This window comes from Rhinoderma darwinii, chromosome 3 (assembly GCF_050947455.1).
Source record: "Rhinoderma darwinii isolate aRhiDar2 chromosome 3, aRhiDar2.hap1, whole genome shotgun sequence".
NCBI lineage: Eukaryota > Metazoa > Chordata > Amphibia > Anura > Rhinodermatidae > Rhinoderma > Rhinoderma darwinii.
The window spans coordinates 28,569,167-29,145,882 of record NC_134689.1 but is presented as its reverse complement, the minus strand read 5'-3'; the positions used below and the strand labels follow the sequence as shown (position 1 = coordinate 29,145,882).

The window sequence follows — 576,716 nt, the reverse complement described above, 5'->3', positions numbered from 1 at the left end:
AAAATATATCATTAAATAGTTGATAGACGTCCACCCCGACGCGCGTTTCGGCTTACTTGAATTAGTTTGGGGGCCCAGACAAAGACCAGTATGCCAAAACGCGTGTCGGGGTGAACGTATATCAACTGCTGTTCTTCACGTCCGAGATGCGCAACGCTCGCATGAATCCGGCCTTAGGGTAAAGTTCACAAGTAGCGTCGCAAAATCGCTGCATATTTGTTGAACTCAATGGGAGGTAAAACACGCAACAATTTTTTGGGCAAAAAGCCAGTGATTCCTCAGAAAAAAAGGCAACTCAAAAAACAAAGAAAAAAAAAAAAAAAAAAAAACACAGGCTGTAGCGGTCACACGTGATTAAATGCCACCCCAGTAGGCTGACAGGCAGCACAGCCGAGGAACAAGTCGCCACCGCAAAGTTTTTTTCTTTACATGCAGTTTTCCGCAGCGGACATTCCGACCGATAAACTGCACCACAATTTGACGCGTTTTTTTGGGCGGAATTCCCTGTGGCGCCCAGGGTGGATACGCTGTGAGCTTTTACACGGCGTATCTGCCCTGTGTCTTAGATTGCCCATGCTCTGCTAGTGAGAGCATTTCAAGTAATGCAATTCTTCAAACTGGAGGAATACTTTAAAGGTGGACACACACATTGATGGTCTTTCCTTCAGATAATTAACAGTGTAATCAGTCAGGGTCCGACCTCAGTACCGGCATGATCTGCAGAAAGAAGGGACTGCGGATGACATGCAGGAACAGTCACATATACAGATGTGCCGCTCTGCCTAGATAAAAATTGAAAGGGCCGTGATGTTCAATGGAGGTCCCGTGGGTCAGATCCTCCACAAGCCACACATTGAAATACCTTCACGTGTAGTATATATTTGAGCAATTATGCAAAGTTAAAAATGTGCCACTTTGCGTGTGTTCACATCAGCGTCGAGCTTCCGTTCATCGGTTTCGTTTGTCCTTTCCATCGGAGGAACCGTTGAGCGGAAAGCCAAACTGAAACCATAGATTCAGTTTGCATTACCATGGATTTCAGTGGTAATGCTTCTGTTTGTTTCTGTTCCGTAAGTTTTCAGTTTTTTCGCGGAAACAATAGGATAGTTGACTATGCTATTGCTTCCACGAAAAAAAACGGAAGTCTTGTGGAACGGAAACAAATGGAAACCAATTGCAACGGAAGCATTACCATTGAAATCAGTGGTAATGTACACGGAATCTATGGCATTAAACATCGATTTGTCGAATGACCGACACAACAGGTATCGTTACACTGTCCTCCCCTTCTGTATATAGCGCTATCAGCCGGTTTCAGGGCTCAAAACTGCTGACATATTCCCTTTCAAGTGGTTGTCCAAAAATCTTTTAAAAAAAAGAAACGGCGCCATGTCCGCCCATGGGCTTTGTCCGGTCCGCAGGCAGTACAGCCCCATTCCCCTTCTCATGAACAGGATCGGCGCTTTTTCCTCAAAGAGATTAGCCATGGATTTCTAATCTCATGCAACCCTTTTAATGCACAAAGCATCACCTGAGTCAACAGGAAGACTCAAAACATACGATTCATCCACACAACCCGTTTCATTTTCTTCTTAAACCAAGAGGGATTATGCCGTATCTCCCATAAAGACAGCATTTACAGATACAGTATTTTATCCACGGTAAATCGTATCTAAGGAACTCACTATAATGAATACACAAAGGACGAAAGCCCAAAATACCGAACACATCAGGGAAAAAAAGAATTCTGCTTGTTAGTAGAAAAATAAACCGGTTTCAACCATAGCAGAATTATTATGCAACGTTCATGCACTAGTAAATTGCAAACCGCAACAGCATTCTATTGTGTATATAGATATTTGACCATGCAAATGTCATTCACGTAACTTTTAATTATCCGGCCGTCCCTACCTGCGCTCCTTCTCACCCGCGTCCTCCAGAATGCTCATTATTAGCACATAATTACTCCCTGAAATTGAACTGCGCACAACGGGAATTGTGTTCTCTCTTCCGACTGTCTGATCTCAGTGTACTAATGCAAAGTGACACTGTCGCCACAGATATGTAATGCCTGTTGGAGATAGTTGCCCAATGCACAGCGGTAAGGAAGCTTTTTCCTGCCGCTGCCTGGGTCACTTTAAAGTCATTTCATGATCGCATGCAAAGGCTAGGGTAAAAAGCAATGCAGAAACAAAAGATTTATTAGCAGGCGGCTGTATAATGGCTCGTCTAGCGGGTCCCCTGGTCATTCATTTGTTACTGTCATTTTCTCAGCACGGCATCAATAAAGCGATATTTATATGATGTACTAGCTGACACACCCTGGGAATTATTCAGTTACATTCCTATTACTCACAAATTAATTCCTATATCTCAGTGAAGAAGCGATTACAAGGACTAATAGAACACTAAATACGCTGCTGTATTAAGAAAGGCTGTTATGGGGTAAAGTGTTCAGAGTGATGCTTATAATACTTCATCTTATATCAGGGAAGTGTATTCTAAAGGGGTGTCTGCTTTGGAAACCATAAAAAAAGTTGAGTCCCTCTTTCGAAACACAATGTTGCACACTGGACACCATCAGCACCGGACGAAACCCACTGACTAATGAGTTCCGTCACGGTGTTCGTCATTTTACCGGAAACATGCTGCGCTATTGTTACCAGTCAGATCTCTGACGGAGGCCCTAACGGAGCCACCAATGCAGATGTGAACAGGCCCTTAGCTGGAGTGGAGAAAAGCTACAAAGTATGGGCCCTTTTACACCAGCCAATTATCGGGCAAACGAGCGTTCACAAAACTCTTGTTCACGATCATTGCCCTGTGTAAACAGGGCAGCGATCAGCCGATGAACAAGCGATACAATCAGCCGATCATCGGATGATTGTATCGCTTTGGCAGCATAAAATTATCGTTGTTGGCAACACATCTCCCTGTGCCGCCGACATGATAGAGATGTATGGGAACGAGCGAACGGAGTAACAAGACCTCGTCCCCATTCATAGCTCTTTGTGAAAGGCGCAAACGTCAGGCCGTGAAATAGGACCTTCAGTCTCTCTCTCTCTGGAGGACCCGGGAAGTCTGTGCAACACATGGACAGCCTAGTGATTTCAATGAATATTTTTCAATGCTTCTTTTTCCCTGCAGTGGCGCTGCAGGAAGGTTGAACACTTGCTGTCAGGTTCCACAACAGATTACAGCTGAACACTGGGGGTCATCAGCTTATTTTTTGGGAATTTTTCGAACCAAAATGTATTGTCTAACGCAGACAACCCTATTCAGGAATTTCCTTATATTGTTATTACCAGTATCTCCTTTAAAATCACCAATAAAAAATATAATATATAAGCCCTCGAATTATACTTCCCGCAAGTATTTTTTTTAAATTCTGTTCTGCAATTTCTTCCAAAAAGGACAGCAGCAAATGGCAGCCACTGCAGCTCCTTCAGGGGATGCAACTGTTTTAGCCTAGCAACGCAACAACATAAGGGAAGCAACATGTCAACGCATAACCAGGCAGATTCAGCCTTCCAGAAAATAATGGTGACAACCTCTGTAAGAGAGCCAACGGCTGCTATTTCCGGTTGTCACAAGGAAAAACAAACAATTATAACTAAGGTTTCTTTCACATCTGCGTCAGGACTCCATTCATGGGTTCCGTCGGACCTTTCCGTCAGGGGAACCCACGAACGGAATCCAAATTGAAACAAACGCAAACCATAGGTTTCACCAGTGCAAATGGTTTCAGTTGGTCACCGTTGTTTAACGGTTCCGTCGTTTTGACAGAATCAATACCGTAGCCGACTGCGCTATTCATTCCGTCAAAACGACGGGACCCTTAAACAACGGTGACAAACGGAAACTATTTGCACCAGATCCGTCACCATTGAAATCAATGGTGATGCAAAGGGAAACCTATGGTTTCCGTTTATTTTAGTTTGGATTCCGTTCATGGGTTCCCCTGACGGAAAGCTCAGACGGAACCCATGAACAGAGTCTAGACGCAGATGTGAACGAAAGCCTAAGCTTTACGAGCTGAACATAAATTCTATTTTAAAAGAAAACTGGAGAATAAATAAAACATAAATCCTATTTCAAATTAAAATTCGGTTTGCTCAATTAATTTTTTAATAATTTTGTTTTAGCCAATGTTAAACTAGTCTCCAAATCTAAGCGTCACTTTAACCCTTTTGATGCCACAATTTTCACACTTGGCATACATACATAAAACCCGAATTATAAAATAATAAAATTATACTCCTATTCCCACATATTTCATAAAAGTAGTCACCTTACATATCATGCAAAGCACATGTATAAAAAAAAAATGCATAAAAAGTCACGTTTGTGGCTAAACGTCTGACCCAAGCAGAGCCTGAGCTTTTCTTAGCCCTTTACAATAAAAAAAAAGAGCTCCCCCTAGATGTGACAGAGCAAATCTCCTCTCTAATTGGTAAGAAGGTAGCATGAAAAAAGTTCCTGTGTCCCCCACCCCGAGCTACCTAGAGGCTGTATAGGGGATAGGTAACAGTAACCAGTTGTGATCTTTCCTCCTGCTGTCACTTGCAGCTTCTCCTCCGGAAAATATAACTTTATAACCAGCTCCCCATTTTTTAAGAAGTCCCACGCCTATAGCTCTGAAAGCTTAGATTTTGGGCTTTAACAGGATACCAAGATCTAAGCTCTTATAGCCATTATATTCTAGTCGCGGCAAGCAACATGGTGCATTACATAGGTCCTTGGCTGTGAAAGGGTTAAATATAAATTTACCACAACATGATTTATTTATAAAATTAGATCTTCCGGCTTGAGAGCTCCTACAATTGCCCAGACGCCATCACTGCTCATGAGAATTCAATCTCTAGACCATTGGGTGCCAGGCATGCACATGACTTCCAGAACTAGTAAAAATGGTCTGCATACAAGAAGCTATGGTCTAGACTCGGAATATTGTGGTTAGCAAAAGGTTAATCTAGACAGATGGCAGGGCCCACTGGGCTTGGGAGACCCATAACTATTTGCGTAAACATGTTCTGCAATTATCTAGCGGAGGCTGGGGTATATAAAGGGGGCAATATTTATTTAGATCTGGCCGCATGTTGGTCAGGAGGTTTATACCATCACTTTGTTAATGTACTAAGCTGGCAATTTGTACGACAGTCATTGTCACATCTCCCAAATCTGCCCCGTAGCCCTAGCGATAGAGTAAAGGCCCTTTAACACGGCCGGATATGGGCCACGAAAATGAGCACCGATCAACGAGACAGGCTGATGATTGGCGCTCGTTTGATCCTTTGCCAAGTAGTAATGATCGTTTAATGTATGGGGATGAGCGATCGTCAGTCCCCATACATTTCCATCATGTTGGCGGCGCATTTACCAGTTAACACAGAGATGTGCTGCCGGCTAGCGATAATTTTTTGATCGCATAAAAGAGTAGATTAGCCGATGAACGCGCGTTTTCTTGTTCATCAGCCGATCGTTGCCCTGTTTACACAGGGCAATGATTGAGAACAAGCGATCATATTAACGCTTGTTTTTCCAATCATGGGCTCTTGTGATAGCCTGCCTATCTGAGAATCTCTGGGCTCTGATGCATATGCTGAACAGGCCTGTTTCTAGAACAATCCTAGAAGAAAAACACAGACGCGGTGGCAAAGCTTCCGAGATAAAAAAAAAAAAAAAGCCTGGATTGTAGCACAAATACGCTGGCATGACCGCCTAGCTGAGGGACCCAGAGATAAAATCGCTGTCATGTCTTACTTACTGCACAAGGACAAAGTAACCCCCCTTATTATTTTTTCCGTTGTAGCTAGATTGATGCTGGAACCTGCTGATGCCAAGCAGGGCGCGTTTAGCTGGGCACAGGGCTCCATTGAACACGCTGTCATAAACAGCATATCAATTTTTGATGATTCTGTATTTCTGCAGCTCTCACAGCACAAGAAGAAGGGACAGCAGCGTGAGAGAAGAACTAATCAGGGCCGCACGCTAGGATCAGGAACGATCGCTCTCCGGTCTGGATGAAGAGAAGGCTTTATTATTCAGGCCGCTTATAATGGATCTGTCACTGGATTCCTATTTCGGCTCTGGAGCGGCCATTTAATTAACATTAAACAACGGCATTGCAGGGACTGCTCCCGGGCTCTAACAGCGGCCGTCCTGACCGTGGGCTTGCATTAAAATGATCTTTACTTTAGAACTCGTTTTCATTAGAAAGTACAGGAGGTATGGGAGAAATTCAGGCGGACCAATATTTCTAGGTGCCGTTTCCATAAAACCGTAGCAGGGATTGAGTACTCTATTTAGGAACGTCGTGCCTTTCTGGGACTTCAGTCCGGCCACGTGATTCATTTCCATCTTTTTGATCCAGTAATGTATTTAAATCTCTTAAAGGAGCGTTACCAAGGAAATGCAATCATTAGATTTGCACTTTTCTTTGAACGTGATTTCTTTGGAAATGCAATCAATCCTTCATATATAGAATTATTTTTTTTATAAACTGCTTTTAGAAACTTTTTGTTATAGTCCCATCACCCCAAAATGACAATTGTCAAACAGCCAAGGAACAGTGAAAAGAAACCGCATTAGATAGATATCGGGAAAGGATTAAGGGCCACATGTTGCCCAGAGACATCTCTCTGATAATCTTTGACTACACAGAATGGTGTTCAGAGTATAAAAAGGTATTTAAAAGGGTTATCTATGCTGTGACATACAAAAACCAAATTTTGATCGCGACGTGTTTGCCTTAAACAGAACCACCTGTTCTAAGGCTATGTCTGGTACTGCAGCTGAGCCCCATTCCCTTGACTGTTGAGTTGCAGTACCTGACACAGCCCACAGACAAGAGTGGAGCAGTTTCAGGAAAAACTGCAGACCCTTTAATTAATTCTGGACAATTCTCCCCTTTTAAATGTAGTAAAGGTGTACATGCTACGTTGTTGAGATTTTCATACAACAAATATCAAGGAGAAAGCAGCAGCAGCTGTCTCTGAACTGGTTTCCTGGCGATCCAACGATCAGTCACGTGACCACAACTAATAGTCGCTGGTGCTACCGCTATTTGCAGCTGCATTATACATCAGACGTGACATCATATAATGTGGCCACCAGGGTGGAGGTCACATGTTCTGTGCAGGAAAATCACAGGGATTCTCTCCAACGCTTCAATGCGCTACGCTTAACTCCCCGCGGCCCAGCCTGCCCGTGGCTATTTCAGAGAATCTAGAAGCAATTAAAAACACTTTTGGCTTCTCTCCTGGCTGTCCGGCAGTCACTCAAAGCTGAGTAACCAACATTCGTCTGCCAATCGCTCAGGCAACCAGCTTAAACTTGTGCAATGGCATTCATTTAAGGAGCAGTATCGCCTGCCTTAAATTTACAACACAGCCACTTTTTATTTTTTATGCGTGTATCTGGTATTGCAGCCCATTCCCATATCCCCATGGGGCTAAATTGCAATACCAGAAACAGCCTTTGGACAAAATTGGCGAAATCCGCTGCAATTCCACAACATAACTTGACGCGCTGAAGATTTAAACTCGGCACCGCAGGTTCATTCCCGCACGTATTCTGAATGTATTGTTTCGCGCAGCGTGCGGATGGGATTTGTTAAAATCTCTTCCACTTTGTTACTACTGTAAACCCTGCACATTTTCCGACTGGAAAATCTAGACGCATTGCTATAAATGTTGGCTTGTTTTCAGATGGACTTGAAAGGCAAGTACAGAAAAATGTATTAATAATCAAGCAAAACTTTCTATTAATACAAGTAATTAGGGAATTCTGGTGTATGAAAATTCCTGAATATTCCAGCAAAGGTTCACCAAAGGTTATGTAATACAGACAACGCCTTGTGGAAGTAGCGATCAGGACCGTCCTCCGTTAGCTAGAGCTGCTAAGACGGTTTCACTCGCTCGCATGGACTTTAAAAATCAGATTGCCCACAGAGTTCAAGGGTTAGCATGTATTCAGACGTTGCGGTTGGGGTGCGATTGAAAGCGAATTTAAAAAAAAACACATATGGTTTTACTGGGTTTTCTGATGAAGTTGCAGGTTTTCCGTGAAATATATTAAACAAATGTGCTTTCCCTGTAAAAACCACACCTCAAATCGCAGCGTCTGAATACACTAGGAGGCGCCACGGGCCTAGCAAATCAATTTTTAATGGCCACGAAGTATTGTGGTAAAACTGCTGTTTACCTGCAATATTGAATAGACTCTTATGACCGCACGATTTTGCAGGTAAATTGCAGTATTAACCGCAACACCACACAGCCATTAAAAATCTATTTGAAATACGCGCAGAACAGCATGCTGGGGCGGTTTTTGCCTGCGTCAATGGCGCCATTTGGGACATTCCCCTGATACCCAGAAATTGGAACACAAGGACCTGCCCTAACTCCACGAAATAAGACAGTCTGCCTAATGGTGATATACCAGTGCAATTATATATATATTTTTTATGATGCTTTAAATGCAACGTGTTCATAGGATTATTGATGTATATTTGAGGTTGATCAATGACCGTCATCTGGAGACCATCGCTAGTGCACGATACCAGTAAACAAGGCAGCAGATCGCCTCCAGTGGAAGCGAGTCATGGGTGTGAGCTCCGCAGTGGTCGTGTGAGGACACACAACACACAACGGCTATTCCCAGGCTAATTTTACACACGGAGATTTATGACAGATGTGTATGTTATATTACACACTGCATGTCCCGGGCGTCGCAGCAACCACTAATATTTCCTTGCAAAATGCAGGAATCCCAGCTGTGATCTGCTAAACTCCCAGTCTTCTTATAAACACTCTGAAGTATACAAAATCAGACAAGAAGAACCAGTCCAATAAGCGGGAAATATGAGCATGAAGTATTCTGGAGCGAAGAAAAAAAAATAATAATTAAAAAAAGCATTTCTTCTATGTAAATTACACTGTATATCCACATATTTACCCTACATTCTGTAAAATCACAATCACACGTATCTATGGTCTATGCCTAATGAGTGTACGCCTTAAAAAAATATAACTCATTTTTTGTTGTCTTTTGATTATAATCAGGAGTGGCACCCATTTGTAATACATTTATAATAGTTTACATTTTCTATAATGGATTTTAGTCAATCACTTTAGGATGTCAGATACTGTATATTCACAATTGAATGCCATGGGTACTGTAAAATCACAATATAATGCCATGGGTACTGTACAGCCACAATTGTAGCGAGGGGGATGCCTCTCGAAGACTATCGGCGTAACATAGGCCCACAAGGTCTGCTATATTCTAGAGCCGGAGGCAGGACCTTATAGGCAAAATACACTGCATTACAGAAGTAATGCAGTGTACTATTGGAGTGACCAAATTATTTATATATATATATATATATATATATATATATATATATATATAAATAAAAGTTTACAAAAAAAATGTTAAAACGATGGCAGATAATTATTTAATACATTATTTGCACCTCAAAATGGTGCTATTAAAAAAAAATATATAACTCATTACACAAAAGACAAGACCTCTTTGATGGAAACATTTTTTAAAAATGATGTCTTTCGGAATGCAGAGTTGGAAAAAAAAAATTATAAAATAAAAATCACTGCGTCCTTAGGAGTAATCTGGGAAGTAAACATTTTTTAGTAGGGGCTGCAAATAGAATAAATAAAACCAAAAAAGCAATGCTTACCCATCCTTTCTCCCTGCGATCCAGCGCTGAGGCTCCGGCAGCAGACCCGAGAGTTGTTTACAAGCACATAGCAGCCAATCAGAGCGCTCAGAAATACAACATATGGCAGCGGAGCCTACTGGTTGGCTGATGCGGTCACATGCTACGTGCATGTAAACAACCACCAGGACTGTTGCCAGAGCCTCAGCGCTGGATCTCTGGGGGCAAGGAAAGGAAAGTATTGTTTTTTTGGTTTATTTATTTCATTTGCAGCCCCTACTAAAAAATGTTCACTTCCCGGATAACCCCTTTTAACGCCCAAACTAGACCGCCCCCCAACTGTGCTAAATTCCTCAGCATTTTTCTCGCACGTGGTATCTAATGAGTCCACAACGTTAGCCCGCTTCTGCACAACCACATATACAGATGACGTGTATTGTATATAATAAAAGTCATTCTGAGAATATTGCACTTGTGAAATGCCAGGCTTAATTAACGTTTTCTCTGGCTTCCTTCTGAGCGGAGTAGCAATCTTCTGATAATTATCCTCCGTTACCGCAAATATTCCGAAGGGCGCATCCATTTTTCTCGACTGCAGACTTTAACCCAGGTTGCTCATTACCAGTCAACTGAATTTAATTATAACAGGATTGGTTTTCTGATACCATTGCTTGCTCAGTGTTTCAGAAAATTGAGTCAATTAAGAATCAATAAAATTAAGAGAAATTGTTATATGAAAAGCACATCACAATTAACAAGCAGATTGGACAGAGGTCGACAACGGCCGAGACAAAAGGACTTCTGCCTGTGTTATGATTCAAGAATAAACCGCACAAAACATGTGCCATGTAATCAATAGCCCCATAAATCTGCGGAGTGGAGCGGGCTTATATTTATTACATGTACCACTCATGGTGGAATGCACATGAACACCCCCCCCCCCCACTGCGCTAATGATGGTCATGAGAGATGCGGCATCTTCTGCCTCCTCCTTTATATATCAAAACCAACCCATAGTAAAAGCAGTCATTCTGCTCTAGAACCTCTATTTAAAGGGGGTTGTACAGGATGAGAAAAACATGGTTGATTCTTTCAAAAACCGAGCCCCAGCGGTCAACGGGTTGTGTAGGTAGCCATGTTTTTCTAATCCTTTAACACTCATATGGAAACAATTCAGGAGCCTCTCTCAAAATAAAATAAATAGTCTTTGTGTAATACCCATTCTGTCAAGATACTGCTGCAGCACAAGAGGATGGTGTGTCCATCTGACCCAAAAATGTTTAGATATTCTCCTCCTGTTAAATTTTGGCAAAACTGTTTATTTCTGTACGGACTCAATAGAAAGTCTATGAGCCCGTACCCCGCTACATCGGCTTTCCGGAAAAAGCCAAAACAGAAACAAAGCGGCTCAGCACTCACACGAGCGCTTCTGCCTCTTCGTTTTATGGATTGGTGGGGGTATCAGTGCACGGACCCCCAACGACCAAAACTTCTGACATTTCACTATAAGGCCTCATTTACACGAGCGTATTATACGCGCGTGCGACGCGCGTGCTTTTCACGCGTGTCGTACGCACCTATAATAGTCTATGGGGCTGTTTAGACGATGCGTGAATTTTGCGCTGCGTGAGTGCGTTGCGTAAAACTCACGACATGTTCTATATTCTTGCGTTTTTCACGCAACACGCACCCATTGACTTCAATGGGTGCGTGAAAACAACGCATGCCACACGGACGGTCCTGCGTTGCATGCGCGAAAATCACGCAAGAGCTGTCAAAAGGATGAATGTAAACAGAAAAGCACCACGTGCTTTTCTGGTTACAAACATCCAAACGGAGTGTCAAATTAGAGATGAGCGCACCGAACTTCACCGGGTTCGGCCGAACTCGTTTTGACCGAACCCGGCAAAAAATGTTCGGGTACGCGACGTCAGGAGACAGTCACTGCCCACGGTGCTCAAAGACTTAAACTGTTTCAGCACCATGGACAGTGTCTTTCGATCACAATATACATATACGTGTAAAAAAAAAACAGAAGTTCGGACTTACCGATAAGTCCCGGCTCCTTCCTCCAGTCCGACCTCCCGGGATGACAATTCAGGCCAAGTGACAGCTGCAGCCAATCACAGGCCAAGCACAGGCTGCAGCCAAGCACAGGCTGCAGCGGTCTCATGGCCTGCCGCGTCATCCTGGGAGGTGGGGCCGGATGACAAGAGAGGGACGCGTCACCAAGGCAACGGCCGGGAGACCGGACTGGAGGAAGCAGGCAGTTCATGGTAAGTTTGAACGTCTTTTTTTATTCACAGGTTGGTGTATATTGTGATCGGCATTCACTGTCGAGGGTGCTGAAAGAGTTATTGCCGATCAGTTAGCTCTTTCAGCACCTTGGACAGTGACGGGCGTCGACTACCTCATCTCTATGATGGCGGCTGCGTGAAAATCACGCAGCCGCGCATCATACACGGATGACACACGGAGCGGTCAATTGCCTTTTGCGCACGCAAAACGCAGCGTTTTTTTGCGCGCGCAAAACGCACACGCTCGTGTAAATCCGGCCTAACATGTCAGAAGTTTGTTGAACATTTAGTTACACTTTAACAAGAGGAGGTCATAAAAAAAAAGGTTCCCTACGTTGTTCACGCGGATGTGTTGCTTGTAGCTTTATATAACGGATGTCACAGTTTGATATTTATTCACTAGATGTCAGAAACAGCTTAAAAACGGAACCTGTCAGTAGGTTTGGAGGCATGAACCACCAGCATGCAGTTACGCGGCTGGGGTTTAGTGTTCCAAACCCGTCCAGGTTAAAAACGGGAATTTCAGGAATAATCAATAAGATAAATTACAACTTACTAAAAGGAGACCAGGCAGAAGTCCGGCAGCATCGGGCTTAAGCGCATTGCGCACACGAAGCGGAGGTCAATGGTAAACGGCCGTTTTTGACGTGGGCAGGTTGTGGAACACTAAACCCTAGTTGCATAACGGCATGCCATGTATTTTAGTGGCTCCAAACCTGACAGGTTCCCTTTATAGAGAATTTCAGTTTTGATTCCCCCAAACAAAACACCACTAAAGGGGAGACGGGAAACAAGTTTAAACATCCCCATTTTTCCGATCATACTGCTAGTATTTCGGAGAAAATTATGTTTTGATCACTCACATGTTGCATGCAAATAAGAAGTATCCGTTGAGCGTTCCTTAACCAGAGAAGAATTCGGAGTCTTCGGCTGTAAACCTTCCCCAACCCCTCTGCTCTTGATTGACATATCGATCAGCCTCCTAAATAGAACAACTTATAAGGAAGGAGACCAATAGAGACGTAAATCAAGAGCAGAGAGGTTGGGGAGGATTTACAGCCGAAGAGTCAGGACACTTCTCTGGTTAAAGAGGCTCTGTCACCAGATTTCAAAGTGGGTGTATGTAAGTCGATGTAGCTACTTACCTGCAAACGCCGATGCTGCTGCAGAATCAAATGTAGCCTCTGGTGCCGATGTGTCCTCGCTCGTCTGACACGATGCAGGACCTGTGAGTGACGACACAGCGTGATCTCTCGAGAACACGCTGTGTGTCTGCACTGCCAGAAGCTGGGCGTTCTGAAGAGAAGTGGATGATACTTCTATACACAACGCCCAGCTAGTAAAAGTATTAAAAACGCCCCGATGTACGCACATAATACACGCCCACTTGGACTTTTACTTTTAAACACGCCCAGTTGTACTTTTGCAAGCCTCATTTGCATAACTACAAAAATGGTCATAACTTGGCCAAAAATGCTCGTTTTTAAAAAATAAAACCGTTACTGTAATCTACATTGCAGCGCCTATCTGCTGCAATAGCAGATAGGGGTTGCAAAATCTGGTAACAGAGCCTCTTTAATGCTATGAAATTGTGATTGCAGATGAAAATCAGAAAAAGTTGTTGTAGTCATAACCTACTGATTGGGGCGCTCCAACCACCGGAACTACCACCTATCCATAGAATTAAGAATCTGCAGCCACTTGGTACTTTCTAACACCTGACCCAGCGCTGTGCAGGGAAGAAAAAAAAACTGAAGGAGCTGCTGCAGTTACGTTTTTCCCCCCTACATATAGATTAGTCGGAATCCAAGTGGTTGTTCCCCAATAGTCAATAAGTAATTACATATTGCAGAGATATGCTACAATGTTTATTTGTGAAGATCCCTTTAAAGAAAAAGAAGATGGCTGTTCGCCAAGGCCAAAATTTGCGAAAATAAAATTTGAAGCATCCAACCTATATAGCCCCAACTTAGCACGGACACCTACATTCTAACCAAAATGAAGAAGCTTAAAAATGTGTATGACGTGGTAAACCTTTCTACCAGGAGCTTTTTAATCCTGTGGTCTACTCTTCAGGATGAAAACACACGGCACGACCGCTGTAGATGGCTAAAACCACACCTACATGGGTGACGAACGGCCCCAGCATTTAGCCGGTAAAACTGCGGAATCACTGGCGAAATTGTGCGCCCATTCGCCACCACATGCGGATGTGGGGTTTTGACCCACTTCGAGTGCTGTCGCAAAAATAAACTGCAGGGAACCTTTCATGTTTCTAGGCTTAGTGTCCCTTTAAATTGTCCAGATGAGTGTCCCTTTAAATAAGTATCGAATAAGATTACACGTAAAAGACAAAATGAATAGAATAAAATGACACAAGGTTGTGTTGATAACATATACACTGAAAAATCAGCATTTCTTTCTTCTCTACCTATTCCAAACACAGATACCATACAAGTTGCTCCATACCAGTCGCCCCCATTAACCTCTTGTGTTCTGCTGATAAACGCTCAATAGATAATCAGCTTCTGGCGATTTACACATATGGGAAAGTAATTGCTGCATGAAGGAGCAGAGATTGGTGTGGACATAGTCATTTCCCAAATCCCACTACAGTATAGTATACATACAACCTTTCTGCTTGGCTGTAACCTCCATTTAAATAAATGGAGACTGGTTATCTGCCTTTGACAATACTTTTGAGGTATTCCCTGCAAATGTTTCATATATCTGAAGGCCACCAGAGAGGAAATTAAGTAGTCCAGTTATCAATAGGCTGTCCTTGTAATGCATGGACGTGCAGAGTTTTTCAGCGTGAGAAATGCTCTGTCACCAGTCTCATCAATAGATGATCATGAATTGGGGATCCCCAACTCAAATACATCTAAACCAGAAAAAACCCTTTAAGGGTCAGTTCAAACTGATTTTGGCGCTGATTTTTATGCGGAAACCGCGTCGGTATCAGTGCCAAGAAACACCCAAAATTCACTCCCCCGCCCCCCATTGATTTTAATGGAAGGCAGAGGCGTTCTTTTATTTCCCCGAGCGGCCTTTGGTCGAATACAGAAAAAAAAGTGGCACGCTCTTTCTTCGAGATGTTCCGCCTCCGACCTCCCATTGAAATCAATGGGAGGCAGAAAAAACCTTGGAGCAGTCTTTGCACAGTAATTTAATTTAAAAAAAATCATCTGTGTGGACTAGGCCTAAAGGTTCCCATATACATTAGATAAATGTCGAGGAGACTGAGTTTGCTTTGCTAGCTATCAGAGTGTATACTATAAACTATATACAAAAACTAGTTACAAATATCAGATTTTTCTCAGTGGATCCCACAAAGCATTTGTATCTGTCTGATGTTTATATCCTCCGCACAGATATCTGATTTTCAAGGCGAGCAAAGGGAGCGAAGTAGGAAGCAAAAAATAGAAATAAATTATAGAATATATATACACACATTTTAATACTGTATTCACCACATGATTTTTGTGAACAGACGCTGATCCCGATTAAACTTCAAAAGAGTAAAAGGATATCTATTACGTATCCACTACCCATAACGCATCTGCCTCAGGGTCACATTAATACACGTTAGATATTATCCGTGCACTTGGACTTAAAAAATAACAATTACTTCAAACATTTTTTATTTGCTTTTTGGACACTCTTCCCCTTCAGTACATTAATGAAAGGACTTGTTAAGATTTTTTTATTCGCTAAGTGGAAATGTAAATTGGATTACAGATTTTAAGTGACTTCTATCGGCTAAGAGATTCCACGGACCAATTATTCAATTAGAGATAAGCCAGCTCGGCCCATCAATCTCAACAGATCCTTTATCTCCTTTCATGATGTCTTTTTGTTCACATATCTGAACAGTGCTTCGTATAAAAAGGCCCCTTCATTCATAATGTTCTCCGCTACTTGTCTATCGCCCGCAATTAGATTATCGCTATAAACAAGAGAAGTGGTTATCAGTCACTGATAGGATGAAAGGGAATCTGTTACAGGAGCAGATCCCATTTAATGCCGGAGTTCACACTTCATTTTTGTTGATTTTTTTTATATTTTTGTTTACGTTGATTTGCTCCCATTGAGAGACATGGTAGATTATCTACCAAAACAAAAAAAACGCAACAAAATCTAAAGCTGGCCATACAGATTAGAAGTACGTTGGCCGAACCTGCCGATTTCGGCATGACCGGCTAACCATTCAATGTGTATGGTGGTGTCCCGACTCTCCCCCGCCGGCATACGTCAGGGGAAAGAAGGGTCGGGAATGTTGAATTTCAACATCCCCGATCCTTTTGTTTGAAAATAGATAAGCCGCTGCCAGAGGAGTCTGGCAGGGGCATTCCCACTTTTCCCTGAAGAAAACACATGCACGCTCAGCATGGAGCGTGCACGTGTGTGGGGAAGTCAGGGTGAAATGCGGTCGTTCAAAAGATTGCTCGGCCGACAGTTATCTGAAGCGTTTGGCCAGCGTTAGATGGGCCGCACGTCAAACAAACGAGTTTTCGATCCCAATCACTGGCATGTGTAAACTTGGCAGGAATTAGCCAACGAACGAGCAAATGCTAGTTCATTGGCTAATCATATCTTTTATGCCGTCATAAAGATGGTCATTTGTCGGAAGCACATCTCTCTGCGTAAGCAGTGGATGTGCTGCCAACAATATGCAAACTGTATGGGGGCAAACGATCCACATATTCCCCATTTGAATGGAGCAAACAGTCGCTAATCGACATGCTGTTATTGTCAATCAGTGATCGTTACAGGCCATGCGAAACCCCCCTAGAGTATCTATCAGACAGTAGTGCTAAGCAAACGGGTGCAATATCACCCACTGAATCAGGGAGCAGACAGTTAATATGGCCAAACATAGTCCAAACATAGTCCAATATTTCTGCCTGATCTGAGAATTGGGCCACTATTCGGGCCATTTTAGTGACTGGTAACAATGTCTTCACAATCAGAAGCCCTTGATGTAAACGATTCTTCCGTATTCTTGGTGTTCCACTCAGGTAACAGATGTTGGGCGGCACTCACTAATGTCAGCCAATACAGTGCCCTAAAGGACTGGTTACTATTTTTTCTACAGATTGGCATAAGTTTATATATAGATTTGCATTATTTGCTGTACAATTATACCCCCCCTACTCTCTGTATGACAGTCTTCACTGTAGTTCTTGCATTCTATTCATAAACAAAAGGCCAGGATAAACTAGATGAACAATGTTGTAAACGCAACATGATAGAGGGGTGAAAAACTATAGATGGGGCGGGGGGGGGGGTTCATCAACAGGTTTTTGTCACCTTCGTGGTTTAAAAAAGTAGCAAATTCTGACACGTATGTATTGCGCAAAATTTTTTTTACTTTTACGCTGCTCTCACTTTTCTAAAAAAGTTAGCGGGCTTAGTGGAAGTGGCAAACCAAATTTAATGTAATATAAGCCAGAAATTAGCAAAATTATAGCGGAAATCTGCCCCAGCTCGCAGCTGGCGTAGATTTAAATATGTGGAGCACCGACAGCCCAAGATGTGACAGATTTATTACGAGGTGTGCACTTCTTGATACATTGGTTGGGTCTTACTCTAGCAGGCTTCGGTCTTAAGACTGGGGTATTAAATGCCTGTCTTCGTAAATCTTGGCCTGTATACCTGGAAACATGGGAAAACAGATACACAGTAAGATGAATACATTATTTGATAAGATCGGTGATTATAACCCGTAGTTAAGATTAGAACTTTCAAGTAAACCAGTCCCTTGTGTTCATCTCAATAGTCTATGGTTCCCGGAGGACTCCAGCTTAGCTCACCTGAATAGACTATATGGGCAGGGTTGTAGTCCGCCTGCTGTACCACACAATACATAATAAATCTAGCCTTATTACGGACACACAAGATAAGAGCACAGCAGTGTCCCATTATGCTGGAAATATATTCAACATCTCGTTTTTAGCAACATTAAATAGGATGCATGCGGCATTACAGGAAGATGGGTGCACAGATCAATGGACTGACCCTTGAAGAATATACCCAGTCAAGCAGGAACCATAGGGCTGGTCTGCAGAGGAACACCATGCAGTGCGATCGATCCTGGAGGTGGTGTGCAGGGGAGGGAGATGTTACACTGAGAAGCAGACGTGGGCTCTAGGTCATTTCCCAACAGTTTAAATAAGACTGAAGCAGAATGGAAGTATCACCGCCTCGCAGCTCTTTGATGTGAAGAGGCTCCTGTATCTCTGAACTCCTCATATTGGCGCAGCAGAAAGCGCCCCTGTGGCTATTACTTTCTGGATATGCGAGAAAGGGCGAAAGAGCGAAAATCTCTAAACAAACACCTATCACCCAGACAGCACACGCAGGCGCCGATAATGAAGCTGCACGCAGTCTGAACCTACAGGATGATGAATCAGGTTCTTCAGATAGAAATTCTGCGATGTAAGTGCCAAAAGAAAAACTGGGCTAAAGCAAAACAACTCAACAACGGTTGGTAAGACATCTGTATAGCTTTGAACACTCCCTGTGGTCTCCAATCGCCTACAACTACAACTCCCAGCATGCATTGTACTTGTAACACCGCTGGAGACCCACACAGACTAAGGCCGAATTCACACGAGCATGTGCGTTTTGCGCGCGCAAAAGGCACTTTACAGCTCCGTGTGTCATCACCATATGATGCGCGGCCGCGTAATTTTCGCGCAGCCGCCATCATTGTGACACTCTGTATGTTTGTAAACAGAAAAGGATGTGGTGCTTTTCTGTTTTCATTCATACTTCTTATTGCGGTTGCGCGAATCACGCGCGTCCACGGAAGTGCTTCCGTGTGCTGCACGTGATTTTCACGCACCCATTGACTTCAATGGGTACGTGATGCGCGAACAGCGCACAAATATAGGACATGTCGTGCGTTCCACGCAGCGGACACACGCTGCGTGAAAATCACGGACTGTCTGCACGGCCCCATAGGCTAACATGGGTCCGTGCGACACGCGTGAAAATCACGCGCGTTGCACGGATGTATTACACGTTTGTGTAAATCCACCCTAAAGCCCACTAGCCAATAGTCTTTAAGTTTGTCTGATCATACGTACTTCCAGCTGTCCGAATAGCTAATTTTCTTACCATATATGACTAACTCAAGAGGACCGATCCAACGTTCTTGTGTTAAGAGACGGTCACCTGCGAAAACCCCCCCTAAAGGACAGTAATCCGTAAATAGATTAAATAGCCGATTCCGAATCTGCAATTTTTATCTTTCTATTCCTTCAATTCCCCCACTATAAGAACACAAACGGACCGCGCACTGCAAGCTCATACATAGAGGCCTACTAAGCTCGGCGGTATAATCGAGGGGACTCGCCATCAACATGCAGCGCTTGATCTGTTTGCGGGCTTACAGCGAGGGGTTGAAAGGGAGAAGATAGATAAGAACTGCAGATTCAGGATCAGCGACTTTTAAGGTGTTTTTGGATTACTGTAGTTTAGTTTTTTTTTTCGTAGGTGACGGATTCCCTTTAATTGGGCCTTGAGATAAAACTATAGAAAAAAAGTGAACCACCTACGATAGGACAGCTGCCAACTGTTTCATTCATCAAGACTTAGTAGGAGTAGACAGAAAAATCTCACACATAGTTGGGGGTTGTCTGAGGATGTGAGACCGGGTGAATCAGCTTTCCCTGCTAAAGGGGGAGCTACCCATGCCCTGGCACCCGAGGCCTGTGACTAGTATTGCAGTATATTTAGACGTTGTGTAGCAGTGTTAGTTTTACGTATGGAGTTATTATTTGGTCACGGTGTTACACACTAACCGTGTCCATAGGGCTGCATTAGTCTGATGGTCGCCAACAGTGTATCCTTTGGGCCTCCATCAGAATGAAACACGTTAGTATACAGTTTTTTTATTTTTTATTTGCCATATGTCATAGGTATACTAACGTATATATCATGGGCTTTTCAATAGCCTTCTATGATGTATAAATTAAACGGATAGCATTATAGTCCACGGACGACGTATGCGTTAAACAGATCCGTCACCCTTAGGCTACAATGATAACATATACACCACAGAGTCATGAATGAAAGGTCATGACTTATAAGTTTAACAAATACCACGGAAACTATGGTGACGGATGCCACGGTTAAGGCATCCGTAGAAAAATCCTAGCACACACTTGCTTTGCTTTTTCTTTCCTATTTTATTGAAGATGCGTTTCGGCTCACACACAATGGTTACAAAAATTCTAATTAAATAGTTACACTTCCGATCACATGACTTAAATTTGCATATTGACTGACATGACATTCACAATTATGACGCGCTACCACTACTGACAATTCAACCCATTCATAAAAATTGTATTAACAAAAACTCTTTAAAAAGAAAAAAAACTTAATTGAGAAAACCCACAGATGCAAAATATACATAATATTCACCATTTTAAGTGTTCTAATCACTCTATATATAAAGAATCATGCATGCAGATCATTCTATTTGAGTAGTTGGTCATCTGAACAAAAAAGTTAAAACTTAGAAAAAACTAAATCCAGAAATAATAGAATAATTTTTAACATTGATGTAATAGAGATATTATCTATCTATCTATCTATCTAATCTATCTAAGGACAGAAAAATCCTATTTATTTGCTTGACCTCGTAGTCTAAAGAGAAATAGAAAAAGAAGAAGTGTATTCATCAAATATGATTAGGATTATTTGCATCATAGTATGTCAAATGTATGTTACAAAATGCTTGTAATCTCATATTCTCTGTTTAGCCCCCGTGGCTCTAACGTTCGTAAAGTGTGAATCCAATATGCCTCACGGTGGCGCAATAATCTTTTGATGTCACCTACCCGCCTGGGTTGTCCTACTGGTTCTATAATTTGAAACTAGAGCTGGGTAATCTTCTGTTTGTTTTCAAAAAACCGATGCGGTATTGGGAGGAACACATTTTCTCGTCTAATCGTAGACTTAAGTTTACTCATGCGGTCCTATGTTACATAGTTTCGCCCATGTATAAAAGGCTGCACGGACATTTTATCAAATAAATGACATTAGTGGACTTACATGTATAATATCCGTGGATATTATATGAATGTCCCGAAATGAGGATGAAAAAAAAAATAATGTGGTCCTCATCACATTGGAACATTGGTTACAATTCAGACAAGGGAAAGTTTCCACTATTGTTTGACTCAAAATTTTTTGTCTGTTTAAAAACGGTTGGTCATTACCCAAATCAGCTCTTCCCAATTTATCACGGAGGTTACCCGCTGTAATAAATGTCCCTGATGGGAAAACCCCTTTAAAACTGCTTAAAGGGAAGGTGTCACGGAAATATTTTTTTGATATAATATTGCTTTTAGTATGTCATTAAAATAAATTTTAGTAGTGTTTTTGTGTACTATTTTCTTTCTTTTACTTCTCTATGGGGGCTGCCATTTTTTTTTCATCTCTGTATGTGTCTATTAACAACACATACAGAGATGGAATACGGCACATACATCCCCATAGAGAATGCGAACGGGAGCCGTTCGATTCACTATAGTGTATGCCGTCTGTGTGGGAACGGCACATGCGCCGCTCCCACACAGACCAAAAGGAAGGTCTTCGGCAGAGCGACATCCGGCGCCATTTTCATGGGGACCGGAAGCCGCGGCCTGACAGTAAGATGACTTCCGGTCGTGGCTTCCGGACATAAGTTCAGATGCAAGGACTAGGAGCGGAGGGAGGGGAGGCAGCGGCAGGAGCAGGTAAGTTATGTTCGTGTATGTGATGTGTGTGTATGTTCGTGTTATACTATGTGATTACCACTGTATCTAATCCTCCTACACTGTGCATTCGCTCAAAAAATGGCGGCACACAGTGTAGGAGGTTTGAACATTCAACCCCCTCCTTTCTCTTGGCACTAGCCAGAATAAGGGAGGGGGGATTGTTTGAGGACACTAGAGCGAGTGTGTCTTCTCCAATTTTGCAGCATAAAGCAATGAGGTTGCTTTACCACATGCCAATGCTGCAATCTTGGGAATTGCTCCCTCTAGTAACCAGCACATGGAAATGTTATAAATTAGAATCTAATTTATAATATTTCCTGACTTGTGAAAAAATGAAAACAATGTGTAATCATTTATATACTAACTGTTTAAAGAGGCTCTGTCACCAGATTTTGCAACCCCTATCTGCTATTGCAGCAGATAGGCGCTGCAATGTAGATTACAGTAACGTTTTTATTTTTAAAAAACGAGCATTTTTGGCCAAGTTATGACCATTTTCGTATTTATGCAAATGAGGCTTGCAAAAGTCCAAGTGGGTGTGTTTAAAGTAAAAGTCCAACTGGGCGTGTATTATGTGCGTACATCGGGGCGTGTTTACTACTATTACTAGCTGGGCGTTGTGTATAGAAGTATCATCCACTTCTCTTCACAACGCCCAGCTTCTGGCAGTGCAGCACTGTGACGTCACTCACAGGTCCTGCATCGTGTCGGCACCAGAGGCTACAGATGATTCTGCAGCAGCATCGGCGTTTGCAGGTAAGTCGATGTAGCTACTTACCTGCAAATGCTGATGTAGCCTCTGGTGCCGACACGATGCAGGACCTGTGAGTGACGTCACAGTGCTGCACTGCCAGAAGCTGGGCGTTGTGAAGAGAAGTGGATGATACTTCTATACACAACGCCCAGCTAGTAATAGTAGTAAACACGCCCCGATGTACGCACATAATACACGCCCAGTTGTACTTTTACTTTTCAACACGCCCAGTTGTACTTTTGCAAGCCTCATTTGCATAAATACGAAAATGGTCATAACTTGGCCAAAAATGCTCGTTTTTTAAAAATAAAAACGTTACTGTAATCTACATTGCAGCGCCTATCTGTTGCAATAGCAGATAGGGGCTGCAAAATCTGGTGACAGAGCCTCTTTAACTAAAAAAAAAAAATTTCTAGCGACACATTCCCTTTAAAAACCCCAGATATAAGGCACTGAAAAGGTTGGCCGTTCACTACGATGTGCAGGAGTTCAGATGAGGCAAATGTATTTTCTTTGCGACAAACTAACAACCCACAATAGGTTTCTTCATAATGAAAAACATATTCATAAAAAATGTAATATCAGTTACTAATTGCAGCGACAGACAGACTTCCCTTCCCTGCGGTCCGGTTGTCCTCCTCTAAGCACCACTACAGCTGTCTGGTATAGATCCGTCCGATAGTTACTAAAATGGTTAACACAACACAATCACCACGTTATCCCCTTGACCACAGTGAGTCTGATTTATACAGCTCGTAGGCACGATTACAGAAGAGCGGCACATACACTTCAAGGTATGTGCGGCCTCTCAGATCTCGCTTCCTTTCTTCTTACTGGTAATTATAACGTGTGTCCTCTAATTTAAGGATTACCGGCAGGTAATACTAAATGCTTCTGCAAATATTGTGTCTTTAGGGAGTAAAATTAAATTATATGTTAAAGGGTTATCCCATGAATCATTTTAATGCCAAAAAGTCTAGAAATGCTTTTTTTCTAGAAAATAATAATACCTCTTAATCTTTTGCTTCCCTGTGTCTCTTCGGTGCCGCTGCTAATCTGTGCTGCTGGTGGGGGAGATGTGAGAAAATCAGGGTCTTTCCCCTCATTCAGTTGACGATAAAGTCCCTTTTTACTTTCCTTGCAGAAAGGTAACATGGGAACTAGAGTACTGTGTGACATCCACAGTATGCACTCTTTAGAAACCAATAAAATATCATGAAAGAAAACAAAAGGCTGAGTGGGTATGTGCACGGTTTCATGTCAGGATGCAGAGCTTTCCTGTCCCAAAAAGCTCAGAAGAAGGAGTTTTCTCAGCTATACGGTCATGCTACTGCAGAGGCTTTGCTCCTTCCCTGACAAGCAGGGCAGAAAGCTATTTCTATTGGCTGTAGAGACCTGGCTGTTGGGAGAGTAACTGAGCATGCGTGTCCACCAGCACTAAACTCAGTTGGTGGACGTGCACATTGCTATATACTTTGAACACCAGATGGCACCATATAATGTAAGTAAATATCATAGATCTTTACTGGATCATTTTTTTTTAAACAGTAGGTTAATGGCAAACACTGCTCCTTTTTTATTATCAATACAATGAATACGGTATTTTCTGCCTTAGAATTAACAGGGCATATGAACAGTGATTGTCCAATAGTAGGGGGGGGGGGGGGTTACAAAATTATACCATTAAAAACTACAGCCCATCGCGCAGAAAAAAAAAGCCCTCCCACAGCTTTTTTGACGGAATTTTTTATTTTTTTTTATGACTCAGAATATGGGGACGCAAAAAATAAATTTGAAACAAAAGTGATTTTATTGTGCAGATAGCTGAAAAACATAATCGTAACCATAATCGTATCGACCTGCAGAATAAAGTAAAATTGTCATTTATAGCCCAGGGTGAACACCGTTAAAAAAATAAAAAAAAACCATCTCAAAATGGTACCAATAGAAACGAAAGATTGTCCCACAACAAATAAGCCTTCACAAAGCTCTGGTGGCGGAAAAAAAAAAAGTTCTGGCTACGATTTTTTATTTATCAGTGCAACACTGGCTCCACATCTGTGGATTATTATTTATTTACCCCATTATTATACCCTCTTATTACCCTGATGTACTCCACACAGACTACATATGCCCCCACATTACAAAACTGAAATACCAGTAAAACTCCAAACAGAACTACTACCAAGCTAAATCTGCGCTCCAAAAGCCAAATGCCGCTCCCTCCCTTCTGAACCCTACAGCGTGCCCAAACAGCTGTTTACATCCACATATACAGCATCGCCATACCTGGGAAAACCCGCTTAAAAGTTTGAGGTATTTGTCTTCAGTGGCACAACATATTGTGCACTAAAATAGCATATACCTGTGGAAAATTGCAATTTTCACTTTGCACCATCCACTGAGCGTTCATTTCTAATAAAAATAAAAAATAACCTGTGGGATCAAAATGCTCACTACACCCCTTAAAAAATGCATTGAGGGGTACAGTTTCCAAAATGGGGATCACAACTTGAGGGTTTGTTTTACTATTTGACCCCAGAGCCCTGCCATTGTGGGCCAATGCTGCGAAAATAACAAAATATACAGTGGAGGAAATAAGTATTTGATACCTTGCTGATTTTGTACATTTGCCCACTGTCAGTCATGAACAGTCTAGAATTTTTAGGCTAGGTTAATTTTACCAGTGAGAGATAGATTATATAAAATAAAATAAAGAAAATCACATAGTCAAAATGATATATATTTATTTGTATTGTGCACAGAGAAATAAGTATTTGATCCCCTACCAACCATTAAGAGTTCAGCCTCCTCCAGACCAGTTACACGCTCCAAATCAACTTGGTGCCTGCATTAAAGACAGCTGTCTTACATGGTCACCTGTATAAAAAGACTCCTGTCCACAGACTCAATTAATCAGTCTGAATCTAACCTCTACAACATGGGCAAGACCAAAGAGCTTTCTAAGGATGTCAGGGACAAGATCATAGACCTACACAAGGCTGGAATGGGCTACAAAACCATAAGTAAGACGCTGGGTGAGAAGGAGACAACTGTTGGTGCAATAGTAAGAAAATGGAAGACATACAAAATGACTGTCAATCGACATCGATATGGGGCTCCATGCAAAATCTCAGCTCGTGGGGTATCCTTGATGCTGAGGAAGGTGAGAGCTCAGCCGAAAACTACACGGGGGGAACTTGTTAATGATCTCAAGGCAGCTGGGACCACAGTCACCAAGAAAACCATTGGTAACACATTACGCCGTAAAGGGCACATGTACAGGCCCGTCTGAAGTTTGCAAATGAACATCTGGATGATTCTGAGAGTGATTGGGAGAAGGTGCTGTGGTCAGATGAGACTAAAATTGAGCTCTTTGGCATTAACTCAACTCGCCGTGTTTGGAGGAAGAGAAATGCTGCCTATGACCCAAAGAACACCGTCCCCACTGTCAAGCATGGAGGTGGAAACATTATGTTTTGGGGGTGTTTCTCTGCTAAGGGCACAGGACTACTTCACCGCATCAATGGGAGAATGGATGGAGCCATGTACCGTCAAATCCTGAGTGACAACCTCCTTCCCTCCACCAGGACATTAAAAATGGCTTGTGGCTGGGTCTTCCAGCACGACAATGACCCGAAACATACAGCCAAGGCAACAAAGGAGTGGCTCAAAAAGAAGCACATTAAGGTCATGGAGTGGCCTAGCCAGTCTCCAGACCTTAATCCCATTGAAAACTAATGGAGGGAGCTGAAGATCCGAGTTGCCAAGCGACAGCCTCGAAATCTTAATGATTTACAGATGATCTGCAAAGAGGAGTGGGCCAAAATTCCATCTAACATGTGTGCAAACCTCATCATTAACTACAAAAACCGTCTGACTGCTGTGCTTGCCAACAAGGGTTTTGCCACCAAGTATTAAGTCTTGTTTGCCAAAGGGATCAAATACTTATTTCTCTGTGCACAATGCAAATAAATATATATAATTTTGAAAATGTGATTTTCTTTTTTTTATTTTATATAATTATCTCTCACTGGTAAAATTAACCTAGCCTAAAAATTCTAGACTGTTCATGTCTTTGACAGTGGGCAAACTTACAAAATCAGCAAGGGATCAAATACTTATTTCCTTCACTGTACCTAATTTGCTCTTTCACTCCTAAGCCCTGTCATATGTCCAGGCAAATGATAAATGCCTTGAGCAGTGTAGTTTGTAAAACCCTGAGAAGTGACCCCATTTTGTACTCTTCTCTAGTACCTAAGGGAGCTCTGCAAATGCGACATGGCGCCTGTACACCAGTCCAGCAAAATCTGCGCTATAAAAACGAAATGGCGCTCCTTCCATTTTGAGCTCTGCCATGTGCCCAAACATAATTTTAGGGCCACACATGGGGTATTACCGTACGTAGGCGAAATTGGGTAACATTGTGTGGTGTTGATTCTCCTATTACCCCTTGAGAAAAGAATTGGGAGCAATACTACATATTTTTTGGGAAAAACTAATTTTTCATCTTCACTGCCTAATTCGAATACAATCTATGAAACACCTGCGGGAACAAAATGCTCACTACACCCCTAGATGAATGCCCTGAGGGGTATGGTTTCCAAAATGGAGTCACTTCTCAGGGGTTTCTACTGTGCTGGTACCTCAGGGGCTCTGCAAATGCGACATGGCACCCAAAAACAAATCACGCAAAATCTGCATGCCAAGTAGAACTCCTGTCATTCTGAGCCCTGCCGTGTGTCCAAACAGCAGTTTATTAGCACATATGGGGTACTGCTGTACTCGGGAGAAATTTACAATTGTTGGGGTGCATTTTCTTCTTTATTCCTTGTGAAAATGAAGAAAAAATAAATCAAAATTTTAGTGGAAAGAATGTCGATTTTAATATTCACTGCCCAAGTCCAATAGATTCAGCAAAAAAAACAGTGGGGTCAAAATGCTCACTATACTGCTAGATAAATTCTATGAGGGGTGTACTTTCCCAAATGGGGTCACTTGTGGGGGGGGGGGGTTCTCACAGTTTTGGCTCCTCAGGGGCTTTGCAAACTGAGATGGCGCCGCAAACCATTCCAGCAAAACATGAGCTCCAAAAGTCAAATGGTGCTCCTTCCTTTCTAAGCCCTGCCGTGTGTCCAAACAGCAGTTTATTACCACATATGGGGTATCGCTGTGCTCAGAAGAGTTTGCTTTACGAATGTTGGTGTGCTTTTTCTCCATTGTGAAAATGAAAAATGATGAGATAAAACGACACTTTATTAGAAAAAAAAAATGCGATTTTCGAATTTCACTGAATAATTCCGATGAATTCAGCAAAAACGTGTGGGTCAAAATGCTAACTATACACCTAGAAATAGTCCATGAGGGGTGTAGTTTCCAAAATAGGGTCACTTTTTGGTGGGGTTTTCACGGCTTTGGCCCTTCCAGGGCGTTGCAAACACGACATGGCACTGAAAACTATTCCAGCAAAATCTGCTCTCCAAAATGGTGCTCCTTCCCTTGTGAGCCCTGCCGTGTGTCCAAATAGTTTATTACCACATATGGGGCATTGCCATAATCGGGAGAAGATGTTTTACAAATGTTCGGGTGCTATTTCTCATTTATTCCTTGTTAAATTTAAACATTTCTATGTTTTTTCCGAAAAAAGAAGATTTTCATTTTTACAGAATAAGTCCAATAAGTTTAGCAAAAAAACGGTGGGGTCAAAATGCTAACTATACCACTAGATAAATTTCTTAAGGGGTATAGTTTCCAAAATTGGGTCACTTTTGGGGGGGTTTTCACTATTTTGGCAACTCAAGACCTCTTTAAACCTGACATGGTGCCTAAAATATATTCTAAAAAAAAAAAAGAAAAAAGGAGGCCCCAAAATCCACTAGGTGATCCTTTGCTTCTGAGGCCAGTGTTTCAGTCCATAAGCACACTAGGGCCACATGTGGGATATTTCTGCAGTTTCTAAAAACTGCAGAATCTGGGCAATAAATATTGAGTTGCGTTTCTCTGATAAAACTTTGTGTTAAAGAAAAAAAATGTATTACCAATGCATTTTTGCAACAAAAAAAAAAAAAAGAAGAAGAAAATTGTAAATGTCACCTCTACTTTGCTTTAATGGGGTGATTTATGAGGACTTTGTAATATATAAGGCCCTCAAAGCCACTTCAGAACTGAACTGGTCTCTGAAAAAATAGCCCGTTGAAATTTTCTTGAAAATGTGAGAAATTGCTGCTAAAGTGAGCAGAACTGTAACGTCCAAGAAAAACAAAAGGACGTTCAAAAAAACGATGCAAACTTAAAGTAGACATATGGTAAACGTGAACGAACTATTTTGTGTGGTATTACTATCTGTCTTACAAGCAAATACACTTAAATTTTGAAAAATGCTAACTTTTTCAAATTTTCTCTGAATTTGTTTTTCACAAACACTGAATATATTGACCAAATTTTACCACTAACAAAGTACATTGTGTCACCAGAAAACAATCTCAGAATCGCTTGGATAGGTAAAAGCATTCCCAAGTTATTACCACATAAATTGAAACGTCAGATTTGAAAAAACAGGCTGTGTCCTTAAGGGGTTAAACAACCTAACATGTCACCGAACATGCTAGGACTAAAGAGAGCTTGGAGGAGGGGCACGATGTCTAACGATTTTTAGATCTCAAGGTTTTCTACCCTTAGAGTAGAGCTGGGCAATTATGACCTAAATCGAAAATCACAATTAATTGAACATGTACCATTGGTTACGATTATTGACCGATTTAGGCCACACCCCTTCTTGCATGCCACGCCCTCTATATGCATGCTACGCCATTGAATTAATATTTTTCCCCTGAGCCTGCTGTATATAATATACCCCGACACTGCCCCCACACCGTATATTGCCCCCATAGCTTCCCCCACACATTATAAATGCCAATGTGATAAAGCGTGGTGCACCTATATCTCTATATACAACATATATTCATACGTTAGAACAATAGAGGTCTTTTTTTTTAAAAAATTGGCATACACCAGGATGTAGAAGTATTTAAAAGTTCTATTAAAATAGTTTAAGGTGATCTTATAATCAAAAATTAATTTGCAAACCATGCGACCGCTCCACACAGGACGGTGGGAGAATATTTAATGGAAAATAATGAGAATCTCATGCGAGCAGTTATGAATGAGATGTTAAGCCTCGCTGAGTGGGTTTTAATTCCATATTTGGAGAAGTGAAATGAAAGAGCAATGTATAAGAACTGCAGCTGTAGCTTCCCGGAGAGAGAGCGTGCCACTCCAGAGGAATCCAGCTTTTGGGAACAATATAAAAGCCCCAAATTTACTGGCACAATTTCGGCTGTAATAAATTGTATCCCAATTATAACAAAAGTGCAGCACGCGCAGAGCCATATTGCTGTGACTAGTCGTAGGTGGAACGCACACTTCTCTTCATTGCAAGGGAGATGGAAATCTTAAAATCTAGCAAGATGATGTTTTGACATGTATGCCATAAATGTTTACCAGCAGCATATGCTGTGGAAGCGTAAGAACGGATTATACAGTCTGACTGACTAATTATTGTAGTGAGCTGTTAAAGTTAATGCACACAGAGGGCAGTGCCATGTTACTTGCCAGGAGGAAGTAAAGCACCCTATATTTAATCTTCATTTAGTTTTTGACTATGGCAGATAACTACGCATGTAATTGTCCTGTCAGGACAACCCCTCCTCAAAAGATAGACCCCCCCAGCCATAAGCGGCCATACATTAGAAATGTTACTGCAGAGGAAATATAGAGTGCCCATTCAAATTAATAAAACTACAGTGTAATATGTTGGCGCACCAAGTCTGCCAAAGCCAAATCTGCTCTTTCCAACGTCTCTCCGTTCTGGCCAATACAAGTGGGGCCTGAGAAGTGGCAACCTATTTTACTTATTAGTACATATGGATAGGGGTTGTCCTGATGGGGCTACCAATTTAGCTCAGGGTTTCCCATTGTAATTATTCATTAGGTACTTTTCAAACTCCCTAATAAATAATTTTAGGACTTGCTGTATTGTTAAGCAGCGCCCAAATAGGTTTCGGTAGCGGGTCAGCCCCAATTAGATAGCACTTGATCTTAGCGCTGTTCGAGAGATCCAATGTTGTCAGGTGGGGTACTGTTTTAGGAAGAAAGCAGCCAGGTTTCTCTAGTCCCGGACAACAAAAAGGTATTCTGTATTAATAGTTATGGATGACACATCACTAGGATCTGCTATCAATATGTGATTGGTGCGAATATGATTAACCAAATTATAGCAAACTTGTGATAATGGTCATCATTTTTATGTGTAGATTGAAACGCAGTTATTAACTGTAACAGAAACAGCTCTGTAGGTGACTGGGTGAGGAACAGTCAAACTCTGCTTCAAAAGCGAGGATGTGGAAGACAGTTTCAGGTCACAGGTCCACCACGGCAAGGCTGAGCACAGCAACCAGACACAAGGTAGTTACACTGCATCAGTAAGGTCTATAACAGGCAAAGATTTCAAAGCAGACTGTGGTTTCAAGATGTGCTGTTCAAGCTTTGAAGAAGCACAAAGAAATAGGCAACGTTGAGTAACGTAGACAGTGGTCAGCCAAGGAAACTTAGGGCAGCAGATCAAAGACACATCATGTTTGCTTCCCTTCGAAATCAGAAGATGTCCATCAGTGCCAGTACCTCAAAACTGGCAGAAACCCGTGGGACCCAGGTACACCCATCTACTGTTTGGAGAAATCTGGCCAGAAGTAGTCTTCATGGAAGAATTGTGACCAAAAAGCCATACCTTTGACGTGGAAACAAGACCAAGTGACTCAACTATGCACACACAAAAAAAAAAAAAAAAAGAAAAGAACTGGGTGCAGAAAAATGGCAACAGGTGCTCTGGACTGAGGAGTCAAAATTTGACATATTTGGCTGTAACCGAAGGCAGTTTGTTCGCTGAAGAGCGGTACAATAATAAGTCTGCCGGAAACCGTGAAGCATGGTGGAGGTTGCTTGCAGATTTGGGGCTGAATTTCAGCAAATGGAGTTTGGGATTTGATCAGGATTAAAGGTGTCCTCAATGCTAAGAAATCCAGGTAGATACTTATCCATCATGAATTACCATCAGGAAGGCGTCTGGCTCCAAATTTATTCTGCAGCAGGACAACGACTCCAAACATACAGCCAATGTCATTAAGAACTATCTTCAGCGTAAAGAAGAACAAGGCACCCTGGAAGTGATCATATGGCTCCCACAATGCCCTGATCTCAACCTCATTGAGTCTGTTTGGGATAAAATGGAGACAGAAGTATTTGAGGAAGCCTACACCTGTAGAAGATCTTTGGTTAGTTCGCCAAAATGTTTGGAACAACCTCCCAGCCGATTTACTTCAAATACTGTGTGCAAGTGTATCTAGAAGAATTGATGCGGTATTGAAGGCAAAGGGTGGTCACAACAAATATTGATTTGATTTAGATTTCTCTTCGGTTTCATTTTTCCACAACGGTCTTAAACGTTTGCACAATACTGTACATGGAAATCAGACAGTGGATTCCACACTGAAATTCCATGACAAATACATGTGGATGAGGTTTTCAAAACCCAATCTACACATAGCAGAAAAAAAATGTGCGGGATTAACGGCCATGCTGCAAATTTCCATGACCTTCACGTTTCATAATTGTTGCACATTTTACCACAGATTTCTCCCTTTGTGGCAAAATCCGTGGCGGAACCCACATTAAATCTGTAAAGATATATTCTTGACCTTTTCTTTTGTCCCACTTCTGAAAATTTGATTCACATGTTTCTAAGAAAGACGTCTCTGGGTGACAAACAATTTGAATGCCAATACAACATTTACTCTATTGAAGTGTGAATCAACTGGTAAAATATGCACAACTCAAAGTGCACCCGGTATAGTACAGCACTTGCATGTGACGTACCACACAGCTTGAGGGTGACCGTCTATCACAAAATATCTAATGTTCATTAAAAAATAGATATAACCAAGAAAAATCATAAAAACACAAAATTAAACACAAAAATCAGTAAAACTAAAATGATAAACATCTTTTTAAAAAATCTGTTCTTTTATATGCTGATGGCAGAGAGAATAAGACATTCTGAGGGGTGCCCACCCTCTCGTAGACGATTAAAGAAATCTCTGTAATTACTGTACAATAATTCTCTCGCTCATTGTAAGCCAATCTTCTCTGAACGCACAAAACAGATTGTTTGTGCAAGGTGCGATTCAGCTACTGATAACGCTGCTTAACAGGCCCCAGGGAATAACTTTAACATGAAAGCGCTAATTAGAAAAGACATTTAACTGCAAGTTTTAAAAAATAGAAAAAAAATGCATTATAATCAAAGCATGGGAACAAACTATAAGAAAGCTGAAGAGGGAACGCACCTTTAATAGGTTTCTAAATCTTATTAATGTGAGCAGCTTTACATGGCGATTATAAAGAGATTCAGTGAGAGCTGGAAGCCACGAATAATCAAAAGTGAGAAGATGCCAAGGCCACAATGATATTATTTAAAGAGGCTCTGTCGCCATATTATAAGTGCCCTATCTCCTATATAAGGAGATGGGTGCTATAATGTAGGTGGCAGCCGTGCTTTTTATTTAGAAAAACGATCTATTTTCACCACGTTAGGAGCGATTTTAGTTTTATGCTAATTAGTTTCCTAATGCCCAAGTGGGCGAGTTTTTACTTTAGACCAAGTGGGCGTTGTACAGGAGTGTATGACGCTGACCAATCAGCGTCATGCACTTCTCCCCATTCATTTAGTCAGCGCATAGTGACACTGCGTTGTTCGCTATGTGCTGTCTTATACTGACATATTAACGTTACTGAAGTGTTTAGACCGTGACTAGACATTCCTTCCAGCCAGGACGGGATGTCTATTCACAATCCCTGCACTTCGTTAACGTTAGTTTGGTACTTCCAGAAGAGCAAAGCGTAATATCGCTGTAACCTGTAATTTACAGCGAGATCTCGCGAGATTACGCTTGCTCTGCTGTAAGTACCAAACAAACGTTAACGAAGTGCCGGGATTGTGAATAGACATCCCGTCCAGGCTGGAAGGAATGTCTAGTCACGGTCTAAACACTTCAGTAACGTTAATATGTCAGTATAAGACAGCACATAGCGAACAACGCAGTGTCACTATGCACTGACTAAATGAATGGAGAGAAGTGCATGACGCTGATTGGTCATCATACACTCTGTACAACGCCCACTTGGTCTGAAGTAAAAACACGCCCACTTGGGCATTAAGAAACTAATTAGCATAAAGCTAAAATCGCTCCTAACGTGGTAAAAATATATAGTTTTTCTAAATAAAAAGCACTGCCGTCACCTACATTATAGTGTCCATCTCCTTATATAGGAGATAGGGCACTTATAAGGTGGTGACAGAGTCTCTTTAACATGTAAGACTAATCCTAAACCCAATAGATTATATATGCACTCACACACATACATTGGACAACAGGAAAATAAATCACTTTGTAATATAAATCGTTCGGTTTTCTGAATGCAGAAATCAGTGTAAACAATAGAATATTTTTTTTATTCTGGCTGCCATGGCTACGTCCAGGAACATGTATATATTGTGATTGTGTTTATAAAATTATAATATAAATAAGAGAAAGGAAAAAATACATGTTTGCTAAACTTCAGAAAGTTTAATATTTCTAAACTACTTATGCTACATTGAACATGTCATAATTGAAAATATTTCTATAAAAAAAACAAAAACAGATGGTGTCAGAGCGTCTAATATGGATATGATAAAACCCATTAGGTGACAAGTACCATAATTTACTGCCAAAAGTGAAAAAAAACTATTCATATTTTAGTGAAATAGTCTTCCCTTCCCACGAATAAAATACATTTTTTTGCAATATCAGCACTGGGAAGGTACGGATTCTCCTTGCGGAGAGCTAACTGGCAGGGCGTCTTGAAGGCAATGCTCCCTGGGATAAAAATGCAAATTAGCTCACTTCTAGGAGGAAGAAATCTCTCTCTCTAGTGCCACCTACAGGGGACTACCTTGTAAGGCTACATTCAGACGAGCGTAGCTAACCTCGGGCTAACTTTGTAAAACTGCAGTTTTTCATGTCCGAGTTGCACCCATGCGGGGCGCGTTGTCACGAATCCCCCATAGACTAGAGTCTAAGGAGGGATGTGTGACACGCAGTAAATTAGGACATTTTTCAATGACCCTTCACACGCTCAGTTGAAACAACGGTTGTGTCAACGGCCCCTTTGAAGTACATGCGTCAGTGTGACGGCCGTTGTTTTAACGGCGGTCACACGGACTACAAATACACTCGGCTGAACGACCACTAAGTCAATGCCCGACCCTTTATAGAACCTTTAAACATGACTCGAGTTAATAACCAAACCATAGACACCCATTTGTATAGGAAACCCTAGGGAGACAGTTTTTTTCCTTCTGGAGAAAAGCTATTTTGGATAATGGAATACCAAAAGATTAAAACCCATTATTGTAGTGACATATCCATCCATAATTCTTATCTCTACTCATCTTGGTTTCATAGAATAAATAAATCGCATGTTTCTGGATAATGTAATTCATCCGTGTCACAGAGGTTCCCATTATACATTTTTATTAGGGAGTCCTCTAGCCAAGGATTTACATGGACAGATCCACAGACCCCAGTGGATCCAAAACATGTACATATAATTCCAGTTGTGGAATAGAGAGGCAAAATTAGGATTTCATGATGTGCCTTTCACGGCAGCTGCCTGACCATAGTGGCTGCAATATATTTGAAAGTATTACCAGATAATAACATTTTAAAAAGAGTAACAAAGCCTGAAGATTAGTTTTGCATTTATTTTTCTACTTTTTTGTATATTACCTCATTTCTCAGTACTAAACATCTGCCAGCTACAACTATGTGTTACAAAATAAACAGGGGGGGCTACCTAATAGAGCCTGTGGTCCAGGATATCGGATCCTCTGGGGTAGTCATGCGTGGAAAAAGAGAATTCCGGGTTTCTGTGCAACATCTACATTGTTTTATGGAGAATGTTTTCTGGTTATATCGAAAGGGTTATGAGAAGTCTTCACTTTTGACTTCCGGCGGTGCAGTAACATACAAGGTTAAGGGGAGGAAAGACAGAAAAACAGAGAATGATAGAAAACTGTGCGCACAGACGTCACTGGGCAACAGCTAAAGGTCTACAAGACTTTGGAATCTCAGTGACACCAGTTTAATCTTCTCATTCTCCAAACCATCCACAGCTCATTAAACACTTCTCAATGTTTTGCAGGACTATTTGGCAGGAAAACAGCTAAATGGGAATATGTGTTTATCTTTGCAAATCAGCCTTAATACTCGAGGCTCCTATGTCATATACACTACCAATCCAAGTAAGGAAGGAACCCATCTAACTTGTCCTAATATGGTGTTTGCTATGCTTTCAATATATACCATGTCCTAAAAGTAACTTGTTTTATATAATTGCACCAAGATTTTTAGAACGCTTAAAAGGGGTTATCCGGTCTTAAAAATATCTACCAATCCATGTAATCAACTAACTAATATGGTGTTTGCCGCTGAAAGTCCCAGGAACGCTGCTCCAAGAACAGGTCATGTGATTGTGCTGCCGCGGTTTACTTCCTTGATCTGTGATGATTTTTTCTTTGATCACGTCACATCCCCTCTCATGTGATCAGTCCTCCTCTGTAAGGTACATCCTCTAAATGGAACGTCACCGATCATGTGCCCAATTCCCCCACTGGTAGATTCTTGGGAGAGTATCTATCACAGGGGGGATTGGTCACGTGATCTTTGACCACACACATCACGTGACGTGACCAATCCAGTTCAGCAAGATGCGAGATCAAAAACGCATAGATTCTAGACAACGCATGTCGGATCGTGCCCGTGCCTGTACACAGGAGTTCAAACGCGGAGCAGTCCCGTTGTTGCACTCCAGGATGTTCTAGGGACAGCAGGAAATGTCGCAACTGAGTAACCTGCCACACCGAGAAAGGGACCGGATCCGACAGCGCTCGTATTTGATCGCTCGTCATCCACCTCCCCTCCTGCTGAAATTGTAGAGCCTGCCCCTTACCCGCCCGCAACCATACTTGAAATGGGCCACTATCCAGTCCCGGTGGAAAGGCAGGGTTGCCTAAAATCGGAAATAGCGGGGAGGGGGACGGCGAGAACTCTGCCCGAGGAAACACCCGCGCTGCGACTGCTAGGGTGGGGGGAATATGTATTTGCTTTATAAACACCAGGAAAGAAATTAAATAAAATGCACAATCCGATCTCCACTACCCGCTGATACGATTAAATGTTCACTCAAGGAAGATTCTTTTAGACTATTATTATCTATGGGTGAATTAGAGAGAGGTCGACAGGAGCCAAAAAGGCGCGGTACCATCTTCTATCTGACCTCTAACAATACTATATCCTTACATATCTCTATATTGTCACATGATAGAATTTGATATAAAAAGATGCACATCCATTTTAAGACAAAAGAGTAATTGAATTAAAAGGATCCAGCAGTCCAAGCAAGTTCTGCAGACTGTACAATCAACAAAAACAATGATCAGCATTGTCCAGACTATAGGATTTACTGCGGTTCTTTATAGATGTAAATGCTAGACAATGAAGAAGCTTGTTTCTAGTGAAGACCCCTTCCCGTCGTAAACCACTTTCAGATTTTAATTTTAGTTTTTCCTCTCCACTTTCCAAAAGCCATAACTTTTTTTATTTTTCCGTCGATATAGTCCTAGGAGGGCTTGATTTTTGCTGGACGAGTTGTGGTTTTTCGTAGCGCCATTTATTGTGTCATATAACGTACTAGGAAACAGGGAAAAAATTATTTGTGGGGCAGAAAATGAAAAAAACAACGATTCCTCCATTGTTTTTACGGAATTCACTGTGCAATTAAAACATGTTAACTTTATTCTGTGGATCAATAGGATTACGGCGACCCCAAATATATAATTGATAGTTCCCAGTTAATGACCGATGGGCTGGTTCCCGTTAGACCTTCAAAATGTTAAACTTGTTAGTAGAGGAAGGATTAGTATCTAAAACTTAGCTTTTAATATAACCCATATAAAATGGAATATCAATATAGTATTGTGTATACTGTTGTATTATTGGACATACACCTCAATATTTATTCACAGTGATGAATACGGGGTTAAAGTTCCTTGAATGTACAGCAGGGTAGGCTTGCATCATATGAACTTGCACAATGGCATGGTCTGTTCCTTAAAGAGGCTCTGTCACCACATTATAAGTGGCCTATCTTGTACAAGATGTGATCAGCGCTGTAATGTAGATTACAGCAGTGTTTTTTTATTTAGAAAAACGATCATTTTTGACGGAGTTATGACCTATTTTAGCTTTATGCTAATGACTTTCTTAAACAACTGGACGTGTTTTACTTCATGAAGTGTATGACGCTGACCAATCAGTGACATACACTTCTCTCCATTCATTTACACAGCACAGTGATCTTACTAGATCACTATGTGCAGCCACATACAAACACATTAACGTTACTCAAGTGTCCTGACAGTGAATATACATCACTACCAGCCAGGACGTGATGTCTATTCAGAATCCTGACACCGCTAACGTTTGTGGTTGATTTACAGCACAGGAAGCGTAGTCTCGGGAGATTACGCTGTAAACAGTCATTTACAGCGAGAGTACGCTTGGAGCGTGGATTTTGCTTGGTAGTCATTTTGTTTGAGTATTACTGGTATTTCAGTTTATAATGTGGGGGTATATGTAAGCTGGGCAGATTACATCAGGGGCATAGTCAGGTGGTATAATAATGGGGTAAACAATAAAATAATCCATAAATATTTGTTACACTGTGAAGAATCCTTTCTGCACAGGCCGGTGTCGCACTGATAAATGGTGTCCTTACTTATCTCCCATTTGGTCCATACTCCGCACCTTTGCAGTTTGGGGAATTTTGCTGGGAAAGTGTTGTCCTGGTAGAATACGGGCGCCCTCAATTCCAGCGGATATTTTTTGGCCCTCCCCTTCCTTGTTCCCTAATTTTAGGGCCTTGATAAATCGCCACTTGAAACAGAAAAAATGTTCCCCTCGGGCCGGCACAACTGTATATTTTTCTTTCCTGACTTATTGGAGCCTTAACTTATTTTATTTTTTCATAGACGTAGTGGTATGAGGGCTGTTTCTTTGCGGGATGAGCTGTCATTATTGGTACCATTTTGGGGTACATGCGACTTTTTGATCACTTGTTATCCTTTTTTTGGGAGGCAAGGTAATAAACAAACAGCAATTCTGCCAGTTTTTTAAGGTGTGTTTTTTATACAGCGTTCACGACGCGTCATAAATTACATGTTAACTTTATTCTGCGGGGCAGTACGATTCCGGCGATACCTAATTTATAGCACATTTTTAGGTTTTACAACTTTTTGCACAATAAAATTACTTTTGTAAAAATAATGTATTTTTTCTGTCGCCATGTTGTAAGAGCCAGAACTTTAATTTTTCGTCTACGGAGCTGTATGATGGCTTGTTTTTTAGGAAACGAGCTAGAGTTTTTATTAGGTACCATTGTTGGATACATGCGTTTTTTTTATCACTTTTTATTTCAATTTTTGGAAGATAAAGTGACCCAAAAAAAATTCTGGCATTATTTTTTACGGCGTTCAATGTGCGGGATAAATAACATAATGTAGTTCAGGTCGTTACGGACGTGGCGATACCAAATATGTATGGTAAATGACTTGATAAGGGAAAAGGGGCGATTGTGTTTTATGTTATTATTTGAAACTTTTATTTGATTTTTTTGACAACTTTTATTTTGATTTTTTGACACTTTTCTTTTGTCCCACTAGGGGACTTGAAGGTCCAACTGTATGATTGATGTTCTAATACATTGCACTTCCTATGTAGTGCAACGTATTAGTACTGTCAGTTATTCACTTTGATGCAGCGATCGCATTGGATCGCTGCATCGAAGGGGTTAATGGCAGGAATCGGAGCTAGCTCCGGTTCTTGCCGATACAGCGAACACCCCGATGTAACATACAGCTGACACCCACTGCTGATGACGCCGGCTCAGCTTCTAAGCCGGAAGCTGAGCCGGCGCCATCTTGCCGATGGTATCGGAAGCCTTTTAGGCCCAGCCGGAGAGCGGGGCATATGAGGCTTCTGTTGCTGGCAGACCAGGAGGTAAGTATTAGGCCTCCGATCACCTTTGCAGTCATCGGCAACCCAGTGATCAAGTTGCTGGGGTGCCGGTGGCTAAAAACTCCTCACATGCTGCGATCTCTATTGAACGCAGGATGTGAGGGGTTAATCGGCCAGATCGGAGGCTAGTTCCAGTCCTGGCCGATATCTCAGGGTGCCAGCTGTAACATACAGCTGTCACCCAGTGGTGATCGTGCGGGCTCAGCTCCTGAGCCCACACGATCACCTCAACGTAATAGTACTGTGCTTTGCGGGAAGCCCTGCCCGGCAGTGACAGACAGAATGCCATTGTGCAAGTTCATATGATGCAAGCCTACCCTGCTGTACATTCAAGGAACTATAACCCCGTATTCATCACTGTGAATAGATATTGATGTGTATGTTCAATAATACAACAGTATAAACTCACACACACATATATATATATATATATATATATATAGTTTTTTTTCTATATTTTACTACTTTAACAAATTAAAGTGTAAAAAAAAATAATTTATTTTGTGTCGCCAAATTCGACAATACGTGATCACGTCACTTTCCATAGTTCTATTCAATTAAACATCATCCATATACGTATTGGACCAGTGCCCCCTATGGACAGTTCATCACAACTAAATACTCGCCTGACTGTACTTCTTGGATATGGAGGTAGATAGAAATGGGAACCAGGTGGGATCCACTGTGAAAAGGACACCATCCAGGTGCAATAATTCCACGAGTCCAACACGTTTTTGGAAAAAATCTAAAATGTATTGTCAAAAACAATAAATCATAATAAAATGCACATTATAAAAGAGAGAGGGTCCCTTGATATTCTTGGATATGGAGCAGTGCAAAATTTAATGCAAAAAGCAATTTACTCAGGTTCCCTCTTAGCTCCAAAAGGGTTCCGTTGTTTTGACGGAATGAATAGCGTAGTAGACTACGCTATTGGTCAGCCAAAATTACGGAACCCTTGCACAACTGAAACAAACGGAAACCTTTTTGCACCGTATCCGTCAACATTGAAATCAATGCTGATGGAAATGGAAACCTTTGGTTTCCGTTTGTGTCAGTCAGGGTCCCGTTCCGACAGAAAACTCAGACGGAACGGGACCCTGGCGCAGATGTGAATGAAGCCTTACATGGAGTTATTTGCACTGCGTCAAGACGGGGTTAAGAAATATCCGTCGGAAAACGCATCGAAAAACGTCCAAAAATGCCTCCCATTGATTTCAATGGGAGGCGAAGGAATTTTTTTCCCACGAGCGGAAAAACCATCTCGCGAGAAAAATAAGAGAGTCATGCCTTATCTTTGGACGTTTACGTCTATGACCTCCCATTGACATCAATGGGAGGCAGAGAAAGCGCATTTCGAGGCATTTTTGCCCGTGGATCAATGGACGCGAGCTAAAAAAACACAGCGAAAAAAGCGGCAAACGGTGTGCAGGCAGATCAAAATCTGCCTCAAAATTCCAAAACAGAATTTTGAGGCAGAATTTTCTGCCTGCAAAAAACTCAGTGTGAACAGGGCCTTAGGGTAAGTTCACACGTAGCGTAAAAACGGCAGATTTTCCTCAACGGATTTTGTTGTGGAAAATTTGCAGCACAATACAGTAGCAGCAAAGTGGATGAGATGAAGAAATCTCATCCGATCGTAAATTATAGGTGGGAAAAACGCAGAGAAATTGATCTGCGGTGTTTTTTTAAATTCGCAGCATGTCAATTTTATTTGTGTATTCGCTGCTTTCTTGTTGCAGGTGTTCCCCATTGAATTTACCGGAATTTATCAGACTGCAGCGGTCACATGGGACGAAACGTCATCCCAGGAGGCCAGGCTGTAGGACGGAAGAGGAACGTGTCGCCGTGGCTACGCAGGTATAAAACTTTTTTTTATGTAAAACCCCAAAAAAAAAAAAAGGTAGGCACTACTTACAGGCTTCGCATTATCTTAGGAGCAGGTATGTCTGCAGAGGGAGGGGGGGATATTTTTATAACAGGTCACGGTGATGCTCAGCTGAAGAGTAAGTATCTGGATATCCATCAATACAAAGAAAAGCATAAAAGAAAAAGCGGCTACTCACCATCCTGTATAACTATGTATATAGTTCTGTTCAGGAAATGTCCATAGAAAGGGGTGATGGAGGATGATCCCAGCGGCCTACAGCCTGTTTCGTGTAACAACACTTCCTCAGGCCCGAATTTTTTTTTTGTAATTTATTTTACGTGCAGTTTTCCGCAGCGGACATTCCGACTGAAAAACTGCACTGCAATTTGGTGCGGTTTTTCGTCCAGAATTCCCTGCGGTGACCAGGGCGGATATGCGGTGTTCTTTTACACAGCATATCCACCCTCTGTGGACATAGCCTTGGGGTAAAATATATTGGTGTTATGTAAAGCAGTGCGAATCCTCTAAGTAGTATAAAGAATAGACAAAATTCCTCATAGTCACATGCTTGTTTTTATGATGTTCAACTCTATCAAATACAATTACAACAAAGACTACCCTTGCAGCCAACGTGGTTTCCCTTAGGGCACAGGTACCACCATACCTTTATATTACTATAGTTCCTATGAAAGTGTAAACTTGCCTGTGAAAGATGCATCCAAGGGAGCCCTGGTTGTATGCTCCAACCACAGGTGAGGTGGTGGCTGGAAGTGTACAAACCCCTGGAGGCTGGAGGTCCACCTATGTGTATGTCTGCAGAAATCTGCACAATACCTACAAGGATGCAGGTTAAGATGGGTATTCCCTCATTCAACTGAAATGGGTCAAGTCCGCAAAATATCCACGTAAGAATTATTTACAAAAAGTGTCTATGGGTTTTTTTTAAATGATCATTCGCTTATATGAGGTGTATTTCCGATACAGCAAATTTCCACACCGAAAATAAGTTTCCATTCCGCAATGTGTGAAAATAGTCTATCATGCAAATAAAATAAACCGGATACTGCTACTAAAGCCGGTGTGAAAAAAAAAACACTTTAGGCTATAGCAGTCAGCCAAAGAGGTCAATAGAAGACAGCCCAAGTAAAAGGACTACAGCTGGCCACACACTAGTGATTTCAGGAGCCAAAAAGGCGGATTTTGACCTTTTCCTGCAGACCATACGTACTACAAGAAGACTTGACACAAGCTGACCGAAGGCAGATATTCGTGGCAAAAGTTGATCTGACGCGTTGGATATTTTTTTTATAATGGTCAGGTGCCGTTTTTGCCATAATTGAAAAGTAATTAATGACAAACATGAGACCAACTCTGTTAGGCATGCGCCAACTGTTGTGACTTCATCAATATGCATGGCTTACGGCCAAGTCACATGACAAGGGAAACATCAATCTGCGCAATAAGAACTTACAGACCCGAGTTTTGCCCAAGTAGTTCTATACAAAGTTCACTCCAGACGACGTCATATGCAAGAAAAGGTTTTCCAATAAAAGTCAATGGTGAACTGAAAATTTGGACCTGTATAAAACATCAATATGGCTTCCATGTGAGTAGCGTATTTTCTATTGCAAGTGCTTCTACTGAAACATGATTGTAAACACATTTGAAGGAAATACATACGGAGCAAATGTGAAGTTTCTACGTAATACAGAAAGCAATATGGCGTTTCAGTGGTGCATTCTGTGCATCTGTAGAGGGGCTGCTTTCTTAGGATCAAGTGAAAATTATGTCCCCCTAGGACATACACTTCACTTGACACAAATGTTAACACAAATGTCCCCAGTCAATATTTTGTGATAATTTATTTATTTATAAAACAAACATAATCCTACTGCACAATCCTAAACAGGAAACTGCACTGCAATACGTAGAAGCAGAGTAAGCCCTTATGCACAAAAAACGGCCGACACACGGCTGCAGTAGGAACAATAGACCTCTAATGGGGATATTCACACGACCGATTTTTTGACGGCCTCGGAAACCCGGCTGTCAAAAAATGGGACATGCCCTATTTTCGCCCAGCTCCCATTGAAGCCTATGGGGCCAGGTAATACACGGCCATCACTTGAATGTGCTCCAAGTGACGGCCATGTTTTCCGTCGCTCTCTCTCCTTCCTCCTCACATGCACTTCGCACTGTGAGAAGAGGGTATTTTTTTTTCTCCCTGTAGGAGCAGAATCCCCAATCCCCGGCCACAGCTTCGGCAACGATGTGGCCTGGGATTGGCGATTCCGATCCAGCAGAAGTCCCTGACTTCAATGTGTCCATATATGGACACAGTGACGTCAGGGACTTCTGAAGCGGAATCCTCAGCGATGTGGCCGGGGATTCCGCTCCACGAGAAGTCCCTGCTTTCACTGTCCATATATGGACACAGTGACTTCTGAAGCGGAATCCCCACCACTTTGGCCGGGGATTCCGATCCAGGACAAGTCCCTCACTTCACTGTCCATATATGGACAGTGTAGTGAAGGACTTCTCCTGAAGCCATCCCCTACAGGAAAGTAGGGGGGGGTGCCATCTATGGGGGGGGGGGGTGACCATGTACGAGGGGTCTGTGTGGCATTACCTACAAGGGGGGGGGGGATCTGTGTGGCACTACCTACAGGGGGGGCTGGATCTGTGTGGCACTACCTACAGGGGGGGGGGATCTGTGTGGCACTACCTACAGGGGGGGCTGGATCTGTGTGGCACTACCTACAGGGGGGGCTGTGCGGCACTACCTACAGGGGGGGCTGTGCGGCACTACCTACAGGGGGGGCTGTGCGGCACTACCTACAGGGGGGGCTGTGCGGCACTACCTACAGGGGGGGCTGTGCGGCACTACCTACAGGGGGGGCTGTGCGGCACTACCTACAGGGGGGGCTGTGCGGCACTACCTACAGGGGGGGCTGTGCGGCACTACCTACAGGGGGGGCTGTGCGGCACTACCTACAGGGGGGGCTGTGCGGCACTACCTACAGGGGGGGCTGTGCGGCACTACCTACAGGGGGGGCTGTGCGGCACTACCTACAGGGGGGGCTGTGCGGCACTACCTACAGGGGGGGCTGTGCGGCACTACCTACAGGGGGGGCTGTGCGGCACTACCTACAGGGGGGGCTGTGCGGCACTACCTACAGGGGGGGCTGTGCGGCACTACCTACAGGGGGGGCTGTGCGGCACTACCTACAGGGGGGGCTGTGCGGCACTACCTACAGGGGGGGCTGTGCGGCACTACCTACAGGGGGGGCTGTGCGGCACTACCTACAAGGGGGGCTGTGCGGCACTACCTACAAGGGGGGCTGTGCGGCACTACCTACAAGGGGGGCTGTGCGGCACTACCTACAAGGGGGGCTGTGCGGCACTACCTACAAGGGGGGCTGTGCGGCACTACCTACAAGGGGGGCTGTGCGGCACTACCTACAAGGGGGGCTGTGCGGCACTACCTACAAGGGGGGCTGTGCGGCACTACCTACAAGGGGGGCTGTGCGGCACTACCTACAAGGGGGGCTGTGCGGCACTACCTACAAGGGGGGCTGTGCGGCACTACCTACAAGGGGGGCTGTGCGGCACTACCTACAAGGGGGGCTGTGCGGCACTACCTACAAGGGGGGCTGTGCGGCACTACCTACAAGGGGGGCTGTGCGGCACTACCTACAAGGGGGGCTGTGCGGCACTACCTACAAGGGGGGCTGTGCGGCATTACCTACAAGGGGGGCTGTGCGGCATTACCTACAAGGGGGGCTGTGCGGCATTACCTACAAGGGGGGCTGTGTGGCATTACCTACAAGGGGGGCTGTGTGGCATTACCTACAAGGGGTTCAAGGTATTGACTTTTCCTCCAAATTCCCCAGATCTCAATCCAATCGAGAATCTGAGGGATGTGCAGTGTTCAGCTATTCAGAGAACAAAACCCAAACCATTCCCATTATTTCTACGTATTTCCCTAACTTTCACTTGTCACTCTCATCACGTACTCCTCTGCCAAACCCTCCAGCAGTAATTTCAGAGAAATATTGACGTAAAAGTACTTATTTGCAGCCGCTCTCCAACAAGTTCACCACAGTGGAAATGCCAGAATGTAATCACTATCTACCTGTAATCGCCTACCACCCCTTTTACCATGTAGACTTAGCGGATAACACACAATCTCAGCAGAAATCACAAATGAAATTGACCAAATCAGACAAATAAAGAATGGTTTTTTTAACTTTCAATTTTGATTGAGTTTTGACACCACTGAAAACCGTATACCAAAAAAGTATACACAGCCCACATAGTGGCAAGAAAACAACAGGCCAGACACGGGCCTAGCAGGCATAGACCAATAACCTTTTTTTTTTTTACCTGTGCTCCAGCAGTTCTTCTGCTCTCACATCCCCATCACAATGCGATCATCCCCATTCTCCCCCTACTTAGAAGTGACATGACATCAGTGGGGACCCCCGAACTGTCACAATCTAGAAAAAGATAAGTAAATATTTTTGGGGATAGAACATCCTTTCCCCCCCTACTGATCTCATAGGCCACTCAAAAATCAGCTTCAAGTTCTGAGTGAAGGAGGGAGAAGAGGGAGCCTGTAAGCCAATTCTCCCTCATGTTTTGTTTAAAGGGCCTCTGTACCATTGTAAGATTTGCTCAAATAGCTATAAGGTGAGCATAAAGGGTTCAACTAGTGGGTGTGAAGATCTCTACAAAGCTCTCAGACCCAGAGTTTGGAGGGGCTGTATAACCTGGATGGCATCTGTCGGTCTACCAGCTGCCCTCCAGGGAATCAGCATCACAGGGAGTGTTCAGCCATACTGACTGTGTACAAGTAGCTGACATATAGAGCTCTCACAATGCCTCTTCCAAATGTCCTTTTCAGTTGGATGAAAGGCAAAGTATACAGCCGCCCCAGCCGGTGGTTCTGAGAGCTGTACAGGGGGAGATCTCAGCATCCACCGAGTGTCTAGAATATGCTCCAAAAGGGATAAACGCATTACAGTGGTGCTTTAAATCAGTTTTTAATTTAACATACTAAGGCCTTATTTACACGAGCGTAGTTCACTCGAGTGAAAATCACGCACGTCGCACGGACCTATGCGAGTCAATGGGGCCGTTCAGACATTCCGTGTTTTCCACGCAGCGCGTCTGCTGCGTGAAACTCAGCATGTCTTATACTTTAGCGTTTTTCACGCATCACGCACCCATTGAAGTCAATGGGTGTGTGTGAAAACCGCGCATGGACGCACTTCCGTGTGCCGCGCGTGATTCGCGCTACAGTTGTTGAAGAAATGAAAGGAATAATAAAACTACCTCCTTCTAAACATCAAAACCACGTGTCATAACGATGCCATACGCGCACCAAACACTGATGCCACACGGAACTTCAACGCGCAAAAACGCAGCGTTTTTTGCGCGCGCGAAACGCACATGTTCGTGTAAATAAGGCCTTAGGGTCAATTCACACGTAGCATAAAAATACCGCCGATTTTCAGCAGCGCATATCGTCGCGGAAAATCCGCAGCATAATAATACAGTAGAAGCAGAGTGGATGAGATTTGAACATATCTCATCCACAGCAGAAATAAACGCTTGTAAAAAAAACGCACCGCATATATATATTTGCGTAATGGCGGCTTATTTGTTGCAGGTTTCCCCATTGAATTCAATGGGGAGGTAAAATACTCAACAAAAAGCAGATGTTGCGGTTTTTGCGGTGGAAAAGAAGCTATTCAGCCGCAAAAAAAACGCAACTAAAAATAAATAAAATGTTATACTTACCCAGCATTCTGTTTTTCTTCGTCCAGGCCGGCCTACTGGGAATGACGTTTTACTACTGCAGCGGTCACATGGGATGAAACGTCATCCCAGGAAACCGGGGCAGGAGGACGGCGGAGGGACACGTCGCCATGCTACGTAAGTACAATATTTTTTTTTTCTAGGTGCAGTTTTCCGCAGCGAACAATCCGGTCGAAACACTGCACCACAATATGGATTGTGCATACGCTGTTTACCTTTACGCAGAGTATCCACCCTGTGTGAACGTAGCCTGAAAGGGAACCAGTCATTATGTTTGGAGACACTAAGCCACCAGTATGTAGTTATCCAGCTGGGGTTTAGTGCTCCAAACCTGCCCACATTAAGAAACCGCCATTTCAGGAATAGTTAGTAGAGCAAATGAAAACTTAAGGTAAGGAGTTCGGCGGCAACAGACGCAAGCGCATTGAGCACATGAAACCAAAGACGGCACTCGTCGCTTCACTGTGCACGCGCAGTGTACAGTCTCCTGATTCATGTTCGCAATGCGCATGCTCCCGATGCCGCGGCTATGCTCATCTGCGTAAATTGTACGATACTTTACGAACTATCCCTGAAACGGCCAGTTTTTATATCGGCAGGTTTGAAACACTACACCCCAGTGGCACGCTGCTGGGTTTATTGGCTCTAAACCAAGTGACAGTTTCACTTTAGAAAGAAAAATTCCTTGTATCCCATCAATAGTCGATATGGAAGCTGGAGATCCAACGGGGTCCAGGCCAAGGTGCCATAATGCAATGTATATCTGGATCTCTTCACAAAAGTATGATACTTTTACAGGATAAGGAATAATGTGGCTCTTTTTTTTTTTTTAAACAAACAATGGGCAAATTTTCATACTTTAGCGTTTTGTGCTTTTACATCGGGCCTAAATAATTAGAATAATCTGTGCTTGTAAACTGGTCTTTACAACATGTTCTTCTGTACCCCTATGCCAAGAGGTCAGGGCTCTATTTTTCATGGGTGTGCGTTAATAAACAGAACTGCACAGTAATTGATATAAGCACAACTGAGGCTCTGTTCACACTTCGTTTTTTTTCTCTTCTGGTTGTATTTCCCGACCAATACTTTCCACAGAAGTTTGTGACATAGGCCACTGCAAAGGCACCCATTCAGCCCCATTGTACACAAATGTATACGTCAGGTGCTTTATATACGTGTTTTTGTTTACTGTATGCCTCTGTACAGCAGACTACACTAAAAGTATGCCAATGTATACCAGCCCAGTGTAGTCCCTAAAGAATACGTTTCCTTTAAAGAAAAAAAAAAGTATGCTGACATATACCGGCCCACGGTATGAGGCCCTAAGGATACATTTGGCCAAACGTAGGGCAAAACCGAGATGTGAACAGAGCCTTACAAATAATATACATCACTCCTCTGTGCTGCTGAGCTCCTTCCGCTGACTCAGTCACTAACATCTTGCTTCCCACCTTCATTCTGTCACGCTGCCCCCATCACATGCCGCTCTGCTCTCATAATCACATGAGCGGACAGGTCACTGCGCTCCCTCCACCACAACCATCTCCAGCTGCCGGGCTGAGGATAATCGACATTCTGTTCAGCGGAGGCTGTTAATAAAAAACAACAGGGAACACAAGGACACAGGATATAAAATCTACAAGGTGATCGGAGAATACCCATAGCTAGCATCAGAAATTCCGAACATTAATTTGTATTGCTTTCCCCCCAAAAAAAAAATGAATTTTTTTTTTTGTATTTTCTGCAGATTATTCTGTCAGAGAAAGAAAATGATCAATCACAAAGATTCCCCTGAAATTGTGGGGGGGGGGGGGGGAGATCAGGTGGATCCCCCACGATCTGCCTGTCTTCAGAAAACCCAGAATACGAAGTCTTGTCCAAATCAGACAAACCCTTTTAAGAGCCTGTTGCTTAGCAGCTGCTGTCTACAGCCGACCACAGACATGACGGAGAAGCATCTATCATATGGCTGACAGATCCGACTACCAACAGGGTTTTTGTCGGTAGAATTACAGAAATATCCACCATTAGCGACCGAGTAAAAAAAAGTCAGATACAAAAATGAAACACCCATCGCTGCTCCGTTATAATGTGCGATCAGCTGTTCGTAATATAAATGACATTTCACAGCTGACACCCAGTCAAAAAATTCAACATGGTAGTTAAAAATATTTTCAATTGATCTATCGGATCAATTTGGTCAACAGTCAGGAAAAAACAGTCAGAAACCAATGGAAATCCCTCTGTACATTTCTATTAGAAGACCGCTCTGTAATACGGCAGTGTGCACAAGGCCTAAGACTAAGGCCTAAGACTAAGGCCCCGTGCACACGACCGTAGTTTTCATCCGTAATTTCAGATAAAATTGCGGGCCCATTAACTTCTATAGGCCACAGTAGATTTACGGATGTGTGTCCGGGCCATAGAAGTGATCAGCAAAATAAAGAACAAGTCCTATTCTTGTCCACAATTGTGGCACGGACTCGCGGATGGCTACGGATGTGGATCGTATGTACTGACAGTAAAAATGGTCGTCTGCATGAGTCCTAAGTTGGGGGTATATTATTAAGATGGCGCATTCAAATTGCGGTATATTACCTCAATTACCTAAAAAATGCGGCAAAAAGCAGCAGTTGTGCAAAAACGCCATAGTTTTGGTGTAAGCTCCCGCTACTTGAACACCATCTGAATATACTCTAATATAAGTATTAGGGCACATGCACATGGCTGTATATTTAGGCTTTTTCTCACCGCTTACATTTAAGTCACATGTGTGTACATGAGGAACAACAGTATTTCTGGCCATTATAAATTACATCATTAAGCAGTTTTCCCCTCAACAGGCATTCTCCAATTCTCAGTTGTCTCTGAGCTAGTGTGCAGAGCCTAACTGCTATCATGTCTTCTATACACTGCGCACCTAGAAGAGGAGAATCCTGCTCTTATCTCGATCAAATATATAGAAGCTGCAGCAGCATGGAGATTATACAGCTGTAATGATGAGTGTAGCTGAGAATCCAGCACTGGGATGACAAAGAAATATTACCAGCAGCCTGCGTCTCTTACACTCTGCTCCTATTCCACCCTGTTCTCTCCATAAGCTTCTATGGGCAGCATGTCTGTGTGTGTGTGTGTCTCTCTCTCTGCTTCCTTCTCCATAGACTTGTATGGACAGACAGTTAAAAGACAACCCCACCTTCTTCAGTCCAACCGTAACCAGGGTCGGATTTTGCTTGACAACAGGGGGTGGAGAGCAGATTACAGGGAGACACCTAGTGGCAGTAACATCATACAGAATTTACATGGATAAAACAGAATTTTAACAGTAAGTAAACTACAAAGTTGTTCTATAGAAGGTATACTATTAGATTAGCTGCTTAAAAAGTTAGTGTCTATTCAAGAAATAGTGGAATTTTCCATCACATTCATTATTACAGATAAATTCTCAACTAGACGCATTGCTTCAAGGCATTATTATGGTGCCTTACTGAGGCACCATATGGAAGCACACGGAGTGCCTACGGGTAAATAATACGGCCCATCAGGAACTCCATGTGCCACCATACAGTGTCCGTGCACGTGGCTTTGCATGAGCCCTTAGGCCCCATCAGGGGCGTAACTAGGAAAGACTGGGCCCCATAGCAAACTTTTGACTGGGGCCCCCCCTCTGCTGGGTATCACACAACACCCCCCCCCTTGTAGATAGTGCCTCCCTATAGATTCCACCACACAGCGCCCCCCTATAGATAGCACCATACACAGCCCCTGCAGATAACGCCATACAGCCCCCCTGTAGATAACGCCATACAGACCCCCCTGTAGATAACGCTATATAGCCCCCCCCCAAAAAAAAACGTCCTATAGTTTGTCCTACAAAAGACATGCATCCCCTATCCACAGGATAGGGGATACATGTGTGATCACTGGCAGCGATAAGGAGAACGGGGGACCGAAAGTCCCCCGAAGTTCTCCATGACTAACCTCGGACTTCCGGCGTCTGCGCAGTTCAATAAAAATGAAAGGAGCGCTAGTCACGCATGCGCACAAGCGCGACCGGCGCTCCATTCATTTCTACGGAGCTGCCGACACAGACCCCGGAAGTCCGAGGTTTGTCATGGAGAACTTAGGGGGGACTTTCGGTCCCCCGTTCTCCTCATCGCTGCCAGCGATCACACATGTATCCCCTATCCTGTGGTTAGGGGATACATGTCTTATGTAGGAACAACCCCTTCAGTGGCGTCGCGCTGTAGCAGCCATAGCGGCTGCTAGCGGAGCCTGCGGCCATGGGAGGGGGCCGTGCCGGCGGGTGGCACGGGCCCCCTCATGCTGCAGGCCCTGTAGAAGTCGCTACGGCTGCTATAGCGGTAGTTACGCCACTGCGTATAAGTTTGTACGGCGTAAAACTACAGCTCCCTGCATGGCCGGAACAATGGTAAGGATATGCTGGGAGATGCGGTTTCACAAAAAAAATCCTATCACCATCATATCGCTGCAGATCATACAGTGACTACAATACTGATTAGAGGCAGAATAAACATTTACATTAAGTGACTCACCGGTGACGTCTCAGATTCTAGTTCTTTTCTTCTCCCTCCGGTCCAGACCTCTATGATGGATTTCTCCCGGCCATGACCCATTTCTGCAGTTTTCCGTTTAGATGTCTTCAGCTTCTCACTTTTAAAACATTTCTGCACCTGTAAACAAAGTTAAAATTCTCAACACATCTAAATATAACTGTCACAAACACACAACGTGGCCCCTGTAGATAGTGACCTACATAGAAGCCCCTATAGATAGTGCCCACATATGGACTCCAGAGCTGCAAGGCAATAGTGCTAACCACTGAGCCACGGTGCTGCCCTACATATAGCTTCCCCTATAGTTAGTGCTCCACGTAAAGCCCACCTCTGTATATAGTGTCTCACATATAGCTCCCCCTGTATATAGTGTCCCACATATAGCCCACCCCTGTAGACTGTGCACTACATATAGCCACCCTGTTGCTAGTGCCCCACAGGTAACCCACCCCTGTATATAGTGTCCCACATATAGACCCCCCTGTATATAGTGGCCCACATATAGAGCCCCCTGTATATAATGGCCCACACCCCCACATATAGACCCCCCCTGTAGCTACTGCCCCACATATAGACCCCCCTGTAGCTACTGCCCCACATATAGACCCCCCCTGTAGCTACTGCCCCACATATAGACCCCCCCTGTAGCTACTGCCCCACATATAGACCCCCCTGTAGCTACTGCCCCACATATAGACCCCCCTGTAGCTACTGCCCCACATATAGACCCCCTATATATAATAGCCCACATAAAGATGACCCCCCCCCACTATAGATAATGCCATTCACATTTTTATGAGGGGAAAAAAACAAAAACTTGACATACTCACATTCTCCGGTTCCCACGCTGTTCACTGGCGATGCAGACATGCTCTCTTCTGAGCATGTCTGCAGGAGTTGAACGAGCGTCCTCCAATGACGCCGATTGGCGGGGCAGAATGACTTGCCCCGCCAATCAGCACCTTCCAAGCATGGAAGCGGCGCGATGATGTCATCGCGCCGCTAGCCAATCAGTGTCATTGTAAGGCACTGGATGGTCAGGCACGGAACATGCCCGGCCATTCAGTGCTAATACATGTATTTGGCTGCCGCTAGCACTGGGGCCCCTTCCGGTGCTAGCGTCACCTACAGGCATGAGATGGCCTGTGTAAGGCTCGGCGTCGCGGGCCCCACAGTAGCGACGCTACCGCTGTAGTAGCCATAACGGCTGCTAGCGGCGCCACCGGGCCCCCTCAAGCCCCGGGCCCCGTAGCAGCCGCTACTGCTGCTACCGCGGTAGTTACGCCACTGGGCCCCATGCACACGGGCAGGGGAACACGGGCCGAAAATCTGGATGGCAGTCCATGGCCCGCAACCACGGGCAGTGATTACGGGCACGGCCGCGTGCTTAAGGCCCTAATGTTCGTTCCATCATAGAAAAAAAATTCAGGTCAGATAATATCATACAGCTAGTAGGTAACTATTTATTAGGACAAAGATGACTAATGCAGTTTTAAAGCAACAAAGTGAAACATTAACAAAAGGAAACATGGGGAAAAATATTTCAATGACAATTCAATCTTTATGTTGCAAAAACAAAGCCGGTAGCGTGCGAACAGGATATTTTTAGAGGCGCAGGTGAGATAAAGATTTTAAGTTGTTACTATTTGGTGTTCACTAGCAATAAACTCTGCCAATTCCACCACAGGATACGCTCCAGCACATTCATCTGGGATAACAATGATAAAAACAAATGTCAGCACCATCCGTACAATTACAAGCGTTACATTCCACGTGCCATTACAAAACTGCAAACTACACCACCATTTACTGCACTTCATCAGTCATCAACTCTCTCCACATATATTTCCACATAGGGGACTGGGAAGATACCCGTGCAGTGCTATAGTCCCTTCTCCCTGCATAACTAGGCAGGCTTGACGTGCAGGATTCTAGGAAAGCTGGGTGAACCACTACTCTCCTGTCCCTCTGGTTGTCATCTAGCATTCCTAGTAACAGACATAACCAAAAATTGGGCTGAACAGAATTTGTAATTTGACCATCAGAAAATTTTTTACTTCAGATTTCTGAGATTAGAAAAATGGGTCATTTAATGATATATGTCTGAAGTAAAACATACCCCGTAGGGACTGCTATAAATTCCTTAGAATACGTCACTTGTTGAGTACATTGCCTCCTCTGATTGATTCCCCTAAAACGCCTTTTGAATTGTTATTCACTAATCTGGATAAAACATGCAAAGGGATATCAAAAATGTATAAGGTATTGTGTGAGGGTTTGCTTCGGGAGGAATTTCCTTGTCTGGGGCATTGGGAGAGAGATCTGGGAATCCCTATAAGTACGCAGGATTGGGAAGCCACTTTCAATCTAGCTTGCTCTCTCTCTAAGTGCGCTACACATTTGGAAGCGTCTAGGAAAATAATGTATAGGTGGTATTACACTCCTAGTCGTTTGTCGCGAATATATCCAACATCATCAGATAGGTGCTGGAGGTGCCTCACTTCTAAGGGTACCATCCTCCATATTTTTTGGGAGTGTACAGTATTGTCCAGCTTTTGGCAGCAAGTAGAACATTTCTTACGATCTCTTTTAGGGGTTGACATTCAGCTCGCCCCTGCTCTAGCCCTACTGCATGTGGGATTGGTGGATTTCTCTCCGGGTGTCAGAAACGTACTTTTTCATGTATTGCTGTCTGCAAAAATATTGATTGCAAAATACTGGAAATCTACAAAAGTGCCTAGTATGAGTGAAGTGATGTTATATGTTAACAATAATTGTGTTATGGAACGCGCTTTAGCCTCTATTCAAGGGTCCTACGCTCGTACTTCCTTATGGGATCAATGGACTGACTCTACTTACTCCGACATACTCTTATGATTGATTACCTTAGTCGAATATGTGGTCAATTTGTCGGGTCTGGATCCGGAGTATTGTTTTTGTTTGTATGTTTCTTTTTTTGTTTTTCTGTAAAAAATGTGATCCTTATCCCAATGCTTTGTTTGCAATGTTTCATTGCTGTATGTAAAGATTAGATGTATACTGGATCAATAAAAATCTGTTTATTAAAAAAAAGAAAAAGGGGTCTGCCCCCTTCCCAATTGTGACCCTATAGAGGTTAAATCGTGGTTTATTACTGCAGCGCCCCATTCATCTGAATGCTGCAATACCAGACACAACCCATAGACTAGAATGGCACTGTTCCTGGGGGGGGGGGGGGGAATAAAAACAGACCCCCTTTTATTCTCATCTCATGTAACCATTTTAACCCCTTCCCTCCGCAGCCATTTTTCGGATTTTCACTTTTGTTTTTTCCTCCCCACCTTCCAAAAGCCATAACTCTTTTATTTTTCCATCAATATTGCCATATGAGGGCTTGTTTTTTGCAGGACGAGTTGTAGATTTTCACAGTACCATTTTTTGTACCATATAATGTAGTGGGAAACGAGAAAAAAAATATATTTGTGGGGTGGAATAGGAAAAAAACAGCGATTCCTCAAAATTTTGGGTGGTTTTGTTTTTACGGCGTTCACCGTACATTAAAAACGGCATGTTAACTTTATTCTGCGGGTCGATACGATTACAGCGATATCAAATTTATATCGTTTTCTTTATGTTTTACAAGGAAAAAACTGGATTGTTAAAAATACAATTTTAGTTTTGTCGCCACATTCTGAGAGTCATAAAGTTTTTATTTTTCTGTCGATTTAGCCGTGTGGAGGCTTATTTTTTGCGGGGCGAGCTGTAGTTTATATTGGTACCATTTTGGGGTACGTGAGACTTTCTGATCACTTTTTATTTCATTTTTTGTGGGAGAAAAAGGGACCAAAAACCAGCAATTCTGATGTTTTTAATTTTTCATGGCGCTCACCGTGCGGACTAAATAAGGATATATTGTAATAGTTCAGACTTTTACGGACGCATCGATGCCAGTTATGTTAGCTTTTTATTTTTTTTACATTGTGCTTGATGGAAAATGGGAAAAGGTTTTTTTTTTTTTGAGCTTTTAATATTTTATTCTTATTTGTTAAAAAAAAACTTTATTTTACTGTTTTTTACTTGTCCCCCTAGTGGACTTTAACCGGCGATCGTTAGATCGCTTGCACGATATACTGCAATACTAATATATTGTAGTATATCGCGATTCTGACGGACTCCTATGAAGCCCTGCTGGAGGCAGGGCTTCATAGGAGTACAAAGATGGCGGACCTGGGGGGACTTAGTCAGGCCCCCAGGCAGCCATGCCAACCAACAGCTCCCCCCGATCTCGCCGGGGGGGGGGGGGGGTCGTTCGCTATTGAACGCGGCATTTAACGGGTTAAACAAACGGGATCGCGCTTGAATGGGAGCCGACACACTCGCTCTATGGAGCAGTGTCATCCCGTGAGCCCGCTCCATATTCCCCCACCCGGCGTGCGCCGTATATATACGGCGGATGTCGGGAAGGGGTTAAAAAGGGAATTTATCACCTATATTTTTTTTCTTTAAATTCAATTCAGATGGTGAAACAATATTTTTTTCTAATCTGTTTTTATTTATTTTTTATTTTCTGTATATGATACTGGGGCAGCAATCTTGCCTGAGATGCTGTGAACAGCATCTAGATATATGCAGCAGCCACAAGGACCATAAGGAATCTGTGAACAGGAGGGCACCATTGACTTTTATGGGAGAGTTTTCTAGGCATAATCTGTGACCTGTGCAGAGAGGGTGAGGAGGGAAGCGGTGTCCATGGTGGAATATATATATAAATCCTTTCGTTGTAATCCTGCCAGTGGTAATGAGATAACTGCTGAGAAATTATCTCTACAGAACAGGAAGGGTCAGTCTATTCTGAGGCTCAGTGACCAGAGTGAAAACTGAAAGATTTTCGGATTATTTTTTTTAAATATAGATAATGACCTATTAAATTTAAAGAAACAAATCATTAGCAAAAATTCTTTTAAAAAAATGTGTTTAACAAAAACAATAGGCCATTTTCTGATGACACGTTTCCTTTAAAATGACCGGTCATGTCCCCTAAAAAGATAAATTGCAGCCATACCTTGATTCCAGAGCCTTGTTTATTAATCTCTACGCGCCTCCGTTCCTTTCTATGGCTAATAGACGAATAAATGGACACCTGGGCAGTCTCCACCATCCAGCGGGGGCGGTGTCACTGAGTGACTTAGGTTTGCCTGCCCAGTTGTCAATTTATTCATCCGTTAGTATGTTAGCCGAAAAACGAACGGGGCAGATTGCATAGAAACGCTATTCCATACTGTGGTATCCTGTTAAAAACCATATCCGTTAAACGAATACCATATTAGCATATGGGTGACAAATGCCAACAAATGACATCCGTCACAGGCATCTAATGGATACATTGTGAGCTTTTCATAACGTTTCTGTTAAACGACCACCATTATAGCCTATGGGTGACTGATGCATTAAATGGATGCCTAGAAGTGGCGTCCGTCACCCATAGGCTATAATGACATCCGTTTAACGGAAACGTCATGAAAAAGCTCACAATCAGTTCGACGAAAGCCATATTAGTCTATTGATGATGAATGTCACTGTTATGCGTTAAACGGAGGTTGTGACAGATGCCGAAGTCAGGAGCTTTCCCCAAGACAAAAGACGCGGTGTGAACCTAGCCTTAGAGATCCTCACATCCTTGAGTTTGATAACCTCTTGATATTTGTATAGCACAACTACAAAACTTAGGTAAAACATTTATGTACACTTTTTTTATTTCAATGATTGGATCCTTCAGGAAGATGCTAATGCTCTAAACTCAGAGTCCAGACTCCTAGAAGATGTCAGAAGACATCAACCAGCAATATCCACGAGAGCAGCCATTAGGAATCATCCAACATTTCTTGAACGACATGAATAAGTCTCATCATCTTCTTCATTTACTCTAGGAATGACAAGAGAGCAGACAACAGAGTCTCTATCAGTGGAGACATGGTGACTTCATCCTGGACGGAGTGTCCTTTTAAAGATGAATCATACAGCAAAATCAATATCTGCATGGTACACCGCCACCGGCAGGATAAGTAATGACTGCGCTGCTAAAGAACGGCTCATATTCAAGAGGCAGAGTGCTATTTGCACAAAATGTGAGTTTGATCTTTAAGTCAATCGAGGTAATAAAGTTTTTATATTCTCTACACTTCAGTCTGTCAGTTCATTTTCAGACACAATGGCCGTGGCAGCAAACGAACGCAAAAAAAATTATATACACACACACACACACTCACTCAAAAAGGGAATGAAAGCAATATTTACATATTAGTCATTTATTCAACACTTCTTCAAATCTTAGCCCCAATGCACACGATCAGGTAATTACGGATAAAATTGCAAACCCATTTATTTCTATTGGCCATGTAAATGATCTGCAAAATATAGAAAATGTCCTATTCTTGTCCGCAATTGCGGCACAGACTCACCCATAGTAATCTGTGGGCACTTCCGACATCGCGGACGCCTACGGATGTGCATCCGTATTTCTGGCCATTATATACCCTTACGATCGTGTGCACGAGGCCTAAAACTGCCTTCGCCCATTGTAATCATAAATCATGTATCTTACCAACACAATTTAAAAGGGAATGTCCTGAATTTGGGGTATCTTAAAACTATCTCACCACGACCCCTTACTGCCAGTAGCCCGTGGTTGCATGTACACTATACATGTCATCCATAGTGACTCCACTGTCGAATGGCACTAGTACCGCGGCCACATGGAGTCCTTACAGCCCTATATATCCTGCAGGTTCCTAGCAATATTTTATTACATCCCAGGACCCAAGAAGTGAACAGTAGGGCATTAGGTAGGTTTGCCCACTTACATTAATATTACATTCTCAACATATGGGAAGGGCAGAAGATACTGGCGAGACGGTTCTCTCATTTTACTGTATCACTAGGACAAGTTTCCAGTATGTAAAGCTGAGTGACAATTTATTCCACTTTTCATTTAACAAAGTGCATTTTAAAAAAACAACATTTTAATGCGCACAAACACACAGTGCTGATATGTGGACACTAAAGCCCCAACACCTTTTCATCAAAGCCTGAACCAACGTCTACATTGGGGACTCCACAAAGATCTTCACCAGATGCAAACACGCCCAGTGCCAGGCTATCAGGTAAATTCCTGTTCAACGAAAGTGAAACTGTTCCGTAACCAAACTGTACTGATCCTTCATGAGTACATGTATTTATACGTCAAAAACAGCTCACTCAAGTGAACACTTTGTAACGTAATAAGTATTTGGGTGAGGCCATGCCGTGTAGCCAAGCAGACCGGCTGATGTGTGGCAAAAACTGCACCAGTGTGTGGACTGCCACAAATCAGCGCAGTTTTGGCTGCGTGGTTTTTACAAGTGAAACATTATCTTAAAACGTCTGTTAAAGCGGCTAGGTGTGGCTCAATAAATATTGCATTGCAGTATCCGGCTGCAGTCGATGTGCGAGCCTTCACCCTCGGGTGTTGATTTCAGAGACAAAAGTGAAGGATGGATTTACACACACACACATCGTGTACTTGCGTTTTTGGTGTCATTTTTTGCAAATTGTTGAGGGTTTTCTTGCCTAAAAACGCTGCGGCCAGATGTAACTTTGAAGTCGATAGTAAAATAGGAGAAAGCCAGCGAACGTAGCGTTTTGCTTTGTGGCGTTAACGACAGTGCTGTTTTTTCCAAAACGTAGAATGCTCTAGTAGGTACGACGTGCTTTTTTGGTGTTTTTCCCATATGCTTCACTATAGGACTTTAAAAAAATGCTTGTCCAAATTTACACCAAATAAAAAACACCAATAAAAACACTTGAAACTCATGGTAATTTTTGAAATGCATATTACAATGTTGGTGAAAGAAAAAAATAAATAAAAAAAGCGTGTGTGACGGAGGCCGAAGTGTTGCGCCCTGCTTATTTTCATATATTGCCTCCAAGAATGTACTCCCTTGATGCAGAACAAACACATAGAGAGTAAACAAACCCCATCCCCAAAGCTTCCTATACACATTAAACTACAAATGATGTGTATGGGTCTGTACCGACAACATCCCGGCAGATGTCGGGGGAAAGAAGGATTGGGCACGGGCATGTTGGGTTTGAACATTGATCGTTTGTTCTCATGGAAGAGAAGCAGCCGTCACGTCAAGGGTGTCTGGAAGTGTTTTTTTCCCCTCCCCACATAGGTACACATGCACGCTTAGCTGAGCCGAGTATACATGTGTATGGGAGGGTGGTAGCTTGTTGGTCGACAGCTATCTAAGGTGTATGGCCACGTCCCAGATCATCTCAAAATCCATAGTTGGAGCGCTCCTTGTGTTGCTTTATTAGCACATTCGACATCCCAGATTTACAGCTACAACTCGATTTGTCGAAAGCGATGTGGAAAAATACTGTATAAAAGGAGAGGTGATCCACTATTCTAGACAGCACGTGTATACAACACAATGAGCAATTACAAGACAATACAAAAGTAATATAAAACGTTACTAGGACACAGATCGCATACTGCCAGAACACAAATTACAGGTCAGAGTGACAACAATTATGCTGAAAACATTCACGCTAACAGTGACTCATCCATCACAGGAAGATTCTCAGATATACAGAAAAATCCTGCCAATACAGACATCTCCACACACAGCGAGTGGGCAAACAAGTATTGAAATACCTAGAAAATTTTCTAACATTTACGGTTGTTTTCTAATGAGGTATTTGGGATTTCTTATAGGCAGGCAACTCTGAGTGGTCGGTCTGCTAAACGCAGTATTTTTTTTTTCCATCCAGGGGTTGAACATACAGAGTGGAAACCATCAACAAGTGCTAATGTGCTAGGAGGAGGGAAGGGGTAGTAATCACTGGCTATGCTCTTCCCCTCTCATTGCCTTGTACATGCTAAATATCACGTAAAGCCCATGCTGGGATGTTTAGTCCACACGCTGCGTAAATGATTAGCGGAAAAACCGCTCAGAAATTGAATTTTCATTTGCAGCATGTCAATTTTACTTGTGTACTCACTGCTTTTTTTGTTGCAGGTTTTCCCCATTAAATTAAATGGGGAGTTAAAACCTGCAACAAATAGCAGATGTTGCCATTTTTGCAGCGGAAAATGTGCGATTCCGTCACAAAAATCGCAACTCAAAATAAATAAATCTTATACTTACCCAGAGTTCTGTGCTTCTTCGTCCAGTCCGGCCTCCTGGGATGACGTTTCATCCCATGTGACCTCTGCAGCCAATAACAAGCTGCCGCGGTCACATGGGATAAACCGTCAGAGGGATGCGTCGCCATGGCTACGCAACAATGAAACATTTTTTTTTTATGTACAGTTTTCCGCAGCCGACATTCCGGCCGAAAAACTGCACCAAAATTTGGTGCGGTTTTTGGTCCGGAATTCCCTGCGGCGCTCAGGGCTGATATGCTGTGTGCTTTTACGCAGCGTATCCACCCTGTGTGAACATAACCTAAAAGTGCTGAACCAGGACACGTAAGATGAAGAGTTGAATCTTCACTTTATAGAAAAGGTACAAAAAAAAAAAAAATCCAGAGAAACGGTGAATATGATTCTTCAAAACCCTTATGACATTTGTGTTGGGTTCAGAATCCCCCTCTATTTGATAAAGTCAAGAGCGGCAATGTTGCACCTTCACCCACTGTGATCAATGGATTGCATGATCACTAATTCCAAGTGGTGTCCTCTCATGATTTCCTATACAATGAAGGGTTATCCGGGTTTTGATATTTTGCGTGTAAGGGCTGGAAATTAAATAAGCAAAAATAGCAGTACTTTCCTATCCTTGCCCCTGGTGATCCAGCGCTGACGCTCCGGCGGCACTCCTGGTATTTGTTTACATGCACGTTGCATGTGACCCGCTGCTGCCAATCAGAGAGCTCAGCAGTCATGCCAGAAATACGATTGATCACCATTTAGCCCTCTGAACGTCCGGAGCATCAGCGCTGGATCGCCGGGGGCACGAATGGGTAAGTATTGTTTTTTTGATTATTTATTTACATTTCCAGCCCTTACACAATAATTTTCATAACCCGGGTTACCCCCTAAACATTACGATTTCACCAAAGAAGATGTCCCCAACCTTTTGTAGCTCACAAGCCCCTTTCAAATGCAATAAACTGTGTTGAGCCAAGTAATATGGCTCTTACCCTAGTGTCAAAGGGGTCTCTTATGAAGATAACCCGTGTCCATATTGTTGGCTGCTGCAGGCGAAACATCTGGATGGCTCTGGCTTCCATAAGAATAGGATTGTATCATGTGGTGTGACGATCCCTTTAACGGCCACTTCTATGGTTTTTCAACTTGGTACCAAGTTTTAGAAGTGCTTTTCCCTCCCTGGTGCTAAGAGAGGCTTAATAGGATCTGGAACTGCAAATACCTGGGGAACCACGTTACAAGGAGTCCGAGAGCTACAAGTGACTCCAAAGAAACCTGCTGGTTGAGGGGACACGCACAAGCAAAAGCTCTAGCAATTATTTTCGGTGGGAGGATCCCGCATTATAAGACCATCACTTTCATTTTCTTCATGTAAATGTTTTTTAAACATCCTAGAAGGTATAAAAATAGTAAAGTAATCGTATAAACCGCAACATAGTTTCGAGATATTTCCTTTACAGGAATGGACCCCAAAAGGCAAGAGAAGCGTTTTGCCCTCCCTTATATTATATACATTGGTAAACAAGAATGAAACAAATGGTGTAAATGAACCCAAACTCTTTTGCTGGAGTCTGCTCAGTAAGAAAACATTACCAACAGGGCTGCAAAAGCCGCTCATCTGGAAGCAACAAAAATTCAAAAACCCATATTATTTTTACAACAGCAATAATAACAAATCAGAAAAAACACAACCAAGAAAAGGAGCGAGACACATAATACGGGAACACAGCGTGCCTATAAAATAAAACACATGTATTATAATAAAGCCTAGCATCGGAGAAGGAACCTGTACTATACGGGGCATAAATAAAAAAAAGAGGATATTTATAATGTCCCTGTATAAAGGCAGGCTGAGGCCACCTGCTTTCTGGCACTTTTCAGCAGAACACATCGACAGGTAAAGATGAGAAGGTAGTGAAATCCTGGAAAGATATTGCAATCGGTGAATGAGAGACTGTTGCTAGAGCGTTGACGCGCGACAAGGAGCCTACAAGAGCAGCCAGACTCGACACATGACAACGACTTCTATCATATAGTATCGATTTTTTTTAAAAACAAAATAAACCTTGCATCAAGAAAGCAGATCTTCTAATCCCCCCCACCGGCATTTCACCCTATTCCATGGTGTGTGCCCCCAGAATAAAAGCACCTGCTTTTAAGGAACGAAGCATGACCCCAGATCAAAGCTCTGCAAGATGAATAGTCCACGGAGCGCTCGGCAGCAAAAGCTTCAATTCACTCAGATCCCAAAAACAGAAAAGAATATTTACACATCAGACCAGCGTATAACAAGTGATGGAACATTCTTTATCACACCACCCGGATATAGGAAGGAGGCAGGCGGATTATATATATTAAATGAACAGGCAGATTATTAACGCCAACCTGCAGAACAACGTCGTGGAGCACATCTCCTCCGGCACATCCAAGAGAAGCATGATGTGCGACATGACACGCTGTCAATTATGCCAGACTGAGCCAACATCTCACTTTAGATAAACTCAGCATTCCTATCAATCGTGGAGCAGGTTGCCAGGGTGTCCATACACAAATACCAGGTCGTCAGGAAAATGTCAGATAGATGTGTCGCTCTATAACAACCAAAAAGATACACAACTCAAATAAGGATATATTAAAAGGTATGTGCACCTTGAACATCATCTCACAGCTTGGTGAGTAACTTAGTACAAGATACATAATTCTGCATCCTTCAGAGCGGAAATCTCCAAAAAATTCCTTGCTGACTCAATGACTCAGAGATTGCTATGGCGATTTGCATTCTGGGAAGAGTCATCGTTACACTAAGTTCTACAGTAATCCGTTGTAGGGTATACTACTACATAATAGAAGGCAGTGTCGGTCCATGAAAACGTACTGAAGACAACTAGCAGAACTGTGAATGCTGCTCTGGCCTACATTACAGACATCAGTACATGATAAGCAATGCAATACATTTACAAAGTCACTCAAAGGCTGGCATACACTTTAACATTCCTATTAATCATGACATTGGTGCCAACATCATAATCTCAATGCGCCACAATCCGGTCACCTGCTAGCGGAAGGCTCAAAGTTGTCAGCTGGACAAAAACAAAACTCCTGTCACATGCCAAGTAGGTGCCATCAATACCAACTAGACATACTGAGCACTCCTGCCACATGGGTATGACCAGCATTCCTGTAATTTGACAAGAGTTGTCTTCATGCCCATCTAGGCAAAGTCCTCTCATCACATGCCAGATAGAAATAATCGTGAACAGAAGCATAGATGGTACCAGTTACATGTCAGAGGGGTGCCATTAGGAACATTTTTGTATGCCAAGTATTTCCATCATGTGCCAAAGAATACCATCATACCCACCTGGTCATAGCCAGTACTCTTGTTGTACTACAGGGGGACATCCGGAGCACCCCCACCATTTCTGGCCAGCGGCATGCCAACGTTATTCCCCAGACAAACAAAATAGGTCTGCCACAAGCAAAAGTGTACCATCATTGCCAGCTGGGCACATACAGCTGTTCTCATAGATCAGAGGACTACCAAGTACAAGTACTCGTGCCATATACTATAGGGAGCCATCTGCGCACACCCATCACTACCATTTGGGCATATGTAGTACTATTACGACATGCCAGGGGTGCCATTATTACCAGCTGGGCATACTCAAATGGGTGTGCTCATGACTATTATCAAGTACTAGGGGCAAGCGTGCCATCACTTTCAGCTGGGCATTTATTTTTACTGATATTAATAGTTGGGCATACCCATAACCCTTGTGACATGCCAGGAGGTGCCTCCATTACCAGCTGGGCATTGCCAATACTCATACCAGAGAGCACGACTAGGCAGATCTGCCAAGCACAAAGCATACAAGGTCTTCAGTACGTGAATGATGGGAGCCCCATAGTGACCTTGGCGAAATGAATCTCAACATGGGGTGTCCCTGGGGACCGGGGCTTACCTTTCTGCCCGCTGAATGCCGTGTACCAGGACAGGGAGAGAAAGATGCAGAAGCAGAAGGCGAGCAGAGTCAAGAAAGTGCCATTGCGGAGCCTCATCTCCTCCTCCTGCTGCTCCTCAGCCTGGGCGGGGGCGGCTGCATGTCCGGGGGTCGGGGGTCGGAAGGTGTCCGGTGTACCCCTCTCTCTCTCTATTCGCGGTGTGTAGCAGCACACAGCTCCAGGGAGCGAAGACTGACAGAGGAGACACAGCCGGCCACAAGAGCGCAGCACTCATGCGCGCTCCCGGCTACACGAGTGACGCGCCTGACGGGGGCGGCGGCCGCGGGAACGCGTCCCGGTGACGTCATGCAGCTCCGGTGACGGCTCCTGTTGAACAACAATTCTGAGCGGCCGGCGGTGTTCCTCGTGTAGCGCCGTGTACAGCACTCGGATTGTAATGTATTACCACACCATGCACTGACGAGAACTTCCACAGCGTGCTTATTAGCATACACGGTAGAACAACCAATAGAAAACCAGTCAGACAAACGTGGAGCAGGTGTCCGTAGCAACCGGTCAAATCTCAGCTTTCATTTTTCCCTAGCAGATGAGAACATGAAAAAAGACATTTGATTGGTTGCTGAAAGCAACTGCTCCTATTTTTTTAGCTACAATAGTTTTTGGATGATGCCCAAAGTGCACTATAGTGAGTCAGTTCATTCATTATAGGAACATTTGCCTTCGCTTTTTACACTGATCCATTAAAGCAATACTTGAAAATAATACATAAAGGGTACAGTCCCACGTAGCGGCGTCTGCATGCAGCTGAACCCACGTTCACCTGTGACCAATGGCCAGGTGATTTTGCCGTGTATTTCCAGAAAAATCACGCAGCCATACGCCTCCACATGTGGGTGTGGTTTTGGCCACATTTGAACGCCGCTATGTGAGACCGGTACCCTTTAAATGGAACGGACCCCAAAAGGCGAGAGAAGCGTTTTGCCCACTTTAGGTTAGGGTTACATGGCGCGCTACAGGTCGTGCGGCCAAAGATCGCTGTGTGCTCATGCATGCATCGCTGTCCATACATGGATAGTGACGCCTGGGGCTTCTCCGGGAGCGTAATCCCCGTGCAGAGCGGGGTCTCGCCACTGGGGATTCCGCTCCTACTGGGAGCTACGGTGGCGCTATCTACGGATGGGGTTTGCTATCTACAGGCAGGGGATGCTATCTACTGGGGGTTGGTGTTATCTGCAGAGGGTGCTATCTACATGGGTGGGTGCTATCTACGGGCTTTATGGACAATGACGTCAAGGGCTTTCCCAAGACAGGAGTCATGGGCCAGAGATCTTGCGATGCCCTGGCTGGGGACTCCATAGTTGAAAGCCCTGTCTTCACTGTCCATATAACGCTGTGTGCCAGTCCTCGGCCAGGATCAGTTTTTACCGGCTGTTACAAGGATTGATTCCTGAAAAACGTCTGGTAAAAACGGATCCATTGACTTCTATGTTAGCCGTCTGGCCGTGAAAACAGCCAAAAATAGGACATGGCCTATTTTTTGATGGCTGGTATTCACGGGCTGTTAAAAAAAATGGCCGTGTGAATACACCCATAAAACTTCATTGTTCTGAAAATGGCCGTTAAAAAAATGGCCTTCACACTGATAATGCTAGTGAAAATTGTGTCCCAAAATGTTTATTATTTTAAAAGTTATGAGCTTTTTTCTAAATATGCAAATGCTGCTATACTAAACAATTGGGTGTCAATACCAGCGATTCTCCTGAGGCGGAGCTACCTCACATCCTCTGACGCTGTCCTATCAGCATGAAGCTGCTTCACACAGTGTCAGAGACTGGAGGGAAGGGGGGTCACTTCATATAGCCATATCTCCGGCTGTGGACCACCTAGAACAGTGGTGGCGTATGACAGATGAGATTCTAATCTTTCATATGACACCAGGATCGCAGTTCTAGCTGTGAAATAACCGGGGATATCGCCAGTTGAAAACACAGTCGGGAATGGAAGCTGTATACTATATGATCACACTGCTGCTGGGCTGGGAAGAGAACTGTATGACGCTGATTGGACAGCATCATACAGAAAACATTACACCGCCCAGAGTGAAAGGAACGAGTAACCTCCCATTTGGCAAGTATAGCCAAATTAGCATATTTAGAAAAATGCCCATACCTTTGGAAATAATAAACGTTTTTTCAAAAAAATTACACTGTAGTTATCAGCATCATAGCGCCTATTAGATTAATTAGGAGATAGGGAATTAAGAAACTAGTGACAGATCCTCTTTAAAGCTGAGTGAGGAACAGACAAACTCTGCTACAAAGGTGAGGTTATGGAAGACAGTTTCATGTCACAGGTCCACCATGGCAAGACTGAGTACAGCAACAAGACACCAGGTAATTATACTGTATCAGTAAGGTCTCTCCCAGGCAAAGATTTTAAAGCAGTCTGGCTACCATAGACACAGTGGTCGGCCAAGGAAACTTAGTTCAGCCGATCAAAGACACATCATGCTGACTTCCCTTCGAAATGGGAAGAGGTCCAGCATTGCCAACAGCTCAGAACTGGCAGAAACCAGTGGGACCCAGGTACAACTATCTACTGTTCAGAGAAGTCTAGACAGAAGTGGTCTTCATGGAAGAGTTGCGGCCAAAAAGCCATACCTTTGACGTGGAAATAAGGCCAAGTGACTCAATTATGCACAAAAACATAGGTACTGGGGTATATATAATTTTCCTTCACAGTTCATCTAAAGTCCAAACTTAAAAGAATTGACAGTAGAAGTTTCCAACTAATTTCAGGTTTGACAAGATTGCTTCCTGTCACACAGCAAAAGGTGTAAATTATAACGTTCTGGCTTCCTGCTGCCACCACTAGGGGGAGCTTATTGAAGACTGATCCAAGCGATCCAAAATTTAAAGGAACCTGGTGGACCTTATTGTAGATATATGTGAACAGCCTAATGTGAAAATAGTGTCTGACAGAGTCCACTTAGATCAGGGGTCTCAAACTCGGCCGGGTAAGTGGGCCACATATAGAAAAAATGTGAAGTTGACGGGCCGCATTACTTTCAAATTTGATACATTAAAAAATTATTGTTAATTAATTTTTTATTTGAACTACTATAACAATACTACATTACTATAATACTACATTACTATAATAATACCGCTAGGTTTAAACTTACCGGAAATTTGCGAGATTTCTCCACATGCTTATTTCAACAATCCAGTTTTCCAGTTTAAGCGTCGCTAAATGCAGTCCGGCAGCTCAGTTGGCAGCGTTTGGCAGACACACAAATGTCAAAATTAGGCAGCCCCTTTTGAGATCATGCCGCAGAGCCCTCTATAGATACTGCCACAGTGCCTTCTGTATATACTGCCACAGTGCCCTCTGTAGATACTGCCACAGTGACCTCTGTAGATACTGCCACAGTGCCCTCTGTAGATACTGTCACAGTGCCCTCTGTAGATACTGTCACAGTGCCCTCTGTAGATACTGCCACAGTGCCCTCTGTAGATACTGTCACAGTGCCCTCTGTAGATACTGCCACAGTGCCCTCTGTAGATACTGTCACAGTGCCCTCTGTAGATAATGCCACAGTGCCCTCTGTAGATAATGCCACAGTGCCCTCTGTAGATAATGCCACAATGCCATCTGTAGATAATTCCACAGTGCCCTCTGTAGATAATTCCACAGTGCCCTCTGTAGATACTACCACAGTGCCCTCTGTAGATAATTCCACAGTGCCCTCTGTAGATACTGCCACAGTGCCCTCTGTAGATACTGCCACAGTGCCCTCTGTAGATAATGCCACAGTCCCCTCTGTAGATAATGCCACAGTGCCCTCTGTAGATACTGCCACAGTGCCTTCTGTAGATACTGCCACAGTGCCCTCTGTAGATAATGCTGCCACAGTGCCCTCTGTAGATAATGCTGCCACAGTGCCCTCTGTAGATAATGCTGCCACAGTGCCCTCTGCAGATGCTGCTACAGTGCCCTCTGTAGATGCTGCCAGTGCCCTCTGTAGAGGCTACCACAGTACCCTCTGTAGAAGCTGCAACAGTGCCCTCTGTAGATGCTGCCAGAGTGCCCTCTGTAGATGCTGCCAGAGTGCCCTCTGTAGATGCTGCCACAGTGCCCTCTGTAGATGCTGTCACAGTGCCCTCTGTAGATGCTGCCACAGTGACCACTGTAGATGCTGCCACAGTGCCCTCTCTCTGTAGATAATGCCACACACCCCTTGTAGATAGTGCCACAGACACCCCCAGTAGATAGCTCCATTGTGGCTCCCTCTAGGAGTGGAATCCCCAGCTAGAGTGTTGCCAACGCTTTGGCCAGGGATTCCTCTGCTCATACACAGTGACATCAGGGGATCCTCCTGGACCGGAATGTGATGTCAGGGGCAGCCCCAGAGCCGGTGTCCCAGAGCAAAGCACTAGTATAGGCTCTGCTCCGGAACTCTGGGAAAGCAACTGACATCACAGATCATATATGGACAGAGATGTCAGGGGCAACCCCAGAGCTGGAGTCCCGGGCAGAGTGCTACTAGCGCTCCTACTGGGACTCCAGCTGTGCTCCTGACATCGCTGTCCAGCTCTGGGGAAGCCCTAGACATCGCTGTCCATATGTGGACAGCGATGTCAGGGGATTCCAGAGTCCCAGAGCAGAACCTATAGTAGCGCTCTGCCCCTGACTCCGCTCTAGGGAAGACCATGACAAAACTCTCCATATATGGACAGCGATGTTAGGGAATTCCACAGAGTCCCAGAGCAGAACCTATACTAGCGCTCTGCACGGGACTCAAGCTCTGGGGAAGCCCCAGACATCGTGTGTCCATTCATGGACAGCGATGTCAGGGATTTCACAGAGTACCGGAGCAGAGCCGATACTAGTGGCTCTGTGTCCCGCGGGCGACAGATGACAGCCTCAGGGGCCGCATGCGTGCTTTTCTGTTTACAAACATAAAAACAGAGTGTCATAATGATGGCGGCTGCGCGAAAATCACGCAGCCACGCATCATATGCTGCTGACACGCGGAGCTTTTATGGACCTTTTGCGCACGCAAAATACTGCATTTTTTGCGAGCGCAAAACGCACTTGCTCGTGTGAATCCGGCCTTATAGACAGTTGATATTTTTATTTGATTTTCCTATAGTCAGAGGCATAGACTTTGCCCAGTACAAAAAAATGTCAGTAAGGGTATGTTCACACACAAATACAAAATACGTCTGAAAACAGCTCCTGAATTTCAGACGTTTTTGCAAGTACTCGCGTTTTTCGTGGCGTCCATTACGGATGTAATTGGAGCTGTTTTTCAATGGAATCAATGAAAAACGGCTCCAAAAACGTCCAAAGAAGTGACATGAACTTCTTTGACGCGGGCGTCTTTTTACGCGCCGTCTTTTGACAGCGACGCATAAAATTACACCTTGTCTCAACAGAACATCGTAAAACCCATTGCAAGCAATGGGCAGATGTTTGCAGGCGTAGTGGAGCCGTCTTTTCAGGCGTAATTTGAGTTCGTGTGAACATACACTAAGGCCGGATTTACACGAGTGTGTGTGTTTTGTGCGCGCAAAAGGTACTTAACAGCTCCGTGTGTCAGCCGCGTTTGATGCATGGCTGCGTGATTTTCGCACAGCCGGCATCATTATGACACTCTATTTGTATGTTTGTAAACAGAAAAGCACGTGGTGCTTTTCTGTTTTCATTCATAGTTTTTACTGCTGTTGCGTGAATCACGCGCGTCACACGGAAGTGCTTCCGTGTGCTGCGCGTGATTTTCACGCGACCATTGACTTGTGAACGCACAAATATAGGACATGTCGTGAGTTTTATGTGGCTCGTGGGAACAGAACATCGTAATTTCCATTGAAAGCAATGGGCAGATGTTTGTAGGCGAATTAGGGGCGTTTTTTCAGGCGTAATTCGAGGCATAAAACGCCCGAATTACATCTGAAACCACTGCGTGTGAACATACCCTGATACTGCAAAATACTTCCCAAATAGTAGTGCCATCCAGTGCCCAAACAGTACCACAATACAAATAACAGTACTCATGGTGCCCACGTCCATAATAAAGATAAACAATAAAATAACATCAGCTTCCTATGCAGTGGCATACAATTTTACAGGAAACGACTTTGATGAGTTGGTATTTGGCACATGACTTGCTGACAATTTTAGTAAAATGATATTTCATCATGAGGGGTTAGACAGGGAAGAAGATCATTTCCAGTACACAGGATATGACTATTCAGGACGCCACAAAACGTACAGGGGGACCAGTCCTAGCCAAAATTTTTATTCAATTCATTTGTGCTTTCCATTATGTCTATGAACCCCTGTAATTCTTGAGGAAACTCCCAGCATGCGCTGCACGAGATGTTCTCAGACTGTCAGCTAGGATTTCAAAGTAAACAGCGCCGTACTGGTTTCTCATTTGCTCGGTAATTAGACAATGTTCTGTGCAGTTTGTTTGCACTTTCATTTCCTTCTTTTCGGGAAGCAAGGAAAGGTTAACCCCTAACGACATGTCACGTACTGGTACGCGGTAACCGTTAAGGGGAAGTATGGAGCAGGCTCACGGGCTGACCTCGCTCCAAACTCAGCGGGAGATGACTGTGTTATACAGACACCTCACTGCAACGAGTGGAATCAAAGATGACTTTGTTTCCGCCCATTTAACACTTTAAATGCCGCCGTCAATCGCGACCGAGTCATTTAAATTGTTAGAACACGGCATCGCGCCCCCCACGACGGGATCGGCCGGTGACGACGGGCCCCCCAGCTCTGCCATCTTTGTACTCCTTTGAAGCCCTGCCTCTAGTTATGTACGATGCTAGGAGTCCCTGCCTCACTGCCGGACAACTGTCCCGTACTGTAATCATGTTTTCAGTACGGGACAGTTGTCCGTCAGCGAGGCAGGGACTCCTAGCATCGTACATAACTATGATGCTAGGAGCCCGGCTCCCTGCACTGTGTTCGGTCCGGTACTTGTGGCCGAAATACGTCCGTCAATTACGGAAGTAATGTGCTCGTGTGAATCCAGCCTAATACTGTGAACCTCTGCTACAAGTGCGTCGATGTCCCAGTTTGAGCAGTAAAGGAAATGAAGGGGAAGCAGAGCTCGTATGAGCGCTGCAGCCCCTTCAAAACAGCTGATCGTCTGCGGTGCCGGGAGTCGGACCCCGACCGATCAAATATTGATGGCCTATCCTGTTTATAGGCCATCAATTTTTTGAGAATAGACAAATCCTTTAATACTTTGTGAAATACAATAACAATAAATTCAGATATCTTGGTGTAAGGGCCCATGCACACGTGCTTTTGCTGCCGCAATTCCTCCGAAAATCCACGGGAGAATTACGGCCCCATTTATTTCAATGGGCCCATTCACAGGACCTGGGGTGCCACGGTCTGTGCATGGCCCAGGAGCCTGGACCGCAAAAAGAACGGACATGTCTTATTACAGCCGTGTTTTGCGGTCCAGGCCCATAGAAAATAATGCACGCGGTCATGTGCACGGCCTGCGATTTGCGACCGGCCGACCCGAAAATCACAGCCGTGCACATGGCTACGGTCGTGTGCATGAGGCCTAAGGGTTTGGATGAATGGGAATGTTCGTTTTTTTTTACATTTCAGCTCTATGATATTACACCATCACAGAGCTCAGATTTAGATGATACAGTGAGCGCTTTGTGCGTAGACACCTCCATTTATAGCGGTGACAGCTGTGTCAGGTAGCATTCACCTCTTCTCTCCCTCTCATACTTCTAGAATAGACAGTTCCCATCCCTCTCACACTGTGGGGAAAGCTAATACACAAGGTTAAATGGTTACTAGTCAAATCAAATTATTGTTGACTATGCAATGTAAATTGCTGTGATTCTTTTTCACAATTATCTTCTCTATGTGTAGGAAACCCAGTTTATTTCAATAGTTAGGGCAGGTTCATACGTTGTACCTCTCTGTTTTGGATCCAATCCCAGATTTATCCCTAAACATGCCTCAACTGCGCTGTGTGAATCCGGCCTTATAAGAGTTCCGTAAAATTGTAATAGACCCCCAAGCCGTAATCCATGACATAGTAAACCAACAGCGAGGCTGCATTATTTCTGCCTTTTTATTAGGCTTAAGTGGCTGTCAGGGAAGGGGCCTTCTGTCTTGTCTGTTTTTTTTATACAGGATGATTAAAGTGGTAGTCTCACCACAGACAACTTCTATAATATGTGAGCCGCTAATCGTGGCTCCTGACACCACCAGATAAACAACTTATTTTGGTGAAAAAAGGCACGTCCAGCCAGACGTGTAGTATTAGATAGCGGCCATGTAACGAATAAACTTATCATGTCTGCCAGAGCAAAAGCTCCTCTCTACTCTGGCTAGGTGGGGGGGGGGGGGGGGTCAGCTCACTATGATGTTCATATGGACAGGTGCTGTCCTTATGGGCGAGCAGCCCCTTTAAGGGCTTGTCCACACACAACAGAAATGCTGCAGAAAATTACTGCAGCAATTACGTTGAAAAACGCAGACATTTCGCTAAGGCAAAGACGCACCATTTCCTGCGTATTTTGCTGCGTTGTTGGAAGATGGAGACATCTGAAAAACGCAGCAATTCTGGCCACTTTCCGCAGCATCCAAAAAATATGCACCGCAGGTCAATTTTTGCTCTGAATTTTTATGCAGCATGTGGATGAGATTTGTTAAATCTCATCTACTATGCTGCTGCTGTATTCTGCTGCGTTTTTTCCGTCTAAATTCCGTCCGGAAAAGACACAGCAATTCCGCAGCATGTGGACGAGCCCTTACAGTGGGGAAGCTGCAGTATTTATGGTCTTGATCCAGCCATGTATTACATTCGTATGATTGGATCCATTCATTGATTAATACTACATTTCCCTTGTAGTGTCCACCGTGTTTTCCTCTGGTCTATAGTGGCAGCTTCTATACAAGCCTCAATACTTGGTCGGGGCTCCGACTCTGCATGAATTACTGCATCAATGCGGCGTGGCATGGAGGCGATCAGCCTGTGGCACTGCTGAGGTGTTACGGAAGCCCAGGTTGCATTGATAGCGGCCTTCAGTTCGTCTGCATTGTTGGGTCTGGTGTCTCTCATCTTCCTCTTGACAATACCCTATAGATCAGGGGTCGGGAACCTATGGCTCGCGAGCCAGATATGGCTCTTTTGATGGCCGTATCTGGCTCGCAGACAGGGCTCCTACCTGTCTATGGGAGGGATGCACGTTGCAGCCGCACAGCTCAGTATAGTACACATGACTATGAGAGCGGGGCTGCGGCTGTGTAATTCAGCCACAGCCCCGCTCCTGAGTCCTGACATATGCGCGCGGGGTCAGCATCATGTGATGCGGCCGGCGCTGCACTAATGATCTGCGGCATTGAAGACAGAACATGGCGGGCGCGCTACAAAGCACCCCCATGTTGTCTTCAGTGCCTGAACTGCCGCTCATTAGTGCAGCGCCGGCCGCATCTCCTCATGCTGACCGCGCGCGCACTTCCTGTCAGGAGCGGGGCAATGGCTGTATTACACAGCCGCAGCCCCGCTCTATAACGCCGGAGATCAGAGAACCTCTCATCTCCGCCGTTATTCCCGTGAATGCTGCGATCACAGCTGACTGCAGCATTCAGGGGAAAGTGAGAAGGGGGGATGCCCCTGGATCGCATCACAGGGAATTCCTGTGACGCGATCGAGGGCCATACCATATATGGGCAGACAGCCCAGGGTCTATTGACGGACCCCAGGGCTGTCTGACCATATCTCTTGTTGTTAGGACATACCCAAGTATGTCCTAACAACAGCCTGTGTGCTATCTGTCCACAGGCTAATGTACTGGCACATATCTGATATATGTCAGTACATTAAAGTTTAAAAATAAAGTAAAAACAAAGTATGGTTACATTTTTAAAAAAATATACACCTTCACCTTTTTTACAATAAACATTAAAATAAGTCTCAATACATAAAATACACACATTCAGTAATGGCGCGCACAACAATGTTTTTGCATCATTTATGATGTGTACGCTGTAAAAAAATGAAATAAACACGGCTTTCATTCACTTATTAATGTGAGGCGCGAGGTGCGATGAATTTACCCTCCATGTTCCTCACATTAATAGTAATTAACCCCATCATGTACCTCGCCTATCTGCGCATGCGCGAGTTCAAAGAGACAGAGAGTCCTGGGTCCTGCCGCCGATGGCCATAGTGAAGCGCTCCTGCACGAAATGGTGAGTATATCTTAAATTCTATATTTTAAGGGTAAAAGTTGGGGGTCGTCTTATACGCCCAGTCGTCTTATACGCCGACATATACGGTAGTTCTTTGATGGCCTGATAAGCATTGGCGGCAGTGGTGAGCGGCAGGGAGCATGGACTACATTTCCCATAACTCCCTGCATAGCCGCGCCGTCTGCAAGCACGCACCTGCGTCCCCTAGTGAAGCGGCATCTGCCTCCTCCCTTGTGTCTCCCTTGGACGTTCCAGAAACCCCTGGCTGTGCTGCTGCTTTGAAGGTGAACATTATAACATGGAAATTGTTACACAGCCTCATGGTCAGCAGCAGTGAGCTGCATCAATAAAGGGGCTGTGTAATACAGTGTGTCCCACCAACCCCCCCTTCCCACTTCACCCCTGAAAATAATCCCACATAATCCATAATATAGCCCCCCCCCCCAAAAAAAAATAAAAATATGGCCTTAAAAAACATCTACCACCCATATTACACTCTTGGGGGCTTTAAATTAATCTCTTGTGGGCATAAGAAACTGATTTAAAGGACCACTATCAGGGCAAAAATCTGTTCTGAGCGCTTTATTACAGCTCTGGAGGTCTCCCAGATGGGTCTGAGCCTCTCTTTTTTGTTCATTTTCTGTAAGACCAACACTTTTAAAAGGGCCACTGACAGATACAATTGCTCCAGCGGTCACTTAGTACACAAAGGAGTGTTCCTCTCTGCTGCACTAAGCCACCGCTGGACCTAAACAATAATTCGCTGTAAAATAATAAAATAGATAATTGACATAACTGACAATGCGTTGTGTGACATGTCCAACATTCCAGCTTCTTTCTTCTGCGAATGCCTCAAAGCTTGCATTCTCTCAACATCAGGTGGGAAGAATGCCAGCTTCCAGTCATGCGCAGGAAAAAGAAGAAGCCAGACTGCTGGACTGATGTCATGCATCGCAAGCTCACAATGTAAGTTATTTATTTAATTTTTTTACTGCTAATTACCATTGTTTCAGTCCAGTTGTGGCTTTATACAGCAGGGAGGAGCATTCCTTGCTGTACTAAGTGAACATTGGAGCGATTGATCTGTCAATGGCCCTTTAAACATATTGTACGGCTCTCGCGGAATTATATTTCAAAATATGTGGCGTTTACGGCTCTCTTAGCCAAAAAGGTTCCTGACCCCTGCTATAGATTCTCTATGGGGTTTAGGTCAGGCGGGTTTGCTGGCCAATCAAGCGCAGTGATACTGTTGTTATTAAACCAGGTATTGGTACTTTTGGCTGCGCTGACTCAAGGTCCCAGAGTCTGGAGGAAGAGTGGAGAGGCATCAATCCAAGTTGCTTGTGGTCCAGTGTGAAGTTTCCACAGTCAGTGATGGTTTGGGGGCCATGTCGCCTGCTGGTGTTGGTCCACTGTGTTATATCAAGTCCAGAGTCAGCGCAGCGTCTACCAGGACATTTTAGATCACTTCATGCTTCCCTCTGCTGACAAGCTTTATGGAGATGCTGATTTCATTTTCCAGCAGGACTTGGCACCTGCCCACACTGCCAAAAGTGCCAATACCTGGTTTAATAACCACAGTATCATTGCGCTTGATTGGCCAGCAAACTCGCCTGACCTAAACCCCACAGAGAATCTATAGGGTAATGTCAAGAGGAAGATGAGACACCAGACCCAACAATGCAGACGAGTTGAAGGCCGCTATCAAAGCAACCTGGGCTTCCATAACACCTCAGCAGTGCCACCGGCTGATCGCCTCCATGCCACGCCGCATTGATAACACCTCAGCAGTGCCACAGGCTGGTCGCATCCATGCCACGCCGCATTGATCACACCTCAGCAGTGCCACAGGCTGATCGCCTCCATGCCACGCCGCATTGATGCAGTAATTCATGCAAAAGGAGCCCAACCAAGTACTGAGTGCATATACTGTACATACTTTTCAGTAGGCCAATATTTCGGTATTAAAAATAATTTTTTAAATTGGGTTTATATAATATTCAAATTTTTTGAGACACTAAATTTTGGGTTTTCATTACCTGTTACCATAATCATCAACATTAAAAGAAAAAAAATTCTGGAAAAAGATCACTCTGTGTGTAATGAATCTATAGAATATAGGAGTTTCACTTTTTTAATTGAATTACTGAAATAAATTAACTTTTTGATGATACTCTAATTCATTGAGAAGGACTTTTATATATATATATATATATATATATATATATATATATATATATACATATATCATACCTCTCAACCTTCCCGGATCCGGTGGGACAGTCCCGGTTTCTCACCGCTGTCCCACCGTTGCGGCGGTCTGCAAAATGTCCCGCTGGTCGCTGCATCCAAACAGCTCATCGCTGCTGCAGAAGCGGGCAGGAGTCTTGCGGCGGTGTTCTCACCGGGATCGATGCCGACACGGGAGTGGACGAGTATAGTCACCTGACCTGTCATCTGACCTCACCGGTCAGGTGACTGGACTGGTTCACTCCCGGGCCGGCATCGACACCAGTAAGAACGCCGCTGCAAGACTCCTGACTTCTAACGGTGAGTGAAAGCAGAGCGGAGAGTGGCAGCAGTAGGGCCGGCTACCTCTACCGCTTTCCGCTCTGGCGGCAATGTGGCACCTACAGGGGGGCTGTGTGTGGAGCTATTTACAGGGGGGCTGTATCTGGCGCTATCTACAGGGGGGCTGTGTGGTGCTATCTACAGGGGGCTGTGTGTGGAGCTATCTACAGGGGGGCTGTGTCTGGAGCTATCTACAGGGGGGCTGTGTGTGGCGCTATCTACAGGGGGGCTGTGTGTGGCGCTATCTACAGGGGGGCTGTGTGTGGAGCTATTTACAGGGGGCTGTGTGTGGAGCTATCTACAGGGGGGCTGTGTGTGGAGCTATTTACAGGGGGCTGTGTCTGGCGCTATCTACAGGGGGGCTGTGTGTGGAGCTATTTACAGGGGGGCTGTGTGTGGAGCTATCTACAGGGGGGCTGTGTGTGGAGCTATCTACAGTGTGTGGCGCTATCTACAGGGGGGCTGTATCTGGCGCTATGCACAGGGGGGCGGTGTCTGGAGCTATCTACAGGGGGGCTGTGTCTGGAGCTATCTACAGGGGGCTGTGTGTGGCGCTATCTACAGGGGGGCTGTGTGTGGCGCTATCTACAGGGGGGCTGTGTGTGGAGCTATTTACAGGGGGCTGTGTGTGGAGCTATCTACAGGGGGGCTGTGTGTGGAGCTATTTACAGGGGGCTGTGTCTGGCGCTATCTACAGGGGGGCTGTGTGTGGAGCTATTTACAGGGGGGCTGTGTGTGGAGCTATCTACAGGGGGGCTGTGTGTGGAGCTATCTACAGGGGGGCTGTGTGTGGAGCTATCTACAGTGTGTGGCGCTATCTACAGGGGGGCTGTATCTGGCGCTATGCACAGGGGGGCTGTGTCTGGAGCTATCTACAGGGGGGCTGTGTGTGGAGCTATCTACAGGGGGGCTGTGTGTGGAGCTATCTACAGTGTGGCGCTATCTACAGGGGGCTGTATCTGGCGCTATGCACAGGGGGCTGTGTCTGGAGCTATCTACATGGGGGCTGTGTGTGGAGCTATCTACAGGGGGGCTGTGTCTGGAGCTATCTACAGGGTGGCTGTGTGTGGAGCTATCTACAGGGGCTGTATCTGGCGCTATGTACAGGGGGGCTGTGTCTGGAGCTATCTACAGGGGGCTGTATCTGGAGCTATCTACAGGGGGGCTGTGTGTGGCGCTATCTACAGGGGGGCTGTATCTGTTGCTATCTATGGGGGGCTGTGTGTGTCGCTGTCTACAGGGGGGCTGTATCTGGAGCTATCTACAGGGGGTTGTGTGTGGAGCTATCTACAGGGAGGCTTTGTGTGGAGCTATCTACAGGGGGCTCTGTGTGGAGCTATCTACAGGGGGCTGTGTGGGGAGCTATCTACAGGGGGGCTGTGTGTGGAGCTATCTACAGGGGGGCAGTATGTGGAGCTATTTACAGGGGGCTGTGTCTGGCACTTTCTACAGGGGGGCTGTGTGTGGAGCTATTTACAGGGGGGCTGTGTGGAGCTATCTACAGGGGGGCTGTGTGTGGAGCTATCTACAGGGGGGCTGTGTGTGGAGCTATCTACAGTGTGTGGCGCTATCTACAGGGGGGCTGTATCTGGCGCTATGCACAGGGGGGCTGTGTCTGGAGCTATTTACAGGGGGGCTGTGTGTGGAGCTATCTACAGGGGGGCTGTGTATGGAGCTATCTACAGTGTGTGGCGCTATCTACAGGGGGGCTGTATCTGGCGCTATGCACAGGGGGCTGTGTGTGGAGCTATCTACAGGGGGGCTGTGTGTGGAGCTATCTACAGGGGGGCTGTGTCGAGCTATCTACAGGGGGCTGTGTGGCACTATATAGGGGCTGTGTGTGGCACTATCTACAGGGGGCTGTGTGTGGCACTATCTACAGGGGGGCTGTGTGTGGAGCTATCTACAGGGGGCTTTGTCTGGAGCTATCTACAGGGGGTCTGTGTCTGGCGCTATGTACAGGGGGCTTTATCTGGAGCTACAGTGAAGGAAATAAGTATTTGATCCCTTGCTGATTTTGTAAGTTTGCCATCTGTCAAAGACATGAACAGTCTAGAATTTTTAGGCTAGGTTAATTTTACCAGTGAGAGATAGATTATATTTTAAAAAAAACCTGAAAATCACATTGTCACAATTATATATATTTATTTGCATTGTGCACAGAGAAATAAGTATTTGATCCCCTACCAACCGTTAAGAGTTCAGCCTCCTCCAAACCAGTTACACACTCCAAATCAACTTGGTGCCTGCATTAAAGACAGCTGTCTTAAATGGTCACCTGTATAAAAGACTCCAGTTCACAGACTCAATTAATCAGTCTGACTCTAACCTCTACAACATGGGCAAGACCAAAGAGCTTTCTAAGGATGTCAGGGACAAGATCATAGACCTGCACAAGGCTGGAATGGGCTACAAAACCATAAGTAAGACGCTGGGTGAGGAGACAACTGTTGGTGCAATAGTAAGAAAATGGAAGACATACAAAATGACTGTCAATCGACATCGATCTGGGGTTCCATGCAAAATCTCACCTTGTGGGGTATCCTTGATCCTAAGGAAGGTGAGAGCTCAGCCGAAAACTACACGGGGGGAACTTGTTAATGATCTCAAGGCAGCTTGGAGCACAGTCACCAAGAAAACCATTGGTAACACATTATGCCGTAATGGATTAAAATCCTGCAGTGCCCGCAAGGTCCCCCTGCTCAAGAAGGCACATGTACAGGCCCGTCTGAAGTTTGCAAATGAACATCTGGATGATTCTGAGAGTGATTGGGAGAAGGTGCTGTGGTCAGATGAGACTAAAATTGAGCTCTTTGGCATTAACTCAACTCGCCGTGTTTGGAGGAAGAGAAATGCTGCCTATGACCCAAAGAACACCGTCCCCACTGTCAAGCATGGAAGTGGAAACATTATGTTTTGGGGGTGTTTCTCTGCTAAGGGCACAGGACTACTTCACCGCATCAATAGGAGAATGGATGGAGCCATGTACCGTCAAATCCTGAGTGACAACCTCCTTCCCTCCACCAGGACATTAAAAATGGCTCGTGGCTGGGTCTTCCAGCACGACAATGACCCGAAACATACAGCCAAGGCAACAAAGGAGTGGCTCAAAAAGAAGCACATTAAAGGGAATGTGTTGCCAGAAAAACATGTTGTTTTTTTTTAAAATTAAACATTTAGTGTGTGGGTGATTAAACATTGTTAAAAAAATTTTTATTTTTTTCACGAGTCAGGAAATATTATAAATTAATTCTAATTTATAATACTACCCATTTTTGGTCACTAGATGGAGCTCTTCCCAAAATTGCAGCTTTGCAAAATTGGGTAAAAAGCCCTCGCTCTAGTGAGCTCTCAGCATCCCCCCCTCCTTTATCCTGGCTAGTGCCGGGATAAACGAGGGGTTTGAACGGTGTAACCTCCTACACTGTGTGTCGCCATTTTTTGAGCTAACACACAGTGTAGTAGGTTTACATACAGTAGTAAACACACACAAACACGAACATACATTGAAATCTCTTACCTGCTCCTGCCGCCGCGGCTCCCTCCGGCCCGTCCGCTCCGTTTGCTGCCGCTGGTCCAAGTGCACAAATCCGGAAGCCGCGACCGGAAGTAGTAATATTACTGTCCGGCCGCGACTTCCGGTCCACCGGAAAATGGCGCCGGACGGCGCCAATTTCGAATTGGACTGTGTGGGAGCGGCGCATGCGCAGTTCCCACACAGACGCCGTACACTGAAGTCAATGGGACGGGAGCCGTTCGCAGTCCCTATGGGACTGTGGCTGCCGTATTCCATGTCTGTATGTGTCGTTAATCGACACAGACAGAAATGGAACAAAAAATGGCAGCCCCCATAGGGAAGAAAAAGTGTAAAAATAAGAAAAAGTAAAACACAAACACACAAATGATTATAAACGTTTTTAATAAAGCACTAACATCTTTAACATATAAAAAAATAATTTGTGATGACACTGTTCCTTTAAGGTCATGGAGTGGCCTAGCCAGTCTCCAGACCTTAATCCCATCGAAAACTTATGGAGGGAGCTGAAGATCCGAGTTGCCAAGCGACAGCCTCGAAATCTTAATGATTTACAGATGATCTGCAAAGAGGAGTGGGCCAAAATTCCATCTAACATGTGTGCAAACCTCATCATCAACTACAAAAAACGTCTGACTGCTGTGCTTGCCAACAAGGGTTTTTTCCCACCAAGTATTAAGTCTTGTTTGCCAAAGGGATCAAATACTTATTTCTCTGTGCACAATGCAAATAAATATATATAATTGTGACAATGTGATTTTCTGTTTGTTTTTTTATATAATCTATCTCTCACTGGTAAAATTAACCTAGCCTAAAAATTCTAGACTGTTCATGTCTTTGACAGTGGGCAAACTTACAAAATCAGCAAGGGATCAAATACTTATTTCCTTCACTGTATCTACAGCGATGCTGTATCTGGAGCTATCTACAGAGGGGCTGTGTGTGGAGCTATCTACAGGGGGGCTGTATCTGGAGCTATCTACATGGGGGCTGTGTCTGGCGCTATGTACAGGGGGGCTGTATCTGGAGCTATCTACAGGGGGGCTGTGTATAGAGCTATCTACAGGGGGGCTGTGTCTGGAGCTATCTACAGGGGGGTTGTGTGTGGAGCTATCTACAGGGGGGTTGTGTGTGGAGCTATCTACAGGGGGGTTGTGTGTGGAGCTATCTACAGGGGGGTTGTGTGTGGAGCTATGTCGGGAGCTATCTACAGGGGGTCTGTGTCTGGCGCTATCTACAGGGGGCTGTGTGTGGAGCTATCTACAGGGGGGTTGTATCTGGAGCTATGTATAGGGGGGCTGTGTCTGGCGCTATGTACAGGGGGCTGTGTGTGGAGCTATCTACAGGGGGGCTGTGTCTGGAGCTATCTACAGGGGGGCTGTGTCTGGAGCTATCTACAGGGGGGCTGTATCTGGCGCTATGTACAGGGGGCTGTGTCTGGCGCTATGTACAGGGGGCTGTGTGGAGCTATCTACAGGGGGGCTGTGTCTGGCCCTATGTACAGGGGGGCTGTATCTGGAGCTATCTACAGGGGGGCTCTGGTGGATGATTTTTCCATTGACTGGTAGCAGAGTTACACAACTGGAAAAAAAAAATCCCCATCATGTAACTCTGCTACCTGTCAATTGAAAAGTCATCCACCACAGGGTCTCCCTCTTGACTTTCATTGTTCTCAGCCTTTTGGTTTGTCCTGCAGCTGCTGCCGCCGTGATGAGCAAATGTTATACCCAAAATAGGAAAAGTAACACAAAGACAACATAACCGGATCCATAATATCTGTGATATCCAGACAGTCTAGAGATCCGCAGTGAGAATGTGCGCGCGTTATTTGCAGAAGGATCTGGCCGTGATTTGATGTGTTGATGCGGGATATTGGGCGCGGTTAGGAGGCGTGGCTTAAAATTTCCCTCTTTTCCGAATTCAAAAGTTGGGAGGTATGATATATATATATATATATATATATATGCCTGTTTGTCTAAATATCTGCCTTTATGTATGTCTAGTATATATGTGGTTAATTTTTGGTTTGTGGAGGGCAGCTATAGGGCATCCTAAGGCCGGCCCTGTATACATCAACATCGTGGTAAATGCCAGGCCTACACATAGACTTTTTGTAATCTTATCGATTTTAACTGTTGAGTGACACCTGCTGTCCACAAGATTGCATGAAACTCAATGTATTCATTTGGACTGCAGCTGTCGCTCAATAGTTAAAATCAATCAATAGCTCTACAAGAAGCCTGGGTGTAGCCCTGGCCTATAGACAGCCAAGTATAATTTACCCAATAGCAACAACTTTGTTTACTTGTTCACAGAAATTTAATAGCATGGACATCGCCACCTAGTGTTGAGATTTGGTACATAAGTGAATGGGTGTGATTGTGTCTTGTCTGCTGGGAGATGATTATCAGGGCCAGATTGGAAATTAAAAACAGCGCTTGGCTCGCACACAGAACACTATTTTATATCCATAACTATCTGTTGACAAAAAGACTTCTGACGTTGTACAGAGCACTGTGCTAAGCAGCGGGAGAGTGCAAGCATTTTACTAAAAGCATTGTACGCAGCTTTCCTTGTTAGATAAAAAAAATATGATGACCACAGATAATATTACAATTTACATTTACAATATAATCTTTGTTTACATGCCGTATTTTGAAGGCTGAAAAAAAATATGCATAATACGCGTCAAAAACAGACGTGAAAATGGGTATTTTGATGTGAATTTGAAGCGTTTGACTATTTTCATGTGTTTTTTTGCCTGCCATTTAATTCATTGGAATACAAAACGCATAAAATGCACAAAGAATTGACATGGTGCTTTTTTAAAAAAAAAAAAGATGCATCATTTATTTACACACGTGTAAAAGATTTGCGCTGTATGAACTAACCATGTGTATTCCAATTAAAGTCAATGGGAAGCCTAATTCAAGTGAGGTTTTCGGCGGGTAAAATGTCACAAATATGCCATATACGCCTAAGGCCCCATGCACACGAACGTAGTTTTTATCCGTAGTTATGGATCTGTAATTACGGATAATCTGCGAGCCAATTTATGTCTATGGGCGTTCAAAATTGCGGATGGCTACGGATGTGCATCCGTAGGCGTCTGTAATTGCAAAAGCATTGCTATGCGACGGCATAGAACATGGCACCTGAGAGATCATGTGACATTTTTAAGAATTTGGGACATGTTGGTGACATCATTTGTAGCCTCCCCTTTTTCTGGCGGATCTGTAAATAAGGATGCACTATGGACCGTATTTGCGGAGAATGTGCCAGATATGCGGATGACTATGGATACGTATTTGCGGACAGTAAAAAACACTATGGTGGTGTGCAAGAAGCCTTAGACCTAACATCAGGTCTAAGGCCCCATGCACACGAGCGTATTTTTGTGGCCGCAATTCACTCGCAAATCTTCGGGTGAATTGCGGCCCCATTCATTTCAATGGGCCCATGCACATGACCGTGGTTTCCACGGTCCGTGCATGGCCCAGGAGCCTGAACTGCAAAAAGAACGGACATGTCTTATTACGGCCAGGCTCATAGAGATTAAGGCACGCGGCCATGTGCACGGCCCACGATTTGCGGGCGGCCCGTGGGTGACACTCCGCGGCTGTCTGACCCGAAAATCACGGCTGTGCACGTGGCTACGGTTGTGTGCATGAGGCCTAACACTAAATCTAGACGTTCTATGGAAGAGACCAATAAGTGTCTATTCAAGTGCAGAATTTGGAATCCTCTTGTGGGGGCTCTTTATTAATTTGACGTCAGTGATGGGTCATATATACGTTCAACCTTTTAATATACATCGCTTAACAAGCCTTCCTATACATAAATCTAGTACCCACCAGCGATCAGCTTTCTTCTGTGATTGTATCTGGCATTGTAGCTAGAGAGCATAGCACAGCTCCCTTTGAGATAAATGAGCTGTTCGTGAGATGCTACAGAGTGAAGGAAGAGGCTCTTGGTTACCACTCTCTGTTTTAGCTGCTGCTGTTTCTAGTTGTGTTTTACTGTCTAAGGCCCCATGCACACGACCGTAAAAATCGTCCGTAATTGTGGATCGCAATTACGGACAAATTCACTACTATTGCCCACGGACCCCTTTCCGTTTATTTACGGGAAGGTGTCCGGGCCGTAGAAGTGTACCGTAAAAGATAGGACATGTCCTATCTTTTGCTTTTTACAATCCATGCTCCCATACTTTGTATGGGAGAACGGGCCAAAAATGCGGGCCGCTGTCCGTGGCCGTCGGCTGCCATGCCCGCAATCGCGACCATGTGCATGGGGCCTAACACCAGAGCCGGATTCACAGCGACATTACTCAGTACTGCTATATAATGTCCTCCATGTTGCTTCTGTGTGTTGTGTATGGGATACATCATAGCAGCAAGTATCCTTCCCCTCTGGAGAAGAGCTCAGGGAAAATGTACACAGGAGAGCTTATTCTGCAAAGTCACCTGAAACAACAGTTACACTTTAACCACTAGATCCCAAAGGTTAATTTAGATAACCCAAACCACAGTAATAAAGCAGTTAAACCCTGCACCACCAGGGAAAATTCAGTGAACCAAGCGACCAGTAGATGGTAAGGGCTCATTCAGACGACCGTGTATCACGTCCGTGTGACGGCCGTTAAAACAATCGCCATTACACAGACTCATGTATTTTAATGGGGCCGTTCACACGACCGTGGTTTCAACGGAGCGTGTGAAGGGTGCTTCACGCATCCCTCCTTAGGCTCTAGTCTATGGAGGATGCGTGATAACACAGCCCTCACGGGGTGCACCTCAGACTTTTACACGTCCAAGGTTGGCCACGTTCGTGTGAATGTAGCCTAACTGGCGGCCTATGGACCACATGCGGCCTGCCGAACTTGGCGAGCTTGTATGGTCACTAACTTTTCAACAAACTTTACATAATTCAATAGTACAAGCGAATATTAGAAATTTTATAATATATCCTATTAGAGAAAAATGCATCTTTCTACACTTAGGCTCCACCCCTCCTAACAGTTCACTCACTCTGAATTTACTGCTAAACCTGTCTCCTCAAGGCATGTCAATCAGCTAACTAAAGGATCAGGTTACAGCTGCCCATAGAAGCCTATGGAGAGGGTAGTGGGCAGCGGAGTGAGGGAGAGTTAGAGAGACACAGAGACGCTGCTGAAGCTACTGGTAGGTGCTATATCTCACTCCAGTGCTGGATTCTCAGCTAAACTGCTCAGTACTGCTGTATTATGACCTCTATGCTTCTGCTGAGGGTGTGCTGCAAAGAGATATGGAAGCAGGATGTTCTCTTCTCTATATGTGCTTACCAGGAGGGATGGTGGGTCTGGGGACACCTGTTCTTGACATAAATGCTGGTCTCATAGCTCCCGTGAATATACCATAAATGTCTTATATGGGAATAACCCTTTAACTCATTAATAACCGCCGATACCCCCATTCACGGCTGTCATTAAGGGGCTTTATTCTAGGCCGTCGCCTTTTCACGGCGGCCTAATAAACGACCTGCACGGGTGTCCCGTGCAGGTTGGAGCGGGGGGCTCGGTTGTCTGATGACAGCCGGGCTCCTGCTCCCACGGTAGAGATTGAAGTTTATTTCACTTTACGTCATTAGCGACCGCTGCATTTGAGTTGTTTACAGAGTGAGGGAGCTCCCTCCCTATGTCACCCATCGGCAGCCCACAAATACAATTGCGGGCATCTGATAGGGTGCCATGGCGGCCGGGGGACTAACAAAGGCCCCCAGGTCGGCCCTCGTTATATACCTATTAGGACGTGCAGGAGGCACGTCCTAATAGATGCCTGTCAGTATTATACTGACAGGCAGTAATGCTGGATCACAGTAATGGATTCCAACACACGTGTGGCCTTGTAACGTTCACATTGTCACAGTACCTAGATTATGAACTACAGAAATAGCCTATATTTACTATAACTATAGTATTAACATACAGTGTCTGCTTATTGTACAGTCTTGGACAAAGATTTTTAGATCTTATAGTCAGATGTTTCTGTGGTATACTGAAATAAGCATTTCCTAAATTTTTAAACTTTTATTGACAAATACATCAAGTTTATGCAAAAACTCAATATTTACAGTGTTGACCCTTGTTTTTCAAGACTTCTGTATTTCGCCCTGGTATGCTGGATATCAGCTTCTGGGCCAAATCCTGACTGATGGCAACCCATTCCTGCCTAATCAGTGCTTGGAGTTTATCACAATTTCTGTGTTTTTGTTTGTCTACATGCTTTTCGAGGATTGACCACAGGTGTAGCATCCGTGGTCGCGGATCGTCGGGTTTACTCCCCCCCCCCGGCGTCCGCAGCCATGGATCCGTGAGCAGTGGCTTGCATCTCCTTCCCAGGAGACGCCAGCGCTCACTTCCGCTTCGGTCTGCTGTGTCCCGTAGGGTGCGTGCGCATGCTCGTGCCCGCCCTTAAAGGGCCAGCGCGCGCACATGCGGAAATCATCATCATCAACTGCCCATGATTTCCTGGACTATAAGAAGGGCCCTGCCCCTTTACTCCACTTAGTTATCACTTTTGCCTTGTGACATGGTGCTCGATCTTGCGGATAAAGCATTGTTCATAACCAAATTAATTGCTCCTGGATAAGTTTCTCTTGGAGGATGTTTGGATACCATTCTTTATTCATGGAAGTGTTCTTAGACAAAATTGTGAGTGAGTCCACTCCCTTGGATCAAAAGCAACCCCAAACATGAATGGTTTCAGGATGCTTTACTGTTGGCATGACACAGGACTCATGGTGGCGCTCACATTTTCTTCTCCGGACAATCATTCTTCCAGATGTCCCAAACAGTCTGAAGGGGCTTTCATAACAGAAAATAACTTTACCCCAGTCCTCTGCAGTCCAATCCCTGTACTTCCTGCAGAATGTTAGTCTGTCCTTCATGTTTTTCTTGGAGAGAAGTGGCTTCTTTGCCACCCTTTTTATCAAAAAGCCAGTCTCCAAAAGCCTTTGCCTCACTATGCGTGCAGATGCACTGACACCTGCCTGCTGCCATTTCTGAGAAAGCTCTGCACTGGTGTTTAACCCATCCCTTGTTGAATCCTCTTTAAGAGATGGTCCTGGGACTTACTGGACTTTCTTGGGCGCCCTGAAGCCTTCTCCAGAGCAATTGAACCTCTCTCCTTGTAGTTCTTGATGATCCGATAAATTGTTGATTTAGGGGCAATCTCACAAGCAGCAATGTCCTTGCCTGTAAAGCCCTTTTGATGCAAAGCAATGATGACTGTGTCAGGGATCATTACCATGTATATTGTTTGCAAAAATATTATCCTTAGATATATATATATATATATCAGTGTATTTCACAAAGAGATTGGATCTATGGGACACAAAGGAGTCTGCATGACGGACACGCCTATGGAAGACACCGCCCCTCCCTGGAATGCAAGAGGGATGTACAGAAGAACTTACAGCTGAGGAGCCAATGGGGCTTAAGCACGTCCCACCTTCCTACAGAGAAGATCTCTGTGTTCTTTATTCAAATAAAGTTAGTTCACTTCCTACTGAACTGAGGGAAAGATGTCTACCAACATTTGTCTGTGTGGTGTACTTTTTTCCATGAATGCATTCAGCTTTCAATTTACAGAGGTGGTTATTCGGTGTGAGATAACAGGGAGAAGGAAGCTACCCTGACAATTGGAGGTAACCATGGTTAACAGAAGAAGACAATGATTTTAAGCAACATCCCCCTTTTAAAGCAACCAGTCTGCTCTTATGATAATAACAATCTAGAGTTAAGGCAAACTGCCACTATAAAAATTGAAGCAGCAAACTTTGTGAAAACCAAAATTTGTGTCAGTTTCAAAACTTTTGGCCAGGACTGTACACAATGTATCAACACAAGCCTTACTGCTTAGTGGTTCCTCCTTTCTCCTTTGGCTAAAGAATATAAAGCATTGACTTCTGTATTGTCTATGAATGCAAGTTTGCTGGAGTTGGGTCTAAAGAATTACAACAAATAGTTTGTCCTTGGTACTTGTACTTAGTTAAATTTAACTGTCTGGTATAAATTATTAATGTTTGGTCCAACTGGAAATCTAACGACCTGTGCATGGTGCAGACTGTAGACTACCGAGATATAATATCAATGGCCTGCATTCCTAAAATAAACTACACAGACACTCAGCGTGGGTATAAAGTGGGGGTAGGCCACAGCTTTATTTAAGGCATGGAGTAAAAAACCTTGCCCGTAGCTATCTCTGGATGAGATTGTTGATCCTTGAAATAAACGTCACCTCGCGTGCCCCGCCACCGCACGTCTTTGTTGATACGGCAGGTGACCGTTCTCTCATAATCCCTAAACGGAACGGACAAGATCCTTCCAAACCGCCATAGGGGTTTGGTGTACCCCTACACCGAGCTCCTGCCCCCACCTGCCAAAAGAAAAAGAGCCCTCTCAATAGCATCCTGAAGACCGGACAAGAAGATGTCCAGACCAATGTCATTCAAATGTACTCCATCGGATAACATCAAACCTTTGTTGTCCCCTTCAAGTTGCCGATGACAAATGACCAAACCCTCTTTTGACCTAACATGTCTGGACACCCGCATATTTACCATGCGTCTCGCTGTCTCAATAGTCTCTCTCAATTAAGAGCGCCGTTCTACAGGACTCTGGGGACTATCTCTGACCATACTATCATTAAATCTGGAAAGAACGTGGCAAACCGGTCAAAATCTGCCCTTATAATTGATATAAGCTCGGACACCCTAACAGAACAGAGATCATTTCCCCCCGCATGCACGACCAAAACTGCAGGCCCATGCATAACTTTGCTCAGGACAACAACTTCGGGGAGAACCTGGAGCCATCTTAGACCCCGAAAACCTTTCCGGGAAACCTCTGCTTGCTGAAAACCAAGATTGGTACCCCCCAGTCGATCTGAAGCACGACGTGCAGCCCAATAAATGTAGCCACACCAACGGCCTCTTGAAACCTAGGAAACAAAAGAAACAGAAAGATACTTATTATGTCAACAAATTTGGACGAACATAGCGCCGGAAAGCGTCCGACTTCCAGCGACCAATTCTCTTAACATCGGAATCTGGCAGCCCTGCTGCTTCCGCTACCGTCGCTGCACCAATGCGAAACAAGTGAGTGCCAAATTCCAAAGGGTTGACGCCTAATAAGCCCAAACATTTTTTGAAAACATTTGAAAATTGGAATTTTGTCAGGGGGGAACCGTCATGGTGAGGCAGGAAACTAGGGCCCTGGGAGTGAGCTGAAGCATAACTAGAAATAACCGCTACCGGGCATAACAGCGCAGGGAGCCTGAAGATAGATAACCAAGTGCCCCTGCCATATATATCCGTTTTGTAATGACTGACGCGAACCTTAAAAGAATCTTTGAGGATGACTACATCCTCGCTAAGAAGGCCCGATATACACAGCTGCGAAGGGGAAACCAACTCACTTATACGCAAAGCGCAAAAGAATGCTAAGATTAAAGCACATTGGAATAACAACATCTAGTAAGGCGCCTGGCAAACCTCCGCTACTATAACAACCAGACGCTGCAAAAGCGAAAAGGACACAGGCCTACGCATATCTAAGGATGGCCTTTCCTTTTTCCAACCCCAAAGGATCAAGGCGAAAACCGGGCTCTTGGTGGCATCTGACAAACCCAAAAGCTTAAAAGCGAAAGCCACGCCCGACAAACGTTTTTGCGCAGTGCACGCGGATACTCCTTTGTCCTGCAGCCAAGATAAATAAGCAACCGTAATGCTATGGCAATTTTGAGGAGAAAGATTTAGATCCCTGTCCGCACAAGACAGCCATTCGCACCATGCCTTACCGTGTCCGCTCCATGTAGCAGGAGCTACCGAGGACTGTACTAACGGGATCAGATGTTCACCGGCAGATACCAGAGGAAAGAGGGGCATGGGTAAACCTCCACGTCCGCTAGAGGGTGCAGGTCCCTGAAACGATGCCACTGAAAACTAGACAGAGCATCAGCAACATCGTTACATAAACCCGGCACGTTCCGCGCCTTCGCAACCAAATTAAAGGATAAACATATGAATATAAGATGTCTTAACAAAGCCAGAACCGGAGGAGAACTCGATGTTAGCTTATTTATTGCTATAACAGTACTCTCATTGTCTGACCAGAACAATATCCGTTTTTACACATAACTTCACTCCATATTTCTAAAGAAACAACAATCGGGAATAGCTCGAGTAACGTCAGATTTTTTGTAAGACCTCTCGCCACCCAGTCCGGAGGCCAACAGTGCACCGACCATTTTGAACCGAAAATGGGTCCGTAACCGAGAGACCCAGCAGCATCCATGTGCAACTCCAAATCTGGGTTGTATCTCTCCTGTTCAGGGAAACATGAGAGGCCATCGTACTTCGACAGAAAATTATACCACATCCTCAAATCATCCTTAAGGGCTACTGATAGTCGTATAAAATGGTAAGGTTGTTTAATCCCTGCCGTCGCTAGAGAAAGCCGACGCGCAAAAACCCTGCCCATCGGGAATATGTGACATGCAAATGCCAATTGGCCCAGGAGCGATTGTAAATCCTCCAACGTAACCTTTTTAACCCTGAGGCACAGGCCTATGCAATCCAGCAGACGAGTCAATTTATCCGCCGGTAAGCTAAGGAGCATTCTCTCTGTATCAATCATGATACCGAGGAAACACAAACAAGTGGTGGGGCCCTCAGTTTTTCTTTCAGCTAATGAGACGCCAAGAAGATCCATAAAATAACTAAACAAATCTAACGTATACTGACATGACGATGAACTACAGGGACCAATGAACAAAAAATCGTCTAGATAATGTAAGAGGGCCGTATTTCCCGACTCGGATCTCACCACCCACTCGAGAAAGGTGCTAAATATCTCGAAGTAGCGACATGATATGGAGCAACCCATAGGCAAACAAAGATCGACATAATACAGACCATCCAGATTTTAAATTAGCCGCAGAAACAACGGCCGACTGGGAAACGTGGTATATAAAAACCGACAGTAAAACCGTCAATTAGCATTCCGGCCTCCTCTTTCCTGTGGTACCTGTCCAACCGCGAGGGCGCATCTTTTGCACGCTCACCGGTGTCCTGCTCACCTGAAGCCACGAGTCTGGCGGGCATCTTACCTTTTTTGAAACAGCGCAAGGCTGTGTGAGAACCACCACAGAACGAACATTCGTGCTTAAACTTACACGAGGCAAAGAACCTGCAATGGCCCTCGTTAAAGAGCCAGCACGCTCAGGGACGTTTCCCGCCGCCACGCACTGAGAATGACCCGCGACGGTGAATGACTGAAAGGGAGTAGGCGGCTTCTGGGACAACATGAGTTGTATCCAAACATCGGTGGCTTTAGAAAAGCAGCCGACTTCCGGGCCTAAACTCTTCGTCATATCTCCACCATGCCGTGCCTCCATGTAATTTATAAGCCGAATAAATTGTATCCAAATAAGTAAACAATTCAAAGGCTTTTTCTGGGTGTTTTTTGCTAGTAACACTAGCCATAATAGCGAAAGCTTGCACCCAGTTCCCAAAAGTTTTTGCCACCTTCGGCTTCTTATCCTGTTTTTTCAAACCTCCTTTCCTTATTAACCGTCAACTGCTCAGGAGACAATAAAGACCAAACATCAACAAATTCAGATTTTTCAATTTTTTTCTCTCGTTTTTAATGATAAATGCGTCCCCAAAGGGGCCACGCCACAAAAATATGAATCACGAAACAGCAAACCCGGATTAACCGGGCCCGACTCAGGCTGTGCAATGGGCGCCCCTGAAGAATGCACTGAGGGGCTAGGACCCTCCAATTTCGCTAACATACATTTTAAAGCATCCAACATTTCACCCCCGCCACTGGTGGCGGCCTTATTCCAAGCAGGAACACAGGATAACTCACCTGTCAGATGTGTAGAGGGTAGTGCATCAGGAGTCGGCACGGTAGGCTGCAGAGGAACTGCGGAAACCGCAGCGACAGTTGCAGACGGTTGGCTCTCCTGCCCCCGGTTGTTGGTCCGCCTACTCCGCCCATGTCTCCGGCTCCCATGCGAACACCTCGTGTAATGACTGCCCCTACTGCTCACCGATGATGAGGACGAGCGGTAACCAGACCAGCCCCTGCGGGAACTGCGGAAATGCCATCGACTATATCTGCTCCTGGAACGGCGTCTATAAGCGCTCCAACGTTCCTTTCTATGAGAACGCCTATGAGAGCAACTACGCCTCCTGCGCCTACCAGTATGCATGTGAGCGGACCCAGCTTCTGACGGTGTAGGACTACGCCCATAACGGGCAAAGGGGTAAGCCAGCTGGTGCCCTCCCTGTCTACTTTCTCCTTCAGGAGAGCTAATAAAGCTGCATCTGCCATTGTACACTACCAGTATGTAGGAGTATAAAGCACTCAGAGGTTCCTATCCAAGGCTGGAGGGGAGTCAAAGAGGAAGAGACTCCCCTGGGGATCACATTATATATAATGGCCCACCCTCTCTAAACTTAAAACCAACTCTAAACTTAAAACCAACCCGTAAGCTGAGAACCCAGGCTGCTGGGTAAATCCATGGACATACTCGCTAGTCACCAGCTCCCAAGCTTAAACAGCATGAGAGTTGTGATGATGCAGAGTTGTCAGTTGAGTATATTGGTGATTTAGTAGTGTAATGTATAGACAATGTCAGTGATCTCCAGGCTAGACACATTGGGGGCTCAGCACATGTACATTTACTATATGCTGGATGATAAGCAACTTGTGACTACTGCCTTGTGACTTTTCTGACATGTAAAATGGTTCACTTTATTGCTTATATGTAATGTTGTGACCATACAGTAATTTTAAGAAGGTTAAAAAAACAAACAGTGTTTGTGTGCGTTGCATTTTGTCATCATTTCAAGCTCCAGTTTAGAACTGATATTAGGAAATGGCATAACTAGTAATTCCACAATCTTATGTTAATATTGGAATGCCTCCACTTACAACACGCAATGATCTAATACATATTATGGGGTCCCTCTGCCAGGCGTAATGGTCCAGTTCTCTGCAGCTTCTTATTGGCAGACTTCTTTATAATGAGACATCCCCCCCCCCCCTTCCTTATCATCATGGTGTATCTGTTTCTTGGAAAACTCAGTGGCTACTACTACAACTCCCATGGTGGTAATCTACAAGTTATGCAGTGATGGCTATATTGATTATTTTCCAGCTCTCCCAGAAACAAATATAATTTAGAAACTGTTGAATCTTTTTTTCTTGTTTTATTAACAATATGACTTTTTTGTTTTTAGGCTTCTGGGAAATTCTTCTTTACTCCATGGCAATTGCAGGGTCCTGATTCCAGCTGCCGCTTCCCCTTTTGAGGTGGTCACAGTCCATATACACTTTTTGGCCTCTATTTATGTCAGTGCGAAAGAATTACAAGTGAATTTAGAGTGTAACCCTCAGTGGAGGAAGCAGCAGCTGCAATGTTGAACCTGCAGACATTCCAGACTATTAGTGCTGTATAGAAAAACGCATCTATGAATATAGGCCAAATGTTCTAAATGAAGACTGAGGAGAATATGTGAGGCTTATGACATGTAATGCATTACCTGTCACTACCAAAAGAACCACACAAAAAAAATAAATGGTATTTATTAATGCTTTCTGCACCAGTCATAGTGGACTTCATGCAAGTTATTGCATTCTGCTGCAGAGCGTCATCGCCATCTAGTGGAGGCAACAATCCATTCTCTAGAATTCTTTGTATTGGATCATCATACGCGTACAAGTAATATATTGGTGGATTACAGTATGAGAGGAATGATTTTGAACTAATTTATTGTTATGAATATGAAAAATGACATTTGCAATAGTAGGAGTGATTTTCTTTGATGAACAGGATTTACAATGTTGCAACTATCTTGTAGTGTCTCTTTAATGGCAATCATTAAGGCTCATATATTGTATGTATCATGGAAATAGACATTAGATGACCAGAAGCAAAATTACAAGCCATATATTTCTGTTTGGGCCTAAATTGTTTAAGCCAGGGGTTGTAAATTTATATAACTAATATATACTACTATCTGATTGCTATATAATACTGAGAAATAAAGAGAGACAGAGCTTGGATTTCTAAACCTGATTTATTTAACTATAGTTCCCTACACCTAAAGATGATCCAGAAGAAGGCAAAAAACCTGGACATGTTTGGCCAATTTGTGTCACAGGGGCAAATTCCTTCTTGACCCCAAGAAAAGGCGATCAGTTCTAGAACCCTGGACCAACTAACTAATAATATATATGTGTAATATACTAGTCCTTCTCAAAGAATTAGAATATCATCAAAAAGTTAATTTATTTCAGTAATTCATTTCAAAAAGTGAAACTCATATATTATATAGATTCAACACAGAGTGATCTATTTACAGCATTTTTTTTCTTTTAATGTTGATGATTATGGGAACAGTTAATGAAAACCCCAAATTTAGTCTCTCAGAAAATTAGACTATTGGGTAACAGTTGAAGATTGTAGACTCAAAACAAAACACCTGCAGATGTTTCCTAACCCTTAAAATGGTCCAACAGTCTGGTTCAGTAGGTTACACAATCATGGGGTAGACTGCTGACTTGACAGTTGCCCAGAAGACAGTCATTGACACACAAGGAGGGTAAGCCACAAAAGAACATTGCTAGAGAAGCTGGCTGTTCACAGAGTTCTGTATCCAAGCAAATTAATGGAAAGTTGAGAGGAAGGAAAAAGTGTGGTAGAAAAAAGTGCACAAGCAACAGGGACAACCGCAGCCTTGAAAGGATTGTCAAGAAAAGGCCATTCAAGAATCTGGGGGAGATTCACAAGGAGTGGACTGCGGCTGGAGTCAGTGCTTGCAGAGCCATCACACACAGACGTATCCAGGACATGGGCTACAACTGTCGCATTCCTTGAGACAACGTCAGAAGCGTCTTACCTGGACTAAGGAGAAAAAGGACTGGTCTGTCACTCTGTGTCCAAAGTCCTGTTTTCAGATGAAAGTAAATTCTGCATTTCATTGGGAAATCAAGGTCCCAGAGTCTGGAGGAAGAGTGGAGAGGCATCAATCCAAGTGTCTTGTGGTCCAGTGTGCAGTTTCCATAGTCCGTTATGGTTTGGGGCCCATGTCATCTGCTGGTGTTGGTCCACTGTGTTATATGAAGTCCAGAGTCAGCGCAGCGTCTACCAGGAAATTTTAGAGCATTTCATGCTTCCCTCTGCTGACAAGCTTTATGGAGATTCTGATTTCATTTTCCAGCAGGACTTGGCACCTGCCCACACTGCCAAAAGTACCAATACCTGGTTTCATAACCACAGTATCACTGCGCTTGATTGGCCAGCAAACTTGACTGACCTAAACCCCATAGAGAATCTACAGGGTATTGTCAGGAGGAAGATGAGAGACACCAGACCCAACAATGCAGACGAGCTGAAGGACGCTATCAAAGCAACCTGGGCTTCCATAACACCTCAGCAGAGACACAGGCTGATCGCCTCCATGCCACGCCACATTCATGCAGTAATTCATGCAAAAGGAGCCCCGACCAAGTATTGAGGGCATATACTGTACATACTTTTCAGTAGTCCAACATTTCGGTATTAGCCCCCTTTCCCTCCGCAGCCATTTTTTTGATTTTCACTTTTGTTTTTTCCTCCCCACCTTCCAAATGCCAAAACTGTTCTATTTTTCCATCAATATTGCCATATGAGGGCTTGTTTTTTGCAGGACGAGTTGTAGATTTTCACAGCACCATTTTTTGTACCATATAATGTAGTGCGAAACGAGAAAAAATATGTGAGGTGGAATAGGAAAAGAATAGCGATTCCTCAACCTTTCGGCTGGTTTTGTTTTTACGGCGTTCACCGTACGATAAAACGGCATGTTAACTTTATTCTGCGGGTCAATGCTATTACAGCAATACTAAATTTCTATAGTTTAATTTATGTTTTACTACTTTTACAAGGAAAAAACTGATTGTTAAAAATAAAATTTGAGTTTTGTCGCCACATTCTGAGAGCAATAACGTTTTTATTTTTCCGTCGATTTAGCCGTGTGAAGGCTTATTTTTTGTGGGGCGAGCTGTAGTTTTATATCGGTACCATTTTGGGGTATGTGAGACTTTTTGATCACTTTTTATTTCATTTTTTTTGTGGGAGATGAAGGGACAAAAAAACATTAATTCTGATGTTTTTAATTTTTTACGCCGTTTTCCGTTCAGACTAAATAATGATATATTGTAATAGTTCAGACTTTTACGGACGCGTCGATACCAGTTATGTTAGGTTTTTATTTTTTTTACATTGTGTTGTAGGGAAAATGGGAAAAGGTTTTTTTTTGGAGCTTTTAATTTTTTTTATTTTTTTTTATTTGTTAAAAAAACTTTATTTGACAGTTTTTTTTTACTTGTCCCCCCTAGGGGACTTTAACCAGCGATTATTAGATCGCTTGCACGATATACTGCAATACTAATGTATTGCAGTATATCATGATTCTGACGGAGGCAGGGCTTCATAGGAGTGCAAAGATGGTGGACCTGGGGGGGCCGTTGGGAAGTTACAAGGGATCGCCCCCTGTTTTTAGTCATTTAAATGCCGCGATCGCTATTGACTGCGGCATTTAACGGGTTAAACAAGCAGGATCGCGCTCGAACGGGATCCCGCTCGTTACCCGGAAGTGTCGGCTGTAACACACAGCCGACATACTTGCTCTATGGAGCGGGCTCAGACAGTGAGCCCGCTCCATATTCCCCCACCCGGCGTGCGCCGTATATATACGGCGGATGGCGGGAAGGGGTTAAATATTTTTTTTAAATTGGGCTTATATGATATTCTAATTTTGTGAGAGACTACATTTTAGGTTTTCATTAACTGTTACCATAATCATCAACATTAAAAGAAAAAAATGCTGGAAATAGATCACTCTGTGTGTAATGAATCTATAGAATATATGAGTTTCACTTTTTGAATTGAATTTATGAACTAAATTAACTCTTTGATGATATTCTAATTCATTGAAAAGGACTAGTATAACTATAATATGTATATGTAATAATACATATGTATTGTATAGGACTACATCTATTCTATATATTGTCGTTTTTCTGATCCAGCTCTTCTTTCCTATGTCCTGGTAGTATGTAGCACCTCTCCTTCACAGATCAGACTCTACTCCCTATGTCACAGGTTTAGGTCTGTTGTATTATGCCATGTATTATGCCACGTCCCTTATGTGGCATAAAGCATCCGGCTAACGTAAGAACCGGGCTGTGGCCTATAGCTCTGCAGATGATGGAAGCCATTTCAGACACAATTGAATTCACGGGTTAACATCTTTTTTTCTCCTCTTACTAGGTCACAGCTGATGTCCAGCTACTTCCCTCCCAGTTAGGACTCAACGTCATTGGATTTTGCTGCATAAGCGTACTTAGTCCTGTTGTTTGGACACGGGGAATACCCTTGCCACAGACTAGGCCATTTTCTTACGTCACCACCTGCCAGAGCATGGCATCTAGTTTGAAGGGTGCATAGAACCCATCAGCTTCTATGCAGACCAAATAAGGTCCAGGTTCTTGCACTATACTCGGATGCCATGGCGGAACATGCTGCGGAACACGTGGAGGATGGGTAGAGATATTTGGTTTGTATGACTGAGGAAAGAGGATGACAACTTTTTGTAAAGGGACATAAAGAAATGGCGGCATCAGAGCTTCATAAAATAGTTCTCAGCAGACATGTTTAAAACATTTCGCTTGTAAATAACTTCTAAAACTTATTTATTGACATAAAGATTTTATTTCAACAAAACAGTAAAATTCTACCACTATTTATTATAATTAAAGCAAAATAATATAATAAAAATATAATACTGTACAATATAATAATATATACAAACATTAACCATTCATTCTATAATCTCTTAATTTCCCTTTAAACCTGTTACTTAGTGTAGAAGACACTGATAACCTGTCGGCCTCAATGAAGACCAAGCAAGACCCAGGGTCTTGGAATAGACAACCAGGATGTGACATGTAATTTCTGCCACAACCAATCAAATTCAATAACTCATAGTTTACAATTTCCGTCTCTTAGTTTTTTCTCTTCCCGCTAGGCCACAGTTGACATGCAATGACTTCCTTCCAAGCTGGGACTTGTCTCATTGGAGTTTACAGCATAAATGTGTTCAAGTCTATGCTTGAAGTCTAGGAAGCCATCCTTCCATCTCATCCCAGATTAGGCCAGTTGTTTTACGTCACCTTCACTTGGGATGTGGCACATGGTTTAGAGACCACTGAGATCCCTTCAGCCTCTATGCAGACCAAACCAGGCCCAGGAGATTGTAAAAAAATAACTACGATGGCATGGGACATAACATGCTGATGAAACCCCCAACAATCTCGGATTCTTAGCATATATGGCATGGAGGAGTTCCTAAACTAAAGACGGAGTATCTCCTTTTATAAAGGAGTATAGAAACAGATTAAGCAGAGATTTGTAAAATGGGTTTTCAGAAGCCATTTTGTAAATAAATCTAGGAGCTGTAACGTCTATGGCCACGGCCCGTCGATCAGTCGTTAATCCCGACGGCCGTGGCCATGGACAGCTTACCTGCCTGCAGCGTCGTCCCCCAGTCAGGCGCCGGCACTCTCTTCCGGATTCCGAGTGTCTCCGGCGGGTGCGCGCGCCCGCGCGTGCACGGCCTTAAAGGGCCAGTGCGTGCGTTTTTGTAAAAACTGTAATCTGGCCCAGGATGCCCTGGGCTATAAAAAGGGCTCTGCCCTCTTGCCCTTTGCCAGAGCGTTGTTAGTTTTCCCGTTGTTCGTCTTGCTTATGGTCTCCCAGTGTCTTCCAGCCTCCCAGTGTACCTTGCTCCTGTATTCCGTATCCCGTTTCCGTGCTATCTAGTGCTATTGCCGTGCTGTGCTACCTGCCGTGCTGTGCTACAGTCTATGCTACCCTGCTACGCCTCACCGAACGACTTCCCACCGCCTGGTTCTGGACGTGTCCGCCTCGCCACTGCCTACGATTGCCTCAGGTACTCTCGCTGAACCATTGAACTGTGTACCTTCCGGTTTGGCCAGCTGCCATCCCCGCTACGCGGTACGGCCCAGTGGGTCCACACCCCGCATCGTGACATCCACACCCCGCAGCGTGACAGGAGCCATATAGGCCACCGTATTTATGTAATTTAACTTTTTGCCTAAGTAAGCAAATAGGCTGTAATGGCCCCTGAAGCAAGGGAAACGCCCCCGAGGAAGGGGGAACCTCATGCCATTGGTCATTGATGATTGCTATCCTTATAGGAGTGGTCAAAAAGGAAGTGAAGGAGAAGAATAACCCGCTCTACTATTAGGTCAGACAGCAGACGCTGGTTCTGTACAATTGTCACCTGCTGATGTCATAATGCACTGATTCCAGGTAATTATATCAGTTTGTTGTTCCATCAGCAGGAACCAAATATATACATACAGTGGCGTAACTACCGCGGTAGCAGCAGTAGCGGCTGCTACGGGGCCCGGGGCTTGAGGGGGCCCGGTGGCGCCGCTAGCAGCCGTTATGGCTACTACAGCGGTAGCGTCGCTACTGTGGGGCCCGCGACGCCGAGCCTTACACAGGCCATCTCATGCCTGTAGGTGTCGCTAGCACCGGAGGGGGCCCCAGTGCTAGCGGCAGCCAAATACATGAATGGCCGGGCATGTTCCGTGCCTGACCATCCAGTGCCTTACAATGACACTGATTGGCTAGCGGCGCGATGACATCATCGCGCCGCTTCCATGCTTGGAAGGTGCTGATTGGCGGGGCAAGTCATTCTGCCCCGCCAATCAGCGTCATTGGAGGACGCTCGTTCAACTCCTGCAGACATGCTCAGAAGAGAGCATGTCTGCATCGCCAGTGAACAGCGTGGGAACCGGAGAATGTGAGTATGTCAAGTTTTTGTTTTTTTTCCCCTCATAAAAATGTGAATGGCATTATCTATGGGGGGGGGGTGTCATCTTTATGTGGGCTATTATATATAGGGGGTCTATATGTGGGGCAGTAGCTACAGGGGGGGTCTATATGTGGGGGTGTGGGCCATTATATACAGGGGGCTCTATATGTGGGCCATTATATACAGGGGGGTCTATATGTGGGGGTGTGGGCCACTATATACAGGGGGCTCTATATGTGGGCCATTATATACAGGGGGCTCTATATGTGGGCCACTATATACAGGGGGGTCTATATGTGGGCCACTATATACAGGGGGGTCTATATGTGGGACACTATATACAGGGGGGTCTATATGTGGGACACTATATACAGGGGTGGGTTACCTGTGGGGCACTAGCAACAGGGTGGCTATATGTAGTGCACAGTCTACAGGGGTGGGCTATATGTGGGACACTATATACAGGGGGAGCTATATGTGAGACACTATATACAGAGGTGGGCTATACGTGGAGCACTAACTATAGGGGAAGCTATATGTAGGGCAGCACGGTGGCTCAGTGGTTAGCACTATTGCCTTGCAGCTCTGGAGTCCATATGTGGGCACTATCTACAGGGGCTTCTATGTAGGTCACTATCTACAGGGGACATGTTGTGTGTTTGTGACAGTTATATTTAGATGTGTTGAGAATTTTAACTTCGTTTTATAGGTGCAGAAATGTTTTAAAAGTGAGAAGCTGAAGACATCTAAACGGAAAACTGCAGAAATGGGTCATGGCCGGGAGAAATCCATCATAGATGTCTGAACCGGAGGGAGAAGAAAAGAACTAGAATCTGAGACGTCACCAGTGAGTCACTTAATGTAAATGTTTATTCTGCCTCTAATCAGTATTGTAGTCACTGTATGATCTGCAGCGAGATGATGGTGATAGGATTTTTTTTGTGAAACCGCATCTCCCAGCATATCCTTACCATTGTTCCGGCCATGCTGGGAGCTGTAGTTTTACGCCGTACAAACTTATACGCAGTGGCGTAACTACCGCTATAGCAGCCGTAGTGACTTCTACAGGGCCTGCAGCATGAGGGGGCCCGTGCCACCCGCCGGCACGGCCCCCTCCCATGGCCGCAGGCTCCGCTAGCAGCCGCTATGGCTGCTACAGCGCGACGCCACTGAAGGGGTTGTTCCTACATAAGACATGTATCCCCTATCCACAGGATAGGGGATACATGTGTGATCGCTGGCAGCGATGAGGAGAACGGGGGACCGAAAGTCCCCCCTAAGTTCTCCATGACAAACCTCGGACTTCCGGGGTCTGTGTCGGCAGCTCCGTAGAAATGAATGGAGCGCCGGTCGCGCTTGTGCGCATGCGTGACCAGCGCTCCTTTCATTTTTATTGAACTGCGCAGACGCCGGAAGTCCGAGGTTAGTCATGGAGAACTTCGGGGGACTTTCGGTCCCCCGTTCTCCTTATCGCTGCCAGTGATCACACATGTATCCCCTATCCTGTGGATAGGGGATGCATGTCTTTTGTAGGACAAACTATAGGACGTTTTTTTTTGGGGGGGGGGGGCTATATAGCGTTATCTACAGGGGGGGCTGTATGGCGTTATCTACAGGGGGGCTGTATGGCGTTATCTACAGGGGGGCTGTATGGCGTTATCTACAGAGGGAGTCTGTATGGCGTTATCTACAGGGGGGCTGTATGGCGTTATCTGCAGGGGCTGTGTATGGTGCTATCTATAGGGGGGCGCTGTGTGGTGGAATCTATAGGGAGGCACTATCTACAAGGGGGGGGGGGGTTGTGTGATACCCAGCAGAGGGGGGGCCCCAGTCAAAAGTTTGCTATGGGGCCCAGTCTTTCCTAGTTACGCCCCTGTATACATATATTACTTACATACATACAGTTTATTAAATTATCATTCTGACTAAACAATCTCACAGCCCTTGTCTGAATCTCAAGCCATCCTTCCAGGGTCCAGATCGCCTTCCTGCAATAAAATCAAAAGAAGAACAATCATGTAAAGGCCTAGAAATGAGAGGACATTACCCACATCTTTGCGTTATGTTCTCCTTTCTTATAGAATTGACTATTACCTCCATGACCCATTTTTATACAGTATATATAGAACCATCTATACACAGTATTAGTTCATTATAACGGTCCACAGGTTGATGACTCCTTTCAGACCAACGGGTCTCACATGTCGCAACTATCTAAAAAAAAAGTTGCCCATAGCAACTAATTAGAGTTCAGCTTTTTTATAAAGCTTTTTTTTTGCATTAGAAAAATTAAAGATGGATTCTGATTGGCTGTGTTTATATGTGTTCTTTGGTCTTATGGGCCTCTAAACTAGATTGTCTTTTATATACATTTATAAAAGTATTTATCCATGTTGTGTGTACATATAATGTATAACAAACCCTTATATCTCACCTTTCCAGATTACATTAAGAATTACATCGTATCTGCATTCCAGCCAACATTACAAATTTTTAAGTATATATACACCTCCTCCCTCATGTGGTTGAGTAATGGCAGATTTTCTAGGGATCTTGTATGTATAATTCCCATATTACTGGTCTTTATTGGCCCCAAAACGTGAAAATAAGTGACAGAACCTTCAATAAGGGTGTAATGATTGGGGGTAGGGAAACAGACAAGTGAGCCCTAATCTACCCGCCACTCAGTCCCTGCCTACTTGCAACGACCCGCCCTAGGCGACGGGGTACAACTGGGCGACGGTCCCTACGCTCAATAAGTGCACGACAGACAAGGGTACACAGAAGCAAGGGAAAAGGGGCAGTTGCCCACGGCAACACCGTGAGCAACAAGAGTGGTGAACGAGCCGAGTCAAACCAGGAGTGTACGAGGTACCAAACGCAGAGCAGGAAAGTAGTCAGTAAGCCAGGGTCAATATGAAGCAGGGTCAAATAGTTCAAGAAGCTGCAGCAGGGCCAGGAAACCAAACGAGAAGAATCACAAGCAAGGAGGAACAGGAAAGGCAGGTATAAATAGACAGAGGGCGGGAGCTAGCTCTGTCTAGCCAGGCTGTGATAGGCTCTCCCACTCCTAAGCCTGCCATCCTGAGTGGTGGAAGATGGAGTCAGTCTCACAGACATAGAAGCAGGTGCAGACTGATTACCTATGGGCGTAGACACAGAAGCTGTGCCTGGCAGATCCTTAAAAGTACCCCCCTTTTATGAGGGGCCACCGGACCCTTTCTAGATGGACCTGGTTTATTGGGGAAACGAAGGTGGAACCTCCTGACCAATACCCCAGCGTGAACATCCCGGGCGGGTACCCAAGTCCTCTCCTCAGGCCCGTATCCTCTCCAATGGACCAGGTACTGGAGGGAGCCTTGGACCATCTTGCTGTCCACAATCTTGGCCACCTCGAATTCTACCCCCTCAGGGGTGAGAACGGGGACAGGAGGTTTCCTCGAGGGAGCCAAGGACGGGGAGCAGCGTTTAAGGAGGGAGGCATAAAACACGTCGTGTACTCGAAAAGATGGGGGCAACTCCAGTCGGAAGGAGACAGGATTGAGAACTTCAATGACCTTGTACGGCCCTATAAACCGGGGAGCAAACTTCTTGGACGGGACTTTAAGGCGCAAGTTCTTTGACGATAGCCACACCAGATCCCCGACCATAAACAAGGGGTTAGCAGAACGTCTTCTATCTGCCTGAGTTTTTTGTATGCTCTGGGACGCCTCTAGGTTCTTCTGAACCTGGGCCCAGACTGTGCACAGTTCCCGATGAACGACCTCTACCTCGGGATTGTTGGAACTACCAGGTGAAACGGAGGAGAACCGTGGATTAAACCCAAAATTACAGAAAAAGGGGGAGACCCCTGACGAGTTACTGACCCGGTTATTAAGGGAAAATTCGGCGAGGGGAATGAATGAGACCCAATCATATTGACAGTCAGAGATAAAACACCTTAAATATTGTTCTAGAGACTGATTAGTCCTCTCGGTTTGGCCATTAGTTTCAGGATGGAAGGCAGAGGAGAAGGACAGATCAATCTCCAACTTTTTACAGAAGGCTCTCCAAAACAAGGAAACAAATTGTACCCCTCTGTCAGAAACAATATTGACAGGGACCCCATGGAGACGCAGGATGTGTTTGACAAACAAGGTAGCTAACGTCTTAGCATTGGGTAGTTTCTTGAGGGGCACAAAGTGGCGCATCTTACTGAAGCGGTCTACTACAACCCACACCACCGACTTGCCTTGAGATGGAGGCAAACCGGTGATAAAATCCATGGAGATATGGGTCCAAGATCTCTGGGGAATGGGCAAAGAACGTAGTAAGCCCGCTGGTCGGGACCTGGGAGTCTTGGACCTAGCACAAACCTCACAAGCGGCGACATAGGACTTAACGTCTTTAGGCAACCCAGGCCACCAATAGTTTCTGGCAATGAGGTGCTTGGTACCCAGGATGCCTGGATGACCAGATAGTGCGGAGTCATGATTTTCCCAAGTACCCTTAGCCGGAATTGCAGGGGAACAAACCGCTTGTTCTCAGGAAGGTTCCCGGGAGCTGAACCTTGATCAGCAGCAATTTCAGAGACTAAATCAGAATCAATAGAGGAAATGATTATACCTGGAGGCAAAATACAAGCAGGATCTTCCTCCGAAGGAGGGCTGGCCATGAAGCTACGCGACAGTGCATCAGCCTTAATATTTTTAGACCCAGCCCTATAGGTAACCAAAAAGTTGAATCTGGTAAAAAATAACGCCCATCGAGCTTGTCTCGGGTTTAGCCTCCGGGCAGATTCTAGAAAAAACAGATTCTTGTGGTCGGTAAGGACCGTTACCTGGTGCCTAGCCCCCTCCAGGAAGTGGCGCCACTCTTCAAATGCCCATTTAATGGCTAAGAGTTCGCGGTTGCCAATATCATAGTTACTCTCAGTGGGCGAAAACTTCCTGAGAAGTAGGCACAGGGACGGAGATGGGTGAGGGACCTGGTACACTGGGACAAGACAGCCCCCACTCCCACCTCGGACGCGTCAACCTCCACGATAAATGGCTCCATTTGGTTGGGCTGAACCAGCATCGGGGCCGAGATAAAGCACTTCTTAAGGACCTCAAAAGCCTGGACAGCCTCAGGAGGCCAGCGGAGGAGATCAGCACCCTTGCGAGTGAGATCCGTAAGAGGCTTAGCGATGACCGAGAAGTTAGCAATAAATCTCCTGTAATAATTAGCGAACCCCAAGAAGCACTGTAATGCCTTCATGGAGGCAGGTTGGACCCATTCCGCCACAGCCTGGACCTTGGCGGGGTCCATGCGGAATTCATGAGGAGTGAGGATTTGACCCAAAAATGGTATCTCCTGCACCCCAAACACACATTTTTCGGTCTTCGCAAACAGTTTGTTTTCCTGAAGGACCTGGAGCACCTTCCTGACATGCTCAATGTGGGAGGACCAGTCCTTGGAAAACACAAGTATGTCATCAAGGTAGACTACAAGAAATACCCCCAGGTAATCTCTTAAAATCTCATTTATGAAATTCTGGAAGACCGCGGGAGCATTACACAACCCAAAGGGCATGACGAGGTATTCGAAATGACCTTCGGGCGTGTTGAACGCAGTCTTCCACTCATCCCCCTCTTTGATGCGGATAAGGTTATACGCCCCCCGTAGATCAAACTTAGAGAACCATTGGGCCCCCTGAACCTGATTAAAGAGATCAGGAATCAAAGGAAGGGGATACTGGTTCCTTACAGTGACCTTATTCAAGTTACAGTAGTCAATGCATGGCCTAAGACCACTATCCTTCTTCCCTACGAAGAAGAAGCCAGCACCTGCCGGAGAAGTAGAGGGGCGAATGTAACCCTTGGCCAGGCATTCCTGGATATACTCTCTCATGGCTTCACGTTCGGGACAAGAGAGATTAATTATCCTACCCTTAGGGAGCTTAGCTCCTGGTACCAAATCGATAGCGCAATAGTATTCTCTATGAGGAGGTAACACTTCGGAGGCCTCCTTAGAGAAAACATCAGCGAAGTCCTGAACAAACTCAGGTAGCGTGTTCACCTCAGGGGGAGAAATAGAATTAACAGAAAAACATGACGTCAAGCATTCATTACCCCATTTGGTAAGATCCCCAGTATTCCAGTCAAACGTGGGATTATGCAACTGCAACCAGGGAAGGCCTAAAACCAAATCGGACGATAATCCCTGCATCAACAGTACAGAGCACTGCTCCAAATGCATGGAGCCAACAAGGAGTTCAAAAACGGGTATGCTGTGTAAAATAACCATTAGCAAGAGGAGTAGAGTCGATACCCACTACCGGGACAGGTTTAGGCAAATCAATCAAAGGCATAGCTAGAGACATAGCAAATTCCACAGACATGATATTAGCAGAAGACCCTGAATCCACGAAGGCACTGCCGGTAGCAGACCTACCACCAAAAGAGATCTGAAAGGGAAGCAAGATTTTATTACGTTTCATATTTACGGGAAATACCTGTGCGCCCAAGTGACCTCCCCGATGATGACTTAGGCGTGGAAGTTTTCCGGCTGCTTATTCTTACGCCTAGGACAGGTGTTCACTTGATGCTTGTCATCCCCACAATAGAAGCAGAGACCATTCTTCCTGCGGAACTCTCTACGTTGTTGGGGGGACACGGAGGCCCCGAGTTGCATAGGTACCTCCGAGTCTTCCGTGGAAGAACGAAGCAACGGAACCTCGGGAGGCATCATGGGGAAGTCAGAGGAGAAAACACAAAAACGTTCAAGTTGTCGTTCCCTGAGACGTCGGTCAAGTCGTACCGCTAAAGCCATAACCTGGTCTAGGGAGTCAGAAGAGGGATAGCTAACTAGCAGGTCTTTCAGGGCGTTCGACAGACCCAACCTAATCTGGCACCTTAAGGCAGGGTCATTCCACCGAGAAGCTACGCACCACTTCCTAAAGTCAGAGCAATACTCCTCAACAGGTCTCTTACCCTGACGTAAGGTCACCAGCTGACTCTCGGCAAAGGCAGTTCTGTCAGTCTCGTCATAAATGAGTCCGAGAGCAGAAAAGAAAAGATCAACGGAGGAAAGTTCATGGGCGTCAGGAGCCAAGGAGAAGGCCCATTCTTGGGGCCCTTCCTGGAGCCGGGACATAATTATACCCACCCGCTGGCTCTCAGAACGTGAGGAGTGGGGATTTAAGCGAAAATAGAGCCTACAACTCTCCAGAAAGGAGAGAAAAGTCTACCGGTCCCCTGAGAACCGGTCAGGCAACTTGAGGTGGGGTTCAAGAGGTCAGGGGCACTACCATGGTAGCATCAGGCTGGTTGACCCTCTGAGCCAGGGCCTGGACCTGTAGGGAGAGACCCTGCATTTGCTGAGCCAGGGTCTCAAGGGGGCCCATAGTAGTGTGAGGGACCAGGGTAGACTAGGTATATGGGCTTGTGATTATGTAATGATAGGGGTAGGGAAACAGACAAGTGATCCCTAATCTACCCGCCACTCAGTCCCTGCCTACTTGCAACGACCCGCCCTAGGCGACGGGGTACAACTGGGCGACGGTCCCTACGCTCAATAAGTGCACGACAGACAAACAGACAAGGGTACACAGAAGCAAGGGAAAAGGGGCAGTTGCCCACGGCAACACCGTGAGCAACAAGAGTGGTGAACGAGCCGAGTCAAACCAGGAGTGTACGAGGTACCAAACGCAGAGCAGGAGAGTAGTCCGTAAGCCAGGGTCAATATGAAGCAGGGTCAAATAGTTCAAGAAGCTGCAGCAGGGCCAGGAAACCAAACGAGAAGAATCACAAGCAAGGAGGAACAGGAAAGGCAGGTATAAATAGACAGAGGGCGGGAGCTAGCTCCGTCTGGCCAGGCTGTGATAGGCTCTCCCACTCCTAAGCCTGCCATCCTGAGTGGTGGAAGATGGAGTCAGTCTCACAGACATAGAAGCAGGTGCAGACTGATTACCTATGGGCGTAGACACAGAAGCTGTGCCTGGCAGATCCTTAACAAAAGGTTTGTGCCAGTCACAGATGCCAACTTCAGTGCCTCTGCCCCATGTGCCCCTCTTGTACTTGCCTCCCTAATAACCCCACCCAGGTGTTTACCTAACACTTTGGGATGTCGTCATGTTTGGTGCATGAAGCTATTCAGACTTGTGACCTTACAAGAAAGCTTTCATCATCCGATTCTAGAGATTCTGGCAGCAAAGAGTGAAGAAATGTAGTACTTTACTGCCATAACCAGTAGAGTCGGAGGATAGGCATCTGTGTCAGCACTAGGGTCACTGACTGAAACCTCTGTAAAGTTACACGTTTACCTGTTTCTGGGTCCTCCTCTCGCCTCATCTTCCTCTCCTGAAATGAGCATTTGCTCCCTGAACTCAGAACCACAGTCATTGTGACATCATACAGTTAGGTCACAATGGTCTTCTGTATCAGATGATGTCACAAGTCCAGAAATTACATCTCCTGACAGAAGTGACATCTTCTGGTATTGCCATTGATAGCAAGTTTACAAAACGGGAATTAGTGGCCCATAGTAACCAATTAGATTCGAGCTTTAGGGTATGTGCACATGGTAGCAGGCTTTTACGGCTGAAATGACAGACTGTTTTCAGGAGAAAACAGCTGCCTCGTTTCAGCCGTAATTGCTCCTCCTCGCATTTTGCGAGGCTTCTCTGACAGCCGTAGATTTTGAGCTGTGCTTCATTGAGTTCAATGAAGAACGGCTCAAATTACGTCTGAAAGAAGTGTCCTGCATATAATGTATATAAGTGTCCTGCACTTCTTTTGCCGAGGCTGTATTTTTACGCCAGCTGTCAAACGACGACGCGTAAATGACAGGTTGTCTGCACAGTACGTCGGCAAACCCATTCAAATGAATGGGCAGATGTTTGCCGACGTATTGTAGCCCTATTTTCAGACGTAAAACGAGGCATAATACGCCTCGTTTACGTCTGAAAATAGGTTGTGTGAACCCAGCCTTAGTTTTTACAATGTGGGTTAGAAAGTGAATAAAGTGATCTTATTGAGGTTGCTGTAGACAACTGCTCCACTTTTGGCCTGCAACCAATTGTGTGGATCCAAATCTTCATCCAAATCAATGTCTACATCCTAATCGCCACAAAACATGTCGGAAGGCTGACTGTGCGAAATAAGGTTTTAAACCACATATCATGTTAGATTACTGCAATGATACGTAACCCTTCCCAGATTTGGACCTACTGTTACGTCCTACTTGTGCTGTTTTTAGCGCAATAGGACGTAACAGTCCAGTGGATGGCGCAGAGACATTAGTAGTGGTTGTCGGAGGTTAAATATTGGCAACATACCACTGCAACTGCTGGGATCAGAGATAACTATGATCTTGGACCCTGAACCCCCTCAAATGCCGCGGTCAACAGCGCAACAGCCGATGGGTTACCATGACAGCCAGGGACCTATCAAAGGCAAGGCCTAATAGATTGCTTGTCAGTTTATTACTGACAGGAAATAACGCTTTGGTATACTGATTATGCCAAAGCATTATAATAATGATCAAACAATCGCATTGTAAAGTCCCTTAGTAGAACTAAAATAATTCATAAATAATTCATAGATAAACTTTATTTAAGAAAAAAGTTTTTATAGAAAATAATAAAAAAAAATTTCTATAAAGTATTTTTATTGTGCATAAGTGTAAATAAAAAAAGTCAATCCTTTACATATGTGGTATCGCTACAATCATAACGTCCTGTATAATAAAGTTAAGGTTAAGTTTACTCTAGCGTTTTCTCTCGTTTAGGTCTCTTCCGTCAGGAAGAGATGACCGAAAATCCAAACGGAAAGCATCGCTTCCGTTTGAATTACCATTGGTTTAAATGGTAATTCTTTTGTTTCAGTTGGATTCCATTTGACTCCGTTCCGTTAAGTTTCTGTTTTTTTCACGGAAACATAAGTGCTGCAGACAAACGGAATCCAACTGAAACAAAAGAATTACCATTTAAATAAATGGTAATTCAAACGGAAGCGTTGCTTTCCGTTTGGAGTTTCGGTCAGCTCTTCCTGACGGAAAAGAGATCTAAACGGGAGACAACGGTAGTGTGAACTTAGCCTAAACTGTAATTTATACCACACAGTGAACAATGTAAAAACACAAATACCAAATTTAGTTGTTTTTTTCACCTAGCCCCTAAAAAAATAAAAGTTAATTAATAAGGCTTATGTAGCCCAAAATGGTGCCATTAAAAAATAAGACTCGTTCCATAAAAAAATAATCCCTCTTACAGGTACAATGACGGAAAAATAAAAGCTCTTGGAAAGTAGTGACATAAAAACTTATTTTTTTCCCATAAAAATTGCTTTTATTGTGTAAACCGTGCTAAAACATAAAACATCTATACATGTTTGTACAGACACCTCAGTACCTTCAAATAAAAATAATTTTATTCCATGTATTCAAAAGAATACAAACTAAAAACGCATATGTCTTAAAATCCAAAGTGAGAAGTACATGGAACACTGAATACAGTTTGGTTTTGAAATCTGTTATTAAATGTTTCATGGGAGATCGTAAAATTGGACACATACAGACTACTTTACCCAAAAACATTTTCCCTTCTTTGCATAAGGGTGTTGCTACCCAAACTGGATCTGTTGCCATATTTCCCAGCACAGCGTTTAGCCATGGAGTGTCTTTTGTTGAAGTCTGTATGTATCCTATATATATATATATATACTGTATATACAGTGGAGGAAATAAGTATTTGATCCCTTGCTGATGTTGTAAGTTTGCCCACTGTCAAAGACATGAACAGTCTAGAATTTTTAGGCTAGGTTAATTTTACCAGTGAAAGATAGATTATATAAAAAAAATAAAAAAAAATAACATTGTCAAAATTATATATATTTATTTGCATTGTGCACAGAGAAATAAGTATTTGATCCCTTTGGCAAACAAGACTTAATACTTGGTGGCAAAACCCTTGTTGGCACACACAGCAGTCAGACATTTTTAGTAGTTGATGATGAGGTTTGCACACACTCCTCTTTGCAGATCATCTGTAAATCATTAAGATTTCGAGGCTGTCGCTTGGCAACTTGGATCTTCAGCTCCCTCCATAAGTTTTCGATGGGATTAAGGTCTGGAGACTGGCTAGGCCACTCCATGACCTTAATGTGCTTCTTTTTGAGCCACTCCTTTGTTGCCTTGGCTGTATGTTTCGGGTAATTGTCGTGCTGGAAGACCCAGCCACGAGCCATTTTTAATGTCCTGGTGGAGGGAAGGAGGTTGTCACTCAGGATTTGACGGTACATGGCTCCATCCATTCTCCCATTGATGCGGTGAAGTAGTCCTGTGCCCTTAGCAGAGAAACACCCCCAAAACATAATGTTTCCACCTCCATGCTTGACAGTGGGTACGGTGTTCTTTGGGTCATAGGCAGCATTTCTCTTCCTCCAAAAACGGCGAGTTGAGTTAATGCCAAAGAGCTCAATTTTAGTCTCATCTGACCACAGCACCTTCTCCCAATCACTCTCAGAATCATCCAGATGTTCATTTGAAAACTTCAGACGGGCCTGTACATGTGCCTTCTTGAGCAGGGGGACCTTGCGGGCACTGCAGGATTTTAATCCATTACGGCGTAATGTGTTACCAATGGTTTTCTTGGTGACTGTGGTCCCAGCTGCCTTGAGATCATTAACAAGTTCCCCCCGTGTAGTTTTCGGCTGAGCACTCACCTTCCTCAGGATCAAGGATACCCCACGAGGTGAGATTTTGCATGGAGCCCCAGATCGATGTCGATTGACAGTCATTTTGTATGTCTTCCATTTTCTTACTATTGCACCAACAGTTGTCTCCTTCTCACCCAGCGTCTTACTTATGGTTTTGTAGCCCATTCCAGCCTTGTGCAGGTCTATGATCTTGTCCCTGACATCCTTAGAAATCTCTTGGGTCTTGCCCATATTGTAGAGGTTAGAGTCAGACTGATTAATTGAGTCTGTGGACAGGAGTCTTTTATACAGGTGACCATGTAAGACAGCTGTCTTTAATGCAGGCACCAAGTTGATTTGGAGCATGTAACTGGTCTGGAGGAGGCTGAACTCTTAATGGTTGGTAGGGGATCAAATACTTATTTCTCTGTGCACAATGCAAATAAATATATATAATTTTGACAATGTGATTTTCTTATTTTTTTTAAATATAATCTATCTCTCACTGGTAAAATTAACCTAGCCTAAAAATTCTAGACTGTTCATGACTTTGACAGTGGGCAAACTTACAAAATCAGCAAGGGATCAAATACTTATTTCCTTCACTGTGTGTATATATATATATATATATATATATATATATATATATATATATATATATATATATATATATATATATATATACCAGTAGAAAGGCAGCAGCACTCTGTTTCCAAGTGAGAAATCCAATAGTAAAGGGTGCCAGCTGATAGTCCCGATCCTAAGACCATACAGATATCCCAGAAGAAAGTCCAGCAGCAGTCCGATAATCAAGGTGAAAAAAAGTGAAGTTTATTGTGCCAACATGGCAAGTGCAACGTTTCCGTCCCACCTTGGGACCTTTTTCAAGCATATATATATTACATTGGAAAGTATATTGGAGAACCCTTTTATGTTATAACCTGTATACATAGCATTTGGATTCAAAATATTTTGAGACAACCACATTGGGAAATAAGTTTAGACAAGGCTTTCAGCTTTAACTCCAGATCTGGCTCAACCCCAGAGGCCTTCGTCATGATATAAAAGGTTTCCATGACATTCCGTCTCCTTGGTAACTATATAACACTGTGGAAAACCTTTGGGAAAGAAGCTTAAAAAGCATGTAAAGTCCTACACAACAAAGTGCCACAGTCTGATCTTATTAAAGGCACAAGTGGATTGATGTGTTCTTACACTCAGACGCCAGAATTAGGATTTTAGCAGAAAAACCATTCTAAACAGATATTTGTTAAAGATGACTGCACCCCAAAACAATTTTGGGAGATGTATTGTCATTAATCATGGTAAATCTGTAGCCATGCACTATGAGTTAACACTAAGGGTATGTTCACATGGCAGCGTCCGTAATGGCCGAAATTACGGGGCTGTTTTCAGGAGAAAATAGCCCCGTCATTTCAGCCGTAACGGCATGTGCAGGCGCTTGAACGCCGCGTCCATTACGGACGTAACGAGCTGGTTTTCCATGGAGTCCATGGAAAACGGCTCTATTTACGTCTGAAGAAGTGACATGACACTTCTTTGGCGCGGGTGTCTATTTACGCGCCGTCTTTTGACAGCGACGTGTAAATATACGCCTCGTGTGAACAGACAAACGTCAGCCCATTTCTTTCAATGGGCAGATGTTTGTCAACGCTTTCAAGCCGTATTTTCGGACGTAATTCCAGGCGTAAAACGCCCAAATGACGTCCGTATATAGGCCGTGTGAACATACCCTAAGGGTTACTAAAATAAGCAAAGCCATTTTATTAAAAACTTTAGTAAAAGCGAATCAAAGTCTCTGCATCAGCTCGCCTTAGTTCTATCAACAGGACTCAGATGCCATTTACGGAGCCTGTATTCTGTCCAAAGGATTGGCTATTATAGCAATAAGCAGGGGCGTCGCTAGCACCGGACCGCCGGGGCCCAAGCCCCGGATCATTGTCCCGGTGCCCTGGATACCCCGGCGCCTGCCGCTACAGAGGTCGCAGTGGTCGCAATCGCGTCCGGACAGTGGTCGTCATTGCGACCGTGTCTATAGAAACTTACTATAGTAACTGGGGCCTATGTCATAAAATACATGGGCCCCTGTTACTATAGTAACGACACAAATACTTACCCTCCTTCTCGAGTCCTGATGTCTTCTCACGTCATGGCGCTGCGCATGACGTCACGACGCTGGATGGTGTCGGGACATCCGATGCACCGAAGAGCTGGGTAAATGTAACATCATTACTGCCTGCTGGGTTCCTGTATCTAAGCCTGCCTTGTAGTAAGCTTAGATACAGGGTCCAACATACAGCATCACACATGGGCTTAGATACAAGGCCCATGTATGATACAGTCTGTTGGATCATGTATCTAAGCTTACTACAAGGCAGGCTTAGATACAGGACCCCAGCAGACAGTAATCTTATTCTGTATAAGATTACTATCTGCTGGGGCCCTATATCTAAGCTAAACATGTGGTAAGCTTAGATACATGGTCCAACTGACCGTATGACACATGGGCCCTGTAACTAAGCCCATGTGTGATGCTGTCTGTTGGACCATGTATCTAAGCTTACCACAAGGCAGGCTTAGATACAGGACCCCAGCAGACCGTAATCTTATGTACAGTATAAGATTACTGCCTGCTGGGGTCCTGTATCTAAGCCTGCCCAAGTCAATGGGTGCGTGAAAATCACGCGCACCCCACGCAAGCCCTTACGTGGGATGCGCATAATTCGCGCAACAACAGTCAAAGCATGGGTTTTGTGCACGCGGAAAATGCTAACGTTCGTCTGAATCGGCACTTAATGCAAATGTATACTCCAATTCTGTTTGTTTTTCTTTCCCACAGTGTCTAATGCGAAGGCACAATGGGGGACGTGTCGAGACCAGTTTCGTCGCGAGATCGTCTCGAAAAGCCGCAGCGGCGATGTTCAAGCGAAAAAAAGACCCTACATCTTCACCCAGCAACTCCAGTTCTTAAAAGCTGTGATGGACATTGGGCCGTAAGTATGCAATTATGCAAAATGTCACATGCTATTGTGTTTAATGTAAACGCATGGGGATATGGAGATACCTGTGTGACATTGCATAGCCCCATCCGTCACACCTTGCTATATTGGCAGGGGACACGTTATTCTTGTCATTGTGTTTACATGTAACGCATGGGGATATGCTATGTCCCACAGATACCTGTGTGACATCGCATAGCTCTATACGTCGTTTTGGATATGTCCTTTACAACATCTTTAATAATATTTTAGCAATCTATATTGTACTGATTCAATAATTTTCTTTTTTACATAGAACTAGCGATAATCTACAAGAAGTGGAGGCATCAGACGTTCCTTTGGTGGAGTCTCCGTCCGGGACCCCTAATCCCGAGGGAAATACTCCTGTACAGGAGGAAAGTGCATCGCCCCCAGCACGACGTCGTAGAGTAAGAAAACGACAGGAAGGGGAGGGACTGTCGTCTATCGACTCCGAGGTCCTGGCACACCTGCAGAGGAGATCACAGGACAGCTCAGAGGACGTGTTTGGTAAAATGGTGGCCCAACAACTGAAAATTATGCCCTCTGAAAGGCACCTACTTTGCCAAACCACCATCCTTGCGGTCATGGAAAGCTTCATGAACAATCCTGCTCCGATGGAACTATGCAATGCAGTAGAGTTTCATTGGAACCGGAATGTTATGCATTATTCTGCTCTAAGCAGTCCACCCCCACCGCCACCATGTGCATCAACGTATCGTGGTTATGTGCCGTCCTCTCAACCACAGTTCATCCAGGATCGGCCAGCATGCACTTCTAGCGGACAGTTTCCAGGAGGACCATATGGATACCAGCAAGTGCAAGGGGCTGAACAGCAATGCACTAACGTGGCGGGGCCTTCAAATGAGGACTTTGTTCGTTTATAGTTTTTTTATATTTTACAGTTGTAATGTTGGTGTTTTGCAATTGCTGCTTATTTAAAGTTTTTTATTGTTCTTGTTTTACATTTGCTGCTTATTTTACTTTAAAAAAAAATTCTACTAAAATCTTTGTGTTGTGTTTTTTTTTATAGTTATTATGTACTAAACATACCGTATTTACGGGCACGGGTCCGTAAAAACGGGTGGAATACGTGTGACCAGGGAGCCGTATATACGACCGTATTTACGGGTGTATAAAATTACGGTCGTGTGCATGAGGCCTAAGGCTGTAATAATGATGGTTTAAAAAATACATAGAAAAAATATTTTGTTGAAATAAAAAATCCCCCACACAACTCTCGTTAAGCATTTTATTGAGAATAAAAAAGCCAGAATCGAAGTAGCCCTCGAATCCGACATAGTCCAACAAATACACCAAAAACACAAATAAACCCAAAAAATTTGTAACACATAAAAAAGCAAAACAATAATTATTCTTACCTTTCCTGGGTCCAGCGCTGGAGCTGCAATGTCAGCGAGCTGGAACCTATATCTAATCTTATCATGTGTGATACTGTCTGCTGAGCCAATGTATCTCATCCTATCCCTATCTATAGTGTCGCAGTACTATAGATATTTTGTCTCATATATATATATATATATATATATATATATATATACACACGCACACAACATTTTTTTGCGGGGATGAACATATTTTAGTACATAGATACTTACTGCTGGGGCCTTGTATCTAAGTATCATGTGTGACACTGTCTGCTGGGCCATGTATCTAAGTCTATCATATGTGATACTGTCTGCTGAGACAAGGAGGGTATGTAGGATTACCTACAGGGGACAGCATGGCACTGTCTACAAGGGGGATGTATGGCAGGGGGAATGTGTGTGGAACCATACAGGGGGGTTGTGACATTGTATACAGGGGGCATTGTGTGGGGAACGCTCTACAGGTGTCTTTTGTTAGAGCCCCGAGACATAACTTTGCTTGGGGCCCCAGAAATGCCAAATTTGCCCCTGAGGGTTAGTACAAGGATACTTAAAGAGGCTCTGTCACCAGATTTTGCAACCCCTATCTGCTATTGCAGCAGATAGGCGCTGCAATGTAGATTACAGTAACGTTTTTATTTTTAAAAAACGAGCATTTTTGGCCAAGTTATGACCATTTTTGTATTTATGCAAATGAGGCTTGCAAAAGTCCAAGTGGGTGTGTTTAAAAGTAAAAGTCCAACTGGGCGTGTATTATGTGCGTACATCGGGGCGTTTTTAATACTTTTACTAGCTGGGCGCTCTGATGAGAAGTATCATCCACTTCTCTTCACAACGCCCAGCTTCTGGCAGTGCAGACACAGCGTGTTCTCGAGAGATCACGCTGTGTCGTCACTCACAGGTCCTGCATCGTGTCAGACGAGCGAGGACACCGGCACCAGAGGCTACAGTTGATTCTGCAGCAGCATCAGCGTTTGCAGGTAAGTAGCTACATCGACTTACCTGCTAACGCCGATGCTGCTGCAGAATCAACTGAAGCCTCTGGTGCCGGTGTCCTCGCTCGTCTGACACGATGCAGGACCTGTGAGTGACGTCACAGCGTGATCTCTCGAGAACACGCTGTGTCTGCACTGCCAGAAGCTGGGCGTTCTGAAGAGAAGTGGATGATACTTCTCATCAGAGCGCCCAGCTAGTAAAAGTATTAAAAACGCCCCGATGTACGCACATAATACACGCCCACTTGGACTTTTACTTTAAACACGCCCACTTGGACTTTTGCAAGCCTAATTTGCATAACTACAAAAATTGTCATAACTTGGCCAAAAATGCTCGTTTTTTAAAAATAAAAACGTTACTGTAATCTACATTGCAGCGCCTATCTGCTGCAATAGCAGATAGGGGTTGCAAAATCTGGTGACAGAGCCTCTTTAATGCTGAGGCCTGTATCTAAGGCTACATTCACACGAGCATGACAGATTTACCTGCGTAAAAAACGTGCGTAAATCTGGTCTTTTGCATCAGTGTGCTTCACGTGTGGTATATGTTTTTCACGCACTTGCAAACACTTTTTTTTCGGTGTAATTGATGCGTGAAACACGCACAGCACATGGATGTCGTCAGTGTGCTTTCCGTGGTTTTCACGCACACATTGACTTCAATGGGCGACTAGGTGCGTGAAATACACCAATATAGGACATGCAGTGAGTTTCACGCAACGGACACTGCATGAAAACTCACACATGTGTGAATAGCCCCATTGTTTCAAGGCACAGCACACGGATGAGAATCACGCTCGACTGAATGAGCCCTAATCCTATCATGTGTGATACTGCCTGCTGGGGCCCTGTATCTAAGACTATCATGTGTGATACTGCTGAGACAATGCATCCAATTAGATCCAGCTGTGCAGCTATAGGAGCCTTAGTCTTATAGATATGCTTTTTTCTTCTTTTATTGTTGATGATTATGGTATCAGTTAATGAAAACCCAAAATTTTGTGTCTCAGAAAATTAGAATATTAAAGAATCCCAATTTCAAAAATGATTTTTAATACCGAAATATTGGCCTACTGAAAAGCCTGTACATTATATGCCCTCAATACTTGGTCGGGGCTCCTTTTGCATGAATTACTGCATCAATGCGGCGTGGCATGAAGGCGATCAGCCTGTGGCACTGCTGAGGTGTTATGGAAGCCCAGGTTGCTTTGATAGCGGCCTTCACCTCGTCTGCATTGTTGGGTCTGGTGTCTCTCATCTTCCTCTTGACAATACCCTATAGATTCTCTATGGGGTTTAGGTTAGGCGAGTTTGCCGGCGAACCAAGCGCAATGATACTGTGGTTATTATACCAGGTATTGGTACTTTTGGCAGGGTGGGCAGGTGCCAAGTCCTGCTGGAAAATGAAATCAGCATCTGCATAAAGCTTGTCAGCAGAGGGAAGCATGAAGTGCTCGAAAATTTCCTGGTAGACGCTGTGCTGACTCTGGACTTGATATAACACAGTGGACCAACACCAGCAGGCGACATGGCCCCCAAACCATCACTGACTGTGGAAACGTCACACCGCAAGCAACTTGGATTGATGCCTCTCCACTCTTCTTCCAGACTCTGGGACCTTCATTTCCAAATGAAATGCAAAATGTATTTTTATCTGAAAACAGGACTCTGGACCACTGAGCAACAGACCAGTCCTTTTTCTCCTTAGTCCAGGTAAGACGCTTTTGACGTTGTCTCAAGGAATGCGACAGTTGTAGCCCATGTCCTGGATACGTCTGTGTGTGGTGGCTCTTGAAACACTGACTCCAGCCACAGTCCACTTCTTGTGAATCTCCCCCAGATTCTTGAATGACCTTTTCTTAACAATCCTTTCAAGGCTGCGGTTATCCCTGTTGCTGGTGCACTATTTTCTACCACACTTTTTCCTTCCTCTCAACTTTCCATTAATATGCTTGGATACAGCACTCTGTGAACAGCCAGCTTCTCTAGCAATGTCCTTTTGTGGCGGGTGTCAATGACTGTCTTCTGGACAACTGTCAAGTCAGCATCTTCCCCGTGATTGTGTAGCCTACTGAACCAAACTGTTGGACCATTTAAAGGCTTAGGAAACCTTTGCAGGTGTTTTGTGTTGATCCGCTGATTATCGTGTGACACCATGAGGCTACAATCTTCAAATTTTACCCAATATTCCAATTTTTTGAGAGACTAAATTTGGGGTTTTCATTAACTGTTAGCCATAATCATCAACAATAAAAGAGGAAAATGCTGGAAATAGATCACTCTGTGTGTAATGAATCTATATAATATATGAGTTTCACTTTTTGAATTGAATTACTGAAATAAATTAATTTGATGATATTGTAATTCATTGAGAAGGACTGGTATGTCTCCAGTGACAGACATTTAAGGCCTGCTTCATACTAACTTTTTGGTTTTATGTTTTTAACATGTCTTTATTAAAAACAGTAAATTAATGTATGTGTGACAGGCTAGAATGTTAGCCAGAGTGTTTATACCTTGGATGCAACCTTAGCAGCTGCCATTGGGTCCTATAAACCAGCCCTATCCTCCTTTTCCCACAATTTGGCAAACCTGCACCAGGTTCTCCCATTCACAATTACAGAAAAGTAAACCATCAGTGTTGGCTTTCCATTGAGGGGTTCCTTTGGAGGTTTCCGTCGGGTGAACCCCTCAACGGAAAGTCAGACGGAAACTTTAGCTTCCGTTTGCATCACCATTGATATCAATAGTGACGGAAACATTGCTAATGGTTTCCGTTTGTCACCATTCCAACAGGTTTCCGTTTTTTTGACGGAATCAATAGCGCAGTCGACTGTATCAATGGTGATGCAAACGGAAGCTAAGGTCCGACGGAACCCCTCAACAGAAAGCCAACGCTGATGTGAACAGCCCCTAACAAATAAGCGGGAAGCTAGAGTTTCATGACAATTTTCTCCCCTACAAAGGTTGGAGGGGATAACAAGCTCCAGCTTGTAAAAGGGATTAATCTTTCAGCCTAATGCTTGGTGGACATTGCTATTAAATTTGGTAACATGCTTTATTAATATTTCATGCATTTCAGTACATTTATTCGTTTTGTTTGAATGCGATGTGTTTTGTGTTTAATGGTAACTCCTTGACATACGTGTATTGCTGGGTGATCGTATGGGCACAGCAGTTGTGCCAATGCAATCAACAGAACAGCACTCTCTCTATAACAGAGGGAATCAGAAAATACTCAGATCGCGGCAGTTTAATCCCTCAGATGCTGCAGTTTAATCCAGCTTTGGTATTGTGATCGCAAAAAAAAAGAACACAATTTTTTCAAAAAAACAATTGGCTATTGAATAAATGTCACAAAACATATGAGGTTAACCTCATGCTGCCAAAACAACTTTGACCCATCAAGGCATGAACTCCGCAAGACCTCTGAAGTTGTACTGTGGTATCTGGCACCAAGACATTAGCAGCAGATGTAATTTGCAAGGTGGGGCCTCCAGGGATCAGACTTGTTTTTCAGCACATCGTACAGATGCTCGATCGGATTGAGATCTGTGGAATTTGGAGGCCAAGTCAATACCTAGAACTCTTTGTCATGTTTCTCAAACCATTCCTGAACAATTTCTGCAGTGTGGCAGGGTGCATTAGGCTTCGTTCACATCTGCGCTAGGGCTCCGTTGTGACGTTCCATCTGAGCTTTCCGTCAGAACGGAGCCCTGACAGACACAAACGGAAACCATAGGTTTTCGTTTCCATCACCATTGGTTTTAATGGTGAATGATCCGGTGCCAATGGCTTCCGTTTGTCTCCGTTGTGCAAAGGTTCTGTTGTTTTGACGAAATCAATACCGTAGTCGACTACGCTATTGATTCCGTCATAATGAGATAAGTGAGATTTTTAGACCACCATCCGAAACAGATGCTTCGTAGACCTGAGGGAAACCGGGGGTTCCCAGATATAGAGGTCATCAAGGAGAGACGGGATTGAAGTCTGTGCTTAAACCTAAGGGCTCATTCAGACTAGTGTAAAATCGTCCGTGTGCTGTGTGTGAAAATCACGCACAGCACATTGACCCATTGATTTCAATTGGGTCATTCACACATGCAGGAGTTTTCACGCAGCGAGAATCCGTTGCGTGAAACTCACTGCATTTCCTATATTGGTGCGTTTTTCACGCACCTAGCCGCCCATTGAAGTCAATGGGTGCGTGAAAATCACGCACAGCAAACGGATGCACATCCGTGTGCTGTGCATGATTTGCGCATCAATTCCATTGAAAAAAAAAAGATGTGCTTTGCGAGTGCGTGAAAAACGCATGCCACTCACAAAGCACGCTAATGCATAATGCAACACACACGGACCAGATTCCCGCACGTTTTTCGCACGGGTGAATCTGATACGCTTGTGTGAATGTAACCCAGCACCAAAGGAGCAGGGAATGGTAAGACAGGAGGCAAAGGTTCTTCAGATTAGGCGGTAAGGGTGAGGCCGTCTACATCAGTGCTCCCCAAGAATATGAAGTGAACTGGGCTAGTTCGAGAGAGACCCAGAGGGGTGCCCTATTCAGGGGGAGTTGGTTAATAACAATTGAGCCAGCCAAGCTGCCTTGTAATATTTAAAAAAAAATGGGGACTGAGAGACCACCAGACCTATTATGGAGAATCATGATACGTGTGGATATTCTGGGGTGTTTACTGTTCCATATAAATTTAAATATGCCCTTTTGCAAGGCTTGTAGATCTCCTCTTGGGAGAGGGATAGGAAGGATTCAGAATTAATAGCCTTGAATAACGGAGGGTAATTATACTTATATAAGGTATCAAGGGAAGGATTTAGTGATATACCCAAGTAGGAGAGGAAATGTTTTTGGGTATGAAAACCAAAATTTAACTCCAAGAGTTTCTGCAACTGGTGTGGAATGTTACAGAATAGGGTCTCTGACTTAGAGATTGGTTAATATGAAGACCTGGGACCGCAGAGGAGCCAAGAGCTGCCAACAAATTTGGAAGGGAAGTCAACGGCTTGGTAAGAGTGAGAATCAGATCATTGGCAAAGAGACTCAATTTGTGTTCCCGATTGCCAACATGTAAGCCCGATACATCTAGGTTTCTCCTAAGCATATTGGCTAGGGGTTCCATAGCTAGCGTGAGCAATGCAGGTGAGAGGGGGCTGCCCTGCCTAGTGCCTCTCCATGTATTTATAGGATGAAAGTTGGTGGTTGGCAACTTAAGGTATGCCTCAGGGCTTGTATAGATAGCTTTTATAGCTTGAAGGAATGGACCCCCTTTTCCTACTCCCTCCAAGACCCCGAAAAGATATTCCCAGGAAAGGCTCTCAAAAGCCTTTTCAATATCGAAGGCAAGAAGGACCATCGGAGACTTAGTGATGTTAGCTGAACGAATGACGTTAAGAATTTTCCAAACGTTGTATGTGGCTTCCCGACTTGGGATGAAACCCACTTGATCCTTATGGACTAGTTTAGGTAGTACCCTGTTCAATCGCTGAGCAAGAATTGAGGTAAATATTTTGGCGTCTAAATTGAGGAGGGAGATTGGCCTATAGTTATTAGGAAGTAGAGGATCTTTTTTAGGTTTTGGAATAACTGTAGTCATAGCGGAAATGGATTAAGTAGGCATGGGCCGGCCCCTCATTAAGTCTGTGCAGTCGTTCAGGATATGGGGGGTTAAATGTTGAGAAAAATGTTTGTAATATAGAGCAATCGGCTTTCCCAGATTTTACGTTTTTAATTGTTAAGTCGATTTCTTCTATAGTGGGGTCATTCTGGGATAGTTGGGGGACAGTGACAGCTGCAAGAAAATCTTTCACTGCAGTCTCAGTATGGGGAGTATGCTTCGCATATAAAGTTTGATAAAAAGAAGCAAAAGCATCATGAATACGATCTGGGTTAGCGGTAATCTGACCCGGTCGTGACTGTATACGGAAAATTTGGTTAACCCTCTGTCATGCCTTCAGCTGCTGAGCTAAGAGCTTATCCGGTTTATTAGTCCATTCATATTATTTGGATTGTGTCCAACGAAGGGTCTTTTCAGCCATTTGGGTTAATAACATGTCAATCTGGAGTTTGGTATCTTTCGCACAAATAATAGCACAAATAAGGTAAAGGAAGGGACACCTGTGACTGGCAGCTACTAGGCGGGCAAGCTTGACTTCCAGGGCAATCTGAGTTGTGGATCGATCTTTTTACATTTAGAAGCGATTGCTATTATCTTTCCCCTTATAAATGCTTTATAAGCAAGCCACACAATATGAGGATTAACATCAGGTGTGACAGTCTCTGCAAAGAACTGAGTAACCAGACCAAAGAGCGAAAAAAGATGCAATAACGCATGGGTGTTGTATCAAATATAAAATAAATTTTATTGAAAATACTAAAATATAGCATTTAAAAAGGTCCACAGACACACGAACAGAAAGACGACCATCACATAAGCTCTTCCCAGCGTTTCGGCGTACTTGCCTTCGTCTGGGGGTGGACATCCATTATACCAACTCCAGCATCTTATGGGTCAGTATGGTGATGTTTTCTCCATTATTTTTCTTCCCACACAGACCACTGCTGTACATATATTTATACAGCTATACATCTATATCAAACTCAGCAAGAACCATATCATGATCAGACCATGCTGATATCACATGTCTAGAATAAACCAGGAAAGGAAGGGAGTTAGTGGTGGAAAAAATCATGTCTATGCGTGTATATAAGCGGTGTGCAGGTGAGAAATAAGTATAACCTCTCCTTGACCCATTATATTCTCTCCATGTATCCGCAGTAGATAGAGAGCTCATGACCTTAGTGATCAGAGTAGAGTGATGTTTTGGACGTCACTAAGGAGCAGTTGAGCGATCCAATGTGGTATTTAGTACAAAGTTAAAATCCCCACTCCAAATCAAATGTTGATCATTTAGTGTGAGTAAAACTTAATGCAGGCTGTCAAAAAACACTGTGGGATCATCATTCGGGGCATACGAATTGACAACACATATAGTAGTATCGTACAGCATGCCGATTAATATCACATAACGTCCTTGGGGATCAATTCTAGTATCAGTAAATTGAAAGGGAAAGGCATTCCAAATTAAAGTAACCACTCCCCAGGACATAGAAGGGAATGTGGAGGAATAGAAGGTATTATATCTGGGATGAAAATATTTGGGGTGGGATACGGGCATAAAGTGGGATTCCTGTAAACATATAATATCAGGCTTATGCTTTAGATAGGAAATAAATGCTTTCTTTATTTTTTGTAGGGAGTTAAATCCCCATACATTATGACTTAGTACTCTACACATAATGGACAAAGATAAATGGCAATAATAAGAGGTTTAGGGCCACCTAAAGTATGTAGACAGATACAATGGATGCATAGTATACCAAAGATTAGAAGTAAATGACCATGATAATATGTAAAAAGGCTCAAAGGGTGAAACACAATAAACAAAAAACAGATAACAATTGTCCCAACAATTCTTTAGAGAGTATGTGAGCAAATAGTCCCTAAGGGGAAACAATTCCGCAACAATGAATCTCAAATATGGGAGTAGCAGTATGGCTGGCCGCAAAAAGCCTGGAAAGAACAATAAGCCTTATACTTCTCCCGGAGAACAACGTGTTGACAGAGTAGAACAATGCAAGACATGGTACAGCAGTGAGAAGGTAAGTGGGTGCCGTATAGGGTAATATACTCATCCATGTGTCACAACTGTAGAAAGTTCCAGACAGGAAGGACCCTCAGGTTGTGGAGGTGTCAGTCAAAGTTCTGGGCCTAGGAGTCCAGGTCCTGAGGGTCTTGGGGGTTGAGGTGGTAATACCTGCACGATGTAGAGCATCTTGACCCTCAGCAGGGGACCTGGCAGTGTAGGTTCTATTATTTACTTGAAGGTTGAGTGAAAAAGGAAATCCCCATCAGCAGGGGCGTAACTAGGAAAGACTGGGCCCCATAGCAAACTTTTGACTGGGGCCCCCCCGGTAACCAACGGCGCCATAACTCCCGCCTTCCCGACAATGAACATTTATCAGTTCTGCGTGCCAAGTGTACTCTTATTAACCTTTTAGTTACTGGGTTACAAATAATGTAACAAACAGTTAAGCACTGATATTATAAAACATTTTTTTATCACTTAATTATGTTATTTCATAGTTAATTTAAAAAAACATGATAGGATTAGATACACAGCTCAGCAGTCAGTAAAGGACTCAGCTCACTAACATTGCGGCTCCAGTGCTGGACCAGGAAATTTAAGATAATAATTGCTTTGCTTTTTTATGTGTTACTAAATTTGTTTTGCCTTTTTTTTTTACAGGTTCGATTGTCGCACTTCGTCAATGACAGAGTTCTTTTTATTCTCAATAAAATGGTTAACAAGGGTTGTGTGGTGTTTTTTTTTTATTTCAATAAAATATTTTTTCTATGTCCTTGCATTTTTTTAAACTTTATTACTACCACCTTACTGATGCCCGCTGGCTGATTGACAATGTCCATTACTAAGGGCGGGGCTTAATGTTAGTCATGCAGAGGCTAACACTAACCCCCATTATTACTAAGGTACCGTCTGCCACCTGGTGTGCCGGGAAGAGCCGGGTACGATCTGTAGCGGCGGTCGGGCACTGGGCCGGCAGCAGGCTGATATTATTAGGCTGGGAAAGGCCAACAATATTGGCACTTCCCACCCTGGTAATGCTGCCTGCTGCTGGCTGGTTATGAAAAATGGGGGGGGGGGGTGCGGGGGATTTTTTACCATTTAAAAAAAAAAATGACGTGGGGTCCCCCCCCCATTTTCATAACCAGCCAGATACAACATAGCAGCAGCCTGGCATTACCAGGGTGGGAAGCGCCACTGTATTTGGCCTTTCCCAGCCTAATAATACCAGCCTGCGGCCGCCCCAGTACCCGACCATCGCTACTGATGGTCAGGTACTGGATCATACCTGGCTCTTCCCAGCACCCCTGGTGGCGGTGGGTACCGGGGTAATAATGGGGGTTAATGTTAGCCTCTGCATCAGCTAACACTAAGTCCCTCCTTAGTAATGAACACTGTCATTCAGCCAGTGGCCATTACTAAAGAGGTAGAAATAAAATGTTTAAAAAATAAAAAGACATAGAAAAAATATTTTATTGAAATAAAACAAAAACACACAACCCTCGTTAACCATTTTATTTAGAATAAAAAAGTCGTTATCGAAGTAGTCCTCAAATCCGACGTAGTCCAACAACCGAATCTGTCAAAAAATCACAAACACAAAAAACAACCAATTAGTAACACATGTGGTAGGCTTAGATACAGGGCCCCAGCAGATAGTAATGTTTCACTTACCCTTCTCTTCGGATCTGGGCGCACCAAAGGTCCTGACGCCATCCAGCGCTGCAACGTCAAGATGTGAAAAAGACGTCAGGACCAAAGTTGCGCTCGGGAACGAGGAGGGCAAGTATATTGTTACTATACTAACAGGGGTCCTTGTAGTTTATTACATAGGGCCCCGGTTACTATAGTAATTTATAATAGTCATGGCGCGTTGGGCAACGAGCCCACTGCCTTCGGGGCCAGGTCGCAATTGTGACTACTGCAACCCCTATAGCTACACTGCGACACTGGGCTGTATTATACAGCCGACACCTGCCGAGTATGGGGGCGCTCAGCCAGTTCCATACTTCCCCATGATGGCTGCTATACGTACATGTATGTGGCATGTCGTTAGGGTGTTAAAGGGGTCCTCTGGACATTTCTTATTGATGGTCTATCTTTATGATAGGTTATAAATATTAGATCGGCGGGGGTCCAACTCCCGGAACACCCGCCGATCAGCTTTTTTGGAGGGGCCGCAGTACTCGTCGCCTTGGCCTCTTCAGTGTTTACCAGGCACAGCACCATACACATCGGTAGCAGATGCGCCTGGGATTGCAGCTCAGTCCCGTTCACTTGAATGCAATCCCAGGCACAGTCGCCCCGTGTGTGTATGGTGTTGTGCTTGTTAACTGGGAAAAGTCAGACGAACGCTATGGTCCCATCAATCACGGACCCCCACTGATCTGATAGTGATGGTCTATCCTAAGGATGGGCCATCAATATAAAATGCCCAGAGGACCCCTTTCTTTAATGTAATGTGTGTGAAGTTTGAAGTTACAGTGAAGGAAATAAGTATTTGATCCCTTGCTGATTTTGTAAGTTTGCCCACTGTCAAAGACATGAACAGTCTAGAATTTTTAGGCTAGGTTAATTTTACCAGTGAGAGATAGATTATATAAAAAAAAAAAAAAAAGAAAATCACATAGTCAAAATTATATATATTTATTTGCATTGTGCACAGAGAAATAAGTATTTGATCCCCTACCAACCATTAAGAGTTCAGCCTCCTCCAGACCAGTTACACGCTCCAAATCAACTTGGTGCCTGCATTAAAGACAGCTGTCTTAAAGGAACAGTGTCATCACAAATAATTTTTTTATATGTTAAAGATGTTAGTGCTTTAATAAAAACGTTTATTTTCATTTGTGTGTTTGTGTTTTACTGTTTCTTATTTTTTACACTTTTTCTTCCCTATGGGGGCTGCCATTTTTTGTTCCATTTCTGTGTGTGTCGATTAACGACACACACAGACATGGAACACGGCAGCCACAGTCCCATAGGGACTGCGAACGGCTCCCGTCCCATTGACTGCCGTGTACGGCCTCTGTGTGGGAACTGTGCATGCGCCGCTCCCACACAGTCCTATTCGAAATTGGCGCCGTCCGGCGCCATTTTCCTGTGGACCGGAAGTCGCGGCCGGACAGTAATATTACTACTTCCGGTCGCGGCTTCCGGACTTGTGCACATGGAACAGCGGCAGCAAAGGGAGCGGACGGGCCGGAGGGAGCCGCGGCGGCAGGAGCAGGTAAGAGATTTCAATGTATGTTAGTGTTTGTGTGTGTTTACTACTGTATGTAAACCTACTACACTGTGGGTTACCTCAAAAAATGGCGACACACAGTGTAGGAGGTTAAACCTTTCAAACCCCTCGTTTATCCCGGCACTAGCCAGGATAAAGGAGGGGGGGATGCTGAGAGCTCACTAGAGCGAGGGCTTTTAACCCAATGTTGCAATGCTGCAATTTTGGGAACAGCTCCATCTAGTGACCAAAAATGGGTAGTATTATAAATTATAAATAATTTATAATATTACATGGACTCGTGCAAAAAAAATAAAAAAAATTTGAACAATGTTTAATCACCCACACACTAAATGTTTAATTTTTTTAAAAAAAACATGTTTTTCTGGCAACACATTCCCTTTAAATGGTCACCTGTATAAAAGACTCCTGTCCACAGACTCAATTAATCAGTCTGACTCTAACCTCTACAACATGGGCAAGACCAAAGAGCTTTCTAAGGATGTCAGGGACAAGATCATAGACCTTCACAAGGCTGGAAAGGGCTATAAAACCATAAGTAAGACGCTGGGTGAGAAGGAGACAACTGTTGGTGCAATAGTAAGAAAATGGAAGACATACAAAATGACTGTTAATCGACATCGATCTGAGGCTTCATGCAAAATCTCACCTCGTGGGGTATCCTTCATCCTGAGGAAGGTGAGAGCTCAGCCGAAAACTACACGGGGGGAACTTGTTAATGATCTCAAGGCAGCTGGGACCACAGTCACCAAGAAAACCATTGGTAACACATTACGCCGTAATGGATTAAAATCCTGCAGTGCCCGCAAGGTCCCCCTGCTCAAGAAGGCACATGTACAGGCCCGTCTGAAGTATGCAAATGAACATCTGGATGATTCTGAGAGTGATTGGGAGAAGGTGCTGTGGTCAGATGAGACTAAAATTGAGCTCTTTGGCCTTAACTCAACTCGCCGTGTTTGGAGGAAGAGAAATGCTGCCTATGACCCAAAGAACACCGTCCCCACTGTCAAGCATGGAGGTTGAAACATTATGTTTTGGGGGTGTTTCTCTGCTAAGGGCACAGGTCTACTTCACCGCATCAATGGGAGAATGGATGGAGCCAGGTACCGTCAAATCCTGAGTGACAACCTCCTTCCCTCCACCAGGACATTAAAAATGGCTCGTGGCTGGGTCTTCCAGCACGACAATGACCCGAAACATACAGCCAAGGCAACAAAGGAGTGGCTCAAAAAGAAGCACATTAAGGTCATGGAGTGGCCTAGCCAGTCTCCAGACCTTAATCCCATCGAAAACTTATGGAGGGAGCTGAAGATCCGAGTTGCCAAGCGACAGCCTCGAAATCTTAATGATTTACAGATGATCTGCAAAGAGGAGTGGGCCAAAATTCCATCTAACATGTGTGCAAACCTCATCATCAACTACAAAAAACATCTGACTGTTGTGCTTGCCAACAAGGGTTTTGCCACCAAGTATTAAGTCTTGTTTGCCAAAGGGATCAAATACTTATTTCTCTGTGCACAATGCAAATAAATATATATAATTTTGACTATGTGATTTTCTGTTTTTTTTTAATATAATCTATCTCTCACTGGTAAAATTAACCTAGCCTAAAAATTCTAGACTGTTCATGTCTTTGACAGTGGGCAAACTTACAAAATCAGCAAGGGATCAAATACTTATTTCCTTCACTGTATATAACGTGGCAGAGGGCAGGGCCAGGCAGGCATCAGTATATGTGTTAGGGGGAATTCACACTGAGTTTTTCAGCATGCTTTTTGACGCGGAAAAACGTGTAAAAAAACAGACGGAAACGGATGCGTTTTTTCCAATGAGAGCTAAAACCGCTCACGGGAACAAGCGACTTACCCCTATCTTCGTGCGTTTACGTCTCTGACCTCCCATTGACAATAAGAGGCAGAGAAATTTGCCCACGGCGCTCAATGTCCGCAGCCAAAAAACGCAGCAAAAAAGACGGCAAATGGCGTGCAGGCATGTGAAAATCTGACTCAAAGTTACAGAAGGAATTTTGAGGCAGATTTTTCTGCCTGGAAAAAACTCTGTCTGAACAGGACCTTAAGGGCTGATTCAGACGAACGTGACGTTTTTGCGCAAGCAAAAACCGCGGCGTTTTGCGTGCGCAAAATGCACTTGACAGCTCCGTGTGCCCTGTTCATATGGATGCGCGGCTGCGTGCTTTTCGCGCAGCCGCCATTTTTATGACACTCTGTTTGGATGTTTGTAAACAGAAAAGCACGTGGTGCTTTTCTGTTTACATTCATTCTTTTACTGTTATTGCGCGAATAACGTTTGTCCCACGGAAGTGCTTCCGTGGGGCATGCGTGATTTTCACGCACACATTGACTTCACTGGGTGCGTGAGGCGCGGAAAACGCAGACACATAGAACATGTCGCGAGTTTTACGCAGCGGACTCACGCTGCGCAAAACTCACGGACTGTCTGCACTGCCCCATAGACTTCACTAGGTCCGCGCGAGCCGCGTGAAAACCACGAGGCCGGCACGGACGCCAAACACGTTCGTCTGAATCCTCCCCCAGGCTTCAGTATAGGTGTTAGGGGGAAAGTGCCTCCCATTGAAATCCATGAAATTTTTCCTGCGAGCAGTAAAAAACGCCTGCAGGAAAAAGAAGCGTTAGGCTATGTTCACACTGAGTTTTTTTGCAGGAGGAATATCTGCCTCAAAATTCCGTTTGGAAGTTTGAGGCAGATTTTCCTCTCCCTGCACGCCGATTTTCGCAGCGTATTTTGCCCGTGGCCGTTGAGCGCCGCGGGCATAAAACACAGCGAAATACGCTTTCTCTGCCTCCCATTGAAGTCAATGGGAGGTCAGAGGTGTAAACGCCCGGTGATAGAGCATGTCGCTTCTTTTTCCCGCGAGGCATTTTTACTGCTCGCGTGAAAAAGACACCGACGCCTCCCATTGAAATCAATGGGAGGCATTTTTGGGCCATTTTTGACGAGTTTTGCGACGCGGTTTCCACATCAAAAAACTCGTCAAAATACTCTGTGTGAACATAGCCTAATGCCCTTTCTTTGGGCGTTTCTGTCTCTGACTTCCCATTGACAACAATGGCAGGCAGAAAATGCGTTTTTTGCTGCGTTTTTCTGCCCACGGCCCGATGGCTGAAAAACGTCACAAAAAACGCAACGAAAAACGCGGGAAGTGTTCAAAATATGCCTCAAAATTCCGGAAGGAATTATGAGGCAGATTTTTCTACCTAAAAACTTTTCCCTTCTCCCATGAACTTTTTAACTTGATGTACCTGTCCTCTGCAGTCTGCACGTCCTCCCGTCCTGCAACTGTCCTCCGCCCGTCCTATGGAATACTAGTACTCCGGCAGTCCTGGCTCCTGACTGTACTGTCCTCCGCCCGAAGTCCCGCGTCGTTCGTTCCCTTTAGCTCCGCCCCCTGTCCTCTTCCCTGACTGAGCGCTCCTCCTACCACCTATCGCTGTCCTAGTCGACTATCAGTGCACAGTGTGCAGTGCAGCGCAGCGGATATTACCGGACTCCCCCCCCCGCGCGGCTATCACCGTGCCTCCAGGCCTGGCACATAATGTAATGTGCCTGTCAGGGCGACACGGGCCCCCCCCATGCCGCGGGCCCTGTAGCAGCTGCTACGGCTGCTACTGTGGTAGTTACGCCACTGCCCATCAGTATCGAACCTGTGCTCTCTGCAAGACTTCCGGAAGGGATGTCTTTCATCTGCAGAGGAGTAACAGCTATTATGCGTGAGGGGTCAATGATATGCAGAAGATCCTCTTCTAAGTATGCTTTTTCAAACTAACTGGATAGATTGTTTGCTTTGATATTTTTATCAGCTGGACGGAAATGGAGTTGAAAATTAAATCTGGTAAAGAAAAGTGAGCACCTAGCTTGACGTGAATTCAGACATTGTGCCAACTGTAAGTAGGTGAGGTTTTTGTGATCAGTGTAAATGATAACTGGATGTGCAGATCCCTCCAACTTCTAGGGCCAACTTGATAGCTAGGAGCTCACGATCACCTTTCCGCTGCAGAGAAGTGTTTGGACACAAAGCCACAGGAGACAGCTTTACCCTTAGAGTCTCTTTGGAAGAGAAGTGCTCCAGCACCAATGAGAGGTGTCAACCTCCAACAAGAACTGTCTGGATGATGTAGAACGGAGATCGTAGTGAAGGACTCTTTAAGCTTAGTAAATGCAGATTCTGCTTCAGTGGTTAAATTTTTGGCATTCGTCCCTTTTTTGGTGAGGACTCAAATGGGAGCAGTAAGTGAAGAAAAATTAGGGATGAATTGACGGTAGAAATTTGCAAAGCCCAGAAACCTCTGTATAGCGCAGAGACCTTGAGGAAGAGGCCGTCACTCCAGAATGGCCTTTACTTTTACGGGATGGAGTCCACAATCAGACACAACATAACCCAGGAAGGGCAAGGATTTTCTTTCAAAGATGCATTTTTCCAATTTGGCATAGAGCTTGTTCTCCCTTAACCGCTACAGAACTTGGTGAACATGATTCCGGTGTGTCATGAGATCAGGTGAGTAGATCAAGATGTTGTCCAGATAAACCACCACACAGACATACAGCAGATCTCAGAATATATTGTTCCCGAACTCCTGGAACACCGCTGGAGCATTACATAATCTGAATGGCATCACGTGATACTCATACGTCACCTTCACGCATACAGATCAAGTTGTAAGCCCCACGACGATCCAGCTTAGTGAAAATATTGGCTCCACGGATTCTGTCGAAGAGCTCAGAGATCAGCAGTAAGTGGTACTTGTTTGTAACAGTGATCTTATTTAGACCATGATAGTCTATGCAGGGCCGAAGGGATCCATCTTTATTCTCAACAAAGGAAAATCTGGCTCCGGCTGGGGAGGTTGATTTTGTAATAAACCCCCATTTGAGGTTCTCTTTAACATATGCCGACATAGCTAGGGTCTTGGGCAGAGAGAGAGTATATAACCATCCATGATGAGGTGAAGTGCCATGAAGTAACTCGACTGGATAATCGTAAGGACGATGCGGAGGCAGGGTCTGAGCCTCCTTCTTGCGAAGACGTCTGCATAACAGGCATACTGCGGAGGTAGACCATGGAGCGGCAGAGGTACTGGAGAAGGGCAGAACGGACTTGAGGCAGACAATTGAGTTGACAATGGGATCCCCATTGAAGAATTTCTCCGGAATTCCAGTCAGGGATTGGAGCGTGTTTTCGAAGCCAGGGTAGTCCCAACAGGATTAGATTAATAGCTGTAGGTAGAACATAAAAGGCTAACAGTTCAGAATGTAGAACATCCACTTGTAACCTCAATGGTTTAGTGATGGCGAGAATTGGATCTGGCAACAGATGACCATTCACGGAAGGTACCGCTAGAGGTTTCTCCAAAGCAGTCATGGGCAAGTGGAGGTGGTCAACCTAGTATGGTGTCAGGCATGGCCTGGTGTATGAAGTTTCCGGCCACTCCATAATTTAGTTAAGATGAGAATAAATGTGATGCTTTACCAGTTAAGATAGTCACAGTAATCGACTATATTGATAGCATATGCCACCAATGTCCGATCAGTGGGGGCTTGACTGAATTAACCCTTCCCGATTGCTAGAACAAATTGTCAGCAGTGCTAGTGTCACGAAGGGTCTGTGGACCCACTGGGCCGTACCGCCTTGGCGGTAAGGCAGCTGGCCAACAGGGAGCAGGTGAAAGTCTATAGTTTGTATAGGTACCTGTGGCAGCTCAGACAGCATCAGGGCAGGCTCGGCTGGGACTAGGCAGCAGGCAGACCTCAGGCTAGGTTAAGCATGTCAGATGTGGATACAGCATGGCACGACTTTGGCACAGCATAGTGCTAGACCAGGAAGGAATAGAATGCTAGGAATCGGAACTGGAACAGGTACAGGAACTGGAACAGGTACAGGAACAGGTAACACACTAGGAGGCCATCACATAGACAAACTAGGGAACGCAACAACGCTCAGGCATAGAAGCAGCGGGCTGGACCGCTCTTATAGTCCAGGGTACTCACGGGTCAAAGTTCGTCAAGAGGTCCGGTGCGCTCGCTGCCCCTATGGGATCCGACTGAGGTGAGTGGACGCGAACGCTGGTGTCACCTGAGGAGGAGGCTGGGGCCAGCGCTTGCCGACTCGAGGCTGCAGCTGTCAGGAGGAGAACGGTGCTGACAGCCCGCAGCCATGGACATTACAGTATCCCCCTCTTACGCCCCCTCCTCTTGGGACCAGAGCGAGAGAGAAACTTCTTCAGAAGAGCAGGAGCATTGAGATTCTCCTCTGGCTCCCAAGACCTTTCTTCAGGACCAAACCCCCTCCAATTCACCAAATAAAAGGTCTTTCCTCTCACTTTTTTGGTGTCCAGTATATATTGAACCTCAAAGGTGTTTGAAGGGCCACTGGAGGCAACCACAGGGCTAGGAGTTTTGGTGTAGCGGTTCAGGACCACCGGCTTCAGGAGGGATACATGAAAGGAGTTGGGGATCTTGAGGGTAGGAGGCAGCCGAAGCTTATAGGCGACAGGGTTAATCTGTTGTAGGATCTCAAAGGGTACGAGGAACCTGGGAGCAAATTTGCATGGCAACCTTAGTCAGATATTCCTGGAAGCCAGCCAGACCCTCGTGCCAGGAAGAAACTGAGGAGGTTCTCTTCTCCTTGTGTCAGCCTTCCGTTTCATGCGGTCGACTGCCATTAGGATGGAGGATCGAGTCTGCTGCCAGATCTGCAGAAAGTCTCTAAACGTGGAGTCAGCCGCTGGTACCTCGGAAGTATCGGCCACCGGGAGGGGAATTCGTGGGTGCTAGCCATAGACAATGAAGAACGGTGTATTCCTTGTAGACTCGCTGGTGTGATTATTGTAGGAGAATTTAGCCCATGGGAGCAACTGCACCCAGTCATCATGTTGCTTGGAAATGAAGTGGCATAGGTTGTTCTCCAAGATCTGATTGATCCTGTCGACCTGACCATTAGACTGAGGATGGTAGGCTGATGAAAAGTCCAACTTGACACCGAGGAGTCCGCAGAGGGCTCTCCAGAACTTCGAGATAAACTGAACCCCCCGAACAAACACAATATGCTGCGGCAAGCCGTGCAGGCGAAAGATGTGTTGGATGAAAAGCTTGGCCAACTGAGGAGCAGAAGGAAGACTGGTCAGAGGAACGAAGTGGGCCATCTTCGAAAATCGAACCACCACCACCCAGACAGCACTGCATCCAGCAGAGAGAGGCAGGTCCCTAATAAAGTCCATAGCTATATGCTGCCAGGGATCATTGGGCAAAAGCAATGGCTGGAGCAGACCAGCAGGTCTGGAGTGAGCGGCCTTGTTGGCTGCACATACAGAACTGGAAGAAATGAAGTCCATAATGTCCTTGGGCATCGTGGGCCACCAGAAATGACGAGCAATCAGACACCAGGTCTTACGGACCCCCGCGTGACCTGCCAGTCTAGAGGAGTGTCCCCAGCGGAGGATTTTTCCACGATCAGCCAGGCGCATAAAAGTCCTCCCAGGAGGAATGTCCCCAACTTTCAGGGGATTGACAGAGATAATGCAAGACGGATCAATAATATTCTGTGGCGTCTCCAAGGTGTCTTCCGTCTCGAAAGACCTGGACAAGGCATCGGCCCTCACATTCTTGTCGGCCGGGCGATAATGGAGCTCAAACTGGAACCTTGTAAAGAACAGTGACCACCTGGCCTGACGAGGGTTCAGCCGTCGGGCCATCTGGAGGAAGGTCAGATTCTTGTGGTCTGTAAAAATCAGGATCGGATGAGCTGCGCCCTCTAATAGATGTCTCCATTCTTCCAGAGCCAATTTGATGGCCAGTTACTCCCGATCCCCAATCGAGTAGTTGCGTTCTGCGGAAGAGAAGAGCTTAGAGAAATATCCACATACCCTTGACTTGCCCTTGGTACCTCTCTGGAACAAAAGTGCACCAGCACCGACAGAGGATGCGTCCACCTCCAACGAGAACTGCAGAGAGACATCCGGATGATGGAGGTTAGAGGCTGATGTGAAGGCACTCTTCAGGCTATTGAATGCGGACTCTGCTTCGGGAGTCCACACCTTGGCGTTCATACCCTTCTTAGTGAGGTTAGAGATGGGAGAAGTCAATGAGAAGTCTGGCATAAACTGCCTGTAAAAATTAGCGAATCCCAGAAAGCGCTGTATGGCCCTCAAGCCTTGAGGACGTGGCCATTCCAGAACAGACTTTACCTTCTCAGGATCCATCTCGAGACCTCGATTCGAGACAATGTAGCCCAGGAAGGGTAGAGCATCTCTGTCAACCACGCACTTCTCCATCTTGGCGTACAGACGATTCTCCCTTAATCGTAGCAGAACTTGACGGACATGTTTCTGGTGCGTTATAGGATCTGGAGAAAAAATCAAGATGTCATCAAGGTAGACTACTACACAAACATAGAGGAGGTCACGGAAAATGTCATTCACAAACCCCTGGAAGACCGCGGGAGCATTACACAGGCCGAGGAGCATTACTAGATACTCCTAGTGTTCATCACGGGTGTTAAATGCTGTATTCCATTCATTACACTGGCGAATCCGGACTGGATTGTAAGCCCCACGCAGGTCTAGTTTAGAAAAAATCCTGGCACCATGTATACGATCAAACAGTTCAGAGATCAGTGGCAATGGATATTTATTTTTCACCGTGATCTGGTTGAGACCTCCGTAGTCAATACAAGGACGAAGAGAGCCATCTTTCTTTTTGACAAAGGAGAACACGGCTCCTGCCGGGGAGGAAGACTTTCGTATGAAGCCCCTCTCCAAGTTCTCTTTCACATAGGCAGACATGGACATAGTCTCTGGCAAGGAGAGAGGATATACCCTACCACGGGGAAGGGATGCACCAGGAATCAGCTCGATAGGACAGTCATATGCCCGATGTGGAGTCAATGTCTCCGCCTCCCTCTTGCTGAAGACGTCTGAAAATGCTGCATAATGACTTGGCAATGCTGCCAATGACCGAGGCAGCGAAGGCTGAGCCGACCGAATCTGCACCAGACAACGACCTTGACACTCAGGGCCCCACTGGAGAACCTCTCCAGAATTCCAGTCCAGGACTGGGGCATGCAGTCAGAGCCAAGGCAGGCCCAGCAACACAGGGTTAACAGCTTTGGATAGCACATAGAAAGACAGAAGTTCGGAGTGAAGGGCTCCCACTTGGAGCCTCAGCGGCTTGGTCACAGCTATAACTGGGTCTGGCAGAGGTAGTCCATTCACTAAAGCAACTGTCAACGTGTTCTCCAGAGGGGTGGTGGGTAATTGCAGAAGATTCTCCTGGTCTCTACGGATGAAATTAGCAGCGGATCCAGAGTCTAGATACGCAGAGACCTGATGCATTCTCTCGCCGGACACTATGATCACAGGTATGGACAATCTAGGCGGAAGTCCATTCTTACCCAAGGTTGTCACTCCTAGCAACCCTAGGTTTTGGGATCTTTGGGGACACAGGCGCACAAGATGGCCACCGAGGCCACAATAAAGACAGAGTCCAGACGTGCGTCTGCGTTGCCTCTCTTGGGTGGATAACTTATACTGGTCCATTATCACAGACTCCTTAGGAGGATCGACATCTGAGGACAGCAGGGGTTGCTGCAAAGTAGGAGCCAAACTGGAGAGGGCTCCCTCCCGTCGAACCTCTTGGACGCGTTCTCGGATCCGTATATCAATCTGGGCAGACAAAAGGATGAGGTCGTCCAGGGTAGACGGCAGATCTCGGGCAGCAAGTTCGTCCTTAATTCTAGAAGCAAGTCCATGCCAGACTGCAGCCACCAGAGCCTCATTGTTCCATAACAGCTCTCCCGCCAGGTTGCGGAAGTGGATGGCGTACTCACTCCCGGAGGTGGTGTAGGTTAATCAAAGATGCCGCTGCAGATGAGACTCGTCCAGGCTCCTCAAACACCATGCGAAAAGTCCGGAGGAAGGCTTGGAAGTATCGGGTCTCTGGACCTTGTCTCTCCCAGATAGGGTTCGCCCTAGCCTTGCGGTGAGGAGAGAAATGATGAAAGCGACCCTTGCGCCATCAGGCGAAAATGTCCTACTATACAGGCTGAAGTGGATCTGGCATTGATTAAGAAATCCACGACAGGTACTTGCTTCTCCGTCATAGCGGTCAGGAAGTGGCAAAGAAACACGCGGGTCAACACTGCCAAGAGGTGTACTCTGAGGATCAACACTGCCAGAAGGTGTAGTAGGAGGAACAGCAGGTTGTGCCTCCTGCCGACGTGCAAGGATGTTTAACGCCTGGAGGAGTTGGTCCTGTCGAGACTGGAGGTCCAGCATATCCGCACGCAGCTCCTATGACGTCGTCATGGTCTTGAATCGACCAGCGGCGTCCATGGCCTGAGCGTACTGTCACAAAGGGTCTGTGGACCCACTGGGCCGTACCGCCTTGGCGGTAAGGCAGCTGGCCAACAGGGAGCAGGTGAAAGTCTATAGTTCGTATAGGTACCTGTGGCAGCTCAGACAGCAGCAGGGCAGGCTCGGCTGGGACTAGGCAGCAGGCATACGTCAGGAGAGGTGAAGCAAGTCAGACGTGGATACAGCACGGCACAACTTTGGCACAGCACAGTGCTAGACCAGGAAGGAATGGAATGCTAGGAGCAGGAACAGGAACTGGAACAGGTGCAGGAACAGGAAAAGGAACTGGAACAGGTACAGGTACAGGAACAGGTAACACACTAGGAGGCCATCACATAGACAGACTAGGGAACACAACAACGCTCAGGCATAGAAGCAGGGGGCTGGACCCCTCTTATAGTGCAGGGTACTCACGGGTCAAAGTTCATGAAGTGGTCCGGTGCGCGCGCTGCTCCTTTAAGACGGGCACGAGTGTGCGCGCGCACCCTACGGGATACGGCTGAGGTGAGTGGATGCGAGCGCTGGCGTCCCCTGAGGCGGAGGCTGAGGCCAGCGCTTGCTGACTCGTGGCTGCGGCTGTCAGGAGGTGAACAGAGCTGACAGCCCGCAGCCACGGACATTACAGCTAGGACAGCGTCATGCCATTTTATCTTTCTTTTGCTTCGCCCATGGGTTTCTGGGTGGCTGCATAGACGGCCATTGTAGTCTATGGTTGTCAATGCGGCCACCTAGAGAAAGCTGTGCAGAGCCGACAGAAGATGAAGTACCGCTGCACTTCCCTATTGCCGCTGCCACTTTATTCTAAAGTTCGGTGGAGGTCACAGTTGTCAGATCCCTCCTGATTGGACATTGGTGGCATATACTAGTGGTGATGAGACAACCGCTTTAATTTGTGTAATTTATTATTATCTTTAAAAAACTGAACACTGCCAGGTTTCCATACAGATTACAGCTGATCGTTGGGGGTCCCAACAGGGGGACACTTTGTGATCAGCTTATTGTTAAGAAACCCCTCTAACAAGTAGGTATTGTCCAAAGCAAAGAATCCTTTTTACCTGCCCCCCTCTCCCTTAGGATCAGTTCACACAGCAAATTTTTCTTGGCGGGTCCTGTTGCAAAATCTGCGGCGAAATTACTCCTGCCGTCGGCAGCAGGATTCCTCCTCACATTCACTACAATGGGAGGTTCGGCCGGAATCCGCCCGAAGGTTGGGCAGGACGCTTTTTTTTCCCGCTTGGGGAAAGTGGCCACTTTTTCAAGGTAAACAATCTCTTTAAAGGGAATGAGTTTCTAGAATTTTTTTATTTTTTTATTTCAACAATTATTATTTAAGTGATTACACATTTAAATTTTTTTACAAGTCAGGAAATATTATAAATTAGATTCTAATTTATAACATTTCCATGTGCTGGTCACTAGAGGGAGCAGTTCCCAAAATTGCAGCATGGTCAATCAGGTAAAGCAACCTCATTGCTTTATGCTGCAAATTTGGGGTGGACACACTCTCCTCTAGTATCCAAACACAATCCCCCCTCCCTTATTCTGGCTAGTGCCAGGAGAAGCAGGGGTTTGAATCTTCAAACCTCCTACACTATGTGCCGCCATTTTCTGAGCGACTGCACAGGAGGATTAGATACAGTGCCAAGCAGACAGTATAACACGAACATACACGAACATAATAGTCACATCACATACATGAACATAAATGACCTTCTCCTGCCGCCGCCGCCACCTCCGCTCCTATTCCTTGCGCCTTCGCTTCCTTGAACATATGGCCGGAAGCCGCGGCCGGAAGTAGTCATCTTACTGTCCGGCAGCGGCTTCCGTCCACATGAAAATGGCGCCGGATTTCTCTCTGCAAACGAGCTTCGTTTTGGTCTGTGTGGGAACGGCGCATGCGCCGTTCCCACACAGACGGCGTACGCTTCAGAGAATGGAATAGCTCCCGTTCGCATTCTCTATGGGGTTGTATGTGCCATATTCCGTCTCTGTATGTGTCGTTAATCGACACATACAAAGATGGAAAAAAAATGGCAGCCCCCATAGAGAAGTAAAAGTAAGAACAATGTAAATAGTAGAACGTGAGAACACAAATAAATAAAATTTATGTTAATATCATATTAAAAGCAAAATGATAAAAAAAAAAAATAATTTCATGACACCTTCCCTTTAAGGTCAATAGGTGACGGATCCATTGCCAAATAAGGTGCCACCATGGATCACAACATATTAAAAAGAAAAGCTACCGCCTTTTTTTTTTCATAGACTGTAATCTGTCTACATAGATTTCTTGTGAAAAAAAAAAGTAAACAGTAAATAATAAAACTGCTGCTTCTTAATAGGAACATATATTGCAGAAACACAAGGCAGAATAATATCTAAAGAATATAAAATAGGTCATAACAAAAGAAGGACGTCTCCTCATGACATCTTCTAGTCTGATGAAAGCAGCCGCAACCAATCCAGACAAGGACGTGTGAGATAATAGATCTGGAACCAGGCACCCGTGTGATCATGACTCATAGTCACCTGACACAGCCCTGTAATCACTGGGGCGGAAGCGCACTTTTCTCTTCCGGAATCATTATATAAGTGACATGTGTAAACTATGAGGTCATGAATGTGAGGCCTAGGGATGACTCAGGTGATCTACCGAGTGTGGCCTACAGTGACTTAACAGTATATCAGCACAACATATCCAGGAATATGCAGTATAGGTAACAACAACATATATATATATAGCTATATACAGCTAAGTGAAGCCAATATAATGTTTGTTTTTTGTTTGCAGCCCGTATTAATGTGCCGCTTTAAACTATAATAGAATAAGAATATTATATTTATATAGTTTACACTGTTTAGTATTTCCTCTCAGAACCAAACATTCCATGTTGATCATCGTAACATGTCCATGAGGCTTGTATGTCCTATTGCAGTGATGAGGAATATGACCTGGAATAAAAAGTAAGCACAAAAAAAATAAAATAATAATAATAATAACGAAAATAGATTAAAAATTATAATAATAATTATATATATATATATATATATATATATATATATATATATATATATATATATATATAAAAATTCAAAGAGAGATCTTTAAGCACTCCGGTAAGCAATAAAAAAGAGCAATTTATTCAGCCAACATCAAGAAAAATGCAAAGTTTCAGTCCTGCAATAGGACCTTTCTTCTTTTTGTGTGTGTATATATATATATATGTAAACACACCGGATTAACAGATATTCTGGATTATCAGATAGTTTTATAAAAATATATATAACTCTTTTGTAAGGGTAGAGAAACTTCTGGAAGCCAGTCAAAAATAAGGCAATGTTCACACTGCTTATGTTTGAGGCAGAAAAAGTACAAGGCATATTTCAAGACAAAACAGCTTCTGAATCCGGGCTTTTCTGGAGCTCATATTCAAGTGTATTTTAAGCGCATTTTCAGGCGTATTTTCGACGCGTTCTTTGTAGTGCCAGTGGAAAATCAGCTTGTAAAACGCATTTTTTACAAGCCGTTTTTGTAATACAGCAGCGTAAGGGCTTGTCTACACGTAACAGAATTGCTGCGTATTTTCCGTCAGCAAAGTGGGTGAGATTTAACAAATCTCATCCACGCGCTGCGTACAATTCTCCAACCAGAAATTCACCTGCGGTGCGTATTTTTTGTACCGCCGCATGTCAATTCCTGCTGCAGAAAAAGAACTGAATTGTGTTTTTCAGAGGAGATGACACCATCTTTCTGCATTGAAAAAAACGCTGCAAAATCCTCACCATTTCCTGCAGTAAAAAATGGTGCGGAATTTCTGCTGGTTTCTGCAGAATTGCTGCAGATAATTTCTGCAGCGATTTCGTTACGTGTGGACAATCACTAAAAATACGTCTGATCTGGAATATATACTTAGTGTTTTTCCAATTGCAATCAATTACACAGTTACATAGGTTGAAAAAAGACACAGGTCCATCAAGTTCAACCTTTCTCAATAAATTGCCCATCATTCATTGCTAGATTAATTATAACCCTCAATGCCATTTATCAGTAAATAAACATCTAGCCCTTTTTTTAAATGCTGACATAGTATCTGCCATTCCTTACTCTTGGGTTAGGGTATTCCATAGTTTGACTACTCTAACTGTAAAGAATCCTTTCCTATTTTGATGTCCGGAACATCTTCCTTCCACACGCAATGTCCCCATGTCCTTTGTAGAGTCATTGGAAAGAACAAAAGTTGGGAAACTGTTTGCAGATGTATTTCAAATGTATTTTGGATCGTAATACGGGCATTTTATGCTTCAAAATATGCCTAAAAATAAGCCGTGTGAAACATACCCTGATATGTTAATGCAAAGTCTACCACCATAACTGTGCTTTTTTTTTTTTTTTTTATAAGAGAAAGTTTATTATTGTCCTTCCCCTCTTGTGAAATTTCACATTAGGCTTCGTTCACATCTGCGCCAGGGTCCCGTTCTAACGTTCCGTCTGAGCTTTCGGATGGAACGGGGCGCTGACTGACACAAACGGAAAGCAAAGGTTTCCGTTTCCATTACCAATAGTGACAGATCCGGTGCCAATGGTTTCCGTTTGTCTCAGTTGTGCAAGGGTTCCGTAGTTTTGAAATCGATGGTGATGGAAAGCTCCGACGGAACGGGAGCCTAGCGCAGATGTGAACGAAGCCTTACATTGCAGTTCAGTGCTGGATTGGACAAAGATTTGTGTCATATTACACTTGTAGTGTGTGTATAGTGTAGAAACATAGCTGTGTATGGGGTCCACTGAAATAAATGAGTATGGTCTTGGCACATATATTTTTTTATTGAAACTTTTTGGGGATACAATGAATTTTTTCATGTAACAGTTTGACAAACCATGGCGATAATATGCATAGAACGCGAGTTTCCATCAATGATAAATGGATCATTCTGTGAATTTTTCCTCAGAAGTTATCTGTACAGAGGTTTAGAATCAGAATGACAATTATGACATTGTAACATTGAAAAGTATTAATCTAATATTTTAGGAATTCACTGGCCCATAAAAGTGTTATGAATATCGGTGTAATTTTCCTCTGGGTATCACGGCACTATTAATATGATCCTCGGATCCTGTCAGGACTGAATCTCAGCAGCATGACTCAGCAGCAGTGCTGCATGCAAGCTCACTATACATTGGCGGGAATAACAGCACAAGGCCAGAGCTCCGCCTCAAGTCACATGACTGATTACACCAATGGGGCCCTTCCAAGGGGGTTCTAAGTTCTTTCTAGTGTTGAATCATCCTCCAGGGCCAGAAACGTAGAGTCAGCTGAGAACTGTGGCCTGACATGACGAGGCACGTCACATTATATTTATATAACAGCATGAAATAAGACCGTATCACCCACTGGGCACGGTACCATATCACAAAATATTCACTTAAAGGGATTTTCCTGTCAAAATAAAGCTTCTAGGGGTTTCCACAGGATGAGCCATGAATACTGACAGCTGGGGGGATTCTTATTCTGTATGCTGAGTAATACAGGGGCGGCCATGATTTGCGCATTTCTCTACATTGAAGTCTATGAGAGTTACTGGAAACAGCCAAGAAAACAGGGGACCCCCAATCTCCCAATAGTTTAGAAGAAAACATAATATATATAAAGTTCAGCAACTTATTATTATATTGGAGGTTCCATTTTTCACCACTTTCAAGATCTCTGTTATCAGCCTGGAATCCGGGACAGGGGAGAGATTTGTACTGCTGCTGTGTTGGGCGAAGTTCACATCTGTGTTGGAGTCTCCGTCGAAGAGCTGGTAAAAAATAATGGAAAAAATGGCAGACATCATGACAGAAACCTGAAGGAACCCATTAAAGTCAATGGGTTCTGCCTGGGCGCCGTTGATGTCCATAATCATATAAAAAAAAATCAATTTTTCTGTTCCTATGATGGAACAGAAAAATGGAAACAACTTAAAGGGGTATTCCCAGAATAAAAAAATGATCATCTATCCACAGTTGCTTGGGGCCCCACCACTAGGAACCCTGTCGATTGTGAGAATGGGGGTCCTGAACACCCTGTTCCTCCTCACTGCTGGACTGCAGTGACGGGGACATTAAATGGAGCCATGGACGTGTATGTGCACTGATGCTCCATTTAAAGTCTATGGGAATAACAGAAACAGCAATACAGCGCTCGGCTGTTTCCATCAGTCCCATAAACATTGAAGGGAGCGGACGGTGCAGTTAGAAGGATCTGGGGGTTTGGAGGATGGAGCAGGTGTTCTGGTTTTTTTTTTTTTTTTTATAAGAGAAAGTTTATTATCGTCCTTTCCCTCTTGTGAAATTTCACATTAGGCTTCGTTCACATCTGCGTCAGGGTCCCGTTCTAACGTTCTGTCGGAGCTTTCCGATGGAACGGGATGCTGACTGACACAAACGGAAAGCAAAGGTTTCCGTTTCCATCACCAATAGTGACAGATCCGGTGCCAATGGTTTCCGTTTGTCTCAGTTGTGCAAGGGTTCCGTCGTTTTGAAATCGATGGTGATGGAAAGCTCCGACGGAACGGGAGCCTAGCGCAGATGTGAACGAAGCCTTACATTGCAGTTCAGTGCTGGATTGGACAAATATTTGTGTAATATTACACTTGTAGTGTGTGTATAGTGTAGAAACAGCTGTGTATGGGGTCCACTGAAATAAATGAGTATGGTCTTGGCACATATTATTTTTATTTTTTTATGTTTTTTTTTATTGAATCTTTTTGGGGATACAATTAATTTTTTCATGTAACAGTTTGACAAACCATGGCGATAATATGTATAGAATGCGAGTTTCCATCAATTATAAATGGATCATTCTGTGAATTTTTCCTCAGCAATGGGTTCTGCCTGGGCGCCGTTGATGTCCATAATCATATTAAAAAAAAATCCATTTTTCGATTGTGAGAATGGGGGTCCTGAACACCCTGTTCCTCCTCACTGCTGGACTGCAGTGACGGGGACATTAAATGGAGCCATGAACGTGTATGTGCACTGATGCTCCATTTAAAGTCTATGGGAATAACAGAAACAGCAATACAGCGCTCGGCTGTTTCCATCAGTCCCATAAACATTGAAGGGAGCGGACGGTGCAGTTAGAAGGATCTGGGGGTTTGGAGGATGGAGCAGGTGTTCTGCTGTCTGATGACAGCCGGGCTCCTGCTCCAACGGTAGCGAACGAAGTTTACTTAGATCGAGGCCGTTTAACCCCTTAAATGATGCGGTCAATAGTGACCGCAGCATTTAAGTCATTTACAGGGGGAGGGAGCGCACTCTGTCACCCATCGGCGGTCTGCAAATGCAATCGCCCCCGGCTGTCATGGCAGCCGGGGGCCTAACAAAGGGCCCCAGGCCTGCCCCGGCTATATGCCTATTAGGCCGTGCCAGAGGTAAGTTCTAATAGATTGCCTGTCAGTTTTACACTGACGGGCAATAATGCTTTGGTATACTAAGTATACCAAAGCATTCTAGCAGCGATCAGAAGATCGCACAGTAAAGTCCCCTAGTGGGACTGAAAAAATAAGTAATAAATGTTAAATAAAAATTATTAATAAAGATTAAAGTTAAACCATTTTTCCCATTAAAAAGTAGTTTTATTCAGTAAAAGTGTAATAAAGAAATAAAAGCACACATATATGGTAATGCCGCGACTGTAATGACCCAAACAATAAAGTTAACATAAACGCAACAAACGTTTTTTAGCGTTATCGCCAAAAAATATGGCGGAATTGCTATTTTTTTCTATTGCCCCCCAAAAATGAATAATAAAAGTTAATCAATAAGTCCCATGTACCCAAAAAAGTACCAATGAAAACTACATCTCGTCCCGCAAAAAAACCCAAAACATATCACTAAATTTATGGAAAAATAAAAAAGTTACGACTCTTGGAAAGCGACGATGCAAAGACAAATAATTTCAGTTCAAAAGTGTTTTATTGTCCAAAAGTTGTAAAACATAAAAAACCTCTACATATGTGGTATCGTCGTAATGATACGGACCCAAAGAATAAAGGTAACATGTTATTTACGCCGCAGAGTAAACGGCGTAAATTTAAAACGCATAGAACAATGGCGGAATTGCTGGGGTTTTTTTCTATTCCCCCCCAAAAAAAGTTAAGAATAGTTAATCAAAAAATTATATGTATCCCAAAATGGTGCCATTAAAAAATACAACTAATCCCGCAAAAAAACAAAAAAAAAAGTCCTCATACAGCTATGGACAAATAAAAAAGTTACAGCTCTTTAAATGCGACGATGGAAAAACAAAAAAAATTGCTTGGTCATTAAGGCCTAAAATAGGCTGGTCACTAAGGGGTTAAAGTCGCCTTATACCATTTAATTACAGAATTTCAGGTCTGAACAAAAATAAAAATAATTTCCTCCCAATCAGATGCCCTTTATTTCCATTACACATAAACACAAGCTATAAATATCTGTCTACAGTGCTCGTGTTCTTGAACTTTCTCGAATGTCTTACGTCCCTCATTCTTCTCCCTCTTTTGGGGAACCCCCTTTGTTTTGCTAGCTCATCATGACATCAGAAAACCGTTCCGACGCCGAATGGGCGTGATTTCCTAATCTGTCAATTCAAAGTAGGCGTGGTTAACTCACTCGTTCTAATGCAGAGCGGGCGCGATTATCTTGCTGTCAATCCAAAGAAGGCGTGGCTATCTCCGTGTGTCTGTCAATAAATCACTGGGCGTGACCAAACGGGTTGACCGCTGAATGGGCGTGGCTGACAGCAGGTCCGTTCTAGTGAGCCCGTCCGGGTGACAGGAGGGAGGAGCGCACACGGACATCAGCTGGTGGGTGGGGAATTTCCTGGGATCGTGTTTATATACGTCAGGCTGCAGCGGCAGAGCACAGTCACAGGACATCGAGGAGCAGAGGCGCTGTCTACACACCACTGCTAATTCCTGCTGCGACATCATCCATCCGGGAGGAAGCTCACACACCTGCCGCCATGACGATCACAGTCAAGGCTTACCTGCTGGGCAAAGATGAGAACCACAAGGAGATCCGCCGCTTTACGCTACAGCTGGGCAAGGGCAAGTCTGCCACCCAGACCTCCAGCTGTGAGCTGATCACCAACAAGGTGATGGAAGTCTTCCAAGGCCTGAGAGGAGGCTCCTTCCAGATGTTCTACAGAGGTGAGCACCCATCCCCCATACACAATGCTAATCCTTGAGAATGCCCACTGGCATCATTCCTCAGCACTGGCATCATTCCTCAGCACTGGCATCATTCCTCAGCACTGGCATCATTCCTCAGAATAAATAATGCTACTCTCAGGCATAGGAGTCATTATGGTTGTTTACATTATGTGTTATTCTTATTATGCAGAAACAGAAAATTATTTGTATGTAACCAGTGCCTGGTGGCGACTAAAATTGCATACAACTGATGGGGGGGGGGGGGGAGTTGCGTGTACTTTTTATATTTTCGCCATGTGTGAACTAATCGCATGCAATTTCGTTTCCTTAATGGGATTTTTAGTCGCCATATAGACCTATGGTGCACCATGCAGACAATAACATGGGCCGTGATGTAGATGAATATGTGTGTGACTACTTCATTCCGGGCTGGTTGGAGACATAGGCACTGGCAATGCTTTCTCCAGGTCCTGGCATATGTTGGCACTGCCTCTAGTGATCTCGCCAGTGTTCCGAGTCCCGGGGACAGTTTTTGGGTCATTGTCAACAAATGTTTAATCTTATTTTTCTTTGCCGACAACAATGTGACTTTCCTCCAGTGGAATTTGCCCTTTGTCGTTACTATGTAGTTTGGCAGATCTGTCTAGGGTAAAGGTGACTAGTGATACTGTGGGGTGTGGGGCGCTGTTAAAGGCGTAGTTCACTTTTCTCTTTACAATTGTAAGGCTGGATTCACACGACGATGTTACGTCTGTAATGGACGGAACGTATTTCGGCCACTAATCCCGGACCGAACACAGTGCAGGGAGCCGGGCTCCTAGCTTCATAGTTATGTACGACGCTAGGAGTCCCTGCCTCTCCGTGGAACTACTGTCCCGTACTGAAAACATGATTACAGTACGGGACAGTTGTCCCGCAGCGAGGCAGGGACTCCTAGCGTCGTACATAACTATGATGCTAGGAGCCCGGCTCCCTGCACTGTGTTCGGTCCGGGATTAGTGGCCGAAATACGTTCCGTCCATTACGGACGTAATGTGTTAGGGTATGTTCACACGTAGTCAACCAAAACGTCTGAAAATCCAGAGCTGTTTTCAAGGGAAAACAGACCCTGCTTTTCAGACGTTTTTTTACCAACTCGCATTTTTACCAACTCATTTTTTTACCAACTCTTTTTTGGAGCTGTTTTCATTGGAGTCTATGAGAAAACAGCTCCAAAAACGTCTGAAAGAAGTGTCCTGCACTTCTTTTGACGAGGCTGTATTTTTACGAGTCGTAGTTTGACAGCTGTCAAGCGACGACGCGTAAATAACAGGTCGTCTGCACAGTACGTCGGCAAACCCATTCAAATGAATGGGCAGATGTTTGCCGACGTATTGGAGCCGTATTTTCAGACGTAAAACGAGGCATAATACGCCTCGTATACGTCTGAAATTTGGCCGTGTGAACATACCCTTAGTGTGAATCCAGCCTTTGTCACAATATTAAGCAGTTTTCTCTTCTTTAAAAAAAAAAATATGTAATTTATTTTCTACTGGTGTTTACATTTTTTGGTTGCCTTTTTATAAAGCCTCTTTTTGCAGAGAGAGAAAAAAAAAAGTCAAATTGACCCTTTGGATGGTCTATAATTTCTCATACTATTCAGATATTTCTAAATGTTGTTTTAAATTGTAGTCGAGTACCAAATAATGGGAGATGAAGGTACAGTCTTCCTGTGAGAAGAGCTTCTCTGCCTGTGTCCCCATGGCAACACTTCATGTCCTTTTAAAGCTGTTCTCAGAAGGACATCCAGCCTCAGAATTCTTATGTTATTTACCTTTTTAAAACACTAAAGGTGCTTTTAAAGAGCAAGCGATATCATCAGTGGACTCCACATCACAATCCCACTATTTTCACATAGTTAAGAGAAACCACGCACACAGCCCTCAGAGGAATGTTGTAGGCCCCTTCGTTCTAGTAACGGGGGACTCTGGGTCTATGACCTATCAGAAGACAAGTAAAAAGGGACTTGCACCAGATCTTCTTCTGGTTCTCCTTTTAAAAGTACGACACATCCATCCTGATCTGAACAATACTAAATAATTAATAGGATTCTCAGGTTGGCATCATTCAGACTGTAAGAATATCTGCTTATCTTCGCTGTGTCTTGAAAAGTAACATTTGCTGCATCACATGTAGGAGCAGTTCTGTAGGGTAATCCTATTTCCCACCCATTGCTTTGTGAACCTGTCCGCAGAATGCAGGCTGCTGTTTACGGCAGCCTGCTGTCTGTCTATGGAGCAGATCCTTTTTCTGTTATCAAATGCTTCTTAAGTCAACTAATAGGTATATATCCTAATAGGCAGTCGCTGTATATACAGTTAATATATAAAGGTGAACCTTCACTGTAACTCTTTCTCCACAGCCTGAGGGTGAGAATGCACCCGGTTTGGCTTTCATTGTGCTGGGCTGTCATGGCTGGGTTCACACCTGTGATCAGCTTTCTGTTTTGCAGCGTCATTGGAGTAGAACAATGGAAATACCAGAAGTACTGGTTCCCCGTTTCAAGACGGACACCGCTGACTTAACCCTTTGACTCTAATGGGTCCTGTCAGATTTTCATCTGGGTGTCCGTGGTTTTACCGGAAACCATAGCGCAGCATGCTGCGCTATGGTTTCCGGTATCTTTGGCCGGTTCTGTGACAGAGGCTTCGACGCAGATGTAAGCGAGGCCAAATTGTAATTTGAAATAACCCAGTTCACCTGTTGTATAAGAACTATCTGGATAAATGAGCAGGTAAATAATATGTGGCAGTAGTTTTGTTCTTGGTGTTAAACCGTTGGCTGGCAGGAATGAGATGGGAGAGACTCCAGCAGAATACAAAGTTCCCTGCCAGTCTCCTCCGCTCCCTTCCAACCGCAGTAATATAAGAAATAATTCTCTGCCAGCCTATAGTTCAGCAAAGGGTCCAAGCTGCCCAAAAGTGCTGGAGGCGCAAATGAATACATCCGCTCTCTGTATGTGACAAAAACGGATCTGAACAAGAGCGTGGAGATCTGGTGTTGTCACACAACGGCTGCATGTGCAGTTGCTAAGCAACAGGTGGAATGTTTTTGAAATTTCAAAGACTCCCTCACAAATTAGAATGGGAATGTTTCCTTTTAATTGTTCTTGTCAGACAAGATTTTGGTGGACTATTAGTGTTCTTGGATGGATGTAAAATCTAGCCGGTTTTAGTGACTTGAATGTTTCCTTGATCTGAGCTTAATATTCACGAAGCCGCATTCAACCATCCATTTCCTTTTCCAGATGAAGAGGGAGATCTCGTTGCCTTCTCCACCGATGAAGAACTGAACATGGGGCTGGAAATGATCAATGATGGTGTTTTCCGTCTATACATTAAAGGTATGTGTTCTCTTGTGAGTAAAATAAAAGGATATTATTATTTAGTTATTTTTGGATGGAATATTTAACTTCTAACCCAGTCTCTAATGGCTCATGCACACGGCCATATTACAGATCTGTGTTGTATTGATCTGTTCTACGATATCTGTAAAATGCGCCCTTACCTGGGGTACTACGTTTATGGGATGTCTAAACTAGTGAATTCTAGTCGATAAACACTCGTGATATAATGGCGTCTTATGTTTTCTTAGACCTCTGCTGTGTTCACTTTCTCATTTAATTTCTAATTTCATTCATAGAAAAGAGAGAATGCAAGCGAGAACACCGCGCACATTGCGGACAGGAAAACACCCAGAACGTGGTGCACCCCAATGTGACCTGTGACGGGTGCGATGGTCCTGTGGTGGGGAATAGGTACAAATGCCTGATCTGCCCGGACTATGACCTGTGCAGCGCCTGTGAGACTAAAGGGGTCCACAAGGAGCACAACATGATCATGTTCCCGACTCCCATTGTAAGCCGCCTCTCAATACATGTTTGTTTTATTTACTTGCTCTTCTAGCAATGACTTATTTTGCATATTCTTTGCCTCTGATCATTTATTCTTTTCTTCAGGCCTTTCCTCATGGTCGCTGGCTCCGCAAGATGCGCCATGGAGGGCCACCATTTCCATGGATGCATGGGTGGGGGTTCCCTGCCAGAGGACATCCCTGTCCGAACTCTCAGCAGCCACAAGGAACCGCTGCCCCAACTGATCCGACCACTGCTGAGGAAGGTAACTGCTTCATGTTTAGAAGTATTTGTAGTTTCTACTATTACTTTTCATCCACAAATCTGATAAATTATTTTATTGTTACTTTCATGCCATTTATTACAGTTTTGGAGAATTTTCTTCAACGATTATATCAGAAAAGCTACAATTATAAATCCTAGTGACATGGTATTTAGTCTTCATATTCACATTAACCAAGGGGTTGGTTATTTTCTTATAAATCTATTTAATCATACATATAATGTAAACATCACTTATATATTTTTTTTTTTTAACCCCTTAGTGACCACTAATACGCCTTTTTACGTCGGTCACTAATGGGCTTTAGGCTAGGCTGACGCCTTTTCACGTCAGCCTAGTCTAAGTCCTGCACGGGTCTCCCGTGCAGGCTGGAGCCGGGGCTCTGCTCCCTCTGTCACCCATCGGCGGCCCGCGAATGAAATCGCGGGTCTCCGATGGGGTGTCATGGCAGCCGGGGGACTGATAAAAGCCCCCAGGTCTGCCCTGGACATATGCCTGTTAGGACGCGCCGGAGGCACGGCCTAACAGATTGCCTGTCAGATTTACACTGACAGGCAATAATGCTCTGGTATACGAAGTATACCAAAGCATTATAGCAGCGATCGGAAGATCGCACAGTAAAGTCCCCTAGTGGGACTAGTAAAATAAGTAATCAAAGTGAAATAAAGATGATTAATAAAAAGTACAGTAAAAAAATAAATCCAATTTTTCCATAAAAAGTGGTTTTATTTAGTAAGTGTAAAAAAAAAAAAAAAGTACACATATGTGGTATCGCCGCGACCGTAATGACTCCATTAATAAAGTTAATATGTAATTTAAACCGCAAAGTGAACACCGTAAAAAAAAAACGCAAAAAACCATGGCGAAATTGATTTTTTTTTTACATTGCCCCACAAAAAAGTCATAATAAAAATGAATCAATAAGTCCCATGCACCCCAAAACAGTACCATTCAAAACTACGTCTTGTCCCGCAGAAAACAAGCCCAAAAAATCACTACATTGATGGAAAAATAAAAAAATTACGGCTCTTGGAAAGCGACGATGCAAAATCAAATAATTTTAGTTCAAAAGTGTTTTTATTGTGCAAAAGTCGTAAAACATAAAAAAACCTCTACATATGTGGTATCGCCGTAATCGTACCGACCCATAGAATAAAGGTAACATGTTATTTACGTCGCATAGTGAACGGCGTCAATTTAAAAACGCATAGAACAATGGCGGAATTTCAGTTTTTTTTTATAATCCCCCCCCCCCAAAAGGGTTAATAAAAGTTAATATAAAAATTATATGTACCCAAAAATGGTGCTATTAAAAAGCACAACTAATCCCGCAAAAAACAAGTCCTCATACAGCTATGTAGACGAAAAAATAAAAAGTTATAGCTCTTTGAATGCGACTATAGAAAAACGAATAAAATAGCTTGGTCATTAGGGCCTAAAATGGGCTGGTCACTAAGGGGTTAATTTCAAATTATTCTGCATTTCCGATCTCCCTCGTTGCTGTACCTTCCACTGGTCATGCGTCGCTTCTTGTCCATGCAATGTCATTCCCTGGGGGGGGGTCACCTGCCCCATACGTCCATGGCTTTATGCGTGCTCCCATCATTTTGTTTTTACTGTGCATGTCCCGAATCCCCGGCCCGGCGCAGTAGAGGAGGTGCGTCCTTTAGTAAAGTAGAGTCCTTACTATAATCTCGCTACTTCTACTGCACCGTAGAAGCTAAATGATGGCGCTGCTGAGACACCCCTACTGCGCACGCGCCACACAGGGGATTCGGACATGTACATTAGAAACCAATGAACGAGATAGAGCCATGGCCGTGCGGGTCAGGTGTTGCGTTTGGTCCTTGAATGCTCTAAAGAATTCTTAGCCTTTTATAAAGTGTTAACCCTTTGATTGCTGTAGAGTATTGTGAATGTGTGTTGGGACTTCGCACCCATATTCAATAAGTGGTGGCAGCGAGTTGTGTGGACTCTGTTTGGGTGTGACTTACACTACATTTGCAACCTGAGTGCAAGATTGAACGATTGGAGATAGATTAACCCCTTGCAGTCGCACCCCCATCCCGTACTGTGAAGTTGTGTAAGTGACAGACTGGTGATGTTGCATGGACTTGAAGCGACACATGACCAGTAGAGCGAGCACTGTTTATACGGGGGACCTCAACAGGAGATCTCGGAAATGCAGTAGAATTCCAAATAAAGGTATAGTGGTAATCTTTATAACTTTACATCATGTTTCATTAAATATGTTTAGAAGAAGTGGCCAACCCCGTTAAGAGTGATGATGATTTCTTGTGGCAGTACCAGAAAAGTTGATTGCTAAATAAACTTTGGCCTCAAATGTCAGACATATTATTATTTTTTCCCTTTGCAACTAAAGGTGATTCTGGCAATCCTGCACAGCCTTGCAGTGATCCAAATGTTGCCTTCCTGAAGAACGTTGGAGAGAGCGTGGCAGCCATGCTGAGCCCTCTGGGTAGGTGCATGCTCTTTCTTTCCTATAAATTCATATATAGCTATACATGGCAAATTAGATTTTGAAGACATTAAAAATACCCAAGAATATTCATGTAAAAGATGTGTTTATTGGGATAATTTAGGCTTTATTATAGGACAAACATATCTCTGGTGGCATCTCATGAGGCTTCACCCGTCACAATGTATTAACAAAATGGCACTTAATATGTTTAGGCATTGCACGTTGTCTGCACTGAGCTTTGTGCTATGGATTGTATGTATGTAGGTTTCCCTAATACATTATGATCCTTTCAGGGATTGATGTAGACATTGATGTGGAACATGGTGGGAAACGCAGCAAGGTTTCAACTCCACAGCCTGGTTCTGAAGCTAAAGACTCTCAACCAGGCAGCACATCCTCTACCCAAAATCCCCAGAGCGGCAACAACAGATCTGAAGAGAATATTGCCCCCATGGACACAGACAACATTACTAAACAGATGGAAGACGTACATATAAATTCAAACACACAGCCGAGCAACGTGAGTACTCTGACATTTTATTTTTAGAAGAACTGGACTAAATTGAAATCAGTACTTCGGTAATTTTATAGATCTCCGTGATGATGATGGTACGAGACAAGATATCTTAATGGAGTTCAGTTTTTGGACGAAACTTTATACCATGGAAATAGTGTGCCACCTCTCACTTTGCCGATTTTCAATTGATACCATATAAACTTGTTCAAAACCATTCCTTAAAAGGGTTTTCCCATAACCATTATTTATCACCTATTCACAGGATAGGGGATAAGTATCTGATCAGTGGGGGTCCGACAGATCTGACCCCCACCGATGACGAGAACGGGCTTACCGTGCCATTCCTGGAATGGAGTGGTAGTGTGCATGCTCGACCAGCGCTCCATTCATGTCTTCGGCAGCTCCATAGAAATAAAGGGAGCAGCATATTCACTACCGCTCCACTCCTATGGGGCTCCCAGGAACGGCACGGTAAGCCTGTTCTTGTGATCGGTGGGGGCTCCAGTAGTCTGGTCCCCACTGATTTAGATATATATTTACCTATCCTGTGGATAAGTGATAAATGATTATGGGAAAAACCCTTTAAGCAGGTGTGTATAAAGCGTAGGGAAGCTCGTATCCCTATGCCCATGCGATGCTTCTGACTTGCCAAGAGCTTTCATTGAGAGATGGCACATCTGTAGTATGTATAAGGTATGCTAGATTTGACCCCTGGTCTTTTACAGATGATTGTCACATTTGTTTAGCAGAATATAAGTAATTACAATTCTGTATTCTTTACAGGAACAGGGTGAACACAGCGGCAGTGCTTCAGGGGGTGATGATGACTGGACTCATGTGTCACCTAAAGAAGTAGACCCGTCCACTGGTGAGCTTCAATCTCTTCAGGTTCTGGAGACCGATACCCCGTGTCCTTTAGACCCATCCAGATCTACACATGCACCCACAGGTCTAAGAGAAGCGGCTATGTATCCACATCTCCCAGCAGGTAACTTCATAGTCTAGACATTGGTTCTTTTGTAACTTTTAGTATATATCGGCTATGAGCGCAAAATCCGAGGAGCTTCAAGGAAACCAATAACTTCCCTATTAGCAATGTGTGTGAGTTTTCAAACTCCGTAAACCTTTTCTGGATGTATAGGGGTTCTGGTGCGAAGGCCAATGTATTCAATCACTGCTGGAGCCACCCACCTGTTATCTATGTTAAGGAATCCTATTCCACTTTCTGGATCCTTGTGAGACCGCTGATTGGGGTGTTTGGGGTCATTAGTCACAAGAATTCCTCTTTATATGGGTTGTCCCAAAACACATTGACATGTAAATCAGACCTATAGAAGGTCAGACAACAAGCTGGTCCTGATCTCTATCCTCAGTGTTCACGTTTAAATAAATAGGAATATAGATTTGTCATTTACGTTTCCCTTGTGCACCTCGATAACTCAATAGATTTACCAGCAGTCCTATTGGGAACCATGGATAACACCGCACATTGTGCCTAATGACAGACCTGGCTTTCCTGCATTTACAGACGATACTACGGCACTTAGCGATATTGTTATAACTATTCATTTTGAGTGTAAGGCGCTGCACAAAGCGCTCAGACGAGGCGTAGTTCTAGTAATATAGTTCTAGTAGCTCCTTCTGTTCTGTGCAGTAACGTCTTGTTTGTTCCTTCCAGAAGCTGACCCTCGTCTCATTGAAAGTCTGTCACAGATGCTTTCCATGGGATTTACAGATGAAGGCGGTTGGCTCACTCGTCTTCTGCAAGCCAAGCAATATGACATAGGGTCTGCCCTCGACACCATGCACTCTGTGCGGCATCTTCCTGACCAATAAACTGTACATCTCTGCTTTTACTATAACCTTGCCTTCCGTATATTGCTCTAAATTACTAGTATCAACAATGGCAATAAATTAACACTGCGGGAAACCTAATGTCCCAAAACATCAAGAAAATGTAATTGTTCAGTTCTTGTGAGGTTCATTAACCTTCTAGTCATTGTGGTGGTCACTGTAAAGCTCACGTGATATGGAATAAATCAAACTTTTACAATTTGTTACTTGTCTGACAGCATCAATAGGCTCACGATCCTGAAACTAGACCTCCAGGTCGTAGGAGTAACATGCAATATACTCCGCTTTGGCGTGAACAATCCCAATTAACAACAAATACTTTATAACCGGGCAGGATGAATCCCAGGAGTCATGTAGCCAATGTGCAAAGAAATATACTGCTGGCACCTAATCTTTTAGGTTGTTCACTATTGATGTCTATGGAAGTTTTATGTGTAAAATTTGCTGTGGATTTTACCTCTAAATTGGCACAGGTAAAATCCAAAGTGGAATACAGTAGCAGACAAGTGAATGAGAATTTCCAAATCCCACAATGCGTAGATTGACCCGCAGTGCAGGCTTTTAAATCTGCAGTGTCTATTCTGCTGGGATTAAGCACGGATTTGTTAGGAATTTTCTGAAGTTTCTTCAATGGGGAAGAAAAAAAAAAATCACCAAGTAAGATCCGCAATAAAATCTGCAAGTGCAGATTTTAACCTAATTTTTTTTAGATGACTTGTATTGAAGTTCAGCAGGAATATTTCCATTTGTTTGTCTACATGTTTATTGTACTGGTCTCCCACAGTGCTAATCTATGTTCTGTCTGTACGAGACTGATCTATAATCCTCTAAATGTGTAATCGAAACTTGCAATTAAACCTTTCTGAGCATTGCAAAGTGACTCACGTTTGTCCGTGTGAGCTCCATCCTTCAGCTAAGCCGGGGTCTCCAACCTGTAGCTGCCCAGCGCCAACCCAACTACTCATCACAGCATGCTGGGAGTTGTAGTTTTATGCAACAGGTTGGAGACCACTTATCTACTGCTATAACTGATGGAGTACAGAGTTTTTCAGGTATGCGATTTGTGCTCCACAAAAGGCAATGGCCAAAACTCCAGTGTTGCTAATGTAAATGGTTCAAGTACATCAGTTATCGGGAATTTTATTATTTTTTTTTTAACTGTCCCTAAATGCTAGTAATAAGGAATACACACTCAAAAGAAATAGATGTCAGGTTTTGTTTATAATATATAACTGTACAAATCATACATGGCAGGGATTACAAATTGACTGACTAACGGCACCATTGCACAAGCAGCTGGCACACAATGCGTACAGACATGCCAGGGTAATATCACATGTTTGCACTGATGCCTTTAACTAATAATGCTCCATAGTCCTACACTAAAGCTTTATAACAGTCCTGAAGAATCTTGGCATTGATGTCTCACACGCTTTTGTTTAGTAGTAAACTGCATTAATTTGTATTGGAGTGAACACATATTGATAAGGCATCCCATTACTAGCCTACATTTGAAGGTACACGTAGGAAGGCTCTCCGGATGTGTACCTGAGTGTATAGGCTGTGTGTATAGGCATACAATGGGATAAGTGACTAAGCCGCTCGCATTGTAAGAAAACTACCATGCAGTTGTTGTTTTTTTTTTACACTGTACATTTGTATGGAAAGCGTACACTTTTGGCCTCTGTCCATCAAATGGAACCCTATGGATACGTACATGTCAAAAACTTATCCCAGTGTATATGCCATGCGTAAGCTCTTAACATTACGTGAAAAGGGCATAATCTGCAACCATACCCATAGGGACCACACCTATACAAAAGAAAAGTGTATTTGCCACACCAAATACTTACATACCTGCTTAGTTAGGCTTCTATGGGTAACCACATTCTGTACCATGCAACGGTTGCAACTATGGGCTTGTGGTGTTGTAACCCAGGGAAACACAAAATTATTGAAAATGGAAGTAAAAGTTGCATGTCCCATATAAACCAATACCAGTTAGAGAACCTTTCACCTGCCCATACATGTAGCTGAGTGCAGCATATAATGGGTAGTGCTTCACAAACACTCTCACTTTACACTTTTTTTCCTATCTTCGTCATTTACATATCGGTGCCGTTATATTTGGCGTGAGAACACACAGACAGAGAGCACTCTCTGCAGAACCACCAGTCTGTGTGTGCTCTCACGGTAGGTAACACAGCGCAAGCCGCCCTGACACTGTCCGTAGCTGATTGGACAGTATCCGAGCAAAGACATCACACCCCCTTGCCATTTAGTTAGAAACGCCCCATTGACAGGTCAGGAGCTTATTTACATATCAGGCGCCAAATATAACCACACCGATCTGTAAATAACGGTGTTTGTGAAGCCCTGCCTATTACATGCTGCACATGCATGGGCAGGTGAAAGGTTCCCTTTAAGTGATACGAAGGTGAAAAGACAAAACATTCTGCTGCAGAGATGTGAGATCACAGGTTGCTCATGTACATATGGGCTGTATGTGTGAATACCGCTGTAGTTTGCCAATTGGCCGAAGTATTAAAGTGTTTTGTACATGAATCAATAGTTCTCATCAAAATCTTCATCTGTCTGGAAGAGATTAGACTGGATGAGGGGTTTCTGTAGGGAACTTGAAGTGGTTTTAAGGGCACCGTCTGACTGCTGACACAAACGGAATTTCTGCAGCCTTGGAGAAGACATCTGTGCAGGACATTCATATGTTGCAGTAGGCCGATGATTCTGCAGGACATCTTGGTGGCTAGTTACAGAGCAATCTGACCCAATCTTCTTTCTGTGGTCAAAATTATTAAAAACAGGGTCGATTTTGGACTCCCTCTTAAGGAAGCTGGCAGTACTGCAGGTGGATTCTTTAAATTGTCCCTCTGATTTGTGCATAGGGAAAAATGTATGAGAGCTGCTCTGTAGTGGTAATATAGGTTTGCTATGCCATTTTAGGAATCCTGTATCTTCAATTTTTCTGCTGGCAATCTGACTTTCTCGTGATGTGGTCCCATCCTAAACAATACACAGGAATCAACATCACCCAAAAACTATGCATTAACTATCGGCCACCAAAACTGTCTAAAAAAAATTATTTTTGTAGTAGATTTTTTTATAATAAAATTAGAACATAGTTACAGACTAATGGCTCATTTACATGGCAAAGCCATGCGCATAAACCCTGTCCTTACGGTTCCATATCACAGACTATTGCTGAAACGGACGGTATTGCTCTGGAACCCTTCTCAAACGATGTATATCAAACCGAATAGAACCAGAAATACACAAACATCCCTCCAATTACTAATGGCCAAACCCCCCCAATAAGAGTGCAGCGCAACAAAACAAGGGCTAAAACCATGCACACGACCGTAAAATCACACGTAATTACGGGCCTATTCATTTGTATGGCAGACGGACACCTTCCCGTAGGTCTACGGGAGGGCGTCCGTGTCGTAGAAACCAGCCCCAAAAAAATAGGGCATGTCCTATTTTCTTATTTTGCAGACCGTGCTCCTATACTTTATAGGCCCGTAAAAATGAACACAACAGCAGAGGAGGAGGGAGAAAAGCACGCAGCATCTGTTATTCCCCTCAGCGCACCCAAAAGGGGTTACATCTATAGGTGGGGTCTGAGTTCATACAATTCACCAATGTGATCTTCTGATATGTCATCTGTTGATGTGACCAGATCATTTTTAATAGATTTCCCCTTTTATTTAAGCTAGGAGTATACTGAATGTATTCTTTAGTTATATGATTAGAACACCAACCTCATAGATTTTGTTCTTCTTCTTTGTAATGTTTTCTTTGACATCCTCCTCGAAGAAATGACCTCCATGATCTGGCAATTGCTTACGTTTCCTAAAATAAAAATTATGCAGAAAAAGGAAAAAAAGAAAAAATTCTGATATGTGGAGAAGCAACTATTAAGGCATAAAAGAACATTAGTTCTGCAGCACGGGACGGATCAGATTTGTTGTCAATGAGCTTTTTCCCACAGATATGCAAAATGCACTAGTGAATTTATAATTTAGGGGGAAAATAATCTTTGTCCAGGGATAATTGCACTTTTCTTCTTGTACTCAGGAGCAAAACGTTTAATTTCTACACGATGCACCGCTATGGGAGGAATGACAAATGTCACATTCTTTTTACATCTACACAATTTTATGCCATGTAACGAAGTGTATTCTTTAACTGGCATAGACAGAGCCCAGATAATGAGAAAAGGTAAACACACAGTACATGCCTTGCACCAACATCTTTGCTTCAGGAACACCTGCCCAATATTACAGGTCCCTGATTGAACTGCACAAACCTAGTAGTTGTTTGAGGACAGTCCTGATGGGTGTAGTAGTGCTCATGATCAGTAGAGATTGGACCCTCCTCCTCTTCGTGTGTTTCATCACTGTTTTCTTCCAGATATTTATTCCAGCGGCTCATGTGGGCTTCTTCCTGCATATGATATAGTATAAACACTTAAAAATAAGATATATATATATATATATATATAAAGCCACATTTACAGGGTTGTCCAGTGGTAAAAAAACATAATTAAATCGCCCACTGGTCCATGTTTATATCGCCTCATCGACGTGAGAATCTCTGGCTGCAGCGGTCACGTCAGTGCGGCAAGTCATCACTGCAAAGATGTAAACGGGGACCAAAGGTGGGGGAAATAAAAGGTGAGTATTTAAGCCCATATGCAGCTCCCAGATGTAATTTTTTTTTTTTTTACAGATGAACAAGCCCTTTAAAAGGGTTTTTCGCATCTTTCTGGCTCATAGATTGGGACTCTGTCTTTATGAGATGACCCCTTTAATCCTTTAGTTCCTGTGGGGTTTGAGACAATTTTCACACTTTTGCCATACATAAATTAAACCTGACTTATACAAAAATCTCTGTGAAAACATCTGACCCCCTTTAGTAGAAAGGAGAAAAAACAACCGCCTAAATGTTGTGGTAGGCCCATATCCTTTCCCTTTCTTCTATCCCTTGGTTGAACTTGATGGATATGTCTATTTTTTAACTGTACTAACCCATGGAACCACATCTCCTCTGTCATTGGTAATTTGAGTGATAACATTTATAAAAGTTCCTGTATCATTCGGTGGTCCCTGGAAGGCTGTATAGGGGTGATAGAGATGACAGTAACCGTCGGTGATCCTTCTTCCTGCTCTCACTTGCAGCTTTTCCTCCCTTATAGATACAAATAACTAGGAAGTAAAGCTTTTTATTCTGCACTCGGACTTCTAACAAGTGCTGCTCCCCGAACATTGCACCTATAGCTGTGACGGTGGTAGAATTTGAAAGCTAAGACACCAATATCTAAGCAAGCGCTTAAAGTCATGATGTATTACATCATTTGTATTGCCATTTGTAAAACTGGCGCGTAAAAAAAATGCCCCGCAAAAAAGGAGTGCATGTTGCTTCTTGAACCGTTTTTGGAGCAGTTTTTCCTTGTCTCAATAGAAAAAGAGCTCAAAACGGCCGTAAAAAACGCTTGATGCATAAAAACACGGCTGAAAATCAGAGGCTGTTTTCCCTTGAAAACAGCTCCGTATTTTACAGCCCTTTTTTGTTTGCCGTGTGAACATACCGTTAGGGTTTCGTTTGTGTTGCTTCAGCAGATGCTACATTGTAGCGAACAGAAGTTTGAAAAATCCACCTCACACAATGTAGCAGAAAACAACACGGCTTTTAGGGAATGTCGTATCTTTGCTGGTTTTGTTGCGGATTTGCCACAATTTTTTCCCCACTGTCTTCAATAGGAAAGGCTGCGGAATTATTTTTATTCTAATGATACACGTGCTCCCTGATTAGTAGACGTCTATTTGGTAAAAAAAAGTTCATAGGTCAGATTTGCCTTACTACAGGTTCGGCAGCAGATTATCTGGGAGTTATCTCGGATCTCTGCCGCAGATCAGCATTTTGATGTGCCAAGGATCCGCATGTGGAATTCTCCCACCTTTTCCATGTGGAATCCGAGGGAATAAGTAGCACGGTATTAACCCTCGCTTTATTTTTCCGCAGTGCAGCAAAAAAAAATTTCTTTTAAAATTGCAACATTAATCTACCGCAGCTTGTGAACAGGTTTGAGAAAGACCTATTAACATGCACAGAATGTGAATTGTCGTTATATTCAACGTAGCGCAGAATAGGCACTGAAATTTGTGTCAAATCCGACACGTGTGAACGAGGCCATACAATTATGAACCCACTAAATGTACAAACTGGTGTATTTCTAATAAGTTACCTGTAAAACCAAAAGGCCTTGCTCCGTTTCATCACCAGTTTCATGGTCAGAAATGGCATTTTGACAACTTTCTCTACCAGAAAAAAAAAATCAACGTCATCCAATGAAGCCCTGTAAGATTTATCTCAAAGGAACCCCCCTTATATAATTTTATAGCACATAATACTAGTCACTACTATCCAAGAGGTTCCACGGAGGAGTTGCAAGCTCACATTTATTTTCGTTAGGTTACGCCTCATTCCCACCCCCTTCAAACAACTCCTTAGGCCTCATACACACACGAGCGTGTCTGATTTTCATCTGCAACAAAAACGGGCAATTTTTTATGCTTAGGACTGTCTGTGTTGCGTCATTGTGGTTTCTGTGTGTCATGCGTTTTTCTCCTCTGCAAACACTTCCTGGTTTTACTCCTCCCCGCCCCCATGCGCAAAAATGGACCAGAGTAGGACATGCTGTGAGTTTTCACGTACACATGCTCAGTGAAAAAACACGGATGTGTGAATAGCTCCATTAAATTGCATTGGTCAGTGTGGACAACTTTGAGGGCATATATATATATATATATATATATATATATATATATATATAAATATAAATAGATTAGCCAGTGTGTTTAGTGTAACATTGTAATTAGTCATTATTAAAAAAAATCGTTTTACTTTTGGAGATACAGCTGTTCTGTATTCTTTATGTAGAGCAGCTGTATCGTTTGTTTTACACGGAATCCGTCAGTCCTGCGGACCTGTCGGGTTCAGTGTCAGCGGGTCTTGCATGTCTGTGACACGCAGGATCCACCTATAATCGATTACATCGAAGTTCATAACTTAGATGTGATTGATTATAGGTGGCTCCTGCGTGTCAGAGGCACACAGGACCCGCTGACACTGAACCCGACAGGTTCGCGGGACTGACGGATTCAGTGTAAAACGAGACATACAGCTGTTCTGCATAAAGAATACAGAACAGCCGTATCTCCAAAAGTAAAACGATTTTTTGAAAAATACTAAAAGTACAACGTTACACTAAACACACTGACTAATGAATTAAAAAAAATGCCCTCAAAAAGGTTTTCATAGCCTTTAAACAGAGCACACGGACGTAAAATATGTTCATCTGAAGAACGCCTTAGTGATGTTAGATGGGATAGATATTATACTCACTAGTTTATCCATAATTTAGAGAGCTTTGCTCTAGTGACAGAATTTCGTTAAAATCAGTCAAATAAATATTGTACTTACCCGGCAGTGCCAGTAGCTGCTTGCTTCGTCTGCCCCTGTAGAAGGTTCAGCTTCTGGACATGGTGTCTACAGTCTGCCCCTGTACCTTGACCATAAACCTACCAGATTAAAAGTTTAGGAGAAAATAATTTGTAAAAATCTACTTCATAGTAAGTTTACTGAGGGTGTACACTATTTGGCGGATTTAAGGAACCTCATAAAACCACTGTATTCAATACAGGCTAATAAAAGAGAATTTACCCGACGGTGGAAAACTGGTTTACAATTTTATAGAATAATCCGTCTGGCACCAGGATAAATGTCGTCATGTGTGTGATACAGACGTCAGGCTGCCACTGCTGTATGCAGGACACATGCAAGTGAAGCTAGTTTTGATTAAAATATTAGAAAATTGCTTACTAGAAATTACCACGACAAACGTATAAACGATAAAATGCGATATTGCAGGACATTTTAAGTCCTGCCTGGTCATGCCCCCTACTAAAACATTTGCATATGGCATTCTATGCCACTCCAGGGAAATCAACACATTGCATGGCACCCACTGAACTTAAAGGGCATCCATTGTTTTTACTTGACACCTGCCCTACACCAGAGCTGCTGAGTGGACTGTAGTCCTCACCATTAGATGAAAATGCCCTAGTGCACCATGAAAGTTTAGATAAAACATAATATTCGCATCTTAAGCATTTTTAAATGCCGGATATTTGTGGGCCGCACCTCTGGAACTTTTACCCATTGGGAGAATGGGTCGGATGACCTCCATTTAGCAATTCCTGATCACCGCTCTCCATTGAGTGTGTGGCCAGCTCTCCATTCTGTGCTGATTAATTTTTCATAAAATATCTAAAATTGTCAGAAATAGTTTTTTTTCCTTATACAGAGCTTCATCCCAGAGGTTGGACCCGCATCTATGTCTAGAATGGGGCCCCCTAAACCCAGTTCTGCCTTTTTCTGCACCCGCTGCCTCCCGGCAACTTCCTGACTATATGGTCGGGAGTTACGAAAATAGCAAAGCTCGCTGAGCTACGCTGTTTCCGTAATTCCCATAGTAGTGAATGGCAATTATGGAAGCAGCATAGCATGCGAGCTACGATATTTCCTTAACTACCATTCAGTTCTAGGGGATTTACAGAAGCAGCGTAGCTCAGCGAGCTACGCGGTTACCTTCTTCATGGTCAGAAATCACACGAGTCAGCCGGAGCACAGAGGTAGAGCGGGGTTTGGAGGGCCCTGTTCTAGAGATAAGTGCGGGTCTCAGAGGTGGGACCCGCGTCTATCCAACATTTTTTTTTTTTAAAAGGTTATTTATTAATTTTCCAAGTACAATAGTACAGGTAAAGACAAATACAACATAATTACCAACCCGAAAACTGGTTGGTAACAACAAGGCACCATGGTGTACAAGACATACAAAGTTCAGAGAAGGCAGTGAACAAATAAAGGAGTATCACAACGCAGGATAGACTTTGCGGTTAATCAGGATCAGAATAAATGACCACAGTAAATGCCTAAGAACTAAAAGAACACACATGCACACACCATTCAACCAAGCGCTCCATCCATCCCACATTGCTCCCATTCCAGCCTGAAGGGCAAACAAAAATTAGATGGCAGTGTCTGAGGCCTTCAACCATCTAGACCAGATCTTCCCAAATTTGCCAGGGCATCTCCTGTTGAGGTACAGTTTTTGATACATAGGTACATATTTATTTACTAATTGGATCCAATGCTCCAGACACGGACACGTCGTGGCCTTCCATGCCATAATCAGAACCTTCCTAGCACAAAACAAAAACGGAAAAATATTTTATCATAATAGCCGTGCACAAGCTCATTCATAATGCCCAAAAGGCACACTTTAGAGGGAGGAGCCGAGGAAGTTCTAATTTATCATGAAGGAACTCCACTACCACAGACCAATATGGTGAAACCTTAAGACATAACTATATAGAATGAAGGTATGTGCCAACAGCAGATTGACACCTAAAGCAGCTATCCGACCCAGATGCCCCGATACGCCCCACAAATGCCCTATCAAATGGCCTTTTTATAGTAGACAGCAACAAGGCATACGTTTGAGTAAGAGTCTTGGGAAGTTTCGGGGGTGCCAAGCAATTCCTCCACTCAAGCCCAAGGAAGGTGCAGTAGAGCCAAACTGGGCTACGCAGACATGTCGTAATTGGAGATAAATGAATAAAAGACCTTCTCGGGACCCCAATCCTCTCCTCAAGCTCAGAAAAGGATACAAAATCACTATCCACAGAGTACAATTGACCTAGAAACCAAATCCCGACCCCACATATCGCCCCCGGTAATGACACTAGGTGAGACAACCATGGATTGTTCCATAATGGGGACCTTGGAGAGGGAGATGGACCTGCAATATCGTTCAGTAATACCTGTGCCCTTCTCCAGGCACTAGCTATAGTTTGCAACGGGAGCAGCGCATGACACAGGGATTTAAACCTTTATAACAAGTTGGTAAGACTCTCGTAAGGAGTCAGAAGTGCTCCTGCTAACACAGTGGCCGCATTGCTTAAATCTATGTCAATCCACCAGTGTGCCAGCACCAACTACGAAGCCGAGTAGTATAAATAAAGGTTGGGCGCGGCCATCCCCCCATTCTTTTAGGGGCCTGTAGGAGACCAAGACTAAACCTAGGGGTGCCCCCCTGCCAGTAGAACGAGCGTAAGATACCATCAAGGTGTCCAAAAAATTGTTTGGATAATAGAATTGGACAAAATATGGAGTAGATATATAAATTTAGGAAGATATATCATTTTAAAAAGATTTATCCTGCCGTATAGAGAGAGGGGAAGATTCTTCCAGGCATTTAACGGTTTTTCCGTAGAGACTACGAACGGACATAGGTTAAGTTCAGGAAAGCGTAATAAATTAAGGGAAACCCGCACCCCAAGATAAGTAAATTCAGATACTATTTGTAACGGGACAGGGAGGCACTGCAGGGAACAATATCCAGCAGAGAGAGGAAACATAACCGATTTGGACCAATTAACCGATAATCCAGAGAAGGCCCCAAATGTGTCAATTAGTTGTAGGAAGGAAGCCAGCGAAGGACCATCATCCGCCAATTACACTAATGTATCATCTGCATACAGGGATATTTTCTCAATTATAGGACCTCGAGGGATACGTTTTATGGAAATGGAATGCCTTACGGCCAAAGCCAGAGGCTCAATCGCAAGGGCAAACAGAGAGGAAAGGGGACAACCCTGACGAGTACCACGTCCCAAAGGGAAGGATTTAGATACATCAATATTTGTTCTCACTCTAGCGATAGGTCTTTCATACAAAAGGCGCACAAGAGCAATAAATCTTGGTCCAAAATTTAAATGGGAGAGGAGTATCCAAAGATAACGCCACTCAACCGAGTCAAAAGGCTTCATACGTATCCAGAGAGAACAAAACCAGGGGTAGCATCATATTACACAGCATCAATATTGAGAAACAACCTGTGAATGTTGATGTCCATACGCTTCCCAGACATAAAGCCATGATATAACCTTGTTCAATCTAGTGGCTAATACTTTGGCTAGTATTTTAACATCTGAGTTAATAAGCGAGATAGGACGATAGGAGTCTGGCTGAGGGAGATCCTTCCCTGGCTTCAACAACACCACAACAAGAGCCTCTCTCATGGAGGCAGGCAAGACTCCCACCTCCAAGGCAGTAGAATACACATCCCGAAGTCTAGGCACCAAAACCTCCGCACTATCCTTATACCAATCAGCCCCCAAGCCATCAAGTCCAGGAGTCTTACCAGAAGGCAACATCTGAATAGCAGTTGCTATGTCATCATCAGTAGCTGGGCTGTCTAACTCCTTCATCCTGCGCATCAGATAAGCGCCACAAGGGAAGTGAATGCAAGAATTGCTCTATGTCTTCCGGGGGCCCACTACATGTGGAACTATACAATGCAGCATAAAAATCACTAAACACTTTGTTTAAATCCTTTGGGGCAGTAAATAGTATTCCCGTATAGAGAATAGACGGAATAGAGGAACATGGGCGCTCCGACCTTGCCAAGTATGCCAGTAGTTTCCCATTCTTATCCCAAAATTCAAACACTGATGCCTCAGTAGACAGCACAAGCTTTTTCGTTTGTTCAATATGCAAAGTGTGTAGGTCCCTCTGGGTCCTTGCCCATTGACTTTTTGTAGCAGGACGGGGATCTAGAATATACTCACTCTCAGCCCTCTAAATCTAACCCACCAGAAACCTCTCCTTCTCCCGGGACACCGCCCTGCACTTCGCTTCCCCTGCTGCAAAGGCACCTCCAACCGTGAATTTATAGGCATCCCATGCTACCAAGAGATCCGGGTATGAAGAATTATGTTCCCAATATAAATCGTGAGAAGAGAACAATTCAGATCTGACCTCAGGAGAGGACAACCATGCTGGATGGAGTGTCCAAATTTTGGAGTCAGCTGGAGGACCAGCTGAAAACGTCAATATAAGGGCTGAATGATCTGAGATACCCCTAGGAGTGATATCTATAGAAGTGACTGCACGTAAAATATCCTGGGACACCATGGCAAGATCAATTCTAGAGAACGTGTTATGGGCAGAAGAGTAATAAGAGTACCTTTTTTCAGATGGATACTTCCAGCGCCATACATCTGTCAAATGAAGCAATGAGGACCAATAATTAAGGTGAACAGAATATTTGTCCGATCCCCCCGTACGATCCATTGAGATATCAGGAACCGTATTGAAATCCCCAACACAACACCGGGCCAGCAGGGAATTCTGACAATTTCTGAGCTATTAAATCAAGCCGTGCAGGGTCCATAGGAGGGGGAATGTAAATATTAACTATAGTAAAATTTGACCCATGTAGTGAACAGTGTATTATAACATATCGCCCAAAATGGTCACAGGCTACCTGCAACACCTCCAGACGCGCACTCTTGGCTATAAGGACCGATACTCCCCGAGAATAGGTAGAGTATGAGGAATGATACCCTCTGGTAATCCAAGCCCATTTAAAGGCCAACATTTTTTGTCCAGTTAACACCTTCCCGACCGCCCACTGTCTTTTGACGTCAGGCAGTGCGGGTGCTTAGTCTACAGAGACGTCTTTTGGCGTCGCTGTAGATCAGGCTGATGAGCGCTCGTGTGAGCGCTCATCCTCTAAGCAGGAGCTGTAACTAACAGCTCCTGATCTTAGAGCAGCCTCCTGAACACAGCTGGGGTCGGCACACATTCGGACCCCAGCTGTTTAACCCTTTGATTACCGCGGTCCGTGACCGCGGCAAGATCAAAGGGAATTCCCCTCTTTGATCGCATCACCAGGATTCCAGTGATGCAATCAAACAATGGGGAATCCCTCTGCAGTCAGCCCTGGGGACCTACAAAGGACCCCAGGGCTGTCTGTTCTATGTGCCTGCTGTTCGGGCACACTATGTGCTGCCCGATCAGCAGCCTGTGTCATAGTGACACAGTGTAATGTATTAGCGTACAGAAGTATGCTAATACATTACAAGTAAAAAATAAAGTTATCCCCTGATGGGATTAAAAAAAAAAAAAAAGTAACAAATAAATAAATAAAAAAAGTCACAAAAAGAGTCTTTATTTTGCATTAAATACATTTTATTGCCCCTACACTAAATAAAAACAAAAAACCTATGCATACTAGGTATCTACACGACCGTAATAACCTGAAGAATTAATCTAATGGGTTATTTAGCGTGAAACGTGAACGGGATAAAAAAAAAAAAAAAAAAAGGATTCCGAGAATCGCTTTTTCCTATATTCACGCCGTAAAAAAATTTTTTTTACCCCCAAACTGTGGAAAAAAAATAAATACTATTTCTCTCGCATAAAACAAAGCCTCATACAGCCACGTCAATGAAAAAATAAAAACGTTATGGCTGCTGAAACGCAGAGAGGCAAAAACAGAAAAATTTAGCTGGTCATTAAGGTCTTTTCAGGCCCGGTCATTAAGGGGTTAAATGTGTCTCTTGTAAACAGGCAACATGGGGCGAGTGATTTTTTTAAAAAAATTTGAAAACAAGAGAACGTTTAAATTTGGAATTAAGCCCACGGACATTCCAGCTCAACACCTTAATTGGAAACATAGTACGCCTGGAGCATAGAAAGCAGCCGGAAACCCAGTGCAAACATAGGATGGGAATGGAGAGAAAAGATGCGCCCAATCCTTCACACAAGCAACCATCTTACATATCATAAAATTATAGAATGCCAAAGAAATTAGACCCCAACTATCCCTGTCAAGAACTAAACACTGCTAGTGTAGACCTTTACCTAACTGAAATACAAATAGAGAACAGCAGTCCCTGACTAAGCAGCACAGTCCCGAGACCTAACCCCTACTGAAAGGGGGGGGGGAGGAAAGAAAAATTTTACATATCAGCTGAGCATAGTAATAAATACAACATTGCAAGATATCAGTAGGTCTGCATATTAACTTTTCAAAACAACAGTCACATAGTTGCTGACCAATTCAAGTAACGAACAGTCCAAGAGAAATAGGAAAAAAAGCGGGAGCGTCTGCACATATGCCCTATTCAAAATGGGTGGGGGGGTGCCTCTCCTGGGGCACGAGGCGCAGCAACCGCCCAGTCCAAGGCCTCAGTGGGGGAAACAAAAAACCTTGCGGTAGGGCCATCAATCACCCTCAATTTGGCAGGGTATAACATAGCGTACTTGTATCCCTTGTCTTGGAGTTTCTTCCGGACCTCCGTAAAGTGAACACGCTGATTCCGTATAGCAACTGAAAAATCCGGATAAATGGAAATCCGTTGGCCATTATAAAGAATAGCATCTCTGTCCTGGAAATGTAACAGACGAGCAAGTAAAGGGCGAGGAGGGCCTCCCGGCGGCCCAGGCCAAGCAGGCACCCTGTGAGCTCGCTCAACGGTAAAAAAAGCCGAAAAGACAGTAGCATTAAGAGGCTCTGTCACCAGATTCTTAAACCCCTATCTCCTATTGCATGTGATCGGCGCTGCAATGTAGATAACAGTAACGTGTTTTGTTTTAAAACGTTCATTTTTGGCCAAGTTATGAGCTATTTTATATATATATGCAAATGAGGTTTGAAAAGGACAACTGGGCGTTTTTTTTTCGTTATGTCCAACTGGGCGTGTATTGTGTTTTTAACTGTGCGTGTTTACATGTATGACGCTGACCAATCAGTGACCAGTCAGCATCATACACTCCTCTCCATTCATTTACACAGCAGCAATGTGCAGCCACATAAACAGAGATTAACGTTAATCAAGTGTCCTGATAATGAATACACATGACCATCCAGCCTGGACGTCATGTGTATTCAGAATCCTGACACTTCTGACTCTTTTCTGTGAGATTCCAGCAAGCCACGCGTAATCTCGCGAGATTACAGAGGTAAACCAGATTTTGTTTCCCTTGCTGGAAATCTCAAAGAAAAGAGTCAGAAGTGTCAGGATTCTGAATACACATGACGTCCAGGCGCATCAATTTATGCTGACCACGCGCACACAGTTGTCAGGAGAGGGGCAATGGCTGTATTACACAGCCGCAGTCCCGCTCTAACGGCGGAGATCAGAGAAACCTCTCATCTCCGCCGCCATTCCCCCGAATGCTGCGATCAAAGCTGACCACAGCATTCAAGTGGTAAATGAGAAGGGGGACATACCATATATGGGCAGACAGCCCAGGGTCCATTGAAGGCCCCCAGGGCTGTCTGACCATATTTCCTGTTAGGGCATGCTTAGGTATGTCCTAACAACTGCCTGTGTACTATCCGTGTATAGAAATGCCAGTACATCAAAAACCCCTTAACGCACCAGGACGCACCAGTACATCCTGGTGCAGGGGGAGAAGTATGGAGCCAGCCAGACTAACAGCCAGGAGCAGCGATCACACTGTTCCTGGCTGTTTAACACCTCAAATGCCGCGGTCAATCGCGACCGCAGCATCTGAGGCATTGAAAAGAGGGGACGGCCCAATCAGACAGCTCATCGCCCTTCCCGCAACGAGATCAGGGGGTGACGATGGTTGTTATGACAGACCAAGAGCTAATGAAGGCCCCCAGGACAGCCTTCACTCTGCCTGTTAAGCCCTGCCTGTGCCGACGGTCATTTTTTTTACGCCCGCGTCAAAGAAGTGCATGTCACTTCTTCAGACGTAAATGGAGCCGTTTTCCATGGACTCCATGGAAAAACAGCTCCAATTACGTCAGTAATGGACGCAGCGAAAAACGCCTGCACATACCATTACGTCGGAAATTACGGAGCTGTTTTCTCCTGAAAACAGCACCGTAATTTCAGCCGTAACGGAGGCTGCCGTGTGAACATACCCTTAGCCTTGTAACGTCCTAGAAAAAAAAAAGGTTGTTCAAAAAACGATGCCAATGTAAAGTAGACATATGGGAAATGTTAATTAGTAATTATTTTGTTTGGTATTGCTATCTTTTTTACAAGCAGATACATCTAAATTTAGAAAAATGCAAATTTTTGCAAATTTTGGTGTTTTTCACAAACAAATACTGAACTTATTGATCAAATTTTTTCCATTAACATAAAGTACAGTTTGTCACGAGAAAACAATCTCAGAATCGCTTGGATAGGTAAAAACATTCCGAAATTATTACCACATAAAGTGACACGTCAGATTTAAAAAAAAAAAAAAATCAGCTACGTCCACAAAGCCAAAACAGGCTCAGACCTGAAGGGGTTAATAGACCCGATGCATTTGGAATTGTCTGATAATTAATTTTTTTGCCTGACATTTCAATTAGTACATTTACAACTTCAGAACGACAAATTTCTTTGTAGGTTTTTCTTTTGAGTGAGAAGACAAATGTAGCGCAATTTTATACGCAACTTTTTCATCTGTGCAATTTCCAGCAGTTGCCGTGAATTGAATAATAAATGTGGGTTGTGTGTAAAAATACAAAAAAAACAACAAACATGGGTTAGTTTTGACACGGAAACCCTGTGGGAATCAGAGTCAAGACGCCCCAAATTACCCCCCCCCCCCCCATTGATTTCAATAGGAGGCAAAGTAGTTTCTTCCCGGGCAGCTGATGTGACATGCTCTTTCTTCAAGCGGTTTCCGCCTTAGACTCCCACTGAAATCAATGGGAGGTAGAAAAATTCCTGCGGCGCTCGTTTGGAGCATTTTTTGCTCACGATTTTTGCATTCGATTCAATGGCCACGGGCAAAAAACTTCAAACAACGCTGGCAATTCTAAGGCTATGTTCACACGGGGTATTTTGGGGGAGGAATATCTGCCTCAAAATTCCGTTTGGAACTTTGAGGCAGATATTCCTCTCCCTGCACGCCGATTTTCGCGGCAATTATCGCTCCGTTTTTCGCCCGCGGCCATTGAGCGCCGCGGGCATAAAACAGCGAGATATATGCTTTCTCCTGCCTCCCATTGAAGTCAATAGGAGGTCGGAGGCGGAAGCGCCCGAAGATAGGGCATGTCGCTTCTTTTTCCCGCGAGGCAGTTTTACTGCTCGCGGGAAAAAGCCGCTGACGCCTCCCATTGAAATCAATGGGAGGCGTTCTCGGGCCGTTTCTGCCGAGTTTTGCGACGCGGTTTCCGCGTCAAAAAACTCGCCAAAAGACCCCGTGTGAACATAGCCTTAATCTCCCTCAAATTACTGAAGTAAATTTGAGGCAGATTTTTTCCGCCTGTCAAAAAACTGTGTGAGAACTAAATCCATACAAAGCTCTGTCAGGAAAAAAAAAAAAAGAAGCATCACTATAAAAAGGTAAAAATAAAAGAAATTTAAAGCCATTTATTAGCACAAGAAACAAATTACTAAAAAGAGGGCGAGTAGAAAATGGTGTGAAGTATTAAGGGGATAAAATGACTCCCAATGAGCCTCAACTATTACAACCGTGTCCCAGAAGATGTCTCGTTACCATAACAACCACAGCTCAGCTTGCATTTGAAAGCAATTTCTAAATTCTGATTGGTTGCTGTGGGCAACCAGGGCATTTTTTTTTGTGACGCCGTTTTCATACATGAGGCGCAAGACCAGAGAATATGGCGGCAGACCTGCAGCAGGGACTGCTTCTCTCCACACAGCTTACACGACCATTTCTTGCTCTTTTTAACCTGCACAGGAGAGGACAGGGCTCAGCTTACAAACAGAACAAAACCGGTGGGATACATTTAAAAAAAAGCTTGAGAAATATAAATCATACCTGGTGCACCTGGAAGACCTGACAGGAAAAACATTTCAGCACCTGAAACTCCAGCACCATGGTGGTATACAGCGAGTATATACAGTCAGTATACAGTACAGCGCGGGAAGTGGTGAGCTCAACGCTGTATATATACAAGCTGCACTTCCTAGTGGTTCCGGCTGTGTACGCAGCGCCCTCTGGTGGACACTCACGTCCTTCTGGAGATGCAGGTTGTCACTACAATAAGACAGATCCACAGAGAACATGATGGACTTTTCCTATTTAAAGTTTCAATAAAGTTGCCATTTTAGTCCAATTTTATGTTTTTACTCAAAGAAGTCAATGGAAATGTATCAATAGTATTTATTTCTATTGACTTACTTGTCTCACACACAGTGGACTGACCTACAAGTCAAGTAATAATCGAATTTACGTGCTGCAAATAGCGGTAGACCACAGTTCCCCAGAGTCAGCGAGCTGTACAAATCATGATATACTGCAATACATTAGTAGAGGCCCTTTTGCACGGGCCAATTAGCAGGCAAATGAGCGTTTATATGAACGCTGGATTCCGATCATTGTCCTGTATAAACAGGGCAGCAATCAGACGACGGACAGGCTCGATCATCGGCTGATTGTATCGTTCATGCTGCAATAAATATTATTATTGTCGGCAGCGCATCTCCGTGTAAACAGTCAGATGCGCTGCCGACATGTTAGAAATGTATGGGGACGAATGATTATAGTAACGACGGTTCGTCCCCATACATAGCTCTTGTGAAAGTAGCAAACGAGCGCTGATCAATAAGCTGTCTCATTGATCAGCACTCGTTTGCTCTTTTCACAAGGAGCTATGTATGGAGACGACCGCTCGTAAAGGCCCTTTCACATCGGCCGATAAGCAGCCGGTGCAGCGTTAGGGTATGTTCACACGTAGTCAACAAAAACGTCTGAAAATCCAGAGCTGTTTTCAAGGGAAAACAGACCCTGCTTTTCAGACGTTTTTTGACCAACTCGCATTTTTCGTGGCGTTTTTCGCGCCGTTTTCGCTGCGTTTTTTACGTCCGTTTTTGGAGCTGTTTTCATTGGAGTCTATGAGAAAACAGCTCCAAAAACGTCCAAAGAAGTGTCCTGCACTTCTGTTGACGAGGCTGTATTTTTACGCGTCGTCGTTTGACAGCTGTCAAACGACGACGCGTAAATAACAGGTCGTCTGCACAGTACGTCGGCAAACCCATTCAAATGAATGGGCAGATGTTTGCCGACGTATTGTAGCCCTATTTTCAGACGTAAAACGAGGCAAAATACGCCTCGTATACGTCTGAAATTTGGCCGTGTGAACATACCCTTAAAGAGGCTCTGTCACCACATTATAAGTGCCCTATCGCCTACATAAGGAGATCAGCGCTATAATGTAGGTGACAGCAATGCTTTTTATTTAGAAAAACGATCTATTTGAGCGATTTTTTGCTTTATGCTAATGAGTTTCTTAATGCACAAGTGGGCGTGTTTTTACTTTAGACCAAGTGGGCGTTGTACAGAGGAGTGTATGACGCTGACCAATCAGTGACCAATCAGCGTCATACAGTTGGCTGGTGATACATTATCACCATGCCGACCCATGCTAGCCAGGCACGAGCACCACTCGTCCCCCGCTGCGAGCGTACCTGCAGACCACCTCACCACTCCACCAACGAGGAGCAGCTGGGACCTGCCTGCCTCACCTGTCCTGCAGTCTCCTGACCTGCTCCACCAACAAGTATCAAGTGTAGCAACAGCTACACTTAACCCTCTATCTCCCTGTCTCCTCCTGCTGTCCCTGAAGTTAATCCTTGCTCTCTCTGAGTACTGTCCCTAAATTAACCCTTGCTTCCCTGAGTACCCTTGCTGCTCTGAGTTAACCCTTGCTGTAACCCTTGCTGTCCTTGAGTAAACCTTGCAGTAACCCTTGAAACCCTTGCTGTCCCTGAAGTTAACCCTTGCTGTCCCTGAAGTTAACCCATTGCTGACTACCCCTTGCAGTCCCTAAATTAACCCCTGCTGCCCTGAGTAACCCTTGCTGTCCCTGAGTAACCCTTGAACACAGTGTACAGGGACAGTTATATTAGGAGGGAGTGGGACAGAGATAGTGAGCGTGTGAGAATTACAAGTAACTTATGTGTATTGTAACGTCACTTCTATGTATGTTTAGGTAAGTGGGTGGCGGTATAGATTAGGATTGTGATACCGTGTTTATACTGTACTGTGATTAGTTACTGTATTTTATATATGAGCGTGATTACTGTATGTTAATAAATATTATCTTTATTTACTGTACGTTACTATTTTATGGCAGTGGTTCCCAACCGGGGTGCTGCAAATATAAATATACAAAATATACACGTGTGGCCGGGGATTCCGCTCCTGGAGCGCTTCTTGATGTTTCTGTCCATATATGGACAGTGACATCAGGGGAAACTCCTGAAGCGGAATCCCCGATCACAGCGTTGCAGACTCTATGACCGGGGATTCCACTCCAGGAAAAGCCAATGACGTCATGGACACAGACGACAGGAGCTTCTCCTGGAGTGGAATCAACGGTCATAGTGTCTGCAACGCTGTGACCGGGGATTCCGCTTCAGCAGTTTTCCCTGATGTCACTGTCCCTATATGGACAGAGACATCAAGCAGCACTCCAGGAGCGGAATCCCTGGCCACACGGAGATTCCGCTCCTTCAGGGAGATACAGTGGCGCTATGTATACTGGAAGGGGGGGGGTGCTATCTACAGAGGGGCTGTGGGCTGTGTGGCACTACCTACAAAAAAGGACAACTGTGGAGGATCACACAAAATACCCAGCTTTCCCGGGTATCAAAAAAAGTGTGGAAATAAACTAAGATATAACTTTTTTTTAATCTAGCTGAAAGGATTAATCCTTTATTCAGACTAAATAAAAGTTATATCTTAGTTTATTTCCACACATTTATTTGATAGCTGGGAAAGCTGGGTATTTTGTGTGCTCCTGCACAGTTGTCCTTTTTTGAATGTCTATTGCCCGCCAGCTATCAGGGTCATTTCGTAGTCCTTGCACTACCTACAAGGGGGCTGTGGGCAGTGTGGCACTACCTACCAGGGGGCTGTGGGCTGTGTGGCACTACCAACCAGGGGGCTGTGGGCTGTGTGGCACTACCAACCAGGGGGCTGTGGGCTGTGTAGCACTACCAACCAGGGGGCTGTGTGGCACTACCTACCAGGGGGCTGTGGGCTGTCTGGCTCTACCAACAAGGGGGCTGTGGGCTGTGTGGCACTACCAACCAGGGGGCTGTGGGCTGTGTGGCACTAACAACCAGGGGACTGTGGGCTGAGTGGCACTACCAACCAGAGGGCTTTGGGGCACTACCAACCAGGGGGCTGTGGCGCACTACCAACCAGTGGGCTGTGGAGCACTACCACCCAGGGGGCTGTGGGACACAACTAACAAGGGGGCTGTGGGGCACTACCAACCAGGGGGCTGTGTGGCACTCCCTACCAGGTGGCTATGGGCTGTGTGGCACTCCCTACCATGGGTCTTTGCGATACTACCTAACAGGGGGCTGTGCGGCACTCCCTACAGGGGGCTGTGCGGCACTCCCTACAGGGAGCATTGTGGCACTCCCTACAGGGGGCTGTGTGGCGCACTCTACAGGGGGCTGTGTGGCACTATCTACAAGGGGGCTGTGTGGCGCTATCTACAAGGGGGCTGTGTGGCGCTATCTACAAGGGGGCTGTGTGGTGCTATCTACAAGGGGGCTGTGTGGCGCTATCTACAAGGGGGCTGTGTGGCGCTACCCTCAAGGGGGCTGTCTGGCGCTACCCTCAAGGGGGCTGTGTGGTGCTACCTACAAGGGGCTGTGTGGTGCTACCCACAAGGGGACTGTGTGGCGCTACCCACAAGGGGCTGTGTGGCGCTACTTACAAGGGGGCTGTCTGGCGCTACCCACAAGGCGCTGTGTGGTGCTACCCACAAGGGGCTGTGTGGCGCTACCTACAAGGGGCTGTGTGGCGCTACCTAGAAGGGGCTGTGTGGCGCTACCTACAGGGGGAATCAGTGAGCGGCGGGCTGATGGTAATTTTGCTGTGAGTGGGGGCTGATGGTCATTTTACTGTGAGTGGTGGGCTGATGGTCATTTTACTGTGAGTGGGGGGCTGATGGTCATTTTACTGTGAGTGGGGGGCTGATGGTCTTAAAGTGGTTTCCACCTCTGACCTCCAATTGAAATTAATAGGAGGCAGAAAACACAAAAAAAAGGTCACACAACGCTTTCAGTTCCTGAAGGAATTTTGAGGCAGATTTTTTTTGCCTTATAAAAAACGTGTGTGAACATACCCAGGGGCGTAGCTAGAGGCTCATGGGCCCCGATGCAAAAATTCTTACTGGCCCCCCCCCCCCGCAAACTTCTCATGGCCGACGGTCCGCAGCTTTCAGCTGCAACGCTGGGTCTCCTAAGTGACCCAACAATGCAGCACTAGCAGCCGGGGGCGTCACTACGGCTGGGTTCACACACCCTATTTACGGACGTAATTCGGGCGTTTTGGCATTGAATTACGTCAGAAAATGCGGCTCAAATTCATTTGAACGGGTCTTCCGATGTTCTGTGCCAACGGTCATTTTTTTTACGCGCCGCTGTCAAAAGGCGGCGCGTAAAAAAAACGCCCGCGTCAAAGAAGTACCTGTCACTTCTTCAGACGTAAATGGAGCCGTTTTCCATGGACTCCATAGAAAAACAGCTCCAATTACGTCCGTAATGGACGCAGCGAAAGACGCCTGCACATGCCATTACGGCTGAAATTACGGTGCTGTTTTCTCCTGAAAACAGCACCGTAATTTCAGCCGTAACAGACGCTGCCGTGTGAACATACCCTCAATAGCCCCAATACATATGTGTCCGCCCCCAAAAACAAGTGTGTATAGGAGACAGCATAGCATATCTATAGCACTACGACCCTATAAACTATGGATAGGATTAGATGCAGTGACCCAGCAGACAGTATCACACATGATAGGATTAGATACAGTGGCCCAGCAGACAATATCACACATGATAGGATTAGATGCAGTGACCCAGCAGACAGTATCACACATGATAGGATTAGATACAGTGGCCCAGCAGACAGTATCACACATGATAGGATTAGATACAGTGGCTCAGCAGACAGTACCACACATGATAGGATTAGATACAGTGGCTCAGCAGACAGTACCATACATGATAGGATTAGATACAGTGGCTCAGCAGACAGTATCACACATGATCGGATTAGATATAGGGCCCAGCAGACAGTATCACACAAGATACGATTAGATACAGGGCCCAGCAGACAGTATCACACATGATTGGATTAGATACACAGCTCAGCAGACAGTATCACACATGATTGGATTAGATACAGGGCCCAACTCGCTGACATTGCGTCTCCAGCGCTGGACCTAGGATAGGTAAGAATAATTTTGCTTCTTTATGTGTTACTGATTATTTTTGTGTGTTTGTGTTTTTTTACAGGTTCGGTTGTTGGACTTCGGATTCGAGGACTTCAATGACGGCGTTTTCTTTATTCTCAATAAAATGGTTAATGAAGGTCGTGTTTTTTTATTTCAATAAAATATTTTTTCTATGTGCTTGTATCTTTTTAAACTTTATTATCACCGCCTTAGTAATGGCCGCTGGCTGATTGACAACCTCCATTACTAAGGCGAGGCTTAATGTTAGCCGGTGCAGAGGCTTCACTAACCCCCATTATTACCCCGGTACCCACCGCCACCAGGAGTACTGGGAAGAGAGCGGCCGCAGGCTGGTAGTATTAGGCTGGGGAAGGCCAAAAACAGTGGCCCTTCCCACCCTGGTAATGCTGCCTGCTGCTGCTGTGTTGTATCTGGCTGGTTATGAAAATTGGGGGGGGACCCGACATCGTTCTTTCCAATAATTATTATTATTTATTTTTTTTAAATGACGTGGGGTCCCCCCGATTTTTCATAACCAGCCAGATACAATAAAGCAGCAGCAGCCTAGTATTACCAGGATGGGAAAGGCCACTGTATCGGGCCTTTCCCCTCCTGATAATACCAGCCTGCGGCCACCCCAGTGGCCGACCATCACTACAGATGGTCAGGTACTGGATCGTACCCGACTCTTCCCAGCACCCCTGGTGGAGGTGGGTACCGGGGTAATAAAGGGGGTTAGTGTTAGCCTCTGCACCGGCTAACACTAAGCCCCACCTTAGCAATGGATGCTGTCAATCAGCCGGCGGCCATTACTAAGGCGGTAGTAATAAAGTTTAAAAAAAAAACACAAAGACATAGAAAAAATATTTTATTGAAATAAAAAAAAAAAACACACAACCCTCATTAACCATTTTATTGATAATAAAAAAAAGCCGTCATCGAAGTAGTCCTGGAATCCGCCGTAGTCCAACGACCGAACCTGTAAGAAAACACACAAAAAATGATTAGTAACACGTGTGTTAGGCTTAGATACAGGGCCCATGTGTGATACTGTCTGTGGGACCATGTATCTAAGCCTACCACAACGTAGGCTTAGATACAGGGTCCAGCAGACAGTACTCTTATACAGTATAAGATTACTGTGTGCTGGGGCCCTGTATCTAAGCCTACAGTGTGGTAGGCTTATATACAGGGCCCTGCAGACAGGATCACACATGGGCCATGTATCTAAGCCTACCATGTGATTGGCTTAGATACAGGGCCCAGCAGACAGGATCACGCATGGGCCATGTATCTAAGCCTACCATGTGATTGGCTTAGATACAGGGCCCAGCAGACAGGATCACGCATGGGCCATGTATCTAAGCCTACCATGTGATTGGCTTAGATACAGGGTCCAGCAGACAGGATCACACAATCTGTGATCCTGTCTCATGGGCCCCCTAAGCCTGCTACATCGTAGGCTTAGGGGTTGTACAGTCCCTAAACATTGATGGCCTATCCTCAGCTGTCTCTCGGGACCCGCAAATCAGCTGTTTTGAAGGGGCCGCAGCACTCGTACGAGAGCTGCTCCCCTTCATTTCACTACTCGCTCACACTGTGAATCGCTGACACGGATTCACAGTGTGACCGGAATGAAGTGACAGGAATGAAGGGGAGCAGCTCTCGTACGAGTGCTGCGGCCCCTTCAAAACAGCTGATTGGCGGGTCCCGGGAGCCGGACCCCGCCAGTCAGGGCTAACCTTACCTTCCTCTTCGGCCGCGGCGGGAGTTCTGTCGTCTCGATGCTGTGCGCGGCGCATATCACTGTGACGTCATGCGCTGCGCACAGCGCTTGACATCAGGACCTCCGCTGCCATCCGGAACCAGGAAGGTAAGTAAAGTATGTTACTATAGTAACAGGGGCCCACGGCCCGAGTTACTATAGTAACTTTTTATTGATGTGGTGCGTGGGGCCGTGGGCCGCCTGGCTTCGGGGCCCGGTCGCAATTGCGACCGCTGCGACCCCTATAGCTACGCCAGTGGTGGTCGTCATGCTGAGCCGGTGTGATTCCTCCCTGATGTCTCCTCTGCGGTTTGCTGTTGGACTTTATTTTTTTTGCATCAACCATATAAGGCTGTTGTCTGATATGTTCATATGTAGAGAATGTCGCCTGTTTCTTCTCCTTTGTTCTAGGTGGATACTTCTGGATAACAGGTTGGCCACTTGCTGGTGGCCGATTGCTACCGATTTACTTCAACGTGAATGTTTATTTTTTTATTTTATTTGCCTGTATGTACATTTATGCTGACAATGAATGTATGTTCTTTGTTGGGGTTTCTCTACGTTCCTGACCATGTCATTTGCCATTTGTCATTTATCTTTGCATATAATCCCAAATATCTGGGTTTCCTTTTCTTTTTTTATTCTTTATTCAGCTATGTTTCCTATTATTGCTGGGTTGGGGGGTGCGGGGCACTGGCTAGACCTTGTCCTGACACTTCTCCTCTTAGGGTATGTTCACACGTAGTCAACAAAAACGTCTGAAAATCCAGAGCTGTTTTCAAGGGAAAACAGACCCTGCTTTTCAGACGTTTTTGGACCAACTCGCATTTTTCGCTGCGTTTTTCGCGCCGTTTTCGCTGCGTTTTTGGAGCTGTTTTCATTGGAGTCTATGAGAAAACAGCTCCAAAAACGTCCAAAGAAGTGTCCTGCACTTCTTTTGACGAGGCTGTATTTTTACGCGTCGTCGTTTGACAGCTGTCAAACGACGACGCGTAAATAACAGGTCGTCTGCACAGTACGTCGGCAAACCCATTCAAATGAATGGGCAGATGTTTGCCGACGTATTGGAGCCGTATTTTCAGACGTAAAACGAGGCAATTTGGCCGTGTGAACATACCCTTAGGGAGGGTTGTATCCGGTGTATATTGGATTGTTTCTCCTTGATTAGATCAAGGAGTGGGTGATTGTTTCGCCCGTTTGTTTGTCTTTGTTGTCATGGTTTCCCTTCCTTGTTTGTCTTGTCTTTTTCTTCGCTGCTTTAGTGCATATTATTGGCTTGATTATTCTGAGAGCAGTGGAGATGGCACAGTTGAAAGTCTGTACCTTTAATGTTAGAGGGCTTAAAGGAACAGTGTCATCACAAATTATTTTTTTATATGTTAAAGATGTTAGTGCTTTATTAAAAACGTTTATATTCATTTGTGTGTTTGTGTTTTACTTTTTCTTATTTTTACACTTTTTCTTCCCTATGGGGGCTGCCATTTTTTTTCCATTTCTGTCTGTGTCGATTAACGACACATACAGACATGGAATACGGCAGCCACAGTCCCATAGGGACTGCGAACGGCTCCCGTCCCATTGACTTCCGTGTACGGCGTCTGTGTGGGAACTGCGCATGCGCCGCTCCCACACAGTCCAATTCGAAATTGGCGCCGTCCGGCGCCATTTTCCTGTGGACCGGAAGTCGCGGCCGGACAGTAATATTACTACTTCCGGTCGCGGCTTCCGGATTTGTGCACTTGGACCAGCGGCAGCAAACGGAGCGGACGGGCCGGAGGGAGCCGCGGCGGCAGGAGCAGGTAAGAGATTTCAATGTATGTTCGTGTTTGTGTGTGTTTACTACTGTATGTAAACCTACTACACTGTGTGTTAGCTCAAAAAATGGCGACACACAGTGTAGGAGGTTACACCGTTCAAACCCCTCGTTTATCCCGGCACTAGCCAGGATAAAGGAGGGGGGGATGCTGAGAGCTCACTAGAGCGAGGGCTTTTAACCCAATGTTGCAATGCTGCAATTTTGGGAATAGCCCCATCTAGTGACCAAAAATGGGTAGTATTATAAATTTAGAATTAATTTATAATATTTCCTGACTCGTGAAAAAAATAAAAAAAATTTGAACAATGTTTAATCACCCACACACTAAATGTTTAATTTAAAAAAAAACAACATGTTTTTCTGGCAACACAATGCCTTTAATGTCTCTGAAAAACGCTCACAGGTACTGTATGTCATGCACAAAGAGCGGGTACATAGATTGTTCTTACAAGAGACTCATTTTCAGGTGGGCCATACTCCACAGTTTACTAATCGCTATTATCCAGTTTGGTTGCAAGGTGCCAACCCGGGAACGAAGTCCAAGGGTGCTAGTATCTGTATACACAAATCACTTTCTCATAAAACCATAGATGTTCTTGTTGACCCGGGTAGTCGGTATGTTTTTCTTAAACTGTCCATTAGGAATAAGATCTTCACTTTGGCTAATCTCTACCTTCCTAATCAAGATCAGCCTAGGGTGTGCAGATTGTTTCTGAGAAAATTAGAGGCGTTTTCGGAGGGTGTCTTAATTGTGGGAGGTGATTTCAATTTGACATTTGATTCCAGACTTGACACCTCCTCGGGCAGGTCTGCTGTTCCTAAGACACAATTGGCGGCCTTAAAGGGAATGTGTTGCCAGAAAAACATGTTGTTTTTTTTTTAATTAAACATTTAGTGTGTAGGTGATTAAACATTGTTCAAATTTTTTTCATTTTTTTCACGAGTCAGGAAATATTATAAATTAGATTCTAATTTATAATATTTCCCATTGCTGGTCACTAGATGGAGCTATTCCCAAAATTGCAGCATTGCAAAATTGGGTAAAAAGCCCTCGCTCTAGTGAGCTCTCAGCATCCCCCCCTCCTTTATCCTGGCTAGTGCCGGGATAAACGAGGGGTTTGAACGGTCTATCCTCCTACACTGTGTGTCGCCATTTTTTGAGCTAACACACAGTGTAGTAGGTTTACATACAGTAGTAAACGTACACAAACACGAACATACATTGAAATCTCTTACCTGCTCCTGCCGCCACGGCTCCCTCCGGCCCGTCCGCTCCGTCTGCTGCCGCTGGTCCAAGTGCACAAGTCCGGAAGCCGCGACCGGAAGTAGTAATCTTACTGTCCGGCCGCGACTTCCGGTCCACAGGAAAATGGCGCCGGACGGCGCCAATTTCAAATTGGACTGTGTGGGAGCGGCGCATGCGCAGTTCCCACACAGACGGCGTACACAGAAGTGGATGGGACGAGAGCCGTTCGCAGTCCCTATGGGACTGTGGCTGCCGTATTCCATGTCTGTATGTGTCGTTAATCGACACATACAGAAATGGAACAAAAAATGGCAGCCCCCATAGGGAAGAAAAAGTGTAAAAATAAGAAAAAGTAAAACACAAACACACAAATAAATATAAACGTTTTTAATAAAGCACTAACATCTTTAACATATGAAAAAAAAATCTGTGATGACACTGTTCCTTTAAAGACTACGATGCACTCCTTGCAATTGATTGACGTGTGGCGGATTCTCCATCCTCAGGTTCGAGAGTATACTTATTTCTCCCCCTTACACAATATGTACAGTCGATTAGATGCCTTTTCTGGTTAGCCACCACTTGCTTACCTGTCACCCTTCTGAGGTGGGTCCTATGATTTGGTAAAATCATGCTCCAGTCTTTTTGTCACTTACATTTCCTAATTCGTTGCCCAATTATCAGCCCTGGAAAATTAATGACAATCTATTGCGCGACGCGGTATGGGTGTCAGCTCTTAAGGAAACGCTTAACTTTATGTACACACTCGTGACTCTACTCCTCTACCACTCCAGTGGGAGGCCTTGAAGTGTGCGGTTAGAGGTGTCGGCTCAGTGTTGCCATGTTTACACCTGACAATGATTGGGAGCAAGCATTCTGTAGACACTTGTTTGCTCGATAATTGGCCCATGTAAAAAAGCCTTAAAGAGGCTCTGTCACCAGATTTTGCAGCCCCTATCTGCTATTGCAGCAGATAGGCGCTGCAATGTAGATTACAGTAACGTTTTTATTTTAAAAAAAACGAGCATTTTTGGCCAAGTTATGACCATTTTTGTATTTATGCAAATGAGGCTTGCAAAAGTACAACTGGGCGTGTTGAAAAGTAAAAGTACAACTGGGCGTGTATTATGTGCGTACATCGGGGCGTTTTTACTACTTTTACTAGCTGGGCGTTCTGACGAGAAGTATCATCCACTTCTCTTCAGAACGCCCAGCTCCTGGCAGTCGTCGTTTGCAGGTAAGTAGCTACATCACTGATGCTGCTGCAGAATTAACTGTAGCCTCTGGTGCCGATGTGTCCTCGCTCGTCTGACACGATCCAGGACCTGTGAGTGACGTCACAGCGTGATCTCTCGAGAACACGGCTGTGTCTGCACTGCCAGGAGCTGGGCGTTCTGAAGAGAAGTGGATGATACTTCTCGTCAGAACGCCCAGCTAGTAAAAGTAGTAAAAACGCCCCGATGTACGCACATAATACACGCCCAGTTGGACTTTTACTTTTCAACACGCCCAGTTGTACTTTTGCAAGCCTCATTTGCATAAATACAAAAATGGTCATAACTTGGCCAAAAATGCTCATTTGATTCTGCAGCAGCATCGGCATTTGAAGGTAAGTCGAAGTAGCTACTTACCTGCAAACGCTGATGCTGCTGCAGAATCAACTGTAGCCTCTGGTGCCGATGTGTCCTCGCTCGTCCGACACGATGCAGGACCTGGGGCAGGAAGTGAGTGACGTCACAGCGTGATCTCTCGAGAACACGCTGTGTCTGCACTGCCAGAAGCTGGGCGTTGTGAAGAGAAGTGGATGATGCTGATTCGTCAGCATCATACACTTCTATTCACAACGCCCAGCTAGTAAAAGAAGTAAAAACGCCCAGATGTACATACACAATACACGCCCAGTTGTACTTTAACTTTAAACACGCCCAGTTGTACTTTAGAAAGCCTCATTTGCATAAATATAAAAATGGTCATAACTTGGCCAAAAATGCTCGTTTTTTAAAAAAAAACACGTTACTCTTATCTACATTGCAGCGCCGATCTGCTGCAATAGGAGATAGGGGTTGCAAAATCTGGTGACAGAGCCTCTTTAAAAGGGCATCATCCTGCCATGCATTGCATCATTATTACGTTTCTGCCTTCCTGGCGGCTTTAAGTTCCCTGTGCATTTCTGTCACTATTTTTTTGCTTCTGTTCCTGACTGATCTATCAGTGACAGCCTTTGGACTTGTTCCTGACCATGCCTTGCGCCAGCTGCTCAACCGCTGCCAATCCGTGACTATTCTGGGGACTGCAACCTGGAACTACTCCTGTAGCAAAGTCCACACCTTCTCGCGAGGGTTAAAGGGGTTGTTCCCTTTATATTTTTTCTATTAATATATTTCTAGAATAGAAAATCATACAGATTTCTAATATACATGTATTTAAAATTCTGCTCACATACATTTCTTATATCAGTGAAGTTGTCTCTGTCTAAAAATAAAAAAATGGTAGATCCCACAGATTTGTCCATAAAAAAGCACCCATAGGATAACTGAATGGACAGTCATGTGACCCACCTCAAGTGACCACTAGCATTCAGGTAACACTGTCCAGGTATATAACAGGTGAATAATAGATTATTGAGGAGCAGAAGTTATAAAGTATTTGAACCTAGAGCAGCGTCTCATCATCATGTGCGTCACTGTCTGTGAGGAGCCGCTCTTACATTCTTCTCACTGTCTCCTCTGTGTGTTGTTTTTTTTATTTAAAGGGACACTCCGGACAAAACTAAACTTTCCCATGTGCCATTATGGTATTCCATGTGTCAGTCTCTCTGTTATTTTTCTTGCTGCTTCTCTCTATATATCGGACTGGGATTGTTGCTTAGCAGCAGTGTGAATCCGGCTCGGTGACTACTTTCTCTGCTTGAGAATATAGAGATCTATGTGTCACCTATCACAGGCTTCAGCAGTTCCTGTACCACACTAGTATTACACAGGGGGGGACAGAAATGTCTATCATCAGCCACCACTGATACTCAGACAGGTTCCTGTCACACCGGTGTAATGTAGAAGAATAAAGCGCAGCCCCCCTGGCTGTATACTTATGGTTTCTCAGCTTATTTAGGAGAATATAGAGGTAATGATAATCACAGTGTCCCCCAGCATGCAGAAATGGTATGGTCTTTAGCTGGTCATGTGATGCTGTGCTGAAGCATCATGGGAATGATAGCAAAACAGGAAGAGGAAGCTGAGGGAATCTAAGAATCAAGATGGAGGCTTTTTCTAAGCGCAGACAAGGCAGCAGGTCAATAAGTAAGTCCAGTATATATAAAAGAAGCGGTGTGTGGTATACAGTCAGGCGGGGGGTGCAGACATGGAAAGTCCTGTTACCACTGGAGTATTTTATTTTTTTTTAACTTTATTAACAACATGACAACATTCCCTAGAGACCGGCAGTTATTTTATAAATCATCTAGAGACAGTGAATACAGGCAGTGAAGTAAATGTTTATCATTATTCCACCATAGTCATATTCACATTCACATAGCCCATGTTGTCCCAACACATTGTGTGTGTGTGTGTGTGTGTGTGTGTACACCACCGTTCAAAAGTTTGGGGTCACCCAGACAATTTTGTGTTTTCCATGAAAACTCACACTTATATTTATCAAATGAGTTGCAAAATGACTAGAAAATATAGTCAAGACATTGACAAGGTTAGAAATAATGATTTTTATTTGAAATAATAATTTTCTCCTTCAAACTTTGCTTTGGTCTTGGAATGCTCCATTTGCAGCAATTCCAGCATTGCAGACCTTTAGCATTCTAGCTGTTAATTTGCTGAGGTAATCGGGAGAAATGTCACCCCATGCTTCCAGAAGCCCCTCCCACAAGTTGGATTGGCTTGATGGGCACTTCTTGCGTACCATACGGTCAAGCTGCTCCCACAACAGCTCTATGGGGTTGAGATCTGGTGACTGCGCTGGCCACTCCATTACAGATAGAATACCAGCTGCCTGCTTCTTCCCTAAATAGTTCTTGCATAATTTGGAGGTGTGCTTTGGGTCATTGTCCTGTTGTAGGATGAAATTGGCTCCAATCAAGCGCTGTCCACAGGGTATGGCATGGCGTTGCAAAATGGAGTGATAGCCTTCCTTATTCAAAATCCCTTTTACCTTGTAGAAATCTCCCACTTTACCAGCACCAAAGCAACCCCAGACCATCACATTACCTCCACCATGCTTGACAGATGGCGTCAGGCACTCTTCCAGCATCTTTTCAGTTGTTCTGCGTCTCACAAATGTTCTTCTGTGTGATCCAAACACCTCAAACTTCGATTCATCTGTCCATAACACTTTTTTCCAATCTTCCTCTGTCCAATGTCTGTGTGCTTTTGCCCATATTAATCTTTTCCTTTTATTAGCCAGTCTCAGATATGGCTTTTTCTTTGCCACTCTGCCCTGAAGGCCAGCATCCCGGAGTCGCCTCTTCACTGTAGACGTTGACACTAGCGTTTTGCGGGTACTATTTAATGAAGCTGCCAGTTGAGGACCTGTGAGGCGTCTATTTCTCAAACTAGAGACTCTAATGTACTTGTCTTGTTGCTCAGTAGTGCAGCGGGGCCTCCCACTTCTCTTTCTACTCTGGTTAGAGCCTGTTTGTGCTGTCCTCTGAAGGGACACCGTTGTAGGAAATCTTCAGTTTCTTGGCAATTTCTCGCATGGAATAGCCTTCATTTCTAAGAACAGGAATAGACTGTCGAGTTTCACATGAAAGCTCTCTTTTTCTAGCCATTTTGAGAGTTTAATCGAACCCACAAATGTAATGCTCCAGATTCTCAACTAGCTCAAAGGAAGGTCAGTTTTATAGCTCCTCTAAACAGCAAAACTGTTTACAGCGGTGCTAACATAATTGCACAAGGGTTTTCAAGTGTTTTCTAATCATCCAATAGCCTTCTAACACAGTTAGCAAACACAATGTACCATTAGAACACTGCAGTGATGGTTGCTGGAAATGGGCCTCTATACACCTATGTAGATATTGCATTAAAAAACAGACGTTTGCAGCTAGAATAGTCATTTAGCACATTAACAATGTATAGAGTGTATTTCTGATTAATTTAATGTTATCTTCATTGAAAAAAACTGTGCTTTTCTTTAAAAAATAAGGAAATTTCTAAGTGACCCTAAACTTTTGAACGGTAGTGTATATATATGTGTGTGCAGTGGCGTAACTACCGCTGTAGCAGCCGTAGCGACCATGGCCGGAGGCTCCGCTAACAACCGCTATGACTGCTACAGCATGACGCCACTGAAGGGGTTGTTCCTACAAAAGACCTGCATCCCCCATCCACAGGATAGGGAATATATGTGTGATCGCTGGGACACCCAGCGATAAAGAGAACGGTGGACCGAGAGTCCCCCCGAAGTTCCCCATGACAAACCTCAGACTTCCGGGGTGTGGCAGCTCCATAGAAAGAATTTTGCACTGGTCGCGCTCGTGACCAGCGCTCCTTTCATTTTTAATGAACTGCACAGACCCCGGAAGTCCGAGGTTTGTCATGGAGAACTTCGGGGGACTTTCGGTCCCCTGTTCGATTAATCGATAAAGATAGGCGATACATCTCTTTTGTAGAACAAACTATAGGCCGTATTTATTTATTTGGGGGGGGGGGGGGGTTGGTGGCTGTTTGGTGTTATCTACAGGGGGGCTGTATGGCGTTATCTACAGTGGGATGTATGGCGTTATCTACAGGGGGCTGTTTGGCGTTATCTACAGGGGGGCTGTATGGCGTTATCTACAGGGGGGACTGTATGGGGTTATCTACAGGGAGATTTGGGGCTGTATGGTGTTATCTACAGAGGGGCTGTATGGAATTATCTACAAGGGGGCTGTATAGCATTACCTACAGGGGGCTGTATGGCATTATCTACATGGGGCTGTATGGCGTTACCTACAGGGGGCTGTGTGGCGTTATCTACAGGGGGGGATGTATGGCGTTATCTACAGGGGGGCTGTATGGCATTATCTACAGGGGGAGGGCTGTATGGCGTTATCTACAGGGGGGCTGTATGGCATTATCTACAGGGGGTCTGTATGGCGTTATCTACAGTGGGATTTGGGGCTGTATGGCGTTATCTACAGAGGGGCTGTATGGAATTATCTACAGGGGGGCTGTATAGCATTACCTACAGGGGGCCTGTATGGCATTATCTACAGGGGGCTGTATGGCGTTACCTACAGGGGGGCTGTATGGCGTTATCTACAGGGGGGCTGTATGGCGTTATCTACAGGGGGAGGGCTGTATGGCGTTATCTACAGGGGGGCTGTATGGCGTTATCTACAGGGGGAGGGCTGTATGGCATTATCTACAGGGAGGGCTGTATGGCGTTATCTACAGGGAGGGCTGTATGGCGCTATCTACAGGGGGCTGCATGGTGTTATCTACAGGGGGCTGTATGGAGCTATCTACAGGGGGGCTGTATGGTGTTATCTACAGGGGGGCTGTATGGTGTTATCTACAGGGGGGCTGTATGGTGTTATCTACAGGGGGGCTGTATGGCGTTATATACAGGGGGAGGCTGTATGGCGTTATGTACAGGGAGGGCTGTATGGCGTTATCTACAGGGGGAGGGCTTTATGACGTTATGTACAGGGGGGCTGTATGGCCTTATGTACAGGGGGGCTGTATGGTGTTATCTACAGGGGGAGGCTGTATGGCGTTATCTACAGGGGGAGTGCTGTATGGCGTTATCTACAGGGGGAGTGCTGTATGGCGTTATCTACAGGGGGAGTGCTGTATGGCGTTATGTACAGGGGGCTGTATGGCGTTATCTACAGGGGGGCTGTATGGCGTTATCTACAGGGGGAGGCTGTATGGCGTTATGTATAGGGAGGGCTGTATGGCGTTATCTACAGGGGGAGTGCTGTATGGCGTTATCTACAGGGGGAGGCTGTATGGTGTTATCTACAGGGGAGGACTGTATGGTGTTATCTACAGGGGAGGGCTGTATGGTGTTATCTACAGGGGAGGGCTGTAGGGCTGTATGGCGTTATGTACACGGGGGGGGGGGGCTGTATGGCGTTATGTACAGGGAGGGCTGTATGGCCTTATCTACAGGGGGCTGTATGGCATTATCTACAGGGGGAGGGCTGTATGCCGTTATCTACAGGGGGCTCTATAGCGTTATCTACAGGGGGAGGGCTGTATGGCATTATCTATAGGGGGAGGGCTGTATGGTGTTATCTACAGGGGGGCTGTATGGCGTTATGTACACGGTGGGGGGCTGTATGGCGTTTTGTACAGGGGGGCTGTATGGAGTTATCTACAGGGAGATTTGGGGCTGTATGGCGTTATCTACAGAAGGGCTGTATGGCATTATCTACAGGGGGCTGTATGGAATTACCTACAGGGGTGGCTGTATGGCATTATCTACAGGGGGCTGTATGGCGTTACCTACAGGGGGCGGTAATGGCGTTATCTACAGGGGGGGCTGTATGGCGTTATCTACAGGGGGGCTGTATGGCATTATCTACAGGGGGAGGGCTGTATGGCGTTATCTACAGGAGGGGCTGCATGGCGTTATCAACAGGGGGGCTCTATAGCGTTATCTACAGGGGAGGGCTGTATGCCGTTATCTACAGGGGGAGGGCTGTATGGCGTTATCTACAGGGGGAGGGCTGTTTGGCGTTATCTACAGGGGGGCTGTATAGCATTACCTACAGGGGGCTGTATGGCGTTACCTACAGGGGGGCTGTATGGCGTTATCTACAGGGGGCTGTATGGCATTATCTACAGGGGGAGGGCTGTATGGCGTTATCTACAGGGGGGGCTGTATGGCGTTATCTACAGGGGGCTGTATGGCGCTATCTACAGGGGGCTGTATGGCATTATCTACGGGGGAGGGCTGTATGGCGTTATCTACAGCGGGGGCTGTATGGCGTTATCTACAGGGGGCTGTATGGCGCTATCTACAGGGGGCTGTATGGTGTTATCTACAGGGGGCTGTATGGCGTTATCTACAGGGGGCTGTATGGCGCTATCTACAGGGGGCTGTATGGTGTTATCTACAGGGGGCTGTATGGCGCTATCTACAGGGGGGCTGTATGGTGTTATCTACAGGGGGGCTGTATGGTGTTATCTACAGGGGGGCTGTATGGTGTTATCTACAGGGGGGCTGTATGGTGTTATCTACAGGGGGAGCTGTATGGCGTTATATACAGGGGGGCTGTATTGGCGTTATCTACAGGGGGAGGCTGTATGGCATTATGTACAGGGAGGGCTGTATGGCGTTATCTACAGGGGGAGGGCTTTATGACGTTATGTACAGGGGGGCTGTATGGCGTTATGTACAGGGGGGCTGTATGGCGTTATGTACAGGGGGGCTGTATGGTGTTATCTACAGGGGGAGGCTGTATAGCGTTATGTACAGGGAGGGCTGTATGGCGTTATCTACAGGGGGAGTGCTGTATGGCGTTATCTACAGGGGGAGTGCTGTATGGCGTTATGTACAGGGGGCTGTATGGTGTTATCTACAGGGGGAGGGCTGTATGGTGTTATCTACAGGGCGAGCTGTATGGCGTTATGTACAGGGGGCTGTATGGCGTTATCTACAGGGGGGCTGTATGGCGTTATCTACAGGGGGAGGTTGTATGGCGTTATGTATAGGGAGGGCTGTATGGCGTTATCTACAGGGGGAGTGCTGTATGGCGTTATCTACAGGGGGAGGCTGTATGGTGTTATCTACAGGGGAGGGCTGTATGGCTTTATGTACACGGGGGGGCTGTATGGCGCTATGTACAGGGATGGCTGTATGGCCTTATCTACAGGGGGGCTGTATGGCATTATCTACAGGGGGAGGGCTGTATGGCGTTATCTACAGGGGGGGCTGCATGGCGTTATCAACAGGGGGGGCTCTATAGCGTTATCTACAGGGGAGGGCTGTATGGCATTATCTACAGGGGGAGGGCTGTATGGCGTTATCTACAGGGGGCTGTATGGCGTTATGTACACGGTGGGGGCTGTATGGCGTTATATACACGGTTGGGGGCTGTATGGCGTTTTGTACAGGGTGGCTGTATGGCGTTATCTACAGGGAGATTTGGGGCTGTATGGCGTTATCTACAGAAGGGCTGTATAGCATTATCTATAGGTGGGCTGTATGGCATTACCTACAGGGGTGGCTGTATGGCATTATCTACAGGGGGCTGTATGGCGTTACCTACAGGGGGCAGTATGGCGTTATCTACAAGGGGGGCTGTATGGTGTTATCTACAGGGGGGCTGTATGGCATTATCTACAGAGGGAGGGCTGTATGGCGTTATCAACATGGGGGGGCTCTATAGCGTTATCTACAGGGGGAGGGCTGTATGCCATTATCTACAGGGGGAGGGCTGTATGGCGTTATCTACAGGGGGGCTGTATGGTGTTATGTACACGGGGGGGCTGTATGGCGTTATCTACAGGGGCTGTATGGCGTTATCTACAGTGGGGCTGTATGGCGGAATCTATAGGGAGGCACTATCTACAAGGGGGGGTCGTGTGATACCCAGGGGAGGGGGGCCCCAGTCAAAAGTTTTCTATGGGGCCCAGTCTTTCCTAGTTACGCCCCTGTGTGTGTGTATATATGTGTGTATATGTATATGTGGTGGTCACATGACTGACGCCATGTTTAGTTATATTCCGCTAGCCTGTGGATACATTACACAGGACTAATTTGTGGGCTGTACCATTCCATTGACAGGGGCCTCATGCGCTATTATAATTGTTTGTGAGCAGAATTTCTGAAACGGTATGATTTCCTATTCTACAGATAAGTAAAAAAAACTCAAAAAAACTAGACAACCTCTTTAAGGGTATGTGCACACGAGAATTGCCTTTTATGTCTGAAAAGACAGACTGTTTTCAGGAGAAAACAGCTGCGTCATTTCAGACGTAAAAGCTCCTCCTCGCATTATGCGAGGCGTCTTTGACGCTCGTAAATCTTGAGCTGCTCTTCATTGACTTCAATGAAGAACGGCTCAAATTATGTAGCAAAGAAGTGTCCTGCACTTCTTTGCCGAGGCAGTCAATTTACGCGTCGTCGTTTGACAGCTGTCAAACGGCGACGCGTAAATTACAGGTCGTCTGCACAGTACGTCGGCAAACCCATTCAAATGAATGGGCAGATGTTTGCCGACGTATTGAAGCCCTATTTTCAGACGTAAAATGAGGCATAATACGCCTCGTTTACGTCTGAAAATAGGTCGTGTGAACCCAGCCTAACCGTTTAGTGATCGGCCTATTTCAGGCTTTAATGACCAGACTATTTTTCACATTTTTCCATTGTCCTATTCAAAGAGCTATAACTTTTTTTATTTTTGCGTCGACATAGCTGTATAAGGTCTTGTTTTTTGCAGGACAAGTTGTATTTTTTAATAGCACTATTTTGGGGTACATATAGTTTATTGATTAATTTTTATTAACTTTTTTTTGGGGGGGAATAGAAAGAAAACAGCAATATTGCCAAACTTTTTGCACCCTAAATGTACGCCGTTTACCGTGTGGTATAAATAACACAATAACTTTATTCAATGGGTTGTTACGATTGCACCGATACCAAATTTATAGTTTTCTTATGTTTTACTACTTTTAGTGTCTCCATATTTGAAGAACCATAACTTTTTTATTTTTCCACCGACGCAGCTGTAAGAGGGCTTTTTTTGCAGGACGACTTGTAGTTTTTATTGGTACCATTCTGGAGTACATGCGACTCTTTGATCTCTTTTTATCAAATTTTTTTTATGGCAGGATTCACAGAAAATTCACTGTTTTTTTTTTGTTTTTTTTACGGCGTTCACCTAGCGGGTTAAATAATGTAATAATTTTATAGCTGGGGTCGATACGGATGCGGCGATATGAAATATGTGTAACTTTTTTTTGTTTATTAATAGTAAAGCATTTTGTAAGGGTATGTGCACACGAGAAGTGCCTTTTACGTCTGAAAAGACAGACTGTTTTCAGGAGAAAACAGCTGCCTCGTTTCAGACGTAAAAGCTCCTCCTCGCATTATGCGAGGCATCTTTGACGCTCGTAAATCTTGAGCTGCTCTTCATTGACTTCAATGAAGAACGGCTCAAATTACGTAGCAAAGAAGTGCCCTGCACTTCTTTGCCGAGGCAGTCATTTTATGCGTCGTCGTTTGAGAGCTGTCAAACGACGACGCGTAAATGACAGGTTGTCTGCACAGTACGTCGGCAAACCCATTCAAATGAATGGGCAGATGTTTTCCGACGTATTGTAGCCTTATTTTCAGACGTTAAACGAGGCATAATACACCTCGTTCACGTCTGAAAATAGGTCGTGTGAACCCAGCCTTAGGGGGAAAAGTGTTTTTTTTCACACTGTTTTTTTAACTTCTTTATTAGTCCCACTAGGGGACTTCACTATGCGATCATCTGATCGCTTTTATAATACACTGCAACACTTCTGTATTGCAGTGTATTACTGCCTGTCTGTGTTAAACTGGAATGGCCTAGCAGGCATTAACTAGTGGCAGATCTAGGGGCCTGGTGGCTGTCACACTCAACCACTCAAATGCAGCGACGCATCTCAGGGGTTAAATAGGTGAGATCGATACTGGTATCGATCTTGTCCATTCGTGCATGGCTGCTCCCAGACCTCAGCTACCTCCAGTAGCTGAGAGCAGGAAGATTTAACGGTTCCCTGCTCTGTTTATTTATTCTGATGCAGCGCCGTAGAAAGGCAATAAAGCCCGTTAGTGGTCACCGTAAAAACACTAATGGGTGGTCACTAATGGGTTAAGGGTGAAGACGAGGGGATTCCATAGGCTCTGCATCCTAGTCTAGCCTGCAGCAAACGAATTGCGGCTTAGAGAGTTCGCATTCCGGTACGTGGTCCTAACACATGCACTTTTCATGCTCTAAACTCGCTGCTGAATGTGCTCTAATTGCAGTCAGACCCTATTAAAAATGTAGCTATAGGGCCCCTAGATTACAGTCCTGGCTATTCATACTGTATATATGGCTATCTAGAAGGAAACAAGGATAGGACAGGCAAAATTCAACCTGTTCACCTTTATTTTACCAATCACCAGGTTCAGTCCATACACATTAGATTATTTATTATCTATGGCCGGTATGAGTCTCATCAAAAAACAAAAATTGACCACCCTTTTAGCGCGGGCCTTCTATGCTGGGCCAAAAACTTCACGTTTTCCAGACAACCGCTATTCATTAATTAAAACTGGAAAAACCAGTAACTTTTCCCTCATAGTCACCAACAGAAGAGAACTGTCATCATATAAAATACATAGGAAAGAGTAAAGAAGAACTCGGATCAGTTGCTATGGCCAATAATTTAGATATTTAACCCCTTCCCCCTGCTTGCATTCTGGGCCCTAATGTCCAAGCCATTTTTTACATTTTTACATTGTCACATTCAAAGAGCTGTAACTTTTTTATTTTTGCGTCGGCATAGCTGTATAAGGTCTTGTTTTTTGCGGGACGACTTGCAGTTTTTATTGGTACCATTTGAGAGTAGATGCGACTTTTTGATCACTTTTTATCACATTTTTTTAAAGTCAGGATTAACAGAAAACAGCAATTTTTCCATTGTTTTTTATTTTATTTTTTACGGCGTTCACAGTGCGGGTTAAATAATGTAACAGCTTTATAGTCGGGGTCGTTACGGACGCGGCGATACCAAATATGTGTAACTTTTTTGCTTTATTGTAGTTTTTTTTAATAGTAAAGCATTTTGTAAGGGGAAAAAGTGGTTTTTTCATTTTTTTTGTTTCACTTTTTTTTTTTTATTAACTTTATTAAACTTTTTTACTTTTTTACTAGTCCCACTAGGGGACTTCCCTATCCTCCGATCGCTATTATAATACACTGCAATACTTTTGTATTGCAGTGTATTACTGCCTGTCCGTTTAAAACGGACAGGCGTCTGCTAGGTCATGCCTGCGGCATGATCTAGCAGGCATTCGCTCCAGGCAGACCTGGGGGTCTTTATTAGACCCCCGGCTGCCATAGAAGACACAGACACTCGGCGATTTTATCGCTGGGTGTCAGTGAGATGAGAGGGAGCTCCCTCCCTCTCTCCAAAACCATTCAGATGCGGTGCTCGCTATTGTGCACCGCATCTGAAGGGTTAAACGGGTGAGATCGATTTCACGGCTCCCTGCTCTGTTTACTTTATTCTACAGCAGCGACGTAGAATAGCGGCGCTCTAGAATAAAGCCCACTAATGACCGCCGTAAAAAGACGTATCGGCGGTCATTAAGGGGTTAAGGCCCACAGGATCCCACAGACCCAAGCTCTAATACCAAAAGCAAAACATAGTCACTGCATAGCCATTTCATGGAGCTTCAATGATTTTCGATTACATCCAGATAAGGGGGAGTTCTTATATCAGGTAGATATTCAATAAGGGAACGTGGTGTTGAAGACTGGATGACATCATGAAAATGTTCAATCCGTTACAATCCTTTAACCCCTCAAGTGCTCCGCTGTCTTTTGTTTTCTACTCTAAAACATTGAATTTCTCCAGAGTAGAAGTGGTCGATGTGTTTCTAGGGGAGCACATTAGTGTACATAATATAAAGCAGTGGCGCTATCACTGTTTGTTATGCCACTTACTAAGGTCAAATATTGACAATCAAATTAATATTTAGTTTTTTTCCATCTTTTCATCCTAATTGATAAGGGTATAATACAATTTCTCTGCACTGGACTCCATGTTCTGACTTGTCCTTACTTGTGAATAAGTCGATATTCCCATCTGAGCCATTGATATCATATTAACAGTATACGCCATAAATATCTGGTAGGTGAGGGTTCTACTTCTGGGAGTCCTAATTATTGAGGCCCCATTCACAGGACCGTACATTTCATCCATCCGTAAATTCTGTCTATAAATACGGATCCGTAGTCATTTATAGTCATCCGTAAATCATCCGCATATATGGAACGGTGTCCGTAAATACGGTCCAAAATGCATCTGTATTTACAGATCCGCAAAAAGAAGAAGAAAACCACTAATGATATGCAACAATAGAACAATAAGACTGATGGTGTGAACTGGGACATCTACTCTTCCTGAATTATATTAGGCAAGATGGTCTCAAGCACTGGGAAGGGGATACTTTTTCTAAGTGTGTGTTCACCCTAGAATACCAACTTACAGTTTAGCTATATTAGTAGTAGAACTGAGCTACATAACAAAAAATGAGAACCTAGCTCCTGCTTCCAAAACTGTCTCTGGTCTGGAGAAAACGTTTTGGTGTTTGGTATCAGAAAGATTTAGAGTTTAAATACATTTATAATTTTAAACTAATAGTCTATCGATATTGAAAAGGTATAATGTTAGGAAAAGGGGTCGGACAGATCCAACGGAGCAACAGAGGAACCTCCGATCGGCCCAGGCTCTGAATCTATAATGTGCTACTAATATAACAGGGCTCCAAAGGTCCAGCAAAGGCCAACCCCATTTGGAGGGGACTTTGGAGCCAATGTCTTGCCACTAGGGTCTATTTCTTATTAGTTGATTCACAAATAACCTACTAGACATTACTGGTGGCATGTCCTGTGTGTGCAGTGATAACAACTAAGATTAAGCTAAAAGTGCACATGTTCTGTATAGATGGAGGGTGGTCCTTAGAATAATTCCCTCTGGTGAACCCAAAGAACCCTATGGGAAATCTATTTATTGACAGTTTTTGTAGATCACTGATATGATGTCATTGGATGCTGATGGACCCTTTCTGATATAATGTAATTCCAGATTTAGAAGGTTTACATTACATACTGGATAGTTTAGGACCGTCAGGTATGGGTCACAGTAACCTTCTCTATACTGCTGCCTCATGTGTCACTGAATAATGTGTTTAATTTCTCTCTAAAACAACAAACCATCCAAAAACTGACCACTTAGAATGATGGTGCTGGGTTTATAGAGCATGATCTGGTTTTCTGCTGGATGAATAGCAGAATTTTCAATATGATTGAGTATTTCAGATTTTTTTCGTACTGTTTATTCTACCAATGTTCTTTTCTGGCTACTAACACAAAAATACAATAGATCAGTATATTGTGCTGTAACCCCTTAACGACCGCCAATACGCCTCTTCATGGCAGTCGTTAGGGGAATTGTGATAGAGTGCCGCCTTTTCACGGCGCTCTGACATACGCCCGGCACGGGTGTCCTGTACCGGCTAAAGCGAGTGTTGGGTGGTCTAAAGACAGCCAGACACCTGCACTAATGGGTGGGATCGATTTCAACATCGATCTCACCCGTTTAACCCCTTAGATGCGGCGCTCAATAGCGAGTGCCGCATCCATGTGGTTTTGGAGGGAGGGAGCTCCCTCTCTCATCCCATCGGCACCCTGCGATTGCAATGGCTTCTATGGCAGCCGGGGGCCTGACAAAGGCCCCCAGGTCTGCCTGTAGTGGATGCCTGCTAAGCCATGCCTGAGGTTTTACACTGACATATGCTGCAATAAAGAAGTATTGCAGTGTATTATAAAAGCGATCAGAAGATCGCATAGTGAAGTCCCCTAGTAGGACTAAAAATAAAGTTATCAAAAAGTTTAATCAAGTTAATAATAAATAAATAAAAATCCCAAATAAGAAAAATGAAAAACCCACTTTTTCCCTTATAAAATACCTTAATATGAAAAAAATAAAAATGAAAACATTACACATATTTGGTATCGCCGCATTTGTAACAACCCCATCTATAAAGCGATTACGTTATTTAACCTGCACAGTGAACGCCGTAAAAAATAAAATAAAAAACAATTCCAGAATTGCGTTTTTCTATTCATCCTGCCTTCAAAAAAATGTGATAAAAAGTGATCAAAAAGTTGTATGTATTCCAAAATGGTACCAATAGAAACTAGAAGTCGTCCCGAAAAAAAAACAAGCCCTCATACAGCTGCATCGGCGTAAGAATAAAACAATTATGGCTCTTAAAACATGGCGAGACAAAAACAAATAACTTTGAAAAATAATGTTTTTCCTATGTAAAAGTAGTAAAACATGCAAAATCTATATAAATTTGGTATCGCCACAATCGTAACAACCCGCTGAATAAAGTTATTATGTTATTTATACCACACAGTAAACGGTGTAAATCTAAGACGCAAAAAAGTGTGTCAAAATGTATGGGTTTTTTCCATTACCCCCCAAAAAAAGTTAATAAAAGTTCATCAATAAATTCGATGTACCCCAAAATAGAGCTATTGAAAAATACAACTTGTCCCGCAAAAAACAAGACCTTATACAGCTATGTCGACGCAAAAATAAAAAAGTTATAGCTCTTGGAATGCGACGATAGAAAAACGCCAAAAATTGCTTGGTCATTAATGTTTAATATAGAATGATCATTAAGGGGTTAAATGTTATAGTAAAAAAAATCTGATATTTGTTAAAGGGTAATTCCACCCAAATGTATTTTTACATGGATGCAATCAAAATACAAGTGTAAATATCAAATTAAGTGCAATTAAAAAATATATATTTTTTTTCTGTTTTCAATTTGGGACCAAAATAGAATTCTGCAAATGACCAGATGTAGAGTAGTATTTACAATGTCTGCTGCCCAAGTCATTAATCTAAGCATTGAGACTCTCTAGGAGTAGGTTGACTGTCAGAGTGCCCACAGGTAGAGGAGTGTCACCGGCCTCCAAACAAGTTTAAGTGCCGGCTTTGATTAACCCATCATTCCCAAATAATAGAGCTGGCTGCCAGTATTCACCAACTAACCGGGAACTCATTCATTGAATTAATGTTATAGTCAGGGCTGGCGTCAGCACCTGGCGAACCCGGGCAAGTGGCGGGGCCCACTGCTCTTGTAGGGGCCCACTCGGGTGCTTTTCGCCGACCACATGCTTAAATTAACTATAGCCGTCCGAGGTAAATTGCAGAGAGAAGCAGATAAAAATAATAAAAAAAAACCTCACCTAAGACGTTACCATGACGAGCTGAACAGTCCCGTCACTGCCTTCTTACTGGTACTTGGTGCCGCTCGCATCCACAATAACATGATTACGTCATCTGCGCCCACCGCTTTGTTATTGTGGATGCGAGCGGAGCCAAGTACCAGTAAGAAGGCAGTGACGGGACCGTTTAGCTCGTCGTGGGAACGTGTTAGGTGAGGTTTTTTTAAATTATTTTTATTGGAGCAAAGGCATCAAACGCTAAGATACATAGCCCCAGCAGACAGTAATCTTATACAGTATAAGATTACTGTCTCCTGGGGCCCTGTATCTAAGCCTACCTTGTGGTAGGCTTAAATACATGGTCTAACAGACAGTATCACACGTGGGCCCTGTATCTAAGCCTACCACGTGTGTTACTCTTTTTTTTTTGTGTTTGTGTTTTTTTACAGGTTCGGTCGTTGGAATACGTCGGATTCAAGGACTACTTCTATGACGGCTTTTTTTTATTTTCAATAAAATGGTTCATGAGGGTTGTGTGGGGGGTTTTATTTCAATCAAATATTTTTTCTATGTCTTTGTATTTTCTTCGTAATGGCCGTTGGCTGATTGACAGTGTCCATTACTAAGGCGGGGCTTAATGCTAACACTAATCCCCATTATTACCCCGGTACCCACCACCGTCGGGAAGAGCCATGTACAATCCAGTACCCGGCCATCTGTAGTGATGGTAGGTCATTGGGGCGGCCACAGGCTGGTATTATTAGGCCGGGGAAGCCCAAAAAAAGTGGTCCTTCCCATCCTGGTAATGCTAGCCTGCTGCTGTTGTGTTGTATCTGACTGGCTATGAAAAATGGGGAGGACCCCATGTAATTTTTTTTCTATTATTATAATTTTTTTTAAATAATTGGAAAAAAGTACGGGTTCCCCCCAATTTTTCATAACCAGCCAGATACAATACTGCAGCCTGCGGCTGCCCCAGTTCCCAACCATCGCTACAGCTAGCGGTGGGTACCGGAGTAATAATTGGGGTTAGTATTCGCCTCTGTACCGGCTAACGCTAAGCCCACTTTAGTAATGGACACTGTCAATCAGCCAGCAGCTATTACTAGGGCGCTAGTAATAAAGTTAAAAAAAATTTAAGGACAAGGAAGAAAATTTTTATTGAAATAAAAACCCCCACACAACCCTCGTTAACCATTTTATTGAGAATAAAAAAACGCCATCATCGAAGTAGTCCTCGAATCCAAAGTAGTCCGACATCTGAACCTGTAAAAAAACACAAACACAAAAAAAATTTGTAACACATAAAAAAAAGCAAATCAATTCTTATACTTACCTTTCCTGGGTCCAGCGCAATGTCAGCGAGCAGAGCCCTATATCTAAGCCTATCATGTATGATACTGTCTGCTGAGACAATGCATCCAATTCTATCCAGCGGTGTAGCTATAGGAGCCTTAGTCTTATAGATGTGCTATCTCCGATATGTATGTAAAAGTTTATTTATTTTTCAGGGGGTAAATATTTGTCTCAGGGCTTGTGCCCCTGATCTTTTAAGACCCTAGCAGCGTCCCTGGGCCTAACTAATATATGGGGGCACAAAGGAGAACTAAAAAATATATAGGGACACAAAGGATGCCTTACTAATTTATAGGGACACAACTAATATATGGGGGCACGAAAGAGAACTACTATTCTTTAGGGGCAAAAGTGGGACATTACTACTGTGTGGGAGCACATAGGGAGGTATTACTGTGTAGGGAGTAGAAGAGTGGCACCAAAACGGAACCATAACTATTTTCTTAAAGGTCACCTTTTATGGGGGTTTGGTGCCCTGTAAGGGACAGTATAGGTGGTATTGGTAGAGGCAGTTTATCAACATCACATTTACCTCTAATTCTTCCAGGTACTGAAATACTCAAGCCTACAGATACCAGGTCTTCCGGAAATCACAACCTCCATGTAACAGGTACATCAAGATTCACACATCGCAGAAACGGCACTATCTGGATTCATTGGCCCATGACTTACATGTGAATGGTAAGTATTCCATGGTTACATCCTTCTGGCATTTTGTTTCTGCCTATATACTGCCGCCGCCCGAGCTGCACCGCAAAAGGGCCCACTAAGGTTCTGTCGCACAAGGGCCCACATAAACCTGGAGTCGGCCCTGGGTATGGTCTCTCAATAGCAGTATAGGATGTAGGAGATCACAGTCCGATTGTAACGTAGATATTTAGCATATGAAAGAAAATGTTCGTTGGATTGTTGACAATATTTTTTATTTTACTCTCTTCATAGGTCCATTGCCCCTCCCTATAACAGCGGCAGCGACCTTTTTGTCACCTGTAACAGGGCAAGCAGTGGTGCCTCATGTAACAGAGCCGGCAGCCTTAATGACCTTTAAAATAGGGAAAGCCAATGCCAGGGGTGCAAATTGGGCAATTGTCCTGGGCCACCATTTTCTGAAAACTAGAACCCCAACAGTTAGTCATCAGGCAGATCATCCAATTATATTGGTAATAGTCGAGATAAATGGTGTTTGGTCTGTGATTAGGTGACTGTTGGCACAATGTTGGCACTGTAGGCTATAAATTGGGACTGTAAATAACTATTTGCGCAAAGTATGCCATTCTTTTGGGACTGTTTGGCACTATGTGGAAAGAACATGGCTTTAAATTGGCAAAGTATGGTGACCTCGGGTATTTGAGTATAAGCACCTAGTATAACACCAAAATATGGCGCCAAGCAGGGAGGCTGTAAAGAAAGCACTTCCTGGTCCTATGTTGGACAATATAGAACAATATGGCTCCATGTTGGCAAAGTATGGCGACCTCCCGGTACTGTTTCTTCCGCTTCCTCCAGCCACCTTACATCCACTACTCCCGATTTTATGCAGTCATGTAAATATATATATATATTTTCTTTAGTAAAACATAAAGAAACTATATAAATTTTATATTACTGTAATCGTATTGACCAGCAGAATAAAATTAAGTTGTAGTTTTTATCGCACGGTGAAAGATGTAAAAACGAAACACAAAAAAAACAATGGAGGAATCACAGTTTTTTCCAATTCCACCCCACAAACATTTATTTTTTCTGTTTCCCAGTATATTACATGGTACTTTAAATAAAGCCAATAGAAACTATAACTCATCCCGCAAAAAATAAGCCTCCACACCACCCCATTGATGAAAAAATAAAAAAGTTATGGCTCTTGGAAGGCGGTGTGATCGCAATTTGAGTCACGTTACGCCTTGATCTCCATGCAGGTTCAAATCAGGTGGGGGGGACGAGCTCGGAGAAGCAACAGATACACTGAGACGTTTCTCAAGGTAAAAATACTTCTGACTTTATTTAACCGTAGTGGTCGCTTTTATAGCATCACACAAAAACACTCCATAACATATGAGTCATCTGTATATTCAATAAAACCCATTGGTGGAACACAAGGTATTCCCTTTTATGCTTAGGGGGGTTGGTCAAGTGATTGACCGCCATCTGTTCGCAATTTCAAAAGAGACAGCAGAGCAGCTGCAAACTATTTCCTCTCTTAACCTTTCTAAAATACCCATTCTATTGTAACACATGTTCTCCTCTATAACATTTCACTCCTTGGGGCCCCAGATACATTATACATATATTTATTCCATAACAATCCCTCCTTTTGTGATTTTACCAACACCTAAATTCCAATGCTACTTCTATCTCCTGATAGCAAGGCTTCGATCCATTTCTTCACTTGATTCACACAGGTATGTAGGTGGGGTAATCTCACAACATTCTTTCATCATAATGTATAGGCCTCTGATTGAATGCTTCCCTTATTTTGCAAAATGTATAACAATTAAAACATGTAAGCAATATAAACAATATTATGAAACATATCAAGGGTTGGAATAACACATGCAGTATCTTAGTGGCAGTGGGGGAAAATCCTGTAAAAACGTCATACTAGTGATGGGCACTGGCATCTTTTATTGCTGACGATAAATTTATTACTTCCCTAGCTGCTATTGTAGCCAATACTTTCACTTTACTTAGAGTTACATTATGGGCTGCTATCAATTTCTTTACGTCTTTAGACTTTTGTAACACTTGTTTTAACTCTTCCAGTGGCAAACTAAAATTTCCATAGGGCAAAGGTTCAGGTACCCATACAGTGGACATTATTTCTTCTAAAGTAGGCAGGAACACTATAGTTTGGTTCCCCCAAGTCAAATGCGTCACATTGTATAGACATCCTGAAAATGGTCCTATGAGATTAAACTGGCTAAGGGTCTGCTTGTTGTTAGTTATTAAACATACATGCTGTGGACCTACTTCAATATAAACCTGTAGGTTAGCTTGTGGGATTATAGTGAGTGCGCATACATTATCCTGGTGCTGCATTAGACAGGGTTCATATATCCCTGACTGCTGATTACATACATATCCTTGCTCTGTTAATTGGCACAAATCTATATTCCTTGTCTTATTTTGAGAATCTATGTGTGTTCTCTTCATTTCTGGCATCCAATATTGTCCTAATAATGTCACCGGATCAATCATTACCATTGGCATAACAATAAATTTGCATAATAGAGTAGGATTTTTCACATTGAATGCTATTAGTCTTCCTGCACACCATTTAGGGGCACACTCAGTATACTCAGGCTGGAACAATAACCACGTATCATTTCTCTCTCCTATGGGCAGAATGTCTGTCCATTGCCTAACATGACTACTAAACAATTTATTCTTAAAATTATTCATCTGTTCTTGTTGCCACATCGTTTTAAGCGTACATACTGTCCAATTTACAAAAGTTGATACATTCTGTAATGTTCTATATTCGGTTAGCATACTTTCATTAAAAACATTTAGAAACAGTTCATCTATAGCTAACCCTTTCTGTTGTATGGCAAAGGTAGTAGGTAACCATGAGGCACCTATCCTTAATGCAGTAGATGTGTCGTCTCCCACTGAGTTTAATTTGTTCATAACTGTTTCTAACTGTATACCATTCAATACTCCTAATCCCGTTCCTGCCCCTCCTAATAGCGGGTCATACCATTCTCTTTTTTGTCTATGACAGCTGGGGGATTCAGGGAAGGAAATATTGAAGTGTACATTCTTTTTCTGCTGTTGGGTTACAGCGCTCTTACAAGTGTGTGCGATTCTTTCCAGACTTTGTACTGTTATATGTGGCTTAAAACTATCTCTTAGAATTGTTATCAAGAATACAAAATATCTTCTATTTCTTATTTGGCTATTATTCATACATAATATCATCCCATCAGTTTCTTTTATTACAATCGTAGAGTTGAGCCTCTCCTTGTTGCATCTTTCATAAGTCTTATTTATCATTTCATTTCTATTTTTACTGGTTGTATATTTCTATAGATACTGTAAATCTGGTTCATAACAACAAAACAACAGCCGTCTCTTCTTGTATGCTAATGTTGGCTGTTTTGTCTATGTGAAGGTACACAGTCCCTCCATGTGGTCCTTTTTTCCAAGTCCCTTCGGTTGTAGTCACATTTGTAGTATAACACGGGTCATTGGCCTTACAGGTGTAGTTACCCTGCTTTCTATCCACTGTGGCATTCGCCCACCCTGTCCTGAACTGTTCCAGTGATTCTGTACTGATTACGTGTACAGGAGTAGCAGTTCTGCCTTTTTGTATAAGAGCACACGCAACAACCGCCGCAACAACCGCAAAGATCTTCATTCTTCTGGCTGAAGAACCTTTTTACAATGACTGGCGTGAATCCAGCTTGCCTTTCCTTCGAGCTTCACTGAGGTGCTTGTAACGAGTAGGACTTGAAAAGGACCATCAAATCTTGGGTCTAGACTTTTCCTCACGTGTCTTTTAACAACGACCCAATCTGCTGGTTCTAGCTTATACGTCAACTGAATCAGGACCTGGAATGGAAGCAAAGACTTGTGCATGCACCTTAGTCACTTGTTTGTTCAGCGTTTATACATAATCTGTTAGTCTACCATACTGCATTTGGAGCACCTGTGGAAAATAACATCCTAATCTGGGAGCCGACCCAAATAAGATCTCATATGGGCTGAGACCTGTTCTTTTTGTGGGCGTGTATCTTACTGAGAACAAGGCTAATGGTAGACACTCGGTCCATGGTTTCCCGGTTTCTACCATTGCTTTTTGGATTTTCAATTTGAGAGTCCCATTTAGTCTCTCAACCTTCCCACTACTTTGTGGATGGTATGGTGTATGTAGGGCTTGACTTATGCCTAGAGCTGACAACACATGGTTCATGATTTCACCCGTAAAATGAGTTCCTCTGTCGCTCTCGATCACCTCTGGAACTCCATATCTGCACACCACCTCGTTGATCAGTTTCTTTGCTGTGGCTACGGCTGTAGCTTTGGTTACTGGAAATGCTTCTGGCCATCCTGAAAAGAGATCAATACAAACAAGCACATACTCATAGGTACCGACTTTTGGTAATTGAATATAGTCTATCTGCAGTCTCTGGAACGGATATATAGGTCTGGGTGTGTGCTTCTGTGGTACTTTTACAGTTCTTCCAATATTATGTGTTGCACAGATCATGCATCCTTGTGTAAAACTGCTGGCCATCACACTAAACCCTGGAGCATACCACACCTTGTTTACCAAGTCCATCATTGCCGTTTTTGATTGGTGAGTCGCTCCATGTGTTATTTGGGCCATCATTGGGAACATTGTCTTAGGCAGGCACAGTTTATTCTTGCATTGCCAGAGGCCATCTTTTCGTAGCGTTGCTCCTTGGGCCGTCCACTTGTCTTTTTCTTCTTCTGTTGCTTGTCCTTGAAGTTTTTGCAGTAGTTCCGGGCTTACAGCTGGTCTTGTTTCCTCTGGATCTTTTATCTGACATACGGCTGCTAACACGGGTAGCTTCTGTGCTGCTTGCTTTGCCGCTTCGTCTGCCAGGGCATTTCCCCTTTTGTCTCTGGTGAACTCACCTTAGTGTGAGCTTTTAATGTTTACTACTGCTACTTCTGTGGGTAACATCAGGGTCTCCATCAAGTATTTTACAAAGTCTGCATTCTTTACAGGTGTACCTGCAGAGGTCAAAAACTGTCTAGCCTTCCATATGGGGCCATAATCGTGTGCAATCCCAAAAGCATATTGAGAGTCAGTGTATATATTTGCTGTCTTTCCTTCTGCATGTTGGCATGCTGCTGCCAGGGCCTTAAGCTCCGCTTCTTGTGCTGAGCGGGACGCTGGTAAGGAGGCTGCTTCTAGGACTACATCTTCGGTGGTTACTGCATATCCTGTAAGAAAAGATCCTTCTACACAATACCTTGAACCATCCACAAAGAGTATTAGGTCTGGGTTTTGGAGTGGGGTATCTCTTACATGTGCGAACCCCACTGTTTCCTGGGCCATAAGGGCCATACAATCATGTTCATCAGTTTCAGGCAAAAATTGTGACCATACTTTACCTACGTCTTCTCCCCCTTGCTCCAAAGGCAGTAAGGTAGCTGGGTTCAATGTAGTACAGCTATGGAGTGTGACCTGCTCAAGGAGAAGGAGTGCACAGGTTAATCTCAAATGTCTTGCAGTTGACAAATGCTTAGGTTGTACTTGAGTTAGAATAGCAGTAATATACAAGTTTTGTTTTGCCTTCTCCCTCATCTAAATCCATAAAAACTCGTGTGAGTGACGTCACATCGCCTCCTGTGTAACTTTGCTGGAGGGGGATGGTCTCTTACACATAAACCAAAATTGTACCTGATCAGTTCCTTCACCCTTCCCCCCCTTGTGGACTCTGCGAGAGTAATGTAGCAGAGTTCAAAACTACATCTCAACATAACACTAGTTTAACCCCCTGTAATGTACAACAGCCTGAAACAAAAATGACTTTTTCCTGACAAACATTTGATCTTTACAATGACATAACTCATGTGTGAAATCAAAAATAGAACAATTGTAGTTAGTTATTCAATTAAACAGAAAATATTATCTCTGATAACATTAATTACTGCAAACCAATAAACAGTATAACGGTGGGGTCACATACATTTTCAAAACCCCCGTGTCTCACAGTATCTGTAGTTTAATACATCTGAATGATCAAAACACATGAAATCTGATCACATCATAACACATAAATATCGTAACTTTTATAACCAACAGCGCTTGCGCAAAAGAGAAGAAATTTATTTCAGTTTGTACACATTACTGATATATATATATATATATATCTCAGCAGTGCATATTGAGATCCCTTTGTCTCATCAGCCCTGCAGACTGCACCCAGTCAGCCCCCCTCCTCCTCCTCCCAAACACAGCACACTTTAGGGGGGAGGGAGGGGGGTCACAAACTCGCAGCTTCTCACCACTTCTCACAACTTCTCACAATCTTAACACTTTCAATGCCGGCAAAACAACATACGTATCTGCAATCATTCATCACACCATTGTATAGGAATTATCTACGTTAATGTTTAACCGTACAATCTGTCGGCCACCATCTCTATATTATGATGACGTGTTGTTTCATCAGTGAACTAGACTGGAACTTCTGTAAATAGAAAAAACACTACAAATGACAAAATTAACAAGGTGATTATTTCATACTGATTTGGATGGGCCGGGCGTGGCCACATCAGGGGCAGGGGGGGGGGGGGCAGCCTCTCCCATTGGAAACACAGTGCGCAGGGGGTTTCCCACCAACAATGAGGACACACTCAACATGAGGTACGGACGCCATTACCGGGCGTCGGCTGGTCCTGTTTTCTAATACATACAATATGACACAAAGTCATACAAAATATCTATTTCAGCATTTAATGTTGTGTCCATTCTTTTCAAGAACAAGATTACATTTCTTATCTCACTAGCAGCTGTTCTTCACCTCCCCCTTCTCTTGTCACACTAGTTGATTCTAAATTATACCATATGGGAATTTACTATAAGGTCACTTGCAACTTTAAAACAGCTACTACTTCTATCACTTCCTTTGCTTTAAACTTTACTTTATAAAATATGAATTTCCTCTGACAACCTCCTGCACTTTTACTTCAGTGTATTAACATTACATACATTTGTAGGCTCTTTGTTGCTTTCTAAAAGATGCTACAATCCATCTACTCCAATCTGCTTTGTCATTTGACTCTGTGTGGTTCTGGATTTACAATCCCCTAATAAATTTACACCATTTTAACAGGTGCTTGCTAATTCACTATCCAACTGAGCCAAATTACAACCAACTAAACAATAATCCCACAAAGGATCTGCTCATTATATCATCTATATTTTTCCAGATCTAATCTTCCCACTTTTCCCATTCCACATGCCTTCATTAACTGATTCGTTCCTTGCGTTGCCTTTTTACCTTCTCTTTCTGCTACTGCCTGTTTGGCTGTCAGTCCTTGTGGGTGCTCATCTCGTAATAGGAACACCAAGTTCCCCATTGTTGCCTAGTTATAAGTGGTCGCCTATGGGCAGACCCTAAGTTACGTAGGGGGTAATTTTCCTGATAGGTGAATTTCTTCTCACCTATTTTAGACAGTTACTTATCCCCTCGAAACTTCTTAATAGGAACACCAAGTTCCTCATCTTGTGACTGTAAGTGGTGGCCTTTTTTGGCACACCCTAAGTAATTCAAGGGGTAAGTTTCCTGATAGGCAAATTTCTTTCTTGCCTATTTTCGACAGTTACTTATCCACTTGATACTTCTTATTTTGTTACAGATTTTAGCTACTGACAGATGAATTTCTTTCTCATCTATTTTAGACAGTTCTAGTTTCCGTACTTACTCTACTCTGGCCAGAGGATCTTTCCCTTTCACAGTCCTTTTATAACTATCTTACTTTCTTCGTCTGAGACACCACTCGAGTACGTGCCCTCCGCACCATGACAATAATATGACAAATATTCCTAATCCAAATAACAAGGCAAACGTAAAATCAAGCTGTTCATTTGACATGCCGGATTATCAGATTGCACAAAATTCTGCAATTTTGAGCTGAAAATCAGTGCATGATAATCTCCGCAAGTACCTCAATGCTGTACACACATTTTCGGCATTTTTCCGGATTATCAGATTGCACAAAATTTTCGATTTCCGGGCTTAAATTTAGCCTATCATAATCCCCGTAGTCACCTGAAGCATGTACACATGTTTCTGGTAATTTGCCAGATTATCTGAATTTTTTTCCAAAAACAATTTCCTTATTCTAAAATGCATTTGTGACACAAAACTGGATTTCTACAACATTCATACAAATACTGTCATGGAGATCAGGCACTTTATCCTGAGGGTAGGATTACATATAGACTTGACCAGATTTTTACACTAAAAATACCCTCATGTGGCCCCTCTATCCCTCAGGAGTACTACCGGGAAGCTGACCTACCAGACAGGAAGGTGCAGAGCAGAGTTTGTAAGAATTAAGTCTTCTTACCTTGCTGCAGCAGTGGTCTGCACGTTCCTTCGTCCGGGTGGTCGCCATTCAAGTCCCGGGAGATCCCCTAGGTGGGGTGCCGTCCTTCTGGTCAAGTCCCTGGTTCGGGCGCCAATTTCTGTGATCGCAATTTGAGTCACGTTACGCCTTGATCTCCATGCAGGTTCAAATCAGGTGGGGGGGACGAGCTCGGAGAAGCAACAGATACACTGAGACGTTTCTCAAGGTAAAAATACTTCTGACTTTATTTAACCGTAGTGGTCGCTTTTATAGCATCACACAAAAACACTCCATAACATATGAGTCATCTGTATATTCAATAAAACCCATTGGTGGAACACAAGGTATTCCCTTTTATGCTTAGGGGGGTTGGTCAAGTGATTGACCGCCATCTGTTCGCAATTTCAAAAGAGACAGCAGAGCAGCTGCAAACTATTTCCTCTCTTAACCTTTCTAAAATACCCATTCTATTGTAACACATGTTCTCCTCTATAACATTTCACTCCTTGGGGCCCCAGATACATTATACATATATTTATTCCATAACAGCGGGAAGTGAAAAAATGAAAAATCGCTGTGGCACCAAGGGGTTAACCGTTGAAGCACCGCGATCAGTGCTGATTGCAGTGCGGAGAATGTGAGGGGGACTCATTTTATTCTGTCCCTGTCAGACCTGGCAGCACAGCCGCCGAGACTAACTAAGAAATTGTATCAGCCCTGGGACTAATAATGAACTAGTAATATTATATTTTAGTGCGGACCTTAGGTGTACAGTCAGTAATAACGTGGCTTCCTCAGGAAGCAGCGATACGTTGTGACGATACGCCTGGGGCTTTCAGTCCCCTTCTCCCCTCGTCTCATATTACGGGACATGCTGGTTAGAGGGAATATTTTTTTTTACAGATGCCTATATATTAGGATTGCATATCTAGGGGATTAGGAGGTAATGTGGGGGTTCCTTTTTGCCACTTATCCGGGTGGCTTCTCCCAGAGATTTTGTGTAGCATGTTGATGCTATTTTAAATGTTTTTAACTATTTCATGTGGTGTATTTACTTCTAAATAAAGTTATATATTTGTGATATACATACTTATTTTACGGTATTTCTTTGCCATATATACATACCCATTGTGTATCGTATTCATATTGTGTCTTGGGGGGTATGTGGCAATATTTACGCAGTGCCCGCCGGTGACATAAACAGTCAGTAATAACCTGTCATACTGTATAGACATATGATAGTACTTGTAAATAAAGTAACCAATAAAAAAAATCCCACTGCAACGCTAAAAAATACAAAATAATTATTTTTTTAACCCATACAATAAAATTTTTCCATCTAATAATTTTAACGGTAAACACTGTAAAGAAGGAATGAAAAACTATGGTGAAATTGCTATTTTTATGCTTCATACTCAATTCAAATAAATGAAACACAATTATATATTTACCCGGGTTTAAGTGGGCTTACGGGCTGAGCCCGCTCCATACACCGCGACTGTCAGCTGCTTATTGCAGCTGACACTAATGTTCCAGGATTGGAGGTAACTCTGATTCTGGCCATTTACCCGCCTAGCTATTGACCTCGGCATCTAAGCCATTAGACAGAGGAGGGGTCACTTCTGTCACCACATCATTCCACCTGCAATGTGATTGCAGGGTGCCGATGGATTGTCATTGCAGCCGGGCGCCCGCATCTGCCATGTTGGTGTTCCTATTATGCCTTTTTAGAGCAAACACTGTAGTAAAAAACAAGCAATGAACTATAAACTGCAGAATTATACTTAACATACCTGGTGTCATCAGCGCTAGTCCATCCGAGGGCAGGGGAGGGGCGTCAGTGTATCTTAGACTGGCAGACAACGCTCTCCATATGCCAGTCTTAGACAGCGGCAGCCATCTTCGACCGGAATGTGGGAATAGAGCCAGGAACAAGCAGGAGAAGGCCACAAGGTATGTTAACTCTAATTTTTCAGTTTATAGTTAATTTTAAGTTTTTAACTAGAGGGTCGTTTTTATAGGGGACTGTTAAAACAACAATACACTGCAATGTATAAGTATTGTAGAGTATTGTACCAGCATCATACCATCACACGCTCAAGTCCCTTACTGGGATGAAAACAAAAGTCAAAATTAAATAAAAAATGTTTCCCTTAAAGTAATGTAAACATTAAAAAAATAAACATAATTGGTAATGCCACATATGTAAATGTCTAAACGAATACAATATAACGTTATTTATCTGGCACAATGAACGCGTAAAAAAACTGAGAAAAAAATAAATAAATGACACGTCATAATTGCTGTTACCCTGCCTCCCAGAAAAAAAAAGTGGAATAAAAAGTTGCATGTATCCAAAATGGTATACAAAAAAAACTACAGCTCGCATCACAAAAATGAAGCCCTCAGACAGCTCCATCAATGGAAAAATAAAACAGTTAGAGCTCTCAGAATATGGCGACACAAAAGACATTTTCCAATTAAAAGTAGTAAAAAAAATTAAAAAAAAGTATAAATTTGGTAACGCCGTAATTATTTTGACCTACAAAATAACATTAGTGCGCTATTTCGCAGCAGGGTGAACTCTGTCAAACGAAACCCAAAAAACAATGAAAGAATTGCTGTTTTTTTTTTACATTTTACACCACTAAATAATTTTTAAAAGTTTCCCTGCTACATAATATGGTACAATAACTGGTGCCATTAAAACTACTACTCTTCCCCTAAACAATAGACAAGCATTGATATTAATGCAGCCGTGTCCGGGCCGTTAAAAAAACGTCCACCACACGGCCGATTATCCCTTTCGTGTGAATAAGGCCTAATAGGAACAACTGTATGGGGGGCCTAAAGCCGAGTTCACACGGGGCGGATATCCTGCGTAAAAGCACGCAGCGTATCCGCGCTGTGCGCTGCAGGGAATTCCGGGCGAAAAAGCGCATCAAACTGTGGTGTGGAAAACCGCTGCACTAACCGGCCTGCTAGCAGGAGACCGCTGCAGCCAATCCCATGAGATCGGCCCTCAGACGTTATACAGGCTGGCCTCCTGGGATGATGTTTCATCCAATGTGACCACTGCTAGAGCCTGTGATTGGCTACGGCGGTCACATAGGATGAAACGTCACACCAGGCGGCCACGCTGGAGGGAGGAACACAGACTTCTGGGTAAGTATGTTTTTTTTTATCTTTCTTTTTTTGCAATGGGATCACTGCGAACAATTTTTTTTTTTTTGTGATCCACCGCAAAAAAAGCAATAACTGCTATATTTTGTGGGATTTACCTCCCATTGTATTCAATGGGGAAAACCTGCAACAAATAAGCAGCGTTTACGCAAATACAATTGACATGCTGTGGAATAAAATACCGCACCGCAGGTCAATCACTAAGCGTTCTTTCCTCGCAGTATATACGCAGCGTGTGGATGAGATTTGTTTTATCTCATCCACTTTGCTGCTACTGTATTTGCTGTAGATTTTCCGCAGCGAACTCCCTTGCTGAAAAACTGCAGTATTTACACAACGTGTGAACTGACCCTAAATGTACCCGATGCTGTATAACAGAATAGCAGCCTTAGGGTATGTTCACACGCTAGCTGTCATTTACGGCTGAAATGACAGCCTGTTTTCAGAAGAAAATAGCTGCGTTGTTTCAGCCGTAAATGCTCCTCCTCGTAATATACGAGGCGTCTGTGACGCTCGTAAATCTTGAGCTGTTCTTCATTGAGTTCAATGAAGAACGGCTCAAATTACATTGCAAAGAAGTGCCCAGCTGTCAAACGACGACGCGTAAATTACAGGTCGTCTGCACAGTACGTCGGCAAACCCATTCAAATGAATGGGCAGATGTTTGCCGACGTATTGTAGCCTTATTTTCAGACGTAAAACGAGGCATAATACGCCTCGTTTATGTCTGAAAATAGGTCGTGTGAACCCAGTCTCATATGTGAAGGCAACAATGATTTAACATGACATCTCACCATGTAAATGGAAGCATAATGTTATAATGTGTATAGAGACAATGTAGCAAAATGTATCTTTTATAAGCTATAAACAGAACAGGACTCCATTATTTGTTACAATGTAACAGTTCATTACTTAAAGTCATTGTATCTATAGTTGTACAGTGACAAGACTGAGGCGGCGGGATTAGAATTTGACAGTTTATATCTGATGTTTTTGAAATGTTATTAATCTCCACATCGTGTCCTTGCCATGTCATGAAGCCCGTTATAATATCACTGCCCTGTAACCAAGGTATGGCCCTGTGATGTCACATCCTACTCTGATGTCACCGGTCACTGCTTTAATATTCCGAGCTCAGGCTTAACTTCTTTGAGGGTTTTGGTAGGAGAGAGAGAAGGAGAGGAGAGTGAGATACTGATATTACTGATTGTATTACTGTGCAAATTTTCTGAAAATGGCCAAATTCGTTGTAAGTAATCCAATATATATTGTGTTTATGAAGATTAAGGATCATTTATTTATTTTCTGTTCATGTTCCACAATGTTGTACAGAGCTTGTATTATCAGTCCCTGTCTCCAATGGGGCTCACAATCTAATTTTTCTATCTCACAAATATACACCTCAGGCCCAGTTTCATAGAAAGCCAATTCAACTATTAGTATGTTTTCAAGAAGATGGATTTTTTTATGTGTTGATTCTTAAAGATGCAGGAGTTTTATGGTATTATTGTGATCCAACAACTTGTGATAAACTGTTAGGTGATACGGACGTCATAAATCATGTCTCTGTCCCACAGAAACATCTATACAGTATGGGGGCACGGTCCGTAAAAAGCCATAAATAGCATGTCCTATCTTTTGCGAAGGCTTTCTACGGCACGGGCACATTCCCGTAATTAAACGCGAAATCGTCCGGCGGCCATAGAAATGAATCGTCCGTAATTAGGAACTAACTCTACGGTCGTGTGCATGGGGCCTAATTAGAGAATACAGACTGTCAGAATTGGCTCCAGTATTCTGCTTATCGCTGCATCAGCATATTAGACATTCACTTTAATGTCCGACACACTTTCCCATTATTGTTGGCCACTTGATCAGACATTGTAATGTTATGGCCATGTCCATTATTGGGAATTATTGGTGGCAGTTGATGCTCCGTGCATCACCACAGGGTCAGGTGCTGTCTATATATAAACATAGGATCATAATGGATCTCTCCCCTATACACAAATCTAAATCATGATCTACAGAAAAACATTCACCTGAAGGTAACTCATTTTTCTGTCTTTTTCACAGCAATGTCTCGCTGGGGTCTTTGATTACATCCCGGACGCTCCAGTAAGAGAGTTCAAAATCCCAGCAAGGACATGGAAACCTTCCTGGAGACGGGACTACAAGAGCAAGGTAACATTTCTCTTATTCTATATTTTCTTCTAGTTTTATCTTGATGCAGAAAAGTCAGGGTTGGGGGGATGTTTGGATACATTGGGGGATGCTTTGATGCTTCGAAAGGATGTTTGGATATATTGGTGGAAATTTGGATATTGAATATACAAAAAATGTGTAAAATTCACATCTATTCACTTCAGTTTTCTCTTTGGCAGGATAATCTTGTTCATCCAGATTCTGCTCCTAAAACAGCGGAGCCGACCATAGCTTCAATTGGATTGGTGAATCTGGAAAATAAGCTGTCTCCCTTGGCCAGAAAGGGGTATTATGTCAAGGTAACAGACCTATATGCACAAAGATAGACAGACAGACAGACAGATAGACAGAGAGATAGATCACATGTGACTTTTTTTCTCTGTCACACAGAAACATCAACCTGCCCGCTCCCAGGATTCAGGGAAGCGTGGGAAATGGAATCTTTTTGGAGTTCATCAGTCCAAAAAGGAGGTAAATAGCATTTACATCAAAGTGAAAGCTCCACTGGAGTAACATCCACATCATATTAAGACTGACAGCAGACCGGGAACCACCCCTGGCCTGCAGAAGTAAATATGTAATATAACCAACCTAATATAAGAAAGACAGGAAACCTACATTATGGGTAAAAGTGGGGGTCGGCCACAGCTTCATTTAAAGGGTAAATGAAGGTTTGACAAACTTCTGACATGTCATAGTGACATGTCAGAAGTTTTGATTGGTGGGGGTCCGAGCACTGAGACCCCCACCAATCGCTCAAACGAAGCGGCAGAAGCACTCGTGTAGGCGCTTAGCCGCTACTTGTCTGTTCGGCTTTTTCCGGAAATCAATGTATCGGAGTACGGGCCCAATAAAAAGTCTATGAGCCCGTACACCGATACATCGGCTTTCCGGAAAAAGCGCTTCATTTGAGCGATTGGTGGGGGTCACAGTGCTCGGACCCCAACCAATCAAAACTTCTGACATGTCACTATGACACGTCAGAAGTTTGTCAAACCTTTAGTTACCCTTTAAAGGGTAACTAAACTTTTTGAAAAACTTTTGACGTCATAGTGACTTGTCAGAAGTTTTGATCGGTGGGGGTCCGAGCACTGAGACCCCTACCGATCACTAAAACGAAGCAGCATAAACACCCTCTCCTCTTAGGGTAAGTTCACAAGTAGCGTAAATACTGCAGATTTTCTGTAACGGGATTCGTTGTGGAAAATCTGCAGCATAATACAGTAGCAGCAGAATGGATACGATTTCAACAAACCTCATCCACACGCTGTGTAAATTATTAGCGGAAAAAACGCTCAGAAATTGACCTGTAGTACGTTTATTTAATCTGCAGCATGTCAATTGTGTTTTGCGTAATCGCTGTTTCATGTTGCGGGTTTCCCCCATTGTATTCAATGGGAGGTAAAACCCACAACAAATAGCAGATGTTGCATTTTTTGCGGTGGATGAGCGCAGATCAGAAAAAAAAGAATCGTATACTTACCCAAAATTTTGTGTTTCTTCGTCCAAGGTATCCTCCTGGGATGACTTTTTTCTTTTAGATGTGATAGCTGCAGCCAATCACAGGCTGCAATGGTCACATGGGATAAAACGTCATCCCAGAAGGCCGGCCTGCAGGATGGCAGAGGGACATGTTGCCATGGCTACGTAAGTATCAAACTTTTTTTTTTTTCATGTGCAGTTTTTCACAGTGGATATTCCGGCTGAAAAACTGCACTATAATTTGGTGCAGTTTTTCAGACGATATTCCCTGCGGCGCCCAGGGCGGATACGCTGTGTGCTTTTACGCAGTATATCTGCCCTCTATGAGCTGTCAGTCAACCTGTCCCTAGATTAGACAGCCAGGGAGAAAAGCAGGAATTGCAGTTATTGGAATTTTCTAATACATATCCTTGTCAGAGTCACTCCCTTAGCAGTGGAAAATTCATCTACATTTTCTTCTAGTTTTATCTTGATGCAGAAAAGTCAGGGTTGGGGGGATGTTTGGATACATTGGGGGATGCTTTGATGCATCGAAAGGATGTGTTTGGGTATATTGGTGGAAGTTTGGATATTAACTAAACAAAAATATTTTAAAAACACATCTATCTATTCACTTCAGATTTCTCTTTGGCAGGCTTTTCCTGTTCAACCAGATTCTGCTCCTAAAACCATGGAGCCGACCATAGCTTTAAATGGATTGGTGAATCTGGAAAAAATGCCTTCTCCCTTGGTCAGAAAGGGGTATTATGTGACGGTAGATAGATAGATAGATAGATAGATAGATAGATAGATAGATAGATAGATAGATAGATAGATAGATAGATAGATAGATAGATACGTAGATAGATAGATCACATGTGACTTTTTTTTCTCTGTAGATCACAACACAACGTCCCAAAACTGAGAAAAAGAGCTTTTGGGATGTTTTCGGCAAGGTGAGATTATGTGTTATTATTGATTTCATACTTATTTCCTGCAGCTACAAATTTGTTTGTTATATTTTATCCCTTAGTTTATGTGACTAATTTATAATTCTAATATACAACGGGGGTTTTAAAGCGATAGATAGATAGATATTTCACACGGCCTGCACAGTGGTGCCCCCTACATGCTGGGAGGCTGCAGTGCCCTGTGCACCCGCACATGTCGCACACCCCTAAGACCGGGCATGGGCCCGCTTATGCCGCTTAGGCTGCTACAGTGGTAGTAACGCCACTGGATCTATAGATAGATTGATAGAAAGAAGATAGATAGACAGACAGACATTAGATAGATAGATAGATAGATAGATAGATCACATGTGACTTTTTTTCTCTGTCCCACAGAAACATCTACCTGCTCGCTCCCAGGATTCAGGGAAGCGTGGGAAATTTAATGTTTTCGGACGTCTTCAGTCTGAAAAAGAGGTAAATAGCATTCTATATGGGGGTGTGGCCAGCAGCCAAGATGGACGGACGTGTTTAAGCCGCTCTCCAGGGGACCGTTGTACATCCTGACCTCATCCTGTGCTGAGAGCATACCTATATGCGATACCTATAGTTTAATACCGGACCACCATACACCCGACAACACTCCTGACATATTCTGGGACCCCCTTTTGGCTGGAAACGACGACATGCGGCATTCGGCGGCCTGATATACATCTCCTGATCCACATCACCACTTCACCTCGTGTAGAGAGCTAGTGACGAAACTACATATGCCTGTCGGCGATCAGTTCCAGCTCTTCCCCTCTTTATGCCGAATAGCCCGTACAACTGCACAAGGTATGGACGATCTCCTTGCCCTGCGGGACGACATACTTTCTCCCGTCTGTGCTGAGTGACGACTTCAGGGGCGTGGGACACAGATACCGGAGCTCCCGCAGGTGTCCGACATATCCTCCTAGTTCTCCTTGCAGTGCCTAACCTTGGCTCCTGCAACAACTTGGGACTACTGACTTATCCTGCACACTCCCTGTTATTGGGAGTCACAACGCGGCGGGAAAACATCCATTAACTTACCTGAGGTACTCTTTCCTGTGTAGCTGCGACATTGACGTTTCTTGATCACTTATCACGTTGATCAGACTTATTATTTGGATGGACACGTCTACTTTACACTAATATATCTTGTCTTCCTGGGCCTGCTACCCAGTACAAATACATGTGAATTGCTCATTCTTTATTGAAAGGCATGCACAAATCCAAACTACAGCCTACTATGTATAGACTGAAAGAGTTTGTTCATACAGACCAAGAAGGACATATGTCTACTCCTCGCTCAACACGTTCTACACAGGGGAAATTAAGGGAAGGCGATCCTCATTCCAGAGATGGTGTTGACCCTGATACAGATCCTGAACCTACTTTGCGACAGGTTTCCACATAGTTGTTGTCGGCCATTACTACCTGTACCTCCTCCTTGACAGGTAAAGAAATAAAAATCGATGCCAATTTACTGTGCCGGCACATGCAAAATTAGCACGGTTTTATAGGAGAAATAGAGGATAGAGTATCCCGTGCAGAAGACAAGATTAATCCTCTCACAATTACAATTTCCTCTGCCTCTCGTAAAATGGAAGCTTGTCAGTCCAAACTGGATGACTTGGAAAATAGACTACGCCGCAATAACTTGCGAATCATTGGTCTCCCTGAGAAGGCTGAATGCCAGACTCCAGAATCATTCTTAGAAAACTAGCTCAAAACTACATAAGGAGACGCCTCCTTTTCCGCCTGCGTTGTAGTGGAACGTGCTCATAGAGTACCGGCTAAACCTCCCCCTCCAGGTGCCAACCCACGACCATTTTTGGCTAAACTACTGAATTATAGAGATCGTGACTCCGTCCTACGTCTTGCCCGCTTCAAAGGGCCGCTGAAATTGAACAACTCTACCATTTCCATTTTTCCTGACTTCTCAGCGGACTTACAGAAACAGCGTGCTACCTTCATTGAGGTAAAAAGGAAATTTAGAAATCGCAGAATTCCCTACTTTATGGCGTATCCAGCTTGTCTCCGTATAGACGCTGATGGCAAGGTGGTCTTCTTACAGTCCACGGGAAACAACTGAATGGCTCCAAATGCAGCCGTCACAAGATTGACCTGGATTTACACACAGGATATTTCTTTAGCTACACTTTTGACCTGCTGAACTTTTGCGACACTGATTTTGTTGGCTACATCTTCTGGAAGTTTACTTGGTGCTTTTGGTTAGAATATATATGACGTGTTACCTGTATACTTATGTACATTTTACTGCTTATCATTTTACATTCTTGTATTTGCTTCCTGTTACCATCTATCCATGTCCCATACAGATTTAATGTAGGTCCCGGTATACGACTCACCCTTATGTTGTGTGGCCCGGTTTCCTATTAATATCTAATCTGTTTATTATAATACTGTGTATGTGTAGTCACATGTCTGACAATATCTTAGTCGGACATTCACCATTCTACACTATATTTCACCCTGCAACTACATCTTTACAGGGTTACAGGGTTACTGTTCCATGTTACTATTTTAATATGGTTCTTATTGTTTTGATCTTAGCCTATGTCATAGATGCTACGAAATTTTGTTATAATCACTGTCACGTCTTTTATATACTCCTTTTCTTCTGGACCCTTACTCATATTCAGGATTATACATATACTTACCATACCTATATATACATGTCTTCGACTCTAACGTCTCGTGGAATGTGTATGGTTTGGGTACTTCGGGCATCAGTTTTTTCCCACTCCAGTCCCCATATTGTTGGCCTACAAGAAACTTATCTCACAGCTGACCCTGGGTACAATGTTCTTACCACTCCTACCACACTTCATATTCCAGAGGGGTCTCTCTTCTTGTACACCGATCTGTGCGTTGGAATCCTATGCAAACCCACAGAGACCCAGATGGGAAATTTGTCTTCGTTTATACAGAAATTGACACTAGACCATAGGTGGTCTTATGTCTTTATAATCCCCCACAAGCCAATCTATATGTTATTCAGGCGGCGATTACATTCACTCACCAATTCCCTACATCTTTTATCTTATGTATGGGTGAATTTGATCAAGTCATGCACACATCCTTAGATAGATTTGCCACTCTCTCCCCTCTATACACCCTACTTCTTTATATCAGCTAATCAATAGTGTGGGCTGGATCGACCTATGGAGAACACACCACCCTGATGAGGTAGAATACACCTGTCACTCAACGGGATGGAATACGTTGTCTAGAATTGACTATCGTTTTGGCTCCCCTAATGTCTCTCTATATGTCACATCAGTAGCACATGATGGTAGAGGTATGTCTGACCACAGTCCAGTATTACTTCACTTAACTTTCCCTGGTAGACGTATATTGGCCAATTGGAAAATACAACCCTTCTGGCTAAAACTTATTGGCCAATCTGATCGTATACCAATCGTATATTAATGATTCATCTCTATCGCATACTCTGTGGTGGGATTCGTTCAAGGCGTATCTTCAAGGCTGTTTAAAATCCACCGTCTCTTTTATTAAAAGAACCTCAGCTCAATTAGAACGAGATTTGGAAAGTCAGGTGGCAGCAGCAGAGGCACAATACATTACTGACCCTACTGATGCCCATAAAACTAACTGGTTAAGTTTGACACATATAAAAGACAACTCCACCTTAAATCTAAACGTCAGCTATTCTTCACACGTCAATACTATTTTGAGATGGGCAACCAGTCTAGTCAGTTATTGGCCCACCTAATTAAACAGGACAGTGATAGTAACTCAGTCCTGAAAATTTGGGACTCTGATGGGACCATTTTAACAGAGGCTGAGAAGATTACATCCAGATTCAGGAATTACTATGCTGAGTTATATAGCTCCTCTTATGCCTACTCTGTAAACTGATGTTTTATCATATTTACAAGATCACACATTTCCGACTTTTTCAAATGAGCAAGTTTCCAGATTCGAAGCCCCATTTAGGCCCCATGCACACGAACGTGCTTTTGCAGCCGCAATTCTCCCGTGGATCCCATGGATCCCATGGGCTCGTTCATTTCTATGGGCCCATGCACACGATCGTGGTTTCCACTGTCCGTGTATGGCCCAGGAGCCCAGGCTCATAGAAAATAATGGACGTGGCCATGTGCATGGCCCGCGATTGCCTGCCGATAGAAGTATATAGAAGATTTTTAGACACAATTGCCCCACTCCTATTAGATACCCTTAGTCAAGCCCCACACTCACGCTCCCTTCCATCTACATTCTATGATGCTACAATCATAGTGCTACTGAAACCTGACAAAGACCCTCTTGAGTGTGGCTCATATAGACCCATATCACTAGTTAATGTAGACTATAAAATTTAGACTAAGATACTTTTCAGAAGATTAAACGAGATCATCCTTTCTATAATCCATTTGGATCAAACTAGGTTCATGCTGGGAAAGTCAACTGCTGTAAATATCAGGAAAGTGCAAACTATTATACAGTTAAGCAGAGCCCATGATATGCCATGGGCGATTGCTTCTTTAGATAAAATGTAGGCATTCAATTCTGTGGAATGGTCATTTTTATGGGCCTGTTTGACACATTTTGGTTTTGGTCCCCATTTTCAAATGTGGATTCGACTAATATATGCATCCCCTGTGACCAATGTGGTTGTTAATAACATTCCTGCCCTCCCTTTCCCTCTGGCTCGTGGCACAGGACGCGTCCCCTGTCTCCGGCTTTATTTGCTATAGCCATAGAAGCGATAGCAATTAGACTCCGCTCCTTACCAGAAATCACTGGCATTACATGGAAGGATAAAACAACTGTAGTGGGTTTATATGCCAATGATATGGTCCTTTTTTTGAGAAATCAATCTAAATCATTCCACTTATCTGTCCAATCACTTAATACTTTCTCACAATGCTCAGGACTACGGGTAAATTGGCAGAAATCGGCCATACTATGCACGGCAAGAAATCCCACTCCTGACCCATTACTATTACAATATGACCTTGAAACTGTTTCCAAGTTTAAATATCTTGAAATCCATATGGTTCTTGGTCATAAACATTCCGGCGAGACTTCTATTGCCCCATTTTTAGGACAGGTAGGAGATAAATTTAGCTCATGGTCCAAATTACCGCTATCCGTTGCAGGCCGCATAAATTTAGTTAAAATGGTAGCGCAACCTAAATGTACTTATGTATTGCAACATCTGCCTGTCACAGTGCCTATGTCCTTCTTCCGATCCCTTAATTCTTTAGTTATTAAATTCATATGGGGTTCGTTCAGATAAAAACTTAAACTAAACTATGGCTTTGTCAGACTTTCATTTATATTACTTGGCTGTTCAACTCCGTAATATACAAGATTGGGTCTGCGATACTCATCTTTTTGTTTCTGATTATTTTTTGGCTTCTCTGGTAGCAGGTCATAGCTTGCTTAGCTTCTTAGAATATCCAGGATTCACTAAGCAAACTACCTTACTCCCTCTACAGTCTTGCATTAGCAATTTGGTGTACATCTAAAAAAATACTTACCTATATGGACACCATTCCAGAATTGCCTTTGTGGCATAATCCTACTTTACCCTCCATCCAAATGCTAGCGGACTCCCAGGTCTGGCAAGACCTGGGAATAGTTAGACTTGGTGATGTTGGCTCCTTCCTTACATTCACACAACTGCAAGATACTTACCATATCTCAGGGTTACAATGGTACAGATACTTACACCTTCGCCAACTTACAGGTACAATTTCCACCTAGCACAACCATTATATCTAACTACCCCGTTATTGGCATATTGAAGTCTCAAGGCCCCAGAGGTCTCATTTCGGCCTTATATACTCATTTGCTCTCAGCCAGGATAAACTCTACTCCACTTCCAGTACTTGATATGTGGAAAGTACAAATACCAGATCTTCCCCCGATGACGTAAATGACTTGTTATATTCACATTTGTCAGTATTTCTGGCAATTAATAATAGACTTATTCAGTTATATATTATCCACCAGACTTATCTTACTACTATACGCCTACATCGAATGGGTAGAACTCCCACATATGATTGCCACAGATGTTATCGACCTGAGGCGGACTTCTGCCACCTCATTTGGGAATGTCTATTTATCTCTGCTTTTTGGAAACTAGTATATGACACTATTACACCAATGCTTCCATGCCCTTTGCCATTTATCCAGAAAATAGCCTTGTTAGGTCTTCTGAATGAAGAACACTGGTCACATCACACTTGTGTTTTTCTGAAAGAAACTTTATTTTTAGCTAGGAAAACGATAGCTATGCACTGGATGGCGGACACTCCACCATCGCTATCCGCTTGGAAAGCACTTGTTACTACTGTCATTTCATATGAGCAATTAATATATCACCATCAGGGCTGCCCTAAAAAATGTAATAAAATTTGGGGTCAATGGTTGGCTACCTTTGATGTTTCTGATGAAGACTCTCTTTCAATAACATCACGCTGTTCCTGAATGTGTTGATAACCTGGCGTATACCTGTTATACATGAGAAATAATATGGCATATGCATTATTTTCTGTTCAAAGGTCTCCTTTTAGTTTTGTAGACAGTTTTCACTCCTTTCACTTTATATATTTACTTTATGTAGATTTGCAATTGGATGACTTGTTAATATTTGTTATATATGTATGTATCATTATTGAATATCGTTATCTGATGATGATGATGATGATGATGATGATCATCATCATCATCATCATCATCATCATCATCAGATGATGATCAAGATGTCATTATTGTTCTCATATACTCTCCAACTGCTTTTCATACAGTATTTGTAATATGTAGAATGAAACGAATTTAATTAAATCTAACATTCTATATAATACATTTTCCATTAAAGTGAAAGCTCCAATGGAGCAACATCCACATCATATTAAGACTGGAAAAACCAAGCAACAGCCCCATATAATAACGTGGTCCTCGTGACCATATTTATTAAACCAACCCAGAAAAGATCACAACCAAGTATTGAAAAGATACAAAAAACTCTTTATTAATGTACTATAAGAACACACATCGACATGAATAAAAACAAGGAATGGAAAAACCCTCCCAGGTTTGAAATGGAGTCAGAACACTGAAGCAGTGGAAGATCAGATGATTTACACAGTCAGGGTCCCACATCAACAAAGTGATAGATTACATAGACAGACAGACAGACAGACAGACAGATCACGTATACTTTTTTTTTCTGTCCCACTGTTACATCTACCTTCCCAGCTCCCAGGGTTCAGGAATCTTTTTGGACGTCTTCGGTCTAAAAAGGATGTAAATAGCATTCTATATAATACATTTTCCATTAACGTAACATCCACATCATATTAAGACTGATCGCAGACCGTGAACCACTGACCTATATGCACAATGATAGATAGATAGATAGATAGATATGAGATAGATAGATAGATAGATAGATAGATCACATGTGACTTTTTTCTCTGTAGATCACAACACAACGTCCCAAACCGGAGAAAAAGAGCTTTTGGGATGTTTTCGGCAAGGTGAGATTATGTGTTCTGTTATTGATTTCATACTTATTTCCTGCAGCTACGAAGTTGTTTGTTATGTTTTATCTCTACGTTTTTGTGACTAGTTTATAATTCTAATATACAATGGAGGGTTTATAGCGTTTGTCCAGGACATGTAAAACAAGGGCTGCAGGCAGAGTATGCGGTAAAGTAAGAAAACTAGTTAAACTCACCTACTGCATCCACCGCCGCTCCAGAACTGCTACGAAGGACTCTGCCGGTCAGGTTGTCTCTACAGGAAGTGATGACGTCCCATTCGGCTGCAGCCAATTACTGGCCTCAGGGATGGTTCGCCATTCTTGCCAGCATCACTGCTGAGGCCAGTGATTGGCTGCCGCCGAACGAATGTCATCACTTGCTGTGAAAGTTTACAGACCGGCGGAGCAGTGGCGCACGTACGGTGTGGGAAATTACTAGGTGAGTATTCCTTGTTTTGTTACTCTGGCCCATACCCTGCCTGCTTTTACATTTCCCAGACAACCCCTTTAATGTAAGATTTATCAAGCTTTTCTTTCTCCCTTATAATAATAACAATTATAATAAGAATTAAAAAAACATTTATTTATGTGAATGGCCTTGTGTTAACTTCTTCTGTCAAGTTGTACAAAAATATTCAACCATTTACAAAAGAATAAATAAAAGAAAATGTGACTAGCAATATGGCCACATTACAGTATGACAGACATTGTCACCCAGCTAACCATTATCCCTAGTAACATATTCAACACTGCCATATGGCTTCATAGTTAGACACTGGGTGAGGTGTAATGGAGACTATATATTTCCTATCAAAAGAGATATATACATTATATATATATATATATATATATATATATATATATATATATATGATATATACGATTACTATTTCCCTCCTCTTTGTAGAAGTCTGGATCATCAAAGGTTCAGCCATTGGTCCCAAAATACAAGAACGTTGGGACTCAAGTGAGTAAGGAGGAGTTTCCTGAAATCTCAATGGCCTCACGAAGCACAATGACCGATCCAAAAATTAAAGTGTCGATGGAAACACAAGTGGAAGAAAAAGACTTTGAGAACATCTCAAAGGTGCGTATGATAAAGACAGTACATATCCCAGGCCCACGGCAAATCAAAGTTAATGTTCTTTTGCTTGGGCCAATGATTGAGCAAACAAGTTTTCATTTGAACGCTCGTTCCCGATCATTGCCCTGTGCAGCACATATTCTTGTATAAACAGGGAGATGTGCTGCCGACATGTTGGAAATTTATGAGGACGAGCGATCGAAGTAACGATCGCTCATCCCCATATTTAACCAATCATTGCTCCTTGTAAAAGGAGCAAACGAGCGCCGATCAACAAGCTCTCTCGTTGATCAGTGCTCTTTTCACGGCCCACCTCGGACTGTGTAATAGGGCCCTTAATGATCTAAGAGATAGGGCCACGGACTAATTTCATTGTATTAGGGGAAATTATATTCCACAAGAATGATGTTTACTCTTCTCTGCTGCATCATGAGAACCAATAATGATGAATATCATAACAATGGCATCATATATCTGAGCTATCCTGTAATAAAGTGATTTATTATATGTTAATCTTATAGATAGCATTTCCATGTGTCAAAAGACCAAGGAAAAGGTCCTTCCTGCCACCACTAGAAAGACCAACAAGAGATGTTTTTGCCTCTGTAAGTATCTTTTGTATTGTATGTATGAAAGAGAATTTGCTCCGCAAACCCCCCATAAAAACAAGTCCTTGAGTTGTCCTCCTTATGTTGCCTGTTTAACATTATAGTGGGCATTGGGTAGCAACCACTATAGCTGTCAAGACTGCGTCCACCGGGTGGTCACCCTGCTATTCTGACTTCTTGAACTGCAAATCTTCCTAGTTGTGCAGCGATTTGGAGCTGTATTAATAAACTCCATTAATTTGCCCTCGAGGAGTCTAGCACGGGTTGATAACAACCAGTATGAGAGCTCTAATGAATGAATATTAACTCATTAACTTTCCCATAAGAAGACATAACTAAGAAACAACTCAGCTGAAATTTGAAGAAAGCATGGCAGAAAAGGGTGACCTACGTTTTTTGGTGATTTTTCCTTTTAATTTAAACTGGCAATGCTCTTTATCCCCTTAACGCACCATGACGACCCTGTACGTCATGGCGCAGGGGCTGAAGTATGGAAAGAGCTCACAGGCTGAGCCCGCTCCATACGCTGCGGGTGTCTTTTGTGTATTGCAGTTGACACCTCGCGCAGTCAGGAACAGAGATCTAAGAGATGGGGCCACGGACTAATTTCCTTGTATTAGGGGAAATTATATTCCACAAGAATGATGTTTATTCTTCTCTGCTGCATCATGGGAACTAATAATGATGAATATCATAACAATGGCATCATATATCTGAGCTATCCTGTAATAAAGTGATTTATTATATGTTAATCTTACAGATATCATTTCCATGTGTCATTGGACAAAGGAAAAGGTCCTTCCTGCCACCACTAGAAACACCAACAGGAGATGTTTTTTTCTCCGTAAGTATCTTTTGTATTGTATGTATGAAAGAGAATTTGCTCCGCAAACCCCCCATAAAAACAAGTCCTTGAGTTGTCCTCCTTATGTTGCCTGTTTAACATTATAGTGGGCATTGGGTAGCAACCAATATAGCTGTCAAGACTGCGTCCACCGGGTGGTCACCCTGCTATTCTGACTTCTTGAACTGCAAATCTTCCTAGTTGTGCAGCGATTTGGAGCTGTATTAATAAACTCCATTAATTTGCCCTCGAGGAGTCTAGCATGGGTTGATAACAACCAGTATGAGAGCTCTAATAAATGAATATTGACTCATTAGCTTTCCCATAAGAAGATATAACTAAGAAACAACTCAGCTGAAATTTGAAGAAAGCATGGCAGAAAAGGGTGACCTACGTTTTTGGGTGATTTTTCCTTTTAATTTAAACTGGCAATGCTCTTTATCCCCTTACCGCACCATGACGACCCTGTACGTCATGGCGCAGGGGCTGAAGTATGGAATGAGCTCACAGGCTGAGCCTGCTCCATACGCTGCGGGTGTCAGTTGTGTATTGCAGTTGACACCTCGCGCAGTCAGGAACAGAGATCGCTCTGGTCCTGGCCGTTTAATCACTTAGATGCCGCTGTCAATAGCGACCGCAGCATCTAAGCCATTAGAAAGAGCGGGGCAGCCCTCTCCGACAGCATCCGTTGCAGATTCTGTAATATTCAGCAGGATAAATAGCATTACATGCAGAAATATTTTTTCCTGTCAAAACAATGGACCCCTTTAAAAGTCACTGGAATCCATCAGGCGCTGGTGATGTCGCTCAAATGTCACATGATGCACTGTGTCCTGGTTTCTATTATAAATGGAAACTAGGACACAGATGTGAACAGAGCCTAAGTCTTAAGCCTAATTCACACAAGCATGTTCGGTCCATAATATACGGTCTGTGTGTTGGCCGCATTTTCCGGACCGAACATACTGCAGGGAGCCGGGCTCCTAGCATCATAGTTCTCTATGACGCTAGGAGTCTCTGCCTCGCTGCGGGACAACTGTCCCGCACTGTAATCATGTTTTCAGTACGGGACAGTAGTTCAGGCAGTGTGACACCTAGCGTCAAAGAGAACTATGAGCCCGGCTCCTTGCAGTGTGTTCGGTCTGGCAAATGCGGCCGACATACGGACCGTATATTACGGACCGAACACGCGCTTGTGAATTAGGCCTAAATCTGCTATATGGCAAATATTAAGGATAACGGCTGAGAAATGTTTATCCAATTTATTTTTCAGAAGCCGCTGCCACGAATCAGCCTCATCATCATCAAAGAAGCCAAACTTGTAAGTTCTCACCCAAAACATATTATATTGTAGCTAATAAAGTACTCTAATATATGTGTTACTCCTAGTACCATGGGATGCATCAAATGTACTGAAAGGAGGTTTCAATGGTCTATCCTTAGTATTGGAAATCAATGTTTGATTGGTGGGGGCCCAATCACCGGACCTTGCCAGTCAGCTGAATGAAGGGTCATCCCTACATTGCGCTGTACCTGTATAAACAATGAAGGGGAGTGCCACGGCCCCTTAAAATAATTTATTTAGTGACTGTATAATTTTACTAAGGGGACTGATGATAAACTACAGTTCCATTAGAGTAACTATTCTCCATTCTGAAGCCCCCCCCCTAGAATCAAGACAAACTTTGTGTGACTTTGGTGAGAATTAGGCTGGGTTCACACGACCATGTTACGTCCGTAATGGACGGAACGTATTTTGGCTGCAAGTCCCGGACCGAACTCAGTGCAGGGAGCCGGGCTCCTAGCATCATAGTTATGTACAATGCTAGGAGTCCCTGCCTCGCTGCGGGACAACTGTCCCGTACTGTAATCATGTTTTCAGTACGGGACAGTAGTTCCACGGAGAGGCAGGGACTCCTAGCGTCGTACATAACTATGATGCTAGGAGCCCGGCTCCCTGCAGTGTGTTCGGTCCGGTACTTGCAGCCGAAATATGTTCCGTCCATTACGGACGTAACATGGTCGTGTGAACCCAGCCTTACAATATGAGATGACATGGTTTCTTTGTTATTCCAGGATGACAAAATGGCAGAGTATTGAACATGTAGAATTGGGAAAACATCAGAAGGCAATAGTGGAAACATCAAAATCAATCCCCATAAACTTTTGTTCATTAACATCTGAGGACATGGAGGTAATCTGAAACGGCGCCGTCATACTATTGCGGGGGGACCTAACCGCTGTATGAGATGGACGTTTAAAGGGACAGTGTCATGATTATTTATTTTTTTATTCGTTTATGTGTTTTTATTGAATAAAATATTATATTGACTTTGTTTAATTTTTCACACACAAAGTTTTTTTATTAACACTTTCTTACTTTACTGGGGGCTGCCATGTTTTATTTCATCTGTGTATGTATCTCTTAATGACACATACACAGATGGAATACGGCAGCGCAGTGCGTAGGACACAATGAACGTGAGCCGTTCATTGAATCTGCCATATTGGAGCCGTCTTTTCATGCTTAATTCGAGGCGTAAAACGCCTCCATTACGCCTGAAAACAGGTCGTGTGAACCCAGCCTTACATTTACATTAACCACTCTGATATTTAGCATACGGGATTGCTGATATTTTTTATTATTAGAGAAAAATAACAAAAGAAAACAAAAAATGTGTCTGTTTTTAAAATTTTTACTCTAAGGCCCCATGTACACAATGGTATTTTTGCGGCCGCAATTTATTCAAATTTTTGTGGATAAATTGCGGTCCCATCCCATGCACACAACTGTGATTTACACTAATCGGTGCGGGGGCCGCAATTGCGGACCGTAAAAACTTGGAACAAGTTATTTTCTGGTCCGCAATTGCGGATTCACCAATACTGGTGAATTGTTGTGGATCCATGAGTCCGGATGATGTACTGATGCAGAGCAAGGAGTTTTTGTGGTCCGATGGACTGATACGGACCCGTGAAAACCAATGTGGTCGTGTGCATGAGGCCTACTTTTAATAGAATAAAACAGTACTAAAATAAAGTTTTAAAGTGAATTTTACTTTTTCTTATGGTCATTTTGAAACATAAGATGTACAGTTTTAGGACATCGGGTTGGGATATTTTTGTGGCTTCTGTTGGCGTCACGTGATTTATCACCTTGGGCATTGCCACTTCCCGTATTTTGTATTCAGCGATCAGGAAGGTCCCTGACAGCCGACTTTTTTCCCCTGTAGCCGTACATTTACTGTGCAGCTGTAGGTAATGCAGCACCATAAACAGCAGACATATGCTGATCAGCCTGGTATATATCATCAGCTGGTCGCAAAGCGGCGTCCATTGAATAACACTGCGCACGGCACTACAAATGTGCAAGTTTTCTTGCCATGCACAGTGCTATTTAATGGAGGCCGTGTTCAGAATGGGAGCGCCATCCAGTCCATGAAGAAGCCTGTACTAACAAGGGGGTGGTGCTTTACAGAGGAATTCATCCGTGCTGACCTTTTAATAACCATGTAGTGGCACATAATTCTGTCTCCTACACATTAGTGAAAATAAATCTAAAGTAACCAACCCCTTTAAAGAGCTTATAAGGGGTTGGATACAATCAGAGAGTCAGACATGAGTTTTAGAGCAATCGAGGCTCTTGCGATTCGCAGCAAATTTATTAGCGCTTAATATAATCGAACGATCAAAATGGATCCGAAATTAATTTCAGAAAATTTGCTCATCTCTATTCCCAGCCATTGATTCATATGTATCTGTCAGAAAAGTATGACGTCTGAGAAAAGCTGAAGCTTTATTTTATGCTAGAATGAACATATATCAGATGGCGTAAATAGCAAAAAAATAGCAGAAGTGGTCTACTGTAATAAAGTAATAACTGGTACAATCTGAAACTCAATATGTCATTGAGAAGATGTCAAAAAAACGAATAAAATTGCATGGTAGACAGTGGTGTGAAATTGTATAAAAATACTTGGAAAAGGGTATACAAAAAAGAAGAAAAAGGCGCTCCTCTGATTCCCATGATGCAGTAGTAAGGTTATAGTTATTTTGGAAACGAGGTGTTTTTATAAGCTGTCACTTATGTGATGTGAAAAAAATAAATATTTTTTTTACCAAAAAACGGGAAAAGCTGCTTCTATCCTCTCCTCAGGGTCCCCGGCAGTCACTGACAGCCGGAGACCCGACATTCAGCTGCCCGATCGCGCGGGCAGCAAGTTAAAACCCGAGCCGTAGAAAGTCTATGGCTCGGGTTTTAAGGTCCCTGACCGCTGGTCGTAAAAATACAGCCAGCGGTCGGGAACCAGTTAATGGCAGAGCGGGGAGATACCTCCCTGCTCTGCCGTAGTGTTCAGTGGCGTCCCGCTGTAGCAGCCATAGCGGCTGCTAGCGGAGCCTCCGGTCATGGTGGGGGCCCCCGTGCCGGCGGGCGACACGGGCCCCCTCATGCCGCGGGCCCCGTAGCAACCGCTACTGCTGCTACGGCGGTAGTTACGCCACTGCATACTACACTCCTCAACATTGAAGTTGCAACACCAAGAAGAAAACGTTTTGGAATTGTGGAAATCACAGGATCCATAGACAAGTTAATGATATGCAAATTATAAAAAAATGGAAACAAAATATTCCAAACATCTTCACTTATTCAGTTTCGAGTATGAACGCTATGCGCAGAAATATACGCACTTCCACGCCTTAGCATGCTATCAATGTGGTTATTAAAGGCTGTTTAATGAATGTTATGACACGCCAAAAGCACTTGCGCACGCAAATCATCAAGATTGGCTGCTGCCAGCACTTTTTGTGATTGCCAAACAATGACGTCCCAGATGTGCTCGATAGGAGACGCTGCAGACCATAACAGCATGTTTAGGCCATGCAGGCTGCTCACAGTAGCACGAGCAACATGCGGCGTGGCGTTGTCCGTTGAAAAAGAGCCGGTGTGTGACTTTGGAGAAACGGCTGTACCACTGGTTCCCCGACCGATAGAACGCCGAACTGTTAGTGTACCTGAAATGGAGACAAGAGGGGTCCAGTTACCGTACATTATGTCACCCCACACCATAATCCCAGGCGTAGGACCGGTATGGCATTGTTCACATAGTCTCCAGACCAATTTCCGGCTATTATTTTGTCCGAGACAAAAGTGGGACTCATCACTGGATAGTCTTCCATTCCAGCCTCCATTGCCATCTTGCTGTGCACCATGATAGCCTTTGAGAGTGGTGGCTTGTGCTCAATATAACAATATAACACCTGTAGCTGCACGTCTGGCTCGTAGCCCAAAGTCGTGCAAACGCCTTCTGATGGTTTGTGTCGACAATGGTTGCCGCCCTAGGCTTGGTATGTGACGTCCAAAAAAATTGTTTAACTGTAATGATTTTGGTCTTCTTGATGTGATATCCTGCCTGTACGACTTCTTCTTGGGACCTATTTCAAGCCTACACCAATAGTCTACATCACTACAGCTGATGCTTTGTGGCCTTCTGTAAGCACAAGCTTCCAGCCTTCAATTCTAGATCCCAATTTTCTAGTTGTCTGACTACTGCACCCATCCAGTCAATAATTTTTATTACATGACAAAATACAACCGTTAAGTTCTCCACGAATTCTGCTTCTTAAAAAATGCAAACACAAGTCTGATAGGACTTAAAGAGATTCTCCACCTAAATTCTGTAGAAAAGAATTTATTAGATTAGTCTGATTATATCACAACCTGAGAAATACAAAGACATGGTTCATGGAGACAAAACCTGCTGCTCGGAAAACACGGCCTAACAGCTTTACAACCCTATAAATTGGTTAACAGACATTATGTCCTAGTAGAGATGAGCGAATTTCCCAAATTTGTTTCGTGTCCAACTCGATTTGCTCCAAATAAATTTGTCGTGAACCGCAAGTGCCCCAATTGCCTAGAAAACTTTTGTCTTACTCTCTCTTGTCTTCTAGGACCGTAGAAGCTCTCACAAGTTCATGTGATTTTTTTTTATAATCTGTAAAATGGCGGCCAGCATTTTGCCAGCAGTTTGCCGCCATCCATGTGCCGCAAATCCGAAAAGTAAGAAACTTTTAGGAAATTCAGACGGAATTCGATTTGTGTAGAATCGATTTCCTCATCTTTAGTCCCTAGCAATCAGTCTCTCTCAAATTATTCTGATCTTCACTTCAAGGTAAAATTGGCACTGAGCTGAGGGTAAAGAAGGGGCAAATGATCACTTGGATTCTAATAAAAAAAACAGAGATTGGTGTCTAATCACCAACATTATGATAAGGTTGACCTGTTTCTTTAGTACATGTGAATGTCCACATTTTAACACCATGTCGGTTCAAATTTTTCACTATATATTTTTAGTGGCCGCAGTTGTATTTTTCTGATTTCTGATTTAAGGCTTTAAAATAGACAAAAGGGGGAATATAAAATTCTGGCCACATGGAACCACCACTAGAGGGAGCAGAGGAGTTTACTGCATATTGTCACATTATTTGAGAGTTTCCCAACCTTTTCAGACTCGAGGCACCCCAGGAAAAAAAAAAATTCTCAGGACACCCCTACCAAAAATTGTTTACAAAACGACAAAAAATGGCTAAAAACAAGCACTACAACATTTTTTTTTTGTAAGGCAGAAACTCAAAATCTGCCTCCAAATTCATTTAGGAATTTTTAGGCAGATTTTGAATTGACAGTGTTGTTTGACTTTTTTGCTGTGTTTTTTGGCCGCATGCTTTTAAAACGTTGAAGCGAATGCAAAAAACTCAGACAAAAAAGCACCAAACGAGCGCAGCAGGTTTTTTCTGCCTCCTAATAATTTCAATGGGAGGTCAGAGGCGGAAACCACTCGAAGACCATCAGCCCCCCACTCATAGTAAATTGACCATCAGCCCCCCACTCACAGTAAAATGACCATCAGCCCCCCACTCACAGTAAAATGACCATCAGCCCCCCACTCACAGTAAAATGACCATCAGCCCCCCACTCACAGTAAAATGACCATCAGTCCTCCACTCACACAGTAAAATAACCAACAGCCCCCCACTCGCCGTAAAATGACCATCAGCCCTCAACTCGCCATAAAATGACCATCAGCCCCCCACTCACAGTAAAATGACCATCAGCCCCCCACTCACAGTAAAATGACCATCAGCCCCCACTCACAGTAAAATGACCATCAGTCCCCCACTCACAGTAAAATAACCATCAGCCCCCCACTCACAGTAAAATGACCATCAGCCCCCCACTCACAGTAAAATAACCATCAGCCCCTCACTCACAGTAAAATGACCATCAGCCCCCCACTCTCAGTAAAATTACCATCAGCCCGCTACTCACAGTAAAATGACCATCAGCCCCCCACTCACAGTAAAATTACCATCAGCCCCCACTCACAGTATAATGATCCCTCAGTAAAGAGACCATAAGCCCCTCCAGTAAAGTGACCATCAGCCTCACCACCCCCCCCCCCCAGTAAAATGACCATCTGCCCCTCTAGTAAAGCCACCATCTCAGAGAGAAAGTGTGCTTACTCCTGGGGAAGGAATAAATAAGGAGGCATAAGAACAACAACTCCCAGCATGCCCAGGCTATTATGTGATATCAATGGACATTACAGGGAGGAGATATAAGAGGAGAGAACTACAAGTCCCAGCATGTCCAGGATGTTATGTGATATCAGAGAAAGTTTACAGGAGGAGGAGGTAGAAGAGGAGAGGACTACAACTTCCAGCATGTCCAGACTGATATTATGGGATATCAGAGGACATTACAGGGAGGAGGTATAAGAGGAGAGAACTACAACTACCAGCATGTCCAGGCTGATATTATGGGATATCAGAGGACATTACAGGGAAGACGTATAAGAGGACAGAACTACAACTTCCAGCATGTCCAGACTGATATTATGGGATATCAGAGGACATTACAGGGTGGAGGTATAAGAGGAGAGAACTACAACTACCAGCATGTCCAGGCTGTTATTATGGGATATCAGAGGACATTACAGGGAGGCGGTATAAGAGAGAACTACAACTCCCAGCATGTCCAGACTGTTAGGGTATGGTGTGAGAGGCATTTACGTGTGAAAAGACAGACTGTTAACAGCTGCCTCGTTTCACATGTAAATGCTCCTCCTCGCATTTTGCGAGCCATCTGAGACGTTCGTAAATCTTGAGCTGTGCTTCATTGAGTTCAATGAAGAACAGCTCAAATTACGTGGCAAAGAAGTGCCCTGCACTTCTTTGCCGAGGCAGTCCATTTACGCGTCGTCGTTTGACAGCTGTCAAACGACGACGCGTAAATTACAGGTCGTCTGCACAATACGTCGGCAAACCCATTCAAATGAATGGGCAGATGTTTGCCGACGTATTGGAGCCCTATTTTCAGACGTAAAACGAGGCATAATACGCCTCGTTTACGTCTGAAAATAGGTCGTGTGAACCCAGCCTTATTATGGTATATCAGAGGACACTACAGGAGGAGGTATAAGAGGAGAGAACTACAACTACCAGCATTTCCAGGCTGTTATTATGGGATATCAGAGGACATTACAGAGAGGAGGTATAAGAGTCGAGAACTACAACTACCAGCATGTCCAGGATGTTATTATGGGATATCAGAGGACATTACAGAGAGGAGGTATAAGAGGATAGAACTACAACTTCCAGCATGTCCAGACTGTTATTATGGGATATCAGAGGATATTACAGAGAGGAGGTATAAGAGGAGAGAACTACAACTCCCAGCATGTCCAGGTTGTTATTATGGGATATCAGAGGACATTACAGAGAGGAGGTATAAGAAGAGAGAACTACAACTACCAGCATGTCCAGGCTGTTATAATGGGATATCAGAGGACATTACAGAGAGGAGGTATAAGTGGAGAGGACTACAACTTCCGGCATTCCCCTGGCTCCATTTCTCACACAACTGCTAACAAACTAAAGAAAAAAAATACTTACCCTGCCCAACGTTAATGGCTCCTCTCCCTCTAGTGGGAAGCGATGAGCGGTACTCGTAACAAACGTCCACGCGTCACGTCTGCTACAACGTCGGGGGCGGAGCTTGTAGCAGTTCCCAGTTGGGAACCACTGCATTATTTAGATCAATGTACAGTATAAACAGCATGCATTGTTCCAATAGAGAATGCCAAGGCACCGAACTCAAATAATAGTTTGCAAATAAAAGTTTTGTTAAATGGCTTGAGAAAGGCCACAGGCTGGCCGAAATGTTGCCTGTCCTGTATTGCTCTTGTGTGACATGGATTAAAGTCTAAACTTTTATTTGCAATCTATCATCTGAGTCTGGTGCCTTGGCCAGGGGCGTAGCTAGGGGGGGCAGACGGGGCATGTGCCCCGGGCGCAACTATGTGGTAGGGAAGGGGGGGCGCCGCAGAGCAGCTGATCGCTGCTGATAGGCGCCCTGTATGTCGGAGGTACCTGCAGCAGCTTTAGGAAGAGCCAGGAAATCACGCAGCGGCGTTCTGACTGGGGTCTGTGACGGCCAGTGAGTGGACCGGTCCAGACACCTTACCTGTCACCTGACCTCACGTCAGTGACATGAGGTCAGATGACTCAGGTCAGGGGACTGGACTGGTCCACTCCCGTGCTGCACCCTCCCAGCATGTAGGGGGCGCAACTGGGCTCTGCCTCTACTCTGCTGTTACACACACGGAGTAAATAACAGCCGAGAAGCAGAAGAGGAAGCTCCGCCCACAGCCCGTCCTGACCTGTGATCCTGTCAGCAAGGAGACATGGTGAGTGTCTGTGTATACAGTGGAGGAAATAAGTATTTGATCCCTTGCTGATTTTGTAAGTTTGCCCACTGTCAAAGACATGAACAGTCTAGAATTTTTAGGCTAGGTTAATTTTACCAGTGAGAGATAGATGATATAAAAAAAAATAAAAAAAATAACATTGTCAAAATTATATATATTTATTTGCATTGTGCACAGAGAAATAAGTATTTGATCCCTTTGGCAAACAAGACTTAATACTTGGTGGCAAAACCCTTGTTGGCAAGCACAGCAGTCAGACATTTTTAGTAGTTGATGATGATGTTTGCACACATGTTAGATGGAATTTTGGCCCACTCCTCTTTGCAGATCATCTGTAAATCATTAAGATTTCGAGGCTGTCGCTTGGCAACTCGGATCTTCAGCTCCCTTCATAAGTTTTCGATGGGATTAAGGTCTGGAGACTGGCTAGGCCACTCCATGACCTTAATGTGCTTCTTTTTGAGCCACTCCTTTGTTGCCTTGGCTGTATGTTTCAGGTAATTGTCGTGCTGGAAGACCCAGCCACGAGCCATTTTTAATGTCCTGGTGCAGGGAAGGAGGTTGTCACTCAGGATTTGACGGTACATGGCTCCATCCATTCTCCCATTGATGCGGTGAAGTAGTCCTGTGCCCTTAGCAGAGAAACACCCCCAAAACATAATGTTTCCACCTCCATGCTTGACAGTGGGGACGGTGTTCTTTGGGTCATAGGCAGCATTTCTCTTCCTCCAAAAACGGCGAGTTGAGTTAATGCCAAAGAGCTCAATTTTAGTCTCATCTGACCACAGCACCTTCTCCCAATCACTCTCAGAATCATCCAGATGTTTATTTGCAAACTTCAGATGGGCCTGTACATGTGCCGTCTTGAGAAGGGGCACCTTGCGGGCACTGCAGGATTTTAATCCATTACGGCGTAATATGTTACCAATGGTTTTCTTGGTGACTGTGGTCTCAGCTGCCTTGAGATCATTAACAAGTTCCCCCCGTATAGTTTTCGGCTGAGCTCTCACCTTCCTCAGGATCAAGGATACCCCACGAGGTGAGATTTTGCATGGAGCCCCAGATCGATGTTGATTGACAGTCATTTTGTATGTCTTCCATTTTCTTACTATTGCACCAACAGTTGTCTCCTTCTCACCCAGCGTCTTACTTATGGTTTTGTAGCCCATTCCAGTCTTGTGCAGGTCTATGATCTTGTCCCTGACATCCTTAGAAAGCTCTTTGGTCTTGCCCATGTTGTAGAGGTTAGGCCTCATTTACACGAGCGTAATATACGCGCGTGCGACGCGCGTGCTTTTCACGCGTGTCGTACGCACCTATATTACTCTATGGGGCAGTTTAGACGATGCGTGAATTTTGCGCAGCGTGAGTGCGTTGCGTAAAACTCACGACATGTTCTATAATCGTGCGTTTTTCACGCAACACGCACCCATTGAAGTCAATGGGTGCGTGAAAACAATGCATGCCACACGGACGCTACTGCGTTGCATGCGCGAAAATCACGCAAGAGCTGTCAAAAGGATGAATGTAAACAGAAAAGCACCACGTGCTTTTCTGTTTACAAACATCCAAACGGAGTGTCAAATTAGAGATGAGCGCCCCGAACTTCACCGGGTTCGGCCGAACTCGTTTTGACCGAACCCAGCAAAAAATGTTCGGGTACGCGACGTCAGGAGACAGTCACTGCCCACGGTGCTCAAAGACTTAAACTGTTTCAGCACCATGGACAGTGACTTTCGATCACAATATACATATACGTGTAAAAAAAAACAGAAGTTCGGACTTACCGATAAGTCCCGGCTCCTTCCTCCAGTCCGACCTCCCGGGATGACTATTCAGGCCAAGTGACAGCTGCAGCCAATCACAGGCCAAGCACAGGCTGCAGCCAATCACAGGCTGCAGCGGTCTCATGGCCTGCCGCGTCATCCTGGGAGGTGGGGCCGGATGACAAGAGAGGGACGCGTCACCAAGGCAACGGCCGGGAGACCGGACTGGAGGAAGCAGGCAGTTCATGGTAAGTTTGAACGTCTTTTTTTATTCACAGGTTGGTGTATATTGTGATCGGCATTCACTGTCGAGGGTGCTGAAAGAGTTACTGCCGATCAGTTAGCTCTTTCAGCACCTTGAAAAGTGACGGGCGTCGACTACCTCATCTCTATGATGGCGGCTGCGTGAAAATCACGCAGCCGCGCATCATACACGGATGACACACGGAGCTGTCAAATGCCTTTTGCGCGCGCAAAACGCAGCGTTTTTTGCGCGCGCAAAACGCACACGCTCGTGTAAATCCGGCCTTAGAGTCAGACTGATTAATTGAGTCTGTGGACAGGAGTCTTTTATACAGGTGACCATGTAAGACAGCTGTCTTTAATGCATTCACCAAGTTGATTTGGAGCGTGTAACTGGTCTGGAGGAGGGTGAACTCTTAATGGTTGGTAGGGGATCAAATACTTATTTCTCTGTGCACAATGCAAATAAATATATATAATTTTGACAATGTGATTTTCTTTTTTTTTTATATATAATCTATCTCTCACTGGTAAAATTAACCTAGCCTAAAAATTCTAGACTGTTCATGACTTTGACAGTGGGCAAACTTACAAAATCAGCAAGGGATCAAATACTTATTTCCTCCACTGTATATGTGTGTGTACTGTGTATACAGTCTGTGTTTGTATTTGTGTGTGTGTGTGTGTGTGTGTGTGTGTGTGTGTGTGTGTCTCTGCATGTGTTTGTCTCTTATATCTACTACATTATCTGTACTCAGAGAGTTATCACTGTGTTATCTGTGGTGTTACATAGGACTGCAGGTAACATCTACTACATTATCTGTACTCAGAGAGTTATCACTGTGTTATTTGTGGTCTTACATAGGACTGCAGGTGACATAACTACATTATCTGTACTCAGTTATTACCGTGTTATCTGTGGTGTTACATAGGGCTGCACGTGAAATCTACAACAATATCTGTACTGTGCATATATGTGCCTGTGTGGGTATATATGGGTCTGTTTGTGAATGTGTCTTTTTGCTTCTATATATGTGCCTTTTATGTATTTGTATATATCCCTGTCTGTGTATTTATCTGCCGGTGAGTGTACGTATATGTGTCTGTACGTCTATATATTTACCTGTATGTATGTATTCCAGAATGTGTGTATGTATATTTGCCTGTATGTCTAAATATCTGTCTTTATGTATGTACAGTATATATGTTCCAGCGTGTCCATATATGTGGTTAATTTTTGGTTTGTGTAGGGGGCGGCAATAGAGAGTGCCGCACAGGGCGCCATCCAACGTAAGGCCGGCCCTGTGTATAGCCCAGGTGTTGTTCATGATGATTCTCTTCTGTTTACCGCGTCCAAGAGTGTGTGGCGCGCATCCAACGACGCGACCGGAAGTGTGGTGGGCCCCACTTCCGTCCTCCAGTGCTGCGGCGCACATCCGGGTTCCCGACGCGTACCAGGAAGTCCGGACATGCGCACCGCACTATTGGAGGCTCGGGCGGGGCCAGCACCAGTCCCGGACACGTACGTATGGAGCGCGCACCCCATTGGACAGCGTAAACCAAATGTAAGTATGTATTATAATAGTAATGTATGGAATGTGATGTTTGCTAGCCCTCTCAAAATTCAGTTTGACAAACCAGTTAATTAAAAATTATTATTATAACACTAAAATGTGTAATGAGGACTCAGTAATCTATACATATAACGATTAAATAATAATTTTTATATAAGAACAGTGACAAATATCACTTAGAGTACCTTCATTATGCAATATTTATAAAGTGAAAGGGAAAAACAATTCAAAAGGTGAACATTACGCTGATAGCACAATCATATAACATACTTGTAACATGCACTTTAAATTGTATACAGTTCTACACAATCATGTTACATAAGTGAAGCTAGTATTATATGATATATGCATGGGCATAGTAATACCTCATGCATATATTTCTATTACAATTACATGAATAGGAGAGACACTTATATCTCCAAAGTGAACAAAAATTGGAAAAAACTAAAAAACAGTGATGTTGAATAATAAAAACAAAAAAGAGAAGAGGCTGTTAAATTAGATGACAGCCATTTAAGGTCGTCTGTAAAAGCCAGACGACAGACTTGTGTGCTCACAAAAGACACATACGAAGGGTAAGACTAAAACACATTGCATAACTAGTATCCTATATATATAGTATCTTTATCCGAATCCATATCGTAGAGAGTCATCAGACTTTGGAGTTCTTATTTGGATTATACGGATGCTTCAATTGAATTCGACTGGTATATCACATACCTATTAAAAGAATAAAACTTTAGAACTAGACACACAAACAATACACAATTTTAAAATAATATAATATATGCTGGTAATCAGGTGGTTTAGGCTATTTTACAGAAAAGGTGCAAAACTTAGTTTTTCATTTAGTCTAGCCGGTCCCATGGACCCTAATTGTACAATCCACCTGCACTCCTTCTGTGCCAGGACCTTCTTCATATTACCCCCCCCTATTCATGTAATTGTAATAGAAATGCAGAAAAACGCCATGAAAATCGGCGTGCAGGGAGAGGAACATCTGCCTCAAACTTCCAAACTGAATTTTGAGGCAGAAATTCTGCCTGCAAAATACTCCGTGTGAACATAGCCTTACTCCGTTTACTCAAAGGCTATCTTTTGTATAACAGGAAAAAATAACAATTAACTCACTGTGACGGCCGTAAAAAAAAACTAAGTAAATAGCCAAAATCACAATTTTTTGTTCACATTAGCTCTAAAAAAAAATGTAATAAAAAATTAGCAAAAAGTTGCATGTACCAACATATTGTACCAATAAAAGCTACAGCTCGTCCCGCATAAAATAAGCCCTCACACCGCTTAGACAAAAATATTTAAAAAGTTATGTCTCAGAATGCGGTGAAACATTATTTTTTTTTTTAACAAATAGTTTTCTTTGTAAAAGTAGTAAAATATATGAAAAACTTGTATAAATTTGGTATCACCGTAATCATATTGAGCTGCAGAATAAAGATAAGTTGTCGTTTTCACCACACGATGAAAGACGAAAAATTGAAACCCAAAAAACTATTGAGGAATCTGTTTTTTTCTAATTTCAGCCCACAAACAATTTTTATCAGTTTCCCAGTACATTATATGATACTTTAAATGCTACCAATAGAAACTACAACTCATGCCGAAAAAAATAAGCCCTCACACCACTCTATTGACGGAAAAATAAAAAAAAGTTAAGGCTCTAGGAAGGCGGGTAGTGAAAAAACGTATGAAATGCAATAAATGTCTCAGTCCTGAAAGGGTTGAAATAAGAAAGCAGCTCATACTTACCTCTCTCTTCCCAGATGTTCCTGCATTGGTGCCCATTTTCCACTTATTTCCCCTTTAGTGTCCCCTTGATGCATATTTGCCATTTACTTCCCCTTTAGCACCCTCTGTCACAGAAGAACAATAAATGGGCAATAAGTGGCAAATGGGCATCTAAGCTGGCACTGAATCCTCTGCCTATTTGCCATTTTTAGACCCCCCCATCAGTGCCCCCATACAAAGCCCACAGTCTGACTGTCCTGCTGGGCTTCTTTCAGTGCACTGTGCCCGCTGATGCTACTGGAGCAGAGCCCTGGGGAAATAGCAAGAGCAGGACCGCATGGTAAGATAGTCTCCTCCATGTCATGCGTCCTGAGTGATGTCATCACACCTGATCATCACTCAGGACGTAAGATGAGGAGGGGGAGCAGGTGAACGGTAGTCGCGGCGCAGCCAGTAGTGAGGTCAGTGAGTGACACCTGAAACGCTGGCGCCCCGAGCAGTAGCCGCAGAGCGGGAGAAATTCACACGCTGGCGCCCCCCTTACAGCATGGCGCCCTGTGCGACCGCACGTGTCGCACGTAGCTAAGGCCGGCTATAGGTAAAGGTCACTGTAAGCAGTTTAATGAAGCAGTCACACCGAACACCCAATAGGAGACAACCCTTACATGGGAGAGGAGGTCTCTGAGGCCTAGGGCAGTGACAGCTCTGTAGATTTATGGCTCCAGTAGTGTGCCAGACTTTGGTCAGTAACTCTGGACAGCCCCTACAGTCTCATATGGTCTTATTATAGGATAAAGACACATTTACCACAAGAATTCGATCCTGGAGAGGGGGCATCCTCTGGGCCATCAAGAATCTAGTAACACACTACCTTGCAAATAACAACGTTTTAAAAGAGGAAAATTCTATCAGTTGTTGAGGGGCAATACTCTGGACCAAGAAAAGTAGACACATTTTGGGGTCTTCTGTAACCACTGTTCCCATGTTGTCATGAAGGAACTTAATTAAGGCCTTAATTTCAAGACAGTCCATTAGGTGGTGAGAGACTGTACCAAGAGCTCCATATAGTTTTGGGCATAAATATGGAAAATGCGGCTTCAATTTGCGCACTCTAGCGGTGGTGTAGTGTGCACGGTGTAGTATATAGAGCTGTGTGGCACATTCCCATTGTAAGGGGAAACCAGCTGTCTCCAGAGCCAAGTTCCATTGGTCAAGACTCCAGAGGTCAGCCTATAATCTGCATCTAGTGCCCTGGTGGGTGGGCACAGGGCATTTGTCTAGAAGGCCAGTGTTGTAATATTAATCTGCAATTATTAACTATAAATTAATCTTAGAGTGAAGTGTCCTGAATTACACAGTTCTGAGAAAGGTCATTTCAGGGAACTTACTAAGACTGGCGTTTCCTATGCCATTGTTAAAGTAAAGTACACTGGGGTGTAATGCACACCTCTTAAAAAATTTGGTTCATCTTTGGATATCCGTGCACTAGAAATAGAGTGGCGTAGATTAGAGCCATAATTTATACGAATATCTGGCATAAATAATGGTAAACCTCCGGTTTGCGGGAAACCCCAACCATGCCGCTAAACTCCGGTAATTGTTTTAGACACTTTTGAAAAGTGGCGAGAGTGAAAAGTATAAAATTTTATAAATTTAATTTAAATATAATGTGAGCCAGTGTCAATTGTTTGATAAATTCACCCAATTACTTTTTAAAAATATTTAGAAAAAACTTTTGATACTGTAGTTAAAATAAAAACGCCATGTTATAACCTTTACATACATTAACAGACTTGATTTGTAAACCTTGTCTACAGAAATAGCTCCGCAGCTTCCACAAGTGACTATGTAGAAATATGAAGAGATATATAAGCGTGGCCAGACACATTATCTCTACAGGTTCATGTCTTAGTATTATAAGATATATAAATTAAAATGCACTTTGTTTAATAAGAAGTTCATGTCCCTTTAAATATGTTGCTGCTTCTGTCACCATGGTAACTGCACTACTCAACAGCCAATAGGATTGCTGTATTTCAATTTGAAACAGAAAAATGCCGTTATGGTCAGTCTGTTATATCTCAGCTGAGAGTGAAGACGGACGACTGCGACTACTGCGATTTCTCAGGTAAGATCCCGTAATATAATATAAATGACGGCTGATTTATCTCATCACACATATTCATGCATGTTATTAACATTTCATAATTAACAGATTCTCCAAAATATTCATTATTTACGTAAACCTTGACATGAGAAGATAAAATGTTTGTGGGTGAAGCTGCGGCTGTTATTCAATGCCTTCTCCACTTATCACATCTTGTATTTGGATGGATCCAGGGTCGGGATTCAGAATGTAACCACAGGTTCTTCCTCCATGGCGGACGACACACTTGTAGCACACAGAGAATATTATTCCTACTTCACTACATGAAATACAATGCTCCAAATATATCACATATTACTGGGGGACCTCAAATACCTTTATATGTAACAGTCAATAATATCCTGTACATTTCACCAACTTTGCCCATGCCCCAGCAATGCGCCTGAAAATATATGCCAGCGTCTCTCAATGTTTCTATGAAGAGTACCCCAAAACCTACACTTACTTTTTAGTTTTGAGCAAAATCTTACACTACATTACATTACCATTAAAGGCTATGAACACTTTTGAAGTAAATATTTGAATAAATCAATGTTTTATCTGATTTTACACAAGTTTTAAATTGATTTTTATTCAAAATACGGTTTGAATAAATCTTTATCCTCAAGGAATACTTATGTTTTGCAGTGTATTGTGTATTTTACCGGCTCCTATTATTCCCTGTTCCTGGCAGGGCTTATCATGAGTACCAAGATGGCAGACCCGCAGGCCTTCATTAGACCTCCAGGCTGCCATGACAAACATTGGCACCCCCCATGTCTAACGGCTTAGTTGCTATTAACTGTGGCACCTAAGTGGTTAAATGGCTGGGATCAGGATTTCCTCCAATCCTGGGCGTTAGTGCGAGGTGTCAGCTGAAATAGACAGCTGAAACCCACAACGTATGGAGCGGGCTCAGCCCATGAGCCCATGCCATACATCTGTACCCTCATCATGTGGTACAGTTATGTCACGTTAAGGGGTTAATGAACAATACATTGGGTTGGGGGGCACATTGTATGCACTAAAGTGTGCAGCTTCTGAACGCTTCCTGCTGACTGTTTTATAGGATTTGGATACAACTCAGGAGGACATTTCATCACAGTGAAGATTGTGGTGAAGACCATGTGGACCGGACATTCAGCCAGCGTTAGATCAGGTATAATTCTTTACACTGGGGTGGCCGACCATTCGCTGTACTGTATGTTATCAGACGGGTCTCCACTGCTTTACTTGTTACCGGTGACCCCGAGCTCAGATTAATATAATATCAGATGACTGATAACCGACACCATGACATAGAATAGCAAGAAACATGGGTACAGGACTGCGATATGTAGATTCAGGGCCGCCATCAGAAATTTCAGGACCCCATAAAGCCTAGGAGTCAGCACCCCCTGGTTGCTGTAAGGGAGGGCAACGAAAAGTTACGGGAGGGGGGCAGGGGTGAGACACAAACTGACATGGGCCAAATGGAGGGGCAGGGTGGGGATAGTAGGGAGGCACAGGCCAAGGGGGGAGACTAGGTGGCAAGGATCTATGGGAGTAGAAGAGAACTGGGGGGAACGAAATGTGTCAGGAGGGCCAGAGGGAGATGCAAACTGGCTGGGGCTCCATGGTGGTGGGGGACGGGGGGCAACTAAAAGCTTCTGCCTGTATAGAGCACAGTCACTTACGAGGACGCTGTTCTGACTCCTGTAGACTGTGCAAACTCACACTGACGCAGCATGTCTGGATGAAGTCTCTGCCTCCTCACACAGCATCCATGTTACCTTTGACTAGACCAGATGGCATAATTAATTAAAACCCTGAACCAGACCCCAAAATTAATTCAGACCCAAGACCAGAACAAGTAATTCAGACCTTTGCTTAGACTGAGGTAAATAGTTACCACTCTTCACTCCCGGGTCCTCTTTACTTCCATTGCCATTGTATTAAGATCTGGGCCTAGGGTGCGATGGCGCTGGAAGAAGACTGGACTGTGGAGTGAGGAGCTGTGAGAACTCCTATGTTATCTATTGGATTTGACTTGAATGATGCAAAACAAATCCAATAGATATCTACCGAGCTCAAAATATTAAAAACATTCTTAACTTTCCCTATGTGTTTGCAGAGGCGTAGCTAGGTTCTCCAGCACCCGGGGCAAAGATTCCGTTTGGCGCCCCCCCCCCCCCAACCTCTTTCCCGACATCTCCTTCCCCCTCGCCGTGTTTGTTTTCTCTACCAATCGATGTGTCATGTCTTTTTATGTAACGCGAGCATAAAAATATTTGTACATTTCACAAAAATATGGTTCTATACACAACACCAGGACCAAGCTCAGTACATAAATACAACACCAGCACAAATACAGCTACATTTAGTGCAACCCCTGCCGTATAGGTGTGTACGGCGTAAAACTACATCTCCCAGCATGGCCCGAAAAATGATAAGGATATGCTGGGAGATGCTGTTTCACAAAAAATAAATCCTATCATAATCATCTCGCTGCAGTTCATACAGTGACTACATTACTGATTAGAGGCAGAATAAACATTTACATTAAAGAGGCTCTGTCACCAGATTTTGCAACCCCTATCTGCTATTGCAGCAGATCGGCGCTGCAATGTAGATTACAGTAACGTTTTTATTTTTAAAAAACGAGCATTTTTGGCGAAGTTATGACCATTTTTGTATTTATGCAAATGAGGCTTGCAAAAGTACAACTGGGCGTGTTGAAAAGTAAAAGTACAACTGGGCGTGTATTATGTGCAGGGCCGCCATCAGGGGGGTATTAGGGGTAGTGGTGTGAGGGGCCCGGCCAAACCTAATTAAAAGGGGGGCCCGGCAACTGCCTCGACATTCTTTTGGTAGGAAAAAACGGGCCCCTGCAATGGGGCCCGTATTTTTCACCAAAAGAATGTCGTGAGCTGCTGCTGCTGCTGCTGCTGCGGGCCCCCTCCCCTCGTCATGGGGGGCCGTCAAAAGGTCCGCCCGCGCGCGCGCACCCGATCGCGCGCACAATGAAACTCCCGCGCGTGCGCACTCGCGAGCGCGCATCCACGAACGCCCGCACTGGAGACCGCCCGCGCGCGCACCCGCGATCGACCGCGCGCGCACCCGCGACCGGCCGCCCGCGCACCCGCGCAGCCGCGGACCCACATGGACAAAACTTACCTGGAGCCTGGCTGGAGGTGAAGGACTGGACGTCTGGACCGAAGACCTCCCCTGGAAGACATCGCCGGAAGAGGACTGGAGTGGGAGCAGCAGCTCTTCTGACAGTGAGTAAATTATCTCAAAGTGTTGTTTATGTATGGCCCTGTTCACACAGTATTTTGCAGGCAAAAAAAAATCTGCCTCAAAATTCCTTAAAGAATTTTGAGGCAGATTTTGCCCTGCCCACACTATCTTGCCGCGTTTTTTTGCTGCGTTTTTTGCCCGCGCCGATTGAGGACAGCAGACAAAAAACGCAGCGAAAATGCATTTTCTGCCTCCCATTGATTTCGATGGGAGGTCAGAGGCGGAACCGCGGCAAGAAAGGACGTGCTGCTTTTTCTTTTTTCCGCGACTGGCTCCCATTGATTTCAGATTAAATCAATGGGAGGCGGTTTTGGAAGTTGTTTGGTGCTGATTCTGACGCAGTGTCCGAGTCAATATCAAGGCCCAAAAACTCTGAACTGGGCCTTATTGTTAGGGCTTATTCAGACGAACGTGTAATACGTCCGTGCAACGCGCGTGATTTTCACGCGCCTCGCACGGACCTATGTTACTCTATGGTGCCGTGCGGACTGTCAGTGATTTTCACGCAGCGTGTGTCCGTGTGTCCGCTGCGTAAAACTCACGACATGTCCGATATTTGTGCATTGTTCGAGCATCACGCACCCATTGAAGTCAATGGGTGCGTGAAAATCACGCCCAGCACTTCCGCAGCAGTAAAAACGATGAATGAAAACAGAAAAGCACCACGTGCTACAAACATACAAACAGAGTGTCATAATGATGGCGGCTGCGCGAAAATCACGCAGCCGCGCATCATACGCTGCTGACACACGGAGCTGTTATGGAACTTTTGCATGCGCAAAACGCCACGTTTTTTGCGCATGCAAAAAGCACATGCTCGTGTGAATCCGGCCTTAGGGTAGGAACACACTAGGCATGAACACTGCGGATTTTATGCAACACATTTTATTGTGGAAAATCCGCAGCGTATTACAGTCGCAGCAGAGTGGATGAGGTTTGAACAAATCTCATTCACACGCTGCAAAAAAAATGGACCTGCCGTGTGGCTTTGGCTTTTTAAGCCGCAGCATGTCAATGTATTCTGTGGAATCGCCGCTCCTCTGTTGCGGAAATGCTGCGGTTCTGCCGCAAAAATCACACAAGAGAAGAAAAAAAAGGCACTTTTTTAAATTGATAAAGTTTAGACTTACCCCGGCCGTAGTCCTGGTGACGCGATCCTCTATTCTTAGCGCAGCCCCGCCTCCTGTCATGACGTTTCATCCCATGTGACTGCTGCAGGTCACATGGTCTACAGCGTCATCCCAGGAGGCGGGGCTACGTTCAGAAGAGAGAGATGCGTCACCAGGACTACGGCCCTGGCAAGTCTAAACTTTTTTTTCCCTGCAGGATTCCCGCAGCGGACACGCCTCACGAAACCTGCGCCGCTATTTGGTGCGGTTTTGCTGGCGGAATTCCCTGCGGCTCCCGGGATAAGCTGTGTAGTTTTACTCAGCATATCCGCCTAGTGTGTCCCTTATGATGTCGCTCCTGGAGCTGCTGCCGCTCTCTGAATAGGCAGTTGGTCCAGTAGAATTTGGAATTATTTTTTTTTGTGAACCAGCTTAAAAAAATACAAAACTTTTGTGTTAGGGCCTGTTCACATCACTGTACGCTTCCGCTCCGGGGTTCCGTCTGAGGTTTCTGTCGGGTGAACCCCGCAACGGAAAGTGAAAGTGACAGCACAGCTTCCGTTTCAGTCACCATTGATCTCAATGGTGACGGAAACATCGCTAATGGTTTCCGTTCGTCACCATTCCGGCTGGTTTTCGGACGGAATTAATAGCGCAGTCGACTGCGCTAATGGTGATGGAAACGGAAGCTGTGCTATCACTTTCACTTTCCGTTGCGGGGTTCACCTGACAGAAACCTCAGACGGAACCCCGAAGCGGAAGCGAACGGTGATGTGAACAGGCCCTAACACAAAAGTTTTGTATTTTTTTAAGCTGGTTCACAAAAAAAATAATTCCAAATTCTACTGAACCAACTGCCTATTTAGAGAGCGGCAGCAGCTCCAGGAGCGACATCATAAGGGACACACTAGGCGGATATGTTGAGTAAAACGACACAGCTTATTCCGGGAGCCGCAGGGAATTCTGCCAGCAAAACCGCACCAAATAGTGGCGCAGGTTTCGTGAGGCGTGTCCGCTGCGGGAATCCTGCAGGGAAAAAAAAGTTTAGACTTGCCCCGGCCGTAGTCCTGGTGACGCGTCTCTCTCTTCTGAACGTAGCCCCGCCTCCTGGGATGACGCTGTAGACCATGTGACCGCTGCAGCAGTCACATGGGATGAAACGTCATGACAGGAGGCGGGGCTACGCTAAGAATAGAGGATCGCGTCACCAGGACTACGGCCAGGGTAAGTCTAAACTTTTTTATAAATTTAAAAAAGTGCCTTTTTTTTTTTTTCTCATTTGTGATTTTTGCGGCAGAACCGCAGCATTTCCGCAACAGAGGAGCGGCGATTCCACAGAATACATTGACATGCGACTTAAAAAGCCAAAAAGTCACACTGCAGGTCCATTATTTTTGCAGCGTGTGAATGAGATTTGTTCAAACCTCATCCACTCTGCTGCGACTGTAATACGCTGCGGATTTTCCACAATAAAATGTGTTGCATAAAATCCGCAGTGTTCATGCCTAGTGTGTTCCTACCCTAAGGCCGGATTTACACAAGCGTGTGCTTTTTGCGCGCGCAAAAACGTGGCGTTTTGCGCTTGCAAAAGGTCCATAACAGCTCCGTGTGTCAGCAGCGTATGATGCGCGGTTGCGTGATTTTCGCGCAGCCGCCATCATTATGACACTCTGTTTGTATGTTTGTAGCACGCGGTGCTTTTCTGTTTTCATTCATAGTTTATACGGCTGCGGAAGTGCTGGGCGTGATTTTCACGCACCCATTGACTTCAATGGGTGCGTGATGCGCGAACAATGCACAAATATCGGACATGTCGTGAGTTTTACGCAGCGGACTCGCGCTGCGTGAAAATCACTGACAGTCTGCACGGCCCCATAGAGTAACATAGGTCCGTGCGAGGCGCGTGAAAATCACACACGTTTCACGGATGTATTACACGTTCGTCTGAATAAGCCCTAACAATAAGGCCCAGTTCAGAGTTTTTGGGCCTTGATATTGACTCGGACACTGCGTCAGAATCAGCACCAAAAAACTTCCAAAACCGCCTCCCATTGATTTAATCTGAAATCAATGGGAGCCAGTCGCGGAAAAAAGAAAAAGCAGCACGTCCTTTCTTGCCGCGGTTCTGCCTCTGACCTCCCATCGAAATCAATGGGAGGCAGAAAATGCATTTTTCGCTGCGTTTTCTGTCTGCTGTCCTCAATCGCCGTGGGCAAAAAACGCGGCAAGATAGTGTGGGCAGGTCAAAATCTGCCTCAAAATTCGGTGCGCGGTTCCAGGCGGTCGCCGGTGCGCATGTGCGGGAGTTCGCGGGTGCGCGTGATCGGTCGCACAGGCGGCGGTGTTTGACGGCCCCCATGCTACCCAGGGCCGCCATCAGGGGGGTATTAGGGGTACTGATGTGAGAGGCCCGGCCAAACCTAATTGAAAGGGGGGCCCGCAGCTCATGACATTCTTTTGGTGAAAAAAACGGGCCCCATTGCAGGGGCCTGTTTTTTTTCTACCAAAGGCAAGTCGCGGCAGTTTGCCGGGCCCCCCTTTCAATTAGGTTTGGCCGGGCCTCTCACATCAGTACCCATAATACCCCCCCTGATGGCGGCCCTGGGTACCATGATATAGTACTGGACGGAGTACCGTTAACAGGCGGTGCCACGGTAGGGGGGCCCAGAAAATGTAGCTGTAGGGGGCCCTGAAATTCCTGATGGCGGCCCTGATTATGTGTGTACATCGGGGCGTGTTTACTACTTTTACTAGCTGGGCTTTCTGATGAGAAGTATCATCCACTTCTCTTCAGAACGCCCAGCTTCTGGCAGTGCAGATCTGTGACATCACTCACAGGTCCTGCATCGTGTCGGCCACATCGGCACCAGAGGCTACAGTTGATTCTGCAGCAGCATCAGCGTTTGCAGGTAAGTAGCTACATCGATTTACCTGCAAACGCCGATGCTGCTGCAGAATCATCTGTAGCCTCTGGTGCCGATGTGTCCTCACTCGTCTGACACGATGCAGGACCTGGGGAAGTGACGTCACAGCGTGATCTCTGGAGAACACGGCTGTGTCTGCACTGCCAGAAGCTGGGCGTTCTGAAGAGAAGTGGATGATACTTCTATACATAACGCCCAGCTAGTAAAAGTAGTAAAAACGCCCCGATGTACGCACATAATACACGCCCAGTTGTACTTTTACTTTTCAACACGCCCAGTTGTACTTTTGCAAGCCTCATTTGCATAAATACAAAAATGGTCATAACTTGGCCAAAAATGCTCGTTTTTAAAAAATAAAAACGTTACTGTAATCTACATTGCAGCGCCTATCTGCTGCAATAGCAGATAGGGGTTGCAAAATCTGGTGACAGAGCCTCTTTAAGTGACTCACCGGTGACGTCTCAGATTCTTGTTCTTTTTCTCCCTCCGGTCCAGACCTCTATGATGAATTCTCCCGGTCACAGACCATTTCTGCAGTTTGCCGCTCAGATGTCTTGAGCTTCTCACTTTTCCAACATTTCTGCACCTATAAATAAATATAAAGTTATCATTATACCACACACTACGCCCCTAAATCTAATAGCGCCATACACTGCACCTCTAATTATAATAGCACCATACACCGTGTCCTATACACACACACACTGTGCCCCCTGTAGATAGTGCCTGCCATAGAGCCCCTGTAGATAGTGCCTGCCATAGAGCCCCTGTAGATAGTGCCCCCATACAGACCACCCCTGTATAGTGTCCCACAAATAACTCCCCCTATAGTGCTCTACAGATAGCCCACCCCTGTATATAGCCCCCTGTAGATATAGCCCACCCCTGTATAATATAGAGCTCTACAGATAGTCCAACCATGTAAGTAGCCCCCCTGTAGATATAGTCCACCCCTGTATATAGTGCTCAACATATAGTCCACCCCTGTATATAGTGCTCCACTAGATAGCCCACCCATGTATATACTATATACAAGGGTGGGCTATCTGTGGAGCACTATATACAGGGGTGGACTATATGTACAAGGGGCTATATACAGGGGTGGGCTTTCTGTGGAGCACTATAGGGGGAGCTATTTGTGGGATACTATATACAGGGGTGGGCTATATCTACAGGGGGACTATATACAGGGGTGGGCTATATCTACAGGGGGACTATTTCTACAGGGGGACCATATCTACAGGGGGACCATATCTACAGGGGGACCATATCTACAGGGGGACCATATCTACAGGGCTGGGCTATACACAGGGCTGCTATATCTACAGGGGTGGGCTATACACAGGGGGGCTATATCTACAGAGGGGGGCTATACACAGGGGGGCTATATCTACAGATGGGGGCTATATACAGGGGGAATATATCTACAGGGGGGCTATATCTACAGGGCTGGGCTATATACAGGGCGACTATATCTACAGGGGGGGCTATAAACTGGGGTGGGCTATCTATGGAGCACCATATACAGGGGTGGGCTATATCTACAGGGGGCTATATACTATATAGCCCCCCCTGTAGCTATAGCCCCACCCCTGTATATGGTGCTCTATAGACAGCCCACTCCAGTATATAGCCCCCCTGTAGATATAGTCGCCCAGTATATAGCCCAGCCCTGTAGATATAGCCCCCCTGTAGATATATTCCCCCTGTATATAGCCCACCCCTGTATATAGCCCCCCTCTGTAGATATAGCCCCCCTGTAGATATAGCCCCCCTCTGTAGATATAGCCCCCCTGTAGATATATTCCCCCTCTGTAGATATAGCCCCCTGTAGATATATTCCCCCTCTGTAGATATAGCCCCCCTGTAGATATATTCCCCCTCTGTAGATAAAGCCCCCCTGTAGATATATTCCCCCTTTGTAGATATAGCCCCCCTGTAGATATATTCCCCCTCTGTAGATATAGCCCCCCTGTAGATATATTCCCCCTGTATATAGCCCAGCCCTGTAGATATAGTTCCCCTGTACATAGACACCCCCCGTAGACAAAGTCCCTCCCCGTGTAGACAAAGTCCCCCCTCCCCCCGCAGATACAGCCACACACTTCTATTACATTTAAAAAAAAAAAGAAAAATATTCAAACTCATCTTATTCCCGCTCCCACGCCGTCCGGCAGCCATGGAGACCTGCTCTCTTTTGCGCATGTCTCCAGGGGGTTGAACACAGCGTCTATGAAAGGCGCTGATTGGCTGGGCAGGATGACTTTCCCTGCCAGTCAGTCAGCGCCTTTCATCGACGGAAGCGTCACTGGTACAAAAGGTACCAGTCGCTTCATTCGTGGAAAGGCGCTGAATGGCCGGGCACGGAACGTGCCCGGTCATTCATTATTTCTAATTGTACCTGTGTCCTTGCGACACAGGTACAATTATAGTGCAGGAGGAGGGGGCGCTGGCGCCCCCCTCTGAACTGCGCCCGGGGCACGTGCCCCGCCTGCCCCCCCTAGCTACGCCCCTGGTGTTTGTACCACTGTCTAAGGCAGGGGTCTCAAACTCGGCCAGGTAAGTGGGCCACATATAGAAAAAATGGGAAGTTGACGGGCCGCATTACTATCAAATTTGATACAATACAAAATGATTGTTAATCAATTAGTTATTTGAACTACTATAAAACTATATTACTATAATAATAATAATACTACATTACTATAATAATACTACTAGGTTTAAAATTTGAGAGAATTCTCCACGTGCTTATTATAACAATCCAGTTTTCCAGTTTAAGTGTTGCTAAATGCAGTCCGGCGGCTCAGTTAGCAGCGTTTGGCAGACACACATGTCAAGATTGGGAAGCCCCTTTTTAGATAGTGCCACAGTGCCCTCTGTTGATGCTGCCGCAGTGCCCTCTGTGGATGCTGTCGCAGTGCCCTCTGTTGATGCTGCCGCTGTGCACTCTGTGGATGCTGCCGCAGTGCCCTCTGTGGATGCTGCCGCAGTGTCCTCTGTAGATGATGCAGCAGTGCTCTCTGTAGATGCTGCCACAGAGTCCTCTGTAGATGCTGGTACAGTACCCTCTCTAGATAATGCCACAGTGCCCTCTCTAGATAATGCAATACACCCCTAGATAATGCCACAGTGCCCTCTGTAGATAATGCCACAGTGTCCTCTGTAGATAATGGACACCGATGTGCTCTGCCCGGCACTCCGCTCTGGGGAAGAACCTGACACACTGTCCATATAGGAACAGCGATGTCAGGGAATTGCAGAGTCCCGAAGCAGAACCTGTACTAGCGCTCTGCACGGGACTCCGGCTGTGGGGAAGCCCCAGACATTGTGTGTCCAAACATGGACACCGATGTCAGGGAATTCCACAGATTCCAGGAGAAGAGCCGATACTAACGTCTCTGTATCCCGCGGGCCGCAGATGAAAGCCCCAGGGGCCGCATGCGGCCCGAGGGCTGCGTGCTTGACACCCCTGGTCTAAGGGGAGGAAAGCAGTGCCAGGGGGGATACAAAGCGGCAAAGGGGAGACGCAAGGAGGCAGGGGGAGATGCAAGCAGGCAGGGGAGAGGGAAGCAAGCAGGCAGGAGGGAGACGCAAGGAGGCAGGTGAGAGGGAAGCAAGCAGGCAGGGGAGAGGAAACCAAGCAGGCAGGAAACAGACACAAGGAGGCAGGGGAGAGGGAAGCAAGCAGGCAGGGGGGAGACGCAAGGAGGCTGGGGGAAGATGCAAGAAGTGGGGAGCACAGAAAAAACAAAGGGGATTTCTGAAGTAGCAGAAGAGAGACACAGCTTAGCAGGGGCTCCTGGGGGGGGGCGGAGTAGATAGCACACAAACAGTAGATAAAAACTAAGGCTCGGTGGGGAGGGGTGCACTGTGCTGCTGCTCCTGTATGCTCCCTCCGGTACAGAAGACAAATGGTGGGGGCAGAACTCCCTCCACCGCGGGATAGGTGATCAATCTATCTCCTTCCTCCTGGCCTTCCCACCAGCAGTGACGCACATCAAGACGCGTCACTTTGGAGGAGAGGAGAATAGAAGTAGGGTGGACCAGCCAGGCACTTATCTCCAGGAGTCCGATTGGTTTAGAGGCAGGGGAACGGGTGGGGTAGTGGCCCCCACTCTGCAACTCGTGAGGGCCCATTTTCTCAAAATTAATTTATATAGGCCAATTGCCGTGGGGCCACATCAATGTCGGCAGTGGCAAGCAGGCATTTTTTTGTTTTTTCAACATATTTGGCCTGGCCCCCGACGGCACTACCGCCAGTACTGCCCTTTTGGCGGCCCAGTGTAGATTTATAGGATTGTACTCTAAGCAAGGCGAGGGCTGGAATATACAATTGACATCTGCCGCCCAGTCTACAGTAAATCTGCTGCTGAGTGTCCGACATCTTTTACATGCTGAAGTCCCGGCATTTCTTTTGTTTCCTGATCAGTGAGGATTTGTCCGTGGATTTATAACATTGGGTTTTGTGATGGTTTCTGTACCCATTGATGTTTAATCCCATTATCTTGTTTAATTCTTTTCAGCTTATATGAACATCACCCCAGAGGAACATCTCAGAAGACTGGCCTATTGTGTAAAGCTTCTCCCTTCACCCCTCTACAAGAAGGATGTAAGTGAGAATACAGACAGAGGCATTTGACCGCTTGTGGCAAAAAAAGTGGCATGTTCTTTTTTTGAGCGTTTTTTGCCTCTAAACCTCCATTGAAATCAATGGGAGTCAGAAAAAAAATGTGTCGCTTGTTTGAAGCGGTTTTTTTTCGCCACAGTTTTTGCAGTTGTTTTATTTTTTTTAAAAAAGCCCATAAAAACAGTGGCAAAATATGTAGCAAAAAATACTGGCATTTCAAAATCTTCCTCCAAAATTTCAAGGCAGATTTTTTCTGCCTGACAAAAACCTTCGTGTGAACTTACCCTTAGGCTATGTTCACATAGCAGGATTTGCTTGGCGGGAACAGCCGCAAAATCCACCGCAGAATTATTCCTGCCGTAAGCAGGAAGATTCCTACTCCCATTCACTTCAATGGAAGGTTTGGGCGAAATCCGCTAGCTGAAATAATCAGCTAGCGAGAAAATAAAGTGTCTCTTCTATTAAAATGAATGGGAGGCCAAATTTTGAGTGGAAATCTGTGGCGGATTCCGCCACAAAAATTACGCAGAGTGAACAGGGACTTATAGTCTTTCTCCGTTCAACCCCTGGTTCTCACATACAAAGACTGATTCAAAATACTGACCAAAATATTCAAGTGTGAAATAGGTCTTACACACACAACCCACTGATGTGACTGAACGCTGTGTAGTGGCGCTGCAAAGAAACTGAACACTTACTGCCAGATTTACCCACAGATTACAGCTGATCGCTGGGGGAAACGTTGTGATCAGCATATAATGGGCTCCTTGTAACAAGAAGGGATTGGTCAAAGGGGATAAAACCCCAAGCGACATCCATAGGAGGGTTTATAGGAATGTCTGAATATACAACAAACTTATTGTCTTCTTAGCGTCTCATGCCGACCAGCCCAGAAGCCCAGAGAAAATATTTAATCAAGAAGGAAGAACAGCCTAAACCATCCATGGAAGAAAAGGCACAGCAAGAAAGAGCAAAGATCGTGAGAGAATTGTGCAAAGACCTGGAGGAAGTGCAAACCGCTGAAGAAAACAGCAAGACAAGACGGGAGAAGAGGAGATTCCGAGTGAGGACTATCAAAATGAAGAACATCACAAAAAGAAGCAGGATAAGGCAGAGTACCATCCAGCAACATGTCAACCAGTATATGAGAGGAAAGAGAAACATCATATGGACAATCCTGCTGAAACCTCTCTGCCGATGACATCATATATGGCAATACTGGAAGATATTAAAAAAAACTACAAGTAATTAATAATAGCAGCATAATAAGAATATAGCGGCAGTATAATCATATTAAATATAACAGTAAAAATAGTAGCTATCATAGTTGTAAAGTAAAAACGTAGTAATAATATGAACAGAATAAAAGCAGCAATATAAGTAGCTATAACAACAGATTTGATCCAGGGTTCCAGGACTGATCGCCTTTTCCCGGGGTCAAGAAGGAATTTTCCCCTGTGTCACAAATTGGCCGAAAGTGTCAAGGGTTTTTGCCTTCTTCTGGATCAACAGCTACAGGTATAGGGATCTTAGTCATATTAATAGTAGGATAATAATAAGGATAGCATGAAAGTGATAATGATAGAAGTAATGTTAGAAGTAAAATAGACATGGTAGAATACTAGAACTAGTACTAATAATAACAATAATACAAATTGTAAAATAATAATAGTAGTTGGGACAGAAGTAAAAATAACAATAGCTGTAGGGTTTGATCCAGGGTTTTACTGATCGCTTTTTCCTGGGGTCAAGAAGGAATTTCCCCCCTGTGACACAGATTGGCTGAAAGTGTCCAGGGGTTTTCGCCTTCTTCTGGATCAACATTTTTAGGTATAGGGCTCTTAATTTTATTAATAGTGGGATAATAAGAAGGATAGCATAACAGTAATAATAACAGTATCAGTAGTAATAATAATAATAATAATAATAATAATAATAAATAGTCGTAGTAAGGATAATAAGAATAATAACATCAGTAGTAGGGTTTGATCCAGGGTTTGACTGATCGCCTTTTCCTGGGGTCAAGAAGGAATTTCCCCCCTGTGACACAGATTGGCTGAAAGTGTCCAGGGGTTTTCGCCTTCTTCTGGATCAACATATTTAGTTAGGATAATTATATTAATAGTAGGGTAATAAGAAGGATAGCATAACAGTAATAATAACAGTAGCAGTAGTAATAATAATAATAATAATAGTAATAATAATAATAATAATAATAAATAGTAAAAGTAAGGATAATAAGAATAATAACATTAGCAGTAGGGTTTGATCCAAGGTTTTACTGATCGCTTTTTCCTGGGGTCAAGAAGGAATTTCCCCCCTGTGACACAGATTGGCTGAAAGTGTCCAGGGGTTTTCGCCTTCTTCTGGATCAACATTTTTAGGTATAGGGCTCTTAATTATATTAATAGTAGGATAATAGGGATAGCATAACAGTAATAATGTTAAGTTGCAGTAGCACTAATAATAATAACAGTACCAGCAGTAATAATAATAATAATAATAATAACAATAATAAAAAATAGTAATAATAGTAATAATATAAAAAAAATAATAATAATAATAATAAAAAATAGTAGTAATAATAATAATAATAATATTAATAATAATAATAATAAATAGTAGTAGTAAGGATAATAAGAATAATAACATTAGTAGTAGTAATAATAATAATAATAATAATAATAATAATAATAATAATAATATGTAGTAGTAGTAGTAGTAAGGATAAGAATAATAACATTAGCAGTAGGGTTTGATCCAGGGTTTTACTGATCGCCTTTCCCTGGGGTCAAGAAGTAATTTCCCCCCTGTGACATAGATTGGCTGAGAATGTCCAGGGGTTTTCGCCTTCTTCTGGATCAACATCTTTAGGGATAGGGACCTTATAACTAGTAATAATATAATAGTAATATTAGAAATAGGGCTGTAGGGAAAAACTAGTGATAATTGTAGGTATTAGAAATAAATTATAAATTATAACTAGAACTCGTGTGTTGTCTCTTCTTTTTGAAGAAAAACATTTCACTTTAAAACATCCACATATTTCTCTTAATCCTTGTTCCCAATGGCTCCAGTTTTACATCAAATGAACCATATGAACATTTCTATGCATTCTATCCATCTATTGACTGATGCTGTTACTTTAGGATTCTGTAGAGTTATTGGCGGTGTCTAGGTCTCTCTGGGAGTCAATGATGACTGATCCCTACACAAACTCTAGGAACTACATCATCAAAATCTTCAGCACCCCCTTTATTGTATATCCATGGTCTGTAATAGGGCCTTAACAAGTGACCATGGGGCTACATTACAAAGTTGGGGTCCCTTCTCCACCATGTCCACATTCAGCAGCAAGGGAGGTCAGGACATAAAAAGCTTATCTGAACTCCACTCTGTCCTGTGCGTCTCATTCTCCCTTCCTTTGTTCCACCAAAGATCTGCATCTTATTGTCCACTGCCCCTTTCACTAACTGCCCCTCACCTCTGAATGAAGTTGTGCCACTTTAACTACTGGGCCTTATAGCACCTGCTCGGCCTGCCACCCTGGTAGTTATGCCTCTGGGTCAGTATAGACAACAGTGTTTACTCAGATATTGTAGTTTTATTCATCTCTGCATTATTCAGAAAGCTCAGGAGAGAAGACATCCAGGAGGTGATATGGGTTTATGCCCACAGAGATACAGGAGGTAAGTGTACGTCCAAGTGAACCTACATGTGAGACGGCAGCAGCAGTAGTTGTCAGACCCCCCCCCCCCCAGTCAGTGATCTGTAGCTATTGGCACTAACATCACTACTGCCCCCCGATCTCCACTACGGCCTACCATGTATAATGTATTCTTATATTAATCAGGTTTATTACATACAGCTGTAGCACCCCGGGCAGAGCGCAACACCAGCACACGGTAGATTTAAAATTTAGTTTGTGATGCCAACCCATGCGGGATGTGCTCTGTGATGGAGAGGATGGGAGTTGTAGTATCGGCCTCCTTAGTGTCAATGGTGTAGCCGGCGAATAAATGTTTGTTAGCCTTTTTACTGGCAAACAATAAGCCCCACCTTAGTAATGGATGCTGTCAATCAGACTCCTGCCATTACTAAGGCACTATTAAAGTATTACAAAAAACACAGACACATAAGAAAATATTTTTTTATTGAAATTAGAACTTCCCCACACAACCCTCTTTCACCATTTTATTTAAAAACAAAACAAAGATCATCGAAGTAGTCCAATGAATCTACAACGTAGTCAAAACGGTCCAGCGGAACCTGCAAAAAAATAAATAAATCATGCACTGTTGACTGCCCTAAGTCAAGCAGAGCATGTACTGTTAAATGTTTTGCATGTGCTGGATCAGGCCACATTGCGAAGTGCTGCGAGTCTTTGGGTACTAAGAAATGTGGTCCTGTTAAATGTTTTAAATGTGGTCAGATGGGACATATTGCGAGGAACTGCCACGGCATAAGTAACTGTGGAAATCCTAGCGAAATGGCAATAGAAAATGGCCACGTTACAACAAATGATGGGTTTAGACAAGAAGGCTGCATAAGAGTCTCCTTACAGCATTATGCGCTCCGCCACGTACTCCAGGGTCTAAATGACCAGCCACAACTAGGGAGGAGTTTAGGAAGTTGGCCATAAGTTGCATGTTCAGTCAGGTGTTATGTGTGTAATGTTTGTTTATGGTCTGTTGTGTTTGTCCCCAGTTGTCCGTTTGATTTCATTTGTGTTTTCATTTTGTGGCTCGTCCACAGATTCTATTGTGGTATATTCCTGGTTATCAGTAATATGTAGTTATACTATATGGGTGTTGCCTGTATTTATAATGCATAATTAGAAAACCACTTCAGGAAAACAACTGGAGAATTGACCATTGGATAGTGGTGTATTTGCACCCAATGTTTTGGTTTCTCTCTATTAGGATAACGTTGAAGTTGTTGTTATACTGTGAACTCAGGTTGAGCAGTGCGAACAGGTAACATAAGTTCACGGTGTAGTGTTTTATGTTATACTGTGCACCTAGACCTGGGGGGTTCAGACAGGTAACATAGTTACATAGTTACATAGTTTGTACGGTTGAAAAAAGACACATGTCCATCAAGTTCAATCAAGGGATGGGAAAGGGGAAGTGGGATGGGAAAGGGGAATAACTTCATAACTTCATCTGAGGCCTAATGCGAGTGCAATTAAATACACCGAATATAGTATGGCTGATTCTTTTGTGTTTAACTTTGTGTTTTATGTTCCCTTAGGAAAGTTTGGACAGGGGGAGATATCCCTGGCATTACACCCATATCTTGATTTTAGGATAATGGGTTTGGTAGACAGGGATATAGTTCCACAAACCTGATAATTGGGAAGAACCACAAAAACAGTGCTTCATCCACGGCTCCCCTCAGATATCCTGACGTACACCAGTGTTGGGATACCGAGGGGTCCTGTGATATGAAGGCTAATCCAATGCCCTCCTCAAGTCATGAGTCGAGGATATTGGTGCTGGTATCAAATGCAGAATGCCACACGACTAACTGCACCGAAAGAGGCATACTCCTCCCAGGAGCAGACTGTACCCTTAATCCCGTATTAGGCGTTGATGTGGCGGATCAGAAGGAAAGAACTCTGGTGACTCCTGAAAAGAGGCTCGACATCCGTCCAGACACCCCTGTGAGACTCCAAATGATTCCTCTTGGGTTTGGCATCGAACTAAGAAATCTCCTGCTAGGGTTCAATGAGGAAGAGGATGTCATGGAGAAACTGAAAGATTCCCAACACCAAGCCACTATTTAGTTGGAACATGACACGAAAAAGATCACAGGAATTGTGAACAACCTTGAGGCGGACTCGGAAGTGTCTTGGTGGGAGAGCTTGTTCGGATATAGTCCCAAGGCCACTTCCTTCTTCAATTTGCTCATCCACCCAGTGATAATCCTTCACATCCTTGTGCCGATTATGTACGTTGGACTGTTCTGCGTGTACCGATGAATGAACGGAATGGTTGGCCAAATACAACGAGGTCAAGCAGAAAGCTACGAATAAATTCGTAGACAGGGTCTAAGGATATAATGATACAGTCCAGCGACCCGGAATTGTTTATTATGGTGTGTGTGTATATATATATATTTGTAAAGTGTAAATCTGAATCAATGGGTCATACAAAAACTTTGAAGGTGCACATATAGACATTCTAGGTGTAGATATGTGTCCGCAACATAAGCATACTCAGTGAGGACGTGCCCGTCCCACAGTGAGTGAGTGTGTATGTGGAGGCTGGCATATATTTACAGCCTTAACTTTCATGTGTTTATGGAGGAGTAGTGAGTGATGCTGTTTGAGCATGAATCTCTATATGTACATATACCTATGGTTTGTGGGGGAATATTTTTGTATGTTTGGTTATTTTTCACTTTGTATGATTGGGTAGTGTGTAGGAACCCTTAGGGACAGGTAAGGTATGCACACACCCTTGTAGGTATTTGCCACCTCAACCTGAGAACTGGTATGGTCAATACGATGATGGATTAAATGTCAGAGGGAAAATGGAAGGCGATGCTCCACCCCACAGTAGATTCCTGGGTACTGAGACATCATCTCCTCCTCGGGGATGTTAACCTGCCATGATAGAGACCTGGATATCGGCCCACAAAGATTGTTTCGTCTTCAATCAAGATGCTGGGAAAAGTTGTAAAAGTAATGGACCACGTACAAAAGTTTGTTGAAAGGCGGGCTAAGACATTCCAATGCTGACCATGTGAGGGCATAAGTAGCCTTACACGGGTCGGCATGCTAAAATTGGATCAGCCGCTGGAGAGACCTGCTGACGCCTCTCAAGAGGATGAATTTCCAAGCAAGAAAGAACTAGAAATCTGCGGTTCATGGACTTTGAGGTATTCATATGAGCTTTGTTCGTTTGAGCTTTGAGACACCGTTCTATGGACTGTGAAGGTTTCGTTTCAACCTCGTTCTATGGACTTTGAGGCTCCATTCTACGGACTGTGAAGGTTTAATCTCAACCTCGTTCTATGGACTTTCAGGCTCCGTTCTATGGACTGTGAAGGTTTCGTTTCACCCTCGTTCTATGGACTTTGAGGCTATGGACTAGGAGATACAATTTCAACTTCATTCTATGGACTGTGAGGTTTCGTTTCTTTGGACACTAGACTCCAGAGTCTGAGGACTGGTGGGAAGGTGTCTTTGAGGAGATAGCTGATGTCGAGTATCTAGGTCCAATAGTATACTTCCTTCCATCTCAGACCATTACCAGTAGCCAAGGAGGTTGAGGGGGGTAAATCGAACCCCACAAACACTCCCCAAATTGCATTGTCGAGTCCCCGACAACAGGGGGATTGTAAATGGAAGTGTCCCTAGTTATGTATATATGTATGTATGTAAATATATATATATATATATATATATATATATATATATATATAAAATATGTATGTATATATGGGTATATATAATACATATAATGTCTGATGAGCCAGGGCTGTAGAAACACAGCCCTGGTCATGAATACGGTTGTAAACAAAGCAGGACAATTAGCACTGCCCGGCTTTGTTTGGAAACCATGGAGACAGGAGATAGTTTGATCTCCTGTCTCCATTTCAAATCTCCAGCGCGCACGGACAGACTCGCTGACCTGACCTGATCTTGCTGTACTGCGCGTGCGCATGGCATTACGCATGGGCGCTCATGAGTTGGCTGGTGATACATTATCACCATGCAGACCCATGCTAGCCGGGGGCGAGCGCTACTCGTCACCCGCTGCGAGCGTATCGGCAGGGTTAAATAGCCCTGCATCCGTACGCTCAGCAGCTGAAGACCACCTCACCACTCCACCAACGAGGAGTAGCTGGGACCTGCCTGCCTCACCTGTCCTGCAGTCTCCTGACCTGCTCCACCAATGACACGCTAAGTATCAAGTGTAGCAACAGCTACACTTAACCCTCTCTCCCTGTCTCCTCCTGCTGTCCCTGAAGTTAATCCTTGCTTTCCCTGAGTACTGTCCCTAAATTAACCCTTGCTTCCCTGAGTACCCTTGTTTCCCTGAGTACCCTTGCTGCTCTGAGTTAACTCTTGCTGCCCTGAGTTAACCCTTGCTGTAACCCTTGCTGTCCCTGAGTTACCCTTGCAGTAACCCTTGAAACCCTTGCTGTCCCTGAAGGTAACCCATTGCTGACTACCCCTTGCAGTCCCTAAGTTAACCCCTGCTGCCCTGAGTAACCCTTGCTGTCCCTGAGTAACCCTTTAACACAGTGTACAGGGACAGTTATATTAGGAGGGAGTAGGACAGAGATAGTGAGCGTGTGAGAATTACAAGTAACTTATGTGTATTGTATCGTAACTTCTATGTATGTTTAGGTAAGTGGGTGGCGGTATAGATTAGGATTGTGATACCGTGTTTATACTGTACTGTGATTAGTTACTGTATTTTATATATGAGCGTGATTACTGTATGTTAATAAATATTATCTTTATTTACTGTATGGTATTATTCCCTTAAGTAGCAGCAAAGGCAATTAGATCGACATTAGTATAAGGAAAAGGCATAACCCTAGTGACCCTGATTATAAAGGAGGTAGTAATAGTGGGTGACACTAACCAATGAACCCCGCTATTACCCCATCTCCTTTAACAGATGATAGATAGATAGATAGATAGATAGATAGATAGATAGATAGATAGATAGATAGATAGATAGATAGATAGATAGATAGATAGATAGATAGATAGATAGATAGATGGGTGGATGGATAGATAGACGTTTAATGGAGAAATGTGTTTTTTTTATTACCACTAACATTATCCTCCCTCTCCTGCCAGGAGAGCGAGAAGTTACAGCAGTCCCACGAGGGCGGGTGGCCCGCGAAGGGGAGGGGGCACGGGGTGGGGGGGTTATGGTCGCAAAAAAGAAAGGAGACAAATGTTTCTGAAATCATAAAATAATGTCATTTATTTTATGATTTTAGAAACGCTAGTGTTCCCAGGCACTAAATATAAACTCTGTAGTCACAGTTCTGTGGCTTCTTTTCTCTGCAGTGCTCCGCTCCGGTGTGCCTGCTACGCCCTGCTTCCTCGCTCCAGGCAGACTGCTGTTACTGTGTTGCGCTGAGTGCAGGCAGCATCGTTGCAAGGGGGTGGGGCGTGGCTGGCGACAGGGAGGATACGGGGAAGGGCGGGACATTGTTCAGACCGCCCGGGACGGCAGGACAGTGGTGAAAAACTGGGACTGTCCCGCTGGATCCGGGACGGTTGTGAGCCATGGGGTTGGGTTATGGTTAAAGTAAAGGAGGCAAGTGCCCTGGAGCCTCCACTCACGTATCAATCTTGTATAACACCCTCTTACCTTCTGCTCCAGCAATAGGCACACCGCCTACAGTTCCCAGTTTTGCATGAAGGTTAATTTAGTTAGGATGAACTTTGTGTATTTCGTAGCTGCGGTGGTTTCGGTCTCTTTTCTTTTTGTTGCAGATGTCACAGCTGGCGGGTTTATGGTAAAGAAGGCGGAGTTAGTACCCTACATGCCCGCTGTTGGACAGCGAGCGATTGGCATCACAGGAACTAAGAGGACAACATAACGATCGGTTATGTTCTAATTTGGTTAATTTGTTAATATGTTAATAATAAAGCTGTGGCCACTTCCACTTTCTAACACACAAAGTCTCCTATTATTTTTATTATTTAGGTGATATATTATGTTAGCGAATGGGCGTTGGCAGCTCACGTTGGTAAATGTCTTTGCAGTCACTCTTTAATTTGCCTGATGTGTCTTCTGTGAGGTGATTTTAGGCCTCATTCACACATTGCAGATTTTAACACTAATTTGCATCAGTATTTTGAAGCCAAAAGATGAGAAGTATAAATCTTTCCATAAATCTTTCGTGTCTAGGATCCGATCCTGGTTTTGGCCTAAAAATAATGATGCAAAATACAGACCAGATATGCAATGTGTGCATGAGGCCTAAGACATCATTGTGAGGCAGTAAAGAGGTGCACAGAAGCTGCTGCATTATACTGTATATAAGCTAGTTCACACAGCCAACCCCTTATGGTTGTAGTGAGAGCAGAGTAACATCATGCACACCTCTCAGCAGTGGTGGATTAAGTAGATTATACTCTGCTTTTTTAACCTCCATCAGGTGTATGGAACTGTTTACCATACGTTCTGGGAGCTTTCCAGCATACATTACACAGATGGGCAGGATGTAATGTGAAATTACCTTTAGGCTGAGTTCACACGGGGCGGATAAAAGAACGCAGCGTATCCGCCCTGTGCGCCGCAGGGAATTTGGTGCGAAAAACCGCACCAAACTGTGGGGCAGTTTCTCACCTGGAATGTCTGCTGCGAAAAACTGCAGGACTAAGCCAGTCTGCTTGCAGGTCAGCGTCCTGGGATGACCTTTCATCCCAGGAGACCGCTTCAGCAGCGGTCACATGGGATGAAGCGTCATCCCAAGAGGCTGGCCCTCTGACATCATCCAGGCCGGCCTCCTGGGATGACGTTTCATCCATGTGACCGCTGCTACAGCCTGTGATTGGCTGCAGCGGTCACATGAGATAAAGCATCATCCCAGGAGGCCGGCCCTCTGACATCATCCAAGCCGGCCTCCTGGGATGACGTTTCATCCATGTGACCGCCGTTACAGCCTGTGATTGGCTGCAGCGGTCACATGAGATGAAACGTAATCCCAGGAGGATAAAACACAGATTCCTAGGTAAGTATAATATATTGTTTGTTTTCTGAGTGGCATTTTTTGCAGCAGGATCGTTGCGAACCCGCCGCAAAAAAACGCAACAACTGCTATTTGTTGTGGAATTTACCTCCCCATTTAATACAATGGGGAAAACCCGCAACAAATAAGGCGCGTTTACGCAAATATAATTGACATGCTACAGAATAAAACTCTGCACCGCAGGTGAGTTTTTTCCGCTCAGTATTTACGCAGCGTGTGGATGAGATTTGTTTTATCTCATCCACTTTGCTGCTACTGTATTTGCTGTAGATTTTCTGCAACGAATTCCGTTGCGGAAAATCTGCAGTATTTACGCAACGTGTGAACTGGCCCTTACTCCGTTTACTCAAAGGCTATCTTTTGTATAACAGGAAAAAATATTAAAACTGCTGTCCACGTAGGCAATGTTGGTACTTTTTATTACGTCTTATTTAACTCACTGTGAAGGCCGTAAAAAAACGAAGTAAATAGCCAAAATCACAGTTTTTTGTTCACATTAAGATCTAAAAAAAATGTAGTAAAAAATTAGCAAAGAGCTGCATGTACCAAAATATTGTACCAATAAAAGCTACAGCTCGTCCCGCATAAAATAAGCCCTCACACCGCTTAGACAAAAATATTCAAAAAGTTATGTCTGAGGCGTGGCTTGGACATGGAGCTGACCAGACGTGCTGCTTGAGAGCTTCGTTTCTGCGCTTCCTTAACCCGAACATTAGCACATTAACCCCTTTGCGCTCAGCGACGTACTATTCCATCGCGCTAACCAATACGTTCGCGCTCAGCGACGGAATAGTACGTCGTGGGAGTAACGTCCATTTTGGCCGTCCTCCAGACACATGCACGAGCTGTGACAGCTGCTCTCTCGTACAGCAGCTGCCGCAGCTCCTACAGCGGGGACCGATCGCTGTGTCCCCGCTGATTAACCCCTTAAATGCCGCGTTTAATACCGAACGCTGCTTTTTAGGGGTTAAGCTACAATCGCCGGCCTGCTACACGATAGCGGCCGGCGATGGTGACTATGGCAACCGGACACCAAACAATGGCGTCCGGCTATGCCATCGACGGAAGCCTAGTGGGTCCTGACGAAGTCAGGACCCACTGTGCTTGCTGTCAGTGAGTAGCTGACAGTTCTAATACACTGCACTACGCATGTAGTCCAGTGTATTAGAATAGCGATCAGGGCCTCCTGCCCTCAAGTCCCCTAGTGGGACAATGTAATAAAGTTAAAAAAAAAGTAAAAAAAAGATGTGTAAAAATAAGAAAATAAAAGTTTTGAAAGTAATAAAAGTAAAAATCCCCCTTTTTCCCTTATCAGTCCTTTATTATTAATAAAAATATATAAACAAACAAATAAACTATACATAATTGATATGGCCGCGTCCGTAACGGCCTGAACTACAAAATTATTTCGTTATTTATCCCGCGCGGTGAAAGCCGTATAAGAAAATAATAATAAACCGTACCAGAATCATAATTGTTTGGTCACTTCACCTCCCAAAAAATGGAATAAAAAGAGATCAAAAAGTCGCATGTACCGAAAAATGGTCCTGATCGGAACTACAGTTCGTTACGCAAAAAATTAGTCCTCGCACGGATTTATTGATGGAAAAAAAAAAAAGTTCTGGCTCTTAGAATAAGGTAACACAAAAAGTTAATGATTTTTTAAAAAAACTATAAACATCTGGTATCGCCGTAATCATATCGCCACGCAGAATAAAGTGAATATGTCATTTATAGCGCACGGTGAACGCTGTAAAAAAATCGAATGAAAAAACAATAGTACAATTGCGTTTTTTTAGTCACCACGCCACTTAAAAATAGAGTAAAAACGGATCAAAAAGTCTCATGCGCCCCATGAGAACTACAATGAATTCTTCAAGGTGTCTAGTTTCCGAAATGGGGTCACTTTGGGGGGGTTTCCACTGTTTTGGCACCACAAGACCTCTTCAAACCGGACATGGCGCCTAATAAATAGGAGGCCTCAAAATCCACTAGGTGCTCCTTTGCTTCGGAGGCCGGTGCTTCAGTCCATTACCGCACTAGGGCCACATGTGGGATATTTCTCAAAACTGGAGAATCTGGGCAATAAATATTGAGTTGCCTTTCTCTGGTAAAACCTTTTGTGTTATAAAAAAAAATGGTATAAAAAGGATTTTCTGACAAAAAAGATATGTAAATTTCACCTCTACTTTGCTCTAAATTCCCGTGATACACCTAAAGGGTTCATAAACTTTCTAAATGCTGTTGTGAATACTTTGAGGGGGTCTAGTTTCTAAAATGGGGTGTTTCATAGGGGTTTCTAATATATGGGCCCCTCAATGCCACTTCAGAACTGAACTGTAACCTAAAAAAAAAGAAAAATGAGGCAATACTTTGCTTTTTACATTATACTGATAATGAGCAGCGCCCACCCCGAGATGACCCCAGTTTTGACCGTTTGTATAAACTGAGACCCCTATTAGACCGTTTCAGTGCCCGGTTTTCCCAAGCATACACCCCCGAGAAGTGTATTTCTATTGATGTGTCCTTGGTAGATTTTAAAGGGAGGCTTCAATTCCGCCAGTACCTGCAGAGTAAGAGGGCAAGGTATGGCGTGAAGATGTATAAGCTGTGTGAGAGTGCATCAGGGTATACCTACAAAAATAGGATGTATGAAGGGAAGGACACCAGTATTCAGCCCCCAGAATGCCCCCCCCCCTTACTGGGAGTTAATGCAAAAATTGTGTGGGATTTGGTGCACCCATCGCTGGATCAGGGTTACCGCCTCTACCTGGATAATTTTTATACCAGCTTCCCACTCTTCAACTGCCTCTCTTCCAGAAGTCCTGCGGCATGCAGCACTGCTAGAAGAAATCTGAGAGGCCTCCCTAAGACTCTACTTGGGCAAACACTCAGAAGGGGTGAGAGCAGGGCACATTCTAGCAGCAACATATTGTGTGTCACGTACAAGACAAGAGAGATGTCACACCAGTACCCAATTACCTGTACGAGGTACCAGTACAGAGACCCCCAAACCAGACTGCATCCTGGACTACAATACGTACATGGGAGGGGTGGACTTGTCAGATCAAGCCCTACAGCGCCATGCGGTGTGGTATAAGAAGCTGGTCGTGCACATCATACCGATGGCTGTGTACAATGTGTATGTGCTATGTCGATGTGCAGGCCAGATGGGAACTTTCCTGAAATTTCAAGAGGTGGTTATCAAGAAACTAATTTTTAGGGACCAGGTAGGGGGGGCTTCCAGTTCTTCTGGAACCGAGGCCACAAGCATCGCACCAGGGCAACACTTTCCAGGAGAAGTTCCCCAAACTGGCAAGAAGGGAAAAAGTCAAAAGAGGTGCAAAGTCTGTTATAAGAGGGGGATAAGGGAGGACACAATATATCAATGTGACACGTTTTCTGAAAAACTAAGGCTCTGTATGAATTAGTGTTTTAAAATTTATCATACATCCGATTATTTTTAATCTACCCCAGTTTTATTTACCCTGATGCACTCCGCACAGCTTATCCTCCCTCGTCTTTCCCCTCTGGGCCCTGCTGTGTGCCCAGGGGGCCACATTGAGGGAATTGCCGTACCCGTGAGAACCCACATTACAGTTTATGGGGTGTATGTCTCCGGTCAAAATGATCACTACACCTCTAGAATGCCTTAAGGGGTGTAGTTTTAAAACGGGGTCACTTCTCGGGGTTTCAACTGTACTGGTACCTCAGGGGCTTCTGCATACATGACTTCGCACCACAAAATCCCCAGTAGGCCAAATGGTGGTCCTTTCCTTCTGAGCCCTCCCATGGGCCCAAACGGCAGTTTATCTCCACAAATGGGGTATTGCCGCACTCTGGACAAATTGGGCAACAAAATGGGGTATTTTGTTCCCTGTGAAAATAAGAAAGTTTGATAAAAAATTACTTCTTATTGGAAAAAATGACATTCTTTTAATTTCACAGCCCCATTGAAATAGGTGCTGTGAAAAAACTGTGCGATCAAAACAGAAACAACAACCATAAATCAATTCCCTGAGGGGTGTAGTTTCCAAAATGGGGTCACTTCTAGTGGGTTTCCATTGCTTTGATACCTCTGGGGCTCTGCAAATGGGACATGGCACCCGAAAACCAATCCAGCAAAATCTGGACACCAAAGAACAAATAGCGCTCCTTTCCTTCTGAGCCCTCCCATGGGCCCAGACTGCATTTTATCACCACAAATGGGGTATTGCTGCACTCAGAACAAATTGGGCAACAAAATGGGGTATTTTGTTCCCTGTGAAAATAAGACATTTTGATCAGAAATTACATCTTATTGGAAAAAATTTCATTTTTTTTTTCATTTCACAGCCCAATTCAAATAGGTGCTGTGAAAAAACTGTGCGGTCAAAATGGTAACAACAACCATAAATCAATTCCCTGAGGGGTGTAGTTTCCAAAATGGGGTCACTTCTAGTGGTTTTCCATTGCTTTGATACCTCTGGGGCTCTGCAAATGCGACATGGCACCTGAAAACCAATCCAGCAAAATCTGGACTCCAAAGAACACACAGCGCTCCTTTCCTTCTGAGCCCTCCCATGGGCCCAAACGACAGTTTATCACCACAAATAGGGTATTGCTGCACTCAGGACAAATTGGGCAACAAAATGGAGTACTTTATTTCTTGTGAAAATAAGAAATTTTGAGCTAAAACTACAAATTATTGGAAAATATTATTATTTTTTTTAATTTCAAGCCAAATTCAAATAAGTTCTGTGAAGAAACTATGGGGTCTAAACGGTCACATTACCCATAAATGAATTCCTTGAGGGGTTTAGTTTCCAAAATGGGGTCACTTCTGGTGGGTTTCCATTGCTTTGATACCTCTGGGTTTCTGCAAATGCGACATGGCACACGAAAACCAATCCAGCAAAATCTGCACTCCAAAGAACACACAGCGCTCCTTCCCTTCTGAGGCCTCCCATGGGCCCAAACGGCAGTTTATTGCCACAAATGGGGTATTGCTGCATTCAGGATAAATTGGGCAACAAATGGGGTATTTTGTTCCCTGTGAAAATAAGAAATTTTGATGAAAAATTACATTTTATTGGAAAAAATGTCATTTTTTAAATTTCACAGCCCAATTCAAATACGTGCCGTGTAAAAACTGTGCGGTCAAAATGATAACAACAACTATAAATGAATTCCTTGAGGGGTGCAGTTTCCGAAATGGGGTCACTTTTGGGGGACTCCTCCTGTTTTGGCACCTCAACACCTCTTCAAACCTGGCATGCTGCCTAAAATATATTCTAATAAAAAAGAGGCCTCAAAATGCACTAGGTGCTTCTTTGCTTCTGGGGCTTGTGTTTTAGTCCACGGGTGCACTAGAGACACATGTGGGACATTTCTAAAACCTGCAGAATCTGGACAATACATATTTAGTAGTGTTTCTCTGGTAACATCTTCTGTGTTACAGAAAAAAAATTAATACAATTGAAATTCAGCAAGAAAAATGAAATTTGCAAATTTAACCTCCACTTTGCTTTAATTCCTGTGAAATGCCTAAAGGGTTAAATAAACTTTCTAAATGCTGTTTTGAATACTTTGAGGGGTCTAGTTTTCAAAATGGTGTGTTTTATGGGGGTTTCTAATACATAGGCCCCTCAAAGCCACTTCAGAAGTGAACAGGTACCTTAAAAAAAGGCTTTTGAAATTTTCTTAAAAATATGAGAAATTGCTGTTTATGTTCTAAGCCTTGTAACGTCCAAGAAAAATAAAAGCATGTTCAAAAAACGATGCCAATCTAAAGTAGACATATGGGAAATGTGAACTAGTAACTATTTTGGGTGGTATAACCATCTGTTTTACAAGCAGATGCATTCAAAATTCAGAAAAATGCTATTTTTTATACATTTTTTATAAATGTTGCAATTTTTCACCAATAAACACTGAATATATCATCCAAATTTCACCACTAACATAAAGCCCAATGTCTCACGAGAAAACAATCTCAGAATCGCTTGGATAGGTTTAAGCATTCTGACGTTATTACCAAATAAAGTGAAATATGTCAGATTTGAAAAATGGGCTCTGAGCCTTAAGGCCCAAACTAGGCTGTGTCCTTAAAGAGGCTCTGTCACCAGATTTTGCAAACCCTATCTGCTATTGCAGCAGATAGGCGCTGCAATGTAGATTACAGTAACGTTTTTATTTTTAAAAAACGAGCATTTTTGGCCAAGTTATGACCAGTTTTGTATTTATGCAAATGAGGCTTGCAAAAGTCCAAGTGGGCGTGTTTAAAGTAAAAGTCCAACTGGGCGTGTATTATGTGCGTACATCGGGGCGTTTTTACTACTTTTACTGGCTGGGCGTTCTGACGAGAAGTATCATCCACTTCTCTTCAGATCGCCCAGTTTCTGGCAGTGCAGACACACAGCGTGTTCTCGAGAGATCACGCTGTGACGTCACTCACTTCCTGCCCCAGGTCCTGCATCGTGTCGGCCACATCGGCACCAGAGGCTACAGTTGATTCTGCAGCAGCATCAGCGTTTGCAGGTAAGTAGCTACATCGACTTACCTACAAACGCCGATGCTGCTGCAGAATCAACTGTAGCCTCTGGTGCCGATGTGTCCTCGCTCGTCCGACACGATGCAGGACCTAGGCCAGGAAGTGAGCAGGACCGCATGGTAAGATAGTCTCCTCCATGTCTTGCGTCCTGAGTGATGTCATCACACCTGATCATCACTCAGGACGTAAGATGAGGAGGGGGAACAGGGGAGTGGTAGTCGCGGCGCGGGGAAGCCAGTAGTGAGGTCAGTGAGTGACACCTGAAATTCTGGCGCCCCGAGCAGTAGCCGCAGAGCGGGAGAAATTCACACGCTGGCGCCCCCCTTACAGCATGGCACCTTGTGCGACCGCACGTGTCGCACGTAGCTAAGGCCGGCCATAGGTAAAGGTCACTGTAAGCAGTTTAATGAAGCAGTCGCACCGAACACCCAATAGGAGACAACCCTTACATGGAAGAGTAGGTCTCTAAGGCCTAAGGCGGTGACAGCTCTGTAGATTTATAGCTCCAGTAGTGTGCCAGACTTTGGTCAGTAACTCTGGACAGCCCCTACAGGCTCATATGGTGTTATTATAGGATAAAGACACATTTACCACAATAATTCGATCCTGGAGAGGGAGCATCCTCTGGGCCATCAAGAATCTAGTAACACACTACCTTGCAAATAACAAAGTTTTAAAAGAGGAAAATTCTATCAGTTGTTGAGGGGCAATACTCTGGACCAAGAAAAGTAGACACATTTTGGGGTCTTCTGTAACCACTGTTCCCATGTTGTCATGAAGGACCTTAATTAAGGCCTTAATTTCAAGACAGTCCATTAGGTGGTGAGAGACTGTACCAAGAGCTCCATATAGTTTTGGGCATAAATATGGAAAATGCGGCTTGAATTTGCGCACTCTAGCGGTGGTGTAGTGTGCACGGTGTAGTATATAGAGCTGTGTGGCACATTCCCATTGTAAGGGGAAACCAGCTGTCTCCAGAGCCAAGTTCCATTGGTCAAGACTCCAGAGGTCAGCCTATAATCTGCATCTAGTGCCCTGGTGGGTGGGCACAGGGCATTTGTCTAGAAGGCCAGTGTTGTAATATTAATCTGCAATTATTAACTATAAATTAATCTTAGAGTGAAGTGTCCTGAATTACACAGTTCTGAGAAAGGTCATTTCAGGGAACTTACTAAGACTGGCGTTTCCTATGCCATTGTTAAAGTAAAGTACACTGGGGTGTAATGCTCACCTCTTAAAAAATTTGGTGCATCTTTGGATATCCGTGCACTAGAAATAGAGTGGCGTAGATTAGAGCCATAATTTATACCAATATCTGGCATAAATAATGGTAAACCTCCGATTTGCGGGAAAACCCAACCATGCCGCTAAACTCCGGTAATTGTTTTAGACACTTTTGAAAAGTAGCGAGAGTGAAAAGTATAAAATTTTATAAATTTAATTTAAATATAATGTGAGCCAGTGTCAATTGTTTGATAAATTCACCCAATTACTTTTTTTAAATATTTAGAAAAAACTTATGATACTGTAGTTAAAATAAAAACGCCATGTTATAACCTTTACATACATTAACAGACTTGTTTTGTAAACCTTGTCTACAGAAATAGCTCCGCAGCTTCCACAAGTGACTATGTAGAAATATGAAGAGATATATAAGCGTGGCCAGACACATTATCTCTACAGGTTCATGTCTTAGTATTATAAGATATATAAATTAAAATGCACTTTGTTCAATAAGAGGTTCATGTCCCTTTAAATATATTGCTGCTTCTGTCACCATGGTAACTGCACTACTCAACAGCCAATAGGATTGCTGTATTTCAATTTGAAACAGAAAAATGCCGTTATGGTCAGTCTGTTATATCTCAGCTGAGAGTGAAGACGGACGACTGCGACTACTGCGATTTCTCAGGTAAGATCCCGTAATATAATATAAATGACGGCTGATTTATCTCATCACACATATTCATGTATGTTATTACCATTTCATAATTAACAGATTCTCCAAAATATTCATTATTTACGTAAACCTTGACATGATAAGATAAAATGTTTGTGGGTGAAGCTGCGGCTGTTATTCAATGACTTCTCCACTTATCACATCTTGTATTTGGATGGATCCAGGGTCGGGATTCAGAATGTAACCACAGGTTCTTCCTCCATGGCGGACGACACACTTGTAGCACACAGAGAATATTATTCCTACTTCACTACATGAAATACAATGCTCCAAATATATCACATATTACTGGGGGACCTCAAATACCTTTATATGTAACAGTCAATAATATCCTGTACATTTCACCAACTTTGCCCATGCCCCAGCAATGCGCCTGAAAATATATGCCAGCGTCTCTCAATGTTTCTATGAAGAGTACCCCAAAACCTACACTTACTTTTTAGTTTTGAGCAAAATCTTACACTACATTACATTACCATTAAAGGCTATGAACACTTTTGAAGTAAATATTTGAATAAATCAATGTTTTATCTGATTTTACACAAGTTTTAAATTGATTTTTATTCAAAATACGGTTTGAATAAATCTTTATCCTCAAGGAATACTTATGTTTTGCAGTGTATTGTGTATTTTACCGGCTCCTATTATTCCCTGTTCCTGGCAGGGCTTATCATGAGTACCAAGATGGCAGACCCGCAGGCCTTCATTAGACCTCCAGGCTGCCATGACAAACATTGGCACCCCCCATGTCTAACGGCTTAGTTGCTATTAACTGTGGCATCTAAGTGGTTAAATGGCTGGGATCAGGATTTCCTCCAATCCTGGGCGTTAGTGCGAGGTGTCAGCTGAAATAGACAGCTGAAACCCACAGCGTATGGAGCGGGCTAAGCCCATGAGCCCATGCCATACATCTGTACCCTCATCATGTGGTACAGTTATGTCACGTTAAGGGGTTAATGAACAATACATTGGGTTGGGGGGCACATTGTATGCACTAAAGTGTGCAGCTTCTGAACGCTTCCTGCTGACTGTTTTATAGGATTTGGATACAACTCAGGAGGACATTTCATCACAGTGAAGATTGTGGTGAAGACCATGTGGACCGGACATTCAGCCAGCGTTAGATCAGGTATAATTCTTTACACTGGGGTGGCCGACCATTCGCTGTACTGTATGTTATCAGACGGGTCTCCACTGCTTTACTGGTTACCGGTGACCCCGAGCTCAGATTAATATAATATCAGATGACTGATAACCGACACCATGACATAGAATAGCAAGAAACATGGGTACAGGACTGCGATATGTAGATTCAGGGCCGCCATCAGGAATTTCAGGACCCCATAAAGCCTAGGAGTCAGCACCCCCCGGTTGCTGTAAGGGAGGGCAACGAAAAGTTGCGGGAGGGGGGCAGGGGTGAGACACAAACTGACATGGGTCAAATGGAGGGGCAGGGTGGGGATAGTAGGGAGGCACAGGCCAAGGGGGGAGACTAGGTGGCAAGGATCTATGGGAGTAGAAGAGAACTGGGGGGAACGAAATGTGTCAGGAGGGCCAGAGGGAGATGCAAACTGGCTGGGGCTCCATGGTGGTGGGTGTCGGGGGGCAACTAAAAGCTTCTGCCTGTATAGAGCACAATCACTTACCAAGACGCTGTTCTGACTCCTGTAGACTGTGCAAACTCCCACTGACGCAGCATGTCTGGATGAAGTCTCTGCCTCCTCACACAGCATCCATGTTACCTGTGACTAGACCAGATGGCATAATTAATTAAAACCCTGAACCAGACCCCAAAATTAATTCAGACCCAAGACCAGAACAAGTAATTCAGACCTTTGCTTAGACTGAGGTAAATAGTTACCACTCCTCACTCCCGGGTCCTCTTTACTTCCATTGCCATTGTATTAAGATCTGGGCCTAGGGTGCGATGGCGCTGGAAGAAGACTGGACTGTGGAGTGAGGAGCTGTGAGAACTCCTATGTTATCTATTGGATTTGACTTGAATGATGCAAAACAAATCCAATAGATATCTACCGAGCTCAAAATATTATAAACATTCTTAACTTTCCCTATGTGTTTGCAGAGGCGTAGCTAGGTTCTCCAGCACCCGGGGCAAAGATTCCGTTTGGCGCCCCCCCCCAACCTCTTTCCCGACATCTCCTTCCCCCTCGCCGTGTTTGTTTTCTCTACCAATCGATGTGTCATGTCTTTTTATGTAACGCGAGCATAAAAATATTTGTACATTTCACAAAAATATGGTTCTATACACAACACCAGAACCAAGCTCAGTACATAAAAACAACACCAGCACAAATACAGCTACATTTAGTGCAACCCCTGCCGTATAGGTGTGTACGGCGTAAAACTACATCTCCCAGCATGGCCCGAAAAATGATAAGGATATGCTGGGAGATGCTGTTTCACAAAAAATAAATCCTATCATAATCATCTCGCTGCAGTTCATACAGTGACTACATTACTGATTAGAGGCAGAATAAACATTTACATTAAGTGACTCACCGGTGACGTCTCAGATTCTAGTTCTTTTTCTCCCTCCGGTCCAGACCTCTATGATGAATTCTCCTGGTCACAGACCATTTCTGCAGTTTGCCGCTCAGATGACTTCAGCTTCTCACTTTTCCAACATTTCTGCACCTAGAAATAAATATAAAGTTATCATTATACCACACACTACGCCCCTAAATCTAATAGCGCCATACACTGCAACTCTAATTATAATAGCACCATACACCGTGTCCTACACACACACACACTGTGCCCCCTGTAGATAGTGCCTGCCATAGAGCCCCTGTAGATAGTGCCTGCCATAGAGCCCCTGTAGATAGTGCCCCCATACAGACCACCCCTGTATAGTGTCCCACAAATAACTCCCCCTATAGTGCTCTACAGATAGCCCACCCCTGTATATAGCCCCCTGTAGATATAGCCCACCCCTGTATATAGAGCTCTACAGATAGCCCAACCATGTATGTAGCCCCCCTGTAGATATAGTCCACCCCTGTATATAGTGCTCAACATATAGTCCACCCCCGTATATAGTGCTCCACTAGATAGCCCACCCATGTATATACTATATACAAGGGTGGGCTATCTGTGGGGCACTATATACAGGGGTGGACTATATGTACAAGGGGGCTATATACAGGGGTGGGCTTTCTGTGGAGCACTATAGGGGGAGCTATTTGTGGGATACTATATACAGGGGTGGGCTATATCTACAGGGGGACTATATACAGGGGTGGGCTATATCTACAGGGGGACTATATCTACAGAGGGGGGCTATACACAGGGGGGCTATATCTACAGAGGGGGGCTATATACAGGGGGAATATATCTAAAGGGGGGCTATATCTACAGGGCTGGGCTATATACAGGGCGACTATATCTACAGGGGGGGGCTATAAACTGGGGTGGGCTATCTATGGAGCACCATATACAGGGGTGGGCTATATCTACAGAGGGCTATATACTATATAGCCCCCCCTGTAGCTATAGCCCACCCCTGTATATGGTGCTCTATAGACAGCCCACTCCAGTATATAGCCCCCCTGTAGATATAGTCGCCCAGTATATAGCCCAGCCCTGTAGATATAGCCCCCTTGTAGATATATTCCCCCTGTATATAGCCCACCCCTGTATATAGCCCCCCTCTGTAGATATAGCCCCCCTGTAGATATAGCCCCCCTCTGTAGATATAGCCCCCCTGTAGATATATTCCCCCTCTGTAGATATAGCCCCCTGTAGATATATTCCCCCTCTGTAGATATAGCCCCCCTGTAGATATATTCCCCCTCTGTAGATAAAGCCCCCCTGTAGATATATTCCCCCTTTGTAGATATAGACCCCCTGTAGATATATTCCCCCTCTGTAGATATAGCCCCCCTGTAGATATATTCCCCCTGTATATAGCCCAGCCCTGTAGATATAGTTCCCCTGTAGATAGACACCCCCCGTAGACAAAGTCCCTCCCCGTGTAGACAAAGTCCCCCCTCCCCCCGCAGATACAGCCACACACTTCTATTACATTTAAAAAAAAAAAGAAAAATATTCAAACTCATCTTATTCCCGCTCCCACGCCGTCCGGCAGCCATGGAGACCTGCTCTCTTTTGCGCAGGTCTCCAGGGGGTTGAACACAGCGTCTATGAAAGGCGCTGATTGGCTGGGCAGGATGACTTTCCCTGCCAGTCAGTCAGCGCCTTTCATCGACGGAAGCGTCACTGGTACAAAAGGTACCAGTCGCTTCATTCGTGGAAAGGCGCTGAATGGCCGGGCACGGAACGTGCCCGGTCATTCATTATTTCTAATTGTACCTGTGTCCTTGCGACACAGGTACAATTATAGTGCAGGAGGAGGGGGCGCTGGCGCCCCCCTCTGAACTGCGCCCGGGGCACGTGCCCCGCCTGCTGCCCCCCCTAGCTACGCCCCTGGTGTTTGTACCACTGTCTAAGGCAGGGGTCTCAAACTCGGCCAGGTAAGTGGGCCACATATAGAAAAAATGGGAAGTTGACGGGCCGCATTACTATCAAATTTGATACAATACAAAATGATTGTTAATCAATTAGTTATTTGAACTACTATAAAACTATATTACTATAATAATAATAATACTACATTACTATAATAATACTACTAGGTTTAAAATTTGAGAGAATTCTCCACGTGCTTATTATAACAATCCAGTTTTCCAGTTTAAGTGTTGCTAAATGCAGTCCGGCGGCTCAGTTAGCAGCGTTTGGCAGACACACATGTCAAGATTGGGAAGCCCCTTTTTAGATAGTGCCACAGTGCCCTCTGTTGATGCTGCCACAGTGCCCTCTGTGGATGCTGTCGCAGTGCCCTCTGTTGATGCTGCCGCTGTGCACTCTGTGGATGCTGCCGCAGTTCCCTCTGTGGATGCTGCCACAGTGTCCTCTGTAGATGCTGCAGCAGTGCTCTCTGTAGATGCTGCCACAGAGTCCTCTGTAGATGCTGGTACAGTACCCTCTCTAGATAATGCCACAGTGCCCTCTCTAGATAATGCAATACACCCCTAGATAATGCCACAGTGCCCTCTGTAGATAATGCCACAGTGTCCTCTGTAGATAATGGACACCGATGTGCTCTGCCCGGCACTCCGCTCTGGGGAAGAACCTGACACACTGTCCATATAGGAACAGCGATGTCAGGGAATTGCAGAGTCCCGAAGCAGAACCTGTACTAGCGCTCTGCACGGGACTCCGGCTGTGGGGAAGCCCCAGACATTGTGTGTCCAAACATGGACACCGATGTCAGGGAATTCCACAGATTCCAGGAGAAGAGCCGATACTAACGTCTCTGTGTCCCGCGGGCCGCAGATGAAAGCCCCAGGGGCCGCATGCGGCCCGAGGGCTGCGTGCTTGACACCCCTGGTCTAAGGGGAGGAAAGCAGTGCCAGGGGGGATACAAAGCGGCAAAGAGGAGACGCAAGGATGCAGGGGGAGATGCAAGCAGGCAGGGGAGAGGGAAGCAATCAGGCAGGAGGGAGACGCAAGGAGGCAGGTGAGAGGGAAGCAAGCAGGCATGGGAGAGGAAACCAAGCAGGCAGGAAACAGACACAAGGAGGCAGGGGAGAGGGAAGCAAGCAGGCAGGGGGGAGACGCAAGGAGGCTGGGGGAAGATGCAAGAAGTGGGGAGCACAGAAAAAACAAAGGGGATTTCTGAAGTAGCAGAAGAGAGACACAGCTTAGCAGGGGCTCCTGGGGTGGGGGGCGGAGTAGATAGCACACAATCAGTAGATAAAAACTAAGGCTCGGTGGGGAGGGGTGCACTGTGCTGCTGCTCCTGTATGCTCCCTCCGGTACAGAAGACAAATGGTGGGGGCAGATCTCCCTCCACCGCGGGATAGGTGATCAATCTATCTCCTTCCTCCTGGCCTTCCCACCAGCAGTGACGCACATCAAGACGCGTCACTTTGGAGGAGAGGAGAATAGAAGTAGGGTGGACCAGCCAGGCACTTATCTCCAGGAGTCCGATTGGTTTAGAGGCAGGGGAACGGGTGGAGTAGTGGCCCCCACTCTGCAACTCGTGAGGGCCCATTTTCTCAAAATTAATTTATATAGGCCAATTGCCGTGGGGCCACATCAATGTCGGCAGTGGCAAGCAGGCATTTTTTTGTTTTTTCAACATATTTGGCCTGGCCCCCGACGGCACTACCGCCAGTACTGCCCTTTTGGCGGCCCAGTGTAGATTTATAGGATTGTACTCTAAGCAAGGCGAGGGCTGGAATATACAATTGACATCTGCCGCCCAGTCTACAGTAAATCTGCTGCTGAGTGTCCGACATCTTTTACATGCTGAAGTTCCGGCATTTCTTTTGTTTCCTGATCAGTGAGGATTTATAACATTGGGTTTTGTGATGGTTTCTGTACCCATTGATGTTTAATCCCATTATCTTGTTTAATTCTTTTCAGCTTATATGAACATCACCCCAGAGGAACATCTCAGAAGACTGGCCTATTGTGTAAAGCTTCTCCCTTCACCCCTCTACAAGAAGGACGTAAGTGAGAATACAGGCAGAGGCATTTGACCGCTTGTGGCAAAAAAAGTGGCATGTTCTTTCTTTGAGCGTTTTTTGCCTCTAAACCTCCATTGAAATCAATGGGAGTCAGAAAAAAAATGTGTCGCTTGTTTGAAGCGGTTTTTTTTCGCCACAGTTTTTGCAGTTGTTTTATTTTTTTTAAAAAAGCCCATAAAAACAGTGGCAAAATATGTAGCAAAAAATACTGGCATTTCAAAATCTTCCTCCAAAATTTCAAGGCAGATTTTTTCTGCCTGACAAAAACCTTTGTGTGAACTTACCCTTAGGCTATGTTCACATAGCAGGATTTGCTTGGCGGGAACAGCCGCAAAATCCACCGCAGAATTATTCCTGCCGTAAGCAGGAAGATTCCTACTCCCATTCACTTCAATGGAAGGTTTGGGCGAAATCCGCTAGCTGAAATAATCAGCTAGCGAGAAAATAAAGTGTCTCTTCTATTAAAATGAATGGGAGGCCAAATTTTGAGTGGAAATCTGTGGCGGATTCCGCCACAAAAATTACGCAGAGTGAACAGGGACTTATAGTCTTTCTCCGTTCAACCCCTGGTTCTCACATACAAAGACTGATTCAAAATACTGACCAAAATATTCAAGTGTGAAATAGGTCTTACACACACAACCCACTGATGTGACTGAACGCTGTGTAGTGGCGCTGCAAAGAAACTGAACACTTACTGCCAGATTTACCCATAGATTACAGCTGATCGCTGGGGGAAACGTTGTGATCAGCATATAATGGGCTCCTTGTAACAAGAAGGGATTGGTCAAAGGGGATAAAACCCCAAGCGACATCCATAGGAGGGTTTATAGGAATGTCTGAATATACAACAAACTTATTGTCTTCTTAGCGTCTCATGCCGACCAGCCCAGAAGCCCAGAGAAAATATTTATTCAAGAAGGAAGAACAGCCTAAACCATCCATGGAAGAAAAGGCACAGCAAGAAAGAGCAAAGATCGTGAGAGAATTGTGCAAAGACCTGGAGGAAGTGCAAACCGCTGAAGAAAACAGCAAGACAAGACGGGAGAAGAGGAGATTCCGAGTGAGGACTATCAAAATGAAGAACATCACAAAAAGAAGCAGGATAAGGCAGAGTACCATCCAGCAACATGTCAACCAGTATATGAGAGGAAAGAGAAACATCATATGGACAATCCTGCTGAAACCTCTCTGCCGATGACATCATATATGGCAATACTGGAAGATATTAAAAAAAACTACAAGTAATTAATAATAGCAGCATAATAAGAATATAGCGGCAGTATAATCATATTAAATATAACAGTAAAAATAGTAGCTATCATAGTTGTAAAGTAAAAACGTAGTAATAATATGAACAGAATAAAAGTAGCAATATAAGTAGCTATAACAACAGATTTGATCCAGGGTTCCAGGACTGATCGCCTTTTCCCGGGGTCAAGAAGGAATTTTCCCCTGTGTCACAAATTGGCCGAAAGTGTCAAGGGTTTTTGCCTTCTTCTGGATCAACAGCTACAGGTATAGGGATCTTAGTCATATTAATAGTAGGATAATAATAAGGATAGCATGAAAGTGATAATGATAGAAGTAATGTTAGAAGTAAAATAGACATAGTAGAATACTAGAACTAGTACTAATAATAACAATAATACAAATTGTAAAATAATAATAGTAGTTGGGACAGAAGTAAAAATAACAATAGCTGTAGGGTTTGATCCAGGGTTTTACTGATCGCTTTTTCCTGGGGTCAAGAAGGAATTTCCCCCCTGTGACACAGATTGGCTGAAAGTGTCCAGGGGTTTTCGCCTTCTTCTGGATCAACATTTTTAGGTATAGGGCTCTTAATTTTATTAATAGTGGGATAATAAGAAGGATAGCATAACAGTAATAATAACAGTATCAGTAGTAATAATAATAATAATAAATAGTCGTAGTAAGGAAAAATAAGAATAATAACATCAGTAGTAGGGTTTGAACCAGGGTTTGACTGATCGCCTTTTCCTGGGGTCAAGAAGGAATTTCCCCCCTGTGACACAGATTGGCTGAAAGTGTCCAGGGGTTTTCGCCTTCTTCTGGATCAACATTTTTAGGTATAGGGCTCTTAATTATATTAATAGTAGGATAATAGGGATAGCATAACAGTAATAATGTTAAGTTGCAGTAGCACTAATAATAATAACAGTACCAGCAGTAATAATAATAATAATAATAACAATAATAAAAAATAGTAATAATAATAATAATATAAAAAAAAAAATAATAATAATAATAATAAAAAATAGTAGTAATAATAATAATAATAATAATATTAATAATAATAATAAATAGTAGTAGTAAGGATAATAAGAATAATAACATTAGTAGTAGTAATAATAATAATAATAATAATAATAATAATAATAATATGTAGTAGTAGTAGTAGTAAGGATAAGAATAATAACATTAGCAGTAGGGTTTGATCCAGGGTTTTACTGATCGCCTTTTCCTGGGGTCAAGAAGTAATTTCCCCCCTGTGACATAGATTGGCTGAGAATGTCCAGGGGTTTTCGCCTTCTTCTGGATCAACATCTTTAGGGATAGGGACCTTATAACTAGTAATAATATAATAGTAATATTAGAAATAGGGCTGTAGGGAAAAACTAGTGATAATTGTAGGTATTAGAAATAAATTATAAATTATAACTAGAACTCGTGTGTTGTCTCTTCTTTTGGAAGAAAAACATTTCACTTTAAAACATCCACATATTTCTCTTAATCCGTGTTCCCAATGGCTCCAGTTTTACATCAAATGAACCATATGAACATTTCTATGCATTCTATCCATCTATTGACTGATGCTGTTACTTTAGGATTCTGTAGAGTTATTGGCGGTGTCTAGGTCTCTCTGGGAGTCAATGATGACTGATCCCTACACAAACTCTAGGAACTACATCATCAAAATCTTCAGCACCCCCTTTATTGTATATCCATGGTCTGTAATAGGGCCTTAACAAGTGACCATGGGGCTACATTACAAAGTTGGGGTCCATTCTCCACCATGTCCACATTCAGCAGCAAGGGAGGTCAGGACATAAAAAGCTTATCTGAACTCCACTCTGTCCTGTGCGTCTCATTCTCCCTTCCTTTGTTCCACCAAAGATCTGCATCTTATTGTCCACTGCCCCTTTCACTAACTGCCCCTCACCTCTGAATGAAGTTGTGCCACTTTAACTACTGGGCCTTATAGCACCTGCTCGGCCTGCAACCCTGGTAGTTATGCCTCTGGGTCAGTATAGACAACAGTGTTTACTCAGATATTGTAGTTTTATTCATCTCTGCATTATTCAGAAAGCTCAGGAGAGAAGACAACCAGGAGGTGATATGGGTTTATGCCCACAGAGATACAGGAGGTAAGTGTACGTCCAAGTGAACCTACATGTGAGACGGCAGCAGCAGTAGTTGTCAGACCCCCCCCCCCAGTCAGTGATCTGTAGCTATTGGCACTAACATCACTACTGCCCCCCGATCTCCACTACGGCCTACCATGTATAATGTATTCTTATATTAATCAGGTTTATTACATACAGCTGTAGCACCCCGGGCAGAGCGCAACACCAGCACACGGTAGATTTAAAATTTAGTTTGTGATGCCAACCCATGCGGGATGTGCTCTGTGATGGAGAGGATGGGAGTTGTAGTATCGGCCTCCTTAGTGTCAACGGTGTAGCCGGCGAATAAATGTTTGTTAGCCTTTTTACTGGCAAACAATAAGCCCCACCTTAGTAATGGATGCTGTCAATCAGACTCCTGCCATTACTAAGGCACTATTAAAGTATTACAAAAAACACAGACACATAAGAAAATATTTTTTTATTGAAATTAGAACTTCCCCACACAACCCTCTTTCGCCATTTTATTTAAAAACAAAACAAAGATCATCGAAGTAGTCCAATGAATCTACAACGTAGTCAAAACGGTCCAGCGGAACCTGCAAAAAAATAAATAAATCATGCACTGTTGACTGCCCTAAGTCAAGCAGAGCATGTACTGTTAAATGTTTTGCATGTGCTGGATCAGGCCACATTGCGAAGTGCTGCGAGTCTTTGGGTACTAAGAAATGTGGTCCTGTTAAATGTTTTAAATGTGGTCAGATGGGACATATTGCGAGGAACTGCCACGGCATAAGTAACTGTGGAAATCCTAGCGAAATGGCAATAGAAAATGGCCACGTTACAACAAATGATGGGTTTAGACAAGAAGGCTGCATAAGAGTCTCCTTACAGCATTATGCGCTCCGCCACGTACTCCAGGGTCTAAATGACCAGCCACAACTAGGGAGGAGTTTAGGAAGTTGGCCATAAGTTGCATGTTCAGTCAGGTGTTATGTGTGTAATGTTTGTTTATGGTCTGTTGTGTTTGTCCCCAGTTGTCCGTTTGATTTCATTTGTGTTTTCATTTTGTGGCTCGTCCACAGATTCTATTGTGGTATATTCCTGGTTATCAGTAATATGTAGTTATACTATATGGGTGTTGCCTGTATTTATAATGCATAATTAGAAAACCACTTCAGGAAAACAACTGGAGAATCGACCATTGGATAGTGGTGTATTTGCACCCAATGTTTTGGTTTCTCTCTATTAGGATAACGTTGAAGTTGTTGTTATACTGTGAACTCAGGTTGAGCAGTGCGAACAGGTAACATAAGTTCACGGTGTAGTGTTTTATGTTATACTGTGCACCTAGACCTGGGGGGTTCAGACAGGTAACATAGTTACATAGTTACATAGTTTGTACGGTTGAAAAAAGACACATGTCCATCAAGTTCAACCAAGGGATGGGAAAGGGGAATAACTTCATAACTTCATCTGAGGCCTAATGCGAGTGCAATTAAATACACCGAATATAGTATGGCTGATTCTTTTGTGTTTAACTTTGTGTTTTATGTTCCCTTAGGAAAGTTTGGACAGGGGGAGATATCCCTGGCATTACACCCATATCTTGATTTTAGGATAATGGGTTTGGTAGACAGGGATATAGTTCCACAAACCTGATAATTGGGAAGAACCACAAAAACAGTGCTTCATCCACGGCTCCCCTCAGATATCCTGACGTACACCAGTGTTGGGATACCGAGGGGTCCTGTGATATGAAGGCTAATCCAATGCCCTCCTCAAGTCATGAGTCGAGGATATTGGTGCTGGTATCAAATGCAGAATGCCACACGACTAACTGCACCGAAAGAGGCATACTCCTCCCAGGAGCAGACTGTACCCTTAATCCCGTATTAGGCGTTGATGTGGCGGATCAGAAGGAAAGAACTCTGGTGACTCCTGAAAAGAGGCTCGACATCCGTCCAGACACCCCTGTGAGACTCAAAATGATTCCTCTTGGGTTTGGCATCGAACTAAGAAATCTCCTGCTAGGGTTCAATGAGGAAGAGGATGTCGTGGCGAAACTGAAAGATTCCCAACACCAAGCCACTATTTAGTTGGAACATGACACGAAAAAGATCACAGGAATTGTGAACAACCTTGAGGCGGACTCGGAAGTGTCTTGGTGGGAGAGCTTGTTCGGATATAGTCCCAAGGCCACTTCCTTCTTCAATTTGCTCATCCACCCAGTGATAATCCTTCACATCCTTGTGCCGATTATGTACGTTGGACTGTTCTGCGTGTACCGATGAATGAACGGAATGGTTGGCCAAATACAACGAGGTCAAGCAGAAAGCTACGAATAAATTCGTAGACAGGGTCTAAGGATATAATGATACAGTCCAGCGACCCGGAATTGTTTATTATGGTGTGTGTGTGTATATATATATATTTGTAAAGTGTAAATCTGAATCAATGGGTCATACAAAAACTTTGAAGGTGCACATATAGACATTCTAGATGTAGATATGTGTCCGCAAAATAAGCATACTCAGTGAGGACGTGCCCGTCCCACAGTGAGTGAGTGTGTACGTGGAGGCTGGCATATATTTACAGCCTTAACTTTCATGTGTTTATGGAGGAGTAGTGAGTGATGCTGTTTGAGCATGAATCTCTATATGTACATATACCTATGGTTTGTGGGGGAATATTTTTGTATGTTTGGTTATTTTTCACTTTGTATGATTGGGTAGTGTGTAGGAACCCTTAGGGACAGGTAAGGTATGCACACACCCTTGTAGGTATTTGCCACCTCAACCTGAGAACTGGTATGGTCAATACGATGATGGATTAAATGTCAGAGGGAAAATGGAAGGCGATGCTCCACCCCACAGTAGATTCCTGGGTACTGAGACATCATCTCCTCCTCGGGGATGTTAACCTGCCATGATAGAGACCTGGATATCGGCCCACAAAGATTGTTTCGTCTTCAATCAAGATGCTGGGAAAAGTTGTAAAAGTAATGGACCACGTACAAAAGTTTGTTGAAAGGCGGGCTAAGACATTCCAATGCTGACCATGTGAGGGCATAAGTAGCCTTACACGGGTCGGCATGCTAAAATTGGATCAGCCGCTGGAGAGACCTGCTGACGCCTCTCAAGAGGATGAATTTCCAAGCAAGAAAGAACTAGAAATCTGCGGTTCATGGACTTTGAGGTATTCATATGAGCTTTGTTCGTTTGAGCTTTGAGACACCGTTCTATGGACTGTGAAGGTTTCGTTTCAACCTCGTTCTATGGACTTTGAGGCTCCGTTCTACGGACTGTGAAGGTTTAATCTCAACCTCGTTCTATGGACTTTCAGGCTCCGTTCTATGGACTGTGAAGGTTTCGTTTCACCCTCGTTCTATGGACTTTGAGGCTATGGACTAGGAGATACAATTTCAACTTCATTCTATGGACTGTGAGGTTTCGTTTCTTTGGACACTAGACTCCAGAGTCTGAGGACTGGTAGGAAGGTGTCTTTGAGGAGATAGCTGATGTCGAGTATCTAGGTCCAATAGTATACTTCCTTCCATCTCAGACCATTACCAGTAACCAAGGAGGTTGAGGGGGGTAAATCGAACCCCACAAACACTCCCCAAATTGCATTGTCGAGTCCCCGACAACAGGGGGATTGTAAATGGAAGTGTCCCTAGTTATGTATATATGTATGTATGTAAATATATATATATATATATATATATATATAAAATATGTATGTATATATGGGTATATATAATACATATAATGTCTGATGAGCCAGGGCTGTAGAAACACAGCCCTGGTCATGAATACGGTTGTAAACAAAGCAGGACAATTAGCACTGCCCGGCTTTGTTTGGAAACCATGGATACAGGAGATAGTTTGATCTCCTGTCTCCATTTCAAATCTCCAGCGCGCACGGACAGACTCGCGCACCTGATCTTGCTGTACTGCGCGTGCGCACGGCATTACGCATGGGCGCTCATGAGTTGGCTGGTGATACATTATCACCATGCAGACCCATGCTAGCCGGGGGCGAGCGCTACTCGTCACCCGCTGCGAGCGTATCGGCAGGGTTAAATAGCCCTGCATCCGTACGCTCAGCAGCTGAAGACCACCTCACCACTCCACCAACGAGGAGTAGCTGGGACCTGTATTATAGATTGATAGGTATTACCCTCATACAATTTTATATATAATATGTTGGAGCAATGAGATTCACACTAGGTGTACACCACCGATTTATGATATATGTATAGTAACAGGAAAGGGAAAGAGGAAAGTAGTGTGATCAAATAATATTGAAAATAATAAATTCTTTATTAGTAAATAGTTAAAATAACAATGTTAGCTGAAAATTTGTAGTGCCAATGACCCCTCACTTGACACTATAGACAAATAAATGTCTTAATTATTCTTACTCCGTTGGGGAAATATGCGAGTAATGGGACAAGTAGCCTAAATCTTAGATGTATATTGATATATTGATTAGCCCACAGTTGTATATGCTAAAGCAAAGTGTTGTGGAAATTACACTGCTAGAGCATTAACTTGAGTTGGTTGTAGTGGTACACAATTCTCTATAATGCTGTGCTGAAGGTTCCTTCATCGGGCTGTAATGTTAGCCCAGCGATGGAGGAACCTAGTAAAGTGACAGTCACTGCGTGTCTGTCAAGTTGCACATAGACCAGATCAGCATACAATGTACAATGCTGAGCACGGTCAAATGAGAGAGAGTACACGGCAAAAAGCCGGGATAAGCTGTCTGGGTGCTTGTTAGCACGTCCAGTACAGCTAAACACGGTCCCTATTTGTGGGCTATTGCAGCTCACTGAGCACAGAATGTGTGTGCAGCCTAGATGGAGAGACTGCTAAATCAGCAGTCTCTACGTAGCGGCTCAATGGTCACACGGCTCAAAAACAAAAGTGCCGTTTGTGAATAAAGAACCAGTGTAATCTACAGAGTAGAGCCGAGATCAGCTGTCTGGGTGCTGTCAGCACGTCCAGTACAGCGTAGTACGGACTCTCACTGCAGGCTGCTACGGCTCACTGGGCACACACTGTGTGCTGCATCGAGGAGAGACTTTCAGGATGACAGTCTCTGCATTCCTGTGGAGCTTCTAGTTGATCACTACGGCATACTGTATAGGTATGACGGGATTGATAATTATTTCCGCCATTACACTTATGTGACTATCTGCTTCCGATATACACAGTAATCAATTTGTACCATCCTAGTATCATGGACTTATGAGTCTGTCCACATTAGATGTAATTATGCTTAACAGCATTAAACATATTATTTTTACAACCTATCAACCTTCCTTCTCTTCTCACCTAACATGGTGTAAGATTCATTTGTTTTTATCACAACTGTAATCATTAATTGAATTATGCATATACTTGATCTACAGCTGTTGTCTCAGGCTGTACATCAAAATCAAAACTACTGGACAAACAGATTAATACTGATATTTTTGTTAATAATAACTTTTATCACCTTCCCTTTCCAAAATAATTGCTGCATGTTTGTTTCTGCAATGATAATTTCATATGTGTAATTGTTTTGTGAGCACAAAGCATAATCCTTGTACTTTCCGTCGTGAATTGACTGATTCTTAGATCAGGCAATGTTACTTTAACATTGATACACTCCTAGAACTAACAGGAAGTATCACGTTGCACTGTCACACTGTTTCCAATCTACAATTGTCTTGATTGGTCTCTATTCCTGTCAATCAGGAATTTTTAGTATATCTGGGCCGTTATTTGTCTGTAGCTGGGACCTGCCTGCCTCACCTGTCCTGCAGTCGCCTGACCTGCTCCGCTCCACCAATGACACGCTAAGTATCAAGTGTAGCAACAGCTACACTTAACCCTCTCTCCCTGTCTCCTCCTGCTGTCCCTGAAGTTAATCCTTGCTTTCCCTGAGTACTGTCCCTAAATTAACCCTTGCTTCCCTGAGTACCCTTGCTTCCCTGAGTACCCTTGCTGCTCTGAGTTAACTCTTGCTGCCCTGAGTTAACCCTTGCTGTAACCCTTGCTGTCCCTGAGTTACCCTTGCAGTAACCCTTGAAACCCTTGCTGTCCCTGAAGGTAACCCATTGCTGACTACCCCTTGCAGTCCCTAAGTTAACCCCTGCTGCCCTGAGTAACCCTTGCTGTCCCTGAGTAACCCTTTAACACAGTGTACAGGGACAGTTATATTAGGAGGGAGTAGGACAGAGATAGTGAGCGTGTGAGAATTACAAGTAACTTATGTGTATTGTATCGTAACTTCTATGTATGTTTAGGTAAGTGGGTGGCGGTATAGATTAGGATTGTGATACCGTGTTTATACTGTACTGTGATTAGTTACTGTATTTTATATATGAGCGTGATTACTGTATGTTAATAAATATTATCTTTATTTACTGTATGGTATTATTCCCTTAAGTAGCAGCAAAGGCAATTAGATCGACATTAGTATAAGGAAAAGGCATAACCCTAGTGACCCTGATTATAAAGGAGGTAGTAATAGTGGGTGACACTAACCAATGAACCCCGCTATTACCCCATCTCCTTTAACAGATGATAGATAGATAGATGGGTGGATGGATAGATAGACGTTTAATGGAGAAATGTGTTTTTTTTATTACCACTAACATTATCCTCCCTCTCCTGCCAGGAGAGCGAGAAGTTACAGCAGTCCCACGAGGGCGGGTGGCCCGCGAAGGGGAGGGGGCACGGGGTGGGGGGGGGGGGGGGGTTATGGTCGCAAAAAAGAAAGGAGACAAATGTTTCTGAAATCATAAAATAATGTCATTTATTTTATGATTTTAGAAACGCTAGTGTTCCCAGGCACTAAATATAAACTCTGTAGTCACAGTTCTGTGGCTTCTTTTCTCTGCAGTGCTCCGCTCCGGTGTGCCTGCTACGCCCTGCTCCCTCGCTCCAGGCAGACTGCTGTTACTGTGTTGCGCTGAGTGCAGGCAGCATCGTTGCAAGGGGGTGGGGCGTGGCTGGCGACAGGGAGGATCCGGGGAAGGGCGGGACATTGTTCAGACCGCCCGGGACGGCAGGACAGTGGTGAAAAACTGGGACTGTCCCGCTGGATCCGGGACGGTTGTGAGCCATGGGGTTGGGTTATGGTTAGTAAAGGAGGCAAGTGCCCTGGAGCCTCCACTCACGTATCAATCTTGTATAACACCCTCTTACCTTCTGCTTCAGCAATAGGCACACCGCCTACAGTTCCCAGTTTTGCATGAAGGTTAATTTAGTTAGGATGAACTTTGTGTATTTCGTAGCTGCGGTGGTTTCGGTCTCTTTTCTTTTTGTTGCAGATGTCACAGCTGGCGGGTTTATGGTAAAGAAGGCGGAGTTAGTACCCTACATGCCCGCTGTTGGACAGCGAGCGATTGGCATCACAGGAACTAAGAGGACAACATAACGATCGGTTATGTTCTAATTTGGTTAATTTGTTAATATGTTAATAATAAAGCTGTGGCCACTTCCACTTTCTACCACACAAAGTCTCCTATTATTTTTATTATTTAGGTGATATATTATGTTAGCGAATGGGCGTTGGCAGCTCACGTTGGTAAATGTCTTTGCAGTCACTCTTTAATTTGCCTGATGTGTCTTCTGTGAGGTGATTTTAGGCCTCATTCACACATTGCAGATTTTAACACTAATTTGCATCAGTATTTTGAAGCCAAAAGATGAGAAGTATAAATCTTTCCATAAATCTTTCGTGTCTAGGATTCGATCCTGGTTTTGGCCTAAAAATAATGATGCAAAATACAGACCAGATATGCAATGTGTGCATGAGGCCTAAGACATCATTGTGAGGCAGTAAAGAGGTGCACAGAAGCTGCTGCATTATACTGTATATAAGCTAGTTCACACAGCCAACCCCTTATGGTTGTAGTGAGAGCAGAGTAACATCATGCACACCTCTCAGCAGTGGTGGATTAAGTAGACTATAGGCCCTGGGGTGTTCCACAAACTTGGGCCCCCCTACCCCACCACCGCTCTGCTTTTTTAACCTCCATCAGGTGTATGGAACTGTTTACCATACGTTCTGGGAGCTTTCCTGGTGCATACATTACACAGATGGGCAGGATGTAATGTGAAATTACCTTTAGGCTGAGTTCACACGGGGCGGATAAAAGAACGCAGCGTATCCGCCCTGTGCGCCGCAGGGAATTTGGTGCGAAAAACCGCACCAAACTGTGGGGCAGTTTCTCACCTGGAATGTCTGCTGCGAAAAACTGCAGGACTAAGCCAGTCTGCTTGCAGGTCAGCGTCCTGGGATGACCTTTCATCCCAGGAGACCGCTTCAGCAGCGGTCACATGGGATGAAGCGTCATCCCAAGAGGCTGGCCCTCTGACATCATCCAGGCCGGCCTCCTGGGATGACGTTTCATCCATGTGACCGCTGCTACAGCCTGTGATTGGCTGCAGCGGTCACATGAGATAAAGCATCATCCCAGGAGGCCGGCCCTCTGACATCATCCAAGCCGGCCTCTTGGGATGACGTTTCATCCATGTGACCGCCGTTACAGCCTGTGATTGGCTGCAGCGGTCACATGAGATGAAACGTAATCCCAGGAGGATAAAACACAGATTCCTAGGTAAGTATAATATATTGTTTGTTTTCTGAGTGGCATTTTTTGCAGCAGGATCGTTGCGAACCCGCCGCAAAAAAACGCAACAACTGCTATTTGTTGTGGAATTTACCTCCCCATTTAATACAATGGGGAAAACCCGCAACAAATAAGGCGTGTTTACGCAAATATAATTGACATGCTACAGAATAAAACTCTGCACCGCAGGTGAGTTTTTTCCGCTCAGTATTTACGCAGCGTGTGGATGAGATTTGTTTTATCTCATCCACTTTGCTGCTACTGTATTTGCTGTAGATTTTCTGCAACAAATTCCTTTGCGGAAAATCTGCAGTATTTACGCAACGTGTGAACTGGCCCTTACTCCGTTTACTCAAAGGCTATCTTTTGTATAACAGGAAAAAATATTAAAACTGCTGTCCACGTGGGCAATGTTGGTACTTTTTATTACGTCTTATTTAACTCACTGTGAAGGCCGTAAAAAAACGAAGTAAATAGCCAAAATCACAGTTTTTTGTTCACATTAGATCTAAAAAAAATGTAGTAAAAAATTAGCAAAGAGCTGCATGTACCAAAATATTGTACCAATAAAAGCTACAGCTCGTCCCGCATAAAATAAGCCCTCACACCGCTTAGACAAAAATATTCAAAAAGTTATGTCTGAGGCGTTGCTTGGACATGGAGCTGACCAGACGTGCTGCTTGAGAGCTTCGTTTCTGCGCTTCTTTAACCCGAACATTAGCACATTAACCCCTTCGCGCTCAGCGACGTACTATTCCATCGCGCTAACCAATACGTTCGCGCTCAGCGACGGAATAGTACGTCGTGGGAGTAACGTCCATTTTGGCCGTCCTCCAGACACAAGCACGAGCTGTGGCAGCTGCTCTCTCGTACAGCAGCTGCCGCAGCTCCTACAGCGGGGACCGATTGCTGTGTCCCTGCTGATTAACCCCTTAAATGGCGCGTTTAATACCGAACGCTGCTTTTTAGGGGTTAAGCTACAATCGCCGGCCTGCTACACGATAGCGGCCGGCGATGGTGACTATGGCAACCGGACACCAAACAATGACGTCCGGCTATGCCATCGACGGAAGCCTAGTGGGTCCTGACGAAGTCAGGACCCACTGTGCTTGCTGTCAGTGAGTAGCTGACAGTTCTAATACACTGCACAACGCATGTAGTCCAGTGTATTAGAATAGCGATCAGGGCCTCCTGCCCTCAAGTCCCCTAGTGGGACAATGTAATAAAGTTAAAAAAAAAGTAAAAAAAAGATGTGTAAAAATAAGAAAATAAAAGTTTTGAAAGTAATAAAAGTAAAAATCCCGCTTTTTCCCTTATCAGTCCTTTATTATTAATAAAAATATATAAACAAACAAATAAACTATACATAATTGATATGGCCGCGTCCGTAACGGCCTGAACTACAAAATTATTTCGTTATTTATCCCGCGCGGTGAAAGCCGTATAAGAAAATAATAATAAACCGTACCAGAATCATAATTGTTTGGTCACTTCACCTCCCAAAAAATGGAATAAAAAGAGATCAAAAAGTCGCATGTACCTAAAAATGGTCCTGATCGGAACTACAGTTCGTTACGCAAAAAATTAGTCCTCGCACGGATTTATTGATGGAAAAAAAAAAAAGTTCTGGCTCTTAGAATAAGGTAACACAAAAAGTTAATGATTTTTTAAAAAAACTATAAACATCTGGTATCGCCGTAATCATATCGCCACGCAGAATAAAGTGAATATGTCATTTATAGCGCACGGTGAACGCTGTAAAAAAATCGAATGAAAAAACAATAGTACAATTGCGTTTTTTTAGTCACCACGCCACTTAAAAATAGAGTAAAAACGGATCAAAAAGTCGCATGCGCCCCATGAGAACTACAATGAATTCTTCAAGGTGTCTAGTTTCCGAAATGGGGTCACTTTGGGGGGGTTTCCACTGTTTTGGCACCACAAGACCTCTTCAAACCGGACATGGCGCCTAAATAGGAGGCCTCAAAATCCACTAGGTGCTCCTTTGCTTCGGAGGCCGGTGCTTCAGTCCATTACCGCACTAGGGCCACATGTGGGATATTTCTCAAAACTGGAGAATCTGGGCAATAAATATTGAGTTGCCTTTCTCTGGTAAAACCTTTTGTGTTATAAAAAAAATGGTATAAAAAGGATTTTCTGACAAAAAAGATATGTAAATTTCACCTCTACTTTGCTCTAAATTCCCGTGATACACCTAAAGGGTTCATAAACTTTCTAAATGCTGTTGTGAATACTTTGAGGGGGTCTAGTTTCTAAAATGGGGTGTTTCATAGGGGTTTCTAATATATGGGCCCCTCAATGCCACTTCAGAACTGAACTGTAACCTAAAAAAAAAGAAAAATGAGGCAATACTTTGCTTTTTACATTATACTGATAATGAGCAGCGCCCACCCCGAGATGACCCCAGTTTTGACCGTTTGTATAAACTGAGACCCCTATTAGACCGTTCCAGTGCCCGGTTTTCCCAAGCATACACCCCCGAGAAGTGTATTTCTATTGATGTGTCCTTGGTACATTTTAAAGGGAGGCTTCAATTCCGCCAGTACCTGCAGAGTAAGAGGGCAAGGTATGGCGTGAAGATGTATAAGCTGTGTGAGAGTGCATCAGGGTATACCTACAAAATTAGGATGTATGAAGGGAAGGACACCAGTATTCAGCCCCCAGAATGCCCCCCCCCCCCTTACTGGGAGTTAATGCAAAAATTGTGTGGGATTTGGTGCACCCATCGCTGGATCAGGGTTACCGCCTCTACCTGGATAATTTTTATACCAGCTTCCCACTCTTCAACTGCCTCTCTTCCAGAAGTCCTGCGGCATGCAGCACTGCTAGAAGAAATCTGAGAGGCCTCCCTAAGACTCTACTTGGGCAAACACTCAGAAGGGGTGAGAACAGGGCACATTCTAGCAGCAACATATTGTGTGTCACGTACAAGACAAGAGAGATGTCACACCAGTACCCAATTACCTGTACGAGGTACCAGTACAGAGACCCCCAAACCAGACTGCATCCTGGACTACAATACGTACATGGGAGGGGTGGACTTGTCAGATCAAGCCCTACAGCGCCATGCGGTGTGGTATAAGAAGCTGGTCGTGCACATCATACCGATGGCTGTGTACAATGTGTATGTGCTATGTCGATGTGCAGGCCAGATGGGAACTTTCCTGAAATTTCAAGAGGTGGTTATCAAGAAACTAATTTTTAGGGACCAGGTAGGGGGGGCTTCCAGTTCTTCTGGAACCGAGGCCACAAGCATCGCACCAGGGCAACACTTTCCAGGAGAAGTTCCCCAAACTGGCAAGAAGGGAAAAAGTCAAAAGAGGTGCAAAGTCTGTTATAAGAGGGGGATAAGGGAGGACACAATATATCAATGTGACACGTTTTCTGAAAAACTAAGGCTCTGTATGAATTAGTGTTTTAAAATTTATCATACATCCGATTATTTTTAATCTACCCCAGTTTTATTTACCCTGATGCACTCCGCACAGCTTATCCTCTCTCGTCTTTCCCCTCTGGGCCCTGCTGTGTGCCCAGGCAGCCACATTGAGGGAATTGCCGTACCCGTGAGAACCCACATTACAGTTTATGGGGTGTATGTCTCCGGTCAAAATGATCACTACACCTCTAGAATGCCTTAAGGGGTGTAGTTTTAAAACGGGGTCACTTCTCGGGGGTTTCAACTGTACTGGTACCTCAGGGGCTTCTGCATACATGACTTCGCACCACAAAATCCCCAGTAGGCCAAATGGTGGTCCTTTCCTTCTGAGCCCTCCCATGGGCCCAAACGGCAGTTTATCTCCACAAATGGGGTATTGCCGCACTCTGGACAAATTGGGCAACAAAATGGGGTATTTTGTTCCCTGTGAAAATAAGAAAGTTTGATAAAAAATTACTTCTTATTGGAAAAAATGACATTCTTTTAATTTCACAGCCCCATTGAAATAGGTGCTGTGAAAAAACTGTGTGGTCAAAACGGAAACAACAACCATAAATCAATTCCCTGAGGGGTGTAGTTTCCAAAATGGGGTCACTTCTAGTGGGTTTCCATTGCTTTGATACCTCTGGGGCTCTGCAAATGGGACATGGCACCCGAAAACCAATCCAGCAAAATCTGGACACCAAAGAACAAATAGCGCTCCTTTCCTTCTGAGCCCTCCCATGGGCCCAGACTGCATTTTATCACCACAAATGGGGTATTGCTGCACTCAGAACAAATTGGGCAACAAAATGGGGTATTTTGTTCCCTGTGAAAATAAGACATTTTGATCAGAAATTACATCTTATTGGAAAAAATTTCATTTTTTTTTCATTTCACAGCCCAATTCAAATAGGTGCTGTGAAAAAACTGTGCGGTCAAAATGGTAACAACAACCATAAATCAATTCCCTGAGGGGTGTAGTTTCCAAAATGGGGTCACTTCTAGTGGTTTTCCATTGCTTTGATACCTCTGGGGCTCTGCAAATGCGACATGGCACCTGAAAACCAATCCAGCAAAATCTGGACTCCAAAGAACACACAGCGCTCCTTTCCTTCTGAGCCCTCCCATGGGCCCAAACGGCAGTTTATCACCACAAATGGGGTATTGCAGCACTCAGGACAAATTGGGCAACAAAATGGAGTACTTTATTTCTTGTGAAAATAAGAAATTTTGAGCTAAAACTACATATTATTGGAAAATATTATTATTTTTTTTAATTTCAAGCCAAATTCAAATAAGTTCTGTGAAGAAACTATGGGGTCTAAACGGTCACATTACCCATAAATGAATTCCTTGAGGGGTTTAGTTTCCAAAATGGGGTCACTTCTGGTGGGTTTCCATTGCTTTGATACCTCTGGGGCTCTGCAAATGCGACATGGCACCCGAAAACCAATCCAGCAAAATCTGCACTCCAAAGAACACACAGCGCTCCTTCCCTTCTGAGGCCTCCCATGGGCCCAAACGGCAGTTTATTGCCACAAATGGGGTATTGCTGCATTCAGGATAAATTGGGCAACAAATGGGGTATTTTGTTCCCTGTGAAAATAAGAAATTTTGATGAAAAATTACATTTTATTGGAAAAAATGTCATTTTTTAAATTTCACAGCCCAATTCAAATACGTGCCGTGTAAAAACTGTGCGGTCAAAATGATAACAACAACTATAAATGAATTCCTTGAGGGGTGCAGTTTCCGAAATGGGGTCACTTTTGGGGGACTCCTCCTGTTTTGGCACCTCAACACCTCTTCAAACCTGGCATGCTGCCTAAAATATATTCTAATAAAAAAGAGGCCTCAAAATGCACTAGGTGCTTCTTTGCTTCTGGGGCTTGTGTTTTAGTCCACGGGTGCACTAGAGACACATGTGGGACATTTCTAAAAACTGCAGAATCTGGACAATACATATTTAGTAGTGTTTCTCTGGTAACATCTTCTGTGTTACAGAAAAAAAATTAATACAATTGAAATTCAGCAAGAAAAATGAAATTTGCAAATATAACCTCCACTTTGCTTTAATTCCTGTGAAATGCCTAAAGGGTTAAATAAACTTTCTAAATGCTGTTTTGAATACTTTGAGGGGTCTAGTTTTCAAAATGGTGTGTTTTATGGGGGTTTCTAATACATAGGCCCCTCAAAGCCACTTCAGAAGTGAACAGGTACCTTAAAAAAAAGGCTTTTGAAATTTTCTTAAAAATATGAGAAATTGCTGTTTATGTTCTAAGCCTTGTAACGTCCAAGAAAAATAAAAGCATGTTCAAAAAACGATGCCAATCTAAAGTAGACATATGGGAAATGTGAACTAGTAACTATTTTGGGTGGTATAACCATCTGTTTTACAAGCAGATGCATTCAAAATTCAGAAAAATGCTATTTTTTATACATTTTTTATAAATGTTGCAATTTTTCACCAATAAACACTGAATATATCATCCAAATTTCACCACTAACATAAAGCCCAATGTCTCACGAGAAAACAATCTCAGAATCGCTTGGATAGGTTTAAGCATTCTGACGTTATTACCAAATAAAGTGAAATATGTCAGATTTGAAAAATGGGCTCTGAGCCTTAAGGCCCAAACTAGGCTGCGTCCTTAAAGAGGCTCTGTCACCAGATTTTGCAAACCCTATCTGCTATTGCAGCAGATAGGCGCTGCAATGTAGATTACAGTAACGTTTTTATTTTTAAAAAACGAGCATTTTTGGCCAAGTTATGACCAGTTTTGTATTTATGCAAATGAGGCTTGCAAAAGTCCAAGTGGGCGTGTTTAAAGTAAAAGTCCAACTGGGCGTGTATTATGTGCGTACATCGGGGCGTTTTTACTACTTTTACTAGCTGGGCGTTCTGACGAGAAGTATCATCCACTTCTCTTCAGATCGCCCAGCTTCTGGCAGTGCAGACACACAGCGTGTTCTCGAGAGATCACGCTGTGACGTCACTCACTTCCTGCCCCAGGTCCTGCATCGTGTCGGCCACATCGGCACCAGAGGCTACAGTTGATTCTGCAGCAGCATGACCTGCCTAGGTAGAGTCGTGTGTTAACCTTAGACCATACTATCCCCCACCCCCACTTAGTAAAGACACATGACACCGAGGTTGGATGTGAAATGGCCACAGCAGCCGTTTATTAATTTCACAGTTTTATAAAAACAATTTAAATCCGAAACATTCGGATAACTAGTTAGGAATCCACCAGAGAATTCCTCCTAATAATTCACATGACCCAACATGGGTCAGAATCATAAATAACAATTAAACGTTAACATTAACCCGAGCAGAGGAAGTCCTTGAAGCCCCTTCAGATGTTCCTTTTAAGAACACACCGAATTAGCCATCTGCAAACCACCAATTACCTCCAGCCGTAAACCAGCTCGGAAGCACCGTTCACCTCTGCAGATGGCTCCAACCACTAGAAGTCCACTTCAAGGGGATAACACCCGATGAAGCCCTCAAGTGATATACCGACCACTAGAAGTCCACTTCAAAGGGATAACACCCGATGAAGCCTTCAAGTGATATACCTTCTACCAGAAGACCACTTCAAAGGGATAACACCCGATGAAGTCTTCAACCATGTACCTTTTTTGGGGGACGCATACCCCCGATGCGACCCCCCCACCATTTTGTACTGACTGGCCTCAAGGACTCCCCCCGCCAGCTGCCATGACAACAGAACCTACTCCGGAAAAAAGAAAAACATGTTAAATAAGCAAACAAATAAAACACAACGCTCATAGACGGACGTACATAAGACCTAAGGAGTAACAAACCAAGGGTGGGAGGGTGGGAGCTTACTTGTACTATGTTACTCCTCCCGCTGCTTCCGGCTCAATGCCGAGAAACAGCGGGAAGCGCAGTAACGGCCCCCCCGTCCCCCTTAACTCCTCCCCGTCCCTCCTTCAGCTCCTTCCAACTCTCCCTCACCTAATTAACCCTTTCCCTACCAGGACGGTCATGTCGGCTTCCCTTAACCCTGCGGCTGCGTCCAGCCTCTTCTTCAGCGTTTGCAGGTAAGTAGCTACATCGACTTACCTACAAACGCCGATGCTGCTGCAGAATCAACTGTAGCCTCTGGTGCCGATGTGTCCTCGCTCGTCCGACACGATGCAGGACCTAGGCCAGGAAGTGAGTGACGTCACAGCGTGATCTCTCGAGAACACGCTGTGTGTCTGCACTGCCAGAAGCTGGGCGTTCTGAAGAGAAGTGGATGATACTTCTCGTCAGAACGCCCAGCTAGTAAAAGTAGTAAAAACGCCCCGATGTACGCACATAATACACGCCCAGTTGGACTTTTACTTTAAACACGCCCAGTTGGACTTTTGCAAGCCTCATTTGCATAAATTCAAAAATGGTCATAACTTGGCCAAAAATGCTCGTTTTTTAAAAATAAAAACGTTACTGGAATCTACATTGCAGCGCCTATCTGCTGCAATAGCAGATAGGGGTTGCAAAATCTGGTGACAGAGCCTCTTTAAGGGGTTAAACAGCTGAATTTCACTTACCTGATGGTCAGGAAATCCAAGGCCACCTCGGGGACTCCTGATTGTACAAGGCAGATGTCTTCAGCCGGCTCCATTCAGCGTTTCCTCATGGACACTGTTGCTGGAGCGCCTTCCAAGATGGCGCTGCTGGAGGGGAGACGAGATGGCGCCGGGACTCCGCTTGCAGACGGAATTTCTTCTGCGGCCGCCGCTGCTGCATCAGGTACCCTCTCCTCTGCTTCTGGTCCTCTGGGGCAGTTTCCTCCCCTGCTGGCGGGGGAAGAGATGTGTTCTTCTGGGGCTGTCATGACGCCTCCTGCTCTAAACCGCTCAACACGTGATGCCTGTCATGGCGTCCTGGTCTCCCCTTCTTCCTCTTCTGGTGTGCTGGGGCCTGCATTGCTGCCTCCCATCTCTTCCAGGGATCAGGACATTCATTTATCGCAACATCTAGTTGTAGCAGCTGTCCTAGGGGATGATTTACAGGGCTTGAGACAACAGTTATCTGCATTGCCCACTAAACAGGACATGGAGCGTTATGTTAACCGCTTGGAGACCACTTATAAATCAGAGATTCAATCTCTCACTACTAATCTCTCTCACTTGTCTGATCAAGTGCAGCCTATGGAAGGAGATATCTCAACTGTTTCCCTACAGCAGGTTTCACATGCAGATCATTTGGATCAACACTCCCATCAGATTCATATTTGGCTGAGGATCATGAAAATCGGAATCGCCTTAATAATATTCGGCTCTGGGGCATTCCGGAGAATGTTTCTCCTGGGCAACTCATACCCGCTTTACAGTTGCTGTTTAACTCCTTGCTGGAGCGCCCTGCTGGTGATCCTCTGGAGCTGGATAGAGCTGACAGAACTCTTGGTCCTCGTAATCCGTATCCTGACAGAACTAAAGATGTTCTGTGCCGTGTTCATTTCTTCTCTCTCAAAGAACAGATTATGAGGAAGGCCCGTGATAAAGGCGAAGTGTTATTGAATGGTGTCAAGATTCATCTATTGTCTGACTTGTCCAGGATGACTTTGGACTTGCTGAGAGAGAATGAGATTTCTTACTCGTGGGGTCACCCCTTTCAGTTACAAGTTCGCAAGGATGGAGTGTTGCTGATTGTTCGAGATCCGGGGGATGTTCCTGATTTTTGTGCTGCTCTCCATTTGCCTCAAGTTTCTCTTCCTGACTGGCCTTATGTTCCTCCTCCACCTCCACGTCCGCGATCACGCAGGCGTGGTCTTTCTCCTGCATCTCCTATGGGGCGTCATAGTGGTCGTCATGCTGAGCCGGTGTGATTCCTCCCTGATGTCTCCTCTGCGGTTTGCTGTTGGACTTTATTTTTTTTGCATCAACCATATAAGGCTGTTGTCTGCTATGTTCATATGTAGAGAATATCGCCTGTTTCTTCTCTTTTGTTCTAGGTGGATACTTCTGGATAACAGGTTGGCCACTTGCTGGTGGCCGATTGCTACCGATGGGCTATAAGATTTACTTCAACGTGAATGTTTATTTTTTTATTTTATTTGCCTGTATGTACATTTATGCTGACAATGAATGTATTTAGGGTGGTTCTTTGTCGGGGTATCTCTACGTTCCTGACCATGTCATATGCCATTTGTCATTTATCTTTGGATATAATCCGAAATATCTGGGGTTCCTTTTCTTTTTCTATTCTTTATTTCTTCATTCAGCTATGTTTCATATTATTGCAGTGTTGGCGGATGCGGGGCGCTGGCTAGACCTTGTCCTGACACTTCTCCTCTTAGGGACTCACTGGTTGTATCCAGTGTATATTGCATTGTTTCTCCTTGATTAGATCAGGGAGTGGGTGATTGTTTCGCCCGTTTGTTTGTCTTTGTTGTCATAGTTTCCCTTCCTTGTTTGTCTTGTCTTTTTCTTCGCTGCTGTAGTGCAAATTATTGGCTTGATTATTCTGAGTGCAGTGGAGATGGCACAGTTGAAAGTCTGTACCTTTAAAGAGGCTCTGTCACCAGATTTTGCAACCCCTATCTGCTATTGCAGCAGATAGGCGCTGCAATGTAGATTGCAGTAACGTTTTTATTTTTAAAAAAAGAGCATTTTTGGCCAAGTTATGGCCATTTTTGTATTTATGCAAATGAGCCTTGCAAAAGTACAACTTGGCGTGTTGAAAAGTAAAAGTACAACTGGGCGTGTATTGTGTGCGTACATCGGGGCGTGTTTACTACTATTACTAGCTGGGCGTTCTGATGAGAAGTATCATCCACTTCTCTTCAGAACGCCCAGCTTCTGGCAGTGCAGATCTGTGACGTCACTCACAGGTCCTGCATCGTGTCGGCACCAGAGGCTACAGTTGATTCTGCAGCAGCATCAGCGTTTGCAGGTAAGTAGCTACATCGATTTACCTGCAAACGCCGATGCTGCTGCAGAATCATCTGTAGCCTCTGGTGCCGGCTCGTCTGACACGATGCAGGACCTGGGGAAGTGACGTCACAGCGTGATCTCTCGAGAACACGGCTGTGTCTGCACTGCCAGAAGCTGGGCGTTCTGAAGAGAAGTGGATGATACTTCTATACACAACGCCCAGCTAGTAAAAGTAGTAAACACGCCCCGATGTACGCACATAATACACGCCCAGTTGTACTTTTACTTTTCAACACGCCCAGTTGTACTTTTGCAAGCCTCATTTGCATAAATACAAAAATGGCCATAACTTGGCCAAAAATGCTCGTTTTTAAAAAATAAAAACGTTACTGTAATCTACATTGCAGCGCCGATCTGCTGCAATAGCAGATAGGGGTTGCAAAATCTGGTGACAGAGCCTCTTTAATATTAGAGGGCTTAATGTCCCTGAAAAACGCTAAAAGGTAACGAAAAAATGTACTGTATAACATGCACATTGAGCGGGTACATATCTTATTCTTACAAGAGACTCATTTTCAGGTGGGCCATACACCACAGTTTACTAATCCCTATTATCCAGTTTGGTTCGACAGTGCCAACCCGGAATCCAAGTCCCAGGGTGCTAGTATCTGTATACACAAATCGCTTTCTCATAAAACCATAGATGTTCTTGTTGACCCGGGTGGTCGGTATGTTTTTCTTAAAGTGTCCATTAGGAATAAGATCTTCACTTTGGCTAATTATTTCTATGCTGTGACATCACTGTTGGCACTGTGGCATCACATGTTACTCACATTGCCCGATGCTAGCATCGCGTCCCAGTGAGCGGCCAGGGCTCCTGCTAACAGCTGTGTCCGGTTGCTAGGCAACTGGACACTTCCTCTCCCTCTGTCATGCCTCCTGGCTTCCTGCTGGTTAGGGCCGTGGCTCTTCTGATCACAATACAGCCATAGCAACCAGCACCAGAAGATGACATCAGGCATGGCAGCCTATTTAAAAGGGCATCATCCTGCCATGCATTGCGTCGTTATTACGTTTCTGCCTTCCTGGCGGCTTTAAGTTCCCTGTGCATTTCTGTCACTATTTTGCAGCTTCTGTTCCTGACTGCGCTACCGGTGACAGCCTTTGGACTTGTTCCTGACCACGCCTCGCGCCATGTGCTCCACCGCTGCCAATCCGTGACTATTCTGGGGACTGCAACCTGGAAATACTCCTGCAGCAAAGTCCACACCTTCTCGCGAGGGTTAAAGGGGTTGTTCCCTTTATATTTTTTCTATTAATATATTTCTAGAATAGAAAATCATACAGATTTCTTATATACCTGTATTTAAAATTCTGCTCACATACATTTCTTATATCAGTGCAGTTGTCTCTGTCTTAAAATAAAAAAGAGCCCACAGATTTGTCCATAAAAAAAGCACCCATAGGATAACTGAATGGACGGTCATGTTGTAATGTCAGGATAGGGAGACAGACAGGTGAGCCCTAATCTACCCGCCACTCAGTCCCTGCCTACTTGCACAGCCCGTCCTAGGCGACGGCTTACAACTGGGCGATGGTCCCTATGATCAATATGTGCATGACAGACAAACAAGACAAGGGAACACAAAAGCAAAGGAATGTGGGCAGTTGCCACGGCAACACCGTGAGCAACAAAGTAGTGGACGAGCCAAGTCAAACCAGGAGTGTACATGGTAACAAATGCAGAGCAGGAGAATAGTCAGTCAAGCCAGGGTCAATATGAAGCAGAGGTCAATAGTAACAGCAGGAACAGCAGAGCCAGGAAACCGGAGAATCACAGGCAAAGGACAAGCAGCAAATGAAGGTATAAGTGGACAAAGGGCGGGAGCTAGAACCATCTGGCCAGGCTGCGATAGGCTCTCCCACTCCTCAGCCTACCAGCCTGAGTGGTAGCAGATCGAGTCACTCTAGCAGACCTAGGAACAGATGCAGGCTGATTAACCACGGGCGTCGACACAGAAGCTGTGTCAGGCAAATCCTTCACAGTACCCCCCCTTTAATGAGGGGCCACTGGACCCTTCCTAGGTGGACCTGGCTAGTTGGGGAACCGAAGATGGAACTTCCTGAGCAATAACCCGGCGTGAACATCCCGGGCGGGTACCAAAGTCCTCTCCTCAGGCTCGTATCCTCTCCAATGGACCAGGTATTGGAGGGAGCCTTGGACCATCCTGCTGTCCACAATCTTGGCCACCTCGAATTCTACCCCTTCATGGGTAAGAACAGGGACCGGAGGTTTCCTCGAGGTAGCCAAGGACGGGGAGCAGCGTTTCAGGAGGGAGGCATGGAACACGTTGTGTATTTGAAAAGACGGGGGGTAACTCCAGCCGGAAGGAGGTTAATGACCTCAATGACCTTGTACGGCCCTATATACCGGGGAGCAAATTTTTGGGACGGAACTTTAAAGCGCACATTTTTTGAAGACAGCCACACCCGATCCCTGACCACAAACAAGGGGTTAGCAGAACGTCTTTTATCTGCCTGAGTCTTTTGTATGCTCTGGGACGCCTCTAGGTTCTTCTGAACATGGGCCCAGACTGTGCACAGTTCCCGATGAACGACATCTACCTCGGGATTGTTGGAACCACCAGGTGAAACGGAGGAGAACCGTGGATTAAATCCAAAATGACAGAAAAAGGGGGAGACCCCTGACGAGTTACTGACCCGGTTATTGAGGGAAAATTTGGCGAGGGGAATGAAGGAGACCCAATCATCTTGGCAGTCAGAGATAAAACACCTTAAATATTGTTCTAGAGACTGATTAGTCCTCTCGGTTTTGCCATTAGTTTCAGGATGGAAGGCAGAGGAGAAGGACAGATCAATCTCCAACTTCTTACAGAAAGCCCTCCAAAACAATGAAACAAGCTGTACCCCTCTGTCAGAAACAATATTGACAGGAACCCCATGGAGACGCAGGATGTGTTTGACAAACAAGGTAGCTAACGTCTTGGCATTGGGTAGTTTCTTGAGAGGCACAAAGTGGCACATCTTACTGAAGCGGTCTACTACAACCCACACCACCGTCTTGCCTTGGGATGGAGGCAGATCGGTGATAATATCCATGGAGATATGGGTCCAAGGTCTCTGGGGAATGGGCAAAGAACATAGTAAGCACGCTGGTCGGGACCTGGGAGTCTTGGACCTAGCACAAATTTCACAAGCGGCGACGTAGGCCCTAACGTCTATAAGCAACCCAGGCCACCAATATGTTCTAGAAATGAGGTGACTAATTTAAGAGACTAAGTCAGAATCAATAGAGGATATGATTATACCTGGAGGCAAAACACAAGCAGGATCCTCCTCCGGAGGAGGTCTGGCCATGAAGCTACGCGACAGCGCATCAGCTTTAATATTATTAGACCCAGCCCTATAGGTGACCACATAGTTGAATCTAGTAAAAAACAACGCCCATCAAGCTTGTCTTGGGTTTAACCTCCGGGCAGATTCTAGAAAAAACTGATTCTTGTGGTCGGTAAGGACCGTTACCTGGTGCCTAGCCCCCTCCAGGAAGTGGCGACACTCTTCAAATGCCCATTTAATGGCTAAGAGTTTGCGGTTGCCAACGTCGTAGTTACTCTCAGTGGGGGAGAACTTCCTGGAGAAGTAGGCACAGGGACGGAGATGGGTGAGAGACCTAGTACCCTGGGACAAGACAGCACCCACTCCCACCTCGGAGGCATCAACCTCCACGATGAATGGCTCCATCTGGTTAGGCTGAATCAGCACTGGGACAGAGATAAAGCACCTCTTTAGGACCTCAAAAGCCTGGACCGCCTCCGGAGTTCAGTGGAGGAGATCGGCACCTTTGCGAGTAAGGTCCGTAAGAGGCTTAGCGATGACCGAGAAGTTAGCAATAAATCTTCTATAATAATTAGCAAACCCCAGGAAGCACTTTAAAGCCTTCAGGGAAGCAGGTCAGACCCACTCAGCCACAGCCTGAACCTTGACAGGGTCCATGCGGAATTCGTTAGGAGTGAGGATTTGACCCAAAAATGATATCTCCTGCACCCCAAACACACACTTTTCAGTTTTAGCAAAGAGTTTGTTTTCCCGAAGGGCCTGGAGCACCTTCCTGACATGCTCAATGTGGGAGGACCAGTCCTTGGAAAACACAAGTATATCATCAAGGTACACTACAAGAAATACCCCCAGGTAGTCTCTTAAAATCTCATTTATGAAATTCTGGAAGACCGCGGGAGCATTACACAACCCAAAGGGCATGACGAGGTATTCAAAATGATCTTCCAGCGTGTTAAACGCAGTCTTCCACTCATCCCCTTCTCTGATTCGTATAAGGTTGTAAGCCCCCCGAAGATCAAACTTAGAGAACCACTGGGCCCCATAACCTGATTGAGGAGATCAGGAATCAGAGGAAGGGGATATTGGTTCCTTACAGTGACCTTATTCAAGTTTCGGTAATCGATGCACGGCCTAAGACCACCACCCTTCATCCCTACGAAGAAGAAGCCAGCACCTACCGGAGAAGTAGAGGGACGAATGTAACCCTTGGCCAGGCTTTCCTGGATATATTCTCTCATGGCTTCACGTTCGGGACAAGAGAGATTAAATATCCTACCTTTAGGGAGCTTAGCCCCTGGTACCAAATCGATAGCGCAATCGTACTCTCTATGAGGAGGTAACTCTTCAGAAGCTTTTTTAGAAAAAACATCAGCGAAATCCTAAATAAACTCAGGTAGAGTGTTCATCTCCTCAACGAGAGAAACCAAATGAATAGAAAAACAGGACGTCATGCATTCATTACCCCATTTAGTAAGATCCCCGGTATTTCAGTTAAATGTGGGATTATGCATCTGCAACCAAGGAAGGCCTAAAACCAAATCGGACGATAATCCCTGCATCACCAAGACCGAACACTGCTCCGAATGAATGGAGCCCACAATGAGTTCAAAAACAGGGGTATGCTGCGTAAAATAACAATTAGCAAGTGGGGTGGAGTCGATACCCACTACCGGGACAGGTTTAGGCAAATCAATCAATGGCATAGCTAGAGACATAGCAAATTCCGCAGACATAATATTAGCAGAAGACCCTGAATCCACGAAGGCACTGCCGGTGGCAGACCTACCGTAAACAGAGACCTGAAAGGGAAGCAAGATCTTATTAGGTTTCATGTATACGGGAAATACCTGTGCGCCCAAGCGACCTCCCCGATGGTCACTTAGGCGCGGAAGTTTTCTGGCTGCTTATTCTTACGTCTAGGACAGTCGTTCACTTGATGCTTGCCATCCCCAGAGTAGAAGCCGAGACCATTCTTCCTGCGGAACTCTCTACGTTGTTGGGGAGACACGGAGGCCCCGAGTTGCATTGGTTCATCCGAGTTTTCCGTGGAAGAACGAAGCAATGGAGCCTCGGGGGCCATCATAGGGGAGCCAGAGTAGAATGCACAAAAACGTTCAAGTTGTCGTTCCCTGAGACGTCGGTCAAGACGTACCGCTAAAGCCATAACCTGATCTAGAGAGTCAGAAGAGTTGATAACTAACTAACAGGTCTTTCAGAGCGTTAGACAGACCCAATCTAAACTGGCACCTCAAGGCAGGGTCATTCCACCGAGAAGCTACACACCACTTCCTAAAGTCAGAACAGTACTCCTCAACGGGTCTCTTACCCTGACGTAAGGTCACCAGCTGACTCTCGGCAAAGGCAGTCTTGTCAGTCGTCATAGATGAGTCCGAGAGCCGAAAAAAAAAAATGTCAACAGAAGAGAGTTCAGGGGCGTCAGGGGCCAAGGAGAAGGCCCATTCCTGGGGGACGTCCTAGAGCCGGGACATAATTATACCCACTCGCTGGCTCTCAGAACCTGAGGAGTGGGGCCTTAAACGGAAATAGAGCCTACAACTTTCCCGAAAGGAGAAAAAAGTCTTCCGGTCCCCTGAGAACCGGCCAGGCAACTTGAGGTGGGGTTCAAGAGGTGGGGTGGAGGGCACTACCTGGGTAGCATCACGCAGGTTGCACCTCTGAGCCAGGTCTTGGACCTGTAGGGAGAGACCTTGCATTTGCTGAGCCAGGGCCTCAAGGGGGTCCATAGTGTGTCAAGGACCAGGGTAGAAAAGGTATATGGGCCTGTGATTATCTAATGTCAGGATAGGGAGACAGACAGGTGAGCCCTAATCTACCCGCCACTCAGTCCCTGCCTACTTGCACAGCCCGTCCTAGGCGACGGCGTACAACTGGGCAACGGTCAATATGTGCACGACAGACAAACAAGACAAGGGAACACAAAAGCAAAGGAATGTGGGGCAGTTGCCCACGGCAACACTGTGAGCAACAGAGTAGTGGAAGAGCCGAGTCAAACCAGGAGTGTACGAGGTAACAAATGCAGAGCAGGAGAATAGTCAGTCAAGCCAGGGTCAATATGAAGCAAAGGTCAACAGTAACAGCAGGAACAGCAGAGCCAGGAAACCGGAGAATCACAGGCAAAGGACAAGCAGCAAATGAAGGTATAAGTGGACCAAGGGCGGGAGCTAGAACCGTCTGGCCAGGCTGCGTTAATCTCTCCCACTCCTCAGCCTACCAGCCTGAGTGGTAGCAGATCGAGTCACTCTAGCAGACCTAGGAACAGATGCAGACTGATTAACCACGGGCGTCGACACAGAAGCTGTGTCAGGCAAATCCTTCACACATGTGACCCACATCACGTGACCACTGGCATTCAGGTAACACTGTCCAGGTATATAACAGGTGAATAATAGATTATTGAGGAGCAGAAGTTATAAAGTATTTGAACCTAGAGCAGCGTCGCATCATCATGTGTGTCACTCTGTGAGGAGCCGCTCTTATATTCTTCTCACTGTCTCTGTGCGTTTGTTTTTTTGTTTTTTTTATTTAAAAGGAAACTCCGGACAAAACTAAACTTTCCCATGTACCATTATGGTATTCCATGTGTCAGTCTCTCTGTTATTTTTCTTCCTGCTTCTCTCTACACTGCATTCCAAATTATTATGCAAATGTTATTTTTCGCTGATTTTCCTAAATAGTCGATGCAAATGACAGTCAGAATAGTCTTCAAGCCATCAACAGTTGGAGTATAATGTGAATTTTATTGAACAAATCTCCTAATGATAACAGATTTTTTTTTAGAAGTAGAAAACTCAAAATGCACTGTTTCAAATTATTATGCACAACAGGGATCAAAACATTTTAAAGGTTGTAAAGAGAACTAAAATGGTAATTTGTTCAATTTGCAGCATCAGGAGGTCATATTTACAGAAATCAAAAGCTCTGTCAATCCAAAAAAACTTAACAGGCCAAGTTACATGTTAACATAGGACGCCTTCTTTGATATCACCTTCACAATTCTTGCATCCATTGAATTTGTGAGTATTTGGACAGTTTCTGCTTGAATGTCTTTGCAGGATGTCAGAATAGCCTCCCAGAGCTTCTGTTTTGATGTGAACTGTCTCCCACCCTCATAGATATTTTGCTTGAGGATGCTCCAAAGGTTCTCAATAAGGTTGAGGTCAGGGGAACATGGGGGCCACACCATGAGTTTCCCTCCTTTTATGCCCATAGCAGCCAATGACACAGAGGTATTCTTTGCAGCATGAGATGGGGCATTGTCATGCATGAAGATAATTTTGCTACCGAAGGCACGGTTCTTCTTTTTGTACCACAGAAGAAAGTGGTCAGTCATAAACTCTACGTACTTTGCAGAGGTCATTTTCACACCGTCAGGGACCCTAAAGGGGCCTACCAGCTCTCTCTCCCCATGATTCCAGCCAAAACATGACTCCGCCACCTCCTTGCTAACGTCGCAGCCTTGTTGGGACATGGTAGCCATTCACCAACCATCCACTACTCCATCCATCTGGACCATCCAGGGTCGCACGGCACTCATCAGTAAACAACACGGTTTGAAAATTAGTCTTCATGTACACTACCGTTCAAAAGTTTAGGGTCACTTAGAAATTTCCTTAATTTTGCAAGAAAAGCACAGTTTTTTTCAATGAAGATAACATTAAATTAATCAGAAATACACTCTATACTTTGTTAATGTGCTAAATGACTATTCTAGCTGCAAACGTCTGTTTTTTAATGCAATATCTGCATAGTTGTATAGAGGCCCATTTCCAGCAACCATCACTCCAGTGTTCTAATGGTACATTGTGTTTGCTAACTGTGTTAGAAGGCTAATGGATGATTAGAAAACACTTGAAAACCCTTGTGCAATTATGTTAGCACCGCTGTAAACAGTTTTGCTGTTTAGGGGAGCTATAAAACTGACCTTCCTTTGAGCTAGTTGAGAATCTGGAGCATTACATTTGTGGGTTCGATTAAACTCTCAAAATGCCTAGAAAAAGTGAGCTTTCATGTGAAACTCAACAGTCTATTCTTGCTCTTAGAAATGAAGGCTATTCCATGCGAGAAATTGCCAAGAAACTGAAGATTTCCTACAACGGTGTGTACTACTCCCTTCAGAGGACAGCACATACAGGCTCTAACTAGAGTAGAAAGAGAAGTGGGAGGCCCCGCTGCACTACTGAGCAACAAGACAAGTACATTAGAGTCTCTAGTTTGAGAAATAGACGCCTCACAGGTCCTCAACTGGCAGCTTCATTAAATAGTACCCGCAAAACGCCAGTGTCAACGTCTACAGTGAAGAGGCGACTCCGGGATGCTGGCCTTCAGGGCAGAGTGGCAAAGAAAAAGCCATATCTGAGACTGGCTAATAAAAGGAAAAGATTAATATGGGCAAAAGCACACAAACATTGGACAGAGGATTATTGGAAAAAGTGTTATGGACAGACGTATCGAAGTTTGAGGTGTTTGGATCACACAGAAGAACATTTGTGAGACGCAGAACAACTGAAAATATGCTGGAAGAGTGCCTGACGCCATCTGTCAAGCATGGTGGAGGTAATGTGATGGTCTGGGGTTGCTTTGGTGCTGGTAAAGTGGGAGATTTGTACAAGGTAAAAGGCATTTTGAATAAGGAAGGCTATCATTCTATTTTGCAACGCCATGCCATACCCTGTGGACAGCGCCTGATTGGAGCCAATTTCATCCTACAACAGGACAATGACCCAAAGCACACCTCCAAATTATGCAAGAACTATTTAGGGAAGAAGCAGGCAGCTGGTGTTCTATCTGTAATGGAGTGGCCAGCGCAGTCACCAGATCTCAACCCCATAGAGCTGTTGTGGGAGCAGCTTGACTGTATGGTACGCAAGAAGTGCCCATCAAGCCAATCCAACTTGTGGGAGGGGCTTCTGGAAGCATGGGGTGAAATTTCTCCCGATTACCTCAGCAAATTAACAGCTAGAATGCCAAAGGTCTGCAATGCTGTAATTGCTGCAAATGGAGCATTCTTTGACGAAAGCAAAGTTTGAAAGAGAAAATTATTATTTCAAATAAAAATCATTATTTCTAACCCTGTCAATGTCTTGACTACATTTTCTAGTAATTTTGCAACTCATTTGATAAATATAAGTGTGAGTTTTCATGGAAAACACAAAATTGTCTGGGTGACCCCAAACTTTTGAATGGTGGTGTGTGTGTGTATATATATATATATATATATATATATATATATATATATATATAAATACAAATACCTACACACATATGCATACACACTTTTTTTTGGGGGATGGACATATGTTAGTACAAGGATACTTACTGCTGGGTTCCTGTATATAAGTCTATCATGTGTGATACTGTCTGCTGGGCCATGTATCTAAGCCTATCATGTGTGATACTGTCTGCTGGGGACATGTATCTAAGCCTATCATGTGTGATACTGTCTACTGTGGCCATGTATCTAAGCCTATCATGTGTGATACTCTCTGCTGGGCCATGTATCTAAGCCTATCATGTATGATACTGTCTGCTGAGACAATGCATCCAATTCTATCCAGCGGTGTAGCTATAGGAGCCTTAGTCTTATAGATGTGCTATCTCCAATATGTATGTAAAAGTTTATTTATTTTTCGGGGGGTGAATATTTGTCTCAGGGTTTGTGCCCCTGATCTTTTAAGACCCTAGCAGCGCCCCTGGGCCTAACTAATATATGGGGGCACAAAGGAGACCTATAAAAAAAATAGGGACACAAAGAACGCCTTACTAATATATAGGGACACAACTAATATATGGGTGCACGAAAGGGAACTACTATTCTTTAGTGGCAAACATGGGACATTACTACTGTGGGGGAGCACATAGGGAGGTATTACTGTGTAGGGAGTAGAAGAGTGGCACTAAAACTGAACCATAACTATTTTCTTAAAGGTCACTTTTTTGGTGGGTTGGTGCCCTGTAAGGGACAGTATAGGTGGTATTGGTAGAGGCAGTTTATCAACATCACGTTTACCTCTAATTCCTGCAGGTACTGAAATACTCAAGCCCACAGATACCAGGTCTTCCGGAAATCACAACCTCCATGTAACAGGTACGTCAAGATTCACACATCGCAGAAACTGCACTATCTGGATTCTTTGGCCCATGACTTACATGTGAATGGTAAGTGATCCATGGTTACATCCTTCTGGCATTATGTTTCTGCCTTTATACTGCCTCCGCTCGAGTTGCACCGCAAAAGGGCCCACTAAGGTTCTGTCGCACGAGGGCCCACATAAACCTGGAGCCGGCCCTGGGTATTGTCTTTCAATAGCAGTATAGGATGTAGGAGATCACAGTCCGATTGTAACGTAGATATTTAGCATATGAAAGAGAATGTTCGTTGGATTGTTGACAATATATTTTATTTTACTCTCTTCATAGGTCCATTGCCCCTCCCTATAACAGCGGCAGCGACCTTTTTGTCACCTGTAACAGGGCCAGCAGCGGTGCCTCCTGTAACAGAACAGGCAGCCTTAATGACCTTTAAAATAGGGAAAGCCAATGCCAGGGGTGCAAATTGGGCAAATGTCCTGGGCCGCCATTTTCTGAAAACTAGAACCCCAACAGTTAGTCATCAGGCAGATCATCCAATTATATTGGTAATAGTCGAGATAAATGGTGTTTGTTCTGTGATTAGGGGACTGTAGGCTATAAATTGGGACTGTAAATAACTATTTGCGCAAAGTATGGCATTCTTTTGGGACTGTTTGGCACTGTGTGGAAAGAACATGGCTTTAAATTGGCAAAGTATGGTGACCTCTGATATTTTTGGGTACTGTGTGGTTGATATATGGTACTATTTGGTCATTATTTGACTCTAAGCACCTAGTATAGCACCAAAATATGGCGCCCAACAGGGAGGCTGTAAAGAAAGCACTTCCTGGTCCTATGTTGGACAATATAGAACAATATGGCTCCATGTTGGCAAAGTATGGCGACCTCCCGGTACTGTTTCTTCCGCTTCCTCCAGCCACATTACATCCACTACTTTCGATTTTATTTAAATATATATATATTTTCTTTAGTAAAACATAAAAAAAACTATATAAATTTGATATTACCGTAATCGTATTGACCAGCAGAATAAAATTAAGTTGTAGTTTTTTATCGCACGGTGAAAGATGTAAAAACAATGGAAATATCACCGTTTTTTCCAAGTCCACCCTACAATCATTTATTTTTTTGTTTCCCAGTACATTATATGGTACTTTAAATAGTGCCAATAGAAATTATAACTCCTCCCGCAAAAAATAAGCCTCCACACCACTCCATTGATGAAAAAATAAAAAAAGTTATGGCTCTTGGAAGGCGGGGAGTTAAAAAATGAAAAATCGCTGTGGCACCAAGGGGTTAACCATTGAAGCACCGCGATCAGTGCTCCCCTGCGGAATGTCCCCTGCGGAAAACCACTGCACTAACCGGCCTGCTAGCAGGAGACCGCTGCAGCCTGTCATTGGCTGCAGCGGCGGTCACATGGGACGAAGCGTCATCCCATGAGATCGGCCCTCGGACGTTATACAGGCTGGCCTCCTGGGTTGATGTTTCATCCAATGTGACCACTGCTACAGCCTGTGATTGGCTGCGGCGTTCACATAGGATGAAACGTCATCCCAGGAGGCCGCGCTGGAGGGAGGAACACAGACTTGTGGGTAAGTATGTTTTTTTTATCTTTCTTTTTTGTGGCGGGATCATTGCGAACAATTTTTTTTTTTGTGATCTGCGTTCTTCCACCGCAAAAAACACAACCACTGCTATATGTTGCGGGATTTACCTCCCCATTGTATTCAATAGGGAAAACCTGCAACAAATAAGCAGCGTTTACGCAAATACAATTGACATGCTGTGGAATAAAATACCGCACCGCAGGTCAATCACGAAGCATTTTTTTCCTCGCAGTATATACGCAGCGTGTGGATGAGATTTGTTTTATCTCATCCACTTTGCTGTTACTATATTTGCTGCGGATTTTCCGCAACGAACACCGTTGCGGAAAAACTGCAGTATTTACGCAACGTGTGAACTGACCCTAAATGTACCCGATGCCGTATAACAGAATAGCAGCCTTATATGTGAAGGCAACAATGATTTAACATGACAATTTTAAAGTGATGGCAGGCAGAAATCTCACCATGTAAATGGAAGCATAATGTTATATTGTGTATAGAGACAATGTAGCAAAATGTATCTTTTATAAGCTATAAACAGAACAGGACTCCATTATTTGTTACAATGTAACAGTTCATTACTTAAAGTCATTGTATCTATAGTTGTACAGTGACAAGACTGAGGCGGCGGGATTAGAACTTGACAGTTTATCTCTGATGTTTTTGAAATGTTATTAATCTCCACATCGTGTCCTTGCCATGTCATGAAGCCCGTTATAATATCACTGCCCTGTAACCAAGGTATGGCCCTGTGACGTCACATCCTACTCTGATGTCACCGGTCACTGCTTTAATATTCCGAGCTCAGGCTTAACTTCTTTGAGGGTTTTTGTAGGAGAGAGAGAAGGAGAGGAGAGTGAGATACTGATATTACTAATTGTATTACTGTGCAAATTTTCTGAAAATGGCCAGATTCGTTGTAAGTAATCCAATATATATTGTGTTTATGAAGATTAAGGATCATTTATTTATTTTCTGTTCATGTTCCACAATGTTGTACAGAGCTTGTAGTATCAGTCCATGTCTCCAATGGGGCTCACAATCTAGTTTATCTATCTCACAAATATACACCTCAGGGCCAATTTCATAGAAAGCCAATTCAACTATTAGTATGTTTTCACGAAGATGGATTTTTTTATGTGTTGATTCTTAAAGATGCAGGAGTTTTATGGTATTATTGTGATCCAACAACTTGTGATAAACTGTTAGGAGATGCGAACGTCATAAATCATGTCTCTGTCCCACAGAAACATCTATACAGTATGGGGGCACGGTCCGTAAAAAGCCATAAATAGCATGTCCTATCTTTTGCGAAGGCTTTCTACGGCACGGACACCTTCCCGTAATTAAACGCGAAATCGTCCGGCGGCCATAGAAATGAATCGTCCGTAATTACGAACTAACTCTACGGTCGTGTGCATGGGGCCTAATTAGAGAATGCAGACTGTCAGAATTTGCTCCAGTATTCTGCTTATCGCTGCATCAGCATATTAGACATTCACTTTAATGTCCGACACACTTTCCCATTATTGTTTGGCCACTTGATCAGACATTGTAATGTTATGGCCATGTCCATTATTGGGAATTATTGGTGGCAGTTGATGCTCCGTGCATCACCACAGGGTCAGGTGCTGTCTATATATAAACATAGGATCATAATGGATCTCTCCCCTATACACAAATCTAAATCATGATCTACAGAAAAACATTCACCTGAAGGTAACTCATTTTTCTGTCTTTTTCACAGCAATGTCTCGCTGGGGTCTTTGATTACATCCCGAACGCTCCAGTAAGAGAGTTCAAAATCCCAGCAAGGACATGGAAACCTTCCTGGAGACGGGACTACAAGAGCAAGGTAACATTTCTCTTATTCTACATTTTCTTCTAGTTTTATCTTGATGCAGAAAAGTCAGGGTTGGGGGGATGTTTGGATACATTGGGGGATGCTTTGATGCTTCGAAAGGATGTTTGGATATATTGGTGGAAATTTGGATATTGAATATACAAAAAATGTGTAAAATTCACATCTATTCACTTCAGTTTTCTCTTTGGCAGGATAATCTTGTTCATCCAGATTCTGCTCCTAAAACAGCGGAGCCGACCATAGCTTCAATTGGATTGGTGAATCTGGAAAATAAGCCGTCTCCCTTGGCCAGAAAGGGGTATTATGTCAAGGTAACAGACCTATATGCACAAAGATAGACAGACAGACAGACAGACAGACAGACAGACAGATAGATCACATGTGACTTTTTTTCTCTGTCCCACAGAAACATCAACCTGCCCGCTCCCAGGATTCAGGGAAGCGTGGGAAATGGAATCTTTTTGGAGTTCATCAGTCCAAAAAGGAGGTAAATAGCATTTACATCAAAGTGAAAGCTCCACTGGAGTAACATCCACATCATATTAAGACTGACAGCAGAGCGGGAACCACCCCTGGCCTGCAGAAGTAAATATGTAATATAACCAACGTAATATAAGAAAGACAGGAAACCTACATTATGGATAAAAGTGCTGGGTCGGTTACAGCTTCATTTAAAGGGTAAATAAAGGTTTGACAAACTTCTGACATGTCATAGTGACATGTCAGAAGTTTTGATTGGTGGGGGTCCGAGCACTGAGACCCCCACCAATCGCTCAAACGAAGCGGCAGAAGCACTCGTGTAGGCGCTTAGCCGCTACGTGTCTGTTCCGCTTTTTCCGGAAATCAATGTATCGGAGTACGGGCCCAATAGAAAGTCTATGAGCCCGTACACCGATACATCGGCTTTCCGGAAAAAGCCGAACAGAAACAAAGCGGCTAAGCGCTCACAAGAGAGCTTCTGCCGCTTCATTTGAGCGATTGGTGGGGGTCTCAGTGCTTGGACCCCAACCAATCAAAACTTCTGACATGTCACTATGACATGTCAGAAGTTTGTCAAACCTTTAGTTACCCTTTAAAGGGTAACTAAACTTTTTGAAAAACTTTTGACGTCATAGTGACTTGTCAGAAGTTTTGATCGGTGGGGGTCCGAGCACTGAGACCCCTACCGATCACTAAAACGAAGCAGCATAAACACCCTCTCCTCTTAGGGTAAGTTCACAAGTAGCGCAAATACTGCAGATTTTCTGTAACGGGATTCGTTGTGGAAAATCTGCAGCATAATAAAGTAGCAGCAGAGTGGATACGATTTCAACAAACCTCATCCACACGCGTGTAAATTATTAGCGGAAAAAACGCTCAGAAATTGACCTGTAGTAAGTTTATTTAATCTGCAGCATGTCAATTGTGTTTTGCGTAATCGCTGTTTCATGTTGCGGGTTTCCCCCATTGTATTCAATGGGGGGTAAAACCCACAACAAATAGCAGATGTTGCATTTTTTGCGGCGGAAGAGCGCAGATCAGAAAAAAAAGAATCGTATACTTACCCAAAATTTTGTGTTTCTTCGTCCAAGGTATCCTCCTGGGATGACTTTTTTCTTTTAGATGTGATAGCTGCAGCCAATCACAGGCTGCAATGGTCACAGGGGATAAAACGTCATCCCAGAAGGCCGGCCTGCAGGATGGCAGAGGGACATGTTGCCATGGCTACGTAAGTATCAAACTTTTTTTTTTTTTCATGTGCAGTTTTTCACAGTGGATATTCCGGCTGAAAAACTGCACTATAATTTGGTGCAGTTTTTCAGACGATATTCCCTGCGGCGCCCAGGGCGGATACGCTGTGTGCTTTTACGCAGCATATCTGCCCTCTATGAACATAGCCTTACAGGGACCGCTGTCAGTCAACCTGTCCCTAGATTAAACAGCCAGGGAGAAAAGCAGGAATTGCAGTTATTGGAATTTTCTAATACATATCCTTGTCAGAGTCACTCCCTTAGCAGTGGAAAATTCATCTACATTTTCTTCTAGTTTTATCTTGATGCAGAAAAGTCAGGGTTGGGGGGATGTTTGGATACATTGGGGGATGCTTTGATGCATCGAAAGGATGTGTTTGGGTATATTGGTGGAAGTTTGGATATTAACTAAACAAAAATATTTTAAAAACACATCTATCTATTCACTTCAGATTTCTCTTTGGCAGGCTTTTCCTGTTCAACCAGATTCTGCTCCTAAAACCATGGAGCCGACCATAGCTTCAAATGGATTGGTGAATCTGGAAAAAATGCCATCTCCCTTGGTCAGAAAGGGGTATTACGTGACGGTAACAAACCCTTTATGCAGATAGATAGATAGATAGATAGATAGATAGATAGATAGATAGATAGATAGATAGATAGATAGATAGATAGATAGATAGATAGAATAGATAGATAGATAGATAGATAGATAGATAGATAGATAGATAGATAGATAGATAGATAGATAGATAGATAGATAGATATGCGATAGATAGATAGATAGATAGATAGATAGATAGATAGATAGATAGATAGATAGATAGATAGATAGATAGATATGCGATAGATAGATAGATAGATAGATAGATAGATAGATAGATAGATAGATAGATAGATAGATAGATAGATAGATAGATAGATAGATAGATACGTAGATAGATACGTAGATAGATAGATAGATACGTAGATAGATACGTAGATAGATAGATAGATAGAAAGATAGATAGATAGATAGATAGATAGATAGATAGATAGATAGATAGATAGATACGTAGATAGATAGATCACATGTGACTTTTTTTTCTCTGTAGATCACAACACAACGTCCCAAAACTGAGAAAAAGAGCTTTTGGGATGTTTTCGGCAAGGTGAGATTATGTGTTGTTATTGATTTCATACTTATTTCCTGCAGCTACAAAGTTGTTTGTTATATTTTATCCTTTAGTTTATGTGACTAATTTATAATTCTAATATACAACGGGGGTTTTAAAGCGATAGATAGATAGATAGATAGATAGATAGATAGATAGATAGATAGATATTTCACACGGCCTGCACAGTGGTGCCCCCTACATGCTGGGAGGCTGCAGTGCCCTGTGCACCCGCACATGTCGCACACCCCTAAGACCGGGCATGGGCCCGCTTATGCCGCTTAGGCTGCTACAGTGGTAGTAACGCCACTGGATCTATAGATAGATAGATAGAAAGAAGATAGATAGACAGACAGACATTAGATAGATAGATAGATAGATAGATAGATAGATAGATAGATAGATAGATAGATAGATAGATAGATAGATCACATGTGACTTTTTTTCTCTGTCCCACAGAAACATCTACCTGCTCGCTCCCAGGATTCAGGGAAGCGTGGGAAATTTAATGTTTTCGGACGTCTTCAGCCTGAAAAGGAGGTAAATAGCATTCTATATGGGGGTGTGGCCAGCAGCCAAGATGGACGGACATGTTTAAGCCGCTCTCCAGAGGACCGTTGTTCATCCTGACCTCATCCTGTGCTGAGAGCATACCTATATGCGATACCTATAGTTTAGTACCGGACCACCTTACACCCGACAACACTCCTGACATATTCTGGGACCCCCTTTTGGCTAGAAACGATGAAATGCGGCATTCGGCGGCCTGATATACATCTCCTGATCCACATCACCACTTCACCTCGTGTAGAGAGCTAGTGACGAAACTACATATGCCTGTCGGCGATCAGTTCCAGCTCTTCCCCTCTTTATGCCGAATAGCCCGTACTACTGCACAAGGTATGGACGATCTCCTTGCCCTGCGGGACGACATACTTTCTCCCGTCTGAGCTGAGTGACGACTTCAGGGGCGTGGGACACAGATACCGGAGCTCCTGCAGGTGTCCGACATATCCTCCTAGTTCTCCTTGCAGTGCCTAACCTTGGCTCCTGCAACAATTTGGGACTACTGACTTATCCTGCACACTCCCTGTTATTGGGAGTCACCACGCGGCGGGAAAACATCCATTAACTTACCTGAGGTACTCTTTCCTGTGTAGCTGCGACATTGACGTTTCTTGATCACTTATCACGTTGATCAGACTTATTATTTGGATGGACACGTCTACTTTACACTAATATATCTTGTCTTCCTGGGCCTGCACCCAGTACAAATACATGTGAATTGCTCATTCTTTATTGAAAGGTATGCACAAATCCAAACTACAGCCTACTATGTATAGACTGAAAGAGTTTGTTCATACAGACCAAGAAGGACATATGTCTACTCCTCGCTCAACACGTTCTACACAGGGGAAATTAAGGGAAGGCGATTCTCATTCCAGAGATGGTGTTGACCCTGATACAGATCCTGAACCTACTTTGCGACAGGTTTCCACATAGTTGTTGTCGGCCATTACTACCTGTACCTCCTCCTTGACAGGTAAAACTGAAGAAATAAAAATCGATGTCAATTTACTGCGCCGGGACATGCAGAATTAGCGCGGTCGTATAGGAGAAATAGAGGATAGAGTATCCCGTGCAGAAGACAAGATTAATCCTCTCACAATTACAATTTCCTCTGCCTCTCGTAAAATGGAAGCTTGTCAGTCCAAACTGGATGACTTGGAAAATAGACTACGCCGCAATAACTTGCGAATCATGGGTCTCCCTGAGAAAGCTGAAGGCCAGACTCCAAAATCATTCTTAGAAAACTAGCTCAAAACTACATAAGGAGACGCCTCCTTTTCCTCCTGCTTTGTAGTGGAACGTGCTCATAGAGTACCGGCTAAACCTCCCCCTCCAGGTGCCAACCCACGACCATTTTTGGCTAAACTACTGAATTATAGAGATCGTGACTTCGTCCTACGTCTTGCCCGCTTGAAAGGGTCGCTGAAATTGAACAACTCTACCATTTCCATTTTTCCTGACTTCTCAGCGGACTTACAGAAACAGCGTGCTACCTTCATTGAGGTAAAAAGGAAATTTAGAAATCGCAGAATTCCCTACTTTATGGCGTATCCAGCTCGTCTCCGTATAGACGCTGATGGCAAGGTGGTCTTCTTACAGTCCACGGGAAACAACTGAATGGCTCCAAATGCAGCCGTCACAAGATTGACCTGGATTTACACACAGGATATTTCTTTAGCTACACTTTTGACCTGCTGAACTTTTGCGACACTGATTTTGTTGGCTACATCTTCTGGAAGTTTACTTGGTGCTTTTGGTTAGAATATATATGACGTGTTACCTGTATACTTATGTACATTTTACTGCTTATCATTTTACATTCTTGTATTTGCTTCCTGTTACCATCTATCCATGTCCCATACAGATTTAATGTAGGTCCCGGTATACGACTCACTCTTATGTTGTGTGGCCCGGTTTCCTATTAATATCGAATCTGTTTATTATAATACTGTGTATGTGTAGTCACATGTCTGACAATATCTTAGTCGGACATTCCCCATTCTACACTATATTTCACCCTGCAACTACATCTTTACAGGGTTACGCGGTTACTGTTCCATGTTACTATTTTAATATGGTTCTTATTGTTTTGATCTTAGCCTATGTCATAGATGCTACGAAATTTTGTTATAATCACTGTCACGTCTTTTATATACTCCTTTTCTTCTGGACCCTTAACCCCTTAAGGACGCAGCCTAGTTTGGGCCTTAAGGCTCAGAGCCCATTTTTCAAATCTGACATATTTCACTTTATGTGGTAATAACGTCGGAATGCTTAAACCTATCCAAGCGATTCTGAGATTGTTTTCTCGTGACACTTTGGGCTTCATGTTCGTGGTAAAATTTGGTCGATATATTCAGTCTTTATTTGTGAAAAATTGCAAAATTTAGAGAAAATTTACAAAAAATAGCATTTTTCAGAATTTAAATGCATCTGCTTGAAAAACAGACGGTTATACCACCCAAAATAGTTACTAGTTCACATTTCCCATATGTCTACTTTAGATTGGCATCGTTTTTTGAACATTATTTTATTTTTCTTGGACGTTACAAGGTTTAGAACATAAACAGCAATTTCTCATATTCTTAAGAAAATTTCAAAAGCCTTTTTTTGAAGGTGCCAGTTCAGTTCTGAAGTGGATTTGAGGGGCCTATGTATTAGAAACCCCCATAAAACACCCCATTTTAAAAACTAGACCCCTCAAAGTATTCAAAACAGCATATAGAAAGTTTTTAACCCTTCAGGCATTTCACAGGAATTAAAGCAAAGTGGAAATGAAATTTGCAAATTTCATTTTTTCTGCTGAATTTCAATTTTATTCAATTTTTTTTTAGTAACAGAGAAGGTTTTACCAGAGAAACACTACTAAATATGTATTGTCCAGATTCTGCAGTTTTTAGAAATGTCCCACATGTGGCCCTACTGCGCTCGTGGACTAAAACACAAGCCCTAGAAGCAAAGAAGCACCTAGTGCATTTTGAGGCCTCTTTTTTATTAGAATATATTTTAGGCAGCATGCCAGGTTTGAAGAGGCGTTGAGGTATCAAAACAATGGAAACCCACCAGAAGTGACCCCATTTTGGAAATTACACCCCTCAAAGAATTCATTTATGGTTTTTGTTATCATTTTGACCGCACAGTTTTTTCACAGCACCTATTTGAATTGGGCTGTGAAATGAAAAAAATGATATTTTTTCCAATAAAATGTCATTTTTGATCAAATTTTCTTATTTTCACAGGGAACAACATACCCCATTTTGTTGCCCAATTTGTCCTTAGTGCGGCAATACCCCATTTGTGGTGATAAACTGCCGTTTGGGCCCATGGGAGGGCTCAGAAGGAAAGGAGCGCTATGTGTTTGTTGGAGTCCAGATTTTGCTGGATTGGTTTTCGGGTGCCATGTCGCATTTGCAGAGCCCCAGAGGTATCAAAGCAATGGAAACCCACCAGAAGTGACCCCATTTTGGAAACTACACCCCTCAAGGAATTCATTTATGGTTTTTGTTATCATTTTGACCGCACAGGTTTTTCACAGCACCTATTTGAATTGGGCTGTGAAATGAAAAAAATTATATTTTTTCCAATAAGATGTCATTTTTGATCAAAATTTCTTATTTTCACAGGGAACAACATACCCCATTTTGTTGCCCAATTTGTCCTTAGTGCGGCAATACCCCATTTGTGGTGATAAACTGCCGTTTGGGCCCATGGGAGGGCTCAGCCGGAAAGGAGCGCTATGTGTTTGTTGGAGTCCAGATTTTGCTGGATTGGTTTTCGGGTGCCATGTTGCATTTGCAGAGCCCCAGAGGTATCAAAGCAATGGAAACCCACCAGAAGTGACCCCATTTTGGAAACTACACCCCTCAAGGAATTCATTTATGGTTTTTGTTATCATTTTGACCGCACAGGTTTTTCACAGCACCTATTTGAATTGGGCTGTGAAATGAAAAAAATGATATTTTTTCCAATAAGATGTCATTTTTGATCAACATTTCTTATTTTCACAAGGAACAACATACCCCATTTTGTTGCCCAATTTGTCCTTAGTGCGGCAATACCCCATTTGTGGTGATAAACTGCCCTTTGGGCCCATGGGAGGGCTCAGAAGGAAAGGACCACCATTTGGCCTACTGGAGCTTTTCTGGTGCTAAGTCATGTGTGCAGAAGCCCCTGAGGTACCAGTACAGTTGAAACCCCCGAGAAGTGACCCCATTTTAAAAACTACACCCCTTAAGACATTCATCTAGAGGTGTAGTGAGCATTTTGACCCCACAGGTACTGTGTAAAAGATAATGCGCAGCAGATGGTGCAGTGTGAGATTTGCAATTTTATATATGTATATGTCATTTCAGTGTCCAATATAGTGTGCCCAGCATGCGCCACCGGAGATATACACCCCTTAAATTGTAATGTGGGTTCTCCTGGGTACGACAATACCCTACATGTGGCTGTTATCAGCTGCCTGGGCATACGGCAGGGCTCAGAAGGGAAAGATGAGGGGGGTAAGCTGTGCGGAGTGCATCAGGGTAAATTAAAAATCAAGGGATGTATGATACATTTTAAAACAATCTTTTATACAGAGCCCTGGTTTTTCGGGACACGTGTCACATTGGTATATTGTGTTCTTCCTTATCCCCCTCTTATAGCAGACTCTGCACCTCTTTTGACTCTTTCCCTTTCCACCGGTTTGGGGACCTTCTCCTGGAAAGTGTTGCCCTGGTACGATGCGTGTGGCCTCGCTTCCAGAAGTACTGGGTGCCCCCCCTTCCTGGTCCCTAAAGATTAGATCTTGAAATTCCAGGAAAGTTCCCCTCTGGCCTGCACATCGACGTAGCACGTACGCATTGTACAAAGCCATCTGTATGATGTGCCCGGCCAGCTTCTTATACCACACCGCATGGCGCTGTAGGGCTTCAGGACTTGATTTGACAAGTCCATCCCTCCCATGTACCTATTGTAGTCCAGGATGCAGTCTGGTTTGGGGGTGGCCTTTCCTTCATATATCCTAAACCTGTAGGTATACCCTGATGCACTCTCGCACAGCTTATACATCTTCACGCCATACCTTGCCCTCTTACCCGGCAGGTACTGGCGGAATTGAACCCTCCCTTTAAAATGTACCAGGGACTCATCAATAGAAATACACTTCTCGGGGTGTATGCTTGGGAAAACCGGGCACTGGAACGGTCTAATAGGGGTCTCCGTTTATACAAACGGTCAAAACTGGGGTCATCTCGGAGTGGGCACGGCTCATTATCAGTATAATGTAAGAAGCGAAGTATTGCCTCATTTATTTATTTTTTTAGGTTCCAGTTCATTTCTGAAGTTGCTTTGAGGGGCCCATATATTAGAAACCCCTATCAAACACCCCATTTTAGAAACTAGACCCCTCAAAGTATTCACAACAGCATTTAGAAAGTTTATGAACCCTTTAGGTGTTTCACAGAAATTTAGAGCAAAGTAGAGGTGAAATTTACTCTTTTTATACCATTTTTTTTATAACACAAAAGGTTTTACCAGAGAAACGCAACTCAATATTATTGCCCAGATTCTGCAGTTTAGAGAAATATCCCACATGTTGCCCTCGGGCGGTAATGGACTGAAGCACCGGCCTCCGAAGCAAAGGAGCACCTAGCGGATTTTGAGCCCTCTTTTTTATTAGGCACCATGTCCGGTTTGAAGAGGTCTTGTGGTGCCAAAACATTGGAAACCCCCCAAAAGTGACCCCAATTTGGAAACTAGACCCCTTGAGGAATCCATTGTAGTTTTCATGGGGTGCATGCGGCTTTTTGATCAGTTTTTATTCCATTTTTAGGTGGCGTGGTGACTAATAAACAGCAATTCTACTATTGTTTTTGTATACTTTTTTTTTTACAGCGTTCACCGTGCGCTATAAATGATATATTAACTTTATTCTGCGGGGCGATACGATCACGGCGATACCAGATGTTTATAGTTTTTTTTTATGTCTTATGGCGTTTGCACAATAAAATACGTTTTGTAAACAATCATTCACTTTTTGTGTTACCTTATTCTAAGAGCCAGAACGTTTTTATTTTTCAATCAATAAAGCCGTGCGAGGACTTATTTTTTGCGTAACGAACTGTATTTTCCATCAGTACCATTTTTAGGTACATGCGACTTTTTGATCTCTTTTTATTCCATTTTTTGGGAGGTGAAGTGACCAAACAATTGTGATTGTGGTACGGTTTATTAATATTTTTTTTTACGGCGTTCACCGTGCGGGATAAATAACAAAATAATTTTGTAGTTCAGGCCGTTACGGACGCGGCGATACCAATTATGTATAGTTTATTTGTTTGTTTATATATTTTTATTAATAATAAAGGCCTGATAAGGGAAAAAGTGGGACTTTTACTTTTATTACTTTTAAAACTTTTATTTTCTTATTTTTACACATCTTTTTTTAACTTTTTTTTTACTTTATTACTTTGTCCCACTAGGGGACATGAGGGCAGGAGGCCCTGATCGCTATTCTAATACACTGCACTACATGCGTAGTGCAGTGTATTAGAACTGTCAGCTACTCACTGACAGCAAGCATAGTGGGTCCTGACGTTGTCAGGACCCACTAGGCTTCCGTCTATGGCATAGCCGGACGCCATTGTTTGGTGTCCGGTTGCCATAGTCACCATCGCCGGCCGCTATCGCGTAGCAGGCCGGCGATGGCAGCTTAACCCCTAAAAAGCCGCGATCTCTATAGAACGCGGCTTTTAAGGGGTTAATCAGCGGGGACACAGCGATCGGTCCCCGCTGTAGGAGCTGTGACAGCTGCTGAACAAGACAGCAGCGTCACAGCTCCTGTATGTGTCGGGAGGACGGCCGAAACGGCCGTTACTCCCGAGACGTACTATTACGGCATGGAGCGCGAACGATACAGCTGCCATGACGTAATAGTACGTCAAGGAGCGGGAAGGGGTTAAGGGCATGCCCCCACGTGGCGGATTTCCTCCGCAACTGTCCGCATCAATGCCGCACCTAATCCGGGTTGCGGATTACGGCTGCGGATCTGCCCAAAATGTGCAGTAAATTGATACGGACTAGCTGCTGCGGACTGCGGGAAAAGTGCTTCCCTTCCCTCTATTATCAGTGCAGGATAGAGAGAAGGGACAGCCCTTTCCCTAGTGAAAGTCAAAGAAATTCATACTTACCGGCCGTTGTCTTGGTGACGCGTCCCTCCTTCGGCATCCAGCCCGACCTCCCTGGATGACGCGGCAGTCCATGTGACCGCTGCAGCCTGTTATTGGCCTGTGATTGGCTGCAGCCGTCACTTAGACTGAAACGTCATCCTGGGAGGCCGGACTGGAGACAGAAGCAGGGAGTTCTCGGTAAGTATGAACTTCAATTTTTTTTACAGGTTGCTGTATATTGGGATCGGTAGTCACTGTCCCGGGTGCAGAAACAGTTACTGCCGATCGCTTAACTCTTTCAGCACCCTGGACAGTGACTATTTACTGACGTCTCCTAGCAACGCTCCCGTCATTACGGGAGCCCCATTGACTTCCTCAGTCTGGCTGTAGACCTAGAAATACATAGGTCCAGCCAGAATGAAGAAATGTCATGGCAAAAAAGCAAGACGCATCCGCAGCACACATAACATGTGCATGACAGCTGCGGACTTCATTGCGGAAATTAGAATCTCCATTGAAGTCAATGGAGAAATTCCGCCATGAGTCCGCAACCAGTCCTCCACTGCTCCGCAACAGACAGAGCATGCTGCGGACACCAAATTCCGCTCCGCAGCCTATGCTCCGCAGCGGAATTTTACGCATCGTCTAAATAGAAGTGGAAGTCAATGGAGAAACGGCTCCGCTGCGGATTAACGCTGCGGAGTGTCCGCAGCGGAATTCAAGTGAAATTCCGCCACGTGTGAACCCAGCCTTACTCATATTCAGGATTATACATATACTTACCATACCTATATATACATGTCTTCGACTCTAACGTCTCGTGGAATGTGTATGGTTTGGGTACTTCGGGCATCAGTTTTTTCCCACTCCAGTCCCCATATTGTTGGCCTACAAGAAACTTATCTCACAGCTGACCCTGGGTACAATGTTCTTGCCACTCCTACCACACTTCATATTCCAGAGGGGTCTCTCTTCTTGTACACCGATCTGTGCGTTGGAATCCTATGCAAACCCACAGAGACCCAGATGGGAAATTTGTCTTCGTTTATACAGAAATTGACACTAGACCATAGGTGGTCTTATGTCTTTATAATCCCCCACAAGCCAATCTATATGTTATTCAGGCGGCGATTACATTCACTCACCAATTCCCTACATCCTTTATCTTATGTATGGGTGAATTTGATCAAGTCATGCACACATCCTTAGATAGATTTGCCACTCTCTCCCCTCTATACACCCTACTTCTTTATATCAGCTGATCAATAGTGTGGGCTGGATCGACCTATGGAGAACACACCACCCTGATGAGGTAGAATACACCTGTCACTCGACGGGACGGAATACGTTGTCTAGAATTGACTATTGTTTTGGCTCCCCTAATGTCTCTCTATATGTCACATCAGTAGCACATGATGGTAGAGGTATGTCTGACCACAGTCCAGTATTACTTCACTTAACTTTCCCTGGTAAACGTATATTGGCCAATTGGAAAATACAACCCTTCTGGCTAAAACTTATTGGCCAATCTGATCGTATACCAGATTCGTTCAAGGCGTATCTTCAAGGCTGTTTAAAATCCACCGTCTCTTTTATTAAAAGAACCTCAGCTCAATTAGAACGAGATTTGGAAAGTCAGGTGGCAGCAGCAGAGGCACAATACATTACTGACCCTACTGATGCCCATAAAACTAACTGGTTAAGTTTGACACATATAAAAGACAACTCCACCTTAAATCTAAACGTCAGCTATTCTTCACATGTCAATACTATTTTGAGATGGGCAACCAGTCTAGTCAGTTATTGGCCCACCTAATTAAACAGGACAGTGGTAGTAACTCAGTCCTGAAAATTTGGGACTCTGATGGGACCATTTTAACAGAGGCTGAGAAGATTACATCCAGATTCAGGAATTACTATGCTGAGTTATATAGCTCCTCTTATGCCTACTCTGTAAACTGATGTTTTATCATATTTACAAGATCTCACATTTCCGACTTTTTCAAATGAGCAAGTTTCCAGATTCGAAGCCCCATTTAGGCCCCATGCACACGAACGTGCTTTTGCAGCCGCAATTCTCCCGTGGATCCCATGGATCCCGTGGGCTCATTCATTTCTATGGGCCCATGCACACGATCGTGGTTTCCACTGTCCGTGTATAGCCCAGGAGCCCAGGCTCATAGAAAATAATGGACGTGGCCATGTGCATGGCCCGCGATTGCCTGCCGATAGAAGTATATAGAAGATTTTTAGACACAATTGCCCCACTCCTATTAGATACCCTTAGTCAAGCCCCACACTCACGCTCCCTTCCATCTATATTCTATGATGCTACAATCATAGTGCTACTGAAACCCGACAAAGACCCTCTTGAGTGTGGCTCTTATAGACCCATATGACTAGTTAATGTAGACTATAAAATTTAGACTAAGATACTAGCCAGAAGATTAAACGAGATCATCCTTTCTATAATCTATTCGGATCAAACTAGGTTTATGCCGGGAAAGTCCACTGCTGCAAATATCAGGAAAGTGCAAACTATTATACAGTTAAGCAGAGCCCATGATATGCCATGGGCGATTGCTTCTTTACATACAATGTAGGCATTCAATTCTGTGGAATGGTCATTTTTATGGGCCTGTTTGACACATTTTGGTTTTGGTCCCCAGTTTCAAATGTGGATTTGACTAATATATGCAACCCCTGTGGCCAATGTGGTTGTTAATAACATTCCTGCCCTCCCTTTCCCTCTGGCTCGTGGCACAGGACGTGTCCCCTGTCTCTGGCTTTATTTGCTATAGCCATAGAAGCGATAGCAATTAGACTCCACTCCTCACCAGAAATCACTGGCATTACATGGAAGGATAAAACAACTGTAGTGGGTTTATAAGCCAATGATATGGTCCTTTTTTTGAGAAATCAATCTAAATCATTCCACTTATCTGTCCAATCACTTAATACTTTCTCACAATGCTCAGGACTACGGGTAAATTGGCAGAAATCGGCCATACTATGCACGGCAAGAAATCCCACTCCTGACCCATTACTATTACAATATGACCTTGAAACTGTTTCCAAGTTTAAATATCTTGAAATCCATATGGTTCTTGGTCATAAACATTCCGGCGAGACTTCTATTGCCCCATTATTAGGACAGGTAGGAGATAAATTTAGATCATGGTCCAAATTACCACTATCCGTTGCAGGTCGCATAAATTTAGTTAAAATGGTAGCGCAACCTAAATGTACTTATGTATTGCAACATCTGCCTGTCACAGTGCCTATGTCCTTCTTCCGATCCCTTAATTCTTTAGTTATTAAATTCATATGGGGTTCGTCCAGATGAAAACTTAAACTAAATACCTTGCAACGCCCTAAAACTGATGGCGGTATGGCTTTGTCAGACTTTCATTTATATTACTTGGCTGTTCAACTCCGTAATATACAAGATTGGGTCTGCGATACTCCTCTTTTTGATTCTGATTATTTTTTGGCTTCTCTGGTAGCAGGTCATAGCTTGCTTAGCTTCTTAGAATATCCAGGATTCACTAAGCAAACTACCTTACTCCCTCTACACACTCTTGCATTAGCAATTTGGTGTACATCTAAAAAAATACTTACCTATATGGACACCATTCCAGAATTGCCTTTGGGGCATAATCCTAGCGGACACTCAGGTCTGGCAAGACCTGGGAATAGTTAGACTTGGTGATGTTGGCTCCTTCCTTACATTCACACAACTGCAAGATACTTACCATATCTCAGGGTTACAATGGTACAGATACTTACACCTTCGCCAACTTACAGGTACAATTTCCACCTAGCACAACCATTATATCTAACTACCCCGTTATTGGCATATTGAAGTCTCAAGGCCCCAGAGGTCTCATTTCGGCCTTATATACTCATTTGCACTCAGCCAGGATAAACTCTACTCCACTCCCAGTACTTGATATGTGGAAAGTACAAATACCAGATCTTCCCCCGATGACGTAAATGACTTGTTATATTCACATTTGTCAGTATTTCTGACAATTAATAATAGACTTATTCAGTTATATATTATCCACCAGACTTATCTTACTACTATACGCCTACATCGAATGGGTAGAACTCCCACATATGATTGCCACAGATGTTATCGACCTGAGGCGGACTTCTGCCACCTCATTTGGGAATGTCTATTTATCTCGGCTTTTTGGAAACTAGTATATGACACTATTACACCAATTCTTCAATGCCCTTTGCCGTTTATCCAGAAAATAGCCTTGTTAGGTCTTCTGAATGAAGAACACTGGTCACATCACACTTGTGTTTTTCTGAAAGAAACTTTATTTTTAGCTAGGAAAACGATAGCTATGCACTGGATGGCGGACACTCCACCATCGCTATCCGCTTGGAAAGCACTTGTTACTACTGTCATTTCATATGAGCAATTAATATATCACCATCAGGACTGCCCTAAAAAATGTAATAAAATTTGGGGTCAATGGTTGGCTACCTTTGATGTTTCTGATGAAGGCTCTCTTTCAATAACATCACGCTGTCCCTGAATGTGTTGATAACCTGACGTATACTTGTTATACATGAGAAATAATATGGCATATGCATTATTTTCTGTTCAAAGGTCTCCTTTTAGTTTTGTAGACCGTTTTCACTCCTTTCACTTTATATATTTACTTTATGTAGATTTGCAATTGGATGACTTGTTCATATTTGTTATATATGTATGTATCATTATTGAATATCGTTATCTGATGATGATGGTGATAATGATGATGAAGATGTCATTATTGTTCTCATGATATACTCTCCAACTGATTTTCATACAGTATTTGTAATATGTAGAATGAAACGAATTTAAATAAATATAACATTCTATATAATACATTTTCCATTAAAGTGAAAGCTCCAATGGAGCAACATCCACATCATATTAAGACTGGAAAAACCAAGCAACAGCCCCATATAATAACGTGGTCCTCGTGACCATATTTATTAAACCAACCCAGAAAAGATCACAACCAAGTATTGAAAAGATACAAAAAATACTTTATTAATGTACTATAAGAACACACATCGACATGAATAAAAACAAGAAATGGAAAAACCCTCCCAGGTTTGAAATGGAGTCAGAGCACTGAAGCAGTGGAAGATCAGATGATTACACAGTCAGGGTCCCACATCAACAAAGTGATAGATTACATAGACAGACAGACAGACAGACAGACAGATCACGTATGACTTTTTTTCTCTGTCCCACTGTTACATCTACCTTCCCAGCTCCCAGGGTTCAGGGAAGCGTGGGAAATTGAATCTTTTTGGACGTCTTCAGTCTAAAAAGGATGTAAATAGCATTCTATATAATACATTTTCCATTAACGTAACATCCACATCATATTAAGACTGACCGCAGACCGTGAACCACAGACCTATATGCACAATGATAGATAGATAGATAGATAGATAGATCACATGTGACTTTTTTTCTCTGTAGATCACAACACAACGTCCCAAACCGGAGAAAAAGAGCTTTTGGGATGTTTTCGGCAAGGTGAGATTATGTGTTCTGTTATTGATTTCATACTTATTTCCTGCAGCTACGAAGTTGTTTGTTATGTTTTATCTCTACGTTTTTGTGACTAGTTTATAATTCTAATATACAATGGAGGGTTTATAGCGGTTGTCCAGGACATGTAAAACAAGGGCTGCAGGCAGAGTATGCGCTAAAGTAAGAAAACTAGTTAAACTCACCTACTGCATCCACCGCCGCTCCAGAACTGCTACGAAGGACTCTGCCGGTTAGGTTGTCTCTACAGGAAGTGATGACGTCCCATTCGGCTGCAGCCAATTACTGGCCTCAGGGATGGTTCGCCATTCTTGCCAGCACCACTGCTGAGGCCAGTGATTGGCTGCCGCCGAACGAATGTCATCACTTGCTGTGAAAGTTTACAGACCGGCGGAGCAGTGGCGCACGTACGGTGTGGGAAATTACTAGGTGAGTATTCCTTGTTTTGTTACTCTAGCCCATACCCTGCCTGCTTTTACATTTCCCAGACAACCCCTTTAATGTAAGATTTATGAAGTTTTTCTTTCTCCCTTATAATAATAACAATTATAATAAGAATTAAAAAAACATTTATTTATGTGAATGGCCTTGTGTTAACTTCTTCTGTCAAGTTGTACAAAAATATTCAACCATTTACAAAAGAATAAATAAAAGAAAATGTGACTAACAATATGGCCACATTACAGTATGACAGACATTGTCACCCAGCTGACCATTATCCCTAGTAACATATTCAACACTGCCATATGGCTTCATAGTTAGACACTGGGTGAGGTGTAATGGAGACTATATATTTCCTATCAAAAGAGATATATACATTATATATATATATATATATGATATATACGATTACTATTTCCCTCCTCTTTGTAGAAGTCTGGATCATCAAAGGTTCAGCCATTGGTCCCAAAATACAAGAACGTTGGGACTCAAGTGAGTAAGGAGGAGTTTCCTGAAATCTCAATGGCCTCACGAAGCACAATGACCGATCCAAAAATTAAAGTGTCGATGGAAACACAAGTGGAAGAAAAAGACTTTGAGAACATCTCACAGGTGCGTATGATAAAGACAGTACATATCCCAGGCCCACGGCAAATCAAAGTTAATGTTCTTTTGCTTGGGCCAATGATTGAGCAAACAAGTTTTCATTTGAACGCTCGTTCCCGATCATTGCCCTGTGCAGCACATATTCTTGTATAAACAGGGAGATGTGCTGCCGACATGTTGGAAATTTATGAGGACGAGCGATCGAAGTAACGATCGCTCATCCCCATATTTAACCAATCATTGCTCCTTGTAAAAGGAGCAAACGAGCGCCGATCAACAAGCTCTCTCGTTGATCAGTGCTCTTTTCACGGCCCACCTCGGACTGTGTAATAGGGCCCTTAATGATCTAAGAGATGGGGCCACGGACTAATTTCTTTGTATTAGGGGAAATTATATTCCACAAGAATGATGTTTACTCTTCTCTGCTGCATCATGAGAACCAATAATGATGAATATCATAACAATGGCATCATATATCTGAGCTATCCTGTAATAAAGTGATTTATTATATGTTAATCTTACAGATAGCATTTCCATGTGTCAAAAGACCAAGGAAAAGGTCCTTCCTGCCACCACTAGAAAGACCAACAAGAGATGTTTTTGCCTCTGTAAGTATCTTTTGTATTGTATGTATGAAAGAGAATTTGCTCCGCAAACCCCCCATAAAAACAAGTCCTTGAGTTGTCCTCCTTATGTTGCCTGTTTAACATTATAGTGGGCATTGGGTAGCAACCACTATAGCTGTCAAGACTGCGTCCACTGGGTGGTCACCCTGCTATTCTGACTTCTTGAACTGCAAATCTTCCTAGTTGTGCAGCGATTTGGAGCTGTATTAATAAACTCCATTAATTTGCCCTCGAGGAGTCTAGCACGGGTTGATAACAACCAGTATGAGAGCTCTAATAATTGAATATTGACTCATTAACTTTCCCATAAGAAGACATAACTAAGAAACAACTCAGCTGAAATTTGAAGAAAGCATGGCAGAAAAGGGTGACCTACGGTTTTTGTTGATTTTTCCTTTTAATTTAAACTGGCAATGCTCTTTATGCCCTTACCGCACTATGACGACCCTGTACGTCATGGTGCAAGGGCTGAAGTATGGAAAGAGCTCACAGGCTGAGCCCGCTCCATACGCTGCGGGTGTCATTTGTGTATTGCAGTTGACACCTCGCGCAGTCAGGAACAGAGATCTAAGAGATGGGGCCACGGACTAATTTCCTTGTATTAGGGGAAATTATATTCCACAAGAATGATGTTTATTCTTCTCTGCTGCATCATGGGAACTAATAATGATGAATATCATAACAATGGCATCATATATCTGAGCTATCCTGTAATAAAGTGATTTATTATATGTTAATCTTACAGATAGCATTTCCATGTGTCATTGGACAAAGGAAAAGGTCCTTCCTGCCACCACTAGAAACACCAACAGGAGATGTTTTTTTCTCTGTAAGTATCTTTTGTATTGTATGTATGAAAGAGAATTTGCTCCGCAAACCCCCCATAAAAACAAGTCCTTGAGTTGTCCTCCTTATGTTGCCTGTTTAACATTATAGTGGGCATTGGGTAGCAACCACTATAGCTGTCAAGACTGCGTCCACCAGGTGGTCACCCTGCTATTCTGACTTCTTGCACTGCAAACCCTCCTAGTTGTGCAGCGATTTGGAGCTGTATTAATAAACACCATTAATTTGCCCTCGAGGAGTCTAGCACGGGTTGATAACAACCAGTATGAGAGCTCTAATAATTGAATATTGACTCATTAGCTTTCCCATAAGAAGATATAACTAAGAAACAACTCAGCTGAAATTTGAAGAAAGCATGGCAGAAAAGGGTGACCTACGTTTTTTGGTGATTTTTCCTTTTAATTTAAACTGGCAATGCTCTTTATCCCCTTAATGCACTATGACGACCCTGTACGTCATGGCGCAGGGGCTGAAGTATGGAAAGAGCTCACAGGCTGAGCCCGCTCCATACGCTGCGGGTGTCAGTTGTGTATTGCAGTTGACACCTCGCGCAGTCAGGAACAGAGATCGCTCTGGTCCTGGCCGTTTAATCACTTAGATGCCACTGTCAATAGCGACCGCAGCATCTAAGCCATTAGAAAGAGCGGGGCAGCCCTCTCCGACAGCATCCGTTGCAGATTCTGTAATATTCAGCAGGATAAATAGCATTACATGCAGAAAATGTTTTCCTGTCAAAACAATGGACCCCATTAAAAGTCACTGGAATCCATCAGGCGCTGGTGATGTCGGTCAAATGTCACATGATGCACTGTGTCCTGGTTTCTATTATAAATGGAAACTAGGACACAGATGTGAACAGAGCCTGAGTCTTAGGCCTAATTCACACAAGCATGTTCGGTCCATGATATACGGTCTGTGTGTTGGCCGCATTTCCCGGACCGAACACACTGCAGGGAGCCAGGCTCCTAGCATCATAGTTCTCTATGACGCTAGGAGTCCCTGCCTCGCTGCGGGACAACAGTCCCGCACTGTAATCATGTTTTCAGTACGGGACAGTAGTTCCACGGAGAGGCAGTGACACCTAGCGTCATAGAGAACTATGAGCCCGGCTCCCTGCAGTGTGTTCGGTCTGGCAAATGCGGCCGACATACGGACCGTATATTACGGACCGAACACGCGCTTGTGAATTAGGCCTAAATCTGCTATATGGCAAATATTAAGGATAACGGCTGAGAAATGTTTATCCAATTTATTTTTCAGAAGCCGCTGCCACGAATCAGCCTCATCATCATCAAAGAAGCCAAACTTGTAAGTTCTCACCCAAAACATATATATTGTAGCTAATAATGTATTCTAATATATGTGTTACTCCTAGTACCATGGGATGCATTAAATGTACTGAAAGGAGGTTTCAATGGTCTATCCTTAGTATTGGAAATCAATGTTTGATTGGTGGGGGCCCAATCACCGGACCTTTCCAGTCAGCTGAATGAAGGGTCATCCCTACATTGCGCTGTACCTGTGTAAACAATGAAGGGGAGTGCCACGGCCCCTTAAAATAATTTATTTAGTGACTGTATCATTTTACTAAGGGGACTGATGATAAACTACAGTTCCATTAGAGTAACTATTCTCCATTCTGAAGCCCCCTCCCCTAGAATCAAGACAAACTTTGTGTGACTTTGGTGAGAATTAGGCTGGGTTCACACGACCATGTTACGTCTGTAATGGATGGAACGTATTTTGGCTGCAAGTCCCGGACCGAACACAGTGCAGGGAGCCGGGCTCCTAGCATCATAGTTATGTACGATGCTAGGAGTCCCTGCCTCGCTGCGGGACAACTGTCCCGTACTGTAATCATGTTTTGAGTACGGGACAGTAGTTCCACGGAGAGGCAGGGACTCCTAGCATCGTACATAACTATGATGCTAGGAGCCCGGCTCCCTGCACTGTGTTCGGTCCGGGACTTGCAGCCGAAATACGTTCCGTCCATTACAGACGTAACATGGTCGTGTGAACCCAGCCTTACAATATGAGATGACATGGTTTCTTTGTTATTCCAGGATGACAAAATGGCAGAGTATTGAACATGTAGAATTGGGAAAACATCAGAAGGCAATAGTGGAAACATCAAAATCAATCCCCATAAACTTTTGTTCATTAACATCTGAGGACATGGAGGTCATCTGAAACGGCGCCGTCATACTATTGCGGGGGGACCTAACCGCTGTATGAGATGGACGTTTAAAGGGACAGTGTCATGATTATTTATTTTTTTATTCGTTTATGTGTTTTTATTTAATAAAATATTATATTGACTTTATTTAATTTTTCACACACAAAGTTTTTTTATTAACACTTTCTTACTTTACTGGGGGCTGCCATGTTTTATTTCATCTGTGTATGTGTCTCTTAATGACACATACACAGATGGAATACGGCAGCGCAGTGCATAGGACACAATGAACGTGAGCCGTTCATTGAATCTGCCATATTGGAGCCGTCTTTTCATGCTTAATTCGAGGCGTAAAACGCCTCCATTACGCCTGAAAACAGGTCGTGTGAACCCAGCCTTACATTTACATTAACCACTCTGATATTTAGCATACGGGATTGCTGATATTTTTTATTATTAGAGAAAAATAACAAAAGAAAACAAAAAATGTGTCTGTTTTTAAAATTTTTACTCTAAGGCCCCATGTACACAATGGTATTTTTGCGGCCGCAATTTATTCAAATTTTTGTGGATAAATTGCGGTCCCATCCCATGCACACAACTGTGATTTACACGAATCGGTGCGGGGGCCGCAATTGCGGACCGCAAAAACTTGGAACAAGTTATTTTCTGGTCCGCAATTGCGGATTCACCATTACTGGTGAATTGTTGTGGATCCATGAGTCCGGATGATGTACTGATGCAGAGCAAGGAGTTTTTGTGGTCCGATGGACTGCTACGGACCCGTGAAAACCAATGTGGTCGTGTGCATGAGGCCTACTTTTAATAGAATAAAACAGTACTAAAATAAAGTTTTAAAGTGAATTTTACTTTTTCTTATGGTCATTTTGAAACATAAGATGTACAGTTTTAGGACATCGGGTTGGGATATTTTTGTGGCTTCTGTTGGCGTCACGTGATTTATCACCTTGGGCATTGCCACTTCCCGTATTTTGTATTCAGCGATCAGGAAGGTCCCTGACAGCCGACTTTTTTCCCCTGTAGCCGTACATTTACTGTGCAGCTGTAGGTAATGCAGCACCATAAACAGCAGACATATGCTGATCAGCCTGGTATATATCATCAGCTGGTCGCAAAGCGGCGTCCATTAAATAACACTGCGCACGGCACTACAAATGTGCAAGTTTTCTTGCCATGCACAGTGCTATTTAATGGAGGCCGTGTTCAGAATGGGAGCGCCATCCAGACCATGAAGAAGGCTGTACTAACAAGGGGGTGGTGCTTTACAGAGGAATTCATCCGTGCTGACCTTTTAATAACCATGTAGTGGCACATAATTCTGTCTCCTACACATTAGTGAAAATAAATCTAAAGTAACCAACCCCTTTAAAGAGCTTATAAGGGGTTGGATACAATCAGAGAGTCAGACATGAGTTTTAGAGCAATCGAGGCTCTTGCGATTCGCAGCAAATTTATTAGCGCTGAATATAATCGAACGATCAAAATGGATCCGAAATTAATTTCAGAAAATTTGCTCATCTCTATTCCCAGCCATTGATTCATATGTATCTGTCAGAAGAGTATGACGTCTGAGAAAAGCTGAAGCTTTATTTTATGCTAGAATGAACATATATCAGATGGCGTAAATAGCAAAAAAATAGCAGAAGTGGTCTACTGTAATAAAGTAATAATTGGTACAATCTGAAACTCAATATGTCATTGAGAAGATGTCAAAAAAACGAATAAAATTGCATGGTAGACAGTGGTGTGAAATTGTATAAAAATACTTGGAAAAGGGTATACAAAAAAGAAGAAAAAGGCGCTCCTCTGATTCCCATGATGCAGTAGTAAGGTTATAGTTATTTTGGAAACGAGGTGTTTTTATAAGCTGTCACTTATGTGATGTGAAAAATAAAAATATTTTTTTTACCAAAAAACGGGAAAAGCTGCTTCTATCCTCTCCTCAGGGTCCCCGGCAGTCACTGACAGCCGGAGACCCGACATTCAGCTGCCCGATCGCGCGGGCAGCAAGTTAAAACCCGAGCCGTAGAAAGTCTATGGCTCGGGTTTTAAGGTCCCTGACCGCTGGCCGTAAAAATACAGCCAGCGGTCGGGAACCAGTTAATGGCAGAGCGGGGAGATACCTCCCTGCTCTGCCATAGTGTTCAGTGGCGTCCCGCTGTAGCAGCCATAGCGGCTGCTAGCGGAGCCTCCGGCCATGGTGGGGGCCCCGTGCCGGTGGGCGACACGGGCCCCCTCATGCCGCGGGCCCCGTAGCAGCCGCTACTGCTGCTACGGCGGTAGTTACGCCACTGCATACTACACTCCTCAACATTGAAGTTGCAACACCAAGAAGAAAAAGTTTTGGAATTGTGGAAATCACAGGATCCATAGACAAGTTAATGATATGCAAATTATAAAAAAATGGAAACAAAATATTCCAAACATCTTCACTTATTCAGTTTCGAGTATGAACGCTATGCGCAGAAATATACGCACTTTCACACCTTAGCATGCTATCAATGTGGTTATTAAAGGCTGTTTAATGAATGTTATGACACGCCAAAAGCACTTGGGCACGCAAATCATCAAGATTGGCTGCTGCCAGCACTTTTTGTGATTGCCAAACAATGACGTCCCAGATGTGCTCGATAGGAGACGCTGCAGACCATAGCAGCATGTTTAGGCCACGCAGGCTGCTCACAGTAGCACGAGCAACATGCGGCGTGGCGTTGTCCGTTGAAAAAGAGCCGGTGTGTGACTTTGGAGAAACTGCTGTACCACTGGTTCCCCGACCGATAGAACGCCGAACTGTTAGTGTACCTGAAATGGAGACAAGAGGGGTCCAGTTACCGTACATTATGTCACCCCACACCATAATCCCAGGCGTAGGACCGGTATGGCATTGTTCACATAGTCTCCAGACCAATTTCCGGCTATTATTTTGTCCGAGACAAAAGTGGGATTCATCACTGGATAGTCTTCCATTCCAGCCTCCATTGCCGTCTTGCTGTGCACCATGATAGCCTTTGAGAGTGGTGTCTTGTGCTCAATATAACACCTGTAGCTGCACGTCTGGCTCGTAGCCCAAAGTCGTGCAAACGCCTTCTGATGGTTTGTGTCGACAATGGTTGCCGCCCTAGGCTTGGTATGTGACGTCCAAATTCACTTGCAGTACAGAATGAGTCACTACGTGCCATTCTTTCAATCAGAAGATCCGTCGTGTATAGGTGAGCCTCCGCACACCTCTTGCAACTGTTATTCCTGTTTGTTGTACCAACCTCCGGGGCATGCAACATTGAACAGTGCTGACATCTCGGTCTAGGCGTGTAGCGATCTGCTGGAGTGATAAACCAAGGTCTCTCAGTGCAAGGATTCTGTCGCTCACAGTTTGCGACAAGTTGCGATAACTGGCACATCGACGAACAGGAGGCGTCGCACAATCATCCCACACCACTTGATCCGATTTTTGTGATTGTATGTGGCTAAAAAACTTTGCTTTCAATATAGCTTTTATGCCCCCCCTCATCCCCCACATGCCACAGATTGGAGCTAGGTGATTGAAAATTTTATCAATTGCAGACCTTAGCGACACCTGCTACTTCCTCGATTTGCATAACCTTGCGGCTTATCCTTCTTGGTGTTGCAATTTCAATGTTGAGAGGTGTAGCTCTGCTCTTTTTCTAACTACCTATCTGCTTGCTGATTTTGTACTGTATTTACTCTCCAGACTTTTGAAATTGTTTAACTGTAATGATTTTGGTCTTCTTGATGTGATATCCTGCCTGTACGACTTCTTCTTGGGACCTATTTCAAGCCTACACCAATAGTCTACATCACTACAGCTGATGCTTTGTGGCCTTCTGTAAGCACAAGCTTCCAGCCTTCAATTCTAGATCCCAATTTTCTAGTTGTCTGACTACTGCACCCATCTAGTCAATTATTTTTATTACATGACAAAATACAACCGTTACGTTCTCCACGAATTCTGCTTCTTAAAAAATGCAAACACAAGTCTGATAGGACTTAAAGAGATTCTCCACCTAAATTCTGTAGAAAAGAATTTATTAGATTAGTCTGATTTATATCACAACCTGAGAAATACAAAGACATGGTTCACGGAGACAAAACCTGCTGCTCGGAAAACACGGCCTAACAGCTTTACAACCCTATAAATTGGTTAACAGACATTATGTCCTAGTAGAGATGAGCGAATTTCCCAAATTTGTTTCGGGTCCAACTCGATTTGCTCCAAATAAATTTGTCGTGAACCGCAAGTGCCCCAATTGCCTAGAAAACTTGTGTCTTACTCTCTCTTGTCTTCTAGGACCGTAGCAGCTCTCACAAGGTCATGTGATTTTTTTTTATAATCTGTAAAATGGCGGCCAGCATTTTGCCAGCAGTTTTCCGCCATCCATGTGCCGCAAATCCCAAAAGTAAGAAACTTTTAGGAAATTCAGACGGAATTCGATTTGTGTAGAATCGATTTCCTCATCTTTAGTCCCTAGCAATCAGTCTCTCTCAAATTATTCTGATCTTCACTTCAAGGTAAAATTGGCACTGAGCTGAGGGTAAAGAAGGGGCAAATGATCACTTGGATTCTAATAAAAAAAAACAGAGATTGGTGTCTAATCACCAACATTATGATAAGGTTGACCTGTTTCTTTAGTACATGTGAATGTCCACATTTTAACACCATGTCGGTTCAAATTTTTCACTATATATTTTTAGTGGTCGCAGTTGTATTTTTCTGATTTCTGATTTAAGGCTTTAAAATAGACAAAAGGGGGAATATAAAATTCTGGCCACATGGAACCACCACTAGAGGGAGCAGAGGAGTTTACTGCATATTGTCACATTATTTGAGAGTTTCCCAACCTTTTCAGGCTCGAGGCACCCCAGGAAAAAAAAAAGTTCTCAGGACACCCCTACCAAAAATTGTTTACAAAACGACAAAAAATGGCTAAAAACAAGCACTACAACATTTTTTTTTTTTGCAAGGCAGAAACTCAAAATCTGCCTCCAAATTCATTTAGGAATTTTGAGGCAGATTTTGAATTGACAGTGTTGTTTGAATTTTTTGCTGTGTTTTTTGGCCGCATTTTTTTTAAGCCGTTGAAGCGAATGCAAAAAACTCAGACAAAAAAGCACCAAACGAGCGCAGCAGGTTTTTTCTGCCTCCTAATAATTTCAATGGGAGGTCAGAGGCGGAAACCACTCGAAGACCATCAGCCCCCCACTCATAGTAAATTGACCATCAGCCCCCCACTCACAGTAAAATGACCATCAGCCCCCCACTCATAGTAAATTGACCATCAGCCCCCCACTCACAGTAAAATGACCATCAGCCCCCCACTCACAGTAAAATGACCATCAGCCCCCCACTCACAGTAAAATGACCATCAGCCCCCCACTCACAGTTAAATGTCCATCAGTCCTCCACTCACACAGTAAAATAACCAACAGCCCCCCACTCGCCGTAAAATGACCATCAGCCCTCAACTCGCCATAAAATGACCATCAGCCCCCCACTCACAGTAAAATGACCATCAGCCCCCCACTCACAGTAAAATGACCATCAGCCCCCACTCACAGTAAAATGACCATCAGTCCCCCACTCACAGTAAAATAACCATCAGCCCGCTACTCACAGTAAAATGACCATCAGCCCCCCACTCACAGTAAAATTACCATCAGCCCCCACTCACAGTATAATGATCCCTCAGTAAAGAGACCATAAGCCCCTCCAGTAAAGTGACCATCAGCCTCACCCCCCCCCCCCCAGTAAAATGACCATCTGCCCCTCTAGTAAAGCCACCATCACAGAGAGAAAGTGTGCTTACTCCTGGGGAAGGAATAAATAAGGAGGCATAAGAACAACAACTCCCAGCATGCCCAGGCTATTATGTGATATCAATGGACATTACAGGGAGGAGATATAAGAGGAGAGAACTACAAGTCCCAGCATGTCCAGGATGTTATGTGATATCAGAGAAAGTTTACAGGAGGAGGAGGTAGAAGAGGAGAGGACTACAACTTCCAGCATGTCCAGACTGATATTATGGGATATCAGAGGACATTACAGGGAGGAGGTATAAGAGGAGAGAACTACAACTACCAGCATGTCCAGGCTGATATTATGGGATATCAGAGGACATTACAGGGAAGACGTATAAGAGGACAGAACTACAACTTCCAGCATGTCCAGACTGATATTATGGGATATCAGAGGACATTACAGGGAGGAGGTATAAGAGGAGAGAACTACAACTACCAGCATGTCCAGGCTGTTATTATGGGATATCAGAGGACATTACAGGGAGGCGGTATAAGAGAGAACTACAACTCCCAGCATGTCCAAACTGTTAGGGTATGGTGTGAGAGGCATTTACGTGTGAAAAGACAGACTGTTAACAGCTGCCTCGTTTCACATGTAAATGCTCCTCCTCGCATTTTGCGAGCCGTCTGAGACGCTCGTAAATCTTGAGCTGTGCTCACAATGAAGAACAGCTCAAATTACGTGGCAAAGAAGTGCCCTGCACTTCTTTGCCGAGGCAGTCCATTTACGCGTCGTTGTTTGACAGCTGTCAAACGACGACGCGTAAATTACAGGTCGTCTGCACAATACGTCGGCAAAAGCATTCAAATGAATGGGCAGATGTTTGCCGACGTATAGGAGCCCTATTTTCAGAAGTAAAACGAGGCATAATACGCCTCGTTTACGTCTGAAAATAGGTCGTGTGAACCCAGCCTTATTATGGTATATCAGAGGACACTACAGGAGGAGGTATAAGAGGAGAGAACTACAACTACCAGCATGTCCAGGCTGTTATTATGGGATATCAGAGGACATTACAGAGAGGAGGTAAAAGAGTCGAGAACTACAACTACCAGCATGTCCAGGATGTTATAATGGGATATCAGAGGACATTACAGATAGGAGGTATAAGAGGAGAGAACTACAACTACCAGCATGGGTTCCAGCTTTTGGATGTTCTTGATTGGCTGGCCTTTCCCTACATATAGTGGAACATACATCATTTCAATGCTACCCCCAGACGAAGGCAGTTGCGCCGAAACGCGCGTTGGGGCAGACACATTGCCGTGCACTCACCTGGATGTTTAATGGGTACGTGATTCATCATTATCATATGTTGTTCATACTTGTCCATATATTGATGTCATTCATTCATGGTATTATTTTTATACCTTTGAGTACTTCTCCTTTGACTATTTCACTTGGCATACATTTATAGTCATTTTGCATCCATTTATATTTATGTATCGACGTACCCTCATTACCAGATTATACTTTTTGTCTATCTTAGACGTTACTTACCTTGTATAGTGCATGGCGTGCATGTCTTTTTTTAACCTGTTGGTTGATGGATTCTTTTTATTATTGTGTATTTATGTGTAATTTTCATTAAAGTACTTTTCTATTTTCTCATATGTTCTTGTCTTGCATCTTTTCTTCTTTCGGTCATATACAACTACCAGCATGTCCAGGCTGTTATAATGGGATATCAGAGGACATTACAGAGAGGAGGTATAAGTGGAGAGGACTACAACTTCCGGCATTCCCCTGGCTCCATTTCTCACACAACTGCTAACAAAATAAAGAAAAAAAATACTTACCCTGCCCAACGTTAATGGCTCCTCTCCCTCTAGTGGGAAGCGATGAGCGGTACTCGTAACAGACGTCCACGCGTCACGTCTGCTACAACGTCGTGGGCGGAGCTTGTAGCTGTTCCCAGTTGGGAACCACTGCATTATTTAGATCAATGTACAGTATAAACAGCATGCATTGTTCCAATAGAGAATGCCAAGGCACCGAACTCAAATAATAGTTTGCAAATAAAAGTTTTGTTAAATGGCTTGAGAAAGGCCACAGGCTGGCCGAAATGTTGCCTGTCCTGTATTGCTCTTGTGTGACATGGATTAAAGTCTAAACTTTTATTTGCAATCTATCATCTGAGTCTGGTGCCTTGGCCAGGGGCGTAGCTAGGGGGGGCAGACGGGGCATGTGCCCCGGGCGCAACTATGTGGTAGGGAAGGGGGGGGCGCCGCAGAGCAGCTGATCGCTGCTGATAGGCGCCCTGTATGTCGGAGGTACCTGCAGCAGCTTTAGGAAGAGCCAGGAAATCACGCAGCGGCGTTCTGACTGGGGTCTGTGACAGCCAGTGAGTGGACCGGTCCAGACACCTTACCTGTCACCTTACCTCACGTCAGTGACATGAGGTCAGATGACTCAGGTCAGGGGACTGGACTGGTCCACTCCCGTGCTGCACCCTCCCAGCATGTAGGGGGCGCAACTGGGCTCTGCCTCTACTCTGCTGTTACACACACGGAGTAAATAACAGCCGAGAAGCAGAAGAGGAAGCTCCGCCCACAGCCCGTCCTGACCTGTGATCCTGTCAGCAAGGAGACATGGTGAGTGTCTGTGTATACAGTGGAGGAAATAAGTATTTGATCCCTTGCTGATTTTGTAAGTTTGCCCACTGTCAAAGACATGAACAGTCTAGAATTTTTAGGCTAGGTTAATTTTACCAGTGAGAGATAGATTATATAAAAAAAAATAAAAAAAAATAACATTGTCAAAATTATATATATTTACTTGCATTGTGCACAGAGAAATAAGTATTTGATCCCTTTGGCAAACAAGACTTAATACTTGGTGGCAAAACCCTTGTTGGCAAGCACAGCAGTCAGACATTTTTAGTAGTTGATGATGATGTTTGCACACATGTTAGATGGAATTTTGGCCCACTCCTCTTTGCAGATCATCTGTAAATCATTAAGATTTCGAGGCTGTCGCTTGGCAACTCGGATCTTCAGCTCCCTTCATAAGTTTTCGATGGGATTAAGGTCTGGAGACTGGCTAGGCCACTCCATGACCTTAATGTGCTTCTTTTTGAGCCACTCCTTTGTTGCCTTGGCTGTATGTTTCGGGTAATTGTCGTGCTGGAAGACCCAGCCACGAGCCATTTTTAATGTCCTGGTGGAGGGAAGGAGGTTGTCACTCAGGATTTGACGGTACATGGCTCCATCCATTCTCCCATTGATGCGGTGAAGTAGTCCTGTGCCCTTAGCAGAGAAACACCCCCAAAACATAATGTTTCCACCTCCATGTTTGACAGTGGGGACGGTGTTCTTTGGGTCATAGGCAGCATTTCTCTTCCTCCAAAAACGGCGAGTTGAGTTAATGCCAAAGAGCTCAATTTTAGTCTGATCTGACCACAGCACCTTCTCCCAATCACTCTCAGAATCATCCAGATGTTCATTTGCAAACTTCAGATGGGCCTGTACATGTGCCTTCTTGAGCAGGGGGACCTTGCGGGCACTGCAGGATTTTAATCCATTACGGCGTAATATGTTACCAATGGTTTTCTTGGTGACTGTGGTCTCAGCTGCCTTGAGATCATTAACAAGTTCCCCCCGTGTAGTTTTCGGCTGAGCTCTCACCTTCCTCAGGATCAAGGATACCCCACGAGGTGAGATTTTGCATGGAGCCCCAGATCGATGTCGATTGAGTCATTTTGTATGTCTTCCATTTTCTTACTATTGCACCAACAGTTGTCTCCTTTTCACCCAGCGTCTTACTTATGGTTTTGTAGCCCGTTCCAGCCTTGTGCAGGTCTATGATCTTGTCTCTGACATCCTTAGAAAGCTCTTTGGTCTTGCCCATGTTGTAGAGGTTAGAGTCAGACTGATTCATTGAGTCTGTGGACAGGAGTCTTTTATACAGGTGACCATGTAAGACAGCTGTCTTTAATGCAGGCACCAAGTTGATTTGGAGCGTGTAACTGGTCTGGAGGAGGCTGAACTCTTAATGGTTGGTAGGGGATCAAATACTTATTTCTCTGTGCACAATGCAAATAAATATATATAATTTTGACAATGTGATTTTTTTTTTTTTTTTATATATATAATCTATCTCTCACTGGTAAAATTAACCTAGCCTAAAAATTCTAGACTGTTCATGACTTTGACAGTGGGCAAACTTACAAAATCAGCAAGGGATCAAATACTTATTTCCTCCACTGTATATGTGTGTGTACTGTGTATACAGTCTGTGTTTGTATTTGTGTGTGTGTGTGTGTGTGTGTGTGTGTGTGTGTGTGTGTGTGTGTCTCTCTGCATGTGTTTGTCTCTTATATCTACTACATTATCTGTACTCAGAGAGTTATCACTGTGTTATCTGTGGTGTTACATAGGACTGCAGGTAACATCTACTACATTATCTGTACTCAGAGAGTTATCACTGTGTTATTTGTGGTCTTACATAGGACTGCAGGTGACATAACCACATTATCTGTACTCAGTTATTACCGTGTTATCTGTGGTGTTACATAGGGCTGCAACAATATCTGTACTGTGCACTCCTCCCATTCTGCCCTGGGTGATTTTAATCAGTTCAATGCTGGATCCTACCATCCCCAGGTATATATGTAGGCTTAGTCCCAGTTCTGGGTGTATGTGCAGCGTAGGTTCCCACCTTACAGAGGTCGCCTTGTCGTGGCAGGTGGGCTAACACTTTTTGATCAAAATGTGCACTAAGAACCTCCCTATTTGTAAGTAGATTTAGCTTTAGTGCATATTTATTTATATTTAGTGGTTTAGGTGGCATTAGTGTTGCAGGGTGCTGTCGCCATTTTTTGTCTGCTGTATTTCTGCAGTCACAGGTGTTCTTGCACCTGCATACATTTTGTATCATTTAGTTGGAATGTGCTGTTCAACTTTTTGTTGTGTTTATGTGATCCATATATGTGGGGTTAGTGACTGCCTCCACTTGTTGTTCTTGCACTCCTCCCATTCTGCCCTGGGTGATTTTAATCAGTTCAATGCTGGATCCTACCATCCCCAGGTATATATGTAGGCTTAGTCCCAGTTCTGGGTGTATGTGCAGCGTAGGTTCCCACCTTACAGAGGTCGCCTTGTCGTGGCAGGTGGGCTAACACTTTTTGATCAAAATGTGCACTAAGAACCTCCCTATTTGTAAGTAGATTTAGCTTTAGTGCATATTTATTTATATTTAGTGGTTTAGGTGGCATTAGTGTTGCAGGGTGCTGTCGCCATTTTTTGTCTGCTGTACTGTGCATATATGTGCCTGTGTGGGTATATATGGGTCTGTTTGTGAATGTGTCTTTTTGCTTCTATATATGTGCCTTTTATGTATTTGTATATATCCCTGTCTGTGTATTTATCTGCCGGTGAGTGTACGTATATGTGTCTGTACGTCTATATATTTACCTGTATGTATGTATTCCAGAATGTGTGTATGTATATTTGCCTGTATGTCTAAATATCTGTCTTTATGTATGTACAGTATATATGTTCCAGCGTGTCCATATATGTGGTTAATTTTTGGTTTGTGTAGGGGGCGGCAATAGAGAGTGCCGCACAGGGCACCATCCAACGTAAGGCCGGCCCTGTGTATAGCCCAGGTGTTGTTCATGATGATTCTCTTCTGTTTACCGCGTCCAAGAGTGTGTGGCGCGCATCCAACGACGTGACCGGAAGTGTGGTGGGCCCCACTTCCGTCCTCCAGTGCTGCGGCGCACATCCGGGTTCCCGACTCGTACCAGGAAGTTCGGACATGCGCACTGCACTGTTGAAGGCTCGGGCGGGGCCAGCACCAGTCCCGGCCACGTACGTATGGAGCGCGCACCCCATTGGACAGCGTAAACCAAATGTAAGTATGTATTATAATAGTAATGTATGTAATGTGATGTTTGCTAGCCCTCTCAAAATTCAGAGTTTAACAAACCAGTTAATTAAAAATTATTATAACACTAAAATGTGTAATGAGGACTCAGTAATCTATACATATAACGATTAAATAATAATTTTTATATAAGAACAGTGACAAATATCACTTAGAGTACCCTCATTATGCAATATTTATAAAGTGAAAGGGAAAAACAATTCAAAAGGTGAACATTACGCTGATAGCACAATCATATAACATACTTGTAACATGCACTTTAAATAAATTGTATACAGTTCTACACAATCATGTTACATAAGTGAAGCTAGTATTATATGATATATGCATGGGCATAGTAATACCTCATGCATATATTTCTATTACAATTACATGAATATGAGAGCCACTTATATCTCCAAAGTGAACAAAAATTGGAAAAAACTAAAAAACAGTGATGTTGAATAATAAAAACAAAAAAGAGAAGAGGCTGTTAAAGAGGCTCTGTCACCAGATTTTGCAGCCCCTATCTGTTATTGCAGCAGATAGGCGCTGCAATGTAGATTACAGTAACGTTTTTATTTTTAAAAAACGAGCATTTTTGGCCAAGTTATGACCATTTTTGTAGTTATGCAAATGAGGCTTGCAAAAGTCCAAGTGGGTGTGTTTAAAAGTAAAAGTCCAAGTGGGCGTGTATTGTGTGCGTACATCGGGGCGTTTTTAATACTTTCACTAGCTGGGCGCTCGGAAGAGAAGTATCATCCACTTCTTTTCAGAACGCCCAGCTTCTGGCAGTGCAGACACAGCCGTGTTCTCGAGAGATCACGCTGTGACGTCACTCACAGGTCGTGCATCGTGTCAGACGAGCGAGGACACCGGCACCAGAGGCTACAGTTGATTCTGCAGCAGCATCAGCGTTTGCAGGTAAGTAGCTACATCGAAAAAAAAAAGTAAATAGCCAAAATCACAATTTTTTGTTCACATTAGCTCTAAAAAAAAATGTAATAAAAAATTAGCAAAAAGTTGCATGTACCAAAATATTGTACCAATAAAAGCTACAGCTCGTCCCGCATAAAATAAGCCCTCACACCGCTTAGACAAAAATATTAAAAAAGTTATGTCTCAGAATGCGGTGAAACATTATTTTTTTTTTAACAAATAGTTTTCTTTGTAAAAGTAGTAAAATATATGAAAAACGTATATAAATTTGGTATCACCGTAATCATATTGAGCTGCAGAATAAAGTTAAGTTGTCGTTTTTACCACACGATGAAAGACGAAAAATTGAAACCAAAAAAACTATTGAGGAATCTGTTTTTTTCTAATTTCAGCCCACAAACAATTTTTATCAGTTTCCCAGTACATTATATGATACTTTAAATGCTACCAATAGAAACTACAACTCATGCCGAAAAAAATAAGCCCTCACACCACTCTATTGACGGAAAAATAAAAAAAAGTTATGGCTCTAGGAAGGCGGGTATTGAAAAAACGTATGAAATGCAATAAATGTCTCAGTCCTGAAAGGGTTGAAATAAGAAAGCAGCTCATACTTACCTCTCTCTTCCCAGATGTTCCTGCATTGGGGGCTCCCGCCACTTCTACTCTCAGTTTGTATACAGAGCGGCTGCAGTGGTGACATCAAATCGACAGTACATCACCGCTGCAGCTGCTCTGTATATAAACAGTGAACAGAGGTGACGGGAGCCCCCAGCGCAGGAACGTTTGGGAAGAGAGAGGTAAGTATAAGTTATTTTTTATTTTAACTTCTCCTCTACTGCTTCATCAGAATTTCTTTTTAACCCCTTTAATGTAATGTTTACAGTATCTAAAAAGGCAACAAATGGCAAATGTGTACTATGGAGCAACTGAACAATGTGCCCATATGCCATTTTTTAATGTTCAGTGCCACCTTGGTGCCCATTTTCCACTTATTTCCCCTTTAGTGTCCCCTTGATGCATATTTGCCATTTACTTCCCCTTTAGCACCCTCTGTCACAGAAGAACAATAAGTGGCAAATGGGCATCTAAGCTGGCACTGAATTCTCTGCCCATTTGCCATTTTTAGACCCCCCCCATCAGTGCCCCCATACAAAGCCCACAGTCTGATTGTCCTGCTGGGCTTCTTTCAGTGCACTGTGCCCGCTGATGCTACTGGAGCAGAGCCCTGGGGAAATAGTAAGAGCAGGACCGCATGGTAAGATAGTCTCCTCCATGTCTTGCGTCCTGAGTGATGTCATCACACCTGATCATCACTCAGGACGTAAGATGAGGAGGGGGAGCAGGGGAGCGGTAGTCGCGGCGCGGGGAAGCCAGTAGTGAGGTCAGTGAGTGACACCTGAAATTCTGGCGCCCCGAGCAGTAGCCGCAGAGCAGGAGAAATTCACACGCTGGCGCCCCCCTTACAGCATGGCGCCTTGTGCGACCGCACGTGTCGCACGTAGCTAAGGCCGGCCATAGGTAAAGGTCACTGTAAGCAGTTTAATGAAGCAGTCGCACCGAACACCCAATAGGAGACAACCCTTACATGGAAGAGGAGGTCTCTGAGGCCTAGGGCGGTGACAGCTCTGTAGATTTATAGCTCCAGTAGTGTGCCAGACTTTGGTCAGTAATTCTGGACAGCCCCTACAGGCACATATGGTCTTATTATAGGATAAAGACACATTTACCACAAGAATTCGATCCTGGAGAGGGGGCATCCTCTGGGCCATCAAGAATCTAGTAACACACTACCTTGCAAATAACAAAGTTTTAAAAGAGGAAAATTCTATCAGTTGTTGAGGGGCAATACTCTGGACCAAGAAAAGTAGACACATTTTGGGGTCTTCTGTAACCACTGTTCCCATGTTGTCATGAAGGACCTTAATTAAGGCCTTAATTTCAAGACAGTCCATTAGGTGGTGAGAGACTGTACCAAGAGCTCCATATAGTTTTGGGCATAAATATGGAAAATGCGGCTTGAATTTGCGCACTCTAGCGGTGGTGTAGTGTGCACGGTGTAGTATATAGAGCTGTGTGGCACATTCCCATTGTAAGGGGAAACCAGCTGTCTCCAGAGCCAAGTTCCATTGGTCAAGACTCCAGAGGTCAGCCTATAATCTGCATCTAGTGCCCTGGTGGGTGGGCACAGGGCATTTGTCTAGAAGGCCAGTGTTGTAATATTAATCTGCAATTATTAACTATAAATTAATCTTAGAGTGAAGTGTCCTGAATTACACAGTTCTGAGAAAGGTCATTTCAGGGAACTTACTAAGACTGGCGTTTCCTATGCCATTGTTAAAGTAAAGTACACTGGGGTGTAATGCTCACCTCTTAAAAAATTTGGTGCATCTTTGGATATCCGTGCACTAGATATAGAGTGGTGTAGATTAGAGCCATAATTTATACCAATATCTGGCATAAATAATGGTAAACCTCCGATTTGCAGGAAAACCCAACCATGCCGCTAAACTCCGGTAATTGTTTTAGACACTTTTGAAAAGTAGCGAGAGTGAAAAGTATAAAATTTTATAAATTTAATTTAAATATAATGTGAGCCAGTGTCAATTGTTTGATAAATTCACCCAATTACTTTTTTTAAATATTTAGAAAAAACTTTTGATACTGTAGTTAAAATAAAAACGCCATGTTATAACCTTTACATACATTAACAGACTTGTTTTGTAAACCTTGTCTACAGAAATAGCTCCGCAGCTTCCACAAGTGACTATGTAGAAATATGAAGAGATATATAAGCGTGGCCAGACACATTATCTCTACAGGTTCATGTCTTAGTATTATAAGATATATAAATTAAAATGCACTTTGTTCAATAAGAAGTTCATGTCCCTTTAAATATATTGCTGCTTCTGTCACCATGGTAACTGCACTACTCAACAGCCAATAGGATTGCTGTATTTCAATTTGAAACAGAAAAATGCTGTTATGGTCAGTCTGTTATATCTCAGCTGAGAGTGAAGACGAACGACTGCGACTACTGCGATTTCTCAGGTAAGATCCCGTAATATAATATAAATGACGGCTGATTTATCTCATCACACGTATTCATGCATGTTATTAACATTTCATAATTAACAGATTCTCCAAAATATTCATTATTTACGTAAACCTTGACATGAGAAGATAAAATGTTTGTGGGTGAAGCTGCGGCTGTTATTCAATGACTTCTCCACTTGTCACATCTTGTATTTGGATGGATCCAGGGTCGGGATTCAGAATGTAACCACAGGTTCTTCCTCCATGGCGGACGACACACTTGTAGCACACAGAGAATATTATTCCTACTTCACTACATGAAATACAATGCTCCAAATATATCACATATTACTGGGGGACCTCAAATACCTTTATATGTAACAGTCAATAATATCCTGTACATTTCACCAACTTTGCCCATGCCCCAGCAATGCGCCTGAAAATATATGCCAGCGTCTCTCAATGTTTCTATGAAGAGTACCCCAAAACCTACACTTACTTTTTAGTTTTGAGCAAAATCTTACACTACATTACATTACCATTAAAGGCTATGAACACTTTTGAAGTAAATATTTGAATAAATCAATGTTTTATCTGATTTTACACAAGTTTTAAATTGATTTTTATTCAAAATACGGTTTGAATAAATCTTTATCCTCAAGAAATACTTATGTTTTGCAGTGTATTGTGTATTTTACCGGCTCCTATTATTCCCTGTTCCTGGCAGGGCTTATCATGAGTACCAAGGTGGCAGACCCGCAGGCCTTCATTAGACCTCCAGGCTGCCATGACAAACATTGGCACCCCCCATGTCTAACGGCTTAGTTGCTATTAACTGTGGCATCTAAGTGGTTAAATGGCTGGGATCAGGATTTCCTCCAATCCTGGGCGTTAGTGCGAGGTGTCAGCTGAAATAGACAGCTGAAACCCACAGCGTATGGAGCGGGCTCAGCCCATGAGCCCATGCCATACATCTGTACCCTCATCATGTGGTACAGTTATGTCACGTTAAGGGGTTAATGAACAATACATTGGGTTGGGGGGCACATTGTATGCACTAAAGTGTGCAGCTTCTGAACGCTTCCTGCTGACTGTTTTATAGGATTTGGATACAACTCAGGAGGACATTTCATCAGAGTGAAGATTGTGGTGAAGACCATGTGGACCGGACATTCAGCCAGCGTTAGATCAGGTATAATTCTTTACACTGGGGTGGCCGACCATTCGCTGTACTGTATGTTATCAGACGGGTCTCCACTGCTTTACTGGTTACCGGTGACCCCGAGCTCAGATTAATATAATATCAGATGACTGATAACCGACACCATGACATAGAATAGCAAGAAACATGGGTACAGGACTGCGATATGTAGATTCAGGGCCGCCATCAGGAATTTCAGGACCCCATACAGCCTAGGAGTCAGCACCCCCCGGTTGCTGTAAGGGAGGGCAACGAAAAGTTGCGGGAGGGGGGCAGGGGTGAGACACAAACTGACATGGGCCAAATGGAGGGGCAGGGTGGGGATAGTAGGGAGGCACAGGCCAAGGGGGGAGACTAGGTGGCAAGGATCTATGGGAGTAGAAGAGAACTGGGGGGAACGAAATGTGTCAGGAGGGCCAGAGGGAGATGCAAACTGGCTGGGGCTCCATGGTGGTGGGGGTCGGGGGGCAACTAAAAGCTTCTGCCTGTATAGAGCACAGTCACTTACCAAGACGCTGTTCTGACTCCTGTAGACTGTGCAAACTCCCACTGACGCAGCATGTCTGGATGAAGTCTCTGCCTCCTCACACAGCATCCATGTTACCTTTGACTAGACCAGATGGCATAATTAATTAAAACCCTGAACCAGACCCCAAAATTAATTCAGACCCAAGACCAGAACAAGTAATTCAGACCTTTGCTTAGACTGAGGTAAATAGTTACCACTCTTCACTCCCGGGTCCTCTTTACTTCCATTGCCATTGTATTAAGATCTGGGCCTAGGGTGCGATGGCGCTGGAAGAAGACTGGACTGTGGAGTGAGGAGCTGTGAGAACTCCTATGTTATCTATTGGATTTGACTTGAATGATGCAAAACAAATCCAATAGATATCTACCGAGCTCAAAATATTAAAAACATTCTTAACTTTCCCTATGTGTTTGCAGAGGCGTAGCTAGGTTCTCCAGCACCCGGGGCAAAGATTCCGTTTGGCGCCCCCCCCCCCAACCTCTTTCCCGACATCTCCTTCCCCCTCGCCGTGTTTGTTTTCTCTACCAATCGATGTGTCATGTCTTTTTATGTAACGCGAGCATAAAAATATTTGTACATTTCACAAAAATATGGTTCTATACACAACACCAGGACCAAGCTCAGTACATAAATACACCAGCACAAATACAGCTACATTTAGTGCAACCCCTGCCGTATAGGTGTGTACGGCGTAAAACTACATCTCCCAGCATGGCCCGAAAAATGATAAGGATATGCTGGGAGATGCTGTTTCACAAAAAATAAATCCTATCATAATCATCTCGCTGCAGTTCATACAGTGACTACATTACTGATTAGAGGCAGAATAAACATTTACATTAAAGAGGCTCTGTCACCAGATTTTGCAACCCCTATCTGCTATTGCAGCAGATCGGCGCTGCAATGTAGATTACAGTAACGTTTTTATTTTTAAAAAACGAGCATTTTTGGCGAAGTTATGACCATTTTTGTATTTATGCAAATGAGGCTTGCAAAAGTACAACTGGGCGTGTTGAAAAGTAAAAGTACAACTGGGCGTGTATTATGTGTGTACATCGGGGCGTGTTTACTACTTTTACTAGCTGGGCTTTCTGATGAGAAGTATCATCCACTTCTCTTCAGAACGCCCAGCTTCTGGCAGTGCAGATCTGTGACGTCACTCACAGGTCCTGCATCGTGTCGGCCACATCGGCACCAGAGGCTACAGTTGATTCTGCAGCAGCATCAGCGTTTGCAGGTAAGTAGCTACATCGATTTACCTGCAAACGCCGATGCTGCTGCAGAATCATCTGTAGCCTCTGGTGCCGATGTGTCCTCACTCGTCTGACACGATGCAGGACCTGGGGAAGTGACGTCACAGCGTGATCTCTGGAGAACACGGCTGTGTCTGCACTGCCAGAAGCTGGGCGTTCTGAAGAGAAGTGGATGATACTTCTATACATAACGCCCAGCTAGTAAAAGTAGTAAAAACGCCCCGATGTACGCACATAATACACGCCCAGTTGTACTTTTACTTTTCAACACGCCCAGTTGTACTTTTGCAAGCCTCATTTGCATAAATACAAAAATGGTCATAACTTGGCCAAAAATGCTCGTTTTTAAAAAATAAAAACGTTACTGTAATCTACATTGCAGCGCCTATCTGCTGCAATAGCAGATAGGGGTTGCAAAATCTGGTGACAGAGCCTCTTTAAGTGACTCACCGGTGACGTCTCAGATTCTTGTTCTTTTTCTCCCTCCGGTCCAGACCTCTATGATGAATTCTCCCGGTCACAGACCATTTCTGCAGTTTGCCGCTCAGATGTCTTGAGCTTCTCACTTTTCCAACATTTCTGCACCTATAAATAAATATAAAGTTATCATTATACCACACACTACGCCCCTAAATCTAATAGCGCCATACACTGCACCTCTAATTATAATAGCACCATACACCGTGTCCTATACACACACACACACTGTGCCCCCTGTAGATAGTGCCTGCCATAGAGCCCCTGTAGATAGTGCCCCCATACAGACCACCCCTGTATAGTGTCCCACAAATAACTCCCCCTATAGTGCTCTACAGATAGCCCACCCCTGTATATAGCCCACCCCTGTATAATATAGAGCTCTACAGATAGTCCAACCATGTATGTAGCCCCCCTGTAGATATAGTCCACCCCTGTATATAGTGCTCAACATATAGTCCACCCCTGTATATAGTGCTCCACTAGATAGCCCACCCATGTATATACTATATACAAGGGTGGGCTATCTGTGGAGCACTATATACAGGGGTGGACTATATGTACAAGGGGCTATATACAGGGGTGGGCTTTCTGTGGAGCACTATAGGGGGAGCTATTTGTGGGATACTATATACAGGGGTGGGCTATATCTACAGGGGGACTATATACAGGGGTGGGCTATATCTACAGGGGGACCATATCTACAGGGGGACCATATCTACAGGGGGACCATATCTACAGGGCTGGGCTATACACAGGGCTGCTATATCTACAGGGGTGGGCTATACACAGGGGGGCTATATCTACAGAGGGGGGCTATACACAGGGGGGCTATATCTACAGATGGGGGCTATATACAGGGGGAATATATCTACAGGGGGGCTATATCTACAGGGCTGGGCTATATACAGGGCGACTATATCTACAGGGGGGGCTATAAACTGGGGTGGGCTATCTATGGAGCACCATATACAGGGGTGGGCTATATCTACAGGGGGCTATATACTATATAGCCCCCCCTGTAGCTATAGCCCACCCCTGTATATGGTGCTCTATAGACAGCCCACTCCAGTATATAGTCGCCCAGTATATAGCCCAGCCCTGTAGATATAGCCCCCCTGTAGATATATTCCCCCTGTATATAGCCCCCCTCTGTAGATATAGCCCCCCTCTGTAGATATAGCCCCCCTCTGTAGATATATTCCCCCTCTGTAGATATAGCCCCCTGTAGATATATTCCCCCTCTGTAGATATAGCCCCCCTGTAGATATATTCCCCCTCTGTAGATAAAGCCCCCCTGTAGATATATTCCCCCTTTGTAGATATAGCCCCCCTGTAGATATATTCCCCCTCTGTAGATATAGCCCCCCTGTAGATATATTCCCCCTGTATATAGCCCAGCCCTGTAGATATAGTTCCCCTGTAGATAGACACCCCCCGTAGACAAAGTCCCTCCCCGTGTAGACAAAGTCCCCCCTCCCCCCGCAGATACAGCCACACACTTCTATTACATTTAAAAAAAAAAAGAAAAATATTCAAACTCATCTTATTCCCGCTCCCACGCCGTCCGGCAGCCATGGAGACCTGCTCTCTTTTGCGCATGTCTCCAGGGGGTTGAACACAGCGTCTATGAAAGGCGCTGATTGGCTGGGCAGGATGACTTTCCCTGCCAGTCAGTCAGCGCCTTTCATCGACGGAAGCGTCACTGGTACAAAAGGTACCAGTCGCTTCATTCGTGGAAAGGCGCTGAATGGCCGGGCACGGAACGTGCCCGGTCATTCATTATTTCTAATTGTACCTGTGTCCTTGCGACACAGGTACAATTATAGTGCAGGAGGAGGGGGCGCTGGCGCCCCCCTCTGAACTGCGCCCGGGGCACGTGCCCCGCCTGCCCCCCCTAGCTACGCCCCTGGTGTTTGTACCACTGTCTAAGGCAGGGGTCTCAAACTCGGCCAGGTAAGTGGGCCACATATAGAAAAAATGGGAAGTTGACGGGCCGCATTACTATCAAATTTGATACAATACAAAATGATTGTTAATCAATTAGTTATTTGAACTACTATAAAACTATATTACTATAATAATAATAATACTACATTACTATAATAATACTACTAGGTTTAAAATTTGAGAGAATTCTCCACGTGCTTATTATAACAATCCAGTTTTCCAGTTTAAGTGTTGCTAAATGCAGTCCGGCGGCTCAGTTAGCAGCGTTTGGCAGACACACATGTCAAGATTGGGAAGCCCCTTTTTAGATAGTGCCACAGTGCCCTCTGTTGATGCTGCCGCAGTACCCTCTGTGGATGCTGCCGCAGTGCCCTCTGTGGATGCTGCCGCAGTGCCCTCTGTGGATGCTGCCGCAGTGCCCTCTGTGGATGCTGCCGCAGTGCCCTCTGTGGATGCTGCCGCAGTGTCCTCTGTAGATGATGCAGCAGTGCTCTCTGTAGATGCTGCCACAGAGTCCTCTGTAGATGCTGGTACAGTACCCTCTCTAGATAATGCCACAGTGCCCTCTCTAGATAATGCAATACACCCCTAGATAATGCCACAGTGCCCTCTGTAGATAATGCCACAGTGTCCTCTGTAGATAATGGACACCGATGTGCTCTGCCCGGCACTCCGCTCTGGGGAAGAACCTGACACACTGTCCATATAGGAACAGCGATGTCAGGGAATTGCAGAGTCCCGAAGCAGAACCTGTACTAGCGCTCTGCACGGGACTCCGGCTGTGGGGAAGCCCCAGACATTGTGTGTCCAAACATGGACACCGATGTCAGGGAATTCCACAGATTCCAGGAGAAGAGCCGATACTAACGTCTCTGTATCCCGCGGGCCGCAGATGAAAGCCCCAGGGGCCGCATGCGGCCCGAGGGCTGCGTGCTTGACACCCCTGGTCTAAGGGGAGGAAAGCAGTGCCGGGGGGATACAAAGCGGCAAAGGGGAGACGCAAGGAGGCAGGGGGAGATGCAAGCAGGCAGGGGAGAGGGAAGCAAGCAGGCAGGAGGGAGACGCAAGGAGGCAGGTGAGAGGGAAGCAAGCAGGCAGGGGAGAGGAAACCAAGCAGGCAGGAAACAGACACAAGGAGGCAGGGGAGAGGGAAGCAAGCAGGCAGGGGGGAGACGCAAGGAGGCTGGGGGAAGATGCAAGAAGTGGGGAGCACAGAAAAAACAAAGGGGATTTCTGAAGTAGCAGAAGAGAGACACAGCTTAGCAGGGGCTCCTGGGGGGGGGCGGAGTAGATAGCACACAAACAGTAGATAAAAACTAAGGCTCGGTGGGGAGGGGTGCACTGTGCTGCTGCTCCTGTATGCTCCCTCCGGTACAGAAGACAAATGGTGGGGGCAGAACTCCCTCCACCGCGGGATAGGTGATCAATCTATCTCCTTCCTCCTGGCCTTCCCACCAGCAGTGACGCACATCAAGACGCGTCACTTTGGAGGAGAGGAGAATAGAAGTAGGGTGGACCAGCCAGGCACTTATCTCCAGGAGTCCGATTGGTTTAGAGGCAGGGGAACGGGTGGGGTAGTGGCCCCCACTCTGCAACTCGTGAGGGCCCATTTTCTCAAAATTAATTTATATAGGCCAATTGCCGTGGGGCCACATCAATGTCGGCAGTGGCAAGCAGGCATTTTTTTGTTTTTTCAACATATTTGGCCTGGCCCCCGACGGCACTACCGCCAGTACTGCCCTTTTGGCGGCCCAGTGTAGATTTATAGGATTGTACTCTAAGCAAGGCGAGGGCTGGAATATACAATTGACATCTGCCGCCCAGTCTACAGTAAATCTGCTGCTGAGTGTCCGACATCTTTTACATGCTGAAGTCCCGGCATTTCTTTTGTTTCCTGATCAGTGAGGATTTGTCCGTGGATTTATAACATTGGGTTTTTTGATGGTTTCTGTACCCATTGATGTTTAATCCCATTATCTTGTTTAATTCTTTTCAGCTTATATGAACATCACCCCAGAGGAACATCTCAGAAGACTGGCCTATTGTGTAAAGCTTCTCCCTTCACCCCTCTACAAGAAGGATGTAAGTGAGAATACAGACAGAGGCATTTGACCGCTTGTGGCAAAAAAAGTGGCATGTTCTTTTTTTGAGCGTTTTTTGCCTCTAAACCTCCATTGAAATCAATGGGAGTCAGAAAAAAAATGTGTCGCTTGTTTGAAGCGGTTTTTTTTCGCCACAGTTTTTGCAGTTGTTTTATTTTTTTTTAAAAAAGCCCATAAAAACAGTGGCAAAATATGTAGCAAAAAATACTGGCATTTCAAAATCTTCCTCCAAAATTTCAAGGCAGATTTTTTCTGCCTGACAAAAACCTTCGTGTGAACTTACCCTTAGGCTATGTTCACATAGCAGGATTTGCTTGGCGGGAACAGCCGCAAAATCCACCGCAGAATTATTCCTGCCGTAAGCAGGAAGATTCCTACTCCCATTCACTTCAATGGAAGGTTTGGGCGAAATCCGCTAGCTGAAATAATCAGCTAGCGAGAAAATAAAGTGTCTCTTCTATTAAAATGAATGGGAGGCCAAATTTTGAGTGGAAATCTGTGGCGGATTCCGCCACAAAAATTACGCAGAGTGAACAGGGACTTATAGTCTTTCTCCGTTCAACCCCTGGTTCTCACATACAAAGACTGATTCAAAATACTGACCAAAATATTCAAGTGTGAAATAGGTCTTACACACACAACCCACTGATGTGACTGGGCGCTGTGTAGTGGCGCTGCAAAGAAACTGAACACTTACTGCCAGATTTACCCACAGATTACAGCTGATCGCTGGGGGAAACGTTGTGATCAGCATATAATGGGCTCCTTGTAACAAGAAGGGATTGGTCAAAGGGGATAAAACCCCAAGCGACATCCATAGGAGGGTTTATAGGAATGTCTGAATATACAACAAACTTATTGTCTTCTTAGCGTCTCATGCCGACCAGCCCAGAAGCCCAGAGAAAATATTTAATCAAGAAGGAAGAACAGCCTAAACCATCCATGGAAGAAAAGGCACAGCAAGAAAGAGCAAAGATCGTGAGAGAATTGTGCAAAGACCTGGAGGAAGTGCAAACCGCTGAAGAAAACAGCAAGACAAGACGGGAGAAGAGGAGATTCCGAGTGAGGACCATCAAAATGAAGAACAACACAAAAAGAAGCAGGATAAGGCAGAGTACCATCCAGCAACATGTCAACCAGTATATGAGAGGAAAGAGGAACATCATATGGACAATCCTGCTGAAACCTCTCTGCCGATGACATCATAAATGGCAATACTGGAAGATATTAAAAAAAACTACAAGTAATTAATAATAGCAGCATAATAAGAATATAGCGGCAGTATAATCATATTAAATATAACAGTAAAAATAGTAGCTATCATAGTTGTAAAGTAAAAACGTAGTAATAATATGAACAGAATAAAAGTAGCAATATAAGTAGCTATAACAACAGATTTGATCCAGGGTTCCAGGACTGATCGCCTTTTCCCGGGGTCAAGAAGGAATTTTCCCCTGTGTCACAAATTGGCCGAAAGTGTCAAGGGTTTTTGCCTTCTTCTGAATCAACAGCTACAGGTATAGGGATCTTAGTCATATTAATAGTAGGATAATAATAAGGATAGCATGAAAGTGATAATGATAGAAGTAATGTTAGAAGTAAAATAGACATAGTAGAATACTAGAACTAGTACTAATAATAACAATACAAATTGTAAAATAATAATAGTAGTTGGGACAGAAGTAAAAATAACAATAGCTGTAGGGTTTGATCCAGGGTTTTACTGATCGCTTTTTCCTGGGGTCAAGAAGGAATTTCCCCCTGTGACACAGATTGGCTGAAAGTGTCCAGGGGTTTTCGCCTTCTTCTGGATCAACATTTTTAGGTATAGGGCTCTTAATTATATTAATAGTAGGATAATAGGGATAGCATAACAGTAATAATGTTAAGTTGCAGTAGCACTAATAATAATAACAACAGTACCAGTAGTAATAATAATAATAATAACAGTACCAGCAGTAATAATAATAATAATAATAATAACAATAATAAAAAATAGTAATAATAATAATATAATATAAAAATAATAATAATAATAAAAAATAGTAGTAATAATAATAATAATATTAATAATAATAATAAATAGTAGTAGTAAGGATAATAAGAATAATAACATTAGTAGTAGTAATAATAATAATAATAATAATATGTAGTAGTAGTAGTAGTAAGGATAAGAATAATAACATTAGCAGTAGGGTTTGATCCAGGGTTTTACTGATCGCCTTTTCCTGGGGTCAAGAAGGAATTTCCCCCCTGTGACATAGATTGGCTGAGAATGTCCAGGGGTTTTCGCCTTCTTCTGGATCAACATCTTTAGGGATAGGGACCTTATAACTAGTAATAATATAATAGTAATATTAGAAATAGGGCTGTAGGGAAAAACTAGTGATAATTGTAGGTATTAGAAATAAATTATAAATTATAACTAGAACTCGTGTGTTGTCTCTTCTTTTGGAAGAAAAACATTTCACTTTAAAACATCCACATATTTCTCTTAATCCGTGTTCCCAATGGCTCCAGTTTTACATCAAATGAACCATATGAACATTTCTATGCATTCTATCCATCTATTGACTGATGCTATTACTTTAGGATTCTGTAGAGTTATTGGCGGTGTCTAGGTCTCTCTGGGAGTCAATGATGACTGATCCCTACACAAACTCTAGGAACTACATCATCAAAATCTTCAGCACCCCCTTTATTGTATATCCATGGTCTGTAATAGGGCCTTAACAAGTGACCATGGGGCTACATTACAAAGTTGGGGTCCATTCTCCACCATGTCCGCATTCAGCAGCAAGGGAGGTCAGGACATAAAAAGCTTATCTGAACTCCACTCTGTCCTGTGCGTCTCATTCTCCCTTCCTTTGTTCCACCAAAGATCTGCATCTTATTGTCCACTTGCAACAGCCCGATGGGGATGAGGGAAAGTGCAGAGACCAATGTTGGGAGTTGTAGTACTCATGGTGGCTGTAGTCCTCTCACACTCCTGCGGAGCTGGCACAGTGAAGGAGGGGGATCTGCATATGTATGGGTGGTAGTTGTTGACTCCCCCTGGGGCACACCCTGTGGTGCTGTCTCCTGGTGGATGGGATATGGGGTGCCCTTGATGTTAGTGGGTGCAGTGCAGATTAACACGCAGGAGACGGTGATGTAACTTGGTATAATAATAACTCACAGTTTCTTTACTGGAAGATTGCAGGCTGCAGCTTGGTTCCACATAGAAGTTATTATCCAGCTAGGGCAGGCGGGATGAGTCAGGCTGAGACAGTTTCCTATCTGCCAGCAGCAATATGAACTTTCTTCTCTCTTGCTTTCCTTCTCTTTACGCAAGTTTGTTTCCCTGTATTAATTTCTAGTTCAGGCCAGAAGCTTTCTGAACTAAATATGCTGTGAGGCCCAGTATTATTTCAGCTCTCCTCACAGGCTGTCTTCCCTCGTTCCTCTCCTGGAACCGACTCCCGATGGAGGAACTGCAACCCTAGGAATGGAAAAGTCAGGCACATATCAAGCATATATTAAAACAGTGCAATATATTACTTTCACGAAGAGTCTCATCAGTCCTTTAACCCCTTAATGACCGGGCCATTTTGCACGTTAATGACCAAGGATTATTTCTTGTTTTTTCACGGTCGCATTCCAAGAGTCGTAACTCTTTTTTTATTCCGTCGACATAGCCGTATAAGGGCTTGTTTTTTCCGGGACGAGTTGTAATTTGTAATTGTACCATTTTTAGATGCTTACAATATATTGATTAACTTTTATTAACTTTATTTTAGGAGAGAATTGAAAATAAGCAGCTATTCCAGCATTAATTTTCACGTTATAAATTTACGCCGTTTACTATGCAGCGTAAATAACATGTTAACTTTATTCTATGGGTCGGCACGATTACGGGGATACCAAATATGTAAAGGTTTTATGTTTTTTCTACGTTTGCACAATAAAAACCCTTTTAGAAAAAAATTACTTGTTTTTGCATCGCCGCATTCCAAGAGCCGTCATTTTTTTATTTTTCCGTCGATGTGGCCGTACGTGGGCTTGATTTTTGCGGGACAATGTGTAGTTTTCATTAGTACTATTTTGGGGTACATAGGACTTATAGATTCACTTTTATTTTATTTTTTATGGGGGGAATGGGAGAAAAGAGAGAATTTTGCCGTTGTTTTTTGCGTTTTCTTTGGACGCCGTTCATCCGGCGGTTTAATTAATGTGTTCATTTTATTGGTCAAGTTGTTACGATCGCGGGGATACCATATATGTGTATGTGTGATTTGTTTTGACCGTTTTATTAAATAAAACCACTTTTTGGGGCAAAAAAGTAGTTTTATTTGACTTTGACTGTAATTTTTATTTATTTTTTCCACAAACTTTATTTAACTGTTTTACTTTTTTTTTTTTAGTCCCACCAGGGGACTTCACTATGCGATGTGCCGATCGCATATATAATGCTTTGGTATACTTCGTATACCAAAGCATTATTGCCTGTCAGTGTAAAACTGACAGGCAACCTGTTAGGTCATGCCTCTGGCATCGCCTAACAGGCAGATGCTGAAGACAAACCTGGGGGTCTTTGTTAGACCCCCGGCTGTCATGGAAACCCGACGGCGACCCGCGATTTGTTTGCGGGGGCGCCGATCGGGAGTTCCCCCCTCTGTCAAACACATTAAATGCCGCTGTCACTATTGACAGCGGCATTTAATGGGTTAAACTGCCGGAATCGGCGCGCGCTTCGATTCCGGCAGTTGCAGCAGGAGCCAGGCTGTGTATAACAGCCGTGCTCCTGCCGCTGATCGCGTGGGTACACTGGCAGTACCCGCGCGATCACAGGACGGATATATCCGTCCTCCTGCGCGAACTAGCAGCTGCTGAGGACGGATATATCCGTCCTTCGGCGTTAAGGGGTTAAGGCACTAGAATAAGGAATATGGGCGACGACTCTTGTTCAATGTAAAGTTCCTGTATCAACTGTTGGGGAACAGGGATGTGGATTCCTCATATAAACTTGTGGGGTACAAGAGTACTTAACCCAACCGGGACAGTGTCCAAAAGTTCGGCACGGAATAACTTGGGTAAATATAGCAAAGTCATTCAATGTTCAAGTAAAAAGTATGAGGTAGAGAAAATGTTCAATTCTATGATGAAACAGTTAGGGCATGACCACACATGGCGGAATTCCTCCGCAACTGTCCGCATCAATGCCGCACAGAATCTGCGTTGCAGATTCTGCAGCGGATCTGCACAAAATGTGCAGAAAATTGATGCGGACTGGCCGCTGTGGACTGCAGGAAAAGTGCTTCTCTTCTCCCTATTCAGTGCAGGATAGAGAGAAGGGACAGCACTTTCCCTAGTGAAAGTCAAAGAAATTCATACTTACCGCCCGTTGTCTTGGTGACGCGTCCCTCTTTCGGCATCCGGCCCGACCTCCCTGGATGACGCTCCAGTCCATGTGACCGCTGCAGCCTGTGCTTGGCCTGTGATTGGCTGCAGCCGTCACTTACACTGAAACGTCATCCTGGGAGGCTGGACTGGAGACAGACGCAGGGAGTTCTCGGTAAGTATGAACTTATATTTTTTTTTACAGATACATGTATATTGAGATCGGTAGTCACTGTCCCGGGTGCAGAAACAGTTACTGCCGATCGCGTAACTCTTTCAGCACCCTGGACAGTGACTATTTACAGACGTCTCCTAGCAACGCTCCCGTCATTACGGGAGCCCCATTGACTTCCTCAGTCTGGCTGTAGACCTAGAAATACATAGGTCCAGCCAGAATGAAGAAATGTCATGGTAGTAAAAACAATACGCTCCGCAGCACACATAAGATCTGCGGACTTCATTGCGGAATTTTGACTCTCCATTGAAGTCAATGGAGAAATTCCGCCATGAGTCCGCAACCAGTCCGCCACTGCTCCGCAACAGACAGAGCATGCTGCGGACACCAAATTCCGCTCCGCAGCCTATGCTCCGCAGCGGAATTGTACGCATCGTGTAAACGAACACTGCTAAATTAAAGTGAAAGTCAATGGAGAAACGGCTCCGCTGCGGATTAACGCTGCGGAGTGTCCGCAGCGGAATTTAAGTGAAATTCCACCATGTGTGAACCCGCCCTTAGTCGAGATACCTGGCGGGTAACTTACCCCTGGTGCTCCTCTCTGGTCTTCTAATAGGTTCTTCCTCGAAGAAAGCTGGTTCTGGGTTCATCTGTTGCTCTGGGCTGGCTGAAGACCCTGGCTGTGATGTTATCGGAGTCTCAACTTGATCCGGGACACTTTTGTCAGGGACAATGAAGGAAATTAAAGGCCCAAAGAACCAATCCAAAGGAGAAAAATCAGGCATCTGTGTCTCTGGTGACGGTAAAAGTTTCTCAACAAACAGGAGGTTTCTCAACGATTTCAGCCTCTGCAGGAACAAACTCTTTTTGACACAATTTAAGTCTGTTACGATGGACTACTTGAGGTGCTCGGCCTTCTTTCACTATTTCGTACACGGCTGTGTCAGGATATGGGATGGCTTTGATGGTGTACGGTTCTGTTTCCCACTTGGTGTCCAGTTTGCTCGTTCTGTGATTATTCTTGAGCCAAACATGATCACCAATCTTAAAAGGCTCGGCTCTAGCATGCAAGTCAAAGTCTATTTGTTGCTTCTTGCGGGCTTCCTCCATTCGACTTTCAACAATTTTGTTGGCATCAGCCAGACGTCTTTGGTGGTCACTCACCCAATCGGTTCGTGGCAACGGGTTGATGGCATCAGGCACTGACACATCCAGGTCTAAGTCAGCTGGTAATTTGCCCTGACGACCAAACATGAGGTAGTAGGGAGTGTACCCAGTGGAACAGTGTACAGTGTTGTTGTACATGTAAACTAACTCTGGTAGCAGGGTTGGCCAATTAGTCCTACTGTGAGATGGCACAGTCCTCAGCATCTCTATAAGCGTCTTGTTCATCTTTTCACAGAGGCCATTGCCTTGTGGGTGGTAAGCTGTTGTACGGAGCTTCTGACAACTGTAGAGAGAACAAAGTTCTTGGAATAGCTGAGATTCAAATGCTGACCCTCTGTCAGTCAGGATCTTCTCAGGACATCCATAGGGTAGCATGAAGTTTTTCCAGAAAACAGCGGCAGTGGTTTTGGCTGTCAAGTCTCGGACAGGTACTGCAACCACAAACTTGGTGTAGTGATCGATGATGGTCATTGCATATGTGTATCCAGATCTGCTAGGCTCAAATTTGACATGATCTATGGCCACGATCTCCAAAGGTCGGTGACTTACGATGGGATGTAATGGAGCCTTCTGATCATGTTTTTCACCTCTGCTTAGAGCACAAGCTGGACACTCTCTGCACCAATTCTCAATATCTTCACGCATTCCTATCCAATAGAAGCGTCTGCGGATTGTGGCTTCTGTTTTTTGTACACCGAAGTGCCCCGATCTGTCATGGTAGGCTTCTAGTACTGTTCTTGCATCTCGACGGGGTACTACTACTTGATGTAGACGGTCACCAGTGATGGGATCCAGAGTGCTGCGTAGCATCAGACCTTTTTTTATGAAGAGTCGTCTCCTCTGTCTCCAGAGACGGATTAATTCAGGGTCTACATTGCCACGAAGAAGTCTCTCAGGTACTCTTCTACTGACGAGAAAATCTTGCAGCTCTCCCATCACCCAACTCTGCTTGAAGTTTAATCCATTGCTCCTTCTCTTGGAGTGATTCTGAACTCTGTTGCTGGGAGCAAAGTCCTTTCTCCATGAGTGTGATTGTGTTCTGCTGGGTGAAGCGGGTGTAGAAGGACGGCATTTCTACTTCTTCCCAGTCTTCTTCATTCTGAGCAGGTACTTCATCGGTTGGCAGGCGGGATAATGCGTCCGCATTCTCATTGGATTTGCCGGTTCTGTACCTGACCACGAAGTCGTAGTTTGCAAGACGAGATGCCCACCTTTGCTCTAGGGCTCCCAGCCTGGCTGTGTTCAGATGTGCAAGGGGGTTGTTGTCTGTGTAGACTACGAATGGTGTTGCCGCGAGGTAGTCTTTGTACTTCTCGGTTACAGCCCACACTAACGCGAGGAACTCCAATTTGAACGAGCTGTAATTTTGGTCATTTCGTTCAGTCCCTTTAAGCCCTCGGCTGCCAAAGGCTATTACCCGTTCTCTTCCCTCTTGCATTTGGGTCAGGATGGCTCCAAGACCTTTCTTGCTGGCATCCGTGTAGAGACAGAAAGGTTGACTGTAGTCTGGATAACCAAGGATGGGTGGCTCAATCAGCTTCTGTTTCAGCAGCTGGAAGGCAATCTCTTGATCCTCAGTCCATTCAATAGGAATTGGTCTTTTCAGATGTTCCTTTGAGTGTCCTCTAAGAAGCTCTTGTAGAGGCTCTGCAATCTGGGCGAAATAGGGTATAAAGCGCCTGTAGTAACCTGCGAATCCCAGGAAACTTCTCACCTCTTTTACTGTGGTGGGAGTAGGCCAATCCTTCACAACAGCAATCTTTTCTGGGTCAGGCATCACACCCTCAGAGCTAACAACGTGTCCCAAGTAGTTGACTTGTGGCTTCAGCAGATGGCACTTGGAGGGTTTCACCTTGAGACCATGCTTAATGAGAACCTGGAAGACCTCAGCCAGATGTTGTAGGTGGTCTTCATAGGACTTAGAGTAGATGATCACGTCATCCAAATACAGCAGAACAGTCTCAAAGTTCTTGTGGCCCAGACAGCGCTCCATCAACCTCTGAAAAGTTCCAGGTGCGTTACAGAGTCCAAAGGGCATGCAATTGAATTCAAATAGGCCCATGGGAGTGGTAAATGCTGTCTTCTCAATGTCTTCTGGGGCCATAGGTACCTGCCAGTACCCACTTGTCAAATCCAGGGTGGAGAAATAAGCAGCTTTTCCCAAAGCAGTCAAGGACTCTTCTATGCGTGGTAGAGGATAGGCATCTTTGTGGGTTATATTGTTAATTTTCCGGTAGTCTACGCAGAATCGCATCTTGCCATCTTTCTTTTTGACTAAGACAATAGGTGCAGCCCAAGGGCTGTGACTGTCCCGAATCACCTTGGCATCCTTCATTTCTTTTATCATCTTCTTGACAGGTTGGTACATAGTGGGTGGTATGGGCCGGTATCTCTCTTTAATTGGAGGATGAGAGCCAGTTGGGATATTGTGCTTCATTATGCTGGTCTTCCCGAAGTCCAGGGGATGTTTACTGAAGGCCTGATGGTATTCTCTTGAGACTTCCAATACTCCTTCAATTTGTTCAGCAGGTGTGGCAATATCCCCAACACAAATTTCAGCAACTGTTGAAACTTCCACAGTGTCTTGGAATGTGACCTGTAATAACTGGGCAACAGAGTAGTATTTCTTTAATTCCACAGGGATGTCACTCAGATTCAAGAGGCGGATGGGTACCTTTCCGTGGGAAACGGTCACTAGACTTCTTGCAGCAAGCACCATAGGATGTTCTTCAAGATGGAGGGGTTCTACTAAGGCTTGGTAGTCTTGGCCTCGTATCCCTGGGCGAGCATGGCACCACAGCAGGGTTTCGGTACCGGGTTTCAGGATCACTGGACGGACATCTCTAATGCGGGCACGGCAGATCTCTCCTCTGACGTTGGCAAACTTCTGCTGAGCGCACAGCACACCAATAGTCTGTTGGATTACTTTCTGCGCAGAGTGTGAAGCTGTTGGCAGGGATCGGTGTAGGGCATCTAACATTTCCCCATAACAATTCCTTAGGATGTTCATTCCGAGCACCACTGGAGGCATGTCTTCATCATCGACCTTTACTACGATCACACCTTGCTGTGTTAGGTTAGTCTCTCCAACTTGAACGGTGGGTTCCCAGTAACCTTGCAGGGGTACTGTCTGACCATTGCTTGCAATAACATTCAGCCAAACTTCTGGTGGCTGCATCAATAGGTCGCGGCTCCAGTATTTCTCAAACATGGCTTTCTGTATGGTGGTGACTTGCGAACCAGTGTCCAGCAGAGCTGTAAGTGGTACCCCATTAATGTGGATGGTGACTAATGGATGGGGCCCAACATACCTGGTCAGCCAATTTGGATCTTCTGGACCTAGTGTTCTTCCACCCGAGGGATGTTCTTTTGACCGCCAGCACTCTCTCTCCACATGACCACTTTTGTGGCAGTGTCTGCAGATGGGCCTTCCATGAGTATCAAACCGGTCTGTAGGCAATCTTCCAGATCTCCTGTAGTATCCCTTGCTCGCACTGTCAGTAGGACGACTCCTATGCTGTGGGGACTCACACTCTGGCTGAGGACGCATCTCTAACTGTTCAAGCTTATGACACACCTTCTCCAAGCTCTTAGTCAGGATTGCGACTTGGTCCTTTAAATCAGCCACTGCATCTGGAATCTGTACTTGTGCACCCTGGGCAGCAAGGAGAGTATTTCCTGGAGACACAGGACACATGAGCTTAGCATCTCCATAACTGTCAGCAGGACACACAGCAAATTTGGTTGATTCTTGGTTGAGTTCTACCCCCAGGATTCTGATGGACAATTCTTTAAAATCCAGGAACGTACTTTCAGGACGTTGAGCAGACAGCATCTTTAGTTGACTTTTCAGAGACTTTGTTTCAGCTCCTTCAATAAACTGCTCCCGCAGTGTGTTATCTGCATTCTGTGCTTCACGTGGGTCCACTTCTATAACGGCCCTCAGTGCCTCCTGTAGGGATAAAGCATAGTCTCTAAGGGACTCACCGGGCTGTTGTTTCTTGCTAAAGAAGCGCATTTTTAATTCTGATACCGTCCTGGTTTCAAAGGTGACCAGTAGTCTTTCAAGAATCTGTACTACTGTCTTTCTTTCTGAATGAGGCCATGACTTTACCTCTCTCAATGCAGCGCCCCCTAGCTGGCCAATGAGAATTTCCACCTTCTGTTCTGTTGACACTGGATATAACCGGAACATAGCAAGCATTTTCCCTTTAAATTCTCTCAGGGTATGTGATTCACCTTTGTAGCGGGGGAGCCAGGGTGCTCCAAAATAATACGGCATGGTTAGTGGCATTATATGCCTGGTTGTGGGTGATCCACCTCGGCTGGGGGAGCCGTTATCGCTGTCGTCAGACATTTCTAATATAAATTCCTATCGTTGCCCCTAGCAACAAGATGCTCAGTAGCAGAATGTGTAGTAAGTCTCTTATTTGTGCTCACTGATGCGACAAGTTCATCTTTACTTGGGCTGAATTGTAAAAACTTTCAGCGGTACTCACTGTTTTGGAGCTGGAACCTCTTTCTCTGTCTTTTTGGTATATAAGCGGCCACTGTGACTCAGATTCTGTACTTTTCAAGATGGTGGCGCCCATCTACTTCCAGTGGTTCCGGCTGGTTTCTCCTTCCCCACTGCAACAGTAGGTAGGAACTTTGGTTCCACTGTAGTGGTCTGTAACATGAGGTTCCTTGCTGTTGCTGGGCAGATTCTCTGCTTTCCCGCCTTCAAGTGAGCGGGGGTGGAACTAAGAGCAGTTGTGATGCAGCAAACAATTCAATGTAAAAGTCTCTAATCACATTCACTGTCAGTACAGCAATTTCCATCACAAGTTCCATAAGTAACACACAGTCTTTCCAAGATGGCTGCTTAACCCCACATGTGCTGGTGATAATTTCTTGCAACAATAAAGTCTCTTTAGCAGGCACAGAGGTGTATTAATCCTGTTCGTGACGCCAATTTATGTGCAACAGCCCGATGGGGATGAGGGAAAGTGCAGAGACCAATGTTGGGAGTTGTAGTACTCATGGTGGCTGTAGTCCTCTCACACTCCTGCGGAGCTGGCACAGTGAAGGAGGGGGATCTGCATATGTATGGGTGGTAGTTGTTGACTCCCCCTGGGGCACACCCTGTGGTGCTGTCTCCTGGTGGATGGGATATGGGGTGCCCTTGATGTTAGTGGGTGCAGTGCAGGGTAACACGCAGGAGACGGTGATGTAACTTGGTATAATAATAACTCACAGTTTCTTTACTGGAAGATTGCAGGCTGCAGCTCGGCTCCACATAGAAGTTATTATCCAGCTAGGGCAGGCGGGATGAGTCAGGCTGGGACAGTTTCCTATCTGCCAGCAGCAATATGAACTTTCTTCACTAATGCTTTCCTTCTCTTTACGCAAGTTTGTTTCCCGGTATTAATTTCTAGTTCAGGCCAGAAGCTTTCTGAACTAAATATGCTGTGAGGCCCAGTATTATTTCAGCTCTCCTCACAGGCTGTCTTCCCTCGTTCCTCTCCTGGAACCGACTCCCCTACAACTTTCTGCTGCCAAGCCTCATGGGAACTGCCTCAGACCCTCCTCTCCAGCCACACCCTTTACAGGCTGGAAAAATAGATTGTAATGACAATTCTGCATCACTAGGTGGCAGCATAACACAACATATAACATTATGTTCAATGCATTACAATGTAAACAATACTCCTCTATGGTAGTCAGGACACTACACACTGCCCCTTTCACTAACTGCCCCTCACCTCTGAATGAAGTTGTGCCGCTTTAACTACTGGGCCTTATAGCACCTGCTCGGCCTGCCACCCTGGTAGTTATGCCTCTGGGTCAGTATAGACAACAGTGTTTACTCAGATATTGTAGTTTTATTCATCTCTGCATTATTCAGAAAGCTCAGGAGAGAAGACATCCAGGAGGTGATATGGGTTTATGCCCACAGAGATACAGGAGGTAAGTGTACGTCCAAGTGAACCTACATGTGAGACGGCAGCAGCAGTAGTTGTCAGACACCCCCCCCCCCAGTCAGTGATCTGTAGCTATTGGCACTAACATCACTACTGCCCCCTGATCTCCACTACGGCCTACCATGTATAATGTATTCTTATATTAATCAGGTTTATTACATACAGCTGTAGCACCCCAGGGCAGAGCGCAACACCAGCACACGGTAGATTTAAAATTTAGTTTGTGATGCCATCCCATGCGGGATGTGATGGAGAGGATGGGAGTTGTAGTATCGGCCTCCTTAGTGTCAACGGTGTAGCCGGCGAATAAATGTTTGTTAGCCTTTTTACTGGCAAACAATAAGCCCCACCTTAGTAATGGATGCTGTCAATCAGACTCCTGCCATTACTAAGGCACTATTAAAGTATTACAAAAAACAGACACATAAGAAAATATTTTTTTATTGAAATTAGAACTTCCCCACACAACCCTCTTTCACCATTTTATTTAAAAACAAAACAAAACAAAGATCATCGAAGTAGTCCAACGAATCTACAACGTAGTCAAAACGGTCCAGCGGAACCTGCAAAAAAAATAAAAATCATGCACTGTTGACTGCCCTAAGTCAAGCAGAGCATGTACTGTTAAATGTTTTGCATGTGCTGGATCAGGCCACATTGCGAAGTGCTGCGAGTCTTTGGGTACTAAGAAATGTGGTCCTGTTAAATGTTTTAAATGTGGTCAGATGGGACATATTGCGAGGAACTGCCACGGAATAAGAAACTGTGGAAATCCTAGCGAAATGGCAATAGAAAATGGCCACGTTACAACAAATGATGGGTTTAGACAAGAAGGCTGCATAAGAGTCTCCTTACAGCATTATGCGCTCCGCCACGTACTCCAGGGTCTAAATGACCAGCCACAACTAGGGAGGAGTTTAGGAAGTTGGCCATAAGTTGCATGTTCAGTCAGGTGTTATGTGTGTAATGTTTGTTTATGGTCTGTTGTGTTTGTCCCCAGTTGTCCGTTTGATTTCATTTGTGTTTTCATTTTGTGGCTCGTCCACAGATTCTATTGTGGTATATTCCTGGTTATCAGTAATATGTAGTTATACTATATGGGTGTTGCCTGTATTTATAATGCATAATTAGAAAACCACTCCGGGAAAACAACTGGAGAATCGACCATTGGATAGTGGTGTATTTGCACCCAATATTTTGGTTTCTCTCTATTAGGATAACGTTGAAGTTGTTGTTATACTGTGAACTCAGGTTGAGCAGTGCGAACAGGTAACATAAGTTCACGGTGTAGTGTTTTATGTTATACTGTGCACCTAGACCTGGGGGTTCAGACAGGTAACATAACTTCATCTGAGGCCTAATGCGAGTGCAATTAAATACACCGAATATAGTATGGCTGATTCTTTTGTGTTTAACTTTGTGTTTTATGTTCCCTTAGGAAAGTTTGGACAGGGGGAGATATCCCTGGCATTACACCCATATCTTGATTTTAGGATAATGGGTTTGGTAGACAGGGATATAGTTCCACAAACCTGATAATTGGGAAGAACCACAAAAACAGTGCTTCATCCACGGCTCCCCTCAGATATCCTGACCTACACCAGTGTTGGGATACCGAGGGGTCCTGTGATATGAAGGTTAATCCAATGCCCTCCTCAAGTCATGAGTCGAGGATATTGGTGCTGGTATCAAATGCAGAATGCCACACGACTAACTGCACCGAAAGAGGCATACTCCTCCCAGGAGCAGACTGTACCCTTAATCCCGTATTAGGCGTTGATGTGGCGGATCAGAAGGAAAGAACTCTGGTGACTCCTGAAAAGAGGCTCGACATCCGTCCAGACACCTCTGTGAGACTCCAAATGATTACTCTTGGGTTTGGCATCGAACTAAGAAATCTCCTGCTAGGGTTCAATGAGGAAGAGGATGTCGTGGAGAAACTGAAAGATTCCCAACACCAAGCCACTATTTAGTTGGAACATGACACTAAAAAGATCACAGGAATTGTGAACAACCTTGAGGCGGACTCGGAAGTGTCTTGGTGGGAGAGCTTGTTCGGATATAGTCCCAAGGCCACTTCCTTCTTCAATTTGCTCATCCACCCAGTGATAATCCTTCACATCTTTGTGCCGATTATGTACGTTGGACTGTTCTGCGTGTACCGATGAATGAACGGAATGGTTGGCCAAATACAACGAGGTCAAGCAGAAAGCTACGAATAAATTCGTAGACAGGGTCTAAGGATATAATGATACAGTCCTGCGACCCGGAATTGTTTATTATGGTGTGTGTATATATATTTGTAAAGTGTAAATCTGAATCAATGGGTCATACAAAAACTTTGAAGGTGCACATATAGACATTCTAGGTGTAGATATGTGTCCGCAACATAAGCATACTCAGTGAGGACGTGCCCGTCCCACAGTGAGTGAGTGTGTACGTGGAGGCTGGCATATATTTACAGCCTTACCTTTCATGTGTTTATGGAGGAGTAGTGAGTGATGCTGTTTGAGCATGAATCTCTATATGTACATATACCTATGGTTTGTGGGGGAATATTTTTGTATGTTTGGTTATTTTTCACTTTGTATGATTGGGTAGTGTGTAGGAACACTTAGGGACAGGTAAGGTATTCACACACCCTTGTAGGTATTTGCCACCTCAACCTGAGAACTGGTATGGTCAATACGATGATTGATTAAATGTCAGAGGGAAAATGGAAGGCGATGCTCCACCCCACAGTAGATTCCTGGGTACTGAGACATCATCTCCTCCTCGGGGATGTTAACCTGCCATGATAGAGACCTGGATATCGGCCCACAAAGATTGTTTCGTCTTCAATCAAGATGCTGGGAAAAGTTGGAAAAGTAATGGACCACGTACAAAAGTTTGTTGAAAGGCGGGCTAAGACATTCCAATGCTGACCATGTGAGGGCATAAGTAGCCTTACACGGGTCGGCATGCTAAAATTGGATCGGCCGCTGGAGAGACCTGCTGACGCCTCTCAAGAGGATGAATTTCCAAGCAAGAAAGAACTAGAAATCTGCGGTTCATGGACTTTGAGGTATTCATATGAGCTTTGTTCGTTTGAGCTTTGAGACACCGTTCTATGGACTGTGAAGGTTTCGTTTCAACCTCGTTCTATGGACTTTGAGGCTCCGTTCTACGGACTGTGAAGGTTTAATTTCAACCTCGTTCTATGGACTTTCAGGCTCCGTTCTATGGACTGTGAAGGTTTCGTTTCACCCTCGTTCTATGGACTTTGAGGCTATGGACTAGGAGATACAATTTCAACTTCATTCTATGGACTGTGAGGTTTCGTTTCTTTGGACACTAGACTCCAGAGTCTGAGGACTGGTGGGAAGGTGTCTTTGAGGAGATAGCTGATGTCGAGTATCTAGGTCCAATAGTATACTTCCTTCCATCTCAGACCATTACCAGTAACCAAGGAGGTTGAGGGGGGTAAATTGAACCCCACAAACACTCCCCAAATTGCATTGTCGAGTCCCCGACAACAGGGGGATTGTAAAGGGAAGTGTCCCTAGTTATGTATATATGTATGTATGTATGTAAATATATATATATATATATATATATATATATATATATATATATATATATGTATGTATATATGGGTATATATAATACATATAATGTCTGATGAGCCAGGGCTGTAGAAAAACAGCCCTGGTCATGAATACGGTTGTAAACAAAGCAGGACAATTAGCACTGCCCTGCTTTGCTTGGAAACCATGGAGACAGGAGATAGTTTGATCTCCTGTCTCCATTTCAAATCTCCAGCGCGCACGGACAGACTCGCGCACCTGATCTTGCTGTACTGCATTACGCATGGGCGCTCATGAGTTGACTGGTGATACATTATCACCATGCAGACCCATGCTAGCCGGGGGCGAGCGCCACTCGTCACCCGCTGCGAGCGTATCGGCAGGGTTAAATAGCCCTGCATCCGTACGCTCAGCAGCTGAAGACCACCTCACCACTCCACCAACGAGGAGTAGCTGGGACCTGCCTGCCTCACCTGTCCTGCAGTCTCCTGACCTGCTCCACCAATGACACGCTAAGTATCAAGTGTAGCAACAGCTACACTTAACCCTCTCTCCCTGTCTCCTCCTGCTGTCCCTGAAGTTAATCCTTGCTTTCCCTGAGTACTGTCCCTAAATTAACCCTTGCTTCCCTGAGTACCCTTGCTTCCCTGAGTACCCTTGCTGCTCTGAGTTAACTCTTGCTGCCCTGAGTTAACCCTTGCTGTAACCCTTGCTGTCCCTGAGTTACCCTTGCAGTAACCCTTGAAACCCTTGCTGTCCCTGAAGGTAACCCATTGCTGACTACCCCTTGCAGTCCCTAAGTTAACCCCTGCTGCCCTGAGTAACCCTTGCTGTCCCTGAGTAACCCTTTAACACAGTGTACAGGGACAGTTATATTAGGAGGGAGTAGGACAGAGATAGTGAGCGTTTGAGAATTACAAGTAACTTATGTGTATTGTATCGTAACTTCTATGTATGTTTAGGTAAGTGGGTGGCGGTATAGATTAGGATTGTGATACCGTGTTTATACTGTACTGTGATTAGTTACTGTATTTTATATATGAGCGTGATTACTGTATGTTAATAAATATTATCTTTATTTACTGTATGGTATTATTCCCTTAAGTAGCAGCAAAGGCAATTAGATCGACATTAGTATAAGGAAAAGGCATAACCCTAGTGACCCTGATTATAAAGGAGGTAGTAATAGTGGGTGACACTAACCAATGAACCCCGCTATTACCCCATCTCCTTTAACAGATGATAGATAGATAGATAGATAGATAGATAGATAGATAGATAGATAGATAGATAGATGGGTGGGTGGATGGATAGACGTTTAATGGAGAAATGTTTTTTTTTTATTACCACTAACATTATCCTCCCTCTCCTGCCAGGAGAGCGAGAAGTTACAGCAGTCCCACGAGGGCGGGTGGCCCGCGAAGGGGAGGGGGCACGGGGTGGGGGGGTTATGGTCGCAAAAAAGAAAGGAGACAAAAGTTTCTGAAATCATAAAATAATGTCATTTATTTTATGATTTTAGAAACGCTAGTGTTCCCAGGCACTAAATATAAACTCTGTAGTCACAGTTCTGTGGCTTCTTTTCTCTGCAGTGCTCCGCTCCGGTGTGCCTGCTACGCCCTGCTCCCTCGCTCCAGGCAGACTACTGTTACTGTGTTGCGCTGAGTGCAGGCCGCATCGTTGCAGGGGGTTGGGGCGTGGCTGGCGACAGGGAGGACTCGGGGAAGGGCGGGACATTGTTCAGACCGCCCGGGACGGCAGGACAGTGGTGAAAAACTGGGACTGTCCCGCTGGATCCGGGACGGTTGTGAGCCATGGGGTTGGGTTATGGTTAAAGTAAAGGAGGCAAGTGCCCTGGAGCCTCCACTCACGTATCAATCTTGTATAACACCCTCTTACCTTCTGCTCCAGCAATAGGCACACCGCCTACAGTTCCCAGTTTTGCATGAAGGTTAATTTAGTTAGGATGAACTTTGTGTATTTCGTAGCTGCGGTGGTTTCGGTCTCTTTTCTTTTTGTTGCAGATGTCACAGCTGGCAGGTTTATGGTAAAGAAGGCGGAGTTAATACCCTACATGCACGCTGTTGGACAGCGGGCGATTGGCATCACAGGAACTAAGAGGACAACATAACGATCGGTTATGTTCTAATTTGGTTAATTTGTTAATATGTTAATAATAAAGCTGTGGCCACTTCCACTTTCTACCACACAAAGTCTCCTATTATTTTTATTATTTAGGTGATATATTATGTTAGCGAATGGGCGTTGACAGCTCACGTTGGTAAATGTCTTTGCAGTCACTCTTTAATTTGCCTGATGTGTCTTCTGTGAGGTGATTTTAGGCCTCATTCACACATTGCAGATTTGAACACTAATTTGCATCAGTATTTTGAAGCCAAAAGATGAGAAGTATAAATCTTTCCATAAATCTTTCGTGTCTAGGATCCGATCCTGGTTTTGGCCTAAAAATAATGATGCAAAATACAGACCAGATATGCAATGTGTGCATGAGGCCTAAGACATCATTGTGAGGCAGTAAAGAGGTGCACAGAAGCTGCTGCATTATACTGTATATAAGCTAGTTCACACAGCCAACCCCTTATGGTTGTAGTGAGAGCAGAGTAACATCATGCACACCTCTCAGCAGTGGTGGATTAAGTAGACTATAGGCCCTGGGGTGTTCCACAAACTTGGGCCCCCCTTCCCCACCACCGCTCTGCTGTGTCTATACTGAACACCCCTTTCTGTGCGATCATTGTCAAATGGGTGTTACAATTCCCCTTGTCAAAGGGCTGTGTCCCTACATACTGACAGTCTCCAACCATTGCTGACAGTATCACACTGTGCAGGGACACATCCTTCTGCAATTTTGACTCCTGTACACAAAGTAATTTGCCTCAATAGAAAATAAAGCAAATACACGTCAGTGTTATTACAGAAGTCCAAGAACAGAAGTCAATGCAGTAAGTAGAGAAAATAAAAATGTGTCCCCGAGTCCTTAGATTTAAGAACAAGAAAGTAAAACCAATAGGAAATACAAAAATATAAGCGTCAGGTCAATTCTTTGGCACATAAAACGCGTCGAAAATGCGCCAAAATCGCACCTAATTTCTATAGTCAATGGGAGTTCTGATGGAGCGACAAAAAATGCAATGAATACGCGTCAAAAGCGCCTGTAGTTTAAAAATAACTTTACAAAAACTGCATATTTGCACGCACAAAATAAAAAAGTCCCAAAAATACGGAGCTGTTTTCAAGGAAAAACAGCTCCCGATTTTCAACCGTTTTTTATTCAAAGTCGCGTTTTTTGCTGCATTTTTAACAGACGTTTTTGGGGCTGTTTGTCCCTGCCTGTCCATTTATCAAATGCAGCGGAAAATCTCCTGGCGCATACATTAAATGGACACAAAAAACATGCAGTATAATTTTTTTTTACTGGACGCCACTGCACAAAATAGCGCAGTCCCACCCGAACTGATGCTTTTTTAACCTCCATCAGGTGTATGGAACTGTTTACCATACGTTCTGGGAGCTTTCCTGGTGCATACATTACACAGATGGGCAGGATGTAATGTGAAATTACCTTTAGGCTGAGTTCACACGGAGCGGATAAAAGAACGCAGCGTATCCGCCCTGTGCGCCGCAGGGAATTTGGTGCGAAAAACTGCACCAAACTGTGGGGCAGTTTCTCACCTGGAATGTCTGCTGCGAAAAACTGCAGGAGTAAGCCAGTCTGCTTGCAGGTCAGCGTCCTGGGATGACCTTTCATCCCAGGAGACCGCTTCAGCAGCGGTCACATGGGATGAAGCGTCATCCCAAGAGGCTGGCCCTCTGACATCATCCAGGCCGGCCTCCTGGGATGACGTTTCATCCATGACGTTTCATCCATGTGACCGCTGCTACAGCCTGTGATTGGCTGCAGCGGTCACATGAGATAAAGCATCATCCCAGGAGGCTGGCCCTCTGACATCATCCAAGCCGGCCTCCTGGGATGACGTTTCATCCATGTGACCGCCGTTACAGCCTGTGATTGGCTGCAGCGGTCACATGAGATGAAACGTAATCCCAGGAGGATAAAACACAGATTCCTAGGTAAGTATAATATATTGTTTGTTTTCTGAGTGGCATTTTTTGCAGCAGGATCGTTGCGAACCCGCCGCAAAAAAACGCAACAACTGCTATTTGTTGTGGAATTTACCTCCCCATTTAATACAATGGGGAAAACCCGCAACAAATAAGGCGCGTTTACGCAAATACAATTGACATGCTACAGAATAAAACTCTGCACCGCAGGTTAGTTTTTTCCGCTCAGTATTTACGCAGCGTGTGGATGAGATTTGTTTTATCTCATCCACTTTGCTGCTACTGTATTTGCTGTAGATTTTCTGCAACGAATTCCGTTGCGGAAAATCTGCAGTATTTACGCAACGTGTGAACTGGCCCTTACTCCGTTTACTCAAAGGCTATCTTTTGTATAACAGGAAAAAATATTAAAACTGCTGTCCACGTAGGCAATGTTGGTACTTTTTATTACGTCTTATTTAACTCACTGTGAAAAACTAAGTAAATAGCCAAAATCACAGTTTTTTGTTCACATTAGATCTAAAACAAATGTAGTAAAAAATTAGCAAAGAGCTGCATGTACCAAAATATTGTACCAATAAAAGCTACAGCTCGTCCCGCATAAAATAAGCCCTCACACCGCTTAGACAAAAATATTCAAAAAGTTATGTCTGAGGCGTGGCTTGGACATGGAGCTGACCAGACGTGCTGCTTGAGAGCTTCGTTCCTGCGCTTCCTTAACCCGAACATTAGCACATTAACCCCTTCGCGCTCAGCGACGTACTATTCCATCGCGCTAACCAATACGTTCGCGCTCAGCGACGGAATAGTACGTCGTGGGAGTAACGTCCATTTTGGCCGTCCTCCAGACACATGCACGAGCTGTGACAGCTGCTCTCTCGTGCAGCAGCCGCCGCAGCTCCTACAGCGGGGACCCATTGCTGTGTCCCCGCTGATTAACCCCTTAAATGCCGCGTTTAATACCGAACGCTGCTTTTTAGGGGTTAAGCTACAATCGCCGGCCTGCTATACGATAGCGGCCGGCGATGGTGACTATGGCAACCGGACACCAAACAATGGCGTCCGGCTATGCCATCGACGGAAGCCTAGTGGGTCCTGACGAAGTCAGGACCCACTGTGCTTGCTGTCAGTGAGTAGCTGACAGTTCTAATACACTGCACTACGCATGTAGTCCAGTGTATTAGAATAGCGATCAGGGCCTCCTGCCCTCAAGTCCCCTAGTGGGACAATGTAATAAAGTAAAAAAAAAAGTAAAAAAAAGAAGATGTGTAAAAATAAGAAAATAAAAGTTTTGAAAGTAATAAAAGTAAAAATCCCCCTTTTTCCCTTATCAGTCCTTTATTATTAATAAAAATATATAAACAAACAAATAAACTATACATAATTGATATGGCCGCGTCCGTAACGGCCTGAACTACAAAATAATTTCGTTATTTATCCCGCGCGGTGAAAGCCGTATAAGAAAATAATAATAAACCGTACCAGAATCATAATTGTTTGGTCACTTCACCTCCCAAAACATGGAATAAAAAGAGATCAAAAAGTCGCATGTACCTAAAAATGGTCCTGATCTGAACTACAGTTCGTTACGCAAAAAATTAGTCCTCGCACGGATTTATTGATGGAAAAAAAAAAAAGTTCTGGCTCTTAGAATAAGGTAACACAAAAAGTTAATGATTTTTTAAAAAACCTATAAACATCTGGTATCGCCGTAATCATATCGCCCCGCAGAATAAAGTGAATATGTCATTTATAGCGCACGGCGAACGCTGTAAAAAAATCGAATGAAAAAACAATACTACAATTGCGTTTTTTTTAGTCACCACGCCACTTAAAAATAGAGTAAAAACGGATCAAAAAGTCGCATGCGCCCCATGAGAACTACAATGAATTCTTCAAGGTGTCTAGTTTCCGAAATGGGGTCACTTTGGGGGGGTTTCCACTGTTTTGGCACCACAAGACCTCTTCAAACCGGACATGGCGCCTAAATAGGAGGCCTCAAAATCCACTAGGTGCTCCTTTGCTTCGGAGGCCGCTCCTTCAGTCCATTACTGCACTAGGGCCACATGTGGGATATTTCTCAAAACTGGAGAATCTGGGCAATAAATATTGAGTTGCCTTTCTCTGGTAAAACCTTTTGTGTTATAAAAAAAAATGGTATAAAAAGGATTTTCTGACAAAAAACATATGTGTATTTCACCTCTACTTTGCTCTAAATTCCCGTGATACACCTAAAGGGTTCATAAACTTTCTAAATGCTGTTGTGAATACTTTGAGGGGGTCTAGTTTCTAAAATGGGGTGTTTCATAGGGGTTTCTAATATATGGGCCCTTCAAAGCAACTTCAGAACTGAACTGTAACCTAAAAAAAAAGAAAAATGAGGCAATACTTTGCTTTTTACATTATACTGATAATGAGCAGCGCCCACCCCGAGATGACCCCAGTTTTGACCGTTTGTATAAACTGAGACCCCTATTAGACCGTTTCAGTGCCCGGTTTTCCCAAGCATACACCCCCGAGAAGTGTATTTCTATTGATGTGTCCTTGGTACATTTTAAAGGGAGGCTTCAATTCCGCCAGTACCTGCAGAGTAAGAGGGCAAGGTATGGCGTGAAGATGTATAAGCTGTGTGAGAGTGCATCAGGGTATACCTACAAAAATAGGATGTATGAAGGGAAGGACACCAGTATTCAGCCCCCAAAATGCCCCCCCCCCTTACTGGGAGTTAATGCAAAAATTGTGTGGGATTTGGTGCACCCATCGCTGGATCAGGGTTACCGCCTCTACCTGGATAATTTTTATACCAGCTTCCCACTCTTCAACTGCCTCTCTTCCAGAAGTCCTGCGGCATGCGGCACTGCTAGAAGAAATCTGAGAGGCCTCCCTAAGACTCTACTTGGGCAAACACTCAGAAGGGGTGAGAGCAGGGCACATTCTAGCAGCAACATATTGTGTGTCACGTACAAGACAAGAGAGATGTCACACCAGTACCCAATTACCTGTACGAGGTACCAGTACAGAGACCCCCAAACCAGACTGCATCCTGGACTACAATACGTACATGGGAGGGGTGGACTTGTCAGATCAAGCCCTACAGCGCTATGCGGTGTGGTATAAGAAGCTGGCCGGGCACATCATACCGATGGCTGTGTACAATGTGTACGTGCTACGTCGATGTGCAGGCCAGATGGGAACTTTCCTGAAATTTCAAGAGGTGGTTATCAAGAAACTAATTTTTAGGGACCAGGTAGGGGGGGCTTCCAGTTCTTCTGGAACCGAGGCCACAAGCATCGCACCAGGGCAACACTTTCCAGGAGAAGTTCCCCAAACTGGCAAGAAGGGAAAAAGTCAAAAGAGGTGCAAAGTCTGTTATAAGAGGGGGATAAGGGAGGACACAATATATCAATGTGACACGTTTTCTGAAAAACTAAGGCTCTGTATGAAAGAGTGTTTTAAAATTTATCATACATCCCATGATTTTTAATCTACCCCAGTTTTATTTACCCTGATGCACTCCGCACAGCTTATCCCCCCTCGTCTTTCCCCTCTGGGCCCTGCTGTGTGCCCAGGCAGCTGTTAACAGCCACATGGAGGGAATTGCCGTACCCGTGAGAACCCACATTACAGTTTATGGGGTGTATGTCTCCGGTCAAAATGATCACTACACCTCTAGAATGCCTTAAGGGGTGTAGTTTTAAAACGGGGTCACTTCTCGGGGGTTTCAACTGTACTGGTACCTCAGGGGCTTCTGCATACATGACTTCGCACCACAAAATCCCCAGTAGGCCAAATGGTGGTCCTTTCCTTCTGAGCCCTCCCATGGGCCCAAATGGCAGTTTATCTCCACAAATGGGGTATTGCCGCACTCTGGACAAATTGGGCAACAAAATGGGGTATTTTGTTCCCTGTGAAAATAAGAAAGTTTGATAAAAAAATTACTTCTTATTGGAAAAAATGACATTCTTTTAATTTCACAGCCCCATTGAAATAGGTGCTGTGAAAAAACTGTGCGGTCAAAACGGAAACAACAACCATAAATCAATTCCCTGAGGGGTGTAGTTTCCAAAATGGGGTCAATTCTAGTGGGTTTCCATTGCTTTGATACCTCTGGGGCTCTGCAAATGGGACATGGCACCCGAAAACCAATCCAGCAAAATCTGGACACCAAAGAACAAATAGCGCTCCTTTCCTTCTGAGCCCTCCCATGGGCCCAGACTGCAGTTTATCACCACAAATGGGGTATTGCTGCACTCAGAACAAATTGGGCAACAAAATGGGGTATTTTGTTCCCTGTGAAAATAAGACATTTTGATCAGAAATTACATCTTATTGGAAAAAATATCATTTTTTTTCATTTCACAGCCCAATTCAAATAGGAGCTGTGAAAAAACTGTGCGGTCAAAATGGTAACAACAACCATAAATCAATTCCCTGAGGGGTGTAGTTTCCAAAATGGGGTAACTTCTAGTGGTTTTCCATTGCTTTGATACCTCTGGGGCTCTGCAAATGCGACATGGCACCTGAAAACCAATCCAGCAAAATCTGGACTCCAAAGAACACACAGCGCTCCTTTCCTTCTGAGCCCTCCCATGGGCCCAAACGGCAGTTTATCACCACAAATGGGGTATTGCTGCACTCAGGACAAATTGGGCAATAAAATGGAGTACTTTATTTCTTGTGAAAATAAGAAATTATGAGCTAAAACTACATATTATTGGAAAATATTATTATTTTTTTTAATTTCAAGCCAAATTCAAATAAGTTCTGTGAAGAAACTACGGGGTCTAAACGGTCACATTACCCATATATGAATTCCTTGAGGGGTGTAGTTTCGAAAATGGTGTCACTTCTAGTGGGTTTCCATTGCTTTGATACCTCTGGGGCTCTGCAAATGCGACATGGCACCCGAAAACCAATCCAGCAAAATCTGCACTCCAAAGAACACACAGCGCTCCTTCCCTTCTGAGGCCTCCCATGGGCCCAAACGGCAGTTTATTGCCACAAATGGGGTATTGCTGCATTCAGGATAAATTGGGCAACAAATGGGGTATTTTGTTCCCTGTGAAAATAAGAAATTTTGATGAAAAATTACATTTTATTGGAAAAAATGTCATTTTTTAAATTTCACAGCCCAATTCAAATACGTGCCGTGTAAAAACTGTGCGGTCAAAATGATAACAACAACCATAAATTAATTCCTTGAGGGGTGCAGTTTCCGAAATGGGGTCACTTTTGGGGGACTCCTCCTGTTTTGGCACCTCAAAACCTCTTCAAACCTGGCATGCTGCCTAAAATATATTCTAATAAAAAAGAGGACTCAAAATGCACTAGGTGCTTCTTTGCTTCTGGGGCTTGTGTTTTAGTCCACGGGTGCACTAGAGACACATGTGGGACATTTCTAAAAACTTCTGGCAGTGCAGACACACAGCGTGTTCTCGAGAGATCACGCTGTGACGTCACTCACTTCGTCACTCTAGCAGACCTAGGGACAGATGCAGGCTGATTAACCACGGGCGTCGACACAGAAGCTGTGTCAGGCAAATCCTTCACAGTACCCCCCCTTTTATGAGGGGCCACTGGACCCTTCCTAGGTGGACCTGGCTAGTTGGGGAACCGAAGATGGAACTTCCTGAGCAATAACCCGGCGTGAACATCCCGGGCGGGTACCAAAGTCCTCTCCTCAGGCTCGTATCCTCTCCAATGGACCAGGTATTGGAGGGAGCCTTGGACCATCCTGCTGTCCACAATCTTGGCCACCTCGAATTCTACCCCTTCATGGGTAAGAACAGGGACCGGAGGTTTCCTCGAGGTAGCCAAGGACGGGGAGCAGCGTTTCAGGAGGGAGGCATGGAACACGTTGTGTATTTGAAAAGACGGGGGGTAACTCCAGCCGGAAGGAGGTTAATGACCTCAATGACCTTGTACGGCCCTATATACCGGGGAGCAAATTTTTGGGACGGAACTTTAAAGCGCACATTTTTTGAAGACAGCCACACCCGATCCCTGACCACAAACAAGGGGTTAGCAGAACGTCTTTTATCTGCCTGAGTCTTTTGTATGCTCTGGGACGCCTCAAGGTTCTTCTGAACATGGGCCCAGACTGTGCACAGTTCCCGATGAACGACATCTACCTCGGGATTGTTGGAACCACCAGGTGAAACGGAGGAGAACCGTGGATTAAATCCAAAATGACAGAAAAAGGGGGAGACCCCTGACGAGTTACTGACCCGGTTATTGAGGGAAAATTTGGCGAGGGGAATGAAGGAGACCCAATCATCTTGGCAGTCAGAGATAAAACACCTTAAATATTGTTCTAGAGACTGATTAGTCCTCTCGGTTTTGCCATTAGTTTCAGGATGGAAGGCAGAGGAGAAGGACAGATCAATCTCCAACTTCTTACAGAAAGCCCTCCAAAACAATGAAACAAGCTGTACCCCTCTGTCAGAAACAATATTGACAGGAACCCCATGGATACGCAGGATGTGTTTGACAAACAAGGTAGCTAACGTCTTGGCATTGGGTAGTTTCTTGAGAGGCACAAAGTGGCACATCTTACTGAAGCGGTCTACTACAACCCACACCACCGTCTTGCCTTGGGATGGAGGCAGATCAGTGATAATATCCATGGAGATATGGGTCCAAGGTCTCTGGGGAATGGGCAAAGAACATAGTAAGCACGCTGGTCGGGACCTGGGAGTCTTGGACCTAGCACAAATTTCACAAGCGGCGACGTAGGCCTAACGTCTATAAGCAACCCAGGCCACCAATATGTTCTAGAAATGAGGTGACTAATTTAAGAGACTAAGTCAGAATCAATAGAGGATATGATTATACCTGGAGGCAAAGCACAAGCAGGATCCTCCTCCGGAGGAGGTCTGGCCATGAAGCTACGCGACAGCGCATCAGCTTTAATATTATTAGACCCAGCCCTATAGGTGACCACAAAGTTGAATCTAGTAAAAAACAACGCCCATCAAGCTTGTCTTGGGTTTAACCTGCGGGCAGATTCTAGAAAAAACTGATTCTTGTGGTCGGTAAGGACCGTTACCTGGTGCCTAGCCCCCTCCAGGAAGTGGCGACACTCTTCAAATGCCCATTTAATGGCTAAGAGTTTGCGGTTGCCAACGTCGTAGTTACTCTCAGTGGGGGAGAACTTCCTGGAGAAGTAGGCACAGGGACGGAGATGGGTGAGAGACCTAGTACCCTGGGACAAGACAGCACCCACTCCCACCTCGGAGGCATCAACCTCCACGATGAATGGCTCCATCTGGTTAGGCTGAATCAGCACTGGGACAGAGATAAAGCACCTCTTTAGGACCTCAAAAGCCTGGACCGCCTCCGGAGGTCAGTGGAGGAGATCGGCACCTTTGCGAGTAAGGTCCGTAAAAGGCTTAGCGATGACCGAGAAGTTAGCAATAAATCTCCTATAATAATTAGCAAACCCCAGGAAGCACTTTAAAGCCTTCAGGGAAGCAGGTCAGACCCACTCAGCCACAGCCTGAACCTTGACAGGGTCCATGCGGAATTCGTTAGGAGTGAGGATTTGACCCAAAAATGATATCTCCTGCACCCCAAACACACACCTTTCAGTTTTAGCAAAGAGTTTGTTTTCCCGAAGGGCCTGGAGCACCTTCCTGACATGCTCAATGTGGGAGGACCAGTCCTTGGAAAACACAAGTATATCATCAAGGTACACTACAAGAAATACCCCCAGGTAGTCTCTTAAAATCTCATTTATGAAATTCTGGAAGACCGCGGGAGCATTACACAACCCAAAGGGCATGACGAGGTATTCAAAATGATCTTCCAGCGTGTTAAACGCAGTCTTCCACTCATCCCCTTCTCTGATTCGTATAAGGTTGTAAGCCCCCCGAAGATCAAACTTAGAGAACCACTGGGCCCCATAACCTGATTGAGGAGATCAGGAATCAGAGGAAGGGGATATTGGTTCCTTACAGTGACCTTATTCAAGTTTCGGTAATCGATGCACGGCCTAAGACCACCACCCTTCATCCCTACGAAGAAGAAGCCAGCACCTACCGGAGAAGTAGAGGGACGAATGTAACCCTTGGCCAGGCTTTCCTGGATATATTCTCTCATGGCTTCACGTTCGGGACAAGAGAGATTAAATATCTTACCTTTAGGGAGCTTAGCTCCTGGTACCAAATCGATAGCGCAATCGTACTCTCTATGAGGAGGTAACTCTTCGGAAGCTTTTTTAGAAAAAACATCAGCGAAATCCTAAATAAACTCAGGTAGAGTGTTCACCTCCTCAGCGAGAGAAACCAAATGAATAGAAAAACAGGACGTCATGCATTCATTATCCCATTTAGTAAGATCCCCGGTATTTCAGTTAAACGTGGGATTATGCATCTGCAACCAAGGAAGGCCTAAAACCAAATCGGACGATAATCCCTGCATCACCAAGACCGAACACTGCTCCGAATGAATGGAGCCCACAATGAGTTCAAAAACAGGGGTATGCTGCGTAAAATAACAATTAGCAAGTGGGGTGGAGTCGATACCCACTACCGGGACAGGTTTAGGCAAATCAATCAATGGCATAGCTAGAGACATAGCAAATTCCACAGACATAATATTAGCAGAAGACCCTGAATCCACGAAGGCACTGCCGGTGGCAGACCTACCGTAAACAGAGACCTGAAAGGGAAGCAAGATCTTATTAGGTTTCATGTATACGGGAAATACCTGTGCGCCCAAGCGACCTCCCCGATGGTCACTTAGGCGCGGAAGTTTTCTGGCTGCTTATTCTTACGTCTAGGACAGTCGTTCACTTGATGCTTGCCATCCCCAGAGTAGAAGCAGAGACCATTCTTCCTGCGGAACTCTCTACGTTGTTGGGGAGACACGGAGGCCCCGAGTTGCATTGGTTCATCCGAGTTTTCCGTGGAAGAACGAAGCAATGGAGCCTCGGGGGCCATCATAGGGGAGCCAGAGGAGAATGCACAAAAACGTTCAAGTCGTCGTTCCCTGAGACGTCGGTCAAGACGTACCGCTAAAGCCATAACCTGATCTAGAGAGTCAGAAGAGTTGATAACTAACTAACTAGTCTTTCAGAGCGTTAGACAGACCCAATCTAAACTGGCACCTCAAGGCAGGGTCACTCCACCGAGAAGCTACACACCACTTCCTAAAGTCAGAACAGTACTCCTCAACGGGTCTCTTACCCTGACGTAAGGTCACCAGCTGACTCTCGGCAAAGGCAGTCTTGTCAGTCGTCATAGATGAGTCCGAGAGCCGAAAAAAAAAAATGTCAACAGAAGAGAGTTCAGGGGCGTCAGGGGCCAAGGAGAAGGCCCATTCCTGGGGGACGTCCTAGAGCCGGGACATAATTATACCCACTCGCTGGCTCTCAGAACCTGAGGAGTGGGGCCTTAAACGGAAATAGAGCCTACAACTTTCCCGAAAGGAGAAAAAAGTCTTCCGGTCCCCTGAGAACCGGCCAGGCAACTTGAGGTGGGGTTCCAGAGGTGGGGTGGAGGGCACTACCTGGGTAGCATCACGCAGGTTGCACCTCTGAGCCAGGTCTTGGACCTGTAGGGAGAGACCTTGCATTTGCTGAGCCAGGGCCTCAAGGGGGTCCATAGTATGTCAAGTACCAGGGTAGAAAAGGTATATGGGCCTGTGATTATGTAATGTCAGGATAGGGAGACAGACAGGTGAGCCCTAATCTACCCGCCACTCAGTCCCTGCCTACTTGCACAGCCTGTCCTAGGCGATGGCGTACCACTGGGCAACGGTCAATATGTGCACGACAGACAAACAAGACAAGGGAACACAAAAGCAAAGGAATGTGGGGCAGTTGCCCACGGCAACACTGTGAGCAACAGAGTAGTGGAAGAGCCGAGTCAAACCAGGAGTTTACGAGGTAACAAATGCAGAGCAGGAGAATAGTCAGTCAAGCCAGGGTCAATATGAAGCAGAGGTCAATAGTAACAGCAGGAACAGCAGAGCCAGGAAACCGGAGAATCACAGGCAAAGGACAAGCAGCAAATGAAGGTATAAGTGGACCAAGGGCGGGAGCTAGAACCGTCTGGCCAGGCTGCGTTAATCTCTCCCACTCCTCAGCCTACCAGCCTGAGTGGTAGCAGATCGACTCACTCTAGCAGACCTAGGAACAGATGCAGACTGATTAACCACGGGCGTCGACACAGAAGCTGTGTCAGGCAAATCCTTCACACATGTGACCCACATCACGTGACCACTGGCATTCAGGTAACACTGTCCAGGTATATAACAGGTGAATAATAGATTATTGAGGAGCAGAAGTTATAAAGTATTTGAACCTAGAGCAGCGTCGCATCATCATGTGCGTCACTCTGTGAGGAGCCGCTCTTATATTCTTCTCACTGTCTCTGTGCGTTTGTTTTTTTGTTTTTTTTATTTAAAAGGAAACTCCGGACAAAACTAAACTTTCCCATGTACCATTATGGTATTCCATGTGTCAGTCTCTCTGTTATTTTTCTTTCTGCTTCTCTCTACACTACATTCCAAATTATTATGCAAATGTTATTTTTCGCTGATTTTCCTAAATAGTCGATGCAAATGACAGTCAGAATAGTCTTCAAGCCATCAACAGTTGGAGTATAATGTGAATTTTATTGAACAAATCTCCTAATGATAACAGATTTTTTTTTAGAAGTAGAAAACTCAAAATGCACTGTTTCAAATTATTATGCACAACAGGGATCAAAACATTTTAAAGGTTGTAAAGAGAACTAAAATGGTAATTTGTTCAATTTGCAGCATCAGGAGGTCATATTTACAGAAATCAAAAGCTCTGTCAATCCAAAAAAACTTAACAGGCCAAGTTACATGTTAACATAGGACGCCTTCTTTGATATCACCTTCACAATTCTTGCATCCATTGAATTTGTGAGTATTTGGACAGTTTCTGCTTGAATGTCTTTGCAGGATGTCAGAATAGCCTCCCAGAGCTTCTGTTTTGATGTGAACTGTCTCCCACCCTCATAGATATTTTGCTTGAGGATGCTCCAAAGGTTCTCAATAAGCTTGAGGTCAGGGGAACATGGGGGCCACACCATGAGTTTCCCTCCTTTTATGCCCATAGCAGCCAATGACACAGAGGTATTCTTTGCAGCATGAGATGGGGCATTGTCATGCATGAAGATAATTTTGCTACGGAAGGCACGGTTCTTCTTTTTGTACCACAGAAGAAAGTGGTCAGTCATAAACTCTACGTACTTTGCAGAGGTCATTTTCACACCGTCAGGGACCCTAAAGGGGCCTACCAGCTCTCTCTCCCCATGATTCCAGCCAAAACATGACTCCGCCACCTCCTTGCTAACGTCGCAGCCTTGTTGGGACATGGTAGCCATTCACCAACCATCCACTACTCCATCCATCTGGACCATCCAGGGTCGCACGGCACTCATCAGTAAACAACACGGTTTGAAAATTAGTCTTCATGTACACTACCGTTCAAAAGTTTAGGGTCACTTAGAAATTTCCTTAATTTTGCAAGAAAAGCACAGTTTTTTTCAATGAAGATAACATTAAATTAATCAGAAATACACTCTATACTTTGTTAATGTGCTAAATGACTATTCTAGCTGCAAACGTCTGTTTTTTAATGCAATATCTGCATAGGTGTATAGAGGCCCATTTCCAGCAACCATCACTCCAGTGTTCTAATGGTACATTGTGTTTGCTAACTGTGTTAGAAGGCTAATGGATGATTAGAAAACACTTAAAAACCCTTGTGCAATTATGTTAGCACCGCTGTAAACAGTTTTGCTGTTTAGAGGAGCTATAAAACTGACCTTCCTTTGAGCTAGTTGAGAATCTGGAGCATTACATTTGTGGGTTCGATTAAACTCTCAAAATGCCTAGAAAAAGTAAGCTTTCATGTGAAACTCGACAGTCTATTCTTGCTCTTAGAAATGAAGTCTATTCCATGCGAGAAATTGCCAAGAAACTGAAGATTTCCTACAACGGTGTGTACTACTCCCTTCAGAGGACAGCACATACAGGCTCTAACCAGAGTAGAAAGAGAAGTGGGAGGCCCCGCTGCACTACTGAGCAACAAGACAAGTACATTAGAGTCTCTAGTTTGAGAAATAGACACCTCACAGGTCCTCAACTGGCAGCTTCATTAAATAGTACCCGCAAAACGCCAGTGTCAACGTCTACAGTGAAGAGGCGACTCCGGGATGCTGGCCTTCAGGGCAGAGTGGCAAAGAAAAAGCCATATCTGAGACTGGCTAATAAAAGGAAAAGATTAATATGGGCAAAAGCACACAAACATTGGACAGAGGATTATTGGAAAAAGTGTTATGGACAGACGTATCGAAGTTTGAGGTGTTTGGATCACACAGAAGAACATTTGTGAGACGCAGAACAACTGAAAATATGCTGGAAGAGTGCCTGACGCCATCTGTCAAGCATGGTGGAGGTAATGTGATGGTCTGGGGTTGCTTTGGTGCTGGTAAAGTGGGATATTTGTACAAGGTAAAAGGCATTTTGAATAAGGAAGGCTATCATTCTATTTTGCAACGCCATGCCATACCCTGTGGACAGCGCCTGATTGGAGCCAATTTCATCCTACAACAGGACAATGACCCAAAGCACACCTCCAAATTATGCAAGAACTATTTAGGGAAGAAGCAGGCAGCTGGTGTTCTATCTGTAATGGAGTGGCCAGCGCAGTCACCAGATCTCAACCCCATAGAGCTGTTGTGGGAGCAGCTTGACTGTATGGTACGCAAGAAGTGCCCATCAAGCCAATCCAAATTGTAGGAGGGGCTTCTGGAAGCATGGGGGGAAATTTCTCCCGATTACCTCAGCAAATTAACAGCTAGAATGCCAAAGGTCTGCAATGCTGTAATTTCTGCAAATGGAGCATTCTTTGACGAAAGCAAAGTTTGAAGGAGAAAATTATTATTTCAAATAAAAATCATTATTTCTAACCTTGTCAATGTCTTGACTACATTTTCTAGTAATTTTGCAACTCATTTGATAAATATAAGTGTGAGTTTTCATGGAAAACACAAAATTGTCTGGGTGACCCCAAACTTTTGAATGGTGGTGTGTGTGTATATATATATATATATATATATATATAAATACAAATACATACACACATATGCATACACACATTTTTTTGGGGGATGGACATATGTTAGTACAAGGATACTTACTGCTGGGTTCCTGTATATAAGTCTATCATGTGTGATACTGTCTGCTGGGCCATGTATCTAAGCCTATCATGTGTGATACTGTCTGCTGGGGACATGTATCTAAGCCTATCATGTGTGATACTGCCTACTGTGGCCATGTATCTAAGCCTATCATGTGTGATACTATCTGCTGGGGCATGTATCTAAGCCTATCATGTGTGATACTCTCTGCTGGGCCATGTATCTAAGCCTATCATGTATGATACTGTCTGCTGAGACAATGCATCCAATTCTATCCAGCGGTGTAGCTATAGGAGCCTTAGTCTTATAGATGTGCTATCTCCAATATGTATGTAAAAGTTTATTTATTTTTCGGGGGGTGAATATTTGTCTCAGGGTTTGTGCCCCTGATCTTTTAAGACCCTAGCAGCGCCCCTGGGCCTAACTAATATATGGGGGCACAAAGGAGACCTATAAAAAAAATAGGGACACAAAGAACGCCTTACTAATTTATAGGGACACAACTAATATATGGGTGCACGAAAGGGAACTACTATTCTTTTGTGGCAAACATGGGACATTACTACTGTGGGGGAGCACATAGGGAGGTATTACTGTGTAGGGAGTAGAAGAGTGGCACTAAAACTGAACCATAACTATTTTCTTAAAGGTCACTTTTTTGGTGGGTTGGTGCCCTGTAAGGGACAGAATAGGTGGTATTGGTAGAGGCAGTTTATCAACATCACGTTTACCTCCAATTCCTCCAGGTACTGAAATACTCAAGCCCACAGATACCAGGTCTTCCGGAAATCACAACCTCCATGTAACAGGTACGTCAAGATTCACACATCGCAGAAACTGCACTATCTGGATTCTTTGGCCCATGACTTACATGTGAATGGTAAGTGATCCATGGTTACATCCTTCTGGCATTATGTTTCTACCTTTATACTGTCTCCGCTCGAGTTGCACCGCAAAAGGGCCCACTAAGGTTCTGTCGCACGAGCGCCCACATAAACCTGGAGCCGGCCCTGGGTATGGTCTTTCAATAGCAGTATAGGATGTAGGAGATCACAGTCCGATTGTAACGTAGATATTTAGCATATGAAAGAAAATGTTCGTTGGATTGTTGACAATATATTTTATTTTACTCTCTTCATAGGTCCATTGCCCCTCCCTATAACAGCGGCAGCGACCTTTTTGTCACCTGTAACAGGGCCAGCAGCGGTGCCTCCTGTAACAGAACAGGCAGCCTTAATGACCTTTAAAATAGGGAAAGCCAATGCCAGGGGTGCAAATTGGGCAAATGTCCTGGGCCGCCATTTTCTGAAAACTAGAACCCCAACAGTTAGTCATCAGGCAGATCATCCAATTATATTGGTAATAGTCGAGATAAATGGTGTTTGTTCTGTGATTAGGGGACTGTAGGCTATAAATTGGGACTGTAAATAACTATTTGCGCAACGTATGGCATTCTTTTGAGACTGTTTGGCACTGTGTGGAAAGAACATGGCTTTAAATTGGCAAAGTATGGTGACCGCTGGTATTTTTGGGTACTGTGTGGTTGATATATGGTACTATTTGGTCATTATTTGACTCTAAGCACCTAGTATAGCACCAAAATATGGCGCCAAACAGGGAGGCTGTAAAGAAAGCACTTCCTGGTCCTATGTTGGACAATATAGAACAATATGGCTCCATGTTGGCAAAGTATGGCGACCTCCCGGTACTGTTTCTTCTGCTTCCTCCAGCCACATTACATCCACTACTTTCGATTTTATTTAAATATATATATATTTTCTTTAGTAAAACATAAAAAAAACTATATAAATTTGATATTACCGTAATCGTATTGACCAGCAGAATAAAATTAAGTTGTAGTTTTTTATCGCACGGTGAAAGATGTAAAAACAATGGAAATATCACAGTTTTTTCCAAGTCCACCCTACAATCATTTATTTTTTTGTTTCCCAGTACATTATATGGTACTTTAAATAGTGCCAATAGAAACTATAACTCCTCCCGCAAAAAATAAGCCTCCACACCACTCCATTGATGAAAAAATAAAAAAGTTATGGCTCTTGGAAGGCGGGGAGTTAAAAAATGAAAAATCGCTGTGACACCAAGGGGTTAACCATTGGAGCACAACGATCAGTGCTCCCCTGCGGAATGTCCCCTGCGGAAAACCACTGCACTAACCGGCCTGCTAGCAGGAGACCGCTGCAGCCTGTGATTGGCTGTAGCGGCGGTCACATGGGACGAAGCGTCATCCCATGAGATCGGCCCTCGGACGTTATACAGGCTGGCCTCCTGGGTTGATGTTTCATCCAATGCGACCACTGCTACAGCCTGTGATTGGCTGCGGCGTTCACATAGGATGAAACGTCATCCCAGGAGGCCGCGCTGGAGGGAGGAACACAGACTTGTGGGTAAGTATGTTTTTTTTATCTTTCTTTTTTGTGGCGGGATCATTGCGAACAATTTTTTTTTTTGTGATCTGCGCTCTTCCACCGCAAAAAACACAACAACTGCTATATGTTGCGGGATTTACCTCCCATTGTATTCAATGGGGAAAACCTGCAACAAATAAGCAGCGTTTACGCAAATACAATTGACATGCTGTGGAATAAAATACCGCACCGCAGGTCAATTACGAAGCATTTTTTTCCTCGCAGTAAATATGCAGCGTGTGGATGAGATTTGTTTTATCTCATCCACTTTGCTGTTACTATATTTGCTGCGGATTTTCCGCAACGAACACCGTTGCGGAAAAACTGCAGTATTTACGCAACGTGTGAACTGAGCCTAAATGTACCCGATGCCGTATAACAGAATAGCAGCCTTATATGTGAAGGCAACAATGATTTAACATGACAATATTAAAGTGATGGCAGGCAGAAATCTCACCATGTAAATGGAAGCATAATGTTATATTGTGTATAGTGACAATGTAGCAAAATGTATCTTTTATAAACTATAAACAGAGAACAGGACTCCATTATTTGTTACAATGTAACAGTTCATTACTTAAAGTCATTGTATCTATAGTTGTACAGTGACAAGACTGAGGCGGCGGGATTAGAACTTGACAGTTTATCTCTGATGTTTTTGAAATGTTATTAATCTCCACATCGTGTCCTTGCCATGTCATGAAGCCCGTTATAATATCACTGCCCTGTAACCAAGGTATGGCCCTGTGATGTCACATCCTACTCTGATGTCACCGGTCACTGCTTTAATATTCCGAGCTCAGGCTTAACTTCTTTGAGGGTTTTTGTAGGAGAGAGAGAAGGAGAGGAGAGTGAGATACTGATATTACTAATTGTATTACTGTGCAAATTTTCTGAAAATGGCCAAATTCGTTGTAAGTAATCCAATATATATTGTGTTTATGAAGATTAAGGATCATTTATTTATTTTCTGTTCATGTTCCACAATGTTGTAAAGAGCTTGTATTATCAGTCCCTGTCTCCAATGGGGCTCACAATCTAATTTTTCTATCTCACAAATATACACCTCAGGCCCAGTTTCATAGAAAGCCAATTCAACTATTAGTATGTTTTCACGAAGATGGATTTTTTTATGTGTTGATTCTTAAAGATGCAGGAGTTTTATGGTATTATTGTGATCCAACAACTTGTGATAAACTGTTAGGTGATGCGGACGTCATAAATCATGTCTCTGTCCCACAGAAACATCTATACAGTATGGGGGCACGGTCCGTAAAAAGCCATAAATAGCATGTCCTATCTTTTGCGAAGGCTTTCTACGGCACGGACACCTTCCCGTAATTAAACGCGAAATCGTCCGGCGGCCATAGAAATGAATCGTCCGTAATTACGAACTAACTCTACGGTCGTGTGCATGGGGCCTAATTAGAGAATGCAGACTGTCAGAATTGGCTCCAGTATTCTGCTTATCGCTGCATCAGCATATTAGACATTCACTTTAATGTCCGACACACTTTCCCATTATTGTTTGGCCACTTGATCAGACATTGTAATGTTATGGCCATGTCCATTATTGGGAATTATTGGTGGCAGTTGATGCTCCGTGCATCACCACAGGGTCAGGTGCTGTCTATATATAAACATAGGATCATAATGGATCTCTCCCCTATACACAAATCTAAATCATGATCTACAGAAAAACATTCACCTGAAGGGAACTCATTTTTCTGTCTTTTTCACAGCAATGTCTCGCTGGGGTCTTTGATTACATCCCGGACGCTCCAGTAAGAGAGTTCAAAATCCCAGCAAGGACATGGAAACCTTCCTGGAGACGGGACTACAAGAGTAAGGTAACATTTCTCTTATTCTACATTTTCTTCTAGTTTTATCTTGATGCAGAAAAGTCAGGGTTGGGGGGATGTTTGGATACATTGGGGGATGCTTTGATGCTTCGAAAGGATGTTTGGATATATTGGTGGAAATTTGGATATTGAATATACAAAAAATGTGTAAAATTCACATCTATTCACTTCAGTTTTCTCTTTGGCAGGATAATCTTGTTCATCCAGATTCTGCTCCTAAAACAGCGGAGCCGACCATAGCTTCAATTGGATTGGTGAATCTGGAAAATAAGCTGTCTCCCTTGGCCAAAAAGGGGTATTATGTCAAGGTAACAGACCTATATGCACAAAGATAGACAGACAGACAGATAGATCACATGTGACTTTTTTTCTCTGTCCCACAGAAACATCAACCTGCCCGCTCCCAGGATTCAGGGAAGCGTGGGAAATGGAATCTTTTTGGAGTTCATCAGTCCAAAAAGGAGGTAAATAGCATTTACATCAAAGTGAAAGCTCCACTGGAGTAACATCCACATCATATTAAGACTGACAGCAGACCGGGAACCACCCCTGGCCTGCAGAAGTAAATATGTAATATAACCAACGTAATATAAGAAAGACAGGAAACCTACATTATGGATAAAAGTGCTGGGTCGGCCACAGCTTCATTTAAAGGGTAAATAAAGGTTTGACAAACTTCTGACATGTCATAGTGACATGTCAGAAGTTTTGATTGGTGGGGGTCCGAGCACTGAGACCCCCACCAATCGCTCAAACGAAGCGGCAGAAGCACTCGTGTGGGCGCTTAGCCGCTACGTGCCTGTTCGGCTTTTTCCGGAAATCAATGTATCGGAGTATGGGCCCAATAGAAAGTTTATGAGCCCGTACACCGATGCATCGGCTTTCCGGAAAAAGCCGAACAGAAACAAAGCTGCTAAGCGCTTCTGAGCGCTTCTGCCGCTTCATTTGAGCGATTGGTGGGGGTCTCAGTGCTCGGACCCCAAACAATCAAAACTTCTGACATGTCACTATGACATGTCAGAAGTATGTCAAACCTTTAGTTACCCTTTAAAAAGTAACTAAACTTTTTGAAAAACTTTTGACGTCATAGTGACTTGTCAGAAGTTTTGATCGGTGGGGGTCCGAGCACTGAGACCCCTACCGATCACTAAAACGAAGCAGCATAAACACCCTCTCCTCTTAGGGTAAGTTCACAAGTAGCGTAAATACTGCAGATTTTCTGTAACGGGATTCGTTGTGGAAAATCTGCAGCATAATAAAGTAGCAGCAGAGTGGATACGATTTCAACAAACCTCATCCACACGCTGTGTAAATTATTAGCGGAAAAAACGCTCAAAAATTGACCTGTAATACGTTTATTTAATCCGCAGCATGTCAATTGTGTTTTGCGTAATCGCTGTTTCATGTTGCGGGTTTCCCCCATTGTATTCAATGGGAGGTAAAACCCACAACAAATAGCAGATGTTGAATTTTTTGCTGTGGAAGAGCGCAGATCAGAAAAAAAAGAATCGTATACTTACCCAAAATGTTGTGTTTCTTTGTCCAAGGTATCCTCCTGGGATGACTATTTTCTTTTAGATGTGATAGCTGCAGCCAATCACAGGCTGCAATGGTCACAGGGGATAAAACGTCATCCCAGAAGGCCAGCCTGTAGGATGGCAGAGGGACATGTTGCCATGGCTACGTAAGTATCAAACTTTTTTTTTTTTGTCATGTTCAGTTTTTCACAGTGGATATTCCGGCTGAAAAACTGCACTATAATTTGGTGCAGTTTTTCAGACGATATTCCCTGCGGCGCCCAGGGCGGATACGCTGTGTGCTTTTACGCAGCATATCTGCCCTCTATGAGCTGTCAGTCAACCTGTCCCTAGATTAGACAGCCAGGGAGAAAAGCAGGAATTGCAGTTATTGGAATTTTCTAATACATATCCTTGTCAGAGTCACTCCCTTAGCAGTGGAAAATTCATCTACATTTTCTTCTAGTTTTATCTTGATGCAGAAAAGTCAGGGTTGGGGGGATGTTTGGATACATTGGGGGATGCTTTGATGCATCGAAAGGATGTGTTTGGGTATATTGGTGGAAGTTTGGATATTAACTAAACAAAAATATTTTAAAAACACATCTATCTATTCACTTCAGATTTCTCTTTGGCAGGCTTTTCCTGTTCAACCAGATTCTGCTCCTAAAACCATGGAGCCGACCATAGCTTTAAATGGATTGGTGAATCTGGAAAAAATGCCATCTCCCTTGGTCAGAAAGGGGTATTATGTGACGGTAACAAACCCTTTATGCAGATAGATAGATAGATAGATAGATAGATAGATAGATAGATAGATAGATAGATAGATAGATAGATAGACAGACAGACAGACAGACAGACAGACAGACAGACAGACTGATAGATAGATAGATAGATAGATAGATAGATAGATAGATAGATAGATAGATAATAGATAGATCACATGTGACTTTTTTTCTCTGTCCCACAGAAACATCTACCTGCTCGCTCCCAGGATTCAGGGAAGCGTGGGAAATTTAATGTTTTTGGACGTCTTCAGTCTGAAAAGGAGGTAAATAGCATTCTATATGTGGGTGTGGCCAGCAGCCAAGATGGACGGACGTGTTTAAGCCGCTCTCCAGGGGACCGTTGTACATCCTGACCTCATCCTGTGCTGAGAGCATACCTATATGCGATACCTATAGTTTAATACCGGACCACCTTACACCCGACAACACTCCTGACATATTCTGGGACCCCCTTTTGGCTGGAAACGACGACATGCGGCATTCGGCGGCCTGATATACATCTCCTGATCCACATCACCACTTCACCTCGTGTAGAGAGCTAGTGACGAAACTACATATGCCTGTCGGCGATCAGTTCCAGCTCTTCCCCTCTTTATGCCGAGTAGCCCGTACTACTGCACAAGGTATGGACGATCTACTTGCCATGCGGGACGACATACTTTCTCCCGTCTGAGCTGAGTGACGACTTCAGGGGCGTGGGACACAGATACCGGAGCTCCCGCAGGTTTCCGACATATCCTCCTAATTCTCCTTGCAGTGCCTAACCTTGGCTCCTGCAACAACTTGGGACTACTGACTTATCCTGCACACTCCCTGTTATTGGGAGTCACCACGCGGCGGGAAAACATCCATTAACTTACCTGAGGTACTCTTTCCTGTGTAGCTGCGACATTGCCGTTTCTTGATCACTTATCACGTTGATCAGACTTATTATTTGGATGGACACGTCTACTTTACACTAATATATCTTGTCTTCCTGGGCCTGCTACCCAGTACAAATACATGTGAATTGCTCATTCTTTATTGAAAGGCAGTGGCGTAGCTATAGGGGTCGCAGCGGTCGCACTTGCGACCGGGCCCCTAAGCCTGGGGGGCCCACGGGCCCCCGTTGCCATACTGTATGCTTCTAAAAAAAATCTTCTGTGCCGTAAAGCCGGCACTTCCTGGTTACGGTCACATGGTACACTTAGTGTACCATGTGACCGTGTTGTCACGTGACACGTCTTCCGGACAGTGGAGTGGAAGAGTCGGTGCCGAGGACTCCAGGTGAGCTGCAGTCTGTGTTGTGATGTAATGTGTTGTGATGCCTTGTAATGCATTGTGTTGTATTGTGCTGTTTGCGGTGGAGAGGGGGGGGGCGTTAAATCACAGCCCCCCCCCTCCTCTCTCCACCGCAAACTCCACAATACAACACAATACAGTATAGTACACATGACTATGAGAGCGGGGCTGCGGCTGTGTAATACAGCCATTGCCCCGCTCCTGAGTCCTGACATGTGCGCGCCGTCAGCATGATGTGATGCGGCCGGCGCTGCACTAATGATCTGCGGCACTGAAGACAGAACATGGCACCCCCATGTTCTGTCTTCAGTGCCTGAACCGCCGCTCATTAGTGCAGCGCCGGCAGCATCTCCTCATGCTGACCGCGCGCGCACTTACTGTCAGGAGCGGGGCAATGACTGTATTACACAGCCGCAGCCCCGCTCTATAACGGCGGAGATCAGAGGAACCTCATCTCCGCCGCTATTCCCCTGAATGCTGCGATCACAGCTGACTGCAGCATTCAAGGGAAAATGAGAAGGGGGGATGCCCCTGGATCGCGTCACAGGGAATTCCTGTGACGCGATCGAGGGCCATACCATATATGGGCAGACAGCCCTGGGGTCTATTGAAGGACCCATGGGCTGTCTTACCATATTTCCTGTTAGGGCATACTGAGGTATGTCCTAACAACTGCCTGTGTGCTATCTGTCCACAGGCTAATGTACTGACATATATCTGATATATGCCAGTACATTAAAGTTTAAAAATAAAGTAAAAACAAAGTAATGTTAAATAAAAAAAACACACATTCACCTTTTTTACAATAAACATTAAAATAGGTCTCAATACATAAAATATACACATAATCGATATTGGCGCGGCCGTAATAACCTGCACAACGATATTTTTTTTTGCATTATTTGTGATGTGTACTCTGTAAAAAAATAAAATAAACTGCTTTCTATCACTTATTGTGAGGCACGAGGTGTGATGAATCTAACCTCCATGTGCCTCACATTAATAGTAATTAACCCCATCATGTACCTCACACATTAACCCATTATGACTGAGAAACATGACGGGATTAATTACTATTAACATGAGGCACATTCAAAATTTATCATCACACCTCGTGCCTCACATTAGAAAACGAAAGAACTTTTTTTTTTTATTACTGTAAATGAAGTATCGGTATCGAAGTCCAAATTTTGGTATTGTGACATCCCTACACTGTGGGTCGCGTCCCCCTGGGGGTTCATGTGAAGACCTCCGGGGGTCGCGAGTCACTCACCGAGGTCCCGGTTCCATTCAATCCTGGAGCAAGGAGCTGGCATCTCCTTGATCCAGCATTCACTGTGCCCTGAGCGGCTCGACGCAGGCAGGCGGGATGTAGCGACATCATCGCGCCTGTCTGCGCTGAGTCACTGATATGGGGTAATTATACTGTATGGGGGCTGATATGGGGAGCATTATACCATATGGGGCTGTTATGGGGGGGCATTATACGTTATGGGGCATTATACTGTGTGGGGGCAGCTATGGGAGCATTATACTGTGTAGGGGCATTATACTATGGGGGCTGTTGGGCAAAGCGTCTGGGCATAGGCACGCACAGGGGTCTGATGATAATGATGATGGTGGGAGTGGTAGGGGGGCCCAAGCTGAATTCTTGCACCCGGGCCCATGAGCCTTTAGCTACGCCCCTGTTGAAAGGCATGCACAAATCCAAACTACAGCCTACTATGTATAGACTGAAAGAGTTTGTTCATACAGACCAAGAAGGACATATGTCTACTCCTCGCTCAACACGTTCTACACAGGGGAAATTAAGGCAAGGCGATTCTCATTCCAGAGATGGTGTTGACCCTGATACAGATCCTGAACCTACTTTGCGACAGGTTTCCACATAGTTGTTGTCGGCCATTACTACCTGTACCTCCTCCTTGACAGGTAAAGCTGAAGAAATAAAAATCGATGCCAATTTACTGTGCCGGCACATGCAAAATTAGCACGGTTTTATAGGAGAAATAGAGGATAGAGTATCCCGTGCAGAAGACAAGATTAATCCTCTCACAATTACAATTTCCTCTGCCTCTCGTAAAATGGAGGCTTGTCAGTCCAAACTGGATGACTTGGAAAATAGACAACGCCGCAATAACTTGCGAATCATTGGTCTCCCTGAGAAGGCTGAAGGCCAGACTCCAGAATCATTCTTAGAAAACCTGCTCAAAACTACATAAGGAGACGCCTCCTTTTCCGCCTGCTTTGTAGTGGAACGTGCTCATAGAGTACAGGCTAAACCTCCCCCTCCAGGTGCCAACCCACGACCATTTTTGGCTAAACTACTGAACTATAGATATCGTGACTCCGTCCTACGTCTTGCCCGCTTGAAAGGGTCGCTGAAATTGAACAACTCTACCATTTCCATTTTTCCTGACTTCTCAGCGGACTTACAGAAACAGCGTGCTACCTTCATTGAGGTAAAAAGGAAATTTAGAAATCGCAGAATTCCCTACTTTATGGCGTATCCAGCTCGTCTCCGTATAGACGCTGATGGCAAGGTGGTCTTCTTACAGTCCACGGGAAACAACTGAATGGCTCCAAATGCAGCCGTCACAAGATTGACCTGGATTTACACACAGGATATTTCTTTAGCTACACTTTTGACCTGCTGAACTTTTGCGACACTGATTTTGTTGGCTACATCTTCTGGAAGTTTACTTGGTGCTTTTGGTTAGAATATATATGACGTGTTACCTGTATACTTATGTACATTTTACTGCTTATCATTTTACATTCTTGTATTTGCTTCCTGTTACCATCTATCCATGTCTCATACAGATTTAATGTAGGTCCCGGTATACGACTCACCCTTATGTTGTGTGGCCCGGTTTCCTATTAATATCTAATCTGTTTATTATAATACTGTGTATGTGTAGTCACATGTCTGACAATATCTTAGTCGGACATTCCCCATTCTACACTATATTTCACCCTGCAACTACATCTTTACAGGGTTACAGGGTTACTGTTCCATGTTACTATTTTAATATGGTTCTTATTGTTTTGATCTTAGCCTATGTCATAGATGCTACGAAATTTTGTTATAATCACTGTCACGTCTTTTATATACTCCTTTTCTTCTGGACCCTTACTCATATTCAGGATTATACTTATACTTACCATACCTATATATACATGTCTTCGACTCTAACGTCTCGTGGAATGTGTATGGTTTGGGTACTTCGGGCATCAGTTTTTTCCCACTCCAGTCCCCATATTGTTGGCCTACAAGAAACTTATCTCACAGCTGACCCTGGGTACAATGTTCTTGCCACTCCTACCACACTTCATATTCCAGAGGGGTCTCTCTTCTTGTACACCGATCTGTGCATTGGAATCCTATGCAAACCCACAGAGACCCAGATGGGAAATTTGTCTTCGTTTATACAGAAATTGACACTAGACCATAGGTGGTCTTATGTCTTTGTAATCCCCCACAAGCCAATCTATATGTTATTCAGGCGGCGATTACATTCACTCACCAATTCCCTACATCCTTTATCTTATGTATGGGTGAATTTGATCAAGTCATGCACACATCCTTAGATAGATTTGCCACTCTCTCCCCTCTATACACCCTACTTCTTTATATCAGCTGATCAATAGTGTGGGCTGGATCGACCTATGGAGAACACACCACCCTGATGAGGTAGAATACACCTGTCACTCGATGGGACGGAATACGTTGTCTAGAATTGACTATTGCTTTGGCTCCCCTAATGTCTCTCTATATGTCACATCAGTAGCACATGATTGTAGAGGTATGTCTGACCACAGTCCAGTATTACTTCACTTAACTTTCCCTGGTAGACGTATATTGGGCAATTGGAAAATACAACCCTTCTGGCTAAAACTTATTGGCCAATCTGATCGTATACCAGATCAAATTGACCAATTTTTATGCATTAATGATTCATCTCTATCGCATACTCTGTGGTGGGATTCGTTCAAGGCGTATCTTCAAGGATGTTTAAAATCCACCGTCTCTTTTATTAAAAGAACCTCAGCTCAATTCAAATATTGTAAATATCAGGAAAGTGCAAACTATTATACAGTTAAGCAGAGCCCATGATATGCCATGGGCGATTGCTTCTTTAGATACAATGTAGGCATTCAATTCTGTGGAATGGTCATTTTTATGGGCCTGTTTGACACATTTTGGTTTTTGTCCCCAGTTTCAAATGTGGATTCGACTAATATATGCATCCCCTGTGGCCAATGTGGTTGTTAATAACATTCCTGCCCTCCCTTTCCCTCTGGCTCGTGGCACAGGACGTGTCCCCTGTCTCCGGATTTATTTGCTATAGCCATAGAAGCGATAGCAATTAGACTCCGCTCCTCACCAGAAATCACTGGCATTACATGGAAGGATAAAACAACTGTAGTGGGTTTATATGCCAATGATATGGTCCTTTTTTTGAGAAATCAATCTAAATCATTCCACTTATCTGTCCAATCACTTAATACTTTCTCACAATGCTCAGGACTACGGGTAAATTGGCAGAAATCGGCCATACTATGCACGGCAAGAAATCCCACTCCTGACCCATTACTATTACAATATGACCTTGAAACTGTTTCCAAGTTTAAATATCTTGAAATCCATATGGGTCTTGGTCATAAACATTCCGGCGAGACTTCTATTGCCCCATTATTAGGACAGGTAGGAGATAAATTTAGCTCATGGTCCAAATTACCGCTATCCGTTGCAGGCCGCATAAATTTAGTTAAAATGGTAGCGCAACCTAAATGTACTTATGTATTGCAACATCTGCCTGTCACATTGCCTATGTCCTTCTTCCGATCCCTTAATTCTTTAGTTATTAAATTCATATGGGGTTCGTCCAGATGAAAACTTAAACTAAACTATGGCTTTGTCAGACTTTCATTTATATTACTTGGCTCTTCAACTCCGTAATATACAAGATTGGGTCCGCGATACTCCTCTTTTTGATTCTGATTATTTTTTGGCTTCTCTGGTAGCAGGTCATAGTTTGCTTAGCTTCTTAGAATATCCAGGATACACTAAGCAAACTACCTTACTCCCTCTACACAGTCTTGCATTAGCAATTTGGTGTACATCTAAAAAAATACTTACCTATATGGACACCATTCCAGAATTGCCTTTGTGGCATAATCCTACTTTACCCTCCATCCAAATGCTAGCGGACTCTCAGGTCTGGCAAGACCTGGGAATAGTTAGACTTGGTGATGTTGGCTCCTTCCTTACATTCACACAACTGCAAGATACTTACCATATCTCAGGGTTACAATGGTACAGATACTTACACCTTCGCCAACTTACAGGTACAATTTCCACCTAGCACAACCATTATATCTAACTACCCCGTTATTGGCATATTGAAGTCTCAAGGCCCCAGAGGTCTCATTTCGGCCTTATATACTCATTTGCTCTCAGCCAGGATAAACTCTACTCCACTCCCAGTACTTGATATGTGGAAAGTACAAATACCAGATCTTCCCCCGATGACGTAAATGACTTGTTATATTCACATTTGTCAGTATTTCTGGCAATTAATAATAGACTTATTCAGTTATATATTATCCACCAGACTTATCTTACTACTATACGCCTACATCGAATGGGTAGAACTCCCACATATGATTGCCACAGATGTTATCGACCTGAGGCGGACTTCTGCCACCTCATTTGGGAATGTCTATTTATCTCGGCTTTTTGGAAACTAGTATATGACACTATTACACCAATGCTTCCATGCCCTTTGCCGTTTATCCAGAAAATAGCCTTGTTAGGTCTTCTGAATGAAGAACACTGGTCACATCACACTTGTGTTTTTCTGAAAGAAACTTTATTTTTAGCTAGGAAAACGATAGCTATGCACTGGATGGCGGACACTCCACCATCGCTATCCGCTTGGAAAGCACTTGTTACTACTGTCATTTCATATGAGCAATTAATATATCACCATCAGGGCTGCCCTAAAAAATGTAATAAAATTTGGGGTCAATGGTTGGCTACCTTTGATGTTTCTGATGAAGACTCTCTTTCAATAACATCACGTTGTTCCTGAATGTGTTGATTACCTGACGTATACCTGTTATACATGAGAAATAATATGGCATAGGCATTATGTTCTGTTCAAAGGTCTCCTTTTAGTTTTGTAGACCGTTTTCACTCCTTTTACTTTATATATTTACTTTATGTAGATTTGCAATTGGATGACTTGTTCATATTTGTTATATATGTATGTATCATTATTGAATATCGTTATCTGATGATGATGATGATGATGATGATGATGAAGATGTCATTATTGTTCTCATATACTCTCCAACTGCTTTTCATACAGTATTTGTAATATGTAGAATGAAACGAATTTAAATAAATATAACATTCTATATAATACATTTTCCATTAAAGTGAAAGCTCCAATGGAGCAACATCCACATCATATTAAGACTGGAAAAACCAAGCAACAGCCCCATATAATAATGTGGTCCTCGTGACCATATTTATTAAACCAACCCAGAAAAGATCACAACCAAGTATTGAAAAGATACAAAAAATACTTTATTAATGTACTATAAGAACACACATCGACATGAATAAAAACAAGGAATGGAAAAACCCTCCCAGGTTTGAAATGGAGTCAGAACACTGAAGCAGTGGAAGATCAGATGATTACACAGTCAGGGTCCCACATCAACAAAGTGATAGATTACATAGACAGACAGACAGACAGATCACGTATACTTTTTTTCTCTGTCCCACTGTTACATCTACCTTCCCAGCTCCCAGGGTTCAGGGAAGCGTGGGAAATTGAATCTTTTTGGATGTCTTCAGTCTAAAAAGGATGTAAATAGAATTCTATATAATACATTTTCCATTAACGGAACATCCACATCATATTAAGACTGACCGCAGACCGTGAACCACTGACCTATATGCACAATGATAGATAGATAGATAGATAGATAGATAGATAGATAGATAGATAGATAGATAGATAGATAGATAGATAGATAGATAGATAGATAGATAGATAGATAGATAGATAGATAGATAGATAGATACGTAGGTAGATAGATTGATAGATCACATGTGACTTTTTTTCTCTGTAGATCACAACACAACGTCCCAAAACTGAGAAAAAGAGCTTTTGGGATGTTTTCGGCAAGGTGAGATTATGTGTTCTGTTATTGATTTCATACTTATTTCCTGCAGCTACGAAGTTGTTTGTTATGTTTTATCTCTTCGTTTTTGTGACTAGTTTATAATTCTAATATACAATGGAGGGTTTATAGCGGTTTTCCAGGACATGTAAAACAAGGGCTGCAGGCAGAGTATGCGCTAAAGTAAGAAAACTAGTTAAAACTCACCTACTGCATCCACCGCCGCTCCAGAACTGCTACGAAGGACTCTGCCGGTCAGGTTGTCTCTACAGGAAGTGATGACGTCCCATTCAGCTGCAGCCAATCACTGGCCTCAGGGATGGTTCGCCATTCTTGCCAGCATCACTGCTGAGGCCAGTGATTGGCTGCCGCCAAACGAACGTCATCACTTGCTGTGAAAGTTTACAGACCGGCGGAGCAGTGGCGCACGTACGGTGTTGGAAATTACTAGGTGAGTATTCCTTGTTTTGTTACTCTGGCCCATACCCTGCCTGCTTTTACATTTCCCAGACAACCCCTTTAATGTAAGATTTATGAAGTTTTTCTTTCTCCCTTATAATAATAACAATTCTAATAAGAATTAAAAAAACATTTATTTATGTGAATGGCCTTGTGTTAACTTCTTCTGTCAAGTTGTACAAAAATATTCAACCATTTACAAAAGAATAAATAAAAGAAAATGTGACTAGCAATATGGCCACATTACAGTATGACAGACATTGTCACCCAGCTGACCATTATCCCTAGTAACATATTCAACACTGCCATATGGCTTCATAGTTAGACACTGGGTGAGGTGTATGGAGACTATATATTTCCTATCAAAAGAGATATATACATTATATATATATATGTATATATATATATATATATATATATATATATATGATATATACGATTACTATTTCCCTCCTCTTTGTAGAAGTCTGGATCATCAAAGGCTCAGCAATTGGTCCCAAAATACAAGAACGTTGGGACTCAAGTGAGTAAGGAGGAGTTTCCTGAAATCTCAATGGCCTCACGAAGCACAATGACCGATCCAAAAATTAAAGTGTCGATGGAAACACAAGTGGAAGAAAAAGACTTTGAGAACATCTCAAAGGTGCGTATGATAAAGACAGTACATATCCCAGGCCCACGGCAAATCAAAGTTAATGTTCTTTTGCTTGGGCCAATGATTGAGCAAACAAGTTTTCATTTGAACGCTCGTTCCCGATCATTGCCCTGTGCAGCACATATTCTTGTATAAACAGGGAGATGTGCTGCCGACATGTTGGAAATTTATGAGGACGAGCGATCGAAGTAACGATCGCTCATCCCCATATTTAACCAATCATTGCTCCTTGTAAAAGGAGCAAACGAGCGCCGATCAACAAGCTCTCTCGTTGATCAGTGCTCTTTTCACGGCCCACCTCGGGCTGTGTAATAGGGCCCTTAATGATCTAAGAGATGGGGCCATGACTAATTTCCTTGTATTAGGGGAAATTATATTCCACAAGAATGATGTTTACTCTTCTCTGCTGCATCATGAGAACCAATAATGATGAATATCATAACAATGGCATCATATATCTGAGCTATCCTGTAATAAAGTGATTTATTATATGTTAATCTTATAGATAGCATTTCCATGTGTCAAAAGACCAAGGAAAAGGTCCTTCCTGCCACCACTAGAAAGACCAACAAGAGATGTTTTTGCCTCTGTAAGTATCTTTTGTATTGTATGTATGAAAGAGAATTTGCTCCGCAAACCCCCCATAAAAACAAGTCCTTGAGTTGTCCTCCTTATGTTGCCTGTTTAACATTATAGTGGGCATTGGGTAGCAACCAATATAGCTGTCAAGACTGCGTCCACCCGGTGGTCACCCTGCTATTCTGACTTCTTGCACTGCAAACCCTCCTAGTTGTGCAGCGATTTGGAGCTGTATTAATAAACACCATTAATTTGCCCTCGAGGAGTCTAGCACGGGTTGATAACAACCAGTATGAGAGCTCTAATAAATGAATATTGACTCATTAGCTTTCCCATAAGAAGATATAACTAAGAAACAACTCAGCTGAAATTTGAAGAAAGCATGGCAGAAAAGGGTGACCTACGTTTTTTGGTGATTTTTCCTTTTAATTTAAACTGGCAATGCTCTTTATCCCCTTACCGCACCATGACGACCCTGTACGTCATGGTGCAGGGGCTGAAGTATGGAAAGAGCTCCCAGTCTGAGCCCGCTCCATACGCTGCGGGTGTCATTTGTGTATTGCAGTTGACACCTCGCGCAGTCAGGAACAGAGATCTAAGAGATGGGGCCACGGACTAATTTACTTGTATTAGGGGAAATTATATTCCACAAGAATGATGTTTACTCTTCTCTGCTGCATCATGAGAACTAATAATGATGAATATCATAACAATGGCATCATATATCTGAGCTATCCTGTAATAAAGTGATTTATTACATGTTAATCTTACAGATAGCATTTCCATGTGTCATTGGACAAAGGAAAAGGTCCTTCCTGCCACCACTAGAAACACCAACAGGAGATGTTTTTTTCTCTGTAAGTATCTTTTGTATTGTATGTATGAAAGAGAATTTGCTCCGCAAACCCCCCATAAAAACAAGTCCTTGAGTTGTCCTCCTTATGTTGCCTGTTTAACATTATAGTGGGCATTGGGTAGCAACCAATATAGCTGTCAAGACTGCGTCCACCGGGTGGTCACCCTGCTATTCTGACTTCTTGAACTGCAAACCCTCCTAGTTGTGCAGCGATTTGGAGCTGTATTGATAAACACCATTAATTTGCCCTCGAGGAGTCTAGCACGGGTTGATAACAACCAGTATGAGAGCTCTAATAAATGAATATTGACTCATTAACTTTCCCATAAGAAGATATAACTAAGAAACAACTCAGCTGAAATTTGAAGAAAGCATGGCAGAAAAGGGTGACCTACGTTTTTTGGTGATTTTTCCTTTTAATTTAAACTGGCAATGCTCTTTATCCCCTTAATGCACTATGACGACCCTGTACGTCATGGTGCAGGGGCTGAAGTATGGAAAGAGCTCACAGGCTGAGCCCGCTCCATACGCTGCGGGTGTCAGTTGTGTATTGCAGTTGACACCTCGCGCAGTCAGGAACAGAGATCGCTCTGGTCCTGGCCGTTTAATCACTTAGATGCCGCTGTCAATAGCGACCGCAGCATCTAAGCCATTAGAAAGAGCGGGGCAGCCCTCTCCGACAGCATCCGTTGCAGATTCTGTAATATTCAGCAGGATAAATAGCATTACATGCAGAAATATTTTTTCCTGTCAAAACAATGGACCCCATTAAAAGTCACTGGAATCCATCAGGCGCTGGTGATGTCGGTCAAATGTCACATGCTGCACTGTGTCCTGGTTTCTATTATAAATGGAAACTAGGACACAGATGTGAACAGAGCCTAAGGGTATGTGCACACACACTAATTACGTCCGTAATTGACGGACGTATTTCGGCCGCAAGTCCCGGACCGAACACAGTGCAGGGAGCCGGGCTCCTAGCATCATACTTATGTACGATGCTAGAAGTCCCTGCCTCGCTGCAGGACAACTGTCCCGTACTGTAATCATGTTTTCAGTACGGAACAGTTGTCCTGCAGAGAGGCAGGGACTCCTAGCATCGTACATAACTATGATGCTAGGAGCCCGGCCCCCTGCACTGTGTTCGGTCCGGGACTTGCGGCCGAAATACGTCCGTCAATTACGGACGTAATTAGTGTGTGTGCACATACCCTAAGTCTTAAGCCTAATTCACAGAAGCATGTTCGGTCCATAATATACGGTCTGTGTGTTGGCCGCATTTTCCGGACCGAACATACTGCAGGGAGCCGGGCTCCTAGCATCATAGTTCTCTATGACGCTAGAAGTCCCTGCCTCGCTGCGGGACAACTGTCCCGCACTGTAATCATGTTTTCAGTACGGGACAGTAGTTCAGGCAGTGACACCTAGCGTCATAGAGAACTATGAGCCCGGCTCCCTGCAGTGTGTTCGGTCTGGGAAATGTGGCCGACATACGGACCGTATATTACGGACCGAACACGCGCTTGTGAATTAGGCCTAAATCTGCTATATGGCAAATATTAAGGATAACGGCTGAGAAATGTTTATCCAATTTATTTTTCAGAAGCCGCTGCCACGAATCAGCCTCATCATCATCAAAGAAGCCAAACTTGTAAGTTCTCACCCAAAACATATTATATTGTAGCTAATAAAGTACTCTAATATATGTGTTACTCCTAGTACCATGGGATGCATTAAATGTACTGAAAGGAGGTTTCAATGGTCTATCCTTAGTATTGGAAATCAATGTTTGATTGGTGGGGGCCCAATCACTGGACCTTGCCAGTCAGCTGAATGAAGGGTCATCCCTACATTGCGCTGTACCTGTGTAAAAAATGAAGGGGAGTGCCACGGCCCCTTAAAATAATTTATTTAGTGACTGTATCATTTTACTAAGGGGACTGATGATAAACTACAGTTCCATTAGAGTAACTATTCTCCATTCTGAAGCCCCCTCCCCTAGAATCAAGACAAACTTTGTGTGACTTTGGTGAGAATTAGGCTGGGTTCACACGACCATGTTACGTCCGTAATGGACGGAACGTATTTTGGCTGCAAGTCCCGGACCGAACACAGTGCAGGGAGCCGGGCTCCTAGCATCATAGTTATGTACGATGCTAGGAGTCCCTGCCTCGCTGCGGGACAACTGTCCCGTACTGTAATCATGTTTTCATTACGGGACAGTAGTTCCACGGAGAGGCAGGGACTCCTAGCATCGTACATAACTATGATGCTAGGAGCCCGGCTCCCTGCACTGTGTTCGGTCTGGGACTTGCAGCCGAAATACGTCCCGTCCATTACGGACGTAACCTGGTCGTGTGAACCCAGCCTTACAATATGAGATGACATGGTTTCTTTGTTATTCCAGGATGACAAAATGGCAGAGTATTGAACATGTAGAATTGGGAAAACATCAGAAGGCAATAGTGGAAACATCAAAATCAATCCCCATAAACTTTTGTTCATTAACATCTGAGGACATGGAAGTCATCTGAAACGGCGCCGTCATACTATTGCGGGGGGACCTAACCGCAGTATGAGATGGACGTTTAAAGGGACAGTGTCATGATTATTTTTTTTTTTATTCGTTTATGTGTTTTTATTTAATAAAATATTATATTGACTTTATTTAATTTTTCACACACAAAGTTTTTTTATTAACACTTTCTTACTTTACTGGGGGCTGCCATGTTTTATTTCATCTGTGTATGTGTCTCTTAATGACACATACACAGATGGAATACGGCAACGCAGTGCGTAGGACACAATGAACGTGAGCCGTTCATTGAATCTGCCATATTGGAGCCGTCTTTTCATGCTTAATTCGAGGCGTAAAACGCCTCCATTACGCCTGAAAACAGGTCGTGTGAACCCAGCCTTACATTTACATTAACCACTCTGATATTTAGCATACGGGATTGCTGATATTTTTTATTATTAGAGAAAAATAACAAAAGAAAACAAAAAATGTGTCTGTTTTTAAAATTTTTACTCTAAGGCCCCGTGTACACAATGGTATTTTTGCGGCCGCAATTTATTCACATTTTTGTGGATAAATTGCGGTCCCATCCCATGCACACAACTGTGATTTACACGAATCGGTGCGGGGGCCGTAATTGCGGACCGCAAAAACTTGGAACAAGTTACTTTCTGGTCCGCAATTGCGGATTCACCAATACTGGTAAATTGTTGTCAATCCATGAGTCCGGATGATGTACTGATGCAGAGCAAGGAGTTTTTGTGGTCCGATGGACTGCTACGGACCCGTGAAAACCAATGTGGTCGTGTGCATGAGGCCTACTTTTAATAGAATAAAACAGTACTAAAATAAAGTTTTAAAGTGAATTTTACTTTTTCTTATGGTCATTTTGAAACATAAGATGTACAGTTTTAGGACATCGGGTTGGGATATTTTTGTGGCTTCTGTTGGCGTCACGTGATTTATCACCTTGGGCATTGCCACTTCCCGTATTTTGTATTCAGCGATCAGGAAGGTCCCTGACAGCCGACTTTTTTCCCCTGTAGCCGTACATTTACTGTGCAGCTGTAGGTAATGCAGCACCATAAACAGCAGACATATGCTGATCAGCCTGGTATATATCATCAGCTGGTCGCAAAGCGGCGTCCATTGAATAACACTGCGCACGGCACTACAAATGTGCAAGTTTTCTTGCCATGCACAGTGCTATTTAATGGAGGCCGTGTTCAGAATGGGAGCGCCATCCAGTCCATGAAGAAGGCTGTACTAACAAGGGGGTGGTGCTTTACAGAGGAATTCATCCGTGCTGACCTTTTAATAACCATGTAGTGGCACATAATTCTGTCTCCTACACATTAGTGAAAATAAATCTAAAGTAACCAACCCCTTTAAAGAGCTTATAAGGGGTTGGATACAATCAGAGAGTCAGACATGAGTTTTAGAGCAATCGAGGCTCTTGCGATTCGCAGCAAATTTATTAGCGCTGAATATAATCGAACGATAAAAATGGATCCGAAATTAATTTCAGAAAATTTGCTCATCTCTATTCCCAGCCATTGATTCATATGTATCTGTCAGAAGAGTATGACGTCTGAGAAAAGCTGAAGCTTTATTTTATGCTAGAATGAACATATATCAGATGGCGTAAATAGCAAAAAAATAGCAGAAGGGGTCTAACTGTAATAAAGTAATCATTGGTACAATCTTAAACTTAATATGTCATTGAGAAGATGTCAAAAAAACGAATAAAATTGCATGGTAGACAGTGGTGTGAAATTGTATAAAAATACTTGGAAAAGGGTATACAAAAAAGAAGAAAAACGCGCTCCTCTGATTCCCATGATGCAGTAGTAAGGTTGTAGTTATTTTGGAAACGAGGTGTTTTTATAAGCTGTCACTTATGTGATGTGAAAAATAAAAATATTTTTTTTACCAAAAAACGGGAAAAGCTGCTTCTATCCTCTCCTCAGGGTCCCCGGCAGTCACTGACAGCCGGAGACCCGACATTCAGCTGCCCGATCGCGCGGGCAGCAAGTTAAAACCCGAGCCATAGAAAGTCTATGGCTCGGGTTTTAAGGTCCCTGACCGCTGGCCGTAAAAATACAGCCAGCGGTCGGGAACCAGTTAATGGCAGAGCGGGGAGATACCTCCCTGCTCTGCCGTAGTGTTCAGTGGCGTCCCGCTGTAGAAGCCATAGCGGCTGCTAGCGGAGCCTCCGGCCATGGTGGGGGCCCCGTGCCGGCGGGCGACACGGGCCCCCTCATGCCGCGGGCCCCGTAGCAGCCGCTACTGCTGCTACGGCGGTAGTTACGCCACTGCATACTACACTCCTCAACATTGAAGTTGCAACACCAAGAAGAAAAAGTTTTGGAATTGTGGAAATCACAGGATCCATAGACAAGTTAATGATATGCAAATTATAAAAAAATGGAAACAAAATATTCCAAACATCTTCACTTATTCAGTTTCGAGTATGAACGCTATGCGCAGAAATATACGCACTTCCACGCCTTAGCATGCTATCAATGTGGTTATTAAAGGCTGTTTAATGAATGTTATGACACGCCAAAAGCACTTGGGCACGCAAATCATCAAGATTGGCTGCTGCCAGCTCTTTTTGTGATTGCCAAACAATGACGTCCCAGATGTGCTCGATAGGAGACGCTGCAGACCATAGCAGCACGTTTAGGCCACGCAGGCTGCTCACAGTAGCACGAGCAACATGCGGCGTGGCGTTGTCCGTTGAAAAAGAGCCGGTGTGTGACTTTGGAGAAACGGCTGTACCACTGGTTCCCCGACCGATAGAACGCCGAACTGTTAGTGTACCTGAAATGGAGACAAGAGGGGTCCAGTTACCGTACATTATGTCACCCCACACCATAATCCCAGGCGTAGGACCGGTATGGCATTGTTCACATAGTCTCCAGACCAATTTCCGGCTATTATTTTGTCCGAGACAAAAGTGGGACTCATCACTGGATAGTCTTCCATTCCAGCCTCCATTGCCGTCTTGCTGTGCACCATGATAGCCTTTGAGAGTGGTGTCTTGTGCTCAATATAACACCTGTAGCTGCACGTCTGGCTCGTAGCCCAAAGTCGTGCAAACGCCTTCTGATGGTTTGTGTCGACAATGGTTGCCGCCCTAGGCTTGGTATGTGACGTCCAAAAAAAATTATTTAACTGTAATGATTTTGGTCTTCTTGATGTGATATCCTGCCTGTACGACTTCTTCTTGGGACCTATTTCAAGCCTACACCAATAGTCTACATCACTACAGCTGATGCTTTGTGGCCTTCTGTAAGCACAAGCTTCCAGCCTTCAATTCTAGATCCCAATTTTCTAGTTGTCTGACTACTGCACCCATCCAGTCAATAATTTTTATTACATGACAAAATACAACCGTTAAGTTCTCCAAGAATTCTGCTTCTTAAAAAATGCAAACACAAGTCTGATAGGACTTAAAGAGATTCTCCACCTAAATTCTGTAGAAAAGAATTTATTAGATTAGTCTGATTATATCACAACCTGAGAAATACAAAGACATGGTTCATGGAGACAAAACCTGCTGCTCGGAAAACACGGCCTAACAGCTTTACAACCCTATAAATTGGTTAACAGACATTATGTCCTAGTAGAGATGAGCGAATTTCCCAAATTTGTTTCGGGTCCAACTCGATTTGCTCCAAATAAATTTGTCGTGAACCGCAAGTGCCCCAATTGCCTAGAAAACTTGTGTCTTACTCTCTCTTGTCTTCTAGGACCGTAGAAGCTCTCACAAGTTCATGTGATTTTTTTTTATAATCTGTAAAATGGCAACCAGCATTTTGCCAGCAGTTTGCCGCCATCCATGTGCCGCAAATCCCAAAAGTAAGAAACTTTTAGGAAATTCAGACGGAATTCGATTTGTGTAGAATCGATTTCCTCATCTTTAGTCCCTAGCAATCAGTCTCTCTCAAATTATTCTGATCTTCACTTCAAGGTAAAATTGGCACTGAGCTGAGGGTAAAGAAGGGGCAAATGATCACTTGGATTCTAATTAAAAAAAACAGAGATTGGTGTCTAATCACCAACATTATGATAAGGTTGACCTGTTTCTTTAGTACATGTGAATGTCCACATTTTAACACCATGTCGGTTCAAATTTTTCACTATATATTTTTAGTGGCCGCAGTTGTATTTTTCTGATTTCTGATTTAAGGCTTTAAAATAGACAAAAGGGGGAATATAAAATTCTGGCCACATGGAACCACCACTAGAGGGAGCAGAGGAGTTTACTGCATATTGTCACATTATTTGAGAGTTTCCCAACCTTTTCAGACTCGAGGCACCCCAGGAAAAAAAAAAATTCTCAGGACACCCCTACCAAAAATTGTTTACAAAACGACAAAAAATGGCTAAAAACAAGCCCTACAACATTTTTTTTTTGTAAGGCAGAAACTCAAAATCTGCCTTCAAATTCATTTAGGAATTTTTAGGCAGATTTTGAATTGACAGTGTTTGACTTTTTTGCTGTGTTTTTTGGCCGCATTTTTTTTAAGCCGTTGAAGCGAATGCAAAATACTCAGACAAAAAAGCACCAAACGAGCGCAGCAGGTTTTTTCTGCCTCCTAATAATTTCAATGGGAGGTCAGAGGCGGAAACCACTCGAAGACCATCAGCCCCCACTCATAGTAAATTGACCATCAGCCCCCCACTCACAGTAAAATGACCATCAGCCCCCCACTCACAGTAAAATGACCATCAGCCCCCCACTCACAGTAAAATGACCATCAGCCCCCCACTCACAGTAAAATGACCATCAGTCCTCCACTCACACAGTAAAATAACCAACAGCCCCCCACTCGCCGTAAAATGACCATCAGCCCTCAACTCGCCATAAAATGACCATCAGCCCCCCACTCACAGTAAAATGACCATCAGCCCCCCACTCACAGTAAAATGACCATCAGCCCCCACTCACAGTAAAATGACCATCAGTCCCCCACTCACAGTAAAATAACCATCAGCCCCCCACTCACAGTAAAATGACCATCAGCCCCCCACTCACAGTAAAATAACCATCAGCCCCTCACTCACAGTAAAATGACCATCAGCCCCCCACTCTCAGTAAAATTACCATCAGCCCGCTACTCACAGTAAAATGACCATCAGCCCCCCACTCACAGTAAAATTACCATCAGCCCCCACTCACAGTATAATGATCCCTCAGTAAAGAGACCATAAGCCCCTCCAGTAAAGTGACCATCAGCCTCACCACCCCCCCCCCCCCCCCCCGTAAAATGACCATCTGCCCCTCTAGTAAAGCCACCATCTCAGAGAGAAAGTGTGCTTACTCCTGGGGAAGGAATAAATAAGGAGGCATAAGAACAACAACTCCCAGCATGCCCAGGCTATTATGTGATATCAATGGACATTACAGGGAGGAGATATAAGAGGAGAGAACTACAAGTCCCAGCATGTCCAGGATGTTATGTGATATCAGAGAAAGTTTACAGGAGGAGGAGGTAGAAGAGGAGAGGACTACAACTTCCAGCATGTCCAGACTGATATTATGGGATATCAGAGGACATTACAGGGAGGAGGTATAAGAGGAGAGAACTACAACTACCAGCATGTCCAGGCTGATATTATGGGATATCAGAGGACATTACAGGGAAGACGTATAAGAGGACAGAACTACAACTTCCAGCATGTCCAGACTGATATTATGGGATATCAGAGGACATTACAGGGTGGAGGTATAAGAGGAGAGAACTACAACTACCAGCATGTCCAGGCTGTTATTATGGGATATCAGAGGACATTACAGGGAGGCGGTATAAGAGAGAACTACAACTCCCAGCATGTCCAGACTGTTAGGGTATGGTGTGAGAGGCATTTACGTGTGAAAAGACAGACTGTTAACAGCTGCATCGTTTCACATGTAAATGCTCCTCCTCGCATTTTGCGAGCCATCTGAGACGTTCGTAAATCTTGAGCTGTGCTTCATTGAGTTCAATGAAGAACAGCTCAAATTACGTGGCAAAGAAGTGCCCTGCACTTCTTTGCCGAGGCAGTCCATTTACGCGTCGTCGTTTGACAGCTGTCAAACGACGACGCGTAAATTACAGGTCGTCTGCACAATACGTCGGCAAACCCATTCAAATGAATGGGCAGATGTTTGCCGACGTATTGGAGCCCTATTTTCAGACGTAAAACGAGGCATAATACGCCTCGTTTACGTCTGAAAATAGGTCGTGTGAACCCAGCCTTATTATGGTATATCAGAGGACACTACAGGAGGAGGTATAAGAGGAGAGAACTACAACTACCAGCATTTCCAGGCTGTTATTATGGGATATCAGAGGACATTACAGAGAGGAGGTATAAGAGTCGAGAACTACAACTACCAGCATGTCCAGGATGTTATTATGGGATATCAGAGGACATTACAGAGAGGAGGTATAAGAGGATAGAACTACAACTTCCAGCATGTCCAGACTGTTATTATGGGATATCAGAGGATATTACAGAGAGGAGGTATAAGAGGAGAGAACTACAACTCCCAGCATGTCCAGGTTGTTATTATGGGATATCAGAGGACATTACAGAGAGGAGGTATAAGAAGAGAGAACTACAACTACCAGCATGTCCAGGCTGTTATAATGGGATATCAGAGGACATTACAGAGAGGAGGTATAAGTGGAGAGGACTACAACTTCCGGCATTCCCCTGGCTCCATTTCTCACACAACTGCTAACAAACTAAAGAAAAAAAATACTTACCCTGCCCAACGTTAATGGCTCCTCTCCCTCTAGTGGGAAGCGATGAGCGGTACTCGTAACAGACGTCCACGCGTCACGTCTGCTACAACGTCGGGGGCGGAGCTTGTAGCAGTTCCCAGTTGGGAACCACTGCATTATTTAGATCAATGTACAGTATAAACAGCATGCATTGTTCCAATAGAGAATGCCAAGGCACCGAACTCAAATAATAGTTTGCAAATAAAAGTTTTGTTAAATGGCTTGAGAAAGGCCACAGGCTGGCCGAAATGTTGCCTGTCCTGTATTGCTCTTGTGTGACATGGATTAAAGTCTAAACTTTTATTTGCAATCTATCATCTGAGTCTGGTGCCTTGGCCAGGGGCGTAGCTAGGGGGGGCAGACGGGGCATGTGCCCCGGGCGCAACTATGTGGTAGGGAAGGGGGGCGCCGCAGAGCAGCTGATCGCTGCTGATAGGCGCCCTGTATGTCGGAGGTACCTGCAGCAGCTTTAGGAAGAGCCAGGAAATCACGCAGCGGCGTTCTGACTGGGGTCTGTGACGGCCAGTGAGTGGACCGGTCCAGACACCTTACCTGTCACCTGACCTCACGTCAGTGACATGAGGTCAGATGACTCAGGTCAGGGGACTGGACTGGTCCACTCCCGTGCTGCACCCTCCCAGCATGTAGGGGGCGCAACTGGGCTCTGCCTCTACTCTGCTGTTACACACACGGAGTAAATAACAGCCGAGAAGCAGAAGAGGAAGCTCCGCCCACAGCCCGTCCTGACCTGTGATCCTGTCAGCAAGGAGACATGGTGAGTGTCTGTGTATACAGTGGAGGAAATAAGTATTTGATCCCTTGCTGATTTTGTAAGTTTGCCCACTGTCAAAGACATGAACAGTCTAGAATTTTTAGGCTAGGTTAATTTTACCAGTGAGAGATAGATGATATAAAAAAAAATAAAAAAAATAACATTGTCAAAATTATATATATTTATTTGCATTGTGCACAGAGAAATAAGTATTTGATCCCTTTGGCAAACAAGACTTAATACTTGGTGGCAAAACCCTTGTTGGCAAGCACAGCAGTCAGACATTTTTAGTAGTTGATGATGATGTTTGCACACATGTTAGATGGAATTTTGGCCCACTCCTCTTTGCAGATCATCTGTAAATCATTAAGATTTCGAGGCTGTCGCTTGGCAACTCGGATCTTCAGCTCCCTTCATAAGTTTTCGATGGGATTAAGGTCTGGAGACTGGCTAGGCCACTCCATGACCTTAATGTGCTTCTTTTTGAGCCACTCCTTTGTTGCCTTGGCTGTATGTTTCGGGTAATTGTCGTGCTGGAAGACCCAGCCACGAGCCATTTTTAATGTCCTGGTGCAGGGAAGGAGGTTGTCACTCAGGATTTGACGGTACATGGCTCCATCCATTCTCCCATTGATGCGGTGAAGTAGTCCTGTGCCCTTAGCAGAGAAACACCCCCAAAACATAATGTTTCCACCTCCATGCTTGACAGTGGGGACGGTGTTCTTTGGGTCATAGGCAGCATTTCTCTTCCTCCAAAAACGGCGAGTTGAGTTAATGCCAAAGAGCTCAATTTTAGTCTCATCTGACCACAGCACCTTCTCCCAATCACTCTCAGAATCATCCAGATGTTCATTTGCAAACTTCAGATGGGCCTGTACATGTGCCTTCTTGAGAAGGGGGACCTTGCGGGCACTGCAGGATTTTAATCCATTACGGCGTAATATGTTACCAATGGTTTTCTTGGTGACTGTGGTCTCAGCTGCCTTGAGATCATTAACAAGTTCCCCCCGTATAGTTTTCGGCTGAGCTCTCACCTTCCTCAGGATCAAGGATACCCCACGAGGTGAGATTTTGCATGGAGCCCCAGATCGATGTTGATTGACAGTCATTTTGTATGTCTTCCATTTTCTTACTATTGCACCAACAGTTGTCTCCTTCTCACCCAGCGTCTTACTTATGGTTTTGTAGCCCATTCCAGCCTTGTGCAGGTCTATGATCTTGTCCCTGACATCCTTAGAAAGCTCTTTGGTCTTGCCCATGTTGTAGAGGTTAGGCCTCATTTACACGAGCGTAATATACGCGCGTGCGACGCGCGTGCTTTTCACGCGTGTCGTACGCACCTATATTACTCTATGGGGCAGTTTAGACGATGCGTGAATTTTGCGCAGCGTGAGTGCGTTGCGTAATACTCACGACATGTTCTATAATCGTGCGTTTTTCACGCAACACGCACCCATTGAAGTCAATGGGTGCGTGAAAACAATGCATGCCACACGGACGCTACTGCGTTGCATGCGCGAAAATCACGCAAGAGCTGTCAAAAGGATGAATGTAAACAGAAAAGCACCACGTGCTTTTCTGTTTACAAACATCCAAACGGAGTGTCAAATTAGAGATGAGCGCCCCGAACTTCACCGGGTTCGGCCGAACTCGTTTTGACCGAACCCAGCAAAAAATGTTCGGGTACGCGACGTCAGGAGACAGTCACTGCCCACGGTGCTCAAAGACTTAAACTGTTTCAGCACCATGGACAGTGACTTTCGATCACAATATACATATACGTGTAAAAAAAAACAGAAGTTCGGACTTACCGATAAGTCCCGGCTCCTTCCTCCAGTCCGACCTCCCGGGATGACTATTCAGGCCAAGTGACAGCTGCAGCCAATCATAGGCCAAGCACAGGCTGCAGCCAATCACAGGCTGCAGCGGTCTCATGGCCTGCCGCGTCATCCTGGGAGGTGGGGCCGGATGACAAGAGAGGGACGCGTCACCAAGGCAACGGCCGGGAGACCGGACTGGAGGAAGCAGGCAGTTCATGGTAAGTTTGAACGTCTTTTTTTATTCACAGGTTGGTGTATATTGTGATCGGCATTCACTGTCGAGGGTGCTGAAAGAGTTACTGCCGATCAGTTAGCTCTTTCAGCACCTTGAAAAGTGACGGGCGTCGACTACCTCATCTCTATGATGGCGGCTGCGTGAAAATCACGCAGCCGCGCATCATACACGGATGACACACGGAGCTGTCAAATGCCTTTTGCGCGCGCAAAACGCAGCGTTTTTTGCGCGCGCAAAACGCACACGCTCGTGTAAATCCGGCCTTAGAGTCAGACTGATTAATTGAGTCTGTGGACAGGAGTCTTTTATACAGGTGACCATTTAAGACAGCTGTCTTTAATGCATTCACCAAGTTGATTTGGAGCGTGTAACTGGTCTGGAGGAGGGTGAACTCTTAATGGTTGGTAGGGGATCAAATACTTATTTCTCTGTGCACAATGCAAATAAATATATATAATTTTGACAATGTGATTTTCTTTTTTTTTTATATATAATCTATCTCTCACTGGTAGCCTAAAAATTCTAGACTGTTCATGACTTTGACAGTGGGCAAACTTACAAAATCAGCAAGGGATCAAATACTTATTTCCTCCACTGTATATGTGTGTGTACTGTGTATACAGTCTGTGTTTGTATTTGTGTGTGTGTGTGTGTGTGTGTGTCTCTGCATGTGTTTGTCTCTTATATCTACTACATTATCTGTACTCAGAGAGTTATCACTGTGTTATCTGTGGTGTTACATAGGACTGCAGGTAACATCTACTACATTATCTGTACTCAGAGAGTTATCACTGTGTTATTTGTGGTCTTACATAGGACTGCAGGTGACATAACTACATTATCTGTACTCAGTTATTACCGTGTTATCTGTGGTGTTACATAGGGCTGCACGTGAAATCTACAACAATATCTGTACTGTGCATATATGTGCCTGTGTGGGTATATATGGGTCTGTTTGTGAATGTGTCTTTTTGCTTCTATATATGTGCCTTTTATGTATTTGTATATATCCCTGTCTGTGTATTTATCTGCCGGTGAGTGTACGTATATGTGTCTGTACGTCTATATATTTACCTGTATGTATGTATTCCAGAATGTGTGTATGTATATTTGCCTGTATGTCTAAATATCTGTCTTTATGTATGTACAGTATATATGTTCCAGCGTGTCCATATATGTGGTTAATTTTTGGTTTGTGTAGGGGGCGGCAATAGAGAGTGCCGCACAGGGCGCCATCCAACGTAAGGCCGGCCCTGTGTATAGCCCAGGTGTTGTTCATGATGATTCTCTTCTGTTTACCGCGTCCAAGAGTGTGTGGCGCGCATCCAACGACGCGACCGGAAGTGTGGTGGGCCCCACTTCCGTGCTCCAGTGCTGCGGCGCACATCCGGGTTCCCGACGCGTACCAGGAAGTCCGGACATGCGCACCGCACTATTGGAGGCTCGGGCGGGGCCAGCACCAGTCCCGGACACGTACGTATGGAGCGCGCACCCCATTGGACAGCGTAAACCAAATGTAAGTATGTATTATAATAGTAATGTATGCAATGTGATGTTTGCTAGCCCTCTCAAAATTCAGAGTTTAACAAACCAGTTAATTAAAAATTATTATTATAACACTAAAATGTGTAATGAGGACTCAGTAATCTATACATATAACGATTAAATAATAATTTTTATATAAGAACAGTGACAAATATCACTTAGAGTACCCTCATTATGCAATATTTATAAAGTGAAAGGGAAAAACAATTCAAAAGGTGAACATTACGCTGATAGCACAATCATATAACATACTTGTAACATGCACTTTAAATTGTATACAGTTCTACACAATCATGTTACATAAGTGAAGCTAGTATTATATGATATATGCATGGGCATAGTAATACCTCATGCATATATTTCTATTACAATTACATGAATAGGAGAGACACTTATATCTCCAAAGTGAACAAAAATGGGAAAAAACTAAAAAACAGTGATGTTGAATAATAAAAACAAAAAAGAGAAGAGGCTGTTAAATTAGATGACAGCCATTTAAGGTCGTCTGTAAAAGCCAGACGACAGACTTGTGTGCTCACAAAAGACACATACGAAGGGTAAGACTAAAACACATTGCATAACTAGTATCCTATATATATAGTATCTTTATCCGAATCCATATCGTAGAGAGTCATCAGACTTTGGAGTTCTTATTTGGATTATACGGGTGCTTCAATTGAATTCGACTGGTATATCACATACCTATTAAAAGAATAAAACTTTAGAACTAGACACACAAACAATACACAATTTTAAAATAATATAATATATGCTGGTAATCAGGTGGTTTAGGCTATTTTACAGAAAAGGTGCAAAACTTAGTTTTTCATTTAGTCTAGCCGGTCCCATGGACCCTAATTGTACAATCCACCTGCACTCCTTCTGTGCCAGGACCTTCTTCATATTACCCCCCCCTATTCATGTAATTGTAATAGAAATGCAGAAAAACGCCATGAAAATCGGCGTGCAGGGAGAGGAACATCTGCCTCAAACTTCCAAACTGAATTTTGAGGCAGAAATTCTGCCTGCAAAATACTCCGTGTGAACATAGCCTTACTCCGTTTACTCAAAGGCTATCTTTTGTATAACAGGAAAAAATAACAATTAACTCACTGTGACGGCCGTAAAAAAAAACTAAGTAAATAGCCAAAATCACAATTTTTTGTTCACATTAGCTCTAAAAAAAAATGTAATAAAAAATTAGCAAAAAGTTGCATGTACCAACATATTGTACCAATAAAAGCTACAGCTCGTCCTGCTTAAAATAAGCCCTCACACCGCTTAGACAAAAATATTAAAAAAGTTATGTCTCAGAATGCGGTGAAACATTATTTTTTTTTTTAACAAATAGTTTTCTTTGTAAAAGTAGTAAAATATATGAAAAACTTATATAAATTTGGTATCACCGTAATCATATTGAGCTGCAGAATAAAGTTAAGTTGTCGTTTTTACCACACGATGAAAGACGAAAAATTGAAACCCAAAAAACTATTGAGGAATCTGTTTTTTTCTAATTTCAGCCCACAAACAATTTTTATCAGTTTCCCAGTACATTATATGATACTTTAAATGCTACCAATAGAAACTACAACTCATGCCGAAAAAAAATAAGCCCTCACACCACTCTATTGACGGAAAAATAAAAAAAAGTTATGGCTCTAGGAAGGCGGGTAGTGAAAAAACGTATGAAATGCAATAAATGTCTCAGTCCTGAAAGGGTTGAAATAAGAAAGCAGCTCATACTTACCTCTCTCTTCCCAGATGTTCCTGCATTGGTGCCCATTTTCCACTTATTTCCCCTTTAGTGTCCCCTTGATGCATATTTGCCATTTACTTCCCCTTTAGCACCCTCTGTCACAGAAGAACAATAAATGGGCAATAAGTGGCAAATGGGCATCTAAGCTGGCACTGAATCCTCTGCCCATTTGCCATTTTTAGACCCCCCCATCAGTGCCCCCATACAAAGCCCACAGTCTGACTGTCCTGCTGGGCTTCTTTCAGTGCACTGTGCCCGCTGATGCTACTGGAGCAGAGCCCTGGGGAAATAGCAAGAGCAGGACCGCATGGTAAGATAGTCTCCTCCATGTCTTGCGTCCTGAGTGATGTCATCACACCTGATCATCACTCAGGACGTAAGATGAGGAGGGGGAGCAGGTGAACGGTAGTCGCGGCGCGGGGAAGCCAGTAGTGAGGTCAGTGAGTGACACCTGAAACGCTGGCGCCCCGAGCAGTAGCCGCAGAGCGGGAGAAATTCACACGCTGGCGCCCCCCTTACAGCATGGCGCCCTGTGCGACCGCACGTGTCGCACGTAGCTAAGGCCGGCTATAGGTAAAGGTCACTGTAAGCAGTTTAATGAAGCAGTCACACCGAACACCCAATAGGAGACAACCCTTACATGGGAGAGGAGGTCTCTGAGGCCTAGGGCAGTGACAGCTCTGTAGATGTATGGCTCCAGTAGTGTGCCAGACTTTGGTCAGTAACTCTGGACAGCCCCTACAGGCTCATATGGTCTTATTATAGGATAAAGACACATTTACCACAAGAATTCGATCCTGGAGAGGGGGCATCCTCTGGGCCATCAAGAATCTAGTAACACACTACCTTGCAAATAACAAAGTTTTAAAAGAGGAAAATTCTATCAGTTGTTGAGGGGCAATACTCTGGACCAAGAAAAGTAGACACATTTTGGGGTCTTCTGTAACCACTGTTCCCATGTTGTCATGAAGGAACTTAATTAAGGCCTTAATTTCAAGACAGTCCATTAGGTGGTGAGAGACTGTACCAAGAGCTCCATATAGTTTTGGGCATAAATATGGAAAATGCGGCTTCAATTTGCGCACTCTAGCGGTGGTGTAGTGTGCACGGTGTAGTATATAGAGCTGTGTGGCACATTCCCATTGTAAGGGGAAACCAGCTGTCTCCAGAGCCAAGTTCCATTGGTCAAGACTCCAGAGGTCAGCCTATAATCTGCATCTAGTGCCCTGGTGGGTGGGCACAGGGCATTTGTCTAGAAGGCCAGTGTTGTAATATTAATCTGCAATTATTAACTATAAATTAATCTTAGAGTGAAGTGTCCTGAATTACACAGTTCTGAGAAAGGTCATTTCAGGGAACTTACTAAGACTGGCGTTTCCTATGCCATTGTTAAAGTAAAGTACACTGGGGTGTAATGCTCACCTCTTAAAAAAAATTGGTTCATCTTTGGATATCCGTGCACTAGAAATAGAGTGGCGTAGATTAGAGCCATAATTTATACGAATATCTGGCATAAATAATGGTAAACCTCCGGTTTGCGGGAAACCCCAACCATGCCGCTAAACTCCGGTAATTGTTTTAGACACTTTTGAAAAGTGGCGAGAGTGAAAAGTATAAAATTTTATAAATTTAATTTAAATATAATGTGAGCCAGTGTCAATTGTTTGATAAATTCACCCAATTACTTTTTAAAAATATTTAGAAAAAACTTTTGATACTGTAGTTAAAATAAAAACGCCATGTTATAACCTTTACATACATTAACAGACTTGATTTGTAAACCTTGTCTACAGAAATAGCTCCGCAGCTTCCACAAGTGACTATGTAGAAATATGAAGAGATATATAAGCGTGGCCAGACACATCATCTCTACAGGTTCATGTCTTAGTATTATAAGATATATAAATTAAAATGCACTTTGTTCAATAAGAAGTTCATGTCCCTTTAAATATGTTGCTGCTTCTGTCACCATGGTAACTGCACTACTCAACAGCCAATAGGATTGCTGTATTTCAATTTGAAACAGAAAAATGCCGTTATGGTCAGTCTGTTATATCTCAGCTGAGAGTGAAGACGGACGACTGCGACTACTGCGATTTCTCAGGTAAGATCCCGTAATATAATATAAATGACGGCTGATTTATCTCATCACACATATTCATGCATGTTATTAACATTTCATAATTAACAGATTCTCCAAAATATTCATTATTTACGTAAACCTTGACATGATAAGATAAAATGTTTGTGGGTGAAGCTGCGGCTGTTATTCAATGACTTCTCCACTTGTCACATCTTGTATTTGGATGGATCCAGGGTCGGGATTCAGAATGTAACCACAGGTTCTTCCTCCATGGCGGACGACACACTTGTAGCACACAGAGAATATTATTCCTACTTCACTACATGAAATACAATGCTCCAAATATATCACATATTACTGGGGGACCTCAAATACCTTTATATGTAACAGTCAATAATATCCTGTACATTTCACCAACTTTGCCCATGCCCCAGCAATGCGCCTGAAAATATATGCCAGCGTCTCTCAATGTTTCTATGAAGAGTACCCCAAAACCTACACTTACTTTTTAGTTTTGAGCAAAATCTTACACTACATTACATTACCATTAAAGGCTATGAACACTTTTGAAGTAAATATTTGAATAAATCAATGTTTTATCTGATTTTACACAAGTTTTAAATTGATTTTTATTCAAAATACGGTTTGAATAAATCTTTATCCTCAAGAAATACTTATGTTTTGCAGTGTATTGTGTATTTTACCGGCTCCCATTATTCCCTGTTCCTGGCAGGGCTTATCATGAGTACCAAGATGGCAGACCCGCAGGCCTTCATTAGACCTCCAGGCTGCCATGACAAACATTGGCACCCCCCATGTCTAACGGCTTAGTTGCTATTAACTGTGGCATCTAAGTGGTTAAATGGCTGGGATCAGGATTTCCTCCAATCCTGGGCGTTAGTGCGAGGTGTCAGCTGAAATAGACAGCTGAAACCCACAGCGTATGGAGCGGGCTCAGCCCATGAGCCCATGCCATACATCTGTACCCTCATCATGTGGTACAGTTATGTCACGTTAAGGGGTTAATGAACAATACATTGGGTTGGGGGGCACATTGTATGCACTAAAGTGTGCAGCTTCTGAACGCTTCCTGCTGACTGTTTTATAGGATTTGGATACAACTCAGGAGGACATTTCATCACAGTGAAGATTGTAGTGAAGACCATGTGGACCGGACATTCAGCCAGCGTTAGATCAGGTATAATTCTTTACACTGGGGTGGCCGACCATTCGCTGTACTGTATGTTATCAGACGGGTCTCCACTGCTTTACTTGTTACCGGTGACCCCGAGCTCAGATTAATATAATATCAGATGACTGATAACAGACACCATGACATAGAATAGCAAGAAACATGGGTACAGGACTGCGATATGTAGATTCAGGGCCGCCATCAGAAATTTCAGGACCCCATAAAGCCTAGGAGTCAGAACCCCCCGGTTGCTGTAAGGGAGGGCAACGAAAAGTTGCGGGAGGGGGGCAGGGGTGAGACACAAACTGACATGGGCCAAATGGAGGGGCAGGGTGGGGATAGTAGGAAGGCACAGGCCAAGGGGGGAGACTAGGTGGCAAGGATCTATGGGAGTAGAAGAGAACTAGGGGGAACGAAATGTGTCAGGAGGGCCAGAGGGAGATGCAAACTGGCTGGGGCTCCAAGGTGGTGGGGGTCGGGGGGCAACTAAAAGCTTCTGCCTGTATAGAGCACAGTCACTTACCAAGACGCTGTTCTGACTCCTGTAGACTGTGCAAACTCCCACTGACGCAGCATGTCTGGATGAAGTCTCTGCCTCCTCACACAGCATCCATGTTACCTGTGACTAGACCAGATGGCATAATTAATTAAAACCCTGAACCAGACCCCAAAATTAATTCAGACCCAAGACCAGAACAAGTAATTCAGTCCTTTGCTTAGACTGAGGTAAATACTTACCACTCCTCACTCCCGAGTCCTCTTTACTTCCATTGCCATTGTATTAAGATCTGGGCCTAGGGTGCGATGGCGCTGGAAGAAGACTGGACTGTGGAGTGAGGAGCTGTGAGAACTCCTATGTTATCTATTGGATTTGACTTGAATGATGCAAAACAAATCCAATAGATATCTGCCGAGCTCAAAATATTAAAAACATTCTTAACTTTCCCTATGTGTTTGCAGAAGCGTAGCTAGGTTCTCCAGCACCCGGGGCAAAGATTCAGTTTGGCGCCCCCCCCCCAACCTCTTTCCCGACATCTCCTTCCCCCTCGCCGTGTTTGTTTTCTCTACCAATCGACGTGTCATGTCTTTTTATGTAACGCGAGCATAAAAATATTTGTACATTTCACAAAAATATGGTTCTATACACAACACCAGAACCAAGCTCAGTACATAAATACAACACCAGCACAAATACAGCTACATTTAGTGCAACCCCTGCCGTATAGGTGTGTACGGCGTAAAACTACATCTCCCAGCATGGACCGAAAAATGATAAGGATATGCTGGGAGATGCTGTTTCACAAAAAATAAATCCTATCATAATCATCTCGCTGCAATTCATACAGTGACTACATTACTGATTAGAGGCAGAATAAACATTTACATTAAGTGACTCACCGGTGACGTCTCAGATTCTAGTTCTTTTTCTCCCTCCGGTCCAGACCTCTATGATGAATTCTCCCGGTCACAGACCATTTCTGCAGTTTGCCGCTCAGATGTCTTCAGCTTCTCACTTTTCCAACATTTCTGCACCTATAAATAAATATAAAGTTATCATTATAGCACACACTACGCCCCTAAATCTAATAGCGCCATACACTGCACCTCTAATTATAATAGCACCATACACCGTGTCCTACACACACACACACACACACACACACTGTGCTATGCTATACTATATAGCCCCCCCTGTAGCTATAGCCCACCCCTGTATATGGTGCTCTATAGACAGCCCACTCCAGTATATAGCCCCCCTGTAGATATAGTCGCCCAGTATATAGCCCAGCCCTGTAGATATAGCCCCCCTGTAGATATATTCCCCCTGTATATAGCCCACCCCTGTATATAGCCCCCCTCTGTAGATATAGCCCCCCTGTAGATATAGCCCCCCTCTGTAGATATAGCCCCCCTGTAGATATATTCCCCCTCTGTAGATATAGCCCCCTGTAGATATATTCCCCCTCTGTAGATATAGCCCCCCTGTAGATATATTCCCCCTCTGTAGATAAAGCCCCCCTGTAGATATATTCCCCCTTTGTAGATATAGCCCCCCTGTAGATATATTCCCCCTCTGTAGATATAGCCCCCCTGTAGATATATTCCCCCTGTATATAGCCCAGCCCTGGAGATATAGTTCCCCTGTAGATAGACGCCCCCCGTAGACAAAGTCCCTCCCCGTGTAGACAAAGTCCCCCCTCCCCCCGCAGATACAGCCACACACTTCTATTACATTTTTTAAAAAAAAGAAAAATATTCAAACTCATCTTATTCCCGCTCCCACGCCGTCCGGCAGCCATGGAGACCTGCTCTCTTTTGCGCAGGTCTCCAGGGGGTTGAACACAGCGTCTATGAAAGGCGCTGATTGGCTGGGCAGGATGACTTTCCCTGCCAGTCAGTCAGTGCCTTTCATCGACGGAAGCGTCACTGGTACAAAAGGTACCAGTCGCTTCATTCGTGGAAAGGCGCTGAATGGCCGGGCACGGAACGTGCCCGGTCATTCATTATTTCTAATTGTACCTGTGTCCTTGCGACACAGGTACAATTATAGTGCAGGAGAAGGGGGCGCTGGCGCCCCCCTCTGAACTGCGCCCGGGGCACGTGCCCCGCCTGCCCCCCCTAGCTACGCCCCTGGTGTTTGTACCACTGTCTAAGGCAGGGGTCTCAAACTCGGCCAGGTAAGTGGGCCACATATAGAAAAAATGGGAAGTTGACGGGCCGCATTACTATCAAATTTGATACAATACAAAATGATTGTTAATCAATTAGTTATTTGAACTACTATAAAACTATATTACTATAATAATAATAATACTACATTACTATAATAATACTACTAGGTTTAAAATTTGAGAGAATTCTCCACGTGCTTATTATAACAATCCAGTTTTCCAGTTTAAGTGTTGCTAAATGCAGTCCGGCGGCTCAGTTAGCAGCGTTTGGCAGACACACATGTCAAGATTGGGAAGCCCCTTTTTAGATAGTGCCACAGTGCCCTCTGTTGATGCTGCCGCAGTGCCCTCTGTGGATGCTGCCGCAGTGCCCTCTGTGGATGCTGTCGCAGTGCCCTCTGTTGATGCTGCCGCTGTGCACACTGTGGATGCTGCCGCAGTGTCCTCTGTAGATGCTGCCACAGAGTCCTCTGTAGATGCTGGTACAGTACCCTCTCTAGATAATGCCACAGTGCCCTCTCTAGATAATGCAATACACCCCTAGATAATGCCACAGTGCCCTCTGTAGATAATGCCACAGTGTCCTCTGTAGATAATGGACACCGATGTGCTCTGCCCGGCACTCCGCTCTGGGGAAGAACCTGACACACTGTCCATATAGGAACAGCGATGTCAGGGAATTGCAGAGTCCCGAAGCAGAACCTGTACTAGCGCTCTGCACGGGACTCCGGCTGTGGGGAAGCCCCAGACATTGTGTGTCCAAACATGGACACCGATGTCAGGGAATTCCAAAGATTCCATGAGAAGAGCCGATACTAACGTCTCTGTGTCCCGCAGGCAGCAGATGAAAGCCCCAGGGGCCGCATGCGGCCCGAGGGCTGCGTGCTTGACACCCCTGGTCTAAGGGGAGGAAAGCAGTGCCAGGGGGGATACAAAGCGGCAAAGGGGAGACGCAAGGAGGCAGGGGGAGATGCAAGCAGGCAGGGGAGAGGGAAGCAAGCAGGCAGGAGGGAGACGCAAGGAGGCAGGTGAGAGGGAAGCAAGCAGGCAGGGGAGAGGAAACCAAGCAGGCAGGAAACAGACACAAGGAGGCTGGGGAGAGGGAAGCAAGCAGGCAGGGGGGAGACGCAAGGAGGCTGGGGGAAGATGCAAGAAGTGGGGAGCACAGAAAAAACAAAGGGGATTTCTGAAGTAGCAGAAGAGAGACACAGCTTAGCAGGGGCTCCTGGGGGGGCGGAGTAGATAGCACACAAACAGTAGATAAAAACTAAGGCTCGGTGGGGAGAGGTGCACTGTGCTGCTGCTCCTGTATGCTCCCTCCGGTACAGAAGACAAATGGTGGGGGCAGAACTCCCTCCACCGCGGGATAGGTGATCAATCTATCTCCTTCCTCCTGGCCTTCCCACCAGCAGTGACGCACATCAAGACGCGTCACTTTGGAGGAGAGGAGAATAGAAGTAGGGTGGACCAGCCAGGCACTTATCTCCAGGAGTCCGATTGGTTTAGAGGCAGGGGAACGGGTGGGGTAGTGGCCCCCACTCTGCAACTCGTGAGGGCCCATTTTCTCAAAATTAATTTATATAGGCCAATTGCCGTGGGGCCACATCAATGTTGGCAGTGGCAAGCAGGCATTTTTTTGTTTTTTCAACATATTTGGCCTGGCCCCCGACGGCACTACCGCCAGTACTGCCCTTTTGGCGGCCCAGTGTAGATTTATAGGATTGTACTCTAAGCAAGGCGAGGGCTGGAATATACAATTGACATCTGCCGCCCAGTCTACAGTAAATCTGCTGCTGAGTGTCCGACATCTTTTACATGCTGAAGTCCCGGCATTTCTTTTGTTTCCTGATCAGTGAGGATTTGTCCGTGGATTTATAACATTGGGTTTTTTGATGGTTTCTGTACCCATTGATGTTTAATCCCATTATCTTGTTTAATTCTTTTCAGCTTATATGAACATCACCCCGGAGGAACATCTCAGAAGACTGGCCTATTGTGTAAAGCTTCTCCCTTCACCCCTCTACAAGAAGGATGTAAGTGAGAATACAGACAGAGGCATTTGACCGCTTGTGGCAAAAAAAGTGGCATGTTCTTTCTTTGAGCGTTTTTTGCCTCTAAACCTCCATTGAAATCAATGGGAGTCAGAAAAAAAATGTGTCGATTGTTTGAAGCGGTTTTTTTTCGCCACAGTTTTTGCAGTTGTTTTATTTTTTTTTAAAAAAGCCCATAAAAAAAGTGGCAAAATATGTAGCAAAAAATACTGGCATTTCAAAATCTTCCTCCAAAATTTCAAGGCAGATTTTTTCTGCCTGACAAAAACCTTAGTGTGAACTTACCCTTAGGCTATGTTCACATAGCAGGATTTGCTTGGCGGGAACAGCTGCAAAATCCACCGCAGAATTATTCCTGCCGTAAGCAGGAAGATTCCTACTCCCATTCACTTCAATGGAAGGTTTGGGCGAAATCCGCTAGCTGAAATAATCAGCTAGCGAGAAAATAAAGTGTCTCTTCTATTAAAATGAATGGGAGGCCAAATTTTGAGTGGAAATCTGTGGCGGATTCCGCCACAAAAATTACGCAGAGTGAACAGGGACTTATAGTCTTTCTCCGTTCAACCCCTGGTTCTCACATACAAAGACTGATTCAAAATACTGACCAAAATATTCAAGTGTGAAATAGGTCTTACACACACAACCCACTGATGTGACTGGGCGCTGTGTAGTGGCGCTGCAAAGAAACTGAACACTTACTGCCAGATTTACCCACAGATTACAGCTGATCGCTGGGGGGCACCAGGAAGAGGAAACTTTGTTATCAGCATATAATGGGCTCCTTGTAACAAGAAGGGATTGGTCAAAGGGGATAAAACCCCAAGCGACATCCATAGGAGGGTTTATAGGAATGTCTGAATATACAACAAACTTATTGTCTTCTTAGCGTCTCATGCCGACCAGCCCAGAAGCCCAGAGAAAATATTTAATCAAGAAGGAAGAACAGCCTAAACCATCCATGGAAGAAAAGGAACAGCGAGAAAGAGCAAAGATCGTGAGAGAATTGTGCAAAGACCTGGAGGAAGTGCAAACCGCTGAAGAAAACAGCAAGACAAGACGGGAGAAGAGGAGATTCCGAGTGAGGACTATCAAAATGAAGAACATCACCAAAAGAAGCAGGATAAGGCAGAGTACCATCCAGCAACATGTCAACCAGTATATGAGAGGAAAGAGAAACATCATATGGACAATCCTGCTGAAACCTCTCTGCCGATGACATCATAAATGGCAATACTGGAAGATATTAAAAAAAACTACTAGTAATTAATAATAGCAGCATAATAAGAATATAGCGGCAGTATAATCATATTAAATATAACAGTAAAAATAGTAGCTATCATAGTTGTAAAGTAAAAACGTAGTAATAATATGAACAGAATAAAAGTAGCAATATAAGTAGCTATAACAACAGATTTGATCCAGGGTTCCAGGACTGATCGCCTTTTCCCGGGGTCAAGAAGGAATTTTTCCCTGTGTCACAAATTGGCCGAAAGTGTCAAGGGTTTTTGCCTTCTTCTGGATCAACAGCTACAGGTATAGGGATCTTAGTCATATTAATAGTAGGATAATAATAAGGATAGCATGAAAGTGATAATAATAGAAGTAATGTTAGAAGTAAAATAGACATAGTAGAATACTAGAACTAGTACTAATAATAACAATAATACAAATTGTAAAATAATAATAGTAGTTGGGACAGAAGTAAAAATAACAGTAGCTGTAGGGTTTGATCCAGGGTTTTACTGATCGCTTTTTCCTGGGGTCAAGAAGGAATTTCCCCCCTGTGACACAGATTGGCTGAAAGTGTCCAGGGGTTTTCGCCTTCTTCTGGATCAACATATTTAGTTAGGATAATTATATTAATAGTAGGGTAATAAGAAGGATAGCATAACAGTAATAATAACAGTAGCAGTAGTAATAATAATAATAATAATAATAGTAATAATAATAATAATAATAAATAGTAAAAGTAAGGATAATAAGAATAATAACATTAGCTGTAGGGTTTGATCCAGGGTTTTACTGATCGCTTTTTCCTGGGGTCAAGAAGGAATTTCCCCCCTGTGACACAGATTGGCTGAAAGTGTCCAGGGGTTTTCGCCTTCTTCTGGATCAACATTTTTAGGTATAGGGCTCTTAATTATATTAATAGTAGGATAATAGGGATAGCATAACAGTAATAATGTTAAGTAGCAGTAGCACTAATAATAATAACAACAGTACCAGTAGTAATAATAATAATAATAATAATAACAGTACCAGCAGTAGTAATAATAATAATAACAATAATAAAAAATAGTAATAATAATAATAATATCAAAAAATAATAATAATAATAAATAGTAGTAATAATAATAATAATAAATAGTAGTAATAATAATAATAATAATAAATAGTAGTAGTAAGGATAATAATAATAATAACATTAGTAGTAGTAATAATAATAATAATAATAATAATAATAATAATAATATGTAGTAGTAGTAGTAGTAAGGATAAGAATAATAACATTAGCAGTAGGGTTTGATCCAGGGTTTTACTGATCGCCTTTTCCTGGGGTCAAGAAGTAATTTCCCCCCTGTGACATAGATTGGCTGAGAATGTCCAGGGGTTTTCGCCTTCTTCTGGATCAACATCTTTAGGGATAGGGACCTTATAACTAGTAATAATATAATAGTAATATTAGAAATAGGGCTGTAGGGAAAAACTAGTGATAATTGTAGGTATTAGAAATAAATTATAAATTATAACTAGAACTCGTGTGTTGTCTCTTCTTTTGGAAGAAAAACATTTCACTTTAAAACATCCACATATTTCTCTTAATCCGTGTTCCCAATGGCTCCAGTTTTACATCAAATGAACCATATGAACATTTCTATGCATTCTATCCATCTATTGACTGATGCTGTTACTTTAGGATTCTGTAGAGTTATTGGCGGTGTCTAGGTCTCTCTGGGAGTCAATGATGACTGATCCCTACACAAACTCTAGGAACTACATCATCAAAATCTTCAGCACCCCCTTTATTGTATATCCATGGTCTGTAATAGGGCCTTAACAAGTGACCATGGGGCTACATTACAAAGTTGGGGTCCATTCTCCACCATGTCCACATTCAGCAGCAAGGGAGGTCAGGACATAAAAAGCTTATCTGAACTCCACTCTGTCCTGTGCATCTCATTCTCCCTTCCTTTGTTCCACCAAAGATCTGCATCTTATTGTCCACTGCCCCTTTCACTAACTGCCCCTCACCTCTGAATGAAGTTGTGCCGCTTTAACTACTGGGCCTTATAGCACCTGCTTGGCCTGCCACCCTGGTAGTTATGCCTCTGGGTCAGTATAGACAACAGTGTTTACTCAGATATTGTAGTTTTATTCATCTCTGCATTATTCAGAAAGCTCAGGAGAGAAGACATCCAGGAGGTGATATGGGTTTATGCCCACAGAGATACAGGAGGTAAGTGTACGTCCAAGTGAACCTACATGTGAGACGGCAGCAGCAGTAGTTGTCAGACCCCCCCCCCCCAGTCAGTGATCTGTAGCTATTGGCACTAACATCACTACTGCCCCCTGATCTCCACTACGGCCTACCATGTATAATGTATTCTTATATTAATCAGGTTTATTACATACAGCTGTAGCACCCCAGGGCAGAGCGCAACACCAGCACACGGTAGATTTAAAATTTAGTTTGTGATGCCAACCCATGCGGGATGTGATGGAGAGGATGGGAGTTGTAGTATCGGCCTCCTTAGTGTCAACGGTGTAGCCGGCGAATAAATGTTTGTTAGCCTTTTTACTGGCAAACAATAAGCCCCACCTTAGTAATGGATGCTGTCAATCAGTCTCCTGCCATTACTAAGGCACTATTAAAGTATTACAAAAAACACAGACACATAAGAAAATATTTTTTTATTGAAATTAGAACTTCCCCACACAACCCTCTTTCACCATTTTATTTAAAAACAAAACAAAACAAAGATCATCGAAGTAGTCCAACGAATCTACAACGTAGTCAAAACGGTCCAGCGGAACCTGCAAAAATAAAATAAATCATGCACTGTTGACTGCCCTAAGTCAAGCAGAGCATGTACTGTTAAATGTTTTGCATGTGCTGGATCAGGCCACATTGCAAAGTGCTGCGAGTCTTTGGGTACTAAGAAATGTGGTCCTGTTAAATGTTTTAAATGTGGTCAGATGGGACATATTGCGAGGAACTGCCACGGCATAAGTAACTGTGGAAATCCTAGCGACATGGCAATAGAAAATGGCCACGTTACAACAAATTATGGGTTTAGACAAGAAGGCTGCATAAGAGTCTCCTTACAGCATTATGCGCTCCGCCACGTACTCCAGGGTCTAAATGACCAGCCACAACTAGGGAGGAGTTTAGGAAGTTGGCCATAAGTTGCATGTTCAGTCAGGTGTTATGTGTGTAATGTTTGTTTATGGTCTGTTGTGTTTGTCCCCAGTTGTCCGTTTGATTTCATTTGTGTTTTCATTTTGTGGCTCGTCCACAGATTCTATTGTGGTATATTCCTGGTTATCAGTAATATGTAGTTATACTATATGGGTGTTGCCTGTATTTATAATGCATAATTAGAAAACCACTTCAGGAAAACAACTGGAGAATCGACCATTGGATAGTGGTGTATTTGCACCCAATATTTTGGTTTCTCTCTATTAGGATAACGTTGAAGTTGTTATTATACTGTGAACTCAGGTTGAGCAGTGCGAACAGGTAACATAAGTTCACGGTGTAGTGTTTTATGTTATACTGTGCACCTAGACCTGGGGGTTCAGACAGGTAACATAACTTCATCTGAGGCCTAATGCGGAGTGCAATTAAATACACCGAATATAGTATGGCTGATTCTTTTGTGTTTAACTTTGTGTTTTATGTTCCCTTAGGAAAGTTTGGACAGGGGGAGATATCCCTGGCATTACACCCATATCTTGATTTTAGGATAATGGGTTTGGTAGACAGGGATATAGTTCCACAAACCTGATAATTGGGAAGAACCACAAAAACAGTGCTTCATCCACGGCTCCCCTCAGATATCCTGACCTACACCAGTGTTGGGATACCGAGGGGTCCTGTGATATGAAGGCTAATCCAATACCCTCCTCAAGTCATGAGTCGAGGATATTGGTGCTGGTATCAAATGCAGAATGCCACGCGACTAACTGCACCGAAAGAGGCATACTCCTCCCAGGAGCAGACTGTACCCTTAATCCCGTATTAGGCGTTGATGTGGCGGATCAGAAGGAAAGAACTCTGTTGACTCCTGAAAAGAGGGAAAAACAAAGACATGGATCCAGCGCTGTGTCCTTGAGGTTTGTTTAAAATAGGAAACTATTTCCAAGTTTTATTAATGAAACAAAAATTTAATATAAACACAGGTAGCATTGCAAATAGATATTTTCAAGTGAATAGTAGGATTTATGGCAGTGTGAGCGGTGCCTACGCGTTTCTGACGCAGAAGCCATGACTAAGGACGCTGCATGCGTCAGAAACGCGTAGGCACCGCTCACACTGCCATAAATCCTACTATTCACTTGAGAATATCTATTTGCAATGCTACCTGTTTTTATATTACATTTTTGTTTCATTAATAAAACTTGGAAATAGTTTCCTATTTTAAACAAACCTCAAGGACACAGCGCTGGATCCATCTCTTTGTTTTTCCCTGTACTCCATACGTGTGCCGACACGAGGACCCGCGCGCAAGTCCACACATGCGATAAGGTGAGCTGGAGGAATCCTCCCAAACTTTTTTTCTCCTGAAAAGAGGCTCGACATCCGTCCAGACACCCCTGTGAGACTCCAAATGATTCCTCTTGGGTTTGGCATCGAACTAAGAAATCTCCTGCTAGGGTTCAATGAGGAAGAGGATGTCGTGGAGAAACTGAAAGATTCCCAACACCAAGCCACTATTTAGTTGGAACATGACACTAAAAAGATCACAGGAATTGTGAACAACCTTGAGGCGGACTCGGAAGTGTCTTGGTGGGAGAGCTTGTTCGGATATAGTCCCAAGGCCACTTCCTTCTTCAATTTGCTCATCCACCCAGTGATAATCCTTCACATCCTTGTGCCGATTATGTACGTTGGACTGTTCTGCGTGTACCGATGAATGAACGGAATGGTTGGCCAAATACAACGAGGTCAAGCAGAAAGCTACGAATAAATTCGTAGACAGGGTCTAAGGATATAATGATACAGTCCTGCGACCCGGAATTGTTTATTATGGTGTGTGTATATATATTTGTAAAGTGTAAATCTGAATCAATGGGTCATACAAAAACTTTGAAGGTGCACATATAGACATTCTAGGTGTAGATATGTGTCCGCAACATAAGCATACTCAGTGAGGACGTGCCCACCCACAGTGAGTGAGTGTGTACGTGGAGGCTGGCATATATTTACAGCCTTACCTTTCATGTGTTTATGGAGGAGTAGTGAGTGATGCTGTTTGAGCATGAATCTCTATATGTACATATACCTATGGTTTGTGGGGGAATATTTTTGTATGTTTGGTTATTTTTCACTTTGTATGATTGGGTAGTGTGTAGGAACCCTTAGGGACAGGTAAGGTATTCACACACCCTTGTAGGTATTTGCCACCTCAACCTGAGAACTGGTATGGTCAATACGATGATGGATTAAATGTCAGAGGGAAAATGGAAGGCGATGCTCCACCCCACAGTAGATTCCTGGGTACTGAGACATCATCTCCTCCTCGGGGATGTTAACCTGCCATGATAGAGACCTGGATATCGGCCCACAAAGATTGTTTCGTCTTCAATCAAGATGCTGGGAAAAGTTGGAAAAGTAATGGACCACGTACAAAAGTTTGTTGAAAGGCGGGCTAAGACATTCCAATGCTGACCATGTGAGGGCATAAGTAGCCTTACACGGGTCGGCATACTAAAATTGGATCGGCCGCTGGGGAGACCTGCTGACGCCTCTCAAGAGGATGAATTTCCAAGCAAGAAAGAACTAGAAATCTGCGGTTCATGGACTTTGAGGTATTCATATGAGCTTTGTTCGTTTGAGCTTTGAGACACCGTTCTATGGACTGTGAAGGTTTCGTTTCAACATCGTTCTATGGACTTTGAGGCTCTGTTCTACGGACTGTGAAGGTTTAATTTCAACCTCGTTCTATGGACTTTCAGGCTCCGTTCTATGGACTGTGAAGGTTTCGTTTCACCCTCGTTCTATGGACTTTGAGGCTATGGACTAGGAGATACAATTTCAACTTCATTCTATGGACTGTGAGGTTTCGTTTCTTTGGACACTAGACTCCAGAGTCTGAGGACTGGTGGGAAGGTGTCTTTGAGGAGATAGCTGATGTCGAGTATCTAGGTCCAATAGTATACTTCCTTCCATCTCAGACCATTACCAGTAACCAAGGAGGTTGAGGGGGGTAAATCGAACCCCACAAACACTCCCCAAATTGCATTGTCGAGTCCCCGACAACAGGGGGATTGTAAAGGGAAGTGTCCCTAGTTATGTATATATGTATGTATGTAAATATATATATATATATATATATATATATATATATAATATGTATGTATATATGGGTATATATAATACATATAATGTCTGATGAGCCAGGGCTGTAGAAACACAGCCCTGGTCATGAATACGGTTGTAAACAAAGCAGGACAATTAGCACTGCCCTGCTTTGTTTGGAAACCATGGAGACAGGAGATAGTTTGATCTCCTGTCTCCATTTCAAATCTCCAGCGCGCACGGACAGACTCGCGCACCTGATCTTGCTGTACTGCGCGTGCGCACGGCATTACGCATGGGCGCTCATGAGTTGGCTGGTGATACATTATCACCATGCAGACCCATGCTAGCCGGGGGCGAGCGCCACTCGTCACCCGCTGCGAGCGTATCGGCAGGGTTAAATAGCCCTGCATCCGTACGCTCAGCAGCTGAAGACCACCTCACCACTCCACCAACGAGGAGTAGCTGGGACCTGCCTGCCTCACCTGTCCTGCAGTCTCCTGACCTGCTCCACCAATGACACGCTAAGTATCAAGTGTAGCAACAGCTACACTTAACCCTCTCTCCCTGTCTCCTCCTGCTGTCCCTGAAGTTAATCCTTGCTTTCCCTGAGTACTGTCCCTAAATTAACCCTTGCTTCCCTGAGTACCCTTGCTTCCCTGAGTACCCTTGCTGCTCTGAGTTAACTCTTGCTGCCCTGAGTTAACCCTTGCTGTAACCCTTGCTGTCCCTGAGTTACCCTTGCAGTAACCCTTGAAACCCTTGCTGTCCCTGAAGGTAACCCATTGCTGACTACCCCTTGCAGTCCCTAAGTTAACCCCTGCTGCCCTGAGTAACCCTTGCTGTCCCTGAGTAACCCTTTAACACAGTGTACAGGGACAGTTATATTAGGAGGGAGTAGGACAGAGATAGTGAGCGTGTGAGAATTACAAGTAACTTATGTGTATTGTATCATAACTTCTATGTATGTTTAGGTAAGTGGGTGGCGGTATAGATTAGGATTGTGATACCGTGTTTATACTGTACTGTGATTAGTTACTGTATTTTATATATGAGCGTGATTACTGTATGTTAATAAATATTATCTTTATTTACTGTATGGTATTATTCCCTTAAGTAGCAGCAAAGGCAATTAGATCGACATTAGTATAAGGAAAAGGCATAACCCTAGTGACCCTGATTATAAAGGTGGTAGTAATAGTGGGTGACACTAACCAATGAACCCCGCTATTACCCCATCTCCTTTAACAGATGATAGATAGATAGATAGATAGATAGATAGATAGATAGATAGATAGATAGATAGATAGATGATAGATAGATAGATAGATAGATAGATAGATAGATAGATAGATAGATAGATAGATAGATAGATAGATAGATAGATAGATAGATAGATAGATAGATAGATGGGTGGGTGGATGGATAGATAGACGTTTAACGGAGAAATGTCTTTTTTTTATTACCACTAACATTATCCTCCCTCTCCTGCCAGGAGAGCGAGAAGTTACAGCAGTCCCAGGAGGGCGGGTGGCCCGCGAAGGGGAGGGGGCACGGGGTGGGGGGGTTATGGTCGCAAAAAAGAAAGGAGACAAAAGTTTCTGAAATCATAAAATAATGTCATTTATTTTATGATTTTAGAAACGCTAGTGTTCCCAGGCACTAAATATAAACTCTGTAGTCACAGTTCTGTGGCTTCTTTTCTCTGCAGTGCTCAGCTCCGGTGTGCCTGCTACGCCCTGCTCCCTCGCTCCAGGCAGACTGCTGTTACTGTGTTGCGCTGAGTGCAGGCAGGATCGTTGCAGGGGGGTGGGGCGTGGCTGGCGACATGGAGGATCCGGGGAAGGGCGGGACATTGTTAAGACCGCCCGGGATGGCAGGACAGTGGTGAAAAACTGGGACTGTCCCGCTGGATCCGGGACGGTTGTGAGCCATGGGGTTGGGTTATGGTTAAAGTAAAGGAGGCAAGTGTCCTGGAGCCTCCACTCACGTATCAATCTTGTATAACACCCTCTTACCTTCTGCTCCAGTGAGAGGCACACCGCCTACAGTTCCCAGTTTTGCATGAAGGTTAATTTAGTTAGGATGAACTTTGTGTATTTCGTAGCTGCGTTGGTTTCGGTCTCTTTTCTTTTTGTTGCAGATGTCACAGCTGGCAGGTTTATGGTAAAGAAGGCGGAGTTAATACCCTACATGCCCGCTGTTGGACAGCGGGCGATTGGCATCACAGGAACTAGGAGGACAACATAACGATCGGTTATGTTCTAATTTGGTTAATTTGTTAATATGTTAATAATAAAGCTGTGGCCACTTCCACTTTCTACCACACAAAGTCTCCTATTATTTTTATTATTTAGGTGATATATTATGTTAGCGAATGGGCGTTGGCAGCTCACGTTGGTAAATGTCTTTGCAGTCACTCTTTAATTTGCCTGATGTGTCTTCCGTGAGGTGATTTTAGGCCTCATTCACACATTGCAGATTTTAACACTAATTTGCATCAGTATTTTGAAGCCAAAAGATGAGAAGTATAAATCTTTCCATAAATCTTTCGTGTCTAGGATCCGATCCTGGTTTTGGCCTAAAAATAATGATGCAAAATACAGACCAGATATGCAATGTGTGCATGAGGCCTAAGACATCATTGTGAGGCAGTAAAGAGGTGCACAGAAGCTGCTGCATTATACTGTATATAAGCTAGTTCACACAGCCAACCCCTTATGGTTGTAGTGAGAGCAGAGTAACATCATGCACACCTCTCAGCAGTGGTGGATTAAGTAGACTATAGGCCCTGGGGTGTTCCACAAACTTAGGCCCCCCTTCCCCACCACCGCTCTGCTGTGTCTATACTGAACACCCCTTTCTGTGAGATCATTGACAAATGGGTGTTACAATTCCCCTTGTCAAAGGGCTGTGTCCCTACATACTGACAGTCTCCAACCATTGCTGACAGTATCACACTGTGCAGGGACACATCCTTCTGCAATTTTGACTCCTGTACACAAAGTAATTTGCCTCAATAGAAAATAAAGCAAATACACGTCAGTGTTATTACAGAAGTCCAAGAACAGAAGTCAATGCAGTAAGTAGAGAAAATAAAAATGTGTCCCCGAGTCCTTAGATTTAAGAACAAAAAAGTAAAACCAATAGGAAATACAAAAATATAAGCGTCAGGTCAATTCTTTGGCACATAAAACGCGTCGAAAATGCGCCAAAATCGCACCTAATTTCTATAGTCAATGGGAGTTCTGATGGAGCGACAAAAAATGCAATGATTACGCGTCAAAAGCGCCTGTAGTTTAAAAATAACTTTACAAAAACACTAGTGTTTTTAAGGGTATGTGCACGCACAAAATAAAAAAGTCCCAAAAATACGGAGCTGTTTTCAAGGAAAAACAGCTCCCGATTTTCAACCGTTTTTTATTCAAAGTCGCGTTTTTCGCTGCATTTTTAACAAACGTTTTTGGGGCTGTTTTTCCCTGCCTGTCCATTTATCATATGCAGCGGAAAATCTCCTGGCGCATACATTAAATGGACACAAAAAACATGCAGTATAATTTTTTTTTACTGGACGCCACTGCACAAAATAGCGCAGTCCCACCCGAACTGATGCTTTTTTAACCTCCATCAGGTGTATGGAACTGTTTACCATACGTTCTGGGAGCTTTCCTGGTGCATACATTACACAGATGGGCAGGATGTAATGTGAAATTACCTTTAGGCTGAGTTCACACGGGGCGGATAAAAGAACGCAGCGTATCCGCCCTGTGCGCCGCAGGGAATTTGGTGCGAAAAACCGCACCAAACTGTGGGGCAGTTTCTCACCTGGAATGTCTGCTGCGAAAAACTGCAGGACTAAGCCAGTCTGCTTGCAGGTCAGCGTCCTGGGATGACCTTTCATCCCAGGAGACCGCTTCAGCAGCGGTCACATGGGATGAAGCATCATCCCAAGAGGCTGGCCCTCTGACATCATCCAGGCTGGCCTCCTGGGATGACGTTTCATCCATGTGACCGCTGCGACAGCCTGTGATTGGCTGCAGCGGTCACATGAGATAAAGCATCATCCCAGGAGGCCGGCCCTCTGACATCATCCAGGCCGGCCTCCTGGGATGACGTTTCATCCATGTGACCGCCGTTACAGCCTGTGATTGGCTGTAGCGGTCACATGAGATGAAACGTAATCCCAGGAGGATAAAACACAGATTCCTAGGTAAGTATAATATATTGTTTGTTTTCTGAGTGGCATTTTTTGCAGCAGGATCGTTGCGAACCCGCCGCAAAAAACGCAACAACTTCTATTTGTTGTGGAATTTACCTCCCCATTTAATACAATGGGGAAAACCCGCAACAAATAAGGCGCTTTTACGCAAATACAATTGACATGCTACAGAATAAAACTCTGCACCGCAGGTGAGTTTTTTCCGCTCAGTATTTACGCAGCGTGTGGATGAGATTTGTTTTATCTCATCCACTTTGCTGCTACTGTATTTGCTGTAGATTTTCTGCAACGAATTCCGTTGCGGAAAATCTGCAGTATTTACGCAACGTGTGAACTGGCTCTTACTCCGTTTACTCAAAGGCTATCTTTTGTATAACAGGAAAAAATATTACAACTGCTGTCCACGTAGGCAATGTTGGTACTTTTTATTACGTCTTATTTAACTCACTGTGAAGGCCGTAAAAAAACGAAGTAAATAGCCAAAATCACAGTTTTTTGTTCATATTAGATCTAAAAAAAATGTAGTAAAAAATTAGCAAAGAGCTGCATGTACCAAAATATTGTACCAATAAAAGCTACAGCTCGTCCCGCATAAAATAAGCCCTCACACCGCTTAGACAAAAATATTCAAAAAGTTATGTCTGAGGCGTGGCTTGGACATGGAGCTGACCAGACGTGCTGCTTGAGAGCTTCGTTCCTGCGCTTCCTTAACCCGAACATTAGCACATTAACCCCTTCGCGCTCAGCGACGTACTATTCCATCGCGCTAACCAATACGTTCGCGCTCAGCGATGGAATAGTACGTCGTGGGAGTAACGTCCATTTTGGCCGTCCTCCAGACACATGCACGAGCTGTGACAGCTGCTCTCTCGTACAGCAGCTGCCGCAGCTCCTACAGCAGGGACCGATCGCTGTGTCCCCGCTGATTAACCCCTTAAATGCCGCGTTTAATACCGAACGCTGCTTTTTAGGGGTTAAGCTACAATCGCCGGCCTGCTACACGATAGCGGCCGGCGATGGTGACTATGGCAACCGGACACCAAACAATGGCGTCCGGCTATGCCATCGACGGAAGCCTAGTGGGTCCTAACGAAGTCAGGACCCACTGTGCTTGCTGTCAGTGAGTAGCTGACAGTTCTAATACACTGCACTACACATGTACCTCAGGGGCTTCTGCATACATGACTTCGCACCACAAAATCCCCAGTAGGCCAAATGGTGATCCTTTCCTTCTGAGCCCTCCCATGGGCCCAAACGGCAGTTTATCTCCACAAATGGGGTATTGCCGCACTCTGGACAAATTGGGCAACAAAATGGGGTATTTTGTTCCCTGTGAAAATAAGAAAGTTTGATAAAAAATTACTTCTTATTGGAAAAAATGACATTCTTTTAATTTCACAGCCCCATTGAAATAGGTGCTGTGAAAAAACTGTGCGGTCAAAACGGAAACAACAACCATAAATCAAGTCCCTGAGGGGTGTAGTTTCCAAAATGGGGTCACATCTAGTGGGTTTCCATTGCTTTGATACCTCTGGGGCTCTGCAAATGGGACATGGCACCCGAAAACCAATCCAGCAAAATCTGGACTCCAAAGAACAAATAGCGCTCCTTTCCTTCTGAGCCCTCCCATGGGCCCAGACTGCAGTTTATCACCACAAATGGGGTATTGCTGCACTCAGAACAAATTGGGCAACAAAATGGGGTATTTTGTTCCCTGTGAAAATAAGACATTTTGATCAAAAATTACATCTTATTGGAAAAAAATTCATTTTTTTCATTTCACAGCCCAATTCAAATAGGTGCTGTGAAAAAACTGTGCGGTCAAAATGGTAACAACAACCATAAATCAATTCCCTGAGGGGTGTAGTTTCCAAAATGGGGTCACTTCTAGTGGTTTTCCATTGCTTTGATACCTCTGGGGCTCTGCAAATGCGACATGGCACCCGAAAACCAATCCAACAAAATCTGGACTCCAAAGAACACACAGCGCTACTTTCCTTCTGAGCCCTCCCATGGGCCCAAACGGCAGTTTATCACCACAAATGGGGTATTGCTGCACTCAGGACAAATTGGGCAACAAAATGGAGTACTTTATTTCTTGTGAAAATAAGAAATTTTGAGCTAAAACTACATATTATTGGAAAATATTATTATTTTTTTTAATTTCAAGCCAAATTCAAATAAGTTCTGTGAAGAAACTATGGGGTCTAAACGGTCACATTACCCATAAATGAATTCCTTGAGGGGTGTAGTTTCGAAAATGGTGTCACTTCTGGTGGGTTTCCATTGCTTTGATACCTCTGGGGCTCTGCAAATGCGACATGGCACCCGAAAACCAATCCAGCAAAATCTGCACTCCAAAGAACACACAGCGCTCCTTCCCTTCTGAGGCCTCCCATGGGCCCAAACGGCAGTTTATTGCCACAAATGGGGTATTGCTGCATTTAGGATAAATTGGGCAACAAAATGGGGTATTTTGTTCCCTGTGAAAATAAGAAATTTTGATGAAAAATGACATTTTATTGGAAAAAAATTTCATTTTTTAAATTTCACAGCCCAATTCAAATACGTGCCGAGTAAAAACTGTGCGGTCAAAATGATAACAACAACCATAAATGAATTCCTTGAGGGGTGCAGTTTCAGAAATGGGGTCACTTTTGGGGGACTCCTCCTGTTTTGGCACCTCAACACCTCTTCAAACCTGGCATGCTGCCTAAAATATATTCTAATAAAAAAGAGGCCTCAAAATGCACTAGGTGCTTCTTTGCTTCTGGGGGTGGTGTTTTGGTCCACGGGTGCACTAGAGACACATGTGGGACATTTCTAAAAACTTCTGGCAGTGCAGACACACAGCGTGTTCTCGAGAGATCACGCTGTGACGTCACTCACTTCCTGCCCCAGGTCCTGCATCGTGTCGGCCACATCGGCACCAGGGGCTACAGTTGATTCTGCAGCAGCATCAGCATTTGCAGGTAAGTAGCTACATCGACTTACCTGCAAACGCGATGCTGCTGCAGAATCAACTGTAGCCTCTGGTGCCGATGTGTCCTCGCTCGTCCGACACGATGCAGGACCTGGGGCAGGAAGTGAGTGACGTCACAGCGTGATCTCTCGAGAACACGCTATGTGTCTGCACTGCCAGAAGCTGGGCGTTCTGAAGAGAAGTGTATGATACTTCTCGTCAGAACGCCCAGCTAGTAAAAGTAGTAAAAACGCCCCGATGTACGCACATAATACACGCCCAGTTGGACTTTTACTTTAAACACGCCCAGTTGGACTTTTGCAAGCCTCATTTGCATAAATACAAAAATGGTCATAACTTGGCCAAAAATGCTCGTTTTTTAAAAATAAAAACGTTACTGGAATCTACATTGCAGCGCCTATCTGATGCAATAGCAGATAGGGGTTGCAAAATCTGGTGACAGAGCCTCTTTAAGGGGTTAAACAGCTGAATTTCACTTACCTGATGGTCAGGAAATCCAAGGCCACCTCGGGGACTCCTGATTGTACAAGGCAGATGTCTTCAGCCGGCTCCATTCAGCGTTTCCTCATGGACACTGTTGCTGGAGCGCCTTCCAAGATGGCGCTGCTGGAAGGGAGACGAGATGGCGCCGGGACTCCGCTTGCAGACGGAATTTCTTCTGCGGCCGCCGCTGCTGCATCAGGTACCCTCTCCTCTGCTTCTGGTCCTCTGGGGCAGTTTCCTCCCCTGCTGGCGGGGGAAGAGATGTGTTCTTCTGGGGCTGTCATGACGCCTCCTGCTCTAAACCGCTCAATACGTGATGCCTGTCATGGCGTCCTGGTCTCCCCTTCTTCCTCTTCTGGTGTGCTGGGGCCTGCATTGCTGCCTCCCATCTCTTCCAGGGATCAGGACATTCATTTATCGCAACATCTAGTTGTAGCAGCTGTCCTAGGGGATGATTTACAGGGCTTGAGACAACAGTTATCTGCATTGCCCACTAAACAGGACATGGAGCGTTATGTTAACCGCTTGGAGACCACTTATAAATCAGTGATTCAATCTCTCACTACTAATCTCTCTCACTTGTCTGATCAAGTGCAGCGTATGGAAGGAGATATCTCAACTGTTTCCCTACAGCAGGTTTCACATGCAGATCATTTGGATCAACACTCCCATCAGATTCATATTTGGCTGAGGATCATGAAAATCGGAATCGCCTTAATAATATTCGGCTCCGGGGCATTCCGGAGAATGTTTCTCCTGGGCAACTCATACCCGCTTTACAGTCGCTGTTTAACTCCTTGCTGGAGCGCCCTGCTGGTGATCCTCTGGAGCTGGATAGAGCTGACAGAACTCTTGGTCCTCGTAATCCGTATCCTGACAGAACTAAAGATGTTCTGTGCCGTGTTCATTTCTTCTCTCTCAAAGAACAGATTATGAGGAAGGCCCGTGATAAAGGCGAAGTGTTATTGAATGGTGTCAAGATTCATCTATTGTCTGACTTGTCCAGGATGACTTTGGACTTGCTGAGAGAGAATGAGATTTCTTACTCGTGGGGTCACCCCTTTCAGTTACAAGTTCGCAAGGATGGAGTGTTGCTGATTGTTCGAGATCCGGGGGATGTTCCTGATTTTTGTGCTGCTCTCCATTTGCCTCAAGTTTCTCTTCCTGACTGGCCTTATGTTCCTCCTCCACCTCCACGTCCGCGATCACGCAGGCGTGGTCGTTCTCCTGCATCTCCTATGGGGCGTCATAGTGGTCGTCATGCTGAGCCGGTGTCATTCCTCCCTGATGTCTCCTCTGCGGTTTGCTGTTGGACTTTATTTTTTTTGCATCAACCATATAAGGCTGTTGTCTGCTATGTTCATATGTAGAGAATGTCGCCTGTTTCTTCTCCTTTGTTCTAGGTGGATACTTCTGGATAACAGGTTGGCCACTTGCTGGTGGCCGATTGCTACCGATGGGCTATAAGATTTACTTCAACGTGAATGTTTATTTTTTTATTTTATTTGCCTGTATGTACATTTATGCTGACAATGAATGTATTTAGGGTGGTTCTTTGTCGGGGTATCTCTACGTTCCTGACCATGTCATATGCCATTTGTCATTTATCTTTGGATATAATCCCAAATATCTGGGTTTCCTTTTCTTTTTTTATTCTTTATTTCTTTATTCAGCTATGTTTCATATTATTGCAGGGTTGGCGGATGCGGGGCGCTGGCTAGACCTTGTCCTGACACTTCTCCTCTTAGGGACTCACTGGTTGTATCCAGTGTATATTGCATTGTTTCTCCTTGATTAGATCAGGGAGTCGGTGATTGTTTCGCCCGTTTGTTTGTCTTTGTTGTCATAGTTTCCCTTCCTTGTTTGTCTTGTCTTTTTCTTCTCTGCTGTAGTGCAAATTATTGGCTTGATTATTCTGAGTGCAGTGGAGATGGCACAGTTGAAAGTCTGTACCTTTAATATTAGAGGGCTTAATGTCCCTGAAAAACGCTAAAAGGTAACGAAAAAAGGTACTGTATAACATGCACATTGAGCGGGTACATATCTTATTCTTACAAGAGACTCATTTTCAGGTGGGCCATATACCACAGTTTACTAATCCCTATTATCCAGTTTGGTTCGACAGTGCCAACCCGGAATCCAAGTCCCAGGGTGCTAGTATCTGTATACACAAATCGCTTTCTCATAAAACCATAGATGTTCTTGTTGACCCGGGTGGTCGGTATGTTTTTCTTAAAGTGTCCATTAGGAATAAGATCTTCACTTTGGCTAATTATTTCTATGCTGTGACATCACTGTGGGCACTGTGGCATCACATGTTACTCACATTGCCCGATGCTAGCATCGCGTCCCAGTGAGCGGCCGGGGCTCCTGCTAACAGCTGTGTCCGGTTGCTAGGCAACTGGACACTTCCTCTCCCTCTGTCATGCCTCCTGGCTTCCTGCTGGTTAGGGCCGTGGCTCTTCTGATCACAATACAGCCATAGCAACCAGCACCAGAAGATGACATCAGGCCTGGCAGCCTATTTAAAAGGGCATCATCCTGCCATGCATTGCGTCGTTATTACGTTTCTGCCTTTCTGGCGGCTTTAAGTTCCCTGTGCATTTCTGTCACTATTTTGCCGCTTCTGTTCCTGACTGCGCTACCGGTGACAGCCTTTGGACTTGTTCCTGACCACGCCTCGCGCCATGTGCTCCACCGCTGCCAATCCGTGACTATTCTGGGGACTGCAACCTGGAAATACTCCTGCAGCAAAGTCCACACCTTCTCGCGAGGGTTAAAGGGGTTGTTCTCTTTATATTTTTTCTATTAATATATTTCTAGAATAGAAAATCATACAGATTTCTTATATACCTGTATTTAAAATTCTGCTCACATACATTTCTTATATCAGTGGAGTTGTCTCTGTCTTAAAATTGTCCATAAAAAAAGCACCCATAGGATAACTGAATGGACAGTCATGTTGTAATGTCAGGATAGGGAGACAGACAGGTGAGCCCTAATCTACCCGCCACTCAGTCCCTGCCTACTTGCACAGCCCGTCCTAGGCGACGGCGTACAACTGGGCAACGGTCCCTACGCTCAATATGTGCACGACAGACAAACAAGACAAGGGAACACAAAAGCAAAGGAATGTGGGGCAGTTGCCCACGGCAACACATCATCCCTACAAAGAAGAAGCCAGCACCTACCGGAGAAGTAGAGGGACGAATGTAACCCTTGGCCAGGCTTTCCTGGATATATTCTCTCATGGCTTCACGTTTGGGACAAGAGAGATTAAATATCCTACCTTTAGGGAGCTTAGCTCCTGGTACCAAATCGATAGCGCAATCGTACTCTCTATGAGGAGGTAACTCTTCGGAAGCTTTTTTAGAAAAAACATCAGCGAAATCCTAAATAAACTCAGGTAGAGTGTTCACCTCCTCAGCGAGAGAAACCAAATGAATAGAAAAACAGGACGTCATGCATTCATTACCCCATTTAGTAAGATCCCCGGTATTCCAGTTAAACGTGGGATTATGCATCTGCAACCAAGGAAGGCCTAAAACCAAATCGGACGATAATCCCTGCATCACCAAGACCGAACACGCAGGTTGCACCTCTGAGCCAGGTCTTGGACCTGTAGGGAGAGACCCTGCATTTGCCGAGCCAGGGCCTCAAGGGGGTCCATAGTGTGTCAAGGACCAGGGTAGAAAAGGTATATGGGCCTGTGATTATGTAATGTCAGGATAGGGAGACAGACAGGTGAGCCCTAATCTACCCGCCACTCAGTCCCTGCCTACTTGCACAGCCCGTCCTAGGCGATGGCTTACAACTGGGTGATGGTCCCTACGATCAATATGTGCATGACAGACAAACAAGACAAGGGAACACAAAAGCAAAGGAATGTGGGGCAGTTGCCACGGCAACCCCGAGAGCAACAAAGTAGTGGCCGAGCCAAGTCAAACCAGGAGTGTACATGGTAACAAATGCAGAGCAGGAGAATAGTCAGTCAAGCCAGGGTCAATATGAAGCAGAGGTCAATAGTAACAGCAGGAACAGCAGAGCCAGGAAACCGGAGAGTCACAGGCAAAGGACAAGCAGCAAATGAAGGTATAAATGGACAAAGTGCGGGAGCTAGAACCATCTGGCCAGGCTGCGATAGGCTCTCCCACTCCTCAGCCTACCAGCCTGAGTGGTAGCAGATCGAGTCACTCTAGCAGACCTAGGAACAGATGCAGGCTGATTAACCACGGGCGTCGACACAGAAGCTGTGTCAGGCAAATCCTTCACAGTACCCCCCTTTTATGAGGGGCCACTGGACCCTTCCTAGGTGGACCTGGCTAGTTGGGGAACCGAAGATGGAACTTCCTGAGCAATAACCCGGCGTGAACATCCCGGGCGGGTACCAATGTCCTCTCCTCAGGCTCGTATCCTCTCCAATGGACCAGGTATTGGAGGGAGCCTTGGACCATCCTGCTGTCCACAATCTTGGCCACCTCGAATTCTACCCCTTCATGGGTAAGAACAGGGACCGGAGGTTTACTCGAGGTAGCCAAGGACGGGGAGCAGCGTTTCAGGAGGGAGGCATGGAACACGTTGTGTATTTGAAAAGACGGTGGGTAACTCCAGCCGGAAGGAGGTTAATGACCTCAATGACCTTGTACGGCCCTATATACCGGGGAGCAAATTTTTTGGACGGAACTTTAAAGCGCACATTTTTTGAAGACAGCCACACCCGATCCCTGACCACAAACAAGGGGTTAGCAGAATGTATTTTATCTGCCTTAGTCTTTTGTATGCTCTGGGACGCCTCAAGGTTCTTCTGAACATGGGCCCAGACTGTGCACAGTTCCCGATGAACGACATCTACCTCGGGATTGTTGGAACCACCAGGTGAAACGGAGGAGAACTGTGGATTAAATCCAAAATGACAGAAAAAGGGGGAGACCCCTGACGAGTTACTGACCCGGTTATTGAGGGAAAATTTGGCGAGGGGAATGAAGGAGACCCAATCATCTTGGCAGTCAGAGATAAAACACCTTAAATATTGTTCTAGAGACTGATTAGTCCTCTCGGTTTTGCCATTAGTTTCAGGATGGAAGGCAGAGGAGAAGGACAGATCAATCTCCAACTTCTTACAGAAAGCCCTCCAAAACAATGAAACAAGCTGTACCCCTCTGTCAGAAACAATATTGACAGGAACCCCATGGAGACGCAGGATGTGTTTGACAAACAAGGTAGCTAACGTCTTGGCATTGGGTAGTTTCTTGAGAGGCACAAAGTGGCACATCTTACTGAAGCGGTCTACTACAACCCACACCACCGTCTTGCCTTGGGATGGAGGCAGATCGGTGATAATATCCATGGAGATATGGGTCCAAGGTCTCTGGGGAATGGGCAAAGAACATAGTAAGCACGCTGGTCGGGACCTGGGAGTCTTGGACCTAGCACAAATTTCACAAGTGGCGACGTAGGCCCTAACGTCTATAAGCAACCCAGGCCACCAATATGTTCTAGAAATGAGGTGACTAATTTAAGAGACTAAGTCAGAATCAATAGAGGATATGATTATACCTGGAAGCAAAACACAAGCAGGATCCTCCTCCGGAGGAGGTCTGGCCATGAAGCTACGCGACAGCGCATCAGCTTTAATATTATTAGACCCAGCCTTATAGGTGACCACAAAGTTGAATCTAGTAAAAAACAACGCCCATCAAGCTTGTCTTGGATTTAACCTCCGGGCAGATTCTAGAAAAAACTGATTCTTGTGGTCGGTAAGGACCGTTACCTGGTGCCTAGCCCCCTCCAGGAAGTGGCGACACTCTTCAAATGCCCATTTAATGGCTAAGAGTTTGCGGTTGCCAACGTCGTAGTTACTCTCAGTGGGGGAGAACTTCCTGGAGAAGTAGGCACAGGGACGGAGATGGGTGAGAGACCTAGTACCCTGGGACAAGACAGCACCCACTCCCACCTCGGAGGCATTAACCTCCACGATGAATGGCTCCATCTGGTTAGGCTGAATCAGCACTGGGACAGAGATAAAGCACCTCTTTAGGACCTCAAAAGCCTGGACCGCCTCCGGAGGCAAGTGGAGGAGATCGGCACCTTTGCGAGTAAGGTCCGTAAGAGGCTTAGCGATGACCGAGAAGTTAGCAATAAATCTCCTATAATAATTAGCAAACCCCAGGAAGCACTTTAAAGCCTTCAGGGAAGCAGGTCAGACCCATTCAGCCACAGCCTGAACCTTGACAGGGTCCATGCGGAATTCGTTAGGAGTGAGGATTTGACCCAAAAATGTTTTAGCAAAGAGTTTGTTTTCCCGAAGGGCCTGGAGCACCTTCCTGACATGCTCAATGTGGGAGGACCAGTCCTTGGAAAACACAAGTATATCATCAAGGTACACTTCAAGAAATACCCCCAGGTAGTCTCTTAAAATCTCATTTATGAAATTCTGGAAGACCGCGGGAGCATTACACAACCCAAAGGGCATGACGAGGTATTCAAAATGATCTTCCAGCGTGTTAAACGCAGTCTTCCACTCATCCCCTTCTCTGATTCATATAAGGTTGTAAGCCCCCCGAAGATCAAACTTAGAGAACCACTGGGCCCCATAACCTGAATGAAGAGATCAGGAATCAGAGGAAGGGGATATTGGTTCCTTACAGTGACCTTATTCAAGTTTCGGTAATCGATGCACGGCCTAAGACCACCACCCAAGAAGAAGCCAGCACCTACCGGAGAAGTAGAGGGATGAATGTAACCCTTGGCCAGGCTTTCCTGGATATATTCTCTCATGGCTTCACGTTCGGGACAAGAGAGATTAAATATCCTACCTTTAGGGAGCTTAGCTCCTGGTACCAAATCGATAGTGCAATCGTACTCTCTATGAGGAGGTAACTCTTCGGAAGCTTTTTTAGAAAAAACATCAGCGAAATCCTAAATAAACTCAGGTAGAGTGTTCACCTCCTCAGCGAGAGAAACCAAATGAATAGAAAAACAGGACGTCATGCATTCATTACCCCATTTAGTAAGATCCCCGGTATTCCAGTTAAACGTGGGATTATGCATCTGCAACCAAGGAAGGCCTAAAACCAAATCGGACGATAATCCCTGCATCACCAAGACCGAACACTGCTCCGAATGAATGGAGCCCACAACGAGTTCAAAAACAGGGGTATGCTGCGTAAAATAACAATTAGCAAGTGGGGTGGAGTCGATACCCACTACCGGGACAGGTTTAGGCAAATCAATCAATGGCATAGCTAGAGACATAGCAAATTCCACAGACATAATATTAGCAGAAGACCCTGAATCCACGAAGGCAGACCTACCGTAAAAAGAGACCTGAAAGGGAAGCAAGATCTTATTAGGTTTCATGTATACGGAAAATACCTGTGCGCCCAAGCGACCTCCCCGATGGTCACTTAGGCGCAGAAGTTTTCTGGCTGCTTATTCTTACGTCTAGGACAGTCGTTCACTTGACGCTTGCCATCCCCACAGTAGAAGCAGAGACCATTCTTCCTGCGGAACTCTCTACGTTGTTGGGGAGACACGGAGGCCCCGAGTTGCATTGGTTCATCCGAGTTTTCCGTGGAAGAACGAAGCAATGGAGCCTCGGGGGCCATTATAGGGGAGCCAGAGGAGAATGCACAAAAACGTTCAAGTCGTCGTTCCCTGAGACGTCGGTCAAGACGTACCGCTAAAGCCATAACCTGATCTAGAGAGTCAGAAGAGGGATAACTAACTAACAGGTCTTTCAGAGCGTTAGACAGACCCAATCTAAACTGGCACCTCAAGGCAGGGTCATTCCACCGAGAAGCTACACACCACTTCCTAAAGTCAGAACAGGACTCCTCAACGGGTCTCTTACCCTGACGTAAGGTCACCAGCTGACTCTCGGCAAAGGAAGTCTTGTCAGTCGTCATAGATGAGTCCGAGAGCCGAAAAAAAAAAATGTCAACAGAAGAGAGTTCAGGGGCGTCAGGGGCCAAGGAGAAGGCCCATTCCTTGGGGCTGTCCTAGAGCCGGGACATAATTATACCCACTCGCTGGCTCTCAGAACCTGAGGAGTGGGGCCTTAAACGGAAATAGAGCCTACAACTTTCCCGAAAGGAGAAAAAAGTCTTCCGGTCCCCTGAGAACCGGCCAGGCAACTTGAGGTGGGGTTCAAGAGGTGGGGTGGAGGGCACTACCTGGGTAGCATCACGCAGGTTGCACCTCTGAGCCAGGTCTTGGACCTGTAGGGAGAGACCCTGCATTTGCTGAGCCAGGGCCTCAAGGGGGTCCATAGTGTGTCAAGGACCAGGGTAGAAAAGGTATATGGGCCTGTGATTATGTAATGTCAGGATAGGGAGACAGACAGGTGAGCCCTAATCTACCCGCCACTCAGTCCCTGCCTACTTGCACAGCCCGTCCTAGGCGACGGCGTACAACTGGGCAACGGTCCCTACGCTCAATATGTGCACGACAGACAAACAAGACAAGGGAACACAAAAGCAAAGGAATGTGGGGCAGTTGCCCACGGCAACACCGTGAGCAACAGAGTAGTGGAAGAGCCGAGTCAAACCAGGAGTGTACGAGGTAACAAATGCAGAGCAGGAGAATAGTCAGTCAAGCCAGGGTCAATATGAAGCAGAGGTCAATAGTAACAGCAGGAACAGCAGAGCCAGGAAACCGGAGAATCACAGGCAAAGGACAAGCAGCAAATGAAGGTATAAGTGTACCAAGGGCGGGAGCTAGAACCATCTGGCCAGGCTGCGTTAATCTCTCCCACTCCTCAGCCTACCAGCCTGAGTGGTAGCAGATCGAGTCACTCTAGCAGACCTAGGAACAGATGCAGACTGATTAGCCATGGGCGTCGACACAGAAGCTGTGTCAGGCAAATCCTTCACACATGTGACCCACATCACGTGACCACTGGCATTCAGGTAACACTGTCCAGGTATATAACAGGTGAATAATAGATTATTGAGGAGCAGAAGTTATAAAGTATTTGAACCTAGAGCAGCGTCGCATCATCATGTGCGTCACTCTGTGAGGAGCCGCTCTTATATTCTTCTCACTGTCTCTGTGCGTTTGTTTTTTTGTTTTTTTTATTTAAAAGGAAACTCCGGACAAAACTAAACTTTCCCATGTACCATTATGGTATTCCATGTGTCAGTCTCTCTGTTATTTTTCTTTCTGCTTCTCTCTACACTGCATTCCAAATTATTATGCAAATGTTATTTTTCGCTGATTTTCCTAAATAGTCGATGCAAATGACAGTCAGAATAGTCTTCAAGCCATCAACAGTTGGAGTATAATGTGAATTTTATTGAACAAATCTCCTAATGATAACAGATTTTTTTTTAGAAGTAAAAAACTCAAAATGCACTGTTTCAAATTATTATGCACAACAGGGATCAAAACATTTTAAAGGTTGTAAAGAGAACTAAAATGGTAATTTGTTCAATTTGCAGCATCAGGAGGTCATATTTACAGAAATCAAAAGCTCTGTCAATCCAAAAAAACTTAACAGGCCAAGTTACATGTTAACATAGGAAGCCTTCTTTGATATCACCTTCACAATTCTTGCATCCATTGAATTTGTGAGTATTTGGACAGTTTCTGCTTGAATGTCTTTGCAGGATGTCAGAATAGCCTCCCAGAGCTTCTGTTTTGATGTGAACGGTCTCCCACCCTCATAGATATTTTGCTTGAGGATGCTCCAAAGGTTCTCAATAAGGTTGAGGTCAGGGGAACATGGGGGCCACACCATGAGTTTCCCTCCTTTTATGCCCATAGCAGCCAATGACACAGAGGTATTCTTTGCAGCATGAGATGGGGCATTGTCATGCATGAAGATAATTTTGCTATGGAAGGCACGGTTCTTCTTTTTGTACCACAGAAGAAAGTGGTCAGTCATAAACTCTACGTACTTTGCAGAGGTCATTTTCACACCGTCAGGGACCCTAAAGGGGCCTACCAGCTCTCTCTCCCCATGATTCCAGCCAAAACATGACTCCGCCACCTCCTTGCTAACGTCGCAGCCTTGTTGGGACATGGTAGCCATTCACCAACCATCCACTACTCCATCCATCTGGACCATCCAGGGTCGCACGGCACTCATCAGTAAACAACACGGTTTGAAAATTAGTCTTCATGTACACTACCGTTCAAAAGTTTAGGGTCACTTAGAAATTTCCTTAATTTTGCAAGAAAAGCACAGTTTTTTTCAATGAAGATAACATTATATTAATCAGAAATACACTCTATACTTTGTTAATGTGCTAAATGACTATTCTAGCTGCAAACGTCTGTTTTTTAATGCAATATCTGCATAGGTGTATAGAGGCCCATTTCCAGCAACCATCACTCCAGTGTTCTAATGGTACATTGTGTTTGCTAACTGTGTTAGAAGGCTAATGGATGATTAGAAAACACTTGAAAACCCTTGTGCAATTATGTTAGCACCGCTGTAAACAGTTTTGCTGTTTAGAAGAGCTATAAAACTGACCTTCCTTTGAGCTAGTTGAGAATCTGGAGCATTACATTTGTGGGTTCGATTAAACTCTCAAAATGCCTAGAAAAAGTGAGCTTTCATGTGAAACTCGACAGTCTATTCTTGCTCTTAGAAATGAAGGCTATTCCATGCGAGAAATTGCCAAGAAACTGAAGATTTCCTACAACGGTGTGTACTACTCCCTTCAGAGGACAGCACACACAGGCTCTAACCAGAGTAGAAAGAGAAGTGGGAGGCCCCGCTGCACAACTGAGCAACAAGACAAGTACATTAGAGTCTCTAGTTTGAGAAATAGACGCCTCACAGGTCCTCAACTGGCAGCTTCATTAAATAGTACCCGCATTTTCTAGTAATTTTGCAACTCATTTGATAAATATAAGTGTGAGTTTTCATGGAAAACACAAAATTGTCTGGGTGACCCCAAACTTTTGAATGGTGGTGTGTGTGTGTGTGTGTGTGTATATATATATATAAATACAAATACATACACACATATACATACACACATTTTTTTGGGGGATAGACATAAGTTAGTACAAGGATACTTACTGCTGTATATAAGTCTATCATGTGTGATACTGTCTGCTGGGCCATGTATCTAAGCCTATCATGTGTGATACTGTCTGCTGGGGACATGTATCTAAGCCTATCATGTGTGATACTGTCTACTGTGGCCATGTATCTAAGCCTATCATGTGTGATACTATCTGCTTGGGCCATGTATCTAAGCCTATCATGTGTGATTCTCTCTGCTGGGCCATGTATCTAAGCCTATCATGTATGATACTGTCTGCTGAGACAATGCATCCAATGCTATCCAGCGGTGTAGCTATAGGAGCCTTAGTCTTATAGATGTGCTATCTCCAATATGTATTTAAAAGTTTATTTATTTTTCGGGGGGTGAATATTTGTCTCAGGGTTTGTGCCCTGATCTTTTAAGACCCTAGCAGCACCCCTGGGCCTAACTAATATATGGGGGCACAAAGGAGACCTATAAAAAATATATAGGGACACAAAGGATGCCTTACTAATATATAGGGACACAACTAATATATGGGTGCACGAAAGGGAACTACTATTCTTTAGTGGCAAACATGGGACATTACTACTGTGTGGGAGCACATAGGGAGGTATTACTGTGTAGGGAGTAGAAGAGTGGCACTAAAACTGAACCATAACTATTTTCTTAATGGTCACCTTTTATGGGGGTTTGGTGCCCTGTAAGGGACAGTATAGGTGGTAATGGTAGAGGCAGTTTATCAACATCACGTTTACCTCTAAGGGTATGTGCACACACACTAATTACGTCCGTAATTGACGGACGTATTTCGGCCGCAAGTCCCGGACCGAACACAGTGCAGGGAGCCGGGCTCCTAGCATCATAGTTATGTACGATGCTAGGAGTCCCTGCATATATATATATATGATATATACGATTACTATTTCCCTCCTCTTTGTAGAAGTCTGGATCATCAAAGGCTCAGCCATTGGTCCCAAAATACAAGAACGTTGGGACTCAAGTGAGTAAGGAGGAGTTTCCTGAAATCTCAATGGCCTCACGAAGCACAATGACCGATCCAAAAATTAAAGTGTCGATGGAAACACAAGTGGAAGAAAAAGACTTTGAGAACATCTCAAAGGTGCGTATGATAAAGACAGTACATATCCCAGGCCCACGGCAAATCAAAGTTAATGTTCTTTTGCTTGGGCCAATGATTGAGCAAACAAGTTTTCATTTGAACGCTCGTTCCCGATCATTGCCCTGTGCAGCACATATTCTTGTATAAACAGGGAGATGTGCTGCCGACATGTTGGAAATTTATGAGGACGAGCGATCGAAGTAACGATCGCTCATCCCCATATTTAACCAATCATTGCTCCTTGTAAAAGGAGCAAACGAGCGCCGATCAACAAGCTCTCTCGTTGATCAGTGCTCTTTTCACGGCCCACCTCGGGCTGTGTAATAGGGCCCTTAATGATCTAAGAGATGGGGCCATGACTAATTTCCTTGTATTAGGAGAAATTATATTCCACAAGAATGATGTTTACTCTTCTCTGCTGCATCATGAGAACCAATAATGATGAATATCATAACAATGGCATCATATATCTGGGCTATCCTGTAATAAAGTGATTTATTATATGTTAATCTTATAGATAGCATTTCCATGTGTCAAAAGACCAAGGAAAAGGTCCTTCCTGCCACCACTAGAAAGACCAACAAGAGATGTTTTTGCCTCTGTAAGTATCTTTTGTATTGTATGTATGAAAGAGAATTTGCTCCGCAAACCCCCCATAAAAACAAGTCCTTGAGTTGTCCTACTTATGTTGCCTGTTTAACATTATAGTGGGCATTGGGTAGCAACCAATATAGCTGTCAAGACTGCGTCCACCGGGTGGTCACCCTGCTATTCTGACTTCTTGAACTGCAAATCTTCCTAGTTGTGCAGCGATTTGGAGCTGTATTAATAAACTCCATTAATTTGCCCTCGAGGAGTCAAGCACGGGTTGATAACAACCAGTATGAGAGCTCTAATAAATGAATATTGACTCATTAGCTTTCCCATAAGAAGATATAACTGAGAAACAACTCAGCTGAAATTTGAAGAAAGCATGGCAGAAAAGGGTGACCTACGTTTTTTGGTGATTTTTCCTTTTAATTTAAACTGGCAATGCTCTTTATCCCCTTACCGCACTATGACGACCCTGTACGTCATGGTGCATGGGCTGAAGTATGGAAAGAGCTCCCAGGCTGAGCCCGCTCCATACGCAGCGGGTGTTAGTTGTGTATTGCAGTTGACACCTCGCGCAGTCAGGAACAGAGATTGCTCTGGTCCTGGCCGTTTAATCACTTAGATGCCGCTGTCAATAGCGACCGCAGCATCTTAGCCATTAGAAAGAGCGGGGCAGCCCTCTCCGACAGCATCCGTTGCAGATTCTGTAATATTCAGCAGGATAAATAGCATTACATGCAGAAATATTTTTTCCTGTCAAAACAATGGACCCCATTAAAAGTCACTGGAATCCATCAGGCGCTGGTGATGTCGGTCAAATGTCACATGCTGCACTGTGTCCTGGTTTCTATTATAAATGTAAATTGGACACAGATGTGAACAGAGCCTAAGTCTTAGGCCTAATTCACACAAGCATGTTCGGTCCATGATATACGGTCTGTGTGTTGGCCGCATTTCCCGGACTGAACACACTGCAGGGAGCCGGGCTCCTAGCATCATAGTTCTCTATGACGCTAGGAGTCCCTGCCTCGCTGTAATCATGTTTTCAGTACGGGACAGTAGTTACAAGGAGAGGCAGTGACACCTAGCGTCATAGATAACTATGTGCTAGAAGCCCGGCTCCCTGCAGTGTGTTCGGTCTGGGAAATGCGGCCGACATACGGACCGTATATCACGGACCGAAAACGCCCTTGTGAATTAGGCCTAAATCTGCTATATGGCAAATATTAAGGATAACGGCTGAGAAATGTTTATCCAATTTATTTTTCAGAAGCCACTGCCACGAATCAGCCTCATTATCATCAAAGAAGCCAAACTTGTAAGTTCTCACCCAAAACATATTATATTGTAGCTAATAATGTATTCTAATATATGTGTTACTCCTAGTACCATGGGATGCATTAAATGTACTGAAAGGAGGTTTCAATGGTCTATCCTTAGTATTGGAAATCAATGTTTGATTGGTGGGGGCCCAATCACCGGACCTTGCCAGTCAGCTGAATGAAGGGTCATCCCTACATTGCGCTGTACCTGTGTAAACAATGAAGGGGAGTTTATTTAGTAACTGTATCATTTTACTAAGGGGACTGATTATAAACTACAGTTCCATTAGAGTAACTATTCCCCATTCTGAAGACCCCTGAAGCCCCCTGAATCAAGACAAACTTTGTGTGACTTTGGTGACAATTAGGCTGGGTTCACACGACCATGTTACGTCCGTAATGGACGGAACGTATTTCGGCTGCAAGTCCCGGACCAAACTCAGTGCAGGGAGCCGGGCTCCTAGCATCATAGTTATGTACGACGCTAGGAGTCCCTACCTCGCTGCAGGACAATTGTCCCGTACTGTAATCATGTTGTCAGTATGGGACAGTAGTTCCACGGAGAGGTAGGGACTCCTAGCGTCGTACATAACTATGATGCTAGGAGCCCGGCTCCCTGCACTGTGTTCGGTCCGGGACTTGCAGCCGAAATACGTTCCGTTCATTACGGACGTAACATGGTCGTGTGAACCCAGCCTTACAATATGAGATGACATGGTTTCTTTGTTATTCCAGGATGACAAAATGGCAGAGTATTGAACATGTAGAATTGGGAAAACATTAGAAGGCAATAGTGGAAACATCATAATCAATCCCTATAACCTTTTGTTCATTAACATCTGAGGACATGGAGGTCATCTGAAACGGCGCCGTCATACTATTGTGGGGGGGACCTAACCGCTGTATGAGATGGACGCTTAAAGGAACAGTGTCATGATTATTATTTTTTTATTCATTTATGTGTTTTTATTTAATAAAATATTATATTGACTTTATTTAATTTTTCACACACAAAGTTTTTTTTATTAACACTTCCTTACTTTACTGGGGGCTGCCATGTTTTATTTCATCTGTGTATGTGTCTCTTAATGACACATACACAGATGGAATATGGCAGCGCAGTGCGTAGGACACAATGAACGTGAGCCGTTCATTGAATCTGCCATCTGGCTCTGTATTGCACAGGCGCAGTTCAGGGCCACACAGCAGAGAAGCTGGTTTGTAGTGAGATAGCAGGCGCCATTATGAAGACCGGCTGCACTGCAGGTAAGGTGTGTGTCTCTGTCTGTCCCCCTCTACCTCTCACAGACCCTCACTCTCGTGACCCCCCCTTGGCCCCCCCTTCACGACGCCCCCCCGTGGCGCCCCCTCCCCCCGTCTAAATATGTTTGTTTGGTTTATCGGCACATTGCTGTGTGCACATATTTATTATACAGGATATATTGGCATGAAATGTGTGTGTTTTTAAGTAGTCATCATACACTATAGCTGGTAACTATTTTGTTTCATTTACTGTTTTATATTTATGTTTTTATGGCAATGTTTCCTTGATTCTCTGAAAGTATCAGTGTAATTTTACTGTAGCACTGTATGTATATTTAGCAAAAATAGATTTTTGGGCTACATGTGAGCTGTCTGTGTGTAGTAGTGCTCTGTGTGTCTCTGTGTAGCAGAGCTGAGTGTGTGTCTGTGTGTAGAAGAGCGGAGTGTGTCTGTGTGTAGCAGTGCTGTGTGTGTGTCCGTGTAGCAGTGCTGAGTGTGTGTCTGTGTAGCAGAGCTGAGTGTGTCTGTGTAGCAGTGCTGTGTGTCTGTGTGAAGCAGTGCTGTGTGTCTGTGTGAAGCAGTGCTGTGTGTGTGTGTGTGTGTGTGTGTGTGTAGCAGAGCTGAGTGTGTCTTTGTGTAGCAGTGCTGAGTGTGTGTGTGTGTAGCAACGCTGAGTGTGTGTGGAAAATAATTGACTCAACATTTCTTTATTTACACAACGCGTTTTTTAAAACCGCATGTGTAAAAAAGCACGTTGTATGTACTAACAGCGCACTTTACCAATTATGTAAATAAAAAGCGTAATCAAGTGTTTTTTGTTGCGGTTTTTGACATGTAAAATGTGCAAAAAAAACTTGTCAAATACACGCCATGTGAACCGGTCAACTGAAAAGTCATTCACTTCACTTTCATCATTCTAAGGGTATGTTCACATGCAGTGTTTTCAGCCATTTTTCGGGCTGTAAACGTCCCGAAAAACGGCCGAAAAATCTGAAGCAGAACGCCTACAAACATCTGCCCATTGGTTTCAATGGGAAATACGGCTTTTTGTTCCAACGGGCGTTTTATACGCGGCCGTTTTTCAATAACAGCATGTAAAAAGACGCCCGCCAAAAAGAAGTGCATGTCATTTCTTGGGACGTAAAAAACGCGAGTTTGTTTAAAAAATGGCTGAAAATCAGGAGCTATTTTCCGTTTGTTTAGTAAGCGTGTGAACATACCCTTAGCCTTTTGGTGAGTCCTATTGCTTATGCCAGCTGCCATTTGTACAATCACTCCCAAAATGGCAGCCGGACACTGCTTAGCAATTTCAAGACACCTTTTCCTGGCTTGTAGGAGGGGGGCGTGAGATTTCCTCCCACATTTACAGCAGCTGTGAGTCAGGTTGCTTTGCCTTATTCACCTTGCTGTAATTCTGGGAAGTGCTCTCTCTGGTGGCCAACCTAGGAAAACATGTCAAATTATTATTTAACTTTTAATACTTTCCATGATGTGGAAAAAGAAAAAAAATATGCCAAAAAACGTAAAAAATATAATAGAAATAAGTAACTTACTTAAAAAAAAAAGCTTTAATTCGCGTCACATTCCATTTAAGCCTGCAGCTCCGTCGTTTATGTGCTGAAAACCACTTCCATATATATATCTCCCTAACAAGTGCACACATGGTGAAATCCGGCAGAGATAGAGGCAGTGAACAACCAGGAACACCTAAACCAGGTAAAAGCCAAGCTGACTTACCCAAATCATTGAACAAACGGAATGCTCACTGTCCCGCCGGAAAGGAGCTTGTTCCAACTCAGCAGACCCCGCTCTCTTTTTAAGTCATAACGAAGACAAGGCTGCTATTCATAATACCAGAACACCAAGGTTTAAACACAACAGCAATTGTATCATTAGCCATCCTGATGTACTGTTTTTTGTAACTAGTCTGATACAATGTACATACAACATGAACGTCCTTGTCAAACATTACTTCTTCTCCAAACAAAATAAAACAATGCGGTTACGGCTTTTCTTGCTCAGAGGTGATCCCTTTTTCTGGTACACTTGCAGCACAGATCAGTCAAAATACGGAAGATTTAAACAAGGTACTAGTCCCAGGACCAGGAAAATAGGAGCCGGAGGTTCAGTATACGTATAAAAGGGTACATGAAGCCTTAGGGAAAGTAGCGGGTAAGATCTTTGCTGACTTACTGGGCCGGGACAGGGCTCCTGCATTGTGATCGAACAGATCCATAAGACCCTGCGTCCCAGACCCAACAAAGCCCCACTGAATGTTATACAGTGAAGGAAATAAGTATTTGATCCCTTGCTGATTTTGTAAGTTTGCCCACTGTCAAAGACATGAACAGTCTAGAATTTTTAGGCTAGGTTAATTTTACCAGTGAGAGATAGATTATATTAAAAAAAACAACAGAAAATCACATAGTCAAAATTATATATATTTATTTGCATTGTGCACAGAGAAATAAGTATTTGATCCCCTACCAACCATTAAGAGTTCAGCCTCCTCCAGACCAGTTACACGCTCCAAATCAACTTGGTGCCTGCATTAAAGACAGCTGTCTTAAATGGTCACCTGTATAAAAGACTCCTGTCCACAGACTCAATGAATCAGTCTGACTCTAACCTCTACAACATGGGCAAGACCAAAGAGCTTTCTAAGGATGTCAGGGACAAGATCATAGACCTGCACAAGGCTGGAATGGGCTACAAAACCATAAGTAAGACGCTGGGTGAGAAGGAGACAACTGTTGGTGCAATAGTAAGAAAATGGAAGACATACAAAATGACTGTCAAACGACATCGATCTGGGGCTCCATGCAAAATCTCACCTCGTGGGGTATCCTTGATCCTGAGGAAGGTGAGAGCTCAGCCGAAAACTACATGGGGGGAACTTGTTAATGATCTCAAGGCAGCTGGGACCACAGTCACCAAGAAAACCATTGGTAACACATTACGCCGTAACGGATTTAAATCCTGCAGTGCCTGCAAGGTCCCCCTGCTCAAGAAGGCACATGTACAGGCCCGTCTGAAGTTTGCAAATGAACATCTGGATGATTCTGAGAGTGATTGGGAGAAGGTGCTGTGGTCAGATGAGACTAAAATTGAGCTCTTTGGCATTAATCTCAACTCGCCGTGTTTGGAGGAAGAGAAATGCTGCCTATGACCCAAAGAACACCGTCCCCACCGTCAAGCATGGAGGTGGAAACATTATGTTTTGGGGGTGTTTCTCTGTAAGGGCATAGGACTACTTCACCGCATCAATGGGAGAATGGATGGAGCCATGTACCGTCAAATCCTGAGTGACAACCTCCTTCCCTCCACCAGGACATTAAAAATGACTCGTGGCTGGGTCTTCCAGCACGACAATGATCCGAAACATACAGCCAAGGCAACAAAGGAGTGGCTCAAAAAGAAGCACATTAAGATCATGGAGTGGCCTAGCCAGTCTCCAGACCTTAATCCCATCGAAAACTTATGGAGGGAGCTGAAGATCCGAGTTGCCAAGCGACAGCCTCGAAATCTTAATGATTTACAGATGATCTGCAAAGAGGAGTGGGCCAAAATTCCATCTAACATGTGTGCAAACCTCATCATCAACTACAAAAAACGTCTGACTGCTGTGCTTGCCAACAAGGGTTTTGCCACCAAGTATTAAGTCTTGTTTGCCAAAGGGATCAAATACTTATTTCTCTGTGCACAATGCAAATAAATAAATATATTAAAGTAACGTTAAAACCAAGCACACCATTGTTTTTCTTGTGAAATTCTCGATAAGTTTGATGTGTCACATGACCCTCTTCCCATTGAAAAAACTAAAGCTGGATACAAAATGTCCGACTTCAAAATGGCCGCCATGGTCAACACCCAGCTTGAAAAGTTTCCCCCCTCCCATATACTAACGTGCCACAAACAGGAAGTTAATATCACCAACCATTCCCATTTTATTTAGGTGTATCCATATAAATGGCCCACACTGTATATAATGTTGACTATGTGATTTTCTTTTTTTTTTTTTATATAATCTATCTCTCACTGGTAAAATTAAACTAGCCTAAAAATTCTAGACTGTTCATGTCTTTGACAGTGGGAAAACTTACAAAATCAGCAAGGGATCAAATACTTATTTCCTTCACTGTATGTGGATTTCTCTCCTATGTCTATAGATCGCAGATTCTGCAGGCCATGAGGGAGAAACGAGGTAACATGTATGGTGATGTGGAGCTTGCCTTTTACCATGACATTGCTCCTTCTATTCTCGCCAAAGGGTGCCTCATGAATCCTCACTTGGATTCAGTCAGAATCCATGACTTGCAATACTCCTGGCATTGGCCTGGCAGTAATGAAGAAAGGCCAACGTGTTAACATCCATACCTCGAGAAGGCTTGGACTATCCTTGGAATACAACCTAATGTGGTCCCTCCATGGATGCCAGCTCAGATGAGGGATACCTCACCATCTCCCTCCACTCCTTCACCCTGTCAACATGTTGTGAAGCTTAAATTGCCGAAAAGCCAAGAAAACTCCAGCCAAGGTCCAACTTAAAGTTCCGTTATGGGTACCAGCTTTCAATGCTCTTGCTACGGGACATTCGGGCCTCTTGGGCTTTTTCTCAGTTCTGCAGGGACTACTAAACCGTAATTGTAACAGTTACCTCATATCCGCTGCAGTGATGAGTATATTTGCTGTTCTTAATTTAGATATCTTCACCCCAGATATTGTACACTTTACACTGCTTTCTCTAGCATAACTCTATACATTTTGTAGTCTTCCAACTTTAATGCGATTTCCCGCCTTTTGCTACAGAGTTACTAATTTCACTTCTAATTTTTGATCATTTGTTTTTACTGAATGTTATGTGTCTAAAGAACTATGCATTCCTTAAAGCATTGATAGCGTTTTCGCATATAAGACCAGACACAATGTGAATTATATTAGTGGTTTTCCTTCAGTGCACATGCTCTTAATATGCACATGGTCTTCTGATCAGGATTACCCCCCGCCTCCCTTCTACGTCTGCCTGCAGCTGTTCCGTCCTTTATCCCTGGGACAGGATCTATTGCAGGAGAGTAGTTGAGTAGTTGAGTCTAGCTACAGGAGTGGTCTACAGGCTGACCACGACCTCGGTGATATACTCCACTTCTTTATTTGCATACACGTCTTGTATTGACCCCATCTCCCTGTTGTATTTTACTAATTCTACCCCCTTTTTTACTCTCAACCCTATGGCCAAGTCATCCTTTCTATTCAATTCCTCCCTAACCGATTAGCAACCCCCCCCCCCCCCCACTGCATATCATCTCTCCCCCCCCCCCCCCCGGCTCTCGGCTGTTACAGTTACCACCTTCAATGTCAAGGGTATAAACGCACCCAATAAATGGCATCATGTCTATTTGCTTCTGCAGAGATTACACTTGCAAATCTCCTTTCTACAGGTGACACATTTCAAACCTAATAAAAGATAGATACCTAGATGCTGCTTTGCGAGGTAGTACCACAGTTGCCATCCGACCTCAGCCTCCAAGGGAGTTACTACCATAATTAAGGAGTTTGTTCCTTTCACGCTGCGATAACGACACTGATGCTGAGGGCAGGGACCTCTTTCTGAAAGGCTCTACTGCATCTACCACTTACACCTTAGCCAATATATATATATATATATATATATATATATATATATATATACACCATAAACTTCCATCAGGTCCCCTGGCAAATGTCTTGGATGAACTCAAACTCTTTGCAGAATGTCAAATTGTTTTGGGAGGTGACCTGAATATTGTCCTGAACCCTTACCTCGATTCTTCCTCCAGGAAATCGAGTATCTCGCAGCGTGTCCTAAGTAAACTACACGCCAAACTCCAAGAATTGGGGATTCATGATCTGTGAAGATCCCACAACCCTAATACTAAAGAGTTCACTTTTTACTCCCCTATCCACCTCTTATACTAGAGATTGTATTATATTTTTGTTTCATCAGCTATATTACCCAGTTTCAAATCCCCTCACATCGGTCTGTCATAGTCGTCGTGTTCTCTTAAAGAAGCAAAGAAATCATACATTAGGGGAGTTCTAATAGCTTTAGGTTCGAAGACTAGAAATGAAAAACAAAAGGGGATAGACTCTCTACTAGTGCAAATACCTTCTCTAGAAAGTGTCCATAAACACTATAAATCTCTTCTCATGCAACATGATTTGTCTGCCCTAAGGGAACGACTTAAAGAAACGTTAGTTTTTCAAAAGGATTTTATTGTTTGATAGCATGTAACAAAAGTAGGAGAGCAAAAACAAAATTCAATGACCCAACACAGAGGGCAATGGTCTAGAGTTACAGAAGAGGGGAAGCCATTGAATATACATAACAAAATCCCATAAATCAAGGTAGAACAAGGGGAAAGACGAAAAAAATTATATACAATATAGACATCAAATGGTAGTATTTCTAGTCGAACATGTAAGAGATAAATACGACCAGTTACAGCGATAATACAAAGGGTACCAGCTCAAGTAAAAACAGAAGCACAGCAAAGTTTGAATCCGAATAAATATAAGCAGACATCCATCCGGCTCCAACATGGACGTAACCAGTAGGTCCTTAAAGTGACAAATAATACGACTGATGAGAAGAATGGGAGGAGAGTATCCAAGGCTTCCACACCCCATCATAGTATTCTATCCTATAAGTACAGACAGCTTCAATTTTCTCATATATGGCTATTTTATCTACTCTATTCTTGACTTCGGTAATGGAAAGTCTATCTGTCTTCCATCTAGAAGCAATATGAATACGGGCAGTCAATAATATATATTGAGCTAGTTTGAAGAGGGCATATCGCAGACCAATGGGCCTGTCTCCCAGTAAAAAAACTGAAGGTCTCTTATGAAAAGAAAGTCCCAATACATCAGATATAAGTTGACAAATGGAGTCCCAAAATGTACTTACAATGGGATAGCTCCACCACATATGATACATAGAGCCTATGGAATCACAGTTCCTAAAACAAAGAGGTCTCTGGGTAAATAGAATGGAGCCGTTCGGGCACTAAATAGGTTCTGTGAAGAATCTTCATAGATATCTCTGACAGGTTAACCATGTAAGAATTCACAACAGTGTCTCCACTGTTCTAGAGGTAGTTGGCACTGGATATCCTCCTCCCATCTCAGCATGTCTGGCAGATTTTGCCCTTCCAGTGGAGCATTTAACAAAGAGTACATGTAGGATATAAGGCCCACACGTTCCATAGAATATAAAACATAACGTTCTAAAACAGTATTTGAAATTGACGGCTCACCTCCCAGCACGGAACGCCAAAATGAAAGGTTCTCTACAATTCGCAACAATTCGTGTATTCTCAGGAGCGCAATGAGACACTCAGGAGGCATTAGTGTCTCATTGCGCTCCTGAGAATACACGAATTCAGCAGCATAATATGTGCTGTATGGTAGCTGCTCAAACTAATATACGCAATTTACAAATACCCCTGAGGACGTTCCCCTCTGGTTCAGAGGGTTTCAGAAACGCGTTGGGAGATTGCTCAAAATTGCTAACATGTGGCAAACAGACCACATTTATTTTTGCTAAGTTCTCTGTTCATGTTTCAATTGGTGCACCTAGCATCGGTGCCTGTGGAACATTCATATTGGACTGAGCTACTTTGTATCGTTGCGGCAAACGGACGAGTGGTGTGTATCACTACTCCGGTCGGGTGTTGTATCGACACTAAGGTGTACCAATCATCATCTTATTTTTACACCTGATCAGGGAACTGTGTCTCTGTTTTGCCAAACGCCTATTCACAGTATAAATTGGCATGAGTGCCCTATTTTAAATACTAATTAATAAAGACATTTTAAACGTTTATTTAGGCAGGACTTCATGCTGTTACATGTAGAAGCAGTTTTGAACACTGAAGTAAATGTCACAACGGAGGACAGATGATTTTTTACACATTAGTCACTTACATTGGTGGTCTTTACCACCACGCAACTAACGCAATTGCGCTAGGATCCCAGAGGACAGGGAGACCTTTTCAGCCACCTGACGGCACCACAATTTTCAACTGTATCTGTGTTAGAAAAAGACATTAATAAATCCCTAATGACTGTCATACCTTGCTACTGGTGTCCACCCAGGAGACGCCCACCATGGTGGATGGGGCTCAACGAAATGTGACACCTCATCAAAATGAAGTAACCTTCAGCCATGGACTCATCCAGGTTGGCCGCTGCCTAGGCGGGATGGACGAATTCAGGCTTCACCTGACCAGACTAGTCGACTATGCCGAGGTCCGAGAACCGTGTGACCTCCTCCTCTTTTTCTTCCCTCTTCATCTCTAGTCTTTTTTTCTTTCCTGCTTTCTTTTCGTCCTATTTCCATTTGTACACCCGTTTTGTTTTGTTCCGTTGTATTTGTGTGATGTTTTACACTAAAATGGGATTATACTAATACATTCCATAAAGTTCACTGATGATTTAGACGAGGCCTCAGGTGTGATGTCATCACAGGCAAGATAGTCTCTGCTTTATTGACCTAACAATTATAAGAAACACTGATACATTATGGCCATCCTGCATAAAAACTGTTGCCCATAGCACCAATCAGACCACTTTCAATACTGCTTTGGATAAATCTGATTGCGGAAGAAGTTTGTCAGCATTTCCCATAGCAACCAAGGGAGGAATCCAGTCAAAATGATGATCTGAGATGTCATAGATACATGTGAGATCACATTTTCACCACTGATTTCCAGAATGAAAGGCCTCTATAGAGCTCAAATCCTATTGGCACTGCTCATATTCCTGTTACTGGAAATATAACATGCTGTCGCTGGGCTCTGGCCACTGACTTACGGGGCGGCCAGCTTTCCCAGGATAAGCTGAGCGTGTTTCCGTAGCCACCGAGTTCTGGAAACAGCATAGCAAAACCAGAAAACCCGGCCACTTCGTAGGTAAGTGGCCACGGACCATCGACAGCGGCAGAAGGTTAACGAGGGTCAGGGGCCCTATACTGGAAATACCTCTAGGACCTTTATCTATTGGACATTTATGGCATAATCCTGTAGATATGCCATAAATGTCCAACATGTGAATACCCCGTTAAGGCCAGGATCACACGCACAGTTTTGATGCAGTTTTTAGAGCCAAACACAGAAGTGGGCACAAAAGAACGGAGATGAATCAGTCTTTTCTTTCTAACTTTCCTTTCTTTTGGATCTACTTCTGGCTTTGGCTAAAAAAACAGAGCCAAAAACTGCATCAAAACTGTGTGTGTGTTCCTAGCCTAACATGCGGTGATCATGGAATCTAGTGTCACCAGAATTGAGAGTTTTATATAGACTGGGCCTAACAAAAAGTCCTCGAGGGCTGGCCAGTGAACAAGTCAGGCCTCGTTCACATCTGCGTCAGGGTGTCCCATTCTGACGTTCCGTCGGAGCTTCCCGTCACAACGGGACCCTGACTGAAACAAATGGAAACCATAGGTTTCCGTTTGCATCACCATTGATTTCAATGGTGACGGGTCCGGTGCAAATGGTTTCTGTTTGTCTTAGTTGTGCAAGGGTTCCGTTGTTTTGACAGAATCAATATAGACTACGGTATGGTTTCCGTTTGTTTCAGTCAGGGTCCCGTTCTGATGGAACGTCAGAAGGGGACCCTAACACAGATGTGAACGAAGACTTATTTATCTTCAGAGAAAGGCTCAAATAAAAACAAAAACGGAAAAAAGGTAGAATTGCATTTAGGTTTTGCTTCCGAACTCCCCCCCCCCCCCCCCCCCCAAAAAAAACACCTTAAACTATCTGTACTTTAAAATGGTCAACAAAGCAAGTAAAACTTGTCCCAGGTAAAATCAAGCCTCAAAGAAAAAAAGTTAAATATTATAACTGAAAGAATTTCTTGCGGTCCTAAAGGCTAAAAATAGCTTGGTCCTTAAAGGGGTTGTTCCAAGATTGACAGTTATCACCTATCCACAGGTTAGGTGATCAATCTCTGATCACTGGAGGCCTTACAGCTGGGACCCCCAACGATCACTAGAAACGGGAGTCACAAGCCCCACCTTACTGCAGGCCCGCAGTGAGGAGCTTGAATGGAGTGGCAGTCGAGTATTTGCGCCCTGCCGGTCCATTTAATGTCTATTTCGCTCACAGAAACGAATTAGTGCTGTACTGGGCTGTCTACATCAGTCCATAGACTTTGAATGGAGAGGCACCGCTCATGTTCAACCGCTGCTCTATGAAAAGTTCTCCTTAGGCCTCATGCACACGACCGTATTTTTTCCCACCCGTAAATACTGGCGTAAATACGGGTCCGGTGTCACACGTATTCCACCCGTTTTGCACCAGTATTTACGAACCCGTGCCCGTAAATATGGGTCCGGTGTCACCCGTATTCCACCCGTATTTACGGGCACGTTTTTGGCGGCAAAATAGCACTGCACTAATCGGCAGCCCCTTCTCTCTATCAGTGCAGGATAGAGAGAAGGGACAGCCTTTTCTGTAATAAAAGTTAAAGAAATTCATACTTACCCGGCCGTTGTCTTGGTGACGCGTCCCTCTCTTCACATCCAGCCCGACATCCCTGGATGACGCGGCAGTCCATGTGACCGCTGCAGCCTGTGATTGACCTGTGATTGGCTGCAGCGGTCACATGGCCTGAAACGTCATCCAGGACGTCGGGCCGGATGTCGAGAGGGACGCGTCACCAAGGCAACGGGCGGGAGTTCTCGGTAAGTATGAACGTCTTTTATTTTTATTTTTTACAGGTTTAAACTGATCGGTAGTCACTGTCCAGGGTGCTGAAAGAGTTACTGCCGATCAGTTAACTCTTTCAGCTCCCTGGACAGTGACTATTTACTGACGTCGCTTAGCAACGCTGCCGTAATGACGGGTGCACACATGTAGCCACCCGTCATTACGAGAGCTCCATAGACTTCTATGGACTGTCCGTGCCGTTATTACGGCCTGAAATAGGACATGTTCTATCTTTTTCAACGGCACGGGTACCTTCCCGTAAGAAAACGGGAAGGTACCCGTGGCCAATAGAAGTCTATGAGCCCGTTATTACGGGTCGTGATTACGACCCGTAATAACGGGAGTTTTTACGGTCGTGTGCATGAGGCCTTACTGCGATCGAGCAATGTGAAGAAACTTGGGCTCAGGACCCCTATTCGACAGATTGGTGAGGGTCCCAGCGGTGGGGCCTACAGTGCTTAGAAATATCACCTTTCCTGTGGATAGATGATAAATATCGATCTTGGTACAACCCATTTAAGAGGTTAATAGTATTAAACGTGAAGAATACCCCTTACAGAATGTATTTATTATATTTTATTGAATGCATGACAAATCAAAATGTTTAAAACGGTACAGGTCATTTCTTTTAGCATTAAAAATAATACAGTAGTAACAATAAATTATTTCATGATCAACATAGGCCATATACACCTCCCGGAGCATATTAAACACAACAGTGCTCGCACATACGCTATATACTGTGACCGGAAGAAAGGTCCAGCTGCGTTATGTCATCTGTAGGAAACTAGTAGATCTTTCACATAGAGAACACGTACATAGATCATGGTTTATAACTGTACTTTATACCTCCATGATGACTTTATCCAAGACATAGGCTGCTAATGTAAAAGCCTACTACAAGACCAGATATATATGTGAAGGTGTCCCAGTACTCATCAGAAGACACAATACAATGTGATTCCTGGGGAAAGCAGGTAAGAATGTGAACAGCGACCAGTCATCAACGAGCAGGGGAGCTGGGGACGGGAAAATACCGATACTTTATATTGTAATACACAATTATCAAAATGCATTTGCCGTCCTCTATTGAAACGGCCATTGAGGGGAAAAAGTTCCCATTGCGATTTTCTAGTGTCGTTTCTTACAATGGAAGCAGATTGGTTGCGATGGGAAACCAGGAAAGTTTTTTTCTCTTAGCGAGTTTTGACATATAAAGGGCCAAGTACAACAATTTAAGGAAAACAATACATTATTGTATATATGTCCTTATGTAAAACGTGTGCAGCGTATATGGTTTCAAGACAACATTTGTATTAATCCACCATACAGGTTTCTATAAAATGGTTAGAATTTGGTTTCCATAGCATGCAGTATTGTTACATAGGTATCAATGATATAAAGCTTGGCCGCATCTGTGTCGGTTTATTAAAAAAGGTGAATCTAGCAATTATTACCATAAGGAAATGTACGCTAGTATACAGCATATTATTCAAAACACTGTGTACTTTCAGCCACTTCCATAGGGCCAGTGTAATGATACAGAAGTGTCTGGATGAATGCCACCTACAAGGGAGACCAGGTAGTCGTTTTTGGGATGTTTTTGATATTGCAGCTCAACCCCATCTACTTGCAATACCAGACACAAGAGTGACCGTGTTTTTTTGCGCGCAAAAAAAAAAAAAAGAGGCGCTTTTTTCCTTAATCTGGACAACCCCTTTAAATCTCTTAAGGTGGCCATACACATTAGACTAAAAACAGCCAAACCGTCGATTTCTGCGGGAAAGCCGACCATCAGATTTGTATTAGATGTTCGGCCTGCGTTCGTGGTGTAGAAAAAAAAAATAAAGTACGGTCATGTTAAATTTCAACACACTCGACCCTTTATTTTCAAAGGGAGATAAGCCGCCGCCAGAGGTGCCTGGTAGCAGCTTATCTTCCTCTCTGTATTGAGAACACTTGCACACTCGGCCAGACCGAGCATGTGTGAGGGGAGATCAGGAGAAATAGCTGACAGCTGTTCGGAAGGAGTGTGGCCACCTTTAGAAGTTCTGAGGGATCTGACAGACTCAATATTAGGCCAGCCTGCAAAACCAGGGTATGTGAAAGTGCCATTTTTCCTTCAAGTGCTCCACATGTTTTCCATTACAAACGTATGCGGTAAGATTATATATAGTGACGCAGTTGTTAAAACTTTTCAATTTGATTTGGATAGTAGTGTGGACAGGTTTGTACAATGGCGTGTTGACCTATGGATTAGTGTGAAACCCATCTAAGTGTATACGCAGGTTCACCATCAAAGCGCGGTGTGTCCAAATCTCTCAACGTGAGCCTTTCCTTCATTTTTTCGGATCATACCAGCGTGTGAAAAATGATGGAGATGAAACAATGGCCGCATACTTCAAAGCTTTACAATCCGTAGCCTCCCAGAATTGGAATGTAAAACATCACTGATGTAAGAAAAATGGAAAAATGTTGGCATAGCGAGGTGAAATGTTTCAAATACAACAATGACTAAGAGCAGCATAGTGCATATTGCCAACGGTGTGGCTATATCTGGTGTACATAAGTTACTGAGCCAAAAAGATATCAAGGTTATCAATGGAGATTCATATATATATATATATATATATATATATATATATATATATATATATACAGGCACCAATCATGAAATAATAGATGGGGGATATCAAGGTAAAAACACAGGAAGATAAACATCTGATTTGTAGACAATACAATTGAAAGTAAAAAAAGAATTAATTGGGATACTATTCGGTATACCAATATATTGCACATTAGCTACAAGCCTATGACACGGTATGTGTTGGCTCTACCATAGTAGCTGAAACCAGATCCTACTTTACATTACTTAGGCACCACACAAACAGGCATAGAGCTATCAGGAGAAAAGGCATCGGTTACTCCATCTTAATGCAGTGCGGCACGCAAGGGGTCAGGGGATGGAGCAATCTCCTCAATACAACACAGGTGGAACGGCCAAGGGTTCAGTGATATGGAACTGGAAAAAATGCCAGTGTAGACGATAAAACCGACCAGCCAAAGAGTGAAGAGGAAGAAAGCATGCAGGGATGAAAGCTGAAAATAAAGACCTGCAAAGGTGGTGGTGTTTTTTTGTTACTTTGAAGCTGGAGATGACTACATGAAGCAAGGTTTTCCTGAAGTTGGCGATCGCTACTTATGGGAGATGCATGAAATAAGGAGCCAAGAAGAGCAGCTAGGAAAGGACCGAGTTCATGAGAAGTCTTCTCATCTGTTTCAATGGAGGGTTCAGACACTTTCAACCCTTTAAACAATTTAGGATCACCTCTTAGCCGGAGACAGAAGAGAGTTCATGTTCACTTGAGGAACTGATTTGTCTTTCAACTTTCTTCTGCTTGATCTTCTGCGCAATGTCCACCTTCTTCTCAAAATAGCTGACCAGGGCTTGCTCGGTCAGCATGGAAGCCAAAATCTGTTCAAAGGAGATTGACCATTCTGCATCAATGGTACTACCGTACTTGGGTGTTACATTGCCAGGCTCGCACCCAACTAACACTGTGTCATCTGCAATATCCTCACACAGAAGTGAGCTGGCGCTCACCATAGAGTAGGAGGAGACGGAGGTATCATCCTTGGTTTCATCATCAGACGTGGGCTGTGTGGGAGGACTGTTTCGGTCTTCATCTCCTACTTCTTTTTTCAGTTTTTGGAGATCATCTTGGGTGAGAGTTGACCGAGAGTTGCCAGGAACTGGAATAGGTATGGTGGACTGTTCTTCCTCCGCTGTCCTCGGCTGTCTGCTCTCCAGACCTGAGCTCTGCTCTTCTTCTTCACTAGAGGGCTCTCTGGTTATATTTGTTTGCCCAACCTCAGAATTTCTCAGGGGGGGATTGGAGAACTTTTTTCCCACCTCACCGATACGCAGCAGCAGACTAGCAACTGTGGCTATGGCATGGTATAGTTCTTGTTCAACTGGGTCCTCGCTGAACATGTTGTAGAATGTCTTGCATAGCTCGATAAATTGCTCCTGTGATAAAAACAAAAAGAATGTATCATCCAAAAAAGCATTTGATAGTAAAAAGAGAAGAAAAAAAAAAAAAGTGTTCAGGCAGTGCTCATTGCTCACCTCTGACCTCTGCCGAGTGCAAATGATACATTAAGAAGACCGGAGTAAGGGCCCATTTACACGGGCCAATAATCGGCTAATCGCTCGTTCCCGATTGTTGGCCCGTGTAACAGGCCAGCGATTAGCTGACAAATGAGCAAACGCTCCTTCATCGGCTGATCGCATGTGCAGCCTATAAAATCATTGTTGTCGGCAGCACCTCTCTCTTTGTAAACAGGGGATGTGCTGCTGACAATAATGCAAACAGATGGGCACCGAACAATTGTATTAACGATCGCTCGCCAGAAGAAAGAATCGGCCCGTGTAAAAGGGCCTGTTAATGAGCGTCAACCCGCCCGTGTAAACCAGCCTTAATATGACAGACTGATTTAAAGGGGCACACTGGCAGACCCATTTAAAAGGCTGACGTCGTTAGGCCTTTTTCACATGGCAGTATTTTGCTTCAGTATTTGTAAGCCAAAGCCAGGAGTGAGTCCTACAAAGAAAAAAAAGTATAACAGAAAGATTTGCACCTCTTCAAGGTTTTGGACCCAACCTGGTTTTGGCTTACAAAAACGAAAAAAAAAAAATACTGACATAAATACTAATGTGTGGAATGGACCTTAGGCCGTGTGTCCATTGCAACCAGTCTGTCTAAAATAAGCAAAGAAGGTGAAAAGCTGCATGGCAAGAGTCCCAATCTGCCATCCTCCCTCTCAGCCTGGATTATTCACCTACATCTTTTGCGTCCCTGGCCTCCTTTACTTGCATTGACACCTCCATGTGCTGCATATTGAGAGTTCCCATGAGCAGCTACCAAACGTATATTCAACAGTTGGAATCAACTCCAGACCTTTCTTGTATCTCCTTAATTTGTCATGAAAAAAACATTGGGACTATGTAACAAATGGCTGCAATTCCTAATCAGTTACTGCAATATTTTTAAACCCCATAAATTAAAGCTGAAAGTTTCCACTTCAATCACATCTTTACTGCTTTATTTCAAATCCATTGTAGTGGTGTACGGAGGCTAAACTTTGGAAATGGTGTCTCTGTCCGAATACGTATGGACCTGACTGTATGTGTGTGTGTGTATGAGAGAAGAAAAAAAAAAAGAGAACACATGATCAGCCTTATTGGTTGGTTGACATAGCCCAAATAATCTCTCTCTCTCACCTGGTTCATCTTGGGCATGTCCTTGATAGTCTCTTTCCTCTGCTCCTTCTCGCTGGCCCACATGCGCAGGTAGTACTTATAGTCCGGAGCACTGGCCGTTTTCTCCTCTACAATGAAGAAAACGTTACGATTATTTTTTCCGTACCACACAGTCTTTTATATGCTGTTCTGCACTTCCTCACGTCTTCTGCATGAGGTTTATGAACATCAATTTGTCGTGTTTGATATGTGGCTTTTGTTTTTTTATTTTTGCATTAAAGAATAAGATGAAGGCAACAAAAATACTGGCGTTCGCTCCATTCTGCTAGACACGTATGATTGACCACGAGATCTCTTTTTTTAATTTTCAATATTTAGAAACCATTGCAACAAATATGAATCATTTAGTAAAAAGAAGTGGCGTTTTGGAAACACATTTATTGTAGGTTCATGGGACTATTTAGCAACCGTTTTATTGGGCCAATGAATTTAAAATAAACTATGAAGCAACTTTGCAAATAGTTTTGACTAAACATATCCAGCCGTTTTGGGTCTACAGCGCCGGTGCAGACCTATGTGTCTCCGTGGTTATAGACAGCTCGGTTTTGTCTGATCCTGCAGCCATGTGTTACTCCACTGCCTCTGCCCCTCTCCTACTGTTGCAGGTTAGAATTAAGCAAGAATAGATGTCAGGTGGTATTTTTATTCCTTCCACCAAAGGTTTTTTTATAGCATAAATACTCTATTTAGAATTAGTAAAGAATCACTGGAATAATGATAGAGCTTTATAAAATATAACTTTTACTTCATATTGTTTAAAATAATGTGCAAAACATACACACAGGACAAATTTCAAGGCTAAAAATGTGCTCTCTTTTGTGAGAGAAAAACTGACATTCTGTACGATTTGTGCAGAGTAAATGCAAAGCTCCAAATATTACTGCATAAAGGAGGAGGTTTTTTCAAAGGTATATTTTGGGGTAATCCACCCCCCTACCCATTCTATAGTGTGTCCAAGTCCATCTTGATCCTGTAGCTGGGGACTGGGAAACCTCCTATTTTCCTTTTATATGTGTCCAGGCAGATAATGCTGTTCTCCCGACGCGTTTCCTTGTGGCCAAGATTCTTCAGGGGAGTTTAGGCCAATTAGCCTCTATGGTCAGAGGCTTTGGAGCAAGAAAAAAGATAAATCCTATGCAGTGGCAAAGAAAGTTAAGTGCATCTGTTCCCACGATGCTGGGATAAACGCCTGTCACAGCGTTTATCCCAGCATCGTGGGAACAGATGCACTTAACTTTCTTTGCCACTGCATAGGATTTATCTTTTTTCTTGCTCCAAAGCCTCTGACCATAGAGGCTAATTGGCCTAAACTCCCCTGAAGAATCTTGGCCACAAGGAAACGCGTCGGGAGAACAGCATTATCTGCCTGGACACATATAAAAGGAAAATAGGAGGTTTCCCAGTCCCCAGCTACAGGATCAAGATGGACTTGGACACACTATAGAATGGGTAGGGGGGTGGATTACCCCAAAATATACCTTTGAAAAAACCTCCTCCTTTATGCAGTAATATTTGGAGCTTTGCATTTACTCTGCACAAATCGTACAGAATGTCAGTTTTTCTCTCACAAAAGAGAGCACATTTTTAGCCTTGAAATTTGTCCTGTGTGTATGTTTTGCACATTATTTTAAACAATATGAAGTAAAAGTTATAGAATTAAGCAAGGGAAGATTTAAAAAAACAAAAAAAAACAACAAAAGAGCAGCACATGACTGCAGGATTAGGCTATGCACCTAATACTATACTTTTACTATTCCTTGGGAAATTGAGCACTGTGCAAAATTTAGTACACGAAGATCGATTTCGGGAATGTATCACTGGTTTCTGTTTTTTTTCTTATACTATACAGAGTTTGTAGCCTGCATCCATGGAGACACATAGGTGTGCACAGGAGCTGTATACACAACATGGCAGGACTGCAAGATTAGAGTATACACAGAGTTTGACTTCTGTATCCATGGAAACACATAAGAACGCATGGGAGCTGTATAAACAAAACTGTAGGACCTCAAAAAGAAAAAAATTTTTTTGCAAAAGTGTACAGTTACCTTTAAATATGTAAATTGTATAAAGACATACAATTTAAAAATACCTTTCTTATACTGGGCGTCACCGTTCTCAGCTGCAGATGCAATGCCTTGTCCATCAGACTCTAAAAATGAAACCCCATTGTTAAAGACTGAAAATATACCAATAGCCCGCCCAGAAGACATTTACCTATTTTAGAGAAAACCAGTATTCATCATAATGCACTATAATGATTTACTAAAAACCAGTAATGTCAATGACACAACAGAAGAGAATGGATCTATCATCCCAGAAGAGCAGCTACAAGTGTCGCCGTCATTAACACATGAATATTCCAGCAGCCTCCAAAATGACTGCCATACTAAGTGATAGTAACATCGGGGTCTGCGTGGCGGTACAGCGGTTTATTACACATTATTAGAGTGCTCGATTCCCACACAAAGTAAAAAACTAACCTGGGAATTCACTCTGAAGAATAAGATCCAGCTCGGAGAGATAGGGAGATACTGCAGTCAGAAAGAGAGGGGAGAAAGTTGAGGGAAGCAGGAGAAGGGAGAAGAAGGAAAGAGGAGAAGAGGTAGGAATCAGATGAAGATAATCGCTATGACTCAGAAAGAGGAAAACCTGCTGAAATCATGTGCCCCCAATACACCACACGTGGGATTAGATCATGCTTCACCAATAATGCCCTAGATTTATCCATCTATTTGTCTTTTACCTTGTGGAGGCGATTTTTACAAAGTAACAACAGTAAGTGAAGCCATACTAGAGGTCACTTCTATCATCAGTTTCAGGGTGACAACCAACATGGCTGCACCTCCTCTCGTCACTTTAGCAATAAAAGAAAAAAAAAAAACGGCCGCCACATCTTCATAGAAAAAATGTTGTCTGGGCATTTTATATTGATGGCCTACCCTAAGGATAGTTCTTCAATATCAGATTGGTGGGGGTTTGACTGCCGGTACCCCCACCGATTAGCTGACTAAAGGGGCTGCGTCGTTCGTCGTCGCAGCCTTTTCAGTGTTTACCAGGCGCAGTGCCGTAAACTTCAGTAGCGGCTGTCCCTGGGATTACAGCTTAGTCCCGTTCACTTGAATGGGACCGGAACTGCAATCCCAGGCACAGCCGCTGCGGAAGTGTATGGCGTTGTGCCTTTGAACTGGGAAAAGTTAGCGGCAACAAATGCCGCAGCCTATCAATCAGCTGATCAGTTGAGGTGTCGAAACTTGAACCCCCACCAATCTGATACTGTTGACTGAAGCATAGGTCATCAATAAAAATTGTCCAGACAACCCCTTTAATTACCAAACTGGCTATTGCTAAGACCGATTAACTATTTTTTTATTTACATTTTTAGGCAGGAACCCTCTTGAAGTGAGAAATCAAAGCCACTCATTTTTCTATTGTCATAGACCTTGATATAGTTTTTCAGTACTTTAGGGCAAAGCACCACTGATTTCTTTGTTACCTTACAGATAAGCTATTATCTGACAAATCTGATAACTACAGAAAGTCAGCTATGGGGGTTGTCCAGTTTGGAAAACTCATTTTCATTCACCCTCATAGGGAAATTGTGAATTAATAGAGGGGATCCGATGGTACTAGCCAGAATAAGGGAGCGGGGATTGTGTGAGGACACTAGAGCGAGTGTGTCTACCCCAAATTTGCAGCATAAAGCAATGAGTTTGCTTTACCACATTGACCATGCTGCAATTTTGGGAACTGCTCCCTCTAGTGACCAGCACATGGAAATGTTATAAATTAGAATCTAATTTATAATATTTCCTGACTTGTGAAAAAATTAAAACAATGTCTAATCATTTAAATAGGAATCCCTTTAAGATCCTCATCTGATAGAAGGGTTCCTTGACAATAAGCTAACAAATAGGGATTGTCCAAAGCGGAGAGCCCCTTTAAAGAGCATCTCCACCTGGAATAAAAACAAAAACCACCAGTATATACAAGTGATTATATTTCAAGTTGTTTTAAAAAAAAACAAAAAAAAAAAAAACAAAAAAAAAAAAAACATTCCGCTTTTTCCTCAAATCAGTTTTAACTCTTTGTTTTCCAAAAGCGGTAACGTAAGATGGCTGCTATTGCAGCTCCTACAAAGGTCGTCACCCACATGACAAATGCCTAGTTATGCAGCGACATAGGGACAGGGGATACAAGACTTCAGAACTAGGCAGATTTGTCATTCAGTAGTCCAGTAAAGTTTGGTAACAGCCTGTGGGAGTTGTAGTGAAGGAAAGGAAAACCGAACGGCTTACTTAATGCGGACGTTTTGGTTTTAGGTGAAACTACTGATCAAATACTTAAATGAGCAATACACAAATAACGGAGGAAATCTTCCATACACAATGGTTTAGTCCGTTTACCTTCTGGAGTTACATCCTCTGTGAAGAAGTTTGTGGCTTCCAGAGCAGATTCTGTTTCTTCTGCACTTAGAGCTGAAGGGATAAAGTAAGAGGAACTCCGATAAGTGCACAAATACAATCTCAGGCTATGTCCCCACTAGATTTTATTTCTTTTTCACCGGGTTTCCATTGCTCCTTGATGGCTAAGTAATGAATGGAATTGCATCAAAGATTATATACATTGTATACATAGAGTTTAGCTCTCTAACCCTATGCCAGCTAGCGACATCTAAACTAATATACTTCACAGGATGTACGATCAGTAAGGAGAAGGCTTCTCACTCTATAGTTTACAGGGGTAAACAAACCTCTTGTAAGCCTGACGAGTAGGAGGGGGGTAGCAAGTGTCTGGTAGACCCAGAGGTGCAAATTTAAGAGTAGGGACAAGCAAACATAGGAAATAAATGGAGTGAAGTATGAGAGCACATAGTACCAGTAGGTTGAGAGTCCCAAAATATTTGTGTCACTTCAAACATATCAGCCAAAGAAAGATCCAAACCCATACCAAAGTTGAGGGTGTCTGGAATTAAAGGATGTAATGAGAACGGGCAAAAGGTGCAGGCCTCGAACCATAAGAAGCGACTCCCTTTGAAGAGGTAGAAAACAGAAACTTCCCCTATTGGGCCTGGTCTGATCAGGAGGGGTGTAAAGGCAGCACCTCAAGATGGCCTAGTGTGTCTCTCTCCCAGGGATGAGTAGATGTAGAAAGAGGGCAACAGAGTCTGGTCAGGAACCCTTTTGCGGGAGCTTGGCCTAGGAAGGAAGCCTATACTATGTGCAGGTGTCCTCCCTGGTCTGACATTATTGACGAAGCTGTATAGCCACTTTCTTAACACCAAAGGGTTGCGAAGGTACTGGATAGTCGCTCAATCTCAAATAGTAGTAGCAGCTAACAGCCACCTTAAAAAAGGCAAGACCAGGTTGTGCAGGAAAAAAGTGTCATGGAGATAACAGCCATGAGTTGCTAAGATGTGGAAACCATACTGTAAGGCCCCATGCACACGAATGTGCTTTTGCGGCCGCAATTCCCTAGAAAATCCATGGGAGAATTGCGGCCCCATTCATTCCTATGGGGCATGCACACGACCGTGGTTTCCACGCTCCGTGCATGGCCTAGGAGCCTGGACCGCAGAAAGAACGGGCAAGTCTTATTACGGCCGTGTTCTGCGGTCCAGGCTCATAGCATGTGCACGGCTCGAGATTTGCGGGCGGCTTGAGGGTGACACTCCGCCCCAGCCAACCCGAAAATCACGGCCGTGAACATGGCTACGGTCGTGTGCATGAAGCCTAACAGTGAATACAATGTGCAGGTAGAGAACAGTAAGGCTATGTTCACACTGAGTATTTTGGGGGAGGAATATATGCGTCAAAATTCAGTTTGGAACTTTGAGGCAGATTTTCCTCTCCCTACAAGCCGATTTTCGCGCCGTTTTTCGCCCGTGGCCATTGAGCGCCGCGGGCATAAAACAGCGCGAAATACGCTTTCTCTGCCTCCCATTGAAGTCCATGGGAGGTCAGAGGCGGAAGCGCCCGAAGATAGGGCATGTCGCTTCTTTTTCCCGCGAGGCAGTTTTACTGCTCGCGGGAAAAAGACGCCGACGCCTCCCATTGAAATCAATGGGAGGCGTTCTCGGGCCGTTTTTGCCGAGTTTTGCGACGCGGTTTCCGCGTCCAAAAACTCGGCAAAATACCCCGTGTGAACATAGCCTTAAAGGAACACGGATTTGTATTTTTTGATGATTTTGCTTTAAGAAGAATATGTAACATAATTTCTTCTTTTACTTTTCTTAAACTTGGTGAATTCAAATTGAACCTATCTTAACTTACCAGGGGGCAGATGTAGTTTGTAAAGAAATTTAAGCTTCTCTGTCATATCACCATGATACATTCCACCTAATAAAAACATAAATGTAAAATCAGACTTATGCCGAATACATCAAGCACCAGAATTATAAAGAATTCTATATCCGATATATAGACAGTTATATAGTGATAGTGTTAGATAGGAAATGGTAACACCCATTCAATTGTCAATGAATTCATATATTTCCAGGAGGAATAACAGAGGATCGTCACAACGTAGAGTTCTCAGTCCTAATTGTTATAGCATGGGCAATAGAAACATTTACTATAACATAATGTCAGGGAAGGTGACGGATCCTCTTTACTTCACAGATAAGAAACGTGGTAATGAGAGGGGTACAGTTAACACAATTTGGGCAATCAGAAAAAACAAATAGACCCAGTATCATGTTATGATAGAAGACCTTTTACAAGTACTTACCAAGTCCAGTTACAAACTCTTTAAAGTTTATTAGCGAGTCCTTGTTAGTATCCAACAAGCGGAAAATACGAACTGCCAGGGTGGAAGTATGTGGGCCAAAAGACCAGGGTGTGAGCTGGGCGAACAACTCCTGAAACTGATCTAAATCTATGCGGTACTGCTCCAGATAAGGCAAGCTGGGGTCATGGCGATTGCTGGATGTGCGGTTCCCTCCCCAATAACAGCTCATTAGATGCTGAGCCTGAGTAGGAAACATTACACACATTACACAGATACACTGCTGTCGTCTGTATTTGAATGATACATAAAAATGTATTCTTTTTTCACATTTTAGTGGTTTACTTCTGGAGTGCCTAAACCCCTTCAATGCAGAGCCCGGCAAAGCTTCATCCATACGAGCATGTCTGGGTGTAGAAAGAAGCGCCTCAGCTCCGTTCACTCAATTTGTCTGAGCTGCAATGCTCTGATATACCTTACAGACATGTCAGAAGATTGCATGGGTGGAGGTCTGGGACCCTGTCATTCGTTATGCAGATATCTCAAGCATGACTACAACCAAAAATAGCCAACATATGAGTTTTTTACTATATCTGCCTTCAGTTGTGTCACAAAATGAGGCTGACTGATGGAAACAAATGACTAGAAAGTCTGCCATTACAGACTAACAATATCACCGGCTTATATTGTGTGAACCAGAAATCAACGCTAAAAATACACGAATGAAAATTCCTCTTAGGCTATGTTTCTGCCTCAAAATTCAGTTTGGAAGTTTGAGGCAGATTTTCCTCTCCCTGTAACACCGATTTTCGCCCACGGCCATTGACCGCCGCGGGCATAAAACACCGCGAAATACGCTTTCTCTGCCTCTCATTGATGTCAATGGGAGGTCATAAGCGTAAACGCCTGAAGATAGGGCATGTCCCTTCTTTCTCCCGGGAGGCGGTTTTACCGCTCGTGGGAGAAAACCGCCCCCGCCTCCCATTGAAATCAATGGGAGGCATTTTAGGGCCGTTTATGACGAGTTTTGAGGCGCGGTTTCCGCGTGAGAAAAACTCGTCAAAAAACTCTGTGTGAACATAGCCTTATAGGGTTTTCTGCTTCTAATTATGCCACCAAAATGAAGTACAGAAGAAAGGGGACCTAAAAATATACTAACCTTGAACAGAACATACATATCTTCCAGCTCTTCCATGGAAAAGCCAAGATCAGTGGAAATGGCTCTCACCTAGCAGACAAGTATGAGAAGGATTACATGAGTATGTGTCTTACTTATGGATTCTAGTTTATGAAAATCAATATAAACACATATATTTATGTATAGGATATTATCTCCGTATCCATTAAATAAAGATTGTCATCAGGGAAACCCTTTTTCTTAAACAATGGCGATCTACAGGCAGGTCTGGTAGCTGAAACACCCACCACTCAGCTGCTCTCCCTGGGGGAAGCTGTAAGTGGCCACATATTACCCCTGCATATTTACATGGCACACATTCAAATGGATGGGCAACCATTTAAAGAGGACCTGTCCTGTTTTTTTTTTTTAAATCACAAACCTCCCCTTATTCCTGGCGGCCTCTTGACTCCAGCGCTGTCATTTTTATTATTTTCGGCCCTCCCGTTGTCCCGCTTGGCACCTAATATGCTAATTTTGAGTAAAGGTACACAGAGAAGGAGACCTCATCTCTCCTCAGTAGGTGTTGCCTTCTGTGTCACTGTGACACTGTCCAATCAGAGCGGACAGCCTCACAGTGATGCAGAAGACCCACTCTGATTGGACAGTGTCACATTCACACAGAAGGCAACGCCTACTGAGGGGAGATGAGGTCTCCGCCTCTCTGTACCTTTACTCAAAATTAGCATATTAGGCACAAAGTGGAGGGGGACAACAGCAGGGCCAAAAAAAAATAAAAAAATACAGCACTGGAATCAAGAGAAAGCCAGGAATAAGGGGAGGTACGTGGTTTAAAAACAAAAAAACAAACCCATAACAGGTCCCCTTTAATGGTCCGGGTCTTCTAGAGTGGGACCTGCTTCAAAGACCCACTGCTAATAGATGGTCCTGAGCAGGGAACCTTACTCTATAACGTCCAAATGGATATGAAATGGGACTGTGTGGATGGGACAACCCTTTTACCTTAGAAAAAAACAGAAAGAAAAATTGTATGCAATATAACACTGGTTTATGTTTTAGTCATACAGATGTAGTCATTATTACACTTCATCTACTATGATCTATGGACAGTGTAGCTGCTACCCAGAAAACACACAGAGCTCATTGCAGACTGGTTCTGCAATTCTTATGCTGGATTCACACGAGCATGTTCGGTCAGTAAAGGACGGAACGTATTTCGGCCGCAAGTCCCGAACCGAACACAGTACAGGGAGCCGGGCTCCTAGCATCATAGTTATGTACGACGCTAGGAGTCCCTGCCTCGCTGCGGGACAACTGTCCCGTACTGTAATCATGTTTTCAGTGCAGGACAGTAGTTCCATGGAGAGGCAGGGACTCCTAGCGTCGTACATAAGTATGATGCTAGGAGCCCGGCTCCCTGCACTGTGTTCGGTCCGGGACTTGCGGCCAAAATACGTTCCGTCCTTTACGGACCGAACATGCTTGTGTGAATCCAGCCTCACTGTGGCTATTACAGGAAAACTGAAATGTAATCCTGTTATAGACCTATCATCTGCATTGCTAGATCGGGTACGGGAGACAAAGATTTTTGGTGTTGTACACATTTTTTCTTACCACACTTCTCTTTGCCGAATCCTCTAAAGACTGGATCACTTTCAGCCGCTGCTTAAACCGCATCTGCTCAATGTCATCAGCTCTCAGGCTGGTAAACTTCTAGAAGCACAAAATAAGTAAAAATAACAAATTTATTTATTTAATACAACCTGATAGAGACATATTTTGCCGTGTTTTTGAATGGATACTACCTCATAAGATGCCTTGATGAGGTCAAATATGTCAACCTCAACTGGAGGTTCATCTCCACTCGTGAGAAGGGCGTGCAGGTGAGGGATTGGAGGCGACACACTCTGCTTGTTCACCGCATTGTCAAGATATCTAGAATCAGAGGGAAAAAAAATAAAAACTTTTAAGTTCATTTTTCATATCCCGCCATCACTACTACACTTAATCCAATTTAGCAGTGGTTTCTTTCCTCCTAAAAGCTCAAATGAATGTCTCAAATGCCTACTCATGTGACAATTATTACCTCCCAAGTACAGTCATGGCTTCCCCTTCATCGTTGGAGTTTAACAGGCTTTCCATGTTGGCCTCAAGCACAGCCAGGGACAATTGCAGAATCAGTTTGATCCCTTCATAGAAAAAGCAGTCGACCACCACCACTGCACTCTCAAATGGCATGACACTAAGAAACAAGGTGAGGAACCAAGATAGAGAAATGGTGGCGATCACTCCCAGTTCCTGCATCTTCTCAGACAGCTGCGGTAGGAACTCATGCGTCAATTCCTCAAACACACCCTGGTCCACCAGGGCTCCTGAAAATCCAAACATGAAGTACAGATAACAATTGGGAATGCATACGACAGAGAATATGAATTCAAAATGTAATGCTGGACGCTTCAGAAACGTAATACTCTCCTTCTTCAGGAATGAGTGATCTGATGTAGAGCAGATCAGCAGCAGGGAAATCAAATCACTTGTTTCTCTATTAAATCATCAGAATAACTCCCCAAAAAAACAACAAATTAGACCACATGCACACAACCGTGAGGGTTTTTACTGTCCGCAAAAACGGATCCGACGGCTACACATCTGTAGCTGTCCGCAATTGCGGAAGTGCCCATAGACTTCTATGGGCGAGTATGTGCCACAGTTGCGGACAAGAATAGGACATGTTCTATATTTTGTGGATCATTTCTACAACACGGACACACATTTGTAAATATACGGAACGGTGTCCGTGGCTAATAGAAATGAACGAGTCCGCAATTTCATCCGTAATTACAAATGAAAACTACGGTCGTGTGCATAGGGCCTTACAGCAAAATGCTAGTGAATATTGTTTTTAAATCTTCATTCACACACAGTGGAATAAAATCTGCATGGATTTTAGGACGTGCTGCAGATTTTAAAACTGCAGCATGCCTATTGTGTCACAGATTTGCAGCGAAATTCACCCTTTACAAAACGGGGAAATCCATGGTAAATCAATGTAAAAAGCAGTTGCGTCTGAACTAACCATACAAAGCCAACATTCACTGGAGCCTGTTTTCTGTTTATAAAACAGCAAACACAGGCCGTAATAAAAGAGCCTGCAGACAGGCTGGCTGCAAAGATGCAAGGGATTTACTTCCCGTAGGTAACGTTTGTGTGGGACTTAATGACAGCAAGCGTGATCTCGCGAGATCTCACACTGTAAATGACAGCAAGCGTGATCTCACACTGTAAATGACAGCACAGTGTGATCTCGATGTGCTGTGTGAGTAAGTGACACACAAACATTACCGAAGTGTCAGGATTGTGAATAGACATCGCGTCCTGGCTGGAAGCGATGTCTATTCACTTTCAAGATACTTCAGTAACGTTAATGTGTGTGTATGTGACTGCACATAGTGAACAACGCAGGATCACTATGTGCTGAGTACATGAATGGAGAGAAGTGTATGAAGCTGATGGGTCAGCATCATACACTTCTCTTTACAAGGCCCACTTGGTCAAAAACGAAAAAACGCCCAGTTGGGCATTAAGAAACTCATTAGCATAAATCTAAAATAGGTCATAACGTGGTCAAAATCGATAGTTTTTCTAAATAGAAACCACTATTGTTATCTACATTACAGCGCCGATCACATTATGTAGGAGATAGGGCACTTATAATCTGGTGACAGAGTCTCTTTAAGGAATATAGTTTAATATTTAAGAGAGACAGCTGTTGTTGTTCTCTTACCAACAACCCGAGTGTTGTAATAATCTGGAAGCATCCGCTCACACAAAGCCACCAGCAGCCAAAATGCCTCTTCCTCATTACAGTAAAGAAGCAGCACAGAGGTCACGATATTCATAGCCTGCAGAGGGAAAACGTTTGTGGTTTACTGCAGACATACAGTGATAATTATACATTTTCTGCACATAAAATGTATTAACGTGTCCTAACCCATACAACACAAATAGAAAAAATGTCTCTGCCATGAAAATAAAGGCATTAGGATTATATTTGCTGCTTTTGTAAAAACACTGCTAGGAATGTTTTACCAAAATGGGAATATCTTTGATTATTCTAAAGTAGTTTTGCGGTTATTACAAACAATACAGATAGATATCCAATGGGCTTCAAGAGTGTTCAGCATACTGTTTCACTTCTTTGAACTTGCTATGAGAGTCCTACCTGGCAGTACCCAATATTAGGGTTGCGAAAAGCATACGCCGTCAGCACGCGACGTAATGCTGCTATTCCTAGTTCATTCTGGAACGCAGGGTGCTCGGGCATAGAACGATGGAGGTCACGTTCTATCTCATCAGTTGCAAGGTTACATTTTCCAGTGGATTTCTCTACCAGGTCGGCATAATAACCAGGGTGTGTTGCCATCTCATTTAGGGCCCCTATAAAAACAAAATGACGGATAGAAAAACAAATAAAAAAGATGGTAAAAGGGACTGTAAACAAATAGGCCTTTTTAAATGTTTTCAAAAAAAGTAAATAGATCTCTTATCACTTGGTCATGCTGTCAGTAATTGTTACCAAAAAAACAGCATCCAGTGAAAGATATTTAAAGAGAATCGGTCATGCCAAAGAAGCGGTCTGATCTGCAGGAGGAGCTAAGCAAATTTAAATATTGTTTTATGCAAAAAGATAACCTGTAATTTATTGATTTAAATCCCTGCTAACTGTGGGCTTAAGAGACCAGTGGGTGGTCCAACTCAATGATTGATGGCTTTTTATGTATTTACACTCATACAGGGAAGGCTGTCAATCAATGATTGAGACCGCCCACGGGACTCTTTAGCCAAGTGAGTAGGGATTTAAATTAAATAAAATACAAGTTTCCACAAAACTATATATCAATCTTCTCAGCTCCTCCTATTGTAGAACATAATGACCGCAGATAGGACAGAATGTTCAACGTGACAGGTTCCCTTTAATACAAGTGATAAAGTTCGGTTGAGATGATCCACCATAGAGCAGATCAACCAGAGTCTCTATAAACTCTTAGGTTGCAGTCAAACGCAGCAGAATATGTTTCAGAATTTTTTCTGACTGAGAATCGATTCTATTCACCTGAATGTGGTTGTTTCCGCAGCAGATGCATGGATTTTTGCAAGTTCTATTCAGATGAATGGAACAGATTTTCAGGCCCAGAATTTTTTTTAAACAAAATCTGCGGCATGTGACTGCACCCATATACAAATGTATAGTCTTATAATGTCTCCTAATGAAAATAAGATGTTTCATTTAGTACAAGGTAAAGAAAAAAACCAATAATCAAGATAAGAACGGACAACCATGTCAACTGTATAAACCAAGGGTGGGAGCGGTGTCCCCCAATGGACTGGACGAGAAAATTTACGTACTCAAAAAAAAATACGCTTTTCCCGTTCGTCTCATTGGGGGTCACAGACCGTGGGATGTTCTAAAACAGTCCCCATGGTAACAGAAGAATAAAAGGGATTATTTACTCCAAAGATGCCTGCAAGACCTTGCAACCAAGTGAAGCATTCACTGTAGCAAAACTATGCACCCTGTAGAATTTGCTGAAAGCGTGTATAGACGACCAGGTAGCCGCTTTGAACACACAAAGAACAGAAGCCTGATGGTGCACAGCCCAGGAAGCACCAACCACCCTAGTGGAATGGGCCATAATCCAGAACGGGGGTTCCTTCCCCTTAACCCAGCGAATGGTCAACTGAATCTATCAAGTTTGTAGCCTTAAAGGCTGCCAAACCCTTCCTCGGACCCCTCCGGGACCACAAACAAGGAGTCAGATCTGCAGAAAGAGGAAGTGAGCGAGACGTAGACCCGCAAGGCGCAGACAATTAATTGTGAAGGGAGCGTTCCTTAGGAACTAGAGATGGGTAAAATGATGGCAAAATTGATATCCTCGTTAAGGTGGAAGGAGGAGACCACCTTGGGTGAAAAAGAAGGCACAGTACACAGCACTGCCTTATCCTGGTATAGAGTTAAATTCTATGGATGACAGGACACGGCCGTCAGCTCAGAAATGCTCTGCATAGAGGTCACTGCTAAGACACTTGCTCCTTGAAAGAATTTAGGGCAAGACCGCGATACAACCCTTCCTGGAAGAAAGGAAGAGTCCTGGACAGAGAAAAAAACAAGGGGTCTTCTCCAACCCCGGAGACATGTGTCTGTGGATAGGAGATGTCAGTGGACAGTGGATTGGTAGTAAGGAGCAGCTTTGTTGGACAGCTGGGGAGGAGAGCCACCAGTTGAGTGACTGTTGTACAATCATGGGAAGTTGGACTCGGCAGTCCAAGGAATCTTGAGGGCGGTTCCGCCCTTTGAAGAGTACAAGTATGAAACTGGGCAAACAAAATGGCCTCGATTGAAGGCACCATGGTGCCCAGAAACTAAAACGACCTTCCCACCTGTGGCTTACAAAATGATCTCGTCCAGGCGGGTCCCAAAGGGTCAGGAACCTGCAAAGGAAAGAACTGTAAGGGACTTCATTCAAGCAGCGTTGGTATACCAGCATTCAAGCCAGGAAGTCCTGCATATGGATTCTCTTCCTGTATCTAACATGGCAGTATAGGAGTCACCACGTCCCACGGTAAAAGACTGGGGAAACTGGCGACAATGAGTCCGCTCAAATACTGCAAGAAGGCAAGACTTATATCTCGTAGAAGGGTGTAATGGCCACCTACGTTTACCTAGGTAGTGCTAGGTATATGACTCCCTGCTGCAGTTTATACTGGATAAAGGTCTGTGGAGGGGAACCTTCGAGACCTTTCCAGAGAGAAGTGGTGCAATCCTTGTACCAACGACTGCAGCAGCCCAGCAGGAAGTCCTGTTGATGTGTCCGTACTAACAAGGGCAATGAGCGGGAGAGAGGGTCCTGCCCCTTCCGTGCAGCGATTGGATGCAAGGTTAAGCAGAAAACGCAGGAGGGGACCGGAGCCGGCATAGCACGCCCCTCTAGATGCAGGAAATGGCATCTGGTTCATAGTGAAAAAACAAATGGCAGCCGGGAGACGATGAGAATTAGACGCAGTAACAGTGCCCCCGTTCCAAGCCCGCTGTTGCGCCATGGTGAAATGCAGTGCATGGCACATGTGCGCTGTGGATGGTAGATGCATCAGACGCTCCCTTTGTGTGCCAGCTACAGATGAGGTGAGACACTGGTGAGTAGCAAGAGAAGTGACCCTTTGACTGGTGGTCTACAGGGGAGTTTGCGCTCTTATTAGCAATGGAACAACTGCGCAATCATTTGTCACCAATCACTCGCCAGAAAGGGGGGGGGGATAGTTGGCCAGCGTCACCCCTGTTTTCCAGCAAAAAGGAAAGTAAAAAATAAACAAACAAAAAAAAGAGGATGACAGTCTGCTGAAACAGCAGGGGTGTCTGCCTTCAATAGACATTAAGTTAAGACTAAATTAGCTCAGTGCCTATAAAAGGGACCAACACTTTTTTATTCTTAAGTGTCACGTCTCCTAGTGGCAAGAGCATATACCCACGGTCTGTGTTCCCCAATGAGATGAACGAGAAAGTGACTTACCGATACCAGAAAAAGGAGGAGCCAGATGATATGGTATATTTTATTCACTCGACCACCTATCTGCTATCTTTAGCTCTTTTTATCCACAGCTATATTATTTCTTTATATGAACTACACTGCCAATTTATACTGATTCACTATCTATATGATGGGGAAACATGTAAGGTTGAAATAGGGGCAGTGCCAGGGCAGATAGGGAAAGTTACCGGAATAGGGCTATTCTATTCATTTTAATCGTTCTATATTTTGATAAGGAAACAGCACAGAGATGTATAATGTCACAGATATGGTGTTCTTTTTGTTATTTCAGGTTATAAGTCGTAATAACAATTTCTACTGCCCTGTGTCATATTCTTCGCAGTTTTATCTTTATATTGACACTTTTTGTATGTGTACTTTACCCAATAAAAAATGTTGATAAAAAAAATAAAATAAAAAAAAATGACTGCCTACTGGAATACACCAATTAATATGCCATCCTTAGTTTTCTAAATGGTTTAGCGCTGACCTGAGAACAAGAGCCAGAGCTCTCCTCGCAAGTTTTCCGGAATGCCTTTTAGCACCAATTCACGTGTCTTTGAAGTTCGATACATGCACATCCCCCGACCATACTCAAAGAAGTGAATGTTCCAGGACTCTTCCTTCATTTTCTCCTTGGCCTACTCAAAGCAAAATAAACTTTATTTGTGTAACCAACAGAGTGTAAAATCAAAATACAGACATCTGTCCGTTATGTTACTTTGTTTTATATTACAATATGTGCTAGAACTGCAAATAGGCCTCAGCTGAAATACAATGTCACCCTCATTACCATAGATTATACCCTTCAGTCACAATCATTTTAAGGGGTTTTCAGGAGAGAGAAAATTGATGGCCTATCCACAGTTCGGTGGGGATCGGACTCCCGGCACCGCTGCCGATCAACTGTTTTGAAGGTGCTGCGGTGCGAGTGGTGCATCCCCTTCATCGTTTAAGCTGCTCGATACTGTCAAACGCCGACATACTTGTAGCAGTGGTTCACAACATTACAGCCTTCTTCTATTCATCTGAATATAAAAAGGAATGAAGGTTAAGCAGAACTCGCACGATCAAAACAGCTGATCGGCGTGGATAAGCCATCAATTTTCACTATACGGAAAACCCCTTTAGGGCCAGTTCACACAGATTTTTCTTGACACGTTTTTTGACGCGGAAACCGCGTCGGAAAACGCGCCAAAAAACGTCCGAAAATGCCTCCCATTGATTTCAATGGGAGGTGGAGGCAGTTTTCTCCCGCGAGCGGAAAAACCGGCTCGTGGGAAAAAGAAGGGACATGCCCTATCTTCGGGCGTTTATGCCTCTGACCTCCCATTGACATCAATGGGAGGCAGAGAAAGCGTATTTTGCGGCGTTTTATGCTCGCGGTGCTCAATGGCCGCGGGCGAAAAACGGCGTGCAGGCAGAGGAAAATCCGCCACAAAATTCCAAATTTTGAGGCAGATTTTCCTCCTGCAAAAATTTCTGTGTGAATGCAGCCTTAGGCTATGTTCACACGGAGTATTTTGGGGGAGGAATATCTGCCTCAAAATTCCGTTTGGAACTTTGAGGCAGTTTTCCTCTCACTGCACGCCAATTTTCGCGCCGTTTTTCGCCCGCGGCCATTGAGCGCCGCGGGAATAAAACAGCGCGAGATACGCTTTCTCTGCCTCCCATTGAAGTCAATGGGAGGTCAGAGGCAGAAGCGCCCGAAGATAGGGCATGTCGCTTCTTTTTCCCGCGAGGCAGTTTTACTGCTCGCGGGAAAAAGACGCCGATGCCTCCCATTGAAATCAATGGGAGGCGTTCTCGGGCCGTTTTTGCCGAGTTTTGCGACGCGGTTTCCGCGTCAAAAAACTCGGCAAAATACTCCGTGTGAAAGGGCTTATATCACTAACACAGGCCCTTTCCATATGCCGAAGACTGTTCACATCTGCTTTGTGTTTTCTGCTATTCTGTTCAGTCATAGTTTTCGTCAAAGAACCCATTGATTTAAATGTTGTTTTTTTATTAGCCACAGTTGGGCTCCATTCTGTCAGGTTCCTGTCTTTTTGCCGGAAACAACAGTAGTTGTAGTTGTTTGCTGTGCTATTTTTTTCAGTCTGAAATTACAGTAACTTTTTTTTTAATCATTGACATCAATAGATGACTGATACAGACGGAATGTGTTGCATTTGTATCTGTTATTTATTTCATTTAATGGATGTTAATCCGTACTGCGCATGCGCATCACTTACAGAAAAAGACCGATCCGTCAAAAACAGAGTAAAACGTATGCTAAACTGAAACAATTGGAAGGTAAAGTTTTTTTTAAAGGATCCATCAAAATAGCAAAGTTTACCTTGCGTTTGTTCAGTTTAGCATCTGTTTTCGTGACAGTTTCCATTAAAATTTGATGGATCTGTTAAAAACAAAAGGGCCAATGCAAATGTGCGACAGAGCCTTAGGCTCGTTTCAGATATGCTACGGAGGCTAGCAGATTCTGTCATATTTGCCGGTCAGAATAGCGCAGCATGCAGTGCTATGTTGTCTGGCAAAATGACGGAAACGCGATGAAATCCTAAAGTCAATGGGTTCAGTTGGTTTTCGTCATGCGACGAAACAGAAAACTACTTGATAAAAAGGGTTGATTGCCAGATGCCAGATAAATGGAATTCCACTGTATATTCCCTTAAAATGCTTTATATAGTGGTCACAGTGGTGCGGACGTTTTGAATGTCTGCCCCACAGAAAAACGACTAGACCCATTACATCGGAGTATTGTATGTGCTTATATAGTGTCAACATATTCCGCATCGCTGTACAGAGATTATCATCACTCACATCAGTCCCTGACATAGAGACACACACACTATGCACAATTTTATAAAGAGGCAATTAAATGATTAGTATATTTTTGACGTGTCGGAGGAAACAGGAGTGCCTGGTGGAAACACAAGCAAACATAAGGAGAACATATAAACACTATGCAAATGTTGCCCTTAAAGGAACAGTGTCATCACAAATTATTTTTTTATATGTTAAAGATGTTAGGGCTTTATTAAAAACGTTTATATTCATTTGTGTGTTTGTGTTTTACTTTTTCTTATTTTTACACTTGTTCTTCCCTATGGGGGCTGCCATTTTTTGTTCCATTTCTGTGTGTGTCGATTAACGACACATACAGACATGGAATACGGCAGCCACAGTCCCATAGGGACTGCGAACGGCTCCCGTCCCATTGACTGCAGTGTACGGCGTCTGTGTGGGAACTGCGCATGCGCCGCTCCCACACAGTCCTATTCGAAATTGGCGCCGTCCGGCGCCATTTTCCTGTGGACCGGAAGTTGCGGCCGGACAGTAATATTACTACTTCCGGTCGCGGCTTCCGGATTTGTGCACTTGCACCAGCGGCAGCAAACGGAGCGGACGGGCCGGAGGGAGCCGCGGCGGCAGGAGCAGGTAAGAGATTTCAATGTATGTTCGTGTTTGTGTGTGTTTACTACTGTATGTAAACCTACTACGCTGTGTGTTAGCTCAAAAAATAGCGACACACAGTGTAGGAGGTTACATTGTTCAAACCCCTCGTTTATCCCGGCACTAGCCAGGATAAAGGAGGGGGGGATGCTGAGAGCTCACTAGAGCGAGGGCTTTTAACCCAATGTTGCAATGCTGCAATTTTGGGAACAGCTCCATCTAGTGACCAAAAATGGGTAGTATTATAAATTAGAAATAATTTATATTACCTGGACTCGTGCAAAAAAAGAAAAAAAATTTGAACGGTGTTTAATCACCCACACACTAAATGTTTAATTTTTTTAAAAAAAAACATGTTTTTCTGGCAACACATTCCCTTTAAGGACTCCAGTGCTGCACGGCAAGAGTGCTGACCACTGAGCCACCATATGCCAATACCGCCTCATGGCCCTGCCCCTTACTCGTGTAATGCCCCAAATTGGATCAGGGAAACAGAAGTGGATTTAACTGGAACGGAGGCAGAATTATTCAATGTTACTTGTAAACGGCAGCATTGTTATCCCTCCCTCCTTCTGATATGTGGGTACATTTTTGTGCATATGAAAGCATGTAGAAGGAGGACAAACCAGACCTTCTTAGTTGAATTATAGAACAAGAATCTATTACCCATTTTGGACCTAGTTCTTCACTGGCTTCTCTCTGGAAGAGTTTCAGGAGCCCATGAGAAGCTGTGGGAGCCTCTGTATTATTAGTCTTCTGAGGAATGCTGGGTCCATCATTAGTTGGGCTACTGGGAGCAGGCTTTGGTACCTATCAGAAAGACAGGTTAAGAACACACTTACTTGAAAAGGACACCAAATCCTATTTTATATGAATGATGAATATGAAGTTGCTCCTAAATGAATTTAAGTCGAAAAGAGAGAATAAAATGGTTTCTGAAAAAAAAATAATCGGCACTCCAATCTGATAATATGGACCAATTTCTGATTAGCTGGGAACCCTGGATAGATCAGAATAAAGGCCCTTCTATACCGGCCAATGATTGGGAAAATGAGCGTTCATATGAACACTCTTTCCCATCAATGCCCTGTGTAAACAGGGCAACGATCAGCCAATGAACGAGCAAATGCTGCATTAAATATGGCTGTCGGCAGCACATCTCACTGTGTAAACGGGGAGATGCGCTGCCGACATAATGGAAATGTATGTGGATGATCGATCGTAGTTACGATCACTTGTCCCCATACATAACCAATCATTGCTCCTTGTGAAGGGAGCAAACGATCGCCAATCAACAAACGGTCTCGTTGATCAGTGCTCATTTTCACGGCCGATATGAGGCGGTGTAATAGGACCGTAACTCCCAGGGCCTAGTACGTCTGATAAGCTAATAAAAAATGTGTCTTGCTTTTCTGTAAGCTTTACCATACTATTTATTTTGTAATAGTCTGTATATGGATGTCTATATAAGATCACCCATTCATTTTGTTTGTATTGTTTTGTACTACTGTGGTCCTCAATGTTCGAGCACCTATTGAACAATTATAAACATAACACTCCCCCTGCGCTGGGTTTTTGACGTAGTGAATTGTGCTACTTCTCTTTATTGCAAAAAAATCAATAAAGTTCATTTAAAACTAAAGACTTAAGTTAAGAACTGCTTGTCCAGCACCACCGCTGACCTGGCATTCATGAACAAAGACGTAAAAGTGGCGGAAAGGTGGGATTCGACCATCTGGTGCTGGACAACAGAATCCTGGATTCATATGTGGATGCCCCAGTAGTCCCGCATCACAGTCCAATAGATACTGAACTATTTAAACTTTCCCTGCTTTATTTTAGTGCACTAGAAATGCTCATTTATGTACTTTTGATTTTTGGCATGTTCTTTGTTCTCCTTATTGAGGCATAACATGTGCTATTCAGATTTATTAATGTAAAGGTTTAGAAAGTGTCAAAAAGCAGAAGAGATCTTTGCACCTCATATGTGTCATTCCCGCTACTTCCTTTCCGCGTGGAAATCCGTTGATCCCCACCGTTGTCTCCTCCAGCCCTCTGCAGTGATGTCTTCTGCAGGAAATCTGAGATGCGTTGAACCAGAAAGTTCCTGTCTTTAAGATTGGCGAACAGAAATGTCATTTTTCCTTTAGTACTGATGGACAATGGACTGGGAAGCACGCTGGAACTATCAGCCTTCTCCACTATAGTAACCTGCAGATCAGAAAAGTTGCTTATTATAAACCAATAATTTCCATTGATCTGCGATCTGCTGTTTGGTTCAAATGAGGGGTTCGGGACCCCCGTTCTCGTAAATGGTGGGGGTCCCAGGTGTCCAACACCCACCAATCAGCAAGTTACTCCCTACCCTATGGATAGGGGGTAACTTGTAACTGGAATACCCCTTTAATGTATTTTTTTTAATCTTAGGGCTTTGAGAAATCATTAAAGCGGATCTGTCATCAGCCTATGCTTGAGGAGAGTGCTCCCCCATCCCTCTTGGCGGTGATTGACAGCTGGCTGCTGTGTATCTGCATACACCAGAAGCCCATCAATCACTGTGATGAGGGCGAGGGGAGGGCTCCCCTCATGAATATACCAGACTGTATTCTTTGATGGCTCCTATTAGCCAAACGGCACAATAATTTTGTGCCGTTTTGGCTAGCAGGAGAGTAGACTATGAAAGTAGACTATGTTGGCCTTAATGTTGGAGAGTATATTCTGATAACAGATCCACTTTAAAAGTTACATTTTCTTCCCTAACATCATGGCACCCAAGTCAGAACTCCATGCTCACCTCTCGGAGGGGTATAATTAGGTGACAAGCCTCCTCTTCCTTACTGGCAAAACAGATGTAGTTATTAGAAACAAACATTTGACCAGGGATATGCATTTTGGCAAATGGTGTCCACAATGTACAGTCTGTGTGTCCATCCAGCCTCTCGTCCCTAGTTAGTCGGAATGTGGCGCGATACTGTTCATTCTTTGCTCTGGCATCCAGGTCTCTAAAAAAAATAAAAAATAGGAGAAACAGATGCAGAGTGTGCTATTTAAGAAATTCCAAAAAATACAATATATACTCAAAGCAAACAGAATTTAGAAGTCAAGGTCTATCAGTACCTAGTCTGTCACTGAAAACATACACACCTCTTCAGAGCAGAGATGTTTTTGAGTGGACGTGTAGGTTTGGGCAGGTTACGATCCTCCAGGAAGCCTTCATTGTCCAAAAGCTGTCTCATAGCGATGTTGGCGAGCTGTTCCATGAGTTTGAAAGTCTCGCTGATGTTGAGGAACATGGAAAAAAAGTATTCATTGTCCCGTGTGCTAACTTTTATACATTCTGGGAACAGCAGCGTTGCGTTCTTCTCAAGCTGAGTCACATCAAGCCACTGCATAATCAAAGTCACTAAAAGGAAGACAATATGAATACATTTATTTGAAACTCAGAACACAAAAAGTTTTTTTGACCATAGCTAAAGGTAGAAGTACTATAAATTTTTTTAATAAAGAATCCAACGTTTTTGAATCTGAAAACCTGGGCAGCTGCCACCTTCCCCATGCAACCCGCTTTTAGCGCTACTTGACAGGCAGAACATTTGACTCCTTGGTTTTGCAATTCGTGCAGTAGCTGTCAGCAAAGAGAAGCACTAGATCTCAAGATCAGAGTTTGGAGACATATACATGCATATATTGAAAATGCGCACTAACTGTGCAGTCACCCACCTCCTATGTGATTTTCCTTGCCAAATAGATACACTTGCGGCACTGTAACACTTGCAATCGTCAGATGGCAGTATGAGCGGTCCAGCAATTCAGACAATACTGCCATACTGAAAACTACAACTACAAAAGTTCCCTGCTGTCCTGTGTAACTTACACAGAGACCGCCAGCCAGCCGAACACCTATGTAACGGACACAGCCAGCCGCGCACCCTGCTCTCTTCTGTGTAACTAACACAGTCGAGCAGCTGTAACATATACCGACGTCAGGAAGAGAGGAGCTACAGGGCAAGCGCTGGTAAACTGTGCATGCGCTCCCTGTGCAGTGAGAATGGCAAAACTGTGCATGCCCCATCTCACTGCGTAGGGAGAAGCGAACCGCTACAATGAAATGGTATGCAAGAAGTACACATGCTTGTCCTGTGAGAAGCAGGACTACTGGGGGACGTGTCCAGGTAAAGGACAATAGGATGGGATGTTTTGGGGACTCAAATGTTTAGGCACATCCATTTTTAATACATGGTACGCATTGCAAATATAGCAAATTTTTCATAACTGGTACAATGGGGCATAAATTAGATGTTGGAAATACCCCTTTAAATACTCATCCAGTTCCCTTTTGTCGTGCCTTTAGGCCCTGTTTTGGAGGAACCCTACCCCAAACATGCAGATACACAGTATAACAAACCTGAAGGGGTTTTCCCACGAGAGACATTTATGACACATCCACAGGATATGAAACAAAGTGAAAGATTTTGAAGCAGCACAAATCCCGAGTCTGGTGCGGTGCACGCTGTCAAGCCAGGCAAACCCACTCCGGCATGTTGTAGAATTCCAAAAAAAGATAGTCGAACAACAGCACACGTCTCCAGATGATCAAAGTGGTTTTATTGTCAGAACATCCACGACAAACATGCAACGTTTCGACCCATAGTGAGTGTAGGGTCTTTGTCAGATAGATGCGGGTCCCACATCTGAGACCAGCACCCATCTCCAGAACGGGGCCCCCTAAACACCGTTCAGCCACTGTGTGTTGCGGCTGAATGAGGTGTTTTCCGACCATGAAAAACGTTATACGGTCATGAGTTACGTAAACAACGTAACTCGCTGAGCTACTTTGTTTCCGTAACTCCAATAGTAGTGAATAGCAGTTACAGAAGCAGGGTAGAATGCGAGCTACGCGGTTTCCGTAACTACCATTAAGTTCTGTGAGACTTACGTAGGCAGCGTAGCTCTGCGAGTTACTCTGTTTACGTAACTCCCGACCATATAACTTTTTTCGTGGTCGGAAAACACTTCATTCAGCCGCAACACATAGCGGCTGAATGGGTTTTAGGGGGTCCCGTTCTGGAGATAGGTGCGGGTCTCAGTGGTGGGACCCGCATCTATCTGACATTTATGACATATCATGCGGATGTGTCATAAATGTCTCCCGTGGGAAAACCCCTTTGAGTAATCCAGCATTTTGGATAATTCAGTACCATGATGATCTCAAACACTCCAGAATATAAGATTTTTTTTTTTTTGTTATTCTGTATTCTAAAGTGAACAGATCACTAAAATACATGACAAGGTACTCACTATATTAGCCCAAACTGTAAGAAAATAGACAAATGTCTCACCTTCTTTCCCCAGCAAAAATGAATAGAAGCAGAGATGGTTGACCGTAAGGTAGAGCCATCCTTGTCTAGGGACCCGTCCCTTCCAGTAGCTGCAGGAGTAATAATTTACCAGCTTCTCCCCCTCAGGCATTCCAAACTGCTTACGCATTTTCAACTCAGCTTCCTTGAACTTTCCAGGGTCCTCTTCATCCTTGGGCAGTAAGCTTTTGTTCTCCTCAGCAATGATCCCCTTACATTAAAAAAAATTATAGAAAACATTAAAGTCTGTATAGTTGCGATTATCTACTACACATTAGCAATAATTAAAAAATGGACGATTCCGTCTAGCCTGCCTCTTGACTAAGCATCCTGGCACCTAAATGAAAAACGTATACTGCGGTCATATAAAGGATGCAGGTTGAGCAGTTTTAGAACTTTACTGTGGTTTTCGGACAGTATCGGCTTCTGTTCTGAGGAAGAGATGCGTCTATGCAGTTGTATTTAGTAATGGTCACTTTATTTTGTTCTAGGTTGGGGGACTTCCCCTATTTTTTGGAATAAAGGAAACAAAGAATATATAAATGCAGCTTTAATAACCCTTAGTCTTGTCATGATGGTGTACCTTTTTACTCATGTTACATGTAGTGGTAGCACCCTGTCCCTAAGGCTGGGTTCACACAGTTTTTTGACGCGGAAACTGCGCCGCAAAACTCGCCAAAAACAGGCCGAAAATGCCTCCCATTGATTTCAATGGGAGGCAGAGGCCATTTACTCCAGCGAGCGGTAAAACCGGCTCGTGGGAGAAAGAAGCGACATACCCTATCTTCGGGCGTTTACGCCTCTGACCTCCCATTGACATCAATGGGAGGCAGAGAAAGCGTATTTCGCAGCGTTTTATGCCCGCGGCTCTCAATGGCCTTGGGTGAAAAACGCAGCGAAAAACGCAGTGCAGGCAGAGGAAAATCTGCCTCAAACTTCCAAACGGAATTTTGAGGCAGATTTTCCGCCTGAAAAAAACTCAGTGTGAACCCAGCCTTACAGAAATACAGAGTGGCCAAGCTGAGGATAAACGCGGAGATCCCCAGCTAGTAATTCAAATAAAAATCAATACATAATATTTAGGTAGAATTATATTGATTGGATGATTATGAAAGATGATAAAGGCCCCCTCAGACCCAAGATGGCAGGGATCCCTGGGTACTTGCCCCATTTGCCCTCTCTATAATCCATCTCTCTGATCACTTCATTTCAACCTGGCAGCAATTATTACATGTAATACAGCAATGTCTCTGTAAAGGAAGAATTCTAGCCACATAATTAGACACATACAACAGGGTTTTAAATCTAATGTACAACATTTTCACTTGAATGACTTTCTGGATTTCAAGATGACTATACTCTGGGAAATCAAATTCACCGGTAAACCACAGGCCCATAGGGAGATCAGTCAACAGAGCTGTGGTTTCCTACATCACGTCCTCCTCATTTACCTCATTTAACGAAACTGGAATTGCACTAGAAGTTTTGATGCATTTTTTGATTAATTTTTTCTTTGCCAAAGCCAAAAGTGGATGCAAATGGAAGAAAAGGTATAAAGAAAGGACTGATGCATCTCCTTTCTTTGGTGTCCACTCCTGTGTTTGGCTATAAAAAAAAATAGCCAAAACTCCATCAAAACTTGTGTGTGATCCTGCGGCATTTTAAAAACCTGTTATAAGTAATAATGTGTAGGAAACATATGACACGCTCCTTAAGATACAGGCTTTGCCCCAAACTAATGCCCTTGAATCATGACTAGTAGATCCCAAAAAATACATAACAGTGACAACTTGCCAGTGCCCCTATAAAAGTGCCAGCCATAGTGCACCCTAAAATAGTGCCAACAACATGGACACCTAGATTTGTGCCAGTCGCAGTGGCCTCTGTTTCAGTGCCAGCTACAGTGCCCCTTCTCTCACCTAGGCCACGGTCATAAAGTCAGTGCTGATTCATTGGCAAGGACCAGCGTTAGTCCCTGCTGGTCCCCACTGCCATCGATGAACCACCAATGTAGCCTGCTTCACATTCTGTAATGCCATAAAAGTGGCAACCATCAAAACAGGGCACTATACAAAATTTACACGATCAATGAGAATCAAGAATTGTCCATCACAGGACAAGCCACCATTTTGTTGACTGAAAATAAAAAAAATTTAACGGGAAATTCTACTTTGATAAGGAGGCAACACTTTATTTTAACAGAAAACCAGAAAAATCATCCCCTGCAGCCTTTAAAGGCAATTATGGGATTGACTGAAGGGATTTTCTCTGGCAGACTCCGTCCATCTATGTATTAGGCTTTGATCACACGATGCCGCCAATTTGTATTTTTTGCCGCCATTTTTATTTATTTTTAAATCTCGGCAAAAACAATGATTTGATCGCGATGTGGGAACACCTCCTTACATGGACAGCCATTGTAGCCGCTGCTGAGGAAATGTATGGCCATCCAGAACTTGCTGTGCCGGCTTTGTCGCGTTGAGACAACCGCTTTAAGCTCTCAATGAATCCATACATTTCCTTATGCACATGTACATATAGCAAAAGCATTCCATGTGAACCGCAGTCCTATAGATGAGGCCACTCCACATATTACGGGCATTATTACATGGATTTTCCCTTTGACAAAGGTAGTGATGTCATCCTCGTTCTCAAAGATTGAAAGCGTCTGCAGCAGATTGTTCTCCAGCCACTCCCAGTGTCCAGTGATGTCTTTTCGTGATGATCCTGGAATGAGAAATTTATTGCAAGTAATCAGCATATGGCCCGACCTTTTATGCAGGCATACTTTATGATAGGCTAGCAAAAGTATAAAATATAAAAATAAAAAAAAGCCGACCAAGCGAGTCTTGACGTGAACGGAGATTTAGATTCACACAATATCCTCATAACAACACATTGTCATGGGGACACAGGCTTAGAAGCTCTTGTCACAGAAAACCTGTAACTTCAAACTCAGATAATTCAGCACCAGAATAAAGCATTTTAAGGTTTTGTTTTAGTAAATAATTCAGGTACTCCATCAGTTTATTTTCTTCAGTCTTAATTCAGACTACCCGCTTGACCAAGTTTTTCCTCTTAAACCTACCACATGCCACCGTCCAATAGATCTGCGATTCTTGGGTCTGGTGCAATATTCGATAAGGAGCGACGCGGGCACTTGAGTCCAATACAACATCCAGAGTCCCCACTAGCAGGCCTAGAGGATAGAAGAGGAAATAGTGTAAATAGCCAAAATTATATGACAACTAATTCCTCTGTCATGTGACTCTGAATATATTGTGTAAATCATGTACATGTGACTACCCGTCAACTGGCTGAAAACAGTACATTAAATATTGCTCACAAAGGTCACATATTCAGCAACTATCCTCATCACTTCATGAATGCAATATACACCCAAGTATAACACCATTTAGGCCCCATGCCCACTTCAGTTTTTTCCTCCAGAGTGCTAGCTGTTTTTCTGACGGCTAGCACACTGACCCATTCATTTCAATGGGGCCATGCACACTTCAGTTTTTTTGACGGTCCCGTTGCTCCGTTCCGATCAAAAGTAGAGCATGTCCTACTTTGGTCTGAGATTCCGTGACCGTGAGGCCCATGCAAGTCAATTTTGCAAGTCAACATTGCTAATGGTTTCCGTTTTAATGACGGAATCAATAGCGTAGTCGACTGCGCTATTGATTCCGTCGGAAAAACGGAAACCTGCTGGAATGGTGATGAACGGAAACCATTAGCAATGTTTCCGTCACCATTGATATCAATAGTGACGGAAACGGAAGCTGTGGTTTCAGTTTGACTTTCCGTTGCGGGGTTCACCTGACGGAAACCTCCGACGGAACCGCTGAACGGAAAGCCAACGCTGATGTGAACAGGCCCTTATGTGTTTAAAATGTCTTGTAGCGATTGCACTATTAAAAAATCTATATTTATCATACAAAAATTGCATGTGTGTGTTAATGAGAATCTGTCACCAACTTTTACTGTAACCATTATATAGAGTTCAGGATCCCTATTCAGAATATGTGTTTGTCTCACTTTCTGTGTAATGGTGTTATTATACTAGAGGCAGTGCTGCCAGTAGATGCGTGTAACGGTGTTATTATACGAGAGGCGGTGGTGCCAGTGGATGTGTGTAACGGTGTTATTATACGAGAGGCGGTGGTGCCAGTGGATGTGTGTAACGGTGTTATTATACTAGAGGCGGTGCTACCAGTAGGTGTGTGTAACGGTGTTATTATACTAGAGGCGGTGCTACCAGTAGGTGTGTGTAACGGTGTTATTATACGAGAGGCAGTGCTGCCAGTAGATGCGTGTAACGTGTTATTATACTAGAGGCGGTGCTACCAGTAGGTGTGTGTAACGGTGTTATTATACTAGAGGCGGTGCTACCAGTAGGTGTGTGTAACGGTGTTATTATACTAGAGGCGGTGCTACCAGTAGGTGTGTGTAACGGTGTTATTATACTAGAGGCGGTGCTACCAGTAGGTGTGTGTAACGGTGTTATTATACGAGAGGCAGTGCTACCAGTGGATGTGTGTAACGGTGTTATTATACGAGAGGCAGTGCTGCCAGTGGATGTGTGTAACGGTGTTATTATACGAGAGGCGGTGCTACCAGTAGATGTGTGTAACGGTGTTATTATACGAGACGCAGTGCTACCAGTGGATGTGTGTAACGGTGTTATTATACGAGAGCCGGTGCTGCCAGTGGATGTGTGTAACGGTGTTATTATACGAGAGGCAGTGCTGCCAGTGGATGTGTGTAACGGTGTTATTATACGAGAGGCAGTGCTACCAGTGGATGTGTGTAACGGTGTTATTATACGAGACGCAGTGCTGCCAGTAGATGTGTGTAACGGTGTTATTATACGAGACGCAGTGCTGCCAGTAGATGCGTGTAACGGTGTTATTATACGAGAGGCAGTGCTGCCAGTGGATGCGTGTAACGTGTTATTATACGAGAGCCGGTGCTGCCAGTGGATGTGTGTAACGGTGTTATTATACGAGAGGCAGTGCTGCCAGTGGATGCGTGTAACGTGTTATTATACGAGAGGCGGTGCTACCAGTAGATGTGTGTAACGGTGTTATTATACGAGACGCAGTGCTGCCAGTGGATGTGTGTAACGGTGTTATTATACGAGAGGCAGTGCTACCAGTGGATGTGTGTAACGGTGTTATTATACGAGAGCCGGTGCTGCCAGTGGATGTGTGTAACGGTGTTATTATACGAGAGGCAGTGCTGCCAGTGGATGCGTGTAACGTGTTATTATACGAGAGGCGGCGCTACCAGTGGATGTGTGTAACGGTGTTATTATACGAGAGGCAGTGCTGCCAGTAGATGTGTGTAACGGTGTTATTATACTAGAGGCGGTGCTACCAGTAGGTGTGTGTAACGGTGTTATTATACGAGAGGCAGTGCTACCAGTGGATGTGTGTAACGGTGTTATTATACTAGAGGCAGTGCTACCAGTAGGTGTGTGTAACGGTGTTATTATACGAGAGGCGGTGCTACCAGTAGGTGTGTGTAACGGTGTTATTATACTAGAGGCAGTGCTGCCACTGGATGTGTGTAACGGTGTTATTATACGAGAGGCAGTGCTACCAGTAGATGCGTGGAACGGTGTTATTATACGAGAGCCGGTGCTGCCAGTAGATGCGTGGAACGGTGTTATTATACTAGAGGCGGTGCTACCAGTAGGTGTGTGTAACGGTGTTATTATACTAGAGGCGGTGCTACCAGTAGATGTGTGTAACGGTGTTATTATACGAGAGGCAGTGCTACCAGTGGATGTGTGTAACGGTGTTATTATACGAGAGCCGGTGCTGCCAGTGGATGTGTGTAACGTGTTATTATACGAGAGGCATTGCTACCAGTGTCTGTATACATCAGGGGGCAGTGCAGTCAGTATACATCAGGGGGCAGTGCAGTCAGTATACATCAGGGGACGCTCTGGCCAAGGGCTCGGTGTAGAAGTGGAGAGTTCGTATATCGACAGTGACGTCTGGGGCTCCTCCAAGAGCGGAATCACTGGCCAAAGTATTGCCGACGCTCTGGCCCGGGATTCCGCTCCTAGAGGTAGCCCCTGATGTCACTGTCCATATATAGACAGATGTCAGGGGCTCCTCCAGGAGCGGAATCTCCTGGCACTAACTATAAGGAGGGGGGGGGGTGTGTGTGTGTGGCACTATCTGCTGGGGTGAGTGTGGTGCTATCTAATAGGGGGGAGTGTGGCACTATTTACAGGGAGGTCTCTGGCACTATTTACAGGGAGGTCTCTGGCACTATCTACTATGGGTGGGGCGTGTGGCAGTATCTGCAAGGGGGGGGTGACACTATCTACAGGGGGGTGTTGTCCGATCTACTGGTGGGGAGTGTGGCAATATCTACAGCGGGGGCTGTATGGCGCTATCTACAGGGGGGCTGTGTGGCGCTATCTACAAGGGGGGCTGTATGGCGCTATCGACAGGGGGGACTGTGTGGCGCTATCGACAGGGGGGCTGTGTGGCACTATCTACAGGGGGGCAGTGTGGCACTATCTACAGGGGGGCTGTGTGGCACTATCTACAGGGGGGCTGTGTGGCACTATCTACAGGGTGCTGTGTGCCACTATCTACAGGGGGGCTGTGTGGCACTATCTACAGGGGGACTTTGTGGCGCTATCTACAGGGGGGGCTGTGTGGCACTATCTACAGGGGGGATGTGTGGCGCTATCTACAGGGGGGCTGTGTGGCGCTATCTACAGGGGGGCTGTGTGGCGCTATCTACAGGGGGGCTGTGTGGCGCTATCTACAGGGGGCTGTGTGGCGCTATCTACAGGGGGCTGTGTGGCGCTATCTACAGGGTGGCTGTGTGGCGCTATCTACAGGGTGGCTGTGTGGCGCTATCTACAGGGGGGCTGTGTGGCACTATCTACAAGAAGAAGCTGTTCATTATGTCACAATATAGTCTCATTAGACTCAGTTATACAATCTGCTTTAGTCAGGCACTGACCTCTTTATTTTCTTTTAACTTATTGTTATATAACTATATTGCTTGTAAAATGTACAAATTGTTTTATGCTCGAGTTACATTAAAAAATGTTTTTATTTTTTACATCTAATTGATTAGACGGGTACGCAAAACATGGCAGGCAGGAAAGGAGATGTTGGAAAAGAGGTACGGGCAGGGGGGCGGGGTCGCCAAACAAACTTTCCCCGGGTACAGGAGAACCTACACCTCTGGTCTGTATATAGTTAGGTCCAGAATTATTTGGGCAGTGACATAATCTTCATGATTTGGGCTCCGCTGCCACATTGGATTTGAAATGAAACAACAAATGTAATTGAAGTGGAGACTTTCAGGTTTAATTCAAGGGGTTGAACAAAAATATCCTGTGAAACGTTTAGGAATTGCAACCATTTTTCTACACCGCCGCCTCATTTCAGGGGCTCAAAAGTAATTGGAAAAATTAACATTACAATAAATAAAATGTTTTTTTTAATACTTTATAGAGAATCCTTTGCAGGCAATGACGGCCTGAAGTCTGGAACCCATGGACATCACCAGACGCTGGGTTTCCTCCTTTGTGATGCTTTGCCCGGCCTTTACTGCCGCGGTCTTCAGTTGTTCCTTGTTTGTGGGTCTTTCTGCCTTAAATTTTGTCTTAAGCAAGTGAAATGCAGCTCGATCGGGGTGAGATCTGGTGATTGACTTCGCCATTGCAGAATATTCCCCTTCTTTGACTTATCCATACGCCAAAGTCGGGTAGGGGAAGTATGGAGCGGGCTCACGCAGTGAACCCACTCCATATGATGCCGGGGTCGGCTGTTTGTTACAGCCGACACTTCAGAGTAACGAGCAGCATCGCGCTCTAGCGTGATCCCGCTCGTTTAACTCGTTAAATGCTGCGGTCAATAGCATTTAAATAGTTAGAAAAAGGGGGGCGACCCCCTCTAACCGCTCATCGCACCCCCTGCAACGCAATCGCGGGGGGGGGGAAATGGTTGCATGGCTCAATAACTGCCTGTCAGAATCAAGATATACTGCAATACATTAGTATTGCAGTATATCGTGCAAGCGATCTAACGATCGCTGGTTGAAGTCCCCTAGGGGGACTAATAAAAAAAAGTAAAAATGAGTTAAATAAAGTTTTTTTTGTGTAAAAACAAAATAAAAACATTAAAAGTAAAAAAAAATATTTTCCCCCTAGAGCATAGTAAAAAAAAAACAACAAAAAAAAAAACATAATTGGTATCGCCACGCCCGTAAAAGTCTGAACTATTACAATATATCATTATTTAACCTGCACGGTGAACGCAGTAAAAAAAAAAAAAAATCAAATAAAAAGTGATCAAACCGTCGCATGTACACCAAAATGGTATTATTGAAAACTACAGCTTATCCCGCAAAAAATAAGCCCTCATACCACTTAATCGACGGAAAAATAAAAAAGTTATGGCTCTCGGAATTTGGCGACACAAAATACATTTTCTTTTTTACACTTAGGTTTTTACTTGTAAAAGTAGTAAAATATAGAAACAACTATATATATTTGGTATCGCCGTAATCGTATTGACCCGCAGAATAAAGTTAACATGTTGTTTAAATTGAACAGTGAATTCCGTAAAAACGGCGCACAAAAAAAACATGGAGGAAATCGCTGTTTTTTTCATTTTCTACCCCACAAATAATATTTTTCTAGTTTCCTAGTACATTATATGGCAAAGTAAATGGTGCTACGAAAAACTACAACTCGTCCCACAAAAATCAAGCCCTCATAGGACTATATAGATGGAAAAATAAAGATGTTATGGCTTTTCGAAGGTGGGGGAGAGAAAAACGAAAATGAAAATCTGAAAAAGGGCTGCGTCGGGAAGGGGTTAAAAACCTCCTGGGTTGCTTTCATAGTATGTTTTGGGTCATTGTCCATCTGTACTGTGAAGCGACGTCCAATCAACCTGCTGCATTTTGTTGAATATGTGCAGAAAGTAAATCCCCGAACACGTCAGAATTCATCCGGCTGCTTGTCTTCAGTCACATCATCAATAAACACTAGTGACCCAGTGCCTTTGGCAGCCATGCATGCCCATGCCATCACACTGCCTCCATCATGCCATCACACTGCCTCCACCATGCCATCACACTGCCTCCACCATGCCATCACACTGCCTCCACCATGCCATCACACTGCCTCCATCATGCCATCACACTGCCTCCATCATGCCATCACACTGCCTCCATCATGCCATCACACTGCCTCCACCATGCCATCACACTGCCTCCATCATGCCATCACACTGCCTCCACCATGCCATCACACTGCCTCCACCATGCCATCACACTGCCTCCATCATGCCATCACACTGCCTCCACCATGCCATCACACTGCCTCCATCATGCCATCACACTGCCTCCACCATGCCATCACACTGCCTCCACCATGCCATCACACTGCCTCCACCATGCCATCACACTGCCTCCACCATGTTTTACAGAGGATGTGCTGTGCTTTGGATCATGAGCCGTTCCAAGCCTTCTCTATACTTTCTTCCTCCCATCATTCTGGTACAGATTGATCTTCGTTTCATGCTGTTCCAGAACTGGGCGTCTGTTTGGGAAAGTCTAATCCGGCCTTTCTATTTTTGAGTCTGATTAATGGTTTGCACTTTGTGGTGATCCCTCTGTATTTGCGCTCACGAAGTCTTCTCTTTATGGTATACTTCGATACTGATCCACCTACTTCCAGGAGAGTGTTCTTCACTTGGGTAGATGTTGTGAAGGGGTTTTTCTTCAGCATGGAAAGGATTCTGCGATCATCCACCACTGTTGTCTTCTGTGGACGTCCAGGCCTTATGGAGTTTGAGATCACAAGTGCGCTCTTTTTTTTTTTCAAGAATGTACCAAACTGTTGATTTGGCCACTCCTAACATTTGTGCTCTCTCTGATGGATTTCTTCATTTTTTTCAGCCCAGCGATGCTCTGTTTCACTTGTATTGAGAGCTCCTCTGACCTCATGTTGAGGGTTCACAGCAACAGCTTCCAAATGCAAATGCCACACCTGGAATCAACTCCAGAGCTTTTACCTGCTTAATTGATGATGGATTAACGAGGGAATAGGCCATTAAATAGCTTTTCAGATAATTGTCCAATTACCTTTGGTCCCTTGAAAAAGAGGCAGCTACAAATTAAGGAGCTGTAATTCCTAAACCCTTCCTCAAATTAGGATGTGAATACCCTCAAATTAAAGCTGGGAGTCTGCACTTTAACACCTTCCCGACCGCCCAGTGTCTTTTGACGTCAGGCGGTGCGGGTGCTTAATCTACAGAGACATCTTTTGGCGTCGCTGCAGATCAGGCTGATGAGCGCTCGTGTGAGCACTCATCCTCTAAGCAGGAGCTGTTACTAACAGCACTTGATCTTAGAGCAGCCTCCTGAACACAGCTGGGGTCGGCAAACATTCGGACCCCAGCTGTTTAACCCTTTGATTACCGCGGTCCGTGACCGCGGCATGATGAAAGGGAATTCCCCTCTTTGATTGCATCACCGGGATTCCAGTGATGCGATCAAACACTGGGGAATCCCTCTGCAGTCAGCCCTGGGGACCTACAAAGGACCCCAGGGCTGTCTGTTCCGTGTGCCTGCTGTCCGGGCGCACTATGTGCTGCCCGATCAGCAGCCTTTGTCATAGTGACAAAGTGTAATGTATTAGCGTACAGAAGTATGCTAATACATTACAAGTAAAAAATAAAGTTACAAATAAAAGTTATCCCTTGATGGGATTAAAATAAATAAATAAATGAAAAAAGTCCCAAAAAGAGTCTTTATTTTGCATTAAATACATTTTATTGCCCCTACACTAAATAAAAACAAAAAACCTACGCATATTAGGTATCTACACGACCGTAATAACCTGAAGAATTAATCGAATGGGTTATTTAGCGTGAAAGGGATGAAAAATAAACTAAAAAAACTATTCCGAGAATCGCTTTTTCCTATATTCACGCTGTAAAAAATTATTTTTTACCCCCAAACTGTGGGGGAAAAAAAATACTATTTCTCTCGCATAAAACAAGGCCTCATACAGCCACGTCAATGAAAAAACAAAAAAGTTATGGCAGCTGAAACGCAGAGAGGCAAAAACAGAAAAATTGAGCTGGTCATTAAGGTCTTTTCAGGCCCGGTCATTAAGGGGTTAAGCCCATATTGATTATATAACTGTATATTCAATATGTTTTGGTAAACAGCTAAAATGCCGAAACTTGTGTCACTGTCCAAATAATTCTGGACCGAACTGTTACATCAGGGGGCAGTGGTGCCAGTATACATGGGGGCCGGACTATCAGTATACATGTGGGGCAGTCCTGTCTGTATACATCAGGCGGGGGGCAGTCCTGTCTGTATACATCAGGCGGGGGGCAGTCCTGTCTGTATACATCAGGCGGGGGGGCAGTCCTGTCTGTATACATCAGGCGGGGGGGCAGTCCTGTCTGTATACATCAGGCGGGGGGGCAGTCCTGTCTGTATACATCAGGCGGGGGGGCAGTCCTGTCTGTATACATCAGGCGGGGGGGCAGTCCTGTCTGTATACATCAGGCGGGGGGCAGTCCTGTCTGTATACATCAGGCGGGGGGCAGTCCTGTCTGTATACATCAGGCGGGGGGCAGTCCTGTCTGTATACATCAGGCGGGGGGCAGTCCTGTCTGTATACATCAGGGGGGGCAGTGCTGTCAGTATACATCAGGGGGGGGCAGTGCTGTCAGTATACATCAGGGGGGGCAGTGCTGTCAGTATACATCAGGGGGGGGGGCAGTGCTGTCAGTATACATCAGGGGGGGCAGTGCTGTCAGTATACATCAGGGGGGGCAGTGCTGTCAGTATACATCAGGGGGGGGGCAGTGCTGTCAGTATACATCAGGGGGGGGGGCAGTGCTGTCAGTATACATCAGGGGGGGGCAGTGCTGTCAGTATACATCAGGGGGGGGGGGCAGTGCTGTCAGTATACATCAGGGGGGGCAGTCCTGTCTGTATACATCAGGCGGGGGGCAGTCCTGTCTGTATACATCAGGCGGGGGGCAGTCCTGTCTATATACAACAGGCGGGGGGCAGTCCTGTCTGTATACATCAGGCGGGGGGCAGTCCTGTCTGTATACATCAGGCGGGGGGCAGTCCTGTCAGTATACATCAGTGGGGGTCAGTATATATCTGGGGGGGCAGTGCTGTCAGTATACATCAGGGGGGGGGCAGTGCTGTCAGTATACATCAGGGGGGGGCAGTGCTGTCAGTATACATCAGGGGGGGGGCAGTGCTGTCAGTATACATCAGGGGGGGGCAGTGCTGTCAGTATACATCGGGGGGGGGCAGTGCTGTCAGTATACATCAGGGGGGGCAGTGCTGTCAGTATACATCAGGGGGGGCAGTGCTGTCAGTATACATCAGGGGGGGCAGTGCTGTCAGTATACATCAGGGGGGGGCAGTGCTGTCAGTATACATCAGGGGGGGGCAGTGCTGTCAGTATACATCAGGGGGGGCAGTGCTGTCAGTATACATCAGGGGGGGGGCAGTGCTTTCAGTATACATCAGGGGGGGGCAGTGCTGTCAGTATACATCAGGGGGGGCAGTGCTGTCAGTATACATCAGGGGGGGCAGTGCTGTCAGTATACATCAGGGGGGGGCAGTGCTGTCAGTATACATCAGGGGGGGCAGTGCTGTCAGTATACATCAGGGGGGGGCAGTGCTGTCAGTATACATCAGGGGGGGCAGTGCTGTCAGTATACATCAGGGGGGGCAGTGCTGTCAGTATACATCAGGGGGGGGGGGCAGTGCTGTCAGTATACATCAGGGGGGGGGGCAGTGCTGTCAGTATACATCAGGGGGGGGCAGTGCTGTCAGTATATATCAGGGGGGGCAGTGCTGTCAGTATATATCTGGGGGGGGGAGTGCTGTCAGTATACATCAGGGGGGGGGCAGTGCTGTCAGTATACATCAGGGGGGGGGCAGTGCTGTCAGTATACATCAGGGGGGGGCAGTGCTGTCAGTATACATCAGGGGGTGGCAGTGCTGTCAGTATACATCAGGGGGGGCAGTGCTGTCAGTATACATCAGGGGGGGGCAGTGCTGTCAGTATACATCAGGGGGGGGGCAGTGCTGTCAGTATACATCAGGGGGGGCAGTGCTGTCAGTATACATCAGGGGGGGCAGTGCTGTCAGTATACATCAGGGGGGGGGCAGTGCTGTCAGTATACATCGGGGGGGCAGTACTGTCAGTATATATCTGGGGGGGGAGTGCTGTCAGTATACATCAGGGGGGGCAGTGCTGTCAGTATACATCAGGGGGGCAGTGCTGTCAGTATACATCAGGGGGGCAGTGCTGTCAGTATACATCAGGGGGGGGCAGTGCTGTCAGTATTCATCAGGGGGGGGGCAGTGCTGTCAGTATACATCAGGGGGGGGCAATGCTGTCAGTATACATCAGGGGGGGCAATGCTGTCAGTATACATCAGTGGGGGGCAGTGCTGTTAGTATACATCAGGGGGGGGGGCAGTGCTGTCAGTATACATCAGGGGGGGGGGCAATGCTGTCAGTATACATCAGTGGGGGGCAGGGGCGTAACTAGGAAAGACTGGGCCCCATAGCAAACTTTTGACTGGGGCCCCCCCTCTGCTGGGTATCACACAACCCCCCCTTGTAGATAGTGCCTCCCTATAGATTCCACCACAAAGCGCCCCCCTATAGATAGCACCATACACAGCCCCCTGCAGATAACGCCATACAGCCCCCCTGTAGATAACGCCATACAGACCCCCTCTGTAGATAACGCCATACAGCCCCCCTGTAGATAACGGCATACAGCCCCCTCTGTAGAGAACGCCATACAGCCCCCCCTGTAGATAACGCCATACAGTCCCCCCTGTAGAGAACGCCATACAGCCCCCCCTGTAGATAACGCCATACAGTGCCCCCTGTAGAAAACGCCATACAGCCCCCCCTGTAGATAACGCCATACAGAACCCCTCTGTAGATAACGCCATATAGCCCCCCCCCCCCAAAAAAAAACAGCCTATAGTTTGTCCTACAAAAGACATGCATCCCCTATCCACAGGATAGGGGATACATGTGTGATCGCTGGCAGCGATAAGGAGAACGGGGGACCGAAAGTCCCCCGAAGTTCTCCATGACTAACCTCGGACTTCCGGCGTCTGCGCAGTTCAATAAAAATGAAAGGAGCGCTAGTCACGCATGCGCACAAGCGCGACCGGCGCTCCATTCATTTCTACGGAGCTGCCGACACAGACCCCGGAAGTCTGAGGTTTGTCATGGAGAACTTAGGGGGGACTTTCGGTCCCCTGTTCTCCTCATCCCTGCCAGCGATCACACATGTATCCCCTATCCTGTGGATAGGGGATACACGTCTTATGTAGGAACAACCCCTTCAGTGGCGTCGCGCTGTAGCAGCCATAGTGGCTGCTAGCGGAGCCTGCGGCCATGGGAGGGGGCCGTGCCGGCGGGTGTCACGGGCCCCCTCATGCTGCAGGCTCTGTAGAAGTCGCTACGGCTGCTATAGCGGTAGTTACGCCACTGCGTATAGGTTTGTACGGCGTAAAACTACAGCTCCCAGCATGGCCGGAACAATGGTAAGGATATGCTGGGAGATGCGGTTTCACAAAAAAAATCCTATCACCATCATCTCGCTGCAGATCGTACAGTGACTACATTACTGATTAGAGGCAGAATAAACATTTACATTAAGTGACTCACCGGTGACGTCTCAGATTCTAGTTCTTTTCTTCTCCCTCCGGTTCAGACATCTATGATGGATTTCTCCCGGCCATGACCCATTTCTGCAGTTTTCCGTTTAGATGTCTTCAGCTTCTCACTTTTAAAACATTTCTGCACCTATAAACAAAGTTAAAATTCTCAACACATCTAAATATAACTGTCACAAACACACAACGTGCCCCCTGTAGATAGTGACCTACATAGAAGCCCCTATAGATAGTGCCCACATATGGACTCCAGAGCTGCAAGGCAATAGTGCTAACCACTGAGCCACCGTGCTGCCCTACATATAGCTTCCCCTATAGTTAGTGCTCCACGTATAGCCCACCTCTGTATATAGTGTCTCACATATAGCTCCCCCTGTATATAGTGTCCCACATATAGCCCACCCCTGTAGACTGTGCACTACATATAGCCACCCTGTTGCTAGTGCCCCACAGGTAACCCACCCCTGTATATAGTGTCCCACATATAGACCCCCCTGTATATAGTGGCCCACATATAGACCCCCCTGTATATAGTGGCCCACATATAGACCCCCACCTGTATATAGTGGCCCACATATAGAGCCCCCTGTATATAATGGCCCACATATAGAGCCCCCTGTATATAGTGGCCCCCACCCCCACATATAGACCCCCCTGTATATAATGGCCCACATATAGAGCCCCCTGTATATAATGGCCCACACACCCACATATAGACCCCCCTGTAGCTACTAACCCACATATAGACCCCCCTGTAGCTACTGCCCCACATATAGACCCCCTAAAAAACAAAAACTTGACATACTCACATTCTCCGGTTCCCACGCTGTTCACTGGCGATGCAGACATGCTCTCTTCTGAGCATGTCTGCAGGAGCTGAACGAGCGTCCTCCAATGACGCTGATTGGCGGGGCAGAATGACTTGCCCCGCCAATCAGCACCTTCCAAGCATGGAAGCGGCGCGATGATGTCATCGCGCCGCTAGCCAATCAGTGTCATTGTAAGGCACTGGATGGTCAGGCACGGAACATGCCCGGCCATTCAGTGCTAATACATGTATTTGGCTGCCGCTAGCACTGGGGCCCCCTCCGGTGCTAGCGACACCTACAGGCATGAGAGGGCCTGTGTAAGGCTCGGCGTCGCGGGCCCCACAGTAGCGACGCTACCGCTGTAGTAGCCATAACGGCTGCTAGCGGCGCCACCGGGCCCCCTCAAGCCCCGGGCCCCGTAGCAGCCGCTACTGCTGCTACCGCGGTAGTTACGCCACTGGTGGGGGGCAATGCTGTCAGTATACATCAGTGGGGGGCAGTGCTGTTAGTATACATTGGCTCGTGTATGATGAGTGAGCTCCTTGTTTACATTGTAGAGGAGTCACCATGATGTAAGTTGTATGACGCTCATGGCTGCAGTTATACATCCCCGGTCGTTACCTCCACAGCAGTCTTCCCCGTATGTACCCCCGGTGTTACCTGTCAGGCCTCCGCCTTTTCCGTGTCCCCGGCGTCTCTGCAGGATAAAGAACGGGTTGGCTCTCTCGGTCACCCATAGCGCGTTGGCCAGCAGCACCTCCTCCGGGTTCAGCCACATGCTGAGCGGCCGGGGAGCAGCCACTCACCCGGCCAGGTACCAGTCCTCGGTTTCGGTGGTGGTGTAGGAGGAGGCCGGTGCTGAGGACTGGGCTCTTGATACTGGTCTCCTGAACCGCTCCTGGCTGTACGGTCCGGAGCTCAGGCCGCGGAGGCCTCTAAGACTGGCTCCCCCTGCTGGAGAGAGCGCGGAACAACACAGGGCTCTGTTATGGTGGAATTTATTATATATTTCTATCTTTTATTGTATTTTTTTGTGTACTATAAACTGAGGCCCGGGCTACACGACGACCTTCACTGTATGATGGCTCAACTCGCACAGGCTTGTGCCCCATAATAATGTATTGAGTTGCACAATATTCGCAACAGCAAAATTAAGGCAAAAAGTAAATTTTGCACCAGACAACTGAAACACATAGAAGCTGATCATGACCGCAATGTTTACATGACATTTCCATAGCAAAGTGCGTACATACCATAGAGGCAGCCTGTGTGGCTGCTATGGGGCCCTTACAGAGAGGGCACCCAGTCCTGGTTGGTCCTATCCCCTTTTTATTAGGTGGCAACAACCTGTGCAGGACTCCCCTCCAGCACAACTCAACTGTTGGCAAACGAGGTGTTGGGAATAGGCCCGAAGGTCATAGAAAGCTGGTGAAGGGCCACTATAACCATAGGGCAAGCGGTGCAGTTGCGTTTGGGCCCCATGCCAGCAGGGCGGCGGCGCAACTTGTAACTGTATCCACATCCTCAGAACGCAGATACAGTTGAAAATGATGGCGGAGTAGGGAGCCATCGGTTCTCTGTCCTGCCATTCTCTGTAGTAGCAGGCACGTGGACATTTGCCGCGGCTCCTGGCAGTAGCGCAGTGCATCGGATAAACTAAAATCTTTGATGCAAGTCCTTAGAGGGATTGCCCAATCTTTAACAAATGAATGTGAATTTTAATTTATTTAAACGTTATACAATTTTCCAATATACTTTCTGTAATCATTCATTGCCGTTTTCAAGATCTCTGCTTGCTGTTATTCAGTAGGAACATTCATTGTTTACATTGGAAAATGTTATACGTTTTCACTATACAAAAATAGCATTAACTTTGCTAAACCCCTTTAATGCTGGGAACGCTGCACTCTATAGACATGATATTTGTATGTAGATGTTTGTGTCCTCCACAGAAATGACAAACGGGCACGCGGTACTTTTTGCCTGGCTGGAGCTGTGTGTGTTGCACTCGGTTGACCGGGAGCCCCTGCACCTTTTTTTTGTGTAATACAGTATACAGAGACAAGGGGCTGCTAAACTCAAAGGGGGAGATTTGCCAAAACTGATGCAAAGGAAAGGTAGAGATGGGGCCTATGCCACACATTTTTCAGAGGCCTTTTGGAAAATGAAAGAAGCAATAGCCAGCGGTATTTTGAAAACCATCTTAGGCTATGTTCACACATTGCAATTTGTTGCAGATTTTGGTGCACACTTTGATGCAGATTCTTGAGCCAAAGCCAGAAGTGGTTTCAAAAGGAATAGGAAATGTAAAGGAAGAACTTCTACTTCTCCTTCCTCCTGGATCCACTTTTGCCTTTAAGTGATAAATCTGCATAAAAATCTTTAACAAATTGCAATGTGGGAACATAAACTTAAAGTGAATATTCACCTTTTAACATCTGTGTGTGTGTATATATATAAAAAAAACTCCATTCACTATAAAGATATATAAAATAATTAAACCACAGAATGAACCCATTAGGGCATGTTCACACGGCACTCAAAAAATACGACATGAAAACGTGTCAAATAAGCTAGCATTTTTGTAAAGCGCTTTTTAAAATACAGGAGCTTTTGACTTGTTTTCGGTGTGGTTTTTGACATGTTTCGTGAGGGTTTTCTGCTTAATAAAGACTCCCATTGACTATGGGAACATATGGCACGTTTTTGGTGCGTCTTACGTGCCAAAGAATTGCCCTGATGCTTTCTTTTTTAGGCGACTCGCTTTTTAAATACGCTCGCATAAAAAAACAACATGTTGTATGTTCTAGCGACGTGCTTTCCCATTAATTTGAAAAGGAAGCTTAATGAAGCGGTTTTTTGACGTGTAATTTGGCGCGTAAAACGCACCAAAAAGGGTCAACTACACGTCGTGTGAACAGGGCCTTAAGGTTTAAAAAAAAAAATCTACATGAGAGGTGGAACAACCTAGAGAAGCCCAATATAAAAGGTGAAATTATCACTTTGTGATCTTATTATTAGTTACTTTTTTAAGGCTCTGTTCACACTGTCATCACTATTTCCGTTGTTCTGAAGCAGTGCAACGAAAATAATGGAACTGCTGAATCTTTCTCATGATGGACACCAATGATGCCCCATGGAACCTATTGACTTTAATGGGTTCCGTCAGGTATCTCTCATAGTTTCCATAATTTTGCCGGACAAAATAGTGCTGCATGCTGCGTTATTTTGTCTGGCAAATATAACGGAGTCCCCAACGCAGATGTGAACATAGCCTTAGGCCTCATGTACACGACCATAGCCATGTGCACGGCCGTGAATTTCGGGTCGGCCGGCAGCGGAATGTCACCCGTGAGCCACCCGCAAATCGCGTGCCGTGCACGTTATTTTCTATGAGCCTGGACCACAGAACACGGCCATAATAAGACATGTCCGTTCTTTCTACGGTCCAGGCTCCTGGGCCATGCACGGACCGTGGACACCACGGTGGTGTGCATGGGCCCATAGATATGAATGGGGCCTCAATTCTCCTGTGGATTTTCGGGGGAATTGCGGCTGCAAAAGCACGTTCGTGTGCATGGGGCCTAGGTCTTCTGTTCCTCTAGTACCTCGACAGAGCCTTCAGTACAGCGTACGGACCAGGCAAAACCCCGTCGGCACCGATCCCTTCCCAGGTTTCATATTGCTGTAAGATGACCGCATTTTAGGTCTGTATTGTGGTCCAAGCACTCGGAACACTTGCGGATCTTCAGCCTAGATCACAATAGAACAGCGGTGTCGGTATATATAATGGTTGTGTGAAACCGGCCTCAGGCCTAATGGCCGCTTATCCTGCAGGTCAGCAGTGTTACCCAATAAACCACCACAGGTTCATATTAAACAATGTATTTTACGTTTATATAAAGAGGCTTTTTATTGGTCCCCTCTAATTTGGACAATTTAGATCTATTCTTCATTTATGTTTTCCTGGAACTGAGATTAGTAATCTGAGAGGAGAGAAAAGTTAGAATTTCAGGTTACAGAAATGCAAAGTCATTTGACTAATGATATTGAGAAAGTGTGAGGCTTCTGGTGTCCCCCTCCTCCCTCTTCAGATGCCGCAGAGTAACACATGATGTGATGCAGACTGAGCCGCAGCGCAGAGATGGTGAAGGTCACTGGGACTATTCCCTGGTGCCACTACTGAAAGGGGAATCTACCGCATTAACCCTTTAGTGACCAGCCTATTTTAGGCCTCAATGACTGAGCGTTTTTTTGTTTTTTTTTTACATCGTATTTCAAAAGCCATAACTTTTTTTTATTTTTCCGTAGAGATAGCCATGTGAGGGCTTGTTTTTTGCGGGATAAGTTGTAATTTTTTTTGGGTACATATAATTTATTGACTAACTTTTATTCCATTTTTTTGGGAGGTAGTGGGAAAAAAAACTGAAATTTCGCCATTCATTTATGTTTCCCACATGTACGCTGTTTACTGTGTGGTATAAATAACATAATAACTTTATGCTGCGGGTCGTTCCGAATACAGCGATACAAAATTCTGCACAATAAAAATACGTTTTTATTTTTTTTTAAGTATTTGTTTTTGTGTCATTATCACTTTTTGATTTTTTTTAAGGCAGGATGAATAGAATAAGGCAATTTTGGCATTGTTTTTTTGACATTTTTTTATGGTGTTCACCATGTGGGTTAAATAACAATCGTTTTATAGTTCAGGTCGTTATGGACGCGGCAATTCCAATTATGTGCAGCTTTTTTTTTATTTTTCGTTTTTTTCCATAATATACCATTTTTTTTTCTTTATTTGTTTATTATTAACTTTATTCAACAATTTTTTTTTTTGTCCCGCTGTGGAACTTTAGTATGCGGTTATTAGATCGATTTTACAATACACTGCAATACTTCTGTATTGCAGTGTATTATGCCTGTCAGTGTTAGGCCGGATTCACACAAGCGTGTGCGTTTTGAGTGTGCAAAAAATGCGGAATTTTGCGTGCGCAAAAGGTCCATAACAGCGGTCATTAAAGGGTCCATGAACCATGGTGTCAGTGGAAATAGTGCCAATATTACTGCAGGACAGACAGGTGCAAAGTACAAGGACCTAAATATGGGCCTAGCAGACTGTGTCACCCAGTAGCATATAGGGCCTATTCAAAATACAAAAACATATTTTAAAAGATCTTCCCAGTCACTGTATCTGCAAGTAGAATTTAGATATCATCCTCTTGCCGTAAGGAGCAGAAAAATTGAGACTTTCTTGACTGCGCTGCTTGATGGAAAAACTCAAATGGATCCTGGACTTTATATCGGTGCTAAAACCCCAAAGCGTTAGGAGACCCTACAGATCTTTTCATTAGGACAATACACCACAATACAATGGTGTGTTGTCCTGATAAAGAGACTGTTACGGACTCGTAACGCATTGATGTTTTAGCACCTTATATGGGTATGTTCACACGCTTAGCAAAATACGTCTGAAAATTCGGAGCTGTTTTCAAGCGAAAACAGCTCCTGATTTTCAGACGTTTTTGTAACAACTCACGTTTTTCGCGGCGTATTTTACGGCCGTTATTGGAGCTGTTTTTCAATGGAGTCAATGAAAAACGCCTCCAAAAACATCCCAAGAAGTGACATGCACTTCTTTTTCGCGGCCCTCTTTTTACGCGCCGTATTTTGACAGCGACGCATAAAATTAAGCCTCGTGGGAACAGAACACCGTAAATCCCATTGTAAGCAATGGGCAGATGTTTGGAGGCGTATTGGTGCCGTTTTTTCAGGCGTAATTCGAGACGTAAACGGCCCGAATTATGTCTGAAACCACTGCATGCGAACATACCCTAACAATCTTCAACCAAGTATCTAGAATCCATTGGAGTGTTTCATAAAGCAGAGCAGTCCACAAAACCTCATTTACCCTAATCCTTCTTCTGCATTCAAAACCAGTGAAGACAAGTTTGAAAAGCCCCATGCACACGCCCGAAATTACGGACCCATCCATTTCTATGACAGACAGACACCTTCCCATATGTCTACCGGAGGGTGTCCGTGCCGTAGAAACCTGCCGAAAAAAAATAGGACATGTCCTATTTTTTTTATTTTACGGACCGTGCTCCTATACTTTATAATGGGAGCACGGCTTGTAAAAACAGTCGGCTGTCTGTGCCCATAATTACGGGTCGTAATTACGGGCACGGTCATGTGCATGAAGCCTTAGTTTACACACACATGCTCTGAGCACAACCCCATTAGCTGAGCATACCCACGAAAAGGCACCCCTGAGAATCTCCACCTGTTTATATTCACGGGAGCTGCCCTATGAAGCGCTTGTCTTTTCGTAAACGGTTACAATATCATGCTCTTGGAAGACATGCGGTTATATTAGTGCAGTAATATTTACTGTGTTATGGCATCCTGGAAGCTTATCTTGCTTTATCATTGGGATTATTCGGGTACCATCGGAGCCACTTGGAATTTTTGCCATTGGGAACTGCCAGTTCTTGTTATACACATGTTTACACATAATACTTTACTGATCTTCATGTATCGTGACTTAGTAGTTAGCAATGTCTCCTTTCAACATTGGTGCCATGACTTTAACCCCTTAATGACCGAGCAATTTTTCATTTTCATTTTTTACTCCCCACGTTCCGAGAGCCATCATTTTTTTATTTTTCTGTCAGTGGAGTGTTGTGAGGGCTTATTATATGCAGGAGGAGTTTATAATGGCACTATTTAAAGTACTATATGACGTACTAAGAAACGGAAAAATTTTTCTTTGCGGGCTGAAATTGGAAAAACTGTGATTCCTACATTGTATTTTTGGTTTTCGTTTTTACGGCTTTCATCGTGCGGTAAAAACGACAACTTAACTTTATTCTGTGGCTCAATACAATTACGGTATATATAATATAGGTTTTTTTATATATCACTACTTTTAAAAAGAAAAAACCTTTTTTTTTTTTTTTTTTTTAAATGGTTTTGTTTCACCACATTCTTAAAGCCATAACTTTTTTCTTTTTCCGTGGATTGAGCGGTGTGAGGGGGCTTATTTTTTGCGGGCTGAGCTGTAGTTTTTATTGGTAACATTTTTTGGTATGTACAACTTTTTGATCACTTTTTATTAAAAAAAATTTGCGCGCTAAGGTGACCAAAAAACAGCAATTTTGGCAATTTAAAATTTTGGGGTTTTTACTGCGTTCACTGTGCGAGTTAAATAATGGTATATTGTAATAGTTCAGACTTTTACGGGCGCAGCGATACTAATTTTGTTTATTTTTTTTATTATTTACATTGCCTTAGAGGAAAAATAGGAAAAGGTTTTCTTTTTGAACTTTTAATATTTTTTTTCACTACTAATAACTTTATTAAACTTTTTTTTACACCATTTATTAGTCCACCTATGGGTCTTGAACCAGCAATCGTTAGATCGCTGGTACAATATACTGCAATACTAATGTATTGCAGTATATCGTAATTTTCACAGGCTTCTGTTAAGCCGTGTCAGAGACACGGCTTAACAGAGGCAGACAAAAGGCAGATCGCAGTGTGGGGGCGCTGATCAGCTGTCAGAGGGGGCGCCCCCTCTCTATAATGCCTCAGATGCTGCGGTCTCGATTGACAGCAGCATTTGTGGGGTTAAGAGACAAGGAACAGCACGATCGCTGTTCCCGGGCGTTAGCTGCGTTTTACAGCTGACAGCCCAGACTGACACCCACAGGGTATGGAGGGCGCTCATCCCGTGAGTGTCTTCCATACTTCGCTATGACACTTATCACGTACATGTATGTGATAATGCTTCAAGGGGTTGTTAGAGAAAAACATGGCTGCTTTTTTCTGGAACCAATGCCACTCTTGTTCATGGGTTGTGTGGAATATTGCCATTCAGACCCATTCACTTGAATGAGTCTGGGCTGCAGTACTAGACACACAGCCAATGAATAAGAGCAGCGCTGTTTCTGAAATAAAATGGCCAGTGACTATGTGAACAGCTGAACAGCTATTATTGTGAAGTGGAAGCATTTAGAAGTAACAACAGCCCAGTCATGGGTTAGTAGACAACACAAAGTCACATAGCGTAGTCAGCGAGCGCTGAAACACATGGCGAGAAAAAAATCGGCTATCCTCTGTTGTATCACTCACTGCAGAGGTACAAACTGCCTCTAGAAGTGACATCAGCACAAGAACTGTGTGTCGGAAGCTTCATCGAATGGTCGGACAGCTGCATTCAAGCGTCAAGCACAGCTGGAGTTGTGTAAAGCACGCCGCCATTGGATTCTGGAGCAGTGGAAATGTGTTCCCTGGAGTGATGAATCATGTTTTACTATCCTGATGAACAAATCTGGGTTTTGCTGACCTCAACCCCATCGAACACCTTTGGGATGGATTGAAACACTGTAGTGAGCCAGACCTTCATGTCAGACATCAGCACCTGATATTACAAATGCTCTTTCATCTGGATGGGCACAAAATCCCACAGAACCACTCCAAAATCTTGCGGAAAGTCTTCCCTGAAGAGTGGAGGATGATGTAGCCTTATTGAAAAGGGATGTCGAAGAAACTCCTATAGGTGTGATGGTCAGGTGTCCACATACTTGGCTAGATATTGTATATAAAAGGTATAAAGGCACCAATGAGGAGATTTTAATTACGATATGTCCCATATGCTACAACTTGGTCTAAAACTCAAGAGCTTTGTATCTTTGCGCCTCAAACCTCATTCCTTACTCCCTATGGTGCTGCTGTGGTTCAGTTCTCAATAGCTCCCTTCATTTACATCGGGAACTAAATGTGGGCGAAACAAATTTGCAACCCATTTATACATTTTACCCATTTATCCTTCTTTCCATTTTCTCTTACAGCAGAGCCGCACCATCCATGAGGCGAGATGAGCTTCTCTCATCAAAACAAGTCTCGCAGGGTAAGTAGCTGGTTAGGTGCAGCCAACATAGTGTTAATCCCCTCCAACCATCTAGTAATTATAGATAGAGCAAACTCCAATATATTATGAAACAACTATGAGAAATAAGGAGTCCAAACACTATATAATCAAAATAGAAATAGATCGATTTTATTGGATACAATATAACAAAGAGAAATGTATAAAAACAACTTGAGGATCTAAAACAAGGTCTGTATGAGGACCACTCCACAGGATGGCATTACGGCCATAAAACAGTTAGCACACTGCATAATACATGTATGTATCATACACACAAAAAGTGTGTGACAGGTTATCCGGTAATATTAATGAAGAAGTTAATCATTAAGCATGACATAGGTAGAAAAAACGGTATATAGGCATTGTATAACTCACAGATCAAGGGGGTGTAACTTGGCATATGAGCCAAACCCACCTGGTCTGATAGATAGTAAAAAATACACATCCAACCAAGTAGCTAAAGAGCATATACCCAAATCATATGTCAGCAGCCCATGCACCGAACCTTACTCAAGTGAGTAGATGTAATCAGGTGGTCCACAACAAGAGACAATGCCCCGACGCGCGTTTCGCTAATACATCTTCAGGGGGTATCAATAGTGTGTGTATGTTGTTTAAATATTAAGTTAAAAGTGATAAGCGGGTGTGTTCCGGCGTATCAAACAAGCTGGTCTACGGCACATGCGCGTGATTAAACTTGGGGCCGCGAGACTACCATTGCCGATTGTCACACCGCTACTGCGCATCTACCGGGACGCGTCACTAGAGAGACAGCGCAGGCGCAGAGCGTGTGTACTGATGAGAGGAGAACGAACTCAGCGCCCCGTATTACTGCAGCATGCGTGACCCCAGAGAGAAGGACACCACCGTGAGTATAAGCAAAATATATTTAATATAGAAATCAGCAAGATCCTATGTGTACTGTTATAATTAATAGGCATATTCCAAAACACTCCCCTTGCTCTGTAAAAGGGATCATTAAAGTGAAAGCATATATTGAGTAGATGAATACAATAATAATAATTAAATACAATCAAATACAAATAAGTAAATACAATAATAAATAATGTGAAAGTGAGATGGGTGAAAAAAAGTGATAAATTGTTTTACTTAACTACGTAAGTATAATTACTCTGATAACCAAAGAAAAAAGTAGCTAGAGAAAGTGACCAAAGTAAAAAAAGGGAAAAATATGAATGAAATATGAGTCGCAATATAAGTGACAAAAATTTGTATAAAAAAATATAATAATAATTAAAACTAAAATAAACATGAGGTAGATACTTGGAAACCACGTAAAGACGTCGCAAGACACTACAAAAAATCGTGGCAAGAAAAACAGTGTTGGGGAGGGGAGGGGAAACAAAATAACTGCCTACATAGTTAAACAGATAATGTTTGATATTGCATATAGATACCAAATGATCTCTATTATTGAGACATTTTGGGTGGGATAAGGGAAGAAGAGTTTCCCCATCTATTTTCTTTCCTTTCTCTCGGACATGTTGATAGTTGGTCTGACGGTTATAAAACGCTCGCTCATAAATGATACTATATCACGGACACCCAGGGATCAGAGTAAAAAAATATCCACAGTCAGAATCTGGACATAAACACAGAACAAACAATAAGTAACAAATAATTAATTAAACAATAACGGGAAAGCTAGAAAGAATTTTTTATAATTTATAAAAAGCAGAAAAAGCCTATAAGAAGGCAGAAAAGCTCAATTTCTCGTTAAGGCCAAATGGGGCAAAGGTGCCCAGAGTGATAATCCACCTACACTCCTTTTGTGCAAGAATCATCCTCGCATCTATTCCTCTGACACTACAATGTACTGTGTCAATGCCCCAGGCCAAGAACGTTTTGGGATCACACCCGTGATAGAGTTTAAAGTGTTTGGGGATGGTTTTCAATTTTGTCAAATCCTTGATCTCTTTGGCAGCAATAATATCTCGTACATGCTCACGAATGCGGATTCTAAGTTGTCTAGAAATTAAACCCACATACACTTTGGGGCAACCACATGTTGCATAGTAGATAACATGGGTGGTAATACACGAAATATATTGCAAAATTTTGAAGCGGCGTCCATTGCCAATAGAATCAAAAAAAGTTGTACGTGATCTGTTGGTACATGCCACACAGTCACCACATGGGTAGCAGCCCTGAACCGGACCCCTTGAAGAAAAGGGGTTCAATTGCTTGGGTATATAATGACTTTTGACCAGTAAGTCTTTGAGGTTTTTACTCTTCCTGGCCGTCATTTGCAGATTATCCGGTAGGGCTGTCACCAGAGTGGGTTCCATCTGCAAGATTGGCCAATGTTTTTTCCAATATAGATCTCATTGTCTGCCACTGGTTGTTAAAACTGAAGATAAATCTAATCTTATTATTGTCCATATCCTTCATTTTAGTTCCTGAGGGATATAGCAGGTATTTGCATTCAGTTGTTTTTTCGCGTCTATACCCGTTTGATACACCTCCGGCTGTAACCCTTCTCTCGGAATCTATCTTCTAGGTCCCTGGACTGGTTCTCAAACTTCATTTCTGATTAGCAGATCAGCTTCATCCTAAGGAACTGACCAACTGGGACAGCCCTGACAGTGGAATGTACATGTATCAAGGTAGCATGTAGAAGGGAGTTCACCAACGTCTCCTTCCTAAAGACGTCCGTCTGCAATACTCCCTCCTCATCAGTTTCAATAGATACATCCAAGAAGTCCACCCTGATTTTTATCAAAGATGTAAGTAAGTTTGATGTTCAAAGTGTTGACATTAAGCTGTTGCATGAACCAAATCAGCTGTACTTCAGTGCCTTGCCAAATAATGAACACATCGTCAATGTAGCATAACCAGCACTGCACATGGTCAGTGGCGCGGGCACTGTCGCCATGCAGAACCTGCCTCTCCCAAAATTCGAGACACAGGTTTGCATACGACGGTGCGCACGCCGCACCCATGGCAATGCCTTGCTTTTCTAAATAAAATACATCTTTGAAAACAAACAGGTTCTGAGTAAGAATGTATTCCACCAATTGAACAACAAGATCACAAACTAGGCTGTCCCAGTTGTTCATCCCCAGGAAGAAGCGGATCGCATGGATACTATCGTGGTGTCAAATGCTTGTATACAATGACTCCACACTCTACATCAGCCGTCACCAAAAACATGTCTGGCTCATGTCTGTTTATCCCTCAGGTGGCGAAACGATTCCTTTTCGTATAGTTTAATTGGCCAGATAACAATGTTCCCCCCCTTGTCTGCCGCTTTAAATACCATGTCCTCATTTGATTGCAGTTCCCTCAAGACTGCACGTTGAACAGCTGTCAAATTATCATACTGTTTGTTGATCGAGATTTGTTTAAAATCATCAATCACAAACTTGGTGAAAATCTCAACTTGTGGGCAGATAGACAAGGGGGGGAACCTCGTTGATTTTGGAAGAATCAAAGTTGGGAACCCACCTTGTTCAGTGGAAGCTTGTTCTTGCGGTAACTCTTCAAGGGCTAACAGGGCTTCTGTTTCCATCACACTATTGAGACCCACATCTATTTCACCCCTGCTATGAAGCTTTCTCAAGATCAACTTGCGCGAGAATAAATGGAGATCTTTTAAAGCTGTGAAAAAATCAAAGGGGTTACTTGAGGAAAACGTGAGTCCCTTGTTAAGTATATAACATGGTGTGTCAGAGAGGACATGCCTGGATAGATTTATTACCTCAAGGTTGTTAGATTTTTTCACTCCTTGATATGGTCTTAAGTTTCGCTGCTTGCCTCTCCCTGTTTCTTCGTGGGTAAGTTGAGTCCTGCCTATTAGATGTTGTGTCCCCATTCCATCTATTCCCCCATACGCTCATCATTAGAGGTCTGAGATGAAATAGAGCCAGATCTGGACCGGGATACGGAGCGTGATCTTGGTTGTCGCCATTTGTAAATTCTATCCTGCTGGAAATCGCTGGAATCTCTCTGAAATGTCTTGGTTTTAATAGAGCAGATCTCCTGTTCCTATTTCTGAAAGTCTTTGTCTAGGTCAGCATTCAGTTTGTCAAGTGCATCGCTAGAAAGGTCTTTATTTAACCTAGTTTGTATCTTCTCTATTTCCTTCTCAATTGCCACCAAGGTAACTTGCTTAGATTGAATCAGGAGACCTACAGTGGAGGAAATAAGTATTTGATCCCTTGCTGATTTTGTAAGTTTGCCCACTGTCAAAGACATGAACAGTCTAGAATTTTTAGGCTAGGTTAATTTTACCAGTGAGAGATAGATTATATATAAAAAAAATAAAAAAATCACATTGTCAAAATTATATATATTTATTTGCATTGTGCACAGAGAAATAAGTATTTGATCCCTTTGGCAAACAAGACTTAATACTTGGTGCCAAAACCCTTGTTGGCAAGCACAGCAGTCAGACATTTTTAGTAGTTGATGATGAAGTTTGCACACATGTTAGATGGAATTTTGGCCCACTCCTCTTTGCAGATCATCTGTAAATCATTAAGATTTCGAGGCTGTCGCTTGGCAACTCGGATCTTCAGCTCCCTCCATAAGTTTTCGATGGGATTAAGGTCTGGAGACTGGCTAGGCCACTCCATAACCTTAATGTGCTTCTTTTTGAGCCACTCCTTTGTTGCCTTGGCTGTATGTTTCGGGTAATTGTCATGCTGGAAGACCCAGCCACGAGCCATTTTTAATGTCCTGGTGGAGGGAAGGAGGTTGTCACTCAGGATTTGACGGTACATGGCTCCATCCATTCTCCCATTGATGCGGTGAAGTAGTCCTGTGCCCTTAGCAGAGAAACACCCCCAAAACATAATGTTTCCACCTCCATACTTGACAGTGGGGATGGTGTTCTTTGGGTCATAGGCAGCATTTCTCTTCCTCCAAACACGGCGAGTTGAGTTAATGCCAAAGAGCTCAATTTTAGTCCCATCTGACCACAGCACCTTCTCCCAATCACTCTCAGAATCATCCAGATGTTCATTTGCAAACTTCAGACGGGCCTGTACATGTGCCTTCTTGAGCAGGGGGACCTTGCGGGCACTGCAGGATTTTAATCCATTACGGCGTAATGTGTTACCAATGGTTTTCTTGGTGACTGTGGTCCCAGCTGCCTTAAGATCATTAACAAGTTCCCCCCGTGTAGTTTTCGGCTGAGCTCTCACCTTCCTCAGGATCAAGGATACCCCACGAGGTGAGATTTTGCATGGAGCCCCAGATCGATGTCGATTGACAGTCATTTTGTATGTCTTCCATTTTCTTACTATTGCACCAACAGTTGTCTCCTTCTCACCCAGCATCTTACTTATGGTTTTGTAGCCCATTCCAGCCTTGTGCAGGTCTATGATCTTGTCCCTGACATCCTTAGAAAGCTCTTTGGTCTTGCCCATGTTGTAGAGGTTAGAGTCAGACTGATTAATTGAGTCTGTGGACAGGAGTCTTTTATACAGGTGACCATGTAAGACAGCTGTCTTTAATGCAGGCACCAAGTTGATTTGGAGCGTGTAACTGGTCTGGAGGAGGCTGAACTCTTAAAGGTTGGTAGGGGATCAAATACTTATTTCTCTGTGCATAATGCAAATAAATATATATAATTTTGACAATGTGATTTTCTTTTTTTTTTTAATATATAATCTATCTCTCACTGGTAAAATTAACCTAGCCTAAAAATTCTAGACTGTTCATGACATTGACAGTGGGCAAACTTACAAAATCAGCAAGGGATCAAATACTTATTTCCTCCACTGTATATATTCGATCCCTTGCTGATTTTGTAAGTTTGCCCACTGTTAAAGACATGATCAGTCTAGAATTTTTAGGCTAGGTTAATTTTACCAGTGAGAGATAGATTACATTTAAAAAAAAAAACAGAAAATCACATTGTCAAAATGATATATATTTATTTGCATTGTGCACAGAGAAATAAGTATTTGATCCCTTTGGCAAACAAGTTTTAATACTTGGTGGCAAAACCCTTGTTGGCAAGCACAGCAGTCAGACGTTTTTTGTAGTTGATGATGAGGTTTGCACACATGTTAGATGGAATTTTGTCCCACTCCTTTTTGCAGATCATCTGTAAATCATTAAGATTTCGAGGCTGTTGCTTTGCAACTCGGATCTTCAGCTCCCTCCATAAGTTTTCGATGGGATTAATGTCTGGAGACTGGCTAGGCCACTCCATGACCATTTTTAATGTCCTGGTGGAGGGAAGGAGGTTGTCACTCACGATTTGACGGTACATGGCTCCATCCATTCTCCCAGTGATGCGGTGAAGTAGTCCTGTGCCCTCAGCAGAGAAACACCCCCAAAACATAATGCTTCCACCTCCATGCTTGACAGTGGGGACGGTGTTCTTTGGGTCATAGGCAGCATTTCTCTTCCTCCAAACACGGCGAGTTGAGTTAATGCCAAAGAGCTCAATTTTTGTCTCATCTGACCACAGCACCTTCTCCCAATCACTCTCAGAATCATCCAGATTGAGTTCAATGAAGAACGGCTCAAATTACGAGGCTCAAATTACGAGGCAGTCAATTTACGCGTCGTCGTTTGACAGCTGTCAAACGACGACGCGTAAATAACAGGTCGTCTGCACAGTACGTCGCCAAACCCATTCAAATGAATGGGCAGATGTTTGCCAACGTATTGTTACCCTATTTTCAGACGTAAAACGAGGCATAATACGCCTCGTTTACGTCTGAAAATAGGTCGTGTGAACCCAGCCTGAGGGTATGTTCACACGCTGAGCCAAAAAAATCTGAAAATACGGAGCTGTTTTCAAGGGAAAACAGCACCTGATTTTCAGACGTTTTTTGAGCAAGTCACGTTTTTCGCGCCGTTTTTTCGGCCGTTTTTGGAGCTGTTTTCAATAGAGTCTATGAGAAAACGGCTCCAAAAACGTTCCAAGAAGTGTCCTGCACTTCTTTTGACGAGGCTGTAATTTTACGCGTCGTCTTTTGACAGCTGTCAAACGACGACGCGTAAGTTACAGGTCGTCGGCACAGTACGTCGGCAAACCCATTCAAATGAATGGGCAGATGTTTGCCGACGTATTGGAGCCGTATTATCAGGCGTAAATCGAGGCATAATACGCCTCGTTTACGCCTGAAAATAGGTTGTGTGAACCCAGCCTCACAGTAGACACTTCATAACTCTCGCTTGTTGATCATTACTACGATCGCTCGTCCCCATACATTTCTATCTTGTCGGCAGCATTTCTCCCTGTTTCAGGATGGCCCATCAATAGCTGATTGCTCGATCAGTTTTTTGAAGGGGCCATAGAGCTCCTTTGGGCGCTGCTTTCCCCTTATTCTGGTCACTGCTCGTACTGTGACTCGACGACACAGCAGTAGTGGCGGTTCACAGTATTACAGCCTTCTCCCATTCACTTCAACGGGAGAAGGTTGTAATACTATGAATCGCTGCTACTGCTGTGTCGACGATTCACAATACGAACAGTGACCAGAATGAAGGGAAAGCAGCGCTCAAAGGAGCACTGCGGCCCCTTTAAAGCTGATCGGCGGTGGACCCAGGAGTCGGACCACGATCGATCAGCTATTTATGGCCTATCCTGAGGATAGGCCATCAATTTTTAGGGACAGGGAAACCCCTTTAAAGGGATTTGTCCAGAAGTCTCTCCCACCAATCTAACATCGAAAGACGCTAGTGCACGCCGGGTAAGGGCAGATTCAGACGAACGTTGCGTTTTTGCGCGCGCAAACAACGCTGCGTTTTGCGCGCGCAAAAACCACTTGACAGCTGCGTGTGTCATCCGTGTATGATGCGCGGCTGCGTGATTTTCGCGCAGCCGCCATCATAGAGATGAGGCTAGTCGACGCCCGTCACTGTCCAAGGTGCTGAAAGAGCTAACTGATCGGCAGTAACTCTTTCAGCACCCTCGACAGTGAATGCCAAACACAATATCGAGAAACCTGTTAAAAAAAAGAAAAAGTTCGTACTTACCGAGAACTTCCCTCCCGGCCGTTGCCTTGGTGACGCGTCCTTGGTGACGCGCCTCTTTTGACATCGGGCCCCACCTCCCTGGATGATGCGGCAGTCCATGTGACCGCTGCAGCCTGTGCTTGGCCTGTGATTGGCTGGAGCTGTAACTTGGACTGAATTGTCATCCCGGGAGGTCAGACTGGAGGAAGAAGCCGGGAGTTATCGGTAAGTCAGAACTTCGTTTTTTTTTTACAGGTTCATGTATATTGGGATCGGAAGTCACTGTCCATGGTGTTGAAACAGTTTAACTCTTTCAGCACCCTGGACAGTGACTATCTCCTGACGTCGCGTACCGGAATTTTTTTTGCCGGGTTCGGCCAAAACGAGTTCGGCCAAACCCGGTGAAGTTCGGTTCGGTTGTCCGGGTTTGCTCATCTCAAAGACACTCCGTTTGGATGTTTGGAAACAGAAAAGCACGTGGTGCTTTTCTGTTTACATTCATCCTTTTGACAGCTGGTGCGCTGTTTCAGTCGGTTCGCACGGAAGTGCTTCCGTGCGACCTGCGTGGTTTTCACGCACCCATTGACTTCAATGGGTGCGTGATGCGCGAAATACGCAGAGATATTGAACCTGTCGCGTTTTGTACGCAGCGAACAAACGCTGCGCAAAAATCACGCACTGTTTGAACTGCCCCATTGACTTCTATAGGGCTGTGCGTGGCGCGCAAAAAAAACGCGGCCTGCACGCACGAAAATCACGCTCGTGTGAATCCCCCCTAAGACTGTGTCTGAGGCAACTGATGATGGGTCCTAATAATTAGAAAAGGACACACGCATGATACTCAGTGTCAGACGCTTACCTCAGCAAATGTCCCACCTGGTATGCACTAGCGTATCTCCACGCCCAATGTTAGATTGGGCAGGAGAGACTACCTGGACAAAGCTCTTTAACAGGACAAAATAAATGTAAACCTCTTTAAATTGCCCTGTTGGAGGGCTCTAGTTACATAGGTGTATATTGGTTGTAGAACGCACAACCTCAGTGAGCAGGTTAAAGGGGCCTAATATGTCTATTAGGGCATATGGACATCATAGAAGGGGTTCCCTGCACAAGAATAGGTGATAATATACAAATACCTAAAATTGTTAAGGGACTGATACAGCAATAAGCAGTCCAATGCACAAAAACAAGTCCATAATTAATAACTCACCCAAGTGTGTGTGCGATGAAGTAAATTGCAAAATACTATTTGCAGATGCTGGAAGGACTCACTCCTCGTGGATTGCGGCGTCAATGTATCCTCAATGCGAATGTCACACACATGTCCGAGAAGGAAAACAATTACTGAATCCTCGAATCCAGACGGCGCATGTCCAGACCACGAAATCCCACGAAACTACGTGAATACTTCCCGCGCATGCGCAATAGATCACACTATGCGCGGCGACCATCTTGAAGACTGGCAAAAGATCGCTATAAATGAAGAAATCTGGTAATGCTTAATGATAAAGTAATGGATAATATGCAGGAGAATGTGGGAAATATTATATGTCTAAGACCAATGAAGATAGGCCTGTAAGGGATTGCACACTCAATCTGATGTGTGTCCATCCATATTAGACACATAATTAATCATAAGGACACCCCATGTCCAGTGTATAATACCAATACAAGTAGAATAAATGTTATTTCACAGAAAAGGGCAGTGATCAAATGATCCTAGCCAATGTAATTAATCATTAGCCCAATCCATAAAGACTAAGTAGTAGTATTTAGGCAAAAAAAAGGGGGAAAATGGGAGAATAGTAAATATTGAATACGAAAGAAACTCCCGAAGTCCGAGGAGGAAGTCCATTCAGTTCTTTCTCAAATGTCCGTCTTTATGTCTTTCTTATGTTGAAACTGGTTGCAACTTTGGTATGTAATTGGGAATCATTCACACACATGGACACGAGTTCAACAAAGGTTTGAATTTACTTACATCAGTATTGAATCGCCAGAGCCCCGTTCCTGATGCGGCTGTTTTCGATCCACCTTCCAGCTGCGACTTTCTATGTTCTACACTGCAATAAGCCATGTGTTAATAAATTACCTAAAATAGGGATTCATATGCAGAAACATTATATAAAATCCCAAAAAGAATTAATATTTGAAAAATAAATAACAACTACATGGGTATTGTAATGAACCTAGGGTTTGTGCATAGTGTTTATTTATTTATATACCTGGAAGGGTTAACTGCTGTATCTAACCACCAGAACACACACATAGGGTGACCTTGATTAACCACCTGGTAAGGCTTTTCAGCTCCACCCATCTAAAACCAACTATATAAACCCATACTCTCGTGTCCCAGTGAGTGAATGAATGCCATGATTAAGTGCACCAGCCGTGCTCGAAACGCGTAGGCTCAATACACCTACCAAATACTGCCTTGACGCCAAGCCTGTTACCGAATTTTTAAACAAGTTTTCTGGATACCAATAAAATTGGGAATACGTTCCTTTTTAAATCACACCATTGCAGCGCTGGATCAAATTCTTCCTTTTGTACAGACACATAATTAATCATAAGGACACCCCATGTCCAGCGTATAATACCAATAAATACAAGTAGAATAAATGTTATTTCACAGAAAAGGGCAGTGATCAAATGATCCTAGCCAATGTAATTAATCATTAGCCCAATCCATAAAGACTAAGTAGTAGTATTTAGGCAAAAAAAAGGGGAAAAATGGGAGAATAGTAAATATTGAATACGAAAGAAACTCACGAAGTCCGAGGAGGAAGTCCATTCAGCGAGTTGAATCTGCAGATAAACATATAAAAAAGACAAAATATATATATATATATTAAAAAATGCATCTATTACAATAAAAATGTAATCATATTTGTCTTTATCACTTTTTTATTACAATTGATTCTGTGAGTCCTTATATACCTGTGACTTGATGTGTTCACTATGCTTGAGAAAGGTCCTGTCATACTGAAACGTCGCACGGGTGATCAAAGCTGTCTTTTTTGGAAGTGCTGCCTCCTTTTCTATTTTCGATTGCATACAATATATAGGCCATAATGCTTGCCATTAAAGGGCCATACACTCCATTTACGATATTTGAAACCATGAAAATCATGCTAGTCCTAGAAAATCATTCCTACTTTTGCAAATATGATTTTTCATACTAATAACAATAATTAATAAAAATGAGCCACCAATACATCACTTGTCTGCACACCTTAAACATGATGGTCCAATTTAACCCCTTCCCGACATTTGACGTATCCATACGCCAAAGTCGGGTAGGGGAAGTATGGAGCGGGCTCACGCAGTGACCTATATGTAACATACAGCCGACACTTCAGAGTAACTAGCGGCATCGTGCTCGAGCGCGATCCCGCTAGTTTAACTCGTCTATACTGACCGCGGCATTTAAATCGTCAGAAAGAGGGGGGCGACCCCCTCTAACAGCTCATCGCGCCCCCCGCAACGCAATCGCAGGGGGGCGATGGTTGCTATGGCTGCCTGGGGGCTTAATGAACGCTCCCAGGTCCGCCATCTTTGTACACCTATTAAGCCTTGCCTCCAGCAGGGCTTAATAGGTGCCTGTCAGAATCACGATATACTGCAATACATTAGCATTGCAGTATATCGTGCAAGCGATCTAACAATCGCTGGTTGAAGTCCCCTAGGGGGACTAATAAAAAAAGTTAAAATAAGTTAAATAAAGTTTTTTTGGGTGTAAAAAAAAATAAAATATTAAAAGTTAAAAAAAAAACCCTTTTCCCATTTTCCCCCTAGAGCATAGTAAAAAAATAAATAAATGAACATAATTGGTATTGCCGCGTCCTTAAAAGTCTGAACTATTATAATATATCATTATTTAACCCGCACGGTGAACGGCGTAAAAATAAATAAATTGTAAACGCCAGAATGTCTATTTTTTGGTCACCTAATCTCACACAAAAAATGAAATAAAAAGTGATCAAACCGTCGCATTTACACCAAAATGGTATTAAAAACGAAAGCTTATGCTGCAAAAAATATACCCTCATACAACTTAATCGGCGGAAAAATAAAAAAGTTGTGGCTCTCGGAATTTGGCGACGCAAAATAAATTCTTTTTTACACTTAGGTTTTTACATGTAAAAGTAGTAAAACATAGAAAAAACAATATATATTTGGTATCTCCGTAATCGTATTGACCCGCAGAATAAAGTTAACATGTTGTTTTAATTGCACAGTGAATTCCGTAAAAAACGGCGCACAAAACACCACGGAGGAATCACTGTTTTTTTCATTTTCTACCCCATAAATAATTTTTTGCCCATTTCCTAGTACATTATATGGCAAAATAAATGGTGCTACGAAAAACTACAACTCGTCCCGCAAAAATCAAGCCCTCATAGTACTATATCGACGGAAAAATAAAGACGTTATGGCTTCTGGAATGTGGGGAGGAAAAATCGAAAATGAAAATCAGAAAGATGTTTACGACGGGAAGGGGTTAAAGCATTCTAGAGAATGGAATGTTGTCTCCACTAGATGGCGATGACGCTCTGCAGCAGAATGCAATAACCTGAATGGAGTCCACTATGTCTGGTGCAGAAAGCATTAATAAATACCATGTGTTTTTTTTTGTTTTTGTTTTTTGAAGCAATACAACATTTGTGAGTTTGATGTTGGGGTAGTGACGGGTAATGCATTGCATGATTTCATATAAGTTTCACATATGCTCCTCAGTTAGAGCCTATATTCATAGATGCGTTTTCCTATACAGCATCCATATCTGTCATGTCTGCAGGTTCATCATTGCAGCTGCTGCTTCCTCCACTGAGGGTCACACTCCAAACTCACTTGACCTAAATAAAGGCCAAAAAAAGATACCACGTAGTTGAGAAGCATTTTCCTGAAAATATTCAATATGGCCACCAATACAACTCTTAGGCTATGTTCACACTGAGTATTTTGCCGAGTTTTTTGATGCGGAAACCGCGTCGCAAAACTCTGCAAAAATGGCCCGAGAACGCCTCCCATTGATTTCAATGGGAGGCGTCGGCGTCTTTTTCCCGCGAGCAGTAAAACTGCCTCGCGGGAAAAAGAAGCGACATGCCCTATCTTCGGGCGCTTCCGCCTCTGACCTCCCATTGACTTCAATGGGAGGCAGAGAAAGCGTATTTCGCGCTGTCTTATGGCCGCGGCGCTCAATGGCCAAAATGGCGAAAATCGGCGTGCAGGGAGAGGAAAATCTGCCTCAAAGTTCCAAACGGAATTTTGAGCCAGATATTCCTCCCCCAAAATACTCCGTGTGAACATAGCCTTACAGTTCTAGTTGTCACTAGCTTTCTGGTCCAGGGAATTTTTCATTGCATAACTTTCGCCACACAGCTTTCCAAGAAACAGACCGTACCTGATGACAAGGAAATGGGAAGGATCCTGTCTCCCTAGACATTGGCCCGCCAATTAGAAGCTGAAGCGGACTGGACCAACACGCTTGTCAGAGGGACCCCATAATATGTAGGTAAATGCAGTGGCGGATTAAGTAGGCCATAGGCTGTTCCCCAAACTCTTGCTCCCCCTTCTCCACCTCCATCCTGCCACGCCGTGTCTATAGTCAAAACCACCTTTCTGTGCTAGCATTGACAACTGGGCTTTACCATTCCTCTTGTCAAAAGGCTGTGTATTTACATACTGACAGTCTCCAATCATTTCAGACAGTATCACACAGTGTACGGACACATCCTCTTGACAAAGGAAATAGTAACACCAATTTGTCTATTAGTCCTGGGCTACACAGAGACTTTTACTGGAATACAAGAATTTCCTATAACAGCCATGTCAGGAGAGGTGACAGATTCTCTATAAATCCAGTGACTCACAGGTAATGTCTTCTCTGAGTGTAGATGTTCTCTTTCCTTTTCTTCTCTATCCAGCCCAGACCGCCAAGGCGACTAATCTGGACTGCAGAGGTTCCTGCCAAGACATTTGGGCCTCTTGATTCTGTAACATCCCCAGCCTCTGTAGAAATACAAATAAATTCAGACCACAGATTAGACCCCTAAATTCGAACCCCACACCAAGCCCTGGAATAAATACAGACCCCAGACATCCTAAAGTATTACAGTCCCCAGACCAGACCACCCTAAACAAATAGACACCAGAACAGATACTCTAAATAAATACAGACCCCCCTAAACTAATATAGATCCCAGACCAGACCTCAAACTAATAAGCTAACCAGACCCCATGCACACATACTGTGTGGAGGCACTATGAGGGGATTATACTATGGGGGCATTACTATTTGTGTAAGGGCACTGTGGGTGCATTATACTGTGTGTGGGGTCACTATGGGAGTATTATACTGTGTGTGGGGGGATCTATGAGGGCATTATACTGTGGGGGCACTATGGCGGCATTAAACTGTTTGTGTGGAGGCACTATGGGTCCATTATACTGTGTGTGGGGTCACTATGGGAGTTGTAGCAGCTACTGGACAGTGCAGAAACTGTCCGGTTTTAAGCAACCAGGGAACATGTACAGCAGAGAGGGTTTTCTCTGCTGTTGCTTGGGTGTAAAGCCCGGAATAGGGCCTGGTTTGCTGCAGTGTGAAGGAGAAGGGCGGCTTCCACTCCATACAGACAGTCCATGTCTTGGGCTGTCTGATGAGCCTAGTTAGGCTTCACCTGAGGTGGCTCTTTAATTGAGCTGTGTGCTGTTCACACAGGGCTCTCAGTCTGGGGAAGACAGGCATGCTAGCCTGTGAGAGTCACCAACGTGTAAGGTAAAGCTGCCTATGTTTTGAGGTGCTGGGCACAAGGCTCAGTGTCTCGTAGTGAGGGACAGTGAATTTGTTAGTTAGAGGCTGGATGGCCTAGGGTTTATTTTGTATGTTTTTGTTGTAACACTGCTTGCTGTGGTGAAGACAATAAAGCTAGCTGCGGCTGGTTTAAACTTTTATTCCATGAGTTGGAGTGAACTTTCTATGTGTGCCAACCATCTCACCCTGGAGATGGCGATCCTGTGAGCTAAGTGGTCCCCAAGTTATCACAGAGTATTATACTGTGTGTGGGGGAAACTATGGGGGCATTATACAGTTTATGGAGGCATTATATTTTGTGGGGAGGCACAAACCTGTGTATGGGGTCATTATATGGTGAATTTGGGGTACTGTGGGGGCATTATACTGTGGGGGCACTATGAAGGCAAGATACTGAATGGGGGCATGATACTGTGTAGGGAGGGCACTCTGGGGCATTATACTTTGGGGAGTCACTATGGAGGCATTATAAACAAAAACAAATGTCAGCAATGGAAGCTATAGGTGTGCTCACCCAATAGGTTGTCCTGGGATCTGTAGTTCCTCAGTTGGAGTGCAGTCGGAAGAAGGGGGCTTGCAGGCAGGCAAGGATCCGATAAATAGAAGAGTTTTTGGAAGAAATTCCTCAGCACATCCACATTTAGACAGATATAAAAAGAGCTTTGTTTCGACATAAAGTAAAAGTCCATGGGACACAGGTGGGACGTTTTACTGCTAACGTGTTTCAAACGGAGTGTCGAAATAAAGCTCTTTTTATATCTTTTTAAATGTGGATGTGCTGAGGAATTTCTTCCAAAAACTCTTCTATTTATGGAGGCATTATACTGTGTGTGGGGATCTATAGGGGCATTATACTGTGTATGTGGCATTACACGGTGAGTGTGTGTGTGGGGTACTATGGGGCATTATACTGTGGGGAGGCACTGAGGGCATGATACGGTCATGGGGACTTTGAAGTCATGACATTGTGTGGGGGCACAAAGGGAACTAGGTGTGTATGGACGGGGATTAGGTGGGGATTGGGCCAGGTTAGAGGCATGGCTTAACGTTAAAAAAAGTTTGCTGTGGCGCATGAGTTTCAATACCTATTGTTTAGGCCTCATGCACACGACCGTAAAAACTCCCGTTATTACGGGTCGTAATTACGACCCCTAATAACGGGCTCATAGACTTCTATTGGCGACGGGTGCCTTCCCGTTTTCTCACGGGAAGGTGCCCGTGCCGTTGAAAAAGATAGAACATGTCCTATTTCAGGCCGTAATAACGGCACGGACAGTCCATAGAAGTCTATGGAGCTCTCGTAATGACGGGTGGCTACATGTGTGCACCCGTCATTACGGCAGCGTTGCTAAGCGACGTCAGTAAATAGTCACTGTCCAGGGAGCTGAAAGAGTTAACTGATCGGCAGTAACTCTTTCAGCACCCTGGACAGTGACTACCGATCAGTATAAACCTGTAAAAAATAAAAGACGTTCATACTTACCGACAACTTCCTGCTTCCTCCAGTCCGGTCTCCCGCCCGTTGCCTTGGTGACGCGTCCCTCTCGACATCCGGGCCGACGTCCTGGATGACGTTTCAGGCCATGTGACCGCTGCAGCCAATCACAGGTCAATCACAGGCTGCAGCGGTCACATGGACTGCCGCGTCATCCAGGGATGTCGGGCTGGATGTGAAGAGAGGGATGCGTCACCAAGACAACGGCCGGGTAAGTATGAATTTCTTTAACTTTTATTACAGAAAAGGCTGTCCCTTCTCTCTATCCTGCACTGATAGAGAGAAGGGGCTGCCGATTAGTGCAGTGCTATTTTGCTGCCAAAAACGTGCTCGTAAATACGGGTGGAATACGTGTGACACCGGACCCGTATTTACGAGCACGAGTTCGTAAATACTGGTGCAAAACGGGTGGAATACGTGTGACACCGGACCCGTATTTACGCCAGTATTTACGGGTGGGAAAAAATACGGTCGTGTGCATGAGGCCTTAGCCCAAGAAAAAAGAAGAAAACAGAAAAGCTTGTGTTAATACATTGTAAATAAGCAGACACTGTATGTTAATACTACATCTAATTATAATAAATATAGACTATGCCTGTAGGTCCTGCATTATGTACTGTTACGTATAAGGGCATGTTCACATCTGCAGTCATATTTTTGTTACAGCTGTGCTGTTTCTGTCATGTGACAGACACCAGCAGCACCTGTTGGATCCTATTGACTTTAATGGGGTCCATCGGGTTTCAGTCGTTTCCATATTTTTTACGCTAAAAAAATTGCACTGCATGCTGCACTGTTCTTACCTGCATTTTTGACAGAATCTTCAGACTCCTTATGGAGCCTCAATCTCAGATGTGAACGAAGCCTAAATGTAACTAGGCGGTCCATGTATTGGAGGCCATTACCAATCTATTCTGTGATCCAGCAAAGACCACATCGGTATGTCTGGACAACTAAACTGGAACGTGCTGGTTCACTTTATGCATGAAAAAGAAAATCCATAATTAGTTCTGATTGAAATCGAATAAAGTCTGGAAGCCGTGGAAATCCTCTATTAACCCATCAGGCTGTTTATTACAAGCCTGTGCCTATTGCCCCTTAGGGTATGTTCACACACACTAATTACGGACCTAAATCGGGCGTATTAACCCCCGAATTACATCCGAAATTACGGCTTGAATGTGTTGACAAACATCTGCCCATTGAAAGCAATGGGCTGACGTTTGTCTGTTCACACGAGGCGTATATTTACTCGCCGCTGTCAAAAGACGGCGTGTAAATAGATGCCCGCGTCAAAGAAGTGACCTGTCACTTCTTGGGGCATAATTGGAGCCGTTATTCATTGACTCCAATGAAAAGCAGCGCCAATTACGTCCGTAATGGACGCGGCGTTCAAGCGCCTGCACATGCGGTTACGGCTGAAATGACGGGGCTGTTTTCTCCTGAAAACAGCCCCGTAATTTCGGCCGTTAGGGACGCTGTCGTGTGAACATACCCTAAGGCTTTATTCAGACGAACGGGAAAAACGTCTGTGCAACGCGCGTGATTTGCACGGATCTATATTAGTCTATGGGGCCGTGCAGAAATGTCCGCTGAAAAAAAGGCACGACATGTCCGTTCTTTGGGCGTTTTGCGTGAATCACGCACCCATTGAAGTCAATGGGTGCGTGAAAACCACGCATATCGCACGGAAGCACTTCCGTGGGACAAGCGTGATTCGCGCAACAGCTGTCAAAAGGATGAATGAAAAAAGAAAAGCACCAAGTGCTTTTCTGTTTACAAACATCCAAATGGAGTGTCATAATGATGGCGGCTGCGCGAAAAGCACGCAGCCGCACATCATATGCTGCTGCCACACGGAGCTGGTAAGTGCTTTTTGCGCACGAAAAACGCCACGCTCGTGTGAATCCAGCCTTAGAAGGATTTGAGGCTTTCTTGAAAATTACATTAAGTGCACATTGCAAGGAATTTTCTTTTCTTGCTCCAATTCATCTAAAAATGAGAAATGAAGCGACTTTGCAAATAGACGATTAAAAACATCCTATCATTTTGTGTCCACAGCTCAAAAAAAGGCCCATGTGTCTCCATGGTTTCAGACCACAAACAAACCCTGTGTAGTCTGATCCTACATAGACTGCCAAATTAGGTGTTTCAGAGGAAGTAAAATATATTAACCCCTTAAGGACCGAGCCATTTTTCATTCTTTCGTTTTCATTTTTCACTCCCCGCGTTCCAACAGCCATAACTTTTTTATTTTTCTGTCAGTGGAGTGGTGTGAGGGCTTATAATTTGCAGGAGGTGTTGTAGTTTCTAATGTAGTTTCATTTAAAGTACCATATAATGTACTGGGAAACTGAAAAAAAATTCTTTGTGGGATAAAATTGGAAAAAACTGCGATTCCTACATTTTTTTGGGGGTTTTCGTTTTTTCGACTTTCACCGTGCGGTAAAAATGACAACTAAACTTTATTCTGCAGGTCAATACGATTATGGTGATACCAAATTGATATAAGTTTTTTTTATTTTACTACTTTTAAAAATAAAAAACTTTTTTGTTAAAAAAAAATTGTTTTGTTTCACCATATTCTGAGCGCCTCAACTTTTTTATTTTTCCGTGGATTGAGCGGTGTGAGGGCTTATTTTTTGCAGGACGAGCTGTAGTTTTTATTGGTACCATTATTTGCTACGTACAACTTTTTGATAATTTTTTATTACATTTTTTTTTGCGAGCTAAAGTGACCAAAAAACAGCGATTTTTTTTGCGATTTAACTGTTTAGGTTTTTACTGCGTTCACTGTGCAATGTAAATAATGGTATATTGTAATAGTTCAGACTTTTACGGACGCAGCGATACCAATTTTGTTTAGTATTTTTATGTTTTACATTACTTTAGAGGAAAAATGGGAAAAGGTTTTTTTTTTCACTTTTAATATATATATATATAGTTTTTTTTGTTTTTGTTTTTTTCAGTACTAATAACTTTATTAAACTTTTTTTTACACCATTTATTAGTCCCTCTAAGGGACTTGTACCAGCGATCGTCAGATCGCTGGTATTATATACTGCAATACTAATGTATTGCAGTATATCATAATTTTCACAGGCTTCTGTTAAGCCCTGTCAGAGACACGGCTTAACAGAGGCAGACAAAAGGCCACCCGGGGGGGCCTTCATTAGGCTCCCAGGCTGCCATAACAACCACCGGCGCTCCCCGATCGCGGTGTGGGGCGTCGATGAGCTGTCGGAGGGGGCGCCCCCCCTCTCTATAACACATCAGATGCTGCGGTCGCGATTGACCGCATTTGAGGGGTTAAACGGCCAGGAACAGCGCGATTGCGGTTCCCGGCCGTTAGTCTGGGCTGGCAGCTGTAAAACACAGCTGACACCCGCAGGGTATGGAGGGCGCTCATCCTGTGAGCGCCCTCCTTACTTCCCTATGACACTTTTCACGTGCATGTGCGTGATAATGCGTCAAGGGGTTAATAGTATTATATATAGTTTTTGGGGTTTTTTCTGTAACAAAGCGGGTATTAACACAGAAAAACAGCTCAATATATTTACCCTGGTTCTGCAGTTTTTAGAAATACCCCATATGTGGCCCTAGACTTGACTCAAACACATGCCCCAGAAATGAAGGAGCAGCTTGTGGGTAGCAGAATGGGTCCCAGAGAGCAGTGTGATAACTTCTAAAACAATCTTTTATACAAAGTTCTGGTTTTGTGGGGCATGTGTCACATTAATATAATTGCAAGAAAAAGTATGTGTACCCATTAGAATTATTTGTATTTCTGCATTGATTACTTATATTATGTGGTCTGTTTGTTAACCAAGTCATAATTATAGACAAACACAATCGAAGTAAACTAAGAACGCACAGTTTAAATGTTCAGGGCGGATGGGCCATTAGGTCTACCAGGAGAAATCCCAGTAGGCCGGTTGGGTCATGAGGCTGGCCGCCTGGTGCCTCGGATCCCCACTTTTAACTGTATTCAAGTCCTCCAAAAGCAGATACAGGTAAAACCTATGACAGAGCAGAGAGACAGTCTCTAGGCCAAAGGATGCTTTAGGTCTGCAGCCTACAAGATGGCAGGCTACATACAGGACGTCCTCATCCAAGCGCAGTCGTTGTGATGACTTCACTGCATTGCGCCACCCCGCTGACGTTCACAGGCTAAAGGAAGCTTAACCGCTCCACTCTACGGGATCAGGGTTAGGGGGTATAAGTTTTATTACTTTCAAAGGAAAAATGGGTCAACATTACCAGGCACTATTATCCATTAGGGGTACTACCAGGCACTATTATCCATAAACGGGCACTGTTACCGGGCACTATTATCTATTAGGGAGACACTATTACCTATTCAGGGGCACAAATGCAGCATTTTTATTGTGTAAGGGCACAAAGCAGGGGGTCATTATTACTGTTTTAGGACACAAAGTATGGATAGTCAGAAATTTCTGCAACCAAATCTGCCCCGTGTGAATCTACCATTATATGTTCTACTCCAGAGGTGTAAGTGTAATGGTTGATTCAAGGGTCAATTGTAAAATAATAGCAGTAAACATGGATAACGATGGTCCTAAGTGGTGGAGTCAAAGCTGTACCACAGCCATTTTTATTTATTTTTTAAATCTAATTTAACTGTGTCCTCAGTGCGATGCTTCTCTAAAGGTGGTTTTTATATGGGTTTAATCACCTTTTACAAGCGCCCATATTTCAAAATATTACCAATGGCACATACCACAACCTGTTCCCTCCAAACATCTCTGACCTACTTTCCGGATATCTACCCACAAAGTCCTTCTTTTCTGTTCTCCTCTTGTCTGCTGCCCACACCATCGTCTCAAAGATTTCTCCTGTGCATCCTCCATACTCTGGAACTCACTACCCCAACATATCAGTCTCTTTCCCACCAACCAAACCTTCAATGTGACTTGAAAACCCACCTCTTCAGAAAAGCTAACAACCTGCAATAACCCTGCTACCACTACTCTACTGGATGAACAGCTTCTAACCTCACCTTCTGTCTCCTTCCCGCATCCCTTGTAGATCGTAAGCCCTTGCGGGCAAGATCCTCTCTCCTGTACCACTCTGTCACACGTTTATTGTACTTGTTGTTTATTCTTTTAATGTTATGTAATTGAACGCTTTTCTTCATATATACAGCGCAATGAAACTAAGCCCTTATTCACGCGAACATTTTAAACGTTCCTATTTTTTCATGCTTCCCGCATCCCTCCATAGACTCTAGTCTATGGAGGGATGCGTGATATTGCATCCCGCAGCACAGAGCACAGATGCACCTCGGATGTGAAAAACAGCTGTTTTTCACGTCCGAGATGCGCAGCGCCCGTGTGAATCTAGCCTAATGGCGCTTTAAAATAAACAATATTATTTGCCTGTAAAAGTCTTTAGCTATTTAAAAGTTAACTCAAAGGAGTGTTGTGGCCAAATCCATCCAACCAAACCATTCCGTCATCTGCAGGATAAAAAAAAAAATCTGGGTTTTTCCATAATCATAACTCACTGTATCTCCAAATGTCTCATCCTTGTCTTAATATCCAAAAATTTGCTTCTACTCCACTGGGTTGCAAGGGAAAAGTCAGGGTACAGAGCCATTGTTCTGCCATTGTAGGTCAATGTTAGCTCTCGATCTGTCCTCAAGATGTGAAATCGATCGGAATATAAAAGAGGATTGATCGGAATTGGTCTTGGTTGGAGCCCTGATGAAATACGGTGCACATTCTGGATTGCAAAAAATGTAGATAGATTGTCCACCCCAAAGTTCTCTATAAACCAGTGAAGCATTAATGAAACACAGTCTGGGCCTTCCGCACCCTCAGGGAACCCTCGACCTCCAAATCAGTAACTTTTAATAGTATTATGTAAAATCCTATGAACATGTGTTTGGTCTTCTACAGCACAAATCCTTTTATCGGATTCAGACACTCCTTATGTTAGTCGCCCTGCTTACACATGGCCATCTACACGGAGGTCATTGGAAGTTATAGAAGTGAGCGCTGTTGACACTGCTCTCTCTTTCTGAAACATTTATAGATTTCAATGGAGAGGGCCGCACGCAAGTACTAACAATTAATGTATAACTATCCACAAACTTCCTATTGGTAAAGGTGTAGAGAAAGGTGAAAATTGCAATGAGAAATATCCAGAGAAATTCTGACATTTTATTACAATGCTACAATACTCTTTTCTTAACATCTCTGATCAAATAGCAGTCGTTGCGATGACTTCACTGCATTGCGCCACCCCGCTGACGCAAATAGCAGGCGACTGCAAAAGCGAGGTCAGCAGCAGACATCTTTACCACAGAGTTCTTTTACTGCCTCACACCGACAAAAAGTGTCTAGGCTGCGGAGAGTTAAGCTGTGAATTATTAGATATTCTCTTGGTAATTTCATCTAAGAATCTTTCAGCTGAAAATCCCGGCCCTGCAATTATCCAGACCTGTATCTTTTTCACAGTAGTCACCACTCATGCTGATAAAAGGAACTGTGAAAATGTCCCGTTTTGAAGAAACGCCAAGAAACCAGGTAATTACGTGAGTTTCTTCAGTTCTCAATGGTTACTGATCCTGACACCATCAAGATCTAACCAGCGCAGAACAGCTGAATGCATTAAAGCTCTGCGATGTAGGGCTGGGGCTGCACGGTGGCTTTGGTCACGCAAACCTCTAGATCTAAATATCATAATGTGACCCCTGCAAGTAATGATTATGAATGTGGTCACGTTTCGAAGCATGACTTAACACGACAGTTGCAAACAAAACCTGGTTCGAAACCTGATTCTTGGTCATGGATTGCAAGTTGCACGCGCCTTTGTCTACAAAAACTTTAATGTAAGCAACTGCGACTCATTTGCGACATGTGATTGATTTTTTTTTTTTGAGTGTCTATTATATGACGCAAAGCCTAAATCTGAACCAAATCACATCCTTATAGTCGTGCGACAGCATGACACAAACATTTTTATGTTGCCTGACCAAAGTCACCATGTAGCCCTTACCGAATAGACCGTGACATTGTATCAATCTGGGGCCAACTATTTTCAGGGTTGTTTGGTAAAACACTTTAAATGAAATTTTGGCTGGTATTACAAAGACTAGGAATAGCTTACTACATCATTGAGTGCTATATAAATCTGACAGCAGAGAGTTCCCCCTAGTGGTGGCTGCAATTAGCCACAATTTTATAATTTAAAGGGAACCTGTCACCAGCATTTCACCTATTAAACCAGCAATACCTGGTGGTTGTGGGTGAAAAATCATTTCTATATAACCTATAATTGTCTTCTTAGTCGGCTCTGTAACATTAGTATTCAGTTATTTAGTGTTCCCACACCGTATGCTAATGAGCAGAAAAGAGTCAGATCTTCATTTGAAAAGAGTCAAATCTTCGTTTGAAAATAGTGAAATCTTCATTCCTCAAGTCTTTCCGAGTTTACCCCGCCTCCTTACTTTTGATTGACAGCTCCTCGCCTTCCCCCAGCTCACAAAATCCTGCGCTTGTGCATTGATGTCCTCTTCTGGTGTGTGCGCACAAAGGGACACCGGATTATTACGATAAAAGGCGCAAAATGTTTGCAGACCGTTATTTACAGTCGGAGGAGGAGTTTAGGAGCGGGGATAACGGTAATGAACTTTAGATAGCAGCGGCCAGTGAGGGATAAGTAAAGTTCAATAGGTGAAATGCTGGTGACAGGTTCCCTTTAAGGTTCAATTAAAACTCTGAACATCATGTTGCTTTTAGGTCTAAAATTCACGGTTGATTAATTTTAGAATATATCTTTTTAGGGGTTAGAGCTCTGTTTTTCTGATACAGAGCTCATAATCCCCTACTTGCCCTTCACACAGTCATAGAGTGAAATAACATGGTGTCTACACGGCGCCACCACTAGGGGGAGCTTACTGAAGACGAACGTAAAACATCTTTAGAAAGCTCGTAACATCCCTATGGTGGTGACTACAAAATTCTCGGTGGAGGTCTGTGGGCCCCATAATGCCCTGGGTCTTCAGGAAGTGCCCCATTGTTTAAATGATCTTTCCACCTCTGATGTTAACAAAAAAGGAGAAGAACAACAGGATGGAACAGGATATTTTGCTGATGTAGAATGATGGTTTTTTGTTATCCCGACTTTCAAGTTTTTTTAAAAATATTAACAGTTCAATACTTGTTCATAAGTTACAGCAGTAACCCGAAGAGTGTGCTTTACTGAACTAGGAGACAGGTTAGAGGCCCAAATATAGTGGTCTACTCCAACATCATAGAAAGTTCAATGTAGTCGCACTCCAACCAGAAGCGTCCAACCCAACAGTCTGGTTTCTTCAACAGTCTTTATTGTACAACAATGTTTCGGCTCATGAGATTCTAACAGATAATTTGTTCACCCTAAGTCAACGTTGAAACACATTGCTGTAAGCAAAACAAACATCTAGAGAAGATTGTGATGGCCACTGTATACATTATTTTTTTTTTGATGGCTTTATCTACGTTCATTTGAAGCTGTTATTTTGCTCTTCTTTTAATTTTTTCTTTAAACTGGTGCTTATAATGCTTGCCACCAAATTAGACAACCAGAAAAGCATACTTAAGAACCTAGTAAATATTAAGACCCAAGTTCCCACACCCCTCATGTCCAATGAACAGCTACAACCACCGTACCACCAAGATGGGAGAGCAAGATTGTGGCTAGGAGCAGGCAATGAGAAGTTCTCTGTTCCCACCCTTCAGAGACAACCCAAAGGCAATTGAGAATGAGCCCTTGAGCAGCAGAAAAAACAGCTGTAGAAATGTTTTTTCCCATCGACGCTGAAGAAACCGGAAATGCACTCAACCATGGACTGTTGGCGGCACAAAGTCAGCAGTTTCTTATATATAGTGACAAAGAAAAATAATTGTTCCACTGGTTCAGATATTTTTGTACAACCAATACTGATAAATAGGCAGAAGATGTAAAAAGTGGGAACGTAATGGTCTCTTTCCTCCATTCTTTGTGCTTCATCATGCACCATATTAGCAAGAGACCGGAGTGTCCCCTGTCCATGTTGCAGCTGCCATTTCATTGTCAGGAGGGGATGGGATACTGTGCTTTCTTTTTCGGCTCTTCACTTGAGACACAACACAAAATGGGCACAAGTTGTTAACGTACAATGGGGTGGTGGATAGGGAGTACAAGAAGAGGTAGAGGGGCAGCAGGTAGAATGGCTAATGAAGAAAACTGCTCATGTCTTGTTTTCGTCGTAGATGTCGAGAGATGGCTCAATGGTGGACAGCTCTGTTTCGTAACCCAGGCTTCGTGGAGACAGAGAGTTTCGGTGGAAAAAGAGACTACCTGGAAAAAAAACAGGAGAAATAAATAAATGAATGAGAAATGTTTTGTTATGTTCTGTGCAACTTCATAAAATATTAACTACTGTAAAACTTAAAATACATGGGGCAGATGGAGGGGTTCCCTAATAATTTATGGGCCAGGAGGTAAGAAGAAGAGTGGTCTATTGCTAGATATCTACTAATAATAGACCATTAAACGTGGAAATTAGAGGAGGTAGCTTGCCCCCCGTCCCTGTTGTCTAAAGGTGGCTGGCCCTTGTTCCTCTCAGTTAGATGTAGCTAGACCATGTTCCTCTTGGCAGGCCTTAGGAAAATTATCAGCAACTCCCCGTACTTAAATTAGAAGATGATCACACACAATATTAGAGGTCATTTTTGCTTTCACATATAGCCTAGGTTATAGTTAAGTAACACTTGTTTATGACGCAGTGTCTTGTAATACAAAAGTAAGAGCATACAATTTACATTAAGAATGAGGCTTCTTCATTTTATTATTGCAGCATTGGTTGGAATTCGGGAGGGCATTGATAAGATGCAATTGGCTCACGCTACTCCATCTCTTCTGTACTAGTCTATTGCTCCTCTTTAAGAGTTGTTAAAGGCTATGTACACCTTTGAATTATTTTTTTTAATGTATATCAATGTGTTTGGTGCAACTTTCTAAATACTTCTTATTAAAAATTATTTTTACTTTGAGATACATCTGCTTTGTATACTGTATACAGAGCAACTGTATCTTGCGCTGAGACCTGAATCCGTCAGGTCAGCGGCACCGACGGGTCCAGTGAAGCGGGACAGATTAACCTGAAATTGATCACATCTAAGATGTGATCAGTAACAGCTCGATCCTGCGTTACAGAGACACGCAGGATCCACTGACACTGAACTTGTCGGTGCCGCTGTCTTGACGGGTTCAGGTCTCAGCGCAAGATACAGCTGCCCTGTATAGAGTATACAAAGGAGCTGTATCTCAAAAGGTAAAAATAATTTTTAATAAAAAGTATTTAGAAAGTTGCACCAAACAAACACACACACACACACACACACACACACACACACACACACAAAATTATAAATATCATTTTTTTTTAACCTTTAGGTGATGCTATATGTTTTGCTATCTTAAAGGGACACTAAACCATAATTCTATCTCATCTGCAATTTCATTTCTGCAGAATTGTTGATTGAGCAGCCATTTCAAAATGGGAAGAGGTTGAAAGGGAATGTACTTCAATGGGATTACTGGTACCACATCCAGAAAGGGAAGATAGGAACCCGACAGACCCATTATAGGTAAACAGAATCTGTTACCCAACTGAATCACTTGTGAGAACAGAGCCTTAGGCATATGACGGATCCGTTATGGAACGTATTCAAACATCCTGTTGATCTACAAGAACAAATAGCTCAGTAGACTACACTCTTCTAGCTGTCAAAAAGTAACTGAAACCTGATAGGATGGATCATAACTGCAATGTGAACAGAACCTTACATAAATGGCATATGTCTACATCATCAATGACACTCACTCACGTAAACATTTTGGATGGTTACCTCCGTTTTCTAAATTATACTCATAATTTTCAGTTGCAACCTCCCCCATCAGTAGGTCATCCACACATGGTGAGATATGATGATTGATGAGACGCATTCCCACACCACCTACTGTACCCCCTGACCCGCACAGCCAGGCTTCGATCCATTTTTTTTTATGAGAAATGGAAATGATTGGGTCATCTCAATGAAATTTTCCAGCATCATTGGAAAACCTTCTTGGGCAATATGTAAAAGTTCTTAAGAGCTCATCCATATACAGCCCATCAGTGTACCCGGAGAATGCCCAGGGGCAAAAATCACAGTGTATATGGCTACCTTCAGCTAATTGAACGAACACACTTTTTCCTGTTCGCTTTCCAACATTGCTTCATATTAAGTCGGTCTTCTATGCGATGCAGCACTGCTAAACACAGCAGAACGCCAACGCAGAATTTGCATAAGTACATAAACCCATTTACAGTATTAGTCTTCTGCTTAGTAAACAAACGCAACTGCAGCGACGGCGAACAAACAAATGCAAGTGCAGATTCAGAAATCAATTACAACTTCTCAATGTGTACAAGAACTTACATTGTGTGACAGAACCAGATAAAATACAATGGAAATATTATTTTTAAAAAAAGATTCCGTAGGGTAAGTTCACATCTGCGTGGGGGCTCCGTTTGAGGCCTCTATTGCATATCCGGTCAAAAACGTTGGTAAAATGACATACTCCATGATAAGACCCATTAAAGTCATGGGTTCCGTCGGGCGCCGTCAGTGTTGGTCATGCCACGTATCCACCACTACCGCTATTTTCATTGTTCTGCTCCTATGGCAGTGTAGAACAACGGAAATAGCAACGCAGATGTGGACAGAGCCGAATGTGTAACTATTTAATTGCATCACTAATTGCAAAAGAAAGTGCGAAAGCAATATTAACCCCTTACTGTGACCATGACCCCGCAACGATCACGCATTATTGCTCCCTTAGAGTGTCCACTTAGAGAGCAAAGGGTCCATGTGTAGCTGCACCCGCTGCACTCCCTCCAGCTATGGCCCGGTTGTATATGGTGCGTTTTCTTTTTATGTTATTATGGGGCAGGATTTTAGCCGTAGCAATTAGTGCGCTATCATGTAAAATATCTATTGGTTGGATAACTCTGTGCTGCCTCTTTTTCCATTCAGTTTCTCAGCGCTTAACGTTACAGGTAAAGGCTGCGGCACCTCTACTCCTGAGTGCTCATGATAATACTGCCTGTGCTCTGGTAGTTCACCATTGTCATAGGGATATTGTATGTATCCAATTTTTTTTCCACTGTAATGTATACATACTAACTGGCTTGAATATATACAGGTATGTATGATCATATATATATATATGCTCAATGTGTGAATAATTAAGTGGATTTACACTGTGTCAATATTGCTAGGCTGATCAAGACCAGAAGTGTTGTCATGGGGTACAGCTCTGGCCTATATACTTTAAATGGGTTCTCCAGGCATTTTATATTCATGGTCTGTCCTTCGTATAGGTCATTAATATCAGACCAGAGGAGGAGTTTACAGGAACAGCGCCACAGACATCTCTGCATGGGATTTCAGTTCCGGTCCCATTCAAGTGAATGGGACTGAGGGACTGAGCTGCAATCCAAGACAAACCTGCTATGGATGTGTGCAGTGCTGTGCCTGTTAAACACTGAAGAGGCCACCGCGACAAACGCTGCGTCCCCTTTAGTCCGCTAATCGGCGGTGGTGCTGGGAGTCGGACTCTCACCAATCTGATATCGATGGCCCATCCTAAGGATAGGCCATCAATATAAAATGCCCGGAGAACCCTTTAAGCACTGATAACATGGCAAAAAAGTACGCTCTTAAAGCACGGATTTCACATTTCTTGTTTTTTTTTTCTTCTTAAAATATAATATTTTAATACTCCAATCGTCATAATGCCATAGCCGCTGCAATTTCTCTCAAACCAATAGTTGTCTATAATGCATGAACAAATAAATATGAATTTAAGCAGTAAAGGTATACATGAGAGATCTTCTAATCATAAGGCTGGGTTCCCCACACAGCGTAAACACGGTGGAATTTCCGCAATTACATTTTGTGTGGAAATTCCGCAGCATTTACAGTAGAAGCAAAGAGAATGAGATTTTGCAAATCTCGACCACACGCTGCGGAAAAAAACACAGAAAAGTAGTGCGGAAAGTGTTCTGCGATGTGACTTTCAAATCCGCACCATTTAAATTTATGCAGCGTATTCTGTACGGAGATGCTGCATTCTTTGGCTCACGGGCTTCAATGAGGAGCATAAACTGCACTAAAATACGCAAGTTGAGTTTTGTGCGGCGTTTACGTCGTAAAAACCATTGGAAATCTGCAGGTGCACATAAAGTTTGCTATATTCAATGCATTTTCACAACATTAGATGAAGCAAAAACACACTTTGCTGCAGATTTCTGTGACTGAATTAACTGAGGTTTGGCAGAAAATCTGCAGCGTATCCTGCCTGTGAGAACACACCATGAGTAGAACATTTTCTTTTTGCATGCAGTCCTACTCTTCTAACACTAGGTGGCGTGTAGATACAAATGTGGTTTTCCTCTCCTTAGCTCTCACAACACACAATGTATAACTCTTGTTTATACATAGGAGAGAATTTGTATTGTACAGTATTCCAGGAAATGTCCATACCTCAGTATATCACTGTATAAAAGAAATGAAAAATCATCCTGTCGTAACAGAAAAATCAATGCTTGAATAGGAGTTAAATGAGATAACTTGTCCTGCACATCTGTTAATATCGGCCTGAGTTATTTTGGCCCTTCCTGGACTCGCCCAGAACATGTCGACCTTATTTATCAAGACACTCTCAGAAAAACTGGCCTTGTTGCCTACAGCAACCAATCAGATCTCCGCTCTCATTTCATAAGCTGCTCTGGAAATATGCAAGCTGCGTTGTGATTGGTTGCTATGTTCAATGAGGCCAGCTTTTCTATTAGAGAGTTTTGATAAATAAGGCCTAGTGTGTGTATCCGCTTTACAATGGTATCTATCTGCAAATATATAAAACCACATAACTTGCAATTTCCACCTTAAAGTTTGAGGAAGGAAAATGGTTTCAGCATCGCCATGTGTTACCAGTTTAATGATTTCATTCTATTTCTAGCTTTATCCCTCGCTATCAGTCGGCCACTTGATATCTAAATGCTATTATGTGGATTATGGAACAATAAAAACAACATGAAACCGTACTGGATACAAACAGCACAACGCTAAGCTCTGCCTTGCTCCATAATGAGCTTTATCCTCGTTGACCTGGCTTAGGACAACTACATAGAAAAACAAGAACAATTATGAAAACTTTAGCGCTTTACATTCCAACGGAATGAACTTCAAGACGTAACCGGATTAAACACCACATACCAAATGCAACGCATAAAACATGACCACTAAATAATTTTTTAATAGGATTAAGATAATCTCTTTATATTTATACTTCCAAAAACCCCAATCGCATGAAATCTGCCTAACTTGAGCTCTGAATCTTAAAGGCTATGTAAACCTTTAAATGTAATTTTTAAAAAAAATAAAAAGGTCAGTCAGTGTGATTGGTGCAAATTTCTAAATAGGTTTTATTAAAAGTGATTTTTACTTTTTGAGATACAGCTGCTTTGTATTCTGTATACAGAGCAGCTGTATCTTTCGCTATGACCTGAATCCGTCAGTCCTCGGGACTGACAGGTTCAGTGACAGCGGGTCCTGCGTGTCTCTGACCCGTAAGATCCACCTGTTATCCATCACATCCAAGTTCATAACTTAGATGTGATAGATTACAGGTGGATCCAGCGTGTCCGAGACATGCAGGACCCACTGACACTGAACCGGTCAGGTCCGCGGGACTGATGGATTCAGGTCATAGCAAAAGATACAGCTACTCTGTATACAGAATACAGAGCAGCTGTATCTCAAAAAAGTCAAAATCCTTTTTAATAAAAACTATTTGGTGCAACCTTCTAATCACATGGATTGACCTTTTTCTTAAAAAGGAAAAAAAAATTCCATTCAAAGGTTTACATAGCCTTTAAGAACTTAAAAACGTGTTCCTGAAGCTCAGAATGGAAAGCTTTGCCTTTATAAATATTTATAAAATCCAAAAGAAATATCCAGAATTCCTGAACACAGAAAATGCTTCTGAATATGTTCTATTCCTAGATATGATGACTTTAAAAAAAAAATAGGCCCAAAGCCTGAGGAGACACTACTTCCACAGCCTAGTCCTTACTTAATCATAATGAAATATTACTCTTTAATATTGGAAGTATTGTTGATTTAGGTGGCAATGGTGTAGTTATACTTTGAAGGGCTTGTCTCGTAAGACAACTCCTTCTCATATATTCGGGACAACACACACACACACACACACACACACGGCAGGTGCACCCAAGTTTCGGGAATACAAGCTGCATTTTTAAAGTAACTTGTATCTACCTGACAAATTTTCTTAAGTGGTCGAAATAGAAAACCCAAAAATGATAGTCCAGCTTTATAATCTTTTGGTCTATCCTAACCGCACATTCTGGCTGTGATCCAGCAGTTCATATAGGCCCCCAGTCCAGGTTATTGGCATTGTTAATTCTACACATCAATGTATGCTACAGCCAGATGTCACATGATGGATAGGAATTATATTAAGAACCAGAGTTCTCCTTTAAATTATTTATAACCAATAAATACAGATCTGCCTGCTATTCCCTCTGCAACAACGTAAAAGCAATGTAAAATGTTTGTAATATAAAGCAAGCAGAAGAACAGGCCTAACACCCATCAAGGCAGGATATAGGATGTCAGGCTGTAATAAGTGGACCTTTCATCCCACTGGCGGTCTCCAGTTGCAATGAACAGGGATTAAGGGGATTGGGTTACTGTTCCATCAGCGCTTATTTGATCAGGAGCTTAATGCAGCTCTTTGGTCCGCCGTTCCGAAACATTCACGTGCAGATTGTTATATTGTACCATTAACTTCTCATTAAACAATCAGTTAATAAGTAGAACTTAAGAACCTTTTTCTAATACATCAAGCCCCGTGTCTAGGAATAGATATATTATTGGTTACCTACCGGACTGCTTTTTCTCCTATACTAATTCTAGTTACGTGCGCCTAAAAGGGGAAAAGCCATATGCGTCCCGGATACTTATAAATGTATAATTCTAAATGGCCTCTTCACCTTGGGAAACGGTCATAGGATGCTTTATACTTAGGAGATATTATCCATTGCCACTTAAAGCTTAACAGGAGTATACAGATGTAGCCATCTTTATCTTGACAACGCGTTAAATACACCGTGGCAAGAAACATGACTTTTTCAATGACTTTTGTTGTGTGATATCACCCTGCAGCAAGTTATCGGAGTCAAGATCAATTTGGCTACATCTGTATGCTGGATATTTCACCAAGCGAGGAGATCTCCCTGACTTAAAAATGAAGTCTATTGAAAAGTACTGACCATGTGCTGACACTTTGCAATTTACTGTAATGTTTTGGTCCTAGAGAGAAGATCTCAGCACGCGCGGTTATTCTTCCCGTCAAAACGACTGAACCACCAATGGAACCCAATATAGTCAATGAGGATTGTTGGGTGCCACTGGCGCCAGTCATGTGACGGATCTGGCACCGCTGTCATGGTTTCTGTTATAATGAAAACTATGATGGCATTGTGAACAGAGAATAGGAACAAGGCTAAGCTGCAATACTTGGACAAATCCTCCTACCGTTTGATTCTGCAGCTCCTATGCAGATCTATGTGTCTCTATGGATACAAACCACAAACAAGCCGTTAAATGACCATCTTATTATTGCATAGTTAATCCGATTTGTCATTTCGGAATCTGGGAAAGCGGTGAGACAAGTTCTGGTTGCGGTCATAGCCGATATAGGGGTTGTCAGTCCTCTTTTCAAGAAACAGATAAGAACAAGAGCTAAAATTAAGAGAGTTGACACCAGACCATACAGAACTGCACATTGCACAGGACCAACATACAGAATCAGTAACTGTATAGTGTAGGAACCATGGCAATGAACTATCATTTCTTATGCAAGACGTCAGCGTCCGGCAGTGCAGCCCGGTTCTCACGTCAGAGGGGTTGGGACGATGCCGTTATGTGTAGATGCTGCGCTGTAAAGCCTTTATTATATATTTATGGACGTTTTCTTGGAGTAAAAAAAATCAATGCACTTTATCTGCCTGCCAGGTAACCGTGCCAGGACTGCTCACTTCCGCAATAACCGTTATTACCTTACTTAGCATCGTAAGAAATTACAGCTTCTGCCCGAATAAAGACCTTGCAGCCATTTAATGTTTTTTGTTGTTTTTTTCCATCCAGAAGCCGTGCCTCCTGTTGTTTCTGGTATTGCAGCATTCAAGTGAACAGGGCAGAGCTGCAATACCAGACACAGCCCATGGTTAGGAGTGGACCCTTCCCTAATCTCAGACGACTACTTTAGGATGAATTACTATGTGTGATTTCAGCCTTAACCCTTTCCTGACATTCAATGTACATGTACGCCATAGTCGGGAGAGGGGAGAATATGGAGTATGGTCTCACGGCTGAGCCCGCTCCATATACAGATGACCCCCCCTCTCTAACAGCCGGAATCAGAGATAACGTCGATCAAACCCATTTAACTATTTAGATGCCATGGACGATAGTGAGTGCGGCATCTAAGCTGTTAAAAAGAGGGGGCCCTCGGTCACCCCATTAGACGCCCCGTGGCGCAATTGCGGGGTGCCGATGGTTGACATGGTAGAGCCGGGACTTAATACAGAATTATCGCAGTGACTTGTGCAAGCAATCTAACAATAACATGTTCAACTTCCCTAGTGGGACTAAAAAAAAAAATATTTCGTTAAAGTTTTTAGGAATATAGGGAGAAAAATATTAACCCCTTAAAGACCAGGACAATGTTTTTCATTTTCGTTTTTTTCCTCTCCGCCTTCCAAAAGTCCTAACTTTTATATTTCTTTGTCAACATAGCCGTATTAAGGCTTAGGAAGGGAGGTAGGATCCAGCGCTGAGTGGTATTAAAATGGAAAATTTTCCAAGTTTAATTAGTTAGATTAAAAGAAGAAAGTCCAGTAGTATTGGTCCTAGGCGTGTATGAAGTGGAGGGGTAATATCCTCTGGGACTGCCGCGTCCTTAAACAGCCAAGTTTAAGGACGCGGCAGTCGTCCGAAACGCGTAGACCCAGAGGATATTACCCCTCCACTTCATACACGCCTAGGACCAATACTACTGGACTTTCTTCTTTTAATCTAACTAATTAAACTTGGAAAATTTTCCATTTTAATACCACTCAGCGCTGGATCCTACCTCCCTTCCTTCCTCTTGTTGTTATCCGTGTGCCGACACGAGGATCCGGGCGCCAACTACGACACACTGGAGTGTGTCAGGTGAGCTGGAGGTTCTCTCCCCATGTTCCGTATTAAGGCTTGTTTGGTACTGGACAAGTTGTAGTTTTTCATAACACCATTTATTGTACCATATAATGTACTGGCAAGCGGGGAAAAAAATTATTTGTGGGGTGAAATGGGCAAAAAACAGCGATTACACAATTTTTTGGGAGGTTTTGTTTTTAAGGCGTCCATCAGGCGGTAAAACCTACATATTCACCTTATTCTACAGGTTGATACGATTACGGCGATACCAAATATATATGTTTTGTTTTATGTTTTACCACTTTTAAAAAAAACAAAAAACTTTTCTACAGAAAAAAAATGTTTTGTGTCGTTTAAGACGGCTTACATTTTGCAGGGTGAGCTGTAGTTTTCACCGATACCATTTTGGGGTACATGCGACTTTTTGATCACTTTTTATTCCTTTTTTTTGGACAGCTAAGGTGACCAAAAAACAGCAATTTGTATGTTTTCTATATTTTTTTATGTTGTTCACCGAGCGGGTTAAAGAATGCTATGTTGTGATAGTTTGGACTTTTACGGACGCAGCGATACCAGTTGTTAACTTTTATTTTTTTTAACATTGCTTTAGGGAAAAATGGGAAAAAGTTTTTTTTTTTTTAAACTTTTAACTTTTATTAGGCCCCCAGGCTGCCATAACAACCACCGTAAACGGCCGATCGTACCGCGTGGGGGCACGATGGTGTGTTTGAGGGGGCGCCCCCCTGATACTAACAATTTAAATGCTGCGGTCGCGATTGATCGCGGCATTTAAGGTATTAAACAGGTGGAATCAAAGTGATTTTTGATTCCACCTATTGCAGTGAGGTGTTGGCTGTGTAACACAGCTGTCACCCGCTGTGTATGGAGCAAGCTCAGCCCGTGAGCCTGCTCCATACTTCCCCTTAACGGGACATGTCGTTAAGGGGTTAAAAGTAAAAAGTAAATATATTTTCCCATATTTCTCGCAGAGTAATGTAAACAACTAAACATGATCGGTATTGCCGCATCCATAAAAGTCCAAGCTATTACACAATCATATCATTTAAACCACAGGGTGAAAAAAAAAACATACGCCAGAATTTCAGTATTTTGATCATCTTACCTCCTCCAAAAGAAAAGAATAAAAAGGTGTTCAAATAGTCATACAGTTAGGTCCAGAATTATTTTGACAGTCACAAGTTTCGGCATTTTAGCTGTTTACCAAAACATATTGAATATACAGTTATATAATCAATATGGGCTTAAAGTGCAGACTCTCAGTTTTAATTTGAGGGTATTCACATCCTAATTTGAGCAAAGGTTTAGGAATTACAGCTCTTTAATATGTAGCTGCCTCTTTTTCAAGGGACCAAAGATAATTAGACAATTATCTCAAAAGCTATTTAATGGGCTGCATGGGCTATTCCCTCGTTAATCCATAATCAATTAAGCAGGTAAAAGGTCTGGAGTTGATTCCAAGTGTGGCATTTGCATTTGGAAGCTGTTGCTGTGAACCCACAACATGAGGTCAAAGGAGCTCTCAAAGCAAGTGAAACAGACCATCGCTGGGCTGAAAAAAATGAAGAGATCCTTCAGAGAGAGCACAAATGTTAGGAGTGGCCAAATCAACAGTTTGGTCCATTCTTGTAAAAAAAAAATGTGCACTGGTGATCTCCTGAACTCCAAAAGGCTTGGACGTCCACGGAAGACAACAGTGGTGGATGATCGCAGAATCCTTTCCATGGTGAAGAAAAACCCCTTCACAACATCTACCCAAAAGAAGAACACTCTCCTGGAAGTAGGTGCATCCGTATCTAAGTCTACCATAAAGAGAAGACTTCATGAGAGCAAATACAGAGGGATCACCACAAAGTGCAAACCATTAATCAGCCTCAAAAATAGAAAGGCCAGATTAGACTTTCCCAAACAGACGCCCAGTTCTGGAACAGCATGAAACGAAGATCAACCTGTACCAGAATGATGGGAGGAAGGATGTATAGAGAACGCTTGGAACGGCTCATGATCCAAAGCACAGCACATCCTCTGTAAAACACGGTGGAGGCAGTGTGATGGCATGGTGGGGGCAGTGTGATGGCATGGTGGAGGCAGTGTGGTGGGGGCAGTGTGATGGCATGGTGGAGGCAGTGTGATGGCATGGGCATGCATGGCTGCCAAAGGCACTGGGTCACTAGTGTTTATTGATGATGTGACTGAAGACAGAAGCAGCCGGATGAATTCTGAAGTGGTCAGGGATTTACTTTCTGCTCATATTCAACCAAATGCAGCAAGGTTGATTGGACGTCGCTTCACAATACAGATGGACAATGACCCAAAACATGCTGCGAAAGCAACCCAGGAGTTTTTTAAGGCAAAGAAGTGGAATATTCTGCAATGGCGAAGTCAATCACCAGATCTCAACCCGATCGAGCTGCATTTAACTTGCTTAAGACAAAACTGAAGGCAGAAAGACCCGCAAACAAGGAACAACTGAAGACGCTGCAGTAAAGGCCGGGCAAAGCATCACAAAGGAGGAAACCCAGCGTCTGGTGATGTCCACGGGTTCCAGACTTCAGGCTGTCATTGCCTGCAAAGGATTCTCTACAAAGTATTAAAAAAACAAAACATTTTATTTATTGTAATGTTAATTTGTCCAATTACTTTTGAGCCCCTGAAATGAGGCGGCTGTGTAGAAAAATGGTTGCGATTCCTAAACGTTTAACAGGATATTTTTGTTCAACCCCTTGAATTAAACCAGAAAGTCTAGACTTCAATTGCATCTCGGTTGTTTCATTTCAAATCCAATGTGGTGGCAGCAGAGCCCAAATCATGAAGATTGTGTCACTGTCCAAATAATTCTGGACCTAACTGTATGTACCACAAAATGGTACCAATAAAAAGTACAACTGGTCCCGCAAATATAAAGTCCTCATATGGCTTTGTCAATAGAAAAATGTTGAAAAAGATGGCTTTTGAAAGGTGGCGGAGGTAAAACGAATATGAAAAAAGGAAAAATGGCTGCGGCGGGAAGGTGTTATCCCATGAATTATTTTCGTACCAAAAGTCCATAAATGCTGTTAATAGCTGTTTTAGAGTAATTTGCAGTGTTTCTAGCATAAAATATACCTCTCTCATAGTTTTTTGCTTCCCTGTGGTCCCCTTGGTGCTGCTGCTAATCTTTGCTGCTGGGGGCGGGCACTGAGCAGTCTTCTTCGCAGCAGCAGGAGCACTCTGTCCCTATAGGTAAATCCAGTTCTACAGAGAAGGTTGTCCATGTTTAGAAAACAGAGGCTGCTTTCTTCCAAAACAGCATAACACCTGCACATCTGCCCCACTTTCCATTCTCTTGAATGAAGCTGAGCTGCAATACCAGACGCAACCCATGGACAGATTTGGCACTGTTTTTGGAAGAATGCAGCCATGTTTTTCTAATCCTGGACAACTCAAAACTCCCCCATTAGGAATCCTAATTTTAGAATGACAAACCTTCAGTTACTGGAAATCTTCTGAACCTTATGTCCCTTCCCAAATTCATCTGCAACAATAATCACTTATCGGAGATCAGTCTATTCTTCTTGGCAAGGTGTCCCTATAAACCTGAATGCTGCAGATAGAACTGGCCCTGGTTCTGCTTTATTTAGAAGTGGCAGAACTTCCTGATGATTATATGATCAAATAAACACATTGCTTCCGAACATTAACCTTTGTTGAGAAAATCATCACTGTAGAAATCCTGTTTGTCACATGAGATTAGATTTCATTTAACGGTTATGTACACTTTAGAAGGCATTTTTTTTTTTTAAATAAATCAATGTTTTAATTGATTTTAAAACAACTTTTGCATTTTTAAAATAAAAATTCAAATGGTTTCGTTTTTGAGATACAGATTTATGTATCCTATATACAAAGGAGTTGTGTCAGTCAGGTCAGTAAGTCTCAAACTTAGATGTGATCGATAATAGCTGGATCCCAGCATTCACCAAAGCCGTCAGTCCAGCTGACCTGACAGATTCGGCTTTGACGGCAAGATACATTGTCCATGTATACAGGATACATAGAAGCTGTATCTCAAAAACGAAAAACTTTTTTTTTTTTTTTAATGCAAACCAATTGAAAAATTGTTAAAAATCAATAAAAACATTATTATTATTATTTACTTTTTTGTTTAACGTTATATTATCTGGGTTTCTTAAAGAAAACCTGATACCAGTACTTCTGGTGTCGAGATGATACCCATGCTGATGTCTACACGAGCTTGAAGGTCCAGCATTGGCACCTCAAGCTGCACCCTAAACTCACTCAACAGGTTGTGTAGCCCTATATTATATTTTTTGTAGGGAATATGAAAAACTCCCTACTAAACTATTGCTATACTTAATTCTCATTTTCACCATAGATACCCTTTAAGCACATTAACAGGATGTTCTGAATTATATTGTCAGTATACCCAAATAGTTCCAGTGAGGTGCAAAAGTAGTTATGATATTCACTAAAATTATAATAATGTTACAAACACTTTTTTTTTAGGGGCTCGTTTGGAACACAACAGATTTTAAATTGAATTTCCCACTAGATACATGTCGGACTACACATATATCAATAGGATGTACAATAAATTGGTCCAATTGATGGGGGTCCGACTGCAACCTAGGACTCCATTAGCAAATATTTATGACATATGCTATCTACACATCAAAAATGCATTTGGTGAAAAAGTGGTCACCTCTTCGTTACAAAGCCGATCCTGCTTTGGAAATATGACAAAGTACTGTAGTTCTATAGCTACTTAAAAGAAAAATCAAAGCACTCTGGTGTGCTCGGGGTGCTGGAGTAGGTTCCCAACCCGCTCTCCAAAAGTTCAATGCAATTTCTTTTACTTAGGGATACATAGGACAACCCGAACACAAGGTTAACAGTTTCAGTCATCAGACCATGAGATTTGTCCTTATTTCACAACATGGGGATAGTACGTATTAGCGCAAGAGATTAGTAACGAAACTTCCTTTTCAAAATATACAATATGCGTTTATTTTGAAGCAGAAGTACCACTATTATATTCTAGGAAAAGAGGAGAGAGGAAGAACACACAGGCACATAGGCTGGAAAATTGAAAAAAGGGAGGACAGGAGAGAGCATGCTTCCCACTGAGCTCTGAACTTGCAGCACCACAAGCAGGCATGCCAGAGAAAACAGGCAAAATGAAAGCAGCAATTCAGAAATGAGTCAACAGAATATTGCAGCGTCATCCTCTCGGAGTAGACAGTTAAAAGGGGTCTAAAAATAATTTCTTTATAACAAATGTGCACATACCCTTTAAAAATTATTTTAGGATTACCAAAGATGATAGCACACTTTAAATATAAAAAAAGCTATTTTGACTTATGCACTAATATGTGGTATATCCTCCATCATTACTTACTATGCCCCTTCAATATAAGTAAAATAAGACTCAAACCTTTATATTGTAATATAATTCTTTAATTATCAATTGCACGTTTAACGAAGATTTGGCACTAAAAAAAGCATGAAAAAAAAAAAGTATTTTTAAAAATTACATTTCATCTACAGTTTGTTAAATGATGTGTGAAAAAAACCAAAACACTTTCTTGTCCTCTTCAGAAATCGCCACTTCATGACCCTTCCACTCTGCAAAGTGAGCACAGAAAAAAGGCGTAAGAGACAATTCATGAAACAGTCAAGTATAAATGACACTGATATAGTTCAGATTTAT

General features: G+C 43.8%; 9 protein-coding genes and 2 long non-coding RNA genes across 22 annotated transcripts in view; 7 read left to right on the top strand and 4 right to left on the bottom strand.

Moving 5' to 3' along the window:
- The window catches only part of MGAT4B (alpha-1,3-mannosyl-glycoprotein 4-beta-N-acetylglucosaminyltransferase B), a 337,495-nt gene extending 271,921 nt beyond the window's left edge, over positions 1-65,574 (bottom strand). The window contains exon 1 of the mRNA XM_075856199.1: positions 65,145-65,574. Coding sequence (XP_075712314.1) covers positions 65,145-65,241 — 97 coding nt within the window. The 5' untranslated portion in view covers positions 65,242-65,574. The remainder of the gene's footprint in view (positions 1-65,144) is intronic.
- A 50,378-nt stretch (positions 65,575-115,952) lies between these two features.
- On the top strand, positions 115,953-117,074 carry LOC142750935 (uncharacterized). Its single transcript, XM_075859915.1, has 2 exons — positions 115,953-116,117; positions 116,419-117,074. Exons 1-2 carry the CDS (start codon positions 116,104-116,106, stop codon positions 117,026-117,028), a joined length of 624 nt encoding a protein of 207 aa, XP_075716030.1. The 5' UTR covers positions 115,953-116,103; the 3' UTR covers positions 117,029-117,074.
- A 31,497-nt stretch (positions 117,075-148,571) lies between these two features.
- SQSTM1 (sequestosome 1) lies at positions 148,572-158,218 on the top strand. The gene is made up of 8 exons (XM_075856196.1): positions 148,572-148,986; positions 152,276-152,371; positions 152,671-152,885; positions 152,987-153,146; positions 155,548-155,643; positions 155,940-156,166; positions 156,947-157,151; positions 157,842-158,218. Exons 1-8 carry the CDS (start codon positions 148,800-148,802, stop codon positions 157,997-157,999), a joined length of 1,344 nt encoding a protein of 447 aa, XP_075712311.1. The 5' UTR covers positions 148,572-148,799; the 3' UTR covers positions 158,000-158,218.
- Positions 158,219-159,219: 1,001 nt separating this feature from the next.
- On the bottom strand, positions 159,220-175,891 carry MRNIP (MRN complex interacting protein). 2 transcript variants are annotated; one of them, XM_075856197.1, is made up of 7 exons: positions 175,709-175,891; positions 175,560-175,619; positions 165,521-165,618; positions 164,283-164,355; positions 162,345-162,481; positions 161,797-161,887; positions 159,220-161,038 (listed from the first exon to the last, which is right to left on the bottom strand). In XM_075856197.1, the coding sequence occupies exons 1-7, from the start codon at positions 175,766-175,768 to the stop codon at positions 160,583-160,585; spliced, it is 975 nt and encodes a 324-aa protein (XP_075712312.1). In that variant the 5' UTR covers positions 175,769-175,891; the 3' UTR covers positions 159,220-160,582. The 2 variants fall into 2 exon arrangements, with proteins under 2 accessions (XP_075712312.1, XP_075712313.1); XM_075856198.1 differs by lacking the exon at positions 175,560-175,619 and having other exon boundaries at positions 175,709-175,888.
- A 13,301-nt stretch (positions 175,892-189,192) lies between these two features.
- LOC142750934 (uncharacterized) lies at positions 189,193-471,326 on the top strand. 4 transcript variants are annotated; one of them, XM_075859914.1, is made up of 13 exons: positions 189,193-189,271; positions 204,806-204,939; positions 218,569-218,676; positions 218,877-218,996; positions 219,088-219,168; positions 221,058-221,114; positions 221,505-221,585; positions 228,617-228,673; positions 229,586-229,765; positions 230,284-230,367; positions 231,131-231,214; positions 232,488-232,535; positions 233,291-233,505. In XM_075859914.1, exons 2-13 carry the CDS (start codon positions 204,937-204,939, stop codon positions 233,312-233,314), a joined length of 927 nt encoding a protein of 308 aa, XP_075716029.1. In that variant the 5' UTR covers positions 189,193-189,271; positions 204,806-204,936; the 3' UTR covers positions 233,315-233,505. The 4 variants fall into 4 exon arrangements, with proteins under 4 accessions (XP_075716029.1, XP_075716027.1, XP_075716026.1 ...); XM_075859912.1 differs by lacking the exons at positions 189,193-189,271; positions 204,806-204,939; positions 232,488-232,535; positions 233,291-233,505 and adding exons at positions 213,374-213,535; positions 470,273-470,320; positions 471,060-471,326; XM_075859911.1 differs by lacking the exons at positions 189,193-189,271; positions 204,806-204,939 and adding an exon at positions 213,379-213,535.
- Positions 319,762-340,168, top strand: LOC142748482 (uncharacterized). The gene is made up of 9 exons (XM_075855572.1): positions 319,762-319,863; positions 322,330-322,437; positions 322,638-322,757; positions 322,853-322,933; positions 325,271-325,327; positions 325,790-325,870; positions 338,549-338,605; positions 339,494-339,673; positions 340,052-340,168. Exons 1-9 carry the CDS (start codon positions 319,762-319,764, stop codon positions 340,166-340,168), a joined length of 903 nt encoding a protein of 300 aa, XP_075711687.1.
- Positions 340,189-343,383, top strand: LOC142750933 (uncharacterized). Its single transcript, XR_012882639.1, has 4 exons — positions 340,189-340,275; positions 341,039-341,122; positions 342,400-342,447; positions 343,203-343,383. It is a non-coding gene; the product is annotated as an uncharacterized LOC142750933 (long non-coding RNA).
- On the top strand, positions 403,281-420,245 carry LOC142750932 (uncharacterized). 2 transcript variants are annotated; one of them, XM_075859909.1, is made up of 11 exons: positions 403,281-403,366; positions 404,195-404,302; positions 404,503-404,622; positions 404,698-404,778; positions 406,805-406,885; positions 415,053-415,109; positions 416,026-416,205; positions 416,723-416,806; positions 417,570-417,653; positions 419,256-419,303; positions 420,060-420,245. In XM_075859909.1, the coding sequence occupies exons 1-11, from the start codon at positions 403,352-403,354 to the stop codon at positions 420,081-420,083; spliced, it is 882 nt and encodes a 293-aa protein (XP_075716024.1). In that variant the 5' UTR covers positions 403,281-403,351; the 3' UTR covers positions 420,084-420,245. The 2 variants fall into 2 exon arrangements, with proteins under 2 accessions (XP_075716024.1, XP_075716025.1); XM_075859910.1 differs by lacking the exon at positions 406,805-406,885.
- Positions 471,327-482,891: 11,565 nt separating the features above from the next.
- Positions 482,892-528,425, bottom strand: TBC1D9B (TBC1 domain family member 9B). Of its 2 annotated transcripts, XM_075856191.1 has the most exons (22): positions 528,135-528,425; positions 515,007-515,117; positions 514,527-514,645; positions 511,901-512,129; positions 509,706-509,964; positions 509,356-509,563; positions 508,542-508,772; positions 507,228-507,371; positions 503,599-503,749; positions 499,748-499,962; positions 499,310-499,427; positions 497,612-497,897; positions 497,331-497,460; positions 497,140-497,238; positions 495,547-495,615; positions 494,391-494,631; positions 493,934-493,999; positions 492,068-492,139; positions 490,145-490,195; positions 489,754-489,813; positions 487,623-487,729; positions 482,892-486,368 (listed from the first exon to the last, which is right to left on the bottom strand). In XM_075856191.1, exons 1-22 carry the CDS (start codon positions 528,250-528,252, stop codon positions 485,670-485,672), a joined length of 3,783 nt encoding a protein of 1,260 aa, XP_075712306.1. In that variant the 5' UTR covers positions 528,253-528,425; the 3' UTR covers positions 482,892-485,669. The 2 variants fall into 2 exon arrangements, with proteins under 2 accessions (XP_075712306.1, XP_075712307.1); XM_075856192.1 differs by lacking the exon at positions 490,145-490,195.
- Positions 527,873-562,259, top strand: LOC142748869 (uncharacterized). 4 transcript variants are annotated; one of them, XR_012882324.1, is made up of 6 exons: positions 527,873-528,046; positions 536,330-536,388; positions 538,931-539,156; positions 545,606-545,842; positions 559,145-559,213; positions 561,923-562,259. It is a non-coding gene; the product is annotated as an uncharacterized LOC142748869 (long non-coding RNA). The 4 variants fall into 4 exon arrangements; XR_012882322.1 differs by lacking the exon at positions 538,931-539,156; XR_012882321.1 differs by lacking the exons at positions 538,931-539,156; positions 545,606-545,842.
- RNF130 (ring finger protein 130) overlaps positions 560,994-576,716 on the bottom strand; it is a 211,872-nt gene continuing 196,149 nt past the window's right edge. For 2 of the 3 annotated variants that reach the window (XM_075856193.1, XM_075856195.1), the window contains one exon: positions 576,442-576,631. In XM_075856193.1, the coding sequence (XP_075712308.1) occupies positions 576,616-576,631 (16 nt within the window). In that variant the 3' untranslated portion in view covers positions 576,442-576,615. Of the gene's footprint in view, positions 562,011-576,441; positions 576,632-576,716 lie in introns of those variants that run through there. The other variant, XM_075856194.1, reaches the window with a different exon arrangement.

What these genes read in the sequence shown, in the direction of transcription:
- SQSTM1 (XM_075856196.1), top strand. Translation starts at nt 148,800, where the DNA reads ATGACGATCACAGTCAAGGCTTACCTGCTGGGCAAAGATGAGAACCAC. An exon ending in TCCGACCACTGCTGAGGAAG is followed by an intron (nt 153,147 to 155,547) that starts GTAACTGCTTCA and finishes TTGCAACTAAAG; the next exon opens with GTGATTCTGGCAATCCTGCA. An exon ending in GTATCCACATCTCCCAGCAG is followed by an intron (nt 157,152 to 157,841) that starts GTAACTTCATAG and finishes TGTTCCTTCCAG; the next exon opens with AAGCTGACCCTCGTCTCATT.
- MRNIP (XM_075856197.1), bottom strand. Translation starts at nt 175,768, where the DNA reads ATGGTGCTGGAGTTTCAGGTGCTGAAATGTTTTTCCTGTCAGGTCTTC. An exon ending in AGAAGCAGTCCCTGCTGCAG is followed by an intron (nt 165,619 to 175,559) that starts GTCTGCCGCCAT and finishes TTAATCTGGTAG; the next exon opens with GTTTATGGTCAAGGTACAGG. An exon ending in AAGGCCTTTTGGTTTTACAG is followed by an intron (nt 162,482 to 164,282) that starts GTAACTTATTAG and finishes TATCATATGCAG; the next exon opens with GAAGAAGCCCACATGAGCCG.
- LOC142750934 (XM_075859912.1), top strand. Translation starts at nt 213,467, where the DNA reads ATGCAGGTTCAAATCAGGTGGGGGGGACGAGCTCGGAGAAGCAACAGA. An exon ending in GACGGGACTACAAGAGCAAG is followed by an intron (nt 218,677 to 218,876) that starts GTAACATTTCTC and finishes TCTCTTTGGCAG; the next exon opens with GATAATCTTGTTCATCCAGA. An exon ending in TTTGGGATGTTTTCGGCAAG is followed by an intron (nt 221,115 to 221,504) that starts GTGAGATTATGT and finishes TCTGTCCCACAG; the next exon opens with AAACATCTACCTGCTCGCTC.
- LOC142748482 (XM_075855572.1), top strand. Translation starts at nt 319,762, where the DNA reads ATGGCGCCCAACAGGGAGGCTGTAAAGAAAGCACTTCCTGGTCCTATG. An exon ending in TTCATCAGTCCAAAAAGGAG is followed by an intron (nt 322,934 to 325,270) that starts GTAAATAGCATT and finishes TTTTCTCTGTAG; the next exon opens with ATCACAACACAACGTCCCAA. An exon ending in TTTGGGATGTTTTCGGCAAG is followed by an intron (nt 338,606 to 339,493) that starts GTGAGATTATGT and finishes TCCTCTTTGTAG; the next exon opens with AAGTCTGGATCATCAAAGGT.
- LOC142750932 (XM_075859909.1), top strand. An exon ending in CAAGAGATGTTTTTGCCTCT is followed by an intron (nt 416,807 to 417,569) that starts GTAAGTATCTTT and finishes TTAATCTTACAG; the next exon opens with ATAGCATTTCCATGTGTCAT. An exon ending in CAGGAGATGTTTTTTTCTCT is followed by an intron (nt 417,654 to 419,255) that starts GTAAGTATCTTT and finishes TTTATTTTTCAG; the next exon opens with AAGCCGCTGCCACGAATCAG.
- TBC1D9B (XM_075856191.1), bottom strand. Translation starts at nt 528,252, where the DNA reads ATGTGGCTGAACCCGGAGGAGGTGCTGCTGGCCAACGCGCTATGGGTG. An exon ending in TTGTCAAAGGGAAAATCCAT is followed by an intron (nt 512,130 to 514,526) that starts GTAATAATGCCC and finishes TTTTAATGTAAG; the next exon opens with GGGATCATTGCTGAGGAGAA. An exon ending in ATATGTATGTTCTGTTCAAG is followed by an intron (nt 494,632 to 495,546) that starts GTTAGTATATTT and finishes TTTCCTACTCAG; the next exon opens with GCTCAGCATCTAATGAGCTG.